Source organism: Aphelocoma coerulescens, chromosome 8 (genome assembly GCF_041296385.1).
Source record: "Aphelocoma coerulescens isolate FSJ_1873_10779 chromosome 8, UR_Acoe_1.0, whole genome shotgun sequence".
In the NCBI taxonomy this organism is placed as follows: Eukaryota; Metazoa; Chordata; class Aves; order Passeriformes; family Corvidae; genus Aphelocoma; species Aphelocoma coerulescens.
The window spans coordinates 21,050,789-21,591,602 of NC_091022.1; the positions used below are offsets into that span (position 1 = coordinate 21,050,789).

The window sequence follows — 540,814 nt, forward strand, 5'->3', positions numbered from 1 at the left end:
GAATTGTTGAATAATATTGCTAGAAATAACACTTTTAAGTGAAGGGACAGAAATAACAGCTGGGAAATATTTTGTTGAAGTGTTCTTCAAGTGTTACTTAAAATGGTCAAGTGAGTCTTTCAAGGCGCATGATAGCACAGACTTTATACACGTAAATTCCTCTCTTTCTCCAGCATTTTAAAACAGACGTTTTGATCTTCTACTTTTTCCCCTTTCCACATACATGAAAGACAGGACTGCCCAGGTTATCTGAGTTAACTTCTTTTTCTTTTTTTTATGTTCTGATTATAGTCAAGCAGCAAAATATCTAAAGGCTACATCACAAATTCTTTGAACTCAAGTGGGGCTGAAAACATTGGAACACACTAAATACCTTTTTTCTTAGCTGAGCAGTAGGATGTGTGCAACAATTCCAGGACTTTGAATTTAAAATTTAAAAATTTGAATTTAAAAATTCAAAGGTCACAGGGGAATGGTAAGGAAAGTGCATGGACATTTCTGGTTCAAATATGTCAATCTTGGTACTTTCACTGACAAGCACAACAAAGAGCAATAACATGAAGTTCACTTCTTCACAGGGAGATGCCTACAAGTCTCAGAGCAGAAAATATTGGAATATTTATCAGCAAGAAATACTGAGCTCTAAAGCAGATAGTCAAGGATAATTTACATGTCAATATAAGAGCAACATTTTTTTCAGGAATTGTCAGTGAGAATTTTTACTTATGGGGGAAAAAAAAGATCTATTGAAGACTTAGATGTGAACTGATAGAAAAAAAATCATCAACAATTGGGAAATTAGATTGAGTTGTGGAAGTTCTGATTAAAGAGACAGGCTGAATATTGGATTTTTCTACAGAAATCCAGCTCACCTGCAACAAAAAAGAAGCTTGAACTGAGAATATACAATTAAAGAGAGAACTCTACTTTCACCTTTAATTTTTGGCAAGATACTTTTGTTCCTTTGTGTCATAGTTTCCTGGCTCATTAGAAGTTTTAAACTGGTTCATTTTTCCATGTCCCATTCTGTCTCACCAAGGTTTGGTGTTCAGGTGCTCACACCTATGTTTAGAAGCTCATCACATATTGCTGCCAAAACGAAGTCCAGAAGGGATGTCAGCAGCACCTTCCTCTCCCAGGCTCCAGCAAACCACCACTGAAGCACCTGAGCAGCAGAACCAAGCACAGTAAAAGCCTCAGCTGCACCCAAGACAAAGCAGAAACAATCACAGCCAAAAGGGAGAAAGAGCAACTCCCTGACTCTGACTTTTGGTTACAGTGACCAGAATGGAAAACTAAACACACAGAAACAAGGACAAGATATCTGACTGTGAGGCAAGACAGAACTTCCCAGCAGATCCATACCCACCTGTGAGAGGGGGCTGGGTGCTTCCCCCTCTGCAGCTGCCTTGCATGCACCTCTCACTTCAGCCAGACAAAAAAACACTCACTCTCTTCATTCCCAGCCATGCCTTATCAGCTGAAACTCCTGATTAACTTGCATGCCAGATTGTAGCCCAGAGCTCATGCTCTCTTAGAGAGCATCTCAGTTATGCCAACTGAATACAAAGAAGTCCTGCTTAATTACAGCAAATCACAGTCACATGTTATGGCTTTGATATGACTCTAGAGCCCTTCAAAATGAAAAGAAAACCATAGAATACTGGAGGAAATCCAAAGGGCCTTCTCTTGACCAAGGATAAAACATCACTATGAAATGAAATTATCATCTGATAATACACTGCCACCACTTCTAATCATGCATTTCAAGCAGGCTTCTAAAAATATTTTCATGTTAAAAAGAAGTTCCCTACCTGAGTAACACTGGCTTAAGAGTTTACTAGGCATTCATAAGTTAGAAAGCAGGAAAATGACAAATGTTCTTTATAAAGATCAAGTACGGCAACATCACCCAAAAGAGAGAATAGTCCCACATAAAATTCAGATTAAACCCATTCCATCAGGATCCTAAGGTCAGAGTTCATGGCAATATGTTTGTTCACTCTTGGTCCCTCACAGCCTTTGCCACATCTTTACATAGTCATAAATAGCAAATTCTCACTCAAATTTTTGAGAGAAATATGCCACACCTTGCTGCAATATGCAGCCTGTCCTCCAAGGAAGTTTTCTGCTTCAGATCCTGAGTGGACCATTATGCCAACTACCACCAAAGCTGAAGGTTTAGTGCTCTCCTCCACACTTGTCTCAAAATCCCAGAATGTTTTCTGCTGAGCATGGAATGCAAGTATGTCACAGCACAGAGTGGGGTAAAAAAATTTTTTTTTGAAAAAGATATCTTTGCAGAAATTCAAATTAGCATTTCCCGACTATTGTGCTGATTTTTGAGATTGTATTTTTGTAAGTTATATTTGTAGTTCCTCTTATGTCTATTTAAGAAAGGTTATGAAGAACACAAATTATCTGATTTACTCTGAGAGTTTTGATAGAGGATTTAATAGTTGATGAAGATGCAAGAATTGTGGAGGTTATTTATTTACTTCTGATTTCTTCAAGATCTTCCCAAGGCTCTGCACAGATGCCCCAAAACTATGTCCACTCATCTTTTTATATAAATGACAGCCTGGCAGGGAACTGGGGAATTTTCTGCTATCCTTCTTCCTGAGGATGCACATCAAACAAAAAAACTTTCCTGTTCAAAATCTATTTCTCAATTTTCAGAATTAAAACCATCTGGGTTTTCCATGTCAACTTGTGACATTTTGAAACTGTTCTGAAATAAATGAAAGATCATTTTTCCACTGCTGAACATTCTGACCAAGGCTGAAGAGTAATTTTGCAGTAATTGGAAACCAAATATTATTGATTGTAAAACAAGAATTTGAAATTGAATTGGCTTATTAAGTCAACATGTTTTTCAGCAGCAATCCATAATATTAGTTTCAGTAATGTTCCTAAAAAAGGTCAGTGAGTGTAATTGGGCTATTTCTGCCCAGGGCACAGGACTAGGCCCCAGTAGAACCATGTTCTATTTCCCATTTAAGGTGACTGACCGTAGCACATCAGTGTCTCCCTGAGGAACAGGGATGCTGACTTGCAAAGGGCTTTGTGATGAGCCAGTGAAAAACACTTTATCACCTCTTAGTCTAATCCTTACTAATTAATGACATAATAATTAGTTTGGTCTTGTTGCTCATTAAGTCTTGATGTGTTTTATCGTGATGGCTTTGAATAGAGCACTTCCATGAGATGAATTTCCCATCAATGAATAATACACAACCCATTTTGTTACAGCCATGTAAAGCATGTGTGTAAGGCTGCTTGACACAGGCTTTATGAGTACAGTCTGAAGTACTAGAAAACCTAATTTAATCTCCATCCAGTTAGTTCTTTCAGAGACAAGATGTGTGAACCTTGTTATATTAATTCACTGACAGAGTCTAGGTTTCTCCCCATGACAAATCCTATCTTCCAATTCTCAAGCCAGTAATAAGGCATAAAATTCAGTAAAAGAGCCTAGTTTCTTCACTGTGAGTCCTCTGAATCCTTCCTGAAACTCTACTGTTCTAAAATTTTCCTCCTGCATAAGTGATCCTAAATCAATGTTATGCAAAGATGTAGGAATTTCCTTCACAACATGTAAAAGAAAACACCTCTAAGGTACAGAAACTGTTATTTTACTAATAAATTAATTGCCCTTTTCCCAAAAACATTATTTTAAACTACTGCTCTGATCCTAAGAAAGAGAATATAAAACATGAAAAGTGGTATCCTTCAGCTGAACTTCCTTTCTGAAATGATTCTCTATTTTTAAGTGGATATCAGATATGACTCACAGTATTAAGATATACAGTTTGTCTGAGACTTTGAAAAACAAGAGCTATCATTAATTTCTGTTCAGACTGAGATAATTCATACAGGGCTTTGTGCATGACAAATAGAAACTGCTTTTCAAGTCTAAAGCAAGCAGGAGATTCTCAAATGAGTGTACTGTAGCCAGGGCTGAGAAGAGCAAACAAATTTGAATTCCAAATAAATACTGGGTCCTCCTGATGTTTTTTCTTTGCCCACCTCCCCAAGTCGGTCAGCACACAGCCACCACAGAAGCCAGAGCACCAGAGCTCTCTTGATCCTTGCCCTCCTACACAGCCCTGACACTGCTCTATTCTCTTCCCTAGGCCTTTCCCTGCCTCAACTCTTCTTTGGTAAGGACAGAACTAGCAACAAGCCAGGCAAAAGCACACAATTATATTTGTGCTGGGTCTTTTGATGCTCCCTGATTCCCAGCAATTTATAGGTTTCTCCTCATGTTTTACTCTATTTTTTCTTACTACAACAGTTAGAATGCACTAGACTGGTTTTTTTTGTGTCTGCTCCCCACTTACATTTCTGGCTGTTCAAGTGGATTGCAGATGGTCCTAGAAATTTTCTCCAAGCTTTTTTTCATCTATGTAATCTTGAATTTGTCCCAGTTCTTTTTAATTCATAGCAAAGACAAAAGATTACTTGGAGATGTTCTGAAGCAATTTTCAATCATTTTGGAAGTATCTACTCTAACATACTGAACCACTGCCAGGCCAGAGCATTGAAATCAAAGATTAAAAAACAAAATAACTCATGCTTTTTTCATAATTAGGAGGAAGTAGGTGTTTGCATTGTTTCAGGACATTATTTCAATGCAGCACTATATTGCCTCATGTTCTCTATTACAGCATTACCATGTAACTATCCATCATGTCCATTAGAAATAAAAAATACACCAGTAATTAATTATATTCAATATATTATTAACTCTAAGATTTATTACATAGGAATTATGCCTAATAGCATGAAGAAATGAATGCCAAAACCCAGAGAGTGCACTAACACCCAGGGAAACATGGATCTTAATCAGGGCAGAGCAAAAGTGAGAACTTCCCATCAAGCTCCTATCTTTATCATGAGTAAGACAGTGTCCCAGCAGCCACTGTGTGTTTAAACACAAACACAGTATCAAACAACTGAGAACCCACTCTATCTTCTCTATCTATGTAATACATAAATTACCTTTTTTTTTCTGCTGCTCAGGAAAAGGAAAAGTGAAAAATTAAAAATTTGTGTATATATATATATATATATATATATATATAACATGCAAAAGCTATAGCATCTTTTTCCTCCTTTTTTGTAGATATCCATTGGTTCTGAAGGATAATACCGCCATAGCTTCTACTGTAACATCTAAGAACAAGAGGAAATGAAAATGAAGCAGGGAAGAGTTGAGAGAGAGACTATGAAACAGAAGAAAAAGTAGAGTTAGAGAAGAGAGAAAGTTAAACAGAAGGAAAAAATAGTTTGTCTTGATATTTTTTTCATTGCAGTTTCATTACATTCTGGTCTCTACACTAAAGAGAGAGATGCTAGCTGAGGATAATATCTTCACAGCTGATTGGAAGAATCAACCATTTTTAGTTTACTAAGAGGAGCAAATATGTTTACTGAACCAGCCACATCACACACATGAAATGTGCTATTGTGAAAAGGCACTCAGTGCAACTGGTGGCATAGAGAAGCTCTCAAGAGAGATCTATGAAAGTTCTTGCACAAAATATAAATCACATCACCAAAGCAAAGCAAGCAAAGGGCAATTGTTCCAGACACCTGCATTCTGCTCATCAGTTCCCTGATCACGGCCTCGTGATTCAGTTTTGTTAGAAACCTGATGATCTCCACGACAGCCTTTCATTAAGCACTAAAACCTCCACACCCAAATTTGTTCAAGCATTAGAAAACATATGGCACAAATTTGTAATTTGAGTTTTGTGCCTTTGCTGTTGCTGTTAGAGGCCACCTTTCTCCTCTAACCCCAGATGGAGACAAGAAGTAAATACAGACCCAGTGATTTCCTGCTGGGATTGCCTTGTTATGGGTTTTCTAGTTTATTTTGTCATCTAAACACTTTCACACGTCTGACCACCTCCTCTAGTTCCATTATATTCCTCTTCTCAGCAGCAGATTCTTTGTGCTGGGGATTGCTTACTTGGGGTGAATGTTTGCTCCTTTTTGCATGGAGCACTCACAGATGTTGAGGTTGTTATAGATTTGTGTCTTAAAGGCCAAGTTCTCTCCCCATATGGCCATGCCACCCCATCTCCTGCGCATGGTGAGCAAAAAAAAATCACAGGCAGAAAACAAAACAGAAGAAAGCAGCAGAAGACTGAAAGAGCAAGTGTCAAGTGACATAGAAACTTAGAAATCCTTTGAAGCAAGTCTACATCAGACTGTGTGAAACTGTGGAAAAACAAATCACAGCAGGCAAGAGCAAGCTAAGACTTTTTAAAAATGTCCCAACAGAGTAAAAGTAACATGAAATGTGGGAACAGCAGAAGCAGAGGCTTTCAGCAAGCAATGGGAGCGAGTGAGAAAAGAGATAAGCAGAAGGTAGTTTTATTCCTGGATATTTCTATTTCTGAAACTGTTTTCTCTAAGCCTTGCTCTGGTTAGATGGACAATTAACTGAGGTACTATGTACTGCCACATGACACCTACCACACTCAAACTTACAAGATATCCTTTTAAAAAGTATAAAATGGAAGTAAATTGTGACTATTTTAAAAGTGAAGACTCTGAGCCCTTTCAGACTGTATTACATTTTGGGTCTACCATAGGACATTCAGAAGGACTAGAAATCTTAGGAATTATTTGCTGGCAAGTAAAAGTTAGTCAAGTTTAAAGCTGAATATATCTTGACACCAAGGACAAGAAAGAATTCAAAATAACGTGGGAGATAAAGAGAGAAATTTGAACTTCAATCCTCAAGACAGCGAAACAAAACAGAAGGGTAAAATATCACTAAACAAATTGCTGTAGTTGGGAGAAGATGCAAAAACTTCAAAGGATTCTATCGCTTTGCAAGAATTTGGGAATATCAACAGAGTTTTCACAGCATAAACAGAAAGGATAACCAGAGTAACAGTAACTCCAAGGAATTTTTCAGTAACTGGTGAATAATATTACAGCAGAAGACAAATGGACTACAATCTGAAAGGCAGTACAATGTTTAAATTTAAAGGCATACATTCTTGGCTTCACAGTAAGCAGGCTCAAAAGCCAAGCCAAAGGAATGCTCCAAAGTGCCAAAAAGATCAAACTGATCTTTGCATATTTCTACTGCTTCTCATTATCTGGAATTTATCATATTGTTCCTGCACAATAAATATAAAAACTAAGTTTTCCTCCAATTTATTCTAGCAGATGCTTTTTTTCAGGCACCTTAAAGCCTCAGTTAAAAATAGATTCAAATCTGGAAGAAGCTATAATGAAGTGCTTGCCAGATCTGATAGCACACTGTCATGCAGTGGCATGAATTTAAGCAGCTCTCAGCAGTGTCATTTCAGATGTGTTACTCCGGTTCTCTGACAGAATTAGATGAACCATTTTTATCAATGTTTTACAAACTGCAAAAACTACAAAGCTCTATCTCAAAGCAAACAATGTCAGTAACTAAGTTTTATTTAACTAAAAACTCAAAATATCTGGTCACATTACTGAGAAAATGCAAATACAGAATAAATGGAATGCAAAAATAAAATCCACATGATAGGGGTCTGCACTTAAAGCTAATACTACTGTTGTGGATATACAACAGCAAATAGTATTTTCAAATACACCTACTAATATACTCCTTGGTCTTTAAATTCACCTTTAAAAATGTAAGTTATTTAGTTGGTGAACAAAATAGAGCAGGTACCTCCCAGATGACAAAATTTCCATGTGCTGTTGCATGTGCAACGATTACGGGATACCCAAATATGCCCCAAAGAGGAACCTTTTGTAATTTATTTCACAAATTATTATAGATATAACATTAAAATTCAGATGCAGAGCGTTTCCAAATGCCTACCAACAAACTTATATTTCACATACCACAGAGAACACACACACCCAAGAAACCTGACAGGCAAAAATAAGAAAAACATGTGACATCCCCCAGTCAGATTTGTTTCTTAATCTTTGTGACTAGAGTTATCCTCTAAAATGTGAAACTGGAAGACTTACACAGGCAGCAAAGTTTTAGGCCCTATCTGGTTTGTATTTGCCAGGAACATTATTATACAGACACTGTACAAAGGCAGCATTATATTGGACACATAGTTTCCAGGCAATGCAAAAGAATCCCAAAATAAAATTAGGTTAAAGTAACTTCACACTGGATTTTGCCATTCTCTTTCAAAAATGATGAAGAAAGTATTTCCTTACCATCTGCCCTGGTACAACTCTGTTTATACATCATGTCAAATTTACAAACCTCCCTTCATTTGATTTGTTGACACAGGGTCCAGTAAAATATTCTGGATCATTAACCAGACCTAAATATTTTTTTCTGTTTTGTTTTACATAAACATGTGGTTGGTTGGTTGGTTTTAATTCAGAATTTTTCAGTCATTCTAAAAGTGATACAATACGCTTAAGGCATTCTTGAGAATAATTTTAAAAAGAGGGATTTTCCTGTTTTACACATTAAACCTGTGGATCAGATGGAAAGTATGACCAACAGCTTGTTTTCTTGTTCTGCTCTAGACGTTTTCAGGACTTAGGAAAAAGAAGCTGATTTTCTCTTTTTAAATATCTGAGACACAGAACACATCTCCAGCTGTTCCTGCCATCACCCAGACAGACTTTGGCTGTTCCTCCCCACATGAGGAATTTTATCACTGATGCAAAGCGAACAAGATGAACTGATGGTCCCACAAGAGCAGCAATTCATGATTCCATCTTTCTTCATGGGGAACAGGTTTCCACTGCCTCTCTACAGTTACCCATTGGGCTCTGGCTTCATAACTGTTTGTGTCTTCCTTGCTGAGAGCTGGGCTTTAAGCACCCTGTCATAATTTCAAAATCTAACAGATATAGTGATAGTTTCTAGTGACTCCATCTGTTCAGCTATGAGCTTCATCCTACTGGGATTGTAAACGCAGATGGGAAAGAAAATTACACTCAATTGCTTTGGGTTTGGGATTTTTATCTGTACAATCTCCTGAGTGCAAGTGCACTCCCTTCAAGGTCCTTTAGGATACCACAACGGAGAGCTGGACACACCAGTACTTTGCTAATTGGTCCTATTGTCTGAAGCCACTTCTCACAACATTAAAAGGAAAACTAATGTCATCTGGTTAGGGATAGCTAGAAATTTATAATATTAGAAAATATTGACTCAGAAAGAAGAAAAAAACCAGTATTTTTAATAAAATATTTTTCAAAAAAACCCAGTTGAAATCATCATCCCTCTTAACTCAAAAAGAGGTAAAACACATTCAGACTTACTGTTCCTGGTCCAAGTTATTTGTCTATGGGCTTACTTGAAAAACAACACACAGCTGAAGGAATTACAGAATTACACACAATAATTCAAAATGCATCAAAATTCCTGTAATACAAAGGCTTTGGGTTTTCAGCTGCAGCATTTTAATGGTCAGGGTTTTTTCTCTGACAGTAACCAGCAAAACAGAAAACAAACAATTTCATTTAGAAATAACAGTAGCAAAATTAATAGAGATCAGACTGCAGCAACGAATAAATATATCTTCATCTTTTTCTGTGTTTAAAACTGACTTAGAACAGTGCAATGCCTTGCATTGCTATAGGCAAAGTATCACATTTCCCATGTGATTTCCTAATCATAACTGAGTAAAAAGATGGTCAAAATTGCATACAATGAAATTATTTATTAGGTAAATTGAAATCAGTGCAGAGTCAAAACAACTTCCAAGATGAACTTACAACATAAGTAATAAAAGTATTTCAGACGAGGATAAAAATACGTCAGGCTAAAATGATGCAAATAAGAATCCTTTTTACAGAGGACAGAAATGTTTTGTTCTTCCCTCTGCAGCAATAAAAGTTCCAGATGGCTTGTACACTGATGTATTTTATTTACACAGATTGTTTTCACATAATTAATTGTTCCACACAGAAAGTGTCCCTTCTCTTGACACACAAGCCATTTTAATAATTATAAAGGGAAGGAAAAGGCTTGGATCTTTCTTCAATTCTTTTAAATTTAAACTTTTATGCTGTGTTATACATACCTATCTCTGTGTGTTCACATTTGTTTATGTACAGACACACTCCATTCAGGAGAAAAAAAATGTTTAAATAATTTGTCTCTTTCACTACTTGAATAGCAATATTAATTAATAGCAATTAATAGCTATTATTAATAGCAATAACATTGGTATTAATTTTTAACATTGCATATGCATTATCATTTGGTGTATGATCCCAAGAAAGTATATATATCTGTGATAAAAATATGAACATCTTCAAATAGTTAGATGTGATTAGTTTGCTGCTGGTAGTTATGGGACTAGCAGTATCTTATTTGAAAGCAGATAAAACGGGGGGGGGAAAGGATAATTTGAAGCAATATTTTTTCTAAAATCAAAGTTTTCTATATATTCTTAATTTTTTTCTTTATGTATAATCTGATTAAAATTTATTCTGTAGAACTAGGAAACAGAGGAAGCAGGAAAACAGTTATTTTTTTAAGAACTAAAAATATTTCCTTTCCAACAAAGAATGCTAGAAGTTTTATGAGCTTTTAATATTTTTTTGTGCTCAAAAGTAAGTTTTATTTCCAAAAAAAAAAAACCCTGTCCTTTTGACTTAAAAATTCTGTCTCCTAAAATATAGGAGATAAGAATTTACCTCTTCATCATAACTGCATCACTGGAGTAATTCAGTGATGGAGGTTCTCCTGTCAAAAAGGTGTTTTTACACCACAGCCTCCATTTTTACACCAAGCCTGAAGTTCAGGCTGCCAGCAAGCAGCATTCCAAGGACCAGGACCTGGGTGGTGCTCTTTAACCTGAGTCCCAAACCTCCTCATTTCCCACACACCCCTGTGTTCTATCTACCACAGCCTGTCCCTTCCACAGGAACTTCCTACATTGTTCCCTTCATGAAAGGCACAAACGTGTTGCAATTCCAGAGCAATTCAGAATGGATACAGCCCAAAGAAAGACTATCTATTTTCTGTCTGGTGAACACCTCCGATAATTTCTGATGGGGTTTTATGTTAATCAAGTTTTTTTATGAAGGCAAGTTTTTTTATCGTATTTACAACTAATTAAAAACTTTGTTAAAGACATGAAGATTTTAAAATTAAGCTCTCAGAAGTTAGAAAATTCCTAATAATTTAGACAGCCTTTGCAGCCAAACTTCATGCTTCATGTACATATGCACCACAAAACAATCCTTCGCTTTTTTTCCCACCGGCTGTGAGCCAAATAACATATCATTCCCCAGTCCTGTCTTCACAGACAGATGAACCACTTTAGTTGATTTTTTTCTCAAAAAGACTCCCTTCAGGAAGCCCTCCAACACAACTATTTCAAGCAAAAGGTTAAAGTTTCAAACTTCAGCAAGTGCAACTGCTGGTTGTATTTGGAGTTCCCATGAAGTCTCCCAGATGGGCTCATTGCCACCTCCTTGCAAACACATAGACAACAAACATCCTTTGTGAGGATTCAGGGACAGAGAATTCATTAGAAGAGAAAAGGCTCCAGCCAGTGCCCAGCTCACTCACCCTCCCCTGCCATACCCGGAGCAGGAAAGGGGTGGGATAGGTGATTAGGGACATTACACTCGGGCCACTGAGTTCCTTCAGGACTGAGATCACATTGCCTGAGCCTGATCCATGCAGATGCTCATGACAACACCTTGAATGACTGTGAGCCACCTGCCCGTTTTGAGATCTGCCTCAGCTGCTATGAATCCTCACTCAGTTGTGCTAACCTGTCCCACACTGTCCTGTTTCTTGCTTGCTATCAACACAGACCACATGTATGTGCTCAGCAAGCCTGGCTGCCACTGTTTATAAACCATATTTCTGCTTGTTCTCTCTGTTCAAGTCAACATTATACTGCTATTTCATATTTGTAGCAAAAAAATAACCAAAGACAGGCAGGTTTCTTCTGCCATTTGAGCTAGAAATCGTATCAGAATTCCTGCTCCATATAATCCAACCTAACAAGAGGTCTGTATTAAATTTCATAAAAAGGACTTGCAAATAAATCTTATCTCTCTTGTAATTATTAAATCTACTACTAAGTAATATGATTGTGTATCATTTGTATGATATGACTTAGATTACCTATTAACTCCGTAATTTCAATTCAGCTAGAACATAGAACCAAATGAGTCAATTTTACAGCATACTAATTTCTTTCGTGTTCATTTGAACCATGTACATTTATTATGAGCCAATTTCCTGAACGAATTCAAGGCTATCTCTTGGATTCCATTACAAAATGCCTGCCTGCCTTGCAAGGCTTCATACTGCACAGGCACTGTTCCTGATACTCCTGCTACATTATTTGAACTGAGATAAGGTATCACTCCACTGCACACTGGAGCACAAAGTGTTGGCATATCCTTAAATTGCTTGGTGTGGTTTTCTTTTTCCATTAAATGCTTTTTATTTCCATCACTATGAGAAGATAATCAAATCCAAGACTGAATCTTTCTGCAGATTTAATCATGCCTCCCTCATTTTAATAGCCATTTAAAAGCATATTAATACATATTTACATACCTATCTTTATTGTACCAGCTCAAATAAGTAATTTCCTGCCTTCAGCAAATTATTCCAAGGCAGATAAAAGAAGTACAAGTCAATGCTTTAGAAAGTGCAGATGTGGCTGAAGTGTTCACACACTGCTGGTAGCAGTCAGAATTTCCTAATGGCATCCACATAAGGGATTCACTTCTAGCTCCTTATTGTTCTCACAATTTGGACTCTGAACTTTTATAGTCTGCTCTTACACAAATGAGGCTGTCCCTCCCAAGTAAACACAACTTAAGTGATGGAGACCAAGGTCTCTTTTGGTTTACTTTCAGGGTTTTTTTTATTTCAAGTTGTTTTCCTTTCAAGGCATAAGAGATAAATACTGCTCTATTCACCACACATACTTACTGTATAGCACACAGTGTCCACAGCTTGTGATGGTAACAAGGAGATCAGCTTACTTTGATTGAAGGTGGATGTGAAAGTTCTCTTGCCTTTTGAGAATTAAAAATACAGCCCTCCATTTCCTCAGGACTTTTGCTTTTCAAATATAAAAGCTCATAGGGCTTTTTGTGGCTGAGTTTGAACAATATTTTTTAAATGAAAATCCTGTGAGCCTCTTTGCCTACTTTGACTGCTGTATCATTAAGCATCTATTGATTTACTGACACATAACTGAAAGGAAATTCCTTTATCTTCTCACTGAGAATAATGAAATTAAGATAAGGTGACTGCCATTAATAAAGATCTCCATGGCTTCAGTGCCCAAATATATTCCTAAACATTCAAGAGAATCAAAAGCCACATTTCTTGGTACATTAAAAAAAAGAAAAAGAAAATTAAAAAATCAACCATGACACCAACACAAAGGACAGCACTTGAATTTCCACACCAAATAAGTGAAAAAGTAAAATAAATTGTGTTTCCACCATTTCTGAATTCTGAAGTGTAATGGGAAGTTGAACTTCACATAAATCTGTATCACACCTTTCAGGTTATTTCAAGAAACATTTTCTATTAAAATAGAATACAAATGAAATGAAAACTAGGTGTTAGCAAAAGGAATTCTCAATAGTGCCTTCAGAACTCTGTCTCATTCTACATTTACTGAGAATGCCAAGATCCCACAAGCCAAAAACAATGTGGATAGTTAGGGAACATCTTACCCTTGACATTTCACCCTGAGTGCTCCAGTGATACAACAAACAGGTTATATGACCATTAAAAACAGTAATACATGACATTTTCCAGCTTCCAACGAACATGAACTCTTATTATATACTACTCAGTTGGGACTGAATAGCAATTTGTGCCCATTACTAATATTTTGAAAATAAAAAAGGGGTTTTTTTAATAAAAATGTTAATTTTCATTAGCTTTCAAAATCTCTTAAAGCTGCCTAAAGAAAATCTTCATTCTGTCTTGCTTTTCTTACCCACTCCACAGTCCCAGCTTTTTCCTTCTGCTTAGAGTCCCACAACACTTTTAACTTGAAAGATTCAAGTTAGTTACAATTATCATGCAAAGAGTTTTGAATAAATTAGGAAAACATGCAGTCTGGAGGAATGAAGCTGGCTGGAAGATTTGGATGTTGGCATTACAACATCCAGTTTGGGCCCCGAAGAAGGCATCTGTGTTTTGTTGTTGGATGAAAGACAATAAAGTCTTCTAATGGCTCATTTACAGCCTTGGGATATTTTTAAAGACTCAAGGATCTATTTTTGTGTTTTGTCATGTTGTGTCAAGAGGATACCTGTCAGATTCGTCTTTTAGTGCATATGGGATTTTGTTCAGAGATTAATAAATTTAGAGTAATTGCAAAGATTTTGACAAATATTTGTCAGATCCCTGCCGCTGTAGGGAATTTTTAATTAAAAATTATTTAAAATATAAATAAATTGTGCTCTATCCAATCAAAAAAAAAAAAAAAAAAAAAAAAACTGAGCAGAGTCAAAGAAAGCAGCAGAAATGTACATTTTTAGTGGTGCCAAAACAGCCAGAAACCTGTGCAGCCTGTGCTCTGTGATTGCATTTTTTCTTGCATCCCCCAAATTGTTTTGGTGAAGAGTAGAATAGTGGCATGCTGCCTCATACATACAGAGCTATTAGCAAATACTGAACAAGTGGATGTCTACTTATGCATCTTCCCTAGATAAGCAGAAACTTCCCTCATAACCACAACTGAAGAACTCACCCAGACCCTCCTTTCCTCTGGATGAAAAAACTTGAACATACTGTCTTCAGCACAAGAGACATTACTGAGCATCATTGTTTTAACCCTACTCACACATTTATTTTTATCTTAGGCAGGCTATGCAGTTGTGGACTGTCATGTTTACTTGAGGCATTAAAGAGGCGAGCAGACACGAGGCACTCATGAAAGATTGTGATGTGAATCATCATGGGTTAGTAGCAGTGGAATCCATCACAGTAAATATAACTCATCCCCAACGCACAGTAAGCCACTCAAAACTGTTAGCAGAGTTTATGCCAACTTTAAAAGACATTGGAGAACCCATTTTCAGAGCATGACCACTGTCATTTCCCATTTTGTCTGCAAGCAGTAATAAATGTTCGTTAATACTGGGGGGAAGAAAAAAAAAGGAATTAGCAAGCACAGCTCATAAAAGTAATTCAATTAGTGGCACAGTCCTCATTTCCCCTCATGTTCTCACTGTTGTTCCTGGTGGAAAAAGCAGGGGAAACACAGCAAAGCTGTTGGGATTCCTTTGGCCAAGCAGACCCTCCTAGTGAGGGGATGGGACTACAGGCACTGTTCATGCCCCCCCAGGTGAGACTTAGTTCTGTCCAGCATGTGCCCTCCAAGGAGAAATATTCTCAAAAAGGTGACAGTCACAACACCGGTCCTTGCACTCCCTGATCTGCACAGCAGACAGGCTGAGAGGACAGCAACTGTGAATGCACAGTACAAAGAACACTGTATCATGTTGCACTCAGTCCTCTGCCATGTGTGTTTGACTTATAGTGGTTCTCAGTTTGTTTTTTCTGTTGTAACTCAGTGTTTTTACATCACTTCTTATTCTGAAAGACACTGTACATTGAGTTTTCTGGTAGCTGCTTATGAAAAAAATGGTAGAGAAGATGAGCATTTCATCATCCCAAAGATAAGCAGTAGAGATGGACAGCTGGGGAAAGGAACTAGGACACAAAAGCGTACCAGAAGGGTAACAGGGTCAGTTCTAATTACACCTGCCATAAATCCCCACCAAAGACAATGAAAATACAAAGCAATTAAAACAGAGAAGAGGCATAAAAATAGAAGAAAGATGAAAAATAGAAATTACAAGACAGCTTGGCAATAGGAGTGCTGAATGAAGTGCTAGGGGTAGCTTTTCCTCTTTCTAATGGATTGTTTTGGTGGTCGTTTCTTCTGTAGTAGACTATGATTACCAATTACTGTTTTTCCATGTGAGTAAAAATGATTCAGTCCCAATTGGGCAACATTTGCATTTAATAAACCTGAATTTGAAGGGACATTGTTACTGTATGTAGACTTATAGAACCTGAGGTCTCCTCAGAAATGAGTCCCACTTTCATAACAAATGAAATGAAAAAAAATATTTCTCCCCTATCAGGTATAATATAACAGAATAAATACCATCACAAAATCACCCAGACTCTCTTTAATTTCTCTTCAAATTCACAAAAGTAGTAGTACTTTCCACTGAAAATGCTAATGTTCCTTGAATTTATGTAGACTTTTTACTCGGGTCTACTCACCTCTCTCTGACATTGCTACACTCCAGGTGAACACCTTGACAAGAAATTACTGACCATATTGCAGAAGGATTTTATTAAGTCATCTGGGGCAGGAAAACCAAGTGCATCAAGTAAATAAGGAACTCCTGTTCTGCTCCCAAGAGCTGCCCCTACCTTCCACACAGGCTCGTTTGAGAAATTTCTTTGTTCTGACTGCATATAGTCAGTAAGACTTGAGGTAAGTAGGAACATTTATAATTAGTTATTATTCTCAAGTGGCCTCAGTCTCCCTGAAGAATGAGTGCCTTACCAGTGCTGCCCTCTGGGTAGCAGGTTCTTACAGAACTGTATTTCAAACTAAATTTACTATTTTAAAAAAATCTACTCCAGGACTGACTTTTTTCCCTCCTTTTTCACAATCATCTCACCATCCCGGCTTTAGGCCAACGTTTCTCATCCTGGCTGAGCATAAGAGATTTCACCCACCACGCAAGTTGCAGAGTGGATCTGCAGATGTTGGAGGCTGGCAGGACTTTCTGCTGCCCCACCCTTTCTCCCGGGGATGCTCACACGTCACAGCAGCTGCACTCAGCAATGTCCCTCACCCCCAAAGGGCTTCCTTGGCGTCCTGCCACTGCTGAAGCATCACATCCCGACCACTGCAGCACCACTCAGAAGACCGTGGGGAGTGCTGACATGTGGGATTTATCTGGGGGCTCTCTGAAGCAACCTGCAGCATGAAACAGATGGGAAACGCTGCCACGTGGCCTCGTCTCCTGGCCGGGGCACAGGCACAAACAGGGGCTCCTCTGATGGGGCTCGGCTGCCGTGTGTGTGACTCCATCATTTAACCCGCTTTACACAACTTCCTTGTCCCCAGCCAAGTTTTTTCCTTGTTTGGAGATATGGGTTAAGATATGAAGATAGGGACGAAGCTCATCCATTCAGGTCAGGGCACTGGACTCTGTCAAAAGCTGGTTTGAAATGCAAGGCAGCTACAGCTGTAACTTTCCCCAACTGTTCTTTGCATAATTCTTCTGAAAACAAGTATACCAGACAACAACACACTCGAGAGTTTTTTTTACCTTGTATGAAGTCTTACTGGCTTGGTTTTGCCATCCAGGATTTTTCCAGATGTTCTGTGATCTCACTCACAATTAACATATCCAGGATCCAAGTCTCACACTAGCACTGAGATCAGACTTAGACATGTACTTTCTATAGTATGACATGATTCTTGATTTGATTTACATTTTCTAAGCCTTTTCTAAATAAGAAAATTTTCTATGTAAGAAAATTAAAAAGGTATGCAAATAATGACTTTGAATATCATTGGCAACTCCTAATCTATTTCACTGCTGAACCTTTACACTACAAAATTATCATAATTCTGTATTTCTTTGGAAAACATGCGGTGCACAGACACATTCATCCTGGGTTGAGTCTCCTGTTATTCACAGCTCTAAGATTAAAATGGCATTTCTAATTTTTATATCTGAGAAAGAAAAATGAACTAGGCAAAATATAGTATGCATGACCTTATAACACTAATTACTCACTGGCAGGAGCCACCAGCACTCACATACAGCTGTAACAAGGCTTTGACTCAGGATGTTATTTTTCTGCAGATTACCACCCTAAACTCAGACCATTTATCATGAACTGCTGACATTTCAGCACTAGCACAACAATACACAGCACAAACTGCTGACCAAAATTGAGCACAGCTTTTTGACGCAGTAGATTATAGTTCATTATTGGGATATCCCCGTAATAATAATTCATTTTCCCTTGATAAAAATATCATCCTCTAAAATTAGTTACAGTGAGTTGGATAATTCTTAATAAAGAAGAGGCACGCAAGTTAGAAGAACCACCCCTGCTTAATCACAGCAAAAAGCAGAGTTCCTGCTTGATGACCTGAAGTGTTTTAAGAACAAAAGTAAATTTTAAAATATGAATTATGCTAATTTTCACTTGGCTTTTTTTTTTTACTTTCTTTGAAATCAGAACTTTTTGAAATAGCTTGCAAAGGCTCCATGGAGAAACCTGGTTGTCCTCTATGTATTTGCAAATCATCTAGTACCTTCCTTTTAGATCACCGGAAGCATGTAAACTATTTCTTGGGAAATAAATTGTTTTCCAGGATGACACTTAGGAGAGCAAAACCCAGCAGCCAAACATGGTGAAATGTGAACATTTGTTTGGGAGTGAAATGAAGCAGTGAGTGATATTTTATGGAATTATCATGTGTCAAGTTTTAAGTTATTTGGTAGAAGGAAGTAATTTCAAAACATATCAGTATTTCTTCAAGCAGGGAATGTTTTGCTACAGCTCTGTCAAATCTTCTAGAACTGAAAACCATTCCATCAAAGTCAATGTGAACTCTGACAGTGGTTACAAGAGGAATAGGCTTGCAGTAAGCATACCACATAAAATGTAATTTTAAACAAAATAATTTTACTTTAAAAGGGATTGCATTTCTTTCTTGAAGATTTTGCTACATTTCTCAAGAATCCTCATTATTTGCACAACATGAGTCCTTGCTCGATGGTTGTAAATGAGGGAGGCAGAGGACCAGTAAGGCACCATATGTAAGATTAAGATTCAGACACCTTAGACTATTTTCTAAATCACTCAGAAAGAAAATGCAGGGTTTTTCATTTCAGCTTTTCCCAAAAAGACTTTTACCATTGTTCTTTCATATGCTATTAATCTGCAAGTTTCTGATTCTACAGACTGCTGTAGAGCAGTAAAAAGTATCTCCAGGTTAAAGGTATTTGCAAAGAATCAGGTAACACATGGGTGCATTTGGAGGAGACAAATCTGAAGGAGATATTCTATTTTACATTGTGTAAAATTTGATACTGCCATTGCATTCTCATAAAAGTGATTATTCTCTTTAGGAAATGATGTAAAACAATAAAGGAGCGGTGTTAATGTGCTCTGTTAAATGTTTCAGGATGTGCAATCAAAGAGGTTGGTTTGCACAGCACAAAGCTGAAACTAAAGGGGATCACTGCTGAAGTCCCATGGTTGCAGGCAACACAGCTGCAAGAAGGGTAACCACAAAGAATTTCACTTATCAGAAATACAGAGTGCACCAAAGATTTTGTCAGAAGGCACAAGTGTGTCCAAAAGTAAGCACAGCAACAAGAAATCCTGTTCTATCAACCACAAATACGGATTAGAATTAGCTGCACTGAAAACAAGTCTGATTTGGGACACGTGGCTGAGAATTTGTGCAAGAAACATGAAATAATTTAGGAACATAACCCCCCTGCCCACCTTCCACTAGACCAGGTTTCTCAGAGCCCTATCCAGTCTGATCCCGAACACTTCCAAGAATGAGGCATCCACAACTTCTCTGGGCAACCTGTGCCAGTGCCTCACCACCCTCACAGGAAAGAACTTCTTCCCAATATCTAATCTAAATCTACCCTCATTCAGTCTAAAGACAAAACAAAATATCTTCCACAGAGATGAAAAATGCCAAATTACTCTTTTAGGAAGCAGGGGTTGAATTGCTTCAGGCAATCATGGAGTAAAGTTGTGTTACATAGACAGGAGCAGCAGATAGCACATGGTGTTTCAGGCACTTGGGGAACTTCATGGATAAAAATTAAGGCATCCTAGAAATTACTGGATGTCACTGCTGGTCAGGAATTATAAAAATAAATTTGAATCCTGAAATTAAACTTAGACTTTCTCATTTGGCCAAGTGTCATTGCAAAAGTTCCACTCTAGGCTACCAGGCTGCTTTGGTGTGGTGTTCTACTGCTGGAGCCCTCACTTCCACACAGCTCTGCCTTCAGCATGTCTGAAACAAAAACAGGACTGAAAGATGCAATCCAATTAAGAAATTGTTTCAGATTATAAATATCTTATTTATAATTTACAACAGAATTTAAAGTATTTTTCTGCTGCTGCCTTCAGAAGAAAGTAAATGCACACACATAAACTTCTGCTGGGAAGGATAGATGCTTTGTAGAGATGTTTTACTGTAACAATTTTTTGCCTCAAGTATTTTAACTTGTCAACCTCCCACTGGTTGGTTTTTTTAAAAAATTGAAATGGATTAATTTTCATAAACTTCTGTAGAAAGTATTTATTTTGCAACCATGGTGCTGAAATTAAACAGCTAGATAGATACATGTTTATATTCCTGCAACCACAGGACTTTTTTTTAAAGCCTCCATGAATGTGTTGCTAAGAAACCAAGTCTTTCGTATATCTATGTCACTCTTTAACTTATCCTAATTACAAACAGTTTTTTAGATTGCATTTGAAATTATATTTTTAATATCTAGCCATTGTCCAATCACTTCAGATGTCTATTTACAGGAGGCAGTAGAAAGGGACAAGTGAAGTAAATAGGGTTTTTCTTAAAGTTTTCTTAAAGTTTTCTTGGAGTTGCTGAAGTGTTTACAGGAAGCCTTTCCCCCACACGAGAAGGGTCAGATCTATTACAGCAAACAGTTGTGATTGACTCGACCTTTAGCATTTTTGTGTTATTAATTCTTCCTGTAACTTGCTGCAAATATTATGTTTGTTTGTTTTCTGTTTCTTATGAATAAATTGTACTGAGTAAGAACCTAATGGTTTAGGGCTTGCACAATTTTCAGGCTCTCTGCTCAAATCCCTCTTTCTGCCAGCAGATCTATTCCTCGATTGCACTGCCTACCTCTTCTAAACATAAATCACTTCTGCATTTCTCCAGAGCTGGATGGAACTTTTTCCTATGGCATCCCTTAAGGGAACAAAAGAAACTAAAAAAAACTAACAAACTTTGTACTCAGAAGTAGCATTCAAGACACTTGAACCAGAAACTGTAGACCACATATGTGTATTGCATCCATCTGCATAAAAGCAGAGCACCAGCTACAAAAGGTTCTGTTTTGATTTCCCAGACACTATTAAAGTGAACTGGAAACCAGAAAAAGTATAGATTACTACTTACCAAAGACAAGCCAGTAAAAGACAATAAAGACCTGCAACTGTCATTGCCTTTCAGCCTTCACCATTAAAAATTGAGAGCTAATTAAATAACCAGGAAAGCTTGGAAAGCCTAAAGAAAGTACAAGCTAAAGAATCTGTGAGTTACATTTAAGGGTCTCTAATGATAAGCAAGTGTAGGTCCTGCTCACTAGCCTGACCTCTTCCCACCAAGGGCATAGGGTCCCAAAACAACTGAGTAAAAATAACAGCAAACATTTTGGTGTAGAGAGAGCAGTTCACTTGATACTCTGAATTGTTATGTTTAGAACATAAAAATGTCTGCCTCCAAATTATCCATCTGGATGTATTAATGGTCACCAGAAAGCAAGCTGTGATAGTGGCTGTTCCATGCAGACAATCAAATATGATATTTCACATGTTGTTTGCCCAGCTCTAGTGTCCAAGACAAGAAGCTGTGAGACACACACCACCTGTCACCACCAATCCCCACACTGCTGCAGCCACTAGTAAGGAGCAAAACACCTTTAAAAAGTCATTTTTATGAGAATACAAAGCATGTTGCTACTGAGCCAATCAACACAGCACCAATGGGCAATATTTTCCACCTGAGATACACCCTCAATACGAGCTGATGGCCAAGGGGTACTGGAACTCATGATGGGTTTTTTTTCCTTGCAGCTATTCCTCACCATAGCAGTAAACTTGGGGTTATCTCAAGAACACAAAATGCATTTTAAACAGCCCCTCTTTTATCTCACTTTTGAAACAGCATTACACTATTAGTATTTTAAAATTTCCTAGTACCGAAATTAACTGACATTCAGCAGGAAAACATTGTCTGTTCAAGGAGTAAATACTTCCCTCAACATAATGCAGGAGACCTTAACAGAAAATCATTGTTTGCTGGAATGAAAGACCAGTTTTGCCATTTTTAATGGTGGCAGATTGCAGAAGTTAAAATTGAAAAGCATCTGAGGTTTTTCAAGGAAGCAATAAAAGTCACCATGGGCATTGTAAATTCCCTTGGCATTTGAGCACTTTTCCCAAGAAAATCAAATCTCATTCCAATCTATGCCATTACTCAGTGAAGTGCTTTGTTACCTGTAACATCCTGGAGCAGTGCATTGGCAGATAAGGCACATCTGAAAGGTCCCAACATCTTGTCCTAAAGTATCACCATGGCTACAGAACTGGTACATATTGCTCTTCCTGAAATTGTTGCTAATGCGTCAGACTAAACTAATAAAAATACTTAATATACAGATATCTGAAAATAAACACACAAGGTGGACCCTTTGTCTCAAGAATCACATCTAAAAGATCTTGAACCTTGCTCTCCATCTTTGTATCCAGGTAACAAACTACAGGTATTTGCATAATAGTGATGAGCATAACCAGTGATGAGCAACTGGTTACTGATGGTTTCTTTCCTTCAGCACGCTGATTCAGGCCAGGCCAGGACCTCATTTTAGGAAAACGTGCCTCCTTATATAGCTTGCCGTTGCTTAAAATCCCAATTAGATTAAAATATTCTCCCACCCTGAGGATTTCCTCAGTCATTAGTCAGAAATGAGATTCACTTTCGTCCCACCAGAGCACTTATTGCCCCTGTGTGCTCTGGAGGCACTAATTATTGCCAGCAGTAAATCGGCAGCTCATGACTGCTCACATCGTTAGCCACCCTCTAAGGAGATCATCAGCACCTCACTGAGCAGCCTGTCCTTTGCTCCCTGCCTGGCCAATACTCAGATCCTAATGTGAAGCCATCCCACTGTTTTTTTAATAATCTCATATTCCATAAAACATGTAACTTGCTAATCATACAACACAGCACATTGCTGGCTCTCCTGTGAGATGAAATGAAATGATAATCCAATCACTTTCAGTGGTAACAGGTCCTTGGGTGATTGTATCCTGAGCTGCCTCTGCAGGTTCTCACATCACTGAGAAAGGCAAAAAATTAACAGCAAAACTCACATTCTTATAAGGATTCATAGTATATGTAAAACATGGGCAGATATTTGGATAAAAATACTTTCATCCCAAGCACTAAACTGCCTCAGTTCTGTTATTATTTGCATTTTCTAAGCATGGGTCATCAGAACATGACCTTGTCTGCCTCAGACCACCAACTGCCCTGAGCTGCTCGTGTGAGAGCCGTGTACAAACACTGGTACCTCTTATCTGAATTCTCCCTGGCCTCCTCTCTGCCTTCACAACTGATAGCACACGTGGAAATGGTAGCAGTTGGCTGTAATCAAGTGTGAGGTTTTTTGACATAAGGATTATTTTTAATAACTTGGGTTCTTTTTTTGTTACACAAAAACACCATAACTCTCAGCATACAGTTTGATAACTTTAATGAGGCTTTGCAATTTACATTCAATGTGTATTAGTACACAAAATATAAGAAATCACATATACACATAAACTTTGCTTTGTTGTTTTACAAACCAACCAGAATGAACTACACAAACTACATTTATTCACATAACAAAATGGAACATTTTCAAGCTTTCTTCACCAATCAAATATCTCAACAACTTATGGACCAACATTATTTTTCAGCTGCTAAAACAACAATCTTCCATAAGGAACAAATAATTTATGTCAACAGATACACTGGCATCGCATTCTACGAAATGAAAAGCCAAGTTGAGCACTGACTGAATGCTTCCAGATTTCAGCAGAACTCACGAGAAGCAATAGTGCAGAACTTACACTAGCATCAAATCTGTCCACAGTTTATCAGCCCTATGACTGAGAAAAAAAAAAATCACATACAGAAATTCTTTAGGGTAAATGAGGCCATTTCATTACAGGGTTATTTAACCCACTTATTTTTCAGCCTTTTTAAAACAAAAAGGAAATAGCTTTAAAAAAAATTTTTAAAAAGAAATACTTAAACCTTTTGGGTTTTCATTTGCTGACTTATAAACTATATTCACATACAACATGAATTTGTACTTTGTGCATAGTTTTGGTCCCTCAGACTGTCTTATTAGTGAATCTGTTTTTAACTGTTCAAATATACCAACACTTCACTCATGTAGTTATTTGAAGTTAAGTAGGCAAAAATAACATAGACCTATCTTAAAACAGTATCTCTCATTTTTGGCTTCTGAACAGCACACAGTCACAAAAACCAAAGCTTCTTTTAGCAGCATTAAAGGTGAAGTGTGAACTTCTGTGTGAAGCTGTCCTAAAAATTTTCTGGTACTTTCAAATATATTGAATGCTCTCAGCTCTTCAGACACAGACCCTGCAAAACCTGAGCATTCAGCTTGCTTTCACAAACAAAACCCTGCTCCCAGAGCAGTTCCCTGCAGAGGTGCTCATTTGGTCACACACATTTTCACAACACACGTGACTTTTTACAAATGAAACCAATGTACCACATGAGTATTTCAGTACATGCACTAGGGGAACGCTTCCAGAATCATCCTTCAGTTTGGTAAGGAGAGAAAAACTACAATTTTCACAGACTAGCCACTGCTTTATGCCTGTTAGTTTCAACAAAATGTGTTGAAAGGACTAAAAGCTCACCAATACATGTAACTCAAAATGTAACTGTAAGGAAGCTGAGCTCCTCTGCTTCTGTGTTCCCACAGGGAACCTCAGGTTTTGTCAGTGATTTGAAAGGAACACTAACACTGATGAAGTTTGCAGCTCTCCCAAAAATTCATGGAACAGTAAATAATTAAGAGGCCAAGTCAATGAACCAAGCAGAGTGGACCATTTAATAAACTGGGCATAAGCAAAGTGTCTTTCATACACACAATTGGCAAATTCAATGCCTAGAAGTATAGAATACCCTTATGGAAAGGATGCTTGACTTTGTTCTAGAAAACAGTGGCTCTGCAAAGGATTTAGGGGTATCTCTGGCAGAAAAATATCTACCCCTTTCAAAAATCACCCTGGAGATCACTTTTGCACTTGTACAAGTCTGTTAAGGTGAAAGGTTTGGTGGGGAGTGTTATAAGGGGCCTCTTCACTTTAGCACATGGAAGAGAAAAAATATAGATGATTTAACATTCCACTACCAGTTTTGGAAGTGAATTAAAACATTCAAGGGCATCTTTTGGAGCAGCAATATCAAACTGGTAAGCAACAATAACAAACCACTCACAATTTAAAACAAATGCCAAACCACTGAGCCTTGGAACTCATTTTAAGGTACTGCCCACGTAGGAGCGTTGCCTCCATCATCTCTTCATAGACTGAGTTAAACTTTATTGTCCCATAGAGCTGAGAGGCTGTCGGTTTATCTGTTTGGAACTTACTGGTGACTCTGATATTGCTGCAACCTTCAGAGAATTCTTGATGGAGCTGAGTTCCCACATGTGTAAGTTTATGACGTGCACACCACAACATCCACTTGTGATCTTGTACAGGTTTTTAAGAACAGCCTTCCGGAGAAGAATGTACACCCAGGGATCTAAAATCTGATTCCACGTGGCCATTCGGAGAGCAAAAAGTGTCGTCTCACAGGTCTCCTTTGAGCGACCCTCATTAATCCCAATTCTGGCCATTGTCACCTGAAAAGGCAGTATTTTAGAATTATGCATCAAAAAATACACCAAGAGAGCATTTAAATTATCTGAAAATCAAGTATTTTAAAACTGTATATTAAAAAATATACCAAGAGAGCATGAGTGAAATCGTTTCAACATTGTCTCTAACTTCACACCTTCACAGCATCAGGGCATCCCAAATTGCAATGTAAATACTTTCAGGCATATAACATTTATCACCCTAGAAATCCTCTAATGTTTTACAAAGGACATACATGTGCCTCTGCTGAATTACTTCTGCTGAACTTTGAGCAGAGGATGGCAACCAGGGACTGATCTGAGCAACAAGTAAAAATTTAATCCAGAATTTGATCTAACAAAGCATGCCAATATTGTTCCAGAAATGGATTTTCTCAAGGACAGAATCCACTTGTAGGTCAGCACATTTTTTTATAAAAGCTATTTATTTTTTCGTATTTTCCTAATTAAAGGCTGCATAAGGAGCATAGTACCTTGATTTCGACAAGAAGATTCACGTTTTACAGTGTAGCAGAAAACAATTTATTGACACCAGAAGATCTAGAGGTCTGAAGGAAAATTTAAGCCATGGTGACAAAAGCCAATGATACCCCTCCACTTGTCAGTGGAGACACAGAGGGTTTCATTCACCTCTGGAGGTGCTGCACATGGACAGACCTCCACCAGCAACAACACTACCAGAGACAATAATTCCACATGGTGGAATTCCAGAATGGCTCAGCAGGACAGCATCTGGCAGAGGATACCCAAGGGCTACACCAGCCCAGCAAGCTGTGGCTCTGGCCTCCCTGCTCTGCAGAGCAGCAAGCTGGGCTGTGAGACACAGCCCCAGTGAAACTCAGGCCACTGGGACTCCTGCCCTGCAGAGACCTCCTGTACAGGCTGGCTGCCACTGGGGGTTTGTAACCTAAGTTTCTGTGTGAAGAAAGCCTGATCTGCCAAGCCAGGAATCTGCCAGAAGATGGTAAATTATCTCTCCCTGTTATTAATGTTAAAACCACATGAAGACTTTTTTGGTAGAAAGATGAAACACTGCAATGCTTTTAGTTCCAAAGCCTTTAAAGTGCTGCAGTTATTTAACTCAGAAATGGGATATTTTACAACTGATGCTGTGAGTACACTGATTTACTGAGCAATGAGAGGTAGGGTCAGTCTGTCTAAGTGCAGGGTTGTAGTTTCAAAAAGATGCACTGAAAAAAAAACTCAACTAAAACTAAAAAATAATAGTGAAGGAAGAGAAAACTAAAGCTCAGCATTCCAGCAAACCTATTTCACTCCTTTTTAAATGCTTCTCTGTATTTCCAGACCCTACCTATAGCTTGCAGGTCACCACATCTGAGTATAAACTTGAATGGCACAAAGTGAATGCATAAAAGGACACTGAACATGTTTGGTGAAGCATTTGATCCAGTGTTTCTGTATGGCTTCTATGGGAGCAGCAAAGGAAGCCCCTCGGAACATTGCTAAGGAAGCTGGTAGGGCTGGCAGGAGCACAGCTGGGAACTGCTGTGGAAAGGAGGAGGAATGTCTGAGCACCAAGCCAACACAAACACAAGCCAGTTCCCTGAATCTGCTCTTCACCCCAAAACCACTGGGCACATTCCTCTGACATCAGCAGCCCACCCAAACTTGAACGGCTCCTTTGGCTTCGCATGGGATGTTTTTCAGGACAGTCTATATTTTATTTATTAGAGGTCTAATACCACAAGGCAAACTCAGACAGAATACTCCTTACTCTGCAAATAGGACTAGGCAACAAATGACAGCTCAACAGCGCCCACAGACCAATGTCCTTATCCCATACAGCATGTTTGACTTAACACAGACACGCAGGTTCCTAATCTGCCTCTTGATGTACTTAAAAATTCATTTGTTGTTCCTCTCTCACATTCTCTGGAGTTAATAAATGCCAAATCCAATGCAATTTCATGTCTAGAAAAACAAGCAGTAGATGTTGCTAATAAGTAACTCTATCCAGATTTTGTAAAACTTATTTTCTCATGTTACCTGGAACACTTGTGAGATTCCTTTGCATTTGGAAGCAATCACCTCTAAGTGAATCTATTCGCTTGCTGTTCAACATAAACATGCCTCTGCTTTGATTACAGATTTGCATGAAGTAAATTAGGACAACAAGGAAAACTGATACATAATTTATGCATTCTGACACTTGGAGAAGCTTCATCCAGAACATTTCAGCTGCCTCTTCTGAACATCGGACATGCAAAAAATAATACATCTGAACTCAGGCAGAGCAAGTAGAGCTTATATACACAGTCATATGTTTAAGCAATTCAGCTGTGGGTTCCTGGATTTGAAATAATAAGATAAAATCTAATTATCTACAAATTTTGTTTTATAAAATAAGATTTTCCTAACCATATTACTTACATTATTTGGGAGTATTACGCAGAAATTAAAAAATATTTTCTTTCTTGTATCTCAAAATGTAATATAAAATAATATCCAGCTTTTTGAAGTTCTGAGAGGCTGAGATTTCCATACAGAGACTGAGAATCTCACTGCAGCCCTCAGCATGAGCATTTTTACCCTAAAACACGTGGCAGAGCAGCAGGACATGTTGCCATCACTTTGAGTATGAAGTGAGAGAGTTTCTCACTCCTCCAAAGGGACTGCCCTGCCCTGGGGGCCTTCACATTTTCTGAAAAATCATGTAAGAAAACTGCAAGCAACTGAATCAACTGCACCAACACTGCAACAAGGAGACTGTGTCCTGGAGCCTTTCTAAAACCATCTGCTGATTCCCAGAACAAGACCTAAACTTTAGTGGAACAGGGGTGGAATGAAATAAATTATTATTTCTATCATATTTTCATAGTCAATTTGTTCTACTTAAATTCTTAAAATACTGTTCCAAAATCAGTTTGAAACCATAAATTCTTAAAAGGACTAATACACTAGCAGCTGTTTATAAATAAAGGATTTCATTGAAGCAATGCATGCAGACAGTCTGTATTTGCTCCCTGGGTGTGAGAAATTCGCGTCACTGAAATGGCTCAAGTCATCAGCTCAGAAATTGCCACCACAACTTGGTGCAGTGCCAAGCGGACTTTTGAGAGCGGGACCACCTCGACAGGCACAAAAAGAACATTTCTTTCCTTCTTATTTGAGTATTAGTGGTCAATAATTGGTTCAAAGTCAGGAAACCAATTCAAACACTTTTTTCCATTCCCTGTAGGCCCAGCAGGCAGGTAGGACAAAGGAATTCTATTCTCTGTAGCCAGCAACACGCAAGTGGGCAGGAGGCAACACTATTGCATCATATCTAACCATCTTTGATCTCCACAACTAAAGTTAATATTCATGCAGATTCAGCAGTGTGACTCAAAAAATCAATCCCCAGCTGGTAAATAAAAAACGTAAGTCATGACATTTTCTAACTTATCTAGAAATGTAAGAATCCAAGTAGCACTTTGCTGATTTATACACTGTTTATATGAAGACAGCTGTAGTATGTCTCCCTGGTTTGCAAAAAAAGAAAAAGAAAGTATCACATGATGTAACTATGACAATTCAAACTTTCTTTAGAAAAGGTACTACAAAAGGATAACTGTAAAAGCCATTTTAAACCAAGGGTATCTGCTTGTAAGATATAAAGTTACTCTGACTCCTACTAGTCCTTACTGGTTTAAGAAAAGACCAGAGAATTCCATGTCCCAAAAAACAGATAGAGAGAAATCAAATTTGTGTCAAGAAAGGACTTGACACAATACATTAAACTTCTACATACTTTTTGTCCAATTTTAAGCTTCATTAAAGCCAAAACTCATTTTGCAAGATCCAGAAAGTCTGACGGAAAATTTTTTAAAACATTTTGAAATTGTTGACTTCTTCAATTTTGCACCTAGCAGACAGCATCAGAGAATTACCATTTCCCTTCAGGACAAACCTCAGTGCAATAAACAAAAAAGTTGCTCCAAGGCTTCACACCACTCACCAAACATAAACAGCACTAATTTAGTTTTCTTTCCAATTGGATCTACACAAGAACAACCAATAGGCTAAAAAGCTGTGCTGCTTACTCACATTCCTGTTAGTACTCAAGGACAGCCAGTCAAAACAAGAAGCAGACTTTAGAGCTAGTTAAGAAGTAAGACAAAAATGCAACTTTGATGCATTTCACCTCACAGGTTCTAAATCCAGGTTCTATCCTTGACTTCAGGAAACTGGATAAAAACCAGTCACCAAGAGATTGACATGGAAGGCAGAGTAGACAAATATCGGAAATTCTTGTCTTCTGCAGCTCAGCCTTTGGACTCCATTTCCCTGTGGGAACCTTGCAGACCCTCCCAAGCCTCTTCCTCTTCCTTTGGATTTCCTTTAGTTCTGAGGATTTCCATTAATGGAAGAAAGCCCATGGATTTTTCAGTATTTGCAGAACACTTATGTTTTGTCACTACTGCCTATGTTGAACCCTGAGGTGCAAATCCCCTTCTCCTACACCACAGAGGTTTCAAGGCAGAACTTTACTGATTATGTCCCAAACCATGGAAACAAAAAATATATACTTATTTTGAATTTCTAGAGTTTTTGGAACTTTCACTTTTTGTGTCAAAAAAGCAGCTTCAGTCTAAGAGGCAAGGGATCATACAAGATGACACTTTGTTGTACTCTATAAACATAGACTTTAAGAAAATAAAATTTCAAAATAGCGGGAGAAAGAACTAAAAATGCATAAATCTGCACATTTTATGTACCATTTTACATCTCCCAAGTAGAGCTAATAAAAAAGAAACACTGACAGCAAATTGCCTCTACCAGTGCTATATTGATCTTGCAGTATACAAGCCAAGCAATTGTTGCAACAAAGTTGAGTATGCTTCATTTTATTTTTTATGTGATTCTGCAAGTCAGTTTAAAAACAAGAGCTTCCAAGAACAATATGCAGTGCACCACTTCTGCCATCAAAATGTTAGTACACACACTGTTCTACTTATGCCACATAATGCTTTTTATGTTCTAGATCTGCAACATATTTTTCCCCTAATGCTTTCCTTTCCCTTTCTAAAACAAAAACATTAACTGTATCTTCAACTTTTATATACCAGATGATCACTTAGCTCAGCAATTAAATTTTAACTGAACATAGCAATTTTATAAAAAAACGTCAATTTAAAAAGGAATTGTAGACAACAGAATACATGAGCCAGCTTTCCATCACACTAAGGGCATATGTAATAATTTTTTAAGGGCATATGTAATAATGCCTTACGTAAAATTTTGCAGGATCAGCCCTTGAGAAGTAGCAGCAGAATAAGGGAGTCTCCTTTTGTCTCGTGTATTTCTGTGATAAAATAAGAATGCCACTAAAAATTAAGAGTGGATCCACTGGCTCACTATTTTCCCCGCTTAAAAAGGAACTGCATAAACATTTTGAAGGTATTGTTGAGCTAAAGGTGCTCCGGGGTGTAGAAAGTCCAAAAAGTATAGAGAAAGTAGGAAAAACACAGTTTTTCACAAAGCAAATAAACATATTTTCTCATATTTCTTTCTCAGACACAGCTTAGTCTGTGACCAGGCAATTTCTCACTGAAGTTTACAGGAATGAAGTTATGAAGCAAGCCTGCTTCACTGCTTCACTTTATTACCAGCAGGGAGGTGTGGGGAGTGTGTGCACATGAACTTGCAAACATTACCTGAAAGAGAAGTTTTTATTTTCTGTCAACTTTCCCCTTAGACACTACCTATTTTGCATCAGTTTTGCAGTAGCATAAGTTCCTGTTGGGTTTGAATAAAACATTCCAGGAGGCCACCTCTTTGTTTCTCCTAAATAATCCAAATATTTCTATCTTGGATTGACAGCTTCTTTATTTCCTTTCCTTGCCAGCAAAATAAGAAATACTTTAGTTTAACTAGATGGCAATGTAATTACTCTCACAGCTTAATTGATAACTCATTTGAAAGGAAAGCACTGTGGATATGGATAGAAAAGATTCTAGCATTGGAAACAGTAGATGACTCACTTCATAATGAAAAGACATAGCGTCCATACCAAAGTCAAATAAACAACCTGTTTCCTGAGCTACATGTTTTAAAGTTACAAGAAAGCCTGTTTCCACAGCGTGAGGAATGTATTCCTGCTTAAGAACAAGGCCTATAACAAAAAATCTCTTGCACAAAAGAATTAATTTTATAGATAAAATTAATATATTCTTTAACCAGCAATGCTAGAGAAGCTTTACAGGACAATTTTAAGGACCAGAAAACAATAGAATATTTCTAATATGTATAATAAGGACCATCTTTAAGTATTTAGGGAGGCAAGGACTGTAAGTATTTGGGATTCTTTTCTTCTTCCATTAGGCTCAGTTGGGTAAAAGCTTGAAACTCTGGAAACGACCTATTACTTCTCTATTGTTGCTTTGCTTTTCCAGGTTTTCACACCCATTTGGAAAAAAAAAAAATCACATTTTTAATGGTTAAATAAATATTCTAATTTATTTAGGAGTGACAGAAGCTCTCTCACTAATACCCTACAAATATCCAAAGGAAGAATCACAAATAACACTTGATACTGGGGAGGAAGAGAACTGTCTGAATGAAGAAAAAAAGAGACAATATACAGACAGCCTGGGGGGAAGAGGAGCTGCAGAGGTCCGTAGCTATAGAACAGGCTGAAAAGGTTGGAAGAGACCTCTACGGTCATCGAGTCCAACCATTAACCCAGCACCCCCATGCTCACTACTAAACCTTTTCCATATGCCCAAGTGCCACACCCACATGCCTTTTGAACACTTCCAGGGATGGTGATTCCAGCACTTCCCTGGGCAGCCTATTCCAATGCTTGATCACCCTTTCAATGAAGATGTGTTTTCCTTATTTCTATTTAAAACTTTCCTGGTGAGCCTGTCCTTGTTGAAGATGGACTGGAGTCACAGTCACCTTATCACTTGGTGCTACCTGATTTGCAGTGTTTGAAAAATCTGACTGGAGGCAAAAAAAGACATGCTGCATTGCTTTTACATTATTCTTTTTAGATCACCTTTGTTAAAGTGACTTATTCTATGTATCATTCTGGAGGAGTAAACTAAGCAGCTATGATCAGAAATATCAAGACTAATGAATTAGCAGTGTATCTACCAAGTTGGAATATACAATTTGCAGTTACTTTTATGTTAGCAAATAAACTGAAAGGGCCCACAGCTCACCTTTCAGGAGGAGGATGGAAGAGAAAAATCAAGTCTCCATTTAAAAGTGATTTATTTCTCATTATTTCTGCAAATGCACACTTCTGGTAAAACGTGCATTCAAGTTTATTACCAATTCACTAATGAACTGTAAATCCTAAAACAAATTGCTACCACTTACGGGGACCCTCACCTCCTTTCTGCTCCACTTTCTCTTTCCCCATGCAGTGAAACAGATGGGCATATAGCTGGTCACATCCTTCTCACCATAAGAATCTTCCTCCCCACGTACTCATGCCCTGATGTCAGCCGTAACATGGGTCACGAGGTCACTCTTGAGCAGATTCACTACATCCTTTTCATCCTACCCCACTCCTTTAACTTCGGGACCCCAAACCTCCTCAGGGGCAGCACAAAGGTCCAGCACAGGAGGAGGGGAACCAGCTGTAGAGCAGTCATAAACTTCCAATTCTCCAGTGACAATCTTTAGTTTCTGCAAGTTTAGTATTGAGGCCTAATTATCTTAAAAACCTCAGTTCAGGACATCCCTTACACAAAAGTTAATTTTCAGCCTTCTTTGGGCAATCATGCAGAAGCACAGCTCTCATGCCACTCAAACCTGCCCTTCAGCCCATGGCTCTGACTGAAGAGAAGAGCTAAGAGCAAGCTTAGGAGCTGCTCTCCACTCCTGCTCTGCCTTGAGGAGACACTACAGTACCTACAAAGCAGCTCCAGTTCATTCCACCATTCCTCTATTTCACCTCATCCAATACAAAAATGAATCCCAAAGACTGCGTCACAATTACTAAAACTTCACTGTCACCCCCCGTGTAAACCCTTTCTGCAGTGTTCTGCTCCCTGCCCATTGCTGTTCCTAAAAGCACACCCACAGAAGCTGTGATGGGACCGTGCTCTGCACTGCCAGGCACTGGGCACATAGGGAACCTCTGCCCTCAGGGAGCTTGCAACCCAAACTGCAACTCAGCAATTCCTCCCAGACATTAACAAATTCCACAGCACTAGTGAGACAAGTAACTTACACCAGAAAGTACCATGCCACACTTCAAATTGTGAATTACACCATAATAATTATCTCACAGAATATATGAATATATATTACACCCTGATGTCTGTCATTAAACCTAGTGAAGATTAAGGACTTTCTGGAGTTTTTCCATGTGAGTGTATTACTCCCTGAGATTTTTCAGCAACAACTTTACCATTTAAAGTGTTTAGATAGTCAGGAAAGACAGCTTTCCTAAAATAACCATCCAAAAATGGTTATGCCATGTATGACATTTCCCAAAGATGGTTATGATATTTTCAAGTAAGAAATGCCTGAATAAGTGTAATATCTAGGAAACAGGAAGAATTCTCTTATATCAAACAATGGAATGAATGTCCAATTGACTTACTTTTTAATATCAAACACAGAATCCAAAACCCTACCCAAGTGAAATAAACAAGGAAAGGTTATGAATGGCAAATTTATTTTGGTGAAGTTTTTAGAATTTGATTTCTTGAGATGGCAACTTCAAAATTGAAAAAAAATTTCTGTGAAAGTCACTGACATCCATTTGAAACAAAATACTGTGTTTCAATTTATAGATCTTCATGGTTTAATTCTGTATAAAGCATCTAAATTTAAAAATCAAGAAGCAAACAATTATGAAAGAAAACCAGAACCACATTATTCTGAAAACGCCACATTCTCACATGACTGGAAACCTGCCTTCCCTACTTTTTCTCTCCAAAATAAACAATCTTATTGTATTCTGATAGCACTGCATTTTCAAAAAAGGCTTTATGTACATTTTCCCAAACAGCACACGTAAACATAGATAACAAAAACTATATTTATGCTTCCCCGAAAGGGCAATATGTCAATCTCAGCCCTCCTTCCTTCCCTGGTTTGTATCACTACCACTGCCCGTTTCTTCTCCAGCACTGTGCTGTTGGAAGAGCATCTCAGCCCCCTGACTTCTGTGAGAGGGAGGTAAACACTTGAATTACAAATATAGCCAGAATTAATATACAGTTTCTAAGCACTCTATGATAAACTACGCCCTGGCCCACACTTATAAACATTTTTGTTAAAATGATTCCTATTTCTCAGAAAGGATAAGGCCTGTAAGATCTCTATGTACTGTAAAAGATGAAAATAGGAACAGACCAATTCTAAACACCAAAACAGTAGCTTTAAAATTCAGTATCATTTTAGGTAGGTATAGTCAAAAATTAATCTCATTCCAGTCCTCATCTAACCTGGTGGAATTAGGCAGTTGTGCCACTTAAGAATACTAAATAAAAGAAAGTTCTCTACAACCAATAGTAAAAGTATGAACATCTAATCCAAAGGTTTCTAGTATCATAGAAACACATCTGAATAGATGGATTGGACTTTTAAATGCATTGTATTAAACTGGTACTCTCACTGCCAACACGTGCAAATTCTCTCCAGGAGTGTTTTCATGGGGACAAAGAAAAGCACACTCAAATTGTCTGAGCTGCTGAATAAACTTTATTCCATGGGAAGCTAAGCTGGAAAGAAACTTCTGTCTAACAAACTACCTAACTTCTGAGACTAATATAAACCTCGATCAAAATGAGTGTTCTCTTTCCTCTTAACCCACAAAAAAAGTTATGTATTTTAAAATAACTTTAGGGCCATAACATTAACAATGACAGTAATCTTTCAGCAATTTAACCTTGAGTTATCAAATGCTAGGAGAAACTCAAGCAAGAACAGTAACTGAATTTGCACAGAGTTAATGGATGTATTGAGAAACTCAGCAAACAATCAAAGGACCGTGACAGGAGGGAGAGCTCTTTCTCTAATGTAGCTCAAAAAGACAATCAAACGCAAGAATTTTTCCTTTTCAGAGGAATTTAGGGAGCATTTTATTCATTCAAACTGACACTCCTGATCTCTGACATAGCAAGGTCTGCAAGAGAAAGAACTACCTACAGTCAGCAATAACTATCACTGTATTGATACTTCAGACTAGAGATAAAGAGGTGTATGTAGCAGGCCTGCTGCTGGCAAAAAGCTTTTTTTCCTTTCCCCATGAAACTGGTTCATTTATTAAAATCATTGTGACAGCAGTGGGCTCCTAAAATGGGTTTGCACCCACCCTCAAATATGCACACACAGTGTGCAAGGAGTTCTCCCATGGGAGACCTGCCACAGGTCACCTCCCCTACCAGAGGCAGGGTGTGAGGTGTTCCAGACCCAACACAAACCACTCTGCTGACAGCGCATCCTGTCTTTGTGTGGTGTCAGCAGACAAATGTTCTAGCAAGAACTCAATGGCAAAAGCCAGCACAAGCATAGGAATTATCACTGATTATCTTCTTTAAAATCTGAGCCCTGAAAAGGACAGGTAAGTGTCATTTTTCCCTCTGAAAGTTTACAACAGCATTCAAAGCTGCAAGGTTGGCTGAACATATTTAACAGTATCTCCTTCTTCACTCTTCAGAAACATAGGACTGGAAACTGAAAGCCTAATTTATTCTATTTCAAAAGAAAAGATCACTCTCCCTGTTGACTGTGCCTGTGCAGGCACAACAAGCTCATGGTGGCTGCAGCTTTGACTAATAAAGAGTAAGACAATAATAGGTTTCTGCAGAGCAGCCCCCCATGAGAGCTGAGTCCTCACTGGCAGAGCACGGACCTGCATCTCGGGACATCTCCCTGCTTCTCCTCAGCTGCACTTTCTGATTATGAGAAATCCCCAGTCATAAGAGCACAAGGGATAAATTTTTCAGTAACTCTTCTGTTGTAGGGACAATACAACCAGCAGTGAAGGCATACAAACAGCATTAATAAAGCAACAAGCCCATACACATGATGCCCATCGCACATATAAGCATAAGGTAGTGTAACAGAACCATAAACTACCAGCTTATTGAAGACAGAAAACAAGATTTGAGGGAGAGACTTCAAGAGTAACACAGATATGAACTCCTGGCAAAGTGTGTACATGGCTACACATAAAAAAATATACACATAAAAAAATACTCAAATGAGATGCACAGAGGATTGCCTTGTACATCAAACTATCTTATACTGTACCCAAAAATGTGGCCCAGAACTTACTTAGTGTAAAACCTGCAACAAACTGACCTCCTTCAGCACACACCAACCGTGAGCCTGTCTCTGCACTCAAAACAGCTGGTGGAGCAACTAGGGTGGGATGGGGCAAGGGTATTCCAACAAAAGCCTCCCTGTTAGAACATCACTGCTCTTCTCACCAGTTCCAGAGCACATTCTCTGAAAGGACCACTCAGACCAGCACCAGCAGCTTCTGAGTTGAAGTGATTCAGTAAATTGCAAGCCCTAGGTGCAGAAAAAGAAGTCATCAAGCCTCACTGCATGAGACAATCTGAGGACAAGAAAATGTCAGAGCAAGTTCAGAGAGACACAATTAGCGTAACAAATTGGAAAGAGAAGAGATTACATGAGAAGGGACTGATAAAAATTAATCTAAGCAGTAAAAAAAACAATTGAATAAGAGTTGATTTATTTATATGAAATAAACAGAGCTCTTTCCAAAAAAAACAGGAATGGCTATTTTCTGCAGTAGAGGGGAGGTAAAGCTGGAATGAAATTAATCAGTTAACTGCATGGAAAAAGATCTTAACAAGAATAATTTGAATGTAAAAGTATTTTTCTCAGGCTGTGTTTCACACATGAAAAAGTTAAGAAATTTTTCCGGATCATAATTTTTTCCTGTAAATAAATTCACTCTGAAATAACTCTCTCCTGTCCATAGTTACAGGCAGTTCTCTTTGCTACTCCAAAAAAACAAGTTTTATAAGATGCTTATCCCTTGAGTCCTACAGAATACGACATACCAATGTCAGAATCTGCTCACACAAACACAGCTCCAAACCAAGCTGTTTCATGACACGCCAGATGTCAAGTCACAGCCAAGAAACAGCTTTATATAACAATGCATTTCATCAGAGGTGCTTGTCACAAAATGCTCCCATCCAACTATTTGCTTTGGGAATCCAATCCCTGGGGACCAAGTTCATCCAGCAAAATTGACATACCCTTAAGCAAAGGGCTAAGGCTCTCGCAAGGATGAGAACTACACAGAGAAGATGATGCTACTATCTTCAGAACATATTTACCTGGAATTACCCATCACAAAGCAAAATTATTTGAACCGGCAGAGCAAATGTGCCTCTGCAACTCATTGACTACATATATTATTATAAAAATCATGAATTTCACTTGTTTGGGGTTTTTTGTGAATTTTCTCTTGCTCTCAACTCCTCAAAAGGAGATCAGTGTTCCCCCATAAGGGAAGGAGCAGGGAGCACCTCTCATTCCCATACTTCATTAAGGAAAGATTCTCTCACAGTGGCAGAAAACTTGAAAAAGCTGCTTATGTTCCAAAAACAGATAAGATGGAGCTTTGGGGAAAAAAAATCAAAAGGCAAAAAAAGAAATCAGAAGGAGTTCCCTGTCCAAGAGCTCCAGGCAGGGCTCTACAAGGACCATGCCATGGGCTCTGCTTTTGAAAAACACCCCATACCTTCAGGAATCACCACCTTTAGGACAGAGGTGGTGATTGATTACAAAACTATATATTATTATTTATAATATTAAGTGCTAGTTATATATACATTTACACACATATATAAATAGGCATCAAAACAACTTCACTACCACTGAGCAGATGCAGAAGTCAAGCTCAGTTCCACACCAGACACTATGAAGGACTATCCAGGATCTTGTGCCTTTAATGACATCTGAAAGTGATATTATCACAGGACAGTGACAATGTCTGAATATTAACTCCGCTTGGAAAAGAAATAAAATTAATTTAAAATCTAATAGTGAAGTGAATCTGCAGTTGGATTACAGTATTGGATAGACTGATTATGGTAGCCATACACATATGTCAATGGACATACCAGACTAGATTGAAAACAGATGGGGAATAAACAACGTAAACCCCCCATCAGATGGGGAATCACACAAATGAATCCAAACTCTGGTATCTGCAAACCACATGTGGTATAAAACGCATTGCCTTCCTCCACTTTCTCTTCCAGAAGTTTGTTTGGTTTCTAATCGCTTTGGTTTACTTTGAGGCAATTGACTCCCACGAAACATTTTGTTCTGTATACTCCTTGGGATAGAGAACATAGGTAGAACTCACAATTCAAAGTCTAGACTTCAAATTCCGACTTTTAGATTTAGCTTGGAGAAAAAAAAAAGTAAAGAAGCAAATGACTGCAGAACAAGCATGTATTTATGTCCTTTTCCAGATGATTTCACCTATGAACACCTGCTCATATATACATCAAGAGCTTATTTTGGTACATGCTGATTATATTACAGAATGTAAACCATTCTTTTCACAAATTAAAAGCCCTGAGACCTTTCAGATACATCGGACAAGTAGGTTTGAATCAGCAATTAATCATAAAGCATACAATTTGATAAACCCTGGATCACTTTAATGTAGCACTTGAGCAGCACATTCCTGAAAAGACTTTACTCAACTGCAGGCCAAAAAATCTTGCTAAATTAACACCACACTTGTAATTTCATTTGTGTTCTGTTGCTATCAAAACAAGGAATGGGTACATAACTCAGCAAATTAACTGATATAAACTCTATGATCCTAACAGCTGAGAAAGGAAATACCAATAGAAGACCCCATCCCATTTCCCAGTGAAACTCTCTGGCTAAAACAGTGATTGTTCACTTCCTTGAAACTTTGTCTCAAGAATTTAATCCCACCTTACACCAACTTTTTTTTTTTTTTTAAACTCTTCCTTTCTAACCTAAATTCATCCATATTGCAGAACTATTTTCCATAGCACCAGGCTGATTACAGTGTAAGTTTGCCTCATCTCATTTCAAAAGAGGCAAAGCAGCACAAGCCTGGATCAGACAGAGAGCACCAGCAGATTTGCCACCCAGTGAACCAGAATTCCTTCATTACCAGCTCCCCTCTGCAACACAGTCCCAAAAAATACCAAGTACAAAATTAAGCAAGAAGTCATTCACTGGCCTGAATTGTAAGCTGAAGCAAACACCAAACTCCAAAAAGGGTCTGAAAAGAATTCCTTCTATAATAATAATTCATCTTCAACTACAACTCAGATGAAGTTAAATACTTTAACAAAACCGGTGCTGTGATTTCACTAGATTGCCATGATTTCTAAAATTATAATTTTATCTATATTTAATATATAGAAATATTAAAATTGAATGATATAACAAAATTACCAACACTGAAAGAACAACCATAGTAGTTGCAATTTAGTGCTCCTTAATGCATTAAATAAATTAAGTATCTCTGTTGAACTAAAAAACTTTATAGTTCTTTTGACACCCAAGGGTTTATAAAAACCAAATTAATCCCAACTTTTAAGAACAATCATTTTAAATGAAAATAAATGCCACCAGAGGATAATAATGCTGCTTTTTCACGGACAGTAAAGTCAACACCTGAGATGCTTTTCTTGAAAACCATTCTGTGGCTTGCCCCAAACTTCAGATGGTGTCTGAACTGTAAAGAAGTTCCCTACAAAACTTGCTATACTGCTCTGACAACTTTGTTTATGCTCCACACACTACAGCCACGACACTGACAGAAGCCAACATGAATTCAAACTACGCTGCAAAGCAAGACTAGAAGAATTCTCTGTGATTTGAACAGAAGTGAAAGAGTTTTTGTGCATTTCAGTGATTGCAGACATTTATATACAGACTTTCTCCTTGAAGCCTGAGATATTGGATTAATTAAATGCTACCTGCCAGATATACCAAACTGCTGCAGCTAGGCTGGTATCAGTATCTAATCTAGAACTAACTCAGGTAACTTCAGACTCTACCATAAGCAGTGAGCAGATGAGATATAGCTGGATCTAATACAGATCTCAGATTTAAATGTTGGTATTTGTTACCTCTAACCAAAATTGCCCCTCATTTATAACACTGGAAAACTACAGGACTCTATTTCTCGGGAAGAAATTAAGATTTCATATGACTTGTGATTTTAACCCTCTGACCCTAGCAAAAAAACTGAATTTCTCCAGGCAGGTTTACAACACTAAAAGGAGACATAGCTAGCAGGAGCTTTATAATGCCATGATACAGTAGGATCTGTCAAATTCTTTCCCATATCACAATCCCACTTCCTTTGATCCTGCTCACTGACAGAGCAGATGCTAACAGCAGTGGCACTGACCTTCTGGGAGTCACAGCAGGGACAGTCCTACACCACCTGCCCACAGCAGCTCTGCTGCTCACCTGTCCACATTACAAACCCAGCTTGCTTAGGTCTAAACCCAATGTTGATTTCAACCCACGGCCAACCACTGCTTTTCAACCTGACTCTAAAGCAAAGCCCTTAACACCCTGTTAATAGAGTGGAGGATTTTTAGGTTCTTAACTGTTATCTGCCCTAACACCACTCACAAATAGCACTAAACTGTTAAAATAACAGCAATCAGACTGCCATAGATAAAAAAAATATTTACACTGTACAGAGTAAAAAGACTTCCCAATCCTAAATTCCCAAATTCACTGAATTTTTGGAAGAGCTCAGTATTTGTTCTGAATTATTCTAGCTATGATTCTGCTACCACTGTCTGCTTTACAGCATTGGAATTACAATCCTCACAATCCCTATATATTTACCATAATGTAATATTGATGAGAAGTGGAGAATAGCTACCAGTTTTTATAGTTGCATAGGTATATACATTATGGGCAATATGCTATAAAATTAATATCATTGAGTGAGTGGAGCTGTTATCACAGTTTAAGTGCTTTAAAACCTGGAGATAAAAAAGTCTAACTTTTATACAGTGATGTGCATTAAACATTGGCAAACACATTAGGCTCTTACCAGGAATGGACTCCAGCAAATGCAAGAAACACACATTATAGCCAAGAGCTGAATGATCATTTCAAAATGATGAGATCTGCCTTGTCTTTGTTGACTTTTAAATTTGACTCTTAAGAGGGTAATTCCTGTGACAGCATTGCACAGGAATGAAATAGCAAGGGCCAGGAACCCAAGGCAAGAAAAAAGTAAGAGATAAAATCTGTCTTCCCAGTCCTCAACATGTTCTGTTTTATAGAAGCACCAGGTCCTCGATGCTTGAATTTGGTAGGCTCTAAACCTAAGAATAGGTAGCAAAGCTATAAGAACAGCAAACAGACATACCATAGTCAACATCATTTTCACATGTCTAGAAGTCATTTTTGTAGAGTGAAATATTGGCTTAGTGACTCCAATGCACCGTTCAACAGCCATCACACTGCCCAGGAAGAGCGGGCACAAACCAAAGAAAACCATGCAGATGCCAAAAACACTGCAAAGAATGTTGGACTGGTTAAATCGAATCCAGTCTTTATCTGATGCATACACAAACACTGCAATGGCTCCATTGATGAGGTGACCAAAGAGATCTGTGACAACCAAACCACTGGCAAGGAGCAAAAAGGAAGCTTTTGATTTCTGTCTGAATCTCTGGTATGCCTTCATGAGAATTACTATTGCAAGACTGTTGGACAAAATTCCCACCGTCATGAAGATTATTGAAAAGAAAACTGAAATCTTTTTCTCCGTGGGGCACGTTGTGTTTTTCAAGACTCCAAATCCAGCCAGCCCTTGTGATTTTGAACTGTTCATGATTAGGAAAGGAGACGCAGCCCTCAAAGCATTTCAGCAGTCTTGCAATCAAAAGGCATCTGCAATATTAAAAACAAATATACATAATGCTGTAAAAGGCATACCACTGTTCAAATGGCATTTGAAGCAGAAATTCCACAATATTAGTACAAATCTAATTTTCTGGTCTTCTGAGTAATATGATATGGCATCACATTTTAAGCCCATCACTCACAGGGTAAAACAATTATCTGCATGCATTACACAATGCAAACATAGCCTACAGGAAATTTAGAGTCTCTGCATGGATAATATATACAAAATAATGTATAAAATACATAATGGTTATGTACATATAGTAACAGAAACAATACAAACAATTCTGGTGGTTAAACTACGCTAAACGTTTTTGCAACAAACTCCTAGAATGACAGTATTTAATCAGCCCATCTACAGTCAAAAGTGAAATACTGAAACTGAAGCATTTAGAGATCATAATCACACTCCATTTTAAAACATTTATTCTCAAAACAATGCCTTAGCATCTTCTAAACAATTCTTCTCCCACAACTTCATGTTTCAAAGCTTTAACCTAACCAGCACTGAAGCCTTCAACTTCCCAGCGCCCTCGCTGAAGCACAAACTTTGTTTTTAGATGCGCCATAATTCAGAAACCAATTCCTCGAGTTACTTTACAGCTTATCTCCCATCTCTACTCCAAGGACATTCCTAATAGCAAAACCTTCCCAGGCAGGAAAACGAAAAAAAGAAAAAAAAAAAAGGTAGGGAAAAAAAAAAAGGCAGGCGTTAATAAGCCGTGTTACGAACGGCCGCTGAAGCCTCTCGGTTCCTGAGCTACATCGGGAACGGGGCACGCCGGAGCCAGAGGCACCTCTACCGTGCGGGAGCGCTCAACGGAGCGCGGCCGGCCAAGTCCTCAGACGGAGCCGCGCACCGCAACCTCCCTGCCGCAGGCGGGCACACGCAGGTGGGCACAGACAGACGGGCACAGACAGACGGGCACACGTAGGTGGGCACAGGCAGGTGGGCACAGACAGACGGGCACACGTAGGTGGGCACAGGCAGGCGGGCACAGGCAGGTGAGCAGCCCCGGTGCCGGGGGAGCGGCGCCCCTCTCGCCCTTAAGCGCTGCCCCCGCCGGGGGCGGGGCGAGCCCGGCTCGCCGGGCACAAGTGCCACGCTCCCCACCGGCCCGGGCCAGCCCCACCGCGCCACCGCTCCTTCCCTACCCCGGTCTCGGTGTCCGTCCCGGCCCCGCCGCCGCTCCCGTCCGCTTCGCCCCGCGGGGCCGGAGAGAGGCGCAGCGCGGGGCTCCGCCGGCCGCCACCGCTGCCAGCCCCACTCCCGCCGGCACCGCCCGCGCCCGCCCTCCCTCCGCCTTCCCGCCCGGCCTCCCGTCCCCCCTCCCCGCCCGCCGCCCCCGGCACGCAGTCCTGCTCCGTCCCGGGAGCCGGGCAGCGGCACTGCCTGCCCGTGTCGGCGCCAGGGCCGCGGTTCCGATGCCCCGGGACGCGGCACGCTCACCTCGCCCCGCTGTCCCGGGAGGCGCAGCCCCTGCGCTCGGCTTTACCCCCGTGGGAGCAGGAGCGCTGCGGGAGCGCGGAGCGGCCGCCCCGCTCTGCCGAGGTGCGGCGGTGTCTCCAGAAAGGACAGCCAGGCTGCCGTGTCACATCACATCACAGCGACGGGCGGCAGGGCCACCCCACCCAGGCAGGGCGAGTTCGTGCCCACCAGGCTGCAGCCAAGAGGCCACATCTGTCTTCAGCCACAGCTTCACCTCTTCTTCACTTCCCACGTGCTTCTTCCCAGCTACGCACTTCTGCAGAACGCAGGGAGCTCGGGAAGGGGTAGCCCCAGGAATACTGTCAGGGATGCAGCTGGGCACATCATTAGACACACAGCCCCTTGCACCTACCTCCCTGATCAAGCAGAGCTAATAGTGCTCTACTTGGAGCATTTCTCCACTGAAGAAATACAATGAGAATACATCCAAATAAGGCATTAATGATATGACAGATAAGTCTGGATATTCAAAGCTTCTTTTTTTCCCATCATGCACTCAAGCCGTTACAACTTGAAGTTATATAGATGACTTTTAAGTCCTTTCATCCATCAATGTCCAGGACTGCCAAACGGGCCTGAATGGGAACTTTTATTAAGAACTCTTACAATAGAAATAAGCCAAAATATAAAATCAACATCAAATTATAAAACGAAACTGTTAAATATTATGGAATTTGTCACGGGCTACAATGATGAAGAACTTAAACTTGTTTCCATTGGCATACAGCCTTGAGCTGTACCACTCCTGGCACCACAAAACAATTACTTAAAAATTAAAATTTTCAAATATACTACAGTTTTTGCTTACCTTCATATCTTGGATACTATGGGTACAAATTTCCTCTCTCTAATCCACCAGTGAGGAAATACAGGCCAGCTAAATCTATTTCTTCAAATAGTATTTAAAGTCACTTGCATAAACAGTCAAAAGCACCACATGATGGCCTTCTTCAAAATGCTTGTCAGATTTTGGCATTTTATCATACAGTGAGCAAAAATGCTCAATGTGGTCTGATTGGGACCTATAAATTCCCATAAGTTCTTTTTTAAGACAACAGTAAAACATAAAAACATTTCAAAATACATTATTGCCTGTTAAAGTTCAGAGAACGAGAGTTTATTTTATGTTCCCCTGACCAGAAATGGAGATCTCAAACTACAAACAGCTTGCTCCATGCCCTTCTTCCCTAGCCAGGTTTCCTCACCCAAAGATCCTGAAAAGGGGAGAAATTTTGCTTGAAAAGAAGCAATGGAGTTGATATTTCAAGACTGCAGTGTGGGTGGTAAAAGCTAAGACAGCATTATCAGGTAGATCAAGATGAAGGAAAGAACAGAAAAACCTCAAGACAGCTGTTTCAGTGTGCTTGTAAAACTGTAGTTAGGGAAAGGAAGGGAAAGGCAGGCTTGTAGAGTGCATCCTGAGTAAAGCAGCAGTCTGCCAAAAGGAGGGAGAGTGGCATTTCAGCTGCTGCAAGGACAGAGAAAAAAGGCAAGAAATAGCGTTAGGAAAGTAAATGTAAGCTTCCATCTCGCTTTTCAGACGAGAGGTATTGGAGAGTGCTCGTGCACCTGTACAGCTCAAAGAGCACAAAGAGCCACATCCCAGTTTTGTGCTGTGAGCAACGCAGCAGCTTGTATGCATCAGCATAAGCAGGACTGGTATGCCTGGGGCTCAGCCCTCTACACATTTGTGTGCTCCTGGTACAAGAATAACTTAAATAATGCCTTCTCTGGAATGGGGTGGGTTTGTATGTGGGATTATGGCTAAGTAGGATGGAGATTTCAGAAGGTGTTGGAGGGGTGAAAACTGGCAGTGACACCAGCAGAAGTAAGATTTTCATACTGACCAATGGTCAGCTCCTTTCATTTCCTATTACTGGTGAAAACAAAAGGAGTGGCCAAAATTGTCCCATCGCAGCCTCTGCTGTGGGTCCTGAATGGGCAGCCACTGCTTTCTTAGGGGGGAGCAGTCTTTTCACAGGTCAAAACCTGGGCGAGAGCTGTGGGAAAGGAAAGGATTAATGTCCTCTTCCATAGGGCAGTGGCTCTTCTTTTCATCAACAGTTTGACAGTCAACCATTATGGAGCTGGGTTTGATTGAGCTCATTTTCATGTCTGAGAAGAAAATCTGTAGGTGCAGGAGCCACAGTGGAATGTTTAGTTCTAAAGCCTTTGTTGCTCTGGTTGTTCAAAGACTGCAAAAGACTGAAGAACTGAGGTGGTGCGTTGGCTTAGCTTACTGACTTCAGCAGTTCTTAATGTGTTGGGCTGCTTGTGTTTGTTGCAAAATCCCTGACTCCCAGATACTCCAAGAATCAGGAAGATAAATACTCTTTTTGCTACAAGTATCAACCAGCATTCCCTGCTCACGTTCAATAGGTTTAAATTCAAGAGCAATATTTTAATATACAGAGAGAGAAAGAGATACAGAGATAAAAAGACATCTCATCCTTTGACAATTGGAGTTCACCCATTGGTTACCAAACAGTGGAAAGAAAATGAAAAAAAAAACTTCTGGGTGGAGAGGCATGTTGCCGGTTGCCAAATGAAGTGTACAGTAATCATATCCTCAAACCCTTCTGTTACAAATCCAGGAACATACTCAAATATTGCACTAACTTTTTGCTAAATACCAGCTCCAAACAACCTTGCTGTAAATGAACAGGTAGGCATTTCAGCAGCAACAACAGAGTTGGTAGAATGCAAATAAAAACAATATCTCTTCCTCCTTTTTCATCCACTCAAATTTCTTGTGCAGCCTTCAGTGACAGTTACTAAATATGTTTATTGTATTCACAGTTCTTGCTGCAAAACATTGGAAACCTTTTCCTTTTTGTACATACCAACAGTAAGTGTCATCTTTCCATTTAGTGAAATAGCAGTGATATAAAAGCCTCTATATTTCGGAGACAAAAGTAGTAAATCAAAATAGCTATAGAGGGAAATTATTAATATAGGATCAGATCTGGGGTACCTCAGTCAAATAAAACTGTCAGTGAAAATCCATCTGTTGAATGCCATGTTGTTCAGCCCATAATTGTTGGAGACAAAAAAGACTTCTGAGGCCACAGGCACTGACAATGAATCCTACAGTACCTATTCCCATGGAGGGTTAGAGTTGCTGCCTTCCATTTCTTCAAAATTAGCAATCCTTCAGGACTTCCTTCTTCTGTAGAATTAGTGTTATCCCTGCCTCCCCAAAGAGAAACTTCTGTCAAAGGTCCAACTATACAAGATGAATGTGCTATTCAAGTGAAGTAGCTGATATCCAGATGAACATACAAAAGGAGATTTAGAGTAGATGGGATTTACATCAGAAAGATATACATTTTTTGATCCATACATACCATTCAAAGTATTATTTGGCTGAGAAAAAAAATTAAATTAGTGCAAATGATGAGTTTCAAAAAGTCAATAACCAGTGCTGAGAGGTTGAGCAGAGGTTTGCTCTGTTCTGAAGTAAGCAATCGTCAGCAGAAACACGGAGATGTAAAATTATAGTCTTGGAAAATCTGAGTCATTTGTTAAGAACTCCAGCATTACTAATTCTTCTTGTATTTTTAGTGGTGTTTTTTAGTATTCTCATTATGAAACAAGGAATTATTTCCATGTCTTTTTAAGGTTGTTAACTTGGTTTTACAGCAGATTTTCAAAGAGACTGATTTTAAAATACATATAAGTGAAGGACAATTTGCAATCTCATTTCATTAAACAGTTAAGACTGATAAGGGCTTATTTTGCATTAGATATTAATTACACCTCCTGTGTGGAAAATGCAATCAGAAAATTAGGTCAGTAATGTGGAAGGTGATCATGTACATAGTAAAATGGCAGTAAGTGCACAATAAAGGATGTCACAAATTCTTAGGTTTTTGAAGGCTCATCTAAATTAGCAAATAAAGCTTTCTTAAAAGCATTATGTGACTGTTGTGTATCCTCAAGGTCCTGGCTTGATAGTGTTAAGACAAAACAGTAAGTTCCTGCCCAAGCTAGGAAATAGATTTTGGAGGAACACATGCACAGTCATACTGGTGTGCAGTTAGATCGTGTAGGTATCTGAACAAGTAATGGAAGTCAGAATATGTCTCAAGATCTGGTCTCAGGATCCTGGGTTTGCTTGATTCTTGAGAAGGGTGGATAAAATACTTGCTGTATCTTGTCATATTCAAAATACACATTTTAAAATATGTTAAGACAATTCACCAAGTTAAAAAAAGTGTGGTTCAGCAGAATGCAGACAACTCAGCCATGGCTTTGTCATTCCAATAACCACCACTCTGACCTTCATACCTCACCATGAAGCAGTAAAACAGTCACAAATTGTGGCTTATGTACTGCCTGAATTGGGACACTGGCCGGTGCAGCTAAAGGAGGAAATTCCTAGGTAGTTAAACATAAATAAAATGGTGTTTTGCAACAAGCCCCAGATCAGTTCAGGAGGTTAAAACCACCAACATGCCAGTAAGCATTCACTATCAGAGTGAAATAAAACCAAGAAAGGTCATCAGGAATCATAACAACAAACATGCATCTTTCTGCTGAGATTTCCACCTGCTGATATCTAACAAGGGACTGTTTGCTCTTACTGGAAGTACAGCTGTGAATAATGGCATTTTATTTTCTAAACATCTCTATCATCAAGGAAGTTAAATTCTTTGCTTCTTGATAATGAGACACAGCTCCTGGCAAATGAGGTAAGAGTTCCTGCATACAGAACAAAGAGGAATTATTCTCAATTTCCCTGGTGAGGTTTTGAGGTGGGAGAGGGGACACAGAGGTTTGCTATAATTTGTGACATTCATATTTGCATTGTAGTTCTTTTCAATAGAAAGAGCAAAGACAGATTTTCTGTTTTAATGTGATCTCACAAGAAGAGTCCAAGAATCCGTTCAGAGGCAATACTTTAACCAAGGAACTGATCATCAGATGGCTGATGGTGTTGATACGAAGCAAACAGATTGTTTCTGAGATACCAGCAGACCTGCAAAGCAATTCCTTGATAGGCAAACCCAAAACTAAACTGCTAAACTGCTGAAACAGCTAAATTTGACTGAGTCATCATTGCCAACTGTGTTAGCTCACATATCCATCATCCAGCTATCGAAGACACAGACAAAACTTCCAGATGGAAAAAAATTACTAAATGCAGAAATTTCCAGTCTAAGTCAGAATATTTGCAATCTTCCAGGATATTCAATACAACAACAACAAAAAAATTTGATTCTATGCTGCCTTATTCACATTTGTTCAGAGCAATGTTTACATAAGCATAAAAATTAAGATGCTGCATATTAGTCAAATGATTCCCTAATGGAGCATGACAACCAATGCTAAATATTAGCAGTGGCTACTGAAACCTTTCATTACCTCAGTTCATTGATTTGCATTTATTCCTGCTTAGAGATACACTTTCATCTTAATCACACTGTTACTCTAAAATTATCTGATTGCTACAAATAGTGACTAATTTGGCTGTGTCAGAAAGAACTGCAGGACAATAATTCCCCTTTTTCTTCATTTGCAAACCTTGTATATCTGGTACTTTCTTGAACTCTTTTTTTTCTGGTATGATGCTACAAGGCATACGTGGGAGATGATTAGGATCCTTCTGAGTGTGGTTTGATTCTTTTTTATGTGCAGTTTTATGCAATACTTTGTACAAGTATAGCCCTTAGAAATGGGGGAAGAGGAATAGAGTAGTAGCAATGTGATTATGTAGCAGGTGTATCACTGAGGATGTTCTTCCTATAAACCTATGAATTTGAAAACGTTCCCTTCAAGAATTTATAAGAAGTTTCATGTAGTAGCTCTGTATCCATCTATCTGACTAACGAATAGCAGATCAAACATTTTTTTAACATATTTTTTAAAGTTCCATTTCACATTTCAGAACCAAGGGTTGCCTCCTTTATGATTATATAAAGCATACATTTTTTGTACTACCATAGACACAAATTTTTAAAAGGCCAGAGGAGACATATATTGCCATTACTGACTGAATCTTGCCTGTTCAGGCTGGGACAATTTGTAGTAAGTGGGCTTAATCAGGAGTGGAAGTACAGTTGTATGCATAACAATAAAAATGTAATTTTCTTTCATTTTAAATATATGGGACAAAATGTTCTCTTTTATGACTCAGCTCTTTAGTATTTGGAGACACAAGAACAAACATCCTACAAAATGATACTAAATTAACTTCTTTTAACTTCATAGTATCTCTTTTTCTCTTCTTCCATTTTCCAGGATGGAGGCACTGCAAAAACAAGCCAGAAGAAGTCTTTCATCAAGTATTCTTTTCAATGAGTCTGCTCAAGTCAAATTAAATAAAGACATAATTTCCTTCAAATTGTCCTAACCTATTGTATTTATTTACTCTTCAAACAATGGTTGATACCCCAAGCTTGTCAATATTTAAGAGTCGTTTGGAAACATCAGTAAAAACATGCTTGAACTTGGTCAGTCCTGAAGTGATCAGGCAGTTTGACTAGATGATCACTTTATATCCCTTCCAGCTTCTATTCCATTCTCTTCTGTTCTATTGAAATATTCTATGCTATCCTATTCTAATATATCCTGCTATGCAGGAAGGTTCATTTGGTTTTCTGGTGTGTTTTTTTCCTCTGATTGTCCTCTTATCATTTTTCACATTTCAAAGTAAAACTGCTTCAGTGTTGTTCTTTAAGTATATCATAAAATATAAATTCAAAGTCCATTAAAAAGCAGTAAGAAGATTTCAAGTAACATCACAAGGCTTTAGGCTACAAACAAAGTAAATGGCAGTTGCTTAGCAGAAAAAGCAGCCCCAGAATAGCCAGTGATTACATTTCAAATTAACAGTTCCCTCCCTGAGCAATGTCACCACAGCTAGAGATTGCTAGGGTTGCAAAAATATGTGATTTCTCCAGATAAATAATAAAAAGTTATCTGAGTGTCTTATCATCTAAAAGTGAGGAGAAATAAATTTTTATGATATACCAAAGTAAACTAAAGGAACTTAGAGTAAGAAAACAGCTTAGGCAAGCAAATCTAATTTTAGAAAAAAGCTTCATGTTTTCACAACATTATTTTTTCCCTAGAATCATACTTATCTTAAAACAAAGTAGGAGCTTTAGACTCAACAACAAACCACAACCAGAAGCAGCCTCAAGGCTTTCAACTAAGTGAAAGTGTTTGAATTTCCTGGCAGAAGATAATTTTTTGATGAAGAAATAAATTAATCTTAATTAAAAGAAAGAGCACTCATTTATGATGTGGAGAGATCTCTCTGTGGAGAGATTTAATTAAGAATTATCTAATTTTTTTTATAAGTAGTTCTCACAGTGTTGGCTTACCTCAAGTAATATCTGTGCTACAGAAAGCTGGTAAACAAGTTTATATCCTTAATTAGAATATATTAATGTGATAGGCAGCCATGTAACCATTGAGCTCTTACTAAATTAATACAATCTGTATAGTTATAGCCTTAAGCCAAGCAGAAAAATTACCTATGAAATCTCAGTAAGCCAGTTACTCTTGATAAACAGGATTTGATAAGTAGAGAGCTAATGAAAGATAATGGTATTTTCAATAATTGCATTAATGGAGTTTCACTGGAGAGAAGAGAGAAGAACAAGAAGGTATTTGGAGAGGAACAAAAGTGCCAAAGCCTGCGAGCTTATTGTGAAGGAGGAGAGCGAAGGGGAATTCACGTGCAGTACATGTCAACACACTGATTTTCTTTGGCTAATGTCCTGGGGTGAGGTTATGAAGCCGCTTTACTGCTGAACCGTCCGCTCAATGCCCAAGGGCGCAGTGCCTTTAGGATGGCCGCGGGGGGCGGGGCCGCAGGACCCGAGTGCGGGGCGGTTTAACGGCTCAGCCCAACGGCTCAGAGCGCTCCGGAGGGAGCGCGCCGGGAGCTCTGTGCCGCTTTTCTGGGTTTCCTTTGTGTTCCAGCTAGCTGGGAAAGGGCTCTGTTGGTTTTTTCTTGTTCTTTTTTCCCTTTCCTTCCCCTTGCCTCACTGCCTCCCTTCCCTCCTCGCCGGTGTAGCGTGCCTGCGGGGGTGGCCGTGGCTGGCCCAAGCCCGCGTGTCTGTTTCCTCTCCGGGAATTTGTTGTGTTTTGAGGGGGTTTTTTTTTATCCTGTTTTACCCTGTTTTGTTTGTGTGTTAATAAACAGTTTGGTTTCTTTTTCCCACTTTCACTCCTTGTGACCCATTTGTCTCACTGATGGAGGAAAAGGGGAGGAACACTCATTCCAGAGTGTTTCCTCCTGAAGTTTTGTCTCAAAAACCGGGACAGCTTTCTTTTCTGTAGGGCAGAGGGCTGAATTTCCAGGACAAAGGAAACATTCAAGTTCAGTAAGGAAACTCTACATGACCAGATTGACCGAGCAAGTTTCACATGCAAGGATTTACTAATCAGTAGGGTCCATGTGCCTCTGAAGGTACAGGGGCAGAGACTAAACGTCTGTGAGCCACAGATTTTCAACCACACTCTCTCAAGTACAGGTGCTTGATGAGAAAGTTTGACTTTATGGACTCAGAACAAGAAGTGTCCTAGAGGTTCTTAGGGGCCAGCAACATTTGTTTGTACACAGATATAAGTGAGAGAAGCACAGAAAGAGTGAGTCTGACTTCTGACTTTTAAAGAATTAATAACTGGGCTTTCTTCAGCAGCTGTGAATCCATGAATAACACTACAGGTTGTAAAAACATGAGAAGGACTTATTTTTTCTTAATCTCTAATTAGGAACAAAACAATTAATAGCATTTTAACATTCTGATTGCCTGGGGTCAAAGCTAGTTAATAGTAAGCCAAGAAATTATGCATCAGACTTCTACTTTCTAGCTCAGGAAACTGGACTAGGCAGGGGTGTTTACTAAGTAGAACAGTAAAAAACATTTTGCTTGCAGAAGTAAAATGAAAAAAATGTACAAAATTAATCCATAATAGTAGTACTATGTAGCACTGGAGTGAAAACAAGACAGCCATTGAGTAGCCTGATTTGGGTTAGAAAAGTACTAAATGGATGAGTCTGTAAGGCTGCTGGACAAGTACCATTTCTGCTGAAATTTGCCTAACTAATCAACTATCAAGATATTTATAAGAGGACATTTCATCCCATCCTGAGTAACAGCTTTGATTCTTCTACTTTCCTTTTTAACTTTCATTTGCTAGTATGAGATCAGAGTTATTTCCTTCTGACAGTGACTTAGCCCTTAGGATGAAGGGTAAACATTGAGCCCTTACTGTTTCAGGTCCTGGTGCACCTGAGCTGTATTCGAGGAGTGAAAACTGACAGTGAGTCTCCATGTTTCATTTTGAATGGCTCTCAGCCTTTGATTTAATTTTCAAGATTATCAATCTTTCCTATGTTTTTTCTTAGCTTTCACAGCTAATTATGCATTATCCTCTGAGGTCTTCCGAATGTCTTCCGTTATGTCTGGTAAAAGCTGATAAAAAAGGAATTATTTACAAAAATGTGTTACTGTTTCCTCACAGCTAGAAAAATTTAAATTGCACTGCCTTGCTACCACAGATGACCAAGAGATGGGAAATAATTAAATAAGGGTAAGGATTAAGGGGTTGGAATGAAAAATGTGAATTTTGAGGGAATGCTGTAAATGAATCAAGCCTGTCTAAGCAGAAATTAAGTGGGAGAAGAAATTATATTCTACATGAGCATAAATACCAAAAACAAGGAAGAAAATGTTAAGGGTGAAGCCCAAGCAGACAAAACTAGTGCTAACTGGACTAAATTGGGCAATGAAAAATATCAGAAGAATGTAGTAAAGATGAGAGGTGAGTAGCTGTGATGTGTTCTGTTAAGATACTGATGCAGCACTGAACAGGAGAGCCAAACCTGACAGCCCAGTTCAACCACACAAATTTCATTTCAGTTTTTTTTCAATTTATGAAATTAATTATTTTTTACCCTGGGAGAGGTGGTTTGTTGTTTGGTTGGGGTTTTATTTATTTTGGGGTTTTTTGCATTTATATAATTCTTTTCATCTTGAAGGCCAGGAAAAAAAAAAAAAAAAAGACTCATGGCAATGAGTGAATCATGGCAGGTAATACTTGCATGAGTAAATTTGGTTTCATATGAGAATGGAAAGGTAAAATTTATAGAAAGACGTTGTGGTTCACAGTGGTAACACAGGCCACTGGAGTTTTCGGGGAGACACTTGCAAGCTATGAAAGACAAGAAAAGAAATTTCAATGCTTGAAAAGAAAATATTTTTACTTAAAGTTTCCTACTTTCTGAAAATAAACACTATCAGTTTTTTAAAAACTGGTTCTTAAATAGTAACAGCTACATCCTAAATTAGGAATATAAAATCACCCATAACAATATTACACTTTTAGACTGATTACAGAACTTCTATTTTTATTAAGAGCTATCAATTTAAAATTGGCTATTTTTTGTTTATTGAGTATATGATGTGAAATGTATTTCCTTGGCAGCTCTGTTTTTCAGATGTATTGATTGACTGACCAGAATGAATGAAATCATGGGGTTTTACTTTTACCAAACTACTAAGTCCCAAGTTAATGTGGGACTGAACATCCCATGAAAACATCATACTTTATACAGATCAATGAGTAATAATTCTTTTAAAAATTCCATACTTGAATGAAATAAATACAAATTGAGAACTTGTGGCCTCATGAAACCACTGTCTCTTTCATGATACTTTCAATGACCACAGACCAGGAAAAGTTACTATTTTCAAATCTCATGTTTCCATGTTTTTCTTTGAAAAAAATTTTTTCACTGTTTGAGTGTGAAAACAGAATATTCCAGCAAGGCCAGTACCCACAGTAAATGTCACAGGCAGAGGAGCACATATCATAAGCAATGTACAGTATTAAAAAGGAATAGGCCAAAGTGACTCAGAGGTTTGTAAGATCATTGAGCACAGTGTCTTTGGTTTGCCAGAACCTTCTCTTGGATTAAATTCATTATGATCTGATATTTTTCATCACCTGTTTACAGCAAGTATTATTTAATGTTTTGCTTAAATTCTCTGTCCTTATGTTTGATGAGGCATACTGACAACAGAATAATATCTGGAGGTAAGTTGCTGGGGCACTGATTAGTTGTGTAGCAGTTTAGCTATATTCAGAGTCACCTGTGGATGGAATGCATCAATATCCATGAGTTGTTAATACCTTCATAGGATGTATGTTATCTTTTTGGGGAGCAGATAAATTGTAGCTGAATCCATGAAGAGAGAAAAGTTTTTCTAACTGAGCCGACATTTAAAAAAAAATCAAACAAAAAAAAACTAGCAAAAACCAAACCCTAAAACAACAACAAAAACCCTAATAGTAATAGGCTGTGGGACAATCTTCTTTTTAAAAATTCAGTAATGACCCAAAACATAATGATCCAAACAAATGGCCCTGCTATTGCCTCATCATCTTGAGCAAACAGCAAATTAGTCTGCACTCTCTATAAAGAGAACCCCCAATTGCACACAGGATTTGTGCCCAGACCACATGGTGCCAATCTTCTGTTGTGCATGGCACAATCCTCTTGTCACAAACTGTCACACTGTCACATGATGAGTCAGGTTTTCAGGTTAGCCACTGCAGTTTTAAACATGCTAATAGGAAAAAAAAAAATCTATTTAAAATACTAAAGTCTGTTAAAGAACTGTTTTCCTTAGAATTAGTGGCTTTCTGAGTCAGAGGGAAAATGAGTTGCAGATTGGAGCACAGAGTATAAGCATGCAGCAGCATCACATTGATTTAGGCTTTGCTAACCGAGTAATTAAGTTATTCACCATTGCACAATTAAGGCCTTACTAAAACAGAGGAAAATCATGTTACATTCCCGAGAACGTTTCTTCAGACAAGCTGTACCCAAGAGTCTTGCTGGTGCAGAAGGCAAAAGAGAAAAGCAGTAGTTAAAATTTTCTTCATAGAAATACTGGCAAGGAAGTCAGCCATGCTACTGAATTTCAGGTGTGGATACAGACACTAAAATGAGGCCTACAGAAAAAATTTGGTTTAACAATACAGGACATCAACAACAACTTTCTAATAAATAATAATAATTTAGGCAGTGAGTCAATGAAGTAATAAAAATATTAAAGCTTGTGGGCCATATTCATTTAAATGAGAAATTATGGGCATGCAGAATCTCCATTTCACTTTATTTTTGAAAGAAAAAAAGTGCGTGACATTTCTGTACAGAGTTCAAGAACTTAATCAGCTGTTCTCTAGAAAAATCCTATTCCAAACTAATGGAGATGGGGTAAAGAGAACAATTCTGTAGCAGAGTATTTTTTTACATTTTTTCATGCTTTCATGCATAATCACAATGAAGTGGCTTTATGGTAGTGACCTGATAAACTACAGGATTGAAGTATATAATTTTTTGGCTAGATTTACAACCAGGATTTTCCCAAGAAAAGTGTTCCAGCTGTGCAGTTCAATTGCTCCTTCCCTGGGCTGACATTCATCTCTGGGTAGGTTTCACTCATTAATTCCAGTGGTGCTAGCTCAATACCACCATTTCCAACACCAGTTCTGACTCTTATTTATTAATGAGAGTATTTTTTTAAATGCAACCTTCTAGGATCAGGAAAAAAGAAAACTCTTTTACATGCTTTGCAGCATGAGAATACTTAGCAACAGGGCAGGAGAGTGCAGGAATAGAAAATCAGGAGTGATACAAGTGTGGGAACTGCACCTTGCTGCTTGATTTGAATGCCTGCAGTGCAACAGGGTTCTGTGCAGACTCAGCATATAGATCATCCAGGTCACATTTAGCTATAAACCAGAACTGCCTCTAGATCTCTTCCTCTGGATGCTAAGGTTGTGCACTTTTAACCACTTAGGACCATGCTTAAGTTCTCCTGGTGATTACTTAGGCAAAGTGGAAAGACAAGTTACTCAATTTGGGGAAAACTGTAATACTAAGAAACAATTTGGGTTTTGTTTTGTAGGAGAATTCAGGCTTGAACATCAAAAAAAAAAGAACCTAAAAATCACTTATACCAAGCAATACACCAAAATCCCTCCCCTGTTCAGAAAACTGATCTAAAAATAGGGGTAGAAAATATATTACCTGTTTTAGTAAAATGTAAGGGACATTTCTGCATTAAATATTATACCTAAATCAGCTCATATTTGAAATTATGCTGAAATATAGTTAATTAAAGGTCAAATTCATGCTACTACATATTTTTCCCATGTGTATGATGTTGACAGGAGCATATCTGCATCAGAAATTTAATTTCTGCCTTCTTTTTTCCAGTGGGCCTGAATTTGATGGAGTAATTCACTCAGGAAGGAATTAAAATTCTAACACAGTGTTAATTTTTCTACAGCCAGGCACTGTTACAGCTGACATTTATATTTCATGCTCCTCATTTTCTCATACTTCACACAAAACCTATCCTTAGAATGCAAGGGACCTAAACACTTGAATCACATTGAGGATGTTGCGAATCAGACTCTCAGCAGAGAGCCTGATTGCATTTGGAAAAGAGTAATTCCAACGGGTTTGAACAGCTGTATTCTACATCTCATCCTTTTCCCTGAAATGTTGATTGAATGTCATAGAGTGCATTATCACTGGTGTTCTGTATTGACCACAACATTAACCTCCATGAGGGTTCACAGCTCGGCAGGCTGAGGTTTTGCTGTCTCAACCACTTTATCATGACACATGAAAACCAGGATCAGGACCCTTCACCAATAAATGTAAATAGTGCTCACCTGCTGCTTCTGAACCTTCTGCCAAAGGAACTGCAGAGGAGCTGCAGGTCATCTGGATCAGACATTTGTCAGGTTTTGTCCTTTCTGCAGGGAAAGAAGTTGCATCCAATGCTTTACCTTGGCCACAGACTAACAGTTGCCAGGGATCGCCTGATTCAGACATTTTTATTTTGTTCAAATGTCCAGATTGCCTCCTTGTGATCACTTCAGACATAGTCATCGAGACAGCCTCAGAATAAATACTGTACTTCTTATTTTAAAAATTCCTTTACTTGACTATTCTTTGTTACAGTTCAGTACTAGACACACTATCCATCTTTACCTGATTTTTTTTCTTAAAAATTTTCTCCCTTGGAGAACAGTAACAATCAAATGTTGAGGCATGAAAGGATTCCTGATTCTCCTTCTATATATATTTCAATAGATATTAAATGGTTCTGATCATCACCTGCCTACTGAAGTAATCAGTGTCACCACTGGATCTAGTTTGGCTGGCTGAATCTTACAGAAATTAAATTATTGCTTTAAAAGAATGTGTGCCTATCCAAATAACTTGCCTATTCAAAGCTAAAATGTTCTTCTTTCTAATGAAATCTACATAGATTCTTGGGTGATCAAAGAAATGGTACATGTAATAGCTAAAGTAGCCTTTTTTAGGATGGAGTTCATTCTTCCACTAACTCTTCTGTCTCCATAAGTGGTACCTAATTCTGCTAAGAGCCAATGAGAAGTTTGTCTTCTGTGAAATTATTTCTGACCAGGATTTTTTTTTTTTTTTAAAGGAGAAGAGAATAAAATCCTTAATAACAGCCTCAGTGAAGCCTCTTTTCCCCTGAAGGTTCTTTAGAGTCCAAAAGAATACACAGCTACTGTGACATCATCTTCAAACTGCCTGTATTGTGGTGTGGATTTCTTGTTTCTGTGGTAATCACTTATAGATTCCTAATTTATTAATGTAGTTCTTCGAGGAGGAAATAATCCAAACTGACTATTCATTATCTACCTGAAAACTGTGCACCAGAAAATTCTGAAAGGTTAGTGATGAGCTCAACCTTACTTTTACTATACCTGAGCAGAATGTCCAATTCTCCATCAGCAGCATAGGACCAAGCAAAAGACACAAAATCTCCAAAGCAGTCTTACCAGAAAAATTGAGAATAGTCTCATTTTCAAAAGTGGTCAAGTAAACCAAGGACCTGGCTTTCATCATAGTTGATAGCAATAAAGCAGTGAAATCATTGAAACACTCGAAAACAAAGCTAGTAGTTTGCCAACCCCATTCTAGGGAGAAAAATCCTATCTATTTATCAAAACAGAATTTGCAATATGTGCTCCCACTATCCCTATTCCCAATTCTGAGAAGTCAAATTGCAATACATTGTGTGGGAACTCACTGAGAGGAAGAGCACAAGGGAGGTCACTGGTGGGAAGATACTTTGTTAGTCAACAAAAATTGCAGCTTTTGGATTCCAGCCCAACCTGTTTGAAGCCAGTGTTGCTTTACAGGTTCCATAGAGCAGAGCCCTTGTATGAGCTGAGATTTCCTGCCACAACTGAAAACAGACTATGCATTACAACATCAACATCTTGTCTGATAATTTATCTTTGCAATGAGCACCTGTTTTTACCTTGTCAACAACATAGAGAAAAATCTGATTAAAAAAAGGTATAGAGATTGCACATAGTTTTGGGTTTGGTTTTTTTTCTGCCAAAAAATGCACACCATTTTCAAGCAGATATTAGAAATATCGCCTTTAAACACAACAGAAGACTCATCCTGACAGATGCAGCTGCACCATAAATTATTGGCAAGATTCATATAAAACAGGATGATGGGTAAAATTGAGAAATAATATTCTGGTATTGGAGCCTATATTAGTCTTGGAGATAAATGATGCATGTCAAAAATTCTTGTGCTTTGTTGAAGGGCTGGGAGAGAGAAATTGTGTAGGTACCAAAACTGCTGATAAGGAAATAGGGAAAAGAGCCAGCCTAGAATAATCACCACTCACCTGCCAGAAGACAAAACAGTGTATACCTTGGCCAAATACATCATCCTGCCTTTCCCAAAGGATTTGTGAGAACAGCTTTAGGATACTGTTCACCTGTGATGTGTTCTGTGTAAATATATTTTTTTAAATAGTTACATGAGGTGATAAGCCTGACAAAGAAAAGAAATCATTGCCAAAGAGAAGAGGGAGTGAAGGGCAAGTGGACACATTAATAAGATAGGAGGGATGCAGGTGTTGTTTTACTGAAGAGTAACAGAGATCAGGAAGCTTACAGAATTTTGGGGAGGGAGAGGCATAGGAGGCAATAAAGTGTGAGCCTTACTCCCTTCCCTTCACTCCTTCACTCTTTCCTATATTCCAATGTTAGAGTACAAAGAAATGTATGCAAGTCTAAAAGAAGTTCTATATCTGTATTTACCTGACATACATTAAACAAACATTTAATGTTCTTTTGGGAAGCAAGAGAAATTCAGACATTCATATTTAAAAAGACACATGTTTTCATGATTATGAAATACCAAAAAGGGCTCAGGTGAAGTACTTTCAAATGTTTCTTTATTCCTATATTTTGGCTGCTGAATAACACCAAAAAAAAAAACCTGAACAAAAAAATTTATAAATTGTTTAGATGAAGAATATTGTCTTCCATTGTAGTCAATTCATGGACAGTCCTGCATTTAGACACATCTGGATGTGGCTGCCATTGGACACCAGAAGACACGTTCAACTCTCTCATCACATAAGCAGAGCTGGCTGAATTACCAGCAATGCCAGTTTTGCAGACAGATTTAATCAAATCCATGGCCTTAGCTGCTGTCACTGGGGACTTTCTGACACTGGTTTGAGACACAGGCTGAAAGTCAAGAGTCATGGAAGTCAAAGACAGAAGCCTTATTGACTTCAGCAGGATTTCACTCAGCCAAATAAATGAATGGTTATTAACCCACGGGCAAAACACAGACCAGTCTGTGCATCCGTCACTACAGCAGAGCCATGGAAGGAATAATGCTGGCAACATGTAGGCCTAAATTTAGTGCAGCTAAGAAAACCTACATTGGAAAACTGAGGAAAAAAGCAGAAATTGTTTTGGAATTAATCTGATGGTAACTGAAGTATAGAAGTACCTAAGAAAAAAAGAAGATGGAAGACAAATTGTGTCTGTACAGTCACTGTACTGAAACCATATGCTGACTGATGTCCAGGAGCTGTCTGTCCTGGAACCAAGGTGAGGAATGCACTGTCACTGTAAAAATTTAGAGTATCACTACAGTGCATTCAAGGTGTTAAACAATACTTACAATCTAGTAAGGATCCATAATACTCAGCATAAACAGTTTGATTTGACTTGATTTTTGATTTTAAAGCACAGTTTTTTCCCATTACTTACTTGAGCAACATCCTTTGCAGACGATAGCAGCTCGGTGACACTTGGCTCTTGCAACAGGACACTCTTTGTAAGTTTAAGAATGTTGCACAAAAGTGGTTTTCTTTCTTTATCTTTTATTTTTTTCTCAAGAAAGAACTGGGAAGTGAAGGAAGTGAGTAAAATTTTTAACATTAGCAGATTGTTTGCTTTTATGTAAACAGCCTCAGGGGATTAGCTGAGATGCAGTATTCAAACAAGCAGATTTGGTTTCATAATAAATGAGCTTTTAAATTATTCTGACATATTCAATCACACAAACAAGTTTTCCCCAATTCAGAAAAACTTCTCCAAGTTTTCTCAATTTGTTTTCCTTACATCAGCAAATAACCTCGCTTTTCTCCTCAGATAACTTACTTGCTTTTGTCCTGAGTCTTGTGATCTCACTTTCATTTACATCAACCAATCCTATCCTTAGGATTTAGAGATTTATAAACATTTCATGGTAATCTTGATAATGTATTTGTGATGTATTGAATCCAGTCCTAATGAAGGTTTGTTTAAAGAAATGTAAACAAGAGGGACTTGTTCTCATCTAATGCAATTTGGCAGCAGAGTCTCCTACAGAGAGGAAATGAGCTGTCCCATGGTTAGCATCCTGGTCTGGAACTCAGAAATTCCTGATTTAGTTCTCTGCTCTGCTGTAGACTTCCTGAATGACCTTAAATAAATTTCTCTCTACTTCTGATCCCCCCGTGTAAAATGAAATAATAATAATATTTGTTTCCTGGTTAACAGATGAGGGAAAATGAAACACAGCTGAAAAGTGCTCAATGTCTGTCAGCCCAGTAGAGCTGTTTTTATTCAGATTGTGTGTTTGCTCATCCTTTCACCCCACCTCTATCTGCAGTTTTCATGTATGAACAAACCTTTAACAATGCAGCAAATGCCTTTCTTGTCTTTTTTCCACCCCAGTAATCTTTTCTGGTCTTTCCTCTGTTCTCTATATATCCTTGACTGCCTTATCCTCCACCTGTTGCAATGAGTTTCCCTTCATCCCTGAACAAGCAGCCATCACTGACACCAGTTTTCAGGTACAAAAACAGGTAATTTTATAGTCTAATCGAGCCAAATGGTTCTCTCTGTTCTTCTTCATAAGCTTCTGGAAACTAAAACATATGTAAGACAAGATTAAACCCTTTAAACCAGTCTTGTAAATTCTACCTAACCTAACATGCATTTCATCCTGGATGCTGGAATGGGGGTGTTCTTTCAGAGGCAGAGTACTGGACAGAGTACTTAGAAATCTTCAGTTCACAATGTTCCATAATCAGATGTACACCACACAGTGTTTGCCTTTAGAGATATTTCTTTTAAACACTATTAACCATATATATGCCATTAATAAATATAGAACATTTTATAATATAACGTAAAAATATGCATGTAAAGTGTCAACATCAAGAGAAGATGTAATAAATATCCAGAGTAATTAATGCTTTCCAAAGTATTCTTTGAGAGAAATTGAAGGAACTTTGATAATTCAAACTATTGAAAACCAGACTGTTGGTTTCTTAAAAATAATATTTCCGTTGTAACCACATGTAAAGCTATTCTTTATAAACTCAGATACCTTCAGTCTGAGATTACTAGGTAAATAAAACACAGATTCTCCAACATCTATTTTGTAACAAAAAAAAAAAAAAAAAAAAAAAAACAACCATATTGGAAATCCAATCTTGAGACACATATTTTGTTCCATTCTAGACTTTGGTCCATGTGCATGTACGACTAGTTTTTTGGGATGTTTTTAACATTCCTAATCCCAGCTTCAAAGTCTTTGAATCTGTTTGATCTGTTAGCCATGTACCAAAGGCTGTGTATGTGGTTACTGCCAATGGAGTTCACAATTATAGAGGAAAGAAGTGACGCAGACCAAAGGTTAATATTCCGATCATAGAATGCCAAGTGGGAAGGGATTTTAAGGATCATCTGGTCCAACCTTTCTTGGCAAAAACACAGTAGAGACAAGATGGCCCAGCACCCTGTCCTGTTAATCTTAAGCTATCCAAATTTAATAAAAAGTCCTAGGTAATTATTTATATTGCTTGCCCTTTAAGCTGTTACCTAGTTTAAGTAACAGGCAATTAGAGTAGGAAGATAGAAATTTATACTGTTTCCTGTTACGTGCACTGGGAAAAAAATCTACTTCTACGAGAATAGTTATGATAGAATAGTCAAATTATTCTCTTGACATTTTGTGAAAAATAATATTGGACCAGTTAAAGAAAAGACACTGGAAATATATTGAAAACAATATCATATGTTTTTTCCCACTGTATCCTGTTTGGCTTCCCAGTCATGATTTCATTTTTGTCTAACAGTGAAAATAGGAAATAAAGCAGACTGATAGACTTCACTGAGCTACAGTAGCAGGACTGCAGGAAAAAAATAAATAATTGCATCATTTACTTTGAGGATAGAAAGTTTGGGAAGTAGAACTGAGGAAATCGTAACTGAGGAAGAAGTGATAAATTGGTATTACTACATTGCCTTGCCAGTGTATATTAATCCTAATCTTATCATCTGTAGAGAGGGGAGCTGAGCCCAATCCTTGCTATCTTTTATAAAAAGTACAGTAAAGGTGTAGGTAGAAATAAGGCTAGTGGAGAGTATTGGCAACTGATGACCAGAGTGCAATAATCAAATGGAGGCCATTATGCTGCTCTCATATCCCAACTCTTGTTGGCATTATCCTTCTAAGATCAGTTGATTGACTGGAGGGAAAAAAATGCCACAACTTCACCAAATAACTGACCCAACTTTTCCCCAATCATTTATTTTCCTTGATTCTCTTTACATAGTGATATCTCATCTACCAAGAGTTAGAGAAAGTAATATATATAGTACCTGTAAAGTCAGGCAATGTGCTATTTCGTGAGCCAGGCTTTCTTCTTTTTTTTTTTTTTTTTTTTTTTTAGTATACCTGGGTTTAGAGGCAACTAAAACAGTAAAACTTGGAGAAAAATTATCAACTCAAGCTCTTAAGACTATCTTTTCTCTGTAATAAGTAGCTTACAGTATAAAGCTTAAGTGGGGATTAGTTTGCAGGCAGTTTTGGAGGAGAAAAAGTTGTAGTTCCCTCTCGCTATACCTCTAGTATAAATGTTGCAGCAACATTTTGTAGCAAAACTATGGGAATGGGAAGATAGACAGACAGTGGATAATGCTGCTTCAGGACCTCTTATCTTACAAACCAAGTGTATACACAACTAGAGTTAGAGCTGTGAATCCAAGGCCTGCCAGAGTTTAGCTCTGCACCCAGATTAGCAAACCCATCAGGACAGGCAGTGCAGTGCCCATGGTCTGAGGGCACATCAGACACAAGCAGTACCTGCAAACATTTCTATTTGATCATCAAACCAGCATCACAAACATGCCTGCTTAGAGAAATTTCCTTTCCCTACAGTATAAGATTCTTTTAGCTGACTAATTTCTCCTTCTCCTTTCATTTATGAAAGCTTTCCCAGAAAGTGCAGCTAGTCACTTATTCACTATTTTCCACAGAACCTGGTTTTGTTTTCTTTCAGTGGCATTCCAAGCCCTGCTTGCTGTTAAGAAAACCTCAATGTGATCCAACACTGAACTTGGAGACAGACATAAGTAGGTCTGATGGGAACTCTTCCAAAGTGTAATTGAGACTGCTAAGTTTTTCAGGTTAGTCTTTTCAAAGATATGCAGCATCTATTAAAAAAAGAAAAAAGGAAAAAAATTTGATAATTTGCTAAAAGTGATCCCTGGATTGACCTTAACTGCATATCTAGCCTACCCAAAACATCACATTCTAACTTTACTCCACATTCTTTACCACATTTTTCATATGAGCTACTCTTGGCAGCTGTGTTTCACCTAATCAAAGCTGTATTTACTGGATAACTGCTTTAACATTGTTCCTGTGACTACGATGCAAAATAACAGTAGTTGTACATGTTTCACTTGGTGGTCAACATATCAAATGACAGCTTGAAATAACAGAGTGCTTGAAGAGGAGGGGAAAGAAGAGAGCAAGAGTGCCTTCATAACCAGCACCTAAGTGAGCTTTTTCCATGTCCCCAATGCCACAGCAGATAAAGCAAATTATAGCTATTTAATTTGTGCTTGGACAAACAAGAATGGAATTTTTTTAATTCTTATTTTCCATCTGAGAGTCAAACAGTTCTGACATAGATGCAGCAGAAAACACAGCCTTTGCTTGGCTCTACAGGAGAGGCAACATGGGTTTTCAATCGTACCTCAGACTCCTTTCTGCAGCAAGATACAGCCAAAGCTCTTGTTCATCTCTCTAAACCCTGTTTGTGTTGGGTAGTTTCTAACAGCATTGTTTCCATTTCTATTCTCTACTACATTATTTTGAGACAAACATGAAAAATTATTTTCCTGTCTTTCTTTCTGTCTCCTTCTCCACATTGTATTTTATCTTCACTAGAGACATAGCAGATCTGGAGATCCCAGCTGAAGATTTCAAAGCTCACACTGTCTGGAAATTGTAATTCTGATGAGGACTTAAATTATGAAGTCCTAGTCCAGAAAAACCACTGATTTTTAACAAGTTTAAAACCTGTCATAATGTCCTGATCTAAACCAGCTGCTCACATTATATAGTGACAAGTGAACACTATCCTGAAATAGAATGTGTGCATCACCTATAGCTCTATTTCCACACCAAGTCAAAGGAAACCATGAATCCCAAAATAATATCAACTTTAAAGAGAATCCAATATTAATTTAGTTTGAATTCAAGTTTGTCAGAAAGAAAGAAATATATCTAAAACAGCAAAATACCCTGTCTTCTCTATCCTGGTTATTTCTCTGAGCCTGCTTTGATTTTGATCATATTTCACATTGATTTTGATCATATTTCACATTGATTTTCAGGTTCAAGTAAAGGCATAATCCTACTGAGTTCCTCTGCAGCTGCTGTTAAAACAGAAAACATGCAAATAATTAATTGTTTTTGTTGTTGTTCAGTAGCCAACAGGGAAAAAAAAAACAGAACAAAACCAACAACAACCAAAAAGAACGAGTTAGTGGTTATTGTTTTGGGTCTGCCCCAAACTGAAATGTTTCCACATACTCAGCCAATCAAGACAGATCATTTGCTATTAAACAAAACATTTCATTCAAACAGAAATAAATCAGACATACTTAGTAATACCAGCAAGCCAGAGTCAGAAAGCATTAAGGAAAAAATCCTGCATGTGCCTCTGTGTACCAGAGGTGTTGATCCTATGGCTCTCAGATCACAGACGACCTGCAGGCAGTTCAGGGATCATTCCCGTGCCAGGCCTGGGTATGTAAAGCAGCAGGGTTGGGTTTTGTGGGAACGTGCTGGCTGTGTCCTCTGAACCCTTCTCTAGAAGAAAGGAGCCAGCTGTGGCCAACACTCTTTGCCTGGATCAGTGACAAGTGGCATGTTCAGCCTCAGGGGGCTGTTGTCACCTCCTGCCTATGACCTTCTTTCAGAGTCTCCTCTCCTCATCTTTTGAGTTACAGCATTTTGCTCCTTGATCATGTGAAATAAGAAACACCACTCACAACAAGTTTCACCTTTCTCTGTTGGAAAATCATCCAAAATATGGGTTATTTGAGCATTAATTCTGCCCTGCACACTCCAAGAAGAAATTACGCTCATCCCACGAGTAGACCAGAGCAGTAGATTGGGACATCATGGGAACAAACCCTGGTCAGCATATGTCCTAGCACATATTTTTCTTCATCTTGTATTGCCTGAAGTAGTATACTTTGAGAAGTAAATTGTTCACCTAAAAACAGTAGGTCAAAGGTATTAAAGAAAAATTCACCTATATCTTGAACTCCTTTGGGGTTTGGTGTAGACCAATGTGATAGTCCAGATTTCCTCAGAAGTTATTTAAATTTCTAAATAATGTCATATTTTTGCTTTTTTTGAAAAAAATATGTTCATGTTGTAACTCCTTCTGAAGAAATAAACAATTTTTAAGCCTTAGGATAACTGATCCTCTTCCTATGCAGCTTTTTCTTGACAAGAAAAGCCTTGGATTTTAACATATAAATTAATTACCACATAGACAAAAAGTAACACACTTATTAAGACCAGTAATGGAACCACCATCCACATGAAGGGTACATGTGTGAGTCACCAAAAAAAGATAAGGTTTAGTACACCTGTTTTTTCAACGTAATAAAGAACACCATTCTTTACTGGTCACTTCTTTTAAAAGTACTTTTGACAGCCAAGTTTTTTCAAACTGTGGAATTTAATAAAAACAGAGGGTATTGCATTTTCAAAGTTCACATAATGCTTGGAGTGAAATGCAAGTGTTTAACTCAGTGCAAACATCAATATTTTGTTTATTTAACAAAGAGGTTGAGGAATTCATGTGCCTCTTCTAGAGCCACATTGCATGCTGCTTTCTGAGACTGCTCCTGCTCATGTCAAACCCTCTTGACTTGTAAATATGGGTCAACACCAACTGCAGTGCAGTAATTGCAAGGAGGACTGGGAAGTTGCAGACCTGTGAACAAAACAAGGCCTGTCTTCACAGCTGTAGGTAGCAGCTGCCTAAAAAAAAACCCAGCAGGGACATGAAGGAAAAAACCTGAATTTATGCAAGAGGTTAAACAGAATTAATTCATTTTCTCCTCTCAGGAATAAAATTCAGCAGCAATTCAGAGTTGTATAATTAGAATTATCTAATATCAGGGTAAGTTAAAAGTCACAAAGAAAAGATTATGGTTTTAAAAAGCAGGCAAATTTTCCATTACATTTCAGCTGTGGAAGTCTTTTCTCCTGTAGCTTTTCTCTTAAAAACTTATGTAGGAAAAAGCAAATCCTAATCACCCTGCTTCCATTGGACAAACTGCTTCTGTTCAGAGGACAAAAGTATGTGAATTGCATATCATGAAATGGCTGACCTCAACCTGGAATCTTGAGCTACCAGAAATAAATACTAAGTCCAAGGAAAATGTTAGTGGGATCTTCATCATTTAAAATATGTATTGGCCCCTAATCAGGACAGCCTTCAACGACCCAAAGTATTTCTGCAGTGAGGTACCACACTGGTTGAATAGCAGGGCATTAGTGCTGCTGAAATGTATGAAAAACCTTAAGAAGGTGATAATGCCACTTCACAGGTGTGAGGATCAGTCACCAGGATTGTGTCCCTAATTCATATTCACCCTACAGAGCAGTAACCTTTCTCAGCCACACCAGCAAGTGAATGCACTCTGGAACACTACATGCTTTTGTGTTGGCCTTGCACATAATGGAAATGTTGCTTAAGAGTTGTTGAGCAATCTCCTGTAAGGAAATTTGTAATTATGAGAAACCTTTTCCTAAGGGATTTTCTGTTTTGAAAGATGTTATACGCTATGATTTGTGAGGTGTTTGAACTTCAAAATCCTTGGGGTTGGGAGTCAAGGCTCTTTGTTTGAGAGCTTGGTTATTTGAGGGTTTTATGTTTGGGAATTTTTCTACACTGTAAGCCCAACAAACAGTTAATTCCCCATTTTCCCCCCAAACTCTCTTTGTAGCTTCTGTTTTGTTATCACCTCCCTGACTGCACTGACTATCCAAACCCAGCATAAGGTGCATATTAGTACATCGCACAATTTCAGGCCCTTTTGGCATGCCACCAGACAGCAGCTGATTCAGACACAAATGGAGTCACTGGGAACCTTTTCCTTGACCTCACAGAGCTTCAGGAAGGTCTGAGAAGACCAGCTCATTACTCTAGTCATTTCCGTTGTGAATGTCACCAGGAAAGTTGAAGCACACAGATATTAAGGTTATACACTAGAAATCATTACAGGTTCACTATTAAAGGGTAAAGAAATTTGCCTCTTTCTGATTGTCTCTCCAGTTCCTTGTGGTTTAGGAAGCTAATTCTTTATTGGGGGTCTGGTTGGGTTTTTGTCGCTTTAGGGTGAAGTCCCATCTGGGAATTATCCAACATGAAAGCATTTAAAAAAAGATATTTCGTCTTGGTCTGGCAAATGCTTCGTCTCAATGTAGTTTATTCTCTGCTTTGGTCTTTTACATTTACAAAAAAACTGCAGGGTATTTTTTACATCTCAGATTGTTTTAATTGCTTCCTTTCCAATAGGAAATAGAATCCATAGCACCTTTCCCTTCCAATAACACTGCAGAGTTCATAAAACTGTAAATAAACTGTCTCTTGTCTGCTTGGTAGAAAAAAATATTGGATTGCTGCCATTTTTTGGTTACACTCTAAAATAATTATTGCCAATTAGATGTTGTTTTTCTAAGCCAAACACAAGAATAAAGTATTCTAAAGACATTTATGACTTTGTAGTAATAAAGGGAATTCTCTAGATAAGTACAAATCCAAGAACATTTTCTCTGTTGTCACTAAAGTTTCAGAAGCAACTTTAGTACATTTGTACAAGGATCTATAGGAAGGCCTGCTTGAGGCAACAGAACTTCAGGATGCTTGGAAACAGTATACTTTAGATTTTTTTCTAATACAGACTATCATTAGATAACTTGTGATCTTTGTTTTTTGAATTTCATTATTTGCTTTCAGAAGTTATTTTGTATTTCACCACTGCCATGAATATACATAGCTCCTTTTTCTGGATTCTACCAAATTTTCCTTATAATGTTTGGGATTTAATATGCCCTCACAGACCTGAATTATCAGAAGTTTTGAATGATAAGTTCTCTGATCCATCCAAATTAAATGGCAACACATGGGCATAGTTGGAGACTAGAGAGTAAGCACATGCTCCCCATTGGTTTTGCCTTTACGTCAGCTGATGAGCAATGACTAAAACTGCATACTTCCATCACTGCTGCAGCTTACTCAGACTGTAAATACATTCACAGCTGTTTCATTTAAGAGACCAGAACACTATGAATGCATGGAATACAGTTGACAAACAATTTAGCAGCTGAATTTCAGACAAGATGAATAGCTCGCAAATTATCATGCCAGCTGGAATGTCTCAGAAAGTGTTCAGGAAGACGTACACAAACTACTTTTCTTAATTTCAGTGAGAAATAAAGATGAGAGCCTCCTACTTCTTGGCAGTCATTTGATAAACAGCAGAACAGATAAAAAATAAATATTGCAATGAAGCTGTGGTTTCTTTATATTGTGTGTAATTCTTCTAGTCTACACTATCTGCAGCTGGAATTTCGCAATATAGGGATAGAACATATTTCTCATGCTCAAAGTGTGGAATATTTCCCACTTAGCCTTTAGTAATATATAGTCCACCATGCACCCATCAGACAGCTCTGATTAACCCAGAAGATGTGTATGTGGTACTTCTATCCCAGGTAGCCAGCTGAGATATTAATGACCCCAGATAAACGTAGGCATGGCCACCAGGCACACCATTTGCACTCAAAATCAGCAAGACAAGTAAGTTAACATTATTCAGTGCATAAGACCTTTTCTACCATGGAGCAGTTCAAAAGAACTGATCAATGCCAAAAGTATTTCCAAGCTAGCTCTTTAGTGTGCCTGGAATATGATGGAGCTAGTTTTATCACTGTTGTCAAATATTTATGTTAAGTTAGTGCCCAAAGGTACTAATCTAATCAGTAGCAGAGATGTTTGTGTTTGGTAGTGCATAAACACAGGTCACCTATATCCTATATCCTATATCCTGCCAGGCTTTGGATTAGGACATTTTTATTTCATTCATGAAGCTATAAAATTTATATTAACTAAGCTTTTATGTCACTAATGGGCAACCTGTGGCACACAGATCAGAAATGACAAACAGTACTACAGTCAGTGGTACAAAAAAAAAAAAAAAATGTCTAAAGCTGTGAAAAAGCTCCTGAATGCCAAAAGGAGCAAAGGCAGAGAAAATGACCTGGAGGAATTAGGGTAAGAGGTAGGGGAATATTTTGCACAGACATAAAAAGTCTTTTCCATCTCCAATTAATTCTCTTCCATCTATCTGGAAGCTTTCCCAAGAATGGCATTTAATTTCAAGGCTCAGAAATTATGTTTCTTTCTAGGTAATTACTTTCTCTAGTAATAAATTTAATAGTAATAAAATTAAACACAGCAAAAGATCTTTAAATATTGCAAAAAGTTAGTAGGAAGCAGGCTTTCACATCTGGCTCTAGATACAAAGCACTGCTCTATCCCAACCTGTGTGGAGACATGGAACTCACTCAAAGGCGCTGCACAGAAAATGCCAACATGCCCTTAGGAAGACACAGACTGAAAATATTTGCAAAATCTATTACAGTCCTGTAATGTGTTACTTGTATAGTTATTTCAGTGTACATGAACTTATGTATTTAAAATGCAAAATCTACCTGACCCATTTAATGGCTCCACAAGTTTACAGGCAATATGCCCCAGCCAGACTGAGGTGGATGGTGATGACACACAAACAGGAGAGAACTCCAGATCCAGATGTTCATGCCTAGCAGCAACACCAGCAGTTTAGAAAATAACATCTTTGCCCCTTTGAACTGGACAAAATATGTTGTACAGTGACCAAGGATATGAAATAAACATATTTTCAGTGGAGTTTTCAGTGTCACTTCTCAGGGGATAACTGTGATTTATAGAGTTGAAGAAAGTTTGACTAGTGGAAGAACAGCTTTTGACTGGCAGCTCTTGATGCTACAAAGGAATAAACAGTCCACACACACTGCCAAATGCAAAATGTTATTGCATCACATTGAAGAAGCAGAAAGCAGACTTGCTACTAATTTCAAACTTAAAGAAAGAGGAGTTAAATTTATCTCAATGTGTAATTAAGGTTTTGATGATTTTCCTCTAATTACAAGGTTCTAAGAAAGACTTCTTTGAATTTTCATATAATAGAAGTGTTTTTATATCAAAGTGGCACTTAATTTGAAGTATTATCTAATTGAAAGCATTCCTCAGCCAGCACTGCAAAGGTTACATTTGCTTTAATATAAGAGTGTGTATGAATTTACCAGATTATGTTGTGGGTTTCCTCAGTGCACACCCACAAGGCTCACTGGCCACAGCTGGTGCAATGGACTATGCCTTCAGCATGGAAATAAGTTTAATGTGTTGTTACATCTGTTGAATACTAAAAATTAGATGGTTTATAATACAATTTTCATTACTTCAGACTGTTCAAGTATTGCCTACAACTTCATAGGTCTATAATCAGTCACTGGGCCAATAAAACAGAGTGGCTTTGTGGCCTGCCTATGAACAGGGCAGGCTTACCCACTGTTTCAAGTAATCACAGCTGACATTGATGGCATTGCTGTGAAGGAAAGCCACCCAGACCCACAGATGCAGGAAATGCTGAACACAGCTTAGGATAAAATGGGGAAAACAGGAGAGCCAGTTGCAACTCTCAAATCTTTAATGTGGTCTACAGTCTGATTTGAGGTAATGGCTGCATTCCCCTCCCTTTCCCACAGACTGAATTCAGGAAAAATATGGTTTAGGGCAAATTAATTTTGTTATTATTGTGTTAATTACCTGTTATGTCTTTTTAAAGCTGAAGGTCTTCCAGCCTCTGGAAACCAGTTACATCAGAAAAAAATAGGATGATGCCACTGGGTGCTAGTGAGCACAGCATGCAGCCCTTTCACAGAGTCAAAGTTGTTCCTTCCATCAGCTTGACTGAACACAGGGTTTTTTACATATTAATATAAGCAGACTATACTGAAAACTTCAAAATATCACAGAGAGCACCTCAGTTTCTAAAGGAGGCCAGTAATATGGCATTACGAGAGTAAAAAAAAAAGGAAGACAATTAAGAAATACAAGTGCAAAAGAAACAACAAAGAAATATGGAAGAAAATTACTGTCAGAAGATGAAGCATTTTGTATTAATAGATCATATTTGTTCCCACTTGCTTCTGAGCAAATCAACGTCTTCTGTGCTCCTTTCCAGTGCTGCCTACAGAACTGTGATGCATTTTCCAGAGTCAGGCTGCTTGGAGCTCTTCAGTGTTTTGGGTGGAAACACAGCTCAGCAGAAGGGGATCAGGGGCCTGACCAAGCATCCTGCACTCCAGCAGAGCAAGGCTCTGAGCAATCCCAGGCTAAGCTTCATCTCAGACCGAAGGCTGCAGCAGCCTCTGGAGCAGAACATGGGCACTCAGAAACACCACAGTTTTGTCACTGTTGCAAAGGATTATCCCACATCTTCCAAAGGCACATGTGGGGCTACTGCTCTCTCTCGGCACTGGCTAGCAGAGCTTGCTGGTAATGCGCCATGAAAGGGAACTGCTCTGGAAGCAGAACATTGCACAACAACATTCCACTTCTGTGGTACTGATGGGGTGCCAGTTATGTATCAATATTGTGTTTGGATGGCAAATCAGGCAGACTCAGCTAAAATAACACAGCTTGTTTTAGTAAGTCTTCGTGTAAATAAAACTATTGTAGTGTTCATATTCCATGCTTATTGCTTCTCCCTATGGGCCTGATTCTGCTTTTCCTCTACTCAGTAAAAACCAATTCCAGAAGCTTTTCATTAGTTTCACAATGTATATTTCACAACATACAATAGTCACAAATTTGACCTTTCTCCAGCCATTTTCTGCAAAAGGTCTCTCATTTTCTGCAAGATACAACCATTTGTTCATCACTTTCCTTGAAGGCTGAATAAAAAAGACAGAGATCATATTTAATTTACTTCTGGATATACAAAATCCCTCCCCAACTGCTAAAAGCAATGCCATAACACACCAGGGATCTGGAAGGACTAGTGGTGCTGTTGTGGTCTATGAAGGTGCAAATGGAGTCCAAAGTCAGTGCAAGATGAAGATATATGATATCCCAACCAATTTGTAACTGAACAATTAGACATCAATGGAAAACAAAATCTAAATAAATTTAAATTATGAAGTCACTCACTAGTAACTGTTATCAAACCAAGAACTTTCTCATACATTGCTAAAAAAATCAACAGGCATGGGTATCTAATGTCTGTATTGACCATTTACCCCAAAATCTGGACTGAGTAATGAGCATAGCTGGCTTTTTGGAGGGGCTACCTGGAGGTCAGTAGGCTGGATCAGCCAACCAGCATAGAAAATATCTTTTGACCATGAAACCTGCCTGTGCAGATTTTAGTCAGTAGTGTCTACAGACAGTTAAGAAAGTGTGCATTATTCTTACAGAATTCCAAAAGGGAGCAAGGAACTCAGTGTAAAGAACTCTAATATCAACTGACTCCAATCACATGGTTTGCACACTCAGTAACCATGAAGAACTGGTGACTTGAATATATTTCAAAAATATATTTTAAAGAGACATAGGAGAAATAAACAAACATTGGAGAAATTTTGCCTTTCTTACAGCATACAGAGCGTTGCTGAACATGTCCCTCCTACGGAGCATTACTGAACATGTCCCCACCTAGAGATTTGGTAACTGTTATGGCAAGAGGTGATTTACTTCTCCCTGCATGGGCACTGCTTTCCAAAGGGAGAGCTTGCTTTAAGGAGTTTAATGATGGGTAAGTTGGAGACTGACCACAAAGCACACGGTAAAATCCTTCAGCACAAGCATAAACTCAAAATTGCGAACCAAGTGACCACTCTAGGGAGTGAATGGGACTTGCAAGAGTAATGTTTATAGCTGCTGTCATACATGAAATCCCTAATTGTGCTTGGTCTTTGCATATTAAGTGCTTTAATTAGTTAATTTTGAGTTAAGTATTTTAAATTGAATGTTAAAATTAACCCATCAGCCCAGGTACAAAAATCAAGTTCTATTATGAGTGTTTTCAATTGTTCAAAGTAGTTTATTTGCACCATTCCCAGTTAAAAATTCCCCAGTTAAAAATCCCTTTTTCAACTTTAAACCACGTGTGCACTGTGGGAGTGTTTTTCCTATGTTCATAGTCTGCTTTTGTAAGTGTTTTAAGATGTATTAGATGTATTTTAATATTTTTTTTAAGGGTTTTACTTTGCACTTTAGTCCAGGGACCAACTCCAAAACCCCAGTTTCTAACAGCCAGCCGCTATTTTTAGCCCCATAGCCATTATCCTGCAGGCAAGCTCCCTGGCAACCTGAATCTTAATGAGGGCATGTTACCACCTTTACTTCAGCTGTTACCACCCCCCTGACAACGAGGAGCTATTGGTGGACAGAGATGATCTGTCAAAAGGAAAGCACCAATCACTTTGGACCAAAGGGGTGTGCTCTGGGCGGGCTGTGGGCGGGCTGTGGGCGGGCTGTGGGCGGGCTGGGGCGGAGCAAAGGCACTATAAAACAACGAGTCAAGCCTCAGAGCAGTCGGGAGTCCAGCAGATCAGCTGTAGTGGATGCAGGTATGGGGTGTTAAAGCCTTACTCCTGTTAAGGGGCCTTTAATAATTTTTCCTTGACTTTTGGATTAGCTAAAAGTCAGCCCAGCACTACAAGTTTTTCCACCAGAGGTCTAGTGCTGTTTCAGACTGAAGATCTCAAATCCTTGCGCTCCTGGGGCGTAACACCTCCCGAGCCATAGGATCCCAAATTTTTATATTTTTCTAATTTTTGTAATTTTTCAATTTTTTTCTGTTTTCAATAAAATATTTTATTTTTTTTTAATAAGAGTTGTCTCATTCCTCACAGCTGTGATATAAAATTAGACCCCAGGTAGACTCTGTATCAAGCATCATTTGTTCGTTTTTTCCACTGACAAAAATTGAAACATAAGCATTGAGTTAGGCTTTCTCAATCTACTCCCAAATCTCATGGTATACAAAAAAAAACAGAAAAAAAATCACATTAAATAAAAAAAATTTGAGAGTTATATTGAGGTGTCTCCAATACTCTTGGAAGTACTTGGATGTACTCTTCAAGCAGGAACATGGGGATGCACCCTGCCTAAATATGAGTAATGAACAGTAATGGAATCTCCCAAAAAACAGCCAATACACAAAGTTGGTCAGACTCAATGGACATGAGTTCAGAAAAGAAATAGATGAAAAAAATAAATGTCATAATTTTTAAAATACCAAGTTCCAGATCATTGTGCATCTGTTCAGATTTAGCATTACACAGGTAAAAGGTAAAGTTACTTCAACCCCTATTTCCCTCTGCATGTTTCTGTCTCAAACACTTCCCCTTGTCCTGACCACCAAATCTCTAGGTTTTTTTCTCTCAAACTTCTCCATATAATTAATTTTCAAATAGTTTTCCATATATTTTTTTTTTTACTTCTCTTTACCACTAACCAGCCTCTGATTATTTTTTTCTTCCATGCATTACAAAAAAGTTATACCATGCCACCTGTAAGACAGTAAACTCATGCACCAAATGCAACTTGAAAAGGAATAAAAAAACTTCACTCCCTATTAAAATTAAACTTTTGGACAAAACAATCTCTCCTGAGAACATATTGCATTATGAATCAAATCTTTAGTTCCCAGTCAAAGACCTTAAATTAGTGACTCCCTTCTAGTCAGGTTTATTATATCAAGCTGGAATCTTGCACCATATTCAGGTACAATTTGCTGCATTTTTTCTCTAGACAGCAATACTGGTAGAGGAAGTGTAATGATTCTCTATTTCACTCATGCTATGTCAGGCATAAAGACTGTCTTCTGGACAGCTGCTCACACTTCTAGAGCAATTACAACAACTCATAATGAGCAAAACTTGATGTTTTTCAAACTGTTCTTAGTGCAATTTGGCAGTTAGGAAGTATTTCCAGATCATTTCAGGGATTTCACACCTAATAGACACACCTAATTCTGGGTTGCTGCTGGAGGTTTCAGCATACCCCATGCTCAGATGTTATATTTCTAGCAGAGATGATGAAATTATTCCATATATTGAAAATATAATACTTCTGCATTTGGTAATCTGAACCATATTAAAGTAGAACATATGTTTTATACAGAATTTGATTAACATGGTTGTTTCAAGAAGAGTAAATACTCATACATCTTTCAAAATCTTTTCATAAACAATGAAGAAAATGATTGTTCCTAACTGCAGGATGAAAAATGAGAAAAAAATGATGAAGTAGCAGAAAGGTTAAATTTAAAAGCATCTAAAAAGAAGTCGAAATAAAGTTTTCACAGCCATTTATGGCTACTGGATGGGAAAGCATAGGATACATTGGTAATTATTACAGAACAATTTTTTCTGTAAATACTCACCTGTATGTGACAGGAATTAGGGTTGTTTCCTGACACACCATCCTGAGCAACATCCTGAGTAGACATGAAAAAAATCTATCTAAAGTTTAGTCAAAAGCACGTTGAATTTGTCTCCTGTATCATAAAATTTATTCCAGGAGCCTACAGAGCACTGGAGAAGTCTGTTCTTTAAATAGGCTTTAATTTTGTTAGACAAACATAATCCTCCTGCAGGGATGTGTTGTAACACACAAATGCAACTAGTGAAGCAGAAGGAGGCTCTTTTCATTAGGAAACATGGAAAAAAAGTTCAGCTGAAAAAAATACTCAGACAGCATATCAAAACCCCTATTCAAAGGAAAAATAAGACCAAGGAACAGAAAATATTAAAATGAAGTTAAAATCTAGCAGGAAAATTCAGCATATCTACCTTCAGCACGTGTTAAATATATATGAAATTCAATTGCACTTTTTTAATGGCTATATTAACTGCATGTGAGGAAATTTTAATTTTTTTTTTTGGAGTGGAACATTCATAAACAAAATCCCAGACTCAGCAAAAAGATCCATCTGGACCCAATGCTGCCCAAGGCTGGATGCTCATGGTTGTGTAGGTTTACACAAAACAGAAGTTGCCAGACAGCAACTGTATCCCTGAATTGGCCTACTCAAATTAGACATTTGCTTCTAATCCCAGTTGTTAAGCTGTAATAAAAACAGAAAAATAAGAGCTTTTAAACAATGTTATGGCTATGTAAGGATTTTTTTTTACCTATAGAACCTTGCCTTCATATCCTCCCAGGTAAGGAAAATGAACCAGGACAACCCAGAGTTTTTAGCAGCCTCTCAGAATAACCTGTTGTGTAATTTTCCTCCCACACAAGTTAATTTTTAAATTTGTGCCTCTGTTCCTCAAGTTGTAACACCCTCACATGACATTTGTGACACATCTGATGGGTTTTGTTAGCTTTGTGTTATTTAGAGTTAGGTTTGATCAATAGAGGAAAGGCACAAGACCAACAAGCTCCATCCACACACAAGAACAGGATGCAGCAGTGACTGGAGCTCTTTCATGGCCATGAAGAAGTACAGATAAAGGAAATTATAGTTTCAAACTGAGCTACACTTTTTCTTTGCATGTCTCTTGCAATGAGAAGAACAAGTATAGCTTGGGATCTTGACATTCTGTCATGCTCTAGGAAGAAAAAAAACAGGGCACAAAATTATGTAAAAGGAATTAAAATATTAGGTACAGGGCTGAAAAAAATCATGTTAATGTTTCCTCAGAAAGGCACTGGTAGCACAGGAGAAGTCAGACTAGAGTTCATATCCTTTCTTTTTTGTTGTTCGCTTCCATGGCATGTAATGGTAGAAGGATTCAATCTACTGGACACATATCCTAAAATATGCAACTTCTCACAGTATCCTTACTACAGCCACCTGAGGAAAAAGCAGCAATTTCCTTGAACGTGGAACAATTGTAAATTAACATATAGTAGCCAAGCACAGCAGTAACACAGTAATAACTAGCTGTTTCCCTGTCCCAGTTAATGAATTCCTGAGGGCAAGCAAAATAGCTTACAGCTGATGGAGTTCTGAAGGCTGAATATGAATCATCCCCTGCCTCGTCAGCATCCTGACTCATCTTCATTGTGCACAAAACAATGTTATTTATTTACTGCCCATCGCTGTTGCATGTGGGTTCCAGTTTACAATCAGTGTGCTGGCAGGCAGACCCGTACAGCACAGGCTCTAGACCATGTCAGATAGCTGTTAGATGTCATTGTTGGTAGCACCAGCTTTTTTTGCTTTCCTTTGTCTTTTCCTTCTGCTGCTGTCACTCTGGCAGTTGCAGAAAGTGGCTGAATTTGTCATTGCTTTCCCATTGTTCAAGATTCTGGATGAAGTCAGTAACGATGCAGAAGTGGGAGCCCAGCCTCACAGATGAGCAGCAGGCAAGAGGGAAAATGGTGTGGGATGTGTTGGTAACACAGCTCCAAATGCTCTCATTGTTATCAGCTCCCATTTTCGTATCACCAAAGCTGTTTCTGGTTTCTTTTGTTTCTAGGTGTATCATTCACATGTATTTCAATGGGGACTGAGCTTCTGAGCATTTCCAATCCATTTACCTTTCACCAGATAATTGCATTCTGCATTAAGTCATTCACATAATTATATGAGTAGTTAGAGAGCTGCTTTTTCTCTTACAAATCCTTTTGAATTTCCTTTGGCAATGCTCCTCTCCTATGTAAAGAAAGATATCCACAAAGAGAACATTTTACTTACTAAAAACTGGGCAACACACCATACCAAGGCTGGATTTCAGGCCTTTTCTACAATTTAGCATGTTATTAATTTTTTTTCTTTGAGTTAAGCTTCTCAGCCTTCATATTTCAAATCAGTTGAGATATATGCATCAAGGTAGAGAGGTCTTGAATAAACATGCTAAGTATCTGAAAAAAAGAAAGCCAACAAAAACAGGCAGCAAAGAACAATAGGAATAACAGAATCATGTAGGTTGGGAAAGACCTTTAAGATCATTGAGTCCAACCATTAACTGAGAACTGCCACATCCGCCACTAAAACATGTCCCTAAGTGCCAAATCTACACATCTTACAACAAGTCACCCTCCAGGGATGGTACATAAACCACTTCCATATGCAGCCTGTTCCAATGCTTGACAGTCCTTTCAGTTAAGAAATTTTTCCTAATATCCAATCTGAAATTCTTCTGTCAGCTTTGTGTAGCTTATAATCTTGGGGTATCTGAATTTTGGAGTGATCTGTATATAGTTCTGATTTGTTTCTAGAACTGCTAAATCCTGCTGAGCTTATTGGAAATCTGTAAGTATCACATTCAAACATGTCAACAGATACTGTAGTTAGCCACACATATGCACTTTTAAAAACTCAATACACTCCAGACTGAAGGACACTCAAAAAATTTGGACATAAAGTCATGCAGTCCTTAGAAGAAACACTGACAACCCACAAATATGAGGTCACTGGAAATGGTGTATATGCAAGTAATTATTTCCCACATAGAAAATGCAAGAAATCTTACTGGTTGTTCTCTGTGATTTTGAAGCCTGGAAATCAAGCAACTATTTAAAACTGTTAAACAAAACCAAAATTTCAACAACAAAAGAAAGAATCCTGTAAGATTCACTGTGTGAATTTTTTGCATTCTTTTCTTTTAATTTTATTTTCTCCTTACTTACTTGCTTTAAACAGCATGGGCTCCATTCTCATGTTTTATTACAAAAACCTAAGACCCAAAGGATTATTCTGGTTATCTCAGTTAAAAGATTTAAAAGGGCACCCAGAAAAATCACAGCTGGAGGAGCCCTGAAATTCCTGTGGCTAAATGGCAGCAATCTGGAAAGGGACTGCATTGGCAGACAGCTCCATTAAATCTCTCTGGTCCCCCCTGAATACATCATTGTCTCATTTCTCCCACAGAGGGGAGTACAAGGCTCTAGATGTGGAATTTATTTGTTTTAAGAATGGCTTCTGTCTGCATTTAATTACTTTAGCACACAAAATGTCCTGTCACCTGGATAGTGTCACTCTATCTGTTGGTCCTAAAGGTAATACAGGGATAGCTGTTTGGAAATAAACTTTTCTGTTTATTTCTCTTTATTATTAAAGACATGAAAAATAGAGGATTCTCAGGGTCACAGGTAGGTTATACAGTCTCTTACACCCTTTCATCCATGTGAAGGTAAAACAATAAAAAGGGAGCACATCAAATGTATACAACTCCACAAGAACCTTCTGACTTATAACAATTTACACAGTGAGTTCTCACTTTCAGGCACCAAAGCAAGGGATACCACTGGGACCCTAATGCAAGAATTTATAGAGCAAATTTCTTTGCAGCCTTTTAGCTGTGTTTCAATACTTGAGATATATCCCCAATACTACCTGATACTTTGGAACAAACAAAAACTGAGCAGGAAGTTTTCTGACCACAATTCACAGTTACAAACAATTTAAAGGCAATCTTGAAATAAAAGTTGAACCTATTCCTTTTCAGCAGGAGGAAGACTCAATTCTCTCCCATTCAAACCACTGGCAAAATTCAAAAGAAAACTGACCAATTATATATTATTTACTAGTGTGTAATTTTTTCTTCTCTTTAATATTTTTATTACTGTTTTTACTGTAATATTTTGGGTATAAGAACATCACAGTGCACAGAAAAAAAAATATACAGCTATGTCAATTTAAATTTACCTATTGAGTTACTATAGGTTCAGAGCTATATCACATTCTATTATATACACAGTATATAAAAAATTGAACCCAGTAATCCTGTGTAGTCTTCAGACACTGGGAAAAGTAATAGATCTCTTGAATCAACAGTTCAAAATTTATTTTTCATTCAGTTTCAAGTTAAGGGAATTTCCTACCAGGGACATCACATAGTAAATTTTATTCTTCATGAGTAAAGAACTTCCTGTACATATTAGACTATGCCAAACCTCTCATAACTCATATATCCCATTCCTGCAGATTGGAGAATTTTTTTTTTTTAATTGTCATTTACAAATGTGTTTTCTTTCAATTGTTTAATTGCAACCAGAGGAATCCCATTTTGGCAATTTTAATTCCCTGGTTTCTGAAGTAATTTCTTATATGACATACCAGTGAAGAGGAAAAAATAAAAATTAAAAAAAAAGCTAACACACCGTTATCTGACAGAAGTTAATGCAAAGTAAAGGGACAGAATTGCTGTGTGTATAAGTGAACTCAAAGGTACAGACAGGGAAGTTAATGTAATGAGACATTAAAAAATACAAATGGTCCTCAAGAGCTTAAAGACAGTTGACAGCTCTTACCAATCGGAGGTGAATCTTCAAATGAAGCTTTATTGGGCAGTTTCTTGGTGAAAAAATTCCAAGGGCCAGAGAAGGCAAGGATTTATGCCAATTTGTGAAGATAAACAAATGATTGGCCAAAAAAGTAATTTTCCAATCAGGTGAAACATGCTAAAGTATTCTAAGAAGAGACAAAGAGGTAAAACAATTGTATTATCTTGCAGAATAATATTTTAATGTTTGGGGTTGATCTAAAATTTTCGGTTTCATTTTCATCCATTTGTACTTGGTAATAAATATATTCCTATTAGCTGACAAAAACAAATTTAGAAATTCCTTTTTTGCAAATGCTAAAAAGGTGACAAGCATCTACATTTCAGACTGTGCATGCCACCAGATTTTAATTGCATGTAAATAAATGCAAAACCACTTCATTATCTGCAGCTTTGAGGAGAGAGTGTGTTTCTGAGACTGTGTGTGTGCAGGAACTGCACACAGAAGCCATCAGAGCTAAGCAGCTCTAGGGTAGGGTGCTCAATTACTCACTGAAAACGTGTGATGTAAATTGGGCTGCACGAGCCACGTGTACCAAGAGCTTGGCTCAAAGTGCTTCTCCTGCTCAGGACTGTTTGTACTGGCACATAATTAGTTTGTTATATTGCTCCTCATCTTAACACTGTGTGTCTGCTGCAGAGTTATGCCCTCTACACTCAGTGTTTTCTTATCTGCTGTGCTCTTGTCCCTTATTACCGAGTCCTGAGCACTCTATTCCATCTGCCAGCACTAAATATTATTTGTGTTATGTAGACCATAAAAGCAGCTTCAGTCCCTTCTGCATTCACTTTCTGCATTCACCTCATGTTCTATGGTTCCACTCAGAAGTGAATTGCTACTGGATAGGTTCCTGGCTTGTGCTGTAGCACCTATAAATATACATTTAGCTATATATGTGCACTCTCTCTCTATATATATCCATATATCACCTACCTTTCAGGGTATCTGGATGGATATATCAGTATATCATTTGCAAATATACATTATGATAAATTACATAAGATTAATACTTCTTTTAAAAAGGAATTTAAAGAAAGAGTATTCAAATGAATAAAAATTATAAACAACTATTTGTATTTTAGCCATTAGTGGACAAATAAAAAAGTTTAAGCATAAAGTGCTGGAAGCATTTAATCAATAGAATTTTAGCATTCTATATAAACAATCATCTTATTACAGGATGTGACTTTAAATTGTTTAGAAAAATTAAGTCTTTTTTTACTTTTTAATCACTGAATATTTTCAAAATTATTATTCTTTGCTTTGTTTTTGTGTGAAAAGGACAATTTTGACATAGTAACATTAAAAACTTGATCAATGGCTTAGTAATGTAAAGGAAAGCATGCTTAGGATTTTGTACTTCTTTATCTTTAATACTGTGGATTTGAAATTGCAAAATCAACAAAAAAAAGGTCAGCAAAAAACAGAGTAATGTGTGTAGAAAAAAAAGTAATACAAGGTCACATTTCCACTTGATTTGTTCAGACCATCTTTAAAAGTCACTTGACTTTCAGTTAACAAGTGCAGGCAGTGTATGCTCACTTAATTGCACAGGAACTAAGCAGATTAGCATTGGCAGTACTTGATTATGAAACCAAGTCATGAAATAGCATTAACCCTTATTAAGTGCTCTTAAAGAAGAATAGTGGGAAAACAGGTAGTTTAGCAACAAGGTAAATGCTGCCAGAGGGAGCCCAGACAAGAATTCCAATAGTCCATCATCAGCCTTTACATTATCAGGACTGTGCTATCTAGGAAGAGTAGCCAGTACTAGAAAAAAACAATAAATAAAGGTTTATACCCTGATATAACACTGTTCTGCAGCACCTCTTTAGACATCTGCAAATAAAAGCCAAATAATCATGAAAAGTTGCCACAAGGATATTTTTGAAGTTTGCCTGGAGCCGATTCCGTAGCAACTGAGGTGACCAAGGTAACTAAGAAAGCAATAAAAAAGGCTATGAACACATTTAGAAAGTGTATCAAAATTAAAATTATTAATCAAAAAACAGAGGTTTCTCTGTATGTTTCCTAATTTAGTCAGAAGAATTTATAGTAGAAGGAAATCTGCATGATGATTCCCTGGCACTTAGAGGCTGCAAATAACACTCTGATACTGTTGCCCATCCTGTGCTTCATTTTGCATTATTTCAGTTTAAATGCACAAGTCATTAATAATGCACTAATAATGAAAAGATGTCTCTAAATTGTAATATGCTTCCCTTTAATCAAAAAATTCCATCCTCAAGTTTAGCAAACCACACTCTGAAGGCCAGCTGCCCTGCAGCACCCTCCCCAGCCAGTCAGCACATCTGGCTCTTACTCATACTTAGCAGTTACTCATTTTAGGGAGGTTTTTTTCACTCTGATGAAAAAAGTGCTCCAGCACTTAGCAGGCATCCCCCCAAACAGAATTCTGTTAGAAGAAAGGGACCAAGCTTTGGTTTTTGTGCTAATCCTCTTCCATGGCTCTGTCAGTGTCTGGGCTGCTCTGGGATCAGAGTGCACCAGTTCTCCCGCCCATGGAGTCTGCTACGCTGCAGCACCCAGCCCTTCCTCAGAGCTGGTTCCCCAAATTCTGCAACTACCTTGTCCCAAATGAGTACAGCAAACCAGTGCTGACTACTGCAGTGGCCAGAGAATTAGACAGAGCCAAGCTGGATGCACCTGAGGCACCTGCAAAGATAGCTGCATGCAGGAAAGAGTAGATCTCCAGCTGAGGATCCAGAGGAGGAGCTGTACCAGAACTATTCTGTGCCTCCCAGCTCCCAGTACTCTTAGAACCAGTAAGGACCATCTGATGGGATGCCTACAGCATTGTACTGCACTGCTGGCCACTGTAAATCCACAAACTCCCTCAAATCCACAATTCTCTCCCATACGTATCAACTTACAGCCAAACATTTTAATTTGGACAGACCTTAGGAAGGAATTACATCCAGAGACTATGCAGGATGAACAATTACAGATTTCTTGGCTATTTACACTGTTCTGCACCCCGGAATTCTCTGCAGGAATAGACAATTTAAACCAGTGTTTAATGAATAAAACTGAACACAAGGAAAGCAAAAACAAAACCACAAGAAGGATAGAAATTCTTTACTAGCCTAAAATTGCATGTATCCCAGACTGACTGGTTAAACCTTTTTCTCAGCTTCTGGTGTATCATTAAATGAAAAAGCATCGATCAGTCTTTTTGTGTTATAAGGAGGATTGTCATCAGGAGAAGCCACCTTGGATCCAGCTATCACATCCCTGAAGGTGTAGCCATAGACATCAACGTGTGCTAGCAACTCTTATACAATATAAGCTCTCCAAGAGTAATGAATACACAACCTTGTACTGGATACCTGACAAAACCTGGGTTACCACAACTCTGCTCTTACTTTGTAAGCTGTGCTAATTAGATGAAACTACTTTGTGTACAAAAAGCCTTTCTACCTCACATCATTGTTTTACTGGGTAGACAGCTCAGATTATCTGTGGTTACACTGCCTGAAACAAGAACACTGTCAGGTATTCCTTCCTTTTTCCCTGTGACAGATCCCAAGTACCCTCCTGGTACTCCTGCTAACAACCACAAACAGGACAGTGGAAAATAACTAAATTTTTTACTGTTGTATCTCAACAAGGACTTGTTGGCTGTGTTTTGGTTGTAAAAAAGAGAATTGCCTGATCCAGACACAACTTGTCATTATTTTATTTTACACACAAGCTGTGTATGTCAGAAAATCAAAAGACTTTTGAAAACCCCAACCAGAGCTACCATCTGATCAGAGCAGCTTAGTCATCCCTCTGGGCAACTTCCTTCACAGCACTTGGCATGAAGACCACAAAGGATAAGGATTTTACTTGCCACATTTTGGTCATATTAGCAAGTCTTTTAAGTAACAGATTCAGCTTCCACCCACAAATGATAGTCTGGAAATGGAACAGGTGTAGTTTTACCACTTTATAATGTCTCTGGGAGAAGGATGATAACAGAGACATTTGCTCTGCACAGATGCCACCTCCTGTAACAGAAGGACAATGATGGGATGGTAACCACAAGGCTGATATATGTCCCATGAAGTCCATTAACAGCTACACAGCATCTTTAGGAGGTGTTGCACTGTTTTCTGGAATGGGCCCCAATTTCCACATGTAGTTTTTTAACAAATGGAGCTACATAAAATCTGTGGAGTGAATTCAACAACTGAAAACACTGTCCTCAGAGTGACATGAAGTATTATGTACTTCAGCTTTCCAGAAATATCACTCAGCATTTCTCATTATGAGTGATAAGGTTTTGTGGTTTAGGGGTTACAGTGATAGTGCTGGCTTGTTGGCTGGACTTGATCTTAAAGGTCTCTTCCAAACTCATAATTTTATAATGCTATGATTCTCTCCTCACCTTTATGTTTGATTCTTTTAATTTCTGGACAATTTGCCTGTCTAGGTACAAATCAGATTACATCTCTCTGCCACAGCAGTTTCCCATCCTCTATCTGAAGCACAAATATTTCTTTTAGACTTTAAAATTTTATAGAAACATCTTCCTTTGATGCCTGAAAATTCACATGATGTAACACAGTGCCCACCTTTCCCAAACAAAGATGAAGTTTTCATTGAAAAGACACCCCACAAAACTGCTATTTTCAATACAGTTGGGGATCTGAAATAACAAGATAAATACACCAGATTAAACTACAAGTTACTACACAGCTTCAGCAAACTACACAGCTTAGATCTCTACCCAGCAAACCATATGTTCAGCAGCAGCAGTACTAGGGTGCACTATGCAGACTCAGAGGAGGCAAATCAGCAACTCAAATAACTCTTGGGTACTGTTCCTAAGGAGCTGGCATTGCAGAACAGCCTGTTGTTACTATCCTGCACAAATTTTACATACAGGATATTTTCAACAAAGGCTTATTAAGAAAACCTCAAAAATTATTCTAGCTTTCACCAATTGAGGACTTCATTTATATAGCTAATTTGTCTTGCACAATGTAATAATAATGGCCATAAATTAAGTCGAAAGCAGGTTAAAGATAGAAATATCAGACTGTATATGAAATACTGAGAGAATATATTTATTACTACAGACTGGAAGTCTAGACAGCAGTAAAGATAGAGTCAAATAGTACATCTCTCAAAGAATAACAGTGTGGTCATAAAACCTATACAACCAAGGAACAAAGGTCTCTGAAAGAGTTACAGAATGTAGCTACCAATAAATTTCACACAAACAACAAAAAGAGAACAAGATTTCAAATCACTATGGCCACTAAAAGTAACAAATAAAGAAAAAATAAAGAAATATAACTATATTCTCAAGCAAAATTGCCACTTAAATCAGTGTAGAATTTCTCTAGGGAAAGACTTGAAGTATTGTAACAAATTCAGTGGGTTTTTTTGAAAAGCTCATTGAGAAAGCAAGAAGAAATTAGTTGGCATGTTTAAGGTACCAACAGTATCCTTATACAGAATTGTTTTAAAACTTCAAATTACTGGGTTTTTCCCCCATTGCACAGTTTGCACAAGGACTTAGGAAAATGAAGGGCATAAGGACTCATTAAGGGAAGATGGAAGAATAAAAACAGGCTGCAAAAACCTATTATTCCCAGTCTAAGCAGTAATTTAAAACAAGGACTCACATCCAAATTAAAGTGGTATTAAGGTAAAGGGCATTCCTTTGAGGCAGATCTTTATAATAAATTTGGCCCTGGAAAAGGCTTGTGAAGTAAATTGAGTGTTTCTCTGAAGTCCAACAGAATACAGTTATTACATTGCTTTTGAACCACCCACTCCAACTACAGTTGTGGTAGAATTCCCACTTTAACACAGACAGACATTTACCCTGCATCATGCCTCTCTTTGTCCTGTATGGCTTGACCTTCCAGAAAATCACTAGGGCCTGCAGTGCAGGGAATTGCTGCTACTCATAGCCTAACCCAAACATGAGATTCAAATTTTATTTTACACGGGGCACAATTATTTTGTGTAACTAACCTCTGGGAGGCATCATAAATAGGAGATGAGCAAGCCACACCAGTACATTAATAAGGTACATGAAGTGAAAGTTTTGAGCACAGGCACTGCCAAAGAGAATATAAAGATTCCAAAGTCATCCCTACGTCTTCAAGACATAGTTGAATTAAATGTCTGGTGTGCAGCACTTGACTCTTGCAGGATCTCAGTGTGATGAAACTATGATTCCTCATCCTCCTCAGTAAGTGATTTTTAAATTGAAGTCTTTCCTACTTTTCCATTAAAAAACCCATGGGAAAAAAAAAAAAAAAACTGCAAAAATGTTTACAAACTGATCCATCTTCAAGCTATTAAAAGTTGTTCCTTATATGCCTGAGGTTAAATATGTACTAAATATTTGCAGGACTAGGGATTCAGAGAACTGCTGAATAGCTATAAAATTGTTTTAGCTCTTACTGAAAAATGAACTTTAAAAACAAGGTGAAAAAGAACATTCTAGATAATGGCTTGCTTTTTTGAAATAAGTAAAGATATTTCCCATTCACATTTTATGAGGCAATTACCTGATTTTTGAGCAAGGGTTTGACATTCTAAATCTGCATCATAAAGCCTCACTGTTATGGTTGAGGATTTGCTTTCATTTCTTTTCCAGTCACATGTTTTTTAAGAAGAAAGGATTCTTACTTTATCAAAAGGACTACAGTATAAAATTAAAAATGCTCAGCTATTAGACCATGTTAACAGCAAATCACTTTTTATCTTTTAATTTTTCAATGGAGCTGCAGTTTGATGGATGCAGAATTTTTCTCCTGGGACATCTCAGAAGTACCAGGAAAAAGAATTACTGGATTCTTCAAGGACTTAATAAATAACTAGTGAATTCAGTTTTTAAATGGTGATCTATCCAAACCAACTGCTCAGGCTGAGACAAAGTACATCTTCTCAGCCTAGTGGTGAACATTCAAAATTACATTTGAATTATAATAACCCAATGTTTAATCTGTAAAATTTATATTCTATTAAACAGATACAGCTCACATGTGGAGTCATTTTAATCATGAATTGTTGTAAAGTAATATACAGACTACCTAAGTCCATAAGTTAATGAAAGGCATTTTTACCAATTCAAAAAATTAAATATCTGATAGCTTTGTATAGATACACAAGTTTACACAAGTTTAGCTACAACTAAAATGTATTTCCATAGTCAATGATTAACAAAAATAAAACCAACAAACAAGAACACCAAATAATCAAGCAAACAAAAACAAACTCCACAACCAAAAAATCAGTCAAGTATCTGTCTGGGGAGCTGGTTAAAACAATTTAGGATATTGCTCCAAGCTCTTCTCCATTCCAGCACATCCTGACCTGCAATAGCAGGGTGGGTGAACATTTCTTAGCTGCTTCACCACAAAGATACCACTGCTTAAACAATCTGAAGATGAACTTAAAGGCTGGTGAGGGCAAATTTAGGCAAAGCCAACTAAATTTGCACAGTACCAGGTGAGAAGCTTTCACACAATCCCCTTGCCAAGATCCAGTTAATAAGGGCAGTGATCTCCATCTGGCCACTTTATACCGTGGCAGATGCTTTAAAGCAATTGCTTTTTGTAGTTCCCCTTTACAAACTTACACCAAAATACTGTAACTACAGCAGCTATAATTTATACATTCTATTTTCCCAATGCAAATCTGCAGATAAATATTTAATTGAAATTAACTTTTTCCAGTCCTTGTCCAGTTTAGTTTAGTGCATTCAAAAACTACATTACTATAGAATCAGATAGTACACACAGACTTAGCCCAAAATAAGAAAATGAATGAATTATAATTGAATACATTAATCTAGTAAAAGTTTTCAAGGAGGACAATTACAAACTTTTCAGATAGTGATGATGTTGAGAATAGCAAAACCAGCAACTGCTTGAAGATACCAACCAAACAACTCTTCCTCAGAACTGAAAATTATAATTACACTTGCAGGAAGCAGAATTGTTTGTGCATCATTCTCCTTCTCCTATCTGTTTGCAATACCAGATACAGATTTATTGGAGATTAAGGGATAGCAAGAGTAAGGGACAAACTAAGGAGAAAGTGGGTAAAATTCAGTACATTTTAAATACCAATAACATAGCTACAGGCTGAACAGCTCATAGTAGACAACAAGCAGTGGACAAGTATGTAACAAATAATTATAGCAGTAAAAGTAGAATGCAGTATAAAAATAGGCAATGTGGTTCTCCACATAGTAGCTTTGTTGTTGAAAAAAGCTAAATGCTTCAGAAGAGCATTTCCCCTCAATGGAGTTGAATTCAAACTTCCAGAATACACAGATCACAGCTGCAGACCTGATCCAGCCAGAAGAACAAAATTAATCATTGCAGCAATAACTACCATCATCTCCTTTACAGAGTTTATTAAGTTCCAAAAACTGGGGTCTGATAATATTTTAAATAATGCTATTTTAAAACTTCTGCTTCACTTGTATTAACCATAGCCTAGCTTTCTCCTCACTCAACCAGATAGCTGAGATTGTTTCCCAGTCTCTCATTTATTTCATAAACAAAACCTAATTATTTATATTCTCACTAGGAGTTGTACCTCTGACATCCTGCTGCCCATCCCAGGGCTGTGGGGTTCCCACCATTCACACCCAGACCTGTGATGCACAGGCTGCCTTTCTGTGGCTACAGAGGTGTAGGAAGGCAGGGGATGGATGACTCCATGTGCACAGAGAATGTCCCCTAACACAGGGACAGAGGCAAGAAAACAGTGCCCACACAAACCCAGGAAACAGATGAGGGGACCAAACCAGGTCTAAGCATAGTTAATATGTGCTTTCATTAACCTTTCTGAGCCTTTCTGAGTTCAGGAAGCATTTGGACAATGCTCTCAGGCACATGGTGTGATTCTTGGTGTGTCCTGTGCGGGGCAAGGAGTGGGACTTGATAATCCTCATGGGTCCCTTCCAACTCAGCATATTCTGTGACTCTGATTTCTAAATCAAAGCATCAAGTATATATTAATTTTAAAACACAGTCAAAAGTAAGCATATACTTCACCGAATTAAGTTCATAATACATAAAACAAGACTTTGCAACACTGTTCCCCAAGTTATCTGTCAAGTTATCCACAATCACGGAAAGAATTAGACCCATCAGAGTGGATCCAAAGCAACCAGCAAACGATGAGACTGGCTTCTTGTGTAGCCAGGATGAGTTCTGGGAAAGAGCCTTCAGAAAACCTCCCCACACATGGGTTGAATAATAAAATCCATTCAAAGGAAAGGAATTCCGAGCAACTGATGGTACTAAGACTCAGACCTTTGGAAAACAGTATAAGGAGATGCAAATGAATCCATCACCTTTTAGAACACCCCTATCTTTCCTCCAAAACTGTTGCTGAGGACAAGGCACAACCAGGAGGGTTGTGTCAGGACTCTGTGCAGGCTGTGACCATGAAAGAACAAGTTGTGTTGAGAAAGCAGAGACTGTCACACCCTGAGGAGCAGGAGGTGCAGCAAGGTGAAGGCTGAGGTGACTGCTGGTCTGAGGAGAACAGCACATGAGGTGCATACTCCTTTCACAGGCTCACATTTCTGTCAGACATCAGCTTTGGTAAATTCTCCCAGAAGCTGCCCCAACTCAAATTCCAGGACACATCAGTAATGTCCTGCATTTGATGCAGCCAAGGTCCCTTGGAGCCATGCCCTGAAGTTACTCCACATGTTATCTATCTAGTTTCGTAACCTGGAGGAGAAACAGCGCTACTTTATCTGTGGCTAATCAAACAATCTTGTTCCAGAAATAATGGTCACCAGAAATAGACCTAGTGTGGAACAGGCCATGCTTCCTGTCTGATCAACAAACCCTTGAGAGGAGGAAATTAAAAGATGCAGGTATAACCATCTGCAGGGCTCTGAAGAAGGCACCTCAGTCTCATTTTAGGAAGACAAGCCTCTGTGGGGACGCAGCTGTACTCCCTAAAAGATCGTAAAATATACATGATACTCCCCAACAAGCTCAGCAGGAGTGTTCAATCAGGCTTCTCCCAGACCAAAGCCAGCCATCCTCCTGTGGCAGCCTGAAAATGCTGAACACATTCATGAAGAGTCTTCCCTTCAAGTCAGCACACTGCAGCCCCAGATAGCACATGGGCCTTGTCCAGATGTGTGAAAATATTACGTATTTGACACAACAACATTGTACTTCTGCATCCTAAGCCGTGCTTTATAAAAACACTAGTTTTATACTTGTTTTTTCAGCAGAGCTTAGATATAAACTGCTGCACAGGACAATGTGCACACTAACTTGGCACTGGTTTCCAATAGGCCATGAAATTAACAGAATTATCATCCATCTCAAAGAAAGTGAAATCTTGGTCATAAAACATTACTTTAAACTGAAAGTCTCTAGGCAAAAACTTCCCTGAACCTTAAAGTTTTCATGGGCAAACATGCACAGTATTTGTAACATGGGTTAGTTACAGCTTCTTAAAGCTAAACCCAGGCTCTCTCAGCACCACAGCAGAGCTCTGCCTCTCTCAGTAGCTCTTAGACTAGGTCAGATTCCAGCAGCTGTGAGCTTTTCAGATTGCAACATGGTGGCTAAGAAAATGCCAAAAATCTCTATACGCCCTTCGCTTAAGTGAAACCATGTCATGAATATGAAGGTCTAGCTGATGTGCTACCCACTCAAAATGTCAGGAACAAAAATGCTAGTAGTTAGTAATCATTTTCAACAGTACATTTTTAGACTAGATCTCAATTAATTTCTCTAATTGGAGGAGAGATAGGGCCTCTCTGAAAGGAGAGGATCCATTTGCATCTCCTTATCCTGTTTTCTAAAAGTCTGTGTTTGCCCCATATATTTAATCAACATTTTGACTAGGCTGCTCTTCCCCAGACAAGTTTATTCTTTTCCTACCACTCAGATGCATTTATCACCTAAGATAGCATCTGAGTTTTACAGCAGAATGTTGCAACATCACTGAGGTCACAGCTGATAGAAACCCCTGCTTGCTCATTGAAGATCTCCATGCTGGCCTCAGAGTGTAAGTCCAGAAATGTATTTTAAGTTTAAACCATTTTAAAAATGCAGATGTTATTCTGATAAAGCTGCCTCTCAAGAATAACTTGTTTACCTTCATTCAGCAATCTATTTCCTTTTCAAAGCAGACCTCAAGATTAAAGAAAGAGTAAAGTAAAATACAGTTTGGAGGGAGTAGGTTTTATTAAGCATTTTGCTAAGACCTAAGGAAAAAATAGAAAAAAATCTCAACACAGTAAGTTTAGTCATTTACCTTGCTCAGAAATACTGACAGAGACCAGCCACCTCTGCTGTGACTCCTGTATTATGTGATGCTTACAGTGACATGAAAATGGAATTTAACAACTGTTCTGGTAATGCAGTGGCAGAAAGCCACTACAAATATTCTTTAATTATTTTTATTTTTAAACTTTGCATTTTACAGTGCTGTCTACTTGCTGCTTTTTTAGCTCAGCTGAACTGATTTTATTCCCCTTTGTTAGAAACTTATTACAACTCATCCATCTGTCATTGCAAATTGTGCTTTTTGAGAATTCTGCAGCAAGGCTGTTCTATCATTTTCAATACACAGTTACATTTTGGTCTGAGCATTTAACATGAACTTACTCTTCATATTTTATTGGGACACTCACAAAACTTTTATCATACTTGCCTAAACACAGCTTGATATCTAAAATACTGGATCAGTCCTTGGGCTAACACATCTTTTAACTTGGGCACAATAGGAATGATTTGGAAGAATGGGACAAACCTTGTTAGAGAAGCACAGTATAATCAGACATAAGATAGTGTTAAGCTATCATCATAACAAATAAACCAAGTTTTTTCTCCCTTTGAGATAGTGTAACAAGGGCTTGTTAACAGCGACTGCAGTAGCCAAGGCTTGGAGCTGCCTACCCTGAACTGCAGAGCACTGTCTCTCTACCTTGGGTTGAAGAAGGCTGGAAATTCAGTTAGCTCTTTTTACAGCACCAGTCATGATTCCAAAGGCAAAGGGGGGAAGAAGACTAGAAAGTCTCTTCCCTGCATAGGTACTGGAGAAGAACAGGAATAATCCAGCCAAGAAGCAGCAGCACTGACTTTACCATAGACCCAGGCTCTGATGATCCTTCCTGCAGCTTCTCTCCTCCTGGCTAACCCACAGCTCCGGGGAGGGCCCTTCCTCAGCACTGGGCTCTGACCATGAATACCAGCACACCTTTAAATCTCCACTTTCTTACCCATCTCTGTCCTACAAGGAACTCATTTCCCACAATGCAGACTAGGTCCCCAGAGGATAAGAGGAAAGATTTTCCCTTGTGAACACATTCTTTACAAGTTGTTACCTTGCTGAAAAATTTAAAGCTGAAAACATGCCCCTTTCTTCATTCCCAGACACCCCACATACACAATTTTATGAAAAAAGCAACAACCTACTGCATTCCACATTTCTCATCTGTTTTTTCTTTAAAAAAATTTAAAGGCACATACTGTGGCTTTGAGGATTGAAGGATACTGTTAGTAATAACCATGCACAGTGTTATATCCAAGTATTAGCCCATTTGAGGCTTTATCAGGAAACTACATGATAATTAACTGGCCGCATTGTGGAGTTTTGAAACAGAGGTTGGGTCATGTTACAAGAAGGAAAGCAGTTAGTTACTGCTCCAGAGAGCTCTTAAGTCAGCAGGAGACTTTAGATCCTTATTCCTTTAACATAAAACTGATTTCCCACAAGTTTTACATGGAGACTGTTCTGTGAAATTAGCAGACAGTATTTATATGTTACACTGATATATTCCAGATGTAGATTTTGATATTCCCAAGTAAAAAAAGAAGACAACCTAGCTAATTCAGGGGATCCTCAAAGTAAGCCTTAGTGATGTTTATTTTCCCTCATCATATTCCTTTTGGCAGTGCTAACTTGAACTCATAAACAATAGGGCTGTAACCCTGAGAATGCAGCATGCCCTCAACCACAACTGAAAGCAATAGGAGTGGAGCACACTGAGCACCTGGCAAGGAAGTCCTTCATTAGCACCATTTGGAAAGTCATACATGAGATCACTCACTCCTGGCTCTTAACAAAGAATATGAGGTGGTCCAGAGCAGAAAATGTACCCAAATCAAACACATGTGTTGACATATACCATTACCCTGCTGGTTTCAATAAAAAGGGTATGAATTTATTCCTAAAACCATTCTAGAACTGTCCTGTATTTTGGGTATAATTCACTGCTTGTGTTTGGTTGTATGGATTAGAATCATGAAAAAAACCTGTAACTAGGTCTTGTCCTAAAAAACCCACAGTTAATTTGGCATGACTGTCCTTTTAAAGTTAATGGCACTGCTTAGGCTCCTATGCAAATAAGAGCAAGAAATAAAGAATCATTTGCAGAGCCACTCTTTGCATAAATGAAATGATCCTTTCTTTTTTAAAAAAGAGAAATATAATTTGAAAGGAAGAAGCAGTTTGAGGTAAAAACTATAAACAATGTCTCAAATTTCTTCCTCATAATCAGTTTGTAATTGAAAGCTTTAGAAACAGAACAGGCTGCCTATATTCTGAAGAGACTGCCATCTTCTCTTTAGTCCATAGCATATAATTCAGTGAAGGAAAATACCATTTTTGTTCCTGACAGTCTCAGATCCTTTCTTCTACCACTTTATCTTTGGTTGTATTTTATTTGCATTGAGTAGCCACTTTCCATCTGTTTGCTGAGGCATTTTATCTCTCCTTTTACTCAGAGCTTTAATTCTCTGCCAGGAATGCAGCACACCACAACTCAGAAGTTATATGCCAGCATTCATCATGCTAGTTTAAGTGTCCAGTGTTCAGTTCCAGCTGGGAAAATCTTACCATTCATTCAACTTATTAATGCACATATGTTGTATAAGAAACAGTTACTGCTTCCAGACTAATAGAACTTACATGATTCTAAAATCCTGGAACAGAAAGGAAGAATGCTGTGATTGCCTACAGCTTTAAAAAAAAGCTAATCTGAAGTATATGTAATTAATAACAACTCTCATGGCCAGGGTTTTTTTAAGGAAGAAAAAAATTCATGTAGTTTTTTTAAATTGCATTTTCTAAGAGGATATAGAGGACAAAACAAAGGCACTCTAACTGCAATTTTGTCTCCCTCATACCTTAAATACAACCATTCTACTACGCCACGTTTCTGTTTTCTACTGTAACCATTATCACATGGATAATAAAACAATGCTACTTGAAGTAATGAGGTAATTTTTCCAAGATGCTGCTTATTTGGACCAACAGACTGCAGTAAGGCCAGTTCCTCCATATGCTATATGATGACTGGTTTTGTGCAATAATTAAATGATTCACTGTCTCTCTTCCTGAAGCAGTTAAATAAATTAAAAAATAGAAAATAAATTTTAAAACCCACTCATTTTCATGAATGTTCATTTACCAAAATAACTGTTTCTATGCCATATAATATATTTCATATTACTATATCATTTAAGATTATAAATCTGGCAAAGGGCATTGGCCATTTTTGTAAATGCAGCCAAATCCTCCTGCTGAAAAATGTTCTCTTACACTATCATACTCTGCAACAGCATCAGCAGATCCAGCCTCACACCTAAGCTTTTATCAGCTCTTCTCATTAATGTTGACCAGTGTCTATTTTGTTGGTAATACTATGGAAAGACAGTATAAATGCATACAGGGCCATTTTTAAAAATAAAACTGCATGTAACTTAGTTCAGCAAATGATAATTTCAAATTATAAAATGTAACAATCATAACAAGCAGCCCACTCCTGTAAAACTCTCAGTCTATTCAACATTCAGGACATCACTAAAAAATGCCATCTTAAAGATCCCAACAGAGTCTCCACACTCTCATTCAAAGGGTTGGGTGTTTTGTTTTTTTTTTTTTTTTTTGTTTTGTTTTTTTTGGTTTGTGTTTGATTTGGGGGTTTTGAATGAAAATTATCAATAATCAAATGTAGCATATTCCAATTCCAGTCAAGAATACTGTTGTCACAGGATTGTTGAATCCAATGTGGGAAGTTACTTTTCATACAAATGAAACTTTATTTACCATTGCCTTACTCATTAACTCAGCTGACATTTTTTGCATCAACTGCTGCAAAAGCAAGAATAAAGCAGGACTCTCGACATCATCATCATCTTGGAAATTTCTACACTGCTTCACCAATTTACTATGAGCTAGTCACAGACCTACCCAAAAGTCAGCTAAATACTGAACATCCTAGAAACAGCTGACAAAACAGATTTAATTCTGAAGACTATGCAAGGAGGATAGAAAAGGAGAGAATGGTACATATCAAATCTTATGTCATGAAAGAAAACAGTTATTACAATTATCTATAAACAGATCTTACTGTAGAAGCAAGGACACACTGTATTCACTTGATCTCTTCCACAGGAAGAGTACGTAGGAAACAGAGTAAATAACTGGTTTATAAAAATTCTTCACATTACACCCAAGTGAAAAAAAAAAAGTGGAAGAGATGAGAATGGTAGAGAAGTTTGTGTGTTAGTTATGCTGCTGGACAGCTATGATTCATTCAGGACCCTCCAGGCTATTTACTGAGCAATCCATTAACTGCTGCTAATTTTTGTCTTGGAAATCACTTATTTTCTTTTATAAAACAGGGAGGCAGTTGTTCTTCGCACTGGAATGTATAACACACACCCCCCAGTTGGCTCTGTTAGTGATTTACTTACATGGCCCCCATGATCTGACACTGCTGTCACAGTAGAGTTCTATCAACCCCACACAAGGACCTCCCCAGACTGTTTCCACCCTTGCACTCAGTGTTCCACTCTCAGTCATCACAATGGGGCCTTTTCTGGTCCGAGAAGGGAGAATTACCGCAAATGAGATCATGGTAACACAGCCACAGAGCCATGCCAGGACTCCTCTGCTGTTATGACATCTTGGGCTAGGATGGATGTTTTCAGATTTCAGAACTGTGGGCACTCAACTCAACTGGCCAGATGTTTCATGATTCCTTTTGGATAAGCTCCCCAGTCAAACCTAGACAGCCAAAAACAAGAAACATTTTCGTTCTTTTTCTTTCTTTTGTTCTTTGTTTTTCCTCTTATTTTTTTTTTTAATAAGTGAAATGTCCTTTAACTGTGTACCCCTTTTCCTAACTGGCTTTCTTATGATGAAGGTAGTTGGTCCTAGTGCATATAAACTGTGGTCAAAAGCCTCCCATCTATTTTAACCAACTTGGTCCTCATATTCCTGCTATGGAAATCTTACTAAATGTCCTGTTGTTGATTATCTGACTTCTACCATTCATGTGCCCAGGAGGAGGTTTCAGCCATTTCTACCCACATGTTTTTCTTTTAATTATTTTGTTTCAGCTGTTCTCCTGTCCTGCAATAGACAGTTCTGAAACACTGGTGGCCTAGATGTGAAAGGTGTGGAGGGAGCAGTGTTACTGCAGTGCAGTGCTCACCTTGGCAAGCCTATTGCAGCCCGTGTCCCTCTAGCTGTAGGTTTTGTGCTCCCTGAACCCTAAGCCTTTGAGCCAGCTGCTCACCCATCACAGGAGGTGTTTATCCAGCTGTGTGCTGGACATTTAGTCCAGAAAGATCCTGTGAGAGACAGTATTGAAAGCTTTACTTAAAAATGGACACATAGCAATTTATCCAGCAGAGAATTCACACTTAATTTGTTAATTTCCATTCAGTCTTCAGAACGTGTGTTTTTAACAGAAATATCAAGAAAGAAGTTAGCTGAGAGCATTGGAAGGAAATCAGCAAACAGTGTAGGTAAGAAAGAGGACAATACAGACACAAGCATTTTGTGCTGGATATTACCATAATTTAGCTTTTCTTTACTTCAGTCAGCTTTACTGGAAGGAACCCTGGACTTCATTCAGGTTAAACATCTGTTGTATCATAATTCTCTCCTTGTTAGGTGACAACAGAAGGTGAGCTACACACAGAGGTTGCAAACTCTCAAAAGTTAAGAAATGCCAGATTTAAGGTTGCCTAATACAGCTTCTGTATTTTGATACATGCTGTAACTATGCAATTGCATTTTTTTCCCCAGACCTCATGCACATCACAGCACAGATAGTTCTTCTGTCAGAATTTCTTCAATATTATTTTTTATACTTTTTTTTTCCAATATCTGATCTCATGACTTTACTCAATTATAATGCCTTCAAATATTTCATAAAACAACCTTTACTGGACTCTAAAAAGAGATGTCATTTTACAAAGACAGACACATTAAGAAAGAGGAAATGTTAAACAACAAGAGCCAGACCTGCAAAGCAGTTTTGCTCATTTAAATAAATAGGAATTTAAGCAAGTAAAGTAAGTAACTCAAATTTAAATAAAGAAATTATTTATTAAACAACAACAACTTCAGAGTATTTGGGGACTTAAAAAATTAAAGAATTATGCTGTTACTTAAGGTGTTTTATTCTGTGTTATTCACACAGCCCAAATGGCCCTGTGACAAAATAGAAACCACTCTGCCTTTGAGTTGGGATTTTGAATTATCTTTCCTTTAACCAGTGCTCAATGTAGCCATATCTTGAACAAAGTTTTGTACCTTCAACATGTAAATCACAGTAGCCTTTCAAGAGAAAGCCCAATGAGACGAGAAGAGAGTCAATATTAGCATTTGTTGATCCAGAGTTTCCAGCTGAGAACAGCCCAGCTGGTCAAACACCACGAAGTTGAGCCAGAGTGAGTGAGCATGAAGCAGCAAGGCATTTGTCTCCTGAAAATGCACATTAGACCCTGTCTCCATCCATCATTTTGAGATCCATCTTGCTTTCCACTTAAAAAAAGCTTAGCAGAAGCAATTAAATACTATTACACTGAGCATTTATGGCAAAAAAATAACTCTCCAGAAAGTTATGCCACCTGCCGAGTTCTGATCTTTTCACTGGTCATGGAGGGTGAAGCAATGAAAAAAGTTTGTGTTCCTTGGAAGGCAAACAAATCATTTGCCTTTCACAGCAGATGCTCCAAAGATAACTATATCTGCCATTTTGCTTTCAGTTCTAAAAGCTTCATATCTTACCAGTAAATCAATGGAAAGGAATAAAGCAAGAAAATGTAACTGGGAAAATAACTTGGATGCATAGAATACAACAATTTGTGGCTATGCTCTGCTTCTGTAGGAATAAAATCACAGGTAGTTTTGCCATTGCAGTACTGCAATGGGGAAAATGAGAAGAAATCTTCCTGCAGTGAGTCAGCTCATCCACTGTGTCCCTTTCTTTGCTCTTCTGGTAAATAAAGTATATTTGCACACCTACATAAATAGGAAGGTCTGATTTATTGACTTCATTGCTATCTGAAATAGCACCATTAGAGGAGGAAACTAAGAAAGTTGTTAAAAGAAGAGCTATGATAGGACCAAGGACATTTCAGTAATATAAACAGGGCCATTTTCTTTAGAATAGCACATTTTGTGCTATTTAAAGGATGTGACACTATGGTTCCATATCATTGCCAAATCGGAATCATTATGCTGTGACTCACCCATTTCAAAACATAATTCCTACTTACCTTGATATGGAAAAAATGGAAAATCTAAACAAATAGAGGCATGTGGTTTCCTGGTGTTTTTTCCATAACATCTAATGCATTGGTAATCAAAGACATGACAAATCACAGGAACACAGAATTTAACCCTGAGCCAAATTTCAAACAGGTGTGGAGGTGCAGTCTGCCAGCTGCAGCCACTTAGGAGAACAAACTTTCTTAACAAAAGGCCTCCAAAATCACAATCTGATGCAATATTAACAATTCTACCAATAAATTTTGCATGTTATGGAGTTCTACACAGACTGCAAGTGCATAGGCAGAAGATGAGGTAGTCAGTGAGCAGATTAGAGTTTCTGCTCACCTTGTACCAGGTAGAGAAGGAAAAAAACCCCAAAAATCTACAACAACAAGAACAGTAGGGTTCATAAGAAATAACAAATACTATTTTAAGTATTAGAGTATTGTTACATAAACCCTTTATATTCATTATATATGCCATTATGTGAAATATTAGAAGGCATTATCATCTAGTATCTGGGTTTCTCAAACTGAAAGATGTTTCTTTAAGTCAGTTATCTGTTTAAAAAGGGTCTTAATAAGGTCTAGAAAGAACAGATATTTACTAAGAGCACAGGAACATAGGGAGTAAAAAAAGACAGGATGGAAATCAGAAGAGGTAACAATCCCTCACATCTTGCTCAAATTACAGTGAAAGTAACGAACAAGGTTGTTTCATTTCAGTGACACTGGGACCAAGATGCAAAGCACAGATGAGTCACCACTAAATCACAGAGGATTTCTTGACAGTGTGTTGGGAACAACTTTACTGAACTCTTTCACCTTCCCATGTTTCCTTTTGTTTGTTTTACTGTCTGACAGTTTTTGTTAAATTCACCTCTAACTGGTGTGTGTTTCATGACAGCATTTGTTTTCACTTGGAGCGAGCTTAAATGAAATAGCAAACATTATTTCTAACCAAACCACATGTATGACAATCAGACATACTGAGCAAAGGGTCAAGTGGCAGATCCCACATTGAAACAGTGCTATTAAAAGAGTGATTCAGACATGCTGATCAGGTCTAACTCCAGAACATTTTTGCTTTCTAAACACAGTGATGTTCAATCCATGTTTCACATTGCCTCAACTCACTGAGGAGGCATACAGTCATTTTCATTGACTGTAAAATTTGCTAAAAGAGGTCAAGAATTGCTTTGTCTTTCTTATTGCCATGTAATTGCCTTTTAAGATCTATGTGCAACATTAAAACACATTATAATCCATTGGATTTTGTAACTAATTCACAGGACACACAATTAAAACAAACTCAATATATTTCTAGAAATCTAAGTTAGGATTCCTGCTGCTTTTCATTATGAAAATTTGAGTCACAGTCTGAAAAAGGTTCAGAAGATCCATATTAACACTTACATACTTTATGTCTGCTAAATAAACTACTTTATAAGAACTACAACAGATTTGTTGCAGTCTCTACAAAGGGACAAGAAGATGCCTCTCTCCTAATTCTTGCTTGACCCAGAACATTTCTATTAAAACACTGGTTTTAAAGTCCAGTCTTGATTTTTAAATGTAGAAGGGAGATTCTACCAACGGAGTTCTTTTATGTCATCACTGCTAATTAACCTCAAAACTGCCAAGATACAATTTTCTTTGGACCTGATTTGACTTTGATTAACTTTATTCTTCTCTCACTGAGTTTTTTTTATGTATACAAACCAGGCTAGGAAATCTGGGGGTTTTGTGATCAAATTAAAGGGTCTCCACTTCCTCTTTGATCTGCTGAGTAGGAATTCCTAAACCTTTCGAATGGAGTAATGGAAGACAAACATTCTGTTCTCAGATATTTGACAATCTCTAAAGTACTGAGAAAAGTAAACATATATTCCATGAATAATTTAACATTTCTTTTCAAAGGAACTAAAGATTATCTAAATAGAAATAAAGTATTCAATGAAAAAAATTTTTATTGCCAACAATTGGAAATTCTGCAAACTTACAGCATGTGCACTGATGGGGTTCTCAGAAAACCTATGAATTTAATGTAACACAAACAGTTACATCAAAAGAGGCAGCATTATACTAAACTCATTAAAAAAATACTTCTCTTTTCAAGCACTCACACTCTGTAGCCTTTATAGATCATGAATTAACAAATAACAATGATCTAAGAAATCTCTGTCCACTTCATATCCAGTAAAATGGAAACAATCAGATCAATGTCATATTTTGTGACATCCCAGTATACACAGCAATTGCTTCTGCTGCTTAATTAGGACGAGCAAATTTTAAGGGGCAGGTGGGTACTCCAGTTTTGGCAGAGGCCATCCAGAAGAACAAGGCAGTCTCAGTGTTACTGGACCTGACTTCACTGAACACTGTAGGACTGAACGCTGAACCCAGTTCAAGAAAATGAAACTTGAGATGTTGGATGAAAAAATAATGAAGACTGTGGTCACACAATCTGCTCCAGGTATAGCAGCACTGAAGGTTAGCACTCTGCCTCTTTATTTAGGAAGCAAAGGCTACGAGCTTGTGTCCCAAAATCAGCTGTGCACAGCTAGACAATCAAACCAATGATCCCATAAGCAGGCATGGAGGAGCTAGACTGCATTATATGCACATCTGCAATTGTTCCTGTATTCTTTACAACATGTCTATGTTTAGGTCTAAACAAATGTTACAAAAGGAAAGGGGCAGGTAAAGCAAGTACCTAAATCAAGGATGAAGCCTGTGGTCAGGAATAGAGAAACAGGGCACCTAGTTGCAATAAAACACAAAGCAGCAGTGTTCCCAGCATCTGCAGAGAGCAGCAATCTTCATTGGAAGGAATTCAGGGGTACAGAGAAGACCACAGGCTTCTGGTACCGAGCTGCAGAACAGTGAGCAGGAAAGGAACAGCTTTATTGGAGGAGAAATAAAGAACTCCCTCTAGGTGTGAAATGCCTGGCAGCCATGTATCCTACTCACTGAAATGCATTTAATTCAGAAAATTTAGGAATATGAAATGAGTGAGAATCAGTAATATTAAATATTAGCTCTTAAAGCACCATGGAATATTGTTGATCTTTCAGAATTTCACTAACTGTGCTTGAAGTATCAAATCAAATGTATTTCAAGTAACTAAATTATATATACTTTTAACACTAATTAGCCCATTCTAAATGACATTTCTCCAATTAAACTGTCCTTAATATTTATTTAGCATAACCATCTCTTTTCCAAATTTGCCACGGTTTCCTCTGTTTTGAGGATGTTTCCCTAGTATCACCTCCATTTGAACTCTGCAATAGCACAGCTTTATTTTATTATCCACCTAGTCTCTATATTCCAAAAGAGAAACCAAGCAGAGAGGAGCAGTAATGATTAAGGAAGGGTGAAATGCTGTGTATATCTGCATTGCTGCCACAGCAGCAACCTGTTCTTTCCCTATGACTTTGCAGTCAGAAAGAGCTCACAGACCAGCAATTACTTTTATTCACAAATCAGCTGTATGAAGCCTGATTTATACTGCCTCAAATCAAAAGCACAACAGTCCCACTGCTGTAGATTTTTAAAACTGGAAAATAAAACTAGTAATTGCCTTTTTCATTATTGCCTCATGCTGGCTCAAGATACATGAGCAACATTAAACACATTAGCAGCTGTTAGTCTGATTAACTAACTCAAGGCAACAAAACCAAAGGAATTATGGCCACCATTCCTTCTAGGACAAAAGCCAGAGTCTAAAAAGTGGACTTGAGAGCTCTCTGTTAAATTGAGATAGCTTGGGTCTGCTAGAGAAATAATCCTTTCATATGATGTAAGTGCACAGACCAACCACTGAACAATTTCTTTTGCACAATAGAAGGATAGACTGGATAGTTACAATCTTCCAGTGTGACCTCTGGAATAAATTGTACTATAAGACTTATGTATTCATCTTGTTTGAACTGGAGCATTTCCTTCCGAAAAGCATCCAGTTCTGATTTTAGAATGTCCAATAAGGGGAAATTTATTACAATCTTTATTAAATCATTTCACTGGTAAATCACTCACAGTGTTTAAGATACTCCTGCTTGGAATCTAAACTGCCTAGTCTCAAATTTAATTGCATGGTTCTCTTTTTACCTCTTCCAGCCAGACAGGAGAGCTGCTGTTATCAAATCTATGCTTCACATATGGGCAAGCTGCTCCTTTATCTTCTCTTTAATAAATTTTGCTGAACCCTGCTGCAAAGAAAGGCTTCCAAATCTCAGAGTTCCTCTCTTACACCTCCCTGACTAACAAACTTCCAGATCTGAATGTGATATCCCAGTAACCATTGTACCGTGAGTTGTTACAGCTTGAACAACTTCCTACTCCTTTGTTCAGACCGGGAAAGAATCACCTTCATAATGTTGAACTGGGAGCTCCCTTATCCCCAGAGTCCTTTTCCGAGTCATTGCTTCCCAAAATAGCCTTCCCTCACAGAAAAACACTTCCCTGTTTAGTTTCCAGCAGCATGGTTTTAGCTCCAGCTAAGAGTGTTCTGATTAATGAATTCTCACAAAGAACATAGTCCTGATATATTTATGAAATAGCCAAATACCCAGTCCTTCCATTGAGTTGATGTCCAATATATTTGTCATTATAGGTAAAACTGCACTGCATGTTAATGTATTTCTGTGTAGTTTGGTGTATTAACATTTCTTTAAAAAAAGAAGAGAGAAAAGATTAAAAATAGAAAATACAAGATTTATTGTCTTTAAACATTTAGGAAGGATATATGAAATGAGCCTAAGAAGTAATTGGAAATTTCTGCAGAATGAAATATCTGGAACATGAAGAGACTCTCAGTCTCCACTACCATTTAAATTAGCTTTTATATATTCATTGTTTTGTAGATATCCAGCGTGATTTTAAGACCTGACAAGCACTGAGACCTAAGCCACTCTTCATGAGTAATGGAAAGGAACAGAAATACAGCTCCAATAATAATGTTAATGTTCTTTAAATTCTTTAAGTATTGCTTCTGAGAGAAAATATTTAAAATATTTTAAAATATTTAAAATCCTTAGTCTTTCAAATATGTCCAGATTTTACATATAGACTCTTGTGCTAAAAAATAACAAGGATATGCATATCTGTGAGTATTCCTTCTGAGGACAGAGCAGGGGTTGGTATCTATAGTAAACAGAACAGCTGTGGCCTTGACATGATCACACAGAAATGTACATCAGGACATACATCCTCCCACAAAGCAGCCTCCAGCTCGCCAGGAGCTGGGCAATTGCTGAGCAGCCCTGCACCCAGCGTGCTGCTCTCCAGCTCTCCTGACTCCCCCAGCACACATCCCTGCCAGGCAGAGCACCCTTCTGCCCCTCCTGTATTCCTCAGTGCCAGGAGAAATAGAGGGGAACATTCAAAACAAGCATCACCCACTTTTCCCAAGTAGAGTATCACAGCCAGCACATGAAAAGGTATAAACCCCATTGTGTCTGAGAAAGGTATTGACTAATGCCTGCAAACAGAGGGGATCTGAACTTAATCAAGATAAACTGTTGTTCAACTGCAACATCAGAATTAAGAGCTTCCTCTAAGAATCACTTTGCTGTTTTTCTTCCTTTCCCTTTCCTTTTATTTACATTTGGACTGTGTGGAGTATACATCTTATCTTGTTTTACTTACACAAGGCCAAGAACAAAAGCGTAGTAGAAACATCACAGATGTAGGTAAAAACACTCCATTCACATGTTCTGTTGAAAGGAGCTGTAGTTATACTTCAGGGATACAAGAACACAGATACATAAATGTAAGGCACCAAAACAGTAGGAGCACTATTACCTTTAAATCATGAGACTTATATCAGCTTATGTGGGAAGATCAAACTGGGGAAGATATTTCTCATAACAGGAAGAGCTCCTTGAAAGCTCATGTTTAGGTCAAGAAATGGCACTTCTCTTACTTGAGGCATTTTTTCTACTTAAGAATATTCACTCATTAGAGCACTTTACCTGCCAACATAACAGACCCTGCATCTCCTGAAGCCCTTTATATTCCTATCCACACATTTCAGAGATATGCTAAGACCTCAGATGGAAATTATATTGATATGGAAATTACCAGACCAGTACGAAGGTGTTATGCAAGAGGTTAAAATTGTCCAGCTTTCAAAAGTGACTGAAAGTCATTATGTTGCTCTGACTGCACCTGTATTGCAATGAAGGGGTTTGCTGTTCTCTGGCTGAAGGAGTGCCCAACCCCCTGTATAACAGAATATCTTTAGCTATCAAACTGAATCAAATGCATTAAGAAAAGATTCAACTTGGACAAATCAGATTTTTCAGCTTAAAGAAAAACTGTACAATTTATTAGACTAGATTTCTCAAAAGAATAAATCTAGCTTACCTTTAAACATCTCAACTATTATCATTTCACACAGAGTGCAATGCAGCACTTAAATATGTTTCAGATATCTTTCCAAATACGTATTGCCTCTTAAGAATATAGGGAACTTCACTGACTGTACACAGTAGTTACCTGCATGCATTTTAAATATTCTGCTACCTTCACATTTATAATCCATTTATAATCTATTTTGCTTTCATATTTCTAGAAATATGTTAATAATTTGGCAGTAAAATTAATGTTTTACCTGCATAGAGTAAAAGTTGCTTTGCCTCTGTAAGATTGTTAACAGAGTATTCACTCCCTCTCTTCCTCAGCTGCATGTGTAAAATAATGAGTGTATAACAAGATTTCCTACAGAACAAAACCTTATAATGTAACCTTATGCTTTTCAGGCCACATTACAGCCAAAACCACATCATTTGGAACTCTCATTATGAATAAAAAAGTATTCCAAAGGATCTGGGCAGATTAACCTAGTAGAGAAGACTCAAGACTTTTTTTTTCTTCAGCAAAACAGATGTCACTGGCTTCTCAGTTTCATAAGCCATGCTGAAAATAGGTTCAGGCAAAGAGGTAAAAAAGTTTTATTCTTGTGAGGATGAACTCCCAAAGAATAAATAAATCCACAGAGAAACTACAAGCAGGAGTGATCCCAAGAAAAGCAAGAAAGGGCTAATGAAGACACTGTGGAAAATACCAATGCTTCTTGCACTGAGCCTAGAGCACAGGGAAAACATTCACACAGGGGCATACCTTATTTTAGCTATTTTTGTACTTTTTCCACACAGGCTTGCTGAAGAAAAAAGAAAGGCCAATTTTATTTTTTTCAATTTTTTAATTTCCTTTTAGTAATACTTTTTTATTCCTTTGCTCTGCCTCGAAGCAAGACACACATTCCACTGCAAATAAAAGGACACAAAAAATAAAGAAGAGAGGTGAGATCTCAGATCAAGGTTAGAGTAAATGAGGTCCAGCGACTCAGTGGAGAGACCAGCCAAGTGATAACTGCAGATCAGCTCTAATGAGCTGAGATCTTTTCCTGCAGGGTATGAGTTACTCTGTGAGTCAAAGGAATATTTTTAAGTGACAAATAAAATGCCACAGAGGAATTAATTGTTGCATTGTTAACTACTGATTAGTCACACATATCACAATATGTGTCTGAGTGATGTCCTCTTTTAAACTCCCATCCCACATGAACATAATGGGGAGATAATTGCAAGATGCTGGTTGGAATTAATCCAAGGGAAGGAGCAGGAAGCAGAAACTGCTGGAAAGCTTGTTTTAATCTTGAGAGAGAAGTGTCATTCCACATTTTCCAGGAGAAATCCTTACTCACTTCTCCATGAACTCTGACAAAGCAGAACTCATGGCTTTGTTGCCACATGCTTGCAAACAAATATAAAACTTTTTTTCTTGTAAATCCCACTAAGAGTTGATGATACACATGACTTTGTCTATACTTAACTAGTCCTTGCCTAGATGAGATGCTTTTCAGGACAGATGCTTGAGAGTAGATTTATGTACTTCCTCAGACAGTGAAAACCTGATATGAAAATGCAGGTTTATTACATGCAGTCAATAAAGAATCCTTTTTCCAGACAAAGGAAATACATTCCTGTTCATAAATTGAAGTGTGTAAATAGAAATAACTTTTCTCCTTACTTAACCCTCTCATCAATCATGACCCCCTTATAAATCATTCACAGTGATGGGCTGTAGAAAATAAACCTCTTAAATTCATGTGATCTGCACTGTCTGTCCACTTAAATGTATCACAGGACTTGTTTTCTATATATACAGTGACAGTACCAAATATAAATAATTTTGGTTTGTTTTTTAAGGCTTTTGAGCCAGTTGCCATGGGTTCTAAAGAACTTTCTGGGATGATTTTGAGGATAATGTTTTGAGAACTGTTTAAGATAGATGAGGGTCTCTTGCCACAATTCAACACTCAAAAATTTCTGTTATCCACCTCTGTTTCTGTGTAAATTAGCAAACACCAATTTGGTAAACAGGAAAGCCCAGGAATCTTGGGTATGAGATCATGGGAGATAGAGTGGCATTGAAAGAAAACTGCAATCCTGCAAGTTCACAGTCCAACTGGTTCAAGGTTATTCATTATTTTACTCAGGTGTTCTTAGTAATAGAAGATTAAAATCCTTCTGCAGTGAAACAATTCAATAAAAGGAGTTTAGTGCTACAAGTAAAATGACTGAATATGCACATAACACTACTTGTCTCATACTAATCCTAGTGGGCGTTTTAGGTGTTAGGCTTTATTACTGACTCTGGATAAGGGAATGAAGATTTAGAAAACTTCTTAAACTCCTACTTGCTCTAGAGCTGAAGTAAATAATACAGCAGGATGGTAATTTTAGGGGTTTTTTTAAATCAGTCAACTTCTATGCTACAAAGTCAAGGTGATTTTTGCCTTCACATTTTTTTATGGTGGAAATATTAATAGACACCAGGCAGTCTATTAGTCACATATAAGGAATAAGATCTGTAAAAAGAATGTGATAAGATCATTCTTTCAGACTCATTGGCAGGAACATGAAGACCCAAATACAAGATACAGCTGGGAAGAATAGAAGAATGAGCTGGAGTGCAAAGTCTGACAAAAGCTGAACTGGGTGGAAAAGTGACTCCCTTATTGTTCAGTGTTGTTTGGCAAAGCTTACAGGCACAAAGGAGAAGAATGAAAGCTGCAAGCAGACTAAACTGTCAAAGGCATCATTCTGACATGGAGCAAAGATGAAAATAAAGCATGTTGGAGAAAGCAGTTTAGAAACCATGGGTGAAGCAACTGCCCCCAACTCTCAAACTATCAGAAAAAAACAGGATTTTACATGCTTCACTCATGCCACCAAAAATTCTTTTTACACATAATTCTGCAAAGCTGTAAATACACATTTAGGACCTTTTTCAAGCATTAACCATCTTCTTATTAAACCAGGCACTGACTACAGGCTTGTTCATCAAGTAATAAAGCCGGATTTTTATGCAATGAAAATTGTCGTCATTAAGAAGTGTTGCAAAGGGCTGATTATCACACATTCCACTTGCAAGCAATAAAGCAGCATGCCTGCAATTCCACTCTCATATTTCCAAATGCCATATAAAAAAAAAGCATAATAATGATTTGCCACAAATCTTGAAAAATATTCTCTTCCCTATAAATACTATTGAGACAGGCTATTTTCTTGCATATGTATTAATGCATTTAATTGAAAACCCAAGGCAGCTGTTACACTGCTACTCATTTTATTATAATCATAAAAATAATGGATGTTCAACACAGAGCTGAATACAGATTAATGCCAAAGCTATTTACTAATCCCTTTTCCCCTGATCATTCAAGAGACTAACCACAAATTTGAACGGCCAGAAATACAGGGGCAAAGAGAGTATTGTAGTGAGTTTAGCAGGGTACAAATTGCAGGCATTTTTGAATTTACTAGGGACTAGAAATCTAGACAATGGAGAAAACAGCGTCCCAAGCAACAGTCTCCAGCATAACCCACAGACACCATTTTGTCTTTCTTCATTCGAGCATAGCTAGAAGATAAACAGAACTTAGCTCTGCCCCCTCCTATGTCCTGGGCAATTCAGTGCCTACACCTAATTCTAGATGAACACTAGAACTTCTCTCACCTGTTCCTGGGGACAGGACGAAACCTTGGCAGCCTCCTTCCCCACACTCAAAAGTTGTAGTGATGGCTTTACACACAGTTCAAGGATAGAAAAATTAGTGTAGTGCACCAAACCCACATAAAAACCAGGATGCATCTTGTAACACCAAAGGAAAAGTGCAGGAGCTGTTGATGGAAATTTTCTTCTTGACTTCCAGCAGCAGTAGCAAGCTCAGCATCCCAGAGACATCTCCTCCCCTGACACAGCATCCCTACTTTCAGCACACAAAAGAAAAGCCATGTCCCTCTGCACCTTTAGAGCAGCAACATCCAAAAGTACCTACCCTGTTGAGAGACCTCAGGAGGGCTTTGGCATTGCATTTCAGTCAAAAAGGCAAGTTCCTTCATTCCAGTTTAAAAAAACTCCCTACAATCCTACCTGCCTTTTCCAAATCTGTCCACATTTAAATTCAAACTGTGAGAATTCAAAACACCTGGCACTTAAACACAGATAAAACAATTATTGGGACCAAAAGGAACCTACTGGGGGATCACACCTTGTTTGCTGATGCTCCAGCAAACATATCATACAGCCTCTCTTCATAAAGGTTAAAGCTCTGCCCTAAAATCAGCCCAGTTTTTGTCCTCATACTCTTCCCTTGTACTGTTGCATTTGGGTTAGAAATCCTCTTTAGTGTTTCCAGACTGAAGGCAGCTTGTGGCCACACCTGTATTCTTGGCAGTGCAGTTGGTTACCTTGAAGAAGTCCCCTCTCCAAAATTTTTGCCATCATAACAAACTTTTTTTAGCTATCCCAAAGAATGCCGGCTCTTCAGTTTGATGTTTAAAGACTCCCATGATCATTTTATTAGGCCTTTTTTCCAAGTCTGTCCAGTGTTTAAACAACAGGGGAAGCCTGCACTGAGCACAGTGTTGAAAATAAAAATCTCACCATTGCTCTGGGTTGCAGCATTACCTCCCAGTTTCTCCTGGTCTTCCTCCCTGTGATGTGCACCAGTCATTTTTTCCCCAGATGTAGCCCTCTGGTGGGTTACAGTCATTCAATGAAGTGCATCAAGGTATTTTCCATCTAGCATCTCAAATTAAGAACTTCCCTCCATCATTAGCCCCTGAAGTTTGAAGTTATGACCTTTCATTTTAAACTATTAAAATACTATTAGTCAAGTTTTAAAGGCCTTCTTGTTGGACAATATTCCACTATCCTTTTTAGTCATGTCATCTTTCCCAGTTTGTGTCCTCAGCAATCAACATAAGCCTATCTTTGTGCCATGGTCTTTGTTTTTTTCCTATTTAGAAAAGAAATCATCCCCCAGGTCAATTCTTCAGAAAGTCTTCTGGTAAACTCACTAGCTCAATAGTTTGGCAATTAGCACAGCTCAAGAAAAGAGCTGGTTCCCTCACAGGCAATGTATTATTAGGAGCCAAACCACCAATCTGAGCTGTTTCGTGAATCTTTCCCTTGCAGCAATTCACTCTAACCAAGAACTTTGCCAAGAAAATTGCACATTCAGTTGGTAGAACACAGTTCTCTATATTTGAACAGACAAGTAATGTTAAAGCTATATTCACTTATCCTTGATATTGAAAGGTATTACCTTATTCTTTACTAAAAGAAAAAGTAGTGATAGCATATTTATCTAGAGCTTCACCTCAATTCACATTGCTCCTGTTCCTGGGAAGAGGTCATACTTCTAACTCTTTAACATTTATTCTGATAATAGTTGGTCCCTTTCTTTCCTGGTTTGATTTATAGATAATGAAAATATATTCACCATGAAACAACATGCAATTTTAGTTTGTTAACATAGAAAGGACAAGGTTAACCTCCACTTTTGTAGTCCTGCAATTAGGATTTTTTCACTATCAAATTTGTACATGCTAACATCCATTGGGCATTTCAGCTATTGTTACCAACAGAGCTGAGATTTATGTCACTCTGTTGATCAGTTTCTGTAACTGATAATTAAAAATTTAGCTTACCTAGAGATACTTCAAAAAAGGCTTACTGATTTCAAAACTTAAGCTCAGCAAGTAAAATTATCTGTTTAAACACTCATTGGAAACAAAATCCACATTGTAAAAATAAGAATGTTTGGAAAGAATGTGTGAAGGATTTTAAAAGAGATTTCACTGCTATGATATGAGTGCCTGGAGACTGTGACTGGCAATAGATTTACCATGCTTTTTCCCATTTCAAGCCAGAGAAGGTTTATATATATAAAGTACAAATTTGTGCCTTTACTGGAAGAGCTGTCAAGTGAAAGGATTACACAAATCGTTGCCAGGTCATCTGTGTTACAAGCACATTTTGTAACTCCAGGTCTATCATTAAAGGCTTTTTTCCGCCAAACTAAGAGTTCTCCTCCCTGACCATTCACCATTATTTCCCTGTTAAAAGCACAAAGAAAAGATTTGGGAAAACTTAATAAAACAATCTTTTTAGTAAGCAGAAACTTGTGTTATTAGATATTGTGGTGCAATATGTTTCTCCAATTAGAGCTCATCTGAAATTCAAATACCTTGTTGGTTTCATATAGTTAATTAATACAGTTCATGTTAAAAAAAGAAAAAAATTACAATAAAGTATTTTATTATTCATCCCAAAAGAAAGGAAAAAAGCAAGTCAACATAAAGCAAATTTAGTCATCAAATTCTTAAATATAAGAGTGAATCTTATTTTCATTCTTTCTGCCTAGATGAAAAGTTCAGACATGCAATGGTTAGAAAACAGAATGGAGAAACACAGCAGAAAAGCTTTGGGGACCATTGTTCATAACCTTTAGGTTTGGACAAACCTATCTCACTCCAAGGAGAAAAAAATCACAGTTAATTTCCAAGATAAAACACACAGGCTCACAAAACTCATTAGGCAATAATTTGTATATTACATTCATGAGCCCCTATTCCTATTAAAGATTAGCAGGGCAAAATAGTTCCTTGGCAAACTTCCAAAGAACCACAGCAGCTGTTCTGCTGACCAAAACCACTGGGGCCAAGTACCCAACATCCACACTAACCCTCTGTCAGGGATCTACATTGAACTACCTCTAGTCTGACCTGCCAGGTACCTTTTCATTTCAAAGAAAAGCAGACGTTTCTTTCTCCTTGATTTTCTCCCTCTTTCAAATACTGTAGTAAAATTAGTTTATGACAACTTGAAAATCTGCATTAGTTCTCAGGGGACTGGGAGAACCCCACAAAATAATGATTCAGGTACAAAACCTGATTTTTGCTGAAAGAGCTCAGATATTGCAATAGAGATTTAGGTAAGGAGTGCCATTAAAGAAAACTGAAAAAGTTGTTCACAACCTCTCTGTTTACAAGCAACAAAAGAGGAGAGATAAGGCAATATCAATATATCAGGAGATTTGTTTTGTTCAATCTAAAGACTCTTTGTTGTTGTATTTAGACTCTGTGTTGTTCTATTTAATGACAGTGCATGTTTCAATAGGAAAAAAAAAGATATTTTCTGCACATTCATGCGGTCTCAGTCTATTTTAGTTGTCAGTGTCTGAATCTCACACATTAAACATACCTTTTCTGAGGACAATGCAGGCTGCATACTTTTTACCCAAAAGTTGTTAGTATTTACAAGTATTCTCACGAAATGTTGAGAATTTTCTCTTTGACTTCCAAGTCTGTAAATTTGTTCATATTTTCATAAATTGAATCAGAGATCTTTCAATGCATAACATCTAAGTGCAAAATGCCTTACAAACATATTGAGTCAGAGAATTGGAAAAAGAAAACAATACTGAATATAAATTTGAGATGAAGCTCTTATTGCTAGAGTTGAGTTCTGAAATTCATAGCAAAGATACCTTTGATTTCAAAAGGGGAAAGAGTCAACACCCTGATTTCTAATTGTTCTGAAATATCTCCTGGCAAAAAAAAAAAAAAAAAAAAAAAAGGAAAACTAAAAAGCATAGTATGTCATCTTACCACAATACTCAGACTTTGGAAAACACATTCTCAGAGCTGTTTTTATCAAAAACAATATTTAATTTGAAAAGTAGCAGAAGTTCTCATTAATAAGCAGGAAGAAAAACATCTTACAAAATAGTACAAATTAGCTTAATTTTAACATTAATATTGCACTCTCAAATTCACAAAAACCAAGATTTTCAAAGCTTTATGTAACATTTATCTCAAAAAAAAAAAAGGGAAAATAGACAAATTGTGAAGAAAATAATATACAGAAATAAGAGTACATGCACTAATCAAATCTGAGTAACAGATGAGATTTTCCTAAATAGACTGATTATATTAATAGCTCTTTGAATAACAGCTGTATGAATACGGTTGCATAAAATCAGATTTAACTGAAGTATAATTTGGCATATTAAAGGTGTCACAAAAGATACATCTGCAATTTGCAAAATTTGTTCCTTTAAAAGCGTAAAATATTCATCACTCATCATATTTTTAAGATTATGAGCTCAGAACTTTATGAACACCAGATTTCATTAAATCCCCTTGTTGCACCTAAAGACTCTGCAAAAAGTAGAAAAAAAAATAGTGGTGTGTTTTCCATTGTCTTGAGCATAGCAGTAAGTCTGGAAGCAAAGACACAAATTGCATCTGTCTGCCAGCTCTCTGCTGGCTCTGCACCAAATTGTAAAAGTAAGGAATCAGTCACTTTTGGAATAGCATTCGGGCTGAGTTACAGCTTTGTGTCATTCCACCTCAGATTTTGAGTTAAGCTTTGTGTCATTCCACCTCAGATTTTGAGCAGACTGTTCACCAACATTCATCTCCATGTGCAACACACACTAACAAAGTGTTTATAGTTCTACTCTGATCAGCACTTCAATAAAACTAGTATGTCTAACTAACTCGGGAGATTTTTGTAGTGACATTTAATGACATTTTCATTGTACACAGCATCTAAAGGCATTAGTGTCATTATTGACTAGGTTTTAAAGGCTGTATGTCATTAGTAAGACAACATTAATTTACTACACAAATCATTGCAAAGAGAGAGAAGTATTTATCATGCTTTATAAGGCAGTGCAATTTTCATGTAACCAAACCACTACACAATTTAATCATGCATAGCTGGAAAATGCAAATAATCTGCTCAATTAGGTAGTGGCACCATTATGTCACAGGTGCTGGAAATCATGTATGCTTTGAGAAAACAGAAAAAGTAAGATATATTGACATGCTTTATTGCAGTAAATGCTAGTAAAATTGCAATCCCTATTTAAATCTTAGGCCTGAAATAAACTCCACAAAAATAGGCCACTGTGACAAGAGGCAGCTCTCTGCAGAATTAGAGCTTCAGAGATTATTTTTATCTTACTATTTTATCAGTGGAATGAGACAAATTATCCTCTGAGTAGAAATTGACTGAACAACATTAATTTCTCGAAACAAAATGAATGGCCAAAACACAAGAGGTTATCTGCTACAGGCAACATTTCATGCATTATCCACAGTACTTTTTCTCTTTTTTTTAAAGAAGGAACTCTAAATTTTAATATATTTTATAATCAGTGGCATGTTAGCTACTAACACTAGTGTACATAAACACTTCCACAAAATTTGACATTTGAGTTTTATGATTTGAAACCAACAAGGAATTCTTGGCATTTCCTTTTTGCTTTTCACCTAGAAGTTTAAAGAACAAATTATATGGCCCACAACACTTTAGCCCTTCATTACCATGAGTAAATCAGCTAAAGTAACCCTGTACAAGACAGAGAGCATGCTCAGCTGCAACAGAAGGTTGTGGGCTCAGATCTGCAATTATTAAAAAAGAAGAAACGCTATCAAACTCCTTTTGCAAAGTAATATATCCTTGAGGGTCCAAATGAGCAAAGGGATGTACAAAATTTTACCACCTCCTTACAGTTTCTTTAATTTTATTTTCAAGTTTTACAGAAATTTGCTGAAGTGGAGTTTCAAATCCTTCCTCAATAACCTACTAAAGAGAACAAGAACCTATTCTCTCAATGATACTTCAAAGTGTCATGGTTTTAGACCAAAAAAACAAATCACTGACATAGAACATGTAAAATTATTGGCATAGTCTTTATTTTAAAGATATCTCTGCAAGACAGTAAAAGACATTCTCTTCAGGTAGTGATTTAGAAAAAAACTTTTGTAGTAATTATTATTTTATATTCTTATGCAAATATAAAAATACTAAAGAGCTATGACACCTTCCCAGGTCAGAACCCACATTCTTGTTCAATTTCATTTTCAACAATCTCAGATTTCTTAGTAAAAAAATTAGCACTTAAAATAAACATTTATGTACAATATAATTGAAACTCATAACATCTGAAATTAGTTGAGCATTTTTTTCAGGGTCTAGGCATGCTTTGTCATCCAAACTACAATTCTTTGTGACTTTATAATACCTTTTGGATTTGAACACCTTCAATGTCTATCTTGTGTTGTAGTGTTGAAAAAAAAACACAGACAAGAGGGGAACTCCACGGGATCTCAAGAAGTTGTTTAGCATATGCAAAGATCAATTAAGCACTTAGTCATACACCGTAGTCTCCAGTGCCAAATCACAGATATTATTCAAAGTAATCAAAATTAACATCTATTTCTTCCTATTCAGTTCCTATTGCAATAATATGGCATCTGAATAAAGCAGCAGCTTCCTGGTTTAAGCATTTGTACTCTACTTACCTCAGTAAGACCCAGACAGAGCATATTATGACCCAAATGCAAGCAAGTCTTTCTCATTCCAAGATCTTAGTTCTCATGTTTCAGCAGAATTCTTTTCCTGAATTTGGGTTCTAAAGAAACAGTGTAGCTTCTTCCCAGCTTTGCCTACTGTAAAGACAATGTCCAGACCAAACTGTAAGAAAATCTAAGGCTTTAGGTAAATACATAGGGACAGCAGAAAACCAGGGAACTGCTGCATGAAGCTAGGTAGTTTCTCAACAACTTTATAAAGCTCTCCAAAGTGATAAAATAATCCTAACTTCTTGTTGCATATGTCTAACACTTTTCAGAATATTGGTATCAAAGTGTATGTACAATAAAAATTACCTAATTTTCATAAAATTTCTGTATAAATATATCACCTCTTTCTATATATATACTCTCCTTACAGTGATTTCTGTAAGTAAATTGTTTTAAATTGCATTTGTCAGAAGTTTGGGTTTATCTTCATTTCTATTAGAAACCTTCCTTTGCAAAGGCAAGTCTCAGGTCAGAATACTTGTGCAGAGCACCCTGAAATTACACCAACAAAGTTATTAAAATTCTGATGCACATATTTGCAAATCATCTTGTATTTTCAAACAGGGATTGATAAACTGCACAGTTCTCATTCCAGTCGTCCTTTCTTAGCATCACCTATTGCTCCCCATACATCAAATACAAACTCATCTGGAAATGCAAAGTCTCCAAGAGCTTCATCCAATGCCACTGCAAATTCATCTGGGTTTTTCTTGTCTCTTCCAGCTTCCACAATTGTTGCAGCTAAAGAGCAACAAAACAAAATAATGTAATTATCATGAAAGTGACAGCTAACACATAGGGCCAAGACAGCTTTGGGATGTCTATTTTCAAAACCTGGTAAGGTCAGCTTAGGGAGATGCAAAGTCTACCAGCTGAATTTATGATTCAACAGGATAAAGTTTGTGCTTATGCCTCATGAAAGTGAAAAAGTTATTTCTGAAAATCTCAGCCAGGTGGTTCAAACTGTGCAGAAGCAAGAGAAAGGCCTTGCTGCTGTGCATGATGAACTGGAGCCACCAAACACTAGGAACATCTTGGTATCCAGGAAAATGAAAGCAGAGGTGTGATACAACAGAAGGAAACTCTGGTATCTTCTATACCAATACTGTCCACCATTTTCTCTTATTTAACAAACAAGTACCAGAATTTATCAAGTGTCACATCTCAGTTTTGAAACAGCTACACTGGGGCTGCTGCTTGGTACTCACTCCTTGGCTGCTGTGCTCATCCCTCACCTTTTGCTACTACAGTTTCTCAGATCGTCTATCCCAAACAACACTGGATGCTGGCAACCCATGGATATTAGAGCAAATGAAAACTGGGAGGGCTCAAACCTCTCTTGATCACAGCACCTGCACCTCCATGAGGGGTGAAAAGAGTCGGTGTACAGGTTTCTCCTGGCTAAGCTGGGCCCAGAGAACCACTGGCAGCAAGCTACCACGGTTTGAGGGGTGCAGAATGCTCTGCAAGACACATTCAGCACAAACAGCACTGCTGAATACAGTTTATTTTCTGACCTGTATTTCTGTTCCACAGCCTCTGTTCAAATTCACAGGAAAATGATGGTATTATATGATAGATGAAACCTCAAAATCTGCTTCATTTTGTGATTACTTTACACACCTGCCTTAAACTGCAAGATGTCCTCCATCTTTTGTTAAATATCAAATAACCACTTTCTCCATAAGCATATCAAATTCAAGCATCATAGTGAAGGATTTGATAGCTTCTAGCCTTTTCTCAGAGGAATATCCAAATGCAAAACACATAATACAGTACCTGAGAAAGGGAAGGAAGTTTTAAAGTCACAGAAAAACATCTTCACTGGAGCAGTCTGCCATCTACCACATGCACTGTATTGAATCAATATGGCAAAATCTCTGATAAAAACAAAAATAAATTTTCCCTACTCTGAACCTTTACTAAATTTATTTAATTTTATTTTGTTGACCTAAAACTCAGCTCAAATTTATTGACAGTTATGAACTTCTGGCAAACAGTACGTGCTGTTGTGCAAACATGTAACAAGCTGTAAGCAAGCTTGAGCCATATTCCACATTGTAAACGTCAACAACAGTAATTTTGAGGACACTTGATGTTTTGGTTTTAACTGTGGTCAGATGTGAGGCTCCAAACACAATAAAAGTGTGTCAAACTACACAAAGTTGTCCAAGGAAAATTTATGCAAATCTTGACAAATAAATTGCTGTGATGGAGACAGTTCAAGGGTAACCAAGCTTCCCAGGCACCACTAGTGGTTCTCAAGGGCACTCAAGACCTGTTTCCTGCCAGAAGAAACCCTATCCCTCTTGCACTGATTCTCTCTGTGTCCCCCATGAAGTTCCTGGGACTCTGATTCAGACAAGTCTGGATGGGAAATGGGCATTAAAGAGGGGACTCTTTCCTGACAGGTGGAACACAAGTATTTGTCCTATCAGTGCCACTCTATATTCCCTGTCAATGTGGCATAAGAAGGTACTTACAGGGAAGGAACCCTGGAGGTAATGAGGTGAAGGGTATAATTGACACTTCACAGATTTCTGGATTTGAAGCAGGGTATGAATGTACTTTTTACAGACACTGGGAGAAGGGTGGAGAGAAAAGAGCTGTGTAAGGTGATGTAAGAGCAAATATGTCAAGATATTGTTTTACCAGATATTTAGAGAAAGCTACCATCAAGAAAGTAAGGACCTACACAAGTGTTCAAGCAGTGTGGGAGTGAGGAATTTAGCTATTTTTAAGATAAATTGGCCAAGAGATATGGAAGAACCATATGACACAGACAGCAGCAATAAAACAAGACAACACAGCATATCACAATCCAGCTGCCCTAGCTGAAGGTTCAGAATTGCATGTAACAAACTGTCATTAACAGAAGGTGTAAGTTCAAACACAACTTTCTTTAAAGATTTAGCTTCCCAAATAATGAAATAGAATCTAAAAACTACTTTATTACAGATTTACAAAACTTGAAAACAAAATCCACTAAACTTAGATGATCAACTTTCAACCCAGTCAATCGGGAATCAGAACATCACTGTCGTGCTAAAGCAGCCTCAGAAAACACTGTCTTCATCTGTATTGAGTAAGTCTAATCAGCACTGCCAGGGCACATTTAATGTCCTGTATTTATCAAAGCACATTGGCATTCCCAGCTCCACCCGATGGAATGAAACAGGCTTCTTGGGAAGCCTGAGGGACCGGGCGCTTTCGGCAGCGCGGTGCTGACCTCCAGCGCCAGCCCTGCTGCACTGCCGCGCACCGCGGCGCCGGGCCCAGCCCTCCCTGCGCATCTCCGCGCACCAGCGGCGCCGGGCCCAGCCCTCCCTGCGCATCTCCGCGCACCGCGGCGCCGGCCCCAGCCCTCCCTGCGCATCTCCGCGCACCGCGGCGCCGGCCCCAGCCCTCCCTGCGCATCTCCGCGCACCGCGGCGCCGGGCTCAGCCCTCCCTGCGCATCTCCGCGCACCGCGGCGCCGGGCCCAGCCCTCCCTGCGCATCTCCGCGCACCGCGGCGCCGAGCTCAGCCCTCCCTGCGCATCTCCGCGCACCAGCGGCGCCGGCCCCAGCCCTCCCTGCGCATCTCCGCGCACCAGCGGCGCCGGCCCCAGCCCTCCCTGCGCATCTCCGCGCACCAGCGGCGCCGGCCCCAGCCCTCCCTGCGCATCTCCGCGCACCAGCGGCGCCGGCCCCAGCCCTCCCTGCGCATCTCCGCGCACCGCGGCGCTGGCCCCAGCCCTCCCTGCGCATCTCCGCGCACCGCGGCGCCGAGCTCAGCCCTCCCTGCGCATCTCCGCGCACCGCGGCGCCGAGCTCAGCCCTCCCTGCGCATCTCCGCGCACCAGCGGCGCCGGCCCCAGCCCTCCCTGCGCATCTCCGCGCACCGCGGCGCCGAGCTCAGCCCTCCCTGCGCATCTCCGCGCACCGCGGCGCCGAGCTCAGCCCTCCCTGCGCATCTCCGCGCACCAGCGGCGCCGAGCTCAGCCCTCCCTGCGCATCTCCGCGCACCGCGGCGCTGGCCCCAGCCCTCCCTGCGCATCTCCGCGCACCGCGGCGCCGAGCTCAGCCCTCCCTGCGCATCTCCGCGCACCAGCGGCGCCGAGCTCAGCCCTCCCTGCGCATCTCCGCGCACCGCGGCGCCGGGCCCAGCCCTCCCTGCGCATCTCCGCGCACCAGCGGCGCCGGGCCCAGCCCTCCCTGCGCATCTCCGCGCACCAGCGGCGCCGGGCCCAGCCCTCCCTGCGCATCTCCGCGCACCAGCGGCGCCGGGCCCAGCCCTCCCTGCGCATCTCCGCGCACCGCGGCGCCGGGCCCAGCCCTCCCTGCGCATCTCCGCGCACCGCGGCGCTGGCCCCAGCCCTCCCTGCGCATCTCCGCGCACCGCGGCGCCGGGCCCAGCCCTCCCTGCGCATCTCCGCGCACCGCGGCGCTGGCCCCAGCCCTCCCTGCGCATCTCCGCGCACCGCGGCGCTGGCCCCAGCCCTCCCTGCGCATCTCCGCGCACCGCGGCGCTGGCCCCAGCCCTCCCTGCGCATCTCCGCGCACCGCGGCGCGTCCCGCGGCGCGAAGCCGAGCCCTGCTTCACTCCTTTCATCCAGAAGTGCTAAAGCTGGCCAGCCTTCTCTGCCACCCGTGAACACATTCCTGTTTCCCCCGGTAGCTGCCACAGCTGCGGGACGGCGTCCCCAGGGCGGGACAGCTGTGTTCACACAGTGACATACGCCATGTGGAATTCCCAAGGCAAATCAAAGCCTACTGATTTGCCAAGGCATTTAGCAGATACTTGCCAGCTAGAAGAAAACTTTACTGGTTCTCAGAGGGTGACAGCTTCGTGCCAAATTGTGTCCACTCCCCTTTCCCCACTGCTTCTTGTAAGAGCTGCACCATAAGTGATTACAGGAATTTTATTCCAATAGAATATTTTTTCCACAGTCAAAAGAGCCTCAATTGTTTTTAGATTTTCCTTTATTCATTTCACTTCAGGCAATGTGAATATCTGATAAGTTTTTGCATAAAATGTGAAAAGTTCAGCAATCTTAAAAGTGATGAAAGGAATTAGAAGTCTTGTCAACTTTAACTGAGAAGCTCAGTATCAGACTTCCCAGAATATGAACAAAGTAATATGTTGGCTTTTTAAATATAGATCCTTTAAAATAACTTCAAAGATCTTTCACAAAATCCTTATTTTCACTTTTAATAGACACATGGGGCACAAGCCATGAAAGCTACTTTCTGCCTGCCATTCTTATTATCTACCTTACATAGTGGTTTTGCTACCTATATCCTATACTGTAACTTCTGAAAAAGCTTTTTTCAGATGTCTTGACAGAAACCTCAATATTTATTTAGCTGTAATGCTATTAGAAGCTTTGCCTTCATCAAAAGTAACAAATATTATTATCCTGTCCTGTCACTCTAAAGCAGAAAATGAAGCATTCTATTGCCGTTTCCAGTATTTAAGATTACTTGTTTTAAGTTTCATGTTGAATACTGTCAGATCTGGTACTCAAGAGCTATTAGAAATATTTCTTCTTGCTCCTTTTTCTTAAGTACTAATTCTTCTTGAAGTGGAGAAGTTTTTTTTGTTTAACTGGACTTTCTGCCCTTCCTTTTTTCAAAAAACTCCCATTTTTCTTTCAGAGTAAATGAATAGCCATAAACAATATACCCCAGAATGTATGCAATAAAATCCTTTGGGAAAGGAAGTCTGGTGAAAGAAGGAGAAGAAAACAACAGATTCAGGGAGAATATCACTTCAGTTAAAGCATTTAGAGATAAAAACATCTATTGAATATTGATGGTTTGGATTTCTGAGCCAAGAGAAGAAGCTTCAATAACAGAAGAGTTTTAAACCTGTTAAGATATTTTGACTAGATGGTAAGTTTGAAAAATGAAGCCAAGTATAGAAAAGTAGTTTTTAAATTTTTTAAACAAAGACAGAATATGCAAGGATATTTCAGCCTGATCTCAGTGATGGAAGGTTATGAAACAGACTATCTTGTGTGTCATCACACAGCATGTACAGGACAAACAGCGGATCAGGCCCAGGAAAGACAGGTCCTGCCTGACCAACCTGATCTCCTTTTATGACCAGATGACCCCCCTATAGATGAGGGAAAGGCTGTGGATGTTTCTACCTGGACTTCAGTAAAGCCTTTGATACTGTCCCCCACAGCTTTCTCCTGGAGAAGCTGGCACCCCATGACTGCACCAGGGGATGTTCAGGTTGGACATTAGGAAAAATTTCTTCCCTGAAAGGGTGGTTAAGCATGGGAATGGGCTGCACAGGGAAATGGTGGAGTCACCATCGCTGAAAGTGCTCAAGAAATGATTGGGTGTGGCACTTAGTCTATGTTTAGTTGGCATGGTGGTGTCTGGTCAAAGCCTGAACTCGATATCAGAGGTCTTTTCCAACCCTAATGATTCTATGATATGTCGTGTCTGATAATATTATAGGGAGCAACAGAGAGGAAGTAATCATCCAAAAGTAGAAAAGTAGAACAAAGGAGAACAAAGTATCAGTGGATGAAGCCAAAAGATGCTGAAAAATATTTGGACAGGAAGCCCTTTTTGCCGTCATTTACAATCCGTAGCATCCTGGGGTTAGATCCAGGCTTCCTCCCACCAAGAACTTTTGGGATTAAATACAGTCCATAACAATTCAAGTCTTACTGATTTAAAAAAATAAATGCCAATATTTTTCACTTGCACTGTTTCCTGAGTCACTCCTATTAATCAGCTGTTCAAATTCCTTTATCAGAAAGCACCCATTGAATTTAAAATAACCTGAATTATCTTTCAGCTGTGCATTTATGTTTTAAAGAATGCTGAAGTCAAGCCTTGGCCCAGTTTCTAATGTGCCCATAAAATGGCTGAGGAATAAATTTCAGAGCCGACTGTCCCTTCTGTGGATTAAGTCCAGTTTTCAGTGAAAAAAGAGCAAGGAAGTAAAAAGGTAAAAATGCATTCAAAAGCAGGTATGTAAATCTCAACAGCATTTAGAGCTCTCAAAATAAAAAACTGTGCCAGAAAAAAAGAGCATGCATTTTCTTTAACAATTTCCAAGTATTTTGCTCCAGCTCAGGGATTTGTGTGTAGATTTAGTCAGCCATTCTTGAAACTGTCAAGATACTTAACCATGCAAAATTAAGGGCTTTATCTCACCTTTAATTCTGTCTGTAATTTAACATCAGTTTTTCTTTCCTTTCTCTCCAACTTATGTCTTAAAACTGGGGCACTGTTTTAGAATTCAATCACACCATGGAAGTGTCATTTTAATCGAGATGAAAGAGCAACATTAACTGACATCCAAAGATTCTGACAAACAGAAGTGCATGGAAGTGAGCAATGATTGAGATCTTAATCACTTGTCAGCTGCACATTGTGATGACTTGCATTTTCAACTGATCTGGCTTGAGTAATGAGTAAAATTTCAAGCTAAGTGATGATTGGCATTCTCTGAATGAATCTTTTCCTCATATTTCATTTTCATGGGTGACTGATCACATCCAGTATGTGAAAAACTGACATGTGTTAATTGAACAGATTTGTGACAGGTGATTAGCTCTCCTTTCCTAAAGAATCCTAGAGCTGTTTAATTGTTTTAAAATTATAAAGCTGGGGGGGAGGGGGAGGGTTTGTCATCACTGTTGGCTGTTGACTCTCAGATTTGAACTTCAGGATACTGCTTCAAAGGTGCAAACTAAAGCTACTAAACTAAAACTATGAAACCTATAGTCTGTGATTTCTGACAGCTTCTCTTGGTTTCACTACCTTTTGGGGAGGAAAAAAAGAGGTGAGGGACAAAACCACCCAGCTGGGAAGAAGAGAGCCTCTCTACGAACAAAGACCTCTTCCTTCTTTAAGTATTCTTTTAAGGCATTTTTTAAATTTCCAAACTACATACTGAAAGATGAAAGATGAACAGTGTTAGATCTTTTGGGGGGGGGGGGGGGGGACCAGAAATTCAAGGAACTAAAGGGGAAACTCTACCAGGTGCTTGGCTATTAACTTAGCCATATGTCTTGAAAACTGAACTTCTCAGTCTACTGTGCAAGAGCCATCCTGTTTACAGTACTGAGAGCCAAAAACACAGGGAACACCAGTTCCCACAGGACTATTCTCATGGACACCAAAAGCAGACCACCTGAGCTGCTTATTCCTGTAGGGCAAGGAGCCTGGGGACCTTGGAAGGAACCTGCAAGGACAGCAGCTTCCAGCAGCCCAGCCTGAGCCAGGATTGCAACAGCTGCAGGACAAAAACAGCTCCCAGAGGGACAGATGGCACGAGACTCAGAGCTTTGAAGCCTGAGCCAGAGATGGACTGAGACACAGAGGTTGCAGGAGTGAGACAGGCCATGGAATCCTCCCTAACCTAAACATGGATCAGCACCACACAGGCCTCCCAGGAGCATATTACATGGCAGCGCATCACATATTAGAGTTGCTGGGAACAGAATTTTTGAGAACTTCTAGTTTGCTGGGAACAGGAAAGTTTAGATAGAACCCACAAAACAGAACTCAAGTTTTCGGCAGCTCTGCCCTCTCTTCTATGCCAGGAAGCCCATGTCTACCTTAGACTGAGGGACAAATACTGTTTTACCTACCATTTTTCTTTCGAGAAAACTAGTAGAATCTGCCAATCAGATGCTTGCTGGTAGGAGCAGCCAGCAAAAGCCTTTTGGCTATTCAAATAACCACCTTTTGTTCTCATTCCTCTGTGCTAACTTCTGCCCCTCCAGCCCTGCTGTTTTGCTCTCTGGAGCTTCATGCCAGACTTATTTTCTCTTTTGCTTTGCCTTCTCCACTTCTCTCTCATGAAAGCTTTCTTTTCAAGATCACCTTCCATTTAGCTTATCCTTTCTTAATTCTTGGCTGATTTTTTTTAAGATATTACCATAACAATAAATACCTTCCTCTTTGTCTCAGTATGAGCAATTCCACAAGATCCTAGGAGGACTACACCACCCACAGCTGGCTACAACAGCTAGACTGCAGCTTCTTCCCACACAGGCAGAAATTCCTATTTAGTTGTTGTCAGAATAACAAAAAAAAGCAACAGCTGCAAGAACAAGTTTGGTGCACCTTTAAGGAACTTATGACACTGGGGTTAAGTAGTTCCTTTCATTATAAATCGATGGTTCTAACAACTAGTAAATATTCTACAAGTTTTCTCATGTTCTTCAGAACACAGGTTTTAGAGAATTTGATCAATTTGTGCAATTATTCTGTCAGTTCCCCTGCTATTATAGTTGCTTGTTCACTGATGAAGATCTCAGGTTCAAACCTTAGCGATCAACTTTGATGTGTCTATGCCAAGAGGCAAAAAAGCAAATAAACATACTTATCCTTAAGAATCCTTAATCATGACACACACGAGATCCACTAAGAAAAGATATGTCAGAAAGAATACAGTGGTGACAGTTATAGCAAACAACTAAAACATTCATGCAAAAGTGTATAAATAATGTGCAGGAAGAATAGAGGATTGATTAATTAATTAGATCATAAGGATTGAAGTGTGAGGGAGATTCTTTTATCAGACAAACACATTTGTAGAAATACAGGCAAGTTTTTGAGACTGCATGCTGGACAAATTTTGTTTCACTTACATCCAGAGACTTAAGTACCCAATAAATTTTAAACTAGAGAAAATGAGAAATTATTCAATTTTGTAGTAATGTATCTGCTAAAAACTCACCTAATTCAATGTCTCTTATGCCCATGTATGTTTCAAGAAGCTCATCCACTTTTTTAATTGCTTTTTCTTCAACTTCAGTTGGCTTTGTTGGAATATAGGGAGAAAAGTGCAAAAGTATGATTATATCCATGCAGATTTCAAAACAACCAGCAATGTGCCAGTGATTATCCCTACTCCCATCTTGGCCACCAAGACTTAGAAAATCTACAAATAAAACACACTATTCCACTCTCTTTCCCTCTTCTCACAAACATGAGCTTTCCTCCTAATATCAAGTCACACAGCTCACATGTTCAAACTGAGCAGGGGCCTTGTATCTCCTGTTAATACAGATCTTCATCAAATCCTCATCAGCTTTAGAAGAGCCCAGAACAAATAACATTTATTCACCAAACTCTAATCCTGGTTTTGCACAAATTCGTATCAATGTATCTAATTACCTTCTCCTAACAACCCTTACACCAACCACATACACTTCAGAGTGTCAGAAATGGAACCAAGTCTTCAACCATCCCACCTCTTTTTTCATCCCCTTCCCTCTTTTCACCCCTCCTTGGTCTATTCTACCTTGAATTCATCCATGTAATCCATGACATCTAAATATAGGTTCTCTGCTTCCAGGTTCCTCAGCCCCATCCTATCCCTGCTAGTCATCAACTTTAGTCGCTCTCTTTTGTCCCACAAGCTTTGTAACATCCAGATTTCCATCCTACTTATCAGCCTTGGGGAAGAATCAATCAGAAGCTAGGTGATTAAACTACTGAAGGGCATACACCACACCATACCATTTCCTCCACAGTAGCAGGGCCTTTGGCTCTCAGGCGAAGTGTTTCTCTCCCTTTGGAGATCTTAGCCTCTGACAGAGTTCTACCTTTGGTCCTTGGTTCCAGCTTTTCTAAAGACAAAAAAATAACAAAAGTAAAATACCAAACAGAACTAAGTATACAGTACAACAGAATATGATGTATCTGCTTTGGTTATTACATTATCTTCACATTTTATTCTAATCAAGATCTAGACTATGTAAAAGTTTAATTATAAATTAAGTGTATTCTAAGTATAGCTTTGCTGACAATTTGTTGTCTTTAAATTCTGATATCCGCTCAACTGCACTGAGGCTAGGACTTCCACTGACCAATATATCTAAGCAGGCCTATGGCATTTACTTCATATGTGCACCATGTGTAATTTTATTTCCTCATTCTACAGAAAAGTGTAAGTATTTACACCTTAGTATTAGATAACAGCTGAAGTCACCAGCCAACTGCTAATTTATTCTGGTCTTTGCAGGCAGAACACATAGCAGGTTTAGCATTGCAACATTTCCATCTTTCTCTGATGCAATGGTGCAAACATTCCTGCTAAGCAGGTGATGATGAGCCACACTGAGCTAACAATTTGCTTATCAGCAGTCACAGAGGTGAAATGTCCATAAGCAGACCAGCAGGAGTTTTTCCACTGGTTTCACCAAAATTATTTCACAGCTGATAAATCTCTATGAAGAGTATCTGGGTTTACACAGAGTTTTTTACCTGAATTCAGCCTTTCTTGTTTAATCCTGGGCAAGGGCACCCCAGTTAGTAAATGGAGTGTGGAATCATGTAAGTTTTGGGTTTCTTGCTCCAGGACACAATTTTACATTCAAGAGTGGCAAGGCTTTAATTTACTCACTGACATGGGAGTTACATAGTGAATCTGGAAAGTGCTAGAAGAGAGTGGATAATTTTGCAGAACTGCTTTTAATTGTCCTGTTTTCTCTAACAGATTATTCCTCCTCTTAATAGCAGGCCTTTCTAATAAGCTCTTCTTGAAGGCAAGGCTTTAAGATGTTATATTAATTTTGCTCAGATAGATTTCAACTCATCATTCGTGCATAAGCAGTCACAAATCTAGATTATTATGCTGAACAGGTCTTGAAAAGTAAATTTTATTAGCTTTTATTTTACAAATAGGTATGTCACAGTCTCTTTATATATATTCTTAGGATCAACACTTTTTCTTAATCCTTTTATTGCGTCAAGGACAGTTTAAAACATCCTTAAGAGTGTCATCATTTCTGCTAGATTTGTTTCGAAAAGTCATTCCTGATAAAAAACCCCATATTTTTCAAATTCTGTCACCATTATCACCTTAGAGGTCATGATTTGACATAATCTTTATTTGCAGTACTTCAGACCAAAGCACTCTGGCTATCACAGAAACTATTTTTCATGTTGACATAATTAAAGTGCAGAGTTTGTGTCATGCTGCCTTTACTTTGTTTCTATTAATTTTTCACAATTCATAGAGGGCCAGCTTGTGACTGGTACAAATCTTTAATTCTGTGCTATAAGCCTTGCCTAGAGCAGCTGGGACAGCCTGCGTGTCCATGGTAGAAAGATATCCAATCACTAAATTACACTTATTTCACATTCTGTTGAGAGGAAGAAAAATGAAAATAATTTCACACAGAGGCTTGTGTCTCATTTCTGTACCCTCACCAAATTCCACTAAAATTAACAGGAATTCAGCACCTGCTTGTCCAGCAGGATCTTGTTTGTCATGTCCTCTGGGGCTATTCTTAGTGCTTAAGCTTGAATAAATTTGTGCCTAAAGCCCAACTGTACCTAAGGCTATGGGCAGGACCTTCTAACCTACTGAGGACTGCAACTTGCAAGGTAATTTCTGTAGGGTAAAAAATAACATGCATCTTACAAAAATCATTCCACAAAACTCTGGTTGCCTCTTAATGTCAGAAAAAAGATATTGCCATGAAATTAGTGCATTTCCTTCTCTACATCACAGGCAGACTAAAAGGTATCTTAGTCACCTGATTAAAGTAAATACTATTAAATAATGGCTGAAGTCATCAATCAAATGCTGATTTACCCTGCTCTTTACAGCCTGTGTAACACTTTAAGCATTGGACACAAATTATAGGCCCATATTAAAGAAAAGGTATGGCTGCATTACTAATTTTGATAGACTACATATGCAATCCTTTAGCATAATGTATAACATACACGTTTACTTAACAGGAGTATCGGCTTATACACAAACACATTCGAGATCAGCTCATAACCCTGTTCTTCACAGAAGCACCAAAAGCAAAAAGAAATCTTTGCATGTCTCTCATTTGCAATTCCTGCTGCTATTCTGACACCAAGTGTCAAGACTGGTGTATGACAGTAGCTGTAAACTACTAGCACATAAAAAAATTCGAAAAATAAACATTTAGAATTTTTGCTGCTGTAGTGAAGACAGTGATATTGAATTGACTGTTATTGCAGATGCGCAGAATAAGTCATACAAATTTTTGATTTAGCACTATTTTGAGGTTTTTATTACAGGATAATGCTACATGGTTTGGGGGAGATACAAAAAATAGAGATAATAAAAATTGTAACTCGGTCTCTATTTTCACTGCCTGAGCAAAACCAACCTTGTTTGTTTGCTTGCTACATTGATAAAATTAATATATACAAGAATTCGCAGTAGGTATGCATTCATCCTATTTAAGCAGCACTTGCTCATAGCATGCAGGTGGCAAGTAGAGACAGAGCTTTGCCATTCTGCTTTCTTCCAATTCTGAGTACACCTGCTGCATGATTGGAGATCCAAAAAAAGGCTGGGGAGAGGGAGAACAGGCAGGCAGGCAGCAAAGAAGGTGCTCTGGGGAATCCCAGACAGTGTTTTCTGCAGCCTCCTTCAGCATTAGAAAGCACAGACCCCAGTAAAGGGCACAGAAATAGAAAAGTCTGACACACAGAACAACAGGGATTATGAATCAATAGATGAAATAAGGAGTTTCAAGGACCAGAACATTAGTGAAGTAATCTATGCCTTAAAACTGTACCTATGAAACCATTCTGTACTTATTTTGCAACATCATGTAGTGGCAAAAGAGACTGAGACTAAGGCTCAGGCTGAGGTAACCCACACCCAGATGAATGCTGGAGAAAGCAAGATGGAAGAAAATCCATTCATAAATCTTCCACTTCAAAGAAAAAAACCAAATGTACTTCCTTGTAGTCATTATGTTACCTTAGGTGGACACCTGTCTGCACTCTGAAAACAAACTTACAATGCAATGCAATGTTGTGATTTTACTATCAAGGTGTTTTACTGAACAAGGTGGACAGTCAGGTCACTCACCAAATGCTTTCAAAGGCTCTACCAACTCCAGCTTAAACTTCTGACCTTTCTCCAGATCTTTTAGCATTTTGGCAACTTCATAATGGCGACACTCTGACACATTTTTTCCATTTATGGTCTCTATGTGATCACCCACGCAGACTGTTTTGGTTTGGTCCATAAGGCTGCCTTCTTTGATTCGCTATTGTTTAAAAAAAACACCACCAGAATTACAAACATTTCTTTAAAAGGTGATAGTTTTTAAGAGGTGACACCACGGAGTTTCATGAATCTCAGTTAACAATATCAATACCACTGAGCTTATTACTCCAGCAATGTGTTTTGTCTATAAGATTATCATAAAACATATTTTGAAAAGCATTATTTTTCAAAGAAAGTATTTTAATAAGCATTGAATATAAAATCAGCTGGGGAAAAAAAAGAATGCAACCATACTTCAGAAATTAAGGTTCTGAATAACCTAGTATTTTTTATGCTTTAAAACTGATCACAGACATCTCAGTAATGTGAATGTTTATTCAAGTTTGGGGTTTTTTTTATTTAATAGCTTGACAAGCACAGGAGCAGAATTTTTCTCTTCTCAAGTATGGTCCAGGGACTTAAAAATGTGTTATATAGTAAAATATTACATACTGTAAAGGGCTGATCTTAAGACCCATCCCCAGTGGTGAAAGTACTATTTTTCTCATCAAGCTATACAGCTGTATATTAAAGGATTTCCTCTGAAATAATAAAGAATAAGAAAATCTTCTAACTGCCATATCATGGAAAATACAAATAGTCTAAAGTTCGTAGAAGAAGTTACAGCTTTTGTGAAGTGTAATTTAAAAATTATGGGGAAAAACCTTTAAAATATCTCTATGACTTATCACACTTTAAATTTCAGTGATTCTGCTTATTGTTGTTACATACTGTCATATTTGTGCATCATGTGCATACATCACATAAACCATTATTATATGGCTATTAAACTGAAAAGCTGTGACAAAGTTAAAATACCTTGTATTTAGCAGAGATACGAATTTCCTTTTAATGTGTTCCTGATTAACAATCATTTCAACAACGACTGACGTTGTTCAGGCTAACTTTGAGTGAGGTAACAGTGAGACAAGGCAGATAAACAGATTGCCACCTCCTACTGTAACAGCCAGCCTAGCTGTGCAATCCTCCCAGAAGCTGCTTCCAGCCCCTGCGCGCATGTCTGAGCCCACACATGTGCCTCCATCTGAGAGTCAGTAGGAAGTGTGAGAGTGCTCAGTGTCCTACAGTGCACTGCAATGATTTTAAGCTTCAGGCTGAGTTTAACTCTTAATAGCACCAAACAGAAGCCTTGTGGTGAATGCAGATGTGGGTATCGTGCACACCAGAAACCAGGTGCCAAATGAGTTTCTGTTACTGGGACTTGAAACTGTCCCACCAGGCTTCAGTTAATGTTTAGTCTACATGTTGAATTCCTATTCATGTAGCTTCTCTTCTGCACTTGGATCCCAACACTAAAACTGTTTAAATAATATTCGCTGACTGTTATTTGTGTCACTTTTTATCATCACTCCAAGTTAACTGCCTGAGACAGACAAGCTACATTGTCACAGTAATTAAGAGGCAATTGCCTGTATTTCAAGTGCTCTACAGTCCATTGAAAAGCTATGAGGATCTATATTTCCTACACAATGCCTACCCCCTTTGATAATGGTTCCTTGTACACCACTCAGTCATACTTCAAGTTCTACTGCTGTTCTTTGAATACTAATTTGACTCCGTAATACTTTTTCCCACCTGCCCATGTGTTGGGAAATAGAATTATTGGGATCAATAAAAGAACTGTAGCAAGAGCCTGCAAGCAAAAGGCCTGTGTGTGAGAAAAAACTCTCCATGAGAAGATTCTTGTGTGAGAAAAGGCCTGGGGAACAAAGAGGGAGTTTGAAGACTTGCAGCTTTTCAGATAAGACCCAGAGAAGGGAGGTAAACATTGAATTCTTTTAATCATAACATAACTAGTAGAAGCTTGCCAATATAAGTCCAATTAGGTAGAAGTAGAAATGCACTTTGATAAGCTTTAAGCCACTTAGGAGTTAACAAGCTGGTATACTATATAAGTGCCTCTGGATTGCTAATAAACGGAGTTTTGCTCTTATCAACCAAATTGGCTGGTCTGCACTTGCTCCCCCCGCCGGAGCTGGGCCCTTTCTCCTTTTTACAATTCCAACACCCACGTACCCCAAAAACAAATTTGTGAAAGCAGAATGACACCAAATTTTGTTCTTGGTAAGGCAAAACAAGATTAAGTTTCATAGGAAAAAAACCTGCAGTTCAGCGTCAGGTTTAAAAGTGGTTGGGTTACCACATCAAGCCTAGAAACCTCCCTGTTATTCAAAATGCAGTGAAATTACTGCAACCCATAGCAACCTTCAACAACCCACCAATCAGTAAATTTAATATTAATTTTTAATTAAGAATGGGACGTAATTACAACATACAAAATACATGTATATAAGCAAAAACTGTTCTATAAGACTTTAGAGACAGTCCCTGCTTTGTCATTTACCTAGACAACCAAGTAAAGAAAGATGCAGCTTTTACTTTTGTAAATGTGTTTTCTATGCTGGTTTAAAAGATTCATTAGCTAAATATGCAGCAACAACAACAAACAAAGTAAGCTCTTAGAAACTCCTTAAAATTGGTGCATTCCCATGAAGATCACACCATTTTCATTACAATGCTTATTATTAGACCAGTACAAGGAAAAATATATTTTTGTTCAGAGGAGTTTTACCCTATTTACTGGAAATTACAGCTTGTCTGGCTAACGTGGTGAGGGTTTTCCAGTGTGCTCCAATTGTGCAGTAGTCTATGTGATGGCTGTTCTCTGCCTGTTACCAACCAAGCACAAAGGGAGTGTCACTGCACAGTGCTGCACTCGTGGATGCTGGTCACTGAAGCACTGCTTTCAATGCCTTCTTTTAAAATGCCACATAAGCATCAGCATGACTGAATGTTATGGGCTGCATAGATGCCATCACTAGAAGTTCACAGTTGTCTACAAACATAAAAGGCTATGATTTTGCCAAAATGCTTAGTGAAACCTTCACTGCATCTTGACTTTCACAAACATGACCTCAGTCACGTTTTTCCATGACAAAGACAAGCACATCCTGCTTTATACCCATGGTAGCTAAGGAATGAACAGAAAATACAACCTCTCCATACAAGAAGCTCTGTTTACAATGAGAACAGTGATTGGGACAGCAGTAATCAAAGATAATTACTAATGCCTCACTAATAATGGGTAATTGGAGTATATTAGAACAAAGAATCTATAAAAGGCAGAAAATGTGATTAAGGTTCCTAATACCTAGTCTAGCAAGAAGAGTAGCATCATTTCCTCAGCCTCTGCTTGTCTCAAAATATACTACCTCTAGGTCATGTAGAAGAGAAGAAGGAAAGCAATTATGATTAATATATTGTGTATGTTACTGCCCATACTTGCTACTCAAGTTAATTGTGGTAAATTGTGTTAATCCATATCCTTGTAATTCACCCTATCTAAGGCAACAATACTGGAAAACTGAAAAACCACTGTGCTTGTCCCTACTCTTGTACAGCACAAAGGCTTCTGCCCTGGGAACAGCCAAAGACTGAAAGAACATGATCTCATTATCACATGAGTAACAGAAGTTTTATAAGCATTTAATAAATGACATCAGAAAATCACTTTAAAACAGGAGGGGGCAGATGCAAGCAGTATCTAACACCTACCACCTCAGGGTAGCTCAGGAGATACAATAGTTGCATTGTAAAGCTGATACACATTACAGAAGCAATGAATAAATGAACTAATTTTGAATGACATGCAGTACAGAATAGCTGAACTAATTTTGAATTATATACCTCAAGAAAAGCGACTTTATTCTTTACTTACCATATATATGATAATAAAGAATTTTATAGTTCTAAAAGATCATTAAAGCAATAATTAACCTATTCTAGTAACAGGAGCTTCTATAGAATGAAGTATTTCACTGGTAATTAAGTTTACCTTTATAAAGGCACAGCCAGTTCCATTGTCTGTAATGGTAAGTCCCAGCAAATCATCAGTTTTAAGAATTTCCACTTCTTTCCGCTGTCCTTTCACATGGGCAAATATGAAATCTTCAAGGCCAATTTGTGCACCTAAGAGCTTGTCCATATCAACTTTATGAGTATTCAAAGTGCAAAACATGATCTGTGCAGAAGGAAAGCAAACACATTAACCAGTGTATTCGGTTTGGTGAGCTTGATAGGAAGATAAAATGAGAGCAGGGTTCAGGCCCCTGTGACGGGTCCGTAGACAAAATGATACCTCTTCTTCTCCAGGAGAGGGGATACTCTCCATCCACACACAACAGAAAGCATCAGTAGCTCAAACTGCAGATAAGAGTTGGCAGGGAACATAGGAAAGAGACCTACCTGTGTGAGAAGCCTCATCTCAGCACACCAACCCTGAGAGAGGCATCTTGAGCTGGTACAGCTTGCACCAGAGGTTAGAGTAAGCAAATTGAAGAGCCATCATCATCTTTTGGTTCATCATTCACCCACCTCAAATTCCACACTATTCAAAGATCACGAGGGACTACTTAAAAACTTGATTGGTTGAAAGTAGTTTAATGGGAAAAAAAAAGAAAGCTTATTGAAACAAAATAGTCGTGAGAGAGCATGAAATGTTTTGTATTGCTCCATGTGTTCCTCTGTTAGCTCAGAGCACATTGCCTCCAATGGGCTTGCTTAGTTCCTACCCTTCCCCAGCATGAGCTGGGGTCATGCCTGTTCCAGCTTAGTAAAAGCAAGGCTTAATAAAAAGATCAAATTGCTTCTTTATAAATCAGCTTTTCCGAGGGATTTCCCTTCAGCACTGGGTATCAGACACTCCTTTTTCTCCCTACACTTATGCCAGCTCTTCAGCAGGGAGGTTTGTCATCCTGGGCATAGGCAGGATGAAAGTTATCAGCTGTACTGCCTGGGCACAGAGCTGCTTTTGCCACCTTGGAGCTGCACGGAGGAATTTGGCCAAGCCCAACGCACTCCGTCCCAGCTACAGTAACCACACACTTCCCTTAGGCTTTCCAAGCTGTAGCAGGAGAGGAGTGAGGGCCAAGGGAACCACACAACTTCCTCCTGGGCAGCACCCGAGAGAACAGGGCAGCAGCCAAACCACAGAAACTCTGTGCTCCAAGAGAACTTGGAGAATCCCTAGAATCTACTTCACTGAGGAAACGACTCGGGTTTTCCACACCACAACACTACTCGTGCCTCTTCTTTCCTTCTGGCATCATTGGATGAAAGCAGAAAAATTGAAATGCAAGTCACCAACCTGTTTAAATTGATTCCAGCTAAACAAAGGGTGGATACTTTTACTAATGTATTTCACAGAGAGCATTCAAGTTTCTAGAGCTTTCTAGAACTTAGATTCTGTAACTATGAGGGTTTTAATCTTAAAGACTGAAAGTTAATATAGAGATTGTGTTTCTCGATGGAGGTCTTGTTTAGTTGTTGTTTTTAAAAACAAAACAAACAAACCTCCCCTCCCCACCAAACAGCCTTACTTCAATGGCTACTTGCTTATCTCATCTAATCCATCAAACACCCACTGCAATCTAACACCTTATTTAACAATGAAAGTCGTAACAGCACACCCTCAACAGACATTAGTTTTATTTGCTCAGGTAATGCAAAGGTTTTCAGTTAAACAGTACTCCAGCAGTAACAATACCTAGAGAAATTAATCTGGTTTTAAGTAGAAAATTGAATTTTATTTTATAAATAAGAATAATAGTCTCTAATGACAAGCTCTTTTTTTAAACCAAGAAATTAAAACAGATGTTATCAAGTTCACATAAACATTTTCAGCTCTCTCAAGCTACATAACTTTGCCAGTTTAAAATGGCAACTCTGTTCCTTGTTCCTGTGATGAATAACAAGCACTGTCTTTACCTTTTAGACATTAGCATCCTTCATCTGACCTTGTCAAACAGACAATCATCTAATAAATACTGTCACACCTTTGAATAGATAAAATTGGCAACAGAGCAGAAATGTGATATTTAGAAACTCGATCCAGAGTTTCTCTTTATAGATCTTCATCTGGATGGCATTCCTACTACAGCCTATAAGTCTGCAGAATTTTTTGTGAGTCAGTTCTGTGCTAACCACAAGGCTCTGAGAGCATCAGCCAGTCAAAAATAAAACTTAAATCATTCTTCATCCTCTTTAGTGAACAACTGCTTTTTCTCAGAACAGATATATGCAAAGAGTAATGTACTAAAGTTGTATCTACCCAGAAAGATATACCACTACACCATCTACCAGTTATAGCATAGCTTTATTTGTACACAACAGAGACCTATTGATTCAAAAAATATATTTTTTCATAGATTTTACATAAGTTTAATACTGGCACATAATGACAGATTATATACTTGAATACTTAAACAACAGCTTCTCTTACTCAAACTTTTGAATATTTTTAATAGTAATTTATTTATCCAAAAATGAAGCAAGAAAAAAATTCAAAGTGCATTTCTCATTGTTAAGTCTTTTCTGTCCTTACCGTAAATCTTCATAGGCATTTGGTCTTTAACTCAGCATACCAGTGCTGTGATATTTCATGCCAACTTTAGCAAGATATTATAAATCAGAGCTGTTACATCAGTCACAAGGTATCTAGGATACCTCCTTCACCAAGAGTTATCTTCTACAGCACTCAGAACAAGGAAGTTCCATGTGGCTGGAGACTAAGGCCTTATGCACAACTTTATGAAATAGATTTGTCCAATAAGATTACTAACAGATTATTCCCTGCATCCATTTTTTCAGTTGGAAGAGACCACACTAGCCAACAAAACCAGGGCTATACTGTGTGTTATATAAAGAAATGGTATTAGCTAAGAAAAAGAGGGTTACATGATGTGTTATATAAAGTATATATGCAGTACCATATTGCATATTCTATACATTAATTATACTCTTATTTTCTATACTGAGCTCACACCTTGAGAAGGACTCAACAATAAGTTGATTGATAGATTACATACACAGGAGCTATTGAAAATGTATTAAAAATCTCAGATAACTTTACAGAGGAGATCATAATCACTTTCTGTTTAAGAGGTAGGGAACTAGGAATTTTAATTCTGAGCAAGATGTAACACCCACTGACATATTTCCCTATATATGTAGATGTCATCATATCAAGAAATCACCAACGCATTTTCTACATAACTTACTTTATCTTCTCTGAGGAAAATGTGGGAGCCTTGACCAGCTTCAGCAAAAGGAAGAAAAACCAGCACCTCCAAGTTCTAATGTGCTTTTGGTACTGTCAGGTATGAAACTTGGTCAATACATTCAAAGTCTCATAAAATAAGCAGTGTTTTACTGTTTGTTTTGGATTCTTCTTTTTTTAACCAAAAGTACACCAGTATTACAGCATAAGTCCTTCCATGTAATTATTTCCATACTAATATTTCAAATGCTTTCAATTAAAGTATTTGAAAAAGACACAGAAAGCATCACATGCAATATGGGTGTGACTTTTAAGCACGGCTTAGGGAAACAATTCTTGCCATAGGGTTGGGAGGAGGTGGTTTGTAGGGAGTGTTAAATTTGCTCACTTAAAGTATGCAATCTGTAGGCGAGATTGTGAGCAATTTGTTTCAACAGATAAGCAAAACAACAAAACTTCCAGCATTTTGGTGATGACAATTTCACAAGCTGACCCTTTTCTCTAAAACCCAAGTATTAAGTTCAGATTTTTTTATTGTTAAAAGGACAGTTTTGTTCAGAAACACAGGTTTCAGCAGTGGCTTATTTGTCAGCAGTCTTTCATAAAAGTTTAAATTGAACAGGTTTAAATCAAGTACTTCTATGAAAGTTTAATGTGGCACAGCCTCACGGTATACTTGACTGCTTAGCATGAGGAGGCAAGGCCTGTGGAACAACAGCCCACACACAAGCTCAGCAGCTGAACTCTTGTTTCTGGAAGAGAAAGAGGGAGCTGCATTTCTGCCCTTACTGCTGCCAGAAAGGTCTCTCTTTTCCTGAGTTATCCTTGTAATGCAAAATTCCTTCCACTGTGAAAGAAACCCTAACCTCCAAGGGCTCTGGACAGACACACCCACCGAGCATTGTTTACTTCACCAGCCCCACCATATGTCACCTCTCAAAGCAAACAAAATAATCAAAAGTGCAAATTGCAAGTAGACAAACCAGAAGTCCATACAGCTTCTATGGGTTACCATTCCCTTCTCATCTGATCGAGAAATATCCCTGCTACAGCTGGACTTTAATATCCACGTTCTCAGTGCCCGATTAGCTACCCTGAATACTTTAAAGCCCTACCATGTGCTCTCACAGGAGCACACCACCACCAAATGCTTTAACAGACCCACATTGTCCTTCAGTCAGTGCTCATTTATTTATCATACAGGCTGCACTCAGCACTTTCACCCTTACAGGGAACGTAACATTCCCTGTTACATTCTTAAGAGTCATGGAGGAATAGTAATCCTAAATGGCCAAAGCTACAGATAAATACTTTTTCCAACTACTTTTCCTACTTCAACCTCCATAGAAAAAATAAGGGTAGATATTTTTATTATTTATGCAAAGAGAAACACACACGTAACTGTGTGTGGGTTGTGCTGTTAGTTAAGAGTTGCATCTATCTATCTATCTATATTTTTTTTAGCTCTATGCCTTCTTGTTGAAAGCCTGTTGAAGTAAGCAAATTAAAAGTCAACAACGTGATCTACCTCAAACAACACTCATAATAACGATGTTGGAAATGATACAACTTTTAAAATTTTTTATGTAACTTTAGTCAGAACAAACCTGGGCTTGTTCTCCTTTGCCCAAGGGGAGAGGAATTGAAGATTCTCTTAACATTCTCTTAACAAGACTCTTCACCGGGAGAGGCCCGATGAGTTTAACATCCACAGATTGGGAGTAACCAAAAGATACACAGGAGATAAGCGAACATTAATGATCATTAAGGGACATTATCCCCCAACATTACCCCCTGGTTCCTGGTCTGTGAAAAGACTGATAAGAGAACTCAAGAATGAGGACCAAATTAGCATTGAATGCAAATGGACCAATAACCAGTAGGAGATCGAATACTAAGAACTGTGTAATTTAAGACCAATGAAGAAGAATTTCTTTGGGTTTTGTCTGTATAAATGTGTGAAAAGTTCTGATAATGGATTATGTGTGATAGAATGATTTTCACTGCACAACCCGGACACGTGTAGATGAAATTATTTCTATTGCACATCCTGGCCAGTAAAATATCCTGGCCAGAATAAAGCAGTGCCTTAATTCTCCAACATAAAAAGATGTTGTTGGAGAGTTTTTATTTTTCCTAGAGTTTCAGTGACAATGACAATCAACTGCTAGTAGCCATATTCACTCCTCCTCCCTGTGGAAAGAACAATGACGTTGGACCAGTAAAAGAAGAAATGGTGGCCATGGTAAAAGTCAGAGAGATAGCAGAAAGGGAGGCTTCTGCCTACCCCTCAGCTTCAAAAGGGGGAACAGATATACATTCACCGAGGAAGATGGGTGAAGAATAAAATACCTACAAGAAACGATGAGCACAGGAAAAGCCTCAGAAAGCTGCTGTAATGTCTCACTCCTTCATAGACACCTAGCAAACATCCCCTTTGAAGCTATACCCATCTTGTCCTGTCCCCGTCCTACACTACTCATGATCCAGGTCTGCACAGAAGTTTCTGCCAATGTCTGTCCAACAAATACTGTGTTTTATATAAGCTTCTCCCTGTCACTGTTGGCAGTCAATCACAGAACCTGGAAAGGATTCTCTAGCAGAAGCTAAACTCAGCTGGTCCTGTGAGATGTGATCCAAAGAGGAAACGAGGTGCTGTAACCATGTGGAGTCAAAAGGGAGAAGTGACAGATTACAAGTAGAGCTCATTCAGAACCTTATTAAAACACTTGGGCAGGAACTTATCCAAGAATCCATACTCTTGCCTAGCCTGCGGTAAACTCACATATCATATTAAATATATTCAGTTCTGCAAAAGTTATCTGAATGCTCTCTACACAGAGCTCTTTCCCACCACTCCCCTCCAACTATTTTCCACCTCAGCCACTACAGGGTAGAGATCGCTGTGATAGGAGCTGTTTCCAAAGGCAGTCAGGTATCGCGCTGCCCACAGGCTTCAGCAGAGCTGGGTCACTGAAACTTTCCTAGACAGGTAACACCTACAAATGGCATTTGAGTACCTCAGCATCTTTCAGTGTGCTGAGATGTAGCTTCTGGCATTATTCTTTACACCAGATTATCTGTCCAAAAGCAGCTTTAATTAATAGATAATACCATTTAAAATAAATTCTAAATTCATTCATTTCTTGGCTGTTCACTGATCTATCTTGTCTATCCAAAATTCTGTTGCATGACCCTCTGGTTTAGGTTCTTCACTCTGCTATGCCACCTTCACACCAGGAAATATTTTTGATCACTACTTTCATTTCACACAATTTTCTTAAGGCCAACTGAATTTCTAGAGTAAAAGATTTTAAGTTCAGTGCCTCCAGCAATAATTCTCCATCCATTTTTAGCAATAAACCACATTAAAAAAAATAAAAATTAAAAAAATAAATGGAACATTAGGGAGAAAAAGAAAATAAGAAACTTCTCTAGTCTGGCACAAGGCTGGCAATATGTGCCCATGATATGTGGTGCTTCCTCTAAAACCTCTGAGGGTGTCAGATTATACATCTAGCAGGAGAAACAGGAGCACACCATTCATACAAAATTAAGTTTCTCTGTGAATGCTGTTCTTTCTCAAGTCAGTGGAGCCAAAAGTTCAACAGTGAAAGGAAGAAAACTAAAACAGAAGACAATCTGGTAATTATGAGAATTTGAGAATAAAAGGTATGCCTGAGATGGAACAGAACAAAAGGGGAACAGCAGCTCAGGATGAAAAGAAAACAAAGGAGCAGAAGGTCAGAAAGCAGGTGGGAAGGTCTGGGACATGGGTGCATTGCCTCTTAATTACTTAATGCAACAGTGACTGGTTAAACTGTATTCACTGCTACTGACACTTTCCCTTTACAATTTACTTTTTGAAACGCTACATCAGGCCACAGCAAACTCTCAGAACAAAGCTTGTAGTAGTAGTAGTCTTTACAACTTCTAAAAAAGTCATCTACAAAGAACAAAACAAGTAAAGCTGTACAGCCACACGTAGGCATAATGAAATGTTAGCCCTTTGTTTCAATTTGCCACTCAGAGGTTAAGGTTCACAGCACCACATAGGAAGAACTTGATATGGCCACTACCTTTTAACTAAGAGAAAACAATGCCTTTAAAAACACAAATGAGTCATTATCCAAATAAATGTTTAGAACATGGCTCAGGAAAAAAAAAAAAAAAAGATCAAAAAGGCAGCTGAGTTTAAAAAAAAAATCCTGTTACAGACTTAAATAACTCCACCTGAACAGTGAGCCTTTTAAAAATAATTACCTGACAAAGCAGAAAACTTTCCAAATACCACATTCGGCCGAAAATTTAAAACGTAGTATGATTTAGGGCATTTATACCACATCCCCTCCCCTTCCAGTGCCTTCATTCTGGGTATTTACCCTCATAGATCCGTTGTCCCTCTTTAAACTGGAACGAAGCAGTCCCTAAGAGCTGTGTCAAACAGCAGCTGGTAACAGGTTAACCGGGACACTGCAGTTTTGGTCCAAGAGGACCATTGCTTTTACCATGTAAGAGTTAAACGCAGTCACACTTACATCTTTTCTCGTATGGTAACGCTCATTTGGAATAAAAAAGGGAGGTTTTTTCTCCCAAGAAGTGTAAAGCAGGCACGTCCACACGAGCCCACGGCAGAGGATGCCCACGGGCAGGGCGGGTGGCAACAGGCCCGGCGGGACGCGCCCGCGGCGGTGCCGGCCCTACCTGGGCGGGGTGGATGCCGAACGCCTCGCCGATCCGGGCGTACAGCTCGCGGGCGCTGCCGAAGCCCTCCACGCGGCCCGTGGGGCTGCCGTGAGCCAGCTGCGTGTGGAACTGCAGCCGCGACGCGCCGGCGGACGGGGCCGGGGCCGCCGCGGGGGCCGGGGCCGGGGCCTCGCTCTCCACCAGCTTGAAGGTCTCCTTGGACTTGTCCTTCTTCTTGCTCCTCAGCCCCAGCGGCATCTTCCGCGCCGGCCCCACGCTCCTGCGGCCACCGCGGCCGCCCGTGCTGGACTCTGCCCCCGGCGCGGCACCGCCCCGGCCCCGCGGCCATCGCAGCCGCCAGGTGCGGCCCGACCCCGCCCCGCCCCGCCGCGGCTGCCGAGGGCCCGGGAGCGCCCGGCTGCCCCCGCCCCTACCCCCTCCCGGGCAGCCCGAGGCGCTGCCCGCCTGAGCTCAGACCCTTCGCGGGGTCCTTCACCGACTTTCCACTCACTCACTAGTTCAGGAATTTCTGCTAATAGCGAGGTACTGAACACTGATCAGCATAGATTTATATCCAGGATATAAAAGAAAACCTGTAGTATACAAGGACTTCAGGCAACTCTTTCTCATTTATCACAACTATAAATCTTTAAGGGTTACTACGGCAACAGTCATATAACCTAAGTTTAAGAGCCTTCCTATTGTACTGGCAACAGCTTTGAAATACTTTTCAAGTATTTTTAACATTGAATGGATTCAAAACGTTTCCTTCTCTACTGTGAAATAGAGCTACATACTGTAGTTAGATGTTCACATTACGGGAGACATCTGGGCTCCAAAGTAACTACACTCACCTCAGTGGAACTGCTCCATTTTCAGTAGCGTACTGAATCCACCCAAGATGTGAAGAATGCAAAATTCATGAGGCAACATTCAGCACTTCTAAAGGAAACTGCTCTAAAGCCGCAGAGAGAAGTAGCACTGCCTTACCACATCTTCTAACTTTCAGAATAAAAAAGACAAACCACTGCAGAGAAAAAGGATTCTGCCACATGGAGTCAGATCAGGCAGGCAGAGACAATGAATTGTAGTGAGGCAGCCCAGAGTCAAAGTTCTCAGCAGACCTAACCAGAGCATTTCTGATTACGTGAAATTACATAGAGATTTTAAACTGCTTATGCTCTGAGGTAAAAAAGGTTTGAAGCCAATTTGACTTCAGCTTTTTCAAGATAGCATGTGGTAGATTTTAATGAATGCTCAAAAATGGCTTGTATCCAATTCTAGTAGGAGACAATTGGATTCAATATTTTTACTAATTTTGTAGGAATTTCCACCAATAAAAAACCCAACAAAACTGCACCATAAACTTAGCCCCAGACTTTAATAGCTGACTTTCCAGTTTAGTTTTAAACCACAAAACTTAAACTGAAGGTTTCTCTGAACTTGCAGAACTGTATGTACCTTTTCCCATTACTGCAATGCAATTCAGACAGCATGTTGGCATTCACTGTATGACACTGCAGTGAGATGAAATAGAGATAAACTAACAGTACCAAACTGTTCCTCTTAATATTTAGGGTGTTTTTCTGTTTTTCAATTTTAAATAAAAAGCTTCTTTTAAAAGAAGCCTTTTCCCATTTACTAAAATGTACTATAAAGGAATTGGTGACAAGTATTTATATCTTGTCTCTACTCATTCCTTTTCTTGTGAAAAGATAATGGAACCTTAAAACCCAGTAAACACTGTTTACAGTCATACTGATTTTAATAATTTTGTTAATGAGATTTACTAAATGAACAATCAAGTTTCCACATATACAGAGGTTGCGCAGATTTATTTTTAAAAACTCAAGGACATTAACAGTCCTAATTTACATATCCATTGCAAAACTTTCTTCAGTGGAAGTGTGAATGTTTCCATGTTTCATAGGGAGGTGGATGGAGAAAAACAGCTGAAGTTGGCAAAAACTATGCTGATCCTACCTGCAGCTTGGAGCAATAGCATCAGCTTTTAACTATGGAAAGAAAAAATTACGAGGCCAGTGCAGCTGACCAACAAACTGAAGATACAAAAAGTATGGAGCAAGTATATGCCATCATTAGTTACATGATGTAACAAGTGAAATGAAACCTTTTTTGTGTCATTTAAATTGGAGGAAGATGACATTGCACACATCCTAAATTATTTTCAAAACCCAAACCTAGAGAAGCATCTACATGAAACTGCCCTAGTAGTCCCCATCTTTGGAAGGAAATGTAAAGAAGTATTCAACACCCAGTTTCATCTCTCTGTTACTGAAAAGGTACATTACCATGGACTTCTTTTTTCCTAATCTACAAGTACTATTTATTAATATGGCTCAGATGATGGATTAGCAGTTTCAATGATTTACATTTGACCAGCATAGCACAGTGAAGACTGGGTGATCTGTGGAGATGTAAATGAATGAGTCAGACTGCTGAGACCTCAGTGAAAAGAAGGCTGTAATGGACAGAAGACACTTTCTTCAACAAATCCTGTTCTCAGACTCCCTTGAACGTGCACCCTCTAGGGAAATACCTGCCAACACAGTAAAACTAGATCATCAATCCAAATGAGTCTCCAGCAACTCAAGACAATAAGGATCCAAAAATTACTTCAAATTAACTTTTTGAAGAAGAGAGTTAACAACTTAAATAAAACTGCTATTCGCCTTGGTTTTAGAAAGAAAAATAAACTATGTACTTAAAAAAAAAAAAAAAAGAAAAATGGGTTTGATCATTTTATCCCAAGTATATTGCACACTACGGGCTACCCCATTCTTCACTTTCTCACACATAATACTTGGGATTCAAGAATCGTGGCATGTAACAGCCATAAAGTTTGTGGAGAATATATGTGGAACAAAGTCACATAACTGGATATGAAATGCCACTATCAGTGAGTGTTTCACTACCCATGGGGTACCTGTCCTTATTCAGGGAAATGCTATATGGTATTTTAGGTGCTGGTTGGGTGGGGGTTGGGGGTTTTTGAATGCAGGGGAGCAGGGCTGTGAACATGGCAATTTGTTATTGATAAAGCAATCAGGCATGACTAACAAGATTGTTGTTATATAGCTCCTCCCTTGGGTAAGCCACTAACTCCAGGGCAACAAGCACAGGGCACTTATACCTCCTACACCCAAGGGGATCAACAGTAGGTCTCTATTTGCACCGTTTAAATAATAGGACAATTAATTGGAGAAGCCTGAAGGAAACAAATCATGGCATCCAATAGTCCATTGCTGAGCAAACTGACAAATGAAGGGTTGAGATTCTGCACCTCATGAGATTAGTTATTTGCTATTTGCTCAGATTGGGAGCTGAACAGGAAGTGGCTGTATGACAAATTCCCTGGTTTTAACAGGGTGTGTTCAGTAAGTTATATACTAAGAACTATTCATGTCAGCTGCAAAAGAGGACTGGCATTTACTGACTGGAAAAGTAAAATTGTTTCTTAATTATATTTACAATAGCATGTTCATGACCCGTATTTTTTAGGGTCTAGTACATGAATTCAAGTGCACAGAATTTCAGCCTAAGTTATAGCAAATTTTACTGCTAAAGGAAAACCTATTTGACTCCAAAAAAGTCTGCTCCCAGTGAGTCAGACTAGCACATAAGATGCACATACTAGAAAAGAATAGAATGCATTTGTTCAGTGCACCACAGGCTTCAGGAAGCTTTCAGCACAGCTAATACAAAAACGGCTGAGTGAAAGAATGGAATGCTAACCCCCTCAAGACAGCAGAAAGCTGTGCAGCAAGCAGAGTACCACTGCATGGCAGGAAGCAGAAAGGGTTGTAATGCAGCTTGACTACTCTTCCAATAGCTTGAGGTTATCCCTAAGGCTTGATGTTGGTGAGATTAAAAAAGGATCTCTAGAAGCAGAGGTTTTCAGACTTGCAAGATGAATTCCAAAGCAACTAAATGACTTGTACTTTCTGTGGTACCTAAGCAACCTTCAGGACATCAAAAACCCTTCTCATCCCAATTTCATGAATGACCATTTTATTTTCATGTATTTCAGTAGTTACAAATATAGTAGTTGACTGAGTATTTGCTTCCTTCTCCCAAGTAACTTTATTAAATAATCAAGTGGGTTTTAAAACATAGCTTTTGAGTACATTTTTGATTAGAAAAATATTTTTTTGTGAATCCTGGATTAGATAGATATTAATGCTTCCTCTCATATTTTGAAGTAATTCTACATGCTGGTTTCTGAAACATATACCTTGTTACCTCTCCATAAGAAAAGAAATACAAGCATTTATTTCATACCAGTCCTTTAAGTTTTATATTTTCAGCTTGAAAACAGTTGGAAAAGTTTAGTTTGCTATACACATATATATATATATATACACTTCTAAATACACAAGATACTGCGATTCCTCAATTTAACACTACTCCTCTTACCTGAAGATAGTTACAAAAAAATAGTCCTAGTTGCTGTAACTTTTTTTTTTACAAGTTGGATATGGTTACAAGATTCTGGATTACAAAATGCTTGATTCCATTAGCTTTTAAACTGACAAATAGGTATTTTAGGCTGATATGCTCTAAAGTTGTGTAGCTTGTAGCATTTGCCATCATAACAAAATATAAGAGAAAGTTAAAAACCAACTTCACACTTTTTACTTAAAAACCACATAAGAAATGCAATACGGAACATACTGAAATGGAAATTTTTTCAACAAACAATATATAGTAATAACAATATGCAGAAGCACGAAGCAGCAATTTTTTTTTCTTTGTGATACTGCTCCAGCAATTGTTTACTTCCTGTAGATTTAGGACTACAACTAACTGATACTGCGTGAAGAGATCTGCAGCTGAAAAATTGACTTGAACAATACCCCACAGAAATTCTATTTCTTTAAGTAACAGAAATGGGATTCTTCTTACACTCATTAAAAAATTATTGTAAATTAAATCCCAACTTCCATATGATTTACTTTCCTGCTGAGAGTCACATATATAACACTGCTATTTCTTAGGCTACCTAACAGAGCAGGTAACTTCTAAATTTCCACAGGCAAAAGCCTGACAGCAAATCTTAACATCTTTTCTTATGAAAAACAACAAAAAAAAAATCCCAAACCCTTTGAAAGTGTTGTTAAAGCACTGTATTATGGTTTTAAAGTCAAGTAATAAAGCATGCCCACAAGGCATTTCTTTCACCAATACCATGCTGCAATCAAGGGAACCAGCCCTATTACTGTATTATAAAACTAGACTATTATAGAGGGCTCTCCATCTCTCTATGCATCTTTTAATTCTTAAGATAACTAACTCATGTTTGAATTAAAAAAAAAAAAAACAAACAACAACTCAATTCAAGCATATGAAAGTTTCTGGGCAACCCCTATCCCACACTGTGTCTTAAGCAAACTTTGCTTTAGCTAGGACCTAGGTTCTTCCTTCTTCTTCATGGGAGTAAAGTTTGGCCTTTGAAAATAATGAATACTTGAGATCAGCATGATCTTTAGATACCTGCCCTAGCCAAATGCTTTTACAGGGCTCTTTGTGCATCTTTCCAACCCAGCACAGACCTGCTCCCTAGGGAGTTGTCACATGAGCACCACCATCTTTGGGCTAAGCCTCATTTACAGAACAGGGCCCATAGCACTGTCTAGCAAAAAGTGCCAAGTCTGAGTTCACACAATCATTTTGCTTACAAGAAACCTCTTGGCATCATGAAGTCCAACACCCCTGCTCACACACAGTCAGCTGGAGCAGGCTGCCCTGCACAGTGTCCAGTCAGGCTATGAGTATCCAGGGCTAGCAACTCTTCAACCTCTCTAGGAAACCTGTTCCAGTGTTTTGATCATGCTCTTGTTAAAAAGGTGTTTCCTTGTGTTCAGATGGAATCCCTAACTAACTAGTGTCTAACTTGTGTCCATTTAGTCCTGTCAATAAGAGCTACTGAGAAGAGCCTGGCTCCTCCATTTTCATTCCCTCCTGTCAGGTGCCAAGATCTCCCCCAAGTCTTTTCTTCCCCAGGCTGGCAAGTTGCAGCCCTCTCAGCCTCTCATACATGGTCCTGTGTTGGAGCTGCTCCACTAAGTTTACACCCTTCAAGTACCAGCGAGTCCAGTACTCCAGATGTATCCTCATCAATGCTGAGAGTAACGAGGAAGAATCATCTCCCCTTATCTGCTAGCAAAGCTTTGGCCTCTGTTGCCACAAGGCTGCACTGGCACCTCACAGTCAGTTCATTGACACTTTGCTGGGCAATTACTCCCCAATGGAGCAAGACTTTGCATTCCCTCTTACTGAACTTTGTGAGAATCCTCTGTCCAGTTCTTCAGCCCATTGAGGTCCCTTTGAAAGGCAGTACATCAGCTGGCGGCGCCAGCTACTCCTCTCAGTTTATACTCCATCCCATAATTCAGGTCATTAATGATGCTGATTGGAACTGGCCCCAGTACTGAGCCATAGGGTACACCGCTACTGACTTGCCTCCAGCTGGACTTTGTGCCAGTGATTAAACCTCCTGTGCTCCCTCATTTAGCCAGCTTTTAACCCATCTCACTTTCTAGTTATCTAACCTGTACTTCACCAGTCTGTCTACTGATGTAAAAGGTAAACAACACAGATTGTTCCCCAACACCCCTAAAACTCACTGTAGATGGCAGTAAGATTGGTCAAGCAAGATTTCCCTGTTGTACAACTATGTTGACTACCCCATATCACCTTTTAGAAATGCTTTCCAGGAGGATTCTTTTCCATCACATTACCAAGGGCTTAGGTGAAGCTATTAGCCTGTAGATTCCCAAATCTTCCTTCCTGGTTTTCTTCAAGAGTGGTATTTTCTTTTTTTCCAGTTCCACTGGAACATCTCTCAATCTCCCTGACCATTCAAAGATAAGTAAGAGTGGCCCTGCAATGGCATTAGCCAGCTCCCTCAACACTTGGGTGCAACCTGTCAGGCTCACAGACTTCCAGTTAAAGTGCACCCTAACCCAGTCTTCCACCACCAAGGTTCCAGATTTCCCCTCTAGTCTCAGGGGCCTGGAATTCCTGCATGGTTTTACTGGTAGTGTCTGATGCAAGGGCAGCACAGAGTACCTCAGCCTTCTGCATGTCATTGGTCACCAGCCTCCCTGCCCCACTTGATAGCAGGCTCACCCTTTGCTGTTCATGTCCTTCAGGAATCCCTTCTTGGTGTTCTGCCTGAAGGTTGAAGAGCTATCCCACAGCAAATGGGTACTCTGGCTCCTCAGGCCATGTGCCCTTTGCCAGACTCACAATGCAGTCCTGACACTTTCTGGGGCAATAAAGAGAAGGCTTTAATTGCACAGGGGGGCAGTTCAGGAGTCCAAGCTGATTTTTCCAGCCTATGCTTTGCGCAGTGGAAGGCAACATACTGAAATGACCTCTGTCATGTTTTGCTCTTTAAATATTTATACCTTTGTGTATTTCTACTACTATCTCAAATTTCTGTATAAATGTGTAATGTTATAGACAGGGTAAGGATATAACAAATGAAGTACTTGGAGGCTCAAGTACTGTATCAGAAATATGCACTGACTTTGTAAAAAAATTACTGCATTTTATATTAAGCAAAATAATGACTAAATTTTGCTGATTAGGAAGATGTAAAACAAAATGAGTGGTTTTCCCTGTAATTTTTACTGCAGAATTCACCTGTATGACTTCTACTTAAACCCTTTTCTTCTCATGCAGCATTACAGTATTTTCCCCCCACCCATCCCACAAAACAAAAAAAACCCAAAGATTCCACTAGGTGTTACAGATTGCACTTTTAAAGCACAGACTTGCTAGTCTTCTGCATTTCCAGTGTCCTATTTTAATTTGTTGACATACACAGTCTTCCGTTTTATGAAACTGGAAGATTTCGCCTAAGTACTTCCTTTGATGCTGGAGAAATGTTATCTGGGAAAATTACTTCAAACTCTATAATTAAGTCTCCACGTTGGTCAGGATTTTTGGGAAATGGCAAACCATATCCTATAATTCTTCTTCTCATCCCAGGCTTTACCACTTCATTTACTGTCATGGGTATGGTTCTTCCTTCTATCGTTGGCACATTGAAAGAGCTGCCACACAAAGCCTAAAGAAAGATTGCAATATGAGAAAAAGAAATTGGTCAGTACTTTTTTGTACCTACAAATGAATCTGGATTATTTAAAAGTGACTAGAATTCTAAACAGTATTTCTCCTGTGCACTACTGAGATGTCAAAATTTAGATACAATGTTCCTCTCTTAAAAAGAGAAAGCTTCAATTTGTCATTGAATATCACTGAATTTATGAATCTTATTAAATGGCCACTGGAGTGTAATTGAGCTGCTATGTCCTTCAAAGACTTTATCAAATAATAAGGGAGCTGAGCAGAACTCCTCACTCAATACTTCTCTACAGATGTCAGTCTGTAAGTTTCCACTGGCAATTTAGAATCCCATTTCACTTTTTGTTTGTTTACATTGCACATGAGCTTTATTCTAATACATTATCAAACTGTATTATATCAAATACAGAACATTTAAGTGTCTATAAGCAGAGCCATATCAAATTTCACAGCTGTCTTACGTTGAGTACTTGTGGTGCCTAAAGAAAAGCAAACAATAATTTGGTTGCACTAAAATTAGAACATTACAGACCTTCTGCTTTATCCAGTTTATTTTCATTACTAGGATCTCTGGTAATAAGATTTTGATTCCTGCAACTTCACCTGAATCAGAACACTTAGTCTACACTGATAGTGTCCAATTTACATAACAATGCAACGAGTCTAAATAGGCTTTTATCTGAACTGTATTACCCACATTAACATTAAACATTGTCTTTTCTCCCTCCCTCATTACACTGTAGGTGCTTCACCTCACTTCACACTTATTTTAGTTCAGAATCCTTTAAGGTAGCTTTAATTTACTTATAATTAAAGCAAGAGTTTATTTTTCCACCTGATATTAATTAGGAAGAAAAAATACATTACACACACTCAGCTACATTATCTTTTAAGTGATGATTATGTTGAGGCTTCAGACTCTCAAGAACTCTGGGAAGTTGTCTTTCTGACTTTTCTTTCAGAAAGTCAGTATGTTTTGACTTGGAATGGAATTTTAAAAAGCTGTACCATTTTTGTTGTTATATATAGCTCCTCTTACACCTGTTCACAATTATTTATCTTCATGAAATCAATCTCTATGTAGCTTAAAATCACACTGCAGTAACTTATAAGCTAAAAAGGGAGACTTATAATTTGTTGGCAGTGAAAATACTTAAGACATTTCTACCTTGTCCTACAGAAGTAGCTACCTTATCACAGCAGCAAGGAGCATACTATATAGGATGTATTTGTTAGTTTGCATTTGTCACTTCAGCCTAATACATCATTTGTTAGAAAGGTTATGTACGAAGATTTAAGGTATCTCAACCCTTATTCTTACCCTTCCCCCTTATCCTCTTCCACCTCTATAGTAAACAGCTAGAAATAATATTCCATTTTTATCAAAACAGCTATTGTTTCCACTATAAATGACTGTGCTCTTCAGCCACACACTGACAAAAGTTAAACTATTTAAAAAAACCAGCCACAACCCAAATCCTAGAACTTCACAGCTGCCATACAGCTTTAGGCATTGTATCATATTGTAATAATGTCAAACATTTAGAGTTCTACCACAAGAGAAACTTACCTCCCTTAAGCTTATCTTAACAGGATAGACAATATTTGATCCATCTCTCTTGAAATGAGAGTGAGGTTTATCTTTAATGATAAAAACAATATCAGCTGGAATTGTGTTGGGTGTTTCATCACCTTCTTTCGGAAAGGTGATCTTGGTGCCTTCTTTCCATCCTCTTTTTATCTCAATAGTAAGAATTTTGTCCTCTGTTCGGACACTTCTACCATCTGGGTTAAGCCTTTTACGTGAAATCCTCATTCTTTTTGTGCAGCCGTGGTAGATCTCTTCCAGAGACACTTTAAGTTCATGGATTACAGGGGGGTCTTGTTTACGACGTAATTGGCTGCCAACTGTATTCCTTTCCCTTGGAAAACCATTCATACTGAAACTAGTGAAGGATCCAAAGGGATCACCATCCACTTCCATGTCTTCAGTGTCTCTGCCACCAGGCATCCTCCTCCCAAAGAAGATCTCAAAAGGATTTGTGCCACCAAAGAAAGCTGCAAATGTAGCATGTGGGTCACCATGGAAGGAGTACCGGAAGGTACCACCCTGGCCATCAGATCCTCCAGCTCCTCCCTTAAGACCTAAATAAGACAAATAAGCAAAGTTAAAAACAAACTGGGTATTAGTATAAGCTTTCCTACTGTAGAGTGTAATGGTATCAGGACTGATAAGTCAAAAAGGTATTTGCAGTAGAGTGAAAGGTCTGCTTTTCAAGGAGGATTCACCAGGAGAATACGCAGTACTGACTAGCAATTCAATAGCTTGAACAGCAACAAAGTTTCTGACGCTCTAGAATGACTTTTACCTCAGAAGAACAGGTTATTCTGACAGTGCCAATTTTATTTCATATGACTGAAACCAGTTATTTTAATGAATTAGCATCTTAGAGCAGAAGACAGGTTTGCTTGACTTGATCTCTTCTTGTTCTACAAAGTCTTTTGGGAATTGCATCCTTCTACAATGTCACTTCTGGGGAAAATTACTCACTATCATATGCAACATATTCTATAGTCTCTACAGCTCAGCTGTAACTCTGTTAATTAGTTTACCCATTTTCCTGCAATTTGTTTAGAGTAAAAGGTAACATGCCAAGAGTCAAGCACACATATGCTTCCTTAATACTCAATTTAGAATTCCAAACGTATCACAGCTTGTGTTCCTATGATATAAACCAGGTACAAATCCTGGGAACTCTCTTCAATGCAGCCACAAATAAAAATACCTTGGAACTTACTCCATCTGGGTACAAAAACCTTGTATACACTATCACTGTCTCTGTGCAAAGAATCAGAAGGTTCTTAATAGCTTTGTTCTATCTTTCACATGAAGAGATCTAAATCTCATTTCCTCCTGCTACGATTTCCCTTACGATTCTCACTGAAAACTCCCTTGTACTTCCTGTGCTCCCATTCCAAAGCGACTTAAAATCAATTTTCTTCAATGCCTCTTTCCCAATAGGTGATCAAGTATTTCCTTGTAATAGCTCTTTTCTGCACTGACCATTTCAGGATACTTTCTTAAACTATTAAAACACTGAGAATCTTCTTAAGAGACTTTTATGTCCAAACTTAGAGTGCTTGGTTTTTTAACTTTTTTTTTCAGTCTTAGACCAATTCCGAGCCACAGCTGCTATCATACTTTTATAACCATAAAAAATTGAAGGCTTACATTATGAGGCAGGCATTCTGTAAATTTCAAAGAGGGGTTTGTTGGGGGTTGTTTTAGCTCAGTGTTCTCATGCAGAAGCTTAGTGTTGGGTACCGACACTAACCAACTAAGACATTAGAATGCTTCCCCATTTCAACACCAGACCAGATAAAAAGTACTTAGCAACCTATAGTACATCCTTTTGTCACACTACTGTTAATGCCAAACAAGAAGATCAGGGGATTCAATCTGTGATAGCAGAAGGACACCTCCTGGAATAGCTAGTCAGAAGCTACTGAAGGTACATCAAGTTCCTGGCTGTAAAAACACTGAAGTTTCCTCCTTCCTACAAACCCCAACCCTCTGCGTTTGCCTTACAACAACTAATTACACTCTTAGAAGAGCTTAGAGAGCAACTGAGGCATCAGGAGGTATTCCCAGATTCAACATTCTAAAAGCTCATAATTTACATCTTTGCCCAAAATACTAAATACTGCTATTTAAGTGTCCTCCTTTATAAAAGCAAAAAACATGGCCCCGAGCGAATAGCAATGAGCAGGCCTACTTGTCACAACGGAAGTAATTCTTTCATATGGAATTCCTGGTACCATACATTTATGGGAAGGGATGTTAATGACTTCCTCTGTTGCTCAACCATAAGACTGAAAGTCATGTTGGTCAAAAATGAAGACAAAAAAAAAATTCATCCTCTCCAGATAACCATTTTAGGATAAATGTGACATTTCTGAGGCCTCATTCTCTTGGCATGTTATCACTGTTTACAATTAAAGCTAAAAAATTGTTCTGGTATTTCATGACATCAGCCAAATTCTTTCCTCTCCAGGCATGAAGCCAAAGACAGCTACAGGCTGGACACCTGGGCTCCTGCTCAGAAGAACTGCCTTGCCTAGATCAAGCAGTTTGCCCTTAAACAAAAATTAAAGAAAAGAATACATGCGTTTTGAACTGCATCTCAAAAACTGCTCTGGCAAGGGAAGGCAGCAGTAAGAGATCACAGAAAGCTATTTATAGGTGATAGAAACTTTTTCTGTTCAGTAACTTTTTGCCTGTCAAGTATTTGGGGTTTATAAAAAACCCTGTTCAAGTAAGAAATTAAAACTTTACCAGCATTAAAGCCCAGCAATGCATTTTCTATTTAAAATCTGATGAGCCGAACAAATGTATTGCCTGAAGATGAACACATACCATGTTTTCATAAGTTTCTTTTGCTTCATTCAACATAATGAAAGTGACCAAAGTATAACAGAGACATACATACCTTCCTCCCCAAACTGATCATAAATGTCTCTCTTCTTGGGATCACTCAGCACTTCATAAGCTTCTGCAACCTCTTTGAATTTTTCTTCTGCATGGGGAGATTTGTTCTTATCTGGATGCCATTTCAGTGCTTGTTTTCTGTAAGCCTTTTTGATATCCTCATCAGAAGCCCCTTTTTCAATTCCCAGGATAGAATAGTAATCTTTCCCCATCCTGAGTGTTGGAGAAATTCAGATTTTCCTTGCTGTAAAGAAAGCAGCGTCCAGTGTCTTAGCAAGGTGGAGACGCTAGAGAAGGAAAAATAAAAATCAAACTTTGAACTGAAACAAACAGAGCAGCTACAAAACAACAAACTCTCCGATACATTAAAGAAAGACTAGACAGCGTCTCCGTATTTCATTCCTTCCCCCGTTGCTCGTTTATAAACGATTACACACTCGCAGGGCACGCCCCAGCCCTCCGCAGAGCCCTCCCACCCGAAGGCCGTGTCTGCGCTCTTTCTAGAACGCCGAACGACCGCGGACGTCACTTCCCCGCCGCCCCAGCCCGCACAGCTTTCGCTCTCCCGCGCCTGCGCACCCAGCGCTCAACTTCTCTGCGCCCCTGCCCGAGCAACTCAAGTTTAAAGGTTACAGCAGAGTGGTAACAGTGCCTTTCACCGACTGGGCGGGATCCAGTCAGCTCTGAAGGCTTATCTGTCCCAAGAGACACGCAGAAGCCCATCTAGAGTAATTATAGCATTTTACTTCACTGTTTCTATAGAGACAGCTGTACATAACTCTTTTCCAAATATATCAACACGGATCTGTACCCTTTCCAGCAAAGGCTATGAAGAATTTTACACCCAAATCAACTACAAAGCTTCAGAAGGCAAAACTTCATTTCTTTAAAAACAAAATTTTTATTATTACCACAGCTGACCGTAGCCATGTACTATTAAGCAGTAGGAATGAATCCGAGCAAAACATCCCACTTTGTTTACCACAACTCAAGCCACTAAATAAAGCAGACCAAAACATAAATCCTGTCTCAGCCTTCTTCTATGGAATAGGAAATATCAAGATTATTATACAAGTATGGCAATATTCCAAGCAAATAGCTTTCATCTGATGAGATGCTAATAACAGAAAAATACTTGGTTCTTACACATTTGTTTTAAAATATATAAAACAAATTCTACTACTGAAGTATTTCTCGTGCTCCATAGAGAAAATGCTACAGAGTTTTAGCCTGCAAGATTTTGGTACCTCTGTCAAGAGCTATAGGTCAAGAAATTAGCTATGCTTATCAGTACGGCAGTGAACTGCAAGACAGATTAACACAACTGAAAAATTACTCCTCCCTGGAACAAAGTATTAAATAAAATACACCACTTCTCGTCATATCTAGATGTTGTCTGTATGAAGACATTTCTAGGCTGAATTATCAAGTTACTATTATGGAGGTAATTAAGCTCAGCTGCCTTCCTTCTAACAATAAAACCCACTAATCCTCTGACTCAGGGAGCATTATGTTTGAAGCTGCTTTCTAGAACCTGCTCAAACTTGCAAGAGACTGATCAGAAAATGCTTCCTTAACCAGAAAGTACTAGAAAAAGATCTGGGACTTTTCTTTCACTTTCTTAACTTGCGTCATCGTCCTAATCCTCACACCATTATCTTTCCCAATTTCTGCAACAGAATTTACTAGATTCCTTCGAGTGTATACAGGATTTGCCTCATTATTTATCTGGGGTTTTTTACATTCTCCTTAGAATATGTGTGGAAAAAGTAAAGAGAGAATAAAGTCAAAATTTCACCAGAGTATTTTAGAAAGCAAGAACTTTTAGCATATATGTAGTTATTATTTCAAATTTGATAGAGGCCAAAGGATATCAAGAGAAGGAATTTGCTCCCTTTGCCACCAAATCTCTCAGAACTCACTTGCATTTTTGGCACAGTGGAAGTCACAGGGTTATAGAATCAATTACCTTTACAGCTGAAGCAAGAAGTTGTTGCTGAGCTCCACCTGAAATAAAGCTAGTCTTTTACTAGATCACCCTTTTCTTTTTACCTTTCTTTTAAAGTGCTCTTTTAGTTAATTTAAAATTAGTATTTCAAATAAATTGTTTGAAACCCACATCCTAAATGCAACATTTTCTCCACTACAAATACTGTATTAAGCACATATGTCTCCTTTCAAGTATCTCAAAAATACTCAAGCAGTGCAATTAACAAGGCTTAGTGACAGATTCTCTGCACCATCTTCCCCCCCCCCAATTTTGTAACAACATAGTAATTAATTTCAAGGATTTCATTAAAAGCCACAATAATCAGGACTTCTCCTTAAATAAAAAGTTTCTTCACCTAACTATTAGAACTTACAGAACAAACTCTGGTAACAACCAAGGTACACTCAGACTTTCTGCCCAATATCACAGTGACTAAGTGTTCAGGCATCCTTTCTCTCCCTACAGAGGGGGACGTGCTATTCTGGCCAAAGTGCCAAGTTATACCCCAATTATGTAAGTTACTCCCCAAAAATTAAACTACTTAAGATTCTGAGTGGGATGTACAGCAGTGACTACATAACTTCTACTTCCTGCCCTGTATGACATCTTCATGTCAGAATGAATTTATAGCCTGGAATCTTGTATTTTTTAAGAGTCGATTCCAGAAAGCGTGTCCCTCCTTCTCCAAGTTGAGACCTTCCTTTCATCATACAGAGACCTTTTGAAAATACACATAGGCTACAGTTCCTCTCACATGCTTATTTAGCTCTTTAAACAATTTCTAATAGACAGAAATACTCTCTTAAAAGCAGTGAGAACTTTTAATATTATTATTAAAAGACTAGTGTGTGTATGATGGACACCTGATAATCATGCTAATAACAATTTGGGTACATCCAATCATACCAGAACTGCTTCAGACAGTGAAATCCATCTGCTAAGTGTGGTAAGCTTTTATCTCTTCCAATTTTGTCGTATTAGAGCTGCTAGATTTTCCGAACTCCAAATACCTGATATTTGCAATTCTTTGCTCTTTTTGTTATTTTATCCCATATTCCTCTCCAGAATTATTACCAGAAGAAAAGAAAGGAAAATCCTTCATGTACTCTCCTCAAGGACTTCTGGCCCTGCAATCCCTTCACACAAGCACAGATAAACAGAAAACAAAATAGCCTTAAAAAAGCACAAGTAAATTTTTTGTTTTACTACTACAGTCCTATCTTCCCTGTTACCAAATACACCTTGAAAAACACTTTTCTAGACTATGAGAAGATTTTGCTTCCCATATGCTTCTGTATCTTTTGTTTAAACACCTGAGTAATTGTCCCCTAAAAAAACAGATTAACATCATTACCTACTGCGTGACACATGAACTCCTTTATGGGATTATTTTGTTCTTCACAAATTTCTGCATTTCTACCTTGATGTCCTCCCCTTTTGTAGCAGAACCTGGAAACATCACAGGGCATTCTGTCAGTGTGCCCATTTCCCAGAGTTCTAGCATTTCAGTCACCTCTGATTTCAGACTGACACTGTGTCCAAGTACTAGGGGCACCTGCAGTGTTTGCACACCTGCTCACGCCCAGTTCTGTGGCACACTGAGATGTGAGCTCACCTTCTATGTGGACTCTCACCTTAAACTTGAAGGAGTGGTTCTGGGATTTGGTTGGATTTGTTTAGGTAGCATTAAGAGCACACAGCCCAAGAGATCCTACATAGCCAAGGCTGACCTCAGCTGTGACAAGCCAGGAGTAGTGAGTCCTGCAACTCACTCAAGCCTTCCAGAAGCAAGTCACTAAACTATGTATCTATAAAATCAGTAAGGCCGTAATCTAAGACTTGATTAAGCATGCTCGTGAAAGAAAGCTAAGGAAATTCTCAGACATATAAATCCAGTAATGTACTTGGCTGGGGAGCCATTTGAAAAATGTAACAGATAAAACCTCCTCACCATCAGTAAGCTTTCTTCCTCTCTCCACCGTGTTAATTCTCTGACTGATATATTACAATATGACTCAACTAATCATCTGTATCATCAGTTCTTTGTTTATACAGTCTTCAAATACAACAACTACATTCCATTTCAGGCATACACAGAAAAGTTATCATCATTCCAGTATCAAGTGATATTTATGAAGCTTTTGCTTACAGTCAATTCTGTAAAACAATTTTCTGCCAAACTAGGCAGTCTCAGATGTGTCCTTCTGCTCTTTTAAGCTACTTCAGCGTAATGTCATGGTACTCCTATAATGCACTGAGAAAGTTAACAGCCTGTATTTGTCCAGTGCTTCTTTACAGCACTGATTTTTGTTACAGTACAGATTAAAAAAAAAAAAAAAAAGGGAATTTCAGTTCAAGCTTTTTAACGTTGACTGGGGGGAAAAAAAATGATACATCTTCAAATGTAACAAATTACTAAAACACCAAATAGACTACTAAAAGATTTTACTGTCAGGAAAACTGAATAAAATTCTGAACACATCCAAAACTTGCCTTATATAAGCAATATCTCACCTAGAGGATTTTCCATGTTCTTTGATCAAAAACAATTATGTTCACTTTTGTAATACCAGACTTCCTTTTTTCATCTAAAAACATATATAAAATACACACTGGAAAGCTGAAAATTGTCCCTTCAACAGCTCTACTTCGGAGACAGAGTCTGACCACTGCATTCCACTTGAGTTAGTATTTCAGTAAAGAATTGATGCTTAAAATGTCTTTTCCATTATTCTCTCAGAACAACCACAGTTTAACTCACACATCTATGGCCAAGAGCTATATATCCTGTTTGGCAGAAAGTGGGGGCAAGGTCATACCACTTCCAGGTCTTAGAAGAGTTGCACTGACAATATTAGCTTTGAATCAGTTGCTTTCTTTAAAGAAGCCTTCACAACAACTAAGTTATGGCAACATTCATAATAATAACATACTGAACTCAAATTATAGATTAATCATAAATTAGCACCAGTATGTTATTTTAAGGAAAAGCTTCTAGGCAGAACAGTGTCAATATTCCCTGAAGCTGAATAAAAATGCTCTTTATTTCCTTTAAATTAAGCCATTTCTTCTGTACTCCTTACTTATTAAACCATAGAAACAAAACTGAGAAAGACAGGACTAGATCACAGAACAAATTAAAGAGCAAACAAAACCACAAAGGCAAATTCCAGACAGATCACAACTATAAATACACATGTGCACACAAATGTCAAGGCAGAGGAGCCAAATCCCTCCCCAGGAAAAGCTTTCACAATTAAGTATCATAGTATTTGCAAACCCACATTAATGAATGGAATAAATTTATACTTGTCTACAATGATTTGAAGAAAGCACACCCATATACAAAAAAAAAAAAAAAAATCCTGTAGCATCATCCATTGTTTTCCCAGAAAAAAAAATCTGACAACTCTTCTCCCCACCATCTTTAACTGGATGTAGTTGTTGACTGAGCTATGTTAGTACTTTATATACACTTTATACTGTGAATAAGACCTGTACATGCAAACCCCATTCATTAATTCTATTATTAAAAACAGTTTAACCACAGAACTATTCAGTAGCAGTAACAGAAATAAAATTTCGGAGTTAACAACAGAAGCAACAATTAGTTGACTTTTAAAACATACATCTAACAGAAAATGCAAAGTGAAACCTGCAGAACATAGAAGTTTTTTCTAATTGATGGCCCTAAAAGAAAAGCTTTATTTAGTCACACACTTCATACCCCAGTAACCACCAAAATTATCAAATTTTTACTTCAATTCTCTGTGGAAACTACTACTGTGACAGAAGTAAAAAGTTAACGGCACATAAGGATTCTGGGACTGATTTACATCTAAATGAATAATCATAAAGGCAAAGTGAAATACCACATAACTTAAAATTAATTCATTATATTTAAGTTATACCAGTCCTAGCATCAACAAAAATGTTTTCTATTTTTTATTGGCAACATGTGTTTTAAAATAATGTCTATAGGATTACTGGAACATACATTAAATTCTACCAACAGGCCAAAGGACATATTTTTAAGGTCTTTTGTGGAAAAGCTTACTTTAAATATACATTTCAGAATTTACAGCTCTAGTGTAAAATCTCAAACCAGAGATACACTGTTACCAACTTCTGAATCGCCAAAATGAATTTTTAAGAGTGTGATGCACATAAACTTCAATTTTATTTGGAAAAGACTATATGACAAGATGGCTGTTAGCAATTTTTTAAATTAGTTTTTATTTTCTTATTACTTTTTGTAACAATAGACCAAAAGTTAAAAAATAAATGCACAACTGAAAATGTTCATCATACTTTAGAACTTACTATAGTTTATCATATGCCAGTTCATGGGTTGGGTTCTTCTCTTCAAGAAATTGTTATTTCCATTACATATGCATAATGACCTATTCAGAACTACATAAAATACTAGAAAAAAGAAAAAGAAAAACTAATTTCAAGTTGATTTCCTATTGAATACAGGAACGACTATCTTCAAGAACGTGACTAGGACACTAATAACACATGCACACTGATCAGAACATAGCAAACTTGTATCTCATACCTGATTCTTGTCTACTAAGTCACAATCCCTACTATAGCTGAAAAACAAAAATACTCTTAGAATAACCTTCCACATTTTAACTTTCCACCACTAAGAGGGAATGAACAACTATTTGAAAGTAGGCAGAGGTCTTGGGATTCAGCAATGATGCACTGATTGATGAAAATGCAACTAACTCCCTCTTGGGAGCGTGATTAACTACTACAGCCAAGTACCAGACAGCACTTACAAACTCAAAAGGAAACATCCAAAGTATGGCCACACAAAGCAACACAAAGTATTTTCACTTACAGATTAAGTCTTCCCTCTTCTGAAAGAATACAGATTCCACAGGTGCTTTTCAATTCCTTACTTAGATTCTGTGTCCATTTCAATTCCCACCCACATTATTTCTGCCAAGGGGTTCTTACTCAATTTGAGTGATCGACCAGAAAAAATGCCAATCATGCAAAACATTTAACAGGTTCTCTCACATTACTGACTACGCCTATTTAACACACTACTACAAACTTCAAGTAGTTAAGAAGTAGTTGTCATACATACTTTTGTAAATATCTGTATGGAAAAGTGCACTGTCTTGGTAAGGAGAAATATCTCCTGTTATACCAAAAAAAAACCCACATTCACAACGAAGCTGAAGTTCTGTTTCCTCCAAGGAAATGTTCGATTTTAACAAGTTCTGCAGAATTCACTACTTAAGTTATCAGTCTGGGGCAAAGAAAGCAGAAAAATACCATAGCCAAGCTTCTTTCTTTCATTTTTTCATATAAAAAGCCTGGATTTTTGTCCTAACTACCTGCTGCTCTGATGGTTATCACTCAGGAATTTACCCAAGCCTCAAGGAATTCTGTCCTGAAATAGCCCATATGTAAATGAAGAGTTAGACTTAATCACATATTTATCCCACTGTACTACTCAGGTTTCTGACTCACATGTCACCAACGTTCTTGTGTTGGTTACATAACAAGTAAAGATATTCAATATGATGAACAGCTTAATGCTTTGTGTATGTTCAGTTTCCCTCCAAGACTAGCTGCTTTTTATCTGATTGTGCAAAGTTTTATAGCCCTTCTGGTACCTGTTTTAAGCAAACACAAGTGCCAATACAATCAAGGCCCTGAATGTTATCAATAAGGTCACATAAGGCTAATTGACTGGATGTACATATACTTCATACATAGCGACGGGCTTCCATGTTACGCTGCTTTCTCAGCATGAAGAGTACACCACATAATAAAATATACGTTGTTTACAAAAGGTTAAAAAAGTACTGATTAGTTCTAATCAGTGTCAAAAAGAATACAAGACTGCTTGGTAGTCAGAAAAAAAAGCGAATTAAAGTATTAGGAGCTACTAGGACACAAAAAACCCAGGAAACATTACTCTAGTATCATGTGAACACCAATAGTACATCCACATGGTAACACTCAGCTATTCTGCCTCCTTCAGCTCCCCCAAACCATGTGTATTATTTAAAATCAAAAATGTTCAGAGAACCAGAACAGATAATTTAAAAAATACAAATATTTCCACATGAGAAACAACTGGAGAGGATTGAATTCTTCACTCTCCAAAAACAACACAGATATCCCAAAGGTCTACAAGGTCTACAAATGATGGAGAAAGGAGATGAATCGTTCACAGTCTACGCCCATTCAAGCCAGAGCCAGAGTGTAATCAGCAGAAGCCAGTTTAAACAACAAAATGGAGCTGTTCTACAAGTGATAGAATTCCCTGCCAAAGGACACTGGAAACCCAACAATGGTGTTAGTGGGACACTGAAAAAATGCTATGGAAGAGATGCACTGCAAGTTTCTTAAGAAAGAAACCAGAGCAGGAATGTCAGACAATTAAAAAAATACTGAAAAAATGTGTGGACCTCTACTTGGTTTGTCCTGCAGATGTGTTTATTATACGAACTTTAGAAAATAAACAATGAATATTAAGTATATCTGTACTGTTTTCCACCTAAGTGAAATAGAGGGGTGTTATTTACAACAAATACACTTTTTAGAAACAAGTATTTAGTAACACTTATAAAGACAGTTCCAGTATTCCTGTTTTCAGTAAAAGTGAGGCTTAATTTGACATTCACAGACAATGGATTCAGCCCCACTCCTGCAGCACAAAAGGGGCAGAAATCTCTCTAAAAATATAAGGACAGAATGGCCAGCTCATAGACTACCTCCTTCTGCAGTCCAGCATTCCCCACCCCAGACACCAGGGCCAGCTGGCACAAACCAAAGTAACATTTGCTCTGGGCTGGCTGAGACCGGACACAAGGCCAGGCAGCTCAGACCCTGAGAACTGTGATTGGCTCCCTACCAGATCTTCCACCAATGAATCCTGCTGTAGGAGAACTTCTGTGACCTAATACTAGTGCTATGTACTGATTAACAGGAAAAGGACAATGGAAAACTCAGCACTAGTTTCCACAGTAACCCTTGCTGACCTTCCTTCAAGAAACTGGAATCGAAGAAGGTGTTTTAAAGGCATTTTAAATGCATTTATTTCAACATCCTACATAAATTCTGACCACCCAGAAAACAGGATGGGCAGTATGTTTTACTTCAGATTTGTTTTAATTACTGCAGTATAGTGCAGCTCCTCTTTTAGCCTTTCATCTGTAGAAAAAGGAGGGTATCTACCACCTATAACAATTTACTGCTGTTTACCTTAACCACAGTAGCAATTCCTTCATCCATAACAAAGTAACCGTATAGGGTTTTTTCCACCAAACAATAGAATTAACAACCTGCTGTCTTAGCAAAGATGTAGCAGCACAGAATCAGGGCACCTGTAGAATGAAAATATTCCTCACAGGTTAGCTCTTGCAAAAAAATCTCTGTGATGCTGGCACTGACACAACTCAGATGTGACTTGATCTGAACCTGCAGTCTGTCTTTCCAATGGCTCTCAACCTATCATTAGGCATTTGGATTTCTTCTATTTAAAAAATAAAACCACTGCCCCAACACACTGCCAGTCTGGAACATTCATTACTGGAACATAACACATTCTAGAAATACGATGAATATACTCTACAGGTTTACACTGAAGGCTGACAGACTCATCTAGGATTTTATCACTACTTCGATCATGTTCCATAACTAAGGAACAGACAGAAGTCATGTCTGCAAGTCAGTTTTTCTTCTTCCAAAAGTATTAGATTTTTTTTCCTGACATAATTAAGAAGCTGTCAATGAGAAACAACTGAATAAACATGATAGCAATCATCATTACAGGTCACACACAAAAGGGGGGAGGGTGAAGGATAGGTGGAAGATGCTTGCACAACCCCTATCCAAACTCTGCTTGTGGTTTCTTGGGGATTTTTTCCCCCTGTAATAATGACAGAAGTTACTAGTTTCCAGCAGAAAATAAACTATTTTTTCAGCCTTGATGAAGAGAAGAACTGCAAACACAATAAATCCACTTGGAAAAGTGACTCAACTATACTGTATTGTTTAAATTGCTGTTACACTCACGCAAGATCAAGGTTATTAATGCACTACCAAATAAGGAACTGCCCACATTTTTGCTGTGGACATGTGATCCCACTGTTCTTACATAAGCAAAAGGAGGTGGTCACACGAGATGCTTTTTCCAGAGTGTGCCCACCCAGCTGCTCTGATTCATGCAGCCAGTTTTACATGCAAGGCTGAAAACACACGAACTCAACTGTGCTACAAAGGCAGGAATTTGAAAAGGAGATGTCAGCACAATGCCGTTCAACCTGAAAGGGGAACAGATGTCAGCAAGAATGTACTTCACCTACAGGAGACAGAAAGACTGGCAGCCCTAGTTACATTTACTACAGTCTGCTGTAGTAGAAGTCAAAATAGTTGCTCATTAGTCTTTCCAATGTTTCAACACATCTCATAGCTAAATTATGTTTCACAGTTGGTTTCTCCCTTCTTAGTCAGCCTAGAAGAGTTTTGAGAAAAGATAGAAGGCAGGAGTTTAATAGATCTACTTAGCAATTAGTATCTTACATTACTTTATTCCTCTAGATTAAATAGTGCATACCTAGCTAAGAGGTAAAGAAGGTACAACCTGGAAAGATAAACAACTCAGCAGAAAAATATCTAGGTGTTCTGAAGTGATAGCAAATCTCAGTATCTATTCTACTAAGAAACTATCAGAAATCTACAGTTCCATGAAAGTTTTCCCTCATCCATAATAGAAGTTCAAACTTTGCATGGAAGCAAGTCCTACAGAGAAATGTCACTGTATAAAAAATGACATATTTTCTTCTTAGCTTTTCCCTGCCCCTTCCAAAAAAAATTCAGTACAAAGACCAGCAATGAATCAGAGTACAAATGCAAATACACAGTCAGGAAAACGATAAAGTTTAACAAAAATATTACACAGAATCAGTTCGCTCCCAGGGAATAATGCTAACAGATGACAACCTGTAAGAAGGAAGTAAAGGATCTCCTTTATATTCTCTGCAGAAAATACAAATCCGTACTGAACAGGCTTACAGGTACTTTTTTTTTGTTGTTTCGTTAAGCTTAACTTACAAAATCTCCTGTTCTCTTGCACTTTACATCAAGTCAAATCATTAATCCACTGATTTTTTTGAGTGGTATTTGAGATTAAGCATGCAACATTCATCCCTTTCTAAGCCTATGCAGACTTGCTACTGATTTATTAAAAAAAAATCCTGATACATTCACAAACTTCACTGCAACCATTTATTTTTCATGAAATATGCAGGTGTCCCTTACAATAAAGTTCAAGAGGATTTTCAGGTCAGATAAGCTTGTTATAATCATGGTTTTATGGACTGAAGGGATTAGACATGTAAAGCTTCTAAACCATCTCTTTCATTTTTCTTTCCTCAGACCCAGAAAATATTTACCTTCTATGTTTGGGTTTTTTCTAAAATTTACACTATGACACATGCAAAATTTGTTTAAAAATAAGATCCTCTGACTCACAAATTAACAAATACAATTGTTAGCTTAATTAAACAGTATCAGAAAGAATACTACTAGAGATCAGGCCTACGTAATAGGGAAGTAAACCAATCCCTTTAGACCAATCAGCTTTTCCTGCTTCAAGACAAGAATTCTGAATATTAATTCTGCCTTAAATAAGAGAAATATTTACTCACTAATTAACAGGACTTGAATGCACATTCTTCAGTGTATTGCTGAGAGAGGGATATATTAAGACACTTACATCCTCTACAGATACTACTGCATTAATCATTTGTTCTCCCTTCAGTCTCTCAGTGCCCATCTCCGCCTTTCTTAATCCCTATTCATAGGCAACTGTCACACCTAACTCCATTGCCCAACTTATTTCAAGCAAGACCTTTCACTCTTCTCCCCCAACAAGAATTTTGCAGATGCTAACAGCAAATTCTTTGTGCTCTCAAAGCTTTCCCTCCCATGACATCGCCACAAAAACATCCAACCCCCTCGAACAAGTCAGTGGCTGAGCACTGATGACGCGATCATGCTGACTAATATTATCCAGCTGCCTTTTGCACTACATTCTTTCTATACAGTGATCCACAACCTCTTTGCACACTGCAGCTGTATCTAAGGAAGAAGTGAGTGCTCACTGACTTATCCTTCTATATCTGACACACCCAATGCAACGGTGGCTTAATACAATTTGATAGCCTCCTATAAGCTAGTCAAAATTTTAAACCAAATACCTATGAAATGAGATTCACAAGAATAAAACATGCAAGGGAAGAGCTCTAAAGATTCTGTATTTCAGCTTCTCTTTAAAGTTTTAATACACTGAAACTTTTTTCTAAGAAAGGCAGAATGACTAAATGTAAGCCAAAACCACCAGACATTACTTTTTTTTTTTCAAACTTGCTATATAAACGTTATCCAAATACTATCCAAATTGTGGATCTCAAAATTCTAATTACTACTTCAGTGCACATGTAATTAATATGAAAACTCATGACAAATCAACAGTCGTTTGGATGGAGCACATGCTCAATCTTCTCTCAGTAGTTATCTAAAGGAGTTTTCTACCGATAATGTTGCAGATCCCAGGCACACTTTGCCAGTGCTGGAGTAGCAGCTGGCAGGATCTGAATCAATTGATCTACATCTCCCGAAGTAACAAAATCATCAGAAACCAATTGCAGACTTCAGCACAGCAGCAATGACTTGCAGAAAGCATGGCAAGTACAGGTACAGCTGTGACAGTGGCTATTCTTCTCTCATAGAGAACATAAGCACTTCTCCTATACAGGTGCTCCGTGTACTGAGGCAAAGCTAAACAGAACATGCTACTCAGAGGGTTGCAGAGGCAACTTCATAAGAAATGTAATCCTTTACTTATTGACCTTGTGAGACGTCTCCTTACTTGTACCAGAGAACTTCTTTCAGGAGTGCCTTACCTTTTGGTCTGGTCACCACAGAGCAAACTTGAAGTGAATTGTAAGTGGGAAAAAAACCCCACACAACCAACCCAGCAGAACTCCATGCATGCATGCACTGAAGTAGCTTTGGCTATGCAGAGGATTTGTTCCAGTTCCACACTTTTACACTGATGCTTTTACAATACCTGAACTAACTAACATAGAAATACCCTGAGGACCTCTTGATAAAAGGATTCTTTCATACACAGTATTTGATTAATATTTTTTTCTTCAGAACCACCCATTACTTAACTCTGTGACACCCAGACAAATAAAAAGTTTTCTGACTTGTCAGATATTTACACTAGCTGTTTCTCAGTAAACACATCTAGTAGAACACTACTGCAAAAAACAACCATTATGGCCTGAAGACCACAGGAGATGTCATAATCTACTATAAATTCAGTTAAGGGAGACATCTTCCTCCAATCTCTAAAAGAAACCATGAAGAGACCTTTTAAAGTTCCATATTCTGCTATTTCTTATATTGCCTACTATCTAATTATCGAGATTCTGAAAGGTAAGTGGTACATTTCTCTACTATTCACCCTTCTTTAGTAAGAATGAGTTACTGTATGAAGCGAACCTTATTTTACACAACAAATCCGAAGTTCTTGTGCTCTAGCAGCCCAGTGCAAACTACTTACATCAAGCACATTTAATTTCATAGAAGGCAGACTTGATTGAGAAAACAGGCAGTGCAGGTAACTTTTTGGATGTGAGAAAGGAGGACATCCTGGTGTATGCTGCTGTAAAATGTCAGCAAAGTACTTGAACAAATACTGTAGTTAGCACTGTTCAGGGGTTAGATCCTCAGCCCACTACATTAACAGATTAAATGGAAGGAATTAATCCCATAGGGATAATTTTATTAACAGAAATATAATTTAATAAACGGAAATGAAGATAGAGTGCTTAAGAGATGTGGTTTTCTAGCAGATAGGTTCCAAGTGCCATCATGGGAAATACAGACAGAAGCAACTGTTAATGAAGTTCATTAGATCAACTTAGGAATAGTGAAAGTAAAGGCAAAATATTTATATACTGTGAGATCTTTATCCTCTTCAATTTGCTAAACCTCATGTTCTGACTGTAAAGCCTACAGTCACTTCAAGAACTGTGCAGATTGAGGAATAATAGATATGCTAAGTATCATTCTCAGCTTTCAAATAAAGCATCACCTCAAAGAGCAGTAAAAAGCTGATAAGAAACCCCTCAAAATTAACATTCACTTATCATCAATTGTTTAGGAGTTCAACTAGAACACTTAGGCAGTACCAGACAAGAGTGTTGCTATTGGCCCAAGGCATTACGACTGCTTAAAAATCATCAGCATTACATGGCTACTGGCTTGTCTCACAGAACTTAGCAAGGACACACCAGCACATTTTGTAACAATAAAAACCAAAGCACACCGACGCTCCCCTTCATCCAGTAAGTGGAGAGCCATAAAAAACATAGCCAGTGGCCAGGAGTGGTTTCAATGCGTCACAGTCAACCACTACTGCTCAAGCAGTATTATACAAGCCAATGTCTGCTATACACTCAAACTTAGTAACTAAGAGAATGAAGAAATATTGTTTAGCAATAGCAGCAAAGAGTCAAGCATAAGAATTAAACTCTCCCAGCCTAATTTCGCTTTCTTTCCCCAGCCCCTCCAGCTACATTAATGGAAAGTATAAGCTAATTGTTATAAAAGGCTTTCTCAGCAAAAGTATCACAGTAGCAAGTTTCACCTGGCTGTAGCAATACACTGTCTAGAAGCATGTAGGAATTTAACTTTGTGGAATATATTACTCTTATAACCCTTCTTAGCTATACTACCTCAAAAGTGTTCCAGGAGCTAAAAATCTAGCATTTTTTTAGCTTCCTTTGGTGAATTTACCTGTACTAGAGAATGCAGGATAATCTAAGCTCAACAGCACTGTAACTTGTGGTCTATTAAACTGATCCCAATTACCATCGTCTTAAGGCAGCATGGAACTACAAGACTACACTGAACGACAGGGAAAGGAAAACACTGAGAGGCATTTTCTTATGCGAATCCAAGAGTCCCTGCACATAGCCCCAAACCAGGCAAAGTCCAAAACAACAGTTTCTCAAGCAAAACCACTGACAACAAAGAAACACACTCATTTAAGGCTGGAAGAGATTTGCCACGCTTCAATTTAAAAGCATATACGTTAAAAAAAAAAAAAAGTATGACATTTATGTAAACCAGAAGCCCTTTAAGAAGAAACAGTTCAATGCATATAAATATTCTTTTTAAATTGCAAGGTATCTCCTCAGAATGGTACAGAACGTAGTCGTACAGTAGTTCCCCCTAGTATTATCCAGTCGCTACCGCTATGATTCCTAAATAGGTGTTTTATGACCTTATCCTGATGTGAAGCCTTGGTCAACACCGTCATCCGTATCCAGCATGACAGCTCATCCCCACCAAGTCACAGGACCTCAACATGGCCCAGATTAAAGCATTACAGACTCCAATTTTTCATTAAAGCTTGTCCTTGCACAGCCAAGAAAAAAAATCCACCAGCTGTAAAAATCGTACATTAGCAACGAACACCTTCAGCTAGGAAATAAACAACCATGGACACGGCAGGAGCAAGCAAGAGAAGCTCCATAAGAAGAGAGAGACGATCCCGTTTCGTGGGGCTGTGGAACGACCTAAAAATCCGTTCGAAACGAGCGGCCGCGCCCGCAAGATCGCAGCGGGCAGAGGGCCGCGAGCAGCGGCGGGCCGGGCCGGGCCGGCTCTGACCTCGGCCCAACAGCTCTGCCGCTCCGCGGGCTCGGCACCGGCCGGCGAGCCGCCCCTCGCGCCTCCCGCTGCGGACCAGGCTGCCCCGCCAGGCGCCAAGGCGGCTCCCCCAGAAACGGCGCTCGCGTTATTGTCTGTGACAACGCCCGGCGGCCGCGCATCGCGGGAGCCTCTCCCCAGAGCACCGTCGCGCTCACGCGGGGAAGAAAGAGAGGCCCCCCCTCTGCTCAGGGCAGCGTCGCTACCACCGCCACCGCCCGCTCCTCAGCCCGCGGGGGCACCAGCCGGGAAGGCAGAGCACCCCCAAAGCGCAGTCCGGCGCGGGCAGGCAGCGCTGCCGCAGCCCCGGGCCCGTCCCGTGCCCCTCCCGCACTCACCGAGCGCCGCCGCCGCCGCCTCAGACCCGGCCCGGCCCGACCGCGCTCCCGACAGCCCCCGCAGCGCCGCCGCCGCTCCCACGCGCGCACCCGCGGCTCCACACCAAATGACGCGAGAACGGCCCGCTGCCTCCCCCCCGGCCGCGCGCTCCCCCCCCCCTCCGCCCCACGTGACTCTCCCGGCCCTCTCAGCAGCGTCTCCAACGGCTCGCGCCGCACGCAGAAACATCGCGATCTCCCCTGCAGGGCGGCCCCGGAGACCCCGTGGGCCTGGCTGGGCGGGGCCGGGCGAAACGCCGCGAGGCTTCTCCGACGTTCTCCGGCGCCCGCAATGAAATCCCGCCCGAGATCTCGCGAGCTTTCGGCGCGCTCCCCCCGAGCACGATGCCGCGCAGGAATGTGAAAGGCGCGCGCCCGCCGCCATTTTCTCTCTTTCTTGGCAGGCGGCGGCAGCGGCCGGAGCGGCGCTGGGGTGGCCATGGCGGACTATTCCACGGTGCCCCCTCCTGCCGCGGGCGCGCCCGGGGGAGGCGGCGGCGGGGCTGGAGGAGTGAACGATGCCTTTAAAGACGCGCTGCAGAGGGCTAGGCAGGTGTGTGTGTGTGGCTCTATCGAATCAATGGGGTCCTGGGGCCTAGAGGCCTCCCTGTCAGAGCCGTGGAACAAGGAGCGGGCTGCGCCCTCACCGTGCTCGGCTGTGGGGAGTGGGGGCCCCTCCGCAAGTGTGTGTGTATTGGGGGGAGCTTTGTCCTATCTACACGCCCCCTTTGCGCTGCCTGCCCGCCCTGGGCCGCGAGGTATTTGTGGCCCCGCTCCGCCATTGCCCGCGAGCAGCGCCGGGCTCGGCCCGAGGGAATTTGGCGGTGAGAGGAGCGGCAACGCGGGCTCGCTCCCCGACGGCGGGGAGGCGAAATCTCGGCGGGCGAGTAGCGGCGCGTTATCGGGCCCGGCCCGGCGGAGGGACAGGAGGGCGGCGGCTCCGCGGCGCGGGCCGTGTTGTGGTGCCCGCGGCGCCCGCAGCCTGCTCGGACCGGTTGGGCAGCGCCGCGGCCTGCGGAGCGAGGGCCCTTGCGGAAGCTCTTTATCCCGCAGTTTTATTTGTAGGTTCTGCACCACAGGCAATGTTTTCATCGCTTCTTGGGCGAAATGTTCGCCTCGTCTCTTAATAAGCGGTGGCGGTTTTGGCAGTATTTTATAAGCCGGTGTAGTCGGATTTTGAGGTTGTTTAGTCGGTGAGGCGCTGCTGTGAGACACCACAATGTTTCGCGTAGAACGCGTAGAGAAAGAAAATCCTCGTTTAGGAAAAAGTGTTTGGTGTTCAAAGGCCAAATTCTCGTTGTTTTTTTTTTGTTTTTTTTTTTTTTTTAATGGGTGAGGAAAATTTGGGAGGCTCTACTGTTGAAGGATGAGCATAAGTCTTTAAAACAGAAAACCTATATGAGCCTAACTGCTTTTGGCTTTTAATTATTTAGGGTCATTTTAGTGTGCATTATTTAAATCCCTGAAATCTTCTAGAGGACTTGGAATAAATATGGGCCGAATTAATTTTTTTTTCTCGGCTCACATCTGCCTTTTGTTTAGATTGCAGCGAAAATTGGAGGAGATGCTGGCACATCAATGAATTCAAACGACTACGGTTATGGAGGGCAGAAAAGACCTCTTGAGGATGGAGGTACGCACTCGTTCTTGCTGCATTTATTTTTGTGGAGTATGGCCACTGTGCCAGAAAGACTGCAGGTGGTGTTTTTGTTTGTGGATTCGTTTTTTTTTTTTTCCATAGCACAGCATTAAAACACTTTGTTCCCTTCATAGATCATTACATACTTTCTCATTGTCAGTTTAGTGGTAAAGTTTGTTTTAAATAGTTGTGCTCTAACCTGAAGTGAATGTAAGCCTGTTTTACAATATTTTACATGTGGTTTAAATGCTGCAAATAGAAAAATGCATGCTGGGGAAAGGGACAGAAACATTCAGGCTGCAAAATGACTGTGCAGGTGTCATTTAAGTCTTTCATGGTTGCGTGGGATTGATTACTGCTTGTAAATTACAATTAGAGCAGGAAGTGCTCCAGGAGCTTGATTGTTTCATTAACTTTATTACTGCACTGTTTCAAATAAAAGTATTAATGCATTTCATTGTAAAAGCATAGGACTTTAAAAAAACACAGGAAAGTAAATTTTCTACCGTGAAGACACTTCTGTGTTGTCTAATATTTCAGCCTACAGCGTGTGTGAGCCCTGATAAGATCATACTTAAATCTTACAAGTTGTTGCAGCTTTTTGGATTTGCCTTACACTGCAGTAAAGTTTTCTCCTGAAATGTGTGTGTGTCGTCTTCTGTCTCTTACAGAGCAGCCACTTCGAACTTAACAGGGTTTGATATGTTTAATATACACACAAAGTGCTAGCTAAATTACAGGAAGAAATCTCTGAGCTTGCTGAAATGTTCTTATAGGTCTCACAAAAGAGAAATGCCTTTTTTTTTCCTTTAAAAGGATTGAAACTCAGTCTACAGAATGTAACTAAGGCTTTATATCAGGAGCTCTTGTGTCCTACAGTAAAGTTTTTTTTTCTATGAAAGGTGAGGTTTTTAATATACAAAAATGAGCTAATGATGCTTCAGATGATATATGTAATGTATTCTTTTTATTTTATGTGTAGATGGCTCTTGGACAAGTCCGAGCAGTACAACACACTGGGAGGGAATGCCCTCTCCTTTTAAAGGCAGGAATTTTTATTTATTACCTGTGTTTAGTATGTAAACATGACATAAACTAGTGGATCTTTCTGGATTGACACAAATATTTCTTGGAATATGTGTCTGAGTTTTTGCTGCACATAAATTGTGGTGGTTCATATAGCGTTTATTTTGGGGTGGGAAGGAAGCATCTGAAGTCTTATCTTTTCAGATATAGGTTAATGATGCCTTTTATTTCTCTACTGTACAGAAAGGATTTGGACAATAGTGATTTAGTTGCTTTGAATCTGCTTTTTTTTTTGAAGTTTTATGCTATGAAATGCTTGATAATTTGGATAGGGATTTCATATCAACATTCAGATTGAGATTGCATTGCCATGTGATACTGTTGTATTTTCAGATGTTTGGTCTAGATTTGTGGTCATTGTCAGAATTATTTTTTTTAAGTCATTGTTGATTTTTTTATGGATTTGAGTTTTTTTTTCTTTTTTACTATAGAAGCATCATTAGCTTGAGCAGCCAACAAAGCTCAACTTTGTTCCTTGTCTTAGTTGGGTTTCAGTGACTGGGTATCTGTGAGCTATCTACATACAGTGCGTTCTGAAAGCTGCCTTTTGTTAAACTGAACAGATACATGGAAAAATCTAACATCTTTTCAGCTTTACTAACCAAGTGCTGAGTGTTTGTGAGATTTTTTTCTTTTATTCAGATGATCAACTCCCTGAAATTGGAGGAGAAAAAAGAAAGAAAGGAAAAAAAAGGGGGGCTAAAATACACTGGAAATTTACAATTCACACTAAAAGGTTTAAGCACTTCTTGAATTTCTTGGCAAAAAAAATTTAAAAAATCTTAATTTTGCAGATCAACCAGATGCTAAGAAAGTTGCTCCCCAGAATGACTGTAAGTAATTTTTATTTTGTTGCCAAAAAAACCTAAACAAGTGTAACATTGTCAGACCAACAGTTTGAAAGTGTTATGGTAGGTGACACTTGAATAAATGAGATCCAAAAAAATGGCTGGGGGTTTATGTCTCGTTGAAGCAGTGGGAGTCAGCTTTGTAAAACTGACAGGGGTGGTAGCAACAGATCAGTCTTTATCATTTTTTAACCTTTTGATAACACTTCTTAAAAGTGAAGAAAAATTTGATACAATTGAGTTTTGTTATCAAAGGAGAAGCTTAATTGTAAATTATACCACTTGTTTGAATTTAATTTTAACAATATTTGTTTATAGCTTTTGGAAATCAGCTACCACCGATGCATCAGCAGCAAAGGTAAGAGTTAGACTACATCTTATGTAGGATTTTTATTGGAATAAAGCGTTTTCAAGCAATTTTTCTGAAAAAGTGGTATTAACACATGAAGCATTTATTCTGCCTTTATGTGATCTGTTGAAATTTAGCTTCAGTGAGTCCCAAGTCAGACGCTTAAAATGTACCTACATTGCTGTCTCTTCCTTTCTCCACAGCCTAGGCTGGGGATCAAGGTTAATAAAAGGAATATGTGTTGGCTGGTTTTTACTACTTCAGCATAGGCAGCATAGCTAGAAGTTGGAAGTAGATCTGAAGAGAAAGGGGGTGATGCCATCTTGTAAACAAAAAGCAAACCTGGATGACCTAAGACCAAATAATTCAAACTTTATGTAGAGTATTACTCAACCTGTGTTTGTTACAACTTCATGGTTTTCGTCACTTGTTTCTTACCTAAACAATCAGATCCAACTATTATTATGCTTTGGACAGTTCTGAGATACTCAAAATTTTGGTATCCTTTGATGGATATAAAGATGAAACTTAAAATGCTACAGTAGCCTTTTCTGTATTGCACATCTGTTAATAAAGAGGGTGAAGGAGAACTTCTGACTGATTTGTATGACACATAAACCTTTGTGTTGTTTCTGTGTACTGTCACCTTATGTAGAACTGTGCTTGCATAATCACTTCCAAAGGTAGTGGGAGGCAAGTAAGCCAGGGTGATGATGGGGGCAGTAGCTTGCTTTAGTTTAATGGGACAATATGTATAAATGTAATGCTGGTTTGGTCTCTGGATGGTCATTGTCTTTTGTTTAACATTGTAGGTCTGTGATGACAGAGGAGTACAAAGTTCCAGATGGGATGGTTGGATTCAGTAAGTAGTATGGGTGTGTGGTCTTGTAGTATAGTGAAGGATGGTAGCAGATGCTGATAATACAAATAATCTTTCTATATTTTCTTTCTCCAAGTAATTGGCAGAGGTGGAGAGCAGATCTCACGCATACAGCAAGAGTCTGGCTGTAAAATACAGATTGCACCCGGTAACTACTGGGGGGGAGTTAACCTGTCTGTTTGGGGAAATGGAGGGGGCAGTTGGTAGGAAGTCCAGAAGATTGCTCATGGCTTCTAATTGCCTCAACCTTCATTTAAGGTGTAGTTTAATTTTTTTGTACTGATCTCAACTATGATGGGCAAAAGAAATGCAAAATGGGATGCATAGATTATTCTACTTCAGTGAATGTGAAGTTGCAGTAGTTTGTGTATTATGATTAATTTCATAAACTCTTTCTAACTTAACACTACTGATAAATTGGTTTAATTTTATGATTGCAGATAGTGGAGGCCTGCCTGAAAGATCATGTATGCTAACTGGAACACCAGAGTCTGTTCAGTAAGTGTTTTTAACTGATGTCAGGACTGTAATTGTGATTTTATTCTGATGGCAGCTAACATAACACATGGGGTGAATATATACTTGCTTTTGTCCACTGTGGCGGGGGTGGTTACAAGTACGAATGTCCTTACTTTGCATGCTGAATCAAGCAGCAGCTTTTGCTCTGAATTAAGCTTTGCATGTAACTATAGTCAGGGTTCTTGAGGAGGTAACTTTGTTAAATGTGTTTGGTAAAGGACCACCTTTTGTATTACAATATTGGGATAGTTTTATTATTTTGCAGTTAGTTTCTTAAGTTACTTTTGCAGATTGATTGAGTTTGCTTTGTATTTCTTAGTGATAGTAATCATAATTATTTTTCAGAAACTTTTTAAATTAAGACTTTCCAAGCAGGATAGGTGTGGGCAAGTGATACTTGGAGGAATAAGTATTTATTAACGTGTGTTTTCTTTCACAGGTCAGCAAAAAGATTACTTGACCAGATAGTTGAAAAGGGAAGACCTGCACCTGGATTTCATCATGGTGACGGACCTGGAAATGCAGTCCAAGAAATTATGATTCCAGCAAGTAAAGCAGGATTAGTTATTGGGAAAGGTGGAGAGACAATTAAACAATTACAGGTATATCTGTATCTTCTTTTAAATAAATTTCTTTAAAATAAATTTCCAGATAGTACTGAATCTGGATTTGAGTGGGTATTGACCTGCCTTTTGTCAAATAGGAGCGGGCAGGTGTCAAAATGGTCATGATTCAAGATGGTCCACAGAACACTGGTGCAGACAAGCCCCTTAGGATAACTGGAGACCCTTATAAAGTTCAGGTAAGGAGTGCTTCACAATTCAGAGCATTTTCAAATCTGTTCTGATGTTGCAGTACCTAAACGACCTTTCATTCTTCTTTTAGCAAGCCAAGGAAATGGTGCTGGAGTTAATTCGTGATCAAGGTGGCTTTAGAGAGGTGCGCAACGAATATGGGTCAAGAATAGGAGGAAATGAAGGGATAGACGTAAGCATGGTTGAAAAACTTGTTCACTGTATTTTGAGATGTTAACTTTAAAATGTTAAGCGGGGTAATACCACTGAAAGCTTTTAACCAGATTTCAGAAGTGATTGTGGCATGTAAGTATTACTCGATCATTTCTGAATTTACAATACTAAATGATGTGCAGCATTCACTTCACATTTCCAGCAGTTACAAACAATGTCAAGTAGCTGGAGTTTTTTATCAAATGTGCAAGTAAATTTTATGGCCAAGTATATAATACTATAATGTTATTGAAATTGGACTTTGGCCTTTACAGAAGGATGTTCAAGTCCACCCGTTAATGCAAGTCACAGCCTAGTAACTGTTCATCAGGGGAGAGGCTTAAAGTTTCATCTCCTAGAATCTGCATTTTAGACACATCATAAATTCTTTTCTTCTTTTTTTTTTTTTTTCCTTTATTCTGAGAAGCATAGTATCCACTGGAATTGCTACCACTGTGAGAACTTTTAAAACATAGATCACTTTCTGTTTGATGCTTTGGTCCAGTATGTGCTAGGCTTGTGACTTGATATTAAAAAATACCTTTTTGAAAAAGCCTGAAGTGGCATTGATCTTGCCCTAGTTTACAATTATAATTAATTCTAACCCTTTCATTGTGTGGATTTTTTGGGAATATCTATGTCATCAGCATCTTGGTTTGTTTTTTTTTTCCCAGGTTCCAATACCACGATTTGCTGTAGGTATTGTAATTGGAAGAAATGGAGAGATGATAAAAAAGATCCAGAATGATGCTGGTGTTAGGATCCAGTTTAAGCCAGGTTTGTAAAATGTTCATAAGTTTCTGTGAATTAAGTGTAAATTTACTGAATTGCACATACTGGAATAGTTCATTTTTATTCCAGATGATGGAACAACTCCTGATAGAATAGCCCAGATCACAGGGCCTCCAGACAGATGTCAGCATGCTGCAGAAATTATTACAGATCTCCTTCGCAGTGTTCAGGTTGGGTAACGTCGTTCAGTTTTTAAAACCTCCTGCCCATGTTTTGGAAAGACCCAAAATTTTCGAAAAGTGTGTGTAACTAAAGAAAATAATTTAGTTATGCCATTTGAATCTACTTCAAAGCTTGGTCTGGAATATGAATGTTTACTTTTACAGTTACAGTTTTGCAAGTGACAGTACTGATTCAAAGTCATGGCATTTCTTGATATGGCTGGTTTTTAGAGCTGGTGCTTGTCTTTTGTGTTGAAAGCTAATATGCTCTGACTTTTTGGTTGTAATCAGTGTTTAAAAGCTCATTGTTAGATGAGCCCCACTGCTGCATTTGCAGAAGGCAGACAAACATTACACCTTTGTACATGTGAAACTTTCTGCTTTCTTCTATATCCTTTCTTCCTTCATCTTTCATATGCAGAATTGTACAGAACATATTCAAAAATGTAATTTAGGCCTTCCATAAAAGGTACTGCTTTAACTACCAAAACTGTCTGAGTAGTGAATCAGTTTTTTCTTAAAAAGTGATGTCATGTAACCTGTTTGCATTATTTGTTTGCAGTAATTTTATAGTACATGCTCATTTGTTGCTGCTTCTTTTTAGGCTGGTAACCCTGGTGGACCAGGACCTGGTGGTCGAGGAAGGGGTAGAGGCCAAGGCAACTGGAACATGGGGCCTCCTGGTGGATTACAGGAGTTCAATTTTATTGTCCCTACTGGCAAAACTGGATTAATCATTGGAAAAGGTAATATATCTTATATATATACATTTATATGTTACTTTAAAACCACTCAACTTTTCTGTTTGGACAAATGCCATGCTATGGAGGCGTGTGATTAGCATGGTGCTAATAATGCAGATGCTGTATGTTCAATCCCTCTATGGGCCTTTCACATAAGAGTTGGACTCCATCATCTTTGTGGGTCCCTTCCAACTCAGAGTATTTTGTGATTCTGTGATTTTTTAAAAATTTTTAATTGCCAAATTATCTCTTTTGAAGACTTTGTGTATACTAATGGTACGTACAACTTTTCCTGGATCCTGTAAGAGGAGGAGCCAGTTCAGGGAATTTAACTTTCTGGTTTTGGTGCACTTGTAGAAATTGTGGACTTACGTACCATGTCAGCCTCTGTGGGGCTTTTTTGTCATTTGGGCTTCCTTACCCCTTTATAGGGAGGTTGGGTTTTAAGTTTATATTTACTGATAACCATGTGTGTCAGTTGTTACTCATGTCTGGTATTAAATGTTGACATGAATGGAAAAAAACAGACAAGGTTGTCAGAATTCTTTGCTGTTGTTTCTGAGTGACATTTTTGTGGTCTTTAAAATAAAAAAATAATTTGTTTTATTAGTGTATTGCCATTAAATTTCTATATTACACTGAAGAGTTTTTTTAAAATTGCTAGGATGTTCTTGATCGGCTTTTAAGAGTAGGTGCCTTTTCATATCTTTACAGCTTCCATGCAGTTGACTTTCTCTGATTTGAATCAGTATTTTTTGCTTTAATGCATGTCATAACAACTCTTATGTTGCATTGTAGGTGGTGAAACTATTAAAAGTATAAGCCAACAGTCTGGTGCTAGAATAGAACTTCAAAGAAATCCTCCACCTAATGCGGATCCAAACATGAAGATGTTTACTATCCGTGGAACACCCCAGCAAATAGATTATGCACGACAACTTATAGAGGAAAAGATTGGAGTGAGTGTATAACTGCTTTTTTGTTTACTATTAGAGCTAAATAGAGGTGAGAGCAAGTCTCCTTTGTGGATGCTTCTCTATCCTTTCACTTCCCAGATTTAATTAATCAGATAATAAATTGATAATAATGGTTATCTGGATTTAAAGTATTATAAACATAACAAAATCTTGAAATGGAAATAGTTGATCTCTTCAACATCCTATGGTGTGTTCTTGATAATGCCAGTTTTATGCATATGAGAAATTTGTTATGTTCACAGAATATTAGATATCAGTGATACTAAATTGTGTGTTTTGCTTTTCAGTCTCAGTATATTTGGGTAAAGTTCTAATCCAAGTTACACCTTCAGTTCCACTGCATTTTCGTTTGCATATGTGGGCATGTAATTAAATTCACTGATGGCTTTTTGTTCCTGATCTTACAAGCAGTTTTAGTTAGTCTGATTTAGGTGTATTGATTTATTTTAAAACTGAGTGTTGTTTGAGTGTGAGGCTTTTAGTGCAACTTGTGGAAAAATCCATGGGTTTTTTGTAAAATCCTTCACCGTCAAGAAGGGACTGAAATATATGCAATTTTTTAGTTGCTATTACTGCCACAGCTGCCTTTAACTGTAACTAGTCCTAAGCTTGATCAAACCTTAAAAAGCCTGTTTTCTGCAGATAACTGTCTTTATTTAAAACCAATCAAACCTGTTAGATGATTCACTTAGAGCGTTCAGATAAATGTTTTTAAATTGCTGAAAAATTGAGAACCTCAAGGTGTATTTTTGTCTCTGCTACCTTTGTTACAGGGTCCGGTGAATCCATTGGGTCCACCTGTTCCCCATGGTCCCCATGGTGTTGTTCCTGGCCCGCATGGACCTCCTGGGCCACCAGGTCCTGGTGCTCCCATGGGACCATATAATCCAGCTCCTTATAATCCAGGCCCTCCTGGTCCTGCACCTCAGTAAGTATTGCTTCAGCTGACTTCCTTCTTTGTAAGGTGACCCTGGGACCGGCTTTCACTGTGTGTGTATGACTTGGTCTTTTACAGTGGTCCTCCAGCTCCATATGCTCCACAGGGATGGGGAAATGCTTATCCACACTGGCAGCCACCTAACCCACCTGATCCAGGTAAGAAATGCACAGCTGTACTGTAGGGTGGGTATGTTTCAAGTACATCCATTCTGTCCTTACAAGTATATGCATTATACAGTTCACTTGTGTTACACTCATAAAGCTGAAAAACTCCTATTTTTCTGGATTTTTCTTCACTGATTGTCGTTTTACTTACGTTTTGCATTTTACCTATGTGGTTTGTGAGATGTTGAAAGTTAATTGTTACAGTTGGAATATGCTTTTTTACAAGTGTTATTGATACTGCATCACTATTTATGATACTTTTGCAAGTCTTGGTTCACTGATTTCGTGCAGTTCAAGTTTTCTAAAATTGATGTTTTTGCTAAAGTTCTTTATTGAGGATGTCTTTTTTTCTCTAATAGTAAATGACTTCTGATTTTAAACAGTCTTCACTGCTCTGCCTTTTTACAGTTAATGCTATGATGTTTCTAGGTTTTGTTCTATTAGAATTACTTTTAAGAGTCTGATACACAAATGTACTTTGTTGAGTCCTTTTTGAGGGCTAAAACCTTGGTAATTTGCTGTTAATACAGTAAAACTAGTTAGGGTTGTGTATTTTGAGCTTTTGCTTTTAATAGTTTTGTATATTCTTCTGAAACCCGTCTTTGTAGAATCTGTTTCTTCTATTTCTGTTTATCTTTGTCAAGACTGGGAGTTCTTACTTAATTACAACTTCCAAAGTTGTAGTATCCTGCTTTTCTTTAAGTTTACATCCTTTGGTTGGACTAGAGGATATGGGGAAATGGAACATCAGCCACAGAAGGCATGGTAAGGCTAGATGCTTGAGTCTGTTGTACCTCATTTGTTTGAGGTTGAGTTTTCTCAGAACTTGAGCCAAAAGATCTCAATTTTATTTTTTTATAAATGACAAATATTTTCTGATAGTCACTCATCCCAACATAGGATCCATTAGTGGAGAAGGGGACTATATAAATGTGTCAGGTTGTATCTTTGCAAAGAACCGTTGCTGGTTTTAGTTCCCAAGCTTCCGTGCAAGGTAGTTCTGCATGTATTCAGTTCAGTATTTAAAAATGCCTGCTGATATTATTTAGAAGTAGAATAATTCAAAGTGACTTGGTCTCAGCATAGCAAAACCACTATTAAAATGTTATAGCCTTTTTCACACCACCTTCTTTATTATTTTATAAAGTTACTTATCTACACAAAGGCTATGTAAGAAAAAATGGCAAATATTCCCTTGATAACATCTTGATGATTCTGTAACTGTTTTTTTGATGAATATTTCTCTTAAAAATCTAATGAAGTTGTCATATATGCAGTTGAAGTTGGTGTTTCTTTTGACTAGCATTTCTTTGGATTAATTTTCTACAGTTTTCTCTTAGTTACTCATTCCAGTGTAACAAATGGGTTATTTTAGTGTTTTTTTCAGAGGTGCTTTCTCCAGACCTGTGCTTGCCCTTGTCACATGAAAGTGGAGCTAGTTACTACAGTCAGATTTCTTTGGAAATTTAATGAATCCAGCTCTGTGTTCTTCTACTCTAGAGAAGTAGCTAAGGGGAAGGAGATGGGGAATTGAGCAATGGCTTGTTTGATATTTGCAGGTAACCTTAGAATATAGTCTGTGTTAGTTTAAATCCACTATTATTGATGCAAGCAGTGTAATTTAAAACAGGAAGTAGTGTGTTAACATTTTTTTCTGTATTCTGATACTGTGTGCATTTGAAGTGGTTACATCTGACTTGTCACAGGATTTCATTTAGCATTAATTTGTTGTTGTGGGTTTCTTCTTGAATGTCTTTTTCAAGGGATTTCTTCATCTTCCATTATTCACTGCCCTACCTGTTTCCTGTTTAGGGAGGATTATCTTTCCGTTCCCATGTAAAGTTATTCTAAAGTATCAGTTGTCTCCATATCCTTTTGTGAAATTCTCTCCTCAGTTGGCTGCATTTCTTTGCAGATACTTCTACTCTTTTAAGACTGCAAATACTGTTTGCAAATATATACTGGTTGTGTAAAACATACTATGTTCTCTAATAGTAGATTTTCAGGTATTGTGGATTGCCAATCTGGTAATGTAATCAATCTGTGACTCAGCAAGAATAATCCATTCCTAAAGGCTATATGTGAAAAACAGAGAAATAAAACTATAGGAAACAGCATCATTGGCCTGCCTAGATGTAGATAAAAATAAGGAACCATGGAGATAGATGCAGAAGATGCAACTGTTTCTATTATTTTTTATACTAAAAAGCTGTAAGTAAACAGTGATGCTTAATAGCCATGTATGGGGATTCAGGTTCCTAAAATGCTGTGTGTTTCTCTATTTTACTGTTACCTTAAACTGACAAGCATTGCAAATGCCTAGTAAGTCTTGTATTCTTCTGTTTCAGAAATATGTATTTGGCATGCCTCCTCCACCGGTGCCAGTGTCATTAGCGTGAGGTTCTAACAAAAGTAAAACCACTGAAATTGTTTGGTGCTAGAATGATTCATTGCTGCTACCATTTATTAACATGACTGTTTATTTAAACTTGAAAAATCTGTTTCTGTTTATCCCACATAAGATTAATAAGTGGCATTGTAGTAGGAAGGGTTCTAAAATTATTTTATCTCACCAGCTTTATGAAAGTACACTTTGTACAGTACATTAGTCTGAAACCTGATCAAAAGTTTATGCTAGAAAGAAAGAATACTTAAAGGATGTACGTGGATATTTTGTTGAGATGGATTTTTCCTTGGAGGAAAATAAGAATGCCTAGGACAGGATTAATTGAGGACAGCATTTTGTTCATAGTAGTACTATTATAAATGTTTATATTCTGTTTTCGTAGGTAAGCCAGGAACAGATCCCAATTCAGCAGCGTGGGCAGCTTATTATGCTCACTATTATCAGCAGCAAGCACAGCCACCGCCTGCAGCCCCTCCTGGTGGACCAGCTACAACCCAAACTAATGGACAAGGTAGCTATTGAGTGAAATGGACATTATTTCTCATTGCTGGAGGTGTAAATACCCCATTATTTTTTATTGTTGTCTTCATATGTGGGGTAAATTTATTTTAGGTAGCTGGTTTTCGTGGGAAACTATTGCTTATAGCCTTTAATATTGCTTTTATTAATTTCAGCAGTAATGAGAGTAATGTACTTAAGAGAATTTTGCTGCAACATGGGCTGACTTAATGGCTACATAGAACAGTCATAAATAAAAATGTAATGAGCTGTTGATTGTCATTTGCTTAAACGGTCGCATCACTTCCAGTGGGTTTAGGACAATTACAGTTGTGGTATTTAGTTGTGTTATTTTAATTTTTGTGCCTGGGGGAGGCTTACCACTTGAATTTTGGTGTTTTGTATTGCTAGTGGTATGCACTTCCTGAATCTTGAAAACATGTATTTTTCACTAGTAGTTTATACTTGTAGTAGCTCGTACCACAAAGGTTTATAGTGTCAGATTTGAGTGATGTCATGTGGGACCAGTACTGAAAATTTCTGTTGATTATTTGGATTATATATGAAACAAACCCCAGTAGTTTAGTTTGACTGTTTTTAATATAATTCAGGAGATCAGCCAAATCCAGCACCAGCAGGGCAGGTTGACTATACCAAGGCCTGGGAGGAGTACTACAAAAAAATGGGTAAGTGTGCAGGGTTTTTTTTTTGTTGTTGTTTTTTTTCTCTTCCATATTCATAGTGTAATGTGTTAGGAGACTTGCATATTTTGCTGGATGAGATTGGGTTTTTACCCCCAAAAAAAAAAAATCCACAGTCACATGTCTTCTGAATCAAATACTGCTGAGAAACAGACTTCAATTTTGTGTTGGTTTTAGGCATTTCATGGTACTGAAGGTAGTAATCAGCTTTACAAAAATGCTTCAAACTTAAGGAGTTGTCTTTGATTGTTGGGAAACATCATCTTTTGAATATTTCAATCTGAGTATTTAGAAGTATATTTCCCAAGTTTTGAAGTTCAGCTTTGATCTCCTTTATGTAGCTGTTGTTTTTCGAGTTTGATAGTTGTTCCCCAATTCTCTTCAGATTACATATAATTTTTTTTCTTGTAACTTGTTTTCTGTGTTTCAGGTTACTAAAGTATCATAATTAGCTTCCATTTATACTGTGCCCTTTTTTAAATAGCATTTGCTTTGCAACACTTGAGCTGTGTTTAAACTGCAGGTTACGTATTGTTGGTAGCACTTTTTATAAAAATGAAATGAATATGCTGGTTAAGTTGATTGTTTCATTGTTTTCTGTATAAGGAGTGTGTGAGTTTTATGTATTGGCACTGTTTAAATCACAGTAATGTCCTGTAGGTCATGTTCTGTCCATGGTGTCCGGCTGTGGATCACTGTTGGTGGTGGAGGTCTGGATACTGAGCCCCAGTGGGCTTAGGAATGCCAGTGCTTTCCCAGGTGTCTCTGACCAGAAATACAGCAACATCCTGTTAGGGATGTGTCTTTGTTTGCATGGGAGGGTTTGGTGGCTGTTTTGCCATCTTCCAACTGCACTCAGTTTTCTCATGGAATATTAAAAGCATTCAGATTTAAGATTAATAACATGCTTAATTCCTCTTAGAAACCTTCCACTGTATTGGTAATTATTTGCCAAGACATAACTACCTTTATTCTTTATTTTGGCACAGCATAAGTGATGAATTGAACAGAAAATATATTATGATTATTTAGTTCAATAGTTGTGTATCAGACTAAAAAAATTACAACTCCCAAACACAAGATTTTTAAGATGATAGGCCTTTCCATTTTTCTTTTTCCTGCTTCATTTAGCTATTTCTTCTCAATTCACTGTCACTGCTAGTTGTGCTCACATTTTAAAATGCAAAGTTTTGGGTGATTTTTACTGTTTGGTTTTTTTTTTTTAATGTAATTTGTTGGCAGGGGCTCAGCCATCTTTATAATTTGCTATCTTGGAAAGGAAAGTCTGGCTTGCACTAGTCTTGCAGTTGCTCAGATTAACTAATAGCTAGTTATAAGGTGTTAGGATAGAGTTTATGGGAACAATTCCAAAGAGGAGTGTGAGCCAAAAAAATACATTGGGAGATAAAAATAGTTGCTCTTAAAATGCAAAATGTAAAAAGTGCCAAGACAATCAACTAAGAAGAAAAACACAAGGTCAGTTCTCATCTTAATTTCTTCTTCTAGTTTGGATTGAGTTCTTTGCCTGAAGGAGAGTTCTTGATGGCTGGACCCCATATAACTTGACTGTGTAAATCATGAGAACTTTCTGCTGCAGAATCTTGATGTGGTAGATAGCATTTCTCTTAGAAAAGAGGAATTCAGTTGGATGTCATGTTAAATGGTGGTGATTTTCCCCACCTCGGTAACCATGTTAAGCAGTAGAAGATCTGATGGGCAGGAAGGTTGTCCAACAACAAGTTCATGTGGTCTCCAGGCTCTCCAGTACCATTTTTACTGCAATCTTCTGTCCCCATTAACTTATGCCAAAGGATGGGAATTACAAGTCCTCTTTGATGACTCAGATTTTTCACAGCACAGATAATTTCACCAGACTTTGTTACAGAGAACTGAACTGAAACTCAAAGAGTTGTTGAGCCCAACCAGTTCTGCTGTTTTGCTGCTTTTGCTATTGAAAACTCTTTTGATAATCCTTGTGGCAAGCCTCTGAGGGTAAACAGTACTGAGCTGAACAAGTTGCCTGTGATATTGCAATTGGTGTTTTGAATTTTCTCATACTTAGTCAAGTATGAGTGATCTGAAAATGCTAAAACACTCCTGAATATGCCCATCCAAACAATAATACTGTTTTCAAAGTGGCTTCCTTCTGGTGTGATATGACTCTGCTAACCACAGAGAACACTTCACTGTATTTTTTAGTGAACAGTGACTTGAAAGTGAGCCTGTTTTCTGACTCAGAAATAAAGTGGCAAAGTCCATCTCCTTATTCAGACCCTTGTTTCAGGGGCTACTCCTTTGAGTAGCAAATACTCCAAAAAGTCTCTTATGGATAACAGTTTCCTTTAAACATGAAGACATATTTTAGTAAATGATCTGTATGTCACTATTGAAATTCAAAAATTTATTGTTTAAAGTCATTCCCATATACTGTGGGCTTGATGTACAGTTAAAGGATTCCATAATAAAATAGTGGAAGTGTTTTTAAAAGATTGCTCAGCATTGTAGTGGGAAAGAAGAAACAAAACAGTTTGCTCTTACTAGAATCACTCTTGATAATGTTGAACGGTAAAATCTGCTGGCGTTTCCTTTCTCAGCCCTCCTTAAACGGGAGGTGTTCTGTGTTTCTCATATTTACCACTCTTATCTGTAAGTGTTCCCATTGACTTTTGATATTAACAAGCAGGTGCAGCTTCTACACTGAAGGGAAGCTTTGACTAAATTGCTGAATTCCATGTGTAAGTTCAGAACTACTTGCAGTTAGGGAAATGGTGCACCTAAAATACCCATTTCAGGACAGAAGTCCAGTTTGACATCTTTGAGTAGATGTTAAATTTTCTATATTTGATTTATTACTTGAATTTCAGTGCTGCCTTGACATAGTTGGCTAAATGTCCAAAGGTTCTTGGGTCATAATGTGCAAAAAATCCCTTTTCTTTGATGTTCAGTTGTGTTGACAACAATTTGTACGTACAGTTGTTATCTCAAAGTAATGGTGAACTTGGGAAGAGCGTATCCTTGGATAATTTCTAACCATATTAAAGATAATTTTTATTAAAATAACTGATCAGAAGTGTAAATTGTAAGTTGTAATTCACCACATTTTTAAAGTTGTAAAATGTGATTACAGCTCCAAAGCATTGAAGAAATTTAAGTTTTTGTAGAAATTCCTTTACTGTATAAGCTCAAATAAAGATGGATGGACTTCCAGAGCTTACCTACAGTGTAAGTAGAAAAACTAAGTTGTAAAGGCAGTTGGAAAATTGAAGGTTGTATTTCAATGGCTTCCAGGATAGTGCTTTGCCAAATACTCACATTTTCTGCTCACAAGTCATGTTTTTGAGAGGATTAGAAGACTACACATGTGTAGGAGTAGTGTGAACAGCTAGGATTCTTCATGTGAGTTTTCTTTGTTAAAGTATTTTCAAAAAACCCAACCAGACAAAATCAACCTTCTGTCTGACATCCTAGAAAACACTTCATTAGAATTTTTGATATTCGTGTTCCTCAGAAGGTTGCTCAGTGGTTGTATTCAAGTAAAAGGTGAGGTGGTTTCAGGTAGGATTGAAAACTTCCAGCCCTCATCCTGTGGAAGCTGCCCCTTTTTGTTCCTAGCAGAAGAGACAGTTGGATGCACAAGGAATTGTACAGGGGGCAGGCTTGCATTTTGCTTGGGTTTATTTCCTGCAGGGTGATGGGATGTGGTGGTTTGTTTTTGTTGGGTTTGGGTTGGTTTTTTTTCCTAGTATCTTAGAAAATGCTTGCAGAGGTGGTGGTTTTTAGTAGTATCCTAATTCTGACTGTAGAACTTTTGATTTGAAAAATAATGGATTAAGAATGTAAATCAAAAGTGTCATAGCAGAGTAATAAAATTTCTGGTTTGGAAGTTCAGGAAACTTCAAATGAAGCACTAAGTATAAAACCCTTCTGTCTGGGTGCCTGCGAGTGTGTGTCGACAGATGTTTAGTGCTTAGAGTGTGTTACTTTGCTTAGAGTCCCGTACATTTTGTAGTGGTAACTGCAAAAAACACCTCAGAAATTGTAAAGAAGGTTGTGGTACCAAGAGGGCTGTACTTGATGTTTCTGAAGTTGGGGGGAAAAAGGAAGTAAAGATGTCTGTGACAAATCTCCTGTGGAAGAACAGCATGACTGAACAGTTGGTGGTAATTTTCTTTGATTGTTTTGCTTGGTTTTTTAATATGCTGAAGAGTCCTTGTGTATCAGTCTGTCACTGTTAGGGATTTTAGTCTGTCAGTTGATTTTGTTGAAAGGAGTAGTAATTCTGAGCTGTCTGGGAGAGTGTGTTTGCACACGCTCTTGTTTGTAGAGGATTGGAACTTCTGTGAGGTGTGGAAGCAGGTTTTAGGACTGGTGGAGTAAAGGTTTACAAAAATTATTGCCTTTTTGAAAAATATAACCTGCAATAACCTTGTAATTGCACAAAGGATGCCAGAATTGGGGAAGTGTATGAACTGGCATCTGCTGAGCTAATGAATGCAGTCTGTGAAATAAGATAAAATTAGTCTAGGTGTGGATTACAAAGTGTTTTGCCTCTTGGTGTGTATTCAAATACTACTGTATTAATCATGTTTAAAGACTGCTGTTTAGGTCAGCAGGCTTTAAACATGATTCATTATTATGAATCAAAAGGCAGAAAAAATTGTCTTCATGGTTCCTCAGTTTTGATTTACATGGGAATCATTACATTAAAATAATAGAATGAGGGTTCAGGCTGAAAAAGCCAGTCACAAGTTTATTCAGAAGCCTTGGAGGTATATTGTTAGGTGATGTTTGTCAGGCGCTGAGATCTTGACGTTTTCTCATTTCTATTGCAACAACAAAGCTGTGTCATTGTAATTACTTGCAGGTCAAGCTGTTCCTGCCCCTGCTGGGGCTCCTCCGGGCGGGCAGCCAGATTACAGCGCAGCGTGGGCTGAGTACTACAGGCAGCAGGCAGCGTACTACGCTCAGACAAGTCCACAGGGAATGCCACAGCATCCTCCAGCACCACAGGTACAGTCTTAAAGTGGTTTTTGCCTGGCTTCCGTCTCAGTGGTTGTAGATATTTTTTTGCATGTCTCCTGCTTTGTTCCTTTGGAGTATGCATCTTTTTTTCTAGCAAAATAGCTATCAGAATAATTAGTAGATGACTGTTTACCTGATAACTTGAGTTCTGTATCTATCCATATGTTTGGTGATTGTTTTTTTTTTTTTTTTTAAAAGAAGAAAAACTTTCTCCTCCCAGGGTTTTGAAAATCATGCAAGAAGCCACCACCATTTACATTAACCAATTTTTCTTTCTTAAAGGCTTCACTCCTGAGTTAGCTCAATTTAAAGGATTTTCTTTAACTTTTTGTGTATCTCTTATGTATCTCTTCTGCACAGGGCCAATAATAAGAAGTGGACAATACAGTATTTGCTTCATTGTGTGGGGGAAAAAACCTTTGTTAAATGTATGGATGCAGACGCCTTGATGAAGATCTTAATTTTGGTTAAAAAAATAGTGTTTTTGAAAATGTAAAAAATATCTATCACTACTGATAGGAGGTAATATTTCTGTGTAGAAATGAAAAAAATGGTTTGTTTTTAGTATTAGTGTAGATGTACACATTCCAGCAAATGTATTTGCAATTATGTGGTCAATGCTTTGTGATATAAATGTACTTTTTCAATGTATACTTTATCACTTTTAAAATGCCTGTTTTGTGCTTTACAATAAATAATATGAAACCTCCTGTGTCGGTAAGTTGGATATGTGGGTATATGCAGAATTATAGGATTGATTTGCAACGCTGAATCAAGGTACCTGTACACAAATGAGTTGGGTTTTTTTTCCCCCCCCCATAAACCTTGTTGAGTTTAAAATCTTGTGATTAGCATGTTTTTCCCCTCTTGCAGAATAGCTTTAGAAGGAGGATCTCTTTCATTCATTGTATTTTGCTGCCTAGCACCAGTAATCTTGATACCTTAATTTTCTTTCTACTTGATTAAAACTGCATGTGTTTAAGAAGATGATCTTTTGGCATACTTCCATTGCATTAACAGTGAAATTTCCTTTTATACATGACCACTGTTTCAGACCTGTGCAGCTGCTATAACAGATAACTTTTGTTTTTAATTGAGTACTTCAAAACTGTTCCTGCATAACTATTTTATGGATTTTTTCAGACTAGTTATAAAACTTAAGTGTAATGTGCTTAAGCCTTCAGTTCAAAGTAGTCCACTTCAAAATTCAGTGTAGAAAAGTCAATGTGGTAATGCATAGTAGTTACAAAAATTGCATCTGTCCTTAAAACGCTGTTTTGTTTGAGTGGTGGGAGTGGTTGAGAACTTCCTGCAGAGCAGATATCTTCTCTTTTTGTAAATATTCAAGTATTTGAATCAACTGATTATTTTTTTATATATACTTGAAACTTCTTATTGCTCTAATGCTCATACTAAAAAGCTGATTCTCTTGAAATCCTGTGTTTGCTCTTTGCATATTTATTGGCTCTTTGCATATATTAGACTACATGCACTACAGTCTGTCTTGCCATTGTCTGTTGAAGTGCAGGTTTGATCCAGCCAGTATAGAACTAGCTCTATAGGGGTGAGGAGGACTGTGCTGTGTATCATCCTTGATTGTTCCTTCAAGGAGCATTGCACTGTAAGTACATCAGAATGACAAATTGATGAACTGCAACAGTATCTTTTTGTCAATGTTCCACATAATGCAAATGCTGTACTTGTGTGATATTATGTTGGAATACAGTGCTGGTATCTTAGGAAATCATAATTGCTTCTTAATTCAGCAACGTAGGTTTGCTTATATATACATACACATAATCTGAGTTTTGTGGGTAAGTATTCCTGAAACTTTTAGCAATAGCTAAAGAAAATCATGTTTCTGTTTATCTGAGTAAGAGTTTTTTTCATTAGTACTCCTGAGACAGCTGTCATTCAGTGTTTTAAAGTATGCATATCGTAACATTGAAGTCCTTGGAACCACTTGTTAGACAGAGTTGTCTTTGTCTTCAGATAGTTTGCGGATATGTAGTGATGTAGGTATGTTTTAAATAATTCTATAACTGTTAATTGCTTTAATTTTTGGAACACCGTGTTGTTGCTTTGAGAACAAATTTTTTTAGGGTGGCTGCACAGAGAAGTAAAAGTTAAGGCTTGAAAACTGAAGTAGTTTTTTCAGGTAATCAGCAATGTATGTATTGTGCTGTAGAAATAGAAGGAATTATTTTTATCCCTTTTAAAATTAGGACTTATGCTGGTAGCTTGCAAAAGGCTAGGACAGTATTTGCTATCTTTAGTGTAGGGTATTAAGTTTAATAGTTCAGGTATTTTGCATGGTATTTTGTAGATAACCTTACAGAATGGTGCATTTATTATGTACTAAACTGAGCAAAATTAAATTCACTGGATTCTTTATCATTCACAAAATGGAGGCTGTTGATTTTGATTCATTTTAAGGTATAAAATCTTTATTAATTGCAAACAGTGCAATTATTTATACTTCACAGTGCCTTCCCAGACCTTCCACCTTAGGTTCTGCTGCAAAAAAGCAACAGGTAAGCACAACCTAAGGAAGTATATAAATTAATATATTTCAGTACATTAATGTTGTCCCTGTGAGATCTTTGTGGTTGTGTATTGAAAAGCAATCTGCTGCTTCCCCAAATGCATTGTTACTCACGGTTCCATTTGAGTGGAAAATCATAAGTTTTTAAACAACTGTTTCTATTTCTAGGTAAATATGTATTTTTCCTTTTTCTTTTTTTTTAAGAGAAGATTATTAGATTGCAGTAATTGAACTTGATCAGAATAAGTAATTTTTGTTATTTTACCTCACATAGATAATTGTTGCAATTAAAGAATCAAACGCTTTCAAATATGCAGGAATTGCTTCGGTTAGAAATGTCAACAGCCTTCACAAATGTTTTTTTTATACTAGGGCACTATTCCCACTTAAACCATAAGACCTAAATGTAAAGAATGACTTCTTGTTGTTATCACTGAACTTGATAACTTGTCTTAGAGTTATAGTGTGTTAGTGGAATCTTTAGATAACTTAGTTTGCTTATTCATACTTGACATGGTAGGAAAAGAGATTTTGGAGTTTGAGATGAGTATGTTTTAACTGAAAAAGCATGAGCACCAGTTAAATCTTAACAGTACAGCAAATAATATTTTATCGCTATAGCAGTCAGTGTATCCTGTTTCTTGATACTTTTAACTGAATTGCTGAATATTTTGATAGTATAAAATGTTAAATGTCTTACAGATGATCTGGTACAGGTTTTTGTTCTGAGCTTTTGTTGTTGGTTTTTTTTAGCTTAACATAAAGCAGCATCTATTTGGTTTTTTTGTTCATTATTCTGTTTCTAAAATGTGCTGCTCCTCTTTCAAAAGTCCTGCTTATCTGTACATCAAAGAAAAATATTCAAAAATACTGCCTTCATTTTCACACACAGTGCTGAAGATGCTGCAAGCACCAAATCATAGCTCATAGAATCAGGTCCTGAGATAGTTACTACCAGTAAAGAGGAATCCTTTGAGTGTATGCCATTGGTGAGCCGATGAGCATGGACCATAGAAGGGCTCCATGTAGAAGGTAAAATTGGCAAAAGCATAACAGATTTGAAATGTATCCCATACATAATGATGTAGGGTATAATTTTTGTTTTGATCACTTTTCATTCTTTTAAGTATTCTTTGTTTGACCATAAATGTTCCATAATCTGTTAAGTTTTTTAAACTGTGATTTAATAATATAAACCATCTATTTTACTTTATATTCTTCTAAACAGCCAAGCTAATTTTTGAACTGAATTAATAGTTGTGCTTCAGTTTCTCAAGCCACTTAGTATTTCATCTGTAGCTTAACATGTAACTTCATTTTTGGCATGAGAAGAGGGTAGGTTTGTACCATTTGGATTTTGATACTGTGAATTTAGTGTGGGGGTGAGTCATTTATTCACTTCCTTTTTACATGGTACTTTTTCCTTCAACTGTTACTCCTAAGATATCCTGAACAGACTTTCAATTGTTAATTTAGCCTGTGGGAGGAGATAAGAGAAGAAAAAGCAGTGTATTGGGATGTTGCTAGTGTGTGGAAGGTGAGATGTTCTTGTGTGTAGCACTTGAGGTGTATTGGCTTCCAGCTTTCTCACTGCGGGGCTTACAGGCATGCTGATTTGTGCAGAGCACAGTGTTTATTTTCCAACTCTGTTTCCAAACTCATAGATCATGGGCCAGCAGTAGATTATTGGAGTTACCACAGTAGCCAAAAGGTAACAGGACTTCCATAGAAATGCAGTGAACTTTTCCAAAAGGTGTCTTGAAATGCTTCCTGCTTACCCCACCCTCACCCCTTAGTGTCCCACAAGGAATGTGAAGAGTGAGAAATTTTGAAGGGAAGCATAATGTTCCAAGTAGGAAAAGCATTTTCTTACGCTTTCTGCAGGCTATACTTCACTAGGACATGGAATAAAATATCAGGTGGATATTATTTAGTGTAGCTAAATTATAAGTCATCTGTTTCACTTGTCCAGGCAGACAGGATCACTATTCACTTGCACAGCCTATCTTGATGTATTTCATCTTTTTACTAGTGGTGTTTTATTGGATGGTAGAAACTGTTTCTCCCCTGTTCTCTTCGGAAGTAATTCTTCAGTTTTCCATTGCATGCTAAAAGCTTTTCCATTTTGCTTTTTTTTCTGGAAGTGGGGGGAGGAAGGGAGGACTGGGCTTTTCAGAAAGCATACAATTGACAGGATTCCCTCTTCCCTAGTAATAGCTTATGAAACTCTTGTGTATGCACAAATATTTCTCTTGCGTGCATGTGAAATGCCTTTTCGTCCTGAGAAAAGTGTTCTCTGCAGAAACTACCCGTGTGTAAACAGAAGATTGGCTTTAAAAGGCAACTGTGATGGGAACAGTGTCTTAGGGAGATGCAGCTTGGACTTGAGGTAAATTGAATGCTTTACAAAAATGTGGTTTTGAGCTTGCATTGACATTGTATGTAATATGGGTACACATTAACTGTATAATGGTTTTTGTATGGTTTTTCTCAATAAATGTAAACTGATGAATAATAATAGCAATGTTTTTGTCTTTTTTTGCTCCTATCCCTGCCTTTGTTATTTTGAAATAACAGCTTCAGACGAAAAATATTGTAGCAACCTGTACTTTGTGAATGAATATCACCCACAAGAAATTAAGTAAAATATTTATATGGTTATTAGGGTAAATACTAGTTCAAAACATCATGCAGCTTGTTGCCATTTTTTTATTGAGGCAGAAGAGTGACTTTGAGTAGGTAACGGTACAAAGAAAGTCAGCAGATTTAACCACAGGAAGATTTCTTTTTGAAAAGACTGCATACATTTAACTTACTGCAGCTTAGCTTGCCTTTATGTCAAGGCCTATACACATGTACTTTAATTTAAAATGTGACTATTTTTTTGTAAAGTTACTCCTCCGGAAGCTTAATCTGAATGGTTCAGATGGTGTTAGCAGAGTGACATGAATGTTGATGTCAGGAGGTGTTAGAGAAAAATAGTAGCCTTAAGAAGACAGTGTTTAGAGATGTGGCAATAAATTTACTGCGTTAAGATTGAGAAAACAGGCACTTTATGAAAATAATTTTCTTAAAGCTTTTTTTTTACCACCTTAAAATATGAGCCAATCATAGATGTCACCACCTGTTCCTATGCCATTTAATAAATGAAAAAAACACAAGTTTTACAAGCAAGTGTTGGTACTTTGAAGACTACTACAAGCCTAAGGGAGATGTGTTTTTGAGATGATCAGCTGCATAGGTCGATCAGAGCAGAACGGTTTCAATGCAAGCCCATTTTAAAACAAAAGAAGTAATGCTTCTTGGAGCAGTGATGAGCAGTTATGTCATCTTTTATTCTTCAAAAATAGTACACTTGGGTTTTTGAAAATCATCAATAAGTATTTCCTTTGCCAGTTCAGCGCCTCTGGGATAAAGTAAAACAGCTTAAATATTCAGTGCTCATGCAAGATACACCAGTAGATTGACACTACTACACAAGTTTCCAGATCATGTATTCAGCTTTATTCTGTTACACAACAGTTGGTCTTCAAATGCTGGAGCACTATGGTAATTCAGCTTTTTCCTTTAGTTGATCTTTCATACATTGATTTCTTCTTTTTAGCCTTTGATACTAATTTTCGCATTGAGTAGGGAACTCTCACAATTTGAAGGGTGTTCTTATCTGATGCAGGAATGACAAATCAATGCACATCCTTGCTTTCTTTAGTTGGCCCCATCAGAGAAAGAGATAATGCAGTAAGAAAGTTGAGGGGAAGAAAGATTCCAGCTAAAGTAGAGCATTAGTAGTCATCAGCTAGAAGACAGAAAAAGGGTTAAGAGAGACAGGTAGTTAGATTTTCATAACAGGAAAGATGCAAGAAGGCTATTTGGGAATTAAGCAAATTAAAATGCTAGCTCTTACTTTCAATGGTGAGAATACAGGTGCTAGCAGCTGAGCCTCTGTTGTTGACTGCTTTACACATATATTCTCCTTCATCTTCTGGGAAGGTTTCTGGCAAGTAAAGGCAGTAGGTTTCTCCTCTTTCAATGTATTGATAGTCCTCAGAGTCCTGCAACATTTCCCCTTCAAACCACCATGTAACTTCAGGTTTTGGTTCTCCAGTAATTTTAACTGTAAATCTCACTGGTTCGCCATCAACTACTGATGTGTTTTTCAGTGACTTCTTGAACCAAGGAGCTCCAGATCGAGCTTGATCCTCATCTTCACAAGTAGAACCATTAACAATGCTTCCCTCCTCTTCTTCTTCCTCTTCTCTTTTCTGTTTTAAAATAAGTTGATTTAGAACATATGAAGTGGCAATAGCACTATGACTGCTAGTGATAACATACTTGATTACAAGTTACTGTGTTTCTGAGAAGGGGAAATTCCACATCTGTCCTCACTATGTAACAATGCACCCAATCTGGATATGCCACAGACAGTAAAATGCATTTTAATGAGGCTGGAATGTTGGTGTAGAATACAGGCATGAATGTCAATTCCATCTTCAGGTTATTCAAGGGATGTCATGACCTTTCTTCGCAGTGTCTCATACTCTTCTGCAAGTGTTCAGGCCAGGTTGGATGGACCTTTGAGCAACCTGATCTAATGGGAGGTGTCCCTGGCTACGTCAGGGAATGTAGATGATCTTTAAGGTTCCTTCAACCCAAACCATTCCTTCTTTTTATGGGGAGTATGTGAAAACACCAAAAGCAATTTTATTGCAACAATTCCTAGCACCTGCTAGAAGGAGTGAAACATTCCTTTTATATCTCTGGTAGTGTTGCCAAGAGTGGTAATTGACAGTGGTAAGCTAAGTTAAATGACACTTACGCCTGGAGAATATTATTTTGCAATTTATACCTTCTGTAATGCTGCGTCAATTTCTTTTTGTTCAAACTGCATGCGTAGTAATTTCTGTTCCTCAATCCTCCTCTGCTCCTCTTCTTCTCTGGCTCTTGCCATTTGCTCAAAACGAGCCTTCATGTTTACTTTGTGAGTAAATGGAGCCTCAGATTTCTTGGCTGGTGTCACATCTACATCGTCATCCTTGGGAAAAAAAATAATTAAAAACAGGACTTAACTGTTATTTATTACCTTTATCATATATATGATAATAAAACTAGTTTTGTGTTCCCAGAGGTTTTTTAACTGAGCAAAGCCACACAGAAATGTGGTTTTTTCAGAAGTTTGTTTAATGAGTGTAGGGTAAGTCTTGTAATAGTTCATCCCAGGGATAGGACAAGATTTTGGCAAAAGAATTTCAAAAATGATAGGGAAAAAAGTATTCCTAAAGTTTTATTGATATAGAAATTGAGCACTTCTTGGCAATTGTAAATCCTCAGTGACTGGAGTTTTATGCCATTGATATGAGCATAGGTTCAACACCTAATAACATGGTTGACCTTATGAAAACAATTTGTGTCAATCACTAAGTTAAAAGCTCAAAAATAGGACAGGCTTTGAGCTGATGCTGAACTGACTGTTGTGGAAAAGAGCCAGAATGGGGCTCAGATCAGGCTTGGTACCATTAAAATTCTGTGCTCCGTCTACAAAAGTTCACACTGGGCTTGTGGATCAGAGACTACTTTGTCGATGGGCTACACTGACAGCTCCACTTCTTGGGGTTTCCCCTCTGAAAAACTCAAGGTCCTGGTCTGAAGTGTAGATAAGTAGGCATCCTCTTCTGCTCTACCCTTGAGGAATGAGTATACATGACAGAGACTTGATCTTCAAATGGTATTGTTTGAGTTTGGTAATTGAATTTTTTATTCAATTCATGCAGTAGAGAATTATTTAGGACTTCAGAAGGAGAAGCAATTCAAGTGATGATTAATAGGTGATTCTCAGATACAGATGTTTTAAACCCTCAGACTGGCAGGTGTCAGATTAAGATGCTGAATTAAGGACTTTGAGCAGAAAAGCAGATCTCTGCTTGACCAACGACTGATAATAAACTGGTGCTGTTTCTTTTAGGGATGCTGAGGTGTGATATCCTTAAGCATCCAAAGGAGGGAAGAGGAAAGAAGGGAAAACATAATTTTGGAAACAGCAAAATTTGATGAAAGCAGCAGCATTGCCTACTCCTGGATCATTAGTGTGCTGTCCTGGATCATTAGTGTGCTGGTTAAGTATATCATTAACATACACAGAATGGAACTTACCTCTTGAAATTTTTCAGCTTCCCTTTCTCTTATTTCTTCATCCATTGCTCTTCTCTTTGCTCGCTCTTCTTCAATCTTCTTCTGTATTTCTTCTTGAGACAATTGTCCTATTTTTTCAAACTTGCTTTTTAAGTTCTTTGCCTGAATAGAACCACTTCTTTTTAGCTTCATTAATTCTTCATATTCTTTGCTTAGCTCAAAAGTTTCAGACTCTTCTTCCAGCTGTTAAGAAATTACAGAATGTTTAAGATGGAAAATGCCCTCGTTATTTTTATTGCCTGTTCTCCCCACGGATGGTATAATTCAATACATTGCAGTTCTCTTAGTTATTTGAAATCAGTACAGAGACCTTTCCCCTGTAATTTATTTTTTCCTTGCTATCTCATGATGAATGTGTTTGTATAACTAGATACAGAGTTTAAAGTATCTTGCTTGAATATGCCCTTTGTTCAAGGGTTGCTGTCAATAAACTGCCCTTCGCAGACTCAGAAAACCAGACACTGACCAATACAAAAAACTTGCTTACCCAGAATACAGAATTCACTTCTACTTACTTGCAATATGAAGTAATCCTCTAAAATACAGCTGTTTTGTTAAATAAAAAAACACTGCCTTTTAAATCTTTTTTTAATTCAATAAAAAGTAAATGACATTTCAGGATGTCGTGGCTGGAAAAGAAAGGGCAGTTGTGGGTCCTGCAGTCAAACCACATCTGAAGTCACAATTACTGATATTTTCTCCCTCCTTTTATGACCTCTGACTGATTGTAAAGCTGTACATGCATTTTAGCTGGATGTCCCTGTCCCTGCTTCCCCAGGATTACTTGAGAACATCACAAGCTAGAGACTTTATTACTTGCTCGGGCTTTGCAACAAACAATAAATTAATGCAGTTCTTTAACACTCAAAAGGGAATAATAAAGAATTGCCACCCACAGCCAAACTGAAGTGTAAAGTTCATGAATGTGATGTTTTGAACATTGGGGATGTAAAGCAGATTTTGTGTGTGATTTTTAAAATCCACTGTGACAAGTCTTCAAACCCTTGATACCAATCATTAAAAAGTTGAGCCCATTGTATTTCTTTTCTCATTAGGTAGCACAGGATTTCCCTGTGGAAAAGCAAGAATTTTTCACTTTCCTACTTTTATTTTTGTATTGTCTTTTGGGAACAAGATATTTCTGTTCTCCCAATATCATAAATACTATCTAATAATTTTAGTAATACTCCAGAATTTTCAGAAATTACTGCAAAACCAAGTTACACATTTGTAACTGTAGTTACTTCTAAGGTGGCAAGGGATAAACACATTTTCCTGGTAGATTAGTGATAAAAATATCCTTATATACAATGTTTTAAAAGTAAGGCTTTCTATTTTTCTTTTCCTTTTTCATAATGTTGAATGTATTAATTTAAAATTCCTTTTAAAGGAATTTTTATTTACAGTCTCAAACTTTGAGATTTTAGTAATAAACTGATCTATTTTATTTTTATTCAGAGCATGCTTAATGTATCATTTGATGTACAAACCTGTCCCATTTCTTGTCTCAGCTGTTGAAATTCTTGCCTTTCCATTTCCAACTTTTGCCTACGCTCTTCTTCTGTGCGCCTCTTTTCTTCTTCCATTTTTTGTCTCAGCAACTCCTCAAAATTAATTTCCAGTTTACCAGGTATGAGAGATTCTTGAGAAAAGGTTTTAAACATTTCTGGTGATTCATCATCCAGCACCTGCTGGAAATTCAGAGCATTAATTATATCTGTGATGAAATCACAGCACTATTCAGACACTTCTGGTACATAAAGATAAGGGACTGCTTTGTCACATCTGCTCCAGTACAGAAAGGTGCACTGTGCCACTGTGGGTATTCCTCTAATGTTGTGGGAGGGAGTGATTTGGGGGGGGGTTGTGTTTGACTTTAACTAAATGCTAAACTTTTATAATGAAGATGAAGGTGGTTTTTTAAAAAGCAGTATTTTCCCTCTGCGTGGGAGGATGCCCTCTAAATGCACCTTTAGGACCTGAAGCAATTCATTCTTGTTTACTTCAGACTATCATTAGACAAAATGTTTGTGTTAAAATGTCATTGCTCTTAATGCTGAAGTACATTTATCTGTAATCTTTTTTTAAGCATTCTGAATTACATTCCTGTTCTAAAGCAGTATTAGTATTCCCATTAAGGATAACTGAACAGAAAGTTCAGAAGAAGCTCTTCTTTGTGCACAAGTTGTTATGCTAAGTTTTGTGGTTAGTTTATTGGTTTATACACCCACCAGCAAGGGTTTCCTCCTTTCCCTATCCTTGTCTGGCTTCAGAGCAGGGTTAGGCTTGGTTGGCATTAGGAGCAGCTGGCCTATCTTTTAGAGTAATTCATAAGATAGTAGGGCCTAGGAAAGGCAGTTTTCATTACTTCCAAAGCAGGAAGTATAAGAACTAGTATTTTATCAGATGGAATGTGTTGAAGTACTAAAATATGAAGCTGAACACTACAAAAGCAGCCAGTAGTGACAGTGAGTTATGCAGGAATTTTTAAAGTAAGTTTGTGATAAAACTTACATTAATGTATGTTTGTGCATGTAACTATAGAAACTTATTAACAGAGATGGTCTCAACAGGAATGTTCTGTAGGTAAAGGTGAGGTGAGGTACTGATCAGGCACTGAACAGGAGGGTAATATGGCTTATGGCACTATTTAATCATGTTTGAAAAGCCTTGTGGCAAACCTGGAAGAGCTCAATGTGCCCTAAGTTATAGGCATTTCCAACAGCAGTAATCAGTCAAATGCTAGAAGTAATTAAAGGGGCAGCATTTCCATTTGAGAAAGCGTCCTGACTATAAAGGGACAGAAAACACATTTCTAAAAGAGCCTTTGGCACTACTATTTATTGCTACTTACTGCCATTGTAACCCACACTTTTCAGTGCTATTGGTGTCATCTTGATTCATACCACCCTCTTGACTTACTTTGCCCATATCTTTGTTTGCCACAGCTCTTTCAGTAGTTTTTTAGCCCAGTCGTGCTCAAATTCTATTCACTACAGCTGTTACTCAGATTTTCCCTCTGAGTAAGCTTGCAATTGGACTTCAGCACCACCATTCCTTCCAATCTTCATCTGTTTTGTGTAATACGGGCATATTTGTTGGAATTGTGTTGTGGAGAAGTGAAGTCAAAAAACAAAGCTGTGAACTCTTTCCTAAAGTGAAAACTTTAGTGGTGCTGCATAGTTTTTAGAAGCTACCTGTGACTAAATTAGCAAAGAAACATGAAAGGCTCTTGCTGGTGATGCATTAGTTCATAAGCTCATCACTTCAAGAACATACTGAACCTAAGTGACCAGGAGAAGCATCAATTCAGAATTTGCCCATAAGTGCTTGAAAGCTGTGCTTGTGAGCAAGCACTAGCAGCTCTCTCTGTATTTCTGACTTAACTTATGAAAAGACAGTGAGCCACCTTCTCCCTGGCTAAAAACCCAAGGATTCAGCTGAGTTGTGTGATGTACAAAACCCCTGTAATTAGTTCAGTAAATATTTTAGCCATGCTTTTTTCTCCTGCAAAGTGGAAATGGTTGGTTGTGAGAACCATTCCTGTAACAACCATGGTTTGCAACACAGTCAGCAAATACTCAGAGGGCAAACAGGGAAATAATTTTTTCTTATTTGTGCTAAGACAGGTTGTTTTTGCAGCCTCTGTTAGAAAAATACTATCGGGGACAAAAGATGATTGCATCAGTGTAAAAGTGGTCACGCTAGTCCTGGGGAGCATGGAAATAGCACAAGGAAATGTGAAATAGGGAGATCCAAAAGGAGGTGGCATTTGTGTTTTCCAGCCACAATACTAGCATTTCTCTGTGTGTATACTTCCAAAACTAAATTAAAATGAAGGAACAGTAAAAAGTTCTAGAATAACAGCTTAATGTGCATTTTTTACTGTCTTTAAAAGAGAGGACTATTACATTTTTAAACATTTTAGGACATATCTGCATTGCTGCTACATTTTGTAGCCATGGAAAATAAGGAAAACTGTTACAAGTAGTAGCAAATGTAGAATTTGTATTCAGGATGCTACTTAACAGAAAACTTTCAAGTACATAAATGCTGAAAATATATTTCAGTAATTTTTTCAATTACAGGCCACTTTCACTGTCTGCAGGTAGAGTAGTCACAGTCTCTGTGCTGCATCTGATGGATTGAACCCTGTTTCTTGCCTGGACACCTGAATTTAGTTTCTTGCTACACTGAGGCCAAAAAAAAGACTTTCTCAAGAAAGCAGGAAAAAACAGAAGCAGCACATACTTTTTGTGCTTCCTTTAGTTCTCTACTGCCTTTTCATAAAAATTGTAGTGGCACAAGTCTCCAGTAGTAGTCTTTTGTTTTGGGGGTATTTTTAAATGTTTTTAGGTTCTATTTTCTTTCTTTGGAGATACAGACAGACACTATTTTTCTGTACAGTATCAAATTAAATTTACATTGTAGCTTCTCTAGGTAGTCTTTCAGCAAACAGGTCTTTGGCCCAATTTCCAGGCAGAGGGAGCCCTGCCAGCAATATGAGTACTCATACAAAGTTTTCATCTCTCTCCCAAGTATTGCTTTGAGTGATTAAGAAAATGTTATTGGGCATGCAGTTGGTCTTTCCCAATTCAATCACAGAGGACAATGGAGAGAGATGCTACCAGATAACTGGGTTGTTCCACAGTTCTAGATTGGCACATCCTGCCTTGCCTTTTGAAACAAGCACTACTTAGTTCTAGTTTATATTTGTGTCATTTAATACTGTATTTGCTGATGTCCACCAAGAAGTAACTGGCTTATATCCAAAAGCCTGCTGCATCTTGGAGGGGTTGGAGTAAGTATGAAGACCACAGTTAAAAGCACTGTGGCTATTTTTTTTTAAAATATAAATAATAGTTGCCACCCTCTGAAACTGGGCATCTTTCTCTGCTTTCAGGTAGTGTATGTGAGTCCTAAGCCCCTGAAAATTTGTCTCCAGTACAATCCTAACTCACACTTTAGAAGTCCTTGCATATGACAGAAATCTGTATTTGTCAAGGGAAGATAGTATTGCAAAGTGTTCTAATGGTAAACACCACAAGTTATTTTTTGTTTTTCTCTGAACAAGCATTAAAAACATCAAGGAGCTGGGTTCAACCTTCTTAACTTTTCCTCCCTAAAGAGCCACAGATGACTGGAAGATTTGTACTTGTAGTGAGCATTTTTCTACTATGCCATTAATTGTGATTTAGCAGTAAGAGATGATTGGTGGACACTCTCTAAAGGTAGGGAGATAAACATGGAGATATAAAAGAACTTGCTCTCCCAAAAAAACCCGAACCAACAAACCCTTCTTGCGAAAACGTTTCACTTCCCAAGTTTGTTTCATCTAGCATAATAATACCCACTGGATATAATACCTGGTTTTGACTAAATTATCTGAAATTCTCTCTAGGCTTTCTGGGAGGAGGGATTGTTCTCTGATGATTTTGGGTAGTTTACCCCATTACCTTCTAATAAATAGTAAGGTGAACTAATTAATGAAGGAGTGGAAGCATGTGTTCCTAACCTTTATTTAAAGCTTTTTCCCAGCTTCTTTCCAGTTTGAGATTTAGGTAAAAATTAAAGTCTGTGCTAAACCAAAACACCATACCATGTTCTTCCTTGCTTCAGCAAATGCTCTTTTCTCCTCTTCTATGCGTCGTCGTGCATCCTCTTCTGCTTTCCTCTTTTCCTCTTCTCTCCTCTGTCTTTCTATCTCCTCAAAACTGAGTCTGAGTTTACCAGGGCGGAATTCTTTAACAGCATTTTCAGATTCTTCATCACCACCTTCATTTATCTTAAGGAGAATAGGGAGAGGAAAACATAAAAAGCATTTACCCGAACAAAAAGATATCCTTTATAGTAAATAAATACTCTATTCCTTTCTGATCTTTTATAAATGCTGCTTTCTCCTTGGGGGGAAAAAAATGTATCAAGAGTTAGGTTCCTATGAGAAACATTTTAATCTTTGTTTTAGCTGGGCAGGGAGAAAAGAAATTTTCATTGTCCTACTTGTAGCTTTTATAATTTTAAAAAATCTGTTGAGTGTGTAATTCAAAGAAAAATGTGTTATCAGGAAGAGGCTGGACAATTAAGTACATACTTTATGGTCTCATTGTTGGATCATTTACTGTAAATCACTCTCTATTCACTTTATTTACATCACTTTCATAGACGTTTATACCATCAAGTCTTTTTGTTTGTATAGAAATTGTTTCCATCAGTGCACCAGTTAAAGAAATGCTGTAGAGTCTTATAGCAAAACTGAAACAATTAGTATTTTGCTGTTATTCCAGACTGAGATTTTTGTTTTTTTTCTTTTTAGACATTTAATCATCACTGAAGAAAAGGAATTGAAATACTCTGATCTCTTCACTTTAGCTTCTGTCCAGTGAACATTCACCTGCTAAGAGAAGCCTGTGGTTTGCAAACTGCAATCAAGAACCCCTTTCAGAGGACATCCCAGAGTACTTTATCTGTTAGTGGAGGAAGTAGACTGGGAACTGTCAGAGTACTGATAATCCAGATCTCTATACTGTGAGCAGCCCTGGGACTGGTAGGTGGGGTAGCCCATTAGGGAATTAGAGAAATCTTTTATTTTATTTGAAATTCATAAGGGAAAAAATAAAAGAATTGAAGAAAATTAACTGCTGAATTCTTAAGAAAAATGTTTACTTCAAATTTTGACAGCCACTGGTCGGCAGCTACAGCTGCATGTTAGAAAATTTCTTCTGATGTGGAGAATTTGTACATTATTTCACATTACTTGATAAATAAATGCATTAACATAAGGAAGAGAGATGTGAATTTTCAGTTAGAACACCTAAGTGGCTTCATGAAGTTCACTCTCCTTCAGTTTCTTCCCTCTTCTACTTCCCTAGAATCCTTTGCCCAACCCCAAACAAAAAGGAAAAAAGTGCATTATTGACATAATGGGAAGGTTATTGGTGTGAAACAACAGTGATTTATTGGAGGTGGAGATGAAGAAGTAAACAATTTGGGCATCTGCCTAAACCTAGAACTCTCTCAATATGGACCAGTTGGGAATTTGTTTGTTTCAGCTTTCTAGAAGTTCTGTGTTGTTGGTTTTGTTTGTTTCTGTAGAATATAAATGTTTTGAATGTTTTTGAAATATAATCAAAACAGTGATCTAGAGCTGTTTTTCCAAGACTGTTCATGCATAATTATACTCTGTTGAAGCTAGCAAATTCCTATAAATAATATTTTCCAAGTTTTTATGTAAGATTAAAATCTCATTTCTTGTTAATCTTGTTTGTATGTGAATTTTGTATGTGAATTAACAAAGTCACAGTGATCATGACTGAACAGGGGAAAAGTATTCAAATACTTCAAAAACGCTATTGGAACTGGAGTATGGTAAAGTGAGGAAATACAGAACTAAACTATCTGGTTATCTTAGGTTAATACAAAGTGCATGATTCCTTCAGTATGATCAAAGAACAAACCATAGTGAGGTCTTTCTATAGCTGAGCTAATACAACTCTGACTTATAATAAAGAACACATGTGGAGGCAGTTTTCCAAGTAATATAAAACAGGATCTGTGAGCTGCATTTCTGACAATTTGGGGGACTTTAGTAATTTATAGTATGTTGTTGTTTATGTCAGTACATACAAGAGTCAGTATGTATGTCAGTACATACATACATACATTTCTTCGTAAGAGGAGAGTTGTAATTGATGTATATCTTTATCACACAAATAAATATGGGGATAAGAAATAGCATTCTGTTACTATGGAACATTTGCATCAAAAATTGGTTACTGAACCATCTGCAGCACTACTTCAGAACAAAACAGCCAGCTACTCCTCTCCTTGAAGGCTTATAGCTTAAGATATTAGAGAGTGTAGATAGAAAACCTACTACATTGCTGACAAAATCAGAACACCTGTATTTCTTGGGTTTACTGAAAGAATCTCTAAAGTATTATGCCAGTGTGGTTACTGAGTTAGAGCACAGGTCAAAAATGTCTTTCAAAAATTCATTTTTGGACTCTTAACAGCTGGAAATAAAGTTAGGGAATAAGAAAAAAGAAAAATCCCATACAGGAAAGAATGCAAAAGCATATCCTATGTGCAAATTCTGTACCAACACGAGCATAACGTGTACTTGCCATTCTCTGTCTGGCTTCTTCAAAGGCACGTTTTTCCTCTTCCAAACGCTGCCTTGCTTCTTCCTCTGCTTGCCGCCTTTGATTCTCCTGTCTTTGTCTTTCCAGTTCTTCAAATGTGACTTTCAGCTTACCAGGAGACAGAGGCTCTTGAGTTTCACTGTTTTCATTTTCACCCTGTGTAAGAAAAATGAAACAGTCATATCTTAAGCCAATAAATATCTATTATATAGGTGTTTTTGGATGACTGGTTTACCTTGACAAATGAAAGGCACTTGGGTTCCTTAAGGAATTGGTTTTGTTCTTCATATTTTAGCTTCATCTCTTCATCCTGTGTCTTTATTTGTTCTGCTCTCTCCTTCCCTGTGTTCTCAGAGTTTATTTTCATCTTCCCAGGTGTCCTGGTGCTTTTTACAGGCACTACTGTAACTAGCAGTGAATCATCCCCTTCCTGTCCAAAAAGATATTTATTATATTTTCATGAAACTTGACTTCTAGATAAACTCATTTCTTAATGAAATTGATGTTTTAACCTGTGTGCACAAAGCTTCCAAAAGATTTATTTGTGTTCAGTATTAACCACAAGAATAAATCTATCTGCCTGTGGCAGTCACTAGTTTTCTTCTAATATCTGAAGAGTATCAAGACTGAATTATATTTTAAACATAACTGCTGGCAAATTCCTTGACTTCTTTATAGATTTTCATTAACAGTTAGCTATAAAATCTCAAGGTTTGGAAAAGAACAAGTGTAACTTTGAATAGACAGCAATTGTAACCACACTCTACTTCCAGTCTTTACATTTATTACGTAAATGATAATAAACTGCGGCTGGAATAAGCCAATAGGTCAATAGAGAAATATGTAATTTGTAATTTCTAATATACAATTTGTCAGGTAGAGTAATTGGTTTTTAAAGGATGTTGCTGCTTCACATCTATTTTTACAACTTATTTGCCACAATATATTTTACCCATATTTTTTCATACTGTCGAATAAGTTAAAACTGATGAAATTGGGGGTTTAAGTTTTTTCTTTCCAAAACTGTAGTAGGAGTGTGATTTTCTTGTGTTAGTGAAAGACAATAGGACCTTTGGTCCCAGCTTTTTGAAATTGAACATTTATTTGCAAGACTTAAAACCCATATGGTAAATTAGTAAAAAAATTTAAAAGGTTACTGAGTGAGGTGTTTAAACATCTGCATATTGTCAGAATCCCCCTTTAATTTCAAGTTTAAGGCAAAGAGCTTTTAAGATAATTCTTTGCAAAGCCAGAGGACTTAAAAGTATCATTCCCAATAGATATCAAATAATTCTGGAGGCTTTGAATATTTACATTTTAGATGTTTTTAATTAACCACAAAGTATTCATAGTCCAGGCTCTGTTTCAGACTTCAAGATATTGATTTCAAGTACAGATATAGTTCCATAAACTTTAAAAATTTGTTAGCTCCTTGGTTGAACTTTAATTAGGTATTTATGTGCTGTTTTCTAAGTTTTCCCAACCCAAATTACAATTATAAAACAAAGTGAATAAAAATGTAGGTGAACATTTCTTTAAAAAAATCTGATTACCTCAGCTGCTGATTCAGTTCCCGTATTGTTAAAGTCATCAATCTATTAAATGAGAATTTCATATGATTACATTAATTTGGCTCTTTGCCTTAGAGTTGCAAGCATAGAACTGGAAATTCTTTTTGTATCAGTGATATGTATGTAGCACGTAAATTCACAGAGATGGTAATGACAGAACCTCTGTTGAAATACTTCAGATAGGTCAGCTTCTTGAGGAAGAAGCAACAAGACATAAAACATCCCACACAAAGTCTGCTAAAGCATTCTCAAGACAGTGCTGAACCAAGAGCAGTACTTGAGATGTCCATTCTTCATTTAAATATTCCAGAATTGTGTAAAAAAAAGAAATTTTTTTTTAAATCTAAAGCAAAGGTATTTATTATTTCTGATTCAAGTGACATTGTCTTCCCCTCAACTTCTGAAAAAAGCCTAATGCTGTGCTTACTTCCTATGGTGTGTCTATGTTATGGTCTAAAACTCACATAGTTTTAAAAATTCTACGTGTATGTACTTCTGCCTTGCAGGTTAGGTTAAATATATGCTAGATGCAATGCCAATTAAAGTACAGTTTTAACAATGTTAGAAATTCTAGTAGAAAACACTGTCCAAGAACTGACTTCTCCTATAGCACTGTTTTTCATTTCTTACAACAAATTCACACCTGAATGAAGTACTACTATAATTTGGTTAAATAGAAATTTGCCTATGTATTTAGTCTGTCATTTAAATGTTTACTCTCACCGCAGCATTTGCAGCACTGAAGAAAACTTGCAAAAGGAATTAAGTTTGATATCCGTGCACAAAATTCTACAAAAGACAGAATTTGCTTTACTGGCATCAACGAAAGTTGGGAGTCTCTTCATATATATATATATATATATATATATATGTGCAATGATGATTCACAAAATGGCAAAGGAATAAAACATGATCTGGATCTTCATGATTTATGATTTTTATTGCATTAGTACTGCATTAGTGTCTTCTCATTTTTGCCTGCCAGTGGCATTTTCTACTACTTCTTGCTTGCCTTAGTTCATGTATCACTGAACTGTATTCACTAATTTATAAGCAAAGGTTGTCTACAGTAAGAGTTGATAAAATACAAGAAACATTTTCAAATTAATTTAGTAAACTCACATGCATATGACAACAAAATTTGTGCCTGGTTCCTACCAGGTTTATGCCTGCCCAGTTTCATCTGTAACTCAATTTTAGAGCTTAAAAGAAATTTAGTACTGTAAAGAAATGAAGACTCTATGAACATTGTATCTCACTTCCACCCCACTGAGCATCTCCCATGTAAATCATGTAAGTCACTACTATCAGAAATCTTAAGGTCTAATCTTTCTGATCAATACAAAACATTTTTCACGTTTTTTACAATTCCATCCTGACTGTTGTGATCAGATGAACATACCTCCTGTGCCTTTTTTGCTAATTCTCTTTGAATTTTTCTTTTCTCAATCATATCTTGTTCAATTCTGCGCTTTCTTTCTTCTTCCGTTCTTTTTCTTTCTTCTTCTTGCCTTTGCTTCTCCATTTCTTCAAACTTGCCTTTAACAGTTCCTATGGACATGAAATGCACAGCTGAGCAGTTCCATCTCATACTTACCCAGTGAATTCTGTGGCCTTGAAAGTCAAGCTTCTCTTACCTATTAGCTTTGGAACATAACCCTTTTCTATTTTAGATAGTTTGGTGTCATCGTCTTCATCAGATCCAAGCAGTTCTTTCATCTAGTTGATGAAACACAGAAAGAAAAACTGTCTTTATAACTTAAATGAAACCCAAATATTACTGTCTTAAAATAATGTAAATAGATTTTCAGATATAATATTAAGTATTAAAATAACATAAAATATTAGCAAAGAAAATAACCTCCTGCTTTCTCCTGTTCCATTCTCTCTCTCTAACATATTGTTCTTTTCTTCTTTGCTTTTCATCTCTAGATCTCCTTTGATTTCTTTCTTCCCTTGCTTTCTGCATAGCTTCAAATTTATCCTTTACATCACCCTTATGAAGCTTGGGCACATAGGACTTTTGGACGGGTTTAGATGAAGAAAGCAGAATCTTGGTGAAGATATAGAAGAAATGAAGATAAGAAAAAGAAAGTTGAAACAGATGGATAGAAATAATCTGATAGGTTGGATTAAAAAGAATGTAAGAACATAAAACAGAAATGCAATTGATATTTTGAACTTTGTGCCACAAGCCATCATCAGTTAAGCATCATTGTATTTGTTCATAAACAGTCATAAATACTAAAATATCTAAAACAACATTCAGCATTAAACTATTAAATTAGATACAGATTTATATTGTTGCTCTCAATCTTAAGCAAACACCAAAGAGATTCTCTGCCCCTAACATTTAAAAGAGATAGAAAGACATAGATGTATAATACAATATGAATGGGAGTTTTTCTGCAACACGTCAACAGCTGTCGTTTTTAAATAAACAGTAGTATTTCTTAACTTAAAACTTCCAGTACATTATATGCTTACTTTTTTACTATTTAGAGAAAACCAGAAGCCCAGTGATTTTATGTTACGAAGTGCAAAGATCACTGCACTCTCAGGGCTCTGATGGTGATATAACAAATGGACACTGCTTTGCCAGTGATTACTCTGTGGGTGTCCAAACACCAAAGGTTCCCGCTTTCAGAACTACTGTGAAGTTTTCTCTTTTTACAGTGATGACAACAGGAATGTTCTCAATAAAGTAATACTGAGAAAACTGGCTGAAAACGTTCCACGTTTCATATTTTTCCACCTACACCAGAAGTTTTTGTTCCTGCTACTCAGTAAGTCTATGTAGAAGAAGAAAGTAGCCTTGTATATTTACATTTTAGAATCATGCAAATGTTACCCAGAATTTCGCCACCAACATTTAAAGCTTCTTCATATTTCGTTGCCTTTATTTTGCCCTCCTCCTTCATGTTTTTCTAATAAGAACATAATTCACATATTCCATCAATCTTATGCTACTTACAAGTCCCCTTTCATTGTCTAAAAATAGTGGCAATACTAGCAGACTTCCAGAATAATTGTCTTTTACAATTATTTCTAATTCTTATTTTTGCAAGCATCAGTTGTAAATTATTACATTGCCTTGATTACTTTAAAATTGGTACATACCTCAGTTTTCTGTGCAATGTCATTCATGGTTACTGTATTGTGCTCTGCACCTGGTGTGTTTAAGATGGCTTTCAGTTTCTACCTGAAAGAAACAGTTGTAGTTATATTCCTTTCTTTTCCTTTTAAATGATACTTTAACCATCTTCCTGTAAATAAGTTTGCATAGGCTGAAATTGATGTATCACAATTTCACTTGGTCCTCTGAGGCTTTTGAAGACATGAATAGGTTCTAAGTATGCCACAGTAATTAAAAGAACAAGCTTATGATTCACTATTCATGCTCATAACTCCTCTATATAGTCCTAGGTATTGGGTTTTAATTTCCATGTAAAAAAACTAACAACTTGGAGCCAAACTCGGGCTGCCCTGGCTGCATGTTGCAAAGCTGCTGTTCCCGGTGCTCGGGCAGCAGAAGGGACGTCCCCGCAGCTCCGGGCCGAGCTGTGAGCCGGGGCTGCGGCTGCAGGAGCTTTGCCAGAGCTCAGGCCAGGAGCCCCCGGCCTCCCCGCACTGCTGCTCTGCCCTTGTGCGGCTGCAGGAGGAGAGCGGGGCCGGGGGAGCCACCTGCGTGTCACAGGGCTCTGCCCTTCACCCAACGCACGACTCCAAAGTAACGCTTTCCCTTCTCCGAGGGCTGTTCTCCAGGGAAAAGTAGTGCTAAAAACTATGAAATGGGATAGGTAAGCCACATACAGATAAAGTATTTATATAATTTGTGATCTGGAAATTGCATAGCATTTTTTAAAGGAAAATTGTTAGACATTTTAAAGTACACTCTTTACTAGGAAACTAACAGAAAGGCAGTTTTTCTTCTTTTTTCTTTTCTTTTAAACTTCAGATCTATCAGCTTGTGGGAGGAAGGAAATCATGACATGACTCCAGTGCTACTGCTGTCCATATTGTATCGATCCTCGAGTGCCAGGAAAGGCTAAAAACTCAGTGTGCCAAACATGGTAAAAATAAGGGCTCAAAGGTTCGAAGGAAAAATGCTGCAAAAGTAGCTTACCACTGTAAGGGACTTCTCACTTGTCGTTTAGAGGAACTGAAGTCAGGGATTTTCATGATATGGAAAGTTAAGCTCTTATTCCTCAAATTCTCTAATTCTTAATTGCAAACAGATTATGAACACAGAAACATTTATGTGGTTTTAAAAATAATTAAGAGTTGCTTTCATGTAAACTCTTCAAAAATACACCAACATCACCAACGGTCACCAGCACTGCTGTAGCTTCACAGAGAGAATGGGATTCTAAGATATGTTGGGATGTTTTTCCCAATGAAAGTAGTCACAACATATGAAGCAAGAGCACTTAGCTGCCAACGCTTGCCCTGATTTACAAATTCTAAACTCTTCAAATTTGGCTTCAACAGAGATGTTCTGGAGAGCACTTTGGTGTTCCCTTTCAACAAGTTAGTATGGAAGGTCACACCACCCCCACCCCACTCCCTCATTTGTAGACTGATAGGAATCCAAGGCATTTCAGTTTCTCACTTGTGAACACATGAACATATAATCACTAAGTGGCAGTTCCTATTAAGATTGTTTCAGGTCAGCAATAGCATGTTAGAATTGTGTGGAGTCTAGAAAGGCAGGTAATTGCATCAGCATTCTGTAGCCTCAGGGTCCCTATAGGCTTTATCATACACTTGTACACTGTGCAGGATTTGCACATCTTTATAAGCTTTAGCTGATTTCTATGCATGTAAGTAAAATCCCCACTGTGATCAGTATAACCTTAAAACTACTTAAAATCTTTTGACTTCTGTATTTTCATAAGCAGGTCTTAGAGACAGTTGTCTGATCTCTTCTTGTGCTACTCCACTCTTTTAATGTCTCCTTCCCTACTTGGGGCTGGCAACCTTTAGCCTTGTACTTTACAAACAGCAGCTGACTCAAAGGTTTACTGCAGGAACCCATCAGAGAACAAAGGATTGTCATAAACTGGTGCAATCCTTGCACTGAAGTAGCCTGGGACATAGAGAGACATTTACCCTTGACATGGGGCTGGAGCAGAGAAAGAAGACTCAAAGATAATCTGTCACAAGAAATTCTGTTTCATCTCAACACCTCAAGGTAAGGTTACCACTAATCTTGACCACAGCAATGTACCACATGGACAGGGCTACATCCTAAAGTCATTTGAAAACTGACTATTCCAAAGTCTGGTTTATTATGTGCAATTAATTGTAAGAAGATGATATTCATGAGTCAAGACTTTGTCTTGAACCTGATAGCTCCAATTACCTGAACCTCTTAACAGTGGGATAACAAATCTCAAATTTTCCCTAGAAGTGTGAATGTTGGAAGAAAATTTCTTTGCAAATTCCTGCTGTCTGAACTTCCAAAATAGTGCCAGTCCAACAGGTTGTGGGCCTTCAAGACGGCAGATGTATTTCTGCCATTTGGAATCCTGCCATATCTGCTATTACTTTAGGCTGCTTTCCAGTTCATTGGCATCACTAACTCTTAATATGCTTGAAGGTTAGCCAGCTGGCTCTAAGGCATTTTGCCTCTACAGGTCATCCTACCTCCACCTCTGATGCTAAAAGATATTGATACAAAGCACCAGCGCATTGCTAAACATGATACCACCCATGTTTCACTTTCATCCCTCTGCATGGCCACTAAACCTTGAGCAGGACCGGCAGCTGGACCCTGCCTCGGGCACCCCTCAGGGCAGATGAGTCATTTCCAATAAAGACGATACAAAATCTTTAAGAAAAAAGGAAGAACTTCTTGAGTTTTGGGTTGGGTCTGTGAGGGAGTGGCCACAGCTTCGGGAAAAACCACTGTGGACTGAAGCTCCTTTGTATCTGCCTCACCATCAGGAGAGGATCACAGTCAATGAATTGTTGCTGAGAAAACCCCAGTGGCTACATCAGAAGTCCTGACACCTACAAATCGTGGAAGAACAGTGCCTTCCTCATCTGCCAATAGCTTTGCAAAAGTATGCAGTAAGAGATTTTCCAACCCAAGAAACCTTGACCTACTTATTCACTTTTAGATGAACTAGTTATATTTTTAAGTTGTGCATTTATATACGTATGTATTCTTGTTTTGTATTTTCCCAGAGTTCATCTAATAAAAGCAATTCTTATTTTTTGAGACAACACACGTCTTCCTGTTCAGTTTCTTACTTCAGAAACTATTTCTCCTATTACAAAGCTGTCCAATCTTAATATTCAGTCTCATCTTTTATTTCCCACGATCAACATACCTCAGCAGAAGCTGTAGGAGCTCTTCACTGAGGCTTCCCACTCAAAAAAAAAACCCAGACTATAATTTTGAACATAACCATGATCAAAAAATTAGTTCAGCTTGTTACCCTTTGCACACCCAGTCTCATCACTCCAGCATTCACCTGACGGTAGTGTAATTTCTTTTCTCTCCACATTTTACCTTTCCTACAATTAAATGACATATCATTGATAATGTTGGTCTGGTGTTACAATGTTTATACTGAAAGTACCAGACTACAGGGCCCCTTGAAAGGTCCACTCCTCAAGAAAAATTTAACTTGCATCCAGTGATCGATGGTTGTACCTCTGGAATTGGAACGAAGAGAAAATGCCATTAGACTTGACTGGCTGTAATGCAAAGAGGGATCTCTAAGTTCAAGTGAAAATTTAATACAAACCAGTAATGCATAGGACACTAGGCAGCAGATTAGAAATATTCTGTAAAAAGATAAATTACTGTTTTCAAACATCTTACTCATTTACAGTAAATAGACAAGCGATCATTTCTGATATGTCTTGACCTGTTACAATCATAGCACTTTTTCAACTTTTCATGCAGCCTCCCTAAAATCTTACTTCAGGCAAAAAAAAGTCAAAAAAGAAAACCATTCAGGGGACACAGAAAGTTTGATGGCTCACAAGTCCCAAAATCCATCTCCTTAAATTTAATTAATTTCCATTTCTGAAAGCAGGTCAGAGTCCTCAATTGATCAAAAAAAGTTGTGCAGCTTTAACCAGATTAAAAAAAAAAACTTCCCATAAATAATAAAATTCCCTTTCTTTTAAAATATTCTTGTTTTTCAGGGGCATGATAAACATCCTCACATGAGACACAAAAAATACTAGCACTTCTCTGAACTGAACACCACTCTTTACAATAGGAGTATGAAATCAGGACTTTGGAAAAAGGTCCTGTTCCTCTGTGATTTCTCCTTTCGGGAGGCCCCCTGCTCTCCTACTGGGTACTGTGAGTTATAAATAAGCCCTTCATGGCACAGTCTAAGTTACATTTACCATCTGTCTCCTCTTTGTGATCTATTTGCAGGGAAGACTCCATTATACAAGAAAACCATACTGTGAGAGTTGGAAACTCACTACTTGCAGCCAAAGCACCAAGGAGAGGCAAACAGTCCGCAGCATTGAAATAGTTAACAAAATATTGAACAGAACTGGAAAGAGGAGGGGAAATGGGCATCATTTATGTCCCCCCCTGTAACTGGTCTGGAATGACACTACCAGTTGTTGTACCAAATTACAGATACTGAAGGAGATACTAAAATTATCATGCATAGGGGAAGATCCTGAGCTGGCATCAACCGTCATCTCCACTGAAGCCAGTGAGTTATGACAATCAATACCAGCTGTCTGAACTTCACAATTTGTATAAATACAAAATGCAAAACTACTTCCACTCACTAGTATTTCCTTCATTAAGTCTTTACAATTAAAGACCAGAATGCTTACCAACAAGTGACCCAGATAATTTAATTTCGAACACAATCTTTTCCTCAATCTTTGAATCTATCACACTTCAATATTTATTGGGAGTCCCATTTTGTTGTTGAACAGTCCTTGCAGGTAGGTTGTCATTTCTAAACACACTTCTTATGAAGGATGCCTAAGTTTTATATAGCTATAAACACTCCTAATGCAACAGTGCCATTCAGCCCGACTGTTAAAAAAATGTAATCACCCTTCTCTGTACAAAAGGTCCGTTGATTCCTTACTCTCTTCACATGCTATTATGGGGTACACAGGCTCCAGAGCAAATGTGGTGGGAGTTCAGAGACTGCTCTGGTAATGGGGAAGTCCTGCTGGGATCTTCTGGCCCATGATTTCATGTTCCATGGTACCTGCTGATCCTAATTGCAAGTGGCAGTAAATTGTGAACTGAGGTCTCCAGGACAAAAATCAGTATATTCTGCCCCACACTACAGTTCCTCCATTCCCTGCTGTGTCACGGCAGCTGAAGATGAACCATTTGCTTTGTTGACTTCACTGATGGGACTTCAAAGATCAAGGTAATTCAAATACTGGACATGAGGCGCTATTGCAATTTGTATCTTCCCTGCTGACAGGACACAGCCTTTCTGCCTCTTCTCAGAAATGCTCTTGGCCAACCCAGACTGAAGCCAGGGTGGTCACCCACAGTGGTCACGGCCCGAGCTCTGCTTCCGCCACAAAGGAGAGGTCTCCAGGGCTTCCCAGAGATACGCTGCTGCTTCCCCTTGAGCAACCCCACCCTGCTGGTGGTGCTGATGCCTGTAAAAGCTGGATCATGTGTACCACCTTCACCTGAGCAGGTATGGGTGCCTTTGGTGCAGGGGTCACTTCCATTGCCTCCTGCACTGCTCTCCCAATGCCAGGAGCTTTCCCCACTGCCTCCCCACAGCCAGTCTGACCACAGCACTGGTCCTCCTTAAAGAGGTTTCAAAGCTGGATAACCACGTAAATGCTTGCCTGACTTCTTTCACTGAGAAAACTCATCTAATGTATTCTAAATGCAGTTAGAGAAAGTATTCCTTACTAATGTCTTAAACAATCTACACAGCTTTCATAGCTCACCAGACTGTGCTTTCTACATATACCAGTCATATTCTCATACTTCTGCATGCTCCTTAATTGATGCAGTTGGCCCTCCTATAAGACTAATTATAATTCATAATTTTATTTCACTGCACAATTTTCTAGGAGATCTAATGTCTCTTAAGACCTGAGATCTAAGGTTGAGTACTATGTTTTCTACCATACAGCTACTTTCTGATTAATCTTTGAAATTCTGACATGCTTCATTAAACACGCTTTTTTCGACATTTGTTGGCTAAAAAGAAGCCCTTATTTACCGAAAACAAATGTAATAACAAATAGTTTGCAAGCTGTCACAGAAACCGAATATTTTCTTCCAAGCCACTCTGTTTTACCGCCATCACTTCAGGGTGAAGCAGAACCAATGGACGCACTCAGTGTGCCCTCGCTGCTGAAGACCACACCAACAAAACTGAAGTCCTCCGCATGTCGACACGCGGTTTATGAAAATCGGGGATTTATGGGATTTTAAACTAATTTTTATGAGCCGCACATCACCCACCGCGGGTCCCTCACGCCAGGGCGGGACGGCCCTCCCGGGCTCCGCGTCCCCGGGGCCGCCTCAGCGGGGCGGCGGCGGACAGAGCCCCGCGCACGGCGGCGGCTTCGGTTAAACCGCTGCAAAAGCGCCCGGCCCCGGCCCCGGCCCCGCGGGACCCGCGCTCGGCGCTGCCGGCACCGCTCCCGCACGGCTGCGGCTACGCCGCCCCCCGGGCGCTGCCCCTCCCGGGCCCTCCCGCCGCCGCCCGGCTCCCGGCGGAGAGAGGAGACGGCGCTCCCGCCGCGGGTCCGGCCGAGGGGCGCCGCGGGCAGCGGGCCGGGCAGGCGGCCCCAGCCCCAGCCCCGCCGCACGCCGGGGCAGCGAGGCCGGCGGCGGGGAGGGGAGCGGGGCGGGGGGGGCCGAGCCCCGCTGTGCCCCTCGGCGGCGGAGCTGCTCTTACCTGTGCGCTGCCCGCGCTGCGGCTCGGGGCGCTCCGGCGGCGGGCGGGCTGCGCTGCCGAGCGCCCCTTGGCTGCGGCCGCCGCTCCGCCGCTGCAACTTTCCATAAAAGTCGCGACGCGCGCCCGGCGCCCGCATTCCAGGCGAGCCCCGCGCCGCGGCAGCTGGCCCGGCCCGGCCCGGCTCGTCCCCGGCCCTGCGGCTCAGCGCGCCGTGCCCGGCCCCTCGCTGGCCGCGCGGGGGGGGGGGGGGGGGGCAGCCAGCCAGCCAGCCAGGTCCCCTCCCCGCGGGCAGCAGCCCGGCCAACAGGCTAATTTTGGGCTGGAAGCAGCACCGAGCTATAAATAACCGGGGCGGCGAAGCCGCCGTTTTGCTGCGCGTCCCTGGCCGCGCCGGCCCTGCCGCAGGGCAGCGGGCGAGCGGCGGGCGGGGGCTCCGCGGGACGCACGGCGGACACCGAGACCCGCCGCCCGCAGCCGCCGCCCGCCATCGCCCTGCCCGCGCTGGTCCCGATCACCGCGGCTTTTCCCGGCCACGGCCCGGAGCTCCCCGGCCCGGTACCGGCGGGGCTGCCCCGGCCCGGCAGCCGCGGGTCAGCCCCACTCACCGCCGCCGCAGCCCCGGCGCGTCGCTCCCCCCGGCCCCGCACGCAGGGAGCGCTCGGCTGCGCTGGCTCTGCCGGCCCGCGGGGTTTTATACCTACGGCGGTCCGGTGCCGGGTCGGTTAATGGCACATGGAGAGCGATCAACTAATAATAGTAATGTGACAGTTCGCTGATGGAGCGGGGAGGAATCTCCCTAGTGCCAGACGGCGAGAGGCAGAGCGCGGTGGCTCAAAGCAGCGCCTGTCGCTGGGAACTTCACAAAGCAGAGGCAGAAACGTGATTTTATTACATCTGAATATATTCCTTTTCCTGCGTAAAGAGGACTTGTTTCCTACATGTTCAGTTGCAAGGTTTCCAGCGCAGAATTTTCTTCCTATCTCTCTTGTATTGTGTCTGCCAGACTGGAGCCTAACTTCCAGCTGGGTTATCAACATTAGGACAGTAACCACAGGACCTTAGGCTGTGCAGATCTGAACAACGGCCACCAAAGCTAAAACACAAAACGGGTTTGCCTTTTGACGGACAGAGGAGGCACTTTCCCCCAGTGCCACCCTCGGGGCAGCCGTACTGAAGCACAGGAGCGGCACCGGGGCTTCCGACTGCCAGGGACACACCCGCTTTCAGCAGATGAACACGTGCAACACATAAAACAAATCTGGGCAGATCAAAGCACGGATACATTGTCCTTCTACCGCAGTGGGGGTTAGACTCTTTATGTCCTGTACTTCATTACTTATATTATTCCATAAAGGAGGTCTTAATCCACAACTGGAGCTCAGTACAGCAGTCTGGCTTGGAAATAATCCTGAAAAAACTCGTCTCCTAAAACCAAGTAGAGAGACAACAGCTTGGCACAGAGCTGTATGCAATGAAATTGGACAGCCCAAAAGCTGTTCCCATTCAATATCTTTTTCATTTATATAGTAAATTTTGTAATAGTTTTTCTTTTTTCATTTAAAGTTTCAGGATGACTAACTGGTATTGAAATTCCTGCCATATTAAATAATTTTGCATTAGATTTCAAGAACTGTGCAAATTCAAGTTTCAGATACAGTTATATGAGCAACAGTTGTTTCACTGAAATAATTTATTTTATGTACACAGCTGCAGTTCATTTAGGCAATAGAAAGGTCACAAATACTCTTACTGACACTTGATTTGACACATTTACTTTGATAAAAACCAAACACTACAAAAAGGAATAATAATAATAATTAAGAACACATTTAAAGTAAGATTATTATTACAACTAAATTACAAATGATATAAATATTTGATTCTTGTATAATCCCTATGCATTCAACGTTTCTAATCTTAGGAGTACCATTATGGCAGAAAGAGGATGGCTTTTAAATTTAGTTTGTTCTTGTTAGCATGGAAAGTATCATTCAAAACTATCTAAATTTAGAGACTATAAACTAAATTCTGAGTCTGATTATGAATTAACTACAGTAGAACTGCATCACACTATCACTGCTATGGTGCAGCTCTGGCACTTGTGTTTGCAGAGATGTTGCACTGCTGAAATTCTTAAGCCCCAATGGCCAGTTATCAACAGATACCCTGTGCACACCTTCCAGCTAAAGGTGCAGGTTGTAAGAGAACTGATTGCAGTTCTGTGTTCCAAGGAGAGAGCCATCTCCCATTTAAACTTCCATTTCTGTCTCTGGAGTTAGTTACATATTCAGAATAGATGAATGTGCTTTAGAGAAAGATCAAAAAAGGTCCAGAGATCAAAAGCCTACCCACCTATACCTGCACATTTCCCTATCTCTCTCCTCCCTTCTTTACTGTTTCTCAGCTGTTTGTTGGTGGCATCTTATAACAACCAAATCCTGTATTTCTTATTTTGGATGGGGAATACATCAGTTCCATTTCCAATCCAATCCTGTGGACTTTTGAGAGCTCTATGGGTGTACGGAAGTGCTCCTGTTTTAAAGGGACACACATGTTTAAGTCAGGTATTATGAAGTTCTTGCCCATTTTCTAAATATTTTGGTGTTTGATTAGGCCCTGCTTATTCTTCTGTTTAAAAAAATCCTTTCATTTTCGACAGAAGACCAAGTTTCCAGCTTTTACTTTTTCCCAAGTGTCTGGAAACATTTATAATCTCATGTGCAACTCTGGTTTCTCCCAAGCTTTTTGTAAATAATATAAGAATCTCAATATATCCTTAATTCTGTGAAAAAGTTCACTTCTGTTTCTCTGTAATGTATGTTAAAGTATAATTTTCTTCTTATCATTTTATTAGACCAGATAAATCACAGCACATGCTTTCCTTTGTTACCTACAGGTCACACATTTGCTGTAGAATATGCCACTTACTCTCTTCCTTCTACTTCCAGCTATTCCCATTGATTCTCAACCCAACAAGACACCTTTACTGTACCACATAATTTCTTTCGTAACTTGCAAAAAGCTGCCAAAATACAGATAGCTTAAACATATTTATCTGCTCAAAAGTTGAGATGGGTGAAAAAAACTTCATGTGCCTGTACTGAAGACACATTGCAGAGAAAAAAAAAAAGCACAGCATGGAGGATGGTGCCAAGCTCAGCAAGTTAAATGGTGGAAATAGGCCAAGAATAGCATTTGGAATTTCTGTTTTATTACATATAGAGTATACTCTTTTCTGTTAAATAAACTATAATCAGTTGGCATTTCAGACAAGTAATATGACACATTTTCATCATTTTTATATTTATAAAATGAGTACAACAAAGGAGCAAAATGTTGGCTTCAGTAAAATCTATGAATTACACAGGCCCTCCTTTTGAATAGCATCCTTTTGGGTTGTGTTTGCAACAGAAGTTGAAATGTTTCTAATCAAAGTTTGTTTTGATATCCTAGATTTTAACAACATGCTTCTCAAGTATCTGAATATTTGGAATTACTCTGTAATTACTCTGTATTTCTTGTCACAGGATAGATTCTTGTGGGCTGGCTTTGTGTGGCAAAGCATATGTAAGTGCAGTTTTAGAGCCTAAACTAGCTGTGAAGCATTGTTTCAGTTTACAGAAATTCAAAGATTACAGCTCATCATTATTTATTACCTCTGGAACAGGAAAAGCCATTACTGCAAGGTCCCTCATGCCTTCTGAAGGTGCTGTGTTCCTATCTGAAGTTCAGGGTTCCATGGCCTGAGCCACAGTTTTACACTGCACACTCCTCTTAAACAGACACCTGACATCCCACAAGGAAGGGAGGAAGACACAGATATTTTAATTATAAAACACTGCCTTCAATTCTGTTTCATGATTAATAAATCTTATCATACATACTTATTTAAAAATATATTTTGAAATGCTACATATGAACTGAGAATAATATTGGTTCATTTACCACCATATTGCGTAGTAATGGTTTTAGAACAAGGAAGTTTTAAATTAATTGGTGAAGCTAGCATAGCTTTCCAAATATAAATAAGTATTTTAAAACACCTTAGTGATATTTAGATATTTTAAACCAAAATAAAGTAAAAATTGCATACTGGCAGTCACAGCTGCCCAAATGGTGCTTACATTTCCTGCACTGCTCCATTACACTGTAGTACAAAATGGCTGCTTACACCCACACAAATGGAATTCTAGGGCAGGGGCAACATGTTCACTTCTGTGAGTGTGATTACTTTATTGCACGTGTCACATGAACCAGAGACTGCAGATACCCCAGTCAAAACACCTTCTAGATCTAGACACCTAATGATTTGGAGACTCTGCAATGAACATTTTGTACTATAAGCTTTTAAAGGAAACAACTCCATCAGCTTCACTTACGAATTATTTGTGCAAAAGTACAGTATTTCATAAATGAACTTTACCCAAATATTACAGAAAAAAAGCTTTGGAATACATGAAATATAAATACAGCGACAGCTGAGCTGCAAAATTAATTTAGGTATATACAGTAATCCACTCCCCAGTTCTTCTCACAGATGTACATTTAACCTCCCTGAGTCCTTTTCCATACTTAGTGACACGATGCACTCCCAGATGCTTGCTCAGTAACAGCCACAGTAGCTTCAGCATTAGAGAAAAGGCTGGACAAGAGCACATCTATGTGCCCTCCCTGTCATTTGCCAGGGCTTTTAGGCTTACTGTACTTTTGCTTCTAGAAGCCCACTGGCCATGACAGGCCCGTGGCCACTCACACAAGCGCCAACGTGTCTCAGGGAGTCTGCCCCAAGATAGGCCAGCAGCAGCTCCGTGTGGCGGATCAGCAGCTGGGTGAGGTCTTCAGCCAGGCTCTCCATAGTTGAGTATCTCACCTTTTCAAAATCAAAAATGTCTTTGAGGAAGAAAAGCACTTGATCCTGGGGGGGGGGGGGGGGGGGAAGGAAAAATTCGTATTCAGTTACAAGAAGGAAAAAAAGTATGCAATGCTAACAGCTCTTTCTTTAATGTGTTCCCTAAAAGCATCCAATTATGTATTATTTTGGTGCTAAGACAGAAGAGACAGAAGTGTGCTAAAACAGCCTTTGCAAAACAGTCCTGGCTTAAAACACTTATATGAAATTACTTATTTCTCATGGTTTCTTACCGTTAGCCTTAATTTTAGGAAAATGCAAATGTATGTTAATAAATAAGATCTTCATTTATTTTAATCAGAAAGAATTTTTTTTTTAATTTAGAAAAGTGGTAATTAAAAAAAAGTTGCAAACCTTGAAGAAGCAGCATAGGTCATACAGGGAATTTCTAGGGCCCAAAAAGCCCCATGCCAAAACAGGGCTGATATGTTCACATATAGCATAGAAATGTGCAAAAAATCCATCAGGCACCTAGTGATGTAAAAATTGTAGACACAAGTCACATAGTAAATTTAGTATAAAGCTCTACTACTTAGCATTAAGTCGTCATAAAATCCTAACACTTCCCTCCTTGGTCTAATAAAATCTTCCAAAGGTAAGGTGCTGTAGCACAGAGGATTTCCACTGAGTCCCCTCACAGAGAGATCAGGATGCAGAAGGGGCTGAGGGGAGGCTGCAGCAGAATTCCTGCTGCTGGTGAGGAACACGGTGCTTCAGGCAGGAAACAGGGCAGGACTGAGAGATTTAGGTTTGGGGATCATGCAGGGAGATGGGGCTGAGAATCCCAGCACAAGCAGGTGAGATACAAGACTCATGACCTTGGTGTGCAGAAGTCTGAGATCTGTGTGTGGGGTGGGGAGTCAGAGAAGGGAATGACACCACCACTGACTGGACCTAAACTAGGTTGAAAATCTTTCAGTTAAGACTTTTTGCTAAAAAACAGGTATTAGGGCCCAGGAGCTAAACTTCTACAACTGGAAAACCTCTTGTCTAAACTAACAAGTCCACAGGACTGAGGGTTGATCACTCACTTATTTTGCCAAAGCTACAAAAAGAACTTAAAATTCTTAGGAGACAGTCAGTATCTTTGTTCCATATAATTTGAAGGGCAACTTACCTTCATTTGCTGTCTTTTTTGTTTCAGTACTGACCAACAGCTTGAAGCCACAGCCTAATTGTAAAAGGAAAAAACAAAGCAAGCCCCAAATCATTTTCCATCTCAAAAGAACTCATCTGCAGAATACTGTACTTCTATATTCTGTATTTTTGGGACATGTATTTTCTTCAGTTTCAATCCTGTGATAACACAAAGTTTAAAACTATAAAACAACAGCTGATATAAATAACCAAATTTATATGTAGTTCATACTTGCTATTCCAGATCCATCTTTGCAACATTTCCGTTAGTTAAATTCAAAGGCAATTTGGCATCTGCTTTTACAGCTACCACAGTTAGCAACACTCCTTGGGTTTAAGTGAGGACCAGTCTCATATACTGAAGTGTGTGCTCAGACATAAGAAACTATTTTAGATATTAAGAGGCATGTGAACACACTGAAATGTACTTTTTCATTTTAGCAAAAACATTCTTGCAATAGCTTCAGATTCAGCTATGGAGTTTTGTCCAAATATGGACCTGTGAAATACAATATACCAGTATCAGTACTGGGCTTTTTCCCCTCCAAGCCTCTATCTATCCTCATCTGATCCTCCCTCAGTACTGCAAAGAGAGTTTAATACAGACAAAGCCCAATGTTCCATATAACTACAAAAATATATTAATGTTACCTTTTTTTTTTCCTCTAGAGGGGATATTTCAATTGAAAAATAAAAATAAAAGAAAATCTGGCAGTTTACAGATAAAAATGGATGAAATGACAGTAGTTTCTGTACCAGCTGACCATGGCAGTAGCCTGTGTCTCTAACAGAGGGACAAGATCTGTTTGGCAAATAAACAGGCACATGTGAAAAATCATCAATTGTAATCAACAGTTGAATGCCTGCACTATATTAATTTACTTTTGTTTCCTTGCAACTTTGTCCCTTATTGCTAAATCTCTGGTCTATGAACCAAAACCTGGATCTGATGTCTAAGATGTGGCTAACAGAAACTTCCATTTTAAAATTCTACTTCCTCAGAGAAAGGAAGGACAAGTTAAAGTATTTTCTCCAATACATTCAATCATTCTCTGTTTTGGGCCCAGACTTGTAACTTTTAAATTGCTATTATGAAAAACCTGATAATACACTCTGTTGAATTTTTTTGAGGAAGATCTCAGATACATACTCAGTACATTGCCATGTACTCCAGATCAATTAGTATGATAATTACACATGAATACTTACTGTTTCTTTGAAAGAGGAATTTAACCAGCGGTTATTTACTACATTCTGTATAGATATTGGTGGATTTTCTAAATCTTCAAATGAATCCATTAATATGAAGTCCAGAACAACATCATAAAAATTCAGATTTTTCACCTATATTAAATGAGAACATGATTTAAGTAACCTAGTTTCTCTTTCAGCAGTGGAATTCAGCAGGCATCATATTGTAATGCTGTATTAACATGCAGATTTGTAATTGTTTTTAATGAATATTAAAAATACTTTATCACTAAAGGAGAAGTTTAAAAAAAAGTGTGGTTTCTGGTACTCAACTAGTGAATGCCCTTTCTCTAAATCAGCAATATAAACAATAAAGAGTTGCCTTTCCCACAATTCTGAACTGTAAAAAATTATTTTTAGATCCTGTGGCATTAGTAAGGGTAAAAGCACTTTTCAGAAATGCAACTCACTCCTCTAGCAGCAAGTTCCATTTCAGTATTATCCCAGTGATCTGTTTGTTCCAAAAAATATATCATTTCATCAAAGACATCTTCAAATTTCTTTGGATTCTGTAAAGTAAAAGCAATGAGTATCAAGCAAATGCAAAAAGAGATATAGTTTATTTTCCCTGGACAGTGAAGTCTGGTAGAAGCTACATAAACAACAAAACATTGGTAAAAAAAAGCTTTTACCTTTCGTGCTTTCACAATTAAAGCAGACAAAATTTTCCTTCCACTTTCAGCAAGAAATATTCTGTTTGCTGTTTCTGAAAGAATTATCTAGAAAAGGGTTCAGAAAACATAGACATGTTCATTCACAGGTTATACTAATTGACCTTAAACATTTCAGTCAGATTCCATATAATTATCACCTCTAGTATAGTTGGCAAGTTCCTAATAAGCCTTGGGTGCAAAGGTTCCAAAGCTAATCATAAAATTGGGACTCCTGCAAATACATCTCATTTTAGAATTATAAAAATGTAAAAGCAAGAAGAAAATATTTAAATACAGATTACCTTATAAAAGTGCTTGCACAACAAGTAACATTCAGTTTCAATGCCAGGTACTTTAGTTTAGGCTTAGCAAGACAGACAAATCACTCCTTACTGTTTACCTGAAAAGCTTGTCGAATACAATGAAGCTTAGCAAGGAAGTCACTGTCTCCTAAACATTCAAACATTTCAGTCCTATGTAAAACAGAAAAGTTTTTAAAGACCATTAAAAAAAGAAGCACAAGAATATCCATCTAAGTCTACTTCCTAGAAAAAATACCTAGAACAAGTAACTTCTAAAAAGTGATTTCTAGATAGAATAGTTAACTTTAATTCTTGCTTTTCTTGGAAAGAATTAAATAGACATAAATCAATACCTTAACACCCGTGAATAAATTTTGCCTTCTTCTGCCAAGTGCATGGCTTCTTCATACAAGGGGCAGTGGCAAAGGGAATCCAGACCATATGTGCTACGAACCTCTCTGTGCTCTGAAAGCTGAAAAAAAATTTTTTTGAAGTTCATTAAAGAGCTTGCTGACAAAATTTTTGTAAAGATAAAATTCAAGAGTTTTCCTGATGTTGTACTGAAAGATGCATCCTTTTCTGCATCTGCTTAAAACAAAAGGGTAAAAATCAACAAGTGAACAGAACAGATATACCAGGTCATAAGATTTAACTTTATACTCTTAAAATCTGAAAGCTACAGTTTAAAGCTTCAAAACTTTAATTAATAAAATAAAGGCAGCTTACTTTTGTGTTCAATTTGCCTAGCTAAGTTTTTGAATTGTCTAGTTAAATCTATTGGGTCTCAAAGCTGTTAAAAGAAAATAATTGCCAAGAGACGAGGTACAGAATGATTGCACCATGCAAATCTTTAGGAAGCTGGAAATAGTAACATCCTCCCACCCCTGTTTTAGTTTCACTTGTAAATAAGTCTGCCAGTTACCAAAGCACATTGTAAAAACCATGAGCATTCAGCATTTTATATTACAGGCTCCCTAAAAGGTTTTATTGGCACTTTTCATTCTATGGTTATCATATAAATAAACATGAACTTGTAGACATTTTTAAAGAAAGAAAAAAACAAAACCAGATCAATAAATCAAAGCATATAAATAATTAAGAGAACTCCTGTTTACAGGGTATCGTATTTAATTCACAAAACAATGTCTAGCTACAAGTTCACTATAAACATTACACCATATTATTAAGGACCAGAAAAAAAAAAATCTGATGTTTACACATCATTCAGTTTAGTTAATGACCAGAAAATTAATTCTAGCTTTTTTTTTTTTTTTTTTTTTTTTTTTTTTTTTTTTTTTTTCCCCAAAATCCTGCATGGGGCAAACAAACCTGTGTTTCTAGGCTATTAAAACTGAGCATAGAAACACCTTTAAAAACAACTCTCAAGGTAATGGAACTATGTAAAAGGTTAATCTCTATCTTAGAATGATTTTAAAAAGTCATATTGAAGTATTACTTTATGTTAAAGCTCCATTAAAATTTTCAAGTAAATACATGCTGAGCAGCTTTTCCTGGCACTGAGGCCATACAGCCAAGTGCTGGCTGAGACTCCATAAAGCCACGAATCCATATAATCCCAGTGTGCCTTCTCCACACACTCCAGCTGAGCCCATTGTAGCTACAAATGTTTGGCCAGGTCGGTTTTCCTGCTAAAGGAGAGTATAAACACTTGCCAATACCTGCTTTTGTCCATGGAAACATTTAAGCACACGAAAAAGTTGGAGATTTCAGTACAGAGCTGGTGTTCTGAAGTATCACACACTGTTAGCTAATGTTTATTTGCTAGATCTTTCACTGGGGTTTTTTTAATCACTCATACCAGTATCCTTTTACTGTTGGCAAACACATACAATTCCTTCCATAAATTGTCAGGTTCCATTTTAAATTGATTTTTTTGGCTAAAAGCACCTACCAAAACCGAGCCAACCCCTCCTCTCCCCCCATATTTCTGTAAAGATTTCTATAGGCTGCTTGAATTCAGACTCGAATGACAAGACCACAGCTAGAGAGTAAGTGAAAAGAACTTTTAAGGTCAACAAAATATACTTAAATGAGTAATGTCCACTTTCAGAATTCATCTAGTTTGGAAGTATTTCCAATCTGAAAGTATGTGTTTGTTTATAAGCTGTTTTATTGGAAGAACAGGGTAGAAAAGCTGAATTCCTGAAGGAGACCTACAGCTATTAAGACCAAAGTTTTTTTTCAGTTTAACAATATTAATCATAGCATCTAAATGTGTTTTGGATTTGCTAATTTAAAAAGTCCACCTGAAAATTTCTGTTCTTATTAAACAAAGAAAGCTACACAGCTTTTAACTGAAAATACACAGGATGCAATAATTTAACCAACTGGAAGAAGCAGGACTATATTGATTTATTTCAGATGTAAAACATCAATACACACACAGACACACACATATAATACATAGTGTAATAGCTAGAACACGTATAAACAAGAAAAAGTGAAAAAACCTTTACTCCAGAATTCCTTTTTCTATGTTATGGTTAAGGAAGTATTAACTGTGGAACAATGCATACAAATTTTCCAAAGTAAAGACCAAACCAGAACACAATACATATGCTAATTTATTTACCTGATCCAGCTATTACTGAAGCCATAAAACATTCCATATACACTATTTCATTTGCAAATAATGAGAAGAAACAGGTTGTGAACACATGTGCACTTTGTAAACAGCTGCCCCTCTCTTGGAGGTTATAATTTCTGTGGTAAAAGGGATTACATTAAGTTTTTACTAATGAGCTTCAGGCAAATCACCTTTTTCAGATATTTAGGAAACTGACTGAGTGTGACTGAATTAGGACTGGTGATTTCTACAGTTAGATGCAGGTAACCTTCGTCTGCTGCCAGCACCTAAGCTGATGACACCTTTATACATGAAGATGGCTGATCATTGCCTTTGTGGTCACAGATTAGCACAGGGACTGATACCTGGGAATTGGGTGAGGCCCTGGATTGTATTTAGCTGTTTTTAAAGAAACCCAGCAATTCCTCTTATGCTAACAGATGAAATAAAATAGCTGAGTTACTGCTGTGATGTGCATTATTGAGCTCAAATGAAGAAAGCAGTTAAATCAACCAGCTGCTAAGCAGGAGAGAACTAACTGTTCTTCCCCTGAGAAGATGATTTTGATTACAGGTTGAAGTTCCAACAAATAATATTTGCAAAGGGGGAGAAAATTCCTCTACCACTGACTTCTCTTGCATGCAAAAAGTGAAGGGGAGGAAAAAGCAAACAAACTGAAAACCAGAAACTAAAAGGACCTCTTAAATTTAACTAGAAAAGGTAATTCCAGACAAGCTCTGAAGTTGCACCATTAATGCTCCTGGAGTCATAATAGAATTTCTTTTGATGCTTTCTAGTATTTAAAAATATTTTTCTATATGAATATTTTACATGTAGACAGAAACAGTATATAGATGTAACAATATACAGATGTAACATAGATCATTATGCTTTAAATGGTCTTTCAACCAGTAATGGCCATTCTTTGAGATTAATAAGGTGAAAGCTTGCCTACATGAACACCCTGCTTCAAAATAAAACTAGTTAAAGATGATCTGTAAAGATACATCCATATTTCTAACATAGAAGAGTTCAGCTATTAGGAAAATTCACAAATCATATTCAGTGTTTAACAAAATGCAAAGCATACAGCATTTTCTAGATAAGAACCTCCCAAGATGACATCAAAAGGAAAATGAACTCTTTGTTGTAAAAGTCTCTGAGGACGTGCTACCTTTAAGGAAAGAGGTGGGCAGAAAGCTTAGTTTTCAATTAGATGGCTCACTATAAGTACCTTATATAAATTGGCATGTGTTCATGATGTTTATTCAGATACCTGCTTTTTATCCCACTATGTACCCCTAAGCACCATGTAACTTTCCTCTACAGGGCTTCAGTATTACTCAGAGTTATGAGAAAGCTCCAGCATTCCACATCTTGGCAGCACAGGTAAGTTGGACACTTGAAAGCTCCCCGAGTCCTTTCCTGCCATTCTGTAGTGGTCACTTCTGTGCACAGCCACTGCCACTTTGAGACTCTTCACACATCTCTAGGGATGACAAGGAGCTCCATCACAGCTACCAACAGTGCTGGCAGCTGCCAGGAACACAGAGGCTTGTGATGATGGACCAGATGCGCCAGCCCCTAAATGTCTGTCACTTCCTCAGTGTCATGGGAGGTACACAGTGATATGAAAATGCAGACAAAGAAGAGATAAAAGATGATTGACACTATAGCAGCATTCTCATCTTGTAAGGCTTTCTTTCTATCCATTCCAGGCTCAAGAAAGAGAGAGAAGTAGGTGACCACCACAAGGACATTTATGATGACCTGCAGTGGATACCTAAGTTCATTATGTTGAAATAGCATGTACATCTTCAAAACTCCAAAGCTTGAAATTCTAATTTGTGTCTAAGCTTGCAGGGCTGCAGAGCAGCCTCTGAAGATTACAGCATGGATATTGTTCAGATGCTAATCAGTTTTCTCTGGACAATTCAGCTTTAGGGCTGTACCTGCAGTAAAGAGATGCTGAAATCATTGCTCTAAAGCATTAAACCTTTGCCACTTGCATTCGTTTTTAAGTCTGGGAGTCCCTGACTGCTTTGGTTTAACAAACAGGCTCGGTACTCTTATTTACCCCCTACAAGTTGTTTCTTAATAAATAGAAAAAATTCTCAGCTGTGCATCAAGACTTTGTTGACTACCAAAATAACCACCTACATGAATGTAACAAAAATAAACAATGCTAGATCTTTTAGGAATTCTTGCTTGTTTCCCCTAATAGAGAGGTCACTTTACTGGCACATTCAGCATTCCTTACATTCTGAGAAATTATGTTTACCCTATATTTAAAAAGTGGATGATGGTCTCTTTAAAAGATAAAGACATTCAGAGAAAATATTTCCTTAAAAAATGTAAGTAGCTTCAGGATGAAAGTGAAACATGTTCTGGGAGTTGGAAGATGTGATGGTGATTAGTAACTAAAATGTTTGAGATGGCATTTTAATAAACTGAAATGATGAAGTGGTGTGTTCCACCCAAGGTTTGGAAGAAAACAGGAAGGCTGTTACTGATAAAAAGCAGCTAAGTCTTTATTCACAAATCTAAAAATATCCCAAGCTTTGGACTGAGTTAACATTTTAACAAGGAAAGCAGTTTATTTGATAATAGACCTACAGATTCAGTACTAGTCAACGTAAGAAAATAAGACATGATAAATGCATGTGCACTGACAACGAAGAGGCAGCAACAAAGCTCACTGCCAGGGAGAGCAGGAAAGAGGTTCTGTTAGGAAGATGGAAAAGAAGCCAGAAAAGAGAGGGCAGAGGCCTTTATCTGGCACACTCACTGCTGTACTGTTGCCAAAGGTGGCAGCTATTTTGATCACAGCAAATGGGAAAGCAAGACTACGAAAAGTATACTAACCCTCATCAACACAAGCTGATGGCAGCCAGGTTCAAATGGGGAATACCATTATTTATCACAGTAGTAGTATTAATAACTTAATTAGGGCAAATAGTTGTGTTTACCATCCCTTCTGCAGTGCTTCTAGAGCCTAAGTGTGTTTAAGAATAGAAGTCTGTCTGGTCATGGGGATGGCAACTGTGGCTAAATTGTCTTCATAAGGATTCAGGCACCTGTGTATTGTAGGTGTCCAGACAGGCACAACTCTGTATGGGAAGTCATCAAATGAGTGATCTCCAGCATCCTCTTGATCACCAGCCATAGCAAAGATGAAGTTTTGGCACACCCTCCTGCTATCCTGTAGAGCTCATCAAAAGGGCACGTGATGCAAACCCCACCAACTGTCCCAGTTTTGTACAGCTCTTTCCTACATTTTGGTCTAATATAACACAGCATGACATTTTTGTTGCCTCCTAATCAGTATCCCTATCAATTTCCATTCAAGCATCTATCTGTGTCTTGTTTTATGACCATTCTCTCTCCTGCAGGCAGGGAGCTAAATTTGACCTGACTGTGTGTCAGCATTGAAACACGAACACAGTTTCCAGTCTCCAAAATCAGAGTCACACAGAATACTTAGTCCTGCTCCTTGGGACAGGATGCAGTGTAGAAGGAAGCCAAGGAACTGTCAACACACAGCTTGCAGCGTGATGAGGCCACAAAAAATGGTGCCACGTTCTAATTTCCTGGAAGGTGAAATTACTAATTCCAGTAGGGCATAATCACAGAGCAGTATAAACACACATATGAATTTCAGATTTAAAAACTTTGCCAGATGTTTCTATCAGGCAATGGAGTTTAGGAGAGTTACTAATATTGTCACTGCAATCAGGGAACTTGATGAAAGAACAACTGCCTTATCTGGCCCTTAGGTGAGACAAATCCAAAGCTGGAAAAGCCTCAGACCTCTTAGCCTAAATTAAAACATTCCACTATTTTCCTAGTGCAAGAACAAAAGAAAAGACAAAAGTAGATAAGCAAGAGGAAGCTACTCAATATCATCATGTCTAGAATAAAAGAATCTGTTTTGTCAATTCTAATCCAGTTAAAGCAATTACTGTTCTCTACTAACAGCTGAATACACTGGGAAGTAGTTATTGCTCCTTCTCATTGCCATAACATGAAGCATTTCCCCACCAAACATCCTCCTGAGGATGGACAAAATATTAAATCAAGGTAAGAGTGTTTTTGTACAAGAACACCAACTCACAGCTTTCTTTACCCTGCACTACACAATGATGCCCTGTAGCTACAACTACAGAGTTAACTGATCCTGTAGTTTAAGCCTAGTGGATCCTATTTAATCCAGAACACTGACGGTGCTCTAACACCAAACTGCAAATTGTTCATGTTCTATTAATCTTCAGGACTTCTGTCACCTAAAAATTTCACTAGATTATTTAATAAAATCTGAGAAAAGAGAGTTTGTTCTATTGGCAAAGGATAGAACAGCTGGAAAGGAAGAGAAAAATCTTCATAACTTTGTCCTGGGAGAACAAGTTGACAGAAGTGGCTTTGAGGTATCAAAATGTGGAGAATATCTCCAGGATATTTAAAGACAATTACATTTCCAATTTTGACTCAAATATTTTTTAGCAGATATTGGGACAATATAGCTTCAGGAGAGGATGATGATTTCACTGAGGTAATACATCCTGGGGTTTTCTGTTTGCTTGGTTGGTTGGTTGGTTTTGCCTTTTTTTAAGCCAAGCAGCACAAATGAGCACAAGGGATTGTTCCCATCTTCACATACTTGCAAAAACACTATGAAAGTTCATTGGGGAAAAAAAGAAAGATAAAAAGTGTACAAACTATAATGGTCTACAGCTCCTCTCATGAGCTGGTAGAGTTGAAGCAAGCTTGAATTGTGGTCTTGTCCAAATTACAGCAAAGAGTAACCAGTCTCTATGGATACAATCCTTGTTAGGAACAGATGCTAGGCATCACAATTTAATGTGAAATAGTAAATCAAGGTAATTGTGTTATGGAAAAACAAACCCTATAATAGACAGTCAAAACAATTGCAAAGAATGTGTGTGCAATTCTCTCTTTTTGCAACTGACTTTAGTAGCTTAGTTGTAGTGCATACATGAGAGCAATATCTATGACAAAATGGATCTATTGAGGCCAACTGCCTCTCCTGTTTTTTGGAGAAGAGTATTTTCAAGATCATTTTAGCTCCCCAGAGACTAGAGAAGGAGATATTCCTCATTCAAGTAAGTGTGTCACTGCTTATGAGTCTCTTTCAAATACTTCAAGGGAGCTGTAGCAGACTTCAGCTAAAAGGCAATGTCCTGTTACCCAGAGATTATGCATCCTTTGTGCTCTTATCCCAGAGGATTAGAGCAAGTTACATGAAGTATATTATGTTGTTAAGGGAGTGGAGTCAGGAGGCTCCCTGGCAGTCCCACTCCACCTCCAGGGACTGTCACTGCCGGGACTGAGGCCCCTTTCCAGTGGTGGCTCCAGGGAGCTGTGGGGTCCCCGCTCGACCCCCCGCACACCCACACAGCCAGAGAAGCTTTCCCCACCAGCCTGGCCCAGGGCTCCCAGAACAGAGTCTCAGACCTCTGGTTCCTGCTAAGTGATTTAATCATGGTGCAACAACAAAGTAACAGCTCAAACTGGTGCCTCCATATTGTGCATGAAACATGCTAAAACAGGTAGCTGTCAATTTCTCATAATTTCCTCTCAAACAAACTCCCCATGTCCAAACAATACAAAGCCTTCTTCATACATCTTTATATAATGGCAAAGCAATAGGAAAAAAGAACAGGAAGATATAATTATGGTGGAAAGAACTACTACAGCCTTAAGTGACTGCTTTTTCACTCATGAAAACGTGATATATTTTTCAAAAGCACCTTCCATTTAGGAGGAGTTGGGGATGCATTGTGCCAGTGCACAAAAAAAAAAAAAAAGCTGGTTCCAGCTAAGCCTGAAAAGCTCCTTTTTTCCCGTAAGAGAAATATATTTTGCTTATAATGATTAGCAAAAAAATAGGATTCTTCTGTTCACTGTTCAAATAGATCAATAAATCTTTACAAAAGCAATCTTTAAGAGTCTTACCTCAGCTGTGGAAACAAAGGAGTCCGTGGACGCAATGCTTAATGTATCTCGAAGGCAGAAATCATCCGCATTATCCTTTACAGTAATGTCTGTATTTTTATCTTTAAAATTAAAAAAATGAGTTTATTAGACTATCAGAACATTCCCTTTACGTCTTGAAAATGTGTTTCATGTATACTTTAACACACTTAGAAGGCACAACATTATACTACTATAAGAGTAAATTCTTTTATGACCCACTAATACACCTAAAGGTGACTGGATTTTCCTGTCTTTAAAGTAGATTTTAAAATATCATCCACAATGAACTGGAAGAAGAAAAAAAGACTTGGCCAAGGTTTTTGCCTTTTCTTTTACAGACCTCTGAAGAGGTCTCTATCTTATGATACTACTTTGCTATATTGATCTAGACCCTCTGTTAAGCTTTTGACTTGGCTGTGTTATGTAACACTACTCAATGTCCTTGTCATCAAGAAATAGTGTTCTAAATAAAAGTTCATTAATAAAAACAACATCCCCAAGTTTTAGTTTCACTTGAACTTCTTTCACTTTCTATGTCTCATGCCTTTTTTCACTTGCTGGTTCTTCAGGAGAGCAAGTGAAGGTTTTAATCTTCACTACATCCTCTTTCCTCAAAAAGCTTCTCCCTTGAAATAACACATCCAGAAGGATTTCCTACAGTACCACAATTCTTAAAGCCTTTAAAATAACTGGTTTTTTTCTTAAAATCATCTGCAATACAGTTTCTCTCAGTTCTGCTTTATTTTATTCTCAGATTTCAACTGTTGCACTTCTTAGATCGTTTGGTTTTCACTGTATAGAAACACTTTCACAGAAGGATTAAATTCATAAGTCAGTAAGTCAGACTTTGGCTTGATGTTACCCATCCTATGTTCCCAGTGGAGCAGATGCATTTATTTTGGGTTACTTTACCTTCAGACATTACACATGTGTTCCTAAAAGTCTGTTTTATCTCTAAGAGTCAGCAGCAACCAGCTACCCAATGTCATCCAGACCTGTTGCTAGGGCAATACTTCATTAAAAACACCATTACATAGTGAAGTGGCCAAATGCCAATTTACTGGGATGGTTTACTCATCACTTGAAATGCTACAAAGCCACATTACTTAACTATTACTTTGGTGGTTGTTATGATTTTATTAGTTACAGACTTGGAATGACAGCTCAAAAACTGCACAGAACAAATATCTGTCTTTGGGAATATTCACTGAGGGAAAAAATTATTCAAAGTTTGGACAAAGCTTTTACTAGAGTGAGTTAGGCAAATTGTAATCACGACTTCACCAATATTCACATGAAGTCTGATTTTTTCAGTTCATTCTTACTAGTTCTTTCTTTTGACCTCTTAAAACCAAGAGGAAAAGTACTGCAGCTTCCAAGTCGGTTGAGAAACAATCACACACTGGAATCTGAAATGCTGGAACAGAAAACCAAACTGTGGTTTGTAAAGCACTAGCTTGAGGTCAGCTTAAGAGTAGATGGGTAACATGATGTTTCTTTCTTTTTTCTAGCTCATGATTTGCATTACCTCTCTTCTAATATTACATTAGATGATTTTCCAATATCACTTTTTCACATAAAAGTTGCTGAAACTGCAAATAATACTGTTAGACCCAGGGTAGTACAGGAATCTATAGCCTGGCTGCAGATTTTTAGGCTCTCCTTTTTTCAGCCTCTCCTTTTGCCTAAGCTGCTTTTACTGTTATATGTGAGTTTATAGCTCAATAACAAGAACGTATCCCCAGATTGATTCTATATTATTTAACTCTGGGTTATGTGGTTGATTACATATAAATGGGTATAATGCTATTTAACTAAAATTTATTCCACACACATTAAAAAAAAAAATTAAAATTGATGTAAATGAAGGAACCACAGCCCAGAACAACACAGAATCAGGGGTTCTTCCAGAGATCTTGCATTCACCCTGTTATAGACTACATTAAGGTCTAGAGTTAATAAAATTTTGACTAAATCTATCTTTGTTGAAAAATTCATACTTCCAAGTTTTCTAATAGGGCCTAAAACTATCACCAAGCCAGTATGTTTTTAACATTTTAGTTAGTTGAATATGGAATATCTGTGTTTTCACTCAAAGAAAATTCTCACTGCTACAGAAAAAGACACGAAATTTGCATGTTATGAGGAAAAAAATAGATTAAAAACAAAGTTGGTAATGCTGAGTGAAATAATACCTTTGGTAAGTGATATGTGCATACAAAGTGCAGCCTCCCTAAAGAAAACACAACAGCCTTGTCAGCTATTTCTGACTCTGGCCACCACCACCCTAATACCCTAAAATATCCTTAGCCAAGCAGGTGCTTATCAATACCCATGCTGTGAAGAGAGCACGCTATTATGAAAATTCACTATGGAATTTCACTAGGGTGAAAATTAAGTTACAGCTGGAGTACATACCATGCAAGTACCAGCAGAACATTCTTAGACACAAGAACATGAAAAAAAGAGACAGTGGCACAAAGAGACTCCTGGAATGAACAGCTGCAAGAGGAACTCACCCACCAGTGCCTGCAACTGCTCACACACTCACCCCCAGTTCTTAGAGATTCTAATAACTTCAGGAAGGGAATACTACCAAGTATGTGAGCTTCAAATATACTTTACTTATTTGAGGAGCCAAGGAGTTATTTTGGGTTCACTTATATTTGTAAAGAGGATGAAGTAGAGTTTCAGGTGTTACCATCGTGGCTCTTGGTTGTAGCACCTTAAAATGCATATGTGGTCCTTAAATTAAAGTATTAAAAAAATGGAACAATATGAAGGACTGCTAAAGCTTATTAAATTAATCCTAGCTTTATAAGGTTTTGCAAACAGCTATCTATTAAACAAGACTAAAAATTTAAAAAAAATACCAGAACCAATATATTTTCACATCTATCCACAAAGTACTGATCTAGAATAATTATTTGTCTTTGCTCTGGTAGGTTTTCACAGTAAGATAGAGCACAAAGCTAAACCCCTAAACTCTCAGAGCAAAATCTGACCTTCATAACTGCACACAAATTAACTTTTTAGTATTCAAGTGGGAAGTATTCACCTTCACATAATGTTTTAAAACTCTGAAAACCGTTTATATGTTATCTTCCTGCCAATCCTGAATGAAACATGGCAGGAGTTCACAAGTGACTTTGGCACTTAGCTGACACATTTAAAAAAGGAAAGCACTTACCCACTAGTAAAGAACTCACTGTGAGTTACAGATTTTAGTTCCAAGTACCACCATTAAAGTCATGGTTACCTATTCTGCCCAGCCCTCCCACTTCAGTGGAAAATCAGTGCAGTTAATCCATCACAAGCAGGAAAGCAGGATGAAAAAGGAGAAACTTTACAGACTCTGAAGAGGAAAAAACCTTGCAAAGGAATCCACTTATGAAAAGCCACGGCACCCTAAGAGCAGCAGGGGCCCAGTGTTCTGCTGGCCCATGTTGTGTGCTCAGGTCCCTTCGATGTGTGGCTTCATGCCCAGTAAAAGGAATTACAATAATTCAGTTCAGACAGTACAGCAGCATGAATCAACATGGTTCAGTTCCATGAGAGCTTGTCACAGTCTTCTAGCACAAGTGGCACAGTGCTTTGTCACCCCTGTTGCTGAAACATCCAAAAGCAGCTTCATTTACATTTATAAATAGTCGTAATTCTGAGAGTGATGATCATCAGTTCTACCAAGTAGCTGCTGCAGTATTACATGAAATCTTACAGGACACACCTAGAAAGCAGTGAACTTTACGTCATTTCGTATTTATAAAAATATTTGATTTTACATATTTATAAAAAGGAAACAATCCCAGCCTTCAGGTGGCCCCTTTCGATGACTGGGTTGTATAACCACAGGTTAAAAAAGGCAAACCAAGAATGGAGCAGGGTACCCCCACGGATCACTGTGGATCTGGTGTTAAATTATGTGTTTACATTCTCCAGTAACACAAATATCTGGGATAGCTGGAGGCACCTCATCTAACTGCACAAAACCAAAGCTGTTACTGACTTCAGCATGAAAATGTATTTCAGGTCAGGGTATTTTAAAAATATCTAACCAAATCTTGTACTCTACCAGTACATCAGCATGTATCACAAGTTCAACGTGTCTCATGGTTCTTTGTTGGGACTGCTCTGATGCAAACTGAAGTGACAGATTCCTTTAGAACACAAAGCAACAGTCGTCCCACGCCCACCAAACCCACAGAAGAAACTCCAGCCTGGCTCTCAGTGGGTGCTCAAACCTCCAGCAGGGCCCTGTTGTGAACTCACAGCTTCTGCTCACCAGTGTGAGACCAGGAACTCAGCAACCAAATGTCTAATGGGGAAGAAGAACAGGGGAAAACGGAGCACAGGACAGCAGCAGGTAATTAGTGTATGCAATTTCACCTTCCTCCTAGTACACACAGGCCTTTTTCAAGGTGAGCTTCAGCTGAGCTTCCTGCTGAGCCTTCAAATTACATTCTTAACAGAAACCTCAGTAGTTTTCATGCAGGGAATGATCTTCTGCTTATGTGTGAATAGAGAGCCAAATCTTACTTCCTTGGAAAAAGTTGACTCAACAGAGCTTTCATAATTGTTTCCAAGCACAGATATAATATTCAAGGTTCACATAAAAGCTTTCTACCTACAACACACTCATACAGGTATAAAAAGGTCCATTTTCCAAGACACTGGGTTCTCACCTAATTATCATCATGCAAACCCCAAGATGTTCTTCAGTCACTGTTCTGTATTACTTTGATTTTATTCTTAAGACAAAAGTAGTACAACTGATTAAAAGCTGAATTAAAAGCATGTGTGTAGATGACAGTAATATATTCTTCATAAGTAGAGAATGCTTATAAAAATTTAATAGTACAATCCATTCAGTGTACACACATAAGCAATAAAATCCACCTGAAAACTGTGAGGTACTGATTTGCAGTATCTGTCCTCTGGAAAAAGATGCAATTTGCCTAAAATATTCTCACAATCTTCAAGAGATTTACCAAATACTTTGGTTATTATTATTACCAAATAATAACAATTTTTGCAATGTTGATAATAATTTGGCTGTTTTCAGACATTCAAGATGCTGACTTTGTCCATAAAGTTATATTGGTACTGCAGAGTAGCACATGTTTAATGGTGTGTAAAACAAAACAACATGGCTACTGCTCTTACATCCTATTGCTCTCATCTTGCAAAGGTAAATAAACAGCAGAAAATTACACAAGTAATCATTTTAGTCTCTCCATGTAAAAATCAAGTGTACCTGAGAAAGGAATGTAATTTCAATTTATTTCCTGTAATCCATGCACACTGGTACATTAAATTACAAAAAATATTAGGAAATACCATTTAAATTTGATATTCTGGAACTGTGATAAAGGATTCTTTCAAGATTTAAACCTGCTAAAAAATTCTTCCATAAATTGATAACGGAGTTGGAATATTTTCTGATAGTTGCAATTTTTTTAAAGCAAAGAAATTATCAGGTTAAAAATACCATTTCATTACAGAGGATATGACCTGTGAAAGCTGTGTCTGAATCATTGTAGCATGCTTTATTGTAAAACCAAAATCTCAAAATAGAAAGACCTCACCATCAGAAACTCTATGATCTCAAGGAAGAGGCAGAGTAAACACACGTGGTGCTGCACTGCTGAAATCTGAATTTTAAGAAGATAAAGCAGCATCTGATGTGTATTTTATAACCTGAATTAACACATCATGTGTGCTGACAGCTGAGAAATCAGCTTAATAAGCACTAATAGATGTATGCATGTGTTCACTTCTCTGTTTTACTTCTCTGACTCTCTGCTTTACAGACATATGATCCTGAAATAGATTTGACACGTGTATCTCGTGTAAACTACATGTCACTATGAGGTCTCTCCCTATCACACAGTCTTTCATTTCTTGGAAAATGTAAATATTGATTCATAACTGCACATTATAAGGTTCTACACTTACACGAGGTTACCATTTTTCACAACTTCTTTACCTTGAAGCTAAAAATCAGTGGATCTTCCCCAATTTTAAGGTTTAAATCCCTATCCTTTATAGAAAAGTTCCACTTCTGACCACTCTTCTGTTTTCAAGTCAACTAGTTTAGGTAACAGTTTCTGTGCTTGTATTTGATTTGAGACAGAAGATCTGGCAACCAAGCAAAGTTTGCTCAGCTGTCTAATCTGGACAGAATCTGTTTAGATGGATGTGCAGAACAAAGTTGTCACTCCTCTTCCTGGGGGTACTCCATTCTCCTGTAGCTCAGAAAGCATCACATCTCTATTGTCCTCAGCAAAGTCCAGTCTGAATTCCAGTGCTGCTTATTTCAAAGTTGAGACTTTGAAGCCCCAGGCTATACAGCACAGCCATGAGGAGCCTGCCAGACACCTCAGTCATCAGATTTGAACGTCACTGCCTTTTCTCAGTCCTTCACATCTCAAAACCAAGTGCAACCTACTGCTATTTTTGCACAGACACTTTCTAGTGACAAAGGAATAGTCTGTTCAACCCCATTCAGTGTGACAGTACATTAACTCATGGGGATGAAGAGCAGATTCAAAATGCAATGTCATATTTACAGAAGATGAAAGTACAAGGTTAACTTTCAAGCTTTCACATCTAGAAATTAGTACCTTTAGTACCTTTCCTATGCCAGAGGCCTCCATAAGCAGGTTAGGTAGAAAAGTCTTCTCACCAGACTGAGAGAGGAGTCTCAAAAGTGAATTTCTCCCTTTGGCCTCAGTTCTGCTACACCTGTAAGTCAGTGGGTACTTAAAAGCAGGATGTTCATACCAGTCCATTACTAAGAGTACCCCTTGCTTCTTTCCAAAGCAATTCATTGCCACCTTCTTGGCTTTCCCACCATGCATTTCTTCAAAGAGCAGATATTAGCACATGCAGTGATGGAAAGGGACAATATAATAACCAGCAACTGTTGCTCAGCTCCTGAAACTTGTGTTCTTCAATTTTTTTTTCAAATTAGTTTCCTGACTTGTTATATAAAACCCAAAAGAGTAAACAGTTTAGTAATCTGGCAAAAAAACTACTTTGCTGGACACAGCATAAGGCTATGGTCCAAGATGTTCTTGTCAAAGTAAGATTTCTGGGAAGATCTTTCTTTAGCCAGTACACCATGCTATAGGGATGTTGACATTTCAAAACAAGTAAGACAGCCTGACAGAAGGAACCCACATAGTCATTTGTTCTTCCATTAAAAGAAACATATGCTGTCCAGCAGTTGATAATTCCACTTACCTGTATGAAGACAGTATCAGAAAAAATTATACCTTCTCTCCCCTGAATTATCAGACAAGGATAGAACCAGCTATACAACTGGTGATCCTCAGTGAAATAAAAATCAAAAGATGCACACATACATGTGTGTTTTGGGCTACCACTTGGACTCTGTATTCTGAATGGAGCATTTTTGACACAGAAAAACTCTGTAAGAACAGCCTAATAATCTCAGTTTTCCCTTCAGTTTCAGGGCAGAACTATTTTACAGAATGCTGGAAACTCCAGTGACACTACTCAGGAATGTGACTGGCTTCTGCAAACCAGCTGCACACAGATACAGTTTAAGAACCTAAATTACTAAGATATATGCTTAACTTTAAGCAATAAGACTTAAAGAATATCTTAAGTGCCCCACTGACTGGGGACTGCTTGCATTCCCCTTGCCCTTGAGAATGGGAAAGAACGAGATAAGAATACTTATAAAGTTGTACTCTATGAAGAGTTCTTCTGAATCTTTAGTTTACTAAATAAGACCAATTATCACACTTAATCTAAAAAACCAAGTTAATAACACTGTAAGGTTGCTAAATGCATTAGTAACAACATATTAATACTTGAATCATAAGCAAGTAACAATTAGAGTAATCTGACCACCAGAGATCACCTAAATTATGTACATTCTTTATTATTCAAGTCTTGCTTTATTTCACCTTACTCTGGTTTACCACAGGTAACAAATATATTGACTAGATGGCAACTTTAACCATGAACAGCTGCTAATCAGTGCCAAGCCATGTGGAAATATGCATACATTCACCTTTAAATACTCACAGCATTTCTCCATGTAGAACAAGGGCAGCTTTAAATAGCAGGAGAAAGAATAAAGCCTGGTGTGATCGACATGTGGTCTTGAATCAGTTACACCACAGCACTTCGCCACAAACTGGATTATTAGGTAAGGTGGGACATGTGCACAGTCCAGATAGCTCACAGAGAATTAGAGACAGTAATTTATTTTCAAAAAACACCTTTAGTTTGAACCATCAAAAGGGAAATAAAACACATCCCAGTTATTTTTTCTAAGAGTTTGAGCAATTAACTGCACAAATACATGCATGTGAGAAAAATGACACATAAATAATAACTTTTAGTCCCTCCATTGTTATTGTTCACTTTTGCTATAACTTCCCACAAAAATATGTTTACTCCCACATATAGTTTCAACTTTGAAACATTTCAAGCTGAAACAAAAGTTACAGAAAATTGTAAGATACTAAAAGGGCATTAGGAATGAAATGCTTACACAAGCTACTTGAGCCTTTCAGCTATAGGGTAAACAACTAAAAAAACATCACCTAACTATATGCTTGGCAAATAAATGTGGAGAAGGGGGCATGGCTAGTGCTAAATAGCAAGTCCTGTTAATAGTAATCTTTGAAGACTGTGCTGTGTGGATACACCACAACCATTTATGCCAGCCTGATGGGTCAGAGTCTTCTACTTAAAAGGCAGCAAGATTTAAACATAGTAGACACATCCATTAAGAAAAGTTCTTAGCTTTTGGTTATGTCTACATACACACAATGTTTTAATTTCATTTTAAGTCCTCAAAAATAATAGATACAGAAGTGTATCTATTTTAGTTCTAACTACTGAATTAATAAAACTGCAGTGCAGAGATCTGTATTTGCTGATTTTATGGTTCTGTCAATATTCCATTTTGATACTGCACTCCAAAGCAATTGGAAAGCTCAAAGCATTGTTTCTGCACTTCCAAGACTAAGCTACCAAGCCAAGAGAGTTGATTACCTTGGAAGTCTTTTCAAATTCTGAACTATCGCTGTCTGTGTCTCCCCCAACCTATTCTGGCTCACCTTTCTTCATTTTACCCAAAAATGTTTCAGACAAGCCTCTCTTAAAAGTAGACTGCAATGCAAGAAGAGATTGTTTCCAGAGAAGTTCTAAAAGAGGAATTGGCCCCATGGGCCAAAATATGTTCTTGATCATCAGTTTATATAACCTCACACTGCCAGTACTCCAGCCACAAAAATAAACACTTATCCCACCTTCACTCATTGCCATCTGTCTGGTATGATTTTTCCTACCTCTAGCACATTTATACTCACAATATATACAAACAAATAGAAGTTAAGTGCATGCACACCTTTTAGTAAGAAAAAGAATCTGCAAACTATAACTTGTTAAGAATATATCACAAGAACATGAGAGAGGAGAAATAAAAAAACCCCAACTTCCTGCATTTGGAGGCCTTTTTCCACTTATATATAACTTTTCAAAATGCAGGGATGCAGCTATTAATTCGAATCCTGACACATGGGGAAAATGATCACTTTTCTTTACACAAAAAGAAAGTACATATGTACTTTTTTTTTTTTTTTTATGGACTAAGAGGCAGTTGCAGCTGCTCACATATTGTAAGGAATGAGCAGAATTAGCTGAGATGCATTTCGTGTTAGGAGGCCTGAGCAGGGATGCACGGGAACAGCTAACTGAACAAAGTCTGGGAAATAAAATCATGTTGGTGGATTGTGGCTCCATTATAAGCAGCTTTTAGTGCTAAAAGGAGGACCAGCTTGTATTTCATTTGAAGAGAAGCTCCCAAGGGACAGAGACTTCTTAAGAGAGAGGAATAATCTGGTCAGAAAAATGAGCAAAGGTGATTTTTATAAGCAACAGTTAAGTCCATGTCAGACAAGCAAGTTTTAAATGGACAAGGCAAGACAAAACATCGTAGGAGTCAAGAAGTGAGAGAGACAAGGGCTTAGACAGGAGTTTTGGTGTGGACAGAAAGAAGACAGGGCTCGGGGATGCCATTTAAGGGAAAGCAATGAGGTTATAAATAGCCCGCATGGTTGGATCTAACGGCGAAGCTGTTGGGCAAACAGTAACAAAAGTCCTCAAAAACCAGAAACAGACTCTTTCTGATCTTATTGGAAGTGTTTTTGGAAAAATCTCCAAGCTAAGTGACCATAGTAAGCAACCTTGACTTCTCCAGTGCTGGGTCATTGACCAGTAAAATGGATATTCTTGAGCCACCGTTGAAAAGATTTCAGCTTTTAAGATAAACAGTGATACAAATAAGATAACAGATACACTCCACGTTAGCAAATAGCAACAAAACAATACAGATTATGAATAGCAATATTTTTCAGCACAAGTAACTTCACTGCATGTCTATGCAAAGCTGCTTTGCATTTTTAGTAGAGTATTGCCAAAACTAAGAGTATCACTGAGAAAGCCAAGCATTATGATCTTTTCATAGACAAGATTTTTGAAGAAATATTTTTGCTTACACTATTAAGTTGAACTTGTAACTACCAATCTTACTCTACTATCAGGCATTGTACATAGGTGGTTCCTGATAAGGAATTTTATGGACAGCAATTTAGAAAGGAAGTGTTATTAATATTGGACAACATGCCTTTAAAGGACAGATTTAAATATTACTGATTAGGGAAGACATACTATCCAATTCAAACATCTGCACTTTGAGTATCTGTAGGGAGTCAGAAATAAGGAGTTGCAGCAGTAAGTTGCAATATGAGAGACCTCATGCTTTTAGCAGTTACTGAACTTCAACAAACTGCAATAGCTAAAAATTATGTACAAAATATGTTGGTTTTTTTTAAAAATAGAATTGGATAACTTCTCTGGGCTTTTCCTCAGACTTAGAAATATTCTTTTCTTTCCTTTTCCCTCCATTTGCTGGGATGAATACATTTCCACACTTAGAGAAAAAGCTGTTTTCTTTTGTTTCGATTTCAGTCCTGTTTGAGCCACTAGAAAAATGTTTAGGCCTCCTCTAAGAAATTAGGAAATTATTTAATGTAAATTTATCTTGAAGGAACAAAGTAAGCAAAAGTTTTCAAGCTAACATAAAAAGTTATACACTTTTAAATTATGTTATAGTATGTATTACAAAAGCTCACCTACGTGAAGTATTACAAACTGCTCCTCATTGGAGACTAGGAATTATAACTAGAAACATTTGTTGTACCTAGTCAAATAATACATAATACACTCAAACTAAAATTTTTCCAATAACACATCAGAGGCAGGAAGGATAAATACAGGCTGTAAATATTAATCCACAGACAGGAAGACATTATAGAAGTCTGTGTTAATAAATTACATAAAAATGAGGTTTCAACAGCTTCACTGATTATGCAAAGATTTTGTTTAAGATCAGCTGAAGAAAAGGTTTCTAATATGTAAATCAGTTCTCCAAACAGTTTTGCCACTAGGTTAAAGGCTGTGCTTATTCTCTCCAAAATGCCAGACATATCTTTGAGTGTGAGAAGAAAATTAAAAAAAGAAACAGACAAACCTTTCAACAAAATCATCCAACAACACAGACCTTTGTGAGAGATTTTACTGCAGTAGCCCAAACACTTCATTTGTTTTAAACTGTATAACTGACACACAATAAAAAGTAAATATTTTAAAAATTAAAACATATTAACATTAAAGCATTTTAATACTGTCAAAAGTTTAACGACCAGTGTACACAAGCCACCATCAATTTGAATGCCAGCATTCCTTTTAACAGCAGTAATCAAAATAATAATATGAAGTATTAGGAATTTAGTACTGACAAGGAACCCTACAATTTGAGAATTTTCCCCTCTGACCTGCAACTCTGCTCGTAAGTAAAGCTATTGTTTCTCTCCCAACTCTTTGCATTCCTCCCAAGTTAACTCGACTAACATTTCAGTCTGCTAGAAAAGATCTAAACAGGAAAAAAAATAAGAACTTTCTTCAAGGGCAGACTACAGAAAGTACTGGAAGCTTTTAACCCTCTACATGCCTTTACATTCATCACTCAGAAATAACAAGATGAATATTTTGTTTCATAGTTTTCTGCCAATTGCCTCCTTTCTTACGGAGTGCAGCCTTATGCCTGTTTGTAGGCTTCCCATGCTGGTTCACAGTACTGAGAGGCACAGTATACAAACAATCACAGTTTAGCCCTACATATTTGTTTTAATTTCATCCAGAAGTAATTTTTCTACAGAAATCCTATTGTAGCTTACTGATTTATATGATAATTCTGAAAGTCCAGTGGAGAATGCAACAACAGCGAACATAATGGCATTCCATTATTTCATCTATTTAAAATGCAAGTCTTTTCCAGGGTTGTATTAATAATTTATAACTCAACAACAGCTTACAGGTTGAAAATTATTATTTGCAATTATTTTTATTATTACTCTTAACAGTATTCTACTCACAGGGAGAAAATACATTTATTTATACCTCTATCTTCTGCACTGCTGAAAGTTGAATATCTAGAAATATTGGAAGTAGCTGTCCTAGCAGGCAGAACAGAAGCACTTCAGACACAGCACATGAGGAAAGACAGTGGTTGCAGTGATAAGCTCTTGTATTCCAACAGGCCCCCAGGTAACTCATTCCTGACTCTCCCATGTGACACATTACCACAGTCTCCTCCAGAGGGCGGCTGCTTGGCAAATTGTTTATCAAGCACAAACAACTTTAAATAGTAAGTGGGATTACGAAGTGAAAAGCAAATCTGTGGTATGATTGACCAATGGCAGCACTAAGATCTTAATTTGATTAGGTAGAGGGAAATGCTGATCAGGGAAAAATAACATTTAAAGGTTTTGGTAAGGAGCAACATCTGTGAACAGAAGGTAAGTAGGGGAGAGAGAGGTTTCAGGAGCTCCAGAAGTTTGATAGATGAATTTACTGAAACTGAGAAAGTGATAGAATTCTTTACCTTTGTAATTTTCCTTCTGAACAAATTGGGACTTCTTTATAAACCATATACAAACAACTTATAAATAAGAAGTGCCTGTCAAGCATTTATGTAGCACTTGATAGCATCTGCCCAACTGTCAGAGCCACAGCTTCAGCTGTGGCTGATCACAAGAACTTCAGGTAGAGAAAACGGAAGAGAAATCCACAAACCATATCTATCCTTCCCATGTATCAGAGAAAAAAAAACAAAGCTAAACATTTTCTGATTACTGCTGTGGGTCAACAGTTGAAACCCTGAAGCACAAGAGCTGGTTATAAGCATTTTAACAACCAGCTGCAAGCATCATCACAGAATGGTTTGGGTTGGAAGGGACCTTAAAGGTCATCTACTTCCAACCCCCTGCCACCACCAGATCAAGTAGCTCACAGCCCTGTCCAGCCTGGTCTTGAGCACTTCCATGGATGGGGCAATACAAATTTATTCAGGACAAAGGCTTGTTCTTGTTCACTCCAAGGCCCATAGAAGAAGAAAAGTAGTAGTGAGGGGAAATGCCAGAAAGACTACACTGACCATTTAACCCCAAGTTTGTATCTTCCTCTCAAAGAATGAAAATGTCCCTCAAAACAGCACTAGAAAAAAAATAATCTTGCCTCTGAAGTGTGTTGAGGGTAGCTTACTTCAGAACTTAAGTTGTTTCACTTGAACAACTAGAAATTTGATCTAGTTATGACTCTGACAACAAGGTCTACAAATCCCTCAGCACCACATGCCTTTTCCATGTGTAAGCAGCTATTCAGAACAAGTCAGTCACCTCTCAGTATTTTCTTCAATAAGAAGCTGACATACCCAATTTGAACCACAGGTTAGCTTGTTTTTCCAAAACATGGAAAATTTTTATGGTTTGTTTTGAGCTGTCTAGAATCTCCGATCTTCTGAAATATGAACAACAGAACTGGACACAGTATTCTAAAACCACACAAACCCAAGACTGCATCTCTGCCTCTGTGCTGGTGCTGCCCTTTGCACATAGCAAAAGGTTACAAATGAGTTTTTTCTACAGCAGCATGCCACGAACTTACACTGACTATGATGTGTAACTTTCCTAGAGTGTTTCTTCATGATTTTTCTTTTAAAATCTCTCACTTATATATACAATTCATACCTACCTGGATTAAATGGAGTTTGTTATATTAAAACTATTTAGAGAGATAATTCAGATGTTTATTACTAATCTTTGCTTTTTATTAATTCAATGCTTTAAATGCCCTAAATTATAAATTTTTATCAATTTCCAGCTCTACAAATAATTTTATAATCAACTATATAGCTAGTAAAATTACAGCATTTGACCAAATAACTTCCCTAAAAGGTAAATCTTTCCCTTAATAGCAGGCAAAAATATAAATAAATGTTCACATCAGTGAGCTAAATATTATAATCTAATTTATGCTAGACTAATTCACCAAACTGCAGATCTCTCAAAAAACTACAGTTCAAGAAAACCTACCTGCTATGAAACTGTATCAACTGGCACAAGTTAAATTTTATTATTTTGTCTGTGGTAACAGAACTGCAAACTCTGCAACTCTGTTTCACAGGCATGACACGCTGGAGATTGTTCCAAATGATTAGGAAATTACCAATTTACCTCAAAATCTTAAAAAACAAACAAACAAACAACACCCATTCTCATTTTCCAAGATTACTGAATAGTAAATGATAGATTAGGATCTTTCTTTATCTAATTTCTTTAAGAAGTTTTAGATATAAGGCATCCAGAAAAACACCTGAGCTGCCTCTTTTGCCACAAATTATATTCATTCCTACACAGCATAGGACAGTTCATCTCTGTTTCTGTTCAGAACTGTAGTTTGTATTTTGCAGTAGGGTATTATTCTTATTCTTAGTAGTGCAAAGAAGGCTGTAGTCTCTTTCTTTTGACCACTGGGATTTCATGATTTTCTTGGACCTGCTTATTCTTGTGACTCTTGAACCCTTCCATTCCTGTCGTTAATACATCAAATATTGAACAAAAATCTTCCATGCATCACAATCACTTAAAAGGAAATTATTTCCCTCTGATTTTTTATTAAAACATTTTGAAAAAGTGAAGCATCCTTTAACACACTTGCTGTTCAAGTCAAAAATTCAAGGAAGATAATGATGAAAAGCCCCAAATCCTGAACATAGGAAACAGTATTCACTAAACAAGTTCATCACTTTTTTCCTTACTCATCTGAGCCAGCACAAATAAAATTTAAATAATAAAGTAACAAGACATCTACTCAAGAGATCACAAATTATTTCTATAAAGAACATTTGAAAGGAATTAAATTCTCAGAACATTCTTGGTAAGCAAGAATTTAGCTATCACATCTAAAAAATGAAATATTAAACATAAATAATCCCAGGATAACTAAGCAAAACAATAACTAAACACATTGAGCATTCACATGAAGTCCTTTGAGTACCATTTTATTAATTTGGCCTGAAGACAGAAATCACAAACTTCTAATTATAATGGATATACAATGCAACTTGACTGATGCCTTCAGATACCAAAACGAAACATTCAAATGCTTTTTTGCTTTAAGGATTACATATGCAGATGTGTCAGAAAGCCAGCTCTGACCTAAATCTAATTCCCCCCTTAGTGAGGGCTATGTTCAGTCGATGCAGGGTAAGGAGGGCCAAGAGAGGACAGCACAGCACTGCCACCTCGTGCCAGGCAAGCTGGAGCCCGGCACACGGCTCCTGACTAATCCCAGAACGTGCTCTGCCTTTAAACTCTGACAGGTATTTGAGACCAGATGCTTCATCTTGAATTATGAAAGGCTGCAACTGCATCTGTCTCTAAGAACATCCAAAACCAATCCTTTAAATAAAAATAATCAATCTGAACTTAATCAGCATGTCAGGCAGCAACTACTGATTATATCTGCCATTGTAACAGCTTAGTCACTCATAACTGTGATAAATTTCACTCACCAGAGATAAGACCTTTGCTAATGGCTATCTGCTTCAGATTATGTCTTTCTAGTTTCATTTTCCTTTTTAGTAAGAAATTATGACAAACCATACACAGTTTCACGGTTGCGTAAAAGATGTGTAAAGTTTCTGAAACACCTTTGCTATAAAAAGGGTCATATAGTCTTGCTGTATAAATGTTTAAATACTGACAAGCTACAAAGAAAAAAAATTTCTTTCAATCCAGTGTTATCTAAAATAGAAGCACTTCATCAAACAACATAATAATGTAAAGAACGTGATTTTTTTTTGTTGATGATGTACTGATAAATATAATTCTGCTCACTGGATATTTCAGTCCTCTCCCAAGAGCCATCATTACAAGCAAAAAACATGTAAAATAGCAGTACTCACCAATATCATTAGCTAGGGCAGCAGGATCAGAGACCCCAAGGGTAGCTTCAAACTCTTCCTGAAGACGATAAGCTCTTTGAAGAAGAGATTCAAGCTTATGAATGAATTCAGCACTAATGATATCCTGCAAGAAGACAGACATTACAAGATTTTCTATTTGGTTACAGCCTGTAAAATTCCTTTGTAAAATCCAAAGATATTAAGCCTTCACAGAGCAAACCATGCCACATGAGTTTCCTATAAACCACATAGAAACACTGTCAGATGAAAACTTCAACATCCAAAATATATATACTTTTCTGAACACACACATAGTTTATTTAGTGTAAAAAAAATAAAATCTAAATTTTAAAGTACTTTAAAATTATCTGTGATGTTTGCTGCACTAGAAATAATGAAAGTCACACATACCTGTTTATTTCAAAATATTTTTAGCATTTCGTTCATAAGAAAGGAGGAAAACAAATAAAGTTCAAGCACATTGTTTGTGCATATGCACAAATTGATTGTTTTTCCCCAAGACATTTATCTTTGCCAAGCAAATACCCTCTCACATAATCATAAAAGAAAAAGAGGACCCAAGGGATTATGTGCAGGGAAGTTGTCTGCTTGATAGCTCGATAATACTGTCCAGAAGCAAACACTGATGCATCAGCAATTGCCAAAAGATAAATAATGCTAATTCCCTCCCCATGCCCTGCTCCAAAAAACCAACCAAAAAAAACCCCAGAAGGAATGAATTCAGATCTCCTTTAAATGCAGTACCACTAAATTGGAAATGGAATCAATTGTCAAGTTTGGGAACTGAATTTGAATTTGGGAAGATTCAGGTAATAACAGAACAAATTCTCAGGGCAGCATCAGATTACAGACTGAATATACTCACTTCTACACTTTCTTCTGCAATTGCATCTCCTGCTCCCAGCTTAATGGAACCACAGATGGCTTCGTCTTCAACTTGTCTGTTACGAAAAGTTAGTGCCTGTTCCCAGCGCCTCAGTGCTTCTTCAAAGAGCTCCATACCTAGGGGAGAGCAGGAACACCTCCAGTGCCATGACACAGCTTCAGCTGCCTTCACATTTTAGAGACACGGGAAAATACGTGGCTAAAACAAGCATAACTATCACAGAGATGTAAGTTGAAACAACATCAATTCCCAGCCTATACCAGTATATTCCAAGTACATATTTACCTTCTTTTTGTGTAAAGAAAAGTGATCATTTTCTCCATGTGTTGGGGCCTGATTTTAAGGATTACTACTACCAATAATGGAATAAAGAGTATTCTGAAAAACTAACTTTAGATCAAGTATGATTTCATTATTTTATGGAAATGTTCTCAGACTCTTTCCAACAGGACACTGAGAAAGAACACAACAATATTGTGTGTCACTTTACCATCAATCCAAGAAATTATTTACATTCATTGTAGGTAGATGCTGAATATTCTTATTATGACTTACCCATCAAATATAAATTTTCAGGTGTAGTGACAGGGATATTGACAAGCTTAATGTCATCTTCATCTGCTTTATCCCAGGAATTAGAATTGGCACAAGCACAACTGTGACAAGAGGTGGCACTCTGAACCTTAAAAAACATAAACAGATTTTGAAGTGTTGCTATAGAGAGTATCCTTAAAACCACATTCCTGCCAGAGTACATTACATCCAAGCCATCTGCCTAGAAACTGTTTTTACTCTGTGGTAAGGAAAGTGGCTTCTCAGCATCTCTAGCTGCCTGTGCAGTCTGTTCAGCTAAGTTCATTCAGCTCAGTGAAGCCTTTACATGCATATTCAATGCAAGTTAATAGATATTCAAGAGCCTTAAAACATTTTTACTTACCGAAGTCAGGCTTTGAACTGAACCAGAGTATTTACTGAAAAGTCCTCCATTTGCATAGATACAGGACTGAGATCCTTTTTCCTTGGCAGAGCTCAGAGAAAGAGTCAAGTTTTGTCGACTACTGGAACAACTAGAACCTAAGATATACACTTATTTTAAAGCTCTTGCAAACTCAAAATATTGCTTCTTTTGCAGTTCTATCAAGAATTTAATTTACTCTTTTCAATAAAATCCAGTTTAGAAGCAAACAACAATTATTCTTTCATTTACTTCAGAAATGACACATTTGAATTCACTATCTATAACAATAACTACGCATTTTAGCTTAATTATTCTCCTATTCTACAAAAAATCAGACCTGAATTTCTCAGTATTGAGATACACATACAAGAATGGCAAAACCCATTGCTAAAACACTATTGATAAAAAGGGTTTTAATCCTGGTTTGTGATTAAAACTTCACCTTTGAGAAGAAGCCCAGCTTCTTTATAAGATTCTGTAATTTTGTTTCTCATTTGACAAATTCAAAATTTAAAGTCTAACAATTCAAACCCACTCAGGTGTTCCATCCTATAAAGATGATTAGAGGGATGGAGCACCTCTCCTATGAGGACAGGCAGAAAGTTGGGATTGTTCAGCCTGGAGAAGGCTCCAGGGAGACCTTACTGCAGCCTTTCAGTACTTGAAGGGGGCCTGTGAGAAAGATGGCAACAGACTTTTCAGCAGGGCCTGCTGCAATAGGACAAGGGATAATGGCTTTAAAACTAAAAGAGGGTCGATTTACATTCCATAACAAGGAAGAAGGTTTTTACAATGAGGGTGTAAAACACTGGAATGGATTCCCCAGAGAGGTCATGGATGCCCCATCCCTGGAAACATTCAAGGCCAGGTTGGATGGGTCTATGATCAACTTGGTCTAGCTGAAGATATCCCTGCTTAATGCAGGGGTTGGACTGGACAAATTTTAAAGGTCTCTTTCAACCCAAAATGTTCCATGATCAAAGGAAAATAGGTTTTTTTTACTACTACAGTTATGCACACCCATCCCCTCATACCCCTTTTTTTTCCTTTCTAAGAAAACAACAAAGAAACCCCTAACTTGGGGGTTCCATGACGTACCTTTTTCTGAAGCAGCTGCTTTAGTACACTCTAATACAAGATGAGTTGGTTCCCATGGTGGCACTTTCTTGTTTTTCTTTCCACGTCTTCTTTTAAAGTGATGGGCCAGAAAAATCACAGATATTGCACTCACTGCTGTTACTGTGAAAAGCTTCTTTAACCCTGGGGAAAGCTTTATCTGGAAATAAAAGTGTGACTTAATTGCAAATATATATACTGAGAGACAGACTGCAGCACCAAGAACTGTAAAGTATACTGCAAATCCACAGACTATGGGGATCTAAGCAAATGACTTTCAAACAAAGATTTGGGTTTTTTAATTTCTTCTTAATGCCAGGACAATGCAGGGCTTCAATTAAATCTCTAACAGCAAAAAAAATACTGAGAAGGAACTTGCCTTTCACAACAACACTATTTCTTGCACTGTGAAAGAACGGGGAAGATACTAATGCCAACACTCGTGTCATGTTTCAATTTGAGCAGAATGTATTCTCAATTTGAGAATGTATTTAAGTACATTTCTCTAAATAAATGGTTTAAAATTTTTTTATATTTTATTTTGGATATAGAGAAGTCATAGGTTCACAGGTGTTTCAATTAGTAAATAAGAACCACATATACAAGCAACTTGTATCAAAAGCCTTTAACAAAGTTTGTAACATACAAAGTAGCAAGATATACAAAGAAGGAAAGTGCCATTTAACTGGAAACCACAGCTCACAAAAATCTTTGGAAACTCATGCTGCTTGAGGAACTGACTGCTGGGAGAAAACCAGATCCACAGTCCTCGGGCCTCATATGGTGTTTCTGTAATGTGATTCCTCATACCAGAGAGAGCACACAGAGCACCACTGCACTCTGGCACTCCTGATTGCTGTGCAGTTGTTTAATACTATCAGCACTGTGCAATTTGAAGAAGCATTGAAAGCTTCTCTCTGCACTGAGTTTACAATCAACAAGTCAAGCACCTTTGACTTGAGAACCCTGCCCTTCCTGGTACCATGCCTTGACTGAAGTCTGCAACTACCACTGGACTCTGTGAGGAAAAGGCAGTGCATGAAACACCAACACAAAATTACACAAGACTACTGTATTTCAGAGAAAAGAGTTAACAACCAAACAGCTGAGATTAAGGCTTCTAAGATCACAAAATTAAATGTTAAAATGAATGTTTCAAAGAACCACAAATGGATTTTTTAAAAATTTGTATGTGCCTACAAACATGATCATAAATTGATTAACAGTGACATGAAAACCTCTAAAAAGAGGAAAGTTAATAGTTGCACATAATGGAGTTGCACATGGTATTTAAAAAGGATATGAATATGCTGCAACATAAAAAAGAAATCAGCGACCTTGCACTGAGAGGTTTGAAGTACTTAAATATAGAAAAAACATGAAAATGAGCATATACTGCTAAGACTGAGAATACTTCATCCTGGTTTTATATGCAGTAAAAGAAAAGTATTTACAGGGAAATGTGAAATTTTACATAGCTTTTGCTGATAAGCTTCCAATTCAATAAAAATAAAATACAGTCATATTAAAGTCCTGGGTTTTAAAAGAAGAACTCAATACTATTATTCAAAATTTAATGACATTTATGCTTAGCTTTTAAATACTAAAAAAAATTCTACAAGAAAAAAAAAAGGCAACTTGAGAATTTTGATATTTTGAGAATCATTGCACTGTTACAAAATGGAGATATATAGACACTGCAGGTAAAGCAGATGTATGCTGATGTACTAAGCATTTATTAGCAGAAAAAGACAAAAAGATGCTTATTTTAGTTCAGTGTGGCAAACAAACTAAACTCCAAGGTATTCTGAACAAATTAAATTCACACTAAGATCACAAGAGCACGCACAACACTGCAATAAACTTCTAAATGTATAACAAAGTAACAATATTTAGATAATGTATTTATTACCTGGTTAAGAGAATAATACCAAGAAAGGGGAAGATGAAACACCCGTAAAGCTACTGTCTTCAGAGAAAATCGTGTCTCAGTAACAGCTTCTTCTGACATGGCTCCTTCTCTCCCATACCTCATTAAGTGAAACTACCTTGAAAACAATCACAGATGGTCTCTGGAATACTCTGTCAAATGAAGGACACATACTAAGTTATGCAACAGAAGCCCAGGACGATTTTCTTCCACAAGCTCAAATCTCTTTCATCACAGGTACATGACTTGTTTGATTGATGTTTTGGAGTAGAAGCAAGCCTTAATGTGGAGACAGCAAATCTGCTGGTTCAGCTTAGGCCCCATTTGTCCAACTGCTGTGTGCAGACGTGCAGATGTACAACCAGGACTATAGAGGGCTCGGTCTGCTTTGATTAGCCGGCCATTCACTTACTGCATCCTCTAAATCACGCACAGCAACAACATTGCCTCTGAAACCACGACTGTTGGAAGAACATTTTTGCCAGCTGAAGGCGTTAAAAGATTTGACAGCAGCCAGAAAAAGTTTATCTCGTTCAGCGCTTCGATTATTTTGCAGACACACCGTGAGAAAAAACCGCTATAGCCTGACGTAATCTCCACGATCCAGGCGCACCCCTCTCACTCCCTGATGCTGAACACAGGGCGAAGCCTCCGAACCGCCACTCCGGGACCGCAGCCGCGGCGGGGCAGAAGTCACCTCCGCCCGGCCCTGCTGAGCCCTCCCCAGCCCGGGCACCCCGACATCGCGGGCGGGCAGCGGACAGAACCGGGTGCCCCGCGCGCCCCTCAGCCCCCTCCCCGCAGCCTCCCGGGCCAAGGCGCGGCTCTGCCCAGGCCGGGTCGCTACAGCCGCGCTCAGTTACCTGCCGAACACCGGGGCCGCGGGCAGCTCCCTCCGCTCCCGCCCCGGCGCTGCCCGGAGACCGGCGGGATCCGCTTCCGGCACAGGGAGAAGCGGCCGCTGTCGGTCGGGCGGAGCCGCTGACACGTGAGAGAGACCCGTGGCGTCCGGAGGCCGCGCTCGCCATCTTTGCTCCGGGCAGCTCCCGCTGCGGGCGGCCGGGCGAGGGCGGGGTGAGCCCCTGGCGCCGCCATCTTTGTGTGGGGCAGCGCTGATACGAACGGCTGAGGCGCTCGGCGCAGCCATCTTTGTGCGGGGCGCGTCCCGCGGCGGCGTCGCGGCACCGCGCCCGTCCGTCCGCGCGTGTGCGGGGCGGCACCGGCAGAGCTGCGGCCCGGGCGCGCCCAGCTCCGCCACGGCAGCCCCGCTGCAGCGCCGCTGTCCTCGCAGGCAAGGGCGAGCCGTCGGGGCGAGACGCGGAGCTGATCGCGGCCCGGCTGAGCTCCGGGATCCGTGCGCGGCGCATCCTCCCGGCTGCTCCGGTAAGACAGGAACGGCCCGCTTGGGCAGCGGCGGAGCGGTGTTGCGGAGGGCGGGAGCGCGGCGGGCCGTGTGTCCGGCCGGTCTCACAGCCCAGGGCGTGTTGGCGTAGCGATGGCGGCCGCCCCGGGAGCCGTCCCGGCGGCCAGGGCACCGCGGTCCCGCGGGGCTGGGCGGGGACCGGAGGTCGGCGGTGCCCGGTCCGGGGCAGCGGGGCCGTGTGGGGCGGGACCGCCCTCTCGCCGGCTGGAAGCGGCCACAGACCTCCGCAGGTCTCTGCTGAAGTTGCAGCTGTGCGGCAGCGGTACCGTGGATACCGCGCAATCCCTAACACCAGTAATTTACCGATAAATGGCCCTGTTCGCTTCCCGAGTTATCCATGCGCATGGAGCACCGGGTATGAGCGGTGGAACAGCCTGGGGGGAAAAGTCCGGGGTATCACCTAGTGGAAAATCACTGTAGGCTTCTCCTGCGCTTAGGCAAAGCCCGAGTTAAGAAAATCCTCTTAGAAATATAGAGGTCAGCTAATGGGTTTCATAGTTAGGATTTAGCGTGGCGGAAGAAAGAAACGAAAGAGTGGCCTGTATGCCCTGAAAGCCAATATAAAATGAAAACTGTCTAACCCTGTAAGAGGATATATCTTCAACGCCAGCATTTTTTAAAATGTCCTTTCTCTGTGGGAACAGCACTTAAGGGCAGAAAATAAATGTAATGGAAGTGACTTACCAATTTGTGTCTTGCTTGAGTGGGTAGCTCTTGGTGCCTGAGGAGAACGACCAGGTGTCTCTGACCAGGTTATTGAGCATACTTTTGTCATTTAGTGGGAAAACATCAGGTTTTATGCTAAATAGGTAGAGTAAATTCTCTACCAGAGCCAGGTGTCATTTTTTTCAAGAAAATGGGATGCGCTTATTGCGGTTTTATGCGTTTATTGTTAGTAGATTAAAAAAAGATAATACGGAGGGGTGGGAGATAAAATTCAAAAGTACCTATTTCTTGGCAGAATGTGAAAGAACTTAGGTCAAGAAATAGGAAAAATGAACCTTAATTTCACACACTAAGAGACTAGTTTCAAGTTTGGTAAAAATGTCTTTTATGTACAAAGTTGTGCTGAAGTAATTTCTGTAAAGTTTATAAAAAACCCACACATTTTTAGAAAAGTGATAAAAAAAAGTCTTAAAAATCTGAATATGCCTAAGGCTATAGCTTCAGTGGGCTTTTATAGCTTAGAGCGAGCACTGGTGGGTTTTTTCTGAAGTGTGAAGAATATCAGTATGGTAAGTAATTACTGAACTTCCAGACCTCCTTAGCATTCTAAGCAAATAAGTGTTCAAGTGCAAATTTGCACCCTGTGTCACTCTTGCTTTGTTGCTGTAAAATGAAAATAAATGTTAAATGAAGTTGTTCCAATGCATCACTGGTAAAATAACTGTGAGTGCAGCTAAGAAGCCTGAACTTAGAGATTACTGGTTTGAGATGCTGTTATTCAGAGCTCTACTGACAAAATAATAAAAGCCTGTAATGAGGACACAATTTCTGCTTCATGTAATTGATGTCTTCAGAATAATCGTTTTATTCTTAAAGTCTTCCATCAGCATTCCCTTACTGAACTCCATAAAATGATCTGTTAAAATGACTCCATATTTAGAACATCAGTGGAATACATAACACATATAATTGTTTATTTCAATATCTGTTGAAGTGTTAACTACTGTAACTAGGCAGATGAAATCATTAATTCAAAAATTTTTGAAAGAATTTAAAATCTGTTTTGTTTCTGTAGGAAATACTGGGCTCCTTACTCAAGCCAAAGATAATTTTCGAGATCAGTTGAATTCTCTTACTGTTTGGTGGAATTTTTCTGGGGGTGTGATAGGTCTTCCATGGTAGGCACCATACAAGTCTGTGGTGCTGTGGAATGCTACTGAATAATAACTAGGTTGCTGGTCATGATGCTTTGAATTATGGTTCATATTTCTCTGATGGCTCAAATTTTTTTTCTTGGTGAATGAAAAGCCTTGTCAGGAACACAAAAACACTGGACTTCAAGATAATTTTTTCTTTGAATTATAACTGTGCATGGTCTAAGCACAAGCATTTTGATAAGTCCTACTTTGGAACATTAATTGGTTCACTTTATGGGATGCTGTGGTATGAAGCATTGAGATAGGTGAACTGAAACCTCTGAAGGAAAGCAATGGAGAGAGCTGGCAGTAGACTGCAAAGTTTCTCCCAGATATTTGGGAAGCATTTGATGAGAAGCTTATTGCGTGAGTGTGATCAGGAATAGTTAGTGTGGAAACAGGCTGAGGGAGTTGGGGCTGTTCAGCCAGGAGAAGAGAGGAGAGGGACACCTTACAGAACCTCCAGTGCCTAAAGGGGCTGTAAGAGAATTGGAGCAGGACTTTTCACAAGGGCCTGTAGTGATAGGACGAGGGGAAATGACTTTGAACTCAGAGGGCAGGATTGTTAGATTAGATGCTAGGAAGAAATTCTTTGCTGTGAGGGTGGTGAGGCACTGGAACAGGTTGTTCAGAGAAGTTGTGGATGCCCCATCCCTGGATGGCCAGGCTGGTTGGGGCCCTGAGCAACCTGATCTAGTGAGTGGCATCCCTGCCCATGGCAGAGGGTTTTGATACAGATGATCTCTAAGGTTTCTTTCAACCTAAACCATTCTGTGATTCTATGATCTCACTGGGATCATGAAATGGAGATATACTCCAGCTTTGGAACAGGAGTATAAAATGGAATGCAAGAGAAACTACAAAAGTAGGCTTGTTGGATTGTTTTGGGGTTTTTTTTCAATTACTGAAAATGCAGAAAAACAATTTTTGGATGAGATCAGCGCAATGCAGAAGCTGGTGTAAAAGCAGATGTGATAATGAGCTGCAGGGGAAGAAATGCAATCTCTTCAGACAGAGTAGGAGGTGGTGACATGGAGGAAGGTCAGTGAGTGAGGGAGGGGCTATCCTGGGCTTGTTAGGACTTAGGGAGGTGAAGGATGAGTCATGGTTTTGAATTAATTTTACAGTTTTAGACTTTAACATAAAAATTTACAGAATGTGTTTCTGCAGCTATGTATATTGAGCTACCAAGGTTATGGCAGTACAGTGAGTTATCACAGTGCTTCAAGATGGAAGGAGGTGTGTAAAAAATTTGTTAACAAAACATGAAAGAAAGGCCATTCAGCTTTGCTCGTATAATGACATGTGAAGAATCTGTAACATTAAGTACGCTTCCACAAGAGATGCTCTCCATATGGACAAGGAATAGGGACCATATCTACAGGGACCTGAGTTTGAACAGCTTTGGCCTTTCTGATGATTATTAGAAAAAGAGAGGTGCAGACCAAGAAACAGAAACTGGCATGAGCAGAACTCCTGGGTTTGGGTTTGTTCAGGACTGCAGGTTTGGATTTGTGCAGTTCCATGTATGAAAAGTTAAATACATTAAATACAAATCTGGCAGCATGAGGTGAAGTCTCCATTCATTGCTTTGTATTACTCGGAATAATGCATCCAGAAAGCTTCTTTCATAAAAAAATTAGGCCTAAAGCTTTACTAATCCATTATATCAGTCTTTCTAAAGCATTTGTATTAAATAATCTCACTGCATTTAATGTTCTCAGGGCTTTATTTGAAACTCACTTGTCCTTTTTTAACATTTGAACAGACTTTGCAAACTGTGGAAGATGTAATATGCATTCGTGTTGCCATTTCTGTTCTGAAAGGGAACCTTACAGTTCAAAGAGGAATTGCTAATATGATGGAATTTGAGGAGATTTGGCTTGAAAAACTGTTGCCTTATTTGAAGTGTCTTTCAGTAACAGTGCATATAGATTACAGACAGTCTGTCACTGAACTGAGGAAGTACTTCTCCAGCTGGAGCTTATGTTTTAGAATAATGAATTTTAAATGTCATGCCACTGGTCCAGGAAGAGAATTTAGATCTCATCTAGAAAAAAAATCCTAAATGATTAATTTACTGTGGTACTTTCAGTCTTGTGAGATAAGTTCTGAAATATTTTGTTGAACAACTGTTAACATGATATTAAAAAAGACTGAAACATACACACTCATTTTTGAGTCTATATATACAATTATATATATAATAAATACATTATTTGTATGTAAGTAATTGCTTATACATAAAGAAAATGAGTGTATATATGCAGGTATATACATATGTTCATATAATACATGACATGAAGCATCACATTATCTCAAAACAAATAATATGTAATACTTTAATAATATTGTGTAACAATGTTTATAGTGATAAAACAGACTATTTATACACGTACACACACATATATAGAAAAATGACCAAAGGGAGCTGAAATGGCTCTTGATTCAAAGGGATCTTATTGCAAGGCAATGGAATTAAAAAACAAGTCAGACACAATAAGCTGAGAGTTTACCAGAGAGTGTATCTGAGATGCCCATTATGCAAGGTTTGTTTTCCCTCACTGTCAAAGCTGTAGGGTGCTTAATATTCAAAGGAGTGATTGGTCCTATAAGAGGAAGGAACAAACCTAAAGATGCCAAAGCACACAGGCAAAGTGGAAAGAGGTGTTGATAACAGTTCCAAAGGCTGCAAACTGATCAAGGAGAGTACATCACTGAGTTGAAGTTTAGTTGTAAGTATTGATAAAGGAGCACTACATTGGACAGATAATAATTGGACAAAAAAAGTTAATTTTTTCTTGGCCTTTAGAGAGATTGAGTCATCAATAGTAGTTGTTTAAATGACAAAACTGAAATTAAGTTATTGGATGGTCCCTGTCTGAATGAGTCAGTTGGAGTATTTTTATAAAAAGAACATTACAGAGTTAATTTTTTTATTTTCCTTCTGTTGCTTTCTATGCAGCTATTGGAATAATAATGACAAAGTGATTGTATTTAGCATTTTTTATTTCTGGTAAGTTTCTGTGTCCGTACCAGAGACCTTGGAGTGGCAAAGAGAACAAGATAAAAGCTTGCTGAGTGTTTAGGGCTTGTGTGAGTCACAAGTTGCAGTTTCCTTTTGATATATAATATGTCTGAATCTAGAATGCATCTTTGTAAATAAATAAAATCAAGATAAAGTTTCTTTATCCTGTGATAAATGAGCCTTGTGTTCCTGCAGTTTAGCCTTCACAGCTTCAGCACACTTCAGCAGTGTTGCAAAGATCCTCTTCCAGAGTATACAGTCAAAGCCACTGCCAGTTCTAGGTAGGCTTGAAAACTAATGTTTATGTCATTTGGGTGCCATGACAGAGTCCAGGAAGTTAAATAATTAACCCAAATCAGCTCTGCCACATTCAGGATTCTTTTAGTTCATGACCTGGAAGTCATTGGATTTCATTTTAGAAGTCAGCAGGTTTCGTTTGGGCTATTGGAGTATCTTAATAAAGTTATTTATACTAACTTAGTCTAAAAAGGCACATTGTTTTAAAATTTATATATATGTTGCATGTTAGATATCTAATATTGCTGTCTATTCTAAGGAATTGGGTTTTACTTATTCTTACTTCTGTTGACAGGTGATTCCCTGGTGCTGGAAATTCCAGCTACAGGATCTCGGAAAATACAGCTTCAGCAATGTCGTCACCCGGCAGCAATTGCCCCCACTTGGAATCAGTTGGTGAGATAACAAAGGAGGAATTAATACAGAAATCTCATGTGAGTTGTAGCAATTCACTTTCTTCCTATCACTGTTAACTGGTCAGGTTTTTTAGGTCCACATTTTAGTGTATTATTAGTTATAAGATGCATTTAAGTGTCAAGCATGGGTAAAAGCTGCTCTACTGGAATAGTAAGGTTTAAATAAAGTATGAGAAGAATTATGGACTTGATGAACCTGAAAAACTGTTTTTTAGCACTTAAAGAGAACCTTTGCCACAAGTGATGTTTTAATTGAATCATGAGTTAAAAGAGTTAGCATAGCACCAAGCTGAACTTCATTTTCATTGCCATTGTAGCATTTAGTTATTTGGAATATCAATGTAGTATAGTACAACTGACTTCAAGTAGAAACTGTAACAAAGAAATTTATGCTTGAGTTTACTTGGGTAACAGTTCTCTTTCTGATAGAGAAGCCACAGTTTGAGAAACCTCCCCTCCCTGAACTCTTGGTTTCAAGCTAATGTTAATAAATGTAACAATGTAGGATCTTGTAACTCATTTTAGTAGCTGGGAGGTGATGAAAAGTGAAACCTTTTCTGTCCATGGTGCTAAATTTCTATAACCATTAATTTGCTACTGAGGAGTACAGCATTTTTCTTGTGTTGCATCTTTTTTGTGTAAACCTTTGGAGGTGGTGTCTGCAAGAAGGAATGTGAATTTATTAAAAGTTCTATCACTTTTATTTCTATGTTAAATTTATAGGAAAGACCAATTATGAAGATTATTATAATTATGTGATATGGTACATATTTGTGCCTTACGTAGAAAAGCGATTTTTGGTTTAAGATGAAAAGTCAGAGAGAAATCTGAGATTTTGGTGGAAAAATATGCTGATTTTGAGATTATGGGAAGCAAAAAACTAGGTTGGTTATCAACATATCCTTTTATGTCTTAAAGTTATTCATCTGATACTAAGCCTTACAGTATTTTTTCTCATTTTGTCTTGAAGCTGTGGTTTACTGGTGAAAGTAAGTGAAATAATGCTTGCTTTTGTGTTGAACTTTAATAGGGCACTTGTCAGGACTGTAAAGTCAGAGGACCCAACCTTTGGGCATGCTTAGAGGTAAGTTGTTCTGTTGTTCCATAGTAGAGTCATTTTCTAGTAAAGTTGATAGTATTTTTTTTTTTAAGAAGCATCTGTAATGAAGTTTTTGAAAATAGTTTAACTTACTGTTTAAAAACAAAGCTTCTTCTGCTGTTCTTTGTTTTTTAAATTATTTACCATCTATTGGGTACATATTTCTTGTCATTTAAGAATAATATGCTTAAAATGAGATTCTTTTTTATGAGAGATAAGGTAGCATATTAGTGTTTTTATGTGAGTTATGATACTTTTTAGCTCTTAAGTTCTGAAAGTTTTTTTAATCTTTTCCCTGGGTCTGTAGATCTAAAAAATAATTTATTATTCCTGAATTAATTAAATTACTTTTTATAAGCCTTTCTTAGCATTTGTAGTAATAACATCTAGTAGTAAATGCAGACATTTTACATAATAATGCATACTCTGAATTTTTTATTCTTAAGCAAAACAAAGAAAAAAACCCTTACTTTGGAACTTGCAGAAGCTTGTATGAACATTCTCCTTTGTGCAAATTTCATCCAGTCTTTACCTTGGGTATGGCTGTGTCATAAATATGCTTTTGCCTGACTCTTCTTGCTGTCTACAAAAAGCCATAATTTTCACTGTATTTAAAAAAAATACAGAAAACTCCAATATGTTGCTTCTGACTGATCTATGATCCCAATTGGGAAGCATACAGCTAACTTAGTTTTTAAAATGTCTTGTGTCTTCGGACTTACAGCTGTTTACAGAGATTGAAATGTTGCCCTGTAGGCTTGACTTCATTTCATGGCAACTTTTCTTTAAGTACTGTCAGAAGGATCTCTAGGCTAATGCCACCTTTTAGGTGTATGTATGAGCATTTTTTAAAATCCCCTTCATTTGTGTCCTTTTTGGTGGGTGGTGGTAACAATTAAGAGATCAGATTATTTTGTTCCTTCTGTCAATAACAGAGATGAAGGGGGAAAAACCAGTGTTTAATGTCTTTTGTTAGCTGGCCTGAAGTTTTAATTACATATAAAAAAACCTCTTGGGAGTAGGGAGGAGGTGTTCAGGGATGCATCAACCTGGCAGGTGGGAAAATGCTGTCAAGCTAAAACATGTTTTTTATTTCTCACATAGAGCTCTTAGACTGTTACTGAAAAACTAAATTTTATACCAACATTTCCATAGGAGAGTCTTGTAGTGGCAGTAGGACACTTAATGTCATGCTGTGATGTTTCTCCTCTTGGATGAATTGGCATCTTGTCTTCACCTTTTTCAGTAGAAAAACCTGGTGAGATCCCAGCATGAAAACTACCTGTAACCTAACAAATATCTGTGATTATTTAATATTGTAAATTGGCCATGTTCAGCTACTATTTGATTGTATAAATTAATATGCTTAGAGAGTTGTACAGATAACCTGCTATACCCTCCTGTGTGATTAGCCTGACTCATGCAAATGAGGAATTAACAAAAATTGCTTGAAGATTGGCAGCTGCAAGATTCCACACTCGACTCAGCCAAATATATTGTGCAATGAGCATGATTAAAATTGACAATTATTTTACATGTTAGAACTAGAATGTGGCAAATTCTTAGCCATATAGTGCTGGAAACCCTTATGTAAAGGTGAAGAAACTAGTTAGTTGTGAAGTAATGCTCTGATGAATAGGCACTGCAGATAGGGGCATGCCAGGATTTTTGTATAAACATGTCATGGTCTGAAGCTGTTGCCATTCAGTATTTCACCACTCAGACACTGGATTAACTTTGTGTTTTCTGTAACAATCTTCACCAAATAAGAAATTGTAAAAAAGATATGTTGACAGTAATATGAATAAATATATAAAAATGGCCAAAAAATTGTATTCCAAATGTTGCCCATCAGCGAGAGAAGTTGAGTTAAATCTTGCAGCATTCTTTTTTGCTTTAGGTGATATTTATTTTATTGCTTCCTGTGCATGTCTCTTGGTTTGAGTAGGACTCTGAAGGTTTGAAATTTGAGTGAATTTTAAAGGGACTGGCAGTATATTCCTATTCTGTAAACCTGTTTGAGACCACTTTTTAATTCTGTATACTTCTGTGTATCTTGCCCAACAGAACAGATGTACATATGTTGGCTGTGGTGAATCCCATGTTGATCACAGTACCACCCATTCCCAGGTATGTGTGTCTGCTGGTAACAGTTTCTTGAAGCACTGAAGTAGAGAACTTTTATTTCAGTGAAGTCAATAACCTATGTTAGTTAACTATGGAGGTTTGATTAGCTGTAATTGTTTTTCATGTTACAGAAACAGGTCTTGCTAAGTAGGATCATGTGAGCTTATAGTTTATGTGCAGCTGCATAATTAATTATGCAATTCTTCAAAAAAACACGGTGGAAATGAAAAAAAAAAAGAAGAAAAATTACTGCTGATTTTCAAGATGCACAAAGGACTTATTGAGTACCTCAGCTTATGTGTATTACTTCACTACTTCAGTATAAATTTCTGTGGCTGCCTGATACAAGGGCTTTACAAGGAGTGGTCTTATGACTGCATTTTACCATCACTCCTGAATTTTTTGGTTTTGTTTTGAAGCAGGACCTTGAGAAGAGTGAGTATTTATACAAATAGATAGTGCATTAATATAAATCTATAGAAATACTTTCAGAGTTTTTTTATCAGCTGTTAAAGCTGAATCACAGTTCTAAATCCTTAACAATAGACTCAGAGATGAGGTGTTTCTAGAGTAGTTGGGGAACAGATGGTCCCTGAATTTCTTGCCTCCAGTTTTATACCTCTTGGCTTCTTACAGTAGTTTATTCCTGCTTTGCATGCTGCCTTAGCAATGTTATGCACTTGCCAGGTAGGAGAAAGCAGGCATTCTGTGTCAGTGACATCCTTGTCTTGATTTTCTTATTACTTAATTTTAATTTGAGGATAGTAAGCACTTTTCTGGATTCTTCTTTAATAAAAATATCAATAAACTTCTTAAAATGAGAGAAGTGAAGTTGGCATGAATCAACTTCTGCTTACTCCAGTTTACACCAGCAAGGCTCCCTGTACTGCAGTCATGTTCATTGCATCCACTCCAAGAAAATTATTAAGCTATTGCTCTGAAGTCTTGTAATTATGTATGGATCTGAAGCTGCAGAATTAAGCATATTCTCATGTTTGAAATTGTTTGAGTTATATATGTAAGTCTGATATTTTTAGTGGGGGGAGAGCTACCTAATGAGATTTTAGCCCACTTTCCATTAAAAACATTGTTCTTTTACAAGGTTTTACTAAATGAAGGGAGAAGGAACTTGGCCATCCTGCAGCAGTTGTAGTATTTTCCTAATTTCTAGCAAATCCCCTCATTGTCTTTAAACCTGGCTGATGCTGACATATAAGGAAGAAATACAGGGAGGATTTGTGAAAACATTTGGAGGAAGCTAGCTAGCAGTTGTGTACCCAATCTTACATTAAGCGAGAAGGCTAAAAAAAAATTAAGATTTGAACAATAAAAATATTCCTCATCTGTCAAATTTTTATATTGCTTTACAGTGTGAAGCTGTCAACAGAAGAACTATTTGAGTCTTGAATGTTTGGTTTGATCTGAGCACCTCTTACTGTAACTGAACTAAAAATTTTATCTTAGTCTTCAGATTGCTGCACACAGCCTGAATTTCTTACAGCAAACCAGTAGAAATAGACATTGTAGAGGAGGTAGCTCCCATTACGGCCAATTACAGATATTCCTTGAAAACTGGTTTGTTGTGAATTGTAGCACTTCTAACAAGAGTTTTTCTTCTTATTTTTTTTAATTACAGAGAAGCATGTCAGATATGACAATGTCTTGGATTCTGATTGCATCTTGTTGCTAATTTGAGTGATTTGTACTAAAAACGAATGTTTGTGCTAAAATGTCAGTAATTGAATTGCTCTTTTTTAATATTCTAACACACATACTCGTTTCATTGTTGAAAAACGTGGAATTTTAATGTAGTTATTCTAGCTTGTATTTAGCAGTATTTAGTTCTTCCCAATTTCTGAATCCCAGTTGTGGTTTTTGTTCTGTTTTAGGAGACAAAGCACTGTCTGACTGTCAACCTTACTACTCTCCGTGTTTGGTGTTACGCCTGTAGTAAGGAAGTATTCCTGGATAGAAAACTAGGATCTCATTCTCCACTACCAAGTACAAGATTGTCTCACCAAGCACAAGAAAACAGTGTGCAGGTATTTTTTAACCCAATGGAACAAAGGCAGCTGTAGCCTTGCAGTAAACATTGTGTTTTCTCTTAAGTGAGAGACTGACTTTTCCTCCATTCTTGTGGCTTTATTCCTCTCTATTTTCATAAATTTTTTTGGCTTTACTGGCATCAGTACTGCTCACTCTGATCTTTTTTTTCTTAGATAAGTGTTGTCTTGGAGAAAGTTGCACTGCAATTTCTTAAGTAAAATTGTTTAGAATAATGCTTGTAGCTGAAGAAAGAAGTGTTATTTCTTTATTGCACATGTAATGTAGTTACATAAAAATGACAGGTAACTTGGTTAAAACAGTCACAAATAGAAATACAGTATTTCTAAATGTGTTTTGTTTGAGATGTAGAGCTGTAAAAGAGAGACCGTCATGCACAGGTTGAACAGAAAGATGGGCAATTTTTCAGTCTATGTAATGAAGAAATACTTTTACTTCAAAGTTTAGTATTTAATATGAATGTTATCTGGTCATTTTCTCATAAAATGCCAGCAGCTCAATTGGAGTATCACCATTGAAATTTTCTAAAAATTTGTGTTGTCTAGAAATTCTTGTCACTTGATATAAAGCTGAGTTCAGACTTCTGAACTTTTATTCTATTATTTTTAACCTGCTTTAATCTTCCAAGGAAACAGGTATAATGCAAAGAAAAATCAGTAGAATGTACAAAGTCTATGAAACATTTTGTTGAGGGTTTTTATTTATGTGCTCACAAAAAGAGCCTGTCATGCAATAAATGCCTGCCTGTCTACTACTTTGTTTCTCTATCTGTACATTTTTCTTTCAAGACTTTAATTTGTCTTCATTAACTGTAGTGAGCCACCTGCTGGCACATCAAAAACACCTTCACTGGCTTAGGTGATGACTCCTGCCTTAGCTCTTCCTCTTAGCCTCTTCAAGGCTGCATTGTTACCCAGGGGAAAGAGATGCCATCCCTGGCTTTGTTTTGGTTCTTCAGTTGTTGTTAGAAAAGCATGCAGTGACCTGAAAACAAAAACATGGGGGGTTCTTAGTATTTCTCAGGGTACCTGTGGAATCCTGGTGTTCTCACTTCATGTGCAGTGAGATTTCAAAGTGCATTCACATCATTTTCTGGTTCTAGATTTGTTGATAAAATTACAGGTAAGCTTAATTAAGTGGAAAAGTGATTAATAGAAGTAAATAATTCTTTTTCTTCTTTTAAGGATTTTAAAATACCCAGTAATCCCACACTAAAGATTCCATTAGCAGCTGTATTTGATGACTTAGATATAGAAGTGGAAGAAGATGAATTGAAGACCAGAGGTAATAAAAGCAAACCCCTGTGCATTATTGCAAGAGTATGTTTTCAAGTCTGTTTTCCAGCTGTATACTAATTCTCTTCTAAGTGGAACTGTTTCCTTTTCTGCTCCAACTCAGATGTTTACTTTAGTTTCATCTTCCTTGCAGCAATCTGACTTACCTTCAGAGCAGAGGCTGTGGTGGTAAATTGTAGTGCACCCAGTACACCTGTGCAAGCAGCAACAAAAATAAGAAAGGATTTTGGAGTGATGTTTAGTGCAGTTGGTGTTGTAGACACTCTGGGTAAATTAGGCTTTTTTAAAATCTGTTCTACTGTTTTTGCCTGCCCTAAAAGACTCCTGATTTGAATGCTTTCCTGCATTTTGAATAATGCTTTTCTGAGCCTGTAATATCCTAGTGTGGGGTTTTGGTTATTTGTTTTCTCCTTGACATGATTGATTTCATGCACTGCCAACCTTTCTCATATCAAAGACTACCCCACCCTCATACTAAATCTAGTGTAAAGATGAAAATAAGGGTGATGAAATCCCAAACTGTGAAGCTAATCCCCAACAGTGAAGCTTTAATCTTTCCTAAGGGAACGTAATAATTTCTATTTTTTTTAAGTCTCAGATTATTATTGATCATTTCAAAAAGGATGGGTGTATTTGATGGTAAAGAAAATGTTTCTAAGTACAGTTTTTTTCAGAAAAATATGACCAGCAGATCAATGAGCTGTTGTTTTTGAGATACATTGCATATGTCAAGGCAGTTTGTTTTCCATCGGTGATGAGAGAAAAGTTATTCTGATTTATGAATGTGCTGGTTTTGGCTGGGCAAGGGTTAATTTTCTTCACAGCAGCTGCTGTGGGGCTGTGTTTTTGGATTTGTGCTGAAAACAGGTTGATAATGTAGAGATGTTTCAGTTATTTCTGAGCAGGGCTTACAGTCAACCTCTGTTTCTCACACCACCCACCAGGGAGTGGTGCACAAGAAGTTGGGAAGGGTCATTACTGGGACAGCTGACCCCAACTGATTACTGGGATATTCCATAACATATGGTATCCTGGGAGAAGAAGGAGGAAGTTGGGGACTTTCAGAGTTAGGCTATTTGTCTTGCCAAGTAACAATTATTCATGATGGAGCCCTGCTTTCCTGGGGATGGCAGAGTACCTGCCTGCCCATGGGAAGTGGTGAATGAATGCCTTGTTTTGCTTTGCTTGTGCAAACAGCTTTTGCTTCACCTATTAAACTGTCTTTATCTCAACCCATGAGTTTTCTCACTTTTACAATTCCCCCCCCATCCCACTGTGAAGGAGTGAGTGAGTGGCTCTGGGGGTTTGAGTTGCTGGCTGGAGTTAGACCACAGCATGGGTCTCCTTCACTACCAGCTTTCCCTCTCCTAAGTCTGCTGGCACTGGTCAGAAAACCTGCCTTGTCCCTTCTGTTGTCTGGCACACTCTTACAGGATGTGACACCACCCCAGTAATTTGCCATCTGCCCTTAAATCATTATGCCATGTGTTTTATCCCTAGTTAGTTTCTCCAACCAATGCGTGTGTTTGTTTATTTTTATCTCTTCTTGTGTTATTAAGATTTTGGGGAATGTAGCTTACATTGCAATAATATACAATTAGAATTGCATTAAAGTTCTCAGTAATGATGATATGACTATGTTAAGACACCAAATTGAAAGGAAGAAGCTTCTTTAGCTTTGTTCTAACTTTGCTCTTAAAATTTCTTTTGAAATGCTTTTGGTGAAGCAAACATTAGCATATATCTTCACAAGTAAAGAAGTCTGTTTAAAAACTTTCCTTGCAATACTACAGGCTGGAAAAATGCAGTGAGAGTATATTTCTGAAATATCTGCTGCTTCTAAAAAAATGAAATAAAATTAAAATCCTCTGACCTTGCTTTCCAATTTCAGTAAGAATTATTGTTCTCTTTGTAGCAGAATTTGGAATGCATGTTCTAGTACAGGAAGCAGGACTGTACTTCCATTCAGACAGATAGAAGGACATTTTAAAACTCAATTTTTAAGTCCTGTCTATTAGAAATTGTAACTGAAAGTAACCCAAGTGGTTTTCAGGTGTAGAAAGATTTTCTAAGTAACTTTTATTTTTCTACCACAGGCTAAAACTACTGGGGTAGTTCCTACACTTCAAGAGTCATAGTGCATAGAGTCATCAGCATTGGTTGCTGAATGTTTGTTAAGTTTTTTAAGTTTTTGAGTTTTACTGATTCTTTGCTTAGAAATGTTACTGTTCCCTCATACAAAAGCAATTTTATTTTGAAATATTACTTCATTAATGTAACACTTTAGCCATGAATAGCATAATTCATAGGAACGGAAAGAATATATGTTATTATAACTTTCATGTGTGTGGAAAAAGTGTATGTGACTATCTGTAAAAAAAATAAAGAGTGTGGGTTAGGAAATAAACTATGTGGGGAAGTCTGAACTGAGCAGTCTGTTTGTAAAAGTAAAGGTGTATCATTGAAATAGAAAAAGACTAATTGCAGGACTAGTCTGGGATAATCACATGCTGAGTACATTTTGAATATTGAGTGTAATCTGACTTAGTGTGAACTTGGGACAGAAGAATGAAATCCTTGAGAAGCTTTTGGTAATGTGATTAGTTACAAGTGCAGCATAGCAACACTTTAACTGACCAGATAAGTCATTAAGCTGAAGTAAAACTTCAGTGTTGATAAAAATATTTTAAATTAAAATCTGCAGGTGTCATAAACTGTGAAAAGTTAGTAAGATGAAATACAATCCGCTTGTCTGAAGTGTTTTAGTCAATCAAGATCAAAACACTTAATTACTGCTTCTAGTTAGATTGGTATTCCTTTAGGAGTCCTGTGTTTCTTTTAGTTGCAATTCTGCATTATAATTGGAGTCCCACGTGTTACGAGAGTTTTGATTAATATGTATTTTCTAGGAATTATTGGATTAACGGACTTGTATTTATTCTGTTTTTCAGGTCTAACAGGATTAAAAAATATTGGAAACACTTGTTACATGAATGCAGCTTTACAAGCTCTTTCCAACTGGTAAGGAAAATGATAGTTAATGCAATTTTATATTTGCTTATGCATGCATTTTTTTCCAGATGGACTTAAGAGGTTTGAAGAGCTGCACTGCCATGGTAGAGGACATATATTTCATGACTCTCAGTCTTGTATCCTACAAACAATTTATTATGGTATATGGGCCGCTCAGCTTTTTTCCTGTTTCATTCTAATGCCTCCTACATGAAAATATATGCAGTTTTAGAAATTAGAAGAAAATCTGAAAAAAGCTACTGGATTTGTGGATTGGTCTTTGTATTTTTTTTTTCCCTTTGCTACAGAAAAATCAAATGAAATGCATAAGAATAAACCCTAATTCAAAAAGAGAGATACTAGGATCAGAATTCAGTTGCTACAAACAATGTGTCTGGAACATTCTGTGCTAAATCAGGGTAGGGATAGATGGAATGCAAAAATCCCATGTCATCCCATGGGAATACTAGACAAGTTCACAAAGGGGAAATCTATGGAAGTTGAACAGATAGAAACAATATCCCAACTGTAAAGTTTCATGCAACAGGAGTGGCGGGGCGGTGGCAGGTCCTGAGCAGGTGTCACACAGGGTCACTGTGAGTGGCCACAGGCCAAGAGCAGGCAGGGCTAAGGACCTCACTGAGGCTCTTTGATGAGGGAGAGAAGAACTGAGGCAGATCTCTTTAGAAGATAAAGAAGTGGAAAAGGCACCATGAGGAAAGTATTATGTTGAGAAACGCCACATTTTGCGAGTTTGCTGGGATGTCTCCTTTCTTGGAGGGAAATGGGTCCAGTGTGTATGAGGGGTTGTGACTTCAGAAAGGAGGTTGAAGGCAGAGGAGAGAGTATGTGAGTTGGCAACACTGCATGGAAGAAACGTAAATAATCATTTAAGTAGAAATTATTTGCCTACACAGATCTTGTGGCACTGTTGGATTCTAGAGAAAAGGTTTGTTTGGGATGCTGTTTGTGGACTAGGCTCATGGTGATTGTTGCTGGAGTGGTACATATGTACTTCTGTGACAGCTAGTAGGAACTGCCTTGGAGTTGAATCCCATTAGACAATTCTGGTGCTTTGAGAAATGTCAGAGCTCGTTTGTGGAGCAGTGTGGCTGTACTGCTGAAGTTGTCCTACCAGGAAATGTTTGGTTGCAGCATTTAAGAACGTAGGAAGTGGAATTGTTCAATTATAGAATAGTATTACTCTTCTTATTTTATAATCCTGTATGAAATGCAAATTTCCTCTTGTATTTTAACAACCTGAAAAAATTACTGTTTTCTTCTTTTTATTCAGCCCACCTTTGACACACTTTTTTCTTGACTGTGGAGGCTTAGCCCGAACAGATAAGAAACCTGCAATTTGTAAAAGTTACCTCAAGCTGATGACAGAACTCTGGCACAAAAGCAGGTATTAAATCATTTGGGTGATGAAATGATAATAAATAGATTCCAGAGTCGTGAGGGTGCATTAATTTGTCCTAGGTTTCTAATTTTTATTTCATGTGTTCACAGAATTCTTCTTAAAAAAAAATAAGGAAGGAAAGGCTAACTTGCAGGACTCAAGCACTCCTTATAACCTGTTCTTTTCTGTATATACCAAAGATAGGACAAGGAAGAGATTAGATGAGCACTGTGCAAGCATTAAGCTCTGAAAAATGTTTACATTTGCCAGAAATACATGTGAAATGTTTAATGACTTTATCCTCTCTGTTCTTCATTCTGTATCAATGTTTTATCAATTTCTCTTATTTCCTTATATGGAATTTGTGTTATATCTAAGAAAATACTTCAAAATATAAATACAAAGGTAAAGAAACAGTAATTGTGCACAGTGCTGAGAGTATGTCTGATCTGTCATCTGATTGTCTGACAAGAAATGTGCCATGAAAGGCCTGATACAGTCACTGTTTCAGTTGGATGACAGGTTTTTAAAAATTGTGTAGTTAATAATTCAATACAAATATTATGTTTTGTTAAGATTAATATTATTGGTGTTCAGTTGCAGGTAACATTATGATCCCAGTAAAGATAAAAAAATCCACTTAAGTGCTTTCTTTTTCAGTGTTTATATATTTAAAACTTTTTTTTAGGCCTGGATCTGTTGTTCCTACTGGTTTATTTCAAGGAATTAAAACTGTTAATCCAATGTTTCGAGGCTACTCTCAACAGGTAAAACTTTCTGATGTCTTTTAAATCTGTCTGAGCCATAAAGTTATCTCTTAATTAGAAATCAAATGCTTAAGATACCGTACTTCCTGTATTTGTTTAAAGCAAATGCAACATAAACTTTAGTTAATATGGCTTGAATGTAGATCATCTGAAATTGAATAATCAGTAGTTAAGTCATGTTTTATATTTATTTATATCAAATTCTCAAAAGGCCTTCAATTTAGAATAACTCCTTTTCTTTGAGGAAAATTTAACTAATAATATCTGAACTTCTCCTTTGTGTGAAATAATGCTGCTAATGTTTGAACAGTCTCAGAAAACAAAACAAAGATATTCAAAAATAAAGAATATAACAGATTTTTAATATATTTCTCTACCAACGTTTAAAAAAAATACACAGTATGCATTTCCATTTGGTATCTTGGAAGAAAGTCCCACCATTTGTGTGTTATGGGAACCACAAGTTGGTGGCTTGATAAATAGGTAGGGATTATTAAATAGCAAAGGCATTCTTCAGTTGCTCCTTCATACAATATCTTGGTGCATCCATACAGTTTGGATCACTTCATTAAAAGCTTTAGGATTAGGTGAGAAATTTAAACCTTGTAATTGGGAAAGCGTACTAGTATCTTCCAGGAATCTGCGTTTATTAAAAGGAGTTTTGCTCTTTCCATTATGTTTCCATTGTGGAGTGAAGATTAGGACACATGTTTTAATGTTCAATTGCTGCATGTAGCTGTAAAGTCACTGTTTAAATATTAATCTTAGTGTTCTGTAATCTGCTCAAGAATTTCTAAAGTGCCACATGGACTTCTGAAAAAGTAGAAATTCGGCCTTGATAGCCAAAAAGAAACTGTATGGAAACTTAATTCTTGCAGCTCTGAACACTGATGAAAATGTCTTTTTCCATGCAGAGTAACACTTAATGAGACCTTTTTAGGTTAGGCCTGGATCATAGTTCAGTTGTATGTTCAGCAGGTTTCATGGCAACAATTACAGCACAGCAGGGCTTTCATAACCAACACTCTCCTAGTGCTCAGTGCAAGTTGGGCAGCCATGTCCAATATTCAGGGAGAAAATTACATTGATCAATGAAGAATGTTTATTGGTTGATCTGTGTCTTGATATTTTTGTTAATTTTGGTTTTTTATGAGAGGATTGCCAGCAAGTAGGCATACTGGTTTTTTTTTCATTACCCAAATCCAAACTCAGTTCTGTAAGTTGCAATTTTTAAGAAAATAAATGTTTTGTAGTCAGCAGTTTTGAGCTTAATAAGTAATTGCTCTGATGGATGGGAATGTTGAGCAGCAAAAATTAGTATTACGAACAACCAGAATACAAAAAGGAAAATAGAAAAAAATAAAAGCAGTAGTGGTTGCCAACAAGAGGCTTTTGTTTTCTTGCATGCATGCTTTATTAGATACTTTCTATTGCCAAGGACCAGGCAGCTGTGCTGATTGATGAAATTTGGTGGCTTTTAAGATGTTTCCAAACACAGATTAGACTTGCAGTAATACTTTACAGCTTTGTGGGAACACATTTGGGGAATCTTGTTGAGGCTTTAGAAGAAGAATTGGAATATTGTTGGCGGTGTGATGCATTGGAAAGACAGACTAAGTAGCATCATAGCACTTTTTAATGAAGTACTTCATGCCCAGTGAAAGCAAGGCTCTGGTTGCTTTGCTGGATAAGGCTTACAAAAACTGTTTCCAAAATGTTCCATTACAAGCAAAGCTGGAGTCTCACCACGTTGCTGGTAGTTGTTTGAGTTACATTTATCGTTCCAGTAAGCTATGGCAGCACAGCTACCATATGTTAAAGTAATGTTGTTAAAGTAATTTATTTTGCAAGTTGGAATGTTTTGGAGGAAGCTTGCATAAGATTGTGACATGCAAGAAATGTATGCAGGAAACATACATGGTCTAGAAATGAAAGTCATTTTGAACATTAGACTTGGGACAGAGGAATTTTCTTTATTCTTCTTTAATAGCCAGCTTTTTTAGTTATCTGTATCTTTTCCTGATATGAATATCTTCCAGATAAAATAGAGTAATATGGTAAAACCTGTTTAAAATTCTAGGATGCACAAGAATTTTTGCGTTGTCTAATGGATTTGCTTCATGAGGAACTTAAAGAACCAGTTGTAGAACTGGAAGATGCCCAGCCTATGAGTGTTGAAGAGAGTATGGAAGAAGATAAGAGCCAGTCAGAATTAGGCTTTCAGCCCTGTGAATCCTGTGGTAACTGTGATAAAACAGAAAATGACACAATTTTCAAACCTGTCTTAGAGGATCCTGCAGAAACAACCATGTTAATTCAGGATGATGATAGCAACTCAGTCACATCCAAAGACTGGCAGAAAGAGAAAATATCAAACAACAAACTTAAACGAGCAAATTCTATGGAAGACTTGGAAAAAGATACGAACACTGCTTCAGAGACCACTGAATTTTTAAATAACCAAGGAACTGTCAAAGTACAGATACACAGCCGATTCTCAGGTAATGCATTGCTAAAGTGCAATTGAAATAGTCAAGATCTTAGCCAGAATATCTGTGGGAGTGGAAGTGGGTTGTAGAATATAGTAGAGGTATAGGTCAAATAGAGTAGGTGGTTTTACGTGTAAACAATGTACTTTCTTAGTTTATTTTTTCAGTTTAGGTGGTCTGAATCCAATTTTAATTCCCTTAAAAGTTAACTATTTGTACTGGGTCAGGTTTCAGATAACCAGTAGAGCGGGGTTTTTTTGTTTTGTTCGTAACTTAAGAGGAACTGAAATGGTGTTACGTTCCTAAATGTCTAGTGGCCTGACAGTGTGGGAAATAAGTTATATGACCATTGTGTCTGTTCATTCGGCAGTAATTTTTTTCATAAAATTTGTGTAAATCTCAATTTCAGAATACATCAATGACATCCACATGAATGACGTATCTGCAGCCCAAACACCATCATCAATTGAAGGGATGAACACACGCTTATCAAACAGCCCTCCAAAATCATTCCCATCATGCTCTTCACTGGCACAAGTCCACAAAAAAGGTAGAGGCTCTTTATTTTCTTCCTGGTACTGAATTACTCTGTATTGTAGTTTTCATTGTGTTTCTTATGTCTTGTGTAACAATGCAGTGTTGTTTCTAAGGGGGTTTTATCCCTGTTTCCGGTGGGGAGTGTTATGTAAGCGGGACATGCAAGATCATTCCCTGTATTTCTGTAATCTTCTGATTCTTTTGAAGCATGAATAGTATTTGCCTCTGTTTTGGGAGGCCAGAGTATTATTTTTAGACAGTGTTCTCAATTGCACTGGTTTGGAGAGAGGAGAAAGGTATAAGAAGTTAGTACCCCCAAAGGTAATGCTGTCTGGAAAATGAGCTCATTGGTTCTTCAGCAGAAGTTCAGTAAATCAGCATTTTAATCAATTAAGGTTTAAGGAGCCTTGTATAATTGTACTGTAGATAGACCTGTGAATGCTGGCTGCTTTATGGTTGTTAATGTCCCTGCAGTGCAGAGTATTTCTTTTGGCACTGCAGCACAATGCATTTATGAGCATCCAGAATATTTCTACTTTTACTTGCCTTTACATATGAGACAGTGCTGCTTCAGGGCATGAGGAACAATACATGATTTTTTTTTTCCCTGATTTTTCTAACAGTAGATTACTTTAAGCAAACTTGTCTTTCGGAGAGTGCTTTTAAGGCATTGCACCAAACCCAAACCAAAAGGCAGTACAACTTTAGTGTTGTAATCCTGCTTCATTCAAAAGCCTGTCCAGCTAAGTCCTGAACTTCTGAACATTCATGTTATCTTTTTAATGCTTTAGCATTGGTGTTCCATGACAGTGATTTAATGGACTTAAGTCATTGACCTCCTTGGTTCATTTGTTCAGCAGCTTTGACACTGCATCTCTACTACTGTCTCCAGTTTTGGCTTCACCATTACAGGAGGGTTTTAGACAACCTGAACTGAGTGTCAGAAGAGGTACTCAGTCACTGGTGCTTGTCATGCCCAAGGAGAGGTTGAGAGACCTGGGGGTTTTTAATAAGCAACTCCAGTAGTACCTTTAGTCTACTTCAATCCACTGTCATCAGTGTTGTGATACAGTAACCTTGTGTGTGAGCTCTTCAGCCTAGTATGGTTAAAGCTTCCCAGGAAGACTGATCAAATTAAGTGTCAAATAGAATGTTCCTTTTTATACCTTGGGGGATTCCTGTCAGGATAAATCAATCATGTAGCAATAGGCTGTAGATTTCAAGACTGGCAGTTTGAGTTTTACTTAGAGAGGCAAAAGTTTCTATTGGTTGTCCCCAGCTGCTTGAGGAACCTACATGGATTGCCTGTACTGGCAGTAACGTGATCTTGCAATTCTTAAGAAATATTTAGTAAATAGAAAACAGGGCTTGGCTCATAATTTAACCCTGAATATATGAGACTTCTAATTATGTTACACAAAGTTGAAGGAAATCAGAATCCACTGGGTTTTGGCTTACTGCAGCATTTTATTTTTGTCATTTTATAGTTTCAACAGTATCATCACCAAAAAGGAAGAAGCGCAAGAAGTACAGGAGTGTCATCTCTGATATATTTGATGGGACTATAATAAGTTCAGTCCAGTGCTTGACTTGTGATCGGGTAAGGAGATAAAGTTCTAGCTTTTAATATGTTCTTTTCTTACTGCTTTATGAATATCGTCTTTCTCTGGTAACTTCAAATTCTTTTGTGGCAGATTTCCTCAGAAGGTTGAGTTGTTTCATGTTAGTTTTCTTAAATTGTAATAGTGGGTACTACCAGCACTTTGTGATGAGAATAGCTTGTATTCATTGAGCTGGATATTTACTCAGAGCTGAAAAATAACATTTTGAGAATTGGTTTACAGCAAGTGGAGAAAGAAGCTTGCTCTTCATTTAGGTCTGACTAGTTTTTAGTAGTGTTCTGAATATCCTAATGCATACCTGCTACTATCCTAAGTTCTCGGGTCTCTAATGTTTCAAAGAAAAGACAGTAATCTAGTATTATGCTGTAACAGTCTTATCAGATAGAGTGAGGCTAACAAAATTAAGGTCTTTCAAAAAATCCAAGTAAAGGCACTAACTTTTGCAGTGATATGAATCATTAGCTGCTTTCTGAAGTTGTTCTCTACTGCAAAAGGAGGTGCAACATAGGAAGGAAAAGTTGATTTTTTTTTTTCCCTGTACTGTTTGCTCAGAGAATTACTTGGAACAGCACACATGATTATTTTTTAAAAAGTCAGTTATCTAAATATGCCTAGTGGACTGCTTTAGTTTCAAAGCAATCGTATCAAATACTGGATATCCAAATCTTTATACTGGGGACAACTTTCTCAACATAAGGCTTCAACCTAACCCTGGTGTACTTGCATGCCTTTAATACTTCTTGTGTTGATTTTCTCTATTTCTGTTTTGCCTCTGAATCGCGAGCTCTTTTACTCAGAGTTCAGATTGAAAGGCAGGAGACACCAGGCTTTTCTTCTACTTGCTGTTTATTATTTTCTTACCAGTAACGCAGCTGCACAGATTGTGCCTCCAAGTTAACAAGGTGGAAAATGGCCCTGAGTTCTAACTTTCAAGGCCTTTTAAGGTCCAAATCAACCAATTATGAAATACCAAGTAATATGTTTTTATTTATAATCCAATAACTGTCTATTCATGACCCTCGGTGTGGGTTTTTTGACCCAATACCAGAACAGCCAGATTTGGGAAGAAGAAGGAGAAAAGATGAAGAACAAATCCACACCCCAAATCCTCCATATTGTTACATATATATTATTATATCCCAGAAACCTAAATTCTCTAAACCCAGGGTTCCAACACTCTTGGTTTAGATCTAAGAATACAGAGACCTCAGGGTAATCTGGTGAACAAGTTGAAAAAGCAAACAAGAATTTCTTAAATGTGTTTGACGTTTGACTCTGTGTGACTATATGATCACTATGATCACTAAGTGAAGTACAGGAGCAAGAAAAGGCACAGCTGGGTCTCCCTTGCAGCGAGTCCAGTTACATCAGGTCAAGATAATGTCAGAGTAAAATACTGTGGAAACAATGGACTGAAGCTTTCTGAAACTACTTTGTATAACACAGCCTGAGGCAAAAATCATAGTGCTTTGTATGACTGATATGGAGACAAATAATAATGACGTACAAAAATGTTTCAGTGATAATGTGCAAGTTCATGCCTAAATGTTACTTTTTTTTGGTTCCTCTAAAAATTCGTTTTTTAGAAAATGACTTCTTATTAATCTGCTTTTTTATTATTAATTTGCTACCTAGTGGAATTTTCAGTTATGCAGTGTCTTGGTAGTTACTAGTGAACTTTACAGAATTCAGTTTAATTGCTGTTTGTCTTCAAGCTTAACTCCATTGTGTTTCATTTATTTTCTTCCTTAGCTGTCTGTAACCCTGGAGACCTTTCAGGATCTGTCCTTGCCTATTCCAGGTAAGGAAGATCTCGCTAAACTCCATTCTGCAAGTCATCAGACATCTCTAGTCAAGGCAGGGTCATGTGGAGAAGCGTATGCCCCCCAGGGATGGATAGCCTTTTTCATGGAATACTTCAAAAGGTAAATAATACTTATCTTGTTTCATTTAATTGTCTATTTTGAAATTCTAGTTTCTGCTCTTCTGGCAGAACATTTGTTGGTTTTCTTTCTTTTCTGTCAATGATGTTTCAGGTTTGTTGTCTCATGTGTTCCTAGCTGGTTTTGGGGTCCAGTTGTAACCTTACAAGATTGTCTTGCTGCCTTTTTCGCCAGAGATGAGCTCAAGGGTAAGAGGTTAATTACCTGAACATGTTCCTTCCGTGTTTTTTTTCCTCCTGTCACAATGAGATGATTAATATCTTCTTAGCTTAATGCAATTAAGCAGAGGCCACCTGTTAGAGTGTAATACAGTCAATCCTTGTTCTTTTGGGATCATTCATTTCAGAAAGGTAAGCTTCTCATTCAGCTGAATATTTGAGATAAGAAATGCCTATGAAAGCTGCTTTAGAAATGTCAAGTCAGTCTGAATTTGGTTTAGTGAAATTGTATCAACTGAAGGTTCATAAAAATTTCAAACCCACTATATTAATATTCATCCTCATAACCTCAATTTGGATGCAGTAAATTATTTCCCTTTTAAATTATATAGCATCATCTCTCCAGATTATACTGTACTGCTTCATAGTTGAAGACATAAAACCTAAGAACCTTTCCTGTAGTTTCTATGTCAACACTATTATGACTGTTAAATATTGGATGCAACCTAAAGATAAATTCCCTTGAAACTTTTATATGCCAAATGTACGCACGTAAAGGATAACTGCTCGGATTTGGAGAATAATGGCTGGTTTTCTTCTCCCTGGTGTTTGCAGGTGATAACATGTACAGCTGTGGAAGGTGTAAAAAGTAAGCTGGCTTTTACCTTTGTTTTACCTTGTCTTAATTTGAGGTTTTACTGCTTCTGTTAGTCAAGAGACATTTATTTCTGTTGGGTATGTCCAAATACTGTTCATCTTTTGATATGACCCTGTGTTCTGGCTGTCAGAAATTCAGTATTACCAAGGTGCAGGGGTCAGGAAGCACTGACTTACCCTACCACATGTGCTCAATTCTTTCTCATCCCCTTACACCTTTAGATCTAAGTTGGTTTTGTTTGACAAAATAAAAGCTCTTAGCCCTCTCTAATACTAGCAGCTTTCCCCTAATACACGGTAGGTCACTAAGGTGTGTTAAATAAATAAACTATGGCTTTAAATACTAAAGAACCAAGAAACAGAAGTGGTTTGAAGAAGACTGCTTGAAGCCCTTCATGGTACATACAGGAGTGTTATTCCTTCTTGTATGTGCCGTAGATAATTTCTTAGAAGTAAACTTAGTTCATTTCTTTTTTGTCTTTTGCTGGATAATCAGCTTTCATGAAGCTTCAAGTTCTTTCCTTTATGTTAAGAGAAACTGTTAGCAATCAAGTAGGGACTTGATTGTACTTGCTGTTTTGAATTTTTCAGCAGTACAGATTGTCTTGTCTTATAAACCATCAGTTTGTATCTTTTTGGCTGCTCCATGTCTAGTCTACATTCCAGAAATATTTTGGATTTACTAATGCAATGTTCAGCTTAGGCTTTTGCTGATCTAGCACAATAAAGTAAAACCTTTTCAGAATAAATTATTGATTGTTTCGGTTTGGTTTTTTCTTTGCTTAGGTTAAGAAATGGAGTGAAATTCTGCAAAGTGCAAAAATTTCCTGAGGTACTGTTACAATATGCACCTTTTCTGGGTGATTAGGAATGTAAGACTAATGAGTTGCATGGAGTAAATTGTGTTTATAATGCTGTGTGATGAAAGTCTACCTTCATACTGGCATTTGTTTAAGAGTGTGAGCAAAGTTGTTATTCACCCTGTAAGAAAATGAATCTTGTACATGACAGGTATAGGAATGGGATTTCTCTCTGTTATTACTGTTGGTCTGCAGACAGTAACACAACATTTCTATTCTATGTTATTATATATACTACTATTTATACTGTAGGTTATAGAATTAAACACCACAGCCAGACTGGAAGGATTGTCTATAAAAAACATTTGTAACTTTACATTTAAAAGGTAATCCAGTCTTACACTTCAAAGCATGAGTTGATGGCTTCAATAATCAGGAAGAATTAATGTCCCTTATGGCAAGATTGTGCAATGTGTGCATTGAGGAAGAGAAAAAGTACATTTTTCAGTGCTGCATCTGTGTTAGTAGCCACAGCTGATTAAAATGCAGAGCCTGTGAATATGCTTCAGGTCATAGGGAAAACTCTTCTTTTTGGGCTGATAAAAGGAAAAGATGGCACACACAGTTCAGGTATTTAATATCAAATAGCATGTATAGTTGTTTGACTGAGTCCATCAATTCTTACAGATTCTGTGCATTCATCTCAAAAGATTTAGACATGAGCTTATGTTTTCGACAAAAATTGGGACCCATGTGTCCTTCCCCTTGGAAGGCCTTGACCTTCAGCCTTTCCTTGCAAAGGACAGTCCTGCTCAAATCGTGACTTACGATCTCCTGTCTGTCATCTGCCATCATGGAACTGCCAGCAGTGAGTATGAGCTTGATTGTTTTGTCTTTGCAGTTGGTACATCAGCACTTTTCTTTAAGGGTGATAGCTATATACTGAAAGGTAAATAGATAAACAATGATAATTATAATGTGGAAGATGAATGCCATGATTTTTACCTTGACCCAAAAGATTTAAGGCTTGTTCTGGAAGAGTTGACACATCTTTGAAATTATATGGCATACCTAAATAAAATTGAAGATGGAAAAAAAATTAACAGGTCCTGGAGTATTAAGTAAGAAAACTATATCCACTGTTGAACAACATAAAAGTGTACAAATAATGTTGCCAGCAGATGACCAGTTGATCAACTGCTCTACGCAACTGCTGTTCATGTCAATGCTTTGTGTGCCTTAATTTTTGGAAACTGTTTACAAAGCATCACAGAGATCCCAATCATTTTTTCAAAATATGTTCTGTTGGATGATTGCTACCATTTAACCCCAAAACAGGTGGTAACTGCTATTTATGGGTAGTGATGAGTAGGTGAGTAAACATCTTACTGCTATATTTTGAGGTCATTTCTGCCTATATGATTTCATATTAAGATTTGGAAAAAAGGAGAAACAAAAGTTTTAAGACAGAAACTTCATAGATTTTTATAGAAGTTAGTCCCTCATATTCCTCAAACTTGAGGTAGCCACTGTTTGAGTTGGTTTTTCTCCATTCTTTTTTTTTTTTTCTGGATGATTTTTCAACTTCCACTTAGTGCCTGCTAAGTGGTGCTTCATGTAATCAGTTTAATGGATAGTTGATTATTTACTTATTAGCAGTTAAATATGTTTTTAAAAATAGTAATAATTTAAAATATTTTATGAATAGTCTTCGAAACGCAGTTAATTATGGTTGTGATATCATGTAGCTTTTCCACATCTATGCTACTTTCTATTACAAAGCATACAAAGATTTGAAGAGTTCATTACAGGAACTGATGAGGGTAAATTGTTCAGACAGTCTTATTCTGAATGTCATGGTTCAGGACTGCATTAAACAACATGCTGCTTGAAGAGTGCAGGAACATGCTGAAATTTGTGTTCAACTCGCCACTAGCTAATAGAAATTCAGAAAAAAAGCTGATGTTGCGTTTGACAGAAGTTAATTTCAAAGTCATATCTGCTAATGATCCTGTTTCTCCCATTTAAGACTTGAGGGTTTTTTTAGGATTTACTTCTTTTTCATGTGTTGCCAAGTAAAATGGACAGCTCTAGACATTTTTTCAATAATTCTTGCTTTTTACACCCTAGGTGGACATTACATAGCTTATTGTCGCAACAATTTAAATAATTTGTGGTATGAATTTGATGACCAGAGTGTCACAGAAGTATCAGAATCCACAGTGCAAAATGCAGAAGCCTATGTTCTCTTCTACAGGTAAGACAATAAAAGTACAATCATACCTCTATAAGTCATGTATGTAAATTACTTTTTAAGCAGTTGGGCAGCTTTCAGAATTAGCTGCCCCATGAGAATTATAATGGAAGAATTTGACCAACAAGAAAAGCCTGTGCTGGAGAAAAACTTAATCCTTCAATTATGTCCTTAACACTTGCTCTGTCAGAGCTAAAGCATTTATATTAAAATGAAAATGGAATCTGTGTAGTAGGAGAACTTTAAGCAACAGTTAAGAACTAGCCATCTTATTTTCAATTAGAGGAAGAGAATTCTGCACACAGGGAGGTTTTGCACACAGAAGGCTTTTTAACTGAGATCTAACTGGAATTGTGCAAAGTCTTTATCAGAGGGGATGAAGGACAGCAGAGGTTTTACTGTGTTATAATTTCATCCACTGTATTATACATTGTATTATACACTTAATTTAATACAATTGATAGGCTAGTCTCTTCCTGAGAATTGAAATGAACTAGTCTAGGGAACCGTTGTACTTGAGATAATAAAAGCAACTCAGTGTTCAGATTTTAAACTTCTGGTACTAAGATCAAATTTCCACTGAAAGTTAGCTGCAAAATACATCGTGTCAGAGTTGCATAAAAAAGAGCTGTATTCTGAGAATATTTTAACATTTAACATGTTACTCACCTGCCACTGTTCAAGCTGAGCCCATGAATCTGACTTAGTAGGCCTTTTAAAAGCAATTTGGAAGTCCTGCTGTATTGCCAAGAAAGAACACTGGATCTTTGATTGTGGGTGAACATATTCAAATAAATAATAAAAGAATAAGAATAGCATTCATAAAATATGGCTTTAAAAAAGAATATATCCACAAAAGACTAGTACTGGTTTGGAGAAGAGCTTCTGTTGTATCTGAACCAGGAGAGCAGAGTTACTTCCAGTTGTACAATGAGAAAAGTAGGAGGATACAGGAAAAGTAGGGGAATTAGCTGATGTATTTACTGTGTAACCTTACTTGTGAAGGTAAGGAAGGAGCATCTGTCCAAGAAGTACAGCTTGCAAAGCTTTATCTCAAATGCTGCAGAGAGGAAATGAGCAGGTGGGCGCAGCCCTTTGGTGCTTTACCACCTCTGCAGCATAATCAGCTTCTGTCTTGCAGCCCAACTGTTTGCTTTCTTAGGCTGTGTAAACTGGGAAGTGCAGACAGGGCCCAGGTAATTTACTTGAAGGCAGAGTTTTCTTTTCACAAAGTAAGTTATCTGCACTGCACACAAGGATCTGTATTTGTTTAATGATTTCTATTTCTGTAATAGAAAGAGCAGTGAAGAAGCACAGAGAGAGAGACGGAGAATATCAGGGCTACTGAATATGATGGAACCAAGTCTTCTGCAGTTCTATGTTTCCAGGCAGTGGTTAAATAAATTCAAGACTTTTGCAGAGCCAGGACCAATTTCAAATAATGACTTTCTCTGTGTGCATGGAGGTGAGACTCTAACTGTGAATCATTTGAAAGTAATTAGTCAACTTCTAGCTATAACAGTGGTGTATACTTGTTTTAATTAAAGGAATTTGATTATACTAGGTTCATGTTATAACTTTTTAGGTAAATTATAGCATCTAAGTAAACTCTTATTTTAGTAGCTGACTAATTAGAAATGATACTGTGTGAAGTTATCCTATTTTTTTTCTTTTCTCTGCACATTTGATTTTGTTCATAAACTGTCTTGATTCTTAAAGAGGAACAATTCCTCTTATCTGCTTGCTTCTTAAACATGTATATTCACATTTTTAAAAATCCCGTCACTATATCATCATCCTTAATACTTTCATCTGCAAACTGAATGTTTTTCTCTGCTGTTGGCTGTAAGCAGTGAGAAGGTTTGAAAACTGCTTCAGAAGAAATTGATCTGATAGAGAGTATCCAGTGCCTAACAGTGTGAAAATCAAGTAGTAGTTCTGTGTATTTGGTATAGGAGCATAAAAATTTTACCTTGTGCTATATGTTAATAAAAATATGAGCATTACAGTAAGCAAAATATATTTGGGGAAATAGCCATATTTGAGTGCTGACATTCCAAGAAATCATTACTATGTGGTACTTACTTTCTAATAAAAAATACAGTTGTATTAGATTACAAGATAGAGGTGCTGCCCCCGTTGCTGAACCAAAATTTTAACACAGGACTATTGTGTCCCTGGAGCAATCTGCAGAGTACCTGTGAGCCCCTTGGCTTTCCCTCTGCAGGGCTACAGCAGAGAACTCTTGATGTACGAGTGCCCAAGTACTAGATTTTCCCTGTTCCCAAGAATTCCTGCATAGTCCACTGTTGCTTACCGTGTGCTTCAGCTCAACACTGCTAATTCTGCAAGCCCCTCCATTTTTGCCTTCCTCAAAATTTCTCTGCTTTCAAGTATTCATGTTGTTTGAAATAATTCCAAATGGTCTGCAGCAAATAAGTGAATTTTGAATAGACAGCTTGTTAATGTGTTTACATGCATAATCAAAATATTTAATCATCCTGACATTTTAACTGGATGTCATAAGAAGCTTTTTGACATCAGTATCTAAAATGGATTCTAGCCCTTTAGTTTTAGCCATTCATTTTAGCTTTTTATAAGCTTTTCAGGCTCACAGAAGTCATTTTAGTCATAGAAGACTAAAATTAGAGTGGTGTCTCTAAATACAGTGATAGATTATACTGAGGTAAAACTTGTTTCATATAATTTCTCTGAATTCATTGAAAGGTTCCATTTTTTATTTATTTAGGGACTTCTAACATAGTGTTCTCCCCCCACTAAAATCCACAAGTCTTTTTTTATTGTTTGAGGTTTTTGTTGCTTCTGCAGGTGTTCCTCCACACAAAGCTAACTTCATAGAGGACCTAGTTGTAATGCTACCTCAAAATATATGGGATAATCTGTATAGCAGGTAAGTTTTAAACTGTAAGTGGAAAAAATCCAGTGATAAAATTTGAGAGCCAAGCAGCAACATCAGACTTTAGAATTAGTGGCTCAGGAAAAAGACAGCCCTCTGGGCATGCAGCTGAGTGAAGGGATTGCAAACAGCTGATTTTTATCATTTTCTTGAGCAAAGTAAAAGACTGCACAGAGCAGTGTGTTATTGGGGTAATACTTCAATATTAAACCAATAAACATGTATGGTATGTATGAAATAACACAAAGTAGGTCAGCAAAAGTACACTTTGCAAGAGTTTTTTGAAAGAGCTCTCTGTATCAGCTTCCTGTTCTCTTCTTGGCTGGAGACAGCTTTTCTTTTATGTTGGCTTTGAATCCATAGCCTCAGCTGCCAGTACTGCTTCAAAATTACTTATATCTGAGTGTTCTGTGTTACTGCCCCACACTTCAATGTCAGTCAGGTTTGAGTGCTTGCTTATAAAGGAGGAATTCTTACAAACTATGCCTTGTCCTAAAGTAACAAAAAGCTGCAGAAGAGCTTTGTTGATGGCTTTGAACACTCTGTACTGCACTTCCATTAAATATTTTAGCTGGTAATTTCCTGCCACCTAAACAATACATCTAAGGGTTTAAGGAGTTTTTTATTGATGTTTTAAAGTTTTGGTGCACACAAGTGAAAAATAAAAGCAATGCTATTTCCAGTTTATTTCCCTTTTCCTATATGTATTGAATTTTTCTTCCATTATCCATTTTCTGTATGCAAAAATGTCCTCAGGAGTGCCCCTGCAGACTTCCATGGATACAGTTTCACACAAGGAAAATGTGAGGGAAGGGTCAAGAATAACCTATTAAGAGCAAAACAATAAATAAGTTTAGAGGCTGGGGTCAGGGAGGTAGCAAAACTGATGAAGAGTCTGCAGTGGGATGGAGGAACACATTTAAGACAGAACGAGCTGGAATTCTTAAAGGGCTGTTTCTTAAAGGTCTTGGATAAAATCACACCTCGTGTATATATAACAATATTTGCTCACTGACATGTTCTAACCATAGTAACTCCTTCTGAAGTCTGTGATGCAGCAGAGTTTGAGGTGGTTTGTACTGACATTAGGCAATCAGAACTTGCAGGATGGTCTTAGGATGGAGTACAGAATATTACTAGGAAAATAAATGGTGGCTTTTCTGGATCACTGTGACTGGCACATGTCAGCCTTCTGTTCATACTGACACTTGCCATGTCTGCAGGTGCATGGTCTTTTTACATTATATTTTCCACAAGACTGATTGTTTTGGTTTTTTACTGCAGATATGGGGGAGGACCAGCTGTGAACCATCTGTATGTTTGTCACACCTGCCAAATAGAGTCTGAAAGAATTGAAAAAAGAAGGAAAAATGAATTGGAAATGTTTATACGGGTAAAAAAGTAAACACTTATCCATTCTGCTACTGCACAACACCTGATATTCATTACTAGACCCAAGGGATTACCAGAATTGCCCAGGGGATTCCTGTAACAAATCTACTTTATTAAATATCTCTATACCTATATACCATCCCCATCTCTCCTAATGGCAGCAGTAATGTTCTTGTGAAATCCCAGATAACTGTTCACATGAAAATGTACTTAGAAGAATATTTTTAATATGTTTCTTAAGTTGCTTTTTTGTAATATCAAAACAGTGCAGCCACGTGAGCAGTTGTTCTTTATACACTGCCAGTGGTCTGTTCTGTGCAGTCTGATAAGGTTTAAGTGCAATAATACTGTGCCAAGAAAAATTTAATGATAATCATTAGTTCTAAATTTTTAAAAAGGCATTAGAAACATAAACAAATGTAAGTGAAGTAAATATGTTAGTATTGTAATGGATATGTATAATTAATATCAAGAAGCCACTGTATTCTCCCTGGGTTAGAGGATCATATGCTTGAGTCTGAATGGTAAATTAACTAGTAGTAATGATTTTGAAGTTCTTAAACCAAAAATGTGTTTTGAAGTTTTCAGTGAAAATAAATGCAGAGATATTGGATTCCCATTTCTGCTATCTCAACCCATGAAAGGGAGAAAAATAGAACCAACTCTGTTTTTTTCAGTTCTGTGTGTTCTTTAATCACATTCACAGATTGTCAGCTTTTCCATGTTTTTTGAAAATTTTAGGAATTTTCATTACTCGGGGTTGCCACTGGTTAGTAATTATTATTAACAACATTGAGTCAACCTCATTTGCTTTAGCAGTCAGTATCTTTCCAGTAAAAATGGTGATTATATGTGCACTGTTGTGCAAGTATTGTTACTGGTTAGTACACAGAAAATTCTGTTATCCTCTGTAAAGATGGCTTTAGGGAATGATTGCAAAACTTAGTCTATATGAAACCTTAAGAAGTTGTGTTGATGCTTTAGGTTTATGACTTCAAAGGGGAAGTATAGCTCTGTTATTACAGAGCTAAAAAGATAATGGTTTTAAAGGTTTAAGTGACTTTTTGCTTGTTTCTTAATAATTTTGTAAAAAGATCCATAAGTCATGAAAACTCCCAATGTATTAGTTCACTGTGCCTTGCTTGGAACTGTACTACCATCTGCTCAAAATACTAGGGGGAAAAACAAACACAGATGAAGATACAGTTCATCACGCAAAAACCTTTCCCTAAAATTATGGAGAAAATTTTTCAAAACACTACTTTATTTTATTTTACAAAAATAAGATCTCTGCTTTTTTGCTACTTGAAAGTTCAGCCTTCACAGTAATTATCCACTCGTGTTTGATGAGTAAGCACTTGTGCTTCAGAAGAACTTGTTGCTGTTTTCAGGAAATACAAATAATTTCTCAACTAAATAGTAAATCAGCTTTTAAAATGAAGGCTATCGCTGCATCAGAATCTCACCTTGGGTATTCACCAGGTGTTTGCTCTTCTTATGGTCAGAGGTTCTTTAAAATGTTCTGTTACAGTGTAATGTTTTGGTGTTAATAATTAGAGTGGTTAAAGAATTAAAATCAATTAAAGAATTAAAAGAATTCAGTAGTTTAAAGAAATAAAAGGGCAGAAAACCACAGATTTTTTTTCCCTTGTAGCTTAATAGAGCATTCCAAGAAGAAGAATCTCCATCAACATTTTACTGCATCAGCATGCACTGGTTCAGAGAATGGGAAGGATTTGTAAAGGGTAAAGACAGTGGTAAGTTCTGCCCCGTTTCAAAATATACGTAATCTTTTGTTGTATTATTAAGTTGTTTCTGCTTTGGTAGAAGACTGTAGACAGATAGCAAAGACAGCAAAAGCTCTTAAACATCTAAGACACAGGTTTTATAGGTTACAAGTACATCCAGGATACAGAATGTAGTAAAATAATTCACAGCAATGGGGTAATGGGATGGTGTTGGAAAGAATGTTGCTTGTTTGCAGGATGTTCGCTGTTAGCAGCAGCAGAAAAATTGGATCAAATACAAGGGGGGATGGATTTTGTTGTGCAAACTGATAGATGATGCTGCAGCTTCTGGAGGAAAGGTGACCTCATCACAATCTAAACTCAGATAGCTCAGTAACAACTGTACTAATGTCAGTTTAGCTGACTTCAGATGCCTCTAAACTTGTCAGAGTCTGCTCTAGGACAACTTTGGTAAGGGTAAGAATTAGGATTAATTTATGTTTTATGTTGCTTGAAGATTTGACTGTAATCATGAATGCTTTGGAAAATTTGCTCTTAATTAAAAATGTGATTAGCTTTTAGCAACTTAGAATGTACTGTTAAGCAGTACAAGAACAAGCAGTAAACAAATGAGCTGTTTCTCCTTCCATTTGGAAATAGAATCTCCAACCTGCTGTTTGTTTACAGCTCTCCCAATTTTAATAATTTTTCTGTTGCACTAGATCCTCCTGGCCCCATTGATAATGCCAAGATTGCAGTAACAAAATGTGGCAATGCTGTGCTGAAACAAGGTAGGTGTACAACATTGCTGCAGCTTTGTGCCCCGTATGCATTTGCTGAAGTTTGGAAAATGAATTTTTTTTAAACTTATTTATTGTTACCGTAAAATGAACGGCAGTTTCTAATGAATCTGTGTTGTGCCCATTTTTGGGGAATCGTTTTATTCTTAAAAAGAAGAATTAGTATCTGTAATAGGCTAATCCAAGTGCATTTGAGAGTGTAGGAGGGGCAGAGTAACTTGAAAATGGTGACAGTGTGCTTTGGCTTTGTATCATATGGTTTGATGGGGGTTTTCTGAACAAAATTGGGAGACTGTTCTGTATCTGTAAGTAGTTATTTGGCTCTTGAAACCTAATTTGAATAGAAAAACATCTTCTCACAGAGGAAGAAAACCATTGGAAATAAAATCTTGCTCATTTTTCTGCAAGTCACTTGAAACTGTACATGGCACATTGAAGTTTTTGCAAAGACAGATTTCTTTGTTATTCTTCACAGTTAAACGCTAAATACCATTTATTTGGAATTCATAGGTACAGAGAAAAACATTCTTATATGACCTGCTTTATGAAGGCTTTAGACTTTCTAGGAAGCTTTAAATTCATTGCAGCTCAGCCTAAAAGAAGAATTTGCATCATTAAGATTAACATTTATTTAACTGGATTTTTTCCCAATTTTGCTTAATGCCTCAGCATACAGTGGATGCACCAATAAACCTACCATAAACCTCACCAATTGTAGAATACCAAGAATTTATTTTTTAAAAAATTAGTTTTGGCACTCAGGAGTTTTTTAGTGAGTTTTAATGATTTAAGTGCTGATGATAGAATTAAAGTACAAGGTATAAAGCCTGATAAAATAAAAAAATCACTTTAGAATCAGTAATTGATAGCAAATGATCCAGATGTTGGTTTACTTTCACCTACAGTGATACAAATTAGAACTTAGGTAGAAATAAAGGCTAATAGGATGTGGAAAATTTGTCTCTTAAGTCATAAGAGGTGGGAACGCACTAAATAGTGTCCAGAATTACATATTTCTGTGATCCAGTGGTCCTGATTCCAGTGCCTTAGTTCACTGTGCCTGTTCAGTTTAACCTGACTGGCTGGAATCTGGATAAGGAAGTAAAGATCTACTCCTGTGCCTACAGAGATGCAGTTGTTTCTTGAGAGCCTAAATGTAAAAGAGTGAAACTGAGGCATAACATCATTAGTACTGGCATGGGATCTGCATGATGACTTCCAGATGAAGCTTTGTGTAGTTGAGTTAGTGTAGGTAAACAAATGTGCAGCTCTTTGTACCCTTCCCCTGTGGAAATTCTTAACAGGTAAAGCACAACAGTGGGCACCACTGCAGCAGGTGATGAGGACAGAAAAGTACAGGAGGTAAGGGGAGAAGTCTCCTGCTTATGGTGCCAACTTCCTTTTTTTTAGGTATGAGGGTGCTGAAACAAGGCTTAACAAGACAAATTAATAATGTCTAGTAAGGATATCAGGGGAAACTTGCTGTAAGGTAGGGTTTTGATTTGCTTAAAGAAGAGGAGGCTTATTCTGGTAGAACAGAAATGTGACCTCTCTGCGTGGGTTAATGTGAAGAAGTCACTCAGTATCAGACAGGATCCTTGTATTGAAACCTAGAGGGAGATGTGCTGATGCATCTTGTCTTTGCTACTGTAAAAAGTTGTGGAAAATCAGAAATGCTTGTTGGACGCTGACTTGAGACAGGAGACATACCTCTAGCCAGAGCAATGGAATCATAGGCAAAGACTTCAATCAGTGAACAAAATCAGGCTGACCCATCAGTGCTACAGGAGCATTACTGGAGCTGTTATTATCCTAATAATAGTCCTTTCTCTCTAGGAATTTCACTGTGGTTCTCATACTTTTATTCTTTACTATCAATATTAATTTCTCTGATGAAACAAGAATCTTGATTCCTTGAACGTTACTGTGTAATTGATGTGACTGCATGTTCTTATAATAATATGAATCACTGTTTTCTGAGTACCAAGAGCTACTGGCTGTCAGCTTGATTGGTAGATATTAAATAAGATGTTTATCATTTTCATGTGTTTTCTGCAAGTACTGGATAATTTAGACCAGGTAATTGTAAGAATGAAGAAATACAAAACTAACACAAAACAGATAATTTGGTTTGGCAGCTGATGCAAGATAAAGCAAAAATGAAGCTTGTGGTGTTAAATTTGAATCTGAATTCTTACAGTTTTAAATTTTAATCTGGATTCATTTTTTTCTTTTTGTATCTGTTATAGACTTAAATCAAGAAAGAATTATTCTAAATACTACTTACATTTTTAAAATTTTTCAGGAGCAGATTCTGGACAAATATCAGAAGAAACATGGAATTTTCTTCAGTCAATCTATGGTGGAGGTCCAGAGATTATACTCAGACCACCTGTTCCTCCAGTAGAACCTGATACATTGCAAACAGAAGAGAAGATTGAATTAGAAACTCATGGTCTGTAGCTATTGAGAAAAAGATGAACTTGTAAGGAATCCATCTTCCTTACAAAATGCCCAAAATGCATTCCTAAAAGTTTTATTCTCTTATGTCTGTTGGAGGCACAGCTCACTGGGCATTACATTAACTACAGAATAGTAAGTTGAAATATGTATTGCAATTTGTTCAAATAGTGGCTGTTTCTCTGTTTTGGAAGGCATGTGGTTTGTACATTTTGGAATGTTTCGTCAATGGGAAAAATGTAATTTCTGAATTTTTTGCAATTAGACAAAATCCTATTATATCCTTAGACTTGAAAAACAGGGACAAATTTTAGAGAAGTTCAGTAACCCTTCCAATTCCTGACTGGGCTTCTGATATCTACAAACTTTTGCCTGTCTTAATTGTACTGTCTTGACAAGCTTAGGTATGTGAGGAGTCTATTTTAAATGGACTGTAATCAAAGCTAAAGAAAAAGGATTTTCATTTCCTAAATGCTCAGGAAAAAAATTGTCTCTAACTTTGCACTGTAAGTATATGAAATGGGTAGTATATAACATCCAAATACTTACTGTATTTGAGTGGATCAAACATTAGTGTAGACTGAATAATGTTTTAGTCAGCAAATGTCATAACTTATTACTACTAAATTTTACATCTTATTATAGTCTTCTGTAACTCTATAAACCTGGCTAGTGTCTTTAATAGTATATGTGGCAAAAAGATTTAGTCTTCTCTAGGGTAACATTTGAGAGCATGAAGTGTGAAATGTAAAATTATTATGGACATGAGTGATATAAATTTCAGAAAATTGAATTGTCTGGTCTCTTGAATTATATTCATAAGCATTTGAAGGATTTTATTGTATTGTTAAAAATTTTCATTGGCATGATGACCTTTAATGTCAGAAACTGGATAAAATGTATATATTGCAAAACTTTATTGAATTATTCATATTGGAATGCAGAATGGCACTTGCTCATGTTTTTGCCTGATATTGTTACCAAATAAGCAGCATTATTCAAGACTGGATCAATAAAAAAACCAAAATTAACTGTGGAATAGGCGGGGGGATCTTTCCTAAATGTTTTTCATTTATTATATAAATACAAAAACTTTTGAAGTTATGCTGTGGTAGTGCTCTCACACCCATACAATTATATTTTTTTGACCATTTTAAGTTTAGACAGTTCTAGCTCCAAAGTAAGAAAACGGTGATATAACATTCCTCTGGATAATTTTATATGTGGTTTAAAAACATATTGGTTTGTAGGACTTCAAGTTATTCTAGTTAAAAAGCCACCTGTAACAACCCTAGAAAAAGTGTCCTCTAACCATAAGTATTTCTTTATGTGATTTTATGTTAGTAGATAAAGCAACTTGAAGATATCACATTACCCCTGTAATGCATCAATTGCTTACTACAGACTTGTCTTACTGATTAAGGTAAAGTTAACTTGCTTATGAACTGTCATTAGTAACTTGCTGATGTTGGCCTGTGAACTACTGTCTTATTTAAATGTCTGTTTGAAGTTGGTTTGGTTTTTTTTTTGCTAAAGTTTTCTAGTTTTCTTTGATTTAAGGTTAACATACTAAAGCTAAAGAACAATGAATAGAAGAATTTTTCGTACATGATGTTCTTAATTGGAAACTTGGGAAGTATTTCCTTGGTTAAAGCACTGTACAGAGATCAAGTTTACAAATTTATTCAATGTTTTCATTAATAATCTGGATGTTAGAACAGACTGGCCCTGTAAAATTTGCAAGAGAAAAATGGATTGAATGTTAGGGGCATCAGATTGTCAGGGAATTAAGTAGTTCTGTGCTGAGTATTTTGGGTATTATAGCAGATCAGACTAAGAGTTAAAACCCAGTGATACCAAAACAAAACCTGTTCTGGGTAATAGTAACAAAAGCATCAGATGTGAGGCACAGGAGGTAATTATTCTGCTCTACTTGGTGCTGTGCTTGTTGTGAGATCTCGTCTGTACTGTTCCCAATTTTGAATGCTATATGATGATAAATACAAGTTGAGGTTATTTTAGGGAAAAGCAACAAGACTCAGTGTTGAAAAATAAGTTGTTTTCTCGCTTAAAATAATGCTGAAAATGCAAGACTTCCAATGTGAAAATAATTGCTGGATAATACTGAACAATTTTTTCTGAGACAAGCAAAGATATTTGCCTCAGCTTTAGCGGGGGGGGGGACTTATGCTGGGTTTAGGAAGCTTATTTCAGAAATCTAGAAGTCTTCTAGTCAGTCTTTTCTGCTGGGTGTCTGGGAATCCATAGTCAAACATAATCTGTGATGCACACAGATCAGTAAGGAGACACTTTACACCAGCAGTTTGTGAAATGCCTTTGTCACTGTGGAAAAAGGCATCTTCACACTGGAACTGATTGTCATGCTTAGAAAAAAACAAACCCCTGAGTTTGCAGAGATAAATAGATGTGTTTTAAGACAGTTCCATAGGGGATGACTGTCTTGCTTTTAGCCTTTTGAGAGCTCTGCAGGGGATATTATGTCACAGAAATTGAAGTAGTCTTTTAAAGGAAGGCAGTGTGGGAGAGCTCCAGATGGATGGCTTATGTATGCTGGAGGGAAGGCAGTAATTCAGAGAGTAGGTAAAGGAGAGGCCTTTGCTGTGAAAAGCTGTCATGATTTGTAGCAAAGAAAGAATGCATCTCAGGAAGGGCCTGTGGAAATTATTTTTTTCCATAAGCCTTTCACCAGACTATTTGGATTCCTCGTGCATTTGTTTCCAGTTGAGGAAACACAGCAATGTTTGGGTGCCAGAGAAACTGTCGCTTAAAGAAGGGAAGAATCCAGTGGACTTCTTGTTGTAGGCCTGGAAATCTAGATATGAGCTGTTAAAGGCCTGCAGTTCAGTCTGGTAACTTTAATCCTCTCTTCTGGGGAAAACTGTATGGGGGTGTCAGGGACTTAGCCAGCTCAAAGCTTGATTTCTCTAAATTTCTGGAGGTTTTTTGCAAGTAATATAACAAATTGTTCATCTGAACACCCAGCATCAAGGAGAGTGCTTCAGATACTGTGTAATGTAGCTGAACAGTATCACTGGAGGGAAAAAGAAAAGCAAAGAGCTACTGAAGTACTCAGTAGTAAAATAATGCAGTTTTATAATGTGTTTCAGAGGTGAGAGCTAAATAGTCTGGATACTTGTGGAGGGCTGTGAGCGCTTGCAGAGGGCCCTTGTGCCAAGGGCTCACAGCCCTCCACAGATACTCAATGAAGCAAATGAAACTGACCTGCTTGTTAGCTGTAAAATTATCTCATGTTATACTTCTGCTGACTTAAAGGCTAGTCTCTGTGTGCTGTCACTACAACATCCTGAAAAGAAGGAAGTTCTGAAGACAATTTTGTGATACAGATTCATCATTTAAACTGAGGAGTCCAGAAAGCTGTTTCTGAAAGTATCATCTAAGTTGGTCCTGTGTATAGGGATACATAAATACATATATATACATATGTACTTATGTATATTAATATAAGTATATTGTACATATATATTTCTATACATAGACATGTATTTTATATATGTATGTAAAAATGTACATAATCTACATCTCCAGTATCTTACTTGACCTATGGCTAGCGGCACTACAATAATGATTTTGGGGTTTATGCTGGAACAGTGACCTTGAGTAGCTACATTTGATAAAGGTTGTTTGATTCTTTTAAATAGAGAAATGAAACTCAATGTACTGCTGTAATGGGTGTCAGCCTTCCCATCAGTAAGGGCCTGTTTCAAGATAAGATAAAAAAGCATAAAGTGTTAGGAATGTGTTTGGCTATATTACAGTGTGGATGAAGAGGTTTTAATTTGTGGAACAAAAGTTCAACATGCCCACAGTTCAATAGTCCTGAATTTTTCTTATGAAATTTGATGTAATTTGATGTGCTATGCTAATGCATTATTTAAGAATTCTCCTTCTCAGATTCAAAACTTACATAGTGACTGGCTTTTTCCAGCACTACATATCCTACTTCTCCTAAAAGGACTAAAGTCAGTAAGTTTCTTTCATATTAGTATTACAGGCACTTATTTATGATGATATGGCTAACATTTGACTTTTTTTTTTTTTTTGAGTATCCTGTTATTCATAATATAAGTTCATTTGAAAAAGCAAGCCTGGGATTTGTAAATTTTACTGGAAAACTTACATATTATCTGCTTGAAGGGACCAAGTGCTTTCCTCATTTGCTGTACAACTATTTTATACTGAGCTTAGAAAATTCTGTTTCATTTATTCCTTTTGAATTCCCTATATACATCTGGCTTAGTGCAGTCTAAGCAGTTTTCTCACTGAAAACCTTTCAGTCTTCATTTTGCCCAGGAAATGAGTAAAACAACTAGGCTTTCTCATTCTTCCTAACAGATGGCTTTTCTGGCTTCCCTCTATACTTAAGCCATCTAGAGCTGACAGTTAATAGCAGGAAGTAAAATAAGACTTCTGGGTTTATGAAGTGTCACGAAGACAAATCACTTTCAGTATTAATTCACAGAAATTAATCCAGTTACAAACCAAATTGGTTTATATTATGCTTCAAAATCTTAGGAGATTAGGAAATAGCCTTGTTCAGTAAAATTTTAGAAGTGCTATTCTCACTAGCAATGAAAAGTCTAACTTGTTTTCTTGAATACATTCTATTATATATATATATATATGTTTAAAACTTATGACTTGTCTTAGGTTAAGCTTCAGGCTAGCTTTAAGCCATTCAACAAGGTGACAAGTCTGCTTCTGCTTCTCCGTAGAAACGAGTGAACACTGCCACACAGTAAGAGAAAATGTGCTTATAATACATCTAATGTTCCACACGTTTGCTTACAAGAGCAGAGTCATGGTTTTCACAGAAAGCTGGAATTATTTATTCTATCTCAAAACTTTTTTTCTCTTCTAAATGTGTGTCAGCTCAGACATACAGCTAGAAAAAGAAGGTCAATTTGTGAGAAACATCAGTGATGTGTCCAGTAGGTTTTCTGCACTTGGACTGATAGTGATACAACATACAAAGTCACTTGATGGCAAGTTTCCTTGTAGGTTGCACATGGGTGTATGTGTGGGCTTTAAAAAATGCAATAGGAACTTGATCACTGAAATAGGATGTTTGTAAGATGAATAAGCAAGTAAATTCATTTTCTGTTCTGACTTGTTCAAGATTGAGTTGATTAACTAAAATTTCAAGTTCTGATTGTTGAATGGACATGTAAAAATACAGCTGACACTTGACTTGCTGATTTATATACAAGTATAAAATGAACAATCAGTAAAAGAGTAAAGCTGGCATAATAGGAATACACTGGTTCTTTATGCAGTTTTGAGATGCCTTTATGCAATGCTAGTGAATCTTAGAGCACTTTTATTACAAGTCATTGGGAGCATGGGAGGTACAAAAATAAAGCAGTCATCATCCACAAAATATTTTCATAATACAAATCAAGTTGAGAAGATTTTGTTTCCAGATAAGTTCCTCCTTCCTCACTTGGAACTCACAATTTATTATACATTAACATTTTTAGTAAGATCTGTTTTTGGAATAACTTAGCACATGAGAAAGTAAATCTAAAAGTACTTTGTTGAGAAGAGTAAAGAGGGCAGAAGAGAGGAGGCATTTGATTCATAGGCGTAGGAAAAAGCTTAGAATAAATTGTCAGCTGCCAAAAATGAAAAATAGCAATTTTTGTTCCATATCTCACAGGACACTGCCAAGAGCTTTTCATTTTCATTGTTCATGAATAGTTTTGCCCAGAAATGAATCTTTTCTAGGTGACTAATTTTTTTCTATCTGGTGTGTTTAATGTTAAACACGTTAAACATTATAAAACAAAATGTCCTGGTTACCATGGGGATACACTGCTTCTCCCCCACCACCACTTCCCCTGGGTGTCTGTTAAAATGCCAAACCCAAATGAACATGCAGCACTTGCTCACACTGTGAATGCATGTTTGTTTCCACCAGTGCACACACTGTCTCTTTAGCACCAGAAGTAAGGTTACTCTGAGATTTTCAGTTATAACAAAAGAAATTCACTCATGCACGCCAAAGTGCTAATGAATTGGCAGCTGTTAATTCAGTTAGACAGTATTTTCAATTAAGTGTTTCATGTAGTACCAAGGTTTACAATTTAACTGTAGAAGAAAGAAATAAGACATGTGTTAGCTATGAACTCTGAGTGACATGTCTTCTGAATAATTTTTAGTAAGGGAAATATGCCCTCTTTTACCTCATTTGCTTGTAGTATAATTCATTTGCTGTCCAACCAAGCAGGGTAGTTAGATAATCTGTCTTTTGAACTTGGATCAGTAGGAATCTGAGCTTCATATGTAACCTTAACTTGGCACATTCAAGTGCAGAGACTGGTCTTTCTGTAGATGTTGAAAAGATACAGGTAATGAAGGCAGTTTCTGGGCTTCTGCTCTGCTTTTAAGTTAAATCTGGAAAGTGTCTACCATCATTCTGGATTTGAGCCCTGAACAGGAATCTCAAACTGTCAGTGGTGCTGGTGTTCACTCCTATGTAATGGCAATTTGTTTGAAATTTTATTTAAATCTTTCACATCCTGTATGAGAGGGCCCTAATTACAAGCCAGGCTTGTCCTTGAAAAGCTTTTCTGTTTGGAAAAAATGTGCCTAAAGTCTAGGCAGAAGTGTGCCAGGTCTTTTTATTTATTTATTTTCTTTAGACAGCTGCATCTTACTTGAAAACTGCTAATTTATGTTTTTCTGGTTTACGTTGAACATTCTGTGTGCTGTTCAGTTTGGAGTAATAATAGAGCCCTTTATTGTGGTGTAGAACCTGAAGGAATAGGCAAGGTAGTCAAAACAGTAACAGGCATATTCTGTGACCTGATGCCCCTGCATGTAGGTTATACATAATTCAAAATATTAATGCAGAGCCACTAATACCTGAGAGTGCTCCAAACATGTGACAAAGGGATGTTTGTAAAGGAGAGAGAAAAGATAAAGGGATTGTTTGGACAGGAGTTCATAACATCTGTAAGGGCTAAAACTCCCTGACAAAGGTGACTCACAGTCCATGCTGATGTGAACACTCCAGGAAGGAAGGTAAATGGAGGTTATGTGGACTTCAGGGTTTTAGTAGCCTTAGGCAAAACTACTGTGGCCATATGGGTCCAGCTCACCCTCTCATCCCATTTCATCAAAACTTCTCTGATTCACATATGTGAAATGTCCCAGAACCTGGAAGTCTCTGGATTATTGTTTTCTTGAAGCCCGAGTCAAATTTTATACACTAGAATAATAGCATCCTTGAAGAATTTGCAAATTTTAAAAAATACAGTTGGCTGAAATAGGTAGCAGTATTTCCATCTTGAAATATAAAATCCCACTCTTGAGTAGTAAAAACTAAGAAGAATAATACATTCTGAAAAACAAAGATCTTCCTTCTTGGTGTGCAGCTTTTATGTTGAATGAGTTCTAATCTGGAATGGTTTTTTAATAATGCTACTACAATCTAGCTATCATTTCCTATTGACTTGACTTTGAAGCCTCTATAGCCATTAGAAAAAGCCATTTAAATGGGAATACCTCATATGTGAGGAGTGTTTATACATGGTACTGAATATAGTCTAATTAATTCAATTATTAAAAATAAATATCAGATTACTTCACTGCAGATTCTTAGACCAATTTGGATTAGATTGTCCCTACTTTAAATATACGGGCATAAAATGTGAATAAGCTCATAACTTCCAAAATTCATTTAACTTTTGTGATTGGTAATTTGCCCTTTCATCATGGAATATGACTAATTTCAGTAACTAAAGTCAAATCTGCAATAATCTGTGTGTTGTAAGACTCCTGAATTGTCTAATGTACTTACCCTGTATCAGTGTCTGGAGATCGTTCTCTTTAATGAAGAGCTAAAACTTTTATTTCCCCCTACCTTGTTCCTACCAGAAAAAAAAAAAAAAAAAAAAAAAGGCTTAAAACCCAGACATTCTAAACTTATGGCTGAAGTGGATTTCTTTTAGTAGATATTGGACCTGATGACTACATAGAATTGCGTGAAATTTACCACTATTACATTTTTTAAATTATTTGTTTAGTAGTATCTTAGTATCATTTTTGACATGCTGACTTCCATACAACTATAAAGTCTTTGTCCAAGTAGTATTTGAAGTAGTAAAAATAAAAGTATGCATTTCGTTATGGCACTAAATTGATAATACTGTAAAAATGTAATGGAAGTTGTGCCAAAAAGCCAGAACAGTCTCATGTAAACTGGCTACTGAAACCACACCTAAATGAGTCAGTAGAGTATGTCTCCAGGCAGAATTCTTTTTGTTTAAGATTAGACACAAGACAGAATTGTTTCTCTAAAGGATTTTGCTTCAGGTAGAACCAGTGAAAACACTTCGCTGAGGGCAATCTAGCCTTTCTCATATTTATTCTTTATATATGGTAGCATTAATGGAGAAAAAAAATCAGAATGTAGAGCTCTCCAGGGAATACAGCAGGCAGAACTGAGCAAAACAGAGGACCTATAACAATACATGAAGTGATTGTGTAAGGATGTGTAATGTATCCAAGCAGAAAGTGGTTTTAACACTGTAAATTTTTTTTTGTTTCCTTTTGTCTCAACAAAAACTATCCTTTTATAACTTTATCTTCTGTAACTATCTACAAGAATACAAATATTTTTCTTTCAAAAATATGTAAATACAAGATCCAAAGTACCACCTTCAAAGTATCTACAGACAAAATTATTGAGATGGTAAAGTAATTAATGCAGAGGTCTCTAACAGTTGTGCTGAGCCAACTCTCATCCAGTCAAGGATGGTTTATTAGGTTTGGGCCATGGAAGTTGACCCAACAGAACCTAATCTGACTTTAGAAAAATTCTCACTGTCCATGGCTTAACAGCACAGCCACTGGAGTGATTCCACACACCCAGCCAGTCCAGTACGGTTTCCCTTGAGTCAGATCAAATAAGCCTCTGGAGCTGAATTCAGCTGTAATCCCCCTTGTCCTGCATGCCCTTTTGAAAAGCCAGTGTAGATCTAGAGCTGTAGCCAAGGATATAAGCCCAGTTTAACCAGAGCTGGGGCAGGAAGCAGTAATAGCTTGTTAATACTGTTCCAGGGGCATGGTGTAAAGAGAGCAGAGCAGCTGTCACGGAACTAACCTAGATGTCCTTAGGATCAACTTCTCAATTGTGCTGAGTGCTAATGAGTGAACTTTGTTAATATTTTGTCAGGGGAAAAAATCACATGTTATTTGCTCTAGTAATAGGAGAAGCAATTAAGCAATTTCATGGATTGAGATGGGTGGGAACAGTGATGTTGCTGCTGAAAGCAGGAGCTGTGTCACGGCTTCATCAAAGCTGGAACTTGCGGTCTTGGCATTTCTCCATGCACAAACATAAGCTGAGGCATCCCACAAACATGGAGGGATATAAAGCTTCTGCTCTTGTAGAAAGTACTGACTTGGGAGGGGTTTGATCTACTGATTTTTAGCTTGTCCCACTGTAACTTGCTGAAAAGTTGTCATTAACACTATTATCCCCTGATCAGAATAGGAGGTGGTTTTGTTGTGGTTTGGTTTTTGTGGTTGGTTATTTTTTTTCCCACTACCAACACTGATGAAGCCTGAGAATTTGTTACTGCCCTATAAATGAGCAATATATAAGGCTGCCCATAATAAGTACAACTACCAGTTACAAGAGAGATGCTGTAGCAGAGAGGAAGCTGCAGCCACAAGAATTAGAGATGTGATATAATTGGGTAGAGTATATGAGGAACAAGGGACACCAACTGGAAGTGAAAAGTGTGGGAGAAAGTAGTGTGGTGCTGCTAGGCAGGAGTACATTCCTTTACACTTTGGAATTATTTCAAAGCTTCTATAGGATACTGCAGGGTAGGGGGCTGCAGGCTAGCACAAGTGGGTAAAAAAGATTTTGAACTGTGGGGACATCAGTATGGACATAGAGCCTCAGCCAGCTTCAAACAAAGCAGGTTTCTCCAGGTTTTAATGTAAATCCTCTTGGGTGGAGGTGTTAGTGAACCTGCTTGATCTCAGTCATTACTACACATGGGCAGCTCTTTTCTTCTTTGCATATTGTTAATTTTCCTCTGGAAGGTTGACAGAGCCAAACTACACACTAGGTACACAATGACTGGATGAAATCCAGGGAACAGCAGGGAGCGTGCAGAGGTGGGGTAAGAGCCTCAGGAGTATGCCTTTAGTTAGCAGGAACCATGACCTGAAATACCACACCATTAACTCTCTTTGTTAACTTTCCATCACTAGACATCACTGCTTCTTAAGCAAGATGGCAGAACTTAATATTTAAATCCTCCTCTGTGAATGCAAGGCAAATCCTGGTATAGGGTGTGGTTACAGTATAGTTTGACTGGTTTAATCTTGTTGCCAAAAAGTTACTGCTGCCAGAGGAGGATTGCCTTGTTCCTCCCCTCTACTGGCAGCACTCCCTCCCCCCATCTCATACGCTGGCTCTCCTCAGCCCCATGGTGAGCCAATGCAGTTTCATTTCTACATGAAAACGAGCACACCAGAAACAGGAACAGCTTATTGGTGGTTTAGGAAATCCGACTGGTTTACCATGGGTGTAGATGAGCAGCAGGGTGGGCAGTAGGAAAGACTGTGGGGCAGGGATGGGGGGGAAGTGCTGCTTCCCGTGTCAGCAGCCGCTGGATTTGGTCAGGTCTGTTGCTCAACTGCATCTTTGCAGCGCCATGGGAATCTGAAAAAAACCCCACCATCAAAGCACCCAGTCGATTTTGCTCCGAAGCAGCTGAGCAGAACCTTCAGTTCTCCTGTGAAAGCACTGACGCTTGTCTGCAGTGCAATAATAGCCTCAGCCATTGCAGCTGTTCAGCTAAGTGAGCATATTTCTAAATGGATTGCAAGGCACAGTGCTTTAGTGCACACAGGTGCTCCTGCAGTAATGAGAACACCGCTCTTGCTTGGATCCGGGGACGTGCAGAACAGGCCTGCAGGAGAGCAGTGGCATAGAGTTGAAAGAAATTTTCCCTCTCTCTCTGTTTCTTGTGGGATTTCAGTTGTTTTGAATCTGATCACAGAAGACTTCCAAGTCAGCAAGATGTAGGGAAAAGTGAGAACTGCTTGGGAGAGTGGAAAAGCTGCTGAGGTTTTTCTGCAGACTCTGCAGAAGGGAGTGTCTGTATGACTAGACTTGCAGTTTGGGCAATTAGGATTTTATTAAATCTGCTTTCTTTACAAAAGTATCGATCACTTGAATTATGATACTGGCACTAACTACTTTTAAAAGGAGCTGAAAATACTCTTCAATACTTTGTTACAGAGAACTGTTTAACCTAAGGATTTTCCAGCAATCTGGAAATGTTGTTACTAACAGAAAGATTTTTTTGAATTTCATTAGCATTTAACAGAAAACGTGAATCTCTTGTGGTTTTGGTCTACACGAAGATGCGTTATAACTGTGGTGTTTCAGGAAGAAAACAAGGAGAGGTTCAAGAATAATCAGAGCCAGACAGTAGTTTTGTTGTCTCTCTAGGAGTAGAGGTAAATGATGTATTAGAGCAGGCTGCGGCCGGTAGGTAGTAGTAACTCTTGGTGATCACACAGTAACTCTTGGTGAGCTGAGAACCAGGCAGCACCACAGTAAGAAAGTTGAAAGCGTAATCGATTAATTTTTAGTCATAATCCAGAGGGCTGGAGTACCCCACGGAGCCTGTTCTTGCGGCACCGCTTGAGCTAAGTCAGGAGAGAGCACTAGAAATTGCTCAGGAGCTGCGAACCAAACAGCCCCGCTTTGGGGGCACAAAACCGGCAGCAGGGGCAGGAGCACCTCCAGCCAGCAGAGCGCTGTCCCCGAGCCGCGCTCCCCGTGCCCTGCCCAGCCCAGCAACCCTGGAGTGTTCCCGCGCTGCCGGGGGCCCGGCCGGGGCGCCCAGAGCCTCCCGCCCTCCCGCCGCTGCCGCCCGCGCAGGCGGAGCTGTCCCCGTCCCTCAGGGCGCCCCGCCAGACACCTGCCCGGCCGCGCTGCGCTCCCGGCCCCGCGCCGCCGCCGCGCTCCGCCGGCAGGGGGAGCTGCAGGGAGCGGGTCCCGCCGCAGAGCAGGGGGGAGGGGAAGGAAGCGGAAGGAGCCGCCGCCGCGCTGAGGGGAGCAGGCGCTGTGCGGAGCCGCCGCCGCCGCCGCCTGGTGCGGGCGGCACGGAGGGAGCGAGCGGCGCGCGGGGCTGCGCGGGCCGGCCGCGCCGAGGAGCGGGCGCCAGGTGAGGGCCGGGCCCGGCCCCGGGAGAAGGGGTGGCGGGGGGGGGGGGGGGGGACCCGGGCGGTGCCGAGTTCGGAGCCCGCGCGGGGAGGGGGAAGGAGGAGGAGGGAGCGAGCGGGGGAAGCCCCCACGTGACCAGCGCGTGCGGGGAGGAGGTGGCGGCTCGCGCGCCCTGTTCGAATCAGCTGGCCCGCCGTGGCGCCCCGCGCGCGTGCGCGGCAGCCCCGCCTCCCCCCGGCTTTACGTGTGCGCGCGCCCGCCGCGGCGGGCCCGGGGCACGTGCGCGGCGCCGCGGCCGCCATGTTGTGTCTGAGCCGCGCGCGGGCACTGTGCGCGCGCGCGCGCGCGCGGGCTGGGCCGCAGGAGGCGGGGGAAGGGGGCGGGCGGCGAAGGAAGGCGGGAAGTCTCGCGAGGTCGCGCGGCCCCCGCGGGAGCGGGCCGGGTGCGGGATGGCGGCGGCGCTGGGCGCGCTGGGTAATGGTACCGGGCCGGGGGCGGGACCGGGACCCGCCGCCCCTCCCGCCGGGGAACGGGCACTCGGGAGCGGGCGGGGCGCGCGCCCCGGGGAGCGCCACTGGCTCCGCGCCGCCGCCTCCTCCCCCCGCCCCGGCCCTGCCCCGCCTCACCTCACATCACCCCGTGCCTGCCCCGCGGCCGCCCCCCCCTCCCCCCCTTCCCTCCCCCGCCTCGGGCTCTCCCCGTCCCGCCGCTTCCCCCGCGCCGCTCCGCTCCCGTCCGGGCGCCCGGGGCCCGCCAGCCGCGGATGCCCCGCAGAGCCCCTCGGGTTGCCCCCGCTGTGCCCCCCCGGCACCGGGTGTCCCGAGTTCCCAGCGCTGCGCCGGCCGTGCGGCGCTCGCAGCTGCCGGGCCGTGTTCACACCCTGAGCTCCCGGGCCCTTCCTCGGGCACACTGCGGCCGCGGCCCCCCGCCAGCCCCGGCAGTGTCCCACCGGCTCTGCCTGCCCTGCAGCCCTGGCCCGGGCTGGTGCCTCCGCACTCAGTCGGGTTTCTGCTCTGGAACCCAAGCGGCGCCTGCCCCGCAGGGACAGGGGCGCTGATGTTTAAGGATGCAGGGGTCCAGAAGAGCTATTTAACATCCCAAGTCTGCTCGCGATGGAGGCTGTGATATATGTCCCGTTTTATCACAAACTTGTAACATACAGTTCTATTTTCTCTTGTATTTGGAAAAATCGTTTCAGTAGTATCCGAGTGTCCCAGCTCAGCAATATTCCCTTTGTCTCCTAATCCTGATCTCTCTTAAGGGAGAGCATATGGTTCTGTTTCTTCCTTATGGTGTTTTGTATTCCATCCCTGATTATCCAGTAACGTTGGCAGTTTTTGTAGTCTTGGAGTATTTTACTAATCTGGTTCTAGGCTAACACATAACAGATACTTAAGTTTTTATAAAAGAATATGTTCTTGAGGCTTTGACGTTCCAAATTTTATTTTGTAAATATGTTTCCAGTAATTATTAAACAAACCAGTAGCTCTTCCATGGTTGTACATATATTTTTATGTTTACCGTTGATATTGTCATTATGCTGTACTAATCACTATGTAGTGATTGTTTACTGAGGCCTTTAAGTGAAGCTCTAAGTGTGCCCTGTATTTTACATTAAATACTGACTTGTGCAGTCTTTTAAGGACATGCTTTTTGGGTGTATTTCCAACCTGTGGTTAGATACTAGCTTCCTGTCCTAGCTGCTCCAAGAACTGGTGATCTAGTAGGGACTGGTAGATTTGGGATTACCAAAATGTGATTCTTTACATAAGCAAGTGTAACTTTCCAGAAAAGAAGTTGACAAGTCACTGTTGTAGTTTGTTTTCAATCATCTTTTAATTTTACTGTACTGTCTTTTGGATTAATGGTATTAATGTTTGCTTAATCAGAAGTGGAAAAAAGTGTAAGGGAAAAACATGGTGTGTGTTAAACAGCAGGGGAGAAAAATGCATCTCTTTAAAAAAGAGTATGTGGGAAAATGTTAAAAAAAATAGCTATCAGGTGAAAATTTTCACTCAACTGAGGAAACATCCCCTTGCCTCAGAAGGGCTTAGCAGTTAGGTTAGTTTGACATACGACTTGTAGCAAGTCACTAAGAACCTAAACAACTTTGGTTTCAAGCTTTTTCCAGCACTGTCATGTTTATTCCATAAAAAATTCTGTGCCTTGAGTTTACAGACTTGAGTTTAAAAGCTTTTTGTGAAGGAGTGTTATGCAGTGCAACCGTGCGTGTCAGTAAGGAGCAGCAATGAATGACCTTACATTGAAATACTGCTGATAATTTATATTTCTGGTTGTTTAGTTTATCATAGGTAGTTGTTGCAATTCTCAGTTGTACCACTGTTAAATGAAATTATTTTTCCTTGGCCTTGCATACTCTAAGTGTATAATTACTAAGAGAGATGCTGTATTAAATAGCTTCGTTATTTAGGTATTTCGTGGTGGAGTTCAATCATATGTCTTGTCTCCTAATTTGTAACATTTCTGGATAAAGAGAGCGAATAGGATTCTTTGGCTCAGTGTTATTATGGATTTAATGTGCAAAAATAACTAGATCTTTATTTCACAGAATTTGGGAATATATCCTAATAAGGGCTTTTGTTCTACAGCTGAACAGCATGTGACTGCTCTGATGTTTATCAGTGTCTCTAACATACTTGTGTAGTGAGATTACATAGTGAGATATGCTGTCCATAGTCTCATACAGAATGAAGGTTTTACACTCCCAGTATTTTCAGGAGACTTAAAGTTTTTGTTGTTTGTTTGTTTGGGGGGTTTTTTTGGTCCATTTTGTCTGGATCTGGTTCTTCCAGATCATTTTAGGTACTTAAGTTGGCTTCTGGTCAATAATAGTTGGGTGGTTGATACAAAGTGGAAGGACTTGTACTCTGCTCTTTTACCATAAGGGAAATAAGAAATGTGTTTGTTAACATTCCTAAAAGTACTGGGGAAGTTGGAACAGAAGTCATTGCAGTCTGCCCTGCTTCCAATTGTGCTTTTTTTCTTGTTTCGTTTTTTTTCTTTTAAATTACCTTTCATATTTCTAAATCCTTCTTTAAGGTCTCTACAGGTAATCTGTGGAGGTTTGCTTTGTCTTGGTTTTCCCAAAAATGTAAGTGTTAGCATTGTGTGGGAACTGATGATACAGGTCTCTCTGGTCATAAGGAACCAGATTTGCAAGAGAGAATTTATTCAACAAGTATTTGGCACTTACATCCATAGATACAGGTTGCACTCACAGTTCTAGAAATGCAGTACTGTAGGACCTATTGTTCCCTTTCTCTCAGGTTGGTTTAAAACTACTTGGATTATTCCAGACGGATATTTGTAGATTTTGTCCTTAAAAACCTTGAAGAAGAAAAATTCTGCCACTTCCGTAGGCGGGAGTGAAGTTGCAGAAAGTGAGAAACCTTCTCACTTCTGTAGTGAGGGGTTTTTTTTTGGTTTCCAAATTAAGTGTTGTTTGCTGGAAGTCAAGCTGCTGCTAAGAATTTGCTCCTGGTAAACTTTAACACTTAAGGGTATATTGTTCTAGTTTTAAGAACACTGTAAATATGGTTTGTGGTTGAAGAACTGCTGTGGTTGTAGAAGGACCATCATGGGAGTTTTAGTTTTCTGAAAACCTTCCTTCTGTTTGAGTAACTCTAAAAGACACTTCAGACATGTAGAGCTGAACATTAAATGGTGTGTTCTTATTGGACACTTGTGTTTCAAACAAAAAGATCTTTAAAAAGATTCCCTTATGGAGTGCAGCTTTGTAATCAAAATACTTGGGGTTTGTAGTGTAATAGGTTGATAATTTATATGGTTTGTGTTCAGAATTTGAGTATTAGTTAACAGTTCATGTTTAATTACTTTCCCTTATACAGGCAGTTGGTTGTATCTTCAGTCCAAAAGCTTAGTAGCTTGACTTACAATAACTGCTCTTTAAAGTTACTTCAGTGTTTTGATGCTTACAATGAATTCAAGTAAACATAGAAATACAGAAAGCTCAGCAAGTCCAATCCTCTGCCCTTTGGAAGCATAGTGAGGTCATTCCCTCTGATGGCAGAGTTCCTCATTGTGTTGCTTGTTTCAGCAGCTCCATCACCCCACCCCATGGTTAAAGTTTTACCTGATACTCAATTTAAATATTTTTGCTTTGCATACAGCTGATTGCTTTGTCTCTTGTTGCTTCAGAAAAGAGTTTATTCTCCTTGTAGCAGTGTTTTAGATTGCTGTTAGCTGCCCTCCAGTTTTTCTGGTCTTTTGAACTTCATCACAGGACATAGGAATATGGATGTTGGCAAGAGAGATAGTTTGATTGTCCAAGATTTTACAGATGTTTTTAGTAGTTCAGATTTAAATATAATATTAAAACACAAGTACTTGTTTTGATTGAGGGTGCACATGTGCCTGACAAAGTATCAGTAAGAAGTGTAAAAGCTCATCTTTACAAGTATATGTCAGTAGTAGAGAAGTGGGGTTTTTGTCTTAAAAGGATGATTCTAACTTTGTTTACAACACTTCATTTAGAAAATTTGAAAGTCAGAAAGGAAAGGAGTGTTCGTGAGAGTTTACCTTTTGGTACATAAATTATAACATCCTGCTTTTTCTTGATGTTTTTGTTTTATTAGCATATATATATGTACATGAGATCTGAATTTTTCAGAGCTAGTGGTGTGGGGTTTTTTGTGTGAAGTGTCTCTGAAGTATCTCTAGTTTAGGAAGGAAAAACAGGGAGATAGCCCACATTTCAAATTGGAGGAGCTGTGCAACTGGGTTACTGTGCCACACAGAAATGAATTACAGAGGGAAGAGAGTGACAGAACCTCCCCTGTATGTTTGTGTTTTAAACATACTCTGCCTGTACAGTAGTGTGGAAGTTAGCAATGTTATCTCCACAGCCAAGGAATCTAGAAACACCAAAGATAGATACTGTCAGATAAGTTTTGCCATGCTGCTTAATTGCTTATTAAATAAATGCTTTAAGAACATTTCAGATTGAAGGCATGGGTGTGTCTTGCGCAGGTGTATTTTCTGAATTTATTCTTGTTTATTTTTTCGTTTTGTGGCCTGGGTGATAGAACAGAGCAGATTTACTAATTGCCTGGACAGGACAAGTCTGGGAGGGAATACAAGCATTAGAGTGTGAAATAGTCTTGGAAAACTGGATGAATGACCTGAGGTGTATGGGATGCAGTTCAGTAAAGAGAAACACAAAATAATGCCCTTGGGTAGAAGTAATAAATTTAAATATGAGAAACACTTGGCTGGGTAACAGTTCTGTAAATAAGCAGCTGGCTGAATCACAAAATGAACACAGTCGTGACAGTTCTGTGAAAACCCAGGAGTCTTACCGGGGTGTATGAACAGGACTGGTGTGTGTGAGAAGGAAGTTGCTCTGCAGTACTCAGTGTAAGGCCTCAGATAATGCAGTGTCTCTGTTACTCTGCTTCAGACAGATTTGGACCAGCTGAGAGTATTTAGAGAAGAGTTGCAATAATGACCTTTATGGAAGGACTGAAAGAATTGTACTTGTTTAGTCTTTAGCAGAGACGGGGAGACATAATAATAGGTTTCAAATATGGTAAAGTTTGCAACAGACAATAATGTAATAAAGTGTTCTCTCTAGGTGGTATAAGAAATAATAGTCCTAAAGAGCGCAAAAGGAGATTTTGATATCAGGAAAATCTTTCCAGCTCCAGGAAAGATTATCCAGGACAGATAATCAGAGGGTTATATATCTGAGGGAAGTAATGGGATATCTATTGCTGAGAGTACTCTAGAAAAGGTTAAATAACCTCCTTTTAGAGGCGATTGAGATGTAGTTTTCTGTCCTTGGCATAGGGGGTAAGATGACTTTTTAGCATTAGATCTCTCCTCATTTTTAGAATTTTGTAATATTGCTGGCCATGATTTAAAAAATAAAACAACAAAACAACATGGTGGAGAAAAAAATTAGTGATGTAACAGTTGTAAGATTCAGTAAAAAAAATCATTAAATATATTCATTAAAGGGTTTTTATAAAGTATTTATTAAAGCCATCTGTAATGTAATATTGAAGATAAATTTCATAGAGTCTTCATTGTAGATTTAATATCTTTGACTTGCCTTTATGTGGTTTTAGTGATCCAAAAGAAATAAACTGAGCTAGAGTCAAAGTCTTTCAGAAGTCTTCATTCAAGAGAAGCAAATCTCAGAAGATAAATTCTAATGAGCCAGGGAGTCAGGTGCATTCCAGCCTCTGAAGTAGAGCACACCATGCAACTTCACCTTCTCTCTGTAAAAAAGGAGATTGCAGTTATATCTGAGACATGTATTTTGAGGGATAATCTTCACTGATAAAGTCTTTAGGTTCCTGAAGAGTTTGTTATATAAATATATATTTGATTAAACTGGAAGAGCTAACCTTGACGCAAATATGTTTTTACAGCTTTTTAGAGTTAAAAATACTGAACAATTTGATAAAACTGTTTTGAACCAAATTCAGTTTAATGCCTTATTCTGCATTTTTTTCTATTCAAAATCAACTGCCTACATCTCATGTGACCTTGTTCAAGCATTTCTGATTTTTGAAATTTGACAAAGCTGCCTCAAGGTTAAGGGCAAGTGAAGGATAGGCTTTGTGTCACATGTGTCTGTGCTCTGGAATTAGGGAAAGGGTTAAAGTGAAACAAATTCTGTCACATTCCCAGCGTTTTAAAAAGAGTGTAGAGGATTTAAATAAAACAATGCTTTCAATCTATTATAGCCTAACTGTAATTAGACTTTTAGTACATTTTTCCATCTCACCAATTATATGGATTAAACTTTATGTGTACTTTCACTTCACAGGCTATGAGCATTCTCTTTGATGTAATTGTTGGGAAATTGTGACTAAACCATTGAGAAACAAAGTGTTGGTAACTGACAAGGCACTGGGTTTAGATCCTGGTGTAGTGTTTGCTTACCTAAACCTGAAAATCAATAACGAAAGAATGCAAACACTGTTCACCATATTAGACTGATGTCAGAAAGGGAATTTGTTCCCTTCCTCAAATATTTTAAGTCTTCCAGGGATTTTCCTTCTATGTATCACTGCAGTACAGAGGCTTTTTTGTAACCTATTATAAAGGGATCATGGTATCTCATGTAGTAAGGGCACAAAGGCTTAAGTCTTAGGCAGAGACAGATGCACGTATTCCCTAAGCTCCACCTGGAGAGCTGAAACTGAGATGCAATTGTCAGAACTGTCTGGAAAAGGCTGCTTTAACCTGGAGTTTGGAGCAGCAGTTGCTGCAGAGTTGCCTGGGGCAGTGTATAGGTGGTGCCTGACTGAAGACTTGGAGTAGAAAGATGTTAACATTACAACAGATGCTGTGGTTTGTTTGCTTTGAGTTATTTTCCTATTTCTAATGTAAAAAAAATTTGCAACCTCAAAAATTGTATCTTATTAATAATTTAAAAATTAGAATATAGTGGTATATATTTTTCACCCACTACCTTCTTCTCTTTTACTTGAGCTTTCTATGTACATGTCTCTAGAAGTCAGAGTATAACTAGCAGCAGGTTTTAGTGGTTAGGGATACATGATTGTATTGCTTTTGTTAGTAACTAATCTGTATAATTGTCACTTGAAAAGATTTGTCAGTATTTCTGTGCCTTGCTATGGTGCCAGCACTGTTCTTTGGGGATTTCCTCAAAAGCTAGACTTCAGGAAAAAGAAAGCTAACTAGATGTTCTCAGGTCTTCTCAATCCTCACTTGTCAACATTTCTGGTTTTTTTGGTTCAGGTCTATTTATTTAGCCTTCGGAAAATAGGCAAAATGAGAAGCCACTAGAGCTTATGGAATTTTTTTATTTTTAACTAGTGTTCTATTTTCAATGGAATCATGGTGTTTATTGCATCAGTTTTCTGAAAATTCTGCTATATTCAGTGCATTGTAAAAAAGGCAGAAAGGCTGAAAAAAATATTCACAGTATCATTGTAGAGGCTGCTATAGTGCACTTTTCATATGTGCATGGATAGTTTTAAATCCATCTCTGAGGAAGTGGTTTGTAACAGAACAAAGTGTAGTTACGTAATTTCTCTTAAGTGAGGTCAGGTGAGAATTTTTCTGCATCATGGGAATTCAGTGATCCTTTGTTAAGAGCATTCCTAAAATACTTCAGATGAAAAAGGTTCTTCACATATCTGCCATTTCACAGCCAGTGCTGAAAAGGACAATGAGAAACATTCACTCCTTATGTGATGTCCTAGTGCAAATAAAGCTTCCCACACTTCTCCCATCCCAAAGTGAAGTCTGTCTTTTTCAGATTTCTTGCCATGTATTTTGGAGGTCTGAATTGTTGAACCAAAGTGAATTTTGCAAGTCCTTGAGAATGCTCTATACTTAGTCTCATAAATGGATTGCTTTTTGGAGTACAGTTTGCTGTCAGAGCCATTCAGATTATACAAGTGTACAGGAACAGATTTGTTGTGCAGTCTTTTGGTTTTGTTCTATGACTGCACCTCAAAAAAAAAACCTCACACCAACAATATAGGTAACTAATATCTTGTTAATATTGATGAGTTTTAAGTTATGTCTCTCATGATCTGAAAATACCTCTGGTTAATTCCAGCTCAGAAGCAGTTTTATTGGAAATTCCCATGTTGCATGAAGGGTTATTTTTCCTTCAGTCAGAATTCTGAGTACAGAGAGGGAATGTTTCCCTCTCAGGTTCTGGAGGTAAAGGCAGGCCAGTTACTGTCATTTTATCCAGTGTGACTCGTGTCTCATTGATTTTCCACTTGAGAGGTAACGCTGGTGATCAGACCTCTGTGTCCTGCTTTTAGGGTGTATCTCATAATTGAATTAGTTGCAGTTAGATCAGCTGCCCTTTTAAAAAACTTCTTAGATTGTTGTATGTCTGTATTTACTTGGCCAAAGAAATTCCCTCAAAGAAACCATCCGGAAAGGTCAGGAGACTCTCAGTGAGAATAGGAGAGCTCTGGAGAAGCTTACTGTGTAGAATTCTTGGTACCATTTTCAGTTTTGATTCATGTGTCACTACAGCTTTGTTATATGACTTGTACCAAATAATCATGTGGACATTTCTTCTCATCCTGTCTGTTCTGTCAGCAGGCCTGATTTGCAGACGTGGCATGAGCTCCAATCCCTTAAATGTGCCCTTCCTGTGTGTGGGCTGTAGTATGGCTTCCCTGGTTGGTTCACTCTTGTAACTGCCTTGAAATGAAAGTTTGCTTTCCTAATACTTAGACATTAGCTTCTCTTGAAGTGTGGACAACTGTTGCTTTTTTGACCTTCACTGACCATATTTTCCATTGTGAGAAGAAGTCAAAATGAGCCCAGGGGTTTGAATCAGTAACAAATAAGAATACAGAATATTTGCAGGCGTTTTTCCCCCTCAAATGCCTCTTTTTGTGCCTCAGATTCTGTTAGTGACAACTTGGATCAGCTAGATTTCAGTTAAGTTTTCAACAGATTTCAACAGTTTTATATTAAAGTGAACAGTAAACCAGAGTGAAAATAAAGTAAAACGTGATGCTATGACCCCTGCTCTGTGGAAGCAGACATGAAAAATGTCTCCCCACCATTCACAATTCCAGAATTCTACAGGTTGTAGCTGGGGAATACAGATAGATGGAAACAATAACATGGTGGAATTAGTTCCTGTGCATCAGTTGTAAAATATTTTTTATCCTCAGCATGGAAGTTTCGAGTTCCAAGATAAGAGAAGTAACTGTGCTACTTAGGCTTACAAAGCGTAAGGGAGAGCCTGAGACAAGGGCTTCACATTACAGCAAACCTGATCCAAGGACTGTCTGTCACCAAAATGCAAAGTCGTGGGCCCTGTTTTCCACTGGCACCTGTGCTCATTTCACCATTACAGTGAGCCTGTCTAGGAAGCTAAGCTAGAAGAAAAATGACTCTTTTGTAAGGACTTGTATTTTCTAAATCAGCTCACTGTGAGATTGGATTGAATACAAAAGCAAATACATGGGAAAAATAGGGATGATGTGCCTGAAAGTTACAGGGGAGTGGGATTGCTCCTGTTTGTAGATTAAATCACTTAACGGTAAATAAAACCTCACCTGGGAAGTCTTGTTGCAAAATTAAAGAGAATGATTGAAAGCTCACCAGCCTGTGAATCCGCCCTGTCGATAAAGGAGTGGGAGCACAGATGGGTGTGGCTTTGATTGCTGTGATAGGAAGGTGGAGGGAAAGTGGTGTCTTGGACAAAACAGTAAAGAAGGAAATGCTCTTTTGGGAAGCTTCTAAATGAATGTAATTGAGCAGGGGCACAGAAAAGACCATTGCAATAGTTCAGGTGCAAAATGATGAGATTGTTATGAGTGTTACCCACTTAGTGACAGTAAAAACCTTTGGACTTCAAGCCACCTACTGAAAGAGGGTTCAGTCTCTAAAAAAAGCTGTTTGCTGTTTTTGTAACCTTAATTGTCAGTGAATGGGTAGCCTTTGACACAGGCCTCTGGATTTGCCAACATACTTTTGATTATGATGCTGTTAACTCACACATGGATTTACATTTTATTTTCTTAGTGGCTTTTAAATACACATGCATTGCAGAGTTGCTCCTTTCTTACCACTTAGAGCCAATAAAAAAAATGTTTTAATGTTTTCCTCAGTGGAGCAAGGATAATCCAAACTGTGTGCATGCAGAACTCAGAAAGGAAGCAGTGCCCACCTTAGCTGGCATGGGATTTAAGAGGGGCATTTTAAGTCAAAATGGGCAGATGTTTAGAAGATGGTAATTTCAATTTTGATAAATACCTGTAGTGATATTTCAATAAAATTATTTCAGTGACTGCAGAAAAAAACCCTCCTCTAGTCTAGTGATGATACAAATCTGGTGACTCTTTATTTCACCACTGTCTTGAGTCAGAAGGATCTCACAAAACTGAGCAAATGGGTATTAAAATAGAAACTCATTGTTAGGAATGTGAAGCAATGCATACGAGTAAAAGAACTTTATGCAAAAAAGCCCAACCCTGACTTGAAATCAGCTATTAGTGCTCAGGAAAGTCTTCTGATAGACATTTCTGTAAAGCCATCAAGTCAGTTTTCACTAGGTGTTAAAAAAGTAAAGAGTTGAGGATTAATAGAAAGGGGTCATGACATAAAGTATTAACTATTCTGTGGTAAAAATCTATGACATACAATAGGCCATGCTTTGAATATGATTATCCCACACTGATCTGTCTGCTAGACTTAGTACAGAAAAGGGCAATAAGAATAATCAAAACTTGGGATAGCTTCTTTATGCAGAACACCAAGGAGGTAAACCAGATAAAGTAACCATTAATTCTAGGATCTTACAGCAAAGGTATGTCCTCAGACACTGTGAAACTTAATTTTTAAAGGTATGAGAGTTTTATGTAGGTTTTTTTTCCTACTGTTATCAAGGAAGGAATGTGTTTAATTGTTTATTGCCCTAGGAGAGATAATATATCACTGAGTTATGAGGGCTTTGTATGTTCAAGATACAGCAAAGGCAGCCTAGGAGATATATTCTTACTGTATTTATTTTTCTTCTTCTATGGCTACAGCATTGTGCTGAAATACAGTTGTTCACAGCTGAATAATTTTGTATTTTTTACAGAAATTTTAGATGTTCTCCAAGATAACTGGCAATCAGGGTTGGGTTTTTTTTCTATAGTATTTTTTAAAAGCTTAACAGTCTTATGGATGGTATATAAACTACATTTGTCAAGTTAATCCTTACTTAATATTTCATGTCCGCTCTTCAGAGGTACTAAGTAAGGAATAAGCACAGCATTTGTTTTGATATAGTGCTGTTGAATTCCTTAGAATACTTTGTAAAAACTGTGCCTTAGAAAGAGTCAGTAAGGCTTTTTTAGGACATCACTGGCAAACTGTAAGTGATTTATTATTAAAAAGAACCATATATAGAGTCTTCTGCTTGATGTCTCTATAAATGTGAATGTGCAAAGGTGAACCATTATGATTTCTAACTTTGTGACTGCTTTTATTGATTATTTTCAAATTCATACTCTAAAGATTCCAAACTATCTATGGCATATTCAGAAAGCTACTGGTCATACTGGTTTTGGTCTTGTAAGACATAACCATTTGCAGTAATTACATCTCTGTAGCTGAATGTTTCAGAGGGATAAAGTAGGAAAAAAGTCAGTTTTACATTGTATTTGTGTCAGTGTCTAAGCCCATAGTAAATAATGTAACTGTTTAGTCTACACTTTATCTAATTTCTTCAAATGAGAAGTTTCTAAATGTGTTGTCATTTGATACAGTGTGTGAGCAATCCTGGTGTGCAGCTCAGAGACAAAGCAAGAACTTAACTGCAAGTGCAGGTTTTTTACTGCTGTGATGGGTTGGCCATTTAGGGAAATGTCTGAACCCTGGCAATCTGCTCATGTTTGCTCAGGATAGGTATGGAAACTACATAATTCACACTCTCTGACACACCTTCTGGCAGCTTCTTCCTGCTTCCTGAATCTGTGATAAAATGTGCTGAAGGTAGATGGTATCTCTTTTTCTTTCCTTTGTTCTTGTGCTCTGAGAAATTCTCTAGTGGCTGAACCTGGAACTTGAATACCCTTTAATGTTTCTTCACTCCTTTGACCTGATGTTACAGGTTAATTGCAAGGAATGTTAAATGAGTGTCTCCTTTTATTTATGGAAATAGATACTATCGAGAATTTTAGATACCATAACCAGACGTGTATTTTTATGTAAAAGGTTAAATTGCTATTCTACTAAAATGTGGTCAGAGTTTGCCCTGAATTATTGAATTAATAACTGTTGAAGTATAAAATCCATTAAATACTTCCACAGTCATGAATCCTATTGTCTTCAGACAAAAGAGGAAAGTCAAATCTGTGAGAAATTACTTCAGTTTCAGAAAATTAAAATGAGAAAAGGCAAGATGCTGTTTGAAGCCTTGAAGTCTCATGTGTTCTATTAGGGTAGATATAGCTGCAAACATACACCTTTGTTTCTAGTGCTGAGTGTATGTATTTGAAATATCTATGACATTACAGTGGCAAAGGCATGCTTTATGCATGCAGTAGCTTCCTGTCCTTGATAATACCACGAGGTGGTTTTTTTTTTTTACCCCTGAAAAATGTATCTAGGCAAAGTCAGAAAAACTGAAGTAGAAGGGGAAGCTGTGAGTAGAACACAAAAAATTTATTCTGCCAATAAAAAATAGACAAAGCAAAACAGAAAAAATCCAGTTGAAGGCAGAATGGAGAAAGAGTTAAAATGAAGTTGCTGTGAGAGCTGCAATTGGTATCTAACCTTGTAGCCTTTCCTTTTTTGCCAGGTCTTTATACCCATTTGTAAAAATGAAAATACAGAATTCTCTTTTTACAAAAACATCAGTGGGATAGCCTGAACGCTAAAAATTTATGGGAGCTCAAGGGAAGACAAAGAAAATTCATGGGAGAGAAATTCACTGAAGTTTAGAAAATAGATAGAAATCACATATGACTTAGGAGGACTCTGAGCTAAAAATATTTGGAAGCTAGAATGGTATTATACACAGCAGCTCTTGCCTAACCATCTGCTTATCACGGCTGTTGGAGACAAAGTACTGACTGCAGAGACGTGTGGCTTTACTCTGTGTGAGAAAAGAGGCTTGAAGTTAATAATGTTGAGCATAATTGATTTGCATTTAAATTTAATGAGGAAGAAGTTTTGAAAGTGAATAGTCAATTAACATGCAAAGGGAATCAAGTGTCTCTGTGCATAGGTGACAGATATGCTCATGTGCTTACGCAGTAATAAGTACATCCCTTTTGCTCTGGAAATGTAGTGCAACATCTCAATATCAAGAGAGATCTTTACAAAGTCATTGGTAAAGTATTCAGCTGGTGGGACAGGGTAATAGAATCAGAATGAATTTTTCACTTCATAGGCAGTCTTTCATTTTATACTTGAATTGTGAGCATAGTTTTGAAAGTAAATCGTCTCATGTAGTTGCAAGAAATCATAAACTGAGTGTTGCAAAACAAAACCCTGAAGAACAATAAATTCAAAGCAGAATATCTGGGTATTCCTTATATCACAAAGTTGAATAAAAGAAGCCAAAAGAAAAGCATATGTAGGGTAAACTGTAGTTGTATTTCAGCAGTGTGTTGACAGGTTAATGGTAGGTTTAGAGTAACAGTGTAAAGTCTTAGAAATGCTTTCAAATACATTTTGAATCTATAAAATACGTATATTTAGCACATTAATAAGATACCTGGAGAAGAAACAGCTGATGCATAGTGGTGTACCATATGAAAAGTTGTACTCTCCTGGCTTAATCTTTCAAGGGAATAAATTTGTGACTATGAAAGATCAAGGAACTGTGAATCAGACTATCCTGAATTTTTACTGTGTGAGGGCTGTAAGAACTGCAAATCCTATGAGCAAGCCTGCATCTGGATAAAAAATGAAAGTGGAGCAAACCTAAAGGTTCTTTGTCAGTGGTCACAGGAAAAGCAAAGACTGTAGGAAAAGAACAAACAACTCCCTGCATTCTTACATGGCAATTACATTGGCAATTAATGAAATTTAATGCTGAAGTGTTCAAATAAAAAAATGTTCATACTGAGAAAGTAAGAGTAACTAAAAGGCTGAAATTTTAAATGTAAATGTAGGCTAGACAGAACTTCTTTTGTATTTCCAATTGGAACTGTAAGCATAGGCCAGACAGAACACAGAAATTGTAGGAAATAAAAAGCAGCATATTGTTTATCAGTGAATGTGCTGGCCTACAAAGGCCTTCTGAGCACAGCAAGAGAGGAAAGCAGGATGGCAATCAAGTAAAACAAAATTACATATGATGCAGTCATAGTTCTATTTGAATTACATATATTAGACTGAAAAAGTAAACCAGGCTACCGATGTACTGTTAAATCAAGGAAATTGTGGCCAGCTATCCTACCTGGAAGTGGTTGGATATAAACAGAAACAGCTAGAAATAGGTAATGTACTAGTTGAACTCGGAGCAGCCTTACAATAAAGTCAGTGCTTTTTTAAATAAAGGCCTCTATTAGCAGTAGATGTGCTGTGATTAAAAGGAAGGTGTATATGATAATGTTCATATTGCAGGTTTTGTTTCCTGTGCCTGAAGATAGGACAGCAGCAAAACAGAAAGCAGCTGCTCGCTGTTCCTTTAAGAGCTTTTACAAAACACGGTTCCTGATGCACTTTAAACACCTTCAATACTTGCCAGGGGAAACTCCCAAGCCAAGTAGACTGAAATATACATAACAGTCTTCTTACTTAGAAAACTTAAATACAGACTGAGCATACAGTGAGAACGCCAGGCTGTAGGGGGGTATTGAAACCTCTCTGCTTAACAAGCTCAGTGTTAGTTACAAAGCAGAATTCAGAAAGTTTCTAAGAATAAATTATAAAACATTTTTAAGTTCCAATATCTGCAGTTTTGTCAGGATGCCCAAGCACTAGAAGAAAATTTGTCTGCCTTCAAATACTTCTGGGGAAAAAGGCGCATTCTTGGTGTAGATGATGCTGACATCCAGCTCACAGAGCAGGAACGTGCTCAAAACTCCTTTGAAAGACTGTCAGAATGGCAGAGCTGTCACGTATGGCTAAATGTGGCTGTAGCAGTTGTGCTGTATATTAGACCAAACTGCAGCATGAGGCAATGAAAAGAAGCTGTCTCCTATATGGAAGGCAAAGGAGGAATAGCTCTTTTTACTGCAGATCACTATTTTGAGAACTGCCACAGCGTTGAAGTTCTAGCATAGAGTACAGTACTGAAACATGTCAACAGCTGTAGCATCTCAGACAGTTTCTTTAGATAATAGATGTTTCTCTGGCTGTTCACCAGAGAAACGACTTGGTGTAAACACAATTTTGTTGATATGTCAAAGTTAGTTGTAATAGAGCCACATGAGCATTTAAGAGAGCTGGGGCTCTTCAAAATAAGTGCCAGTCAAAAAGTGATGTAAGGCAAGTTATTTACAATTGGATACAATGATCTTAAGGGTCTTTTCCAGCCTAAATGATTCTGTGATTCTATGGTAGCAGGCTGTGCTTAAATTCAAGTTTAAAGCATACTTGGCTTATGAGGTTATTCATTACTTTGGTTGAGCCCCTTGCATGTGAGAACTCATCTGTGTGGTGGTGGTGACTGGTGCTATGATTATACACTCAGTATCAGCTGGTGTGCCAAGGGATGCCTGTGATTCTGGGAGCATGAAAATGCATCTGGTGAAAAGACACAGCAGGGCCACAGTATGGCAGTGACAAGCTGCTATTTTTTTTTTTTTCTTCATGGATTTCAGGATAGTTCTGGGTGCCTTCCTGCCCCCAGTCTGTCCTCAATGTGTTTTAAGCATTTAGAATGTGATTTAGATCAGCCATTTTGGTGTCCCTCTATTTGTTTACTGTTTTCACTAAGTAATATTTGAATCCTTAGGCCAATGTAGCAACTCGCCCTAAGTTTAGCTGACAGTAGACATCTCAGAACTGTAGACAGCTTGCAGCTTTCACAAAAATTGTAGTCCCATTTTTAAGGGGGATTTGAGCCTTGCTATACATGGTTTGCAAGCAGTCTAGTCAGTGCATGTATAGGTTGGAATTCGCTACACCATCTTTGAGGTTTGGATAGCACCAGAGGGAGGAACATAGAATTTTTCAAAACATTGGAGGTTCGATGGGATGTGTGGCAGATGGTGCCACATTTAGGACTACAAAGCCAGCCCATTGCTGATTTGCTTATAGAATGTGTATTCCCTAGATTGAGGCAAAAGCATTATCAGATGGAAAAGAAGCGGTTAAAATAGTTTTTTCTGAATGGAGATAGCTGGGAAAAACAGCCTTCTCACTTTTTTTTCTTTGGGGAGAGAGGGTGTATTTTAAATTTTGAAGAAAAAATTAGAACAAAAACATTTTAATTCTGAAACAACGTTCAAAATGTTTTACAGGAACTGTTGCGTGCTTCATGTGTCCCTTTTAAACTCTGGGTTTGGATTTGCTTTAGTACAATGCAGCAGCACTTCCAAGCACAGCCCACGCAGAGCACCTGGTTGTGTGTGTGTGGTGCTGCTCTGAGGTGTACATCAGTTTGTCATTGGGAGAGCCTTCTGAGGCTTGTGGAGCTGATGCTGTAATTTTGCATATAAAAAGCTGTATTAACTGGTGCATTTCAAATGCATGCCCTTGACTGAAAATCATCTGGGATAAAAATATGTTCTAGACAGTATTTCATACAATATGCACTTTACAGTGTATTTCATAAGGTAGCATGTTTGTAGTCACTGCTCCAAAAGTAAATCAGACAGAGTAGTAATTTCCAGTGTAATAGTCTACAAAAATGAGCAAACTGGTTTATCCTGAGGCTTTTAAGAAAAAGCAAAGGAGCACTGATTTTCTCCATCAAGTTCCTTTTCATCTGTAAACTGCTAGCAGGATTATTAAGCACTTGACAACCTCTTGCAATTGCAACTTACATATAGGAAAAAGCAATGTCTTTTTATGCTAGGTATCTTCTGTGTGTTGTAGTAAGAACTTCTTCAGGAAATAAATAGTATTTTTTCTATTTATGTGAAACTGTTCTGTGTTTAAAAGATTAAATACAATTAGAGTCTTCTGCTAGAGTAACAGTTTGATAAATGGTTACTGTAATTAAGTTAGTGTAATTAATTTTATAATGAGCTTTTCAAGAACCTGTGTGATTTAATGTATCTCAAAGACGTTAGTCACATGTTTTGGTAATCTTGCACAGGAGATATTCTTTGGATAACAGGACAGCTAATTAGCAATTGGTTTCACATGAAAAAAGCATATTATAATTTAGAGTGGGACTTTCACCTAGGATGATAAAGTGGATTGGGTAGGTGTGGTGATAAGGATACAGAGGGATGACCAATAAGTGAGGCTAAGCATAGTTTTTTAATTGGGACATGGTATATACATAGTCTGGTTTTAATTTTCTTGTTACTTGTATCAGACAGTAGTGACTTTATTGACTATAGATGAGTCAGTAAAGTAGGTTCAGTAAGGGTGTTTACTTAAAGCTACTGTCTTTATTCAGGACAAGTGCAATTTGTATTAAATGATCATTTTTTGCATTTTTCTGTTAAGATGACATGGTTAAGATGAACACACCAGGTGGTGTGTTGAAGTGTGGAATGTGGTTTGTTGTTCCAAGGGGCTGTGGTACCACCTTACAAAGTTCACAACTTCACCTTTTGTTGTGGCCACGTGATCCCATGCTTGTGCTGCAGCACATTGTCCTTTAATAGACCCACAGGAAAAATTTATTCATCTGGAGCCATCTGAAAGGAAAAGAAGAAAAGATGATATTTTCAACTCTGACCTATTTGTGGATTGTTATTTCAGAGTACAGTTCCACAAATAGTTGTGTTGACAGAGTTGTCCCAGGTATTAGTGACAAATAATTGGGATGAGTGCGGTGTGATGCGTTTAGGTGAGTTGGGACTAGGTAAAATCACAGATTCTGCCTTTTCCTTGCAGTTATTCCTAGTTCTGGTTTTCCTTCTTCACAGTTGTGATCTTTCTGTCTTCTAGTAGTTCTTCAGGATTTCCAGTCTGTCTCTTTTTCCAGTTAGCATCCACTTATTTTGCTAGTGTAGCTGCTGTCCTTACCTGTGGATTCATGTTTAGCATTCCCCTCAGCCTGCCTTCATCACAGCTCCACCAGGATCTTTTTTCTCAGGCAAATGCTTCTCTATGCTGAATTCCAATTCCTTACTCCAAAATATGGAGGAAGAAAACCTTCTTGAAGAAACAGTTAGATGTGTCTTAAGCAGTAAGAAGGGTTTAAAATAATTTCCATATTTGTGCGCAGAAATGAGTAATTATTTTGACTGAGAATTCAGGAGAGAGACAGCAGGGTGGGAATATCAGTCTGAGACAGATGCCTCAATTTATAATTTCAGCACAAACTCTAATTTGGCCAAGATACAAGAAACTGAAAGCAGTTTAAGTGTTTCAGGCTTTAAAGAGAAGAAATTTGATATAGTGGTTGCTTTTCTAGAGTTCTGCTGTAAAGTCACACTTGTGTAATTCATATTTAATTTTATGTGAAGTAATTTTGCAATCTTATCCTGGAATGTCTGGCTGGAAGAGGGGTGATGCCTATATCATACCCATCCTCCCAGTAAGTTTCCTCATATAGGCATCCCAGAAGAGTGAGAAATACCAGTGCTGTCAGCAGTTTTGATAACACTGCTGAGTGGAAGGGGTGCAAAGGAACAGATGTACGTTGCTGGTCATTGTCATATAACTTTCTGGTTCAACCTTTTTCTTATATTTTGTGATTTTAGAGAAAGAATAAGACGGTGTTGGAGAGGAGGAGGATGAGCTTTTGTTTGTTTTCACATATCCTATTATTTAAGTACCAATTCATTTTACCTGGCCATTATGGGGTTTTTTTCTTCCAGAAAGAAGTAGAAATAGCTTTCCACAAGAAGATTCTTTCTGGAGAATTTTTTTCCTCTTACGTAAGAATGGGTTTGTCTAGCCTAGTGAACTCATCTATTTTAAAGAAGAAAAATAGCATATTGAACTACCCATTCTGGTTCTTCACAGTTTTAGTTTTGAGTAAAACATTTCCCTTGCTAGTTTGCTAGCTTTAAAAACCTGTTGATAATTTTTTCATGCTATTCTACATTTTTTTTCTTTTACTTTATCTTACTTGCCTTTTATATATAAGATTAATATAAGTAGTCCCATTCTGACAGACTATATTTTGACCATATGTAATATAATATTACTGTGTCAGAGACAGCTGAAACCTCAGAATAGTTCTGTTAATGTTTATTTATTTTTATTGCATTTAAGCTTTCGTTATAGCTTTAGGCTGCTTATTGTTATATATTATTTTGGGTAACATCTTCATAATGTCTTTTGGTGGAGGTTATTTCTATCATTTGAAAGTACTGCTTGTTTTGATGTAATGTAGAATCAGAAAGATAAAATGCTGTTTCCAGAAAACTGATTTCTTGCTAATGTAGTTATGTGAAACTCAGTATGTGTGGGAAGAGATGCTGGCATACTCTAGATGTGATAGACTGCTGAATATAATTTGTTAAATGAATTTCATCCCTAATTTAGTAATACTATGTTAGGAAGTGATGTATTTTCTATGTGGAGATAATCCAAAATCTTGATAATCTCGTGTCTGTGTAGATTCTCGTCTTTTCAGAGGTGCTAATTTTTTTGTCTTGGGCAAATAAGGGATTAGATTCTGTTTGCATAAATATCTGCTGCTTTCAATTTTTAAAAATATACTGTTTTAAGTAACATTCCATTGCTCTGCAGAGAATTGAAGACCTGCTATTTTATACCACAGAGATCCATCAGTTTTATTTATTACTTTGAGCAATTCTATATGTGTGTCACATTTGCTCTTGTAAATGGTAACTTTGCCAATAGCAGATGTTGTCTCTGAAGTAATTTGGGGATTTACTGAAGTATGGTACTAGAGAGTGCTCCTGCTATCAGATATCCACAGATGCAATATCTGAACACTGGGAAGAGCTGGAGTCTTTATCATTGCAGTATTATCACTGGGCATGCTGATGGATAGATGAGACTCAGAAGAACAAGAAGAGAATAGATTATTTCTCTTCAATATGAAGATGATTTGTTATACTCTAGATCAGATGAACACACTGTTCTGTTTTCTAAGGTTGAATTGTTGGTGAAGACTTTGGATACTGCCCATTTTCATGAAATAGTGACATCAAATAACCATTGGAGACTTTTTCTGTTGCAAGAGTCTGTTCTCTCCCACCCCCAGTACACGGTTATTTTTTTATTTGTTTGATATTGCATGTAATGTTATTTTATCCATCTTAAGTTCCAAATACTTAATTCCACCACAGGTACAGTAGAGGCTTTGGTTGCTTTGCTGCTTTCAGGTCTGGTATACACCCAGTACGTTCAGGTATTGACTGAGTCTTTTCACTGTCTCTTTTCTAGCTTAGGGTCACATGGAACATACTTTTACCTGTATCCATGTTTCTGGATTCCTTAAACAATTGGGCTCATACTTGACTCTCAGATAGACAGTACCAGTGTAATGCAGTAAAAAAATCAGTTATTCTGCATATTTAGGAAGGGTTTTCCTCATTCTGTTGTCTTTAACTGTTTCATCTCTATGTAAATGTTTCCTTTGTTGCTACAAGTTTCATGCACACAGTTCAGCATTCAGTAACTTTACTAAATAGGCTTGTGGTTAAGTTAAATAAAAATTCTAGGGTAATGTGAATGCGGTGTGTTTTGGTAGAGCCTGCCTAAAGCTGAGTAAGTTTAAGGGTTCTTAGTGCAAAAATGCATATCCTGAAATACGTCCTGTGTTGTCATGGAATTCTTGATTGCATGTAAGATGTGCAGACAATTTCTGCAAGCGGTTGAACTTCAGTCTCACTCTGAAGATTGTCCCTACTGATTAGTGTGTGACCATTTCTGGTATGGTTTCAGCAGCAACATTTGCTCACTGGCTTCTTACAGAGGTCCTTTCCCACAAGAGACAAATTCAGAGTCCCTTACTTATTTCACAGCTCTGTCTGCATTACACTCTGTTTAACCTGTAACTTCTTAATTTTTAGTGGGCTCTGCAAACCATAGTGTGTTGTTTCTTGGCTGATTATCACTCGTCAAACTTGCAGTCTTTATTGCAGTATTCCAGTATTCTTTCTTAAATGTTGATATGGTTCCCTGAAGAAAGGCTTTTAGAGCTAAAAGCTTATTTAGTTTCCCTTGCACTCCTAATTCCAACTCATAAATAGCTTCTAAAATGAGTGATGTCCGAAACATTAAATTACTCTTCCATTGAATTTCTCTGCCACAGAAGATGTGGTTGTTCTAAGTGAAAAATGTCATTGTAATTGGTTATGCAATGTAAAGGAATAATAGTTAATTTTCAAGACAGTTTTTCCATGGAAACTTCTGGGAAAAATTATATAATTGTTCACTTGTTAAGCCCCTGTGAATGTTGTTTTCTAGGTTTTAAGCATAATTGAGGTGCAGTCATTTCACTGTATCCTGATTAAAGTTTCCTGCTTTTTTTTTAAATTATTATTCCCTCCTCCATCCCTGCCAACTGCTACCAAACAAAAAATCCTGACTAGGTAAAACTTTTCTTACCCACCTTGGTTTCTCCTCTTTGATATTTACACAATGTTCTTGCTGTGTCTAAAATGCTTTAGCTGTCCCCAAAGGCAAATAGACACAGCAGGGATTGTGTCTTTCCTACTGTGAGTAAAAAAGGGTTGTTTTGGGCAAAAGAAAATCAGGAGAGATGAGGTGTACAAATCTGACAAAATACTGACATCACAATTCCAGCCATTCCTGAAACAAATTATTCATATGTTCTTTACTTAGGACTGGTAAAAGTAATTAAAAATGTTGAGATTAGGCCACCTTCTGATTGACTCACTTATATTTTAAGTGTTTTGTTTGAATGATTTTTTGTTTAAATGTATTGTATTTTTACCAAAGTTACGTAGCTTTAGTATTTTTTGGGGTATGTTGTTCTTTTGCAAAAATTGGTTAAAATCTGTCATAGTTTTGGTGTCTCTAGATAATATGGATTTAGAGTAACATGCATTTTCAAGTGGTTGTCTTTGCCTTCTTGTTCTTCCATTCTTTATTTGTGTTATTATGATGTTAGTTCTCTGTTTGTTAAATTGAGAAATCCCACTGAATAAATGAAACCTGATTTGATTTAGTTATCTACATAATAGAATTTATGGTACTTCATGTAGCATCACCGTAGAAACATCTTCTGTTACTGAATTTCACCGCAATTAGACATAATTAATCTCTTCTCCTCTTACGTAGCTCAGTTTGTATTTTGAATTGGCCACTTAATGGTGAATTAATTTTCTGTTCTTACCAGTATGAAATCCTAACTAGGTTGAAAGTAAAGACAATTTCCAGTAATCTAAATATAAAAACTGTGTAGAATGAAGAATACAGAGGAACCTGTCAGCTTGTGTTTTGCATCATGAAGTTTTGAACTGTCAAGATGAAAATAAGCTCACTTTTATGAAGTCAATAGAATGTGAAGAAAGATTCAATAACCACTATTCTTTAGTGAATTATGGTGCCTTCATAGTACTAGATGTTCTTAAATTAAAGGTGATTGCTGGTATGTTTTTTCAAGTAGTAACTTGGTCATTGGCACAAATGCCCAACTTGGAGATGACTGAAGGCATTGTGTGACTTTTGGGTCTATAGATGTATTTCTGTCTTTCAGTATCCAAAATACTTCACTTCCACTACAAAGGAGGTGCTATACATTGTTTTCCTTGGATGAAGGATAGGTTTAATGTGAACTCTAGAAAGTGGTTTAGTCCTGTTGTATAGATGGAGGTTATTCAAGGATTTGGAGCCAATATAAGTTTAGAGTTCTGCTCAGTTAATTAAAATTAACTGTGTATCTAATTATAAAATACATTGGACAATGCATTTCATAATTCACTTGTTTTAGTAATACCTTTCACTGCTTGTTTTCTTGTGTCTCTTCAAATACCATCTGAAATTTGAACACTCTAACACGACTCTGGTGAATTCATTTGCTTGCACGTTTAGTGTATGATACAGTGAATCACTTAGAAACTACCACAAAAGGTGTTTTACATTTGAAACCTAAATTAGCATTTCACATACTTAATTACTTTATAGCATATTGTTCTTTCCTTATGTAGGACGCTTTTAAAATTGATAATTTCGTCTTTAAAAAGCTGTTATTCTTTATATGTCCTGTTGCATTCTTCTTCGTTTTCAGTGTAGTAATTTAAATGTTTTATTGATATCTTTGTCTTTTTCTCAACAGTTTTCAAAATCTTGTTAATGTGATGGCATAAACTAGTAAAGCATTTGGATTACATGATGGATATCAGAAATGTTGATTGATATTATTTGAGTGGTACAGTAAGAGTCTGCTGCATGAAATGCCAGAAGTTTATATTTCTTCTAGTTTTGAAATGGTAAGTTTTTTTACATTTGTACTAAGGAAATAATAACTTTTTATCTTGTCATGCAAGGTATATTTCTTTAGAAAGTATCATATCAGCAAATCAGTAAAGATTTCTCTCTTGCGTAAGATTTCTAAAGTCTGCTGAGTTTAGCAGTAATTACTAACCAAAGTATACATTTCTATTTGGTTTAGGTTATTTTGTTGGTATTGATTTGAAATGTCAGTTACTCACCCCTAATGTGTGCTAGCTTTAATTAGAACAACCTAGGGGAAATGGAATATGTAAATAAACACTGTTTTTCATGTTTGGGTTCAACCCCAAATGAGATCACTCTCCAGATGGTATTGAGCTTGTGTGCAAAGAGGGAGAATATGCAGGCAAGTTTATCCATGTGGAAAATAGGTATGAAAACCATTATAGAAAACACATAGTGTTTTGCTGTCTTCAATCAGCTGCTGATGTTTGACCATTTTCCGCTTGATGTATTATTTATATTTTCTCTTAAGGCAGAGTGTGTTGGAGAGCTCTCACTTATTTAATTTTAAGTGGACAGAATGAAAGTTAGTCCTGCAGCATCTCTTTAGATGTATTTTCAGGAATACAAACTGCATTCATGTAAGGCAGCAGGAATAGCTAACAAGTAGGAGGGTTGTAGCAGCACAAATAAATTGCAGTTTTGAGAGCATTTGAAATTTTCACTTTATAATTGTTTTTTTCTTTGTTGTACAAAATGATGTGCTGTTGTACAGAGTTGTGGATAGAGCTATACCACATGTACACAAAATTACGTGCTTTCTTCTACAGTTCTGTCCAGAACTACACCAAGCAATACTTTTAAGATACATTGCTTTTCTTAAGAAATACTGCTTGCATTATGAATTCCTAAACATACAATATAGTAAATATTGCTAATTGTTAAACAGAATTGTATTGGTTGAGAGTTTACTGGTCTTGTCCAATTCTCTTTTCTTTTCTAGGACAAGCCAACACTTAAATAGTAGATATGGGAGAATTTATGTTCTTTTTTTTTTTTCCTTCTTTACTGAAAATAAAAAACACTTCTTGAAACAGTTTTCTACATTTGTTATTTTCAGCATTTCTTAGTAATGTGTGAAAGGTTTGATTCCATATTTTAAATTTGTAGTCTTCACATCGTATCACAGTTGAACGAGTACGTGTAATCTGGAATTAGGGTGGATGAAAAAGGGAAGGTATGCCATTATGCACAAATGTGAATCTATTCAGTTAACATGGCTATTATGACAGATCTGTGGTGATAAGCAGTTTGACACATTAAACTTCTAAAGATTAAATGAATAGAAGGGTAAGACTGAAATGATTTCTCTTAAAAATTATTTTGAGATACTGGGCAGGTCAGGTACTCCTGCATTTCACTCTGAAATGTGAAATACAGACAGTCTGAAATGGGATGTTTCATAGTTACCTTTGAATCTGAATTTACTTAAATCTGCTGTGAGTGATGATTCGTCTCACCAACTGAGACTTGGGAAACAGCCTTCCAGTACCTCAGAGGAGATGACTGATAGAGCCAGGCTTCTTCTTGTCATAAGTGATACAGAAGTAGAAGAGGCCCCACCCGGGTATAAGAAAAAATATTTTTGCTTTAAGGACAGTTAATTACTGGAACAGGTTGCCCAGAGAAGTTGTGGAATATCTGTACTCAGTGTTTTTCAATACCCAGCTGGATAATGTCCCATGTAACTAAATCTGAATTTAGGCCTCGTGTTCATTTGAATGGGAGGTTGGATAGGATTGCCTTCCACAGCCCTTTCCAGCTGGAATGATTTAATGATTCTGATTCAGAAATTTTGTTTTATTTCATTTTTACTAATAATAACTGTAAGTATTTTTTAATGGTGTGCTTTATTTTTTTCAATTCCCTGATAAATCAGAATTGCAGTTCTGTTTTGTTATTTATGAGAGATTTGTTTTTGCTTTAAGCAACAACTGAGTAAGCAAATGCAATTTTAATGGTTTACTTCTTAGTCTGTGAAACCATGTAACTGGAAACTGTGGGATATTGAGAAGACAATCTCATACCTTTTACTAGAACAGACAAATTTAAATAGTAATACAAATACATTATAACATATGTACAATACATAAAAATAGTGTATTTTACTAACTAGAGCCTAACTGGGACATTCCAGCCTTACATAAGGCAAAAATATGAGCAACACTCACACAAGTACTAAAGCCAGAATAACCACAAATACCAAGTCAGCTGCTTTGTAGCTGAGATGGAAAAATTTAATGCACTAAAGAAATACCACGGAAAGAAGCAGTGTGAATACATTGAATGGGCTTATTCAGTTTTGTATTGGTGTATTTGAGACAATACATTCTTCAGGTTTGCTGTGTGTCTAGGTGGTTTTTAAGTATTTTTTCTGACTGTTTTGTTTACATTTTTTTTTGAAGGTTTCCCAGTGAGTGGATCACGATGAACATACTTTAGGGACTCGCCATAGTATGGCTGCTTCTCGATCTACTCGTGTTACAAGATCTACAGTGGGTTTAAATGGTTTGGATGAAAATTTTTGTGGTAGAACATTAAGAAACCGTAGTATTGCTCATCCGGAGGAAGTCTCAGCCCATCCTCAAATCCGATCCAGGTCACCAAAGAAGAGGCCAGAGTCTGTGCAAACTCAGAAGGGCAGCAACGGTGGCAGAACTACTGATCTGAAACAACAGAGTGCTCGGGAGTCATGGGTGAGCCCTAGAAAGAGAGGGCTGTCTACTTCAGAAAAAGATAATGGTGATAAGCAGACTGTGGAAAATAGTGAAAAAAAACAAGCAGAACCTGTTTCACCAGTTTTGAAAAGAATTAAACGCTGTCTACGTTCAGAGGCACCCAACAGTTCCGAAGAAGACTTGCCTGCTAAAGCAGAGAAGGAGTCATTGGAGCATAAAAGCTTAGTGTCAGACAGTGATGCAGCCTCCACAGGGACTAAGCGAGCTTGTCGATGTCTTATATTGGATGATTGTGAGAAAAGGGAAGTTAAAAAGGTGAATGTCTGTGCAGAAGGGTTTAATAATTCTGCAGTAGTTGAAGAGGTTGCAGGTTATCAGACTGTCAATGGAGTTGGTGAGAGAGACTCAAATTCTCTTAACTGTGATGACTGTCAGCTTGATGGGAATGCTAAGCAAAACAGTGCTGGTTCCCGTATGCTCAAGGACAAAACAGTAGCAGAAAATGGAAACTCATTTGCCCATTCTTCATTGTTGCTTAATAGCAGCAAAGAGGACAGTGTTGTAGACCATTATGTGCCTTGCACAAACTCTCAAGAACAGGTAAAGTTAGAGGACCACAAAACAATAAATGACTGCTTGCCTGAGGAGCATGCTAATCAGGCATATGAGCCAGCCACAGGGTCCTTTTCTGAAATCCAGTCATCTTTGTTAAGGGATTCGGAGGAGGAGGTGGATGTTGTGGGAGATAGCAGTGCCTCTAAGGAACAGTGTGCTGAAAACACCAATAGCAACCTGAATACTCACCAGGACAGTGCATCAATCTCAGGTGAACCTGAACCACATTCTTCAGTGCTGAACTGTGTTTCAGCTCAGATGACAAATATGTTGGAACTTCAAGAACACAGATACACGTTGAGAACTTCACCACGAAGGGCTGCCCCTGCCAGAAGCAGCCCTACTAAAAATAACTCTCCTTGTAGAGAAAACGGACAGGTTGAGGAAAATAATCTTAGTCCTACTGAAAAGAATGTACCTGTAGGTATTAATAATATCAATGGATCTCCCAAAAAGTCTGAAGAAATCAAACAGAATGAAAAAGAGAGAAATAGTAATACAGGGGATCATGGGAGTGATGGACTAAGAAAGCCACTATCTGAGTCTAGGCTTGTTGCTGGATATGTACCATCTGCCAAAGAGAGTGCCAACATCCACACTGCAGAGGAGGATGAGGAAGAGCCTGATGTGTATTACTTTGAATCAGATCATGTGGCATTGAAACACAACAAAGAGTATGTGTAACTATGGTAACCATGAATTCTGCTTTTGTTTCTTACCAAAAATATATTATTATTATTACTAAAATCATAAAGTATTTAACATACTTCCACAAAAATTTAAGTGCTTTATCATTTTCAAACTCTTCAGTCTTCATTTTTCTTGTTTCTACCTCAGACAAAATTAAACTATTTAATATGCAGTATGGTACAGCAATGTGGTTTATACATTTCTAGCAATTGGAATTCTTGAGCCAGAACTTGAGTTTTTTGAGTTTTTTCGGGTTTTTTGTTTGTTTAAAAATGCATCTGTTATTTATTTTCTCTTAAAAACTAGCTGGAAGGAAAACCAAAGGAAACCAAACTTTAAATTATATTTCAGTCATTTGTCATTATATCCAGTAGACACTGCAGATACAGCTTATACAATTATTCTGCTGTACATAGAAGTTGAAGTTAGATACTTTTTTCAGAGTATCATGGGAAAGAACTCAGCATTATTGTGTTCAGGAAGATGAATTGATCAAATGCAGCAACTTTCTCCAAAGTAAATTATGTCTACATTGCTATTTATATTCTTTATATGTAAATATAGACATGTACAAATGATGATTATTATTACTATTATAAAAGAGCTTTAACTTGTTTTTATGTTTATCATCTGAATGTCTGTAAGTAGAACTATGGTAATTGTACCTTGTGCAAGAGATTTTTGAAACAAAAGGGCCATTCATTGAAGAAAGTTTACATGGAGAAAATTTGTCTTCAGTAGATCAGGACACAGTTTTTTATTTCATAGTCTTTGTAATGCTGTTTTGACTCCTCTGTTTTGCTGTTTAGTAGGTGTTCTCTATGTTGTTGTGAGTTCTGAAAGGCCAAGTGCAAATGATCTTCAGTTTGCTTCATATGAAGGGCTGAAGCACTGGTAGTAGTTCAGTGTAAATGTAGTGAATGTTCACAGCACAGTTACTGTGAATATGGGCACAGGGCACAGATGGTTGTTTAATCCAGTATGACTGGATTTTTTTATATTAGAGTTGCATTATTTATATAGTGAAGTTTTGTTCAATATTAGATATGAATAAATAATTTTAATCAGAAAATTCTGAATTTGAGCATTGATTGGACAAACTATAATTTCAAAGTAATGATCAAGTATTTGCAGCTTCAGCCATCAGTCCAAAGTGGACACTTTTCCCAGTAGCTAGAAAGAAAATTGCTTTTCCTTAAATTATAAATGGGAAAAATGGACTGTTGTCTTTTGACTCCTTAGGATGATTTTGGATCTGTATGTAATATGACTTCATCTGATACTAGTACACAGATGCATTAGTAATGTGATATGGGGGTTGTATTTTTTAGGAAAAATACTGTAAAAGTAACAATAGTTTTTTCTACTCTTAAACACAGATCTAAATTGTCCTTGAAAATTTCAGGTGTGTGCCCTAGTGTTAGCTTTTGAACATACACAATTCTGAAGAAATGGGTAGTTGTTGTTCAGATTGGCAGCCTGTTTGTGAGAACTTGTTGGGAGCTTTTGAAATTGCAAGTAAGACTTGGTAGCTTGCTACCAGCTTGTTGCCTGAATGCAGAACTCCAAAAGAAATGGTTATTGGTTTTATCCTGTCTTATATTTCTACTTTCCCAAAGGGAAGCATGCTACTGGAGGGAGGGAGTGTTCGCCATATCTTTTCTTCCTTTAAAAAAATTTTGATGGAACTGGAAAATTACAGGCCATCCTTTTTTGTTGTTTACATTTGTAATAAGTGTGGTATTCTGATGGTTCTGCATGGTAATAGGATCCTTCTAAAGAACTTAAGTCAGTGTTTTGACATATGAGTGCAATTGTCATTTATGCAGAATTTCATAGTTCAAGAATAAATCAAGTGCAGTGCACTATATCCTCTACCCAGTTTTAAAAATAGCAAAGTTCATTAGAGGATACTCTTAATTCATGTGTTACAGTTTTTGAATAGTGTCTTAATTATACCCTTGTTTAATCTCATTTGGTACTTATTTTCTAAAATGTTGAACTAAAAAAAATAAAACAGCCAGTTTTAGCAGAAGTGTATTCACTGATTGGTCAGATGCAAAGAATTCCAGGGTTCCCATGCTATTAAGGTAGGTTTAGCTGGAGGTAGAGGATATTCACTTTGTTTGTGGTAGTTCTGCCTAAGCCAAATGTTTTGGTGTTCTGTATATCAGATCTTCAAATGGTACAGTTTTGTTTTTCTCTCCTTCATCAGTTTGGGATTATTATGGGTGATTTTTTCCTCTAGTTCATGTTTCTGTTCTCTTTTAAAAGCCAGTTCAGAGAGACATTAGCATCTTGGCTAGGTTGAGGAGGCAGATTTCTCCAAGAAGGCATTAGTATAATTCTTTGGATGTTCCATGGCAGAAAAAAAATACATTCCTCTGTGTCATAGAAGCAATTTTATATGGCTGTAAACTTCTGTTATTTCTGGTTACATTACATAGCTTGATGACATACACATTCATACAGTTGATTTTCACTCTTCAAGAAATTGTTGTGACATTGATAAAATATGAATATACCAAAACCTTTAAGAGCTGTTGATAAGACTTGTTGTAAGAAAGAAACCTAAATGTATATTTTCATATTTCTGTATAAATTTTGTTGCCTTTTTAATCTTGACATGTTTAAACAACATTCATATATTAATATTTCTGGGAAAACTGGATGATATAATAGGAAAAATAGCCATCACAGGGTACGGAATATTATTATTCAGAGAGAAGGCTGAAATGATGGATGTTCCCACAACTTCTTTATTAAAATAGATCTGTCCTACAAAGACAGAGATGAGTTCTCTAAGTAGAAATTTTATCACAACATAGACATTTTTGTAGATAACAGGCTGATCTGGGGGTTGTATAGTTGTAAAGTGTTAATGTTTTCTGTTGCTACACACATAATTGGAATTTTTGTGTATTGTAATTGCTCTCGGAAAAGTATGGTTTGGTGCATATTTGAGAATTTTTCTGTGTTCTAGCTCAGAAACATTTGCATTTTCTCTTGAGATACTTTCACCAAGACTGAACATCCTGATTTAAAAGTTTCTACACTGCTGAATTTTATATGCTGTGCTTAGTATTTTGCATATGTCTTTCCTCAGGCATTTCTCATATCTCTTTGCTGTATCTTTTTGTATTGTAATTCTATCTCATACTGCTGTAGCTTACTTTAATTTTCTGTCTTGTGCAGCATTTTATTCTCAGTGCTTTTTGCCTTTGCCCAGTGTTTCATTTAGTGCCCTTTTTTGGTTTTATTTTTTATTTTCTTCTTCCTCTCTACTTCCTTTGGAGATTTGCAATGTTTGGCCGGTATTAGGTTGCACAAAGGGAAAATCTTTGTTTGACTCTTGGTCCTGGATTCTAGAAGAAAATGTAATTGAGGAATTGAGGTTTCACATGCATATAACGTGTTACAGAATGCATTTCTAGGATTCTGTAAACTGCAGTTTGCTTTACAGGAACCACTTAGATCTGGAGGTAAGGTGGCTGAAATAGCATCATTATGCACGAGCAATTCCCTACAGGCATTTAATTCCAAGAGTTAGGACCTTGTTCAGTAGATAGATATTTTCATGTGTCTTTATTACTTGATAATATTTAAAATCATAACAGCTGTACTGCCATTAAAAGTGAAGACAGATTAAATGAAAGATTTTAGTACATCTCTTAAAGCCCAGTCTTGTGGATTCTTACCTAGGGTAGGTTGTGTTTTTGCAGAGGTCTTGGAAGCACAGATGACCATGCAGGATCGTGCAGTCAGATTTACATATGCTCAACAATTTATGATATTAAGGTTTATGTCTTTGGATCCACTTCTAATATTATATGAATGTGAGAAAGGAAAGAAACATTTGGTAGCATTTCCTGTGGCATAGGTTTTATATTTTATTCAGTCACAAATTTTCTGCCTAAAGAATCCAGTTAAAACAGTTCCATATAAAAGTTCATCTTACTGCACTTGAATTATTAGAATAGGACTTGGTGCACCTTGCCATGCCAGTTGTTTGAGAACTGCCTTGAACACAATCTTCTTAAAGTAACTGTAATATCATCTTTCTAAATTTCTAGTTTTCTAATTTTACCTGCACCATGTTTTTTCCTTAACTGGAAAAGATAAAAATATCCATGTCTGTCTTCAAATATATTGGCTAATAATAATACTAATAGATGAGTTTTATAAATAATCCCTGTATATTCAGCTGTATGTCTCTGAATTAAATTGATCACACAGTAGGGATTTATTTCAATGTGCAGATAAATCTTAACATTCCATGTAATGATGTCATGTAGCAATGAATAGCTAATAATTCATTTTCCTGAGATGTCAGTTTTAGTCTGTGGGGACTTTGTTTCTAACTTCCTTTCATCTTAAAGAATAGATGGAATTGGTGTAAATCAAGTTACTTTTCATAGTAGCAGTTTTAATTCATACCTCTGAGTTATTTGTAGAATATATCACCAGTATGAAAGAATTGATGAAGGGTGTACAATTTTAGTGAAGAAAAAGAGAAGTTAATAATTGTAAAAAATCAAACATAAATGCCATGTGTATTAGATTGCAATGTGTTTTAATTCATCCTTTGTTCCACAGAACTGGTGTGGCATACAGTGATATTTTTCTTAAACTCCCTATTAATGTCAAACTAAAACATGAAAAGTTGGTGTTTTTTCAGAGAGTGATTTCTACTTTCTAGTAGATTGGTCTATGTACGTAACCAAACCCAAGATTGGCTTTAAGTAAAGTCATGTATAAGTTGGATGCTGCAGCTAGTTCATCCACAAAATAGAAATACAGTGGAAATCAATTAGAAACTTCTAGTACAGCTTTCTGATCAATTTCAGTTTGGTTTTGCAGGTAATTGTGTTACCAAAATGTGACAGTATAACAGGCATGCAACCACATTTATTAATTAAATCCTTGTATTTTACTACAGCTTAAAATATGAAGTATTTTGAGAATTTTTCCTGCCAGCATTACTATTTTATCATGGTCCATAAGATAATTTCTGTCTATAAATACTTGTCAATGGAAAAGTTATGTGACACAAAATTTTTGCAGGACTAAAGTTTAAGGTTTAGTTAAGACTACTGTAATCATAGAATCCTGTTTTATAATTACATAAACTATTCAGTAAAGACTAGAGCTCTTACTTTGCAAGAGATAATGCCTTGGGCATGTGCTGCATCAGCTTTTTGCTCCCTAGGAATGGGCACACTCTGGGACCCATTAAATGTCAAGTACATTTGTCACATTCATTTTTCCTCCCTGAACAGTGGCATCTTGCTGCCAACCACAGCACAATCCCATTAACAGCACTAGCAAACACAGTGCAGTCCTCACTTAAACAGTGCATCCCGTGGAAAGCAAAGCTTGATTTCTTTTGGATTTGTGTCCTTTACCCCTTGAATTCCCTCCTGATTTGCCTGCTTTTCTTCTTCTGTCTACATCTATGTTCTCACCTCCAAGAGTCCTCTGTTGCAGCAATTCACTCCTGGAAGAAAGAGAGAGTGAACTCTCCAGTGCAGAGATGTTCCCTGTTGGCTGCCTTGATGTGGTACCTCTGGATGTGTGGGCTGATGGATTGATGGAGGAGTGTGATGAGAAACAGTTGAATTCTGCCTACCTGACTCTTGTAGAGACAGTAGTTATGGTCTCACCTCCTTTCCAAGCTGCCAGTTTTTGGAGAATACACAAGAATTCAGTTTGTCTTTTCAATTTCTTTGGTCAACATGGACCAGAAATCATGGAGGGGAAAAAATACACAAATACAAAAAAAAAAAATCCAACCACAAGCAACAACAAGCCTATTATTCTAATACAGAAAAATGTAGAAAATTGCTCTTCTGCCTGTTCATTTGGAAATGCTTACCATTTCTAAGGATGCTCATTAGTAAATTGATTTAAACTGGAAAAGGATCAATAAATAATAAAAATTGTTTTGAGGTGTAGGAAATACTAGTTGGAAACAAATACCAAATGCCATAGAAATCATGGTCCTGATTTAAAACAAAGAGCAAGAAAGCCAAGAAAAGATGGGGCAGTAATGTATTGACCCAGCACAGCTGTATGGAGAGTAAGGCTCTGGCTGTACTTCTGGCTGTGCACACAAGGACCCTTAAAAGCAGAAGCAGTAAATTGTGGTTATACCAGTTATGTCAATGTAAAAGTTGTGTGGTGGAACAAGGAGTAAATTAGTGTCACCATAATTGCCTACTTGGTAGGGATCACTAAAACATTAGTGAGCATAATGATGCCACCAAGAAGGCAAGAACAAAGTGACTGCCATTTGCTTTGAGAATGTGGGTGTCTTTATTTGTCCATTTTAACTAACCCAGCTTGAAATTGCTTCATTACTAATTTTAAGTTTTTGTTCTGCTCTTTCATGAGTTTCAACAGTATCTCCAGCATGAACTGCAAAACTGACCAGTATCTTTTAAAAAGGAATTGCATGAGCAGTATGTATTGTACAAGCTTCATTCAGTCAGCAGTGAGGTCTAATCAATACAGTTGTTACTTTGGTGCAACAATACATGCATTTTAGAGTTAAAAAGGTCCTACTTTTTGGATTCCTTTCAACTTTTTTCTCAGTAGGAATAGCCAGCTGATTTTTCGTTTTTCATTATTGCATATCTTTATTTTGCTTTGGATAGCTCAAAGTAAAAATATTGCTGCTGTTTTATGTAACAGCATTTGATGGTTTTATGCTTCCTAACCCAAGGACCAGCTGTGTTGTCCATTTATTTATTATAGAGAGTACTAATAAAAGATAAATTTTTTACTAATTTTCTTCCTTATTTCTAACTTTTCTTCCCCTTTTTTAGCCAGAAAGTATTGATGTATCACGCTTTGTATTGCTGTTAGAATGTTCAGCCACTCATGATTGTAGATCATATTCTTGTAATTCAGTTCTAATATTCAGATATCACAGTAATAGATAACTTGAGGGGAATGTGTTCATTTGTTCCTATGGCAAGAGTATGTACCTGAATAATTGAGTGTATGTGTGTGTCTTGCATGGATGAAAACCTGCAGAAACTAATTTAGAGTGAGTTGAAGGGGTTCAGTAATCACTGTTGCCAGCTTTCTCTGCTTGTTTTGTCAGAGGATTTCTGTGCAGTTGGATTGGTTTCGTGGCAACATGGGTCGCTCTTACTTTGTCCCTGGAATAAAGCTCCATCTGAACATTTGCTTTCCCCAGCATCTCTTCTAGAGAAGAATATCCAAGTAGTCATGCTGGAGGAATCTGTGTGATATTTTCCCTCAGTAAAGGAATTGGGACCATTCTCATTAGAGATGATGAGAGGGAAGGAGATGAAGTTTGGGATATGCTGTCAGTCTGTCTTTCTGTGCCCCTTGTGAAGAAAACACTTTTACTGTCATTATCTCATGTCAATTCAAGCCTGGAAAATAGAGGAATGAAAGGAACCTGTATCTTTTTCCCTACTGAATGTCACTGTCCTGCAGACAAGCAGTTGAGAGTGCTGTCAAAAGAGTATTAGAAGGCTGTATTAAATTGTGTTAACTGGAGGACTGATGGATGCTGTTTTGTTGACAAGACTGAAACAAGATCCATGTTTCTTCAGGGACACAGAGACCTAACTGCTACTAAAAATTCAGAAAAGTTGTGTGTATATGATAAGGGTGCTTTTGTACAGCTAATATTAAATCCTGCTGAGTGTGTTGGACAGCTCTTGACAAGAATGAAGCCTATAGAAATATATGAGTGGGTGTTCTGTTTCTGGGGAAGAGTTAAGAATTTAAGAAAGAAGGGGACATCACAAGTTGATAACCAATAAAATACTATTCAGATGCTTGAAACACAAATTCTGAAGCTGTGAAGGTTGAAAGAAAGGTAAAATTTGAGTGAAAGATGGTTCTTTTGCATTCAGGTAAATTACTGCAGTAGGATTTTCTATTTTGCCTTGGGATTTGTTGGGTCTTTAAAAATGTGCTTTTTAGGTTAGTTCTGTTTTGTTTCAAATAGATGTGAGGCTGACATTCAGAAATAGTGCTTTTTGTTCCATTCCTGGCACAGTAGACTTGGAGAAGCCATTTAATGTGTGCTTTAGTTGTTTAATGTATAACATAGAGATGCAGTTTAATTATTTACTTATCTTTGAAATACTTCAAAAGGTCTGAAGTATGAATATTGAATATGCATAGTGAAAGTACAGTAAATGACAGTATGTGTAAAGAGGTTAAGCCAGAGCAGAAAGCGATTTAATAGAGTTGCAGAAAAGGCTGTGTGTAAGTAGATTACCTTGGTCACAGTGTCTAAGCATTAGGTAAGTAAAAACCCACCATATGCTGCTTCCTCTGGGCAAAGGTGCTGTACAAGTCCTGACAGGGGTTGATATATGTGTGCTCTTATTGATTATGCCCTTAAACTCTTTGCTGTTTCTGAAGGGAGATCAAAGAAGGGCCATTCTGCATCAGTCTCTTGCGCTTTCTCATTGCTGTTGTGTGCTCTACACATCCAGCATTGAATCCCAGACTCTTCCAGAGTGCATTTGGAGATTCTTTAAAAATCTTAGCTACACATCAGAATAACTTGCAAGAAACTGCAGTGTCAAAATTAGTGTACTGTTACACTGGCAAAGATTTCAGCCCAAACTTAGGAGCTGGGAGCATTTTCTGGTATTTCTGAACTCAAAGAAACAAAGCCCAAACAAAAAAAATCACACTTTGAAATGACAGGATTGTGTTTGATCTGATTCTCAGGTTTCTCCAGGGAGCCAGTCTCTTAAACTACAGCTCCTTGGGTGACTTAGAAATTCTAAGTACAATTAATGTTTCCCTTTTCCTACATAATTTACAGTCTGATAAGATGTTTAATATCCAATACTTCCTCATCTTGGCGTTTAATAAGGGATTTTTTTTTTTTTAATTGCTGTTAGTAGACCAAAATCCAGAGTAATAAATGACCTGGGTATGGGAGAGCAGGTTGTAATCTGTACTTTGCTGGAGTGCCAGCAGATGGCAATGAAACAAAGACTTGCTCAAATCCTCCCGGTGACTGATAACCAGTTTTGTGTCACAGCTCTTGGAAATACAACATAACAAGTTTTTTTTCTATATACTTTTTTGCTGTGTTTTATTATGAGATGTGTGTACACCCTCATGTAAAACAATTCCTACCTGCATGAGAACTAATGAGTATTTCTAAATGATGGTATGCATTTTTAGTGTCAGAGCCTCCCAAAATTGATGATCCTGTACATTTTAACATACTGTGTAAACTATATATAACTGGAGAAGCACAGTTAGTTTTGGGAGGGGAGATTGATGAGCACCAACTGCACAGCATTTTAGAAGTCAAGAGGATAAATCACTTCTTTTTAATTAGGCATCAAAGTACATATCTTTGCAAAGTACTGAATGATATAAGACAAGTGTAGCTGCCAAAGTAATTTCTAGTGACTTTGGATATTGATTTTGAGTTGATTGTTTTTTTTGATTGGTGTGAATGTTATCTACAGCCACTTCATTTCACCCACTAATTTCATTTAGGTACCTAAAAGTTAAAATCTTCATTTTGTAGTATCAGTTGCTCATATCACTCATTCAACCAAGGCTTAAAGTACAGTATGTTCTTCTCTTCAAGGGAGGAGAAACCTGCAGAAACCATGGAGGGACTTTCTGACTGACAGACTCTTACTGTAAAAAATTAATTTATTTAAAAATGATGAATGATGTGGCCCCTTTTACAGGTCAGTCATTACAAGTCATTTTGTATAAAAAACAAGAGTTAACTTAAGAAACATGCAGTCGTTAAGGCAGATTGATTCCTATTCATATAGTGTTTTTAAAGGCTGCTGTTAGGTCCTGCTGCAGAGAAACTAAAATCTGTGATGTGACTGGGTACTCTGATTTGGAAATGTAAATGCTATTAGAATGGAAAGAATGGAGGGGAAAAGCATTTTGAAAGGAAATCTCAGTAAACTGGATCAGAATGGACATAGGTCTCATTAAGGCAATAGATGCTATTCTCAAGTTTTGTCACAGGCAAGAGAGGAGGCTGCTGTGTCCCTAATTACTATTAGAACAAGATTCATGGAAATTAATTGTGTAAGAACTAATTGCTTATGGCACAACTTCTAGAAATCTGGCTCTGCTCTGTGATAGTTTTTTCATGGAGCAGTCCAAAAGAGTGGAGTACTTACCACTGCAAAAGAAAAACTGAATCAGCAGAAGTTCCTGCTGATCAGTGTCAATCTGTAAGAAATAGCTCTCCTTTTTTAAATACTGGTCCCTCAAAACCCAGTGTTAATCAAGATTTTTCAGCAGAGATAGTAAAGCTGTTTCTGTACTGTACTGAATGATTCAAGTGTTCATCTGGAAGATTCCTGGCAATTAACATGACTTAAGAACCTGCAAGAGTGTTTCAATACTGGGATTGTGGGAACAGAATTACATTCTCTGGAGTGAGAGTCTTCCTGCAGAGAAAACTGCTTTGGGTTTTGTATGTGCTAACAAGTTGGTATTTAGCATTGAGGAAAGTGTAACTTCAGTCAGCGGAGGGAACCTGTCTGTGAGTTTACTTGAGTGTGTTTGGTTTTGGCAAAGGATGTGAGATAATTTTCCTTGGTAATTCCTGACAGATCTTTCAGAGAAAATAATGTAACTAATTGTTGCTGGATGATGTAGAGGTGGTTGCTCTTTGAGTGCCTCATTGAAGGATGGAGCTGGTTTTGCAGCAGATTAATGAGCTACTTTCTCTTTTATTAGACTTTTTCCATTTTGGAGAATTTTAGCACAACTGCAGGAGCTAGTTTGGATCAGAATTGTGCTTACTTACAAAGAGCCTGGAAACATAAAGAGCAAAATTTTAGCCACCTTTTTGTTGGTTTGTTTTGGTCTGTTTTGGGTTGGTTTTTTTTTTTTTTAAATAGTCCTGGAAATTATTCACATGATCTCTTTTGTGTAGTGCAGCAGAAGCATTTTGGTAGCGTTTGAGATGAAGAGGCCAGAATAGACAGACGCTTCAAGAAGGGGCTCAGTGTGTGTGTTATTATTTAGCTTGCTGCTTTTTCATAGAAATACTTGGCTTTATTACAGTCATATAGGACCAGAGAGCCTGTGGAAATAGTAGTTGTTCAAAACTTAAAAGAACATTTGCAGACATACAGCTCACTAAAAAGTCCTGTTGAAGTTGAAAGGGATGTGCAGTGGTTTGGGTAGAATGCAGTTCTGCAGCAAGTCTAATGTACCAGAATATGGAGCAAACTATGTATTTCAGAACTAGAATTTTCAATTTTCTTTTCCTAGGCAATGGAAGATTCCCAAATTCCCATTTTTGTGTATTTTAATACTTCTGATACTCACTTGATAAAACTGCAGTCTTATTTTTGGGCTTCAGAATATATTAATTCATAAAAATGGAATATGGGAAGCTAAAGTAGATAGCTCCAAATTAATCCATTTCTTAGCAGAGGGACAAAAAAGTGCTGGGAAACCTTTTTGTCTGAACAGTTGGTTCAAAACCCCCTTTTTTTCTCTTCAGTTATTTCATTATAATGTTACTCTAGTCACAGATCAGTATTATATGACATATTTTTGAATCATCCTGGCATTATTGTATTTTTACTTAATTCCACTAAGACCAGTTTGGTGAGGTCACATGAATGTTTTCTTGAAGGAAGTAACTGAAGTTGAATATTCTTGGTTTTGTGTTATTTTTCCTCAAATGTAAATTCATCTTTCCATTCAGACTAAATTATTGAAGGCTACCTCATTAAGATGATTCCTTCTTTCCCTTCACACATGTGAATCATCATTAAATTATCGCTTCATTTAAATCTCCAACATTTGGTTGCTTTTTACTTCTATGTATTTATGTGTTTTAAATGTTATTACTTTCTTCCAATTTCATTTAGAAAATCAATTGCTTAAATACAATTTGAATAAATGAAGTAAAATGACTCAAGAAAAAATGATAAATACCTGTCTTCTTCTTAGATGCAAATTTGTGCACGATGCTGAGCCTCTGTTACTGTGGCTCTGCTAACACAAGTTTGGGCACCTGCTGATGGAAACAGGCTTTTTGTTGTCTAGGGTAAATCCTCTCCCCAGGTATCCTTGAGCTCTTGTGTGTTGTTAACAGCTGCATCTGCATGAGGATGTTGGCATCCTGCCTGTTTGATGTCCCTGGAGCCTCCAGGGCTCTGAGTGCAGGCAGAGCTCCCCGAGCATGTGCTGTGTGTAAGGGCTGAGTAAAGATCTTCAATCCACAGCTGATGGGTCCTGTAAGCCTGGAACAACCTGAGCTGTGCTATTGCCTCAGGCCAGTTCTGATGGGCTGTCACCACTTTTGTGAGCTGTTTCTGAAGTTTGTTTTTCACCTGTTGAAGAATAGTCACATTAATTATCTTGTTTTATGCGGAGTTACTTTGATTAGAAGAAACTGGAGCTCTTTCCCAATAGTGAAAATATTCAGTACTGTTCAATATTAATGGCCTATTAAACAGGTGGTTTAGGTCTTAGTTCCATGTAAACCTGAATATGTGCAGACAAATGTACGTAGTAATTCATAACAGAATCGTGTCCTATTGTTTTTAAACAAGCTCAGTATTTTAGTTTCAAATTTCAGAAAGTATAGCTATATTTTATGTTTGCAAATGTTACATTTGAGTGGAAAGAAAATTGGAGAGGCAGCAGTTTAATGTCCAGGTCGAAATATAAATATTTAAAGGTACAAAGCCTATATTTTGCCTTAAGATTGTTTACTTCCCTCCACTTAAAACCTTACCCAATTATTAGTGCAATCAGTTGAAAAACTTGAATTACCTCAGTAACCTCTGGATCTTTTCTGTTATATCCATGGAATTCATTGTGCCAGGCTTGTCTTTGTTTTAGTGATAAGGGAACAGAAAGAAAATTTACTGAAATACTGTAGTAGTGAACAGCTCTTACCTGATTTTAGTATGAGTATTTTGTGCTGAACTAAATTACAGTTGTAATATTAAATGTCAGAAAATATTTTCATGAAGAAAGTTGATACATAATAATTTGCAACAACAGGGGCCATGGGTAACTATGGGATTTCAGAAACTGAAGTGGGGAACTGTAACTTTAAAGCTAATAAAAGGTATTAAATGTAGTTAACTGTTTTTTAAAGGCTGTGTTAAAATGTCATATGATTTCCTGAGTATGCATTAACTGTATCACAGTTTGGAAAGCACACGTTACTGGGTACAGGCATGACAGTCACATCAGTGAGACTCGAATGTCTCTGTTAAATAGACAGTCCAAATTGTCTGTGAAGCTGGGGTGGCACGTCTGAGGGAACACTGACATTTTCATTCAGCTTCTGTATTCTTAGGGGAATCTGGTTTGAATTTATTTTGCAAATTACTTATTCCTTGGTTTGTTGTTACATTTCAAAAATTATTCTCATGTTCTGCTCTCAGGTGGGGCTTCTACAAAATGCTGTGTTTCTAAACCATTCCTGTCCAGCGTTTGGATGGTTGAGTGAAATGTTAAAATTCTGTGGTAGTCACTTGTATTGGGGTAGAAGGAAGCTGATGTTGAAGTGGGAGAGAAATTAGCTCATTTCTGGTGGTATTTTTAACTTTATAAACAAAGCTTGTTGGTTACAGCTATTGAGAATATGAGTATAGGTTTTCCCTGACACCATATTGTTTCAGCTACTATAGAATTTACATTTAAAGGAAACCACTTGAGAGTTAAATATTTTTTTACTGGGTTTATATAAATTCATCTACTCTTAAAATAAATTTAATATATTTTTACTATAATTCAGTAAAAATGTTTATGAAATGGTTCAGATAAGCTATGAAATCTGGTAGGTACTGGTAGATAACCATGGCTAGTGTTTAGGTGGGGGGTGTCACTTTTAAAGGCAAATGGAGTGAGATGTTTTCCTTTGTCTCTGTAGTTATCAGAGACTGTTACAGACGATTGCTGTACTCGAGGCTCAACGTACTCAAGCAGTTCAAGATCTTGAAAGTTTAGGCAGACACCAGAGAGAAGCACTGAAAGATCCTATTGGATTTGTGGAAAGACTCCAGAAGAAGGTATTTCTATGGACTTTTCCTAAGTCTTACTTGGAATTTTTTTTTTAATAACTAGTAACTCACCATCTATAGAAATTGGAGAATAGATATATATACTTGGCATAAAAATTACGAGTTTTAAGTCTTTTAACTGCTGAGCAAAAATACCTCTTTGCTTTCTTATTAGATCTGTAAGAAATAGGTCTCTTCAATAATTTTATCAGCTACGCTTCCTTTCCTTGGTTTTTGGTACATAGAAGTGCAATTTTAAAATTTCTACTTGTAGTGTCTTGAAATCTACAGGTGACTGGAAGTATCAGATGAAAAATTTCTAATCTTTCTCATTTGAGAACTGAAATGTGCTTTGAGTGAATTTGATAGGGTATGTTTAAAGAGCATGAAATGTAGTCTATATCCCAAAACCAAAGTGAACACTAGAACACACAACTGCGTCACAGATGACAGAATATTGGCTGATAGAGGAGAATCCATTTCTAAAAGGAAACATTTTCTTTTCAAGTTTTAAAAAAATCTTGTCATAACAGGAGTACTGAAAATATGTTTTCAGCTTGAATCCTTTATCGCTGCAGCATCTACCACTGGCAAACACTGTTGCCTTCTAGTCTGATAGCAACTTGTATTTCAGTGAAGAATGGAGTTATGGTTCTCTTTTCCTAGTTTTGTAGACACCTAGGTTAGATGTAAGCCCCTTGGTTTCAGTAGTTGTTTTTCTGTTAAGTGTTGAGAGGAGTTAATAGCATGCATGATGTAAGTGTGTCGCATTTGGTATTCAGTTTTTGGGGAAATACTAAGGACAGTTTGAAGTACTCCGGTGTATTTTTGTCCAAAAAGGACCAAAGGAATAATAGTCTTGCAGTTGACCTTTAAATAAAAAGGTGAGCTTTGCCACAGTATTGTTCTGGGCAGAACACAGCAAAATCAGTACAAAATAGGCAGAGATTGCTCTGGTGGGAGGAGTTGAGGTTTATCAGGTGATAAAACTGTGAATCTTTTGGATTCCTGGGTTAAGAAAGGTACAGATCCTGAGCTAACAGTATGTTTAATAAGGACAGTCAGAAAGAGGTTATTGAAGTGTCAAACACCTGATTTCAGCTGTGAAATGCATCCTTTAAAGTTTAATGCTCAATAAGCCATCATTGACCGTGCCTCTGCATATTTTATATGCACTGTTGTGTATTATTCTTGAAAGATCTCACCTTCTCTTTAAAAAAACTGTGTGCTGCATGGCACTTCAAAAATTCTGGTTTTCCATTCTTCTGTCAAATTAAAAGCAGCACTGGGTTTTGTAGCATTTCAGTATTTGTAGGTTTTTGTTTGGATATAAAGTGATTGCATTAAATATTGCTTTTTACTTTTCATTCTTGTTTTTTCAGGTTGATATGGGTCTTCCATTTCCTCAGAGAGTTGTTCAGCTCCCTGAGATTGCCTGGGACCAATACACCACTAGCCTTGGAAACTTTGAGAGAGAATTCAAAAACCGGAAACGAAACAGTAGGAGAGTGAAGCTGATTTTTGACAAAGGTAAAAGAAAGTGGGCATATGTTACAAGAAAGAAATGACCAGTGGGGAAGTTTAATAATTCTTCCTTTGTGTTGCTTACAGTAGGTATACCTGCAAGACCAAAAAGTCCTTTGGATCCCAAGAAGGATGGAGAGTCTGTATCATACTCTGTCTTGCCTTTAAGTGATGGTCCAGAAGGCTCCACAAACAGTCGTCCACAGGTAGTTGTTCAAAAGGAAAGGAAAAAAATTACAAAATAATGATTTTTAAATTTTTTTCTTCTTTTCAATATAGAATGTGAATATCTTAACTGTTTCTTCAAATGTTCACGTTGGTGATGGGCGACATGCCATTCCTGTACTCAAATCCCAGAACTAAACTTTGGATTAGGCAAATTTTGTTTTGAAGTCTCATGCTTTGGTTTGGTTTTGGTTTAACTTAAGTGGGAAGAGGATGCTAATCAATTATCCCAGCTATAATTTTTCTAAACATGTATTCCATTTTATTTCCTGTATTTGAGCAGATGATAAGAGGGCGACTTTGCGATGAGACCAAACCTGAAACTTTTAACCAGCTGTGGACTGTAGAGGAACAGGTAATGGGAAGCTCTTTAATTTTGTAGCTGTGGTAACATACTTGAGCATAAAAGCAAATTGTGTAATAATGTTTATAGTACTTGGATGATCAGAATCACATGTATTTAGATACTTGACAACTCATACCTGTACTAGGAAAAATGTATTTATTCCTTTTCACTGTTGATTTAGAAAAAGCTGGAGCAATTGCTTTTGAAGTATCCACCAGAGGAAGTAGAGTCCCGACGGTGGCAGAAGATAGCAGATGAACTGGGAAATAGAACAGCAAAGCAGGTAACATGTAAAACACTTAGAGAAGTAATCCCTTGTCTTTACTTTTTTTTTTTAATATCAGTAAAGAAAATTCAGTGTATTTTTGGTAATCACTTAGTCTTAAAAATGTAACAGCAGGGCCTGCATTTCACCAGTAATAGTGTAACTCTTACACTGGCTCTCAAATACAGAATGTTAAATGTGCCCCAAAGCCCATGGCAAAGTTGCCAGACCTAACTGTTCATTAGATTTTGACAGCACATGTTTAATTCTATACAGCAAGTGTAGTGAACACCAGCTGTGCTCAGAGTGAGTTACACTGGAGAGCTGAATTTCCTGCACCTCAGTACTGTACAATGGGCAGACATGTAAATATCACAGACAGAAGAATTAGTTCTGTACTGGGGCTGAGATCCACAAAAGGACACAGATGAGGAGACACCAAGTATTTTTGCATCTAACTTGTTGGAATTTTTCCCCCGAAATAAATCTTCTCCATTTTGACCAGAAGTAAAAAATGCTGATGTTCTGTGTTTACAGTATTTTAATTTCTTTTATTTCAGTTGTGTGCTTTCAGATAAAAGTATGATTAAGTACTTCAGTATACAGGATTAGCTCATTTCTGATCATACCTATATTTCTCCATAATTTCTCAAAAATAGGCATGCTTGCTTATGTCATTAATGGAGACCTACTTCCTGTATGCTAACTGTGGATAACATAGCTGGCATTGTTAAGAATGAGTTTAGCTGCAGCAGGAAGCAAACTACTAAAGTTCTTTCTGTCACAATTTTTGCAAGATTTTCTGTGTATGTTTAAAGAAGGGTAATTTTTTTCTCTGAAAACTGTCAGAGCATCTGGAAATAGTACAAATGCAGCGCTGCAAGATAGGTACCAGTTAGAGTAGTTGTCACAGAGTAGAATCTAGAAGATTTTTCTCCTAATGGTCTTAATCAATGTAGCAGTCCTGGCAAAACTTTGGAGTGAAGACCAGTTACATTTCATTTGACATTGAGTTGTTGCATCTTGGTTTTTTCTAGGTTGCCAGTAGAGTGCAAAAATATTTTATTAAACTGACTAAAGCTGGTATTCCAGTTCCAGGAAGAACTCCAAACTTATATTTATATTCCAAAAAGGTGAGACTATTTTACAGAATTCTGTCTTTCTGTTTCATTTATGTGCAAGTTGAGTCAGAATCATTAATACTTTTAATAAAGCTACTTGATGAAGTAATCTTCTTTTGTCAGTAGTATTATGGAGTGAATTAGATGGTAATTCTGGTTTCACATTGACAACTCTTGGGGACATGAAGTGTTCAGATTGCAGGCTGAACTGACAGGGTAGAATGATGGTCTTGGGGTACTTCTTCCTCATTTGTAAGTTTATTATAGCTGATCAGGAAGTGGTAATGGAAACCCTGTTGAAGAAGATAAGGCCTATAATTCATATTGCACAGTAATGTTTTAATTAATAAAACCATAGAAAATTATGTATAACTGAGCCTGCTGAATTAGCTCAAGCATAGGCTTAAGACTGAAATGTCCATTTAAATACAGTGCTGTTTCTGATCTTGGATGAGAAAAAAATATGGTCCCAAAAAATCTTAATTTGCAAGAGAAAAGACTAAATTTCTATGCAGATCAGTCACATATTTTGATTTAAATAATCTTTAAGGTGCTCTTGGGTACTAATAAGGACCATAGGTAGTAGAAGAGGGCAGTCTCAGATTTCATGGGGGTTTTATTTGTTGGGTTTGGGGGTTTTTTTGTTTCCACAGTATTTACAAAACTTCTTCAAAACCCCCTTACAGTGGCATTTTGTGGAGTAACATTACTGGTTTACATCCAGGTGTCTATGATGTTTTCTGATAAAGAATAGAGTAAACTTTATATTGATTATACAAAAAGGCAGACTTGTCAGTTCTTGGAAAGGTTGGAAACAAAAGTTGCTGTCCGTGGGTTGATACAAAGGTCTACCACAGTTCCTGTGTAATGATTTGAAGTGTTACACACCCTTAGTTGTCTCCTGGTATTCTCTGAAGTTATGCAAACAATAAGTGGTTGTATTGGAGGCTTTCCAGTTTGCCATCCATTATGGTAATACCATTTTACTTTCACCAGGATTTTAATATACTAGTGTGCTTTATAAACAGAGGCAGGGAAGGTGCAGGCGTGACTCTGTCTGCCTCTCTGTGTATTGGAAAAGTGCTTTCTGGCAGAAGAACAAAAAAACCAGCTGGCAACATTGATACCCTAAATGCTGTGGAGATACATCTGTCAGAATTCCAAATTACTTACACAGTTGGGGCTAATTTCTGTAGTATGATAATATGGCGTGGCTGATTTCAAGAGGCACTGAAAATTTAGTTCTGAAAACTATAGTTGTTTGAGTTCTTTATGCCACTGTACCTTGGTTTAAATTACCTTGGTCACACCTTTTGTTGTTTCCTGTTAATTGTGTTTGGAAAGACCATCATTACAGAATGTGTACAATGCTGCCAGGCAGCAGATCACTGGATTTGATAAACGGTGGGAGTACTTAATCAGTTGATGTGGGACATTTTAACTGTATTTTTCACTCATTTGTACAGTGACCCCACGGTGGACAAACCCAATATAACCAAGACTGAAACATATTTTCTATAAAATTCTTAATATTCTCATACTGCAGCAGTAATGATCCCATCATACAGATTTTTCTTAGGCTTCTATCTAGAACGTATCTAATACTTACATCAGTTTTTGCAGTGTGACTCACATCCTTATTGCAAGGTCATAAGAGTAAGGTCGTTGTGCCCTGGTTTGTATTAAGCAGCATCCATGTGTTATATTTGTGTCCTGTGTAAGAAATACAGCAGATGAAAAAAATCAAACCAATAGTATATATGGAGAAATGGAGCTCTCAGTCTGCTAACAGAGCACAGATTGACAGCACCATACCAGGTTAGTTACTCCCAGGTCTCCAGTGCAGATAGCAGCAGAGAGGAACTGCAAGGTTATTGGAAGCCTGGGTCGTGCCTGTGCTATGCTTGTCCTAATTTTGGCATGGAGTGTACATGTACACTGCAACTGCAGTGTGTCTGCTTTATTACCAGTAACAGAAGTATGAAAACTGGATGCTAATACTTTAAGCACGTACCTATGGGAAAATAAGACACATAGATATATTTAATGTAAAGATTTGTGTCAAAAGGGATGTGTCACAAGAACATACATTTCGCTATGGGGATTGTCCAAGATGCTTTTTTAAAATGGTTACTGGAGAGGTGAGAAGCCTGTTCAGTTCTTGAACATCTTGTTGAAGTTACCTTGTATGTCTACTCATATGACATAGGTCTCTTCTAACAGATGATGCAGGAAATTAAGCAGGATGTATCAGTTTATTTTCTTGTATAACCATTACCTACTGCTGGTGAAAATAAAACTGGATCTGAGATTTAGGAACTCTAGTATTCAGTTCTTCAATTATGGCTTATCATTTTCCATTTAATCCTTATATAATATCATTAGTGCACCTGCTTTTAAGCTTAATCTAGAGATCTATTTCCCACAGGGAAAATGATCTTTAACTGTCTGCTTTTAAGTATTATTTTAGTTCATTCTTCACCAGAAGAAGAGAATTCAGATCCTCAGTTCAATTTGTAGGTCGCAACACTGTTATGCATGGCAGTGCTGCTGTATAAGCATAGGCACAGTTTTCCTTTCCTGACTCCAGATCTCATCTTGAATGCAGATCTGTTTTCTGTTAACAGAAAATGTAAATCACTGTGTCAGCTCAAGCTGAAATACCACCTATGCATGGAAGTATTTTAGAGAGGTTTGAAGTCCTAAGGGAAGCCATAAAAGCACCAAAACACAGGTAGCTGGTGATCATAAGGCAGAAAGTGGAAAATTTCAACACAGTGGGTATAGTGCGTCAGTCTTAGAAGAAATTCTTTTCTTTTTTGTGCTGTAGTAGTTCTGCAGATCAGAAGTACCACCTTCCAGTTGTTACTAGAGACTTCATCTCTTCCCATAAGACTGAACAGAGCTGATCACAGTTCCTTGTGGTACTTCTGTCTGCATAGATGCATGCCATCTAAATAATTTGTGTCATCTGTGCCTTTACTTTTTAAACTGCACAACTACAGAATAATGCTACATGCCTCTTTAGAGATTGAATCCTTCTTTAGAGATAAAGGGTTGTACTATAATATTACAGGTTTGTAACTGATATAGGAACCTTTTGGGATAAAAACTCTTGCTAAAAAAGGAGAAAGTACTAACTATTCCAAGTATTCCTTTTGCTTTAGCTGTATGAGCAGCTAGGCACAGTGCAGAACAAGCCTCTCTTTTATGATTGTTAGGAAAAACACTTTTCATGCTTACGTTTTTGGTTCACACTCTTGAGTTATTTTAAAGCTGAGGAATGTAAGTTTTGACATTAAATGTCAAAATGCTGGTCTGGAAAGTAGCTAAGTAAGGGGTTGAGTCAGATTCATTCACCCCAAATTATTCCTTTTGATATTTAATATTCTTGCACTGGGGAATAAGTAATACAGGCTGAGTGCCTTTTAAAACTGGCATGCTTTCTTACCCTCAGACACCATTAAAGTTGAAAGTTTCTAGATGTGCACTAATGTAGTAATTTATTTCACCTAATGTGTTTTAGGTTTCTTTTTCATGCAGTGGCAACAAAAAAGAACCTTCAGAAAGCAGTTCTTTCTAACTCTTAGAATTCTCTTTTTGGTGCAATGAATTGCTTTCTCTCTCCTGCACCAGGACAGTAGGTCTAGACTTGGATTTTTTCTAAGGCACAAATACAAGAAGTTGATGAGTGTTGAGCATGGATCTTTTGGCTCTTGGACCTGTGCAAAATTACTTACTTGCTGAGTGTCACACACCATGGGAAGTTTTTTAGTATTTTTGCTCTCTGGTCCTCTGTCTTCAAAATTGTAACAGCCTTACTTTCTGTTTTACTCTTGGTGTCAGTCCCACCTGTTTAGAGAGAAGGGGCTTTATGGTAAGGGCTCTTCCTTGCTGCATTTTTACCAAAGTATTGCACTGTTCATTTGATTCCCCCTATTATGAAAGAGAAGAACTCCAGCTGTGGGATACAGAGATATAAGTAAAAGTAATTGGAAATATGATAGATTATTTAATGTAAAAGAACAAATTCCAGGCAAGGTTTTATCAATGAAAATTTTTTAAATAATAGCCAAGGAATGTTTTTAAAAATATACCATTTTTTCACTGTAGTCATCAAGTAGACGGCAACATCCTTTAAATAAACATCTTTTCAAACCTTCAACTTTCATGACATCTCATGAACCTCCAGTTTATATGGATGAAGATGATGACAGATGCAGTTTTCACAGCCATATGGATACTGCAGCAGAAGAGGAAGTATCGGTATGTAATTTAAATCAAGGAGAGAATGTCTTGCTTGCTGTCACTTTGACCTTGTTTAGTGTTTGGAGGATTAGGCATCTTCACCATAAAATACCATCAAGTAAGTATTAAATTGTAATAAGATTCATGAGCCATTTTGAATTATAAATACATCATTAATATAACAGCCTCCAACAGCAAAAAATTCAGACCAAATCAGGAAGGAAGTCTGTAAGTCATAAACAGTTTTGTCCTGAAATAGCTCGAAGAAGTTTTAGTTGCATATTTTTTTTAAATGATCTGGCATAAGAGAGGTTTGAAAATCATGTAAATTATATCATTGGGATTCTGGTTAAAGATGTGTTTTAGAAAGGTTACATAGAGCCCTGGTAAAATTCAAATGCTATCAGCATCATTGCTTTTTTTTATCTTTTACTGGCTGAATTAATTATGGATTTTGTAAAATTCACTTCAAAGTGTGAACTAAGAGACTGAATTGTCAATCAACAAGCATATTTATGTATTCTTAGAGGCAAATTCTAGTAGACATCCTAACCCAGTGAATTGCTACATCATGGTGTGTGCTACTTTCCAAATTTAGCCCATGCAATAATACAGCAAGAATTTAGACATATGTTGTTCCCATTTCCATATAGAATCATAGAGGGACTATATCCTACTGCTTGGGAGCTGGGCAAGATTCACAGCTGGTGTGAATCACTGTGGTTTTCCTGTGCTTAGACTGAAGAACCTGACTTGTTAATTCTATTTTTTTTGTGAGCCTAGTGACATCTTGTGTGTGAAAAGCTTGCTGCATAACACAAGTATTGAGGCCACCCACTATAAGTCCATTCATTTTCTTTACTGACTTTTTTACCTGCACTGCATAGTCTTCCTTAATTATTAAATTTACTTATCTATTCCCAGTCTTAAATTCTGTCTTCACTCATGTTCTGTATTCTCTCTCTCTTTGATGATCTTTCAGCTCACCCACAGACATTCCTGATAACTTTGCATATTCCAATAAGAATCTTAAAAGGCATGGAAAGCAAAATGCATATTAGAAGAGATGCAATGCAGCTGGTTTTGAGCTAACATGCTTTTGTTCTGTATTGTTTTTAAATACATATTTTCTAATTGTTCTGAACAGTTTTCTGAAACATTTTGATTTTGCCATGGTGTCCTAACTAATAATTAATATAGGCACCATAAATCAACTGGGCCTTATTTTTATTTAGGCCGAAGTTACTGTTTCACATTTTTGCAGTGATAATAGTGGACATGTGCCACACACACTAGAGCACCATTTCCAGATAAATACAGTTCTGGCTTTCAGTAAGGTAGAAAGACACAGGGGAGCTCAGTTACCAAAAAGATTCCCACAATCAGTGCAAAATAAAAGCAATTTGGAAGTAAAAAGGGATTGTAAACTATATTCAAAATGAACATACAGGATTCTGTTCTAGTGTTAAAAGTCAGATCTCTTGGTGACAGTATCTGTCTTGGAGAAGAATACTTTGCATCGTGGTGCAGAAGAAAAGCAGTGTAGAAGGAAAATTATGTTTTCTTTGACTTCACAGTGGGATTACCACATGCCTGATTATTACCAGTCATAACTATTGCTGAAAAATTATATTTTGGTATAAATGAGTTCCAAGTGAGGACCCACTATTTCTAGCAGAGTTAATTTTTCTTTCCAGGTATGATTTCTTAATTTTATGAGTAGTCTAATTATTCTAGAACACAGCTACTTACTGTTCCAGAATGAATTGTCCACCCAGGGAGCTATTAAAGCATACTTTATTCAGTATACAGTTACTTCGTGATAGGCAGTTTTTCTCAGAAAAACTTCTGAGATTTGCATGGAAGATGAATCCCTGGTGAGTGAATTCCCTTATATTTAAGAGAATGTAGCTTATCACTACACAACTGAATCGTGTCATTCAACCATAACTTTCCTGAATATTTGCAGTCTAGTCCTTTATACAGGCTCATAATTACAATTAAATAATTGATAAGGTCTTTCAGAAATGTAATAAAGCCTCTTTTCCTCACTTCCTTTAATAAACTTACTAAATAATACAGAATCTTCAGTCTTCGCAGATTCATAAAAAGGAATGGAAATTACATATTTAGGCTAGATTAGAATAATTTTAATCACTATGTTGTAGTTGCAGTTGTTTTCCCTACCTGAATGTTCCTGTTGGTGCAGGATGTGAAAACTGTTCTACTTCAGTAAAGAATTGGTATCTTTGGAAACAGGTGACATCTACCAACTACAGCTGCTACAATAAAATCACTACCTTGAAATGAGCATCTGAACTAGAATTAGAGCTTCTGTCCTTTCATAACAGATCCTCAACCTTTGGTGAAGGAAATGGCATGAGAAAGAACAGAAATTGTGTGTCTTTGAAAAAGAGAGAACCATTTCTTGTACATCTCTGGCAAAGATGTCTGCACTGGCCTGTAGGGAGACAAACTGCTTCATAATTTATGAAAAATAGCAGTCTGTTTTTTTAAGCTCTTAAGACACAGTAAAGGGATAAAGGAGTTGGATAACTCTGAAAGTTTTACTCTTTCAGTCATGGTATGGTGCTTCTCATCACATTTTATTCTTACCAGTAAAGGTGAGAAATTAAGACTGGGTTATGGGTGTTATGTTTTTTAAAATATTTTCCCAGAATGTTAGAATATATTGCCATCATTTTCTTAAACATTATTAATCATACATTGTGATTTATGGAACAAATATATATCTTGCTAGTTACTCTATTCCTACAGTAAGAATGTTTTTCTGGGTTTTTTTTGCCTCAAACAGGATGAAGAGAGTATTCCAGTAACATATCGAGAGTTACCCGAATACAAAGAACTGTTAGAGTTTAAAAAATTGAAGAAACAGAAACTCCAGCAGATGCATGCAGAAAGTGGGTTTGTGCAGCATGTGGGATTTAAGGTGAGTGCAAGAGATGTTCTTCTTTTACTCAGTGGAATTTAGAAGTCTTCCAAGAGAACATGGTTTGAATTTCCTGAAAGGATTTTGTTTAATACAGCAAGTTTGGTGCCTTAGTTCTTGTTCACTGTGTCTGTTTTCTGTCATTTTCTTTAGGAAAAACAACCCACGTCATTCACTCCTTCTGGTAGCTCAGCTTTCACTGAATGCTGATGTTATATGGAAATTAATAAACATTCTGTCTTTTTCTCACCACATTATGAAAATACAGCTTGTATTAGAGCCTTGTTAAATCATGATAGAATTCCATTTGACACTGCATTCTGTTTTGACAGTGATTCATTAATGGTAATTTTCTGATTATGAATTTGGAGTAATTTTGGCTCCACCTGAGGTGAAAGAAGGGACAGAGATTTTGGATAAGAGTAATAGATTAATAATTTTTTAATAATTTTTTTTTGTTTTGTACAACTTCACAATCTCATCAAGTGATAACTGACAGAAGTTGAAGCAAGGACATAAAACAATATTTTTGTAAAATTAAGAAAATAAACATTAAATTAAACTGATGTGTTGCCCCAGTAAGAACTATTAATGGGCAACATGAAAGAAAAGGCATTGTCAAAATCTTATTTTCTGGTTTGCAAGGGATTTTGTGTCTCACTGGTTGGTTTAAGTGTTGGAACAGTGTTTTTTTGTGTTACAGAGCTAGATTTATTTTCTAATACCCATTTACATAAGAATGCAAGGATAGTTCAAGGTTCAATTCAAGTTGACTGTAAAATTAAGACAGCCTCATCAGTAGGTACTGACAGATTTAAGTTATTAGATCACCAAAGGGCTTTTTATTTTTGTTGGGTTTAGTTAGCACGGTGTGTTTGGCATTTCATTTTGTGGGGATTTTTTAAATTAGCATTTTCTTCCCCCCAAAATTTGAAACTTTAATCAGGCAGACCAGACTTTAACAAACTGCTTTTTCTATGTGAAATTATCCTGAGAAGTAAATTGGCATTACACAGTGTCAAGCATTTGAAGTTTGAAAGTTTCTTTGCATTTGAGTTTGAGTGTATTATGCATTACAGTAAGCTGTGAAATCAGGTGATGATGTACTGTTTTCCCTCAGGAAATTCAGTTCATGGGCTGGACAGACCTCACCTAATAAGCAGCTGTTGAGAGCAGTTTTGGTTCTGCACAGCCTTCAGCCTCATTTACAACACATTATTCAACCTGTGCTTTAAATATTGAATTATTGAATCCCTTGTGGGCTTTTTATGGCTTTCACTGCTATAATATCCGAGCAATTTGCAAATACTACTTTTCTTCATTATGAAACGAAAGGCATAGTATTATTTCTGTTTCACAGGGCAGAGAGGAGCTGGAACACAAAAATTAAGGTCAGGGCTTTCCACTGTCTTGGTTCTCAAATTCAGATGACTGGAGCCAATTTTTAAGTTCTAGCATGATTCTGAACTTGATGTTTTCAAAGAACAGCTCTTGGTACTCTTAGTCCCTCCTCATTATCAACGCTCAAACTTGGAGAGCCATCTGTGGAAGGGGGGGATGCAGCTGTGGCAGATCTGTGTGAAAGGTGTTTGTAACCCTGGGTGTCTTAATGGTGGTGACAGGAGCAGGTGCTGTACCAGTGGGTTTCACAGATGCTGAGAGAGAACTTCAGGTTCTGATAGATGGGTAGAGGATGAGCTGTGGGAGCAGAGGCTTGTTTCCCACATTTCTTTTTTGTTTTCAGTCCTATCTCTGCAGCACTCTTCATAGTTGAGGTTTTTGAAAAGCTCTCTTTGTCTGCAAGTCCCATTTTCTTGGTTTCCTTTTTTTGATCAAATATTTTTCCATTTCTGCCCCTATTCTATACCACTGTGAATGTTTCATCTAGTCTTTCATGTTTTGTTTTTACTTTGGTTTTTTTCTCTTCATGCCACACGCTTGCACTTAGCTTTATTGTTGTCTCGGATCTTCTTGGGATTAGTTCTTGTCTTCTTGCTCAGTTTTAGTTCTAGACCTCCGTCTCCTTCTCTGAACATATTACTCCCCTTCCTTCCCAGCCACCTGGCTTTTAGTTCCAGGCCACCTGTGATGTGTTACTCCATTTCCTGAGTTGGAAAGTGCATCGGTGTGCCCTGATCTGCAGCCCCCCAGCAGCCCCCCAACAAGCTCTGCTGGTCTGGTCTTACTGCTTCCTTCTGCCACAGAAAGTCTGACATTCCATGTGGCTGGACTTGTGTGAAACATCACGTTCTTGTGCTGTGTCACAGCAGTTCTTAGAGCCAGCTGAGGCTGAGCAGTGTCTGCAGGCAGGGCTGGGCTGCTGTTCTTGAGCAGGATAATGCCAAGATGGAGCATCTGGGGAGTGGGAAGCAAAGCAAAAGCTTGATGGATTCTCAGGGCTCTGGAGGGCCTCTCCTGGAGAATGTGGGCTTTAATCCACAAAGACGTTGTGGTCCGTGGTGAGGGGACCACAGCTGTGGTGGGCTGGCAGTAACACACGGACTCACAGAGATTCCCATGGGGTGAATTGGTGTGCACTGGTAGCCATGGAAGTGCCTCCAGCTGCTGTTTTCTCAGTGCTCTTCCATCTGCTCCACAGTGTGATAACTGCGGGATTGAACCTATCCAGGGTGTTCGGTGGCACTGCCAAGACTGCCCTCAAGAAATGTCCTTGGATTTCTGTGATTCGTGTTCTGACTGGTGAGCAGCCTGTGCTTCTACTTACTTGTTATTAGATTGAATCTCTCTACTGCATAATTCCTATGTAGGGTGGAAATCTTTGCTCCAGCACAAGGCACATATCCTGTGTTGGGTAAAGTGGAAGATAATTTGGCATCTCTTTGTGGGAGATACATGTTGTAAGCAGATTCTGGATGTACAATTTTATTTTTTTAATATAGTGGACAGATAGGTTTGGTACAGTTAAATAGAGGGGGGAATTAGACTTTATTGAATGAATTGCTATCCAATTTGGTATGAATCTGTTCATATGATCACTGTTTCTGAAAGTTAAAGATAAGGAAAATATTTGACTTTTAAACTGTTATCTTTTTCTTTCCCTTGCAGTCTGCATGAAACAGAGATTCATAAGGAAGATCACCAGTTAGAGCCTATTTACAGAGCAGAGACATTTTTAGACAGAGACTACTGCATGTCCCAGGGCACCAGTTACAATTATCTTGACCCAAACTACTTTCCAGCAAATAGATGACATGGGAAGCAGATCTACCATCTTGGGTTTACTATCCTCTTTGAAAAATAACAATGGCACCATTGTTAATTCTGTGCACATTTTGGAAAGACTCTGCTTTCCCTGAAATGTCACTCACAGCATGACAGCTTCCTGGGTGTACTTGTCAAACTACAGCTTTGAGCTGTCATGGTTCTAGATCACTGAACAGCAGCTGAACATTCCTAGTGTGCAGAAGGTTTCACTGGGAGACTTTTCTATCACCACATTAGTCACTTTTAGGTGGTGAATCTAAACAAAAGAAAAACATACAAAAGGGTGAGCCAGAAATGAGAGCACACATTAAAGATAGAGTAAATTCCAAAGGCTTTGAAGAACTTGGTTATAATGAGATCCAGAGGAGATGAAGTATTTATATAAAAACAGTTTAGTAGCTTGCAGTTTTGTTGTGAAATAGTTTTCAGCACAGTAACTGACTTCTTTAGGCAAGGTTTTAACCAATGACAGTGTTTGCTTCTAGGCTGTACTCTAAAAATACTCACTGTCTCAGCGATGGTTGGCTACAGGCCTTTATTCAATCAGAGCTGCTTAATCATGTTGACCTTCAATTTTTAAATTTCTTTTTAAAACCACAATGAACTCTATTTACCAACAGTGAAGCACTACAGGGGGCAACTGTGGCATTGCTTCCTTAACCAGCTCATGGTGTGTGAATGTTATAAAATTGTCACTCAGATATATTTTTTACATGTAATGTTATATAAGATGATCATGTGATGTGTACAAAATATGGTGAAAAGTGCCAGTGCTAGTAACTGTGTAAAGTCTCTAATACTCAACATTAACTCCTTTAAAATAAAATACACAGCCTTCTGCCTCTGTATTTGGAGTTGTTAGTGCAACTCATCAAAGAAAACTGCCTAATATAAATCATATATATGGTAATAATTTTTCCTCTTTTGTAGTCTGCACAAGATCCATGAAAGATTGTATTTTTATTACTATTTAAACAGTGATTAAATTTAGCCTGAGCAGTGAGCAAGGGTTCACATGCATTCTTTTATACTGCTGGATTTTGTTGTGCATCATTTAAAACATTTTGTATGTTTCTTCTTATCTGTGTATACAGTATGTTCTTAAATAATGTTCAATTGTCAGGAGAACTGTGAGAAATAAACTATGTGGATACAGTCTGTTTATATATAGAATGCTTGCTGTGACTTCCTTTCTGTGTAGTTCTGACTCTTTAATCAAGATGGAATCGTTCAGAGGACGCTTGGATCGGTCACCCGGCGCCGCCTCCGCTGCTCTCTGCGAGGGGCTGCGGCTGCTCGGCGCTGCTCAGCCCGCTCTGGCCCTGCCAGGGTTAGCATTCCAGTTCTCTCCTTCCTCACTCACAGACTTCTTTGTCAGACCACAGAAAATCCAGATTTTAGTAGCCTTGGTACAGTGTATACCATTGTCTGAGAAGCTTTGTAATTATTGTGACATATTTTACTTAATATATTTTTTATTGAAATGTATAGCTTGTGATTCAGAAACACTTGATTATTTTATAACTGTAATAGACTTTCAGTTGCTTTGAAACTAGAATACTCAGAGCAATTCGCTAGAAAACAAACGAATTTGACTTTAAAAGGTGGCAATAAGAAGGGTAATTGGCTGGCTGCACCTGGTAACTTTAATTATAAACTGATCAGTATTAATTTTTGCAATAACTTTAGGTGTAGCTATTTTTTGCTTCAGAAAAAAAAATTTAGGCATTTAGTAATACAATACAGTTACTGAAACACTGAGCAAGTATCATATGTAAACATATCTCACGTATCTCGTACAGATAAATTTAATAAACCTTAAAAAAACACAACACAAAACTCACGATGTATTTTAGTTTTAATTGGAAAAGATACTGCTCTGAGAGGCTTTCTAATACCATAAAAATGTGCTTTCCACATCATTCATGCTCTTTATAGGAAACTAGAGTTGGTGAAGGTGTATTATCGGGAAGAGGATCTGTGGTAACATTCATTTTCTGTTTATATCCTGAAAAAAATTATGGGAATAAAATAAGAAAAGTAAATTAAAGAAAATACTCAGTCATCAATTTAGGATAGCTTGGAAAGAACAAAAGATCTTGGTATCCTTGGAACAAGGTTGGAAGCCAAAGCATAATTTTGAGTCTGAATCACCCAAGAAAGAAGTGTCTTGGATAAGTCCTCTTTTATTGAATATGTATAAATATTAATGTTTCCCTATGCATGCATATACAGCTGTTTCTCCTGCATACATTATGAACGTATGCAAATGGGTATCTAATGCACATACACCAAATCAAGCATGGGGGTTTTTTGGTTTTTTCCACAGAAAAGACAGAAGAAACAGAAAGAAAAATTAAAGTGAAAGTGTATGGTAAATAATTTTTGTAATTTGATTTAAAAAAAACCCCAACAAAATAGCAGCTGACTGTTGCCTTTGCTCCCATCTTGCACAAGTATGAGACTCCACACTTTATAACTTCTACTGTAATTAAATATCATAGAAAATAACTCCAGAAAACCTACCCAGATGAATTTGCAACTTTATGGTAACTGCAGAGTATTCTACTTCTAAAAAGAACCGCCCCCAGCAGCAGCTGCTGGTGCGTCAGGGCTCGTGTAGCCAGAGCTGCCCTCTGGAGCTGGTGTGGTACTGCAGGCGCTGCTGCTGCTGCTCAATGGCACTGGCTGGAGCTGGAGAAGCACTTCTTAGAGCATCAGAGGTAAAATGTAGGCTATAGAAGGACCCAGGAAAGAAGGAACATCCAGGATATGAAGGATAAGAATGTGTAAAACAGACCCTAAAAATTAATTGAATTAGCATCTACAGGGCAAATGCTAAGGAAGAAAAGGAAACAGAAGAATCTGCCCTGATTGGAAAAAGGACATACTCTGTAAGCATGCTGATTTGAGCTATATTTTCAAGTCATGTACTGTGCTTTGAAAAGGATTAAACCCACATATACTGTAACAGAAATCATTACTCCTCATTTTTGTACATGTTTTATTTGTATTATGTTTCCATTACAAGAAAGGTAACTTTAAAAATGCAAATCTGCTGCATAAAGTACACCTTTGACAGTACAAGCAATCATGCAACCCACTTTCACTGTGAATTCATCCAGTAGTTCCAGTAAAAGGATGCAGTTACTTTACAGGAATGTCAAACAAGCTTCTATTTAGCTGTCAGTATACCAAAGAAACTCCACAATATTTTGGTTAACCTAATGGAAATACGCTATGACTTTTACAGACTTTTTTGCAGATTACAGATAAATGGCTTACTAAAGGTGCAAGCAACATGAATCAAATAATCCCTGACATGTTCCTTTTTTGTTGGTTTCCCACCCCACCACACCCCCCCGCCCCCAAGTTTTGGCAATGCCAGTACAAGACAATAGATGATAATCTGAATTTTGCATTTGAAATACTTCCAAAGTGTAATTTAAAGATGACATGAGATGTTCTGGCTCATAATCAACTTTACATATAGACTTTAATAGCTATAGTACAACTGCTGTTGACATGGATCATTACTGGATTGCACATTTGACTATACAATACAATCATCATTCTCAGCTCACAAAACTGGGAAGTCAGTTATAAAATCGTAACATTCCCAGCAGAAGACAAGACTGTCTCAAAAATGGCGTCTGCTCCCCAATAATGGATTGGCAGACTTCCACAGCATTCAACTGTATCTTCAATTAATTTTTCTCCTTGCAATAGTGTTCTGGGGATGTGTGAAAAGTTTATTTTAACTTCTAGCTTGACTAATTCCAGCTCTCTTAGAGCTACATGCTACAGAGAACAGGTTTTAGTCACTAAAGCCCAAGAACAAGCTAAGTGACACCACAAAAATTAATACTGTTAATTAAAAGAAAATAACCAATGGGAAACCTGTATGCAATAACCCTAATGTCAGTCTGCTGGACAGTGACTGGGGTGGGTGCAGAGCTCCCTGCTGGCCAGGCACTGTCCCTTTTCCCATGGAATGTGTGTGACCATGAAATACAAAGCACAGCTGCTGCTCACCTCACTGCTTTTCGCCCGTGAAGAGCAAACACCCAAGAAAACAAAATGCAGTTCTTAGAGTGGGGTTAGCATACACAGCACTTTCTGTTGAGTGTACTGTCAGAACAAAGATTTCATCTAGAGTAACACACCACATGCACAAATTCCAGATACCTCTCAAGAAAGCAGCACTGCTTTGACCAGCAAATCGTGGCTGTGGGGGGGTGCACGTGGGCGAGGCTGTGTACACACCAGTACACACCATTACTGCATTTCTGGTGAGAAGGAAAATGCTGCCTCTTCCTTTTTCAGAAAAGAGTCAATTGTCTTGCAGATTTCCAGAAAAACATCTTCCTGTGTTCCTTCTGCATCAACCTGTGAAGCAGGAAAAAACCAGTTTTGATTAAATTACAAATTATTATCTTACAATCTAAACATTGGCACAAAAAACCAGGTCTAATATAAAATGAAAGTCATTCTGCTTCATGGTGGAAGCAATCCTAATGGAGAGGAGCAGCTTCAATAAACCAGATTACTCATTTTGTTTCCACAGATTTACATAAGAAGGTTCCACAGGCTTGATTGCCTATAGCAAAGTACATTAGTCAAGTGAAGGAGCTTAAAATCTTAAGTACTCAGGTTTTGAAGTAAAGTTACACCTTTGATACAGAACAGTTGCCAAGGGCTCTTTGCCCATCGCTCCAGCCTGTTGAGGTCCTTCTGAAGGGCTGCACAGCACTCTGGGTTTTGGCCACTCCACAGTAACTTAGCAAATCCCTGTGTTTCTGTGCATTTATATTTGAAAGCTTGGTGAACTGGTTCTGGTTTTACGACGTCCTTTGCCCCTGTCTTCTATAGGGTCACTGCTTTTGTGGTAGAAGTCAACTTTCATCGAAGCAATTTTTTTCTTTAACACCCCAGATTCAGTTTTCTGATCAAGTTATTTTTCATTACTGTACTTCACAAAAACAAGATCAATTTACTTTCCTATGCTGAGGAAGAGAAAGCTGCATTTTGGCAGTGAGGAATGACGTTTGCAGCCAGTAATATTTTTCTGTATTCCCTGGAAAATGTGAGGCAGAACTGAGCTGTTCTGAGCAATGAGTTTCACGTCCATTTCATGCTGTGTCACTTGAGGAAGCAGAGCTGTCTTTTGCCCTCACAGCAGTGACAGAAGCAGCTTTCACACTGGCTGTGTACACCACACAGATGCATCTGCTGATTATTCCTTTCCTCAAATGCCTGCTGAGAGCTTTGGTCTTTACTCAAAAGCAAGCTTCTTCTCTGCTTTGCCATGCTTAGTTTTTCATGCGTGCATGACATGGAGTTTGCACAAAATTAAATGGACCCATGATAACTTTGCCAAGGGATCTTTTTCTGAACTGCTGCATTTTCATCTCCAAGTTGCTGACTAGAATGCCAGACAATCGTAGTGTTTGAAGGGGACATTCCTGACCATAATACTTTCTGCCATCTCTTTGGTCTGCAGGAGAATTAAAGGAGTTTCATATTCAAATAAATGTATTTTTAAATAGGCCAAGAAATTCTGCTCAGACATGGTGTTGTCTTGCAGCCAGCTCCTGTACAGCTTACGGCACTCCATGTACATCTAAGTCCCTTGGTGCAGAGTCCTGTGTGGGAGTCAGCAGCTGCTCCTTGCAGAGATCCAGCAGGGACTGCAGGCACTCTCCATAGCTTGGTGTCGCTCTTGGTGGCATCCACAGATGCTGCGAAGTTTGGTCCCTGGTGCATCCTGTTGGAAGTGCTGGCACATCTCACCAGCCTATTCCACACCCAGAGCTCCAGCAGTGGATACCCAGCCTGGCCTGACTGAGCCCAGTCCCCTCAGGCCCACTGCAGGGGAATGTGACAGTGGGAGCTGAGCTGCCCTCAGCCCCTGGCCAGCTCCCAGGCCGTGGTTCCCTTGCCTCCCTCACTGTCCCTCGTGGTGGCATTTGCTGCTGCTGCTGCTGCTGCTGCCACTTTTTGCAGAGCTGAGGCAGGAGCAGGCACGTGCTGGTGCCTTAGAAGGGGCAGTTCTCCCTCAAGGGCTGCATGTCTTCCAGAAGTGTTTAGAACTGGGGGGGTACTTACTATTAGCAAAGACAAAACGGGAGCGGTGAACCATTCTGGACCAAATGTCTACCTCCTCCAGTTACAACCAGCAACTCCCATCTCAGCTGCTATAAAACACCTTGTTTTGCCTGTCTCCAGTGCCAAGACAACTACTTTCATATGGCTATCCCACAGGAAGTACACTGCACACAGGGTGAAGGCCACAGCCATTTCAAAGCTCTTGTCTTAATATCTATTTTTATTACCTCTTTACTTCATAAATACTTCTTCACAGTCCAACTGATCTAATCTAACAGCAGAGCTGATTGCCACTGGCTTTTTGGCGACCTCTTTAGAACGGGGACTGATACTCAGGTCTAGATCTAGGGAGTTGTGATGAAGAATCAGTTCTGCAAGCATGGAAATTGCCGCCCTTTATGATGGGCTGGAATGCTGACTTCCTAACAGTAGCAGTAAAATATGGATGGGCCTGACTAACAACAGCCCCAGTGCTTCCCATGCTGGCCTCCTAAATAACAAAGGCCCAATTCATAAAACTAACTTAACATCGTGGCACAAAACTAACTTAATGTGCCAATAATTCACATCTAGTACTACAGTAATTCAACGATACTCTCAGCAGCTCCAGAGAGAAAACTGTGTATTTCTCTTTCCCAGAATATAACAAACCTCATAATTTAGGCCTGTTTTCAAGGCTATTTAAGGCTGGCTTCTCGTAAAACAAGATCCATATACAATTTTCCACAGATTTGAAATGTAGCTATGCCTTTTGGTAACTTCAGAGAAATTTAATGAGCTCATATGAAAAATTATTGGAGCAACCATCACTATAGTACAATGTTGTTCGTTATATCATTAAAATCAGCCAATTAAGTTTCCTGTCAACATATTTCCATTTGTTGTAGGTTTTGAAATTTAGAACCCTAAACATATATTGCCACTGAGAAGAACCTGACTGACTGTAGAGAAGATGGCTGAGGACAGACTGGAATAAACACACTTGTTAGAAGCTTCTTACTGAAGGTCAGTGAAGTTTAGCTTTGTTGTCACTAACATTTATGTCTTCATCATTAAAGTGTGTTAGAAAACCAATCAGAGACTGTGCAGCACCTGGTTCTCAGAGCAATGGATCAAGCTGTCTGTAAATCCACTGAAAACACCCTGAGACCTATTCACATTAGGCATGAATTTTCTGCTGTGTTTTATCTATAACCCCCTGCCAATGTTTCTGATGTATCTTTCTAGATCAGTGTCTCATCTAATGGGCCACAAATCACCAAGGAGGGAATAGAGAATCACTTGTTCCTTTGTTCCCCACATCCTTATCTATCAGGGTTAATGGGTCTCTGAGAACCTTTGAAAAGATGGAAATAAACCACATACCTGCTCTCACAATTACCATTGATTTCCCCTTCTTGGAAGGGGGAACTTGTCCCTCCCCACACACACTTCTAATGGGATCACAAGGGAAGGCTCACAAGTGGAAGACTGGGAGAGGGTGGATGGTCACATGTTCTTTCATGATGTTTATGGAAAATGTGACTTCAACTGATTTTAGAAAGAAATAGTAGAACAACACTGAGAAAAAAAATAATAAAAAGAAAGGAAATAAGCACAGAAAAACAAACTTCTGTTGGACTTTGTAGGCTAAGCTTTCACAGCATGTGATCTGAAATAGTCAAAGTTTTTGGACACCCTTAATCTTCTGCTCTGGCCTGCTTAGCTTATTTGTTGGACTCCTGCCCTTTTCCTCAGGTGACTTGGAACAGGAAACTTGTATTTAAGACACCTACCAGGTGTCTTATGTTAGCTAGGTAGGATCAGGGCTGTCTTGCTTGACTACCAATGCGTTGCTCTTCTCTTTTCCTTACTACCCTCCTACATACTGTCACTTCAAAAAAGCTTTAAAGGATGAGTCAGATATTAAAAACAATCTTTTTTTTTCTCCCTTTCTTCTCAGTTGTCAGAGGGCCATATATTGGAAGGGATTTACATTTAGCCATTCAAAACACAAGTAGGTGTCTACTAAATTTTCAGATACAATTTTCTGTCCAGCTGCCTTGGAAATCACTGAGAAATAGATTTAAAACCAACAGTATCTACCTGCTTACTACTACTATAATACATTCAGTTTCATTTAATTTAATTTCGTTAATCTGAAGCACCTGATTCCCACAGAATCAGTCAGCTTGCAGGCAATGTTTTTGAGAGTAGTGCTTTCAGCCCTTGCATTTCCAGTACAAGGTCTTTACTGAAAAGCAATCACTTGCTGTCCTTAGCAGCAGGTGGGTGTTCTGTAACTGACTATGAAAGAAATTATGGCATATTAAACTAAATCCCCAAAACATGATTTAAAAAAAAAAATTATTTGAAAAATTTCTAACTTATTAATCACAACTACTTTACCTTCCAGAACACAATTTAGAAACGTAATGCCTCAGCAGAAAAGTGAGAACACTGTTGCCTTTGCCCTTCATTCTTCAGTTAATTTTCCCTTGAAAATACATACAGTTCTTCATCTCAGCAGGGTGCTGGAAGGATTGTTGTTATTTATTCCTGTCAGGATCACAGGTGTTTCATCTGCACCCACAGCCTTGACCCTCTGTCCGTGCCTCAAGCCTCCACTGCTGAGCAGAAACATGAAGAGGTACTCTTGGCCAAAGGGAAATTTCCAGCACAATCCTGATCTTTTGTCAGCTTCACCAGGTCACTGTTGTTGTTCAGAGGTCAGCAGAATGGAAAAATGTTCCAGTTCCAAATATCATATTAGTTAGTTATGAATGTACCTATGCACAATAACTCCAGGTTGGAGAAGGTCATAAAATCCTCAAGGATTAAAGTGGGAATGCTGTCACAACCATATACCTTTGTCTCTTCTGTGCAAGTAAAGCAAGGAGAGAATTCCCAGTGAGTGCAGAGGAAGCCAGGTCAGACCTGAGCTTTTCTGTCTGCACTGTGTTTGTCAGGCTCCATCCAACCATGCCTTAACGCCTGTTCCAGTGCACAGAGCAAGAAAGCTCCTTCGACACTGTACTCTCACCACACCCTGATGTGGTGTGACAGGTCAGTTCCTGCTCTGCTGAGTGCCCACCCAACATTAATTCCCACGCCAGACCTTCTGCTGGCCTTCTGCCCAGGACCAAATTTTACATTTGCATATTTAATCAGCCTGTTTCAGGACTGAAAACCTTTGGAGTGGATAGGACAAGTTAAATACGTACCACTGTTGTCATGTGCTGTTCCCAGTCTCTGGAAAACTTTGTCCAACCCTAAATACACTTAAACTGGAGAAATTAAACAACACCAGTATGCCAGCCCATTTTCTTTTTAAACAAGTCTATTTCTGATTCTCTTTTCTGTGGCCAAGTGGGGCTGGGTGCTACAGTCAAGCCCTATAAAACATGATCACTTATACAATTAATATTTAGAATTTAGTGGTCCTTAGCCACATGCTGCAGTAAGCTGACTAGAAAAGGTTAATACCAAGTCTTCATGGAAGTTAGTGGGATTTAGACTCTAATATTCCTCTAGAATCTCAACACCCACTCCTCTGCATGCTTAAGAAAGTGCATTGCTGCAATCTCAAGGGACATAAAGCTCACGTGGGCCTTTACTGAAGAGCTGCTCCTGTTGAAAAACCAAACCTAGGCAGGAATCAAAGATTCTTTTAGACCCTTCTTCTCTTCCTCTCTTAAACAGCTTCTCTTCAGATGCTTTGGCCATTGCTTATCCTGGGATCACAGACTGATCTGGATCTCCAAATAGCACCTTTAGGAAGGCATCACTTCCCTGAAACTGTTGGATCCCACCAGCTTTGACTAAGAAAAAGAGTGCACAACCTCTGATCTGTAGTTACATGGAGGTCCATGGGTGATTTAAAATAAATCCATGAATGTAGGTGAGAATTTATTTTAAGGGGTCTTCAAATCATCACTGGTAAATTAATGTTGGTAGCTTTGTCTGAAATGGATAGGAAACACACACACAGTTCTTCCAGGAAACAGAGTTCTAGAGGTAGCAGCATCTCCATGGGAGCATTAACATCTTCAGCCAGCACTGGTCAGTGTTAGAGAGTGATAAAACCCACTTAGGAATGGATAGCTTCCCAAGGCTGAAAACATGTGATGTTTTAATTAAAATCAGCAAGAAAAATATTGAACATGTTAGACTGCCTCTAGGTAAAGTCTCAGTCTTCTCTATGTGTGTATGATATTACAAATAACAAAATCAAGGACTATTTTAGCCCAGCCTGCACCAAAAAAAAAAAAAATTGCAGTCAGAAGTTGTACTTTATATATTTGATCAGAAGTTATTACAGTCAGTTGTTCTGCTTTCCACCTGAATTTCCTTTCAGCATTCAGAGAACACCCAGTGGCTGCTGATGTCAATGCTTGGCTGTTAGTAAAATCTGTTGCTATGAATAAGAAGCTAACCCCCATGTCCTGGAAATTGCAAACTTCCCCTTGACTCTTGCTTTCTTCAACACATGTAGCTTAAACATATCCACCTCTAAAATAGGTTTAAAAGACATTTTCCATGATAATGTTGATAAAGCTGGTTTTACAAAGCATTCATACCCAATGGTTCCACCTGGAAGATGGATGTATGGTAAACACTATATTCACCAGAAGCAAGTTCAGACAACGTACAGACATTGTAAGAAAAGCAGTGTAGGCACTGTTCAACCAAAGCATGAGTATTTTCTAACATGCAAACATACAATGTCAGCTTCCCCAAAACCAATGGTAAGGAGTACAAATCACATATCCAGCTCTGACCCACAGATTAGGCAAGTTCCTTAAGGAGCTAATGAGCTACCAGCTTTCAAAGAAAGACTGCATGTTTTGCCATTACATAGGAGATGGAGCAGGAACTTGCAGCAGAAGCATTAAGGGAGGGCAAGGAAAGTCTATGTCAAGTGAAATGAGGCAGATCATGAATGCAAAATCTGTGTGAAAGTATTAAGTGCAGTTTCACTCTCTTTGGGGCTGTCACTTCCCTGATGCTTCAAAAAGGGAAACACTGTGGTAGGCACAGCTCCCTGCAATAGTATACTGAGACAGAGAGCTCTGTTTTCCTTTGCATTGTGCTGTGTTGGTGTATTGTGTATTGTACTGAATTCTTAATTAGGCACATCCTTGCAATTTTGGCAAGATAGCTCCTCAAAGAAAAAACAAACTACATAATTTTTTGTAAGCTTAAAGATGAAAAGTAAGCGGGAACATTTTTCTGCCACTGAGTCTTTGTTTTATGTGCACTTATTGTTGGGGTTAGGAGAGGCCACAAATAAGCACTCTTCCTCTGAGTATCATTTTTCTCAGCTTTGTGTCCTTTACCCTGTTCTTAGGTCAGGATATTGGTGCATAAATTAGCTGCTTCTTTTTCTTTTGGGAACTTTGCAGAGGAGAAAAGTTTGGGGCATGTGATTTGCATGTTTGCTACAGCCTCTAGAAAAAAACCCCATAATAGTTCCAGAAACTATTATTGAATTCTTTCGCTTTTAGGACAAGATAGAGCAGTAGGACTAGATCTTTCTGTAGCTGAACTAAGGGACATTTTGCCATAACAGAGCAGAGAAATAAAGAAAAAAAAACCCAAACATCCTATGTAAATGAGTGCCAGCTAAGTTCACTGATGGAATTTTTCTTGCTTCTCTGTAAAGTATTGATTACAGAATAAAAAGAAGGATTTAAATATCACATCCTGAGCAGGTGTAAATTGAGGTAATTTACTGAAATTAATATAACTATGTTATTTATGCCAGCAAAAAGATCTTTCTTGTATGCAGGTCTGTTTTATTTCAGGATATACACTGTCAGATTTGAAAATTTTACTAAGGGGCTTTGGATTAACATAATCTTTCTTCCTAATTCTGAAAGCCCTTATAGAGTAATAAATCCTAATACTTAAAGAAAAGCTTTCCAGAATTTATGTTTAATAAGAGATTCTATGCAGATGAGTTATTGATTCAGGATATGTTCTCAGACTAAGGATAAGTCTGTGGTTTTATTCTTTCAAACAGTGCTGTGGAACACAGAAGTTTGCAGAAGTTGCAAACAAACCAGGGAACTGTAAAATGAGAACAACTGGAAAATGCAGAAACAGTTCATAAATGGTGTTGTGTCCGTGTTTTCCAAATACAGCATGTAATTGAAGTAAAAAGCAAAAATTTAATTTAAAAGGTCAAGTAATTTACCTTGCATAACTGTGTCTTGCTTTCATAGTATGCAATCAGAGGGTTTGATGCTTGGTAGTAGCTTTCAATTCTTTCCTCAGTGGTTTCAATGTTATCAGAGTTCTGACTGCTCTGATTCCTCATCAGAAGGCGGCTGCTCATGGTTTCTGCAGAGCAGTCCAGGCAGAGCACAAGCTTTGGTTCCCCAATCTAGAGACAAAGGAAAACAACAAACATTCAAAGTACTGGCCCGGTAAAACAGATTTTGTTTGGATAATACCAAAACAGTCATCAAGGAATTTATTAGCAAATAGTACTTGTCTATGCAGAAATTATGCTTATTAACAAACACTTCCCATTGCAGCAGCACTCAGAGATGCCAGAATTGAGGATCAAGGCTGTGCTTGCCTGGGCTCTACACAGAGAGATAAAGAGTCAGGATCTGACAAATTCTGGCTGCTTGGACTGAAGAGCATCAGTTCATTATTTGCTTGATGCAAAGAGTACAGGACTTATGGAATACTTGACACAGTTATATTTGTAGCCTTTTCTTCATTCAATGTGTGAAATGGGAGTGGTAAATTATAGCTTAGAATTTCAAGACGCAGTAGCAGGAAATGTCCCCATAAAAGTGTGCCCACTTACAATGGAAATGAGGAACAACAGACAGGCTCAGGGACACCATCAAATATTCACAGGAATATATTCTGTGAATTACTTTATGTCACACGGTGTTTTATGTCCTCATTTGCAGTGTACCCACATAATTCCTACCCATGGTGTAAAGGAAGAATGTGATACACTTCTCTACATTTTCAAATTGGCAAGTAATTTCCAAATTCTATGAGAAGCTGACCATTTAATGCTGTTTGGCCAGTACCAAACTAGACAGGAGGGAGAGTCTATCCTTTCCCATAATAAAAATAAATATGGATTTATTTATTTTTATTCTTAGGCCTGGCAAAGATCATAAATAATTGTCTCTCTCTACATTCGATCATAGATACTGCAGCAGTTTATGGGAAAAAAAGAAATGGCAAGAAAGAGCAAAATGTTCTTATGGTATTTCAGGAGAGAGCCAAAAGTTCTAAACACAAATCCTCATCATTCTTTCCCTGAAACACTGAAAAATATGTGTTTCATTTAGCATAAATCTTAGAATGCACTGTCATGCACCCTGCTCAGGCACTCTCTGACACAAGATTTTGTATGAGCAAATACTGCTGGGCTGAGTCCAAAGGGAAACACTCCCTATTTTGCTCTCTCAAGCAAAATAAAAGTGTTACAGGTTCAGTGAAAAAAAAAAGGTAATTCTTCCATGCAGTTATGTATTTAATCCTTCAATGACATTCTCGGTATTTTTCTCATTCCTTCCCTTTCCAGCAGAGATCTGGAGAACACTTTTTAGGAAAAAGTGAGAAATCTTGAAAAAAGATGACTGCTCTTCACACTACTGACCATTACAAAATTATATTTTTACCATGGCTACAGCAAAGACAGTCTAAATGGTTGATATGTGGAAATTGGCATTGTTATCTTTGTTGACAGCCCTTAAAGGAAAAAATATTCTAAAGGTAAATATTTCATGTCAGGCCTTCTGCACTTGACTGAGGATGTCTGGATTGTGTTGACCTTTCTACTACCCTTAATGAATTTCTAAGAGAAGCTGAAGCCAAGGGATTATGTCGGACAGTTCAATGACAGGCTTTTATCTTCCCATTTTTCCCACACAGCCCAGAAAACATTAATGCTATTAGCTGTAGTAGCACTGGGTTTGGGGATTTAAAAAGCCAACGAAGCAGTTTTAACAGTGCAAGAGACAGAGAATTAAAAAAAGATGTGGACTTAATCAATGATTTAAACAAATGCCCTTTTTGCATAACGGGACTAGGATGGTGAGAAGTTATTTCCTCCCGGTTTCACGTGAGGAGTTCTATGCTCTGTTCTAAATTATAATAGAATAAGTGGGAAATAATTCCTTCATCAGTTATATTCATATCATCATCTTACAATGAGGACAGGAAGGAGTCTACTGACTGATAGGATCAGATAACAAGATCTTGCTTGATAGACTCAGTCTGATCTGCTTTTGAAAAATTTACATGGCTTTCTTAAAAGTTGTAGCATTGTTATCTGGAATTCAAAACACCAGAATTATCTTTCTTCCAAACTAAGCCCCACAAAAAGTGAAAGTAATCCCTTATCAGGTATTACAGCAATTTTGACTGCTTTTTTTTCTTTTGTTAAATTACTATTTTCCTGACACAATTTAGCTTAAATGATACATACCAAACAAGTCTAATGTTTTTGGTCTTTAACTTGTCCTACTGGGTATTTCCCACCTGGTGCTGGGGAATATATAATTTAATAATGTTTTCTCACCTTGCAGAAGGGAGGGAACAGAGGGAGGGAGGGAACAGAACATAATTCTCTAGAATTATGGCTGGGTAAAAGTACAATTGTATCATAGAAGGGAATTGGGCAAAACTGGCAGAAGAATAAGCTGTTTCTACATAGCTCATTCTGTTTATGAGTCAAGCCTTGAAATACAAGCATTATTCTTGATGTCTTCTAACTAGAACAGGTCTTTGTTAACAATTATAAAGCTTTTTACATATCATGTAGATATATAGCATTATTCATCTTCACTTTGCTGCCATTAATTAATAAGGCCTGATGTGCATCTCTTTTCATTCAGTTATAATTTGAGAACTTCTCATCGCCCTTTGGAAAGAACTGCAAGCATTATCTCAAAAATGACTCATTTAAAAAATCTTCTCAGTCTTACTGAGCAGCTCACAGCCAGCCAAGCTCACCCTGTGAAAAGTGGATACAAGGCACAGCAGGGGTGACTTAGCACATTCAAAATGGTTACTTGAGGTCCTTGTCTTTTACTCCAAATACCAAATGCAGTTCAGGACTACAGGACCTTCTGTTGCTTTCAGGGAAATGTGAGGGGCTCTGCTTCAGCACTGGATGCATTAAGAGTTATTTGGCTGGCAATACCTCAGTCCAGGACACTCCAATCTCTAAATCCCACTTCATAACACAGACCAGTGTCCACAGGACACGAAGGTGTATGCCTGCCAGAGGAACAGCACTGCTGAAATCGTTCTTCCTTAGACACAAAATGAAAGAAATCCCCAACTTTTTATCTTTTTAATAGTCTACAGCATTTTATTAAAGGGACTAATAAGTCAACATTTCCATGAATGGCTTCTATAGCAAATCACATTGCCCATTATTTTGTCTGGCTGCTGATGTCTAAATCTTGCTAGGCTTTTGTGGTAATCAACTAAATAAAGCAGCTAAAGGTTCAGTGAGAAAACAGGGGATTCGTTAAAGTTTTATTACCTTGCAAACTTGTTTAGGACGTTTGTGGAGTGTAATATGATGTAACATATACTAACTATTTTCTCTAGTTCATGACTTCTTTTCTCCTAAACCCTGGCAGATTCATTCATAGGCTTAGACAGAGTATTTTCTGCAGACTGAGAAATGCATGGCTGAGACTTCTCACTAGGTCTTAGCACATACTGAGGAAATCGATAACTCTCGGAACTGCCACGCAGGCACTTGCAGAACGCTCTTTTTATGGCTGTGCCACCTGTTACTCATCACCAAAATTAAATCTGTGTTTGGCTGTTTCAAGTGGCAGCAAGCTTAAGCAGAGCTGGCTCACTGTTAATAAATATTAACTGTGAAGATACATACTTTTACAAACCTATATCAGATAGTGTTTGATCAGATTTTCATAAGAAACAGCACCATCTTCTAGAACCAGCAAACTGGTTCTAAAATGATGCTTTCCACTAAATGTGAATTGTTTCTGGTTTACATTAAATTTAGGTAAAATCAGCCTTTACTTCTTGTATTCTAGAGTCTGTGTAGGTAAGGGCAAAAGCTAGATTTGCTATACTGATGGGGTGCCAAAATTTCAGTGATCAATAGCACAGCTCTACTGGATTGGCTTTTTATATGTCCCTGCTGCAATCAGCTGAAGAGAGGGACCCAAGCAGCACCAGAGTTACAGGAGTTATAAAACCATTACAGTTGTATGGTCACCTTGCTCTCAAACTCTTCTGCATCTTTCAGCTCTTGGGGATACCCATCAATCAGGAATCCTTTTGTGTCTCCTAGCTTGGAAACCATGGCTTCCTTCAGTAGCTCTAGGACAATACCCTGTATAGGAAAGAGAGGGAATTAGTTGGTTAATTAATAAGGTTGATACCTTACTTTGTTACACTGACTTCAGTCCTACACCCTTGAAAATGGCCCTGTTTGGCTATAAGTAGGTCCTGTAAATGAAGGTGTTTTTCTTGTCCTGCTGGTAGCAGGGCACCCTGCTTTTTCTTCTCTCAGGACCAGCTATGCCACGCAAATCTAGTGTTTAAATCCATCCAGGATTTCCCAAAGTGCCCTCTAGATAGCTCAGAACATTTCCTAGTTTCAAAATGAATGTTAATACCTAGAATGAATGTGAAACTCTAGAGTACTGTTGCAGCATTTTCCAATCTGATTGCATTTTGCTATGTCACTGGTGTAATTACATTAGATGGAAAGTGACCCCATCTGACCAAACACACTGAAGAGCAAAGCAATCAAAATCAAGCCTGAGCACAGATTTTAGTTTCCCCCGAGCAGCATTTTCCAGTATCTTTCATTAACAAACACATCCTCTGACCTAGCTGCACTTGCTGAAGAGCCACCAAGAGTTGGGACTGTGGACCTGCCATGTAAAATCAGGTCCGTCTGAGAATGACACCCTCTGCCTTCACAGTCTCCATTAAGCTGCAGTCCAGCTACTCTGGGATGTCAGCCAGCTCTGCAGGGAACTGCTGCAGGTACTGTAATTTAAAATAGCTGCCAGGACGACCAGCTCTGAATCTGAAATGTAACACTATAAAAAGGACATAAAGTTTCTGTTTCCTGTACTTATACTTACATTTTGCAGTGCATCTGTCTCACTGTATTTCATGTCTAATTTATTGCCTATGTGAAACATAAAGAAATACTGGCACTGAAAGGGGAAACAAGCGCCACAGGTTTGGCAATGAGTAAATGCCCCCCTCAGGTTACAGATTAATTTTACTGAAATGGGAATTACCAGCTCCAGTATCTATTTCCACTGTTTTAGACAATATACCTACAATGGCCTTTGTTTAACCATTAGGACCCCAAATAAAAGCATCACTTACACCAGGCACAGGTTCACCAGATTCCACGATGTCTTTGATCAATTTACTTCTCTCTGATAATGACGATAACTCACTTTGCAGAAGGTCACTAGTGGACAGGTGAGTAAATCCGTATTTCTTGGCTAACTGTTCACACTGGCTACCTTTGCCAGAGCCAGGCCCACCTTTGTGATGGAAAAAATAACTAGAATCAGAAAAGAATAAAAATTTTCCAATTCTCACACTACAGCCACCATGAAAATGGGAGGAAATTGATGAAACTAACTATTTTGCAATTTTTTTTTTCTAGAGACAGTCTCTACAGTAGAACAAGTCATATACTTTCCTTCTGATACAACTACATTGATGACTCAAAAATGTGTATCGAATTTGAAGGAGTCACAACAGTGTGAAATCTCTCACAGAGGAGAACCTGTTCCTAAAACACCATCAGCATATTAAGGAAAAACATGGAACAGCCTGTGGAAAAGGGTGTTTGACTCAGTACACATCCATTTCGACAGCTCAACAAATAGTAGCAAAATAATGTTCATTGCACCACTGTGAGGGAAATAATGAACTCCCACCTGCTCATTATTTCCCTCATCCTGGCCCCCATCCCGCTTACAGGAGCGGTGGGAGACAGTGGGCAGGAGAGGCAGGGCAATCACCCAGGGGAATGCTGTGGGTGTCCTCCCGGCAGGAATGGCACCTCGAACCTCCTGCTTCCTTTGGGCAGCGAGCGGCCTCCACCTCAGAGCCCCAGAGCCCGGCCTGAGCCGCTCTGCAGGGGCAGGCGCAGCCCTGTCCCAGCTCCGCCATGGAGGCGGCTGCTCCTCCCTCCGCTCCGAGGCCGATGGCATGAAAAGCCAAAGGCCTCTTCAGGCTCCTGGTGGGGCTTTGCAGCCACCCCTGCCCGGCTGGAGAGAAGGACAGTCCATGGAACCTGCTGGGAGCCGCTTGCCAGGCATCCCAGTGCGGTCACCTCCAGCGCTGCTGGCGGAACTGAGGTGAGGCCCCTGAGGCGCCATAGCGGTGCCAGGGTGTGGGAGGCGGGAGAGCAAATTGCTGCTGTGAATTTGTGGAGAAAATCTCACTGCGTGCAGTAGCAATTTTGCAGCCTTTGATGGATCTATTCAGAAGATCTACTGCAGCAGGAGGTAATTATAGCCTTGGAGGGAGACAATGCTCAAACTCTTTTCAGTAAAGTTTTTTCAGCAGGTGACCTGTGTATTTATCAAGTGTTGGGACTTGCAGGTAGGGCTACACAGCTCTGCTACGTGCATTTAAGATGCTAGAAAATACGTGGCTTTCCTGTTTGCTTATCTTTCCACAAACAAATAAAGGAATAATACACTCACAGTAGAGCAAATTTAGCACCATCTCCGCCTCACTTGAACTTTCTTCTAACTTTTGCATTCAATGTAAGAAATAATTGCTCTGAGCATATAATTTTCAGAGAAATTACAGTACTGTAGCTAGGACTAAAAATTGGGTCATAAAGAAGTAGTATCAAAGGAAGGGGTTTGTTTTCTGTGATCTGCAGTCTTTTACTTCAGCTTCTTCTCTCAAGGAGAATTACCAGCCTGTGGTGTGAGACTCACACCTGTGCTAAAATTTTTCTAGAACTATCTTTGTTGCAGGCTTCTCTTCTGGCCAGTGTGGGTTGCATGTTGCTTTTCTATTGCTATAATATGAAGAACATTATTGTTTTGTAAAAACACTAGCTGAAAGAAAACAAGGAAAAAATAGGAGGGGCTGTAAAGAAACAGATGTAGAGAAATTACAAGCAAATTACCAGTAATGAGTCCCTTAAATATCTGAGTGGCAATTAGTTGTATTTCTGGCCTGTTTGGGGGGTTTTTAGATCAGTAAGTTTGTGCATGCATGTGCTTGTTTACACATTCTGTCTCCTGGCCTTGAATATGCTAATAGTTCAGTAATTTAATCCTATTTATGTGGTGTATGTGTACAGTATTAAAAATTCCCAGCTATGAAGATTATTGTATTCTTCTTCTTATATAATTGTTTCTCTTCTGAATGCAGAGCCCAACCAGAAATTTCATAATTTCTCCTCATATACAAAATAAACTAGATCTCTTCTTAGAAAGAACAATACAAGGACATTTTTGGGTTTTTAGCAGGTAAATATTCAGAAAACTTGATGTGTTTCTAATACCTTTGTGTGTTAGTATTTTAAAAGAGAACACTGTCAGAATGGCACAATATGCAGGGCATACACCATAATGAGCGTGTCTCCAAAACATTTATTAAAATGACTATTTTTTTTTATTAAAAGAGTTCCAACAAACCAGAAATTAACATGGTGAGATCTTTAAAGAGTAAAAACATATTTGAGTAAGTTATGTGCTGAAAATGGTAGTTTTTACGGCCACTGGTATTAATTTAGATTCATTTGATGAGTAGCAAAGCATCCTACTGCTTGACAAATGCATATGACCCCCTTTATCCAGTCTTGTGCTTTCTTATCCATGAATAAAACCACAGTTCTTGCTTGGCATGATCTGAGAAGAGACTGAATTCCCCAGGAAATTCAGCATTGAGGGCTGAGTACAATTTGGCCTTTTCACCAGTATTAATTTACGTGTCTGAAATGAAAGTATTATCTTGTCTCCTTCTGAAGTTCCTTAATGTGACTAAAATAGAGATATTCAGGTGGGAAAGGATGTGAAAGTGCATTTTCTTACTAATTAGGTGTTTCCTTCTTGCTCAGAGTTTATACTTAAAAGACTGCTACATAAGCAGCTTTAACAGCAAATCAATCCTACAGCCATGAAGCTCATGATCAATTTGTAGTGTTAAAAAAATTGTACCAGTTCTTTTAGTGGGTGTTTTTATTAAATCTATTAATTTTTCTAAAGAAAAAAAAATTACTTGAAAAAAGTTTATCTGGAATAACAGCTGCATATGAAACATAAAAGCTAGCAGAAAAGATTTTTTCAGAAGGCTTCTTGTTATGCTGGTTTTCATATGGAAAATACTTGAGGCATTGGAAAAGGTAATCAAGTTTTCCCCATGGCTCAATTGTTAGGAGAAAAATATGTCCCCACTTTTGTTGTGAAGGCGTAAGATTCTTTGTGAACACTGTCATTTTTTCTGTATGCTGTCATCTTGTACTCTGCCTACGTGTACTTTGATAAAAAAAGTGTTGGTTCATGATAACGTGTAATTCAGATTAATCATGTTGTCTTCTGATTTCTACATATGACACGAAGAGGAAAAGCTAAAGCCTAGAAAACAGCCAGAGGAATTATGCATGTGATGTGACCGGTAGGACAATATAGAACTACCAGCAGTTCTTCAATGTTAGCATGCCTTTGTATTTTCCTAATATTGCTCACTGCAGCACATCTTGCTTTAAAGCTCATTTGGTAGCTTAATAAAAATCAAAAACTGCAGATGAAGAAATTAAGAGCATTGTATTAAGCAGTGAGGTTATTCTTGGAAACAGAACGTCTTTGAGTGTCCCTTTGTGCTTTTTGTTACAAATAGTAAGCAAGAATGTGGAAGCAGAGTACTAACACAGAAATTAAATGCAGTTCTCTATATTGCTTTTCCATAGACAAGGCCAGATTAAAAGGTCTGTGCAATCCCTTAGAGCAGGATTCCCTTCCATTATGTTGATTCATCGGCCTGCGTGAAGGGATCTTTTGGTAAATAAGTTTCTGACAGCACTGCTGACTTAGGTGGTTACTTTTACCCGTTTAATTATTGACTGCAGAAATGCTTCACAGAGAGCCCTTCAAGGGGAGAAAAAGAATGGTCTCAGTGAGGGGGGTAACATGACCAATTGCCCAAGCAGCACTTCTGAATGTTCAACTGCAGTCAGCCCTAGATCACTCAAAGGTCTCAGCTCTCCTCCCTCCTACCCAAATCTTCCCCAGAGTGGCAAAGACCACGAGCCTGGGCATGTGACTCAGATGTACTGCTCCTTAATGATGATAGAGGGGGCTGGGACTGCTGCTGCGAGTGAGCAGGGACAGGAACAAGCAATATGAGCAGCTCATGGACCAGCTTTGCTGTTGGAAATACTGATAGAGCAAAAGTGTCATACAGACAGACTGAGATGCCTCTATTTTAAATCTTACAAGTTTATCATATACTAAAATATCATGAGCATTTATATAAAATGCCAGCAGTAGGATTTACAACACAGTCCCACCATTTATTTTAAAATGTTTCAATTTCAAGACCTTGTTATCATAATGAGTATCATCCCTATATCATGGAGAAGTGCCTGCAGGGGAAACCTAGCTGCACAAGGCAGCCTCATAAGTCTGAATTGAAACCAAAATAACGTCAGTTATTCCATCCCTAAATTCAAGCAAAAATATTGGAGGACTTGATCAGTTTGGCCATTTTATCAATGTTACTTGGATTATATATACAAGTAAAAATAAGCCTTAAGAATATGGCATTTGAAGGCTTCTCAGTAACACCTCATCTGTTGTTCACAAATGATTTTAGTGTAAGTGACACCATACAGGAATTATGCTTTTATATAACAAAAACAACAAAAAAGCCCTCAACACTTGCTTTGTATTTCTTTTTTCTAAGAAATTATTTTCATCAGGAAACAACCTTTTGCACATGTTGGCAGAGTGATGCAATATCCTGGGACATGACTGAGTTTTCATCCTTCTAAAAGAAAATGTGAAGTTTATTTCACGGAAAGTCAGGGAAATCAGCCTTCTGCAGCTTCTGCAGTTAGCTTGGACTGACTGGGGGTTTAATTATCAGTACTGCTCATCCTATACCTCTCTGATTGTAGAAGGAGCTGCAATACAGTACAGCATACTTTAGGTTGGCAGTGACCTCATCTGGTTAAACCTTACACTCAAAGCAGGCCTAAATTAATGATAAATTGAATTAGATTATGGCATTCAAGGTCTGACATACCTGGGACAAATAAAGAGTTTGAGGTCTGGAATATATTTATTTATTTTATTTTGGTGTGAACACAAGAAGCTCCTGTCTGCAGCTGATAATGTCTTACTTCTTGGTGTAAATGGTGAGAATATCATCAGTGTCAGCTAAAAACTGGTCTTTCTTCCACTGAGTTTAAGCAATTACCAGCTTTAGCTCATCAGCAAGAATATAACAAAGATTCTGTAAAGGAAAGTGGTTACATTAGCTATGCTTTAAACACCTCATTTACAAGTCAGCGGGGAGTTTGTTTCTGATCCAAGGTGCAGAAAGATTCCCGAAACCTCCTGTTTCACATCCAGCCTCAACCAAAGCCAAATGTTTTCTGAACCTCCTGCAGAGGACAGGGAGGGGTAACGGCCCCAGTAACTGTGTTATGTGTGACAGTTTCGTGGATGCAATATGGAATATTGCAATAGTTAAGAATTAGAAGATCATACATCATTCATTGTGGTTAAAATTGATGAAATAGGAGGTTTTGCTTGCTTTTTTTCTTTGGTTTTTAATGACTGGCAATGATTACTTTTGAATATTAATTAGAGCATCACCCAATTTTATCTTCACCCCTCTTTGTATTTTTTTTCACTTGAATTTTACTTTACTGGCCAAATTTGTCTTGTTTTTGCCTCTTTTATTATCCTGCTGCTATCTCCTATATTTTTTACTTGCTGGTACTATTTCTCTGGTTTACAATATGGATAGAACATTGACATTGTTGCTTAATTAATCCCACTTGACTGTTATTCCAATTAATTCCTACATTACCTCTAATGTAAACTTTTGCTAATTAGATTGTTTCTTTTTCTTTCCCTTTTTGGACAGTTTTCAAGGGTAATTAGTGGGGGAGGGAACTGCCTGTTTCTTTCTCTTTGTCTTACAAACAGTGTCTGTTTGTCAGCTATGGCAGATGGTGCATTTGTTTGATTAGTTTGTAAACTACTTCAAATGTACATCTTTAAAATTCTAGCTTTAAAACACCTTTATAAATATCTTATTATTTCCTCATGAATACACACACCTATGTAATAAGGTGTCATCCCTAACGAGCCCAAGACAGTTTTTCCCGTTCCAGTATCCTATGGCAGCCTGCTCCAACCCATCTTCTCTGCTCTCTCTTAAGTCAAGGTATCATGGGCTGAACATCTCTAGAACTGCCCACCACAACAGAGTACTTAACCACTGACATTTGGGGCTTTTTTTCCTTCTCCCCATCCCCAACAGTTTTGTTCTGCTCCTGTGAGATTTCTTCAGATTTTTCTTTCACTCTTGTACCATTCACAATGATCACATTTCAGCTCTTGACTGACATGTAAGATAACTTCCTGCCTGCACAAATGGTGTTCATTTGGGTAGTGTGTATAATGCTAAACCTGGAGTGCTTGTGGATCAACAAGTGATCCAGGCAGATTTATCTGCCTGAAAAGGGGGATGGTGGTATTTTGGGAAAAAGTATAAATCATTCTAGATAATTTTTTGAAAATTAACCCATGTTTGGACTTAGTAAAACTTCTCATTACAACCTTTTCAACAAAGAAAAACAGAGTTTTGATTAAGCATAATTTACCTCTGTTCCCAGAAAGCATTTACTAAATAGTCTGAGATGGATTTAAGAGCAGGAATAAATAGGAAAAATGTGTGGTTTCAATTTTAAGCTTCAAGATGACTAATAGGTGCCCTATAAAAAATTATAAATAAAAATTTAAAATCACTCTTTGTAAAATAAAAAGATTCCCAGAGGCAAATGAAAAATATGCTTTGCTATGGACAATTTCAGAGGCAAAATTCCTTGAGTATATTAGCTTTTCTTTCCTTACAAATCTGTTTGTACAAACCTAAACATTATTTTTCAATAAGATATGCAAGACAGAGAGAATTAAAATTTTTCACTGTAGTGAACAGCAGGAAGGTGTACTTCAGTAAGCATAGATTACAGTTTGCTTAAAGGCTGAAAATTAGGTGTTAGACACCTTTCCCTTAAGAAAAGTCTTCAGTGAACTCTTCAGTAACCTCATTTTACTTTTTCAAACACGTAACATCCATCATAGGCTTGCAATAAATTGAGTCAACTTGTATTTGGTACAAGAGTGTGAGATAAAATTACAACATGAGAAGACTCTTCATCGAATCTTTTAGGTTGCAAGGCACTTCTTGGAATCATTTAGTCAGACAACTCTGTTACACCAGGATCAGCTACAGCAGGTTGATCTGAACTCTGTCAGGTTGGGGTTTGAACATCTCTAAGGATGGAGACTCTACAGTTTCTGGGCAACTCGTTCCAGTGTTTGACTACCCTCATAGTAAAAAAGTGGGTTTTGTGTTCAGGTGAAATTTAATGCATTTTGAGTTTTCCCCATTTTCTCTTGTCCTGTCACTGGGCACTACTGAGAAGATTCAGGTATTTATACTTAATGGTAAAATCCTCTGGAGCCTTCTCTTCTCCAGGCTGAATAGTCCCAGTTCTCTCAGCCTCTCCTCAAATGAAAGATGCTCCTATTCCTCAAACATCTTCATGGTCCTCCACCACACTCACTCCAGTAAGTCATTATCTTTCTTGTACTGGGAGCCCAGACTGGATACAGTACTCCAGATGCAGTGCTGAATAAGGAGAAAAGATCACCTCCCTCAAGCTGCTGGTGTTGGAATGTTTTTGGATTCTTCCTGAATTCTGAATGAAACTTCCATTCACTTACTATTAATTTTGGAAGTCCTTTTGTTTTTCCCCAGGAAAAACAATGCACAAATTGATTTAGTTTTATGTAAAACCACCCATGTTCTGGTATCTGTCCTTAGGTCCTTGGAAACGTGTGTTCCTGCTCTGTATTGTAAAGCAGTTCTAAAAACTGCTCAATACAAAAGCAATTATTCTTTCCAAGTAATTAGAACTAAGCTTTAAGATCAATCTTCTGGTTATAATTTGTTTTAAAAGACTGCTCAAAGTTTATGCAAATTATATTAGTCACATTCATATGATAAAGGGCATTAACGTGGTGGATGTGGATTTCTGAAAGCAGTATAAATTAAACCCTGAACCTGCAAATCTTCAGTGCTAAGCATCAGGCCTGGTGTGGCTTTTAAGAGTGTGCTGAGCACATGCAGAACTGAAACCTGTATTTAACAGAAGCTGCTTCACAAATAAGGAGGGGAAGAGACCTGGTATTTTTCAGCCAAATCTCAAACTTCTGAGTTATAATCCAATTTAATAAAATTTCAGTTAGTGCTGGTGAGGTAGCTTTGGTTTGGGAAGTCACACAACTCGACTGTAACTGCAAAAGAAAGGTTATTTTGAAGATGTTCACACTTAAATGAGCTGCCTGCTCTGAGCTTTACACAACTGTTGATAGCATGGTCAGACTCAAGCTAATTACATGTTATTAAATCCTAACTCCCTTTCAAAAGACTAAACCACCACTGTAGAATAAATATTCCCAACCAATCTATTTTGCTAAATAAATAAATCATATAATCAAAGCTAAATAACATGGGAATACTCAAATGTAGCAGTTAAATTAGGAATCCTACTTACCGACAACAAAAATGATGTTTGATTTCCTCAGATCTTCTGAAAAATCTAAAATGAAAATAAGCATTCTTTAGTGGCAAGAGCTACTAATTTTAATGTCAGCTACTTACCACACCAAACTGTGTAACAGTCATGCAAGGGGATGTGATTTTACTAGATTTACTTTCTGCTATAATGCTCTCCATTCCAGAAGGAGCTATTATCCACAAGCCTATTAATCTCTCAGTTTCATAGTTGTCATTGCAGATATGATAAAGACATTTTACCTTAAAATAGACCTTGCACATACTCATCAGTTCTTTAAAAAAAGGAAGAGGAAAAAAGAGAGAAGCAGATTCATCTTGATGTAATGACATGATGTAATTCCTCCTCAGCCACTGCAGTTTTCACCGAGTTTGTTATTACATTATGATTGCTATAGAAGCTTTTCCACTTCCCATTTAGATTTTATACTCTCTGAAATGTAGTTCTAAATTCCTCTGAGCCTCAAATTCAGCCAAATAATAACCATCTTAGCTGAAATCCAGGCAATACTCTCACCAAACTATAGTTTATACTATCTCACTACTGTATGCATTGCAGCTTTGCCTTTTACTGAAATGGTATCTTTTGAAAAAGCAATTCCTTCTGGTCTGAGTCCCATCCCTTCACTGATTGTACCAGTACAGAAGGTGATCTTGCACCATGTGAGCCTCCTGAAATGTTATTGTCTTTGAGTTAATCACTTACAAGACACATTAATCTACCTCATACAATTTTGGGGTCTATTTTGAGGTGTCTAGGTCTCTTATTACAAAAAATCATTAGCCATGAAAAGTTTTGCTTTATCCTTTCAGTCCTCTTAGACTCTTGGCACCTCATACTTTCCAAGGAGACTTTCATAACTGCCAATTTCTGAAAACATCTATAAGATTCAATGCTGATTAACAGTAGTATTCTCTAATTTTGAATCCACTGGCCTAAAGAGTATAAAAATGTCTTTTACAAACTTTAATTTCCATTCAAAGAGAATTCACATGATAAAAATCCTTTGAGACATAAAGTTCACAATATAAATAACCCAAATTCACTTTACTTTCTAAGTAAGTATTTAAATAATGGGAAATCAAAGGTTTCAAAATTAAATGGCAAGTGACACTGAAAAAGAAACTCACCTCCTGTGCTCTCATAACCAGAAAAACTTGACTGATCCTCCTCCTGTTAATTAAGCAATTGACAAATTCAAATGGATATTCTGCATAGTTTGCATTTTTCTTATATCTGCCTATCCATATATCATAACATATATCTCTCTAAGCTCTCAGTTTTAATCTGTGTTGAGATATGGTTTACAATGCCACAGAAATGCTGTTAGTGCTGTTTCAGTTGCTAGAACATAAGCACAGAGGACCCAAGATATCATGAGATGATTCACTATCCCATATAATGAGTGGAGTTCCTCAGGGTTTGGAATGGTGACCAGTGCTGTTTGACATCTTTGTTGGTGACACGGACAGTAGGACCAAGTGCACCCTCAGCAAGTTTTTCAGTGACACCAAGCTGTGCTTGAGGGAAGGGATGCCATCCAGAGGGACCTGGACATGCCTGAGAGGTGGGCCCATGTGATCCTTGAGAAGTTCAGGGCCAAGTACTAGTTACTGCTCCTGTGTCAGGGCAATCCCAATACAGATGCAGGATGGGTAGAGAACGGATCCAGTGCAGTCCTGAGGAAAAGGACTTGGGGTTGTTGGTGGATGAGAAGCTCAACATGATCCATCAATGTGCATTTGCAGCCCAGAAAGCCGACTGTGTCCTGAGCTGTGTCAAAGGCAGCGTGGGAGCCAGAGGGAGCGGATTCTGCCTCTCTACCCTGCCCTTGTGAGACCCCACCTGGAGCGCTGCATCCAGCTCTGGGGCCCCAGCATAAGCACAGGGGCTTGCTGGAGTGAGTCCAGAGGAGTCCCCAAAGATGCTCCAAGGGCTGGAGCACCTCTCCTAGGAAGACAGGCTGAGAGAGCTGTGATTGTCAACTTGGATAGGTCTCAGGGGAAACTTTATAGCAGCCTCCCAGGACCTGAAAGGAGCCTGCAAGGACAATTTCCAATTTCCAAGGACATGGAGTGGCAGGACAAGGGGAAATAGCTTTAAACTGAAAGACAGTAGGCTTAGATCAGATCTTGGGAAGAAATTCTTCACCGTGAGAATGGAGAGGCCCTGGAACACATTTCCCAGAGAAGTTATAGATTACTCATCCCTGGAAGTGTTTAAGGCCAGGCTGGATGGGGCTTTGAGCAACCTGGTCTAGTGGAACATATCCCTGCCTGCTGAGGGCTTGGAGCAAAATGATCTTCAAGGTCCCTTCCAGCCCAGGCCATTCTCTGCTATAATACTGATTTTGTGAGGAACAGCTCTTCAGTGTCCAAATGCACAGAGCCCACATGATATATAAGCAACCAATGTGCATCCTGAATTGCTTCCAAAGTAACTATGGTATGATCAGCTGTTAATAGTGAGAAAGCAATATTGGAGAAACTCCTAGAGGTGAACTATAATATAAAGATGGGATTAGTCTTTGATTTCAAATAACTTAAATGTGTTTGCCTTGTGAATGCGACACAAGCTACAAGTTGTTATAAAGGCTGTTGAACTACAAGGAGGGACTACACCAGGGAAATAGGGGATGTGGTATATTTTTTCTCCTGAGATTTAACCACTTAAAATTATTTTGTCATTTATTGTCTATTATAATCAATGAGAAATTACATATACTGGCCAGCAAGACAGTCAGAATGGGAATTCTTTGTTGTTCTGATAAATGAGAATTATGTATGTGCTGGACATAGTCTAGGTTATGTGGTGTCAATATACTCACACCAATACTTTAGCCTGGTCTGTAAAATATCAGTAGTAGCATTGACAGTAACGTGTCACACCCCCATGTGACAGCATTACATCATCAGTGCATAACATCAGCAGGAAACACATTATGTGAGTCATCTCAGTAGCATATGGTTACCAAGCCATAGTTTCTGACAGCACAGCTCTCAGAAATAGCCACTTTAAATGTGTGGAGCTGCAGGAGCAGATGAAGTGAGACAAACTGCAAGGTGACTGGAATGGGTAAACTGCTGCCCACTGTAATTTGCAGGGCTCCTGCACTACCCTTGCAGGTTTTTCCTTGTGTTCCCATCATCATTGAAACTGAAGTACTCTTCATTAGGCTAAAGTACCATTACATTGGTTGCACAGAGTATTTTCATTTTTTGATTCACAGTAGTTCCCAGCCTACTACACTGCAGCAGGAGAACTGCCATCTCAAAAAAAAAAAAAAAAAAAAAAAAAAAAAAAAAAAAAAAAGGCAGCATTTTCAAATGAGAGATTAATTGCTTTCCTACATTCCAAGAGACAATATTAACCCCGTCCTTTGTTTTTGCATGTAAAAATACAATAAAATAATTAGCCCTGAGAAGGATATATTGCATACAAAAGGCTTCATTTTAGATTCCTTTTCCTATAATGCCTTTGAAAGTTTATGGATCAAAATCATTTTAGGCACAAAGTTTAGAGTAAAATTCCTTTAAAAATCAGGGTCAGAATTCCAAGCTTACAATCAAATCAAAGAACTGAAAGTGGCATTACTTCTTTCAAGTTTTACTCTTGTTCTCCACTATAATTGCAGACTGAAACTGCCTCCAACCAGTTTTTGTGCTGAGCTCGGTGAGGAGCTAGATGTGCTGTCTGGTTTGAGGTCCTTTGCAAAGAGTGACAGTCTGGCACCCTGTTTAATGCAGTCCCCTCGTGTTTGTAGTTGACAATATCCATTTCTGATTTCGTCTTTCTAGCAAGTAGGTCTCTAAACTGTGAATGGCTTGACCTGTATCAGGCTGAAAACACTGTTCTGCCTTGTTACCAGAGTGCTTTGGAAAATAACTGTGGGATTTAGCAAGTGATCACATAAGGCAAAGTCCCTCCAGTTAGATAGCAAATGGTATTTGACACCACATTGCCATCAGCAATACAGTGATTTAGCAGCAGTCTCTGTATTCTCAGTACAGCTGTTTCCATGTACTTGAAAGCAAAGTGAGGAAGATCACATCTTATACATAATGAGCTCCGAAGAAAGATGGCTAGTCTGTAATTTCAGATGCCTTTACAGTCAAGTTATATCTACAAATATTATCTGGAAACATGTTCATTAGTGGAGCATAGCTGTCTGTGTAACTACTTAACCAATATCAACAGTTCGTTAAAATAATTGCTAAATAGAGAAGTTTGCTACCTGTGAAGAATCTCTTATCTGACATTTGTCTTTAGAGTTGGAAAATGCAGGCTTTTGACTGCCATTTGACTTGTCATTTAGGTTGTAATTAGTAAACATCTGACTGGTAGTAGATACTTCATTGGTTAATGAGTTTTCAGTTACTGCCTGTCATTGCTAGGTTGTGAAGTCCACAGAATCATAGAAAGGTTTAGGTTGGAAGATCATCTAGTTCCAACCCACCTAATTTCCATAATAACAAACTATGACAGTATGTCTCGACAAATAATAAAGGAATGATACAGAATTCTTCAGAAGTTTCAATTTTGCTGCTAATGAGGCAGTACCTTCAAGGCATATCAATAAAGTAGATTTAATTTTTTTATCTAATGAACAGACATTTTTTTCATTAGGACTTAGTGACAGCTATTTTGAATGTCAGTTACCTGATAAGTGAGAAAGCTTTTCTGTTACCCATTAATAACCACTTCTCCAGTCCCTGCAGGTTTTAGTTGGGGTTTTGTTTTTTTGTTTTACATGGAAAAGAAAAAAGTTCTCCCTTATCACCTCATTGTTGTTTGAATACTTCTAGAAAGTAGTGGTGAAAAGTGCCTGAATCATTTTATTCAGATTTCTAGCAGATATAACAGGAGTTTCTCCTCCAAATTTACCAAAGATGATAAATAATCACGGATAAGGGAGGAAAGAGACAATGGAACAAGACTGAATTACAAATACAGCTTGACTGCTGCTTAAAATTATGCTCAATTTTCAAGCTTGAATTTGAGAATGTAAATATTCCAAGGAACGTGTCAGACACAAATTATTGAAACAAATAAAAATTACATGTTTCTTTGCTGGTTTTATGCCAGGGCAGTGCTCCCTAGGAATGGATTTTATGAGCCATACCATTAAATTTGATTTATACTTCAAATCAGTTTTGAGCCTGAGCTGCTTTCTGCAAGCTGAGTGTTAAAGTATGCCTCTAGAAAGCAGAGGTGGCTGTGCTCTGACCTCCTCTGCTCCAGAACTAACAAATAAGGTAAGACTCAGTAGGAATACCTTCATACTTCAAGGCTTTTTTTTCCCCCAAAGGACAAATTTTCTTATATATTTCATGCTGCTCAACAGAGTGAAGTTATTTGTGTCAAAAAGGACTAATAGTAATTAAGATGAGGGTACAGTGCTAATGTTTTTCGAGGTGATTTTTGTTTGTTCAGAATGCATACACCTGCAAAAACATCGGTGCTCATAATAGCATCTAAAAAATGCTGACAGGTGAGATCACTGTGATTCCAATTTTATTCTGGGTTTCTAGCAAAGACAAAACTCTCTGCCATTATGTCTTGTGAGGACAGGCTGAGGGTCTAGGCATGTTCAGCCTTGAGAAGACTGAGAAAGGACCTAATCAATATCTATCAGCCTCTGAAGGGAGGTGTCAGAGGATGGACCAGGTTCTGCTCAGTGGTGCTGCGTAATGGGACAAGAGGAAACAGCAAAAAAATGATGCACAGGAAGTTCCACCTGAAGAGGAGGAAGAACTTCTTCACTGTGCAGGTGACCAAGCACTGGCACAGATTGCCCAGAGAGGTTTTGGAGTCTCCCTCACTGGAAATACTCAAGAGCCATCGGATGCAATCCTGTGCCATGGGCTGTAGGATGACCCTCCCTGAGCAGGAAGGCTGGACCAGGTGACCCACTGTGGTCCTTCTTCCCACCTTCCCCATTCTGTGATTCTGTGATTATTCTTTTAAAACAAAACTTATTTTCAGTTCTAAAAATAATAATAAAAAATTATACCTATACAGAGTTAGAGATTAACCCATTTTTAACACTTGCAAGCCAAGATCAAATTATCTAGCTTTTAAATTTGTTTGTTTGGGTTTTTTTCAGATTTTGCATTCATGTTCTTCACGAACATCAGGAATATCTGCAGGTAGTTCAGAGAGGAAAAAGTCACAATGTGTTTGCTATTGTTTGTGGGGGTTGGTATTTGTTAACTTCTGTACCTACGTAGAATGACAAAAATACATATGATTACTTAGCATGAAAAAGAAAGCAAAATCTGTTTAGTTTCATATTGATTTCCAAACACTGGAAAAAATTTCCAAGAAATTACCTCTTAAGGGCAAACTTACCAGCAAGGTATGCAATCAGAACACCCCTCCCAGGAGAGTATCAGCAGTTTGCATCATCAGAGCAGTGTAAGAGTGTTCTGGTAAACCAAACACCGCATTTGCAATTTTAATATTAATTTGATTTAAAAGGCTGAACTAGAGGGGTCAGTATCTAACTTGAAGAACTGGAGCTTGATTTAAAAATATATTTGTGTTTTAAAGACATTAGAGAATTCAATAACTGTATTATCTATACATAGTTACTATCTACCACTGACTTTAAAATAGTTCTGTCACACATAGTATTCAGTTAGTTTTCAGTTTGGTCTGTATTTATAGAAAGCTGCCAGTGCCTGCAAAATTCTTTCTGGAAGTTATCACTATTTTTCCTTTAGTATTCTTTCTTTCTGTAAATCATCATCACTCCTTAAATGATTCTTCTCTATGTGGAGTATTTATGCTATTTGGTACAAATTCTTCCAGGGAGAATTTATTTCTTTTTTTTTTACATCAAACCACTGCAGCAGAGAAGTGTAGCAGGACACCTCCCTGTGCACTTGAGCTGCAGACTTGGTGCTGTTCAGGTCCTTTTTTCAGACAGCTGATGACAATCCTAATGAATGGATCCCTCACATCATACACCTCAGCACTATATGTAGAACCTCTCTGCCCTGAGAGCTGCCTTCTGAGACCTAAAATTCAGTGCTTTGGTTTTTTGTTGTTAATGGTTTGGTTTGGGGTTTTTAAAACGTATATGCATTTTGTGGGGTTTTGGGGTTTTTAACTTTAGATAAGAAAGGCTTTTCTGCAGGCCTCTCTTGACTCAGTTTTCAAAAAGAAAAAGATCTTGGCATGGAGAAGGACAAGAACAGGGTGTTGCAAAAGCCTCCAAACCTAGCGTGTGACCTCAGATCCTATGATTTGCTGCTATTCAGATAAAAATTGACAGTTGTGGTCAAATTTTGCCTCTCAAAAACCTTCTCTGCTTAACATTGTACAAGCATATTCAAGGTTTACTAAAACATCTTCTTATGTATTATTAGGTAGTTTTGTGACTTTCAACTTCTGCAGTATTTATAAAGGACTTCTGTGTTAAGAAGGAATTGAACTATCTGAAGAAACAGTCCACTGATTTGAGATGCACTGCTGTGAAGGAGTTCTAAAACTAGGCCACTTTTCACTCTTTGTGACTGGTATTTAAGCCCAAAATGACTAACCTTGACTGCACAATCCTGGGATACATAAGGAGTAAAAAAAACCAAATAGGAAACATATGGCTTTCTGAAAATACATGGGGGATTTTTTTCTATTTTCCAGTGTACCCAGAGAAGCCACTCTTCTGCTTCAATACAATACAAGTAAGTGATTTAAAGAGCAGTTACATATCCCATAGAGTAAAACAGCGTCTTTGCAATCACTGCAGTTTTATATGTGTATGTAAAAATATATAGCATGTACTTTGACAGTGATTAAGAAATATAAAAGAAATAAAAAGGCACTTCCTTCTGCAGTGCTTTAAAGCATAGGAATTGTTACTACAAACGTTTTCAAGAAAGGGATTTGGTAGCTGTCTTTAGGGATGCTGGGCTTCGTGAACAGAACCAATCCACAGCCCTGAGTAAGGCCTCTAAATCTGGGTGGCAGAGAGGGTTTAAAATACACCTTTACATTTCTTTATCAACTTTTGGTAGAATATGAAAAGTTCTGCTATGGATCCTATTTGCATCAACTGTGTGGGATGCCTAATTTTCCCCAAGAGTTATGCAAGTTCTCTGGACTGTAAAGGTAGAACTCATAAATTTAGCTGTGAGGTTGTATTTTGCTCATGAAGGCATAGGGTCTCAGTTTGCCAGTGAAGGGGCAAGCTGGTGTGAGGAAAGGTACAACATCCTACTGTTACTGCCTACAGAAATGATGGTGAGATACTGTAAATTGTAATGCTTTTACTACAGACACTTCCACAAGCCACAGAGAAGGACTTCATAATTTACTGCAAAATTATTCAGTGAGGCATAAATGCAGCAGCTCTTGAAGAATAATGTTGTCACTGTTGTTTAAATCTCCAGTAACTCACTTGAGCTCACCATCATCATAACTGAATCCTTATGCCCTGTACTGCCCACCAGAGCTGCAGGCAGCAACTTTAGGTTCAAAATTAGGAAAGAATTGGAATGCAAAGACTTCAACTAACCTTGGCAGTTCAGTCTCCCCTAATATATGTACCACCAGAAAGTAAGTTCAAATAACATCTGTGAAAGAAGAAGCAAACAACTGTTTCTGGCATTTCACAGAAAAAAATGCAGATTGGCGCTATTTTTTGCCCATTTTGCCATGGTTTGTTTGCATGGGGGAAAATAGAGCAGGAGACTTTCTCACACATATCTTTATTACAGTGTACAATGGTGATTTTGAAAGAGAAAAAAATTTCTTTGTGGTTACAAAATTATTTAGAAGCACCAAAATACACATGGTTTGAGCTTATTCAGGAAACATTTTGTAAGGCAAACTGTAGTACTTTGTTTCTAGAACTGTTTTTTTTAAAGCATTTAATAGGATAGTTTCCATGGCAACTTGAACTGAACAGATTGTTCACTGACTTCAGTACATTTCTATTAAATATCTTTTCTCTGTAGTTAGGCCTGCCTTTCCAGCTCTTCCATGTCTTTGGATGCTTATTCATTATGCCTTTTTGCAGATATCCTTAAACTAGATTGGACTCCACCTTTAACAAAAACAAGTGTTGAGAGAACAGTTCCACAACCATTCTCTGAGTTTCCTCTCATTTTCTTTTCTATCCCACTGTTTTAATCAGTTTCGCTGTAAAACCAGAATCTGTAATTCAAATTGATACCACTGACTATCAGCAAAAGAGTAATGGACACTGCAGAAATGTTCAGTATTAAAAGCCCAAATGGCTTCTGGATACTTTTGGTCATGTTACCAAGACCTGTAATGTTTAATGCTGCACAGCATATATGAATAAAACTGCTGTTACACCAAAAGTTCCTTATGTTCTCAAGTAAAAAGAAAGCACATGATTAATATATGACATTCTAATCTGACTCCTTGAAGAATTTAATTAATGTTTATCTAATTTTGAAAGGTACCTTTAGAAGCCTGAATGAAAATTTCTCCTCCTAATGGAGGTGTGCCATTTGCTCTCTGTAGTATTGTAATGCTAACCCCAGAGTACTGTGTCCAAAGGATTAAATAAATCAGTTGGACTGAATCTTCAGAGTAGAGAAAAGGGAGTCAAAACATAGTGACAGCTGATAGGAAACACAGTAAATAGAGAAAAATGGTCTTTGGTTTAATTCACAGAGCTTTGGCTAAATGAGGCTTTCAATTTTCTGTTGCCCATCAGTTTTATTAATATTTGTATTCTGCCTTGGCATTGAAAAGACTCTCAGGAACTTTTCATTATGTCTCTTGAATATTTAAGTTTCAAGCTATGATAATCAGTCAGGCCAGAAATACCATATTTAGTCTTGGTAGCAGTGGAGTCTATTTTGCCTCAGTTCACTGAAAGCTTTTCTCCTGCTCCCCTAAAGCCTGGACTCCTATCTGCTTTGGAGAGGAAACTACACCAAGCTGTAAAGCAAATTGTTACTACATGGTGAAAACTTTTAATCAAGAGCTTGTTTCCTCTTGTTAGAGTGAGAGTAAGTCTTTATCAGGGCTTTTTTCCTCCACTTGATTTTTTTCAAGTAAGCTGTCACATTTCTAATTATAAAACATTCCAAACTTTGCAGCAAAGATTGGGTTATTCATTTTTTTAAATTCAGTTGATTGCTTGTCATTGCTGAACAGAAAACTTTTTTTTTTTTTTTTTTTTTTTTTACATCTACCTTTCCTAGGTCTTTGATACATTTGGGGGGCAAAAAAAAAAAGGCTATCTCTTCTTTGCACATACTATTGCATTTATCTAATTGCATCAGTAAATGCAGTTGTGACACTGCAAGGACATGGAAATGTCTCAATTATAAACTGGAAACTCCCTTGAAGGCACAAAAATGCCTTTCCACGTTTTGTAGATGTGATGGTGGTGAGGCATTGGAACAGAGAAATTGTCCAGAGAAATTGTGGATGCCTCATCTCTGGAAGTGTTCAAGGCCAGGTTAAATCAGTCTCTGAGCAACCTGGTCTAGTGGAAGGTGTTTCTGCCCATGGCAGGGAAGTTGGAACTAGATGATCTTTAAGGTCCCTTCCAACCCAAACCATTCTATGAAATCTGTGACCTCCTGTTCCAAATATTAGAAAAGGCTAAATATACTTTTGAGATTTTCTACTTGAAGTTGACCTGATTTTCACATTTCCCAAATTCTAAAGTTCTGTAAGCACTTGTACAGAAGTGTATTCATTCTGCAGTCACCTGACAGTGTTTTTTAACTTTCTCTTTAATTACTCTAAATATTCCTCAAGCTAGCTAAGGTTGTCTTGAAAGGCTTGTTTTCTTGAGAAAATAGTTGCATGCTCTTTTCTTCTGGAACTCTTTGATAGGATTCACTGATGCCAATTCTTCAGTACTCCCTTTTGGCCTGAGTGCACTTGAAATAAGCCAAATGGTGGGTTTCTAATTAAAAATCCAATTGTTAAAAATAAAAACTTTCTGATCTCCAGAAACAAGTGGCATTATATTGACAGTCTCTCTCGAAAAGCTGAGAAATTGAATAGCAAGTATAAATTAACACAGTGACCATTAAAAACCTTTATCTCACTTGAGACCATTCCAGCAGCAAAGAACAATCCTTATTAAACCAGACACTAGTCTGGTTTAATAAGTTCTACAAATTGAGAATACTCTTTAAAGCGGTGGCACTCAAAAATGACTGGCCCAAAATATATTCCTGAAGTCTTAATATGGTTGAAAATCACATTACTTTGCTTTTATGTTTTCCAATCAAGTCATGCGTAGTGTAATCATTATTCCAGAAAAGGCTATAGAGATTGCTAAGACATGAAACCTTGTCTGGTTCTTCCAAAAGGCATTCTCAATGAGAGGCACTTTCTGCCTTATTTATTTATTTATTTATTTATTTCTATTTTTTGGAAGAATGCATTTTTAAGTAATTCTAAAAACCTCTATTATTTTTTCTGTAATACAGGATCTGACAGATCTGAGATAAAACCAGAAAAATACTTATTAATGATTTGGAGAAAAGATTGTCTGTTGGGTTGTTTTTTTTTTTTTAAAAAGGGTATTTTCCTCCTGCCTTTCAGTGCTGTAGGGACTTAGTGATTACAAGTGTTCTAGTTCTTGTAGTATTCATGCATAGCCAGTAGAAAACAATCAGCTTGCTTTTAATTTAGTTTCATGAATTTAATTGAACGATCATTTATAAAATGTACAATTCAAAGCTTAAGCTTTTTCTGAGTTGTTTATAATTCAATTTCCCATTCATACTCTTCCAGAAAAGCCAGATCTTAATTTGCACTAGTGTTGCTTTGCACTGTTTCAACAAGAGGCATCAGGTGTTTCTCGAAGCACTTGGCTGTATTTTGGGGCACTCCTACGTGAGCGAATGACTACATCAGTAGTTGGAACCACACCACTCGTTCTCCTTGCTCCTGCCTACCAGTAAGAGACATTATTCTGGAAGAAGTAATGTACATCTGAAGAACTCACATACTTTTTTGGCTTAGTTTACACTGGAGATTTCCCTGGCTTATTCCAAGAATGAGAAAATGCAAAAGTATCTGTGTAAGTCCATTTCAGGTGCACCAAGACCCCCATTGCCAGCTGTGGCTTTGTCTTCTGTGTGACCCCCCTCAACTCCCCTTGTCAGTGACTACCAAGATGTTCCCCTAAAATTCAGCCATTTTTAGCAGCTCAGCTGTGTAAGGTTGCTTGGAAACCAGCCTTCTTATCCCCCACATTCTCATGACAGATTTCCTATGCAATAACATCACTGCATGACACATTTGTATCCAGACACGCATTCTTTTTCCACTTGAGATTCTCTGAGTAAAGGTTGTTGATGCTTCACACAATTCATAAACAGCATGTGGTAAATCACTGGAGTATTAAATCACTGCCACAGTCAAAATGAGCTCAAGTTTTGAATGTGAGCAGTTCCTCACTCCTGAATTTAGTTATTGATCGTTCTTTCCTGAGAGTAATTTCTCATTCTGTTTTTCAGACTAGGCAGCTAGGTGGTATTATGACTTCATGGTAATCTCCACTCCCTTTTTTGCTTCTATATAAAATACTTGCTTTCGTAATTTCAAATTGGTTTCAGTTGCTTTCTCCTTTATATTTTCTTTATATTTGTACAAGGCATCTCATATAAACTCCATATAAATTTATTTATTAGTGATATAAATATTTCTATTTTTTTAAATGTTGCAAAATGTTGCAAAAAAAAGTATCAAGATATCAACTTGCAATTGAAGTGAGTCAGTGTCAGCCACTTCCCATTTATATAGCTGTCCTTGACTGATGGGATTTTAGCACTGTTTTAGCTTCATTTCTCCTTCTTTGTTTGATAACAGTATTGCACTCTTGCCAGAATGGCAATGTGTTGGTTTAGCAAAATAATGAGAAAATCTAAGTGCCACATCTGGAGGAAGGAATATTTGCCATTGACAAAGACAATAAGGTCCCATCATAGTCTTGTTTAATCTCATGTGAGAACCACATGCATTCAAAACTGCAGTCAGTGCTTTTATGGACTGTGTAGTGTATCATCAATGAATGATATAGTTTGAAATCATTACAATATCAGTGTAATTTTCATGTTTCTGTTAATTTTATTTTATAACTATAAAACTTGTACTTATTATGTAAACATTATGAGCCAAAAGTATAATTTCTTTAGTGTACATACTCTTCCAAAAGAACCTATTTTAAATGTCATTAAAATGCAAAACTTAACATCAAAATCGCCAAACATAATATAAATATAGATTCTGCTTTATAGGCCTAAACCCTTCAATAACAAAGTACAGAAAAGACAAACATAATAGGAAATTTAAGGGTTTCCTGGGCAGAGAATGTTTTAAGAAGGGTTTATGAAAGAATGGGATTTAAAAGGGGATGTGGAGACAGAGGCAAGCTGCCTCCTTGAAAAACAGCCAAACTGAAATAACTGAGCCAAAAAGAACAGTAAAGGGATCTATAAATTAAAAGAAATGAATAGGGCTAGAATATGTGACATGTTGCAGGTGAGGATAAAGTGTTTCATTGAATACTGTGAAAGAAAACCAATGAATGATCCAATGCTAAAGAAAATTCAGTTTTGTTGGCCCTCATTTTGTCACTAGCTTTAAAATGTCACAAGAAAAGATATCTTTTGCAAGTAATGAGAAAAGAGGTGAGAACATTTGCAACTGCATTTAGTTGAATGACAACAGAAACACAAATTAACATCCTTTGCCAAGCTGCTCACAAATCTAGAGAAATGTTTGCGGTATTCATGAAGAAAATACAAGCAGAGTCATGCAAAAGTGGAAGACAGGAAGCAAAACATACAAAAACACCACCCTTAAGTATGGTGGTGTGATAGGCAGATGGCTTTAAATTTTCTTTTTTTAAATTCTAAGTCATTCTTTTAATGCCTACCCACAGCACAGTAACAAGCACACAACACTTATCCCTAGTGCAGTACCCAAGCCACAGGAACCTCCCATGTTTCAGTTTGTGCCCACTGCCTCTTGTCCAGTCACTGGGCACCACTAAAAATTCCTGGATCCATTTTCTCTGCATCCTCCCTTCAGAGTTCTGTACACTTTGGTGAGATGCCCCTGAGCCTTCTCTTTTCCAGGCTGAACACTCAGGTCTCAGCCTTACCTTGTAAGAGAGATGATCCAGTCCCTTAATTATCTTAGTGGTCCTTTGCTGGACTTTTTAAAGTATCTCCATATGATGTATTAGTAAATCCAAAACTGAACACTATTCCAGACGTGACCGTACCATTGTGGATGTGAAAATTATAGGGGAAAGATATATACAACCTTTTTTTTCCTCTCTCTGGCATTCTTCCTATATACAATGAAAACTCTTAACAAAATTTGGTTTTTAGATGTGGATTGAATAGGATCAGTAGAATGTCTGGTACACACTGTAAGGATTTTTTCTTTTTTATTTTCAAAAATATTTTTTCATAGGAAGAATGTTTGATTTGGTTGTACTTATGTTTCACACTTTTTATAATTTCATACTGCTCTTTTGAAAAGTGTTTTACTTCTTAAATATATAGCAGGCTTAAAGTGCATTTTAGCAATTTTATTTGCTCCATTTGCCAACATTTTTAAATCTATGGAGGAAACTTAGCAATGCACAGTAATGGAAGAAACAGGCTCTTAATACTACAATAATATTCATTCTCTTTTCCTATCTAGAAAGCAACTTCTGTGTATCACGAATTTACTTATGTTGCACTCAAGAATCCCTTTCCTTATCTATCCTTAAGTTCCATCACCTTGTTCAGACAAATTTTATAGTGCAGGATGTACATAAACTAGAAAACTGTCTAGAGAAAAGCCATATATAAAGAAAATTACCTGGTCTTCAAATTCAAATTCTGTATAAACAGTATCTCCAGAATCCATAATCAGACTGCAATCAAGTTCATTTGGCCCTAAAATATGAAAGAAAATAATTCAGAAATGGATTGAAAATTTTCATTTTATGTGGTGGAACACTATAATATTTCCAGTTGTCTGTATCTGTGCAAAGACCATGATCCAAGGAACCATTCAGGTTTGCTAGAGTACCCAGGTGAACGGTATTTCATTAGCAAAGCCTTCAAAGCATCCATAAAAGCTTCCACAAATCTTCATAAGGAAGGGCTATGCTAAATGGTGAATTGTTTTAGCTAGATTGCATATTTATTGGGCAGGGTTCTGCGTGCCATGACTTGCAATTGTAAAATTGCCACACTCAAGGGAGAATAGAAACCAGTTTAAGAAAGAGAAAGGAAATACTAATTTCTGATTAGCACATAAGGATCCTTAAGTGGTGTTGATAGGGGACCAAAGCAGCATGCTTCCAGCAGCAATAGTCTCCATTTCTATCCCATTCTACCCCTTCCCAAGGAGACTGTGTGGCTGTGCCCCTTCTCCTTGTCATCTTCCTGTGGCAGGACCAGGAAGAATGCAGTCCCTTGCTCTTGGGATGGCAAAGTTCAATTGTCGAGAAGCCTTGACCTGGCTGAGCTTTACAGTTTAGCTTCAGCTGAACTGCTGAAGGTGCAGGACAACAGAAACTGTGCTTGATATTTCAAGAATTCATGTGGGGGGGCATAATTGCTAAACCACAGTGGGAGGATAAACCAACAATAATGTTTCTATACAAACACAGGAAGGCTATAACATGGCCATCCTATTCTGGCACTGTCATCCCATTCAGATTATGTCAATCCTGGGCAATAAAGAAGGAAATTGTCTCCTGGGTCCTCCAAATGGTGCAGCCCTAAACCAAATTCTGCACACATTCTAAGCACATTAAAATGTCAATAGGCATGAGACTATAGAAGTCGTTTTCACAGCATTAGTAAAATGAGAATAACAAAAATACTGTAATGATACACAAAAACATAAAAATTATAACTAGCTGGCAGCCACAGATGAGTCCAACCATGGACTCATGTGGGGAGCAACAGGTAACACCAGGGGAAGTATCAGCTGTGTTTTGTTTTGTGCCCTTATGTCCCCAGTCAAACAAGATCACTAAAGAAGAAAGCAATCCCCTCCTTCCTGGGTTACTGGTGTCTCTACCTGGTATGATGTTCCTGCAAGCACTGGCACTGAGGGTACATAGTTTTAAGCTGTTGCTGACCTGGAGTTGTTGTCTCACCATTAGAGTTTTTTGTATGGGTGGCTTGCTCTAACAAGCACCATCAATAACAGATTTTGCAGTTCAATTTGTGCCAGATGCATTTATATACTATCAGGGTTTGTTTGCTTTTAAAGTTTACACAGTAATAATCTATGCAGGTGGTGAAGTAAATATCCCTGACAGAGAGAACAGAGGAGAGGAACTGGATGTCATGATGACCAAACTGTAACTGCTTGGAACAGATGATGATTCCAGGATGTCTTAGTTTGCCATCCTTATCACAATTACTGCCAAATTAATCTTCAATTTAACTTTCTGGACTACATAAGATATACCAGGGAAAGACCTGCATCTACCATCTGATGTTGCTTTTGTTTTGGTTCCCTCACTCCCCTGCCCCCACCCCCAATGCTCATGTATAGTTCATCAGATTGCTATTAAAGAATTACAGAAAGGAATTATATTCCTGGTGCCACAGTGTCACCATGTACAAATGCAGCATGTTCTCTGGTATGTACACTTTATGGTCTTTTGAAAATACCTGTCTCTAGAAGCTATATGCAAGGAAATAGATTTCCATCTGCTGAGAGAATCTTAATTTTTGATTTATTTTACACAGCTGACATCTCACTCTTAACACCGTGTCATTGTTAATAATATAATTTAACTAAGCCTCAGTTTTCACTGGAACTGGCCTACCCTGACACATCAATCACTTCTAAAGGCACTTGTTGGCACTTTATTAAAGGCACTTGATTAACTGTCACTTAACTACCAAGAGCAGTACGTATTCTTAGCTAGAAACATTAGTATGAAATATGATGCTGCAAACTTATATGTAAAGGTCAGGCTGAAAATGAATACTCATGCATAATGTATCTTAAGTGATAAAAGCCATAATGGTTATACAATTTTAATATGGTCAAGCATCTTAAAGCCTTTTTTCCTTGAACTAGAACACTGGTGTCCTTGGAAAAACATAGCTTCTTCCTAGGGTATATTCAAGAAAAATTGAAAATCACTCTTTCATGGTTTAATGAAAACTAACAAAGCCTATAACCATCTATCACTGAACAGTGCTCAGACTTCTCTACCCTTCTCAGATTGCCTAAAGACAAACCCATCAGAAATGAATTGAAGCAAATGGCTACTCCCAGGACAAGATAAAGTAATTAAGGGACATATAAGAGTACTTGCGATATCCCTGGTGCAGCATGAGTAGTTTCCTGTGCTCTAGCTTCGTTTCTTTTTGGAGGGAGCATATTTTGCTAAGGTTGGACTAAATCTCCCTAAAATAGGTCTTCCAGGGGAGAACAATGAGCTCATTAACTATTGCCTGTACGTGTGGCAGCAGAGGCACACCAGGGAGCCCCTTGGCAAGGTACTGGCAGTCGGGAATCCTGCTGTAGGCAGATACCCAGACAAGGCTAAAGCCAAAAGGAGAGCCTTAGAAAGTGGATGATGCAAAACTCAGCTCATGTTCCCTAAACCCAAGTTTAAATTAGCAACATTTTATGTAAAACCTGTGGCAATGTTTATCTGTCAAAGGTGAAATGCAAAATGTTGGCTTAAGGAAAAGAGGAGGACTGGTTAGTTTGGAAGCAAACATGCCCTGCTACTTTCAATGAGACTGCAGGCTGCACATCTCATGTCTGACAACAGAACAGTTGATCATAAATAAGTTTCATTGCCTTTTCTAAGCAAGTTGCATTATTTTTCTTTTGCTAAGTTAGTACCATGAGACCAAGCTATAAAAACAATTAATACTTGTCTACTATTAGGAGGAAAGGCTAACAGTCTGCTTAATCTTAGTTCTTTCAAAGGGGTGTCCCATTCCACCAAATAATCTCTTGGCTCAAATAAGCTCTTGGTTAACTTGGAGCCTTCCTGTGCTTGTATTAACCTACAGGAAGTGATCCAGGTAACTTTATCAATTGCAAAAGGGGAAACTCAAGTTAAAAAATATCAATTAAGAAAGCCCATGAAAGTTCTACCACCATGGAGAAATAACTTGCAAGCACCTGATATGAAAAGGTACTCTTAGGGCTTAAAATATGCTTCCTGAACTGCATGAATAAAGTTAAGGCAAGGGGGACCTGGTCATTTTCATGTGCCCTGTGTTTTCCTTAGAGAAAAAAAGAGAAGGTTTTATTAGGTACAGTACTGCACAATTAAAAAATAAAGCAGTTGAAAGTTTTTATTAAATTCCTGTTAACTGAATAATCAGGTCTCCAGGGAGGAACAAGCTGAAATAAGAAAAAGCACAGAGCTAGAATGCATTCTCTTTTTTTGCCATGTTTTGTATATTGACACTGAAGGCATCTTTCATAAAAATTGTCTTGTGAGGAATCCAACAGGATCCAATGGCACAGCACCGAGGGACAAGGTGAATTAAAGGTGGCTGCAGTTGTACAAGGATGTGCTGACAGGTGCTACCCCTGCCAGGTCTGACAGTCAGGGACAGTGATACCCCTGCACCAGAGGGTTGCACAGCTGTGCTCAGTCACCTCCTTCACCATTAGGCTGTATTTTACATTTTATGCTGTATTTTACATATTGTTTGTTGCTCCTAAGCTGAATTGCGTAAGATTGATCATGGAAAGCTGAGAGAGTGTGATTGTTACAGGCAGGTGTGTAATTCCTACAACAGAAATGCACCCCAAAGCCCAGGGGATCATGGCTGTGAATGTCTCTGGTCCTACAAAACATTTCAGTGTTTTAAGCCAGAGTTCATGACACTTTCTCTGAAAATGTGTTCATCCTTAAGTTGTCAGGAATGCAAATGTCAAGCATTGCTTTTTCATGGTTCATTAAATTCATTTATACAATGAACATAAACTGTACTGATCTGTCTAAATTTATCTGCAGTTGTAGATTTGCAGCTGTACTTCACTTCCCATCACAAGGTAGCTATGACCCATCATGCAAATTAATTAAATCAGCTCCTTGGACAATTTGCATTTTGGCAAATCAGCTAATGAATTTCCAATCCCTGCTTAAAGGCATTACTTATTTTGAATCCTGCTAGCAATTCTATTCAATATGGTTCATTGGCTCAGATATGCTCATACTCATATTTTAACAATGATAGTATTCACACACTTCAACACTGATTGTCATAAAAGTAATCTAAGCCTATCCTGTGAAACTTACTGCTTCTCTTACTAACATGTTTAAGCTCAATAAAATAAAAATGTCTTTTTATGTTACGGAACATGCTCTGAAGCGCCATCTAATAACTCAATTAATACATGTTACCTATAAGCACTTGGGCAAGACAAATGCTTAGAAGATAAATTTCAAGTGGAATATTATAGAAATAATTTGTTGAAGCACTGATTAGCATTAGAATGATTACACTTTAATTTTCCTCTCAGTAAGATGCTTCCCATACAAATTTTATTGCAACCTTACACTGCTGAGTTTCATGACAGGTTGTTGCTCTTGGCAACGGTCTTAATATGTTGTAGAAGGCAACAATGAGAAAACTGTATTTTCATCTATAAACATTTCAGTTGTTTTCTTTCAGCACATATTGTTACAAAGTTGATTACAACTGGGTTTTACAGGTATAACATGAATTAGATTGATGTGGAGGCATGAAAATATTAGAAATCCTATGTTTATGTTAGCTACAAGGAACTAGAGTATATTGCAATATCACTAATAAGATTAGAAGACAAAAAGTGAGATCATGACATGCTGGAATAGCAACCTCTAGAAATTAAACACCTGATCTCATAGACATCCTACTTCAAATCTCCTTACTATTATCAGTGCTCAGATTAGGCACTAATTAGGTGGTTGTGGCATGGCATCTGCTCATGGCTATCCAATTATTTTGGTGAGGGATTTATTAAATAGATCAGATTTTTGAGGAATTGACTGGAACTCATCCAGAATCACAACCAATTTGTGCAAATTGTTTAACTCTCATCAAGCTGTTTGTCAGAGCCTGCACCTTTATGACACTTCTTTCCTCTTCTTCCTGTCCAGCTCTTAAATCAATTAGGGAATCCAGATGCAATTATCAGCACAATGTTGTACAGTGGGAATGCCATTTTAGGTTTGGGATCAACCTCTTGCCTCTATGAATAAGGCTAAATAGAAAAGAAATCTGTGCCACTTAACAGAAAAAGAGAGTCATTATTCTTGTGTGCATTTTATCTCAAGGGTGACCACTAGAAACCTGTGGAGTTTTTAGCTGATGAACTTTTCATAATTTTCAACCTCCTCCCCAACCCCCCTTGCATTCACTGCCCTCCCCCTCCCCACCTTGGTACTTCATCTTTGTCTCATTTAGAACATTATCAAAAATTTCTTTTTGCATGCTGGTTCAGAAGACATTTATGACATCATCTACCTGTGTAACTCTCATAGTTTATTTGGAAACCATTACAAAAGGAAGAAGTTGTGAAGGTACCAAGGAACACTTTTCTGCTGCCCTCAAGCAAAATATTTCTGACAGATATTATGGATTTTCAGTGCTTTGATTATTAGCTTCAATTCTTTTGCAGCTCTTTGTCTCTCAAAGGCTTTTCTTTGAAGACATTTGAGCCTCAGTAAGCACAAATAATAAATAGACAAATAAATAAAATCCCCAAACACATGACTTATATTCACACACCATTTCAGAATTAGTACCAATTATTAGGGAGGAAGTATGATCATTAATCTCACAGGACTGGTTTTCTGGTGAACACCAAGGTGGAACTGAAACAGCTGACAACTGTAATTGAAAACTTACATGATTTTTGTATTAATACTATAGCTTAGTGGACTTCCATAGTATTTTAAGATTAACTTGTAGATAAAAAGTTGTTGGATGGGCTATATGAAGTTTCCAAATATAAAGAGATTTTTTTTGTCCTTGATTGTGCAAATGTTTGAGGTTGGTCAAGACTCTGCTATAGTACCTACATCCAATCTTGAAGAATATGAAAAAGGCATCCCACCAATGTCAAGTGCAGTATAATAAATATGGTTCTTAAATCTTACATCAACTCACCTGCTGCAGTCTCTTTGTTTGCAAATAGTTTATTGTCAACTGCTGAACTTATGTCAGAGAACACTTCTTCTTCATCTCTGTCTGCATCAAACTAAAAGAAAAAAGAAAAAGAAAAGGAAAAAGAAAAAGGAAAAGGAAAAGAAAAAGGAAAAGTTGGCAATCAGATGGTGCTTACTACTTGGCTGAACATCGACATGTGCTGTGATTTCTCACCCCAAGCCTTCCTGATAGGAACCTTTCTATTTTAATGTGTGCTGTCCATTGTTTTAGGTATGAATCATTTAAATTTTGACTTTAATTTTGTAAATCATTTTGCCTATTTTTAAAATTGACTTGTTCTCAGAGAATGAAGTTTCAAAGCAGAAGATAAAACTAGTAATGCACATTACTTCTTCAGTCATTGGATGGTTGAAAAAAATGTCAGCAGAGACACCAGAAATGGGATTACTTTACTGTCACTTCTTTTTGGTGATTAGCATAATTAACTTTTTTAATTTGCAAGTGAAAAACTTTCAGCAACTTCTGAATTGTCTGAAACAAATTTTTGTGACATGTACAATTTCTTCAAGTAGTTGAGCAAAACTCTTAGGAAAGAATAAGTAATTTTGAAAATCCCCCACTTAGAGGAAAGAAAGCTTTCCTCTCACTTAATATCAGAAAGTGTAATGACTTAGTGATTAATTAAATCAGGAAAGAAAAGCTGCTTTAAAATGGCAAATAATTAATTTCTTATGATTTTAACCTTCTTTTTCATTTATTCTATCTTTTGCCTGAATTCTCATACTGATTCTCCCAAGTTTTTTCCCGGCTCTGTCTGACAGGTTTCTTTTTACAGCCAGGTGACTGTGGCAGGGGGGAAGTCCTGCTACAGTGACATGCTTGACAGTGGGTTTGTGATTTTCCTTATTGTATTTATCAAGCTTTATTTATTTAGATCATCACTTTTTCAGATAGATGAGACTACTATAAATATCAATACATGGAGTTTTCTGACTGGCTCTTGAAATGGAGTTTGAGGGTCTGAGCCTGAGGGCCACTTAGAAGTTCATCCTGCAGCAGTCACCATCTGTGTGGGCAGACCTTTTTCTAATCTCAAGAAATTTTTTTGCCATTTAGTGTTTGTCATAACTCAAAGCAGTTTAAAAAAATTTCTAAAGCAGAAATTTGTTTATGTATTAGAGGGATTACTTTTAACTTCCATCAAAACCAAGGCTTGTGGAAGAACAGGTCTTAAATAAAGCTGTTGGGCTACTGTTGGGCAATTTATTATAGATACACAAAGAGCAGCTTTGGAATGTCCTTGTTGATAGGAAAAGAGTCCTCCTAACATAGACATATATCATCTTTGTGTGTATGTGTATGCATAAAACCCAGTAAATTGTAACCAGGTTGTGTCTTATCATTATTGTGTAGGTCATACCACACTTGGTGAGATGACAGGCTTGCTTTCTTATTAGCAGCATTCCTCTGAATAATCCAGTTCACCATGAAAAAAAACCACATTATCAATCTCAAAATGTTCTGAAGGTTCCAGGAATTTGAAATACCAACTTTCCTATTCAAAGAACACCAGCTGTGCTTCAGCATTCTGAAAAGTCTGGCTTTGTAATGAAAGCTTATATTGTCACCCCAAAAAAATCAATTATTTGAAGCTTGCACGTAGACTCAGTTTTCCTGTCACAAAATGAGAATTGTAATACCCTGAGCCACAGGAAGGCAAGGTAGCTTCCATGGAGAAATTATTTTTGAAAGAAACTAAGTAACCTTGTGAGTTCTGTACTTCACTGAATTGTTAAATATTTTAAAATTAAATCCTTTGATAATTATTGGAAGCTTGAATAAAAGATAAACGGTACTCAAACAACCCTGGCCACATAGAACAAACACCAGTAAACGTTGTATTTTTAGCAGAACCTGTCTAAATCCACAGGTTGCTTTCCTTACTGAAAACAAATCCCTACTTGCTTCAATACATAGCTCTTTGCAACTAAGTCATGTTGGGGTATCTTTATGGATGTCTCAGTTTAATTATAGTCAAGGCCTATGTTTTATAGAAGTAATTTTGTTAAACATTGACTCTATTGTTGGCTGCATTGATACAGTCTTTACCAGTGATGCAGGAAGAAGCAAAGTGTTTCTTCCCTGTGTGGCCAAAGGGGTTTGAGGTCTGACCTTATTCTATGGCATTTCCCTCCATGAGGCACTAATGGTGTTTTTGTTCTATGCTGTCTCTGTTTTGTTGGGGCAGGACAAGATTAGGGAGGACCTCAGCAGACAAGAGCATCACATTTCTTTAAGAAGCCAATCAAAATCTCTGAAAGGTTTCACAAACCTTCCTAAAGCGTGTTTTGGGGCCATGCTTGGTTTTATTACTTTTTAAAGTAAATGATGACTGGCTTAATGATGAATTTTCATGAAAGTTTATCTCATTTTCACGAGTGTTGTTGAATCGCAGAATTTGTTGCTGGCACAGTGTTATATAAAAATGATGAAAAATATTTTCTTGATCTTCTGCACTGTAAATAATTGCCCTAGGGAATGCAGGTGGTTGTTGCTGCTCGCAGACAGAAAATTACTAGTGTTTCTAAATAAGCGCTCAATAAATCCCAGCCAACAGAAGGAGCTTCACAGAAAAATTGTCTGAGTTATTGAAAATTGCAAATCTCACTGGTCCATGATGATAAATGAAGGTTTGGTAATACCATGTATTGAGTTAAAGAAAAAGGTGCAGAGATTTTTCCTCACAACAGTCAGGGGACAAACATCAAGGAAACTGCAGTTAACTAGAATTGTGGGTGAGGGTGTCATTCAGCCTCGCACTGTCCCCTACGACCTGATTCACCTCCAATGAAATTGCTGGGTTTTGCAGATGGTTTATCTAAAACAATCCCAAAATAGGGGGAGATCACACTAGCCTTTCAGACTTGAGTACAGGAAGGCTAGAAGGAAATCTGAGTGCAGCAGATTTGCAGGGAATTCTTATTTGTGCAGCTTGAAATACAGTTAGAAATGAAGAAAGCATGTAAAAACCCCAAACAAATTTACAGTTAAATAACATTTACAACAGTAGATGAAAATGTCCTCTATTTTAGAACATGATGGATGTCAGGGAAAAAGAAAATAAGCCATGTCCAAATTAAACATAACATAACACTGTGGTGTTTGGCACAGGGGTGAAAGCTCCTGGATGGTCAATGCAGTGCCAGTATCCACAGCTGATAAACTGGAGGGTCTTCCAGACAGGCTACGAGAATGATCTGTTTCCTGTACCTTTCCATGGGAAAGAGAAATTTTAGAAGTTATTATATCCAGAAGACAAAATTGCGAGTTGCAAGGATGAAGAAGCTCTTGCATGTGAGACAAATTCAGAATGAAAGCAAGCAGCAAAATTTATTCTGACATCACTGTTTTACTGCTTAATTTATCACTATTTGCAGTGGTTTGAAAATTTTTTTATTGAAAATTTTTTATTTGAAAATTTTAGATTATTCCTAAAAAGAAAAATATTTTAAAAATTCAAATAGGAATTAATTCAGGGAAGTCTGCAGTATTGCTCTACATAGCCAGAGCTGTCACTTCCGGCTTTGTAATCCATTAACCAGATCCACGGAAGTGAAACGCAATCATTGTTTAGGAAGTAGACAAATTACCCATATATTATCACCTGCAGTGAGGAACAATTTCTTCTTAAATAAAAAAAAGAGGTTTATCCACAGAAAAGATAACATGGTTTCTTACATCATGGTTTTCCCATGCTTTTAAAAGAGAAACCTATGACACTAGTTTAGAAGGCAGATTGCACCACTGTCCCTTAAGTGTTGGTATTTTTGGTTGAAAAGTCAACAATTCTAGTAAAATAAAGAGATTCATAAGATTGAGCAAGTTACAATAATTTTCAGGAGGCAGCAGCTACAAATGTAACAAGAACACACTGTTATTATTCATACTGATTTAGGCAGGGATTTGCTCCTGTAGGATTGAAAACAAATAAGAACTAGTTCTATTTTACCCTTGGTAATACTAAAAGGTGAAGTGAGACACACACTTGAGGTATAGGTACTGCTTTACCATTTTTGGACACCCACACAAAAATCTCTTCATTATTGTTGTTCCATCCCTAGTTTGCTTCTCTTAATAATTACAGTTGACTTGTGCAGTTACTTCTAGAGAAAGCAGAAAAATCAAAAGAAAAACCCCAACAACATGGGAAAACAGCAAAGAAATATATGAGGAAAAATATATAAGGTAGGATAATAACCATTGGGATGGGGGGTGAGAAAAATTAGTTGAAGCCTTGTATAGGAAAACCAATAAGCAGAGGCACTGAAATGAAGCTGGGATGTGCAGACTGGGAGTTCAAGGAACATCTCCTTATTACAAAGTATTTTTAATGATACACTTAAACAAAACCAAAAAAATGTTCAAAACACCACAAAATGGTAGGGTGAGGACATAGGGGAGAGATAGTTCTCTTTAACCTGTTCTCTATTTCTAATATTTTCATTCTTTTACATCAAATACTCTGAAATCTCAGATTAATTTTTATATTATATTTTACCACATACGGAAGAAAAACTACAACTGAAATTACACTACAGCTCATCAATGATTTTTCAACTATTATGCAATTAGCAGAGGTGAAAAATTAGTATTAGACAGAAATTTAGAACAAAACTGAACTGGGGATATTAGCACCATTATTACAATCCTAATATTCTGAGTTATCGAAAATAAACCTCTTAACACCTTATTTTTTTACCACAGGAGTTCCAAAGAGGATTCATAAATAATTGCAGAGTCCTCCTACATCTATCGTTAGTTTCTCAAGTTCCCCTTGTATCTAAGGATCTCTTGCTATGAGTGCTACTTGTAAACAAGCGTGAGGGTGAACGTTCTCCAGCCCTGAGTGGAGCTGACAGTTCTGCAGCAGCTGCTGGTAGCTTTTCTGTATCCCAAACTCATTTACTCAAAATAGGTGCAATTCAAAGCCACTAATTATGTGATTTTTGAACACATTAGGTGCATACACAGGCTCTTGTATGGTAAGAAAAAAAAAATTATTCCATCAAATTCAAATAACATCTTCGAGTAACATTAATGGTACTGAACTGACCCTCAAAAAAGACATGGTTATAACAGAAACTATCAGTTAATTTAACTGCCTTATACCACAAAATGTGAAAACATGCACACTGATGCACCCAGACATTTTCCATTGTTTCTATTTTTCTGTTCACAGACCCTTTTCTATTAATTTGGCAGTACATGAACAATGGAATTACTACAAAGGACAGGCCTGGGGATTTTTTCTTCTTAAAGCAATTTTCTCTTATTTCAAGCTAAACTGAAGAACTTAATGCCATGGCACACAAGTGTGGAGATGCTCTGCCAGTTTCCCTCCCTTCACAGTAAAACTGCTAAACCAGCTTTCATACTTGGAATATTGAACAGAGCAACAGCAAGGAAATGGTAACTGTCACCTGAAGAAACAATTAACAGTAGTAGAAGTAATAGCTTGTCTTTGTACATTTATGTGGAGTAACAGCTTTTGATAGGTAGACAGAGGGAGAACTTCTGTCTTTATGCTGTGATCCTTTCAGCAACACCCTGGCTTACATCAGTTTTCAGCTGATAATAATGAGCGCCTCGGGCAGTGTGGTGGCAAGAGATGATGGGAAAGACACCATGCAATTACAGGCCCTTGTAGAGCAGAAAGCAGACAAACTGAAGGAGAGCTGGATTTGATTGGGGGTGAGGGGAGAAATCCATAATTTGGTGGCATGGTAACAGAAAATTAATGGACTTGAGAGGATAAAGCAATTGCTTGTTTAATAGGGAAGCTGATGGTGCCACAGAGTGGGTTTGGAACATACATATTTTTCATAACACTAAGATGCAAAGCCTTTCTGCCTGTGCAGATATTAAAGAGCACTGGTTGGTTAATTTTTTTTTCCCAATAAGGATATTCATCTGGAAGGCTGGTAACTATTATATGGTAAGCAAATATATTGCTCTTTTATTAATAAAATCATTTTTGCATCATGTTCTCCATTCCTTAGAGGGACTCTGAGCTTCCAGTAGGCATTATCCTCCACCATTTTTGTATCTCTAACTTTTTAAACCTGAAGTCAGTTTAACACAGTCAGTAATAAACAATTCAAAATGTTTCAGCCATTTCTCTATACTACTATGACCCCTACCATAAATATTCTATTTATCTTGGAAATTTTCATCAGGAGTCAGAACCAAATTAGGCAGCATATGCATTATTTTACATAGCATTTAAAAGGACATGATTTGCATGTGTTTGTTCTGGGTTATCTGACTTGTCAGATAATTTACTTATAGCAGTAATTTTTCAAGCTATAAATACAGCCAGCATCTCTGCATATAAACTCTGTGTGCCTATTCACTTTGCAAATCATTGAAAACTTGCACCCTGACATGTATTACATCTGTTCAGCAGCTTCTATAGCAAAGTCAACTATATTAATTATTTTTGAAGATTAATTGAAATGAAAGAAATGCTTTAGTATATGCACATATAGAGGTCTTTTCTACCTTGGAAGCACAAACACTTACTTTTCATTATTTTAAAAAATATACATTCCACTGTTGGAGTAATCTTCATTATGTGTTTACTTTTTAAAGGAAATTGCTTTTAAAGAGTCAAATGGTATTACAGAGAAACAGAACAGTGGTGTTGAGCATCCAGACAGATCACTTCTGAAGAGCTTGAATGGAAAACTTAATTATGGTCTGAGTTAGAAGATGCTCCATGAATTATTTTTTACTCTTTTCCTGCAGAACCCAGGAAAACATTCAGCCGGAGGGAGAAATCATCTTACTCTCTACCTCCACTGGGTCTAGAATAAATTGTTTGATTTTTTACTTTAATGTGCCTAACCCCAAAGGAAGGGGAAAGACATTACTGATTACAGAGAGTCAGATATGACTTGAAGCTGTCCAAATCCTCACACAGCTTTAACAGCCCTCTGTGCTTTAGCTTGCAAAATCTTTTCTTATTTACCAGAGCTCAGTGATGCTGCAATAATGAAGCATTAATGTAAAGTTCAGTATTTTGAAATGTAGGCAAAGGGCAGAGAGGTACAAACAAGTGGCATGAAGCTCAGTCAGTAACAGCTGTAATTCTCACTTTGCTTTCTACAGCTCAGTGACATTACAGAAAGATCTAGAATTACCCAGCTCTTCCCCAAATGCCTTTGGTTTTTCTTTCCACAATAATAGTGCTTGTCTTCCAGTAGTTTTTCTTCCACCTTTATCTATGAGGACTTCTATGAGGCTTGGATGTGCCCTTGTTCTTCAGATTGAACTCTTTGGGAGCAAACCAGTTAAGGATCAGTTTCTATAGCACAATTCCCTTATTTCTTCCTGTACCCTGTGAGGTGAGTACTGGAATGTTCACATTCCCAGAGCACCTAGTTCAGTGAAACAGCTCTGACCACCAATATGTTCAAATAAATTCTTTCCTCATTACCCTTTTTTTTGTAATACTGAGTGCAACAACACTTCTCAGGCAGAATGAGTCCTATAACTACATTACAATAACCAGTACTTTTGTGTGTAGGGAGACTTTTCCTGATTAAAGATTTAAAAAATATATGTTTTCCCCTGCCTGTAGAGCTCCTGTGTCACTCTTCCTTTTGTTTTAAACAAAACCAAATAATTTTCTAACATCAGCTCCCACAGCATGTACAAATCAAAGACAGGCACCCTGAATAAATATACAGAGACACTGGCTTCCCCAAAAGGCCCAACAAGCAACAACTGTAATTCAAATAAGAAAACAACAACAAAATTAGAAAAACTCAGAAATAAAAGACATTTCTTCCTATAAATACTATTTTCTTCTATTGACAGTTTGCAGTTTATTTCAAAGAAAAACACGGATGCTGCTGCCAAATATAGCCAAATATTTCCCTTTCAAGATCAATAGCATTTCTCCTGTTGGCTTTTGTGGAAGAGATTCTGAATGCAAAATACTTAAATATTGTTGTCTGGTCTTTTACTGTTAGTGGATTTCATAACAATTATTACGAAAAATATAATTTTTGCCTATGTGTCATCACAATTTTCTAAGGAAGAATGTTACCATCTGAAAGCTAACAAAAAAAGTCCTGAGTTAATTTCAGCTGCAAATTTAGCCAGTTATTCAAGCACGAGGACTAATGACTCAGCTGCAAGAACAAGCATAGGGTAAACCATAGGCTTAAACACCAGAGGATGTGGGTGTTCCATATGCAAAATCTGCATTTAATTCAAGAAATAATGTGACATTTTTAGTCATCTACGACCTTAGCAACATAAATAATTTAATCTCCAATAGTTGTAGATTTTCAAAATGGAATTTCACACTGTAAGAAAAGGAACATTTGAAAATTTTTGGCTTTTCTATTTTCCTCGGAAGACAAACATAAATTTTAATTCCCAGCTACACAGTTCGTGTGTATTTAACTAAATTCTGAGCCCAGGATAAGCAGCATTTCCAGTGGTGGTCTCTATATGAACAAACTTTGTAAATGGTTTTGGAATCCTTGATAATAAGCCCTCCCTTGGTCATTTTCAGCTGAAAAGTACTAAATTTTCATGAAATAAATTATTTCTCTCTAGAAGTAGGACTTGTATCAAAGAGGATAATACTCAGCAGATGTCAGTCTGGGTCCAGGATGGGCTCATAAAGCCAACTTCCAATTCTGCTGCTGCAGGAAGGACATGAGTTTGTTTCCTGCAGCAAGAAGTGAGCCACTTCTATTTTAATTTCTGTACCAGAAAGTTCTGTTTTGACATGTAAATTATTGGAGCATGTTGTTTCAGAGCAAAAAGGAGACTACTTGATTTATAAATGAAACCTGGCAAGCTAAGGAGATACTGACAGAAACTATTGCTTTAGTCATCACGGAATATGACATTCTTGCATCTAGCATGTATTTTTTGGAAATAAATGTAGGACAAAATCCCACATGATTATGTAGGCTGAAAGCATTTTTTAAATATCATAAAAAATGTGGATGAAGTGGAACCGATTGACATAATTTATTTAACTTTTTTAAAGCTTTTGACAATATTTCTTCCCAGAGGCTATTAAATGAAATATAATTTTAGGGAAGCCCTAAATAATAGAATTAATTTATTTTAAAAAGCATGATAAATGTCCAGTGGATGTCTTGGCACAGACAGTGTCCAATATATTGATCAGAAAAATGGAAAGTACAAATCAGAAAACTCACCTTCACTATGGAAATGAAGTCTGAGAAGGGATAGGGATGTGGAAAGGCATGTAATGCGACAATAATGTGTGTTGCAGGAGAAAAATGAAAAAAAAAGACTCAAGAAAGATCAAAATGAAGCCTCTGTAATCTTTCCTTTATTAGAATTTCATAACTTTCCCTTGGGTTGTTTGTTTGAGCTAAGTGTTTTACAGAATACCTGAAACTAACACTTGGGGTGTAATACCATAGTACTAATACATTGTTAAAGCATAAATTACTTATTGCAAAGGCAAGCTAAGCAACCTATATTGAGTATTCATACAATTTTATCTATAAAAACGGCTATAACTGAACTTTCCTTCAATTGATGCAGAAAATTAGAGCTTTTGATATTCTAAACCAGAATCCACCACTTTACATTCAGTTAACAGTAATTATTTTATAATTGGGTGTTTTCTCTGTATTAAAATAGTTTTGGCTACTGCTCTCCATCACTGCAGCTCCTTCACCATTGCTCTGTTTTTCTCTTGGATGAGATACATCATGGTGTTCCTCATACTGTGGTTGTTTGGTTGTTTTCAATGTCACCTGGTAAAAGAGTAGTCAAAGAAATATCTGTGAAGCGTCCACCTTTCCATTTGCTGCCTAGCGCTAGAATGGGTAGTTCTGACTGTTTCAACCCTTGATTACTTTAGCAGAACAAGGTCAATCTTACAGCTGTACAGTGATATTAATTTCTACTGGGATCCTGGCAAAACATGGGCAACAAATTACAAAATTAAGTGCATTCAAAGTGTTTGTTTTTGTAATATAAACCAGCTAAAGTACACGGAAGGTCTGCCTCTCTCTGTCAACCTTCCCCAGTATTGTAGTAATGACTAGAAATAATAGCTATTTAGAAAATTTAGCAACCATATGTTGTTTTTTATTTACCTTAAGATAATGAATGTGTGATTTATGTTTGCCTTTATTATTAAAATTTTACCACTGATAAAAATATTATTAAAACCATTCATGTGATCCAGCATGAATGCATAGGCTCTGGACCCTGGCACTCATAGACCTTGGAAAACAGGAACTTAGTCTTCAGTTTTAATATATTCAGCAAATGTAAGAAGTGCTAAAAGCAATTTGTAGGGGTAGAACAAGTTTGTTATTAAGTTTTTTGATGTTTAGTTTTGATTAGTTTGATATCGCTAAGCTTTCATTTATGAAGGCTTAAAGATATCTTCTACTGCTCTTTTTTTCTGTTTACAGTTCTAATGAAATAGAATACATTACAGAAATTGAAGATTTGTTTACTTTTGCAGTGAAACTACTTAAAGTGGAAGAAAAGACAGTGCGAATACATCCCAATTTTTTTGAATGTGAAAGGGATTGGGGGGGATTTTATGTTCCTACTCTCCTACCTGGTTTAAACTGTAGTGAGATAGAAAACTAAATATTTTGAATGTTCCTTTCTCTTTCTGTAATTTTTTTGCTTTAATTTTGAATAAAATTACTTGGATCATCTGACAGCAAAAATATGTTTCAACAAAAAAATGTTTAAATAGGGTCCCATGGAAAATATCTTAATTAGTAATCATTAATACAATTCAAATTATCTCCTTTTGCATATCATAAATCTTATTAGATCTTGCAATTCTTACAGAGTATTATATCAAAGGTAAATAATTTTTTTCAGTCTAAGAGTCACCATCTTCTCCAATAAGCATCATAAATATTAAGCAGGAAGTACCAATACTCATTCCATCTAAAAGTGGACTTGTGATAATTTATAGAACCAAAACCAAGATTTGCAGAGTTTTCAAGACAATTCAGGTATGCTAGTTCTTAAAATTAGTTTTCAAAAACTTTAGTTCAAACAATGACTACATTTCATACAGCCATTATTGCTACAAAGGAAATAAAATTTCCTTTAGTTTGTACTATAGTGTTCTAGCTCCCAGAAACTTTTGGAAGTCAGTGTCCAAACTCCCAGAGAACTGTAATCTCTTACTTGATTCTATTAGTTCTGAGAGTAGTCTCTACTAAAAAGGAAGAAACATAATTTGGAGGCAGATCCTAATTATTTGTAAAGCTTACTCCCTATTAAAATTATGCCAAAGGAGATAGGGAACTGAATGCAAATACTTCATAAAACAAAAGATCTTGTAGACCTTTCTACACTGAACAGAATAGCCCCCATTTCCTTCAAAAGCCCTTCAGCAGATCTTAGCATGTTGCTGCCCTCCTCCTCCCTCTGGTGTGGGAGTCAAGAGTCTGCAGAGAGCCCATTAGCTGCTGGCTCTGCAAGCACCTGCTGTTGCACAGCAGCTAATTGAGCTCAACACTCTCCTGCCCTGTGTAATGAGACCCTTGGTACTCGCCTGTATTTCATTTGCAGTAGGTTCCCTACATGCCCTCGTCTCGGACCAGCACAACTTCTGTAAATACAGAAATAGTCATTGGAGTTTGGTGAGACACTCTCTACATGCTTATTCTCATCCCTACTCCAGTGAAGAAGTTCTCACAAGCTTCTATTCCTGCTTAAGACTTTTTTATTTGTCCTTTTTCATCCTCAAGCCAAATTATGTTCTCTCAGAAAGCTTAGATTTAGACCTTGTTTCATATGTCAAATATCAGTTATCTTCCAGTAAATCTTTTTCCAAGGCACTTTTTTTTTTTAAATCAGAAAGTTCCCCATGCTTGTACAATTCATGGGGAAAAAGGGAATCTTGCAGTTTTGTTTGAACTTTGCTCAATGTAAAAAGAGCAACTGTAACCTTTAACCCTAAAGAATAATTAATATTTACAAGGTATGTTATCAGATTGGGGCTGTAAAAAATTGTTGTGCAGCCTTAACCAGAAGCTATGAAATAAATTCTTTCAGAAGTCCCCACTAACATGAGTGGTTGTTAAGCTAAGGGTTTCAGCAGAGACATCTTCCCAAGAAAACTGACGTGGTTTCTATTGCCAAGTGCTGACCTAACCTATGAGAGAATACTCAGATTTGTTTAACTTATTCTCTATTACACTCACCCTACTAAATTTAGTGATTTTTCTGAGGAGTGGTCTCCTGGCTGTAGTTCAAGGATATAATGAATAGTTCTTAAAACCAAACTCATTTCAGAATTCACATGGCTCCTGACCCTCTTTCTAAAGATCAAGAGATATGAGGGAACATTAAATGCATAAATGAAGAAAACCCTCTGTTCACAGTACTGGAATTGAGCTCATTTGTGTCTTGCACCCCATGAACAGGGTCAGAGATGAAAGCTAAAGTACCCACAAAACCTTTAATGGCCATTACAGCAGACTGAGGCGACATACAGAGCCTGACAGAGAGCGGAGAGAAAGTTCTTGTAAAAGAAACAGATATGACCTGCCTCGGGGTTATGGGAATCTGTATTATATAGAATCCATTCAGTGAAATTCTTGCAGTAAGATGCAAATACAAAGAGGATTGCTGGATATTTTTTTCAGTGTCTTATGGATCAATAAATTTAATAAGCAACTTGACTAAAAGCTGTATTGCCCACATTCTAGGTTCCCTTTTAGAAAGGACTCCGCCTTTACAGAGAGGTCTGTTCTTTTCAGTAGAGCAGACCAAAAAAAGCCCAGAAGGCAGGACATGGCAGGAAACTAGGAAAGTGTAATTTCAAATTGCCTAATTGGCATCTTGCAGTGGTAGGAGAGGGAGACAACCTTGGCATTAGAAAAACTATAGTATTACCAAAATACAATGGATGGTATAATACAAGAAAAGACAAGACCTGGCATGCTAGACAGAGCAGAGAATTTTGAAGTACTGCTATTGAAAACATGAATGTGAAGCTTCAATTTGACATTCTGATTAAAGGCAAGAGGAGAAATTCAGAGGAGTACATAATGAAAAAATGTTCAGATTTGCCTAAAAACAATGTAGTCTTAGCAATTTTATTTTTAACAAAACGGATCAAGGGGTAGCATATGTATGAACAGTCCTAGATATAAATAACCGATCGTAGCAAGTTACAGTGAAAAGATGCCACATTTTATGCATTAAATTCTTTATTTCTTTTACCATGATTGGTATGACTGACTGTTGGCACAAAAAGAGATGAACAGTTGAGAATAGAAACAACAGTTTTTCCTTCACAGAAAATTACAATAATCTTGACTTCAGTGTAATAGTTATGTCTTGTGAGGCTTCTTTTCCTGTTTTATTATTTAAGTAGATTACTGAATTTCAGAATGTGATATGGTGACAACAAAGTAAATAGATAATTTTATTCACTGGCCATTAATGAAACAAACTGCAATACTATATAAGATAGAAAGATACAAATGTCAACCCTGGAAGTAGGAAAGATGATAACTGAGCCATAGGATACAGAAGCATATATAGTTATAGCAAAGACAAACTACACAGGATTCACAAGAGAGTCTTTGCCAAGAATTTCAGGTTACGTCTACATGGTAAAAAGCGATGCACTGCCGAGATGTTCATGCTAACACTAAATGATGTACCACAGTTATAAGCAACACAAAATAGCCATGTACGTGGTTATCTGACGTGTAAGTATCAGTGAATGTAAGGAGCAAGGATATATTACTTCAGTCAAGTGCTGAGTTAACACAGTAGTGGTGTTTTCCTAATTATGAAGAATTTCATACAGTTCTTCAAGGCACTGTTTGGTAGATACTCTTTAGCTGCATTAGGAAAAATAAAAAGTCCTCCAAAGAGTATCAGAAATGATCAAAAGGCTATTCTGCAATGGGGAAAATGCCCTAGGGAAAGGCTGTAGTTCTCACTTCAGTGCTGTCTAGTGCAGTGTGTACCCTGAGTCACACAATGGATGAGTAACTTTTCAGCTTTCTCAGTTCTCCACCAACACTGTAGCTGCATCTAACCCTGTTAAGCCTAAATAAGACTCCAGAATGCTGGAGGAAAATGACAGAAGCCCATAATGTCAAGAACATCAGACTTTCTGCTGACAGTTTTGACATTTAAATGGCTTCCATCGTTACAATATATGAGCATTCACAAATCTGAATAAGTGTATCTTTATGATGCATTAAAAAAATAAGAAAGTGGAATATTTTAGGTCTCCCCTCTATTCCAGGATACATCTACAGGAAAGAAGGAACAGGAGCAAATGTTCAAATACTTCCAAAACGGTACTGGATTGGATTACTAGAGGCCAGTTCACTCAGTCTCATTTTGCCCTTTGAATCAAAGTTGAGAATAGTATGGCAGAAAAAACATTCAGTTGCCACTTGCATAAGGAAACAAAAGTAGTTAATAACAGATAAAGACAGCAACTTAGATGCTATAAGCAATGATAGATTCAGGAAATAAGGATGTTAAATACTGGGACTGTAGGGCACAAGCTCCCAGATGTAGTAACATTTTAATAGGACTGTGAGTGTGAGAGCTGAAAGACCACCTTGATTCTACTGAAGTAGCAACTTTCATGAGTTAATATGCAAATTTTCTCCACCAAATGGCAGCAAAGTGGTTTTGCCATAAAATCAGGAAGTCACTGACTATAAAATTTTCACAGGGAAGATGCACCGGTGGCAATTAGAGCTAGAAATCATTTATGGAACTTTGGGTAAGAAATTGCTATTTTATTGTTTACAGCAATGCAGGGCTGAAATGCAGCTTTGGTTCTTCATTTGGATGTTCACAAAATCAGCTGTGATTTAGGATAGAAAAATTTGCTTATGGATGATAAATATTTTTGATTCAATACAAAAGGTCTTCCCAGAGAAAAGATATTTTTTCCAAGTGGGTTTCTTAATATATCTCATCTAAATAAGAAAAATTAATCTTCTTTAAGCATCACTTTAACTACAAGAATGAAATTAGAAGCTGCTATTCACCCAAGGGACACAGCTTAATTACCTTAAGATGAACTGTTTAAAATAACTTGAAGAATATTTAGGACATGTTATTTTAAATATCTCTTACAGTTCATTCCTCTGCATGATAACTTTGCTTAATTACTTATCTCAGCTTTAGTTTCAGATCTGTAAAAAACCCCTCTGTTAATTTTAAACATGTATCAGCTTTCACAGTGCCAGAAATGGATAAAATCTGGGATAGTATGGCTGTCAAAACCAGCACTCCCTCTGTCTTTCTGGAGTTCCTCCATCACCTTAGCTCATCACTGCCTAATTCTATAGCCAGACTGGTCAAAGTTTATTCCTTTTTTTCAAAGTCATTTACTTCATTCAAGCCACTGGGTGTACAAAAGGCAGGGTTTCAGAGAGCTGGTACCTATTCAAATCATCATACTTCTAAAGTTAGAAAAGAACACAGCGTTGCACTGATTCTGTTCACCTCAGCAAAGAATTTCTTCCCTCAAGGTTTCTCTGCATGCTTCTATGTACACAGATGGCAAGTTTCCATCCTTGGTCATTCTCTGGCAGACATTGGTATTTCTGATATACTTGTTGACATAAACCATAAAATGGGAGCCTGAAAATATTTTGAAGCTTGGAAGTGTTTACGGTGCACATGCTTCTATATATGCACAAATTACTCATCTATAGTTCCCATATAAAATGTGCATATATTTACAAACTGTTTACACTCATTTCTAGATAAAATAAAATTTATGTACCTTCTTGATGTGTTCTTCAAGATCTCACAAAACAATAACACATAAATAGTGTTGAGATGCAGTGTAAAACCTAGCAGAGATTAGAACATGTGTAAACTTTCTCTAGTTCAGCAGTGTTACAGGAAACAGAGGTTCTTTCTCATAGCCCAGTTTTTCTGCAAAAGAGCTATCAAATATAAGAGAGACACAGAAAACCTTAATTTTCAGTAGCAGTTTTCCATGACTGCAGAGCTCTGGTTAGTTGTTCTAGGCTTCAACTTATCTTTCACTGCTTTGAATCACCAAAAAATGAAAAAGTGACAGTCATTATTTCCCATCCCACCTCTAATTTTCCTGTACAGAAATTTAAAAATTATTATATAACCATATACATTCATGGAGCCAGATAAAGACTTACCATACTGTAAACCAGAGGAAGACTCTGGACTCTCAAACAAAACCTCTGGTCTCAAGGTTCCCACAAACAGCTGCCTACATTCCTTGTTAGATTTGAAAATTTCCTAAAACTTTTAAGGTTTGCTCCAGGTGCTCAAGGCTATCTGGGCTCCTCTTCATACATCCACTTGGTCATGCCCAAGAAGCCAGAAGTACCCTGAAGGTCCTGTGTAGAAGTCAGGTTAAAAACATATCTAAAATGATCCTGAAAGACTGTGCTTATGGCTGCTGTATTTTTAAAACTAATGAGAGGCATCTGAAAATACTTTGGTGGCATTGGGCCAATCAATAGGGAGTCTCAGCTCAGTACCCTCCAGAAAACAAAGCCAGTTCAAATCCCCATCTCTGACCTGTGGGGAGAAAGGCCATGCTCAGATACCAATGAGGATACATTTGAGGGAAACCATTCCTGCCAAGTCTGTATCACTTTTCAGCCGAGGATCCAAGATCCAGGCATCAGATGGCACGTAAATGAGATTCTTAGCCTGCAGCAGGGAGGTGAGAGCACACGGGGGAGGTGGTGGCTAACAGTCCCTATTCCTAGCATCACTTCAGGGAAGGAGGAGTGGGATTTTTAAAATTTTCTTTTTAACGATTTTTTAATGCAAAAACTGCATGGATGCGCACAAATATCACCACCATGAAAACAAAGGCATCCGGTGTTCTGCCAGCATCTGCCACCAGCTGCATGTTCCTCCACTGAGGAGAAGAATCTCTGAGTTGGGTTGTGGTCTGGGAGACATCCCTGGCAGAGGCTGCTTAAAGGGCTGCAGGACCCACATTTCTCTAGGGACAAGCCCAGAATTAAAGGAAGAATGAGTAAGTGCAAATCTTTTGGAATGAGCATTCAGAAGCAAACAAATAAAAAGCCCAAACCAACACCTCAAGTTGGGCAGATGTATGACAACAGAGAAACTTTAGAAATAAACTATAACTGGTATTTTTGTCAGCATTTTGGTAAGTCACAGCCTTTATCTAAAGTTCATGTCAATGTGCAAGTTCTATAGCAAAACTTCTTTTTTAACCAAAACAAGAGAAAAAATTTATGTAACACAGTTCTGTGGGGAATTTTTCTGTGACAGTTGACAGCCATTAGGCTTGTTTGATGCTTATGAGGGCAGACAGCTACTTGCCTCACCCGCAACTGTTTAACTTCTAAATTTGTGCTCAAAATCCGTTTCCAGCTTCAGCTACTTTTTCTGGGTTCTCTTTACTTCTCTGACTAATCTGAATGTCATTTTAATGTTTTCATAAGCATGGTAAATTCCCTAAAAGGACAAGTGGGACAATGAAGATATCAGAGAAATATGCATTTCATGGATGCCACAGGATGCTGTCCTGTTCTGGCTTTTAAATAAGGACCAGAACCTTCTTCTAATGCTTCGTATTTTTGTCTCACTACAGCCAGTCTTTTATTTTTTCCCCTTAAAAGAACATAGACTTATTAATGTAACAAGGTTGACACTGCAGCTCTAAGATTATGTAGAATCATTGTCAACAAGGCAGACTGGACAAAATCCTGCCTCCAGTAAGAGAAACTTCTACTGCTATGACGATGAGCTCTGTAAACTTTTTTCTCTAGACCAAGGGATATGTTCTACAAAGAACAGCTAAGCTCTCTGAGAGCAGCTTTAATACCTGTTGACCAAAAGATTTTTGTAACCCAGTGATGTCTTCTCCAAGAATTACACCATCATCTATAGTGGATTACAGTCCACACAAACAGGAGTTTTGGAAATTTCAGTGTCCTGAAAAGAACTGAAGTTCTCTGCTAAACATTAGAGTACATGAGGTCACCTATGTACTTACATGCTCTCCCTCTTATAACTTAATCTAACTAATATCTCCCCACCACCACCACCAGGTAATTTATATGCAGTTATTGCCTAGGTAAACAGTACGTAAGGTTTTAATATTTGTTAAAAGTTACTGAAAACAGTAAATGGCAGCATATGCATCTATTTACATACTCCCTGTCCAATATTGCGTTATTATAGTCTTGATACCTTCTGAATTTAAATTTGAGTTAAGTTAGGTTCTGATTTGTTAGACTACTGGCAGATTGCTAAAATGAATTTTAAACACAGACTCTGTGTTCATGAAAATATCACATATTTACTTCTGTTAATTGTAATGAACTTTACAAATCATTATTCCAAAGAGGGAGTTTTTCCCTATTTCTTAGCGGTACAGAAGGTGGGGGCCTCACTTCTTTCCTTAAAAACAGAGACCAGGATCAGACTGTGAGAGCAGGTACACCATCCGCAGACTGAGAACATAAGGCATACAGAGCACCAAACAAGTACAACCTGGGTACTGGAGAAAATTATCAAAGGTCGTGTGAAAAAAAAAGATGAAGGGAAAGAATCACACCTAAGGAACCTAACCAGTAAGATCTGAAATGAAAAATGTGGCTTGTAATTTTATTAACCAAAGTATGTTAAAAGCAGTATGAAATAACTGGTGGAGCATGAAAATGAATCTTCTTTGGGAATTCAAATATTTATTTCCTGCTCATAAAGTGTCTAACAATAGATTATAATTATATATATATAGTGTTGGCTTATTAATCATAGTTATATTTCAGTGAATTTTTCTTTCCTCTTTTGGTCTTTTATTGATGAAGAACAACATATTTATTAAATAGATGTATAAAATATGAGTTGTGATTCTAAAATTACAACACTCTGTAAGACAAATGGTCCTGCTTCTCTCCCCTGAGTAGAATCGTGATGCTGGCTAGAAGTGTCTGAGATTTAGAGCTTTGAATAGCAGTGACAAGGTGCAGGCAGGGATTTAAGAAAAATGTAAATCTTTTTATTTCCTTCTAGTCAATGTTGACCTTGTCTGACCTTGCCTCAAGGATTCACTCCTCTAGGAATTAGGCTACTGTAATTCTATTTTATGCTGTTCTAGTTCTTACACTGCTCTCATCTGCATGGTATTTCTGTCTTCCAGGTTCAGCACTCTAAGCAGCAAGATGAATGCTATTTTCTTGCTTCCTCCTTCTGTAGGGAAATAGCATGAATAAGTGCAATAATTTCTGTATATGCTATTTCCTTTGAGCTGTAGTAGAGCAATTTAATGTTCATATGCCATGTTGTCACTTCCATACCCATCACAGACATCTGCTTTCTTCAAAAAGAAAAGAGGATATCCAAGGTGAACATTGCAATTTAAATTATCTTCAGAACTCTCAAGAAACAGAGTTTAAAAGTAGAAGAAACCTCCATAAGAAAAAAAACCTCTGTTGTACAGGTCCCATCACAGAAATGCAGTTCTATCCAGATGCCCCACAAAGGCAAATCTTTCCTGAAGAGCTAAATATGCATTCTACAGGACCACTTGTAAAGGTTATAAGAACATCACAAAATACACACTTTGTCAATAATAAAAAAAAAATCTTGCAAGAATCCTAGTCCTCTCATCCTTAAAAACAGAGTTAATCAAAATCCTAAACCAGAACACATACTCTCTGGAGAAGCTAATGTAATAATTTCCTGGGATTTTCATTTTGAAATTCAAAAAGATGCTGAAATGCATCATTAAGGCTACTAATATCAGTTGATGACTTTGCAATTAAGGATGCTTTGACCTGTCATGAGTCTGACCAGCACACAGAATTAGTCACACTTGCTGTGAGGAGCATATACCAACGTGAACTACAGAGGTTACTTAGTCTATCAAAAGAAATGACACAGGCCATCTGTGCTCTCATACCATATGTGGTACCAAGTTCTGCGTGTTATTACAACCAGACACAGTCTGTAACTTAGAATATGCCAATAATTCAACTATTGTCAATTTCTCCATGAATTAATTAACTTAATTAAACACGTAAGTAGCCATGCTATTAACCTAAAACAGAATTAGATTTGTTTTGTCTGTCTTAAAGCAAAAGGTACAAGAAGCCAAGTATAGCCACAACAGTTAAGGTTTCAGAGGTATATACTAAAGGACTTACTGTGATAATTAGCCCTTTTTCCTGGAAATATTTAACCAGTGGGACTGCATTCTGCTTGAAATTCATTAGTCTTCTTTGAGTGGCTTTCAGGTTATCATCAGGTCTCCCTTGCTGTTCTGCACGCTTCAGTAACCTTTCTTTCAGCCTTTGACTGGAACATGCCAGAAACACCACCAAATCAGGGGTACAGATCTGTGGAAAGAGAAGTTGAAGAAGTCTGATTAAGTTGATTATCCAGCACTACAGGACTCAGCAATTCCATTATTATGTGAGGCTCAGATGCGCTACGTTTACATAAGTTGGAACTTGACATAGTCATTAATTTTCTGTTGGGTTTCCACGAGAAGTTTGTAGGCTTAAGGAGGGGCTTGTTGATATTATGCGGAGGTTAGTCAACTTGTTTCACCTCGTATGTAAGGAAGAAGTTTAATGAAAGAATTTTTCCTCACAGCCTACCTTCTCTAGGCTATGTTTATCATTTGCATTACCAGAAGGCTCCCCTAGATAATTTTTTTTTAAAAGAGCAAAATATAAATGTCATACTCTGCAAGAAAATGGCTGCATGGTTTCCATCTGAAAACTCTTTCGATAAGGTGGCATTTAAAATCCAGCAGCCACTATGAAGCTAACTGATGGCTAGGACCAGGTGAAAACAGACCTCTTCCAAGAGCCACGGTTTCTTATAACAATTTTTCTATTTTTCTAAATCTCACTAAAGCTTCAGTTCACTTTTCAAGAGGTTGGGTGGGGCAGCTAAAAGGATTTTTATTTCCCCTATCCTTTTTGGTCTGTGTGGTGAGCACTGCTATGTATCACACCCGTCCCTGCACTGTGGTTCAGGAAGTAAAGCCTTGTGGTAGCGAGATAAGGAAAAATGTTTGAACTCTGGCTCTTCCCCAGTTAAATCTTCTTTATAAGTTGCTTTCAAACATTTAAAGAGGAGATGGTGCTTGATAGGGGGAAAGCAATGGTAGACCCACTTTCTTAGGAATACTGCTAAGTGTTCACAGGCAGTCTTCGGAGGTCACTACTGCTTAGTACATATGGTGGAAAAAACAGAAGTCATAGAATCTCCACACATCTTCTAAATACTTGCGGGGATGGTGACTCAACCATTTCCCTGTTCCAATGCTTGACAATCCTTTCCATAAAACAATTTTTCTTAATATTCAATCTAAACCTCCCCTAGTGCAACCTGAGACTGTTTTCTCTCACCCTAAAGTCACTCGGACACTTGAATTCACAGGATTTTAAAAATGCAGCTACAAATGTATATTAAATTTATTAATAAGATCTGATTTTGTTCTTTCCTCCATCTGGTTGCTGCAAAGAAATCTACCTCTCCTTAAAGTTTTCACTAGCGTAGTGCTGTCTTTTAAAACATATTAGAATTCTCTGTAAGAAGCATTTAAGATAAAAACAGACTGTTCAAGTTTTCATCTGATTACAGATTAGAAAGGATTTATTCATTCTCCCATTCTCCCAAAGCCATTTCTGCTGCTTTACTTACCTGAATAAAAAAGTTCATACTTTGATTTTAACTAATATTAGCAAAACCAGTGGTTTCTTAGTCTAGAAATGATATAATCTAGTTACAATGCAAATGATGGTGAATGCTCAAGAATGTTAAACAGACATTTTTCTCATGATGTTTTCTATCTACAGAATAATTTTGTCTTTGTTCAGCTTGATGCGATGTAAATTTGAGCTATACACCAGTATCACTAAATTATCTACATGTATTCTAACTACTACTGTGTAAAGAATAACTGATTTATATCTTCATGTTAATTATATAGTTGTTATAATATATTGTTGTTGAGGGCCAGAACAAACCAATTAAGCTTCTGAATACTCTCTGTGTCTTGGCCTCTCTACCCAAGGATGTTAAACTGCATAAAGACAACCGTATTTCTAGACTGAACAGTGAAAACTTCCCATGTGGACAATCTGGAAAATTAATAACTAAGTTTAAAAAAAAAAAATCCTGCCTAAGATGAGTTTCTGTCATTTGAGAGAATACAACATGAAGTATGGTCTGGTCTTTTTACTGGCAGTCTGAGTACAAAAAGGTTCTTAGGAAGTCAAAAGAAACTAATACAACTTCCCCAGCCTGAAGTGATGGTCATTAGCCTTTACAAACGAGGTCGCTGATAGAATAGTATATGGATATAGGAAGCAGAAAGTGGTGAAAAAGCAGAGCCATTTTCAAACAATAAAGTACAGTCTGAAAAGCACCACTAGAAAAAGATGGTGGCCTCTTTATCATTAAAGAAAATTAAATAGGATTTAAAAGAAAATCAAATTATTTTTTACACGCATTGTAGATGATTGGAGACATGAGCACACAAACTACAAAGATAATAGTTCTGGTAATTATTTATGAGTATCTATTAGATTTTGAAACAATTAACCTTATAACCTGTTTTTTTTTAATAACTGCCAGTGGAAGAGAAGCTCTCTCCTACCTCTATCACATGTACCTCAATGTCAACAAAACCAGAGTAACTTTCCCTTCCATTTTCAGACTATTGTAAATAGACAGTTATTCTGTCTGGTCATGGGATGAATTAAGTATGAAAGTTAATTTTACTACCACATTATAGCTTTAAGGCACATAATTATTCACATGAAAGACTATGAAAGTAAGTTTCTGTGTTAGACTTTCATGCAATATGGACATTATTAAAAGTAGCTCAGTTAAATTAAGGCTACTTCACTAGTAATAGAACAATAATGAGGAGTTTGGGAATTCAAAAAGCATACAGTACTAAAAAACCCAAATTATGACACAGATAGATTCTGAAAGAAAATGCTACAGATTTCAAAGCCTGTTAGTCATGGAACACTGTCTGATGAAAGGGAATGGCTGATGTACCTTGCAGCAGACTGAGCACAGAGACATCTCAAGTCCCTGTGTGGATATCCAGCTGATTGAAGCTTCCTAGCATACATTACACAGGGACTCAGAAACTACAACTGGCAATCAGGGATCTAGTAAAGCAGAGGACAAAAGGAGTTTATACAAGTGAGTAGTTTTATTTAGTACTTCCATTTCTGTGTATCCTAATACTAGTGGCAGAAAGATGGTGAGAAATCTTCAGATGTTCCAAGCCATAGCTGGCCTCACTTTCAATGCTCAGCACTTCAGGACAGCACCTACACTCGGGCTGTGAGGTCATACCAGATCTCCTCAAGTGCAGGGCTGGAGCTTTTGTGTACCACAAGACTTCACATGGAGCATCAATCAAATCTCACAGAGAGTACTTAGAATAAACAGAATGGTCATGAAATTACCAGCCCTGAAGGAAAAAGAGGGTCTCCCTCTGTCTCACACAAACATGAGAGTGCAGCTTACCACAATCAGTCTCAGTTCTCTAAAGAAACTGTGGCTGAGTAAGTGCAGTCCCACAGGAAGGAAAGGATCTGAATGCCACCATGGCTCCATCAGGTGTGAAAGTTCTCATCTGCTTTTAGTTCCCACAAACTGCACTGGCTGCAGAAGTCACTTACTGTTTAAGAAAATGGGAAAACACACCCTGGACTCCATTGCTTTCTCTTTTTTTCTAACTGTAAAATGAGGATAATAACAAGGTATGACTTGGACAATTCATTAATTAGGTTTAATTATTTCCTTTTGCTTTTGAAAATGGAAATTTCTCTACAGAATCTGAGTATTGTTGTTGTTCTCAATTTTTTACAACAGCAATACAAAAGACACTATCAGAATCACAGGTACTAAGACTACCTTTTTTTCCGATACTGTGGGTTTTCTAATTTGAAATATATTTCACTCACAGAAATAAAATTTCAATGAAAACAGTGTTTTAAAATTCTCAGGTCAAGAAGCCTAGTTTCAAATTAAGTATTGTCGGAAACATTTTTTGAAGTGTAAAAAAAAAAAAGTAATTCAAGAATATTTGAGGTAGGAATTCAAAACAATCTGATTATGTGATGTCTCTATGAATTCAACTTTTACCTGCAGAATACGCATCTTTATCATCAGAAAGTAGTTGAAAACCGTTTAATAAACACAAGGTGCATAAAAGGGTAACATCTCTGCTGTATGCATAGGCATACAGACCTAATAGAATTTAATATTATTATTTCTCCTACATTCATTTACAACCTTTAGGATACACCCTTGAAATGCTATTGATACTTCGCTCCTGTTTTCATGAACCACTTGCTTCCACTTACTTTAACAGTACCTGCTGTAAGACATGCTTATAAATACTTTTAGCTGGAATGTAACAGGGTAGTGTAAATATATCAACATCTGGGATTACTTCTCTAGAAACATATCTATTCTCCTATGTAAATATGAGTAAAAATTGCTTTTTTTTCTAACAAAGGAGAAGGGTTTTTATGGCTCACTTGAAAAGAAACCTTTTTTTCGAACTCAGAACTAAGTGTTGTTGAGTTTTATGGCTAGGGAATAAGTTTTGTTCTGAGACTCAGCTTGTAGAAAAGTTGTACAGAACCAACACAGACAGAAGAGCTGGATTCCTTCATGCTGATTTCTCCCAGTACACACACCCTGTGCTTAAGGCAGAGGGTTTTATTCATGTCCAGCAATGCATGTGAGCTAGGACTGCGGGGCGCAGGGAAGTGAATTTGACTATTTACTAACTAGAACTCAGCTGAAGGGAGAATCTTTGCCTGTGGGAACAGACAGGTTTCTGTTATTCATTCTAAATGAAATGAAGAGCATATGGCATCAACTCAGAATAAAACTGGTGGGTACATCCTCTCATTTTTTAGAATAATATTTACTAGTAAGTAAATCCTACTCTCATTTGGTCTGAATCTCCTTCCTAAACTGGAACCAGATGTAAATTGAGAGTGATTTTATGCAAGTTGATGGTGTTACTGACATTAAGCAGTGTAAATGGAAAGATGCTCTCTTTTCTCTGGGGATATTTTCTACATCTCCTCTCGTTAGTGAGAATAGTGTGGTTGTTTGCTAGAAATTAGATGATTACACACTCTCTCATTATTCCTCATCAGGGAAAAGATAAAAATGCTCTGTTTCTTAATTCCTGGTATGTTCTAGTAGATACTCCTGAGAAAACTGACAGCTCATGAACACTTGCCATTAATTTAACAGTGCATTTTATTCTTGTTGGTAAAGGTTACTAGCAAGCTGGTTTATGTCCTTTGTATATGTGCTCTCCCTTGTAATTCCTTATTTGCTTTTTATAGTTCCATCTTTGCTGGGTTACTAGACTGCTTGCATAGTTTTTTCTTGTTTTAGAAGTGCAAAACTGTGAATCAGGTTGTCAAAGAATGAATCCTGCTGATAGAATTTTTTTCTGGTAGCTTCTTTTGAACCATATTCATACTGCCCAGAAAATAAGTTTCCAGCAAATTGCCTAGAGTATGTAATTAGGCAGACTGGTGTCTTCAGGGACAGGTGATTCAGCTTTTCACCTGGGTCAGGCAGCTAACTAATAAAAATCCCTATCTGTTAACACTGATGCTAGTGATACAGAGAAGGGACTGAGCAGACCTCTGCTTCAGAACGGCTCAGCAGGCACCTTCATCCACTCTGAATTCAGAACATCAGGTTCTGTCCTGAGGACCAGCAATGGATGAGCTCTCCCTTGGCTACTCTGACAAGCAGAGAAGAGCCCTTGCCCAGAAAAACTGAAAACCTGATGCCTAGGGTTGCTTACCCAGCAGAAAATTGAACCACTGCTTGTGTTTCTCTGGAGAGTGCTCCAGTTTCCAGGGGACAAGGGGATAATGGTAAGACCATTCCACAGGCCTCCTGGTCAGGCTTGGCTTTAAGAGAGCAATGTAAAACTCATAGGGAAAAGACAGTGAGCAAAAGGAACCACAGCAAAGCAGACTGCTGATGTGGTAGTCCTTCCACTGCTCAGAGAGATCTCTGGGTACATACTCAGTAGGGGATTGTACCTGGATCAATGAAGTAGACATCAGGGAGAAGGGAGATAGAAGTTTAGAGGGAGATGAAATAAAGAAGACACATTGGCAATGATACAGAAACAATACCTTTACTGGAACAAAAACCTATTGCAAAAAACAGGTCCTTTTCCCTTAAGAAGCTTCACCACAAGGTTGCATTCACCTCCCTGGTTGTTCTGGAGGCCATGCTCTTGGCCGGGGACAGCAGGTTTTCTGTGAGAAGCTCTTTGCAGAGCTGGACTTGGCAGTCAGACCCTCAGACAGCAGGCTACAAACACCTGTGTTAAGCTTGGAGGGCACTGCAGCCATGGCTTCTGCTCGGAGGTCTAAGTGTCAGCCTTGGAGGAATAGTACTGCTGTCCTCAGCCTGTGAAAGTACCAAGGCATTTCTCACCATCCTATATTGTGCCACCTACTCAGTTACTTCTACTTTGTCACAGTTATTCTCATAATAATTTCCCTAAGGAATATGTCTGAGAGTTAAAAATTAACTCAAGTTACAAGATGAGTAGTTAGTCATTGGAGGTGTAGTGCATTTATGAATATTCCTAAGAGCATTTTAAACAAAGAATCAGATAAAATTTATTGCCTCTATTTATTATTTAAATTAAGATTTTACTCAAATAATGTCATGTCACACAGGCCATATAAGACAAAAAAAATGTTTTTTATAATTTCTACAAAAATACTTTCCTCTTTATCAAGAAATTAAATTATATTTATTAATGAACATCCACTGATTCTAATACCTGTTCTACATTTATTTCACCATTAAAAAATTACAATTAATATATTTTAAGCAAACTACATCTGTATTTACTCTATTGATATTAACAAGGAAGGGAAGTTACACATGAATGACTGAAAGTGGGAGAAAAAAACAAACCAAAGCAGTAACTGAAATTAAGTGTAAAATACAGTTAATTGTTTCTCCCAGGAAGGATAAAAACCATGTGAGAGATTACACAGAAAGTCAAACTGCAGTTTCTTCACAAGCCATTGGAGTTCAATACACCAGGCAGAGGCATTTCATTACAGCATTGCAGGAGAGGAAGATATTTAACATGCTTCAGCATGCTGGGACTGGAGGTGACTTGCTGAATTTCAACCTGACAGGTTAATGGTAAATAAACCATTTTCTCCTTGGCATTTTCAAATGTGTCCTTGAAACCTAAACACCTTTCTATTTGTACTCAGCAGAGATTATGGATACCTTAGAAATGTGTGGTTTAGGATAGCTTTATGCCTAGGCTCAAACTGAAAGGCTAAATATATCAGCATGAAATCTGCACTGCTAGGCAGAAGGATTTCAAACTGAGAAAATGCAGAAATTGTCATATATTTAAAAGGAATATACAAACTGGAAGTCCTCCTTGATTTTAAGGCATTAAAACTCATGTTTTCATTTTTTCCCCCATAACTATGACTGCTTGGAACTTCATAGCTTTATTAAAAGTACCTCTATCAAAAGCATTGGCAGGATTGACTCTGCTCTTTGGAATTAAGAAATGAGAGGGTCAGGACTTGGCAACAATCCAGGACTTCCAATAAGAGGAATTTACTTATTAAACTCAGTTTTCAAAGAGAAAAATACAGGACTTTTTTCAACTTGGATAAAAAAGTTCAAAGAAAACTGAGATAAACTCAAAGAATACTGCAGTGCTGCTGGCTGAGTTCTCCCAGGCTGCAAGAAGCCTACAAGGAGCAGCTGAGCATTAAGAAATGAAGCTGGTGTAAGTGACCAGAATGGCCAATGTGGTGCTGGCTGGTAAGCACTGCTGAAAATCTGAAAACATCATTGATGCCATCATAAAAACTTCTTTCCTGCTCAAAAGATATGGATGATAGGAACAGTGCTATTAGCAAAACTCAGTAGAAAAGAAGGGGAGAAAAATTCAAATATAAAATTCCTGTGATGTGTAAAGTGCTTTCTAATGCACTTATTCCAGATTGACATTACTGCATGGAAGCAGTGTTTGTTACTTCTGGTTTCTAGATCTGAGCAGAAAGAGAAATACTGTGCATGCTGCAAATGATACATTGCTTTATTTTAGGCACTATAGTCACTGAGATGCAATGTGTTTTAATACAATTCTGCCTAGCAACATGTTGAGAACTTACTGTCCACACGGGAGTCTGGCAACATAATAAGGAAGAAATCATCATCTTTTAGCTATACCTATGTATGAGAATGTTAGCATAAGTTGGTTTGCTTTGACTAGTTTACTAAAAATAACATTTTTCCCCAGAGAAAAGTTCAGCTTCTGGATTAGTCAAAGGGATAAAAATGTGCTGGTAGTACCAGGAGCAATTACAAGCAAAGTTTATCAAGCAGTTGTATATTTCTATAATAGAATGTTATGCAGGACAGTCCTGTAACTACAGTTCAGACATAAAATATCCATTTGATTTTTCCACAAGATAAAGAGATTATGAAAGCTCAGTGTCAAGTTTTAGTAACAGCTACGTGAGCTATAAGACTGAAAGAATTAATTTAGCATAAATAATTTGTTACATTAAAGATGACTGCAAACACAGCACAGTTAGATTTTACATGTGCTTTCAAGAGAAACCAGGGACCTCAGCCGTCCTTTTCCTGTTCCACTACTCCCCACAATTTATTTTTGGTATTACTACCTATACTCTTGGAGATTGTTTGTGTTTGTGTAAACAAAGAATTTGTACGTGTCATATAAAATTTTCTGCTGTTTTCAGGTACATAAGCATGCAATGGTCTCAGAGGGACCATCTGTAGGAATAAGTACTTGCTCATGACAAAGCTAGTGATAGCAATAAGAATTAATTCTTATTCAGAACTTCTTATCAACAGATCACAGTGTTCTACAGGGGATGTCTTGGTGAGAATGTGGCATGTGTACGATTTGACCATTTGCGTTTTGTGGGACTTCATTTTCTTCAAAGGATGTTCCATTGCTAAATAGATCTAATTAAAATTGTCTTACTATTTAAACAAAACTTTCTTTGCTGAAATTTCAACTAATTATTTCTCACCTTGTCACTTTTGGATAATGAGAACAATTCTGTTCTGCTCTTCTAAACACTGGTAGAAAGAAAGCTGTAACATTTCTCAGCTGTGGAAAACCCCCTACTATCTCTAATTGCAGACCTAGACAAATTATCACAACAGTTAATTACTGAATTCTCCACAACTCAATTGCACTTTGCATTGAGGAATCTCTGACTGCCTGGAAAATGTTTGCACACTTAATGTAAATAACCTGACATGCCATGGGTGACTGTCAGCCTCATTCTGTGAAGGATGATTGGTACCATGACTGCTGATAGTCCCTTTTCCTTAACACAAAACCTTCCTACCAATGTGTGTAGCATTAGGGCTTATTAAACAGAGAATTTTAAAGAAGCAACAAGTATATTTCATTTCTTTAAAATAGAAATCAAGATAAACCACTGAATATATCTCACTAGAGATGTTGATATAGGATGTTGAATGTTGAAATATGTGTATCTTTTGTACATTTATTTCCATGGCCTCAGGTATGTCAACTGCAATGAAAGATGAAAATGGAAGAGCCTAAAGAGACAGCCTATGCTCCTGTAAAAGGCCTGGGATTCCCTCTTTCCCATTTATTTTTAGAACAGATAAGATTGAAAGGTGTCCCTATATGAAGTGCTCCTGGATTTTTTTAGAGACTTAGTGATTTATCTTTCAGGCAGAATCAGGCCTCGAGGAGTATGATTTAGCAAATCCCAACTGACTGAGAATGAAGGAACTCTCTGTGAATATAGTCAAGTGTTGTTTAACCGGTTTTCCATTGTAGAAAGAGAATCTGAGCCTAGGATAACTTAATTCCTGTCACTTCCTCCAGTTTCATATCCCCCACTCTTTCATCAAAAACATCAGCACAAAATTATGACACCAAGAAATGGGCTTAAGTCACAGTATCACACTGGAAAAAAAAAAAAGACACAAGGAAACGATCGTAAAGTCTACATTTCTGCTGTTTGACTTCTAAAATAGTCAATCTTCCCTTTTGTTAATTATAAGGAGATAATAGCTGGCAGTCACTGCTATTTCCTGTAATAACTATTTTGTCTGTTTCCTTTAATTTCCTCAATTCAGTTTTCTAAATTTTGCCCAGAATAATACCTTATAAAGCACACTAATGAAATGCTTCATTAGCTGCTTTGTTTTGTTACTTCTACCTTGGTAATGCCACTTAGAATTTGAAGTACAGAAACAGCAGTACACTAGCAATTGTGAAGGACTTTGAAATACTCTGCATGGAGGCACTCTAAGAATTCAGGTCTGAAACTGAAACCTCTTCTTGTGACCATAACTGTTATGTTAGCAGCACTTGATCAGAAAATAACATCAGCTGTTTGTTTTTCCACTCAATTAAAGTATTTTTAGATTAGTTTAAAATACACATGTGAAAACAACATGCCATTAGAACTCAGGAATACAGTTTTAGCTGACTAAACCTCAGAATTTTAGTTTATAATAACCAAAATGACCTAATTTTCTAAAAAAAGAGCATGCCTTCTGGTTTACAAAAACTTGCAAAGCATGGGTAGTTTTAACCTTTTTTTAATTCGTCTTTTCAATGCACTGTAATAAACCTGATACTAAAAGCACTGTGAAGACATGCATTGCTTTAAGTATGTTTCTCTTAATGGAGATTATGTTGAACTAATAGATATGAAAATATAATATTTTTCCACTTTCTAAATCACTAAGATACAGAAAATATTCACTGTTAGACTTCACAAGTTTTTCTTCTTCGTCTTGAGAGGACTGTCGTTATGAGACAAGAGACTTGGATTACTGGTTATATTATCACATTGTCTTTTTACAAAATAGTCTGTCTTCAGACAACAGGACACAATGTAACATAAATCTTTTGTCAACCTGTAATTATGTACTTGCAAAGATTTAAGGAGCAATGCTCTTTCTTGGAATCTGACCAATGATTTGAGCAAGCTTAACTGTTGTAGAGCTATGTAAGTTATTTTAAGAATAAAAACAATCTCTTACTTGGTCCTCAAAGGAGATTGCCTGGGCAACATCTCTGGGAAATCCATCAATCACTATCCCCTCTTCATCAGGGATCTGCATTAATCTTTGTTTTATCTCAGTTATGGTTGTTTCCTTTAACAGAGAAAAGAAGTTAGTTATTTGATATGGTGAAGGAAATTTTCTTGATGGTGTACATTAATACAGCATGTATAAACCCTTGAAAGTAAATATTAACATAGGAAATGCTGTACCTGAGGGGCCAGTTCTCCAGTAGTAATTATTTTGGCAATTAGGCTCCATTTCCTATTGCTGCTTGTGCTGTGGATCTTCTTCCTTAACAATTCACCAACTGATATGTAGTTAAATCCATAACGTTCTGCTATTTTCAAACTCTGTGTTCCTTTACCACTTCCTGGGCCACCTAGTGTGAATTATAAGCAAAACATTAAATTAACCTTTCATCAGAAGCACCCAATCACATGTGAAATCTTTGCTATTGGCACCAATTTTCCAAGCATTATTAGAGTAAATCTTGCAGTTGCATGACCTGTAACCAACCATTAGAAATGTGTCTCATCTACCGGATCATAAACATAACAGTTTGTAAAATGAAATTTTAAAAAAAGAATACAAATCCACTTGCAAAATAAAAATAAGTAGTCTTTGAGGCTTGACCTCATTCTAAAGCTGTTCCTGGAATGGAGTTTTTCTTGATCCACAGTAGAGGAGCAGACAAATGAACTATTCCCTTCTTGAACTCTTTGAATCCAGAGATAGAGCCAGATAGTCTGAAGTGTACTCATGTCAGAAAGAATCATACTTGGTTAAATAAGCCAATTAAATCAACGGACTAGTCATGAAATGGAACTAATAAAATCTGCTCCTAAATATGCTTGCAAGAGCTTCTGAGGTTTCCTGATTTTAAAATACAAAAAAAAAAAAACATTAAATAATCATCTGAGATGTTTCCATAGTGATTTGGTATAAGGACTTTTATTGAACCATGCAATACCAGCTTCTGGTATTGATGCTTGAAGCATCTGACAGTGAAGAAATTAGGTTCAGCTTGCTGGACAACTTGAAGAATAGAGAGACCCTTCAATATATATAGTACACGCTGAACGGGTATCAAAATCACAGAAAACAGCTACATTACATAGCAGGGAAAGCTGCAGGGAATGTCAGCTGGACAGCAGCAGCAAGAGTGCATGTAAAACAATCTGACCATGTCTGAACTAAAAGGATGTTATGATGTGATGAACAAAGAATCTCGAATCCAGTATGTAAAGCCAAGGAATTGTTTTGATAAAAATAAATGTTTATGTATAAAAAAGTGTATGGTACTGAACAGTACAACACAGCAAATCCAAACTAAATGTTTTGATAGTTCCCAATCCTAAGTAGCTATAGTTTGGGGAGTTCTTTGTGAGAACACTGAATTTTATTTCAACAGACAAAGAATAAAGATTTTTTTTAAATATAAATTTTGTATGAATTTAAAAAATACAGCAATGCCATGAAAGTAAATCTGAATACACTGAGCTTCTTGTTTGTAATCATGTAACTCTTTTTATATTATCTGTATTATTCCCATAAATAGCTTTTAAGCATTTTTATAATCAATACAGTTCTGGTTGCAGGATAAGCTTTACAATATTTGTACATGTGTGCTTAGCGAACTCTCTGTGTAACCAGGTTCCAACCTGCACCCCAATATCACTGTCACAGAGCTTTCAGTGTCACCAGCAGTCTCTTGGAGCTCTCTGTGCCCTGATGCTGCGGTGCTGATGCTCCACCTGCCCTTTGGAACTAAGACCAGGAGCCATTTCAAGAGAGTGCACAGACAAATGTGCCTATTGTTATCGTGTTCCCATACCCTGCCCACAGCTTAGTTATGCCCCTGCGGAAAAAAAAAAAAAAAAAGGTTTTATCATTATGCAATTAGTTTAAATAATGTTTCTACAAGCAGTTATCTGTAACATCCAACTAGACAACACAGCTACAGATGTTCATAAAACAATGTTAAAAAATGAAAGAAAAACTGTATCTTATCTTACACAGTAAGATCACAACTGAAAAATATTTTTCTCTCATTCAGTTCACTTGCTGTTTCTGTTGTAAAAAGATGTAAGTTTCTCTCTTCTTTCAGCAGACTGCATTACGTTCTACAGCTATTCTTCCATTTCAGTAATTGCAGGTGATCTAGATGCGCATAGCTTTTTCAGCTTGGACTGTTTCTTTCACAGAAAGCTTAGCTATCCTCTTTGTTAGAATAAAGAATGTTCCCATTTTGTAGGGATGCAAGCATCTGATACAGTAGGAATCATCTTCTCCACTCAAGTGGCTATAAAGCACTTCTGCTCCAGTTCCCCCTGCCCCCTTTCATGCCCAGCCTTCCCCATGACAAATGCATTTCACCAAACCTTACAAGTTTGAAACAGACTATATTGCACCCCAGCAATAATAAAAATGCAAACCATATATAGGTAATGTGCAGAAAATTAGAAACAGAAAAACTGGAAACAAGGAAAATAGTGCTTGTGTTCCAACAGAGATACAAAAGGTACCAGAAAACCAGAACTGATACTTGATAAAGCATCAGTCTGTAAAAGCATAAAATAGCTAAAAAAACATTTGAAACAAGTAGATAGACTTGACACTCCTGTTAGGGAGAGCTTTGTTTTGCCAGTAAAGAAAAACAAACAAACAAAAAATGTAGTGTAGCTTGGCACTTCTGTTCTTTCAATTTGAATTGCAATCAGAAAATAGCTAATAAAGTATTTGGTTTAATATTCATAAACTTCTCACACATTTTGTTTTTACCAATCCAAACACATCCCTTTATATCAAGATGGTATTATCTATTTACAATCTGAGGGGAAACATTCAGGTAACAAAATAAGGGAAAAGCAATAGGACAAAATTACTTCCCACAGCAGATCGTAATTTATTCAACTTTATATCCATTCCTGACTCTTTGATAAATCACACTGACAAACTGGTCACAAGAAAGGAAAATCAATTTGCTTTTGTTTTTTGTTCTTTTCACTTATTCTGAGATACATTATTCAGAAAACTATGATTATTTTACGTATTTCTAAAAGATGTCTAGACTAGGGAACACTTGTTGCATCTAAAATTGTTTGCTAACAGGTTTCAAGTGAAGATTTGTATGCCCAAAAAGTGTTACTAAAGCAGCTGTTTTAATCTAATTTTGTTCACTTTTTCAATTTTGGATATATTGTTGTAAATTCAGAATAAATTCATCTAATAATAAAATTTCTGAGATACTTCTGACTTTAAAATCTAACTACGGACTAGATTTAACAAATCAATAGGCAGCTGCCTGCTGACAGCATTATATTTGATCTAGCCCTTACACTTTGATCTCAAAAGGAAAGTGTAGCCTTTTAATATAAAGTAATATATTTTTTAAAGTGCAGCTTAAGAACATACTGAACTAAGGTGCTAATGATGCCAGATAATCAATATTTTAAGATCTCTGAATTCAAGCTGCGTCCACAGTACAAATGTGTTTCTTAAAAGTATATTAGGATGCACATTTTTAAACATAGTATCATGTACTAGTTTTATAATGCCTTAGAAACTTGATTTTTCCAGTGATTTAGATGTGTGCCCTCCTGGCTGGTTCCATCTGATTTTTCTAAAATCCAGTCATATACTTACTATGTAGCTTTATAGCTTTATCTTTCACCAGAGGTCTCTTCTGCAAACCCAGAAAAAGAACAAAGCCCCCACCTTTATAAGTGAGCTCTCTTTAGCCCTGGAGCTACCTGGTTCATTATAAGGATGATAGATTTCATAAAGCAAAGAAGTTGTAAAAACCTTTATGGAAGCATTAAAAAGATCTTGGGCTAATGCATTAATAAAGAAAAGATCACTGAATATGCGAAGAAGAAGACAGGTCTCCATTTCAGTCCCCTAACAATGACTGGGACCAGTACCACCTGAGCAAGGCAGGGTGATTAGTTATCACTAATTAGACAGAAATACATTACTTAACTGATTTTTTTCCTTGTTGGCATTTTATGCAAACCGAAAATATGCAACACATTTTTTGTGTGAAATATGTCTTGAAATGAACAGTGTACTTTTATTCATTTTTTCTTTTTTATTCAGTTACTCTTTCCAATATGTTTTTATGTGCTTTCTCAATAGAAAGTTGAATTTCAGAGAAATTGTTTTGGTACTGTACAAAAGTGGACAATAGCTGCTAAGCTGCATATAGTATTGTGTTTCTATCAGATCACACTGCAATAGATTGAGAGAAACTCAGTGGGAATATGAACCTGAAATAGCCTTTGTGGAATGTTTACAGTGTTCCCTATATAAATGGGAGAAAAGAAAAATCCATGTAAAATCCATGGTCTGTTAACTGCATGCTGGTGTTCAAGGATTTCACTTCAAATACACCCACAGTCAGTTCCAGAGGTGAAAGCCAATCTCTCTTTATCTCGCCTAAATCAAACCTCCATTCATCACTCTACTGCAATTGAGCTACATAGATTTCACTGCATTAAGAGCCTTCTGTGGTCACTGAAAAGGAGACAGTTATTCTCCTTTATGAAAAGGAAGGGTAGCTAATTAATTAAGATGAAAGAAAAGTATGTGTTATTTCTCCATCTAATTGCAATCTACACTTCCAGCAACACATAGAGAAATTTGCATGTTGAAATCTGTAATCCTTCAACAAAAGATTAAGAAAATTCAAATGCCTTGAGCAATAGCTTTGGCATACCACAGACACTTAAAAAAATGCCTGGTCTTCTGTTTTCAATCTATTCCAATCTCATTTCTGAGAGCTGCTGGATGCAGAGCCTAGAGGACACGCTGTTCCTAGAGATTCCACTCTGTAGTACAGAGAAGACATTTCTGTTTCCTTTACTGCATATATTCTCTGTTATGGAAGCAGTATCTCTCTTTAATATGAATAAAGCTTTATAGGCTAAAAATGTAATTCTCCATCACCTGGCACCTGTGTTGTAACTCTTTAAACCATCCAGAGAATCAGAGAATTAGGCTTGATGGGAAAATTTCTAAAGACAACTGTCTAGATGATAAGGAAACTAATGCAAAGAACTTAAATTCAAGAACATAAAAAATACTGATTTACACTTAACCTGCAGCTATTTTTAATAACCTATATTTGTCTGAGGCTGGAAAGTATGACCTGCTTAGAAAGGACACTAAACAGCTCACAAGAGAGAACTTGGGGAGAGAGCACAGTTAACTATTGTGAACTGAGTGCTCGCTCTCTGTGGAGTTGGAACAGGATTCATTTGCCAAATGGACCTGGGGATAACTTACCAATGCAATGAACTAGTGACTGTGTATTGTCACTCTAACTGGACATACCAATCATTTGACAAAGGTTTAAATATACAGGACAACAGTTCCCTATCACCTTTTTGAGCTGGCTTACACAATATTTTCAAATACCTTTTTTTGTGATCAGCTTTGAGTATATCTACTGAGTGTTTTAGTTCAATCTGGAGCATGCATTGGAAGAGCACTTTGGTTCACATGGTGCTGCTGCCTTGAAATGCCCGAACCAGGTTTAGTTAAGATGAAATCAAACTGGCAGGTGTTCTCATAAGAAAATCATGAGCTCTCCAGCTGCTAAGAGGCATTCAGTATACAGAATATGAGTGCAGGTGCTCACTGCAGCCCCTAAAATTCTTGTAGTTGGGATGCTATTCCCAGCATTAACAATTTCACACTCTTAATTGGCCTGGACCACGCGCTATGGCAGATGGAAAAATTGTATTTAAATTCATATAAGCATTCAATGTACTTGCAATACAAATCAAAAGGCCAAGTAGCAGACATAAAATCTTGTCAAAATGACTGCCTTCATACCTATGACAAGGATAATTTTTGGTCGAGGTCTTGCAGGGTCAAACACATCATACTCCTCAATTAGCTCAGCAGTTTCAGAGAGGTCAGTGTCACTTTCTATGGAAAACTGTTGGATGGGAGGCAGTCGATCATAGCGTCGGTATGGGAAGTTAGAGTTATCAGGCATCACTGTAAAATAGTAAGATAAACTGGGAATTGTGGAAATAGACAGAAAACTCAAAATCTGTTCTGTACACAGATTTAAATAAGTATCATACATAAAGTATAAATATCTCATAATTTTACATTGTGTTTGCTGTTGCTCTATTAAATACTTTTGGCCTCTATTTAACGGATTTATTACATCACAGCCACTCAGAGTCAGTTTTCTCTGGTGTTTCTTTACAAGCACATCAAGTTTTCTGTGAAGATCTGCCCATAACACCCAGAGTTCAGCAGTGGCCTCTGAGAAGAAAAGCTTTATATTGTGCAGATGATCTCTACTATTAAGCAGGACTCTTTTAGTGATACATGTTGTACACAGAGATGGAGACAGTATTCTTGATGATTAATTTAATGAAATGTTGGATGGCAAGAAAAAATAACTATAGCAACTGAAAGATGAGCTAATTACTCTTTGTTAACATTACAAATAAAATAATTACAGGTATTGGTATGACATCTGCTTAGATTTTATGAGGTGCACTTTTTTCTAAGAGTTTACGGTTTATATTTTATTTAGTAAATTAGCATACAGCTCCAATCTAAACTAGAAAAACCACGTAGTGTAACTGCACTGAGGTTGGTGTGTATGTCATCCATAAGGACCAACTGAAAATACAAGCCAAGTTCACTGTGTCAGATCTGCCCCTATCTTTGCAAGTGTTTCAGGTAGGATACAAGAAATCTCTCCACTGATGCGTTAAACATTTACACAGCAAACATCCATCATTTGGCTGAAAAGTGATCACAATTTCCTCTCCTGCATAGCATCCATTATGGCAGGAGAAAAACAAATTCCAAAAAGCAAGGAAACAGAATTCTTAACTCCTTTGCCTACAGAAAATCAGAATGAGGCATGATCTGCTATAGAAGTATGTCTAAAATAATTCAGTAGTGGATGTGAAACTATACACAGTAGAAGAAATAGAATAATATTTAAATTTAATACATTACCATTCCTGAAAAAAGACCTCCGGGATTGTCCTCCATTGAGTGGAGGCAGGGTCTTCTTTTCTGGGCTGACAAAAGTGTCCCATTTCACTTTTTCTGGCCCTCCAAGCTCTTTTACTTTCTGCAAACAGCTTTCCAAATATTCAATTGGGTCATCGGGTTTGTAACACATTAATCCATTCAACAGACTCTGAAATGTAAGATCAGAAATACATACTATAATGACAGACACCAGTAAAAAACAAGCACCTTTACTTTTCCTTTTACTTTGCACAGAGAAACTACCACATTCCTTGATATTCAGACTCTCCATTTCAAGACAATGTGTAAAAGTGAGGCCTGCAAAAAAATCAAACTATTTTGGTTTGCCAATGTAATAAAAATTACTCGGAAACAAAGCTCCTGGCTATGACTTTATAGTTGTCTGTTTGCACTGAAATAAAACCTGAAAATAGCAAAAAACCCCTCTACATTTTTCTTACAGCTATCACTGGCAAGTATACGCAGAGCAATGTGCAAGCTAGAGAGCCCCAAAATTTACATATTCTTTGTAGTCTTTGACATCACTAAAATGTATCTTTTCCTTAAAGACCACTGCACCCACAAGTATCTCATCCATATTCTTGTCAACATTTACACAAGCAATGAAAAGAGGATTTTTAAAAATCATGAGAAATACTCAGATATCATCTTGATCAGTACTGGGGGGAAAAAAAAAAACCACAATGCCAAAATTCATAGGAGCTTTCTGATTTAATTGATCACAGATTACAAGCTATTAAAAAACCCCTCTCTATGGTATTAATTCTTCACTCACTTCACTCATGAGCATTGTGGGGAGTGTGAAAGAAGGACTGCCAGGCCCTCTTCTGACACATTTCCTTGACAAAGTGATACATAAGTCATCATCTCACCTCTCCACAAGACTGCTGCATCCAACCTTCCCTTAACAATACATGTCTTTCAGCATGATTTCTCTTCTTTGTGCTTTTCCTAATTTTTTATGAATAAACTTGAGGGTCATAGTTGGTATTAGTAAACATAAATAGCTCCTATTCAGGATTTGATTAGTTGTTATCTACAGTTTATAGAGTAATTGGTATTTACACACATTTGAGCTTATAAAATAGTATATAATTTCTATGTATCTGTACCCTTACTATACTACTTAGCAAGTAATGGTGTATTTTTTCAGAAGATATGCACCAATTTTTTTAAATCACTAGGTCAAGCTTTTGAGCCTCAACACAAAACCAGTTTTGTCTGCATGTCTTGTTAAACCATTCACATTCCGTGTAATTAAAACATTAGCATGTTCCGTGTCCTGCAATTTTCAAATGTATAGAAAAATGTCTAGCTTCAGCACAGACAACGGAAAATACGTGTGTGTGTGTGTGTATGTGTGTGTGTGTGTGTGTGTGTGTTATATACAGATGGCAGGATGTCTGATCCGGGGGGGAAAAATGCACATTGCACAGAGAAGTAATTATCAGCCATTAGCAGCAGGTAACTTGTAGGAAGCTAAACAAAACCTCGCTGAACAGTTGCGGCTTTTTTCTTCCCCTGCCCGATGAAAGATGCCCCTCGCCAGCATTCCTCGGCGCTCCTTTGCCCTGCGGACACCCAAGTTCGCTCCCCGCCGGCGGAGGGCGAGCGGCCGCGGCGGCCGCAGCGGGCGGAGGGGCGCGGCCGCGGGGGCTCCGCAGGTGGGCGGCGGGCAGCGCTGCCCCGGCCCCGCGCCGCCAGCGCCCACCCGGCCCGGGCTGGCCGCCGGCGCTCCGCGGCGCCGCTCCCCGCGCAAGCTACGCGAGCCGCAGCCTCCGGCTGCTCCGTCCTTCCAGCCACCTTCAGCCCTGCCCGCCGCGGGGTCCCAGAGCGGAGCATCCCCCGACGGGGCGGAAAACGCCTCCCCCCTGCGTCTCGCCTACCTCGAAAAGCTGCGGGATCTCCCTGCGGGCCAGATACTCCTTGGCCTCGCCGGCGCTCATTCCGCCAGCCGGGGCCGGGGGCGCCGGCGGGGCGGGTGGGCAGCCCGAGCCCCGCGCTCGGCTCGGCGCGGCGGTGCAATGCGGGAGCCTCGGCGAGGCTTCCGCGGGCGGGCGGGCGGGCGGGCGGGAGGAGGGAGGCAGCCGCCCGCCTCCCCGTGCCCGCTGCACGGAAGGAGCGAGAGTGAGCACGTTTTCCCTCGGCGGGGAGCGAGAGCGTGCGCAGGCTGCCGGGGAAAGTTTCGGGGGGTGCCTGCGGTGAGGCGCCGAGCGGAGGCGGTGAGGGGCTGTGCCTGGCGCCGAGCCGCGGGCAGGCTGCCCCGGCAGCGAGCGGACCGGCTCCCCCGGCTGCGCGGGGAGCGGCGGAGGGGAGGGTTGGGCACCGGTGCAGCGCAGAGGTGCTGGAAGCCTCCAGGTGTAACGCGGTCTCTGCCCTTGGCACGGTGTCTGGGCGTTTTGAGGAGCGAGACGTTTCATACACTTTAGGCTGGCAAAGAGCCACGAACTACGATCAGTCACAAGCATCTGTGATCGGCGAGTCACAGGAAGAGATCTGAAATCATCTCTGGTCTAGCCTTCTGCTCAAGGCAAGGGCAGTTCTTGAGGTCAGATCAGGTTGCCCAGGGTTTTATCCAGTCTCATCTTGCAAAACCTCACAAGGGTGGCGGCTGCAGAGCTTCTCTGCGCAGTCCATGCTTGTCCAGCCTCGACATTAAGAAGGGTTTTCTCCTATTCAGTATCACCTCCCATGTCTCAATTTGTTTCTTGCCCACCATTGTGAAGAGCCTGGCTCCATTTTCATGACAGTCTCCTGTCAAGCCTTGGAGAGCTGCTATTATGTACCATTTAAGCCTACCACAGGCTGAACAAGCCCAGTCCCCTCTGCTCGTCTTCAAGAACAAGTGCTCTCATCCGTTACCATCTTTGTGTCTGTCCACTCAACTCAGAATCACAGAATATATTGAGTCCAACTTGTAAGTGAATGACCTGTACAGGGATTAAACTCACTCCAGTTTGTCTGCATGGCTCTTAATGAGGAGTCCAAAACAGTGCATTATTCAAGATGTACTCTGGGGAGTGTTAAGTAGGGGGTAGCTTCTGAGATACTCTGTGGCACACCGGAAGTCAGAGTAGAGTATTTCAGTTACTGAAGCGTCCCATATCAAGTCTGATTTTCAAATCAGTTTTTAACTTTATTATCTTTTCTAACACAATATCCTTATAGTTGCACCAAGGCACACCCTAACACATACAGGTTACATAATTGCAAGCTTATGAACAACACTGAACAACTGCTTTCCATATGTACGTACCTATTTTTCAGACATAGGATAGGTCTTCCCAGGTGTCTTCTAAGAAGCTTCTCTGCCTTGTGTACGATTTGTGGATCAATATCAGTTTGACAAGCTTCTCTGTCTCAGCTGCAGCCATGCTCCTTGTTTCTGTAGTGGAACTACCCTCTTTTTCCTCAGCCCAGCCTCCGGCTTTTTATGTAGACACTTTCCTTTCTCCCAGAGAGGCTTCCAGTCCTTGTTCATTCCATGAACTGCTAAATGACAGCCCAGAAGGAAGTCCCATGATCTTCTAATAACAAATTGGACTGGTTGGTTTTCCAAGTCATCCAAATACTCCCAGCAGCTTCCACGTAAAGGGCAGCAACTAATGTCCCTTCACAGCACTCACAACTGATGGATGGCCCACAGAATCATAGAATTGTTTGTGTCGGAAGGGACCTTAGAGATAATCTGGTTCTGATGCCCTGCCATGGGCAGGGATGCCACACAATAGATCAGATTGCTCAAGGCCCCTCCAACCTGGCCTTGGACACTTCCAGGGCTGGGGCACACACAACTCTCTGGGCAAACCTGTTTCAGTGCAAAGCTACTGGAAAACCACAGCTGAAGTGTCTCTGCAAAGTTTGGCTTAGACAATTTAAGAGCCTTTCCAGCTCCAGTTTCTATGAATCCAGTGGTGTCTCCTCAGAGAAGCTGCAGTCACTGAATTGACGCTTCTCACATATGTTCAAGGAAGACTTTGGTCTTTGCTGGAGAGTTTAATCAGCATTCATCTGCAGTTTTTCACATCCTCTCCCATAAAATCTGGATGTGGCTTTAACCATACATTCTTCTGCTAAAATTTTAATCCATCAAAATGTAAATTCATTGAAAAGCATAGTGCCTTAATTTTGACTGAGTAAAATGAGTAGGCTCCAATGTCCTAATCAAAAGACATGAGATACAATTGCTTTTAAAAGACCTTAAATGAAGCTTGACAAGAGGAAGATGGAATTAAATTAAATAGATGTTTTCTTAAAAAAAGATTTTGCTGAGGAAGGCTAATAGAAGATGCCATTCAGTTTAGGAACACAGAGCTGTGGTTTTGATATTTTGTGGGTTTAATTTTTTTTAAATTGTTTCTTGAGACAAAAAAAAATTCATCTGTATTATCATTGTCTTGGATAAATTCCATTTATAGGCTTTCAGAATATATCTTTTTATATACTCAACATTTATGGGTAAATTAGTATCTCATCCAATGTCCTGGTTTGGCAAGAGAAAAATATTTCCTTTCATATGCTTTCCAGAGCATCTTCCTCAGGAATGTGAAATATGTTTGTGTATAGTCTTGTCCTACTTGTTGTTTTTTACTGTAGGCTTCCAGGCATTCTGCTCAGTTAGATAATGCTAACAGAAAATAACAGAAAGAACTGTCCTGCTATAAAACTATCCTCATTATGCACATCTTCATTATTGTTCAAAATGTTGTTTTGTTGCACAAAATCAAATTCTGTGTTGCAGAAATTACCACCTCAGAACAAATACAGCCATTTAGGAAATCTATCAGATGGAATGTGTGAAATGTATCTGGAAAGGATGTTTTTGGATCTAATAATACGGTACTTCCTTCTAGAAGCACTTTGTTATGTGTTTGCTGTCAGAAGAATCCCTGTATTGAAGCAGGGTCATGGGTAGAAGGCTCTGAAGAACATTGGCAGTGAAGGATTAAGCACAGATGAGCTAAAGGGGCACAAAAAGCTGGCTTATTTGTTGTGCAGGTAACAAAAGGAGCTGCCTGAAGGTGAGCTCTTTGTTGTGTAAGTGTCTGATCAAGAGTGCAGGTGGGAGTGAAGTGGTCTTACTGCCTTAGAAAATAACACAAGATGTAAAAATGCTCAAAGGAATGGGAATTCATTTGAGCTCCAGGTCACTGCCCATTCCTGAAGGTACAGGCAGCTCTTTAGGGTACTAGGTGAGACAGAAGGATCACTTTGGTTATTTCTTACCTTTTCTGGAGGGGAAGAAGCTACAATAGAAAGAACAATGTTTTGCTATCAAAATGATAACATTTCTGAAAATTCCTCTTAAAAACTTCTTATGGATCCTATACCATTGGGCAAATTCCATTCTCATTCTTCTTGTTTCCTCCAGGAGCTACATGAAGCTGCACTAATATGAAATTATTATTTCCAGGGATCAGCTGGATCAGGAATATCGTGTTCTGGGCCGCCTTCTTGGTTAAACCAGTTATGCAGCACCCATAGCCTTCAGTCAAACCTTAATTAGGTTCTGTGTTTTCAAAAATCGCTTCAGAATACAGTATTTTACAAACATTTATTTTTTTTGTCTAGTCCCTGTTCTAGCACTAGTGGCTGGATTTGTCACACAAGTTGCTGCTCTGCTAGATGCCTTTAATTAAATCAGAACCAATGTCCTTGGATTGATGTGCTTACACAGGCTGATATGTGGACAGTTTGAATTTGTAGATTCTGTAAGTAAACCAATTATGTGCAGCCTTTTTAATAGAATATGCTGAATTACACGCTTCTGATCCAGAAATGGTATGCATTTTCATGTAAATTCAGAATTTATTTGCAGCCCCATATTGCACTTAGTGTGGTATAAATTAATCCAAGATTGCTAAAATGATCTTTTCATTTTTATGAGAAATCCCTTTTTGAACTCTTTTGCTACAGTGTTGTTAACTTCTTTTTAAACCTGATGTTTCCCCCACCTTTCTTTTCCACTCTGATAGACCTTTTTTTCTACTGGTACCTGAACATGTTACTTAAGTGAATTAAATCCCTAATTGAAAAGTAGTGAAAAATCAACCAAGAAAAATCTGATCTCTGGATCTAAATTTCATTAAGTCCCAGAATTAACATTTTATGTACATTTTGAGGACACCAAGATGAATAGAACATGGGAGGGAAGAAAGAAGATCGTGCCACTTACAAGTTTGAGGATGCACATTTCAATCTGCTCAGAAAAAAATGTTTAAAAGAAATGCTATGATCAAGTCCCTCTTTGTTATGATAAACTAAATAGCTGCACTTTGTATTTTCCAATTACAGTATAATCCTTCTTGTGACACTTCCCTGAACTCTCCAATTTATTTACATGCATCTTGAGCGGCATACTGAGGCATCAAACAGGACACACTGTTCTGCTGTTCCAGCCTGCCTGTGACACCCTCACTGACCTCATTCTGTTGTTTTCCTGCTGGTGGACTGAATTTGTGCCCTGCTGTGGTGTTGCAACAGGGCTCACCCTTAGCTGGGTACCTGGCATGCTCCCAGCAGCTCTGCTTCCCACTGTTTTCTCTCGCAGATTCCTCCATTGGAGCATCAACACCTGCACTTTATACTTTGATGTATGACTTCATATATTTGCTTGCATCCAGTTTACCAAGAAATCAGCATGCTCAGTACCAGTGAGTTGTCCCCTCTGGGAGTTCCCACTTCCCAAGTCTTTGTTACCTGCCACTGGCACCAGCAATTTTCTTTGGTTTTGGAAATCAATGCAAAAATACAACACATGGCCAAAACACAGTTCCCACGGGACCAAAACACAAACTCACTCAGTATTTCCCATTTACACTTCACTTTTGAAGCCAGTCAATTAGTCATTAAATATATATACACATTCATTTTGATTCACTCAGGTTTCTTAAAGAAAATATTTTGCAGCAGTAAGTAAATGCCATCAGATCAGCACTTTGTTTCTTCATCAGCCAAAAGAAACCTTCTTGAACAAGTATCTGTGCACAGATCTGAGAGAATCTTTTTTTCAGAAACTGGCATTGACAAGCATTAGTTAAATTTCATATAAGCTATATTCCAGTATGTTCTTATCAGTTGTGATTTTTCACTAAGTTCCATGTTAGTTGGTCAAGGCTATAACTCCCTATGACACCACTCTTAGAAAGTACTAGTTTAGCATATTCCCAGAATGTAAATATTTCAAGAGTTCTTGGAGTCCCTTTCCAGTTTTTCCCTTTCCTGTCCTTTCCAGCTCTTTTAAAACTCCAATACAACTTATCCAAATATGCAGATTTACTCAGTTATTTTCAGTGACTACTATTTATAAAACTTACTTGACTACACTTCTAATGGAGAATGTTTCATTTTCATGCTATGGTATAATTACATCATCTGATCATTTCTCTATATAAAGAATAGAAATATTTAGTGAAGTCTTTCAGTTGCTTTTGATAAATCCATGCAAGCATATTGCACTAATATTGTAAGGATCCTTCTCTTTCTTTCTTGAGAAGAACAGCTCTTTTAAATGCTGTTGCACCCCCCCTGACCATTGGATTTTATGTCATTTTGTTTCCCTTCTCATTTTTTTAACAGCTCTTAAATCTCTCACATATATTTCTTGCAGCTTCTAGTATTTGCAACAGATGTTTTTCTTATTCTTATATATCTTTTTTTTCAAGGCAAATTGCTGCTTTTTCTTCTGTCTTGTTAACATTTCTTAAATAACTCTCAGTTATAATGGATATTTTTATATTTAAGTTTTTATCCTTGATTTGGCTTATAATAATTAGACAGTATAAGGATATTTTACAGCATTATGTAACTTAATAAATTCAAGGTTACTACCTCAGAAAGTCCTTAAATCTCTGAGAGATGAAAAGCAGTAAATCCTGTAGAGTTTTTCCTTGCCCCTAAGACAGCTGATCACTACCAGGGAAAACACAGACTGAGGGCTTGCACAGATTTTCCGTCTGATCCATTACAGCTTCTTGATGCTTTTTGCTTTTATGTCAGTTAAACTGAATCTCCCCTTTCCCCACAGTGTTATAGAAATTGTTCTTTGAGAGGATTATTTTATGTTCCTCAATTACCATTTTTCAGTAACTGATTAATAAATACTCCAAATCAGTGGATACTGAATTTTCAAAAAATTATAAATGTGTGATTTTTTTTCCAATAAAGTCCTAAGGAACCAATCACAGATTTTAAGGTTCTAATCTATTTGTTGTCCCCAGTTAATAATTTCTGTTCATCCAGTTTACTCTTTATAAACTAAGGGAATATGTGTAGCTGTAGGAAAAAACACCTAAACAAAACACAAAAAAACCACAGCAAAATTCAGTCAATAAAACAGGGCTGAACTGAATAATAAGTTGTGGGTAGTAGGTGGGAATAGAAGAGAATTCAAGCAGAGCAGTAGACCTCATCTTGGGAACACTATGGAGCTCAAGATTGTTAGAAAGTACAAGTCCTTGTTACTTAGCATTTGGGGATTATTTCAGTGGCTAAATGGACCAGTGCCTTACAATATTATTTCTGTAACTTCTTATTCAGTCATACAGTGAAAATCTTCCTTACTTGAAAAACATCTTTCACAAAGTACATCTCTTGAAAAGATAAGCATATTGACTATTTTTTTTTTTAATAGAAAGCTAAAGAACTGCAAGTAATACCAATATCCTGTATGAAGGGATTAGAAAAGTCACATCATGATTTCAGGGATTGCTCACACTGAGAAACCTTCAACATTTTTTATGTTTATATCTTTAGAGTGACTCAAAACATTGTGATGTGAAGTCAAAGGGAGAAAAGCACATTTTAGTTTGATATAATTTGTTCTTGCCTAGGGTCAAGAAGGATTCCTGGATGGGCTATTTTCCTGTATGAAAGGCATTTATAAATATAGGGGTTTTTGTCACTACTCAAACACGAGGACCATTAATTTTGGGGAGGGACATGCTTGCTACATGTATGCCAAAGAATAAAATAAATGTTAAGAAAAAAATTATCTTGTTTTACGACATGGCAGTTTTTTTATAATTAGTATTCACAATGGAATAATGTTGGCATGTTCTGTTGTTGAAAGTGACCATGAAGTGTTATGGTAAAAAGTAAAATTGCCTATTTTCATGTTCAGCATGTATCCAGTATTCAGTACAGAGCATTAGCTGTCAAAATGTTGGTCAGCCACTGGTGCTTACTTTTCTTTGTTAATTTTTCTAGAGCTAAAGCTCTCTTTGTTTTTTATATTCTATAATGAAGTGGGGAATGACTGTCCAAACCCTCTTTTCTAGACCAAGGAAGGCTGTAACTTTGGCAGATATTGGCTCACAACTCTGAATTCTATTGTAAGGAACACATTTTGGAAGGGGGGAGGATTTTAATCTTGCCTAAGTCATTTTTTAATGATCTCATGTTCTTGAACTCATCCCTTTAACTTCTTGTTCTTGCATTGCAATGAATAGAATGCAGAATCTAGAGATTAAAATATGCACATTATGTAATAATTAGATACAAACCAGAGCATAGAATGTAGGCAAGATAAAGAAATTGCACCTGAAGATACAATGGGATAAGTCGAGAGACGTGAGAGAAACTGGCAAATGTTTTAACCATAGAAATGTTTTAATGTTAATTTGAAATTCATCCTGTCTTTCTGCTGACGTACAAGAACATTGCCTGAATTTAGTCACCAACTTCAGTGAATGCTTTCTTGACAGTATAACAAATGAGAATTGGATCAAACACCTGTTTTCCATAGAAGCTGACACCCTGCCAGATGGCTTATTAGCAAAGATAACTGTTGATGGAACTATCACAGGAGGGTTGAACTTGAACTCAGGGTCATCATAGCATGGGTTGAAAACTTTTGGTTAAATGGAAGAAAAGAGTTTAGCCTAGTATTTGATAGAACCTAACACCATGTGGCTTATAACTTTTGAAATTTCTAATAATCTTCAGCACTTGTTGAATCCCTAAGACCTTTCTTTTTCTTGTCATGCTACCCAATAAAATGAAGTCGTTGTTGAACTGCAGGACCCTTGGCTCTGCCTTACTAATGCCTTGTAAGAGACTGGGCAGTTGTGCTCTGGAAAGCAAATCCACCTTGGCTGGGTGTTGGAGTCATGACACAAGGCAGGGTTCAGAAGTTGTTAATTAAGGATTGCTGTTTTCAGGAGAACTCCTTAAAAAGTTCTGCTCCCATGTGAGCTCCTTATCAGAAGAGGCAGGTTACTATAAAATGACACAGCTATACAAGTGAGAAACTCAGTGGCTATGGTTTTCTAATGTATTAAAAAATTATCAAGAATTTTTAAAAACCCTGTTTTAACTCTTGTGTATCTGACAAAGTGATCATTGGCTTACAACTGAGTTGGTACTATTTGGACATGACTTCAATATTCAAGGATCCCTTAAATTACTTCTTCCTTTACAATATACAGCTAAATAACCTCTGAATCTGTTTTGGAAATAGTTTTTTGAATTACTCTGTAGTGTAGCTGACATTTTTCTGTATACATTGATTGAAAATTATTGATTACTGGCTTTCTACTGGGACCTTACTCTATCAGCCTCTGGGCTAGGGAAAAGGGAAACATGACCTGTAGAGGCTGAATGTACAGCTTCCCTAGCTGACTTCTTTTACTGAAATATGTGCAATCTCTGGAAAACATATCCTGTTTTTACCATTCAGTATTACACAGACAGACATACTTCCTTTCCAAAACAAATTTTCGATTTATGAGCTTATGAGGATCTCCTATGAGAGACAAAATATATTTTGTCTCTAGAATTCAGAGGAGATAAATAGCATAATCAAGGAAGATTAATTTATTTCACAAAAGGATTTGAAAACAAATATGGCAATTTTAGACCATCATAACTAGACACAGAATCACTGAAGAAAATAGAAAAGATAGTTCATACTGTTCTGGTTCATAGGTGAGTATATAAAGGAAGCAAAATATGTTCAGTCTCCTTAATTCTATGTGACAAAAATCAATCCATGGAAAAGAATCTGTATTAAAAATGCTTCTTACAACATGGTCATATACAGGAATTAAAAAAATGAAACTGTTTTCCTAATCTTGTGGATTTCCACATATTTATGCAGGCAGATAGAATCAGATGAAAGCAAAAATGATTCTAAATTAGCAACACCCCAAATTTTTGAATAGTGTTTGAAGTATCCAGGCTCAAGATGACATGAAATTAACACTGACTGCCTTGAGATCTTTCAGTAAGAGGTGCTGTACAGCTAAAAAGCATTAATTATTTTTACATTTAATAATGTCAAATGATTACCATCTTTATTCTAAAGCTAAGTAGCAAGTAAAGCTATGTACCCATGACCTCATATAATTATTTTGATGTCATTATTCTGAAAAGAATAGTCTTAATTTGTTCTGTTTGTGAAACTTAGATCTGGAATTCTTACCTTTCTGTACCTGGTAAAGATATGTATTATTTTCTGAGACATGTATTTAATATGCACATGCAGCTAAAATGCAAGGGGTTTTTTTAGCATTTACATAATATTATAAAGAGAAAAATTTTGTTTAAGGAAACCTTGGTAACTAAGAGAGGTCAAGTGCAAGAGGGTGATTTTTGCTGAGATAATACTTTTGCAAATGCATCCATTAAGGCACTGATTAATTGAAACTGATTGACTGATTGGTGCCTTTTTTCCATGTAAAAATCAATCACCTTGAATGAACATGTAAATTCAAATCCCTACCTTAAAATGTAAAAGGTCATTAACTGCAGTGAATGTAGCTTTTACATTTTCATGTAATATAGATATTTAGCAGCAAAAATAACTAGTTCAGGTCACAGAACAGATACACAGAAATGACAGGCACATATTCATATATTGGTAATTCCAATTATCACTAGGTCTTTTTCTTGATGGTCTCTTCCAGTTAGAAGAATCTCATCAGGATACACTCCTTAGCACAAAGATAAAAGACAGGTAAAAAGGAGGGGTTTGGATTCTTTATTCACGAGTTGCAAAACGATATAGAAAAACTTTCATAGATTTCATAACAATGCATTCTTGTGTGGGCAGCTCTCCTCAGTTTGCACAATATCCTCATTAACTCAGGCCACACAATTTGGATTTTTAAGAAAGGAAGTATTTGGTGGGTTGACAAATCACTGATTTACTTTCTTGTTGAATATGCTATTTGTTCTGTTCCAGACTTTCTGCTCAGTAATAGTCCATTTAATTTTTAAACTAAAATTCTACCTTGCACTGAGTGCCAGCACTGTCATGGAGAAAAGGCCTTTTACTGACCTGCAAAGAAAGAAATTTTAAAAACCTTCATTTTTATAAATCATAGCAAAATCTGGCTGCCAAGCACTATGATTTCAATTTATGAAGTCATTCTGGCATTTCTGCTTTGGAAGAGTTTCCAGTAAATGAGCACACAGAATCAGATACTTTTAATTTCCAAGAGCATGGAGTTAGAACTTACAGTTTGTTGAAGGATACTCCATGCTTAGTTCAGCATGAGCACCTTCCACCTGATCCACAGCAGCTTTTATAGTATCCTGGTAAATGAAACTAAAGAGAGAACAAAATGCTCTCTCTGCTTTACACAGTTTGAGTAGACAGGGAAATTAGTAAGGTTTGCTGATCTACTGCTGAGCAGCTGCTCTAAAAAGTACAAGGAAGCTTTAGTCTAAAAATTTGTTGGGTTGTTTCAGTCTACTCTTCCCCACAGCTCCTGGGTAAAAATGCATAATCATCATCATCATCATCATCATCATCATGCATATTTGCATTTAAAAATATTAAAGTATTCCTTTCATTGAGACTATTTCTTTAAATTCCTTAATGGCCTATTTTTGGATTTGTCTTAAATTTTGCTTCTCAAGTGCACTCTTCCACTAATCAGGTCTAATAACATTTCAGTACCCATCACACATTGATCTGCATAACCTTTCCTGGTAATATACTGCATTCAGTTTTAGTCACTGTACAAATATTTAATGTTAATCAATGTTATTGTACTTGGAATATGAGTAACCTTTTATAATGTTGACACAGGGCTCACTGTAGATCTTATTTCTAATAAGATTTTCATAATATTAACTTTTTTCAGGTAAAGCTGATGTGCATTCAGCCTTTTTTCCAATGTTTTGTGTTTGTTTTCTCATATAGCTGATGAGTAGTCCTCAATGGAATACAAAACCCCTTGCCTGCAAATGAAGACAATTACTTGAAAGACAAAAGGTTATATTTAGATTGCAGGCTGAAGAGTAGTTTGAGTACACACAATAGCTTTAAGTATTGGATTGGGAGCTAAAATGAGTCTATCAGCAACACTGCCCTTAATTTGAGTTAATTTAACCAGCAGAGCTGAATCTACTTCAGCTCAACCCCTACAGGGAGGACTTTCCTGAGACACTCAGGTCCTTGGTGTGTTTGGGACACAGGAGAGATTTATCATAGAGATGTCAGAACTGGCAGTGGAATACAAGTGATGACTTCTTAATGATTCTAAACCACACAATGTTATATCCACATATAGGCAAGGGTAAAACTGGTTCTAAACTTAGCTTTATTTAGGGAAATTATAATTAAGATTCTTATCTTGTTCCTAATTAAGAAGCCCATGAATTTTCTATTTGAGAACGAACCCTTTTGAAATATTAATGAAAAAATACAATGGGGAGGGTAATTTAAAATAATGTTTTAAATAGATAATCCATTTGGGGGGTGGGGGTATTTACTGCTGTCTTTTTCACATATTTTGCTCTTTTAATAATGCTTTGAGAAAATGTTTTCAGCTTTTTCTATTGAGAAAAATACTGATGCACAAAGACTAAATGGGATGTACCTAATAAACTACCTCAGTAAGCTGCCACTGTTTTTCCATGTTTTGTTTTCTCATATTTTACTTTTTTTTTTTTTAACCAACAGAATAAACTGTTGGAATGGTTGGTAACTTTATGTCTTCTGAAGATGAAATATTGGTTTGTTGCACAATTCAACAGTATGGAAATTCCACACCTGGTAACGTTTACATCATTAATGACAGAACAGAACTGATGACAAGGTAGATGGTTAATTCATTAAGAACAAATGTCAACTGAATTTCATTGTAGGCTTCAAGCTTTTTGCCTGTGCTCTATTCTGACCTCAAAAGGCCTGTAAAACCATGTGTCTGTAATTCCAGTTTGTAAATAACAGTAACAAATACTGTCTAGTTTGATTCCAATGTAGAGTTAAGCCACTTGATGCTATGGATGAACAGAAGTGTATGGTCTACTGTCTTCCACCAGAGTACAAAGACAATCTATTGATAAACACCCTTGAGTACAACTCTTTCAGCTCAGTAAAATTAGAAGCAATGCTTCTTTCAAATAGTTTTCCTTTGGAAGTTCTGTATCTATTGCTTTCACCATATTAATTTTCCCTATTTTTCATCAGTATGAATTTGGTATTGTAAATCTTTTCAAAGTATGAACATTCTGTAGTCAAGCCAGTCTTCCATTAACAGGAGAAAAAATCCCAAATGAGTAAGATCAATCAATAATTTAATTACTGTTGTTTCATTCAGGTTCCATATTTGAAGATAGCCATTTTATCAGCTGAGATACTAAACTACAGTAGACTTGTTTTGCCATTTTTTAAATCTATTTTATTGACAGTCAAAATGAAAAAAGCAATAAATCTGCATTTTTAAGTGGGATAGTAGAGTCGAGCTATAATTGATGATCCCTTAAGAATCACACTCTTGTTGACTTACATCATTGCAAGAACTTCTTTTAATTTTTCTTTTGGAAGCATAATAAATACAGACAAAGATACATTTTTTCTCTTATACAGTAGACAATTATCAGACAGTACATGCAAGTCTAATACAAACAGGAAAGCAGACAGAGAACAGTGATCAAGAGTATAGAAGAAGAGATACACCATGATAAAAATAGGTAATATAATCAAGGTTAATACCAAAAAAAATACAGATATTTAATTGGTATTTTGGTATAGAAAAAAAAACAAGTTTGTGATCAAAAAGTGTCAGGTGAACTCTAGTATCATAAATCCCTGTTTTAGGAGCTTATGGGGTTACACTTGGGATTGCTGCTCCTCTTCAGTGGAAGGCAAGCCTTGTTTGCTCCATGCTGGACAGAAGTAAGCTGACAGATGGCTCATAAAGGGCAGTTTCTAGAGGGTATAGATTAGAGGATTAGGGCCTCAGCAACCTGCTGGAGGACAAAAGAATCTGGAAGGGCACCAAGATGTGCACCAATGTGAATACCAGCTGTAGTCACAGCAGCTTTTTAAACAATAGTTTTAATTACAAATCATTTTGGGATACACATTTGGTGTCCTTTCTAATTACTCACCATGAAGTACAAGACACATTGTGGCAAAGGTCAAGCTAAAGACACTCAAAGCATGAAAAACACTGTCATTAGCATGGAAACAAAGCAGAATGAAGAAACAGAAGCAGACAGTATAGAGCTTTACTTCTAGACAAAAAAAAACCCTGTACAGGCATGGAAGCATGTACTGAGAGCTGCCTAAGGGAATAGAGATGAAAAAAATGAGGACAAGGCTGTTGGTACTGTCTTACTGGAGAAAAAAAAGAGAAGTGATACCACCTCCAGGAATAATGCCTGAAGTGCTGGCACACTCATGCATGTCTGATGAATACTAAAGCCCATGAAAGATTGAGCCTGTAAAGAAATAAAAACCAGAAGTAGAAGGAGAAATAGGTACATTAGAAAATACACTCAAGCAGGCTAAGGGAATTCAGAAGGCAAACTAGAGAGAGACCTAAGAAGGTGATGCACTGTATTTCACAGCATGTAAACCACAGGGAATAAAGGCCATTCTTTTGGAATATTTCAATGAGCTTGTGCAACTGAGTTTGCCTTAACTCAGTGCTGTCTCTTCCCTGGGATGGAAAGGCAGCAACGTGACCTGAACACCTACAATCAAAGAGTATCCCCTGCAGTGTGGCTGTGGTTGATCCAAACACTGCTCACACACTGCAGATGAGACCCCAGGACACAAGAACGGGGAGTTTGCAGCTACGCTTTTATATCAGGAGCCAGCTGAACCTTCCTGGCAACTGCAAACCCAACTACATGTAACCATGAGAAATACAAGTGATCTTTCATGTAAGGAAAATTTGCTACAGTTCTTAGCCTGTTTATATCATTCCAATGCCACAGGAGGGTTTTTTCCATTTTTTCCATTTATTTTCTTAAGTAGCAAATCATACACAGTGACCTTTACAGAATGCTATTAAAACTATAAAGTCTAGCATTCCAGAGAATGAAAAAATTACGGTCACCTGTGATGCAAATTTCAGGAGGTTCAGGAGTTTGCAAGCCAACAGGATGATTTTAAATTTTATCCACAGAAAAGATAATCATTAATTCTCATGTCAAGAATGTTTCTTCATAAGCCAAAAGTCACCTTTTGGCCATATTTGACATAACTTTTCACATGGTACAAACATCAGGACTTATATCTGGTTCAAAGATGCATTATCAGGATACAGCTACTGGCATTATTTCTGTGTGAAAAGGTACATGTTACCAAAGGATTAATATTTGTAATAAATGCAAAGAGCAAGGAAGTAAGCTTAACTGAAAGAAGTTCAGTTAGAGGCTCAGACCTTCTGTCACACATTTTCTGGCCAACTCCACATGGGAGCTGAAAGGTAATGAGGTGCTGAGTCAAAGCGCATGAAATCAACTCATCAGTTTATCAAACTGCATGAATACATGCTTGGAGAGATCCTTTAGAATTATCCTTGCCTATCCTTTAGAATTACTGACACATCTTGAGCACATCTGAGAATGATCAAGAGACCTAAGTGGAAGCATTTGAAGCAGCGAGAAAAAAGCTTAAGCTTGGCCATAAATTCAATTAGCTTTCTGGCACAAGAAGATAAAACAATGCAGCTTAAAAGCAGGCACCAAGAGACACTGACAACTACAGCACTTCTCAGTAGGTTCACAGTAGGCTCACTCACACAGGAGATGGGTTCAGGCAAAACAGGAGCTGGTGGCTATGGTATTCTGAAGGAAGTAAGTACGATTTAGTAACAGGTGATTATTTTTGTCAAGGAAACCAGTGATGCTTTAAAACAACAGAAGTGATGCTATTGAAATTCCAACATCAATACATGGAAATATGCTCCTGTCTGAGAAAGTCATTACTGGTGACAAGTACACGGAGCAGGAAATAGCTTCCACGGTTCAGGGCAGATTCTGCATCTTCACTAATAGAAGGCACCAGGCAGTTGCACAAAGCAGTGACAAGATGAGCTAGTGGAAATAAAAGAATCATACCCAGTGGTTCAATAGATTGAAACAAAAATTTGATGATGCGTGAGCTCTGAGGGATGCATGCACTGAAGGCAAAGCTATAGCAAGGCTTCATGACCAAAAAAAAAAAAAAAAAAAAAAAAAAAAAAAAAAAAAAAAAAATCTACCTTTAGATCCCACTCCCTCTTCCCTCGCCAAAGGTGGTCCCTCTCCCGAGCTGCCTCTCCACCGTCCAAGGCAGCCCTGTGGCCTCCAAGACCGAGGACACCCTCGGCCCACAGCTCGCCATGCCCTGCCCTCTTAGTGATCGCAACAGAGCCCAGGATTTCACGGAATTTATGGAAGGCGGCTGAAAGAAACGTCTGCTGTTGCACCCGCAGGAGCCAACCAAGCCAAAGGCGAGATGCGCCGCCGGTGCTTTCTGGCACCGGCTCCGACAGAGCCGTGGTGAACTCGTGTGCCCAAGGCAACGGCCAGATCTGTTGCCATTACCGCCTCTGCTCTACCGAACCGGACTAGAGCGGGCTCTCCAGAGCCGGGGAGCTCTGTACGTGACCAAGTGCCTGCCGTGCTCGCAGCAGGGCACTGCTCATGCAGGCGCCGGGACGGCGGCAGCGGGTAAAGGACAGTCCCGGGCCAGCCCCGGGCCAGCGGCGCTCCCGCCCCGCGGAACTTGCGCACAGGCCGCCGCCCCCTTTTCCGGCAGCCGCGGCGGCCAAGCCCGTGCAGGAGGCGGGGTGAGATGGCGGCTGCTGTGCTCAGCGCCGCCCGGGCCCGTATCGCCGCCGCCGTGCTGCTGCTGCTGGGCTGCTGCGGCCCAGCGCTGGCCGGCGGCCTCCAGGTACGGGGGCTGGGGAGCAGCGGCGGGGCCGGAGAGCGAGCGGGGGGGGCGGCGCCGCGGCTCGGTGCTGCCGGTGTCCCCGTTGCCTCCCCTCCGCAGGCAGGGACCGTGCCCGTGGGCTGCCCCCGGAGCCGTCCGGAGCCGCTGGCGGCACGCAGGAAGGGCCGCGTCGGCAGGACGGGCAGCGATACTGAGACGCGCTCCCCAGCGCTGCCTCCCCGGCGGGCGGACCCTCCCCCGGCCCCGCCCGGCGCTGCCCCGTGGGCGGAACCGCGGGGCTCTGTGTGCCGGGAGCGCCGGTGCCGGGCGGCCTGGGGGTTTCTGTGCTTTGTTCAAACTGCTGAAAGTTACAAAACCTCAGACTTCTCATCCTCTTGCGGGCTTCTGAAACCCAGTTCCTCTTTGGCCACGCACTGTAACTTCTAGAGGGTGTCTGATGCCCGTTCCCGGACGCGGCTGGCCGAGCTCGGGGTGCCCCGGGCTGGGTGCGGGCGTGGAGCCCATCCCGCAGGTGCGGGCCGCTTGCACACGGCAGGTGCCAGTGGGTTTGGCAGGTGGGAGTAATGTCATGTTTCAGCAATTAGCTTAATGCACTGTGCCCACGCTACATTTGGAGTGTTATTTGCTTTTGAATTCTGCGTTATTAACAAGTTGTTATGCTTGAAATTAATTACAACTAGGACCAAACAACCCCCGCACCTTGAACAATAGAAATATTCTTACAATCTCTGGATGACTAATTAAACTGCAAGTTGTTTTCTGCTTGAAGTACAACACTACTTCTGTTACTGCGTGTTTCGTATAAGACCACAAGCATCATCCCAGAACTCCTCAGAGTTAATAGAGTCTGATTTAAGAGTCAGCAGGTTTGGATTGTTGCCCTGTGACAGACTTATTCCCATACCTCTGCAAAGTCTTAGCCCCTTTTTGTGTCCTGATTTATGTTCTCTGTTAAGGAGAAAGGGCCCTCTCATCTGCAAAGGAAAGTGGGAGCTATGGAGAACACAGATTACACAGAAGGTTGCTGTCATAGATCCCAATTTTGGAAGATAAATGTAACCACCTTGGATTTAAAGTGGGTTAAAACTGCAGGTTCACTCACCTGCTTTTGAAAACAGAATTGAATTGAATCCAATCCTCTTTTCTCGTTAAGGATGAAACTGGAGGTCAATAAATCATATTATTTTGTTCTTGGAGTGTCCTTTGGAGTAGAGGTGTGCGGGCTTTTGGTTTTAACTGAGATGTAAGTGACTAATAGTTCCTCTTTGTTCTGTAGCAAGTTTCAGGGAAAGATTTGGAGCGGTTAATTCACATGAAATGTGCAAATACTAAGAAAAATACCTCTCTTGTAGCTTTTCTAAGGTTTATTCAGTGTTAATATGTGGTAAACATATGCATTGAATGCTATGGTGGAAATAACAAAACTATGAGTGGTCATTTCTTTCTTATTGTTGAAAAATCTAAAATTTTGTTCATCTTTCAGGATCAAGCAGAACAGTTTTTTAGAAGTGGACATACAAATAACTGGGCAGTTTTGGTAAGCATGGTCCAGGTTGTTTTGCTCCAGTAAAGTTGACAGTTTTTCATCAGGAGCCATAATTGCAACAGTCATTCAAGAGTCCTGCTCATTTGAAAGAAACAGAAACATAAACATTTGGAAATTAATAAATTTGAAATTGTGCCTGCAGATTTATTAGACTGTAGTGAAATTATCTTTTCAATATTACTGAATTCCAAGCACTTAATGTGTCTAGCTATATAACAGGATTCATAAAACAAAAGTTCTGAAAGCATTAAAATAGTTAAATTAGCATATTGAAAAAAATATGTAATTCTGATACCAGGGAATTTTGGTCTCTTTGACAAGAAAGGTAGAATTTATATCTCATTTTTGTTCTTTTTCAATATGTTAACTTGTGATAACAGGCTGGGAATAAAATCAATTCAGGCAACATAGTGTTTAGATCAACTGTTCTTACCCTAATTCTTTTTTTCTTTGCCATGTAACTTTTATTGGCTTTGAATCATGCTGCACAATTGGTTCTTAATCCCAATTCAGGTCTTAGTGACTAATTTGTTTCAGAACACTATTGTAATTACTCAGTAGCAGCTGTTTGTTTTCCATATACTAAAACTGAGCAATAAAAAAGGAAAGTTAACAGTAACTAATTGAATTAGAAAGAATAGTTTGTATATTCTACAATGTACAAACTTGAAACTATTAAAACATAGCGTACTATTTTAATACTATTAACAAATAGATGCTTTTACTAGTACCCATAAAAGCACACAAAGAAAGTGGAAAATTAGGTCCAAGGACCTATACTTTCTGTCCTGAACAGATTTTCTGCTTGTTTTATTTTCTCAGTGGTTTATCATTAAGTTTTGTAACAATTGCTACTAATTTCTAAGCAGTAAAACAGTTTACTGCTGTCAGGCACTTCAAACCTGGGATCATACTGCAATCCCACCTCATCAATAGCTTGAATTAATGTGTTGCAGTGTGGATAACTATATTTGAAGCTTGGTCACATTTTCCATTGTATTGTAAGGGAGGTAATGGAGGCAAGGGGCAGATGATAGCACCTTGAAACGTCTCAGCTAAATTGGACAGTTTGTTTTCAGAACTTTAAATCTTGCTGAAAGGCAGATGTCCTCATGGACTGATTACTGTAGGCTTTTTGGGAATCTCTAACTGACAGGGTGATCAAACACAAGGGGATCCTTTCAGGCTGAATTTTTATTATTACTTAAGCTACAACTGAGTTCTTTTTATGAAAAGAGTAGAGAAAGAGATGCTATGTAGTGTAACTTACAGCTCTACATTTAGAGCTGAAAAATTAAAAAACTATCAAAATGCTTTTTCCTGCATCTCTGTTTTTGTGGTTTTAAAGTCATCTCTTTTAGAAGCTTTTCAAACCTCTGAATCAGAACCTGATTTAGGGAGTGTTTAAGTAAAGGGAATGACTGAGCCCTGACCCCTTGCCTGTTAGAACAGTAGAAATTGAACTTGCTTGAGGTTTCTGAGAATTTGTATTCAGATTTTGGCTGGAGCTCATTTTTCTCTTACTTTATTTGACTCCTTAAATGCAAATGTTCTCAGTGCATTTTCCCCTGTGTGTGGCTTCTGCATGAATTAATTCACTTGTGCCTTTGTGGAAGAATGCTCCCAGAATGGGTTTGCTATTGAGATGAGAACTCTTCCTTTGATTATTCTTCCATTTGATAAGGAGAAAGCAAATGAAAAAATTTATCTTACCCACCTACTGTTGCTGAATTATTCCCTAAAGTGCCACTTTCTATATTTAGTAATGGTTTATGACAATTTTTTCATGCATCAGTATGCTAAGAGCTTTTTTTTAAACTTTTATTTTCAGTATTTTTTGCTTGGTACAACAAAGATTTATATAGCTTATATCATGAGTTTCTTGGTGTTACTATATCCTTTCTGAATTGTTACTATTTTTTTAATATTCCTGTAATCACATTCTTCTGATGCAATGAGCTGGGCCAATTTGTATCTTTACACTTTTTGTTTCCTTTCAAGGTGTGTACCTCTCGATTCTGGTTTAATTATCGTCATGTGGCAAATACTCTTTCAGTGTACAGAAGTGTCAAGAGACTGGGCATTCCTGATAGGTGAGGGAATCTTGGTGAATCCAATTCCTTGCAAATATGCTGTTAAAGTTCTCATACTGTCTGAAGCAATGTAGAAATACATTTATCTTCCCAGTTTAACTGGATAAAAGTAAAAAGGAAGAATGCAATCACATCAACGTGGTGAAAAGTGCAGCAATGTTGTTCAAAAGGAAAAGCAACATGTTACATAATAAAATTTCCATTTGGAGCAGGCTAATTAGATCTGGCCACTAAAATGTACCACTAAGCAAATTGGTGAAAGTGTAATGTGAAAATTCCTAATTGCATTCAGCAATGACAGCACTGCTGTGAGAGATGAGTCTTGCTGTACTTTAATTTCCTTTCAGTGTGGAGATGTTGGTAGCTGTGACTGTACTGAGATGTAAGGCTTTCACATCTGTAACTATACTGAGTCTTTAAAGGCTCTGAACAGAGCAACTTCTATATACTGACAGTTGCCTTGAAAAAATCCATTTTGTGTGATTTTTTTTAGAGAAATCAGTTTTTTTATCCATACAAATTGTGTTTCTCTAGTGACAGCACAAGGGTTAGAACAGTATCTCTTCTTTGACAACAGGAGTAGGAAGGTTCTGAAGTGTCTTTTCTTTGTGTTCCTACTGGAACTTCAAGGGGTGTTGGCACAGTTCCATCCAGCTGTTCCAGAATGTAATTTACTTCAGAACTTTGGAAGTGAATTTAAGGCACCACTAACCCTTGTGTAATAGGCTCTATGTACCATAGGCTCCTATGGAATTCCTGGTGGTCCTGGTTTTTAATGGTAATTTAGAGGACTGGTAGTTTCTCCAGCATGTGTGCCTAAAGAAGTGCGGCCTGCTTCATCACTGAAAAATGCATATTCTGGGGGATTAAATTTGTATGGCATTTTTTTTGTCCAAGTCCAAAACTGGACAATTGGAGTCCCCAGTTAGCTCCCACTCAACTGTTATTACTGTATCCTGCAGCTGTAGGGAGGAGAGGAGAGATCCAGCAGGCAGGAATTGTGCAGCAAGATTGATTTATTTAATCATTTTACAAACTCTTTAATAGACTTTTTTCTTCCTAGTCTAATTGGACAAAGGATCAGCCACCCCCTGGGGTGATTGACTATAATCCTAAAACATCCATTGTCAAAATATTTTTCTACTGTACCATAAACATAGTTCTACAAGGTCGCAGGTGTTCATAGTTTATAGAACTCTGCTAATATCTTCCATGAGAGAGAAAAGTATCTCACAGAAAGGAGCAAGAGAAATTCTTGCTAGCTGTATTTTTGTATCCACAAACTATGAATGCAATGGCAGCATCATCCTGTTCCCTGTGTTTATTATATAAAAAAGAAAAAAAGGAGTGACTTTCTGGTTTTTGAAAGAGAGGATTTTGAAACTCAATTTTTAGATGGATTTTGAGGTTATAAATCCAAGGGAATGCATTGCAGAAGTGCTGTGGGCTGAAAGGCATAGAAAGGTGCTTTTTGTGCTTGCACATGTCATTCAGAAGCAGCTGTTCTCTCTCCTGTGCAGCTTTTGAAGCACAGGTGCCCTTGGCACTGCCTCAGAAATTCTGTCGCTAGTCCTGCCCTTACCTGAGAGCTTTCATCTGCTTTGCATCCGTCTTCGCCATTAAAATCAAAACAGGTGTCAGTTTTAGAAATGCTGCAAGGACTACGGTGTGACTGAGATTTCTGTTGTTCAGTAGCAAGATCCATTTCTTATCCATATCCAAAGATTTGGAATTAATCTCAAAAAGCCAGCAATGCTTTAGATTACAGTCAAGGATACTCTCCAAGACATTGGAGAAGACCTAGAGAGAGAGAGAGCGAGCCTGGAATCACATCTTAAAAATAAACTTTTATCATGATTCTTGGGGTTGGTTGTTTTGGAGGGGTTTGAGCTATTGTTGTAACTGTTGAACAGTGTTGTTCTAATTTCTCTTTGACTGTTATGTGAAAGTAGAATGGCTGAAATGTTTTTTTTTCTTATTTTCCATAGTCACATTGTCTTGATGCTGGCAGATGATATGGCATGTAATCCCAGAAATCCCAAACCAGCTACTGTGTTTAGTCATAAAAACATGGAGCTAAATGTCTATGGAGATGATGTGGAAGTGGATTACAGAAGCTATGAGGTAACTGTGCTTTAATTAAAACACTGGGTCTTTATTTTTTGGTGTTGGTTTAAAGATTTGTGCAGCATCTGTGAAGTCTGAGGAACTCTTTCTGTTCATATTACTGGTTTTGGGCAGGGCTTTTATTACCTGCTGATGAGTTTAAAACACATACCCCTCCCCTCCTTGATATTTGAGTTTGTATTTGAAGTTATTGTACTAGAAACATGTTTAGTATATTGGCTATTTTAAATAATGGAATAGAATCATATTAGGGAAATTTCTTTGAGAATGACTGTTCAGTGTCTCATCTTGCCAACACAAAAATTACTGTGAAAATTTTGGTGTGCAAGTGAATTGTTTATTAGGTAAATTTACTTAAATTCCTAATCTTAAGCATATGCTCTTAAAATAAAAGCCCTAACCTAATCATTAGTGCAAAGCAATTACTGTATAAAAATCTGCATTCCATCACCTTTCTTTTCATGTAATATTCCTTCATACCAGGCAGTGTCTTTACCAGTTGAGATAAAATTACACATCAGTTTCTTGATTTAGTAGTGCTGTAGAATTATTGCTAAAGGTTTATTGGATTGCATTTAAGTATATAGTGGATGTTTTATTTCTCTGAAGCTTTATACAAGGAAGTGAAGACACAGAACTGGAATAGAGCTACATTCTTTTAATCATATTTTTTCGTGATTATGGATTTGTTGCTGGCATTTGAGCTGTGTACGTGTACTTAAAGAGGAGATGGTGTTTTATAGGATGTCTGCAGTCACCACTCAGATGGAGCTTATCTGATCACTCAGACTTATGTAATTGAATTAATCTTGTTTTTTCTTTCCTGAGTTGCAGAGGGAATTTAAACTTTTGTTTTTCCATGGTAACACACACTAACATTGGAGCATTTTGTGAGTACAGGAGCAGCTTTGGCACAATGAAGCTATATGCTGACAGGTTTTTAGATCAATGTAAATGAACTTAAAATTATAATGGTGGTAGACTTACTGGATATAATTAAGCAACAGGCTGATGTTAGTGGAATAAAGTAAAAGCTGCCACATGATTCTTAACCTGAAGTAAAACCTTACACAGAAAATGTCTGTTTATGCAGTTTATGCAATGCCCTACTATGTCTGGTTAGATACCCTGCATATTTTAGTGTTCCATTATTTAATTTCTGTAACCCAGCCAAAAGCTGAGCTTTTATCTTAAAAAAATTACTTTATGCTTCTATTCATAGGTTACTGTTGAAAATTTCTTGCGTGTTTTAACGGGAAGAATCCCACCAAGCACACCACGATCTAAACGTCTTCTTTCTGATGACAGAAGCAATATTCTAATATACATGACAGGTAATTGCAGGTTTCTGTGTACAATTTATTGATGCTTGCTCAGTTGGATGGGTTTGTTGAAAGCATCAGTAGTCCAAATGAACAAAAGGATCGACCAAAAGATTTTTTCTGGTTTTAGCGTGTCATACTAATTAAGAAAAAATGCCTGTAAAGCAGTACTAAGCCAGTGTTGTTTCCAGTTGAAATGGTGTATGTGTACTGTTCTTACTGTACTAATATTTTATTTTGCTGGAGTCTCTCTGGAGAAAGAGAATTGTGTTCACCTTGTTTTAGAAAAATGATCAACCAGGCTGAATATCTTCCTTTAACCTACATACTTGCCTAACTTCTGATTTTTCTGTCAGGCCATGGTGGAAATGGTTTCCTAAAATTTCAAGATTCTGAAGAAATTACAAATGTAGAACTTGCTGATGCCTTTGAACAAATGTGGCAGAAAAGGAGGTAAGAAATAAGCATTATTTAGATATTGAATACTGAATATCCTGAACATACTCTTTAAGTGTGTCTTACTGGTAGGCCTTGCTTACCTGCAGCAGTGATACTGTTTGTTGTCCCTAAAGCTGTGCAAGAGTTTGCATTCAGAAAGCAGAATTTTAGTTTTTGCTTTCAGCTTCCTGCAGTTAGAGCTGCTCAAATGTGTTGCTTTGGCCAAACTGGCATCTTAAAACTGATCAGGGTGAGCTCCTGTTCCTTAGGTTCTGAGGAGCTGCCCTGGTAACTAAAAAGCAAAGTATGTATATGGTGTTTAAGCAGAAATGGGTAAGGAGGCTGTTTTATTTCTTTCAGGTACAATGAGTTGTTGTTTATTATTGATACTTGTCAAGGAGCATCCATGTATGAACGATTTTATTCACCCAATATAATGGCCTTGGCTAGCAGCCAAGTAGGAGAAGATTCTTTATCTGTAAGTAGATTTATGTGATCCTGAAGGCAATTTTCAGAATGCCTTAGTTAAAAGCACAATTCCTACTGACTTTTAACTAAAAATTTCCCTTCTAATTGCTGAATGTATAAGGTATTTAGTGTGGGTTTGACAAAACTTGTAAGTGTACCGTTCCTGCTTGTTTTTGTGTGCTGTCCCAAAGAACCAGGCTAACAATGGATTTCCATCCTTGCTGGCCAGTTTATGCATTGCATAGGATAGCAAGGAATCTTAGGGGAAGACTGCTCAGAGGTGAATGTGAGGAGTATTCAATTAGGACTTACTACACTTGAGATAAAAGAAAACAAAACAGTAACTTTCACCTGCTGTAATTATATCCCAGCTGAATTAGAGAAGGAGCAATAGGAGAGATCCCAGCTAGACCAAAAGCAGCAAGTCAGGATTACCTGAACCCCTGCATTGCTGTAAAATACACTGGCTCTCCCGGCCCTGTTTTCAAAGTCCACAAATCCATGCTGGACCATTCAGAAATGGTTCCCTGCTTTTTGGGAAACATAGATACTACCAGGATACAGTTTATAGATAAACTGCATTGTTCAGCTTATCAGGAGTAGGTTTCTTCACAGCTAGCTATTTTCTTTGCATTATTTGCCTAAGAACAAAAAAAATTATGCATAACTTTTGTAACATGTTATTGCATTTGTCCCCTCTCCTGAATACTGAGTTCTCTCCTGCAAGTGCCCAATAACTGCTGTGTGTTGTTTTAAAGCATCAGCCTGACCTGGAGATTGGCGTTCATCTCATGGACAGATACACGTTCTATGTGTTAGAGTTCTTGGAAGAAATTCATCCTGCCAGTCAGACAAATATGAATGACCTAGTAAGTAGAATACTCAACATACATGAATATGCTAATGAATTTAATAGGTCCAAAACTAATCTATTTTGTCTGTAGGGTTCTTCAAATGCTTTTCATGCTCCTGCTGTTTCTCTTGGAAGCAGCTTTGGAGGGAGGGTTTTTTTGCCATTGTTAAATGTAGTTGTGTAACACTTCAAGGATTGTCCTCGTTTGAAAGTGCTTTGCTGGCTACAGGAAAAATTAACCAAAATTAGCCAGATTTTGTATTTTTCATTGAAAAAATAATAAAATATTCATTAAATATTCATTTTAATAGAATGAAGCATTTGCAGGTGAAAAATTTTAGTAGGAAGCTTCTAAAACCAGTTTAATAGATAGCAGACACTTCTCAGATGTGGAAAAGCAGGCATTGGTGGTGTTTTGCAAAGGTGATTAAACAGTTAAAATTCTAACTGTGCACTTAAAAATGCCTGCAGAGACTGATTTATCTGTATATTTGCTTAGATTCCAGAGCAAGATATGTCCAAATCCATCAGTGTTTGGACTTAATTTTAGCTGAGACAAACATCATTGTAGATCTCAGGTACGAAGCAGAAGGAAAAGAAGAAGCCAACCAGATAACATGTGACAAAATTTATGAAAATGCCTCTCTAGCAATGAGATGTGTACACTGTTGAGATGACATAAAAAGTAACTGTATTTTATTTGCTCTATTAACCCTTTATACCTGTTTCAATGCTAGTTTCTTTGTAGTCATGCATTATACTTTGGTACCTTGTACCTGTAAATCCTGCTGTGCCCCATCAGTGATCTAAGAGCCACCACATACAGAACACATTGTCATAGATTCATTTCTGTAAAAGGAGCAGCTGCCCAAAAGTTTTATGCCACCCTCTGTCTACAGAGGATGGTGTTAGCCTGACTGCTGCATGTGTGCTAGAATTCACTCTAAACAGCCCACACTTGGCAGATTTTATGTTGATAACAGAATTGATTCAGTGGCTAAGATTCAAGGTTCTTTTACTTCTATGGGAATGAAATTCTGTCCTATAATTTAATACCTTCTAATTATAGGATACAGACAACTTTAAAATAAATCTTGATAAAGAAAAATATGCAAGTTATTTATTAAGTGTCTTTGTCTAGCCAGTTCTTTCAAATGTCACTGTAAACCAGAAATTTAATTTGTGTTAATAATAAAAGGTCATAAAAAGGAACAGTGCTTTCTACTGTGTAAGACACTCTCTGGGAAGTGGTATAGCTGGTCTGGCCAGCAGAATGTTAATCTGATTATTGTGAAAAGTGTAGAAATTTTTTAGCTGGCCAAGTAGTTTACTTTTTGAACTCTTAGGAGAAGACACCTGACTGTGTTTTTGCTTATATGCCAAATAGTCAGGGAGAGCTGAGGAAAGTTATCCATGCTGGTAAATTCCTTACATCATTTAAGTCATCATATATCAATCTGCTGATTGTTGCTCAGGGAGTGGAGGAGAAGGGACCCAAATATATGATGATTTGTGATAATTTGTTCAAGGCCAGGTTGGATGGGACTTTGAGGCCTGGTCTAGTGGGAAGTGTCCCTGCCCTTGGCAGGAAAGTGTAACTAGATGATCTTTAAGGTCTCTTCCAACGCAGACCTTTGTGTGATCATGTACTGCACACATTTCAGCAAATGTGACCACTTGACTTTGAGTGGGTGCTTTTCAAGGCTTTATCTAAGAGTTCCAAAGTGACATATGGTTAGTCCATGGTAACGAGATAAACCTATTTTTTGCCAACAGTTACAGGAGGTACTCTGGCACTGGAATGCATTGTTAGTGTTAGCTGGCTTAAGAACAAAGACCTACTGCTTATACAACTCTGACTTTTTAAATTAATGCTTTCCAAGATCAGGGTAACTTACGTTACTCACTACCTAGCTTTAAAATTAAATGATCATTAGTTGTTTGATCCTCTGATATGTCAAATGTCTTCTCTTTTTGGAGTACTGTATGTTCGTTATACTACTTGTATCCCGTTACCTCTTTACTTTCCTCTAACCACTCTTGAAACAGCTTCTCTTCACATCCACCTAAGATTTGGATATTGCATTCCTGTAAAGAATGAGACATCATTTTTCGTAATCCACTCCACCTACTCCCCACCTGTTCCATCTGTGTTGCTAAGGGATAGCATAAAGCTGTGCAAATGACTGACTTTAGGTTTGATCACAATTCCCTGAAAATAAAGACTAAATTGAAATGTCACACATTTGAACTTTAAAAATAAGATTCAAATAAATTTCTAAATCAGGTGTCATTTGTCATAAAATAGCTAAATTATTGTTAAGAAAAGTCAAGATAACAAAATTGGGGGAGTTGTTTAGCTCTGTTTGAAAAAAAGTTTTAAAAAATGTGGGAAAATTGATCTAGGAAAAAATGTATTTATCTTACCCAGTGTTTGCTTTCTCCTTTTTTTTTGTTAGAAGACTTTGGTTATTAGTGTTAGTCTGCTGTGGTATAATTGGCTTGCAATCCTTTCTCACAGTGGTAGTGGATGGGTAGGTTTTTAACACTAAAGTCTTCTTCTCACTGCTGTTGCATATTTTTGTTCAAATTCATACATGTTGTGGTAGTAAACTGTTGCAGGACAGGTTAGAATTAGTTGGGTGCAGTGTCATTTTCCCACTTTCAGTGCTGATGCAGTTTTTTTGACTCTCAAAACCTTGGCAGAGAGACTTACTTGTATAACTGCAGCATAAATTTATGCTTCAAATAGTGGGATTAAAACAAATGCTTACTTTTTATAGTTTACTTCAGAGACTTAGTTTTTATGTTTGTGCCCTTAATTGGAGCAGAGCTGGAGAAAATTGACAGCATTTTGGTGAAAATGGAAACTTTAGAGGGTTTGTGTGCATTAACAAATGGCTTTTGTATGGGAAGCATGATGCTGATGAGTCTAGTCCATTTTCACCACAGGGAGGATAACAAGGATTTGATTTGCCCTGTTTTTTTCTTTAGCAGCTGTGTGATAGCAGCCAACAGAAGAGTTGGGAATCGTTAAAAAAAGAGCTCAGTGTCTATGTGTGCTTGTATGCTTCAGGTAAAGGTGAAAGTGAGCTGAGGTCTCCCTGGACAAGCAGCCTAATGCCATAGGCTTACAGGCTTAAGATAAAAAGGGATCAAAGAGAAACTGGAATAGGGCAAAAGGGAGGAATGGGGAGATAGAATCTGTCCCCTATGAAGAAAAGCCAGGTAGATTGGTTCCTCTCTGGGAAACTTTTTGTAATGTAGGGCTCTATTGTCCAAAGCAACAAAAGCTTGTGCATTTTGTGTCAGGCTGAGCCCAAAATTTCTGCTGGGAAGTATGGCCCGAAACACAGGTTTTGTCAGTCATAATCTGGGATAATTCAAGTTGCATCTGCACTGAGCTGATTAAGACCTGTGGTTTTGTCATAAGAATGCAACCTTCTAAGAGCTGACCCATGATGTAATTTAAGCATATGAGCTCTAGATCCTGTGACTGATGGACCTGTTTGTGAAAATCATTTGGAGAATTTAAGGAAGATGAGCACCAATGTGGAGTGTGGCATTCTTAGTCCTATATTAAACCTCTTGTGTTAAATGTTCTGGTGGCTGGAATGTGAAGAACTCACATAACCTGTGCTGTTACCAGGTGGTCTCTGTTGTGGCAAGTGTGGTAAGAATTGTGCAAAATGGCTTTGTGTCCAAAATGCATTTGTATTGCCTTGAGTGTCTGTTGGGTACGTAACAAACTTGTTACTTAATAGGCTTCCTGTCTTGTCAGGTGTTCCAAATGCTGCAACAAATCTGTCACTGTTCTATCTGCTTTTGTTAGTGCTGGTTTTGTCTTTCAGGTGTTGCAGTGTGTGCGGGGTATAGGGGGTCTGCTATGTAGACAAAATACATGGGTAAAATAATTAATACGGTTTATAGCTAATTTGTACATGTCACAGGATGTCTGTGAACTTAATGTAAATAAAGCACCTTTGATACTTGAAGATCCTAATTCTGCATTAGTTCTTAGGCTATAAACTAGAAACCAGACTTATGGATTTTTCTTTTTGATTTTCAGTCAAAATGTAGATTCTTGCTTCTTTATGAAGCCTTCAACATAGCTACTTATCAAAGCTTGTTTAATTTTGCATGCCTCCCTTTGGTAAATATGAAGAATTTATGCCTACTTGTGACTTCTGGAAGGTTATAGCAGCATTGCTGTGTCTATATTCAGAGATATATTTGTGCATTTATCAGTTAGACATAATTGATGGTTGTCTTTCACAGGAGCATTTCTAAACTCAAGTGGCCTTGTAAGGAAAAAGGTTTTTAGAAATACATAATCAAGATGTTTATGCATTTTAATGTGTTTGTTCAACCATTTTTTTCAGCTATGGAGCTTGTACTCAAATTAATGCAAGTTACATGTGTCATTTATCTTTTTTTTTACAGTAGTTTTGTTTTGGAAGGCGTGTGTAGAGACTGTTGATGAATGAGGGACAGGATGTGATTGTTCATCTTGGTTTGCAGTTTCAGGTCTGTCCAAAAAGCTTGTGTGTTTCCACCCCTGGGCACCGAACGGATCTGTTCCAGCGCGACCCTCAGAATGTTCTGATTACAGATTTCTTCGGCAGCGTCAGGAAGGTGGAGATCACCACAGAGACGGTTTCCTTGGACCAGGACGTGGCTGGATTTGAAAGCAAGTAAGTAGTCATTATTTAGACTTGATTTGTATAGCTTTGTGCCACAAAAGCAAAGTAGTTGTGTAACTGCCAAGGAAAATGAACTCTTGATTTTCTATCATTTCTTACAAGGAATCAGGGAGTTAGTATGGAGCTCCTACTGGGATAAAGTTGTCAGCTGAAAACTTTGTTTAAAAGTACCCATTCCTTTCCTCACTCTTGTAAATAAATGCTGCTTAAGACCAAGGTGTGGATATCAACAACGAAAGTAGTTTAGAATTTTCTTTCTTCCTTGACATTTCTTCTTTAATGCTCAAATATTTTGTTACTGAAATTCCTGCTTATGGTAGTTTGCCCCCCCAGATAAGCTCTGGGTATAAGCCATCAGTTAGGTGTTTGATAACCATTAGCTTTCTATAAATCCTTTGTTTGAGTTCTTTGAATTCTCTGGCCTTTGGCATTATACTGTCCTGAGAATTTCTGTTCCTGAGATGCAGTGATTCATTTGATTGAAATTACTGGTGCAAGTTCATTGATTGAAGTTGTAACAGGGCTTCCGTTACTTTGTGGATGAAGAAAGAAGTATAAACTTCTTTGTATTTTTGGGATTGTGTTGCCACCTATTGGGAAGATGTAAAGGACGATGTGCTTGTTCTGTAGGGTTTATTTAAAACATTGTACTTCCGTTTCTGTTGTGTCTTTTGTGCTTGATGATACTGCCCTGTAGGAGGGGGAAACAAAGGATTGAAATCTTGTGCTATGTCAGGGTCTAAATACTTTTCAACACATAAATTTATGTAAATTCTTGTCTGCCTTGTTTACTGTTGCTCAAGCTAATGGATAGCAGTTTTATTTATTTTAAAGATAACAGTAACTCTGGTGCTTGTAATTATAAATACCCTACAAGGTTTAGCATATTTTGTGTTTTACCTTCATACTGTATGTATGTCAGGATCATATGCATTAGTACATACCATATATATCTAAAGCTAATTTTGTGATTCCTTAGTACAGAACAATACGTAGTGACACTAAATTTGTTTTTACACTGAAGAATAAAAAATGTCTTGGCAAGTAACAGACATTTTGCTAGTCAAAAACCATGAAAACTTACCTGTGTGGGTTTCTAATTTGTGGATAAATGGAAAGGAGAAGTAGATTTTGAAGGACTTTACCATTCTGAAACAGGAAATGAATGGCTGGAATTTTCAGCTTTTGTTTGTGTGTGTTAGTTTGGTGCCAGTAGTGGAGGGATTTTGGTGCCTGACACTACTGGACTGGACTCATGGAAGCATGTTGAGAAATGGACACTCATGCACAGCGAGAAATATTATCCTTATGAAATGTTCTGATATTTAATGAAATCTTATTATCATGGTATATATATTATATATATTATTATATATTATCATGGTAATTTCACTTAATTCTGTGAAATTGGAAGGGATGGGGGCATGCTGGTTTGATAGCTGAATAGTTCTCCTTTTTACAATTTTTTAAAGAAGTACTTAAGTTCTCAGTGTCTTGTTACATTTTGGAAAGAGTTTATAGACAATATGTTTTTAATGGAGGAGAAAGTTTGGAGATTGTGAAAAAAGTACTGAACAGTTGTATAGCTGTAATAGACAGTGATGTGGAGTGCTTAATAAATTCCTTAAACAGAATTCTGAGGTCAGTACTTGGCATGACAGCTCTGTTTAGCTACAACAAATTTAAGAATTACAGCTTGAAGTGAATTTATTAAATGAAAATGTTAATGCTTTTTAAAAATGCAGTTTTGGAGCATCTGATCTACAAGAACTAGTTACTCTGGTTTTTTTTTAAAGACTATTATGAACATTACACACATCTATTTCTGAGCATGTTGAGAAGGCAAAACACAAATTACATGATTTTTGAATGGGTACTACCACTGATTGTCCCAAATTAATGTAAGAATGATGCCTGAATGAAAGAATATTCTTAACCTTCTTAGTATCAGTTAAACCATTCTGTGCCTTTTGGGAATGTGATGACTGTTGCCACTCTCAAGTAAAACAGGGAAAGATGAGGCTATCACAGCCTGGTTTATTCTTTTTTGTTTCATTGAGAGAGAACTAAACCAAGCTTATTGAAAGTGAAATAAACCTTCCAAATTAGTTATGACTAACCTTTTTCATGCCCAACATTGTTTTAAAAGCCCTGATGAAGCAGAAGAAAGTAGTAAGAATTGAACTTGAGTCTTTAAGAGTTTATAAGAAGTATTTACCAAGAAGTATCTGGTAGATCACAAGTATATGCTACTAGTACATTAAAATTTGTATTGGTTACTGAGTGTGAAGATGTTATTGGTTTAATATTTGATGAAGTCTCGTGGCTTCATTCCTGTATGAGTCATGTCCTCTGTTTAGCCTTCCCTCAACGTTAGCTTGATACCTTTATTCTTCTCCTTTTACATCCTGGTGGCAGTAGAATGTTACAGAATGTTTGTGTTACAGAGCATAACCAGAAAATGAAATCCAAACCTCAACTCTGACACAGTCCTAAGTAGTCTGAGTTAGATCTGATTTGTTTGTTCCAAAGCTGCAGGTGTCACACGTGCAGATAAGGACATTAAAAGCCAAATGAACAAAAGAGGTGAACCACTGATTACACAGATTATGGATAAAGAAGATGCTGTCATGTGAGGCATGAGCGTGTATCAGGATTGTACTGCTGGCAGACTGTTCAAGTTCTCATCTTGCCCACTGCTGTGACTTTGCCAAATCTTTTCAATAGAAGTTTGTTCTTTTGTTGCACAATTGCTTAGCAATTACTTGGTTGTACAGATCTGCTCACAAGCCCAGCGTGAGCCATAGCTGTGCAACCAGATCAGAACTGGCAGCTTCACGTGGAGCTCATGCCGAGACATTTGACAAGTGAGGCCTTTGAAGTTTCCTCTGGCTTGGGCTGAGACTCATACAGAGAACAACTACTAATTAACCAAGAGAAGAGGCTTTCTTTCTATCCACGTAGTGGTAGGTGAATATTTGCGAGTAAAAGCTTTAAAAAATAAAGAGAAGATTCCTCTGCTATTTCCTTTCTTCATAGCAGTTTCAGTCTAAGCTGTATTCACTTCAAAGGGCTTGCAGCTGCCTCAGTCCTGACTGGATCTGTAGCCGCCAATTTTAGCAGAAAATCTGACAGTCTAGGGGTTCTGAGGCTTCTGATGGTTATGTTTTGTCTAAACCCCCATGGAAGTGCAAAAAGTCAACATTAAGGAGTAGAAGAAGTCCTGCATCTTTGGAGGAGGAGCCTTGCAGGGTTTAGAACATGTAATAAATTAGGAGTGTGTCTCTTAAACTTGGATTGTAACTCTACAGCTAGCTGGAACACTTTCTCCTTTTCACTTCTTGTCATGAGGAAAAGATCTGTATCAGCAGAAAGTGTTGGTAAAAATTAGGATGAATATTTCCCTTGAGGGTTGTAAGAAGTGAATTAAAGGCAGGCAGCATCATATAAAACCATCCTAGTTTCATTGCTGTTGAGAATTAGGCTTTGTATTTAATACTTCTGTTATGAAGAATTGTGATACTACTGGCAGTGACTATTTTCCTAAAAATAAATAAATTGGCCACTTGTGTTAGCCTGTAACACAAGCATTCTTCCTAATTATGAGTAATTGGTTCATTTGCAGAATATTACTAGCTAATGTTCTCTCAGTCTATTTTGTGTGTGTGTTGGTGTCTCTTTCGTGTCCTTTCTTCTTTTCCACCAGCTATTTTCAATTTGATGTGCTTAAGAATTAAAGGTGCTCTTGTGTGGTCCTGAAGCCTTGGGGGATCCAGTTTATGAACCAATAGGTGATTTGTTTGTTCGGCAAGTAGATGCTGTTCAGCTCAGTGGGCTTTCCTTAGAGAGTGTCGGGGTTTGTTGCGAGATCCCCGTTCAGTCTGTACCAGGTGCCACAAATGTGTAGTTATTTCAAGTTTCATAAGTCACTTCTAGGACTAATTCTGCCGGCTCACGTCGCCGGGCAGCCTGGCGGTTCCTTGGCTTGGCAGGAGCGGCGGCGGCGCTGGCGGCTGTCCCGCGCTCCGCGGCTCGGGCCCCGCGGCCGCTCCCGGCCGGCGCCGGCAGGTGGCGCCATGGCGCCGGAGCGGGAGCGCCGCGGGCGGGGCCGGGACCGGCGCGGGGCCCCCTCTGCGGGATCCCCTCGGAATCAGGGGGACGTGGAACTTGGGCCTTGTTCGGTGGAAATCTGACGGGATAATGGGAGGTCATCTTACTTTCCACTTTTCCTCCTGGGCAGCAACCTGGTAGAGATGTAACGTGTTTCAGAGTAATGTAAAAATAGAAAAAGAACTCAGAAATCAGCAGGTCTCTACTCATCAGAATTGAATTTTCAGTGGGATTAAGAAGCTGTTAATTCTAGGTGGCATTGTTCTTCTACAAACATCTTCAGATGGGTTTCCTAATTCTTTTCATGAAGAGCACTAGTCAGTTACACACATACTGTATTTTCCTCTAATGTCTTACAAATTTATTCTGTTTTAATGGTAAGTTTGGCTACAATTTTGTAAATTCTGTAATCCATGTGATTTTTAATAGCTACATTTAATTAAAGAAGATAAGTGAACCAATACTTGCTGTTAAATACCACTGCTGTATTTCCTAAACTATTTAGTAAATATATTTCGGTTTTCTTTGCTTGCATAAAGATAGGTCAATGTATACATAGGCATATATACATACACTCCTATACCTGCTAGTGTAGAAGAACTTTTCAAGGTAATACAACTGAAATTACTATGAAGGCTACAGAAGGAAAAATTATATAGGAGGGAACAATTTCACTAGTATAATGTCAGTATAAAATAAATAAGGATGACTGTCAATATCTAAAGGAACAGCAGGTATAAATTGTGTTGGGAAGACTTTAAATACACTAAAGTGCTATGTTTGATAATTACAGTCCCTATTTAGCAAGGTATTTTTAAAAGCAGCTTTGAACAATATATTTTTTGTTCCTTTGGAAAGATTTTTGACCATGCATTTTGACAGATTTTGGCGTTTTTTTGGTAATTTAAAAAAAAAAAAAGTTTTGTTTCAAAACTTTAGCTCTTGACTGAGATTTTCTTTGCTGATTTTTTCCCCCCTCTTCCTTCAAATTTTTGTGCAGCATCCTGCATTTTTTCTGAGAAAACTTCAACTGTTGGTTGAACCAGGTTGTGCTTCTATCTTTTCACGTTTTCAGTACAAAACTGCTTTGTTGAACTTATATATAGTTTGTTATTTCTATGTATAATTTTTATAGGCATTGGCAGCAAAGAAACCTCTTGGTCTGTAGAGGTACTATGGAGCACAGGCAAGTCAATGGCAATATTTTATTGAATTCAGCTTTTGAATCAAGTACAGAACTTTTACATTCTTCATAAGTACTTAGATATGCCAGTTGACTTGGGCACATATAGTGTAGGCAGTGGCCAGGTAATGTCTAAAATTGTTGCATGGCAGATAAAGTGGGAGCTCTTAAGTATATCTAGTATATTTTAACATCATCTGCATAGCTTGAGAATATCCAAGTATCACAGGATATTCCATTTCGGGTTTTTATCTTTTTCCGTTATACATTTCTTTTTACACCTTTCCTATGTAACATTCTTACGTTGATTCATTATTTCTTCTTCATCTCTTCTCCCTGTGTGATCTTTACCTGCTATTATTTTTGCAGTTGAGCAGGCTGCTTTATAATTGCAGTCTCCTGAAGTGCTTGTTATTCTTTCTAGTGCTATTTATATGGAGGTCCTGGCTTGATCTTCTTGCTTTGCTGCACAGGTGCTAAATAAAAATTAATGTCTGTTCCTGGAGGTACTTCTGTAGCTGTGTACTCTGTTTCTGCTGAAGAAGACCTTGACAACAGCTGTAGTATTTGGTATAAGTCTGACCAGGAAATATTTTCATGTAATTTTAGCATGTTTTCAGCACAGTGAGATAACATGTGAGTTTCAATAAAACTATTACTATTATCTGCTTCCTGTCAGAAGTACCAGCACTGCTGTTGATGTTTGTTAGGATACTCTCCTTGTGTGATTTCTAGCAGAGTGAAAAAACTGGGGGTGAAAAGAAACAGGTGTCTGGAAGCAGTGATTGTGGGACACTTAGGTCTTTGGAATTTAGTGGCCAAGCTCACACTGGCATTCTTTATGCCCTAGAAGTTAATCTGGGCACATAATTATTACATTTCCAAGGCTCAAGCAACATTACTGCTTTTTAAAAAATATGGTGTTAATGCTTTCAGTCTTTGCCTGTTTCCATACTATGAAAAAGCTTACACTTGATTTTTTTGAGCGCCTGAGGGGTGACCTTCTGGATGCTCAGAAATCTCTGCCTCTGAAAATTTGTGTCTTGCCCAAAGCTGTGGCAGGAAGGGTGCAGTCTGCCTTCACAACATATTTATATAATGATGGTTAAAAGACCATAAACTGTTCTCAGTTTACATCTTCCAGCCCTCCCAATAGGAGGGACCTTTCCTAAGTCAAGTGTTTGGTGGACCAAAGCTTGCATCATAGAGCTATTACATTTATTACTTAAATACAAGTCCCTGAAGCCCTGTTGTTGGTTTTGGTGAGCTGCATGATGGTCTGGAAGATTGAGATGTGTCCCTGCACTGCTTCTTTCTGAAGGCTCTACTACACTCAGAGAAGTTAGGCTGCACAGTGGGCATACTGAGAGACCTAGTTCTTTAGCAAAGAAGTGAAATGTAAGTTGTGAAAGAAGAGCTGAACTCGAAAAAGAAGCATTGCATTATTGCCAGGCATCTCTTTTCTTTCCAGCTAGCTCTTTGAATAGACCAGTGCGAATTTCTGATATCAGGGGAGCAAGGAAGTCACAATTGCATCAAAGGATGGAAAGAAAACTAGAGGTGATTACAAAAGGCGATTCTGATCACATAAAGCACTGGATTTAGAGATGGCTTGCTGAGCACTATTTAATATTACTGTATAAAATGAGATTGTTTTATGTGTTTGGTCAAGAGTATCAGAAATCTATAGAAACAGATGCTGAATACATCTACCAAAGTGCCCAAGCTACTGCTAAGATCATTTTATAAAATTTGTAGGACAGCAAAATATTATATCTGTGGTGAGATTGATCTTTCAGGAAAAGATAGTAATACTGCAAACAAAAAATTTAGTGCAAAATGGGATTTATTCAGCATTTTTGCAGGCAGAAGACTGATTGCATGATGGGTTTGTTATTGCTAAATACCAGGAGAAACAAACAAGAAGTAATGAAGCACAATGAAGTGTTTTCTATCCCCTGAAGTGGAAAAAGGAAAAAAAAATGGATGAAAGCAGGATATATAGGGAGCTGGAGGAATACCTGTTCAAGGGTTGGATATGTCATATCTTTTGAATCCTAGTAAACTTAATTCAGCTGGTTCCAGTTTACTATTTGGAAATTCCTGGGGTGGCAACTGTGGATGTTCAGGTTTTACAGAATGGTGACAGCCCATCTCTGTTCTGCCAGTTAAATTGGGCACAAGTTTGCATGATATTGAAAAAGAACTGAAATGGTTGAAAACGCCTTACTCATCTGCCTAGACATCTGATCTCATTTGAATATAAAGACAGACAGGATTTCTCTTTCACAAAATGAACTGGAAGTTGCTACTCTGCGTATAAGTGTAGAAATGTGTTCATATTCTGTATTGTAGCACCAGAATTTATTGCAAACTGAAATTACTATTTTTTTATGTAACTAAAATATATTTATGTTTCTTATGGATGCGGGAATGGTTCAAAACAGTAGACTTCCAACATATATAAATTGAAACCACCAGATTATTTAGGGAATTCACCTTTCACTTTGTGCATACTACATAAAATTAGTGAGAGCACAGCATTACTTGAACAGCATTTTGGTGACAGGCAGGAATGAGAATTTAGAAGCAAGTTTGGGGAGGGAGAATGTGTCTTTTCCCACCCCAGCCAAGTATTGAGACATTAGTAGTTCAGTCCAATAGTTCCCAAGAGAAGGCAAGGCCACAGTGGAGGCTAGAATCTCCCCTTTCCTGTAGGGAAGGGAGGAATAATTGTTGAGCACTGGTATCCACAGTTGCTTTAGCATAAAGTCCTTAAATTATGTGATAGCCATTTCAAATGTCTCTTCCTACTGGTTAAAAAAGTTGCTGAAGTGTAGCTGATGTACCAGTTTATTCCTCTACTAAGGGAATAGTTTATCAGAAACTGAAACAATTAAAAATGTTACACCTTCTTCCTGCCTTCTGTTGTTGTATTTTTAATTTTACAGTGGTATTTTCTGTATAATTCTCTGTGTAATTGCTATGTGAAAAACATACAAAAAGTCAATTCTGAAGGGACCAGATGCAGAGGAAGAAACTGAATAATACTGGCAATGTATTGGTATAATTTTAGACACTGATTGAAGGATAAGGAAAAGCTCTGCTTAATCTTTCAGGTTAATCTTCAACAGATGATAATCTTTAAATTGATGTTATGTTTTCACTCTTTATGTTTCTTACTGCAATATTTTTTTAAATGTTCATTAGATTGTTGGTTTTTCAGCAATGAGTGATAAATGACAGACTTTTGGATTCATACAGCTTCAGAATGTATGGAGGAGTACTTTGTAGAAGTGAGTTGCCTCTTGTACTTTGCAAAACGTTTGAATTCACATTTAATATGAGGAATCTGAGTACCCCCGTGTGCTAGTTTGAAAACAAACCAGTGAGAGGCACCAAGTCAGAATAACAATTTAATGGAAATTAAAGAAAAGGAAAAGAAAGTAAAAGAAAATACTGACAGAGTCAAGATACAACCTGATTCCCTATTAGGCAGGGTAGTGGTAGCAGTCTGGTGGAATGGTGGCTGCAATCCTCTGAAGTGGTGATCCTGTAGTAGAAGGGGTCTGCTCTTCCTCAGAAAATCCAGCGGTGGCTGTGTAGCTCCTGTCCTCTGGAAATCCAGTGGAGTCCCCCCTTTGGTACTCAGAGTCCCAGTTATATCCACGATGGGATGCTTGGTTCCTCCCTCTGGGTGGAGCATCTCACAATGGGGTAATGAGTCATGAGGCCAAGTGTTGATTAGGCTCGTTAACAGAAGATAGTCCAGAGGGAGTTATCTGGGAGTCATGCAGCAGGACAATGATGGGCCATTAACAGCAAGATAGTCTGGGGGGAGGAGGTAAGGAAACACTGCCCCACCTGATTTCAACAGCTCATGAGGATGGTAATAGAATACCCCTCAACCCAGGACACCCCGTCAAGTTTACCATTACAGAACGTGGGTTTGCTGTCCTGGGACACTGAATGCTCTTAAGCCAAAGCTGGGTGCATTTATCCTGCCTAGGAAAGCCAAAGTGGCTGTCAGAGTATGCTACTGAAATGCACCTCCCAAATGCCGGAGCTGCACCGTAGCTGTTCCCAGGCGCTCTGGGAGCCCGTTCCACTTGCCCTCCGCTGGCGTGGCAGATCTGCTGGGAGGGGGAACTGCGAGGAGAGAGCAGATGTCTGTGTGCTCCTCACCGAGGGCACTGCGGCACGGAGGGGCAGAGTTAATCTGTGCCCAGGGCTGTGGTGTCCTGCTGAACGGCACCGTTTGCCTTGCAGTGTGCTCAGACCCCATCTGGGCTCTCAGAGGGACAGGAGGCTGGGGCTGCTTGGTGCCAATATGTTTTCCCTGTGGCTGCCTTCCTGGAGCTGCAGTCCAGGACCACTGTTCTGCTGGCAGAAGCTTCCCAAAACTGGGGCCAAATCTGGCTTGCAGATTATCCATCTGAATTTCCTCCCAAGCAGCACAGTGCTCTGAAGGATAGCAATGGTTAGATCTTCTATGCAATCAGAAACACTACCTAAGTGTAAACTGTGTGAAAGGAGGAGATGAGAGTATGTTTTTCCTCTAGTTCCACAGTAGTTATTTAAATGTGACAGGTGGGGTAGTGCAGACGATATTATAGTTGTATTAAAATAATTTGAGTGAGATAAAAACCAGAAAGGGTTACTTATATTCCTAGATGATTCCTGATCATGTGTTACCTGCAAGTGAGACATGTTACCACAGACATGCTCTAGAATTTCAGTAATATTTTTGTGTTTGAAATACTAGGACAAAAGTAACACCTCTAAATAGCTAGCAATTTATAACTCTTTTTAGTTTGGGAGAATATAGTGAACCCTGTAGTTACTCTTAGGTTTATCTCAATTTAACTGTAACATAATATTTAAGCTTCATAGTTCCCCACTGGCTAGTATTTTTTTTCTGTTGGTTATTTAAGAGTCTGAACCATGACTCCCTGCTAGAATAAAATAGGAATGAAGACTTCTTGCTGTAGGTCTAAATTTTAACTGGGGAATTGGAGCAGAACAGCCACTAGGTGAAACTGCTCTAAATCTGAGCCATAGAGGACATAACCTCTGTTTCTTCCTCAGCTGTCAAATAGAGTGCCCTAGTTCCTTTTTCCTTTGTGTGTGGTTCCCCTCTGATATAGTTTTTACTAACAGGTACTTTATTACAAAACATTCTGAGCTGACTTCTATCTTATTAGATGCTTAGAAGCTTTTACAAATGTCTCCATAAAAATATATGGCATATCTGTAAAATGGATAAATCTACACTCTGCTGTAATGTTTTAAAACTGGAAACGGTGTGTGCACACAAAAAATGTGGTTAGATAGAAAATTGTCCTTAAATCAGAATATTTCTATGTGGTTTGCAAATCTAATGACACTACTGAAAAATATTAGACTATTTATTAATCTGTGCGTTTATAAAGTAATTTAGGAAGGACAAGAGAAAGTATTAGGTAGCTGTGGCAGGAAGACTTCTCGTGCCATAGATTCAAAGATGGTTTACATCAGTGTCACTCTAAATATTTTATAGTAATAATCACTGTATTTATGTGATGTGTCTGTTCAGTTACTAACAAGTAGCTATGTCATGAAAACAGCTTCTCCAGTTGTCCTCCTTGGGGATGCTTCCAGCAACACTGGAAGCTGTGGAAAGGTCATGGAGGAGGACACACTTCCAGTTGGTGGTGGAGTGGGGGAGAAAAAAATGTAGGTTTTTTATGTAGCTGTACATATGCTGGAAACAGATTCCATTCAGGTCACAAAATTCTTATTATATTGCACTATTGAGGTTTTGCACAAACATAATTATTTCTTTAACACTATGGGAGAGTATGCATGAGTCATTTGGGAATTCTGTGCCATATTATGACTGTTCTTAAGTTCAGATAATAGTAAATATAAAACATATAAAATTACAGTGCAGTTCTTAAAAGATTATCATTATCACTGCATTGAATTTTGTGTACATTTATGTGAGTTTTATGGATGAAAATAATAGATGCAAGAGATGTCTTAAGAATAATAGTGATTAGTAGTTTGAGGTGGTATTTATTTATGGTAGTACATCACCCAGGAGGTACTCAGTTGAGTTTTCAGATAGCCTAGGTAATTGTCTCTTACTGGTTTCTAACTGTTTTATTCTGCTTTCTCTGGATGTAAAATGAAGGCCTTTAGAAGATACATCGAGACTAGAAAGAAAAAGTGGGGGGAGGGGAAGCTCATTTTATGTCTTGGTAATTATATCATAAAATGCAGCTATGGAAGAGCCCTAATTGCTATGTGACTGTTGCCTGTATCTTGCTGTGAGCATAAGAGGAAGCTGTAGAATTTGTGGCTGATACAGATATCATTAGAAAGAAGATCCCACCTACTGAGGAAATCTAACCATCTTTAACGTGCCAAATGAATATGCAACCTGAACACGGTAACAAACTGAAGTCTCACTAAAACTAGGGTAATGCAAATTGAAATAGGGAATAATTAATGTATTAATGCATTTTATGCCTACTGTGCTCATCTAGTAATCAGATTATTTTGTTAAATGTAATCAGAATTGTAAAAAGAATAATTATATAATAAAGCTAACTTCACCAGAAATTGGAAGAGAAACAAAAATTGCTGAAATGAAGTGATGGAAATTGTAGATTATTTATTTTCACCTGTCCTTGTGAAATAGAAGAGTAATTTTTAGGTATGCTAAATAGAAAAATAGAATTGGAAAAAGTTAATAGGAGAGGAGGGAATCAGGAAATCAATATAATCAGAAATAACAGCAATATACATGTTAGTCATCTACTCAAGTCAAAAAACATAATGCGCTTCTGATTATAAAACCTGAAATTAAGGCAAATTTCCGTAACTGTAATAAAAGACAAAAAGATGAATTATTACTGTTGAGGCAAATGGATATTGAATGCAAACCATCCCCAGAGAAAATAATACAAAATCATTTTCGGAGTTGAATTCTATGAAACAGTAATTTCCTTAGCTTGTAAAGCCTCTCTCTTTTTGCTCATGTTTTTGGTATTGCTTAAGAAAATTACACCATTAAAGGTGAATTTATTTTAGCAAGGGTTATTTCAGTAGCCTACTCTGCTGAACTGAACCAAACTGTTTCCAATACGGCCCTGCCTGTAAACATTACAAAGTCAGGGGCCAGGTTCAGGTAATAATCTTGGAGGAAAATTTCAGTCCAGCAACGCTACTTTTGGACCTTGTTTAGTGAATGAAGTAGTTAATCTCTTTCTTGCTTAAAGTTTGGTGTGGATTTATTTTTTTGAATGTTCAGTCCTGTATGTTCATTTAATTTTGTGTCATTTAATCAGCTCAGTCTGATTGAATGGGTGTGTGTATTACTTTTGGTGAGTAAGGTGGTAAGTCCTCCTGAGAGGTTCTTCCTGTCTAGAGCAGAAAAAGATAACCTTGTCCTGTAGAAAATATCAAGAGTGCATCTCCTTTGCATTAATACAAGGAGAAGCAAAACTTTAAGACCAAATCCACATTGAAAATTTCAGCCCTAAACTTAAATACTCTTGGAAAAATAGATTTAAACTAGAATCTTAGGGAAAAGTGTTTGGAAATGGCTCAAACCTTTGCATATACATCATCTGTTTGTTGGCATATGCAGTTTGTTCCCTGTAGGTTATAGATCAACTTGGTAAGACTGTGTGTTGATCTTAAGAAATACTGTATTCAAGTGGCCAGAAGTATGTTTTTCTTGTGGCAGGGATATTTGGACCGATGTTAATCTGTAGTGGAAATGCAGTAAATAACACAGTTCTCATTTAGTTTAGTTGTGTCCTGCTTAGTCTGTGTGAAACAGCAGTGATTACTTGTCTTTTGAAAAGTTTCCACACAAGGTCTTCTATTCCTCAAGCACTGCTGATTTTAAAAATCAGTTTTATCTTTTACCTGAATAATATGCAGATAAAAAGGAAGAAAGAAATATACTCAGACATTTAAAAACAAACAAACCAACCCCCTAAAACCTCCCACTTTAATTGCTAGTTTTCAGAATTTAGCAAAACTTACCATCTTTTCATTTGCTATTGTGAAATACAAGGATTCTCAACTGGTACAGTATCCAGCACCTTAGTCAAAGAACTATTGTTATAGAGCAGATAAGATTAAAAAAAAGTCATTGGGTTTCATGAAAACCTGCATGAACATTGAGGGGGAAAAAAGCCAGAGTTACCATAGCAACCACCAGTGCTTTAGAAAATAGCTGAGTAAAAAGAGCAGAAATGTAACAGAAAATGTGAGGGCCATTTCGTAAAGCATTAAAAATAAAAATGAAATTTAAGGCAAATATGATTACTGCTCAGCTTTTATCTTAGAAATCCCCGATAAGCGGCAGCTTGTCTTTGTTTAAAAACAGGACCACTGTTGATAAAGTTTTAGTGTTTAGTCCCCATTAGACCCTATGAAGGAGATACTTTTGTGAATTTGGTTAAAAATAATTGGAAGTTTTATGAGTTATTGTTTGTTTGGGTTTTTTTCTTACCTTTTTTTTCCTCTGCTAATGATTTTCTGAACAACTGCAGTCTTAATCTATGTAGTAGATTGGGCTCTGAAAATGTCCTTTATGATATAAGCATGACTAAAGTCCTACTAATAAATGTGGTCCCACAGTGGCACTACTATGAGTTCTTCATGGGGTCAACTGACCACATAGCACTGCCCTTCAGGACAGGAGTGGCAAAGGCCGCTTTAAAATTCTTGGACATAAAAATTTCAGGAAAGAACATTGATAAGTTTAGGGGTGTGAGTTGCCCATTCATAGCACCTTTACATAAAATAACAGGTACAGTCTGTTGCCTGTGCCTTTGTATCTGAACCTATATTCTGATATCAGTGGTTAGCTTAAAGGCTGAGCTTTGATACTTCTTTTGTCTTTTTTTTCTTTCTGAATGGAGTCAGCATTCTGCAGTGCATTGGTATTGGGTAACAAGCCTGGTGTTTGCCTATATATTGCTTCATAGTTGAGCAGGATTAGATTTTATGTGGGTGAGCATCAAATGTACATGGGATAAAAATGCAAGCATCGTTTCTTTCCTACTTCCTATGTGGCTGTTGTCTTAAATTTGATCTTAGTCCTCACAGAGCAAAATGGCCCATGTTGGAACCTTAACCAAGTAAGAAAACTATGAAAAAAACCACTTGAATATTCTGTTTTGAAAAAATGCTTCCTATGAGGGTTGAAACAATCTAAAAGTTTGAGTACGAAAATGGAAACAGCAAACACTTTATCCTTTCTTTATAATGCAGTCTGATTCAATTCTTGCCTTGTCTTCAAACGACTGTGTTGTTGTGTGCTTGGCTGCAGCAGTTATCCTCTCCCATTGTTAGATGATTTTGTGTGTAGTAGTAGATGGTACTTAACTGTCCTAGACAGAGCTGTAGCCTGGGGCTTTGCGTGCATGTCAGAGCAGTTGTTACTAGCATCTGTTTCTTTTGGAAAAAAAGGCATCATTTTTGAGCAAACAGATTTTGCTTATTTTATAAACCACTGTGAAACAAAAATATTTTCCTCTCCTCTAGTCTCATATGGAAGTTTATAGAAGGGTAAAAAGTCTTGCATCATTCCCCAAAGTCTTCCTGTGCATCCAAATGAAACATTTGTGATGAGTTCTGTATTGTAAAATGAGTACAGCATTTTTTCTGCTCTGCTATTGTCAGAGTTACAAATACACATCCGTATGGAAGTGAGAACTGAAGCTGATTAGGTTGAAATCATGAAATAATGAATTTTGTAAGAAAGAAAGGTGGTGTGAATTTCTGTAAATGCGTATGGTCCCATCTCTGCAAAATTCACATGGAAGACCTAGAAACACTTTGGCACTGATCTCTTGTTTAATTGCCTCATCTAAAAACATTCTGTAGTGCCTCTGTATAGCATGACTTCTGCTTCAGATCAAATGCAACAGACTTCTTACTCTAGTAGGTGAGTTCCTCCCTAGGAATAACTAGGAAAAGAATGTATTCTGGATATGATCAGTTTAGTGTTTCAGTACGACCCTTAAGTGGCATATTTAATTAATTCTTGTCTACTATCAGGTTGGCGTTTGACCTGATAAACTTTTCCAGTGTGGCTGGACTTCATGTAGTGGTTTTGTGCTGGGGCAGTGGATTATAAAGCAGCCAGGTTATGAGCCCAAACTGGTGGAACAACCTGGAGCCAGGGCAGAAGCAGAGTAGGTGCTTGTTCTGCTGCAGCTGAACCACTGCAACAAGTGGTTGCTGCTGCCTGATGAGCCCTCATTCCTGCAGGCAGAACCCTTTGCACTGTGTGCCTGCCTCTGCCAGGGGTTTGATTCAAAAGGCCTGCAGAAATCCTCCAAATCTCAGTGTGTAGCCTTGTTACCACCTAACAATCTGTTCAGACTCTGGAGTTTGTGTGATACACTCTGACAAGGTACTGTTGACACATACTTTGACAAACACCACTCGATGAAACAGTTTTCTGTGACATCTCTGTTAAGTTCCTGCAGAACTTAATTCAAGCAAAACAGGTATTGTTGTCTTGCATTTTTTGTGCTGTGTTTTTATAGACGTGTGGAAACTTAGCAGTGTAATGCTGTTAGTGGGTCGTGGAGGCTTGAAACATTATGTTGTGAGAAAATGCTGTCTGTCACTAATATCATGAGGTAGGAACACAACTGACCTCTGACTATTTTGGTAGATTAAACTAAACCCCACTAGGTGGTGCAAGCAAATAAACCACCTTGCAAAATACTTCTCTCCAGATGACTAAACTTGGGGAAAGGATGTCTTTCACCAAATGAAATATTTTCTTTGATTGTTTGTTTGGGTTTTTTTCATTTATGGTTTTGTACAATAGTTACTAAAATTTAGTATTTAATGCTGTCTTAGTCTGGTCTTTCCACATACAGGTAAAAAAGTGTGTTCTGGTTTTGGCTGAGACTTGCATATCTCCCTTTGTTACAGTGTGGGCCAGCACCACAATGGTGTATTCACAGGTGGGCTGGGGGCTTCCAGAGCAAGTAGTGGACAGAGGGCTTCCATTGTGTTTTGCTCTGCTATCTAAAGTGGCTGCTGTGAAATAACATCCTTCCTACGAGCTGACTGAGGCATTTCCAGACTTGGCATCTGCTTGGAGTATTCTCTCTCAGGGTCTGTATTGTTGCAGTTTATCCTATGCCAGTTTCACTTTGGGTTTGCTTACCTTTACAGCTCTACTCTCTACCTACAGTTAAAAGTATTTGTTTGTTCAAAGAACAAACACAGGAATAGTAATGTACCGTCAATTTACAGTGGAGCGAATAAGGTTCCAGTAGAAAATAATTTTGACATATAATGTGTGTGGTTAGTCTGTAAGGGTTAATGTGTATGTCAAAGAGATCAATAGTTATGTTTTATTTAGAAACAAACAAACCAGAAAGCCACAAAAAAAAACTCCAGACCTTCATTATACTCTTTCATTGTACTCCTGAGCAGACTATAATATAACCTTACCATTTTGTGTTGTGCTTGGCTATGCCATTGTCTGAAATTCAGGCTATATAACCTTTCAATATCCTCTGCTCTCCACTGAAAACACCTCTTGTGCAGTGGTGGTTTTACTGTAGATGCAGTGGCCCATACACAGTCAACATATTTCTATAGCCATAAGATCAGTAGCAAAAAGTTTTTGAATAGCAGGAGACCACACATTCTTGAGATAAGTGGAAGACCCCAGGAATTTCTACCTGTGGAGAGCCATCAGCACTCTCATTTTCTTGTCAGTAATCATATTTTACAGAGTTTCTATGGCTTCCCTGTAGACTGCAAGCTGCCAGCTCTTCTGGGAAGGCAGCAGCGCTGCGGTGCTGCCCCGATCCTGAGCAGAGCCCCGCCTGTGCTAAAGGGCAAGTGCTGCAGTGAGCATTGCTGGCTGCTTAGCAGTCAGCCCGACAGAGCAGCGCCTCTGCCTGCTGCTGGTTCCCCTTCCGTGTCTGTGTGCCAGGCCTCGCTCGCTCCGCGAGCACAGTGCATCAGTAAATACCGTATTATCACCTTGCGGTCCAGGACTCTGTAATAAAACAGTAACTGCAGTCACTGAGCAGCTCTCTAGTGAAAGTTCAGTATATTACTGTGCAGTATAGTTACTGAAATGGAAATATTTCATTTCAGAGTGACTTAGGTATTCATCAGTTGGGATGGGTGAGTTTGCCGCTTTCATCCGAGTGTTGACAAATGCAGCAGAAGCGGGGTTTTGTTGGTATTTTGATTGGGGAATTTTTGTGTTGGTGTTTTGATTGGGGTTTTTTTTGTGTTGGTTTTTGTTTGGGGATTTTGTGGGGTTTTTTTGTTTGGATTTTTTTTTAGGAAATAAAGACATTAAAGTGTAAAAAGCTTACGCCCATGAAATCTCAGTTGACCAGCAGCCATAAAGAATATATACACTAACCACAAATAGTCAACACATACTATGAGTTTTGCAATAAGATTCTGTTGTACTGTATGGCCTCTACAGAGTACACACAGAAGAATTGCAACAGAGGTATTACTCTTAAAATGCAGAAAGAAAATATTTTTTTACTGGTTTCCTTGGATCGAGAACCAGCATACTCAATTGCCATTGTGCACTTTTGGCTATTATTAACCCCAAAGCCAGAGTAGAACTATGTGGTGATGCAAGTAGAAGGGTCTCATGGTATGTCTATTAAAATACTTTGATATTCCTGCTGTAAAAATGTAAATGTAAAAATAAATGTAAATGTAAAAATCCAGTGCCAATGGTTTTGGTTACTTACATTGTAGTTGTGTGTGGGAGTCCCACTTGTGAGTGAGGATCTACTGTAGCTGAGCAATGAACATATACAAGAAAGGTACACACCTTACACCATGCTGTTCCCATTCAAAGTACTCTGGCAGTTTTGGTGACAGGTACATTGAACAGTCATAAAAACATGAGAGAAATCAGGGGAATTAAAAAAGAAGTTAGTTTTCCATGAAACATGTAAAATATGAAGTTAAACTCTTTACTAGACCTCATATATTTGATAATGTAGCATGTAAAATTCTTTAGAATGAAATCTTTTGGCTTTTGCCTGCTTTGTGCTTCTCTTAACTTGGAATTTTTTTCTTAAGCCTGTTACTGTGCAATTGGAGTTGTTCCATTGTTTGTATAACTGTTAATTACTCCATCTGAAGGTGTTGGGAGAGAAATCTGGCTTCATTATCTGTGCTAAATGAACTAAGAAACTTTTAATTTTTGCCTTAGAGTCAAAGTTGCCTTTTATGTGTATGCATATACACACACAGACACACTCAAATATGTGTGGGATTGTGGAAGACCTTACCAGCACTGAAGAGTTTGTTCTTCTACATAAGGTGTACTGAGAGGCTGATGTTCTAAAAACTGAGTGACAGATTGGCATTGTGATCTTTTCTGCTTTACACTGTCTCTTGGTGCTGGTATCTACTGATAATGTACACTTAACATTCAGATTTACTGATGTAATGTTCTGTAGATTATAAACATTTGCAGAAATTTACTTTTAAATAATGGAAGAACCTACCATAAGAATAAGATAAAGACTGAGATTAGGTTAGTAATACTCGGTATTCAATCTGACTTGAAGTCATAAATCATTTTTGTGTAAACCCTTGCATTTGTTTTAAAAGAAAAAAACACGGAACAATCCTCTGACAAAAGAGTGAACTTTTTGGTTTTTTCTGTTTTGGTTTTGAAAGTAAAACCAGGTAAACCCATTTGCTGCATGCACTCTACTGTTGTAAGACAGTCTTAGAAAGACTTAGTCAGCTTAAGCTTGGACATGACTGAATACTGAAGGTTTAATTTTAAAAGTTTAAGTCCCATTTAAAAAATAACTATTTAATATTAGTCTTCGTTAGACATTTTTGTTAGTATAATAACTCTGCTAACATATTTTTACAGTCAGCCAAGTCCAACCCATATAGGTGTTGAAAAATGTGCTAATGAATTTTTTAGGAACGTTTCATAGAAGTAGCTTTTGCTTTATTGCATTATAAAGGTCTTTGATGATTGCTTAAACATTGCTTGACATTTACCATGCTGCAGAGTTGATAAGTAAATAAAAGGAAACTTTGTAAATAAGATTTTCCCTATTAAATGGTTTTATCTCTTTACTCTTGCAGTAAGACAAATAAATCTGTACAGAGAATTTAAGGTAACTGAGAAGAAAGAAATGAGAGGGACGTGCCTGTAGCCCTCAGAGCTGTTTCTGTTCCTGCTCTAGCCGTGTCCCTTGGAGATTGCAGAGAGAAAGGGTGCTGACAGCCTGTGGCACACTCTGAGCTACTGCATCTGTCCCTTCCCTGCAAGAAAAAGGTGAGGTAATTGGAACTCTGGACTTGGCAGGTGTCTGAGATGCCAGATTCTGTGTCAAGTATTTGGATAAGAAACCACCTGTGAGTATTAGAAGTTTGGTTTCTCCAGCCTATTGCTTGGCTTTGCAACTAGGAATAACTTGCAAATCGAGATATATGTCTTGTATAGGTACAGCTGACAGGTACTGGAATTAGTAGAGCCCTGAGTTGAGCACAAGGACATAAAGTCGCTCTTTCTGTCCCACAGGCCTCAGACCTAGTGGCTTGCTTGGATAGGCAGGGGAGTTGCCAAGTTTGTGTGCCAAGTTTGTGTGCCTCTTGGGAGGTTGGCAAGTGGCGTGCCATGTACTTGACACAGGGATAGGTATGACTTGCTGCTTCTGCTTTTGTTCCTGGGACCACTTAAATTGTATGAGGAACAGCACTGGTGAAAAAGGGGAAAACAGTCGATTAAGTTTTGTAGTACAGTGTTCTGCAATTCTTGGTGTATCTTGGTAGTCTGCTTTATGGAAATGTGTTACTGATCATGTTGTAGCAAAAAAGATCAAAAGCAACATCTAGTATTCAGGAGAGATGTGATTGCACAGTAAACCATTTCTCAAAAGCCCAGAACTGTAATTTTTATGATTAATTTTCTGAGTGCCTAGGGTATAGAATGTTTCAAGAAAATCTGGGTCTATTACAGGTACCTGTATATGCTCTTGTATACACTTGTGGATAGAAGTACAGTTGGTGTCTTCCCTTGTAACGTCCTACCCGTAGGGGCTGGGAATTGTCAGGCAGATCAGCAGCCCTGCTATAAAGGACCCTGGAGGTGGAGATGGGCACCAGTGCCATCACCATCAATAAAACAAGCTGCCTACTGAGCTACATGAGGAGTCTAATTAGCAGATTGAGCAATACTGTTACCATTTCTCTTTGATGCTGCTGAAGCCCTACCTGAAACACTCTGTCTGGCATTTCGCCTTCCTCTTCAATAACAATGTTGAGAAGGGTTGCCAAGATGGTCAGGGCCTAGGGTACACATCCTGTGAGAGGTGGTTGAGAGGTTTGGGCTTGCTTGCCCTTAAAAGGCAGAAGTGTAATTGCAGGCTGCAGCTGTTTGGAATGCAGTGGTTAAGGTAAACTCTTGTAGTAGTAAGAGGTTCAGGTTGTGGATGAGGAGAAACATTTGCAGAGAAGGGTGGGTTAGCACAGAGAGGTTGTGGAGGTTGTCAAGATTCAGCTGGACAAAGCTGTAGCTGACCTGAGCTGGTGTTGGGAGGCTGAAGTGGATGGTCTCTGAAAGTACCTTAGAAACAAGATTTCTGTATTTCTGTGTGGTTAGCTCCCTTGATTAATTGGAGTAAAGGGTCAAAAAAGCAAAGTAGGAAGCTTGAAATGAAGGGAGTAAGGTAAAAGGTCTGAGGATGGTTTTGGGCAGAGAACACTGCTACTTTGACAGATTCTTGTACTGAACTAAGCAGTCTCATGAGAAATTACAGCTGGATGGTACATTATGTGACTCATGAACTGAAATAACAGAAATATGCACTGTAGGTGTAGAAATATTGGAACTTAAAATATGTGTATTATGGGGTTTTTAGAAGGTGCCTGTTGAAAAGTGTAACAATATGAACCAGTGCAGATATACTGTTTAGTTTGAATATGTCCAGGAAAGAACAGTAGTATTAAACACAAGATGAACTTTGCTATAAAGACTAATTGTGGCCACTAAATAATGGGGCTGCTATCCTGGCACATTCCCAGGTTAATTCTTTGATTTAAAAACATCTTCCTACTGATTTTCCTGACTTGCAGTGCACTGGCAGGTGGTGTTGAATTGATCTACATAAAGATCAGGCACTGTGGATAAACTTTCAGTTATGAAAAATGAACAAGCTTGCTTTATCCTGCTGAAAGTATAATTTCAGCATGTACTGGTAGCAGTATTTAAATTGCACGTGTGATGTGGTGGCATGGGAGGATTTGGACTTTCTTTGAGATTCCTGTGAAATTCAGTCATGACTTTCCAGACATAGAGTGATAATAACCTGTGTGGTTTTTAACCACTCTTGGAAACATTTTCCCATGCAATTAGAGGGAATGGATTCAAGGGGGAAATTTGCAGCCTCAGTTCTTAAGGACAGCACATACGCACTTCAAACTGGTTCAAAAGATTGCTCAGTGAGGTTGGCAGTGTTCTCTTTTGACTGGTTTGAACCATCAGTAGAAGCTCCTCTGATATTGCTGGACTTGTCTTTATAAACGTGCCCCAAGTTTAGGAAATTTGACACTTGTTCTCTTCTTTTTTTTCCCCTCACAAAACCTGCCTGTTGTGAGAATGAATTAGCATTAAGCAATGAGCACCTTCTTTTAGCCGTGGACTCAAGTGGTGATTTTCAGTGATAGAGGAGAGACTTAGTGGGTCTTTTTATCTCCAACTTTTGATTAGCATTTTGTGCTTCAGCAGCAGCATCATGTAGAAGTTTTAAATTAATTCAAAAGAGATTTTCTAATTTACCTAAAATGTGGAATAGTTGAGATAACAAAATGAAGCCCTATAGGTCATGTGGTTTCCAGTAGCAGGAAATCCAGTTCTGCTTACTTAAGCTAATATTCTTTTTAATTCCTTCCCTATGTCTTGGCTCAGAATAAAAATAGGAGCAGGCAGAACAGAGAATCCCTCCAGTGACATTTTTTGACAAAAGTCGTTGGCTAGAAAAGAGGAGAGAAACAATACTGGTCAACCTGTGTTAAAACACACTATAGATTTGTGTTACCTCTTTTTAGGATCTTAGGATGGCTAAGGGTATGTGGCTTGACAAAGGTTAATCACCTGAAATTCTTCAGATAAGAAATCGTGGATCACAGAAAGACAGAGGAAACATTTGTTGCAGTCAATTTTTATCCAGTTTATGGACACAATGTGTCTGGCAGACTCTGGGAACACCAGCAGACCTTTTTATGGTCAGGTTCAAGAGAAAGTGCTGTGCATTCACAGATTTCAGGTATTTTTTAAACTCCAGGAATAAGTCTGTGTGATTAGTTTGGGTCAAAATCTTTCACATTTATTTGAAAAGAAATGAACAGATTACAAAAAGTGTTTTGCATTTCTGAACTGTAAGATGTTTTGCTGCTTTATTCCACAGGAATATCTCTCTGTAAAGGCCAGCAAGCTGAAGTAGTTAATTTTTCTTCACAATGCAAATCAGTAGCTTCCTTCTTCAAAAAATTATAAAACTGATTGTGTCTAACACTGATTTACTTTTTCATTGCATCAAAGATAGTTTTTCCTGTCAATTTATTTTTTTCCTTTATCTCCATATTCTATTGTTCATTTTTGTGCAGTCTTCCTTTGAAGCTGTCTTTGATAGTCTGCCATCTGCTGCAGTAGGTGCTGCTAGCGTTATTGAGTGGAAGTCACAGCATTTGTGGATGAGAATCTTGGTGGTTTTGGCTGTTCCTTTGAAATGCTTGTGTACCTTTCCACCACAGCTTCCTCCTCTCCTCATCTTTGAATATGCACAAATGGTTTTGCCGTCCAAAGACATTCAGACTGCACAGCAATGAAGGGCAAAGATGAGCGTTAGCTTTGTGAGACAGCCCTGAGAGGTCCCCCAAGGTCAGTCCCCAGCTGCCCAGCATCCCAGAGCTCAGGACTAGAGTAGTGAAGGAAGTTGTTTGCATTATTAGGTCTTTAGAGGGAGACATCCACACTCACCTGAGCAAAGGTTGCAGCAACAAAAAAACCACTGAGTTTTGACCCTTTAACTAAAGAAACTGTGCTAGGAAGGAGATGTTGTGAGGAAGTTCCCTGCAATGATGATGCTCTCAAGTATTTGTTTCTCTTCTTTGTGACTATCCATGTGGTAAACATGAGTGTAGGCAAATCTGGCATTCCCTTATAAAGATAAGAAGAGCATTGATGAGCACACTTTTGGAGAAGAGCAGAGTTAAGTATGATATCTTTTCAAGGACTGGTGTTTTCCATGTACCTTAGTGCTTCTGTTGTTTAAACATACCCAATTCTTAAATATGGGTGAAGTTAGGATTTAACAGATAGATCAAGTACCTGGCCTCAATCCAAGGTCTAATTCTTAATCTTCTGTACTATGGATATGGTAGATAAATTTCTCAATGGCCAATTTAAAAAACTATTCACTCAAACCCGACGCAGCCCATTTCAGCCTCTCTTTAATAGGAAAGCTAATAACTTTTTCTGATGTGGTGCATAAACCTCTGGTATTTTGTTTTCTTTTTATTGCCAAATGCAAGTGTGTTCATGTATTTACAGTCAATAAAGCTATCAGTGCTGTACACAGGTTTAGATAAATAATATCAGCCTTTCAGTCTTGGGTATCAGATTTAGGCACTGCTGTGTTATTTGCATCCCTTGGTCTCGTGCTGACTGTCCGAGCAGTTGCACTGTTTCTGCTCAAAGCTACTTCTACAAGTGGGACAGCCCATTCCAGTACTTTCATTCACATTAGTCAGAAGTCATGTCTCAAACAAGCCAGGCAGAACTTGAGCAGCACAAATCATTTGTGTCTACAGAAAAGAAAGATGGCGATCCCCAAACGCCTTGTTCCCATGCATTTTTGTCTGTGATTGTCTTTTGTACACTGTTCACACTCTGACTTCTAGTTTGTATCATTTCCAAGAGAGGTGGTTCCTTATTAGAACTTACCATCAAGGAGCAGTAGTTTCAAAGAGATGCAGTATTACCTGTGCATGGGCCATAGGCATGAAATTCTGTGACCTGTCCGGGCCATCAAGTCTAGGGAACATATAAGAAGGAAGAAATATTAACCTTAGTCCTGTTGCCTGTTAAAATTAGTGAATGTTTATATTTACCCAGAGAGACAGGTTTTATGTTACCTAGACTTTTCCCTCTCTTGAATGCCTTAACAGCACATTTCTGCCATGAGCAACCCAGTTCATGATCACACGTTGTACTTTTTTTCTGCCCTGTGTTTTTGTAAAACTTGCACAAGGTAAAATACATCTCTGCCCTAAAGCCACTGCAGCTGTTCTGGGTAGAAGACCATGGGCTGGGTTAGCACTTGTTGCAGAACGTGCCACCTTCTCGTGCTCGGAATTTACTTTCCTTTAGCACATGTTGACTTTCACAGGATTTCTCCCTTAAGAGAAAGCATGCAAATATAAATAACAAATAAGCTATTTCACCAAATATCTTGACACATTTTACTGGATTTAGATTCACTTTCCACAGTTTCTGTTTCATGCTCACTTTCCTTCATCTAAGAGCAGTCACAGTGGCAGTATAAAAATAACTTCTAAATTGAATTTTTCGAGATCCTTCTCTTCTGCTATCTCTTACTGCTTCCCACTTCTCATTTGATTTTACATTTCTTTCTAGACTTCTCCCTGAAAATCAAGATCTCCTTATGCTTTGCATTACCAGCTGTCAGGCATGATGCTGTATTTGCTGATATGCCACTGTGTTAGCTTGCTCTGCCACTGTTGGCAGCACTCTGCTGTCATGCTCAATTGAGACAGAAGGGACTGTTTCTTACCGGAAAATTAATTCATGAAAAATTACCTTTGTTTCTGTAATAGAATTGTTTTGAAAGAAATGAAACATACAAAGGAAACTGTATTACAACAAATTAGCCCTTAATTTTATAAAGGTTTAAGTGTCAAATATGAATGAACTAAACACAGTGAGGCCAACTAATTTTGTGAAATTACAGCCTTAAATTGCCACACGTGATCTGAGCACAAATTCCATCAGCTGAGATGGTTTTTGTATTTGGATTTTTTTTTCCTGACATAACTAGTTTTGAGCAAAAGTGAGTGCCTCCCAAGGCATCTGGAAATTATCTCTGGAAGGAGTAACCAATTTGCTTGTGTCCCTCTGTGAAAGGGAGAGACAAGGTCAGAAGAATAGTGATTATTATCTTTATCCTGACATGTTCTCTTCTTCCACCTGCAAAGAGGAGGAAGTAGAAAATTCTCTTCAGTGTTGACCTGTTTCTCTTCTTTAGGCCTTTCTATCCCTTATGCTTTTTTGAAGAGGACTGCCTTTTACAGGTCATTCTGCCAGTCTAGGAGTGCTGGTGGGCTGCTATTCCTAGGGCTAGAATGAAGGAACAGTTTTACAGCAGGTTTCTTTCTTCTTGTTACAAGCAGCCCTGATAGTGGCTTTCTTTGGTCCACAGCAAAACTGACCAAGCTAACCAAGACAACTTCCTTAAAGACAGGACGAGGCTGCATCTGTCCTTGTGAATTAGGCTGATGTCCTGTCTCACATCACGTGCTGTGTCACTGTCAGTGTGGCCCCTGTTACCGTTGTGACTCATCCCAGCTGGACAATGTTTGTGAGTGGTTCAAGGTTTAACACGTGCCTGGAGGAGCCAGTTTGGGACGCAGCCTTTGGAGGAGAGAATTCAGCCATTTGTGAGCGGTATCATGGGGTTTGATCTCACTGGCCACAAGCTCTGTTCTTACATAAATGACTGGTTAAAATACATCCTTTGTGCTCACTTGCAGGGGATTTTAGGCTTATCTGCAGGAGAGAAGAATCAAAACTCTTTTGTAGACTTGACAGTTAGTACATCACTAAATCGGTATACAAAAACTTCATGGCATTACAGCAAAAATTTTGAGAAAACGGTTCTGAACTTCTCTTCCAAAATACCTGTGTGTGTGTGTGTGCAAACATTTTATACTGTGGGTATTAAATGTAGATGTGTATGTAAATACATTAGAATGTCCACCTACCTAATCTTTATCTTACAATTTATTTATATGTAAAATGTAGTGTAGTTCAAGTGACTTGATTTTTTTTTCAGAAAGTAAATTAGAAAAAAATAAAATGTCTTTCTTGATATTGAAAGGCTCCTATCAGCGTAATTTCAGTTTAAATCTAATTACTTTAAAATGCATGTTTATACTACTCTCCCCTTCCTCTTTTTTTTTAGTTAAGCTTCCTAAGGCTTAAAATTATAATGATAATTTTTTCTTTATCTTTTTTAATCCTGCATCATTTGAAGAAAGGTCTTTTTTTCCTGCAGTTGACAAGGAGGGTATTTGACAATGCAAGGGAATGCTGATTCTGTCTAGACAGAAAAATTGCCAAATGTGCAAGGTCCTTGACAGAACAAGGCTCTTTTTTTTTCTGTTTCTGCTAACATTCAGTTTATAGTAATTTTAGCTCTTACTTTCAGCTTCAAGTGTTTGATTTTGGGATTTCAGATACTCTTTTTTTTTTTCCCCCCAGATTTGCAATGTCCCTGTAAAGACTGTAGAGATAAACGTTCAAGATACTGATGAATATTGTGTTGTGTACAGTTGTTTTGTATCTAGACCTATGGCTAAAAAATGGATTTATGTTGCTGGTATCCATAAATCAAGGTGTTGTGTCAGCTAACAGGCTCCCAGCAGAACAGAAGTAATCTCCAATTCACACTGACTGTGGTATGTTTGCCAGTCAGGACCAATGATAGAAAGTAGGGAGGAACTGAGTGGAAAGATTCCTTCTGCACACTGTGGTGGAGTTGCTGAACCCCCTCTAAGCTCTGATGGTTGTGTTGGACTGTAACAGCAGTATATTTCATGTTAAAAGTATAAATTCATCATTGTCATAATAAACCAAAAACTCTAAAAACCGTATCAGTAAATGAGCTCTATCTGTGGACCAGCTTCAGTAGTTCAGAGCCTGCTTATTTAATTTTTCTTAAGCACATTAAACGGTTCTAGGCAGACTGTCACTATGATCTTTGAAATATTGCTGTGTTTCTTTTGTTCTCTGCTTTTAAATTTCTTATGCAGTAAGGCTTTCATACTCTGTTCATTACAAATTTCTGGATATTCAGACTCTTATTTGAGCTTAAAGCCTTTCAAACCACAGCAGAAATTCAGTAGTGGAAAAGGGAAGAGATGTGCACTTACTGTCCTTCCTTTTTCTACAGCCTGTTGACTCCCAGTGCAGACACTAAGCTTGTAGTTTCTGGCTCTTACCTGTTAGCTGGTCTGCAGGTAAATTAACCCAGCAGGTGTGGATCTTTTTGACTAGAATGGGTATAAGGTTTGAGCTTGGAAAATAATGTCTTGGTCACAGTTTTTGTCTGAAAATAATTCTGCATCAGCTTTAGAGAAGGGCCTTGTTTTTGTCAGGGTCTTTTCTTTCCCCTTCATTTCTTGTCATAGTGCTCAAATTCCTATATTCAGAAGTCCTCAGAAAGATAGAGGAATGGCTGATGAAAAACTTGAGTGATACTTTGAAAATGTAGCACATGCTTTGCAGTTCCAGTAGATGAAAGCAGCATGGTTGAAGGGTTTAAAACATGCTTTCATATTAATTTACTATCATTTAAATATTCTTTTAAGAAACTGGTTATGGATTCAGAGTTTTCAGCTGCAACCACAGTTTATTCAAAGTTTAAAGGGCTATGATGTATATTCTTTGTGAAGTATTCACTCTTTTTCTTCACACTAGCTTTTTGGCTTTTTGGTAACCAGAAGTACACACTGCTGTGCTGGTAAATGCGTGAATATTTGTGGTGTTGAACTTCTACCACATCTAAACACTGCTGTGCACTTGCAGCAAAAATGGGAAATGGTGAATAATCCCTCCTGCCTTTTGAGATGGTCATATTTCAATTATGTTGACAGGACTGAGTGAAGAAGCTTGTATGGTTGACAGTGCTGAATCTGCTTTGCAAATGCAGAAGACTTTTTTCCTTGGGGATTTCAATCCGGCTTTCACCGGTCCTTGTTCACCTAAAAATAAATTTAAAGGTTTTCTTATGTTTCTGCTGCTAAATTTGTGCTTTATGTCAAGGAAAAAAATCCACAATGTAATGCACATTTCTGTTTACTATAAATTTGTTCTTTCACTCAACTTTGTAAGAAATATATTCCGTTACTCTCATAGAAGACACTTTTTTCTTCATCTTAAGCAAAAAAATATCCCTGAAACACTTAATTTCATTAATTTAATTAGGTAAACATTGTACTAACCTTGATAAATGTGAACTTAATTTCTTCCCAGGTTTCCAGAGGAGGAGTTGGCAACAGAGCCACTAAAATATGCTGAACAACTTCCAGTAGCTCAGATAATACACCAGGTATGTCTTTCTATTTTAAAAATTCCTTTGAAAATAAAGAGCATGTGTAATACTTAAACTGCTTTTCTAGGTCACACAGAATTAATGTCCTCATGCTGGAAGTATGTATAAACAAGATACTCTTGTTCAGATGACAACTATTAAATTATAAAGGTCTTATTCTGAACATAGCAATGAAAAGATGCTTGCTGTATGACATGGTTAACACTTCAGAGCTACTTGTTAAAATTGTTGTGTGTCTGCTGATAGAAAAGAAAAAAAAAATCCATTAATTTCTCCCAATTTGCATCTTGACCTCAATCATATTCCCCTTCCTGAAAAAGCAGCCAAAGTATGGAGTCATTATTGTGGAATAGTTGTCATGACGAGTTGAGCAGGGAAAACAATCTTTCCTCCTAATACAGTTCTGAATTAGCACCATTTTTATTTCTAACTATAGCAGTGTCATCATACTTTCTGCTTTGAACAGGGTTTTTTGTTTGCTTTTTGTTTTGCACAATTAAAAAAAATAGGTTTATATTTTTCCTAGGTTGTGCCTTCTTTGTCTTTATTTAAATGGAATACTGTGCTATTGATTTAAGTAAACAAATGAGGGATATGAGCTGGGATTGAATAGAAGTTTTTATTGTAATATGCCTCCCCCAGTTAATGGCAAGGAGGAGGAAGAGATCTTTTCTGTGCAGAAGATTCTATATTCCCTTCTTGCTCTTCTCTCAGAGTTCAAGGTGTGATTTTCAATCCATCCTGCTGGTAGATCAGGTACCCAGTCTGCATTCAGGTGTCTCCTCATTCTTTTCTGTCAGCCACAGAGGCCTCTGCCTGTTGTGTGGAAAAGCTTATGGCCGAATAACATAAAACTTGTGTCAAACATGCTGTGGAGACTTAGCATCCTTCTTCTTGGGGATGCCTTAAAGGGAGCAAAATGACCTATTCTGTTGCAGTCATTTGGAATTTTCACAGAATAAAATAAAGAATTTTTAAACTTTGTAGATATGAGTCCTGCTTCAGGGACAACTATAGTTTTCTTAAGTCAGGACCAAACAGGCCACATTACTGTTTTCCTAATGGTATCTTGGCCATATGGAATCTTTCAGGTAATCAGGTATGCTCTGAAAAATTGACCTGAAATTTGGGGAAGATAATGACAGTTCATCATGGGAGTCAAAATGGTGCAGTCCATTCACTGCTTTGAGATAAGGAAAACTTCCAGACTGAAAACTGGGACTTGGTACTGGTCAGAGTAGCACTAAGCCAGATAGGCAAATTAGATAAAGCTGTGGTTTCAGGATGAGCTGTTTTTAAATGCTTGAAGATCAACAGGAACAAATAAAAGTCCACTAAGTCCCTTAATAGAATTTTGTGAACAACTTCATGTATATTAATTATCGTAGATCTTCCCAAATACCTTTGTCAATAACTGTTTTTAAAGCGTTGAGTCTCATGCTGCAGGCAGTGCTGGTTTTACCTTAATGGAAACATAAGCTTTATTTTAAAACCTTAAAGTGTACAAGCCTTTCCTACAAGTTGTAAACACGAGGGATTTTAAAACTTTTGGCTGAAATCTGCACCTTCAGGGAGAATTTCTGATGTGTTCCAAACATGGAAGATTGGAAATCAGGACCAGTTTGTATGTCAGGAACTCCCTGGTGTTGTCAGAGCTTCAAATGACCCAACAGCCTGCAAATGTCACATTTAAAATTCTGTCTTCATGCCTGAATCTCAGTATAAATGAATTAAACAGCAGAGCAGGCAGCCAGTCAATATGTTCTTAACAGTGAGAGTGAGCAATGAAACAGTTTGGGGGTTGTTTGGAATCAGTAAATAGAAAGTGCATGGAATGGCTCACCTAGAGGAAAATCTCAAATAGGAAACAGAATTAACCTTTAAAATGGTCGAGCAGACAAAATGCCATAGCAATATTTTTACAGCATTAGGTGGATAATAACTAGGGAGGGTTCATTTGGCTACTGTGCATTACACTGCCATAGAATATTGCACTGTGGAAAAGCAAAAAGCTGGTTTATGTACTCTTATCTGTTTGCTAAACTTGCCAGTAGTACAGAGCTGGGGTCTGCACGAGGCAGCAGAACAGATCCAACAGAACTGCAAATGTCTTGGATGCAGAGAAGCCAAATAAAAGGAGTGTTATTTATTTAGCTGTGGTGACAGGGAGTTTGGCACCATGCCCTGGCTGTGTGTGAGGCTGGTGCTCTGCCTGAGCCTGTAGGAGCTGTAACCAGCTGAGCATCACTGCACCAGCATCCTTCTGAATTAGCTCTGCAGGAATCTCCTTAAACCCTTTCTGAGGGACCTGGCACAACTGGAACAAGTTGTGCAGGGACCATTTTGTATGAACAAGGGGGTTTTTTGCTTTAAGGAAAAAGAAGGAAATTATAAGAAACTAAAAGAGTAAGAACAGTGGATAGTATTTTTGGTGTTATGGTGCTGTATCCAAATGGATACATACATACTCTAGACGTACATAATAGCATCAGTGCTGTGTATTTATAGCATAAATATATATTAAAATTTCACAGTGGTGGACATGTATCCTAAATCAGTATAATGTATAAAGTACATTCTAATTATACTTGTTAGCCACCATAGCCACTAGTACTATCCAGCTTTCACTATAAATTTATTCTCCTGAACACTAATGAAATGCTCCTTGTGCTCTTAACTGAAATAAAAAGCCACTAGTGCTTGGTAAAGGATTGCAGTCATTAATATAAACTTGTAAAAGTTGAGCTTTCAGAGTAATGCCCACATGAGACAACCTTTTTAATGAGATTCTCTCTGTACAGCCACGCATACAATGCTGCTACTTACAGTAAGTTTATGATACTTAGAATAAGGCCAAAAAAAACCCCAAATCAGGAAGGGGAGAAAAAGGAGAGATTACTTTAATTCTGCACTTGTCTTTTGTCAAAACAGGTCTGGTGGAAGAACAGGGCAAACTGCATTTGAGAAGATTGTTCCCATTTATCATAAATGATATTCATGCTGGCCTTGCAGTTCAGCAAGTCATTTTAATAAAAGTACCTAACTTTGGTGCCAGTGCTTGTGCTTGGAATGTCACTGTGTGTTACCATATTTGGCCTAACCAAGATTTAGGATATTGAAGAGACTTAAATTGTTCCTGGTATCTTACTGATGGAAGAATGTTTTACTGATGAAAGGCACATTTCAGCAGAGAAACACCAGATCTCCTGAAGGTGTTATAATTGAAAACAAAATGAAACAGCAAATTCAGACCACGATCAACTTGCATGCTTATTTTAGTCCATTTCAAACCATTAAGTAGATAAATGAACATGCTGTTAAACCAGGGTGGTATTTCAGGAAAGTGACTCGCAACCTATAGTGGAAATTGCACAATTTACTTGAAATCCGACATGGTTTACAGTTGCAGATTTACTTAAAAATAAGGAGTTCCATTGCTATTTTATCATGGGGGGGAATGCTACGTGTAATATCTAATTAAATTAGATTGAGTTTCCTTTTGGAGAAATGTGTTAAATTTGTTTGGTTTGTAGAAGTTTTAACCTGTGCTTTTCTGTTGCCTCTCCATAAGAAGCCTCAGTGGAAAATGTCTTCAGTAATTTCAGGAGATTCCTGGGAAGTTGTGCTAACCCTGTTGAGGAAGTGTCTCTGTTCCAGGGTCCAGTCAAGCAGGTCATGGGAGCGCCAGGAGCTTGGCTCAGTCCAGGCTCAGGGAGCGTTAGGGAGTTGCTACATCCAGTCTGGTCTGAGGGTGTTGACTGCAGTCACCATAAGGGAAATTAAATAGGAAATTTTAGGAAAGGTGGTGGGAGGGGAATCTCCAGAGTTATCAATACAGAGACGGATGGCCATCAAAGACTACTGCAGGGTTGCAGTTCTGCAGTAAGTCTTGCAGGAAGGTCTTTGTTTCCATCATTTCTCTGTTTCTGTAACAAGTTTGCAGCCATGACCCACCCCACCCTTCCCCCAAATAAATTCCTTTGGCTTTGAAGATCAATTTTTTGTTCATTCTCAGGGCCTCATTCTCATGTTGTAGAGGGCTGTTAGTTTATTGCCTTTGTTGATGTTATTTTGGTTTCATGCTGATTTAATTGACAGAGGTTTTCTTCAGTAGCATTTGCCAGAAATTGTTGAAACAGTATTAAGAAAATAGAACACACTATGTTGTATAGATTTTTTTTTAAGTATCTTTTTATTATCTATAACACAGCAATTTTAGCTCTCAGACTTAAAATGTTTTCACAAACATTAAATTAAAGTGGTTTTATGTGGCTTACGATCTTTGTGAAACACTCAATATGAAAAGTAACCCATCACATGCTGATACAGACTTGAAAACAAAACTTTAAAATTCAGGGATCACACTGGTGCCTTGCCCATTGCCTTGTAGCTGCCCTTTGGCAGTTTATGCATTTTAGGAGTTCCCCTGACTCCCAGTCTGCTTCTGTCCTGATGGTGGAGTCTTGGTTCCTATAAATGTTTTATAAATCCATTATTCAGAACTTTGGTTAAGCATGCAAAGTGTTTAACAGCACAACAGTAACCCAGATTTTTATTTTTGATGCAGACAGTAGTTTTTGTTTATTAATATTAATTTATTAAAAGTCTTAAAGTACTTTGATAAATGATACTTGCATTTTACTGTCTTTACAGGCTAAGAGGTTCAAAAGCAACTTGTAATACTTAGATGTGTCAGGTTCGATGTGTAAAGTTTTAGACACAGCTATTTATACATTCTTTGAAAATCCATTCATGTAGCTGTGTTTGAAAATAACTTTGAAGCGTAGCTTGCTTTTCAGAACTCTGGTCATGGTATTCAGCTGGATGATGTCAGAGATAAAATACAACCTTTCACCAAAAGGTCCAAGTTCTGCTGCACCTGCTGTCACAGACACAGGTCTGCTCAGGCAGGGATGCTTTTCTTTGTCAGAAATGGATTTTGTTAGGATGATTGAAAATTGAATTTTTCATACATTAAAAAGTACACTGACTTCAGAGTCTAGTTTTATTTTAACAAAAACATCACTTGGCTTCCCACCAAAAAGCCTTGTGAGGTGTCAGCTTGCCCGAGGACACCTGCCTGGTCAGGCTTTACTGCTGCAGTTCTGAGCAACGTGCTGAAGATGGTATTGACCCCTTACCATGGCCACTTCTTGTGGCCACTTTGGAGTGTCTGGAGAACAGCAGCCTGTTCTGTCAGTGCTCACATCTGTCTGGCCCAGACTTCAGGTGAGAAAAGTTCATTCTGATGCCCATCATGGAAATACGTTGACATCGTCTTCCTCACCAACTCACCTAAAGTGGTTTTTGGGGCTCAGAAATTCTGTGCAGAGCTAAATCCAGGTGTGCTGTATGTACCCTTTTTGCTGAACTAGCCTTTCTTCATCTAGGGCACTTAGGATGTATGGTCTACTACGTTCAGGTTTTTTCCATTTCTTTTATGTATTAAACATATGTTTGTGAATTGGTTAACCTAGAGGTGGTTTGCCTACATTTTATAACTGTAGTGGAAGTGGTCTCAAGTGGAATCATGACTGAATGTTGTCCAGCAAGTAAGAACTTCCTTTTTTCCCTAAATCGTAAACAGTGTATAGGCTTAATTTCTCTTACTGCTGCATAAGTTAGAGATTATTTAAATCTTTTGGGCTTTCTTTACATTGAATGCTACCTAGTAGAAAACACAGTGCTCAAAAGGACCAAAAGAAAAAGAGCTATTACTGCACACTTTTGCCAACCAAACCAAGTATGTCATAGAGCAGCAGAGGTATTCCTGCCAATACCTTGTGCTACTTGGTGCATATAGGTGCTTTGAAGTTCATTCCCTAAGATTTCTTCTAATACTAAGTTTGATTTAAAAAGTTGAGTAGTAGAATCTTGCCATGTGTATGAGTCATGTAATATATTAAGAATGGCACAGTCCCCTGTTTCTCTGACTCACTGCAAGAAATCATCAAACACAGTCTTGACTTGGTTATAGATGGTGCAGATCTTTTACTGGCAAACCATTAAACCAGAGATTTTTCAGGTTTTGTTTTGTTTTTTTTTTTTTCTAACAAACTGCTACAGAGTCAGGAATGGTGCTCAGAACCTTCAAATGTAATCCAGTAGTCCACACAAACAGTAAAGTTGTCTCTCTTTTTTTCTCCTTCAGAAATTAAATAACTCATTAGCCAAATCAAATTTCATCACATTCCTGAATGTGTATATAGCATAAAGTATTTTTCTAAAATAGAGAAAATGTAATTTTTAAAATTTGCTGTTGTTTTTCTCATCAGGTTTTTCCAATCACAGTTACCATGATGTGGAGTTAGCATCAATTACTGATCATTTGGTTTTACTGACAAGACATGGCTGCTTCTGTTTTGTTGTGTTTTTCATCTGATCATGATGATGAAGCAGAGATGCAGAAGCAGAGATGTAGTAAAGCAGTCTCTTCTCTTCCATCTTCCCATTAAAGGACTCTTGTGGGTGATAACTCTCTGCCTACCCAGGACCATTATTTTACTGGTTCTCAACCACAGGGGAAGTTCTGCTGGGCTATCTCTTTGTTAAGTTGAAATATTAGGTGGAATCTCTTCTTAGTCTTCAAGACAGAATAAAGATAAGTATCTTAGAAATATTTTTCTTTCAAATGCTGCTCCCCAAATCTTAAAAATATAGTAGCAATTACGGGGAACTTCATTTCTGTTGGGATGGAGTGCCAAAGTATTAATGCATGGGGGAGCACTTCCTTTGTCTGCACACAACAGTGCTCAGCAGAGCTGGAAAAGAACCATGAGCACTTTTTGTTGCTGACCAAGCATTACAGGGGAACTGAATGTAGTATTAAAATTTTCCAATTATAGCTGAATATAATGGGTTGAATAACTAAATGCATTGAAAGGTATCTTGCATGAGGAACCTGAACAGTCAGTTGTGGGGCTCTTGTTTTTAACCATTTTGTACCAGAAATACCACACTGAACATTTTCTGTAAGCCAAAAAGGGGAAATTTTGCCTGTTCCAGCATGCCAGAGACATTTGGGATGATGTTTGGTAGCTTCTTCTTGCAAGAACTTTTGCATGCATGGTCCGTCTTTTCTTCCCTGTTTATGCATTAAAGCATGCAACTTTACCTCCTTCCTTGCATTTTTTAAAAATGAAACCAAAATATATTTTAAAACCAATAAAGGAATGACCTGTTTTTCTCTCTTACACACTCTATTAAGAACAGTTAATTGAGCAGTTACCAAAATGTTCTGTTTGATGTACATGTGCATTATGAGCTCGTCTGGGCATCAGTAGAGTCCAGTCTCTGCTGTCACATATTGGAATGTGAATTTATCCCTTCTTCACAGAAATGGCTCCCAGCAAGGTGACAGTACCCCCCAGTCTATGCTCTCCTTCAAAACCTGTCTCCTCTTCAGGGAGTTGCAGTAACAGACATGGATGCAACAGATGCAGTGTTTTCAAAATGACTGTTTGAGGCTGTCCAGATCCTGCAGTTTGGACAAAGAAGTTTTAACTCTGATCTGTCAGTTTTCTGAGGTCATGTCTCTTTTCTCTTTCCCAGCCTGTGAAACCCTGACATTTATAGCTAGGCATTTTATCTCCATTCCTCTTTGGCACAGGATGGGAGATCAGTTTGACAGACAGCTTGGAGCAATTTTAGGGGCTACCCCTCAAGTGGCCACACTCCACGCTCACCAGTCCTGGTTGAGTCCTGTGCTTATTAAGCACAGCAGTGGTGCAAACTACTGCTTGAAAAGAAAAGGGCATTTTTCATCCTGGCTGGGTATGTGACTACAGAATTTCTACAGCCAACTAGGATAGGTAGTATCAGCTAAAACTGATAAAAAGTACTTGTATTCCAGAAAGTTTTTGTTTATATTTCTCATGAGCAGATGAGAGTAAAAATAGCTGTTACTGTGAAAAGTTGAAATGGAAATAAATTTGAGGCTTTTGTGCATATCATGGGAGTGCTCAGTTTGCCCTTGGGAATACTGCTAATATGAGGCTTTATATGTGACTGTAGCCTCATCCATTTTGTGGATTATGAGACATCAGTTTCATACCCACCAGAATATAGAATTGTCAGATGTACTATTAAAAAATATATTAAAAGATACCCTGGCTCTATAGTAACTATACTTGTTAGAGGTGCTGCATTGGATTTGCAGCTTCTTTAAGAGGTAATTCCTGTAACCGTTTCTTTTTAATAAGCACTATTTAAGATGTAAAATGAAGAAAGATGTTCAGGAAATGACTGTAACATGACAGGCTTTATAGAGTGCTGTAGATCTCTGGGGTTTACTCATCTGAACTTCAAATAACTGCATTTCAAGGGTCGGTAGTAACAGTGTGGCCATGGACTCAAAAAATTATTGTATTCCTTGTATTCAAAAAATTGATTTGCTTCTTTTCAGCTGAAGCAGCCATGTGTTTGAAGATCCTGTGTGCACAAACCTTTCAATAAGCACTATTGATGTTTCTGTGTCTTTGTTTTGGCATGGGACTGATTGTGCCATGATCCCCTTTTGTTCTTCACGAGCTGCTCACAACTGTGATTTCAAGGCGATGGTTACTGTTTCTATTGTGCTTTATCTGTGCTCAGAGCTTTACAGAAAGAGACAGGTTCAAAAATGCTTACAGCTGAAAGTAAACTTCACATAGCAGGTTGGCAAAAAGCAAACCAAGGTGAACAGCAAGAGATTCTGGTTTGCAGGCTAAGGCTGTAAAGGACCGTTATGTTAATCTTTTCTGACTTTCTGCACAAAGCACACAGATACTTTATTTATATTCTCCCTTCTTTGTGGCTGTATTGACATCAGGAAGGATAAGTAGAAAAAGGATGTGAGCAGTGGTTGGGAGATGTTTATTCGAGACATTGTAATTATGGGGGGAATAAAACCAAGGAGGACAATTAGGGCATGTAAGAATATATTTGTAATTTCAGCAAATATTCACAGTATGGCAGCTGGTACTGAAGAACCAACATGTACGTGTCCCATGGGTCTCAGTTGCTGACATGATGTGAACTGTTGCACACTGCTATAGGTAAAACATCAATAGCTCTCTCACTTTGTTTTGGGTAAATGGTGTTAGAACCGCTGCTGTCACTGCAAATATAAGGAGGGTATTTTTAAATGAGTTCTCTGAGATTCTTTGCTCCACTTTTTGGTCATAATAAGCTTGGCTAATGTCACCTTTTTTTGCTAAAATTAACTCTGCAGTGATTTTCACTCTCAACATTTTAGTCCTCTTTTAAGCATGTAATTCACTTTTTTCATCATTCCTTGCTTCTGTGATAATTTTTTGTGATAAATTGGTCTGCCTTCATTCACATTTGTCATTTATAAGCCAAAATTCTTAGATATTCTGAGTCTTTTTGGATTTGTCTACACTGGGTCCTATTTATTTGCTGTTCCTTCAAATATCGGAAAAGTGAATTCTATTTAGGGCAGTGAGGTGAGTTGTCTCCAGCAAGGATAACTGAATAGGTTTTCAGTACATAATGGTATGCAAATAATATACCTCTGCCTCTCGTGGGAATAAACTTAAGTATCTGCACAAGCTCTCTGTGACCTTAATAAGTTTGTAGGCATCAGAATACACCCCGTGCTGCTGAAGCACAGTACATGATGTACAAATACTTCAGGTGTGTTTCAGGGCTAAGCAGTGCTGTGAAATAACTGTGAATTTAGGATGTGGTCCACACAGCTTAGTGTGTATGGAAGTGTGTCCCAGCAATACAGTATAGCTGATGCACCTTTGTACCACAAGCAGTGGGTTTTACTAATAGTCACCATTAATAAAACAGATGATGCTTAAAATGTGCTAATTCAATACACTGCAAGAGTGTCTTCATGCACGATGCAAGGTGAGGCTGCAAAACACAGTAAAATGAGAAATAAGCTGTTCCATTAGTCTGTTTTTAGGTTTATGATGTTTCATATGTTAAAGTACCTTTTAAAAATTTTTCTTCTTTTTCGTTTGTTTTTATTACAGGTTCTAGAGCAATTCAGGAAACAGATGCTGCATTTAAAAAAGCTTTGATTTAGTGAGGCTTTCTGTGCAAGAGAATGCATTCTTCCTAAAACTTCATTTTACTTAAATTAACTTGTATTTCCACTGAGGATGGCTTATATTAAGCACAAAGGGAGGCTTAGCAGTTTAGGCTTCCATCAAATAAACTGCATAACTAAAAAGAGAAGATGCCAAGCCTCACATACTTGTACTTGAAAGAGTTGTGTTCTCTCTCGTGGGAACTCGAGATTAGAGAAATTATAAAGGCATTGCATAAAAACAGGGAGTTAGAATTAATTTTTGCTTAAGCGGGGAAGTGTCAAAAGCCTATTATGGTAATTTTTCAATTTTGTCTTAACTGTTCACACATTTTAAAATAGTTGTACAACTGAGTGGAGGCATAATTGATGTGTTGTGGTTTCTTTTTCCTTTCCTTGGGCCATCGTAAAACACATCTTAGGTGCACTTAGGCATGGAAGAAGTAGGTGTTCTAATTAAGTAGATGAAAATTTTCATATCATAGTGAGAAAATTTACCTAATGGATTGGAATAGTACTCTAAGAATGGTTCCCCTATTCTTAATTACATCCAAGGACCAGATATCAATAATACATGAAGACAATTAAGCCACAAAAACCTTAGTGAGAAAGTATAATTCCTAGCAGTAGAATTTTGGGGTTGTAGAGACTATCATGTTTATTATTATTTTTACTACTGTAAACAGTAGCATTAAAAGTCTACATTTAAAAGAAATTACTTTATTCATTGTCTTTTAATGTATAGTAAAAGCTGAAGATATCATGGAATGAAGAGTTACTGCTACATTTATTTTTTTAATCTTTCATAAATTAAAAAAATATAAATCTTGTCTGAATCGGAACAACCTATAAATTGCTATGGTGTAGTAATTCAAAATTTATGGTTGACCTAGAATAAATTTTAGGACTTCCCTAGGTAACAGAAAACTGATTTATCAAATGCTTTTAATGGTGAATTAAATCACTTTTATTAAATACAGGATTAACAGCAGGAATACTGTTCCAGAATTACTTTCATTTTGGTGATCAGTTTTGCTGTTCCCTAGGAGGAGTCTTTGGTGGACCAGGTGTTGCATTTGGAATGAGACTTACTGGCAAATGTAAAAGTGAGAAATGCTCCTTAGTGGTCATTGATTATTAAAACTTTAGTTTTTATATTCAGGGAAAGGGCCCCTTTCCTAGCTTGCAGCTGATTTCTCTGCAGAAGCCTGTTTGGGCTATGAAGATGCTGCCTTTGGCATCCCCAAATTATGCCCAGTTTGTTGAGAATTTTTCTGGCTTTGTCTGCAGTAGAAACTGGTGAAAGGATAGAGACTTGCTGTGCTGCAGGAGTGAGGCACATTCTGCTTCAGCACTTTTCTGGTGCTGCTGAATGGCTTCTGTCAAAACCCACTTGCAGTGTCTCTTCACACGAACCTTAGAGTGGTCTGATTGTTCCTTAGCCCTTCTCTCCCCAAAGCTGTGTTTGGGAATTACCTGACTAAAAGTACGGTGTTGGTCATGAAGTTTTGGTGAGATGAGGCTTGGAGAGAAGAGCCACTGTGGCTGTTGAATTAGTTCTCTGGTTTCTGATGGGTTGTATTTGTGTCCCTGGAATAATAATGGTGGGAAGAAGATAGCCAAGTGTGAGCATGGATGTGTGTTGGGTAGAGGAAAGGAAAGGATGCTATAAGATCTTTAGGCAAAGGGAAATGTATCTTAGTCTGTATTCTTACTGTATTGCCTAATGTTGTACAACACTGGTTGTACAACATTAAGCATATGTGTATTTTGAGTGTAAGACTTAATTTTTGACCCAGTTTGTTACCTGTCACTAAATATATATGGGATCAGGACCTTCCTATATAAAGCAGATTGCTGAAGTCTTTTATAGTAGGTTGTCCAAGATGCAAGATTTAATTCCATTTTCTGGTGTCTGCTCAGTGTTGTGTAACATTTTCATTTCTCACATAACCTTGTACAGTTCTTATTAATCATTACTTTTTTATTGTTTACACATGAAATCTTCCCTGACAGACAGTGTTTATTTAAATGGTATTCCAGTGAGTAGTAAAATTAGCAGTAGGAGCTTTGCTAGATTTTTTTCTTCTATCTACTGTATTTCTTCTGAGCTTATGCAGCATAAAAAGTAGCTGTTACCAATAAGCTCGCATTGATAAGGAAAAAGTCTAAATGTTATCAATCTTGATGTATTTTGCCATGCTGTGACAGCAAATACCTTTTCTGAACACTTCTCCTCAGGGGAAGGCACTAGCTCCAAATGTATTCGCACATTTATCCCACTTAACCATGTAATCCTAGGTGTTACTGGTGATTTTTTTGTGTTAAGTTAATTATGTTTTGTTTACTCTTCAGTAGCATGCTGTGAGGAGCACAGAAATGTAACTCACGAGCTCTTGACAGGACTGATGAATGGCCACAGATAGAGATATTGGCAGGCTGCTCTCCAGTGCTCAGTCTAGAATTGTTTTCCTAAATAATTCAGAGGGTTGAAATTTGATGAAATCATTTCCATTTGAAGAATGAGTGGAAGGGGTAAATGAATGAAGACTCTGGTAATGGAGCAGTTGTGTTCATACTGTTGGACAGACAAGACAGCATCTTGCATCACCATTCCTGTGCAAATTCTTTGCATGGGCTTGTGATGCAGCCTCGTGCAAGTGATTCTGTCTGTAATGACCGCCGTTCCTGCTCAGTATGTGGCACACTGCTTTAGGCAGCTCTCCCCAGGATGAGAGGCCTCACCACTGACATTGTGGTTCCCTGTTCCTGTGAATTAGCCAGTGATTGCATTATTTTCAGGAGTGCTTAACATTAAGCCCATCTACAAATACATGGCTGACAAATGGGTGATGAGTGGTGCTTAGAGGGAACTGAGTTACAGCAGGACGTCAACAGAGCAGTAACCTGTGGGTAGTGTAGATGGAGGCAGGAAAGGTGCAACTGGTTTGCCCCTAGATAAAAATGTGTGTGGTTTCATCCTTTTTAAAGACCCTTTTGGAAGCTGTTGATTCTGTTCATGTTACATGTAGTCTGTGGGGATGCTGGGAGGGTGTGTCCTCAGCTACTCATTAATTCTTCCAGAAAGATGCTCTTTGTGAGCCCCACATAGTATTAGTGACCCCTGTCATGCAAATGTCACGTGGGAACAGTGATTATTTATGATACCATAAATCTGCTGTTCTTTCTTAATGCCTACAAAACCTCTTTGCAGGATTCTGGGACTTGTGTCCTTTGATGTACCGACTGTAATAGAAATGGCTTTTTTGTGTAGCTGTAATTATGTGCAGCCACTAAATAAGTGCCTGTATGATTGCCATGTCCACATTTTATGATTTGTTTTCTATAGCAGCTAGAGTACCCAAAAGTATTAGGTTGATGTTTCAGAACAGGTCTTTCTCCTTTTCCTCTTTTCCTGGTCCCATAAGCGAGTACATACAAAATAAACTTGGGTAAGAACACTTGTTCGGCTTATGAGTACAGAGCTACATAATCACCTTTAAAAGCTGGGTGGTGGTGGAGAACAAACCAGCCTGTCAACAGCTGTTACTCACAGGTTTCTCACTGAAAATGAAAATGTATTACAATAAAAGTACATCCATACTTGATCTTGCTCTTATGAGTGTGAAGGCATCTTTTGCCTCAGCCCTGCTTCTCCCTCCATTCATTTTGTCATGCCTGGCTCTTCAGTGTAATGCTGTTTCAAGTTGTGCAAACTGGAGCTAGAAAATGTGGAGCTTAACTGCACATGCATATAATGCAGCAGAGAGCTTAGGGTAACAGAGACCTTTTTAAATTATAGCTGTAGAGATTTGAGAAATGGACATTAAAAACTATGTGAATAAGGAATACTTATTTGGATTTCAAATGTAGCTGTTGAAGTATTTGATTAGATCTTATACTCAATATGGCATACTTAGTATGAGAGCTAATGCAGTCTAACAGCTGTTGTTAATACAGCCTGTCACCTGGCAGTAAATTAATAGATACTTATGGGATGTGAAGAAAAAAAAAGTATGATTGGAACCATCACTACTACTTTGAAAGAAACAGCATAATAATTTATGAACATCATAGTTTCTCTGTATAAACGGAAAAAACTTTGCTTGAATTTGAATGCTCAAAATTACGCTTCATAATGAAAGTTCTATGCATACAATTAATTTTATAAGATTAGGAATAAAACCTTCCTTAGAAAAATTGATTTAAAAGCATTTGAGTAGACTCACCTTGTGGTTCAGAGAGATGCTAAGGGAAATCCAAGTGAGACTTCCTAAGAGGAAGCAGGAGTGCTGTGCTCCTCAGAAAGGCTGGGCTGGATGGGGCTGGTACTTGGAATAATGATCCCAGATAAAACAGGTGGAAGCCCATGAGTGCTTGTGCCCATGTGTAGGGGCCTTGGCTCTGCAGAGCTGAGAGTTTGGCTCTGGTGTGATCCCACTGGCAGTGCAATGTTGTATTTGTGTGAACAAGACCTGCACAGTAGAAGACTGAGCTAATCTTTTCCCAAGGGAAGGTGAGCAGTGCATGCTGTTGGAAAAATAGTGCTCTGATAATAGCTTGGCCCTATTTACACCAGTGTATTTTTATGAATGCAAAATATCCTTGTCCCTCTAGCAGCCTTCATACCCTTTTCCACCTCCTTTGTTCTCTGCTATCTCTGTCTGCTTAACCCAAAGTTTCACTAGCAGCAAGTGAGTTGCTTTTATATCTGATCATTTTTAGAGGCTTCTCCCTGCTGAGGTCTGCCTCACCAGTGTGTATTTTTGTCATTTTCTGACCCCCTCCACTGAAAGGACCTCAAGGAGTTTATCTTTCCATTTTTGGCATGACACTGAGCACTAAAGTCTTGCTTTTAGTCCTTTTTTTGCTAATAATCCTCCTCTTGTTTAAATTAATTAAATATAAGCATATTAAAAAAGGAGCACGCTTCTCTAAGTAGCGGTGACTGAGTTTTGAATACCAAGTCTACTTAATTAAGCTGCTCATCTGGTATTTTTGCATGCTTCAGTTGGCGTGAACCTTTGTGTTTGCAAATGCAATTCATATATTTGCTGTCGACTTAGGTGTCCTTTTGTGGAAAATCATGATCATGGCTTCATATGCGGGTATGAATTTGATTAAAATATAAAGAACAATTTGCTTAGCATACCTTAAATAGAAGTAGTTGCACTTTTCTTTTTTCTAAATACAACTTTATACTATGACTTTTCTCATCTCCTCTCTGAAGCATTTGTGAATTCCAGTATGTAGCTCAGTGTCAGCAGAGCAGGTGAGAGCTCAGCCCTTTGCCAGGCTGTTGAGGACAGGTAGGAATGGTTCCTGCTGCCAGTTCGGAGACGTTTGTGTTCTCTCTGGGTGTAAAACCTCACACAACTGCGTTTGGAGTCCCCCTGGTGCAATCCCTGTTGTGTTTGCCAGGTGGGCATCACTCACCTGAGCACTGGCTTCTCTGGGAATTCAACTGCTGTGGGTCCCAAGTGCTGGCAAGGCTCCCTTTGATTACAAGTTGTATATTATGTATTGTATCACAGGTTGGAAGATTGGTGAATAATTGTTAAACCACTAAAAGCACTTTATAGTGCTGTGAAATGCTAAGAGATAACTCTGAAAGTAGACAATAATAAGTAGAAGCTCATTTTAAAAAAGCCTTTATAGATTACAAATTTTAGAAGGAAATGAAAAAGTAAAGCTATCATACCAGTATTGTTCCTATTACAGTGATTACACAAAGTAAATATTAAAATGCAGTTGTTGGTATCGATGTTAATTTAGTTTAGCTGCTGTTTTTTCCTGTACCCTTTGTGAGTTTTTGTTGTTGATGAATGAACTTTCTTCATCATTTTATTAATATTGGAGATATCAGGAATCATGGCACTGTGGTTAATAAATACAAACTGAGAGGTTAGACAAAAGTACTTTAAATTGTTCTGCAGATTAACAGGCACCATTTATGCTGGAGTTCTCCTACGACTTTAATCTTGCTGTGGGCACAGAAAGCATTAAACTATTACTTGATGGGTGGAGTTACTTGATTTCCTCCACTCCCATGCGAGGACCCCAAAATCCAAACTGTATCCGACAAATTAGAAGTGCAGATTTCCACTGAAAGCTTTGAGGACATACTTTATGCTGTGATTTGCATGTGATACATATAAATTCATTCTGAAAATAAACTTTGTTGTGTGCTTTGTCGTACGAATTGAAAGGATTACCCAGTTTGAAATTCTAAATTGCAAGTAAACCTGAGTTGTTAGAGTGCCTCTAGAAAATACTTAGTGTGCTTATGGCACAGTGCACTGTGTGGAAGAATTTAGTTTATCCAAGGAATTTCCTTCAGTTTGAGATCAGTTTTCTGACATGAGAAGCAGGTGGATTGTTCCAGTTTTGGATTTGAGACCTGTTTTGAGACGTGGATCTTTTTTTTAGATTTCAATACTGGTCTTTACAACACAGCCTCACATAAAATTTGGTACCTTGAGAAACAATGGAGAATGACCAAGAAGAAAATTCAGAAATTCACCCCCCAAAATGTATAAAATTCAGCCCAGTGACTGCAAGCACTTCACAGACAAGTGTGTTTCACTTCCCTGTGAGTGCTTGCTGACCCCCAGAAGTGGGGGAGGTGGAGAACCCCAGAGAGGATGTGCACAGCCTCCCTTCTGGGTAGTAGCTGCTGCTGTCTGCCAGGCAGCCCCACAACCCACCATGATGTTTTATACCACGTGAGCTGCAATAAATAGGCCAAAACTGGGTCTAGGACACTCAGTGCTGAAACTGCACTGAGAATTAAGCAGGGATTAATTTGAAATCCAATAGCTGCCACTTTAATGGGCTTGCTGGCACACAGCGCTTCTGATGTGTTATTTTTGTGCAGTTGCACAGGGATATTTTGCACTCCTGGTACAAACACACACCATCTGCCTCACGTTGGGGAGAACATCCCCTGCAACAAGGATGATGTGCACATTCATTTGTAAGCTTTTGCACCCTTTCTTAAAGCCATCTTTAGAAAAAGATGCGGGAGCAGATTGAAGAATTTGTGTATCCCTGTTTCATTTGGGAATTACTTAATTCCTGACTGTTTGCTTGGCTTTCTGTGCTGCCACTATCCAGATGTGGATTCTGAGTTTAACCCAAAGCTTACTGTACTAATATTTTTGTCCTTATTGAGAACACGAAGACAGGCAGAGTTCTCTTGGAAGACTGTTGGATAGTATAATCTGACAGCCATCCAGTGTGGAAAACACTGTTAAATTTATCCTTATAGATAAGTTTTACACAGTGTTGTCCACGTGAAATGTTAATATGTGATGTTTTAAATCTTATTTCTGTTGTGATGTAACATTTTTATATTAAACCATTCTTCACCTAATTACCGCTTCAGCTTTTTAATTTTTTTTTTTTTTCATAAAGCTCATTTTAATTGGAGTAACATGTATTGCATGTTTTATGAAACACCTTTACTGAAAGTCTTGGATACTTTCCATTCAGGTCCCTATAGGCCTATCCAGTTTGAAAATACACTGTTTTATCCTCTCCTTAATTACAGTACTTGGAGCAACTCTGTGTTAACTGTTTTTAAGTTCCACAGAATAATGAGTCTACCAGAACTAGAGAGCATACAACAGAAAACTGTTCACAGGAGGAAGCTTGCTGTTGCTTAGCTACCTATCTTTTTAATTTGGAACCTCCAGCAATTCCATAATGACAAGTCCTTAAGCTGCTAAATGTATTTGTTCATGACAGATTGTACCATTCTGAATGTGCATTTCACCTGTGTGTTACTGCTATTATTGTAGGGATAAAGAGGGTATTTGTAATGGCATGGTATTGTGGTGTAAATCACAATACCTAAATATGTTGGTTACAGAAGCAGTTCTTAGGTGGGTGCTACAGGAGTGAAATTCAGAGTAACTTGAGTGAAGAGTGTTGCCTCTGCTCCTCCAGAGCAGTCCCAAATATGAACAAGTTTTGTGTAATTTGTAGGTAGTGCAACCAGTCTGTAGTCTTCTAACAGTTCACGTTGTGACATCAATTTGGAATATAATAGTGATACATAATAAATTGCAGATCGAAATACTGTGACACTTAACATGGTTTTGGTCCATTTAGCGTTTTCTTGCAAGTGAGAAAATGCCTGACTTGTAAAAATTGCCAGAATGTCAGAGAAATTTGCTGAAATAAGACTCTGAACTAGGTAATGTTCATAGGAGAACTACTGAATTTTTTACTTTTTAAGGAATCTGTGAAAAACTTTACTTTCATTAATGCTTTCTGATCAATCCTAAAATTGATATAAAGAGATAGTTTATCTCGGCATTGCTTGCAGCCACAGAATTGGCATAAGCATAGAAAGAAATTCTGGATTTTCTAAACCTTTTTCCATTTTGTGGATCTACAAAGGATTTTTCATTTGCTTTTAAAGTGATTCTTTCTTACTACAGCAGTCTTTCCCATTAGGAGAAGTCTCTGTGACTCTTCCCCTTTTGCCTACACAAAATAGTCACAGTAGCTTCTGCAGCAGCATGGTTGGGGCACTCGTGTGTTCATGGGAGGGTATCCTTGGCTTCCGGGCCGGTGGCAGCCGGGGCCGTGGCAGCAGGGACCGGTGGCAGCTCGGGGTGGTGGCAGCAGGGACCGGTGGCAGCTCGGGGTGGTGGCAGCTCGGGGCGGTGGCAGCGGGGGCGGTGGCAGCGGGGGCCGTGGCAGCTCGGGGCGGTGGCAGCTCGGGATGGTGGCAGCGGGGGCCGTGGCAGCTCGGGGCGGTGGCAGCGGGGCCGGTGGCAGCGGGGCCGGTGGCAGCCGGGCCGGTGGCAGCTCGGGGCGGTGGCAGCAGGGACCGGTGGCAGCTCGGGGCGGTGGCAGCTCGGGGCGGTGGCAGCTCGGGGCCGGTGGCAGCCGGGGCGGCGGCAGCGGGGCTGGTGCCACGCTCCGTCACCGCCACAGGTACCGGCAGCGCTCTGGGTGACCCAGCACTGCCCGGGGAAGGAGTTGTTGGCTCTGCGCTGGCAGGGACGCAGCTGGAAGCGCCCGCCAGCCTGTGACAAGCACAGCTTGCTGGCACAGTTCGTGGGAGCAGTGGCTCCATCTCCCATGCAGATGGGGCCAAGCACCGGTGCCAAAAGCACCTTTTTGTAAAGGAACTCCAGCACTCTTTGCTGCGGAGCTGACGTGCCCACCTGGGCAGAGTTTTGTTATTGACGCTTTCTGTGTTGTATTTGTTGAGATTTTAGAAAGATGAACTTGTTAGTTTGATAACTAATTATATTTTTAATTCAGTGGTGAACTCTCTTTGGAATCTATGAGCAAGTTAATTTAAATGAAATCAGGTATTTCAGCTCTTGCAGGTATACTTTGTAGGTTTAAAGGTGAATCTATGTAATCCCATTTTGGATATTCATAAGGTTTTGATGTCTTCGTGGAAAATACTTGCCTATTTCTGTACGATTTTGTGCTCAATTAACCACTTACAGATATTCAACGGAGTTGCATCTTTTTGCCCTTTTCTTGTGGCTTAGTATTTACATGTAGATTTCAGTTTCTGGGTCTGTAAATCTTTCTTACTAAGATAATTTATTTTTAAGATTACTGAGTATCTAGCTCTTGCACAGCCTCATAAAATTTTTGTCATGCCTTCATGGTTTCAATTCTTTACATTTTAACATTGCATCCCGTGGCTTTAAACTGACTATATGTATATCCTTGATTTCCCAGTGCGGAGCCACTGCTGCACTGGCCTCTCTTCTCTTGCACAATTCCATGGAGACTTCAGTACATGACATGACAAAATGTAAAACCATACTCATAGATCACCTTATAAATATTTATTCATATAAATTCTTTAAAGAAATTAAATTACGTGTTCTATAGAAAATAGGAAAGAGAGGCTTTTAGTGTCACTGGCTGCAAATTGAAGTCATTTGTCTAGAAGGGTCAGGTGCCACTTTGTGGTAAGATACTTGTCTGAGATCCAAGAAGGGAAAGATTGATAGTACAAAGAGATTGATGGAACAGGCACTGCAATATGCATACGAAGTTACGGGTTAATTAGGAAGATTTAAACAAGAAAGTCCCTTTGTGTGGAGAAGTGTCATGTGCTGTTACTCTCAGAACTGAGTTGTGCTGGCAGCCTTTTGAATAGGCAGAGTTGATTTTCAGAGATGTTTATGTGGAGATGTGCAGTTGTGAATATCAGCGAGGTGGCAGATCACCAACAGCACACGCTGCAGCTGACGAGTGCTGCTGCTCAGGGAGTTCAGTGGTTTGCATACAGAGACACCTGCTCTGCTCACATCTTTGGTTTTGTTGTGGTTGATGTAAATTATAATGCTAGTTTTGTGATTCCTGTATCAGAGTAAAATCATTAATATTTCAGACTGCCAGGTTCTTTGGGTGTTTCAGGTGATGTGACTATTTGTTCTACTTTTTAATTGCAGGCAGAATACTTAAAGAAAAATCCTAAAGCTAAGACTATGTGGTTTAGAAAGTGGGAGCTGAGCAATCAACAAACATTGTTTTTGTGTTGATAGGAAAGCTGTTTTGAAAGAACACACACTGCAAACTGTTCCTTCTTGCATTAAAGTTCACCAGCCTCCTGGTACATTTAGCAGAGAACAACAAGCTTCTCTCTGTGGATTGATGCTGAAGTTAAAACAGCAACCACTTTTGTAACAGTTATTCACTTGGCAGAAAGAGAATTTCAAATTTTACTTAAATGCAACAAAACCTAAATGCTCTGTGCCCCTCGTGTCTCATTCTGCACGAGGACAAAATGGTGCAAATCTTTCAGCAAAGCAGGAATAAAAATCTCAGCAAGGGCTTCAGTATTTATTATTGTAATAGTAAATCACCCCTGTCTGCCTAGAAATCTGTAAAACATACCTGCTGAGGGCTAGAGTAGGCACAGGCTTGAGGGACTGAGTTACACTTCTAAATATTGTAATTCTGGTATTTTTGTCATGATACTCTTAACTAAAATTTTGCATGCATATAGTCACCTTATTCTTAGCCCCAGAGACAGATCTTGGGGTACATGGCAGCTCTTATATTCTGCAATCCATTTCTCTATTCGCTGACTGTGGAGTATCTCAATTTTTGGTTCAATAAGGGGAGGAAGAAGACAGGCAAGTTTTATCTTGTCTAGCTTCTATGTGTGAGACAGAAAAGGCCTTCAGTTGCAGTGTATGCCTTTTTACTGAAGATGAAAAATTTCTTGAAGAGGGACAGAAGCTAGAATTACAGAATATATTTCTACATTAGGGAAAGCCAGTTAGACTCAGTGAGACCCTTGGGAAATGTGATTGACATTGAAATCAGTTCTGTTTTGTTTTATGATATTCCTGAAATTTTGAGTCTTCAGTTCTTATGTGGTCAGGTATCTGTTTATTCACATAATTCTGAGTACAAAAGCAGCTGTAGAAAACAAGTAGTGGAAAAACAACACTCTTTTCTCTTTCACATTTTCACTTGTTGGAGCTGCTTTTCATACTTACAGAATTTTTCTCTTGTATTAACATGAGAACAAATATAAGAAAATCTGTCCAAACAAATGAGTTGGAACACATCCCACAATACCAATATGCGCAGGCAAAGTGGTGTCTCAGGCACAGTTCCAGTGGCCTTTTTGTGGTACTTCCCCTCCCTTGTCAGAAGTGGCAGATTGCCGCCCATTAGCCTCCCCATCACATCACAAAAATGCTTCTACTTCATGAAAAAATACAGCTTATTGGTATTTTGTTCCACTGCAAGGATTGGTTTTTTTTGCATTTGGTAAGCACTGTGCACTGCTTGTTGTGAGAAGTACAAATTTTCTTTCTCTTTTTGTTTTTTCTTTTTTCCAGAAACCAAAACAAAAGGATTGGCATCCTCCTGGAGGGTTTATTTTAGGACTCTGGGCATTGATCATCATGGTTTTCTTCAAAACATATGGAATCAAGCACATGAAACATGTCTTCTGAAAGTGGAGCAAACAAGATACTTGCATTGGCTGCTACTTTGGGTTCATGGGTATCACCTGTGTTCTCTGATGTGAATTATGTTTCTGTTGAAACACTGTGTTGACATCTTGCTTCTAAAGGTTCTTTTGAAGTCATCTCTTCTGCCCCTTTTTCTGGAAAGATTCTAACAAGTGGTTTTATTGTTACTGTTACTGTTACTTCACTTTGTCTTGATTTGAACATATTTTAAGTTTTTCTGAGCATTTTTTCTTTCTGCTTAAACTTAAAAAGGGGCAGGACCTAAACCCAGTAACAGGATTTCTGAGGTTGCTTCTGGATTGTAAATGGGCAAATTCTTTCCACCATACTTCAAAATAGATCTTAGAAGAAGTCACCTATTACTAAAGAACTGGACATTGTGCAGAATGTTATTTAAGATGTCATTTTGTCAATAAAAACCCACTTTGCAGACTTTGGCATGACATATTGAAAGCTTTCTTCACAAAAATAAAAATACTCTGGAATATATTGATTTCTTTTTTTTTTATTCTTTTTTCGTTCCTGTTAAATGCAACCCTTAGATGAGTCTTCTCACCTTAGGCAGTTTTGAGTCTAGAATTCTGTGAGTTGGTGAAAGTGAAAAGAAAATTATGACCTTGTTGAATCTACTTAAAAGATTCAGAAGGCCAAAAACCATGAAAGGACTTCACCATGTCCATTAGAAACCCTTCATAGGTGGTGTATTTTCACTGCATACAATATGGACTTGGATGCTTTCAGGATTTTCAATGCACTGGATTTTTGCACCGAAGAAAATCAACTCTGGCATCAGAATGAAAAACGTTATAAATTGTACTATTGTATTCTGTAGTTTCTGAGCCCTTAGAAAATGTGCTTTGTCACCTGTGTTTTGTAAATTCTGGTTTGGCATATTGATTTGTTCTTCCTGGAATTTACTGATGAATGTATGCTAAGAGGGTTTTGTCTGTATAATATATTGATATTTGTGAAGAAAAGAGCAAATTTGTGCATGTGTAGAAACACGTCTGTCAGCGAGGAGAAGCTTTTGCCCTGTGCTTTTGGAAATAGTTCTCAACCTTAATCAAAATAAAGCTTACCTGATCCATCCATGGTGTAAGTACGAGACATGTATCTGTAGAAGTTATTAGGAATTATTTATAATCACACATAATATCGGGGCAGTATATTTTTCTTAGAATATGGTTCTGAGTGTTTTCCTATTGTACGGCACATACAAATCCGAGTGCATTACAGTTTTTGTCCTTTTTTCTTCCAATGTGATTGTGGCATCCCAGCCTCAGGTGAGGGGAGGTGAACTGTCAGAGCTGTGTGAGCCTTGGAGGGCTGCAGAGAAGCCACGGAGGCTTCCAGAGAACAGGGAAAACAGCAGTGTGGTGCAGCTTGAGTATTAAAGCCTTAGGTTTTTTCTTGAAAGATTTTCTAGGATTGGAGACGTTGAAGGTACAAAATGACCCATTATGGGAAGGTAAACATTTGCCTGCTCCACCTCTTTGTGGCACTTCTTGGTGAAGAGCTGGAATTGTTTTCAGTAGCAGGTGTAAGCACCAGGAATAGGGATTAAAACAAAAGCATTCCTACTGTCCTTACAGTTCTGTAAACTGATATTGTGGTAGACAATACGAGACATTCCCAGTCCCTCTGCCAACATCAATGTGACTTAAAGGGAAAGAGAAACAGCCTGTGGGATGGGTCTGAGCAGCATTCCTGGTGCTGGATGTCTGGATCTATGCACAATGTGTTGGGTTTGGAGCTTGTTCTTTTGGACAGTGTCCTTCAAAAGCAATGACTTTGTATCTGAAATCTGATATAATGGTGACTGTTCTTAAAATCACAAAATGTTTTTTTTCCCCTCAGCAATTTCTAATACAACAATCAAGTAAAATCTGTTAACGCACAGACCATGTAGAAATGTGTAGACCCACTACAAAAATGAATCCTACAGAATTCCTTGGAGGATTTCCTTATTTTCCTTTCTTAATCTAACTCTTTTTCAATTGTAGTAAATATTCTAATCAAATATTTATTTTATAGGCAAGTTTTGCCACACTTTTAAAAGTGTATAAAGTGAAGCTGATAGAGCTTTGTGCCTTGTTGCAGTTGCACTTATTTGGACTCCTCAGGCCTTATTCAATTTTTTTCTTTCCCTCTTTCAGCCACCTTTTGCAGGAAGTGGTAGAAACAGCTACAGAACTCAGCTGAATTTTGCCAGTAGCAGAAGATACAAAGATTCTGTCTTTTTAAAAGCTTATCTGCTATGGGAAAAGGAGGCAATCAGGTGGGTTATTAAAATGCAATTTGTGGATAGAGGCACTCAGTAAGTGTGCATGTGAAAGTGATTACATTGAAGTGAGAACAACAGTTTGACTGGAATGCAGCAAACTATGCTTCAGGCATTTTTAACATTTTTGTATGCACAGAAGTGAAGAGTTGAAATGGATCATTCTGAGACACCTCAAAGTTGCCTGTGCTACACCTCTGAGACAGTATTTTATATGCTGTGATAACTTTTATTCCTTGAACAGTTACTGTCTGAAAGCAAGTACAGAAATGTCACAGAATTGTCTGTAATTGTGTTTTGTATATTTATTTTTTAATTTAAAGTTAGTAATCTTTTCATTTTCCCTGGGAGGCCTTCAAGCTCAGTTTGGAATGTGGGCTCTGGGAACCAGCCATGCCACCCTCAGTCACAAACCATTTGTGTTTTGCAGGCCAAGTGTGCTTTGCAGTATAGATGCTTTCTCCAAGGTGCACAAATGATCTTTTAAATGGAATCCAGAAGACAAGCCAGATGGTAGTTTCTTGGTGTTTCTTTGCATGGGAACTTTTAGAGCAGAATTGAATTTCAGCATTTTGCGACTCTGCATGGATAGGTCTGTGAACCAAGCATGCCCATGCTTGCAGAACTCAGTGTATTCATGTCTGCACCCTGTACTGTGGAACTGCATTGACAGGTCCTGCCATGGGGTTTTAAGACATTGTTTAGAACACTCATGGATGATAAAAATAGAAGTTGATCATTTCAGTTTTTCAGCTCTCTTTCAGGATCCCATGTTAAAGTGCATTTTTATTATTGAACTGAAGAAATGGTAGGTCATCTGTAGGGTTGTACTCATATCCAGGTACTCTCCTGTCCCCTGGAGTGCCTGTGAGCAGGCCCAAGGGCTGACACCATGTGTGACTAAACTGTGCTTCTGTTACAGACTTAAAACTGAGGTTCCTACAAAAAATGAGTGGAGAAAGAAACATGAGCAGGGGGGAGACAATCAGTGTTCCTTGGTCTATGCCAGCTGAAAATTTTCATATTTAATGACTTACCATGAAGTGCTGTTCTCTTGGCATAAGCAAATACCTGAGACTGTTCACAGGTATCTTCACAAACATCATGTGTGTCTCTTCTAGAGAGCAGAGGGGATTTTTCTTTTGGTTGGTTTTTCCCCCTGAAAGCTGGTGTCTGTTACTGATTAAAGAAAAGCAAATGGAATCTCAGTCTAATTCTCTTGCCTGCACATTGAGCCCATTTCCATCTCTTGTTTCAGGAGTCAGGGATTTTTATTCTCAGTTGCCACATCCACAGAATGTACTGGAAGTAAATGGAACTTGTGGCCCAGTCTGCCTTCAGATAAGCATCATTGCATGCTGGAGCAGGGCTGAGTTGCACTAAATCAGTGATTTGCAAAGGGGCTGAGGCCAGGTTCAGCTGTGAATTTATCCTGGGTGGAGAGGATTTGTGCAGTGATGAGGACAGGAAGGTGTTGCACTGTATTCCTGTGAGAGGGGCTGGAAGGACCAGCTGAGGCAGGGCAAGGGAAGTCTGCAGCCCTGGCAATCCTGATACTGACAGCAAGTCAGTAAGGGGTTTTTTGATGTTAGAGAACTGCTGCTTTCTCTTCTCTGATGGATGCTTAGAAGGAAGGAATAAAAAGGAAGTTTCTGATCTGAAGGCTTCCCTAATTATCCACTCAGTATAGCTGAGGAAATGAGATGCTGCTGGTTTCTGGTAAAGAGTGAGGATTTGATCCAGTACTTTGCATTGTGGAGTGAAAAGCTTTTATGTGGTCAGGATTATTTGGACTTGATAAAAATAGACAAACTGGAAGGCAATCCACAAAGTGATAATGGTGCATTTCAGAGAGTCTGTGGTATTTGGAGAGAAGACAACCTTTGTATATGGTACAGTGTGGGGACAAGGATTGGGACAAGAAAACTCAGTGTCCTCATGTACAGATCTTCAGCTCTGTTACAGAGCTCTGTGTGACCTGGTAGAATTTTATCATGCTTCCAGACTAATTCACCTTTGGATTGACACAAGCATAAAATATTTCACCCAGGAGACTAATCTATCCATAAAGTTATGAACTGCAGGAAAAAGCAGTGTATGTAATGAAAGTGTCTTCTCAACCATGTGAAGATCAAATTCACGCTGGAGCTGAGAGAGGAAAGTTGGGGCTCAGTAGCAATAGTTGTCCTGCAGTTGTCTCTTTTCAGTATTCTACAAATGAATCACATGTGCCACAAAAACTCTTCTATCACTTCAGCACTTCTGTACAATAATGAACATAATAGTTTTTTGCATTTCTTAAGTGGTGAAAGGCAAATTTTAAAAATGGAGAAAGTTTCTCATGGAAGAGAATCTCTGTACTCTAATTTATTTCTGCTTTCCCTCTTTCTGTAAACTTTTAAAAATAAAAAGCTTTCATGAAATGTATCTTGAAAGTGTCTTGTGTTTTGTAATGAAAACTTGCATAGGCTGCATAACATACTCTGAAATCAGCATTTCTTAGAACTCATTTCACTTGCAAGTTCTCTAAGACCGAGTTACTTTTTCTCCCCTAATGAGGATTTCTGCCTAAATTAGTGATTAAATTGATAATGTTTAAGGTTTCCATTCAAGGATGCACATCTATTAATGTTTGATTGTGCCATGTCTTCTTCCTCATGCAGATTATAGATTTAACTTTTTTTCCTTTCTTTCTTTTCAGGTCTGTGAATAACACCAAAGCCTTGGCCAGTACTAAGCCAGTTTGGCTGCTTTGGCCAACAGGCTTAATAGAGATGCAAATTGTATTGGCCTGAATTATTTTAGTGTTGTTTACAGCAATCCCTTGAACAAAACAAGCCCCATGAGAAGCAGACTGTTTGGACAGTGCAACAGCTGTGCTGGCAAAGCTCAGCCTAGGGGGTCTTCCCTATGAAAGTGGCATTTTTCACACTGCAGTTGACATGGCTTTGGTGACTGACAGTTCAGCAGAGACCAGGCCACCAGGCTGTGGTTTATTTGGGAGATTCATGGCATGTCACACTAGTCCCTGTGACAAAACTGACTAATCTGAAATAGCAAATAGGTTTTCTTTCTTGTCCTGACTTACTGGAATAATGCTCTTATATTAAATGTTTGACTAGGCCCACTGGTTCTGCATGTAATGAGTATTCTAAACTTAGGCTCTGTCCTTTATGTCCAGCTCCAATATAATGGTACTTACTTCCTTTGTCAAATGCTTTGATACTTAGCAACAAAGAGCCTCACTAAACATTAGATTATGTCTGATTTTCATTAAATTGCATATTTTGTACTGGTTTTCCTGTCCAGGTTAAGTTTGTAGCTCAAAATATTATGGCTCAAATTGTGGTGATTTTAGGGTCCCCTTACCTCCCTTGGTCTTTATAGTGCATATGGGATGGTAAATAGGATCAATGGGGTCATCAGTGTATCATTGCAATGTATGTTTGTATTTTGTGCAGTTCTTTTACATACCCTTCTCTGCAGTGGTCCCTGTGTTTGTATTTTTTATATATATAGAAGGCTTTCTGCACTTGCTGATGTTGCTTGTTTCTTTAATCTGCTCCTTCTCTGCAGCATCATTTGCAATGGAGGAATGAGGAAGAGCTTTTCAGTGTTTCATGTAATGCCCATCTACACATGTACAGCTGCAGTAAAAAATAATGGTGTGATGGGAATGTTCCAATTTTCTCCAACACAAATGGGCAGTGCCACTGAATACCACTTTCAGTTTTGGCCTTATGTGCAGCAAGGATGCAATGGGGAAGCATATCCCCACAGGATATAAATCTGTTCACTCCTTTTGCCTTTGTGTTAAAACATAAGCCTAACCTAAGCTCTTGCCTTAAACGAAGCCACACCAAATGGTTCCCTTCAGAATTTCCTTTGTTTGCCATTAACAGACTCTCACCATGCTGTATGTTTGGATTCTAATAGGCTCCAACTGATCTGGCAGCCAAAGTTAAGTCAGCAAAGTCCTAAAACCTTACACCTTGCTAAATACAAGTTGTTCCCTTTATCTTCCCTGTATTCAGGAAGTAGCTAGTGTCCTAAAAGCTACTGATGTAATTTTAACACCTGTCTGGGCTGTGTGAAGAAGCTGGCAAATTTAAATATCACTAGAGATCTCCTAAAGCAGACAAACCTGATCTCAGAAATCAAATTATTAAGATGACTTTCTGTGTTTATTAAAAAGGGTGTCCAGTTTTGCTCTCCATCTGTGCTGGATGCTTTGCATTGCTTTCAGTAAAATGAGAATGCAGTTCCTGTGTTAGATCTCGTGGTGGGCCCAGCACATGGAGAGTATGGCAAGGCTGGAACTGGGCTTTGTGATGTTCACTGGATACATTTTTTATATTTTTTATTTATCTATTTATTTAAATGCAGTCTAGCTCCTGCATCTAGGAATGGCCTATGGTAGATACCAAGGGAATAGCACAGAAAAATAGAGGAAAATATATTGTGACATTTTTCCTGTGGAATTCTGCTTGTACCCTTAAGCTATGCTGTATCCCCTTAGCCTTTTTTTCCTATGTTCAGGTAGGTTCCATAGGGTGAGGATCTTTCTTTTTTTTTCTCTGTGTTAACTGAAGCTTCTTTCAAAGTCTTTTGCAAACCTCGTTGTGGAATTCCAAGTGGATCCATCACTTGGATCTCTTCTTCCCCTTGCTTCAGAGAAGCTTGAAGAACTCTAAATAGATTTGCAAGGCAGGGTTTTGCTTGCAAAAGCTGCATTTGCATCTTAGCCAGTGTATCTCCTTTATGACTCCTAGTTTTGTTTTTACAGTTTTCCATCTGTTTGTCTGGATTGCTGAGGTTGTCTGTGGTTTTCCTGTCTGTTCTGTTCTTCCTGACAACTCCTGGTCAGAGCATTCCATAGCAGACAGGGACACTGTGTGTGATCATCTCTGTGCAACTTCTCTGGCGTGGCCTGGTCTTCAGTGCCAGGCAGGACAAAGAGATGTGTCCCTTTCTCCTGGCAGTCCTGGCAGCCATGTGCTCTCTGCTGGCACCCCTGGAGGGGGCCCAGCACCGAGGGGATGCTGTTTCAGGGACTGGTTCCACACGTCTGCCTTTGCCATGGAGTCTGTTTCACAGCTGGCCAAGGTGAAATCACCAGCTTTGCTTCTACTGTGATGCTGAATCTCCATCCACACGCTGGTCAAAGGGCATCATTTGGCATTTCATGTTTTGGTGTCATTTTCAGTGTGGAAAACATTTAACAGTCTAGTGGTTTGAAGGGCATTTAGCATAAGCAGTGCCATTTGACAGCAATTTTATAAAGGAGTCTTTGCATTTTATACTTTTCTGCTTCAGCACAGAGAAATTTCACTCCACCTTAGACATTTGCCCTTTCATATTTCTTAGGGTTTTTTAAAGAATATTTCCTAGATTTTTATTAAAGAAGATTGTCCTTCTTTTTTTTTCTTTCTCCTTACAAAATCATATGCTTGCGATATGCAAGGTGTGCTTTTGCAGCAGGCAGCTGGAAATTCAAAGTGATCAGCATGAACTGGTGGTCCAGGGAAGAAAGAAGTACTGGTGCCTGTAAGGTTTCTGTACTTTTGCGGTGTAACTTTTGCTGCCTTACTCTTTGACTGGTTAACTGCTTACTATTTTTTTTTTAATCCCTAAGCTATGTTTTAAATTGAATTAGAAATTGCATCTCCTTGCATCAGATAAAATAATTAACTTTCATTACAGGAATTATTATCAGCATTTGTCAAAGAATTTTTGTGGCACCTATGATCAACTTACAGAATACTGCAAAGAAATCTGTGCAGGACAGCCATTGCTGTTGAGCCAGGACATTACACTCCATCAGCTCCAGCCTGAGTTTGATCTTCATATTCCAGGGGAATAAAGCTAGACAGCACAAGACACATTTTATTCCTTACTCTTTAGATTCCCCTCACCCCGTTCCCCAATATTTTTCCAGCTATTTTTATATTACTGTTTCCTTGTGACCTTAGAGGTACTTTGGATAAAAATCACTTTGTTTCCTGTGAAGTTCGCCTGGAAAATACAGCAGGACAAGTCCCAGGTAAGCAGCTCCAGAAGGATTTTATTAGTTTACTGACATGTTCATCTGTATGAATATGTACCACTGTGTGTTCTGCTGGATCAAGCCAGGGCTTCCATTTCCTCAGTTTCCTTACCAAGAATGAAGTGTTAACTTGTCTTTCTGAGGTGCTTGAGCACTTTGGGTGGAATGTTTCTCCAAGTGCATCATGGTTTTGCTTTGTACCATGGTGCTGCCACCATTGAGCCAACAGAACACAAAGCAGCTGTGGTACTTTCTTCTTAGTTGCAGAAATGTTTACTTTATCATTCTCAATTCCAGTTGCACATATCATGGCGTAAGAGCTACAGTTCTTCAAGATGAAAAATAGCTCCTCTGACAAAGCCAAGTGTAAAAGCCTAAAGGTATGCAAGAAGTTCAGAACTAAACTAACATAGATCTTAAAACTGCAGATGTCTGTAAACACTGTTTTGCAACAGCTTTTAATATGTGAAATGATGCGCTGCAGATCATGAATCGATCAAATTATGGTGAAGAGTGTGAGATGACAGCATAAAGCAGAGAATGGCAGCAATGCCTAGTTTGTACTACTTATCCCTGGGCTGACAGCATTTTCTGTCATAAATCTGTTTGGTTTATAACTAGGCCATAAAACCTTACATCAGGCTGAAATGCAGCAGGATTCTGTAGTTCAAAAATTGTGCATTTATAGAGAAATACATCAGTGATTTGTTAATTAAAATTGCAGTGCTTTAACAGTTATTTACATTTCTTTTGCACTCTTATAACTTGTGCATTTTGGACTCGATTTATGTTCCATGTAAATCTGTGTGATCTATTTAAAACCTGCTGTCTCCTTCGCTTCATCAAATTCCTTTTTATATATACAGGTGTGACTTAGTCTTAGAAAATACACCTTCATACTTTTTGTAATTAGATGGGGGACCTTGCTGAATCTTCACAGGAAGTTGATGAGACTAAAGTGAGTTTGGGTTTGTTTTGTTTAAATGATCTGTATGAGGGTAGCAA

At 38.1% G+C, this 540,814-nt stretch overlaps 10 protein-coding genes and 3 long non-coding RNA genes across 44 annotated transcripts; 5 read left to right on the forward strand and 8 right to left on the reverse strand.

Annotated features, from left to right (window-relative positions):
• Positions 1-23,527: 23,527 nt before the first annotated feature.
• Positions 23,528-44,164, reverse strand: PTGFR (prostaglandin F receptor). 3 transcript variants are annotated; one of them, XM_069023054.1, is made up of 3 exons: positions 44,081-44,164; positions 41,768-42,615; positions 23,528-25,722 (listed from the first exon to the last, which is right to left on the reverse strand). In XM_069023054.1, the coding sequence occupies exons 2-3, from the start codon at positions 42,554-42,556 to the stop codon at positions 25,417-25,419; spliced, it is 1,095 nt and encodes a 364-aa protein (XP_068879155.1). In that variant the 5' UTR covers positions 42,557-42,615; positions 44,081-44,164; the 3' UTR covers positions 23,528-25,416. The 3 variants fall into 3 exon arrangements, with proteins under 3 accessions (XP_068879155.1, XP_068879156.1, XP_068879154.1); XM_069023055.1 differs by lacking the exon at positions 44,081-44,164 and adding an exon at positions 43,786-43,897 and having other exon boundaries at positions 42,089-42,615; XM_069023053.1 differs by lacking the exon at positions 44,081-44,164 and adding an exon at positions 43,786-43,897.
• Positions 44,165-44,611: 447 nt separating this feature from the next.
• LOC138114030 (uncharacterized) lies at positions 44,612-50,465 on the forward strand. Its single transcript, XR_011152456.1, has 2 exons — positions 44,612-48,813; positions 50,363-50,465. It is a non-coding gene; the product is annotated as an uncharacterized lncRNA (long non-coding RNA).
• LOC138114032 (uncharacterized) lies at positions 48,820-61,343 on the reverse strand. The gene is made up of 3 exons (XR_011152459.1): positions 61,232-61,343; positions 57,833-57,916; positions 48,820-50,372 (listed from the first exon to the last, which is right to left on the reverse strand). It is a non-coding gene; the product is annotated as an uncharacterized lncRNA (long non-coding RNA).
• Positions 61,344-96,654: 35,311 nt separating this feature from the next.
• On the reverse strand, positions 96,655-100,815 carry LOC138114031 (uncharacterized). Its single transcript, XR_011152457.1, has 3 exons — positions 100,734-100,815; positions 98,657-98,795; positions 96,655-98,226 (listed from the first exon to the last, which is right to left on the reverse strand). It is a non-coding gene; the product is annotated as an uncharacterized lncRNA (long non-coding RNA).
• Positions 100,816-116,775: 15,960 nt separating this feature from the next.
• Positions 116,776-143,608, reverse strand: GIPC2 (GIPC PDZ domain containing family member 2). The gene is made up of 6 exons (XM_069023056.1): positions 143,262-143,608; positions 135,336-135,521; positions 131,300-131,480; positions 127,951-128,060; positions 127,166-127,247; positions 116,776-118,207 (listed from the first exon to the last, which is right to left on the reverse strand). Exons 1-6 carry the CDS (start codon positions 143,499-143,501, stop codon positions 118,053-118,055), a joined length of 954 nt encoding a protein of 317 aa, XP_068879157.1. The 5' UTR covers positions 143,502-143,608; the 3' UTR covers positions 116,776-118,052.
• Positions 143,609-147,258: 3,650 nt separating this feature from the next.
• Positions 147,259-172,048, reverse strand: DNAJB4 (DnaJ heat shock protein family (Hsp40) member B4). 2 transcript variants are annotated; one of them, XM_069023066.1, is made up of 4 exons: positions 171,940-172,048; positions 155,849-156,134; positions 152,929-153,503; positions 147,259-151,341 (listed from the first exon to the last, which is right to left on the reverse strand). In XM_069023066.1, the coding sequence occupies exons 2-4, from the start codon at positions 156,057-156,059 to the stop codon at positions 151,108-151,110; spliced, it is 1,020 nt and encodes a 339-aa protein (XP_068879167.1). In that variant the 5' UTR covers positions 156,060-156,134; positions 171,940-172,048; the 3' UTR covers positions 147,259-151,107. The 2 variants fall into 2 exon arrangements, with proteins under 2 accessions (XP_068879167.1, XP_068879166.1); XM_069023065.1 differs by lacking the exon at positions 171,940-172,048 and having other exon boundaries at positions 155,849-156,289.
• Positions 172,049-172,262: 214 nt separating this feature from the next.
• On the forward strand, positions 172,263-206,697 carry FUBP1 (far upstream element binding protein 1). 12 transcript variants are annotated; one of them, XR_011152465.1, is made up of 23 exons: positions 172,268-172,531; positions 173,521-173,611; positions 174,600-174,662; positions 175,498-175,536; positions 175,870-175,909; positions 176,713-176,762; positions 176,857-176,928; positions 177,221-177,278; positions 177,739-177,901; positions 178,003-178,101; positions 178,185-178,286; positions 178,981-179,083; positions 179,168-179,268; positions 179,864-180,005; positions 180,801-180,961; positions 181,753-181,907; positions 181,995-182,074; positions 184,873-185,001; positions 185,600-185,674; positions 190,554-190,699; positions 192,240-192,332; positions 193,198-193,245; positions 205,756-205,786. XR_011152465.1 is itself a non-coding variant. In XM_069023096.1 (22 exons), exons 1-22 carry the CDS (start codon positions 172,418-172,420, stop codon positions 205,771-205,773), a joined length of 2,001 nt encoding a protein of 666 aa, XP_068879197.1. In that variant the 5' UTR covers positions 172,263-172,417; the 3' UTR covers positions 205,774-206,697. The 12 variants fall into 12 exon arrangements, 8 of the variants coding, with proteins under 8 accessions (XP_068879197.1, XP_068879193.1, XP_068879195.1 ...); XR_011152464.1 differs by lacking the exon at positions 205,756-205,786 and adding an exon at positions 194,149-195,774; XM_069023096.1 differs by lacking the exon at positions 192,240-192,332 and having other exon boundaries at positions 172,263-172,531; positions 178,185-178,238; positions 205,756-206,697.
• On the reverse strand, positions 196,293-219,753 carry NEXN (nexilin F-actin binding protein). Of its 13 annotated transcripts, none has more exons than XM_069023089.1 (14): positions 219,739-219,753; positions 212,275-212,356; positions 211,016-211,207; positions 210,792-210,873; positions 210,557-210,705; positions 209,137-209,178; positions 207,819-208,013; positions 207,566-207,739; positions 205,042-205,227; positions 200,933-201,133; positions 199,404-199,625; positions 198,103-198,288; positions 197,161-197,518; positions 196,293-197,052 (listed from the first exon to the last, which is right to left on the reverse strand). In XM_069023089.1, the coding sequence occupies exons 2-14, from the start codon at positions 212,299-212,301 to the stop codon at positions 197,039-197,041; spliced, it is 2,028 nt and encodes a 675-aa protein (XP_068879190.1). In that variant the 5' UTR covers positions 212,302-212,356; positions 219,739-219,753; the 3' UTR covers positions 196,293-197,038. The 13 variants fall into 13 exon arrangements, with proteins under 13 accessions (XP_068879190.1, XP_068879186.1, XP_068879189.1 ...); XM_069023085.1 differs by lacking the exon at positions 219,739-219,753 and adding an exon at positions 219,647-219,719; XM_069023088.1 differs by lacking the exon at positions 219,739-219,753 and adding an exon at positions 219,647-219,697 and having other exon boundaries at positions 212,275-212,352.
• Positions 219,754-220,791: 1,038 nt separating this feature from the next.
• Positions 220,792-258,081, reverse strand: MIGA1 (mitoguardin 1). 2 transcript variants are annotated; one of them, XM_069023101.1, is made up of 16 exons: positions 258,000-258,081; positions 257,119-257,288; positions 255,189-255,366; positions 254,070-254,206; positions 253,688-253,814; positions 253,112-253,248; positions 252,226-252,349; positions 235,854-235,954; positions 227,647-227,765; positions 227,392-227,464; positions 226,971-227,057; positions 226,749-226,847; positions 226,297-226,431; positions 225,068-225,121; positions 224,305-224,421; positions 220,792-223,956 (listed from the first exon to the last, which is right to left on the reverse strand). In XM_069023101.1, exons 2-16 carry the CDS (start codon positions 257,239-257,241, stop codon positions 223,738-223,740), a joined length of 1,830 nt encoding a protein of 609 aa, XP_068879202.1. In that variant the 5' UTR covers positions 257,242-257,288; positions 258,000-258,081; the 3' UTR covers positions 220,792-223,737. The 2 variants fall into 2 exon arrangements, with proteins under 2 accessions (XP_068879202.1, XP_068879203.1); XM_069023102.1 differs by having other exon boundaries at positions 257,119-257,254; positions 258,000-258,074.
• A 318-nt stretch (positions 258,082-258,399) lies between these two features.
• Positions 258,400-296,598, forward strand: USP33 (ubiquitin specific peptidase 33). Of its 3 annotated transcripts, none has more exons than XM_069023072.1 (24): positions 258,400-258,519; positions 264,042-264,180; positions 265,193-265,246; positions 267,329-267,391; positions 269,278-269,430; positions 270,637-270,736; positions 273,699-273,768; positions 275,054-275,167; positions 275,850-275,928; positions 278,009-278,429; positions 278,827-278,967; positions 280,442-280,554; positions 282,329-282,500; positions 282,603-282,707; positions 283,293-283,326; positions 284,121-284,166; positions 284,822-285,002; positions 286,265-286,391; positions 287,684-287,853; positions 289,218-289,299; positions 290,590-290,698; positions 292,352-292,454; positions 293,147-293,215; positions 295,530-296,598. In XM_069023072.1, exons 2-24 carry the CDS (start codon positions 264,100-264,102, stop codon positions 295,685-295,687), a joined length of 2,745 nt encoding a protein of 914 aa, XP_068879173.1. In that variant the 5' UTR covers positions 258,400-258,519; positions 264,042-264,099; the 3' UTR covers positions 295,688-296,598. The 3 variants fall into 3 exon arrangements, with proteins under 3 accessions (XP_068879173.1, XP_068879174.1, XP_068879175.1); XM_069023073.1 differs by having other exon boundaries at positions 258,402-258,519; positions 282,329-282,501; positions 282,613-282,707; XM_069023074.1 differs by having other exon boundaries at positions 258,403-258,519; positions 282,329-282,501; positions 282,637-282,707.
• Positions 296,599-307,817: 11,219 nt separating this feature from the next.
• Positions 307,818-365,305, forward strand: ZZZ3 (zinc finger ZZ-type containing 3). Of its 2 annotated transcripts, none has more exons than XM_069023076.1 (13): positions 307,818-307,926; positions 331,720-331,873; positions 334,304-335,865; positions 349,785-349,923; positions 351,297-351,444; positions 351,529-351,644; positions 351,947-352,018; positions 352,191-352,292; positions 353,312-353,407; positions 357,509-357,661; positions 360,459-360,593; positions 363,193-363,293; positions 363,660-365,305. In XM_069023076.1, exons 3-13 carry the CDS (start codon positions 334,355-334,357, stop codon positions 363,802-363,804), a joined length of 2,718 nt encoding a protein of 905 aa, XP_068879177.1. In that variant the 5' UTR covers positions 307,818-307,926; positions 331,720-331,873; positions 334,304-334,354; the 3' UTR covers positions 363,805-365,305. The 2 variants fall into 2 exon arrangements, with proteins under 2 accessions (XP_068879177.1, XP_068879176.1); XM_069023075.1 differs by having other exon boundaries at positions 351,526-351,644; positions 363,660-365,302.
• A 1,497-nt stretch (positions 365,306-366,802) lies between these two features.
• Positions 366,803-451,129, reverse strand: AK5 (adenylate kinase 5). 2 transcript variants are annotated; one of them, XM_069023103.1, is made up of 14 exons: positions 450,980-451,129; positions 449,055-449,241; positions 447,900-448,067; positions 442,271-442,440; positions 442,038-442,151; positions 431,090-431,281; positions 410,868-410,958; positions 404,584-404,660; positions 390,882-390,924; positions 389,731-389,775; positions 381,282-381,445; positions 380,149-380,265; positions 376,105-376,293; positions 366,803-368,207 (listed from the first exon to the last, which is right to left on the reverse strand). In XM_069023103.1, the coding sequence occupies exons 1-14, from the start codon at positions 451,037-451,039 to the stop codon at positions 368,097-368,099; spliced, it is 1,728 nt and encodes a 575-aa protein (XP_068879204.1). In that variant the 5' UTR covers positions 451,040-451,129; the 3' UTR covers positions 366,803-368,096. The 2 variants fall into 2 exon arrangements, with proteins under 2 accessions (XP_068879204.1, XP_068879205.1); XM_069023104.1 differs by lacking the exon at positions 450,980-451,129 and adding an exon at positions 449,966-450,040 and having other exon boundaries at positions 366,804-368,207.
• A 15,940-nt stretch (positions 451,130-467,069) lies between these two features.
• Positions 467,070-531,652, forward strand: PIGK (phosphatidylinositol glycan anchor biosynthesis class K). Its single transcript, XM_069023117.1, has 11 exons — positions 467,070-467,217; positions 468,701-468,754; positions 470,765-470,856; positions 472,845-472,980; positions 474,206-474,317; positions 474,662-474,758; positions 475,104-475,221; positions 475,970-476,080; positions 480,586-480,758; positions 509,384-509,459; positions 531,348-531,652. Exons 1-11 carry the CDS (start codon positions 467,119-467,121, stop codon positions 531,462-531,464), a joined length of 1,185 nt encoding a protein of 394 aa, XP_068879218.1. The 5' UTR covers positions 467,070-467,118; the 3' UTR covers positions 531,465-531,652.
• The last annotated feature ends 9,162 nt before the right edge of the window (positions 531,653-540,814 follow it).

Excerpts from the sequence above, each read along its gene's own strand:
- PTGFR (XM_069023054.1), bottom strand. The coding sequence starts at position 42,556 with ATGAACAGTTCAAAATCACAAGGGCTGGCTGGATTTGGAGTCTTGAAA. Across the intron at positions 25,723-41,767 it reads TTTGCTGGAGTCCATTCCTG|GTGACAATGGCCAGAATTGG; the intron begins GTAAGAGCCTAA and ends CTGCCTTTTCAG.
- GIPC2 (XM_069023056.1), bottom strand. The coding sequence starts at position 143,501 with ATGCCGCTGGGGCTGAGGAGCAAGAAGAAGGACAAGTCCAAGGAGACC. Across the intron at positions 128,061-131,299 it reads AGAGCCTTTGAAAGCATTTG|AAAAGCTGGAACCAAGGACC; the intron begins GTGAGTGACCTG and ends TTTTGTCTTTAG. Across the intron at positions 127,248-127,950 it reads CTGCTACTGTGGAGGAAATG|CCAACTGAAGTTGAAGAAAA; the intron begins GTATGGTGTGGT and ends ATTCCAACAAAG.
- DNAJB4 (XM_069023066.1), bottom strand. The coding sequence starts at position 156,059 with ATGGGGAAAGATTACTATTCTATCCTGGGAATTGAAAAAGGGGCTTCT. Across the intron at positions 153,504-155,848 it reads TGATCAGTTTGGGGAGGAAG|GTCTTAAGGGAGGAGCTGGA; the intron begins GTATGTATGTCT and ends TGTCTTATTTAG. Across the intron at positions 151,342-152,928 it reads TTAAGATAAGCTTAAGGGAG|GCTTTGTGTGGCAGCTCTTT; the intron begins GTAAGTTTCTCT and ends ATCTTTCTTTAG.
- FUBP1 (XM_069023092.1), top strand. The coding sequence starts at position 172,418 with ATGGCGGACTATTCCACGGTGCCCCCTCCTGCCGCGGGCGCGCCCGGG. Across the intron at positions 182,075-184,872 it reads ACCTAACCCACCTGATCCAG|GTAAGCCAGGAACAGATCCC; the intron begins GTAAGAAATGCA and ends CTGTTTTCGTAG. Across the intron at positions 185,002-185,599 it reads AACCCAAACTAATGGACAAG|GAGATCAGCCAAATCCAGCA; the intron begins GTAGCTATTGAG and ends AATATAATTCAG.
- NEXN (XM_069023082.1), bottom strand. The coding sequence starts at position 219,146 with ATGGAAAGTTGCAGCGGCGGAGCGGCGGCCGCAGCCAAGGGGCGCTCG. Across the intron at positions 212,353-219,041 it reads GCAGCGCGGGCAGCGCACAG|AAACTGAAAGCCATCTTAAA; the intron begins GTAAGAGCAGCT and ends TCTTTCAGGTAG. Across the intron at positions 205,228-207,565 it reads AAGAAGCCAGACAGAGAATG|ATAAATGAAGGTGGTGATGA; the intron begins GCAAGTACACGT and ends ATTCTCCTTAAG.
- MIGA1 (XM_069023101.1), bottom strand. The coding sequence starts at position 257,241 with ATGAGGTATGGGAGAGAAGGAGCCATGTCAGAAGAAGCTGTTACTGAG. Across the intron at positions 235,955-252,225 it reads TGCCCTAGCTAATGATATTG|ATAAAAATACAGACATTACT; the intron begins GTGAGTACTGCT and ends TTAATTTTAAAG. Across the intron at positions 224,422-225,067 it reads AAAAAAGACAGCAAATGAAG|GTGCCTGATGGATTTTTTGC; the intron begins GTAAGTTGCCCT and ends TTACATCACTAG.
- USP33 (XM_069023072.1), top strand. The coding sequence starts at position 264,100 with ATGTCGTCACCCGGCAGCAATTGCCCCCACTTGGAATCAGTTGGTGAG. Across the intron at positions 270,737-273,698 it reads AGATGAATTGAAGACCAGAG|GTCTAACAGGATTAAAAAAT; the intron begins GTAATAAAAGCA and ends TCTGTTTTTCAG. Across the intron at positions 275,929-278,008 it reads TTCGAGGCTACTCTCAACAG|GATGCACAAGAATTTTTGCG; the intron begins GTAAAACTTTCT and ends TTAAAATTCTAG.
- ZZZ3 (XM_069023075.1), top strand. The coding sequence starts at position 334,355 with ATGGCTGCTTCTCGATCTACTCGTGTTACAAGATCTACAGTGGGTTTA. Across the intron at positions 351,645-351,946 it reads CCACAAACAGTCGTCCACAG|ATGATAAGAGGGCGACTTTG; the intron begins GTAGTTGTTCAA and ends GTATTTGAGCAG. Across the intron at positions 363,294-363,659 it reads TGTGATTCGTGTTCTGACTG|TCTGCATGAAACAGAGATTC; the intron begins GTGAGCAGCCTG and ends TTTCCCTTGCAG.
- AK5 (XM_069023103.1), bottom strand. The coding sequence starts at position 451,039 with ATGAGCGCCGGCGAGGCCAAGGAGTATCTGGCCCGCAGGGAGATCCCG. Across the intron at positions 442,152-442,270 it reads CTGGAGAACTGGCCCCTCAG|GAAACAACCATAACTGAGAT; the intron begins GTACAGCATTTC and ends TCTCTGTTAAAG. Across the intron at positions 368,208-376,104 it reads GCAAGACACAGTTATGCAAG|GTTGATGCAGAAGGAACACA; the intron begins GTAAATTACTTG and ends CCTGCTTCACAG.
- PIGK (XM_069023117.1), top strand. The coding sequence starts at position 467,119 with ATGGCGGCTGCTGTGCTCAGCGCCGCCCGGGCCCGTATCGCCGCCGCC. Across the intron at positions 472,981-474,205 it reads TGGATTACAGAAGCTATGAG|GTTACTGTTGAAAATTTCTT; the intron begins GTAACTGTGCTT and ends TTCTATTCATAG. Across the intron at positions 475,222-475,969 it reads TAGGAGAAGATTCTTTATCT|CATCAGCCTGACCTGGAGAT; the intron begins GTAAGTAGATTT and ends GTTGTTTTAAAG.